Consider the following 576,716-nt stretch of genomic DNA (forward strand, 5'->3'; position numbering starts at 1 on the left):
CTTGCTCCTGTCCAGGCTGTCCTTGGCTAGGCTGCCCCCTGGCACGTGCTCTTCCGCGGGCTCTGGCTCGTCCACTCATCTTCTATTCCTGAGAGGATATAAACCGCTAATAAGGTCAATCTGCCGCCTAGCAGCTCTGCCGTGGCACAATCACCTCAGAACTCGCACACTGGTGACTTTAGGTATCTTCACTGGTCACTTTGAGCAGAATGATGACATCCGAGTCACGGCACCAAATGTAACCCTCTTTTCCTTGCACCATCTGCGACACCTCCAGCTTTCACACTCACTCGGTCACCAGCTCCTCCAGGCATAAACTCTAAGTGGACTCTAAGGGACGACACTCAGGTCTTCTGTGGTTTAAAGCTTTATTGAGGTGGCGTGCACTTGGCTGGAGGCTGTAATACAACAGGGAAACACTGCCACTATGTGGTATACAGCCAGGTCACCAGCCCACCTATATCATAACAGGCAGTCATTATATTACATTCCCACATACATGTTACAGGATATAACAAAGCATACAGAAAAATGAACAAGAGAAAATCATTTACAAAGATATTGCAGCAGGGTGACCTGGAATACAGCATGTCTTGCAGCCATTTTAGGAAGAACACATGTCTCTCTAACTGTACATCATCTAATCAGCCTAGCATGTGCTGCAGGGTTTAAAAGCTGCTAAAAAACATACAGTCACCTCTTTACATTCTACAGAACTATTATGGGTATATATTATAACTTTTTACAATAGATAAATAAACTTTAGCTTTAGAGAACTTAGACAGAGATCATACCTCCTTCACAGTAAATGTCTGCACTGAGGAGACCAAACCAAGTAGCAGAATACACAGGGGGCTTTCTGGAAGAGTCCACTGTAAAGACTCTGTCTGTTAAAACTTTCCTCAGTTATCTATTAGCACATTTGAAGAGATTTATTTAGCATGTCCTGACTCTCTGCTAACAGCTTATGAATATATGGAACTATATTTAACAAGTGATCATTGCTGCAGCTCCTGTATATTGGTATGACCCTATTGCAAACCTGCAGACTGGATATTTGGTGAAACTTCATGTGGTTCATATCGACTGTACTAAACCACTGACTTGGTGCCTGGGCCTAAATATGTGACAGTGGCCTGTTCCAGTGGTGGGTGACGTGATGCCTGATTCTCTGCTATGACATGAAGACAGATTCTGTGCTGACATAAGGCCAGATTCTCTGTTACGGGACCTCTCTCCTCTGCCTGGGTGCCTGGGCCTAAATGTGTGACAGTGGCCTGTTCCAGTGGTGGGTGACGTGAAGCCTGATTCTCTGCTATGACATGAAGACTGATTCTGCGCTGACATAAGGCCAGATTCTCTGTTACGGGACCTCTCTCCTCTGCCTGGGTGCCTGGGCCTAAATGTGTGACAGTGGCCTGTTCCAGTGGTGGGTGACGTGATGCCTGATTCTCTGCTATGACATGAAGACAGATTCTGTGCTGACATAAGGCCAGATTCTCTGTTACAGGACCTCTCTCCTCTGTCTGGGTGCCGGGGCCTAAATGTGTGACAGTGGCCTGTTCCAGTGGTGGGTGACGTGAAGCCTGATTCTCTGCTATAACATGAAGACTGATTCTGCGCTGACATAAGGCCAGATTCTCTGTTACGGGACCTCTCTCCTCTGCCTGGGTGCCTGGGCCTAAATGTGTGACAGTGGCCTGTTCCAGTGGTGGATGACGTGATGCCTGATTCTCTGCTATGACATGAAGACTGATTCTGCGCTGACATAAGGCCAGATTCTCTGCTAAGGGACCTCTCTCATCTGCCTGGGTGCCTGGGCCTAAATGTGTGACAGTGGCCTGTTCCAGTGGTGGGTGACGTGAAGCCTGATTCTCTGCTATGACATGAAGACTGATTCTGCGCTGACATAAGGCCAGATTCTCTGTTACGGGACCACTCTCCTCTGCCTGGGTGCCTGGGCCTAAATGTGTGACAGTGGTCTGTTCCAGTGGTGGGTGACGTGATGCCTGATTCTCTGCTATGACATGAAGACTGATTCTGCGCTGACATAGGGCCAGATTCTCTGCTACGGGACCTCTCTCCTCTGCCTGGGTGCCTGGGCCTAAATGTGTGACAGTGGCCTGTTCCAGTGGTGGGTGACGTGATGCCTGATTCTCTGCTATGACATGAAGACAGATTCTGTGCTGACATAAGGCCAGATTCTCTGTTACAGGACCTCTCTCCTCTGTCTGGGTGCCGGGGCCTAAATGTGAGACAGTGGCCTGTTCCAGTGGTGGGTGACGTGATGCCTGATTCTCTGCTATGACATGAAGACAGATTCTGTGCTGACATAAGGCCAGATTCTCTGTTACGGGACCTCTCTCCTCTGCCTGGGTGCCTGGGCCTAAATGTGTGACAGTGGCCTGTTCCAGTGGTGGGTGACGTGAAGCCTGATTCTCTGCTATGACATGAAGACTGATTCTGCGCTGACATAAGGCCAGATTCTCTGTTACGGGACCTCTCTCCTCTGCTTGGGTGCCTGGGCCTAAATGTGTGACAGTGGCCTGTTCCAGTGGTGGGTGACGTGATGCCTGATTCTCTGCTATGACATGAAGACAGATTCTGTGCTGACATAAGGCCAGATTCTCTGTTACGGGACCTCTCTCCTCTGCCTGGGTGCCTGGGCCTAAATGTGTGACAGTGGCCTGTTCTAGTGGTGGGTGACGTGATGCCTGATTCTCTGCTATGACATGAAGACAGATTCTGTGCTGACATAAGGCCAGATTCTCTGTTACGGGACCTCTCTCCTCTGCCTGGGTGCCTGGGCCTAAATGTGTGACAGTGGCCTGTTCCAGTGGTGGGTGACGTGATGCCTGATTCTCTGCTATGACATGAAGACAGATTCTGTGCTGACATAAGGCCAGATTCTCTGTTACGGGACCTCTATCCTCTGTCTGGATGCCGGGGCCTAAATGTGTGACAGTGGCCTGTTCCAGTGGTGGATGACGTGATGCCTGATTCTCTGCTATGACATGAAGACAGATTCTGTGCTGACCTAAGGGCAGATTCTCTGTTACGGGAACTCTCTCCTCTGTCTGGGTGCCGGGGCCTAAATGTGTGACAGTGGCCTGTTCCAGTGGTGGGTGACGTGATGCCTGATTCTCTGCTATGACATGAAGACAGATTCTGTGCTGACATAAGGCCAGATTCTCTGTTACGGGACCTCTCTCCTCTGCCTGGGTGCCTGGGCCTAAATGTGTGACAGTGGCCTGTTCCAGTGGTGGGTGACGTGAAGCCTGATTCTCTGCTATGACATGAAGACTGATTCTTCGCTGACATAAGGCCAGATTCTCTGTTACGGGACCTCTCTCCTCTGCCTGGGTGCCTGGGCCTAAATGTGTGACAGTGGCCTGTTCCAGTGGTGGGTGACGTGATGCCTGATTCTCTGCTATGACATGAAGACTGATTCTGCGCTGACATAAGGCCAGATTCTCTGCTACGGGACCTCTCTCCTCTGCCTGGGTGCCTGGGCCTAAATGTGTGACAGTGGCCTGTTCCAGTGGTGGGTGACGTGATGCCTGATTCTCTGCTATGACATGAAGACTGATTCTTCGCTGACATAAGGCCAGATTCTCTGCTACGGGACCTCTCTCCTCTGCCTGGGTGCCTGGGCCTAAATGTGTGACAGTGGCCTGTTCCAGTGGTGGGTGACGTGATGCCTGATTCTCTGCTATGACATGAAGACTGATTCTGCGCTGACATAAGGCCAGATTCTCTGCTACGGGACCTCTCTCCTCTGCCTGGGTGCCTGGGCCTAAATGTGTGACAGTGGCCTGTTACAGTGGTAAGTGACGTGATGCCTGATTCTCTGCTATGACATGAAGACAGATTCTGTGCTGACATAAGGCCAGATTCTCTGTTACGGGACCTCTCTCCTCTGCCTGGGTGCCTGGGCCTAAATGTGTGACAGTGGCCTGTTACAGTGGTAAGTGACGTGATGCCTGATTCTCTGCTATGACATGAAGACTGAAGACTGATTCTGTGCTGACATAAGGCCAGATTCTCTATTACGGGACCTCTCTCCTCTGTCTGGATGCCTGGGCCTAAATGTGTGACAGTGGCCTGTTCCAGTGGTGGGTGACGTGATGCCTGATTCTCTGCTATGACATGAAGACAGATTCTGTGCTGACATTAGGCCAGATTCTCTGTTACGGGACCTCTCTCCTCTGCCTGGGCCTAAATGTGTGACAGTGGCCTGTTCCAGTGGTGGGTGACGTGAAGCCTGATTCTCTGCTATGACATGAAGACTGATTCTGCGCTGACATAAGGCCAGATTCTCTGTTACGGGACCTCTCTCCTCTGCCTGGGTGCCTGGGCCTAAATGTGTGACAGTGGCCTGTTCCAGTGGTGGGTGACGTGATGCCTGATTCTCTGCTATGACATGAAGACAGATTCTGTGCTGACATAAGGCCAGATTCTCTGTTACAGGACCTCTCTCCTCTGTCTGGGTGCCGGGGCCTAAATGTGTGACAGTGGCCTGTTCCAGTGGTGGGTGACGTGATGCCTGATTCTCTGCTATGACATGAAGACTGATTCTGCGCTGACATAAGGCCAGATTCTCTGTTACAGGACCTCTCTCCTCTGTCTGGGTGCCGGGGCCTAAATGTGTGACAGTGGCCTGTTCCAGTGGTGGGTGACGTGATGCCTGATTCTCTGCTATGACATGAAGACTGATTCTGCGCTGACATAAGGCCAGATTCTCTGTTACGGGACCTCTCTCCTCTGCCTGGGTGCCTGGGCCTAAATGTGTGACAGTGGCCTGTTCCAGTGGTGGGTGACGTGAAGCCTGATTCTCTGCTATGACATGAAGACTGATTCTGTGCTGACATGAAGCCAGATTCTCTGCTATGGCATGAAGAGACTGATTCTGTGCTGACATGAAGCCATATTCTTTGCTATGGCATGAAGAGACTGATTCTCTGCTGACGTGAAGCCAGATTCTCTGCTATGGGATCTCTGTCCAATTGATATTGGGTCATTTTTTATTTTAATTTTTTTTTTAAATTCATTTCCCTATCCACATTTGTTTGCAGGGGATTTACCTACATGTTGCTGCCTTTTGCAGCCCTCTAGCTCTTTCCTGGGCTGTTTTACAGTCTTTTTAGTGCCCAAAAGTTCGGGTCCCTATTGACTTCAATGGGGTTCGGGTTCGGGACGAAGTTCGGTTCGGGTTCGGATCCCGAACCCGAACATTTCCGGGAAGTTCGGCCGAACTTCTCGAACCCGAACATCCAGGTGTTCGCTCAACTCTATTCAATACCAATAAGATGGAAGCCTTTATTATTCCGGTGCCAGAGTGCCAACCAATACCATCCAGTCTGCACCCCTTTGGGGGGACAGGTTTTAATGGTGACCATCTTCATGTTTTGCTGGCTTTGCTTCTCCAAAATCATCCTTCAGAGTCTTCATGTCCTAAAAAAGTCAGTATGATGCAGAGAGAGGAGGAGCTGGATGTTCCTGATAACATATTCTCATCAATATTAGAGGTGAAAAAGGAGGAAAGGCAGATAGCAGAAGAAGTGTGCCCACCTGTAGGGCAGAAGAGCGCTGGGTTAGGAGAAGTGGGTATGCCAGAGCTGATTAATATTCTGTGTTTACTGTCAAATAACCTGTAGAAGATTGCAGGCAAGAACAGCAATAATATATTGTCCCCCAACAATAATCATATTGTCCCCCAATCTAACCAGCCAAACCCCATACCAGCAACAGCCCTTGTTTAAAAGGGGCAGCTCGGTCACTAACAATGAAGATAAATGAACAAGCGTGGTGTTTGCTGTATAAACAGAAAAACAGGGCGCACCATAGGGTGAAAACGTATGGGAAATTTAATAAACTCCAATTTAGGAGGCTCACCTTGAACGGTTGTGCATATATAGGCACAACGCTATTGTCACGACTGTGACTGATCCAGACAGGTCTGGGAGGAGAAGGTCGCAGCGACTTGCTACTCGCGATAGCTTGTGAGTTTGCTCCGTGGTTCAGGGTATGTCATCTGGGTTTTGCCTTGTGAACCTTTTTGTCCTGACTGGGAGTTTGTAGGCATCCTCCTCAGGTGAGTCCTGTCTGCCACTCCCAGCTACTATATTAGTTTCACTTTCACTTTCAGTCATTGCCAGATATAGTCCTTACTACCAGTGCTACTCTGACCTTGGAAGGAGATCGTTTGATGGTGTTGCTGTGGAGCTCTTGTCCGGCGTGGACTGTCGTGTTTGGGATCGCCTTCTCTGCTTGTGACTGGATAAGTCTATCACTGCCATTGATTGTTTGTTGCTGTCTTCCCCTGTTGTTTTCCTAGACGTGAGTGATGGTGACTAGCGCTCCCATCGGCCTTTCCTCAGTCCAGTCTAGTTAGGGCGACTGAGGGTTTTAGGTATCCTGCTCGCCGCACGGGTTCACACCCCGTCTAGGGTATCAGGGCAGACAGGTGCCAGCTGAGGGTTAGTCAGGGGTGGCCATTCTATTTCCCATCCATAGATAAGGGTCCCCCTTCCCCTCTGTCTGGTGCGACACGACCGCTGCTGGGATAGCGGTCGTGACAGCTATTGAAGACGTGTCGGAGATAAAATCAATCCCCAATAGGTAGATAGGTATGCAGCCACGGATGCAGGTGTCCTCAGATGAGCATGCCAAGGTCCACATGAAGGATTAATGTAAAGTGGAAGAAAGGAACATCCCTCGGCGCAAGGAACCAACCAGATGCGAATGGCGTATCTTCAGAAGTATTTATTGCAAACTTACTACGCGTTTCGGAGACAAAATCCCCTTTGTCAGGTGAATAGTGTTGCATAACAATTGAACAAACTTACTGGTTATATATACACACAAATTGTCACATGCAAACAATGTCAAAGTGGAGGTGGGCGTTATCCCAAAACCACCCCAAAATTGGGTCATAAAAACAATTCATATCATTTCTAATCCATTTTGGTGGTGTATAGAGCCAAAAATTTTAGAATTGTGTCAATGTCCCAATATTTATGGACCTGACTGTATATGCACAACCGTTCAAGGTGAGCCTCCTAAATAGGAGTTTATTCAATTTCCTATATGTTTTCACCCTATGGTGCGCCCTGTTTTTCTGTTTATACAGCAAACACCACGCTTGTTCATTTAACTTTATTGTTAGTGACCGAGCGGCACCTTTAAACAGGGGTTGTTTCTGGTATGGGGTTTGGCTGGTTAGATTGGGGGACAATATGATTATTGTTGGGGGACAATATATTATTGCTGTTCTTGCTTGCAATCTTCTACAGGTTATTTGACAGTAAACACAGAATATTAATCGGCTCTGGCAAACCCACTTTTGGTTGATCCAGATTTTGTGACTGCACGTAGGAATTGCGTTTGGGGTCAAGTTTCATCATGGATTACATCATTAATTGTTTGGAGCAACGTGAACATCTTGTGATTCAGTATATCCGGGCCCCTGTTCCGGAACTGCCTAATAAGGTACTACTATCCAGTGACAGTATTTATGAGGGCATCGACGAAAAATCTTTACTCTCGAAATTCCAAGTCCTGGAAAAACATATGTTGAATGAGATCCAACATCAACTTAATGCAACGTTTTTGGAGATTTATCTACAGGAGGGTCTTGTTCCCAGAGGTCTCCGCTTACGTTTTAAGAACTCCTTTGAGGATGATATGGATTTCTGTAATTATTGATCAAGAAACGCAGGAGCATGTGTTCTAACCTTGGGGCTCTTATTATGGATGGTTATAACACAATCATCCACCATAAGGAGCATCCTGTGTATATCAAGTTTGACCGTATGGTCACACAGAAAGTCACTCTATTTGAGAAGGAAGTATTAGATAAAAAAGAGAAAAAATTTGCAAGAGTTAGGACCGATTTTAATTCTTGCAATATTAAATATTGGCTTAAGGATCACACTGATGACAGACACATTAATAAATCTTTTGTTCCAGTCAAGGCTCCTGGGTACCCATCCCTACCCAGTAGTACCATCCATTCCAAACTATCTAAACCACCGTCAGATTCACAAGGATACAAAAAATCCACCGGGGCGACCCATTATTTCAGGGGTTTCCTCCCTCACTTGTAATCTTTCGAAATATGTGGATGTGTTGTTGCAAAAATATGTTACCACGTTACCTTCATATCTGAGGGATTCCACAGCCCTATTACATTCCTTAAAAGGTATAGAATGGAGGAATACATATCACTGGGTCACCTTGGATGTGACAGCCCTGTATTCTAATATTTAACATACAAAAGGAATTGAATGTATCAAATGGTATTTAGAAAAGGACCCCCTATTGCCTGACGAGCAAATGGTTTTTGCACAGGACTGTGTTAAATTTATACTAACACATAATGTTTTCACGTTCAGGGGTACACTCTACCTACAGAGGAAGGGGACCGCGATGGGGACAAAATGTGCGCCTAGTTTCGCAAATTTATTTATGGGGCGGTTTGAGGATCAGTGCATCTATGAATCTAGGTATTGGAGTGATATAATCTTTTACCGTAGATACATAGATGATTTGATTCTCAATTGGAATGGTGATGATGTCTCTATCACATTGTTTTTGGAAGAAATGAATTGTACGGATTGGGGCATCAGCCTGGTGGGGACGTCAAATCGCTTCAAGATTGAATACCTTGATTTAGAACTAGAGTCTGTGGGGAAGGAAATTATTACACGCACCTTTTTTAAAAAGGTGGATTGTAATACCTATTTGGATTATTCCAACACAACTGTTCTCTTGATAAGGACTTTATCTGTCAAAGCAAAATTATTCGTGATAGATTTTTGAAGAAGGGATATCCTCCAAAGATCGTAGAAGCTGCGTATGAAAGGGCTAGGGGCCTATCCCAAAATACATGTCCATACAAGAACAAGGCAATGGAGATCAGTAATGAACTTTTTAGTATGAACTTTTTGACGACATTTGGTAATAACCATAATGCCATTAGAAATATATTGTCCCACACTTAACTGTGCCATCCACGAATGTTCCCCATAAAACTGTCATCCACAGATCCCCCCCCCCGCCGCTCCAGTATACAAATATAAAATGTCTTATTCAATTAAAAGTGATTAAACATGCCCCCTAATATTACCGTACATCCTAACCGCTTCTGTAGAATGCAGGCAGGCAGGCCGGGGCGGCGCGTCACTCACTGACGTCACTTGCCTGCGCCGCCTGCTTCATTCATAAAGTAGGCGTCGCAGGCACGTGACATCAGGGAGTTACGCTGCCGCCTGCCCGGCCTGCCTGCCTGCATTCTACAGAAGCGGTTAGGATGTACGGTAATATTAGGAGTGAGGGGCATGTTTAATCACTTTTAACCACCTCAGCCCCCAGTGCTTAAACACCCTGAAAGACCAGGCCACTTTTTACACTTCTGACCTACACTACTTTCACCGTTTATTGCTCGGTCATGCAACTTACCACCCAAATGAATTTTACCTCCTTTTCTTCTCACTAATAGAGCTTTCATTTGGTGGTATTTCATTGCTGCTGACATTTTTACTTTTTTTGTTATTAATCGAAATTTAACGATTTATTTGCAAAAAAATGACATTTTTCACTTTTAGTTGTAAAATTTTGCAAAAAAAAACGACATCCATATATAAATTTTGCTCTAAATTTATTGTTCTACATGTCTTTAATAAAAAAAAAATGTTTGGGTAAAAAAAAAATGGTTTGGGTAAAAGTTATAGCGTTTACAAACTATGGTACAAAAATGTGAATTTCCGCTTTTTGAAGCAGCTCTGACTTTCTGAGCACCTGTCATGATTCCTGAGGTTCTACAATGCCCAGACAGTACAAACACCCCACAAATGACCCCATTTCGGAAAGTAGACACCCTAAGGTATTCGCTGATGGGCATAGTGAGTTCATAGAACTTTTTATTTTTTGTCACAAGTTAGCGGAAAATGATGATTTTTTTTTTTTTCTTACAAAGTCTCATATTCCACTAACTTGTGACAAAAAATAAAAACTTCCATGAACTCACTATGCCCATCACGAAATACCTTGGGGTCTCTTCTTTCCAAAATGGGGTCACTTGTGGGGTAGTTATACTGCCCTGGCATTCTAGGGGCCCAAATGTGTGGTAAGGAGTTTGAAATCAAATTCTGTAAAAAATGACGAGTGAAATCCGAAAGGTGCTCTTTGGAATGTGGGCCCCTTTGCCCACCTAGGCTGCAAAAAAGTGTCACACATCTGGTATCTCCGTATTCAGTAGAAGTTGGGGAATGTGTTTTGGGGTGTCATTTTACATATACCCATGCTGGGTGAGATAAATATCTTGGTCAAATGCCAAATTTGTATAAAAAAATGGGAAAAGTTGTCTTTTGCCAAGATATTTCTCTCACCCAGCATGGGTATATGTAAAAAGACACCCCAAAACACATTCCCCAACTTCTCCTGAATACGGAGATACCAGATGTGTGACACTTTTTTGCAGCCTAGGTGGGCAAAGGGGCCCATATTCCAAAGAGCACCTTTCGGATTTCACTCGTCATTTTTTACAGAATTTGATTTCAAACTCCTTACCACACATTTGGGCCCCTAGAATGCCAGGGCAGTATAACTACCCCACAAGTGACCCCATTTTGGAAAGAAGAGACCCCAAGGTATTCGCTGATGGGCATAGTGAGTTCATGGAAGTTTTTATTTTTTGTCACAAGTTAGTGGAATATGAGACTTTGTATGAAAAAAAAAAAAAAAAAAAAAAATCATCATTTTCCACTAACTTGTGACAAAAAATAAAAAATTCTAGGAACTCGCCATGCCCCTCACGGAATACCTTGGGGTGTCTTCTTTCCAAAATGGGGTCACTTGTGGGGTAGTTATACTGCCCTGGCATTTTCCAGGGGCCCTAATGTGTGGTAAGTAGGTAAATGACCAGTGAAATCCGAAAGGTGCTCTTTGGAATATGGGCCCCTTTGCCCACCTAGGCTGCAAAAAAGTGTCACACATCTGGTATCTCCGTACTCAGGAGACGTTGGGGAATGTGTTTTGGGGTGTCTTTTTACATATACCCATGCTGGGTGAGAGAAATATCTTGGCAAAAGACAACTTTTCCCATTTTTTTTTATACAAAGTTGGCATTTGACCAAGATATTTCTCTCACCCAGCATGGGTATATGTAAAATGACACCCCAAAACACATTCCCCACCTTCTCCTGAGTACGGAGATACCAGATGTGTGACACTTTTTTGCAGCCTAGGTGGGCAAAGGGGCCCATATTCCAAAGAGCACCTTTCGGATTTCACTCGTCATTTTTTACAGAATTTGATTTCAAACTCCTTACCACACATTTGGGCCCCTAAAATACCAGGGCATTATACCTACCCCACAAGTGACCCCATTTTGGAAAGAAGAGACCCCAAGGTATTCGCTGATGGGCATAGTGAGTTCATGGAAGTTTTTATTTTTTGTCACAAGTTAGTGGAATATGAGACTTTGTATGAAAAAAAAAAAAAAAAATCATCATTTTCCACTAACTTGTGACAAAAAATAAAAAATTCTAGGAACTCGCCATGCCCCTCACGGAATACCTTGGGGTGTCTTCTTTCCAAAATGGGGTCACTTGTGGGGTAGTTATACTGCCCTGGCATTTTCCAGGGGCCCTAATGTGTGGTAAGTAGGTAAATGACCTGTGAAATCCGAAAGGTGCTCTTTGGAATATGGGCCCCTTTGCCCACCTAGGCTGCAAAAAAGTGTCACACATCTGGTATCTCCGTACTCAGGAGACGTTGGGGAATGTGTTTTGGGGTGTCATTTTACATATACCCTTGCTGGGTGAGAGAAATATCTTGGCAAAAGACAACTTTTCCCATTTTTTTATACAAAGTTGGCATTTGACCAAGATATTTCTCTCACCCAGCATGGGTATATGTAAAATGACACCCCAAAACACATTCCCCAACTTCTACTGAATACGGAGATACCAGATGTGTGACACTTTTTTGCAGCCTAGATGCGCAAAGGGGCCCAAATTCCTTTTAGGAGGGCATTTTTAGACATTTGGATACCAGACTTCTTCTCACGCTTTGGGGCCCCTAGAATGCCAGGGCAGTATAAATACCCCACATGTGACCCCATTTTGGAAAGAAGACACCCCAAGGTATTCAATGAGGGGCATGGCGAGTTCATAGAATTATTTTTTTTTTGGCACAAGTTAGCGGAAATTGATATTTTTTATTTTTTTCTCACAAAGTCTCCCGTTCCGCTAACTTGGGACAAAAATTTCAATCTTTCATGGACTCAATATGCCCCTCACGGAATACCTGGGGGTGTCTTCTTTCCGAAATGGGGTCACATGTGGGGTATTTATACTGCCCTGGCATTCTAGGGGCCCTAAAGCGTTAGAAGAAGTCTGGAATATAAATGTCTAAAAAATTTTACGCATTTGGATTCCGTGAGGGGTATGGGGAGTTCATGTGAGATTTTATTTTTTGTCACAAGTTAGTGGAGTATGAGACTTTGTAAGAAAAAAAAAAAATAATTCCGCTAACTTGGGCCAAAAAAATGTCTGAATGGAGCCTTACAGAGGGGTGATCAATGACAGGGGGGTGATCAATGACAGAGGTGGTGATCAATGACAGAGGTGGTGATCAATGACAGGGGGTTGATCAATGACAGGGGGGTGATCAATGACAGGGGGGTGATCAATGACAGGGGGGTTGATCAATGACAGGGGGGGTGATCAATGACAGGGGGGGTGATCAATGACAGGGGTGGTGATCAATGACAGGGGTGGTGATCAATGAAAGGGGGGTGATCAATGACAGGGGGGTGATCAATGACAGGGGGGTGATCAGGGAGTCTATATGGGGTGATAACCACAGTCATTGATCACGCCCGTGTAAGGCTTCATTCAGACGTCCGTATGCGTTTTGCGGATCCGATCCATCTATCAGTGGATCCGTAAAAATCATGCGGACGTCTGAATGGAGCTTTACAGGGGGGTGATCAATGACAGGGGGGTAATCAATGACAGGGGGGTGATCAGGGAGTCTATATGGGGTGATCACCACAGTCATTGATCATGCCCCTGTAAGGCTTCATTCAGACGTCCGGATGCGTTTTGCGGATCCGATCCATCTATTAGTGGATCCGTAAAAATCATGCGGACGTCTGAATGGAGCTTTACAGGGGGGTGATCAATGACAGGGGGGTAATCAATGACAGGGGGGTGATCAGGGAGTCTATATGGGGTGATCACCACAGTCATTGATCATCACAGTCATTGATCATGCCCCTGTAAGGCTTCATTCAGACGTCCGGATGCGTTTTGCGAATCCGATCCATCTATCAGTGCATCCGTAAAAATCATGCGGACATCTGAATGGAGCTTTACAGGGGGTGATCAGGGAGTCTATATGGGGTGATCACCACAGTCATTGATCATGCCCCTGTAAGGCTTCATTCAGACGTCCGGATGCGTTTTGCGGATCCGATCCATCTATCAGTGCATCCGTAAAAATCATGCGGACATCTGAATGGAGCTTTACAGGGGGTGATCAGGGAGTCTATATGGGGTGATCACCACAGTCATTGATCATGCCCCTGTAAGGCTTCATTCAGACGTCCGGATGCGTTTTGCGGATCCGATCCATCTATCAGTGGATCCGTAAAAATCATGCGGACGTCTGAATGGAGCTTTACAGGGGGGGTAATCAATGACAGGGGGGTAATCAATGACAGGGGGGTGATCAGGGAGTCTATATGGGGTGATCACCACAGTCATTGATCACGCCCCTGTAAGGCTTCATTCAGACGTCCGGATGCGTTTTGCGGATCCGATCCATCTATCAGTGGATCCGTAAAAATCATGCGGACGTCTGAATGGAGCTTTACAGGGGGTTGATCAATGACAGGGGGGTAATCAATGACAGGGGGGTGATCAGGGAGTCTATATGGGGTGATCAGGGGTGATCAGGGGCTAATAAGGGGTTAATAAGTGACGGGGGGGGGTGTAGTGTAGTGTAGTGGTGCTTGGTGCTACTTTACTGAGCTACCTGTGTCCTCTGGTGGTCGATCTAAACAAAGGGGACCACCAGAGGACCAGGTAGCAGGTATATTAGACGCTGTTATCATAACAGCGTCTAATATACCTGTTAGGGGTTAAAAAAAAACACATCTCCAGCCTGCCAGCGAACGATCGCCGCTGGCAGGCTGGAGATCAACTCTCTTACCTTCCGTTCCTGTGAGCGCGCGCGCCTGTGTGCGCGCGTTCACAGGAAATCCCGGCTCACGCGAGATGACGCGTATATGCGTCGCTGAGCGCAGGGTTGCCACCTCCGGAACGCGAATCTGCGTACAGCGGTCCGGAGGTGGTTAATTGAATAAGACATTTTATATTTGAATAGTGCAGCACTGGAGCGGCGGGGCTGGAGTACAGTGATTGCACCGCCCCGCCGCTATTGCCGGCCACCAGCTCCTCCTCCCAGTCCCTCCCTGCTCACTCGTACATCGCAGCCTGCGATGTAAAACTGTCAGCATTCGCCCCATAAGACGCAGGGTGGGGGGAGTGTGTCTTATGGGGCGAAAAATACGGTAATACAGGTTATATTAATCACATTGCGAATTCAACTTAGAGCTGGGTTCCTAATGGTTGTATTGCTAGAATATAACGAAGATTGAGAATATAGTGCTATATTCATTATATTCGTCAATTCTAGCAATACAACCATTAGGAACTTATCTCTAAGTTGAATTCGTAATGCGATTAATGCAGGTTATATTAATCGCATTGCGAATTCAACTTACCACACTCTGCGTCAACACCGTAATTTTCCATGGGAGTTTTTCCATGGATCCCCCTCCGGCATGCCACAGTCCAGGGCTTAGTCCCCTTGAAACAACTTTTCCATCACTATTGTGGCCAGAACGAGTCCCTGTGGGTTTTAAAATTCGCCTGCCTAATGAAGTCTATGGCGGTTCGCCCGGTTCGCCCGTTCGCGAACATTTGCGTAAATTCGGGTTCGCCATTCGCGAACAGAAAATTTTATATTCGCAATCCACTGCACACACAGAAAGTAGAGGAGAATCTCCTTCCTGTCTCAGTCACTCAGCAGGAGACCCGGAATAATGGAGAACATTACAGAGAAATACTGACCAGCATTTTTGTGACTGACCAGCATTTTTTTTCTATGTAGCTGTGCAGTCTTATTTTGTCTGTGCCTGTTCCCTAAGCTGCTGCTCACTCCTCCTTTCTCTATAGACTTGTATTCACATATAATATGATCCTCCTGCAGAGATGATCCATTAACAATGGGAATAAGGCATTTTTCAAAGTGTAAAGCAATTAGCAAGGGGAAAGGGAGGACTGGTTAACAGCTGATAACAGGAGAACAAGACAATTCTCACTGATAAATCATATTACAAAGTTTATTGGGGTGGCTTGTACTGTTGATCTATGCAAAGTTGTGATTGACTATTCAAGATTTGACTATTTATGATTTCATAGCTGCTAATGCATAAATAATGATGTACCTTCCCCATGATTAGAACCAGAAAGGGGAAGAATCACTGTTTCTACCAACCTTTATCTAATTATATATAAAAGATGGATGCCTAAGCCACATCAAATGACAGAAATTAAGGACCCAAAACATTTTGATTTGTATACACTTAATGTTAATTCCCTTGGGAGTAGACAAATTACTTTTTCATATGACATTGCAAAGCATTGGACTTTTTTCTCCTTTTCATTTTATTATATATATCTTTTGTTTTGTTTTGCTGCCAGTTAAGCAAATTACCTTGGGGCATTCAGACAATAATTCTTCCTGGACTTTCCAAGAGGTTGGAGCGCCTGTCAATTGATGATGTATTACTCGATTACCTTTACATAGTTCCTTGACTGAGACTTTTGTAAAAATGATTTCACAGTCATAATAAGATATAAAAATAGGAATGAGCAAACCCGGAATGCCCTGTTCAGCTCCGTACCGAACATTACGGTGTCTGGATACCTGGACCCGAACACAGTTATTGGTCTTAAAGTCTGTGTTCGTGTTTGTTGTTCACAGTTAAAATAAAGCTTGTTGAAAGGCTGCAGAACAGCCAATCAACAAGCGTTTAAGCTGTAGGCACTTGGAAGCCATCACAGTCATGACTAGTATTGACATGGCTGTGATTGGCCGGCGCACCATGTGACCCTGCATGCATAAATGCCGGATTATGTGGAGCGCCGACATTCTGCTCTGACTAGTGTAGGGACAGGATGCTGCTGCACTGAGGGACAAAGGCTTTTATTATTTTAGATAACTCTGTGGATGACTTGTAGGCATGTTCGTGGATGCCATCCAACACCTTTGCACCAGTGACACAGTAATAGAATACTTAATAGGGCTGTTCAGTCTGTGGGTGACCTGTAGGCATCATTGTTCGGTGCAATCCCACTCCTTTGCACCAGTGACAGAAATATTAGTTAATCAGTCTTGTTAATTCTGTAAGGGACACATATCAGTTTTTTTTGGGAGCAAAACCCTTTACTTGCAACCGTCACAAGGAAATATAATAGTTTATCAGTCTGCTAATTGTGTCGGTGAGACATACCAATTTTTTGTTGTGCAAAAAACTTTACTTGCTTCAGTCACAGAGAAATATAACAGTTAATCAGTTTGTTAATTGTGTCGGTGGGACATACCTATTTTTTGTGGTGCCAAACACCTTATTTTCCACTGTCACAGGGAAATCTAAAACTTAATCAGTCTGTTAATTGTGTCAGTGGTAGAGATGAGCGAATCGAAGTTGACGAAGTGGAATTCGATCCGAATTTCAGGAAAAATTAGAGTCACCCCGAATACGAATCTCCTCACGCTTCGTGGTAACGAATCACATTTTGAAATGCATGCTGCACGTGTTAGGTCATGAAGCAAAGAACTCTGGGAATGAGGGATCACCCACAATGCCATGCATGCAGCCAATCAGCAGCCAGCCAGTCCTGTGATGTCACAGCCCTATAAATAACCTCAGCCATCTTGGATTCTGCCATTTTCCAGTGTGCTGAGTGCAGGGAGAGATGTCAGCAGGCGCAGGAGATAGTGCTATGAAAGACTTCATTGTGCTGAAAAAAACGATTTACAAGTTCAGGGAAAGATTAGTCAAGGTGTAGGGAAAGGATAGCAAGGCATTATCTACACTATAAAAGGAGAACAGGGTGCAACAGGATAGTGTACAGCCTGGGTAATAGGAGCAATCCTATTACACCTTGCTGCACTAATTGGGGATCCAAATTGGTGTTATACTGCTGCTTTTAGGTTGTTTGCACTATATGATACATCACTAATTCCAGCAAACTAATTCTAGCTTGTGATTGGGGTGCAAGTTCTGTGTGATACAGCCATTTAGGGGGTGTATTAGTAGGAAAAATACGTACGTCCTATTAGCTGCTCTGTGTTGATTTTACATTGTTTTACTTTTTTTTGGGGGGGTGTATTAATAGTGGAAAAAAATAAAAAAATATATGTTATAAGTGCGGGTTGAGCTCAGGGCTGTGCATGCTCTCTCTCTTTCCGTGATAGTTTAACTTTTTTGTGGGGAGTGTATTAATGTGAAAAAAAAAAGAAACAAATATGTCATAAGTGCGGTTCGGCTATGAAGTTACATTGTACTACAACTATTTATGCGGTGTATTAATAGGAAAGATACTTACGTCCCATTAGCCGTTCTACTTTGATTTTACATTGTTTTTTGTTTTTAATTTTTTTGGGGGTAGTGTATTAATAGGAAAAAAATCTATATGTCATAATTGCTGTTCAGCAGTGAAGTTACCTTCTACTACAGCCATTTACGGGGTGTATTAATAGGATGGATACGTACGTCCTATTAGCTGTGTTTTTGTAACGAGGGGCCGGCGACACGTGCTTCCTTCGCAGCACCGCCTGCACCCTGCGCAAGGAAAGGGACAGGGACGTAGCCTGCGTCCTCGTCTCCATGACAGCAGGCGAGCAGCAGGAGAGCCAAGTGCCGATAATGATGATTGGTGCTCGGCTAAATTGGGCTGCTGTCAGTCACTTAATGCCGTCCACGTCATGTGACTCACCAGCCAGGACTATTTAAATAGGGCCCAGCACGTACTCAGTTTAGGGAACGTTGTCCAGTTGTACACCGTCGCCTAGGGCGGACCGTGCAAGTAGTCAGGGACAGAGGTGTGGGTTGAGCTTTCAGTTTGTTTCTAGGTTTTGGAGAGCCTATTGTCATAAATGTGATATTGCTTTGTCTTTTTCTTCTGCTTTTCACCCTGAAACTAATGGTCAAACTGAACGGTTGAATCAGTCATTGGAACAGTTTTTGAGATGTTATATTGCTGACAACCAACAGTTGTGGGTGCGGCATCTACCCTGAGTTTGCTATTAATAACCGGGTGAACTCATCCACTGGAGTGTCGCCCTTTTTCTGTAATCTTGGCTTCCATCCATGATTTAATTCACTGTTGCCGTCCTCTTCTTAAGTTCCGGAAGCAGATAAATTGATTAGAGAACTGTGCATAGTCTGGGCCCAGGTTCAGTGAACCTCAAGAAAGCCCAGGAGGTTCAGAAAATCAAGGCTGATAAAAGACGATCTCATGGGGTGGATTTGGTAGTGGGTGACAAGGTATGGCTATTTACCAAAAATCTGTGGAGGTTGCTGGACAAATTGAATTTGAGGTCTTAAGGATTATTGATGTTAGAAAGTTCCAGAATTCCTTCCAGTATATGGTGCATTGGAAGGGTTTCAGGCCAGAAGAGAGGTTTTGGGTGCCGATGAGTAAGTTACATGCTGCTAGACTGGTGAAAAGGTTTCATCTGGCTCACCCAGAGAAACCCAACCCTATAACTTTGGGTCCGGTGGCCCCTCGTAGAAAGGGGGGTACTGTAACGAAGGGCCGGCGACACGTGCTTCCTTCGCAGCACCGTTGGCACCCTGCGCAAGGAGAGGGACAGGGAAGTAGCCTGCATCCTCGTCTCCATGACAGCAGGCGAGCTGCAGGAGAGCTGAGCGCCGATAAATGATGATCAGTGCTTTACTGAATTGGGCTGCTGTGAGTCACGTGACGCCGGCCACATCATGTGACTCACCAACCAGGACTATTTAAACAGGCAGCCTGCTGGCCACAGGTTGCCTGTGAATAAGGTCTTTTCATTTATCAAGTTCTCTGTATTGGTTTGCATTGTACCTTGACCTCGGCTCTGTTTCCTTGACCCCGCTTCTGCTGTTTCCTCTGTATTGACAGGACCTCCTGGCATTCGGACCTCGGCTTGTGTTTGTTGTGATTTGGTTATTCCTTTTTACTGACGTGACCTCCTGGTACTGACCTCGGCTTGTTTTGACCTTGCTTACTCTTTTATATGTATCTTTCGTCCTGTATTTTGACTGCTGCTTATATTTGCATTAGCTGTGTATTTACCCCTCCGTGCCTGCCTGTCACTTTGTTTATTATATTCACCAGTTTCATTGTTCCCTTTAAGGCCCAGCATGTACTCATTTTAATGAATGTCGTCCAGTTGTACACCGTCGCCTAGGGCGTACCGTGCAAGTAGGCAGGGACAGAGGTGTGGGTTGAGCTCAGGGCTGTGCATGCTCTCTCTCTTTCCGTGATAGTTTTACTTTTTTGTGGGGAGTGTATTAATGTGAAAAAAAAAAGAAACAGATATGTCATAAGTGCCGTTCGGCTATGAAGTTACATTGTACTACAGTCATTTATGGGGTGTATTAATAGGAAAGATACTTACTTCCTATTAGCCGTTCTGTGTTGATTTTACAAAAAGGGGGAAAGCAGTCGGCACTCCTCTGGCAGAGTCGTGGTGCACGCGTCCAGGGTATGAAAAGCCCAATTACAATATGGAACAGAAGACCGGCACTTCACAGGTGGAATCTTCAAACGTTTATTTCAGCATAGGAGGAAATAGCGCAGAAGCGACACGTGTTTCGGCTCAGGTGTGAGCCTTTGTCAAGCATAGTGTCACGACCGCAACCCCAGCAGCAGTCGTGTCGCACCAGACGGAGGGGAAGAGGGACCCTTATCTACGGATGGGAATAGTATGGCCACCCCTGACTAACCCTAAGCTGGCACCTGTCTGCCCTGATACCCTAGACGGGGTGTGAACCCGTGCGGCGAGCAGGATGCCTAAAACCCTCAGTCACCCTAACAAGCCTAGAGTGGGGAAAGGCCGATGGGAGCACTAGTCACCATCACTCATGTCTAGGAGAACAGCAGGGGAAGACAGAAACAAACAAACTATATCAGAGATAGACTTATCCAGTCACGAGCAGAGAAGGTGATCCCAATCACGACAGTCCACGCCGGACAAGAGCTCCACAGCAACACCATCAAACGATCTCCTTCAAAGGTCAGAATAGAACTGGAAGTAAGGACTATATCTGGCAATGACTGCAAGTGAAAGTGAAACTAATATAGTAGCTGGGAGTGGCAGACAGGACTCACCTGAGAAGGATGCCTACAAACTCCCAGTCAGGACAAAAAGGTTCACAAGGCAAAACCCAGATGACATACCCTGAACCACAGAGCAAACTCACAAGCTATCGCGAGTAGCAAGTCGCTGCGACCTTCTCCTCCCAGACCTGTCTGGATCAGTCACAGTCGTGACAGTACCCCCCTTTCTACGAGGGGCCCCTGGACCCTCAAGACCAGGCCTCTCCGGATGGAGCTATGAAAAGCCCGAATGAGTCTGTCCGCTTTTATCTCTGATGCTGGAACCCACATTCTCTCTTCGGAACCATAACCTTTCCAGTGCACCAGGTACTGAAGAGCGCGGCGAACATATCGTGAATTAACAATCTTTTCTACCTGAAACTCAAGACTGCCATCAACAACCACCGGTGGAGGCGGTAGTGGCAATGGTTCAGGAGGTTCTACATATCTCTTAAGCAGAGATCTGTGGAAGACATTATGGATCCTTAGAGTCTGAGGTAGCTCCAGACGAAAAGCCACCGGGTTAATGATCTTAATTACCCTATAAGGACCAATAAATCTCGGACCTAATTTCCACGAGGGAACCTTCAACTTGATATTTCTGGTAAACAACCACTCCAAGTCATTCACCCCAAGGTCCGGACCTTCAGAGCGCTTCCTATCAGCCGCACGTTTGTATCTACCACCAATTCTCTTCAAAATTTCTTCCACACTCTGCCACACTGAATAAAGTGAAGATGCAAATCGTTCCTCCTTGGGAATCCCAGACGGCCCCCCCTCACTAAACGTACAAAACTGAGGATGGAAACCATACGCACCAAAAAATGGTGACTTATCGGTGGATTCTTGACACCGATTATTAATGGCAAACTCGGCTAACGGTAAATAAGATGACCATTCCTCCTGATTTTCGGAAACAAAGCATCTCAAATATGTCTCTAGGTTTTGATTGGTACGTTCAGTCTGACCGTTGGACTGTGGATGGAAAGATGAAGAAAACGACAGATGAACCCCTAAACGAGAACAAAAAGCTTTCCAAAATTTAGAAACGAATTGGGTACCACGATCCGAAACAATATCGGAAGGGACCCCGTGAAGCTTCACGATGTGGTCAATAAAAACCTGAGCCAGTGTGTTAGCATTAGGCAATGCGGCAAGAGCAATAAAGTGCACCATTTTACTGAATCTGTCAACAACTACAAGAATAACAGTCTTCCCCGCTGATACTGGTAGATCCGTAATGAAATCAAGTGACAGGTGCGTCCAAGGCCTGTTGGGGATGGCCAGAGGTAAAAGACGCCCTGCCGGACGAGTATGATCTACCTTAGAACGAGCACAGCTAGCACATGCAGACACAAAATTCAACACCTCCTGGCGCCATTTAGGCCACCAGAACCGACGAGACACTAACTCAGAGGTTGCCCTACTACCTGGGTGTCCTGCCAGTATGGAGTTATGGTGTTCTTTTAGTATCTCCAGTCGTAAATTTTCTGGCACAAACAGTTTACCCGAGGGGCAGGAGGCCGGGGCGTCCCCCTGAGCTTCCAACACCCTCCCCTCCAAACCTGAGTGTAATGCAGAGACCACCACCCCCTTTTGCAAAATGGGCTCTGGTACCTCAACATCACCCCCTCCAGGAAAACTTTGAGACAATGCATCCGCCTTAGTATTTTTTGCCCCCGGGCGATAGGTTATTACAAAATTAAACCTAGTAAAAAATAACGACCACCGAGCCTGTCTAGGGGTGAGACGTTTAGCAGACTCCAGATATAATAAGTTTTTGTGATCAGTAATCACCGTGACGGGATGAACCGCCCCCTCCAAAAAATGACGCCACTCCTCAAAAGCCAACTTAATAGCCAAAAGTTCCCTGTTGCCAATATCATAGTTCCTTTCTGCAGTAGACAATTTCTTCGAAAAGAAAGCACACGGACGCCATTCACCAGGGGACGGGCCCTGAGATAGTACCGCTCCCACCCCCACCTCTGATGTGTCAACCTCTACAATAAAAGGAAGCGAGACATCTGGCTGTACGAGAATAGGGGCCGAGGTGAATCTCTCCATCAGAGATGCAAAGGCAGTTTTGGCTGCATGTGACCATTTGGAAAAATCGGATCCCTTTCGGGTCATGTCCGTCAGTGGTTTGACCACCAAGGAATAGTTTTTTATAAACTTTCTATAAAAATTGGCAAACCCCAGGAAGCGTTGCAATTAGAGTTGAGCGAACACCTGGATGTTCGGGTTCGAGAAGTTCGGCCGAACTTCCCGGAAATGTTCGGGTTCGGGATCCGAACCCGATCCAAACTTCGTCTCCGAACCCGAACCCCATTGAAGTCAATGGGGACCCGAACTTTTGGGCACTAAAAAGGCTGTAAAACAGCCCAGGAAAGAGCTAGAGGGCTACAAAAGGCAGCAACATGTAGGTAAATCCCCTGCAAACAAATGTGGATAGGGAAATGAATTAAAATTAAAATAAAAAAAATAAAAATGAACCAATATCAATTGGACAGAGGTCCCATAGCAGAGAATCTGGCTTCACGTCAGCAGAGAATCAGTCTCTTCATGCCATAGCAAAGAATCTGGCTTCATGTCAGCAGAGAATCAGTCTCTTCATGCCATAGCAGAGAATCTGGCTTCATGTCAGCGCAGAATCAGTCTTCATGTCATAGCAGAGAATCAGGCTTCACGTCACCCACCACTGGAACAGGCCACTGTCACACATTTAGGCCCCGGCACCCAGACAAAGGAGAGAGGTCCCGTAACAGAGAATCTGGCCTTATGTCAGCGCAGAATCTGTCTTCATGTCATAGCAGAGAATCAGGCTTCACGTCACCCACCACTGGAACAGGCCACTGTCACACATTTAGGCCCCGGCACCCAGACAGAGGAGAGCGGTCCCGTAACAGAGAATCTGGCCTTATGTCAGCGCAGAATCTGTCTTCAGGTCATAGCAGAGAATCAGGCATCACGTCACCCACCACTGGAACAGGCCACTGTCACACATTTAGGCCCAGGCACCCAGGCAGAGGAGAGAGGTCCCGTAACAGAGAATCTGGCCTTATGTCAGCGCAGAATCTGTATTCATGTCATAGCAGAGAATCAGGCTTCACGTCACCCACCACTGGAACAGGCCACTGTCACACATTTAGGCCCCGGCACCCAGACAGAGGAGAGCGGTCCCGTAACAGAGAATCTGGCCTTATGTCAGCGCAGAATCTGTCTTCATGTCATAGCAGAGAATCAGGCATCACGTCACCCACCACTGGAACAGGCCACTGTCACACATTTAGGCCCATGCACCCAGGCAGAGGAGAGAGGTCCCGTAACAGAGAATCTGGCCTTATGTCAGCGCAGAATCTGTATTCATGTCATAGCAGAGAATCAGGCTTCACGTCACCCACCACTGGAACAGGCCACTGTCACACATTTAGGCCCCGGCACCCAGACAGAGGAGAGCGGTCCCGTAACAGAGAATCTGGCCTTATGTCAGCGCAGAATCTGTCTTCATGTCATAGCAGAGAATCAGGCTTCACGTCACCCACCACTGGAACAGGCCACTGTCACACATTTAGGCCCAGGCACCCAGGCAGAGGAGAGAGGTCCCGTAACAGAGAATCTGGCCTTATGTCAGCGCAGAATCTGTATTCATGTCATAGCAGAGAATCAGGCTTCACGTCACCCACCACTGGAACAGGCCACTGTCACACATTTAGGCCCAGGCACCCAGGCAGAGGAGAGAGGTCCCGTAACAGAGAATCTGGCCTTATGTCAGCGCAGAATCTGTCTTCATGTCATAGCAGAGAATCAGGCTTCACGTCACCCACCACTGGAACAGGCCACTGTCACACATTTAGGCCCAGGCACCCAGGCAGAGGAGAGAGGTCCCGTAACAGAGAATCTGGCCTTATGTCAGCGCAGAATCTGTATTCATGTCATAGCAGAGAATCAGGCTTCACGTCACCCACCACTGGAACAGGCCACTGTCACACATTTAGGCCCAGGCACCCAGGCAGAGGAGAGAGGTCCCGTAACAGAGAATCTGGCCTTATGTCAGCGCAGAATCTGTATTCATGTCATAGCAGAGAATCAGGCTTCACGTCACCCACCACTGGAACAGGCCACTGTCACACATTTAGGCCCAGGCACCCAGGCAGAGGAGAGAGGTCCCGTAACAGAGAATCTGGCCTTATGTCAGCGCAGAATCTGTATTCATGTCATAGCAGAGAATCCGGCTTCACGTCACCCACCACTGGAACAGGCCACTGTCACACATTTAGGCCCCGGCACCCAGACAGAGGAGAGGTTCTTTCAACTTTGGGTTGCCCCGCAATATAATGGTAAAATGAAATTAAAAATAGTATTGAATGAGGAAGTGCCCTGGAGTAGAATAATATATTGTTAAGGGGAGGTAGTTAATATCTAATCTGCACAAGGGATGGACAGGTCCTGTGGGATCCATGCCTGGTTCATTTTTATGAACGTCAGCTTGTCCACATTGGCTGTAGACAGGCGGCTGCGTTTGTCTGTAATGACGCCCCCTGCCGTGCTGAATACACGTTCAGACAAAACGCTGGCCGCCGGGCAGGCCAGCACCTCCAAGGCATAAAAGGCTAGCTCTGGCCACGTGGACAATTTGGAGACCCAGAAGTTAAATGGGGCCGAACCATCAGTCAGTAAGTGGAGGGGTGTGCACAGGTACTGTTCCACCATGTTAGTGAAATGTTGCCTCCTGCTAACACGTTCCGTATCAGGTGGTGGTGCAGTTAGCTGTGGCGTGGTGACAAAACTTTTCCACATCTCTGCCATGCTAACCCTGCCCTCAGAGGAGCTGGCCGTGACACAGCTGCGTTGGCGACCTCTTGCTCCTCCTCTGCCTTCGCCTTGGGCTTCCACTGGTTCCCCTGTGACATTTGGGAATGCTCTCAGTAGCGCGTCTACCAACGTGCGCTTGTACTCGCGCATCTTCCTATCACGCTCCAGTGTAGGAAGTAAGGTGGGCACATTGTCTTTGTACCGGGGATCCAGCAGGGTGGCAACCCAGTATTCCGCACACATTAAAATGTGGGCAACTCTGCTGTCGTTGCGCAGGCACTGCAGCATGTAGTCGCTCATGTGTGCCAGGCTGCCCAGAGGTAAGGACAAGCTGTCCTCTGTGGGAGGCGTATCGTCATCGTCCTGTGTTTCCCCCCAGCCACGCACCAGTGATGGGCCCGAGCTGCTTTGGGTGCCACCCCGCTGTGAACATGCTTCGTCCTCATCCTCCTCCACCTCCTCCTCATCCTCGTCCTCCTCGTCCTCCAGTAGTGGGCCCTGTCTGGCCACATTTGTACCTGGCCTCTGGTGTTGCAAAAAAACTCCCTCTGAGTCACTTTGAAGAGACTGGCCTGAAAGTGCTAAAAATGACCCCTCTTCCTCCTCTTCCTCCTGGGCCACCTCCTCTTCCATCATCGCCCTAAGTGTTTTCTCAAGGAGACATAGAAGTGGTATTGTAACGCTGATAACGGCGTCATCGCCACTGGCCATGTTGGTGGAGTACTCGAAACAGCGCAACAGGGCACACAGGTCTCGCATGGAGGCCCAGTCATTGGTGGTGAAGTGTGTCTGATCCGCAGTGCGACTGACCCGTGCGTGCTGCAGCTGAAACTCCACTATGGCCTGCTGCTGCTCGCACAGTCTGTCCAGCATATGCAAGGTGGAGTTCCACCTGGTGGGCACGTCGCATATGAGGCGGTGAGCGGGAAGGCCGAAGTTACGCTGTAGCGCAGACAGGCGAGCAGCGGCAGGGTGTGAACGCCGGAAGCGCGAACAGACGGCCCGCACTTTATGCAGCAGCTCTGACATGTCGGGGTAGTTGCGAATGAACTTCTGCACCACCAAATTCAGCACATGCGCCAGGCAAGGGATGTGCGTCAAACCGGCTAGTCCCAGAGCTGCAACGAGATTTCGCCCATTATCGCACACCACCAGGCCGGGCTTGAGGCTCACCGGCAGCAACCACTCGTCGGTCTGTTGTTCTATACCCCGCCACAACTCCTGTGCGGTGTGGGGCCTGTCCCCCAAACATATGAGTTTCAGAATGGCCTGCTGACGTTTACCCCGTGCTGTGCTGAAGTTGGTGGTGAAGGTGTGTGGCTGACTGGATGAGCAGGTGGAAGAAGAGGAGGAGGAAGCTGAGTAGGAGGAGGAGGAGACAGGAGGCAAAGAATGTTGCCCTGCGATCCTTGGCGGCGGAAGGACGTGCGCCAAACAGCTCTCCGCCTGGGGCCCAGCCACCACTACATTTACCCAGTGTGCAGTTAGGGAGATATAGCGTCCCTTGCCGTGCTTACTGGTCCACGTATCTGTGGTTAGGTGGACCTTGCCACAGATGGCGTTGCGCAGTGCACACTTGATTTTATCGGACACTTGTTTGTGCAGGGAAGGCACGTCTCTCTTGGAGAAGTAGTGGCGGCTGGGAACAACATACTGTGGGACAGCAAGTGACATGAGCTGTTTGAAGCTGTGTGTGTCCACCAGCCTAAATGACAGCATTTCATAGGCCAGTAGTTTAGAAATGCTGGCATTCAGGGCCAGGGATCGAGGGTGGCTAGGTGGGAATTTACGCTTTCTCTCAAATGTTTGTGAGATGGAGAGCTGAACGCTGCCGTGTGACATGGTTGAGATGCTTGGTGACGCAGGTGGTGGTGTTGGTGGTACATCCCATGTTTGCTGGGCGGCAGGTGCCAACGTTCCTCCAGAGGCAGAGGAAGAGGCCAAGGCGGCAGCAGCAGCAGAAGAGGCCGAGGCGGCAGCAGCAGAAGAGGTAGCAGGGGGAGCCTGAGTGACTTCCTTGTTTTTAAGGTGTTTACTCCACTGCAGTTCATGCTTTGCATGCAGGTGCCTGGTCATGCAGGTTGTGCTAAGGTTCAGAACGTTAATGCCTCGCTTCAGGCTCTGATGGCACAGCGTGCAAACCACTCGGGTCTTGTCGTCAGCACATTGTTTGAAGAAGTGCCATGCCAGGGAACTCCTTGAAGCTGCCTTTGGGGTGCTCGGTCCCAGATGGCGGCGGTCAGTAGCAGGCGGAGTCTCTTGGCGGCGGGTGTTCTGATTTTGCCCACTGCTCCCTCTTTTGCTACGCTGTTGGCTCGGTCTCACCACTGCCTCTTCCTCCGAACTGTGAAAGTCAGTGGCACGACCTTCATTCCATGTGGGGTCTAGGACCTCATCGTCCCCTGCATCGTCTTCCACCCAGTCTTGATCCCTGACCTCCTGTTCAGTCTGCACACTGCAGAAAGACGCAGCAGTTGGCACCTGTGTTTCGTCATCATCAGAGACGTGCTGAGGTGGTATTCCCATGTCCTCATCATCAGGAAAAATAAGCGGTTGTGCGTTAGTGCATTCTATCTCTTCCACCCCTGGGGAAGGGCTAGGTGGATGCCCTTGGGAAACCCTGGCAGCAGAGTCTTCAAACAGCATAAGAGACTGCTGCATAACTTGAGGCTCAGACAGTTTCCCTGATATGCATGGGGGTGATGTGACAGACCGATGGGCTTGGTTTGCATGCGCCATCTGTGCGCTTTCTGCAGAAGACTGGGTGGGAGATAATGTGAACGTGCTGGATCCACTGTCGGCCACCCAATTGACTAATGCCTGTACCTGCTCAGGCCTTATCATCCTTAGAACGGCATTGGGCCCCACCAAATATCGCTGTAAATTCTGCTGGCTACTGGGACCTGAGGTAGTTGGTTCACTAGGACGTGTGGCTGTGGCAGAACGGCCACGTCCTCTCCCAGCACCAGAGGGTCCACTAACACCACCACGACCATGTCCACGTCAGCGTCCGCGTCCCTTATTAGATGTTTTCCTCATTGTTCCCGTTCACCACAATTTTGAGAATGGCAAATTTGGGAATGCTTTTTCAACCCAGAACAAAAAGTCTGCTTTGACGTTCACTACAAATAACTTGACCAGCTAAAACTGTGCATATTTGGTTGAATAGAGATGTGAGACCTGTTTTTTTTTGCGCTGTGTGACAGTTATAGGTTTAATCACAGAATGACACTTCTATCAGCACGCTAGCGTGTGTCTTAGGTTTTTCTGAATGACACTATCAATAACTTCAATGTAAGATTTTCTTTTTGGGATAGATTTCAAGTAGGCCTGAAATACCACAAACTAGTTATTTTGAGAATGGCAAATTTGGGAATGCTTTTTCAACCCAGAACAAAAAGTCTGCTTTGACGGTCACTACAAATAACTTGACCAGCTAATACTGTGCAGATTTGGTTGAATAGAGATGTGAGACCTGTTTTTTTTTGCGCTGTGTGACAGTTATAGGTTTAATCACAGAATGACACTTCTATCAGCACGCTAGCGTGTGTCTTAGGTTTTTCTGAATGACACTATCAATAACTTCAATGTAAGATTTTCTTTTTGGGATAGATTTCAAGTAGGCCTGAAATACCACAAACTAGTTATTTTGAGAATGGCAAATTTGGGAATGCTTTTTCAACCCAGAACAAAAAGTCTGCTTTGACGGTCACTACAAATAACTTGACCAGCTAAAACTGTGCAGATTTGGTTGAATAGAGATGTGAGACCTGTTTTTTTTTGCGCTGTGTGACAGTTATAGGTTTAATCACAGAATGACACTTCTATCAGCACGCTAGCGTGTGTCTTAGGTTTTTCTGAATGACACTATCAATAACTTCAATGTAAGATTTTCTTTTTGGGATAGATTTCAAGTAGGCCTCAAATACCACAAACTAGTTATTTTCAGAATGGCAAATTTGGGAATGCTTTTTCAACCCAGAACAAAAAGTCTGCTTTGACGGTCACTACAAATAACTTGACCAGCTAAAACTGTGCAGATTTGGTTGAATAGAGATGTGAGACCTGTTTTTTTTGCGCTGTGTGACAGTTATAGGTTTAATCACAGAATGACACTTCTATCAGCACGCTAGCGTGTGTCTTAGGTTTTTCTGAATGACACTATCAATAACTTCAATGTAAGATTTTCTTTTTGGGATAGATTTCAAGTAGGCCTGAAATACCACAAACTAGTTATTTTCAGAATGGCAAATTTGGGAATGCTTTTTCAACCCAGAACAAAAAGTCTGCTTTTACGGTCACTACAAATAACTTGACCAGCTAAAACTGTGCAGATTTGGTTGAATAGAAATGTCAGGTCTATTTTTTAGGCGCTGGGTGACAGGCTCAACTTGCCCCTGATGTAATATATGGCCAAAAAATAACCAGACTGTTGATGGTTAAATGCACTTCGGTGACACAGGCTCAGCCTGCAGCTGATGTAGGATATAGCACAAAATAACCACAATATCGATGGTTAAATACACTTGGTGATAGCTCGTGGTGGCGCACCACAAGTCACAAAATGGCCGCCGATCACCCCAGAAAAAAAGTGATCTAAAAACGCTCTGGGCAGCCTCAAAAAAGTGAGCAAGTCAATAATAGCACTTCAATGATCCACAGCTGCAGATCGATCACAGAATGAAGTCTTTTGGAGGAGTTAATCTGCCTAATCTCGCCCTAACGTCGCAGCTGCAACCTCTCCCTATGCTTGAATCAGCAGAGTGACGTACAGCGCTACGTGACCCAAGCTTATATAGAGGCTGGGTCACATGCTGCACTGGCCAATCACAGCCATGCCAATAGTAGGCAAGGCTGTGATGGCCTCTTGGGGCAAGAAGTATGACGCTTGTTGATTGGCTGCTTTGCAGCCTTTCAAAAAGCACCAAGAAAGCGCCGAACACCGAACCCGAACCCGGACTTTTACGAAAATGTTCGGGTTCGGGTCCGTGTCACGGACACCCCAAAATTCGGTACAGTTCGGGTTCGCTCATCCCTAGTTGCAATGCCTTCAGGTTCTCAGGCAGATCCCAGTCTATAATCGCCCGGACTTTCTCTGGATCCATGCGGAAACCTGAATCTGACAACACATACCCCAGAAATGGCAGTTCTTTTACGGCGAACACACATTTTTCTAACTTAGCAAACAATTTGTTGGCCCTTAATATCTGCAGCACTTGTCTCACATGGATCTTATGTGTATCCAGATCCGGGGAATAGACCAGGATGTCATCAAGATATATCACAACAAATCTCCCGATAAGGTGACTAAAAATATCGTTGACAAAATGTTGGAATACCGCAGGCGCATTAGTAAGACCAAATGGCATGACCAGATTTTCATAATGCCCTTCCGGAGAATTAAAAGCCGTCTTCCACTCATCCCCCTCTTTGATGCGAACCAGGTTATAGGCTCCTCTGAGATCCATTTTGGAGAACCATTTAGCACCAGCAACCTGATTAAAGAGGTCGGGAATGAGAGGAAGAGGATAGGGATCTCGGATAGTTATCCGGTTTAATTCCCGGAAATCCAGGCAAGGACGTAGGCCCCCATCTTTCTTTTTAACGAAAAAGAACCCTGCAGCCACAGGTGAAGAAGAGGGTCTGATGTGTCCCTTAGCCAAACTCTCCGAAATATAATCTTTCATAGCCTTCCTCTCCGGGCCGGAAAGATTGTATAACCGGGTTTTAGGTAGTTTGGCCCCAGGTAGTAGATTAATCGGGCAATCATATGGACGATGAGGTGGTAACCCCTGACAACCCTTCTCAGAGAACACATCCATAAAATCTGACAGAAAGGCAGGTAAAGATGTTACAGAGAGTGTAGAGCACCTACTACTCAAGCAGTTGTCCTTACAATGTTCACTCCACTCCACAATCTCCCCGGCCTGCCAATCCACCACTAGATTGTGAGTCACCAGCCAGGGAAGCCCCAATACCATAGGAGCCGGAAGACCGTCCAGGACATAACACGAGATATGCTCTTTATGGAGGTCCCCTACCTGCAGATGGATATTATGAATGATCTGAGTTAATTCTTTCTGAGTAAGAGGGGAGGAGTCGATGGCAAAAACAGGAATAGTTCTGCGTATCGGTTCTGGAGTAAAACCCAGAGCCTGAGCAAACCGTGAATCCACCAAGTTGACCCCCGCCCCACTGTCCAAAAAGACGGAACAGATCTCAGTCTTATTGCCCGCCTCAACGGTAGCGGACAACAAAAACTGAGACATGCGTATGGAGGAAACGAATACGCCCAGACTGTTATCCTCCGCACAATCTGGGGACTCTAGTTTTCCCGGCGGCTCCTTTGTTTGTGGTCTCTTGGGTTCTGAGGGACAAACCTTTTTCAAAATGACCCCTCCCCCCACAATGAAAACAAACCTCTGACCTACAGCGGAACTTGGGAGGATTCACCCGTCTAGTGGCGCCCCCTATTTGCATTGGTTCGACTGGATCATAACAAACCGATCCCTGCCCTATAGAGGCCTCCGTAAAATTTAATAGTCTCTCCCTGAGTCGTCTGTCGATTCTTATGGACAGAGACATAGCAGCCTCCAGAGACCCAGGGACCTCGTATACCGCCAGCGCGTCTTTTAATTTTTCAGACAACCCCTGGCAGAACTGACTCCTAAGGGCCGAGTCGTTCCATAACGTATCAGTAGCCCACCTACGGAATTCGGAACAATATAGTTCAGCAGACCGGTTCTCTTGCCGAAGTCTACGTAGCTTAGACTCAGCCAGTGAGACCCTGTCCGGGTCATCATATACGAGACCCAGGGCTTCAAAAAACTCCTCCACTGATCGTAAGGCCAGAGAGTCTGATGGTAGGGAGAAAGCCCAAGCCTGCGGATCTCCTTGCAGGAGAGAAATTACAATACCCACCCGTTGTTACTCACCGCCGGAGGATCTAGGGCGTAACCTGAAGAACAATTTGCAAGCTTCTCTGAAGGTTACAAATTGGTCTCTCCCTCCTGAGAACCTATCAGGAAAAGCCACTTTTGGCTCAGGAGTACCTTGGTTTCCCGTAGCAACGGTGGAACCCAAGGATGGCTGCTGCTGCTGCCGCACTGTTGCTTTTAATCCTGCCACTTCAAGGGATAATCCCTGTAATTGTTTCGCCAAAACCGTAACCGGATCTATAGTGGAACAGAAAAATACAAAGCAAAACAGCAAGCAAAAAAAAAAAAAAAAGAGAAATGTCACTTTTTTTTTTTTTTTAAAAGGCCAGATATACTGTCACGACCGCTATCCCAGCAGCAGTCGTGTCGCACCAGACGGAGGGGAAGGGGGACCCTTATCTACGGATGGGAATAGTATGGACACCCCTGACTAACCCTAAGCTGGCACCTGTCTGCCCTGATACCCTAGACGGGGTGTGAACCCGTGCGGCGAGCAGGATGCCTAGAACCCTCAGTCACCCTAACAAGCCTAGAGTGGGGAAAGGCTGATGGGAGCACTAGTCACCATCACTCACGTCTAGGAAAACAACAGGGGAAGACAGCAACAAACAAACAACAGCAGAGATAGACTTATCCAGTCACGAGCAGAGAAGGCGATCCCAATCACGACAGTCCACTCCGGACAAGAGCTCCACAGCAACACCATCAAACGATCTCCTTCAAAGGTCAGAATAGAACTGGAAGTAAGGACTATATCTGGCAATGACTGCAAGTGAAAGGGAAACTAATATAGTAGCTGGGAGTGGCAGACAGGACTCACCTGAGAAGGATGCCTACAAACTCCCAGTCAGGACAATAAGGTTCACAAGGCAAAACCCAGATGACATACCCTGAACCACAGAGCAAACTCACAAGCTATCGCGAGTAGCAAGTCGCTGCGACCTTCTCCTCCCAGACCTGTCTGGATCAGTCACAGTCGTGACACATAGTGAACCATTGCATTAAACACATTTAAATAGGCCGCCTACATGGGCGTCGACCGTGATGAAGTCACATCACCATAGGAACGGAGATACAAATCATAAGGTGCAACAATTCTCTACATTGTTGCAACAAGGTACTATGCTGTATGTGATACAATTACATCTTTAAGAGTATTACAGAAAAGAGAAATCAATAGTAGACATGGGATACAATAAATCTAGAAATTACAATAAACATATTCAATGTAATGATAATAATAATCATCTATTTGAGAACTAAATAACCCACTGGCTGTCTCAAAATATCGACATATTAAATCTTGCTGCTCTTTTTTCTTTTTTCAGATGCTTCATTATTTTCATTTTCTCTGTGACTGAATGAATAAAGAATACATGTAGTACATTAAAAATGTAATTACAGTAGAATTTCCTTTGGATCTTACAGGAATGCACTCAAATCATATTCTCGATTTAAACCTTTCGGTTCAATGGTCTGCAGGGTGTGAATCCAAAAACTTTCACGTTTTTTTCAGTAATAGCAACCTGTTGCCACCTCTGCGCGGTGGCAGTACCTGCTCAATTATTTGAAACCTTAATTGTGAGACATTGTGAGCACACCTGTCAAAATGAAGGGGAACAGGCAATAGCAAATTTTTCTTACGTATGGTCGATTTGTGATTACTGAACCTGTCCTTCATTCTGACAGATGTCTCACCAATGTACAATAAGCCACAAGGGCATTTTAGCAGATATACAACAAAATTGCTATCACAAGTGAAGAAACCTTTTACTGGAAATTTCTTACCAGTGTGTGGATGAAAAAAGGATTCGCCCTTAATTACCGCAGAACAGTGAACACACTGTAGACAGGGAAAGTGCCTCTTTTTGGTGTGGAAAGAAAAAGTTGACGGGGCATGCTAGTAGTACCACCTATGTCCGCTTTTACAATAGTGTCTCTAATGTTCCTGGTTCTCTTATAGCAGATCATAGGGATATCGTGGAATTCGGCAACATCTGGATAAGGCTACTTTCACACTAGCGTTCGGAGCGGATCCGTCTGATGTTTCATCAGACGGATCCGCTCCGATAATGCAGACGTTTGCATCCGTTCAGAACGGATCCGTCTGCATTATTACTTAGAAAATTTTCTAAGTCTGAAAGTAGCCTGAGCGGATCCGTTCAGACTTTACATTGAAAGTCAATGGGGAACGGATCCGCTTGAAGATTGAGCCATATGGTGTCATCTTCAAGCGGATCCATCCCCATTGACTTCCATTATAAGTCTGGACGGATCCAAGCAGCGTTCAGGTGTCCGCTCACTGAGCGGAGCGGAGGCTGAGCGCTGGCAGGCGGATGCATTCTCAGTGGATCCGCCTCCACTGAGAATGCATTAGGGCCAGACGGATGCGTTCGGGGCCGCTCGTGAGCCCCTTCAAACGGAGCTCACGAGCGGACACCCGAACGCTAGTGTGAAAGTAGCCTAAGCTGAGCGCATAATCCCCCAGTGTTTATTAACCACATGACGAAACTTATTTATCCAGGGGTGATATTTGACAATAAACGATAACCGCTTATTTTCAACATGGGGCTTAAATGTCTCAATCTTACATTTCTCTATCTCTGAATCTAAGAGGGGTTTAGGATATCCCCTTAGCAAGAATTTTTCTGCCATTTCATTGAATCTGACCTCCCTCACTGATGGATCTGACACAATCCTCTTGATACGCTTAAATTGTGAGGAGGGTAAAGACCTTTTCACCGACGGTGAGTGGTTGCTAGAGTAGTACAACAAACTGTTCTTATCAGTTCTTATCAGTTTTTTTGATGTATAAATCAGTCTGTACAAAACCATCATGACCCTTTATCACCAAAGTATCTAAAAAATTTATTTTGTCATGGTCATGCTGCACTGTAAAGCACAACTCGGGCCATATATTGTTAATGTACTGGGTGAATTTTTCCAAGGACTCAATGCCGCCCCGCCATACGCAAAAAATGTTGTCTATAAAACGACGCCAGGCAATACACGATTGTTTATATAATGGATTTACGTATATGAATTTCTCCTCAAGCCACGACATATAGCTATTTGCATACGGCGGTGCGGCATGCGAGCCCATCGCGGTACCCCGTTTCTGCTGAAAGAATGTGTCCTGGAACAGAAAATAATTTTCCTGTAAAGTCAGTGCCAATAATTGTAGAAATTTTTTTTTTCTTGACTAGAATATTCTGACTGTTCCAGGATCCATTCTACGGCAGTAAGACCTTTTGTGTGCTCAATAGATGTGTAAAGACTGCACACATCAAATGTTACCAATAAATCTCCTACCTCAAGATGTAAATTTTTAATGTCTAACAAAAATTGATTAGTGTCAAGTACAAAAGATGGCATTTTTTTCGTTAATGGGGTGAGGACTTTTTCAATCAACATGGCTGGTGCAGATAAGATGGAGTCATTTGATGCTACAATGGGCCGTCCCGGGGGGGCTGTCATACATTTGTGAATTTTAGGCAACGTGTATAAAACTTGTGTGACAGGATGTTGATTTATCAGAAATTGACACAATTTTTCATCGAGCAGACCCAATTCTTTGTATTTGTGAACAATACTGGTTAATTTACGTTTAATATCATAAACAGGGTCTCTATTTAGAGGTTGATAAGTATCTCTGTCGGACAGTTGTGTCAAAATTTCTGAGATGTAATACTCTCTATCCAGCATAACTAGAGAGCCACCTTTATCTGCTGGTTTAAAAATAACAGATTTGTCATCCAGTATACTGCGTAATGCCTGTCTCTCTTCCTTTGACAAATTATGCGCTATAGTTAAACCATCATGTTGTATGTCAGACAAAATAGCATCAAAATCCCTTTGCACCAGAGATATGAAAGCCTCTGTTGGATGTTGTGTTTTAGGAGGTTGAAAATGACTTTTCAGTCTCAAGCCAAATTTGCTTAATGTTAAACCACTAGTAACAGGTGCATTAATCACAGAGGCTGACACATTCCCTGCTGCAAAATGAGCCTTCAATCTAACACTTCTAAAAAATCGGCGACAGTCCATATCAAACTGAAAAGTATCAAATGATTCAGTTGGACTAAAGGATAGACCTTTCTCCAATAACTGTACCTGAATAGGAGTCAGATTTTTAGATGATATGTTATATAGCAAAGTCTCGTTTATACCTGGGACCTGGTGGTCATAGACGCTTGTGTTTCTCCTGTAGTGCCGTCCTGCTCTCCTTGTATTCTTCCTCTTCGGCGTCTTTGTCCTAAAAAAGGCGCCTGAGGGCATACACCGGTGGAATAATCGCTGCCTGATCCTGATGATTGAGAGCCTGTTCGGCGTGTAAAGCGTCTTGTCAATGGAATTAATATGTCGATATTTTGAGATAGCCAGTGGGTTATTTAGTTCTCAAATAGATGATTATTATTATCATTACATTGAATATGTTTATTGTAATTTCTAGATTTATTGTATCCCATGTCTACTATTGATTTCTCTTTTCTGTAATACTCTTAAAGATGTAATTGTATCACATACAGCATAGTTCCTTGTTGCAACAATGTAGAGAATTGTTGCACCTTATGATTTGTATCTCCGTTCCTATGGTGATGTGACTTCATCACGGTCGACGCCCATGTAGGCGGCCTATTTAAATGTGTTTCATGCAATGGTTCACTATGCTTGACAAAGGCTCACACCTGAGCCGAAACACGTGTCGCTTCTGCGCTATTTCCTCCTATGCTGAAATAAAAGTTTGAAGATTCCACCTGTGAAGTGCCGGTCTTCTGTTCCATATTGTGTTGATTTTCCTTTTTTTTTTTTGGGGGGGTGTATAATAGGAAAAAAAAGGGAAAATATATGTCATAAGTGCCATTCTGCGGTGACGTTACATTGTACTACAGCCATTTACGTGGTGTATTAAAAGGAAATTTACGTACGTCCCATTAGCCGTTCTTCAGTGAACTGTGTTTTTTTTTTTTTTTTGGGGGCGGGGGAGTTTATTAATCAGAAAAAAAAAAAATGTCATAATTGGCATTCAGCGGTGAAGTTACATTGTACTACAGCCATTTACGTGGTGTAGAAAAAGTAAATATACGTATGTCCCATTAGCCGTTCTGCAGTGAATTGTGATTGTTATATTTCTTTCTTTGGGGTGTAGTTATAGGAAAAAGTATCTTAATTGACCTTCTGCATTGAATTGTGATAATTTTTCTTTTGGGGGGGGGGTTATTAAAAAAAATATGTATTAATTGCCGTTCGGCGGTGAAGTAACATTGTGCTACAGCCTTTTTTGGGGGTTATTGTTTTAATTTAAATTTAATTCTTTTATTATACAGTGTAGGGGATTGCTCTCTCACAGGGGGTCACAATCACAGACTTCTCCTCTGACAACGGGGTTCAAGTCCAAAAGGTGCTTTATTTTGGCACTTCAGCACCATCACACACATAAACATTGAAAATAAACACCTGCCCGTCTGGGCTCTACCTAATACACATGTTGTCGCTACCTAATCTATAGAGCACCGTTCACACACAGTATTAGATCCAGCTTTCTCAGCCATATTCGGTTTAGCAGCCTCCGGCTGTGACCACCTCGGCACCATTGGGGGGGGGGGGGGGGGCGATGGTCCAGAAGTCCTCCCGACTCTGACCGTGCAACCCTCTTTCCGTAGGCATCGCTGGGCCTCCAAACTTTAGGTTTTACAAAGCCTTATGGCCCCTCAGCCCTCCTGGCTGAGATCACACAGAGCATCTCAGGCTTCATCAGCCTTTCTCCCTCCAAGTCATACACAGAGGGTTGTTTTATCCCTCCTTGATTACAGCCGCAGGTCTCACCTGCAATCACCTACGGTAAAAGACAATACATGTATTGGAAGGGTGTGGACTGGCAGATCCCACTACCAAACCTATCCCCCAGTCCACATGAAATCCAGCCCAGGACAACATCTAGACAAAAATGTCTCAGCAAACTACAGTTTGCTGAAACCACTGCAGCCTTCTGTATTTTAGTTATCTCACCCAGCTGAGGTATCTTGGTGGGATATACAAACCGGATTCCAAAAAAGTTGGGACACTATACAAATCGTGAATAAAAACTGAATGCAATGATGTGGAGGTGCCAACTTCTAATATTTTATTCAGAATAGAACATAAATCACGGAACAAAAGTTTAAACTGAGAAAATGTACCATTTTAAGGGAAAAATATGTTGAATCAGAATCTCATGGTGTCAACAAATCCCCAAAAAGTTGGGACAAGGCCATTTTCACCACTGTGTGGCATCTCCCCTTCTTCTTACAACACTCAACAGACGTCTGGGGACCGAGGAGACCAGTTTCTCAAGTTTAGAAATAGGAATGCTCTCCCATTCTTGTCTAATACAGGCCTCTAACTGTTCAATCGTCTTGGGCCTTCTTTGTTGCACCTTCCTCTTTATGATGCGCCAAATGTTCTCTATAGGTGAAAGATCTGGACTGCAGACTGGCCATTTCAGTACCCGGATCCTTCTCCTACGCAGCCATGATGTTGTGATTGATGCAGAATGTGGTCTGGCATTATCTTGTTGAAAAATGCAAGGTCTTCCCTGAAAGAGATGACGTCTGGATGGGAGCATATGTTGTTCTAGAACCTGAATATATTTTTCTGCATTGATGGTGCCTTTCCAGACATGCAAGCTGCCCATGCCACACGCACTCATGCAACCCCATACCATCAGAGATGCAGGCTTCTGAACTGAGCGTTTATAACAACTTGGGTTGTCCTTGTCCTCTTTGGTCCGGATGACATGGCGTCCCAGATTTCCAAAAAGAACTTCGAATCGTGACTCGTCTGACCACAGAACAGTCTTCCATTTTGCCACACTCCATTTTAAATGATCCCTGGCCCAGTGAAAACGCCTGAGCTTGTGGATCTTGCTTATAAATGGCTTCTTCTTTGCACTGTAGAGTTTCAGCTGGCAACGGCGGATGGCACGGTGGATTGTGTTCACTGACAATGGTTTCTGGAAGTATTCCTGAGCCCATTCTGTGATTTCCTTTACAGTAGCATTCCTTTTTGTGGTGCAGTGTCGTTTAAGGGCCCGGAGATCACGGGCATCCAGTATGGTTTTACGGCCTTGACCCTTACGCACAGAGATTGTTCCAGATTCTCTGAATCTTCGGATGATGTTATGCACAGTTGATGATGATAGATGCAAAGTCTTTGCAATATTTCACTGGGTAACACCTTTCTGATATTGCTCCACTATCTTTCTGCGCAACATTGTGGGAATTGGTGATCCTCTACCCATCTTGGCTTCTGAGAGACACTGCCACTCTGAGAAGCTCTTTTTATACCCAATCATGTTGCCAATTGACCTAATTAGTGTTAATTGGTCTTCCAGATCTTCGTTATGCTCAAATTTACTTTTTCCAGCCTCTTATTGCTACTTGTCCCAACTTTTTTGGGATTTGTTGACTACGTGAAAATTGGAATCAACGTATTTTTCCTTTAAAATGATACATTTACTCGGATTAAACGTTTGATCTGTCATCTACGTTCTATTACAAATAAAATATTGACATTTGCCATCTCCACATCATTGCATTCAGTTTTTAATCACAATTTGTTTAGTGTCCCAACTTTTTTGGAATCCGGTTTGTACATGCCTCCCAGCACTTATACTGTACACATCACCACAACAGTATGTCAGACAGACAGGTGACAGGCCCTTCAAAGGGAATGGGCAGTGAGCAAAATGATTCCGTCACAGGCAGTAGAAGAAGATTGGATGGCAGCAGGAGTCGCAGCGAGAGGCCTGAGCTCCCAGTGTCATCTAGCGGTCGTGTCTTGACCAGCAACCCAGCTGTGCTTGAATGGTTGACTCGGTCTTCTACTTCGTCGCAAGTGACATCAGACATCCCCAGCCAAGAGTCAGTGGGTTCCTCTGACACAACACTTAGTTGACATGGCCCGAGAGCAGGCCCTGTGCCCCCACCTGTGCTGAACCTTCCTCATTTTCAGTTTTCTCAGCGTGAGAAGTATTGTATGCCGTAGGCTTGGCTCCACTTTTCAGTGATGATGAGCTACATCAAGTAGTGATGATGAGAGTCGCATGGGAGCAGGTGTTGCGAGCGGTCGGGCTCCTGGCCCTGAGACTGTTGAGTGGGACATCAGTGACGTGCAGACAGTAGCGGATGATGATGATGATGATGATGTAGCCAATCACACTTGGGAGCCGGGTAAAGAATTGGCTTCATCATCAGAAGAGGGTTGCAGCCTGCACGTAAGGCAGTGGCTGAGCCAGCAGGGTGGCAGCGTGGCTGTGAGTCAGCAGGATGGCAGCAGTGGAAGTTCAGGAGAAAAATGTGCCCGGGGTAGACCACCCGCTTCGCAGGAGTCTACCGGCCTGGAAAGTAGTGGTGCAGGGGTTCACGGAGGCAGCAGTAGCAGGCAGTCAGTGCGGAGTGTTAGGGGGAAAATGCCACACTCGGCGGTGTTGCAATTTTTTGTTAGGCCGTTGGAGGAGGAGAACATGGCCATTTTGCCAAATTTGTGGGCAAAAGGCGAAGCGTGGCCAGGGTGCCAATGCTGGCACCACAGACTTGTGTCAACACATGCAATGTCACCATAAAATGGCCTGGGAGAACCATGGCTCCAATGTGGTGGTCCAGCCTGCCGCAACAACTGCTGCATCATCCAGTGGCATGCACCCAATTTTATGCAGTCAAGGCTCCACCACCTCAGCCAAAGGGAGCTGTCTGTCCTTCCCATCATCTGCTGGTCCTGATGCTTCTTCTCCTCGTCCTCCTACTTCTCATCAGTCATTTCATCAGCAATCGATCACCGAAGTGATTGCCCAAAGACAACAGTATGCGTGCACTCATCCAACAGCGCAGAAGCTCAATGTGCTCCTGGCCAAGTTGCTGGTGCTGCAGTCCCGACCTTTCCAAGTGGTGAACTCTGCACCTTTCAGAGATCTGTTGGCTGGTGCCAAGCCGAGGTGGAGAGTCCCAAACTGTAATTTCTTTGCCAAAAAGGCAGTACCAGCCCTGCACACATATGTAAAACAGAAGGTGGGCCAGTCCTTGAGCCTGCCGGTGTCTGCCAAAGTGCACAGCAGCGCCGACGTGTGGAGCTGTAACTACAGTCAAGGACAATATATGTCCTTTACGGCCCACTGGGTAAATGTGGTTCCTGACCAGCCACACCAGCACCTTGGCCGGTTGCAGAATTTTTTTAAAAAAATTCGGTTTGCTCCATACATAGTACATGCATAGTTAATACGGTTGAAAAAATACATAAGTCCATCAAGTTCAACCAAGGGATAGTTGGGGACGCGAATCCCAGAAGGAAGTGAGACTCAGATTTCTACACGTTTTCGTAAGCATTAATGTAGTTTACTTTTAAGAATTCATCTAAACCCTTTTTAAAACTGTCCACTGTTCCTGCTGTGACCACATCCTGAGGAAGTCTATTTCATAGTTTCAGAGTTCTTACAGTAAAGAAGCTTTGACGCTTCCCGAGACTGAACTTTTCTTCTCCAGTCGGAGGCAGTGCACCCTTGTCTATTGAGGGCATTTTATATGAAACAGCTTTTCACCATATATTTTGTACGGCTCATTTATATATTTGTATAAGTTAGTCATGTACCCCCTTAGAGGTCTCTTCTCAAGACTAAATAAATGCAGTTCTTTTAATCTTTCTTCATAAATAAGACCCTCCATGCCCCTTATCAGTTTAGTCGCTCTCCTCTGTACTTTTTCCAGCTTTAGTGCATTCTTTCTTTGGACTGGTGCCCAGAACTGAACTGCATATTCCAGATGAGGCTGCACCAACGCTTTGTAAAGTGGTAATATTACATCCATACCCGCGAGTCCATAACTTGTTTAATGAATGACAAATTGATATTCAGGTGACCTTAGAAGCAGCTGATTAACATAGTATGATGTTATTTAATCTACCATCTACAAGGACACCCAAATCCTTCCTCTCTATAAGTGACTCTCCCAGTGTTACATCACCTAGGACATATGAAGCGCGGAGATTATTACTACCAAGATGCATAACTTTACACTTATCCACATTGAACCTGATTTGCCAAGTTAATGCCCAATCACTCAGAGTGTTCAAGTCAGCTTGTAGTTTATGGACATCTTCCATAGACTGTACAGTACTACATACACTGAACAAAAATATAAACGCAACACTTTCGGTTTTGCTCCCATTTTGCATGAGCTGAACTCAAAGATCTGAAACATTTTCTACATACACAAAAGACCCATTACTCTCAAATATTGTTCACAAATCTGTCTAAATCTGTTTTAGTGAGCACTTCTCCTCTGCCGAGATAATCCATCCCACCTCACAGGTGTGGCATATCAAAGTGCTTATTGGACAGCATGAATATTGCACAGGTGTGTTTTAGACTGCCCACAAAAAATGCCACTCTGAAATGTGCAGTTTGATCACACGGCACAATGCCACAGATGTGGCAACGTTTGAGGACGCGTGCAATTGGCATGCTGACTGCAGGAATGTCTACCTGAGCTGTCGCCCGTGCAATGAATGTTCATTTCTCTACCATAAGCCATCTCCAAAGGCCTTTCAGAGAATTTGGCAGTACATCTAACCGGCCTTATAACCGCAGACCACGTGTATCCACACCAGCCCAGGACCTCCACATCCAGCATGTTCACCTCCATGTTCGTCTGAGACCAGCCACCCGGACAGCTGCAGCAACAATCGGTTTGCATAACCAAAGAATTTCTGCACAAACTGTTAGAAACCGTCTCAGGGAAGCTCATCTGCATGCTCGTTGTCCTCATCAGGGTCTGAACCTGAATGCAGTTCCTCGTCGTAACCGACTTAAGTGGGCAAATGCTCACATTCGATGGCGTCTGGCATGTTGGATAGGCGTTCTGTTCATGGGTGAGTCCCGGTTTTAACTGTTCACCGCAGATAGCAGACAGCGTGTGTAGCATCGTGTGGGTGAGCGGTTTGCTGACGTTAACGTTGTGGATCGAGTGGGCCATGGTGGCGGTGGGGTTATGGTATTGGCAGGTGTATGTTATGGACAACGATCACAGGTGCATTTTATTAATGGCATTTTGAATGCACAGAGATACCGTGACGAGATCCTGAGGCCCATTGTTGTGCCATTCATCCACGACCATCGCCTCATGCTGCAGCATGATAATGAACGGCCCCATATTGCAAGTATCTGTACACAATTCCTGGAAGATGAAAACATCCCAGTTCTTGCATCGCCAGCATACTCACCGGACATGTCACCCATTGAGCATGTTTGGGATGCTCTGGATTGGCATATACGACAGCGTGTTCCAGTTCCTGCCAATATTCTGGACGAACAGCCACCAAATACAAACTATGAGTGCACAAATAGTCCCACAACATGGACAGTGACATACCAGAGGGGGATCATTGGCAAGCATTCCCACAAAAAATATGTATTTTAATCAGGGGCCATTTTTATGTGTCTTAAAGGGAAACTCTAAAAAATGTGCCCTGCTGGAGCCCAGAAAAATTGTATTTCCTATCGGTTTGATGTATAGAAATGTGCAAGACTCCACGTTTTTGTATCCTGCAGAGTCCATTAAAAAAATGCATACGTTAACGTAATTTTTTTTTATACCATGGAACTGTATGGTGAACGGACACCACTGTACGGCATCAGTCTGAGGCATCTGTTAACGCATACATTTTTGGTATGCATTAAATGGATGGCAAAAATAGGATGTGAACCCAGCTCTAGTGTCAGAATAAGCACCAGTACACAGTGGAGCAGAGAGGGGAAGCCGCCATGTACTGATAGAGCGCTGCCTGGTCCTGGTGGTCATTGATGAGGACTGTGTTTCCCAAGGATCATTTTCTACTGGGTAATACAGGACACAGTATAATACACTAGAATCTATATAATATAAATATATTATCCCTACCCCCAAATGATAATACACTTAGGTGATCATTTATTATATAGAAATACATCTATGGTAGGCGTATTTCTAACACAGATTGTGGCTCAAAGGTCCTTAGCACCGCAATCTGCATATTTTTCCCGTTCTTGCCAGGTCTAAAAATGGATGGCGTGGGCAGGGAAAGGGATACAGTTATGGCCATCCAGTTATTGGATACCACCTCCATACATTGACCGGATAATACCTCTGTACAGTGACCTGATAACACCGCCATACCGTGACCGGATAAAAGGGTGTAAGAGTGCACAGTACAGGGAATGACTAGGGGCACTGCACAGGATGTGGTAAGAGGGCACAATGCAGGGTATAAGGGGGAACAGTACAGGGTGGGGGGCACAATCACATGACCCTGCGACATTAGAAGGTCCTTATGGTGTATGCGGTTCATACACCACCATAATGAGAGGCAGAGGAGTGAGACAGGGGTGTGATTATATGGCTAGAGCTAAAAAATTTAACTGTCAGCCAGTACAGGTCCAAAAAATTTGGGAATAGGCATTCACCTGACAGCATAGAACTTTGGATTCTGTGGCTGGAGGTACATTAGGTAGTCACAGGATAAAATGTAACTGTCGGCCAGTACAGGCCCCAAAAATTACCTAATAGGCATTCACCTGACAGCAAAGAACTTTGGATTCTGTGGCTGAAGGAACATTAGGCAGTCACAGGATAAATATGTAACTGTCGGCCAGTACAAGCCCAAAAAATTAGGCAATAGGCATTCATCTGTCAGCACAAAACTTTGGATTCTGTGACTGGAGGTACATTAGGCAGTCACAGGATAAAAATGTAACTGTCGGCTAGTACAGGCCCCAAAAAATAGCCAATAGGCATTCACCTGACAGAAAAGAACTTTGGATTCTGTGGCTGGAGGTACATTAGGCGGTCACAGGATAAAAATGTAACTGTCGTCCAGTACAGGCCCCAAATATTAACCAATAGGCATTCACCTGACAGCAAAGAACTTTGGATTCTGTGGCTGGAGGTGCATTAGGCGGTCACAGGATAAATATGTAACTGTCGTCCAGTATAGTTCCCAAAAATTTGGCATTTATCTGACATAAAAGGCATTTTATGCTGCTGTATATACAGGCGGCAAGGACCATTCTTTGTTCTGGGTGGTGACGGATATGTGTGGGCTGGCATGAGGAAATTCAATTACACGTGATCATCATAGGTGTTAAATTCCTCCAAGATCCATGCCTTATTCATTTTTTAAAATGTGAGGTAGTCCACACTGTCTTGAGCTAGGCAAGTGCGCTTATTGTTCACGATCACCCCTGCTTCGCTGAACATCCTTTCGGACAGGACACTAGAGGAGGGGCAAGCCCAGAGTTCCATGGCAAATTGTGCCAGCTCTGGCAACAGGTTAAGCCTGCTGTCACGGCCTATGGTGTACGGGTTTTGCTGTGTGCACCGTGACTTGCTGGCAACGCATGCTGTTGTCTGCGGCAACCTGTTGCCTTTTGCCTGTGTGTGCAATACCCCTTTAAGTAGTGTCTCCCTGCTGTGTGGTGTGTGTGGGGTTAATACTCTTGTCGCACACCACTTTACCAACTGTCAAATTGAGCGGGGTTAGCCACTGATCGCCTGTGACCACAGAGCTGAAAGGAGTGCAGGTGCGGTGTGGCTCTTGGCTTCCAGGCACAACAACCGCAGCACAGCATTGCAACGTTTCACCTGGCACGGCAAATAGGTTCTAGGGAGCTTGGGGGGGTGCAGCGGAAGAGGCAGTAGCAGTGGAAAAGGAGGAGTCAGCCGAGGAGGAGACGGAGGATGGAGTAGGAGGAGGAGAAGAAGAGGCAGGCCTGCATGCAATCCGTGGCGGTAACACTAAATCCACATGGGTGCCATGGGTTACATGCTTCACGGCCGTCAAAAATTTCACCCAGTGGGGAGTAAAAGTTATGTACCTTCCCTGCCCGTGTTTGCTATACCAAGTGTCTGTTGTCAGATGTATCTTGGCACTCACACTGTGTGCCAGAGATATATTAACTTGCTGCTGAACGTGGCCATATAGTTCAGGGATGCTCTTCTGGGAGAAGTATTTCCTTCTGGGGACCTTCCATTGCAGTGTGCCAATAGCCACAAATTTTCTAAAGGCCTCCGAGTCCACCAATTTATATGGCAGTAGTTGGCGGGCTGGCTGGTTGGGCAAGAGGATTATCAAGCGTCATAATTTTTTTACGCTCGAAAATTTGGGCAACGGAAGCCTGTCTTGTGCCAGATGAACGCAACGATGGCACGATGGAAGGTGGAGTGGAGGACAAATGGGAGGAGAGAGGAGAAGGAGAAGAGGCAGGACGTGGAGCACCGAGAGTGTGGCTTTGTGGGTTCTAACTGAGTTGCTCCCACTAGGCTTGGTGATGGGAAGCCAGGTGCTTTCTTAAGGCAGTCGTCCCTAGGTGAGTGTTGGGCTTACCGCGACTTATGCGTTGACAGCACAGGCTGCAGATGGCAACACTATTATCAGCAGATGACAGGTTAAAAAAAGCCCACACTACGGAGCCATGTGTCGGCGTCTTGGGAGCGCAAGATGTGACCGTGCATGGTGGATGGCTCACTCCAGATACATTTGCAGTCTGCTTTTTGCGTCCTGTGCACTGTGAGTTCTACCTGCTTCTCCTCCTTCTCCTCCCTATCTTCTGCTCCATCTCTCCCTCTGAACTCCCCTCCTCTCCCTCGCTTATGGGCACCCACGTGACGTCCATCAACACATCATCATCGTCACCTTCACCACCACTGACATTAGAGATCTCGGAGTAGGCAGCAACAGTGGGTACCACCCTTCTTGGGCTGATCTAGGCACCTTCGTCAGACCGCTGGGTGGCGGCCATTGCTACCTCCTCTTCCGATGCCAAGAATGGCTGCGCATTGGTAAGGTCTGGGAATGGATGGGAAAATAATTCCTCTGACTCGAGTGGAGGGGCTATGGTGGTGGTGTCTTTGGGGGTGCACACAGCAGAGAGTGAGGAGGGTGCAGACACAGAGGATGAGGAGGGTGCAGAAGCGGAAGGCTGAGTGAACCACTCAACCAACTCTGGAGCACCCTTTAAAGTTATCGCACGCGCCTTCTCCAACTTCCCACTTAGGCTCCAGCCTGGTGCACCTGCCCGACCCCTACCATCCCTGTGGAACGGTATGCCTCTTCCTCTGCCTGTCATTTTCTAATTGACCCTCTGCCTAAGTCCGTAGAGAAGAGCAGCATTTGTGAAAGAATGTATATTGCACCCCTCAATCAATATTTGGCAGAAACAGATATATGGCAACTTTCAATCAGTATTTTGTGGAAGCAGGTGTATCGCAGCCCTCAATCAGTATTTTGTGGAAGAAGATATATAGCACCCCTCAATCAGTATTTGGCTGAAACTGGTATATAGCACCCCTCAATCAGGATTTTGTGGAGAAAGGTATATAGCACCCCTCAATCAGTATTTGGTGGAAACAGGTATATGACAGCCCTCAATCAGTATTTGCCGGAAACAGGTATATAGCACCCCTTAATCAGGATTTTGTGGAAGAAGGTATATAGCACCCCTCAATCAGTATTTGGTGGAAACAGGTATATGGCACCCCTCAATCCGTATTTTGTGGAAGCAGGTGTATCGCAGCCCTCAATCAGTATTTGGTGGAAGAAGGTATATAGCAATAGCACCCCTCAATCAGTATTTAGTGGAAGAAGGTATATGGCACCCCTCAATCAGTATTTGGCGGAAACAGGCATATGGCACCCCTCAATCAGTATTTTGTGGAAGCAGGTATATTGCAGCCCTCAATCAGTATTTGGTGGAAGAAGGTATATAGCAATAGCACCCCTCAATCAGTATTTAGCAGAAACAGGTATAAAGCACCCCTCAATCAGTATTTTGTGGAAGAAGGTATATAGCACCCCTCAATCAGTATTTGGCGGAAACAGGTATATAGCATCCCTCAATCGGTATTTGGCAAAAACTGGTACATAGCACCCCTCAATCAGGATTTTGTGGAAGAAGGTATATAGCACCCCTCAATCAGTATTTGGAGGAAACAGGTATAAAGGACCCCTCAATCAGTATTTGGCGGAAACAGGCATATGGCACCCCTCAATCAGTATTTTGTGGAAGCAGGTATATTGCAGCCCTCAATCAGCATTTGGTGGAAGAAGGTATATAGCAATGGCACCCCTCAATCAGTATTTAGTGGAAGAAGGTATATGGCACCCATCAATCAGTATTTGGCAGAAACAGGTGTGTAGCACCCCTCAATCAGTATTTGGCGGAAACAGGTATATGGCATCCCTCAATCAGTATTTTGTGGAAGCAGGTGTATAGCAGCCCTCAATCAGTATTTGGTGGAAGAAGGTATATAGCAATAGCACTCCTCAATCAGTATTTAGCAGAAACATGTATATAGCACCCCTCAATCAGTATTTGGCGAAAACTGGCATATAGCACCCTTCAATCAGTATTTGGCGGAAACAGGTATATAGCACCCCTCAATCAGTATTTGGCGAAAACTGGTATATAGCACCCCTCAATCAGTATTTGGCGGAAACAGGCATATAGCACCCCTCAATCAGGAGTTTGTGAAAGAAAGTATATCACAGCCCTCAAGCGGTTTTTTTGGCGGCAACAGGTATATCACATCTGTTGCAATTAGTTACTCCAATAGCGTTTGTCCCTCTATCTAGCTGCGGTATCACAGCAGAACCGCACACAACTGCTGCACAATACAAATACACTATAATATAAATTCTATGTTAGAAAGTATATTATAAGTAGAGTTGAGCGAACACCTGGATGTTCGGGTTCGAGAAGTTCGGCAGAACTTCCCGGAAATGTTCGGGTTCCGAACCCGACCCGAACTTCGTCCCGAACCCGAACCCCATTGAAGTCAATGGGGACCCGAACTTTTCGGCACTAAAAAGGCTGTAAAACAGCCCAGGAAAGAGCTAGAGGGCTGCAAAATGCAGCAACATGTAGGTAAATCCCCTGCAAACAAATGTAGATAGGGAAATGAATTTTTAAAAAAATAAAATAAAAAAAAATTAAACAATATCAATTGGACAGAGGTCCCATAGCAGAGAATCGGGCTTCACGTCAGCAGAGAATCAGTCTCTTCATGCCATAGCAGAGAATCTGGCTTCATGTCAGCAGAGAATCAGTCTCTTCATGCCAAAGCAGAGAATCTGGCTTCATGTCAGCAGAGAATCAGTCTTCATGTCATAGCAGAGAATCAGGCTTCACGTCACCCACCACTGGAACAGGCCACTGTCACATATTTAGGCCCCGACACCCAGACAGAGGAGAGAGGTCCCGTAACAGAGATTCAGGCTTCATGTCAGCAGACAATCAGTCTTCATGTCATAGCAGAGAATCAGGCTTCACGTCACCCACCACTGGAACAGGCCACTGTCACATATTTAGGCCCCGGCACCCAGACAGAGGAGAGAGGTCCCATAACAGGAATTCAGGCTTCATGTCAGCAGAGAATCAGTCTTCATGTCATAGCAGAGAATCAGGCTTCACGTCACCCACCACTGGAACAGGCCACTGTCACATATTTAGGCCCAGGCACCCAGGCAGAGGAGAGAGGTCCAATAACAGAGATTCAGGCTTCATGTCAGCAGAGAATCAGTCTTCATGTCATAGCAGAGAATCAGGCTTCACGTCACCCACCACAGGAACAGGCCACTGTCACATATTTAGGCCCCGACACCCAGGCAGAGGAGAGAGGTCCCGTAACAGAGATTCAGGCTTCATGTCAGCACAGAATCAGTCTTCATGTCATAGCAGAGAATCAGGCTTCACGTCACCCACCACTGGAACAGGCCACTGTCAAATATTTAGGGCCAGGCACCCAGGCAGAGGAGAGAGGTCCCGTAACAGAGATTCAGGCTTCATGTCAGCACAGAATCAGTCTTCATGTCATAGCAGAGAATCAGGCTTCACGTCACACACCACTGGAACAGGCCACTGTCACATATTTAGGCCCCGGCATCCAGACAGAGGAGAGAGGTCCCGTAACAGAGAATCTGGCTTCATGTCAGCAGAGAATCAGTCTTCATGTCATAGCAGAGAATCAGGCTTCACGTCACCCACCACTGGAACAGGCCACTGTCACATATTTAGGCCCAGGCACCCAGGCAGAGGAGAGAGGTCCCGTAACAGAGATTCAGGCTTCATGTCAGCAGAGAATCAGTCTTCATGTCATAGCAGAGAATCAGGCTTCACGTCACCCACCACTGGAACAGGCCACTGTCACACATTTAGGCCCCGGCACCCAGACAGAGGAGAGGTTCATTAAACTTTGGGTTGCCCCGCAATATAATGGTAAAATGAAAATAAAAATAGGATTGAATGAGGAAGTGCCCTGGAGTACAATAATATATTGTTAAGGGGAGGTAATTAATGTCTAATCTGCACAAGGGATGGACAGGTCCTGTGGGATCCATGCCTGGTTCATTTTTATGAACGTCAGCTTGTCCACATTGGCTGTAGACAGGCGGCTGCGTTTGTCTGTAATGACGCCCCCTGCCGTGCTGAATACACGTTCAGACAAAACGCTGGCCGCCGGGCAGGCCAGCACCTCCAAGGAATAAAAAAATAGCTCTGGCCACGTGGACAATTTGGAGACCCAGAAGTTGAATGGGGCCGAACCATCAGTCAGTACGTGGAGGTGTGTGCACAGGTACTGTTCCACCATGTTAGTGAAATGTTGCCTCCTGCTAACACGTTCCGTATCAGGTGGTGGTGCAGTTAGCTGTGGCGTGGTGACAAAACTTTTCCACATCTCTGCCATGCTAACCCTGCCCTCAGAGGAGCTGGCCGTGACACAGCTGCGTTGGCGACCTATTGCTCCTCCTCTGCCTTCGCCTTGGGCTTCCACTGGTTCCCCTGTGACATTTGGGAATGCTCTCAGTAGCGCGTCTACCAACGTGCGCTTGTACTCGCGCATCTTCCTATCACGCTCCAGTGTAGGAAGTAAGGTGGGCACATTGTCTTTGTACCGGGGATCCAGCAGGGTGGCAACCCAGTAGTCCGCACACGTTAAAATGTGGGCAACTCTGCTGTCGTTGCGCAGGCACTGCAGCCTGTAGTCGCTCATGTGTGCCAGGCTGCCCAGAGGTAAGGACAAGCTGTCCTCTGTGGGAGGCGTATCGTCATCGTCCTGTGTTACCCCCCAGCCAAGCACCAGTAATGGGCCCGAGCTGCTTTGGGTGCCACCCCGCTGTGAACATGCTTCATCCTCATCCTCCTCCACCTCCTCCTCATCCTCGTCCTCCTCGTCCTCCAGTAGTGGGCCCTGTCTGGCCACATTTGTACCTGGCCTCTGGTGTTGCAAAAAACCTCCCTCTGAGTCACTTTGAAGAGACTGGCCTGAAAGTGCTAAAAATGACCCCTCTTCCTCCTCTTCCTCCTGGGCCACCTCCTCTTCCATCATCGCCCTAGGTGTTTTCTCAAGGAGACATAGAAGTGGTATTGTAACGCTGATAACGGCGTCATCGCCACTGGCCATGTTGGTGGAGTACTCGAAACAGCGCAACAGGGCACACAGGTCTCGCATGGAGGCCCAGTCATTGTTGGTGAAGTGGTGCTGTTCCGCAGTGCGACTGACCCGTGCGTGCAGCAGCTGAAACTCCACTATGGCCTGCTGCTGCTCGCACAGTCTGTCCAGCATGTGCAAGGTGGAGTTCCACCTGGTGGGCACATCGCATATGAGGCGGTGAGCGGGAAGGCCGAAGTTACGCTGTAGCGCAGACAGGCGTGCAGCAGCAGGGTGTGAACGCCGGAAGCGCGAACAGACGACCCGCACTTTATGCAGCAGCTCTGACATGTCGGGGTAGTTGCGAATAAACTTCTGCACCACCAAATTCAGCACATGCGCCAGGCAAGGGATGTGCGTCAAACCGGCTAGTCCCAGAGCTGCAACGAGATTTCGCCCATTATCGCACACCACCAGGCCGGGCTTGAGGCTCACCGGCAGCAACCACTCGTCGGTCTGTTGTTCTATACCCCGCCACAACTCCTGTGCGGTGTGGGGCCTGTCCCCCAAACATATGAGTTTCAGAACGGCCTGCTGACGTTTACCCCGTGCTGTGCTGAAGTTGGTGGTGAAGGTGTGTGGCTGACTGGATGAGCAGGTGGAAGAAGAGGAGGAGGAAGCTGAGTAGGAGGAGGAGAAGACAGGAGGCAAAGAATGTTGCCATGCGATCCTTGGCGGCGGAAGGACGTGCGCCAAACAGCTCTCCGCCTGGGGCCCAGCCGCCACTACATTTACCCAGTGTGCAGTTAGGGAGATATAGCGTCCCTGGCCGTGCTTACTGGTCCACGTATCTGTGGTTAGGTGGACCTTGCCACAGATGGCGTTGCGCAGTGCACACTTGATTTTATCGGACACTTGGTTGTGCAGGGAAGGCACGGCTCTCTTGGAGAAGTAGTGCCGGCTGGGAACAACATACTGTGGGACAGCAAGCGACATGAGCTGTTTGAAGCTGTCTGTGTCCACCAGCCTAAATGACAGCATTTCATAGGCCAGTAGTTTAGAAATGCTGGCATTCAGGGCCAGGGATCGAGGGTGGCTAGGTGGGAATTTACGCTTTCTCTCAAATGTTTGTGAGATGGAGAGCTGAACGCTGCCGTGTGACATGGTTGAGATGCTTGGTGACGCAGGTGGTGGTGTTGGTGGTACATCCCATGTTTGCTGGGCGGCAGGTGCCAACGTTCCTCCAGAGGCGGAGGAAGAGGCGGCGGCAGCAGCAGAAGAGGCCGAGGCGGCAGCAGCAGAAGAGGTAGCAGGGGGAGCCTGAGTGACTTCTTTGTTTTTAAGGTGTTTACTCCACTGCAGTTCATGCTTTGCATGCAGGTGCCTGGTCATGCAGGTTGTGCTAAGGTTCAGAACGTTAATGCCTCGCTTCAGGCTCTGATGGCACAGCGTGCAAACCACTCGGGTCTTGTCGTCAGCACATTGTTTGAAGAAGTGCCATGCCAGGGAACTCCTTGAAGCTGCCTTTGGGGTGCTCGGTCCCAGATGGCGGTCAGTAGCAGGCGGAGTCTCTTGGCGGCGGGTGTTCTGATTTTGCCCACTGCTCTCTCTTTTGCTACGCTGTTGGCTCGGTCTCACCACTGCCTCTTCCTCCGAACTGTGAAAGTCAGTGGCACGACCTTCATTCCATGTGGGGTCTAGGACCTCATCGTCCCCTGCATCGTCTTCCACCCAGTCTTGATCCCTGACCTCCTGTTCAGTCTGCACACTGCAGAAAGACGCAGCAGTTGGCACCTGTGTTTCGTCATCATCAGAGACGTGCTGAGGTGGTATTCCCATGTCCTCATCATCAGGAAACATAAGTGGTTGTGCGTTAGTGCATTCTATCTCTTCCACCCCTGGGGAAGGGCTAGGTGGAAGCCCTTGGGAAACCCTGGCAGCAGAGTCTTCAAACAGCATAAGAGACTGCTGCATAACTTGAGGCTCAGACAGTTTCCCTGATATGCATGGGGGTGATGTGACAGACTGATGGGCTTGGTTTTCATGCGCCATCTGTGCGCTTTCTGCAGAAGACTGGGTGGGAGATAATGTGAACGTGCTGGATGCACTGTCGGCCACCCAATTGACTAATGCCTGTACCTGCTCAGGCCTTACCATCCTTAGAACGGCATTGGGCCCCACCAAATATCGCTGTAAATTCTGCTGGCTACTGGGACCTGAGGTAGTTGGTTCACTAGGACGTGTGGCTGTGGCAGAACGGCCACGTCCTCTCCCAGCACCAGAGGGTCCACTAACACCACCACGACCATGTCCACGTCCGCGTCCCTTATTAGATGTTTTCCTCATTGTTCCCGTTCACCACAATTTTGAGAATGGCAAATTTGGGAATAGTTTTTCAACCCAGAACAAAAACTGTGCTTTTCCGATCACTACAAATAATTTGACCAGCTAAAACAGTACAGATTTGGTTGAATAGAAATGTGAGGCCTATTTTTTTTGCGCTGTGTGACAGGTATAGGTTTAATCACAGAATTAGACTTGTATCTGCACGGTAGCGTGTGTGTTAAGTTTTTCTGAATGACACTATCAGCACCTTGAATCTAAGATATCCTTTTTGGGATAGATTTAAAGTAGGCCTGATATAGCAGAAACTACTTATTTTGAGAATGGCAAATTTGGGAATAGTTTTTCAACCCAGAACAAAAACTGTGCTTTTACGGTCACTACAAATAATTTGACCAGCTAAAACAGTACAGATTTGGTTGAATAGAAATGTGAGGCCTATTTTTTTTGCGCTGTGTGACAGATATACCTTTAATCACAGAATTAGACTTGTATCTGCACGGTAGCATGTGTGTTAAGTTTTTCTGAATGACACTATCAGCACCTTGAATCTAAGATATCCTTTTTGGGATAGATTTAAAGTAGGCCTGATATAGCAGAAACTACTTATTTTGAGAATGGCAAATTTGGGAATAGTTTTTCAACCCAGAACAAAAACTGTGCTTTTACGGTCACTACAAATAATTTGACCAGCTAAAACAGTACAGATTTGGTTGAATAGAAATGTGAGGCCTATTTTTTTTGCGCTGTGTGACAGATATACCTTTAATCACAGAATTAGACTTGTATCTGCACGGTAGCGTGTGTGTTAAGTTTTTCTGAATGACACTATCAGCACTTTGAATCTAAGATATCCTTTTTGGGATAGATTTAAAGTAGGCCTGATATAGCAGAAACTACTAATTTTGAGAATGGCAAATTTGGGAATAGTTTTTCAACCCAGAACAAAAACTGTGCTTTTACGGTCACTACAAATAACTTGACCAGCTAAAACAGTACTGATTTGGAGGAATATAAATGTCAGGTCTATTTTTTAGGCGCTGGGTGACAGGCTCAACTTGCCCCTGATGTAGTATATGGCCAAAAAATAACCACACTATTGATGGTTAAATGCACTTGGGTGACACAGGCTCAGCCTGCACCTGATGTAGTATATGGCCAAAAATTAACCACACTGTTGATGGTTAAATGCACTTGCGTGACACAGGCTCAGCCTGCACCTGATGTAGTATATGGCCAAAAATTAACCACACTGTTGATGGTTAAATGCACTTGGGTGACACAGGCTCAGCCTGCACCTGATGTAGTATATGGCCAAAAAATAACCACACTGTTGATGGTTAAATGCACTTGGGTGACACAGGCTCAGCCTGCACCTGATGTAGTATATGGCCAAAAAATAACCACACTGTTGATGGTTAAATGCACTTCGGTGACACAGGCTCAGCCTGCAGCTGATGTAGGATATAGCAAAAAATAACCACACTATTGCTGGTTAAAAGCACTTGGTGGTAGCTTGTGCTGGCGCACCACAAGCCACAAAATGGCCACCGATCACCCCAGAAAAAAGTGATATAAAAACGCTCTAGGCAGCCTAAAAAAAGTGAGCAATTCGATATTAGCACTTCAATGATCCACAGCTGGAGATCGATCACAGAATGAAGTCTTTTGGAGGAGTTAATCTGCCTAATCTCGCCCTAACGTCGCAGCAGCAACCTCTCCCTATGCTTGAATCAGCAGAGTGACGTGCAGCGCTACGTGACCCAAGCTTATATAGAGGCTGGGTCACATGCTGCACTGGCCAATCACAGCCATGCCAATAGTAGGCAAGGCTGTGATGGCCTCTTGGGGCAAGTAGTATGACGCTTGTTGATTGGCTGCTTTGCAGCCTTTCAAAAAGCGCCAAGAAAGCGCCGAACACCGAACCCGAACCCGGACTTTTACGAAAATGTTCGGGTTCGGGTCCGTGTCACGGACACCCCAAAATTCGGTACGAACCCGAACTATACAGTTCGGGTTCGCTCATCCCTAATTATAAGTATATCACATCCCTCTATATTACACATATGGATAGCACACCTATACCAGTCCTTAAAAGGACTTTTGTGGCCCTATTAGCTAGCGCTTGGTGTCTCTAACTGTCCCTGCTCTAAAATACAACCTCTCCCTACACTGGCAAAACACATAATGTAAAATGGCTGCCAGATCGGGTTCTGTTATAGGGTTAAGGGTGTGTCCATGTGCTGAAACGTCTCAAATGGCTGCCCTGTCCCACCTGATGGATGTGTCATGGGTCAAAGTTCGGCGCTAAGCAAAAAAATAAAGGCGCGTGTGAATATCGCCATATGTTCGCATGTTCGGCAAATCACGAACGAGCAAAGTTCACCGCTAAACGACCGCCGGGCGGACCACAAGGCCATCTCTATGGACCCCATCTCTATGGACCAACATTCCACAGGCCACAATCAACAACCTGATCAACTCTATGCGTTGGAGGTGTGTTGCACTGTGTGAGGCAAATGGTGGCCACACCAGATACTGACTGGTTTTCTGACCCACACCCCAGTAAGGCAAATCTGTGCACATCTCACAGTGGCCTTTTATTATGGGCAGTCTAAGGCACCTGTGCAATATTCATGCTGTCTAATCAGCACCTTGATATGCCACACCTGTGAGGTGGGAAGGATTATCTCGGCAAAAGGAGAAGTGCTCACTAACACAGATTTAGACAGATTTGTGAACAATATTTGAGAGTAATGGGTCTTTTGTGTATGTCTAAAATGTTTCAGATCTTTGAGTTCAGCTCATGCAATATTGGACCAAAACTGAAAGTGTTGCGTTTATATTTTTGTTCAGTGTAGCTTAGTGTCATCTGCAAAAATGGAAATGGTGCTACTAATCCTGTCGTTGATATTAATAAATAAATTAAATAATAGATGGCCTAGTATTGAACCTTGGGGTAAACCATTTATAACCCGGGATCATTCTGAATAGGAATCATTGACCACAACTCTCTGGACACGGTCCTTCAGCCAGTATTTAATCCAATTACAAACTATACTTTTCAAGCCTATAGACTTTACTTGACCTATTAAACGTCTATTAGAGACCGTATCAAAAGCCTTTGCAAAATTCAGAAACACTACATCCACAGCTGCCCTTCTGTCCTGGCTACTACTCACCTCCTCATAAAAACAAAATAGATCCGAATTTATTTGTGGCGAATCGCGTTAAAAAACGGCTATTTCCTGGCTGCAGAGAGCCTTCATAGTGGTGTAAAACATTGTGCCTTGCAGTAACACGCATAGGGAGTCTGCTATGGTAGAGAAACAATACTGTGAGTCAGTATGACATGTAGATGACAGGCGTCGCTCTTAGAATCACTGCACACTTCACTTATTTGGGCAGTTACGTAGCCAAAACTTAAGTGTGAACTCAGCCTTACAGGTCAATGTTAGCGTCAAGAAGAAGCACACTCCTTTTACACCATCGGCAGCTCATTCCACATAGATGTCTAGAGAACCTGTTCTATTAAACGCTAATACAATTAGAGCCCCCCCAACAGAGTGGAGTGGGTGTCAGCAGTAAGTTTGTGTTGGAGTCACTGATTATTTTTCTCTTCCTCTGATCTGTCAGAACAATAACCGCCAGAAAAAAGGAACCTGTCTGTGGAGCATATGCCTTTACTCGGTTAGCATTTGGTCAGTAATCTATCAGTATTGCTAAAGCCAAAAAAAAACAGGAGTGGATCCAAAACAGAGATGACACGTGAATGGAATATTTGCATGTCTTCTGTGCTTTGTACCCAATCCTGCAAATTCTGATGCAAAATAGGGACCACAGAGTAGCAAGGTGACATAGTGTGGAGGTGGCAGCAGCATCAGGAGACAGAGTGGCAAGATGACATAGTGTGGAGGTGGCAGCAGCATCCAGAGACCACAGAGTGGCAAGGTGACATAGTGTGGAGGTGGCAGCAGCGTCTGGAGACCACAGAGTGGCAAGGTAAAATAGTGTGGAGGTGGCAGTAGCATCAGGAGACCACAGAGTGACCCGGAGTGGGGAGGTGGGTGGCAATACCAGTACCAGCTGAACATGGTGGTTGAAAGAAGGAGCACTTGACATCAGATGTGTAGCATCAGTCAGGTGACAGCATCAGAATAGTAGCTGAGGCAGGTAGCCAGAAGAAACTGATCTCTATTGTCAAAGTGTTGGTGTGGCACCATGGATGATCTAGTCTGATGAATCAGGCACTGGTGGGTGGAAATCCTGGCTGATCCACGCCTGATTTATCTTGACAAAGGTCAGTCTCTCCACATTTTGGGTGGACAGACGAGTTCTTCTTTCGGTAACTATGGCCCCCGCCGCACTAAACACCCGCTCTGATGCCACACTACTGGCCAGGCAGGACAGCTTTTCCAGGGCAAACTCGGCCTGTTGCGGCCACAAATCCAGTTTGGCTGCCCAGTAGTCCAGCGGATCTTCAATGTGGGGTGGCATGGTAATGTCCAAGTATGCCACCACCTGCTGGTTCAGGTCCTGCTGGTAAGTTTCTTCACAAGGCGGGTGAAGAAAGCTGCTAATCAGCGACTCTAGACTCAAGTTGCTAGACTCACCCTACAACAGCAGCCATGGTAGAGGAACGTGAGCGCAGAGGGCCCCCCCGTCAGACCTTCAAAAGGATGGACAATGGCGCAGATAGGCAGCGGCCAACTGACTAAAAAGGATGTTTCTTTAGTAGTTCAGTTTGTTCTCCCTCTCAGCAGGTGTAAAAAAGGCCCCTATTTTGGACCGGTAGCGAGGGTCCAACAAGGTGGAGAGCCACAAGTCATCTCTCTGCCGAATGGTGACAATCCGGCTGTCACTACACAAGCAAGTGAGCATGCATTGGGACATTTTTGCAAGTGACTCGGTGGGACTCCATGCCTCCATCTCCACTAGATAATGCCACGGTGTGTCTAGGTCCTCTGCCTTGTCTTCCTCATCGCCCTGTAGCTCCTCTGGCTGCTCCTGCTTCTCTCCTGTCATCTGTGTAGAAAAAACACCCATTTCGGTACACATTGCTTGTGCTCCAATGTCCTCCTCATCAAGTTCAGCCCCCGCAGTGGCCATGAAATCTAGGCGCCACGTCTCCAGTCCCCTGGCCAGGCAGATTTACCAGCATCTGTTCCAGGACATGGAGCAGTGGAATGACGTTGTTTATCCCGTAGTCCTGGCGACTGACAAATAACGTGGCCTTCTCAAAGGGCCTAAGCAAACGGCAGGTGTGACGCATGAGTTGCCACTGGCTGACATCGAAGTTTCACAGGGGAGTACTCCTGTCCGCTTGGATCATCAAGAAATCATTTATGGCCTTTCTCTGTTCGTATAGTCGGTCCAACATATGAAGGGTGGAATTCCAAACAGTGGAAACGTTGCATATCAGTCTATGTTGGGGGATGCTGTTCTGCTGCTGCAGCTCAAGGAGGGTGTGCTTTGTGGCGTACGAGTGGCTGAAGTGGCTGAAGTTCTTTCCCTGTGTGACTCTGTTTGCCCAGGCAAACAAGGCGCAGAACAGCGTGACACCGCCGTGTCCTGCACATGTGGTATGCTGGAGGAGCACTGTGAGTTGTCCCTGCAGTGGAGGCTGAGGACACGGTGGAGGATGATGAGGCAGAGGCGGACATTGTCGCAGGACCAACGGCGTGAGAACGTGGAGGCGGAAGTGGCCTTACCTGGCCAAGTTTTTGGTGTGGCTGTGCAGGAACCACATTCACCCAGTTACAGCTCCACAAGTCGGCACTGCCGTGCACTCTGGCAGACACCGACAGGCTCAAGGACTGGCCCACCTTCTGTTCTACGTACGCGTGCAGGGCCAGCCAAGATGTGGAGGAGACATCCGCCGCTTTTCCGTGAGGCAGGCAAGTAGTGATGAGGAGAGTGGCGTGGGAGCTGGTGTTGCGAGCGATCAGGCTCCTGACCCAGTAACCGTTGAGGAGGACATCAGTAACATGCAGACAGTACTCGATGATGATTATGTAGCTGATCACACTTTGGAGCTGGGTGAATTAGGGGCTTCATCATCATTGGGAGAAGAGGGTGGCAGCTTGCCCGTGAGGCAGCGGCCAAGCCAGTAAGTCACTAGCATGTCCGGGAGTCAGCAGTGGGAGGTCGGGAGCCAAACGTGCCTGGGGTAGACAAGTCCCTTCTCAGAAGCCTACCTGCCCGGAAAGTAGTGGTGCAGGGGTTTACGGAAGCTGAAGTTCCTCCCCTGTGTGACTCTGTTCGCCCAGGCAAACGAGGGGCAGAACAGCGTGACACCGCCGTGTCCTGCACATGTGGTATGCTGGAGGAGCACTGTGAGTTGTCCCTGCAGTGGAGGCTGAGGACACGGTGGAGGATGATGAGGCAGAGGCGGACATTGTCGCAGGACCAATGGCGTGAGAACGTGGAGGCGGAAGAGGCCTCACCTGGCTGACACCGACAGGCTCAAGGACTGGCCCACCTTCTGTTCTATGTACGCGTGCAGGGCTGGTACTGTCTTTTAGGCGAAGAAATGATGGCTTGGGACTCTCCACATCGGCTCGGCACAAGCCATCAGTTCTCTGAAAGGTGCAGAGTCCACCACTGGCCAGGAGCACATTCAGCTTCTGAGTCGTTGGATGAGTGCACGCATACTGTTGTCTCTTGGCAATTGCTTTGGTGATCGATTGCTGACAGAACAACTGACGAGGAGTAGGAGAAGGAGCAGGAGCATCAAGACCAGCAGATGATGGGAAGGACAGGCAGCTCCCTTCAGCTGAGGTGTTGGAGCCTTGACTGCCTGAAATCCAAGGCATGCCATTGCGTGATGCAGCGGTTGCTGCGGCAGGCTGGACCACTACATCCGAGCCACGGTTCTCCCAGGGCACTTTATGGTGACGCTGCATGTGCTGACGAAGGGCTGTGGTGCCAACATTGGCACCTTGGCCACGCTTCACATTCTGCCCACAGATTCTACAAATGGCTATGTTCACCTCATCCGGCGGCTTAACAAAAAACAGCCACACCGCTGATTAGGTGATTTTACCCCCAACACTCCGCACTGACTGACTGATACCACTGCTGCTTCCGTGAACCCCTGCACCACTACTTTCCGGGCAGGTAGGCTTCTGCGAAGGGACTTGTCTACCCCAGGCACGTTTGGCTCCCGACCTCCCACTGCTGCCACCCTGCTGACTCCCGGCCACGCTAGTGACTTACTGGCTCCGCCACTGCCTCACGGGCAAGCTGCCACCCTCTTCTCCAAATGATGATGAAGCCCCTAATTCACCCGGCTCCAAAGTGTGATCAGCTACATAATCATCATCGAGTACTGTCTGCATGTTACTGATGTCCTCCTCAACGGTTACTGGGTCAGGAGCCTGATCGCTCGCAACACCAGCTCCCACTCCACTCTCCTCATCACTACTTGCCTGCCTCCCGGAGAAAGCGGCGGATGTCTCCTCCACATCTTGGCTGGCCCTGCACGCGTGTGTAGAACAGAAGGTGGGCCAGTCCTTGAGCCTGTCCGTGTCTGCCAGAGTGCACGGCAGTGCCGACGTGTGGAGCTGTAGCTACGGTCAGGGACAATACATGTCCTTTACGGCCCACTGGGTGAATGTGGTTCCTGCACAGCCACACCAAAAACTTGGCCAGGTGAGGCCACTTCCGCCTCCACGTTCTCACGCCATTGGTCCTGCGACAATGTCCGCTTCTGCCTCATCATCCTCCACTGTGTCCTCAGCCTCCACTGCAGGGACAACTCACAGTGCTCCTCCAGCATACCACATGTGCAGGACACGGCGGTGTCACGCTGTTCTGCCCCTCGTTTGCCTGGGCGAACAGAGTCACACAGGGGAGGAACTTCAGCCACTTCAGCCACTCGTACACCACAAAGCACACCCTCCTTGAGCTGCAGCAGCAGAACGGCATCCCCCAACATAGGCTGATATGCAACGTTTCCACTGGTTGGAATTCCACCCTTCATATGTTGGACCGACTATACGAACAGAGAAAGGCCATAAATGATTTCTTGATGATCCAAGTGGACAGGAGTACTTATCGCACGTCCCCGTGACGTCCACTATCCAATTGGATATCTTCTCTATCAACTTTCGATGTTATTTTCTGTGCCTACTATAGTAATCACGGGTAACGGAGAATCAGGGTTCCACGCCGGAGAGGGAGCGTGAGAAAGCGATACCACATCCAAGGGAGGTCATGGCTGAAATGTGATCGAGCAGAAATGTGGGACAAGTTGTTAAAGCAGAAGGATCGAATGAAAGGATGGGGTGCGCCTCAATTAAAGACGAATTTTAGAAATTTAAGTCCCTGTCACCTATGCAGAGCAGGGGTTTTTCAACGGCAAAAATGGGTTAATGTCACCCACCAATGGAACAGACAAGTTTAAAAAATTTCGGTCCCTGTCAACTATGCAGAGCAAGGGTTTATTCACGGCAACACTGGGTTCATGTCACCCACCAATTGAACAGATGATTTTACAAAAGTTAGGTCCTTGTCACTTATGCAGAGCAAGGGTTTGTATAAGGCAAAAATGGTAAAATGTCACCTGAGAATGTAAGGCTACTTTCACACTAGTGTTTTTATTTTCCGGCATAGAGTTCCGTCAAAAGGGCTCAATGCCGAAAAAGAACTGATCTGGCATATCCCCATGCATTCTAAATGGAGAGTAATCCGTTCAGGATGCATCAGGATGTCTTCAGGCAAAAAAGAAAACCGTAGCATGCTACATTTTTTTATCAGGCGAAAAAACTGAAGACTTGCCGGAATGATTTCCGTTGTTTGCCTGATAGACGGATCCGGCTTTTCTTTCTGCGTCTGCACAATCAAATAGGAGGAGCTGTGGGCGCAGTCTACTTCCTGTAGTCTCTTCGTTCCTGCCTGCGAGGGAGAGGGGAGGACGACATTATAGGTGAGTATAATGTAATTATTATTTTTTTATGTTGCTCATCCAGAAAGAAATATAAGCAGCTCCTATGTATTTATACATAGGAGCTGTAGTACATAGGTCATGCTAGGAGTAGTAGTCTTGTGGAATACTACTCCTAGCATCCACTATGTACTTGTACCACCTGTGGGGCCCTATGTACTTTTGCATAGGGACTGCTGGTGGTGCAAGTACATAGTGGATGCTAGGGGTTGTAGTCCTGATGACTACCACTCCTAGCAGCCACTATGTACTTGCACCACCTGCAGTCCCTATGTACTTTTGCATAGGGACTGCATGTGGTGCAAGTACATAGTGGATGCTAGGGGTAGTAGTCCTGATGACTACCACTCCTAGCATCCACTATATACTTGCACCACATGCAGTCACTATGTACTTTTGCATAGGGACTGCTGGTGGTGCAAGTACATAGTGGAGGCTAGGGGTAGTAGTCCTGATGACCACCACTCCTAGCAGCCACTATGTACTTGCACCACATGCAGTCCCTATGTATTTTTGCATAGGGACTGCAGTGCATAGTGGATGCTAGGGGTAGTAGTCTTACAACAGGAATAACGCTCCTATAATTATTTTTTTTCTCATGTAGGCAAATAAATATCAAAAGAAAATTATATTTTTTAAAACAAGCCACACAATTGCCCTGCCCGCAAGCCCGCTAGAGCGCTGGACGTTCAGACAAGTATTGCCAGCAAAACAGGCCAGCCAGACCGTCAATTTTTTTCAAAACTTCAAAAATAATGTCCAGTAAATAATATTTGTGTGGGTTTGTTGTATTATTAGGAGTTCAAATCTAATTTTTTGACATATTTTTTTCTACAGGCACATCATCTTCAACTGAGGCCGGGAGCTCTCCTCCAAGACGATGTCGTCGACTTGATACGGTATGCCAATTTTTGAAGCATTCCCCATTATCATATTATGAACGGATTGTAAAAATTGCCTTTTTTTATTTCACAGTCATCATCTGTGGAGGAAAGGCTTCCAGGCCAAGAGACCGCAGGAGAGGAGGAAGTCAGTGGTGGAGGACAGCAGCGGTTTTCTTTTTTTTTTTATTATTATTGCTTTATCTCACAATTATGATTTGTATCTATGTAAATTTTTCATTTTTTTCTTCTATTGCAGTCAGCTCGTCCTGTTGACTCCAATAGAGGTCGTCAAGTCCCAACCAGAGGAAGTCGGGGAGCACGCGGCAGTCATGGTCATGTGAGTATTTTCACAAAAAGTGTTTTTAATTCGAAATCTGTCAAACATTACGTTAAATTTTTATTTTATTTTTTCTATTTTTAGGGTTCCTGAGGCTCCACCAGAACGTATGAGGAGTACGTCTGCAGTTTTTTGATTGACAACGACCTCCTCATCCAGATGGTGGAGGACCGACCACCATTGTGGGACCACACCGACCGCCGCCACGCAGACCATCATGCGACCCGGCTCCTCTGGCTCGAGATCTGTGAGGCAATAGTGCCAAATTAGGACGACCTCAATGAAAGTCAACGAGATGAGTGCCTTAAGTATATAGTATTAATTTGTATACTGCTTACTTCTGCTTTTTAGTCAAAATTGGTTTTCTATCTGGTTGAAGTTGGTCACTGCTACCGATACTTAACATCAATATTTTTTTTATTGTTGTTGTGGCAGGTTCAATCAAATAGTAAACCATTTTTGATGTCCTAAACAAAAAATGAATTTTAATATATAATTTATTTTTTGTTTTCTTTTTCTTGTTGACAGGGACGACAATCATGGTGCGGTGGTGGTCAATGAAGGACCGCTACAAGAAGGAATTTAACGAGGAGGTCAAGCGCCCAAGTGGGTCTCAAGGAACACGAAAGCGGCCGTACCGTTATGTGGCCGCATTAGGGTTCCTTAGAAGAACCCTACAGCTGCGAAGGTAAGATATAATTGTGGCGAAACCAACCTCGCCACTGGGTTTTGGAGAGGCCTGTTTATCAGCCTCTTGCCTCAGGATTATGGCCCAAACTAACTTTTAAACCCCTGAACCGATTCAAGTGAATTTTGGATAGGTTTGTCCCCAAGTTATACTGTTTAAATTGATGTAAGTTATATGTATGGCCAATGTAAACTCACAAAGTTGTAACAATTTATAATAAGTGTAACTTGTCAGCTTGGGAGGAAAATGCTGGGTGTGTTTCTATTGTGCCATTGTCCCATTGTGTGTTTAAAGGGTGATGTCTGTCCTGTTATATCCGCATGTGTATTGGTGATTTCTCTTTGTCTTGAGAGATAATTGGATTACGCCTCGGGTGTCTCCAGGGCAGAGAGGAGGAAACCATGATGCATTGTGGGGATGTATTGTCTCTGTGTATCCTACAGTACTGCATATCTGTCCGATGTCACAAGTCATCATTCTGGTCCCCTAGGGGCGTGTACACCAGATGGCTTTGGTTGTTTTATACCTCCCTGTGGGCGGACCTGTATTTGCAAACAACTGTAATAAAAACCAGGCTGGGTGTGCCAGCACGTCAGACCACTGCTTGACCCTCAACACGGAGCCTTGTCTCGTTATTGGGGGGATCCGCTGTATGCTGTCAGAGACTGATTGCCAGGAGTGTAAGCTGATTCCTGTTCGTCTGCTAGCAGCTATTCGTGAGGTTCCAGTTTGGAGTGCTACTTTGTATCCAGTTCGGGAGGTTGGTGTCCTGCAGTAGCTGGGCCTGTCTCTCAGAAAGGGGCATATCGCCTAAACGGATTTTAACCCCTTGTCTGCTGAAACGGACCGTTACATTGGTGGCAAGCAGCGGGATCGTTCCTACAGACAGAAGGACAGCTACAGGAGACACCATTTCTTTGGATTTTACAACTTAAGGGCAACGCATGTCTCAGTACAGCAACCCTAAAAGCACCAGGATGGAACCAGCAGTGGAGTACAGATACTCTGTCGAGGAATTTGACCGTATGATGTGGTTGCGGCTGAACTTCTTCGACCCAATCCAGCTGAGAAATACGTGAAGTTCGTGAGGAGTCTAGTGTTCAAGACCCTACTATACCGGGCAGAAGGTGACGGTTATCTGCCACGTTGGGTGGACCTCCATCGGAAATTACAGTTGCGGGACAGAGAGATCTCAGTCTCCCCTCCCCAGCGGCAGTGTGAATTGCAGGGAATTGGGAGCCCAGTCTCCATTCCCCAGCGGCAGTTTGAAGTGCAGGGAGAGGAGAGCAGCGTCCTCCCTCCCCAGCGGCAGGCTGAGTTACAGGGGGCAGAGGTAGTTGTTCCTGCCCCCCAGCAGCAGAGTGATATGCCAGGAAGGCAGTGTGAAGTGCAGGGAGAGGAGAGCAGCGTCCTCCCTCCCCAGCGGCAGGCTGAGTTACAGGGGGCAGAGGTAGTTGTTCCTGCCCCCCAGCAGCAGAGTGATATGCCGGGAAGGCAGTGTGAAATGCAGGGAGAGGAGAGCTGCGTCCTCCCTCCCCAGCGGCAGGCTGAGTTACAGGGGGCAGAGGTAGTTGTTCCTGCCCCCCAGCAGCAGCATGATTTTTGGGGAATTGGGAGCCCAGTCTCCATTCCCCAGCGGCCGAGTGATGTGCCGGGAATTGGGAGCCCAGTCTCCATTCCCCAGCGGCCGTGTGATGTACAGGGAATTGGGAGCCCAGTCTCCATTCCCTAGCGGCCGTGTGATTTATTGGGAATTGGGAGCCCAGTCTCCATTCCCCAGCGGCAGGCGCAGTTACAGGGGGCAGAGACGGCCGGTCGCCCTCCCCAGCGGCTGGAAGTATGTATGGGAGAGGAGCTCGTTACCCCCTCTCCTCAGCGGCAGCTTAACGCACCAGAGGGAGACAGTAAGCCCCACAACAGTGCAGATTCTGGTCCCCTAGGGGCGTGTACACCAGATGGGCTTGGTTGTTTTATACCTCCCTGTGGGCGGACCTGTATTTGCAAACAACTGTAATAAAAACCAGGCTGGGTGTGCCAGCACCTCAGACCAATGCTTGACCCTCAACACGGAGCCTTGTCTCGTTATTGGGGGGATCCGCTGTATGCTGTCAGAGACTGATTGCCAGGAGTGTAAGCTGATTCCTGTTCATCTGCTAGCAGCTATTTGTGAGGTTCCAGTTTGGAGTGCTATTTTGTATCCAGTTCGGGAGGTTGGTGTCCTGCAGTAGCTGGTCCTGTCTCTCAGAAAGGGGCATATCGCCTAAACGGATTTTAACCCCTTGTCTGCTGAAACGAACCGTTACAATAATGTTTATGCAAATTTTTAATTTTGATCTCCAATCTATGTGTGTGGCCCAGGCAGACTGTCATTTGACACTCTGTCCGGGACATCCACATATGGTTCTCTAATTTTTCATTAATTCGTTCTTTGTTTCCTTTACAGCACATCAAGCAGTACTCGGGCTCCCGAACCTCCTCGTGAAGTCCTTCCGGAGGCTGGTGCACCAAAGCCGGTCCCTGAAGAGCCGCCCAGCGCGGGTCGCTCTCGTCCTACTTTAACAGCTGGTGATTTTCTATGAGACTGCCAGAATTAAAACATACTGGACCATGGCTTTGATGCAGGAGGACTTATTGTCTAAAACTGTTCTATTTTCCCATATCCCCAGTGCAGACCCTATTTTGATCTTGATAGATAGCCAATTCTGCAGAAAGATCCATTTTGCTGAACCATTTTTGAATGGTTGTGGGTTTATTAAATCTCCAATTTAGTGGAATTAGCTGTTGATCTCTTTTGGCTGGTCTGAAGAAAGGAGTAGGGGTTTTATTCTTGTGTTTATCATGGTACTTTGCTGCACAGTTACGGTTGCCTTTTACTTTGACATTTGCATAGTTTTTTTCCATTGGTCTGTTCCATGAAGGAAAAACTGGAGGGCAAAATAGATCAGTTGAAATCAATGGTGAATGTTCTGTTCTTTACAGGAACAGAGTGTTAATGTATACTTACATCGATGTAGCCTTATTTCATTTTTTTCTTCAGTTTAGTTATTACATTTTAGGGAGATGCAGGAAGCCGTTAAACCAAATTAGTTTATTCTGTTATCAGTTCCTCATAATTTCTCTTGTTTAAAATGACACATAGCACAATCTCAGATGACAAATTCATGTCTACTAAGGTTATTCTATCTTTCATATAAAATCTAAGTGTTTTTAAATAGCTACATTTTGTAAACATATATACAGAGTAACATAGTACATAAGGCCGAAAAAAGACATTTGTCCATCCAGTTCAGCCTGTTATCCTGCAAGTTGATCCAGAGGAAGGCAAAAAAAAAAAACCTGTGAGGTAAAAGCCAATTTTCCCCACTTTAGGGGAATAAAAAATTCCTTCCCGACTCCAATCAGGCAATCAGACTAACTCCCTGGATCAACGACCCCTCTCTAGTAGCTATAGCCTGTAATATTATTACGCTCCAGAAATACATCCAGGCCCCTCTTGAATTCCTTTATTGTACTCACCATCACCACCTCCTCAGGCAGAGAGTTCCATAGTCTCACTGCTCTTACCGTAAAGAATCCTTTTCTATGTTTGTGTACAAACCTTCTTTCCTCCAGACGCAGAGGATGTCCCCTTGTCACAGTCACAGTCCTGGGGATAAATAGATGATGGGATAGATCTCTGTACTAACCCCTGATATATTTATACATAGTAATTAGATCTCCCCTCAGTCGTCTTTTTTCTAATTTTGATAATCTTTCAGGGTACTGTAGTTGCCCCATTCCAGTTATTACTTTAGTTGCCCTCCTCTGGACCTTCTCCAACTCTGCTATGTCTGCCTTGTTTACAGGAGCCCAGAACTGTACACAGTACTACATGTGTGGTCTGACTAGCGATTTGTAAAGTGGTAGGACTATGTTCTCATCACGGGCATCTATGCCCCTTTTGATGCAACCCATTATCTTATTGGCATTGGCAGCAGTTTCTACAGCTTAGTTTGCTGTTCACTAAAATTCCTAGGTCCTTTTCCATGTCAGTGTTAGGCCTCTTTCACACTACAGTATGTCCATTTCAGTGTTTTGCATTCCGTTTTTAACGGATCCGTTGTTCCGTTTTTTGGTTCCGTTGTGTTTCCGTTTCCGTTCCGTTGTTCCGTTCCGTTTTTCCGTATGGCATATACAGTATACAGTAATTACATTGGAAAAATTGGGCTGGCCATAACATTTTCAATAGATGGTTCAGAAAAAACGGAACGGAAACGGAAGACATACGGAAGCATTTCCGTATGTGTTCCGTTTTTTTTGCGGACCCATTGACTTGAATGGAGACACGGACCGTGATTTGCGGACAAACATAGGACATGTTCTATCTTTCCACGGAACGGAAAAACGGAAATACGGAAACGGAATGCATACGGAACACATTCCGTTTTTTTGCGGACCCATTGAAATGAATGGTTCCGTATACGGACCGTATACGGACCGCAAAAAACGGACCGCAAAACGGAAGAAAAAAACGGTAGTGTGAAAGAGGCCTTACTGAGTGTTTTACCATTTAGTATGTACGGGTGACTTGCATTATTCCTTCCCATGTGCAGAACTTTACATTTATCAGTGTTAAACCTCATCTGCCACTTATCTGCCCAAGCCTCCAATCTAGCCAGATCCCTCTGTAGTAGTATACTGTCCTCTTCAGTGTTAATTCCTTTACACAGTTTAGTGTCATCTGCGAAAATGTATACTTTGCTATGCAAGCCTTCTACAAGATCATTAATAAATATATTGAAGAGAATAGGGCCCAATACTGACCCCTGAGGTACCCCACTAGTGACAGTGATATAGAATGCAAAGGAGTCAACCATATCGTATAGCTAAATCTTTTAGTTCCTGCATGTAGAAATCATAAAAGTATTTGTTTATTCCTTTATATAAAAAGCTGTCAATTCCTGAATAGTCTCTTGACATAATAACAGCTATATATTGAACACGCTGGAGGCTTGTTTATGTAAATTTTCTTCAAATGTAGAAAAATATGCACATCTTATTTCGTTACATAAAAACTAGTAATGGAAAAAAAATACTTGAAGCATGTTTTTAGTATTCACACATTTTTATTGTTCAGGATTAGAGATGAGCGAATTTCTAAAAAGTTAGATTTGGTCGGTTCGTAAAATTTTTCAAAAAGAGTCGATTCAATCCGAATTTATTTGTGGCGAATCGGTTTAAAAAACGGCTATTTCCTGGTTGCAGAGAGCCTTTATAATGGCGTAGAACACTGTGCCTTGCAGTAACACACATAGCTGTGGTAGTGAAATAATACTGTGAGTCAGTATGACATGCAGATGACAGGCGTCGCTATTAGAATCACTGCACACTTCACTTATTTGGGCAGTTATGGGGCCAAAACTGACCAAATAACTCAAGTGTGAACTCAGCCTTACAGGCAGGGGGCGTTGCTAGCTCAAAACATTCAGGGCCTGGGCCCCTGATGTTTTGTCCCAGGCCCCGAATGTCCTGTCTGCCTGTTAGATATAACTGTATTTCCGTCCTCAGGACGGCAATACAATTGAATCTAATGCACTGCAAGAGCTGAAGGACCTGTGATGACCTCACAGGTCATGTGATCAGTTCTAAATGCAATAGCTGAAAAGGACCTGGGATGATGTCACCGTCATGTGACCAGTGTAGGAGAGGATGGCTCAGCAGTGAAGAGAAGCCCTGGGAAGAGGCTGAGGTGAGATCTGCTACATGAGGAGAAGTAAGTGAAGATTACTGTGTGAGAGGCAGAGCAATGTTGGGAGTTGTAGTTATTTAACTGGGACTGTATGTTAGGGCTGAATGGAGGGAAGTTCTTTACATGGGACAATTTGGAAGTGGCTGGGGTAGGGTGATGTTATTTACATGGGACTGTATGTTGAGGGGTAATGTTATTTATATGGGGCTTCATGTTGAAGGCAGCTATGGGAGGTAGTGATATTATTTACATGAGATTGAATGTTAAGGGGTAATGTTATATACATAGGACTGTATGTTGAAGGTGTCTGGGGGAGGGAGTGATGTTATTTATATGGGACTGAATATTGAGGAGGTGATGTTATTTACACGGGACTGTATGTTGGCCATAGGAAGCGCGATCTCACGCGCGAAACGGCCGTAGCCGCTACTATTTGCCACAGAGTGTCCGCCCCAGGATCCTATATGCGCACTGTCTTCTTGTGAAGTTTGAATAAAGCTGCAGCATCATATCTACTTCGGTGAGTGCCGCAAATCTTTTCCTTTCTTCTCTACATATTGTGGACTGTATGTTGGAAGTGGCAGGAGAGATGGTGTGATGTTATTTACATGGGACTGTATATTGGAGGGGGCTGGAGAGATTGTGTGATGGTATTTATATGGGACTCTATGGCGGAGGGAGGGAAATAGTGTTATTTACACGGGACTGTATGATAAAGGTGCTGATGAATTATAATTTCTGAGGACACTAAACAGAGGAATATAACTACAGGGGGCACTGCAGGCGACATTATAAATATAATCCAACATATGGAGGGTGGAATTCCAATGGGTGGAAATGTCGCATATCAGCCTATGTTGGGGGACGCCGTTCTGCCATTGCATCTCCTTGACGCAACGCCGACACCATGTTTTTCCCGTTGATGGTCACAATGGTTCCGATTTTGAGTTGTTGAGGAGAAAACCCGGATTTGATTTCTTGATGAAGGATGCGGCGCAGTTCCCCCCTTGTGTGACTCCGTTCGCCCCCAGGCAAACAAGGTGCAGAACAGCATGACACCACAGTGCCCTGCACTGTGAATTGTCCCTGCAGTGGAGGCTGAGGACACGGTGGAGGATGATGAGGGAGAGGCGGACATTGTCGCAGCACCAATGGCGTGAGAACGTGGAGGTGGAAGCAGCATCACCTGACCAAGTTGCTGGTGTGGCTGGGCAGGAACCACATTTACCCAGTGGGCCGTAAAGGACATATATTGTCCCTGACCGTAGTTACAGCTCCACACGTCAGCGCTACCGTGCACTTCGGCAGACACCGACATGCTCAAGGACTGGCCCACCTTCTGTTCTACATACATACGTTCAAAATAATAGCAGTCAGACATTACTAACCTGATCAATCACTGTTTTTGGTAGAAATGATATTTCTACATGGCAAATAATTTACTAGCAGGTGTAGTAGAGTAATAGAAATCCATCATACCCAACAGTCATGACTAGAGTTGAGCGGACACCTGGATGTTCGGGTTCGACGTGTTCGGCCGAACTTCACAAAAACGTTTGAGTTCGGGACCCAAAATTGACCCCAAACCCCATTGAAGTCAATGGGGATCCGAACTTTTGAGCACTAAAATGGCTGTAAAAATGTAATGGAAAGGGCTAGAGGGCTGCAAATGGCATCAAAATGCGGTTAAGAGCACGGCAAGTGCTCTGCAAACAAATGTGGATAGGGAAATGACTTTAAATCACATAAAATACGTAAAAAAATATAAATAAATCTTGATCTAAGAGGACGAGGTCCATATGGAGTAGGAGGTTGAGGAGGTGGTGGATGTGGTGGTGTAGGTGGAAGCGGTGGTGGAGGAGGTAGCCTACACTGCTTTTTGGTTTTAAATGTATTTTTTTTTTGTATTAGGGTACACCCCAAAACATTGGGAAATATAACCTGTGATAACCCCCTCCAGTCGTGCTAAACACGTGCTAAAAACTATATAAATAAATCTTGATCTAAGCGGACGAGGTCCATATGGAGTAGGAGGTTGAGGAGGCGGTGGATGTGGTGGTATAGGTGGAAGCGGCGGTGGAGGAGGTAGCCTACACTGCTTTTTGGTTTTAAATAGGGATGAGCGAACCCGAACTGTATAGTTCGGGTTCGTACCGAATTTTGGGGTGTCCGTGACACGGACCCGAACCCGAACATTTTCGTAAAAGTCCGGGTTCGGGTTCGGTGTTCGGCGCTTTCTTGGCGCTTTTTGAAAGGCTGCAAAGCAGCCAATCAACAAGCGTCATACTACTTGCCCCAAGAGGCCATCACAGCCTTGCCTACTATTGGCATGGCTGTGATTGGCCAGTGCAGCATGTGACCCAGCCTCTATATAAGCTTGGGTCACGTAGCGCTGCACGTCACTCTGCTGATTCAAGCATAGGGAGAGGTTGCAGCTGCGACGTTAGGGCGAGATTAGGCAGATTAACTCCTCCAAAAGACTTCATTCTGTGATCGATCTCCAGCTGTGGATCATTGAAGTGCTAATATCGACTTGCTCACTTTTTTTAGGCTGCCCAGAGCGTTTTTATATCACTTTTTTCTGGGGTGATCGGCGGCCATTTTGTGGCTTGTGGTGCGCCAGCACAAGCTATCACCAAGTGTATTTAACCATCAATAGTGTGGTTATTTTGTGCTATATCCTACATCAGCTGCAGGCTGAGCCTGTGTCACCGAAGTGCATTTAACCATCAACAATCTGGTTATTTTTTGGCCATATACTAAATCAGGTGCAGGCTGAGCCTGTGTCACCGAAGTGCATTTAACCATCAACAGTTTGGTTATTTTTTGGCCATATACTACATCTGGTGCAGGCTGAGCCTGTGTCACCCAAGTGCATTTAACCATCAATAGTGTGGTTATTTTTTGGCCATATACTACATCAGGGGCAAGTTAAGCCTGTCACCCAGCGCCTAAAAAATAGACCTGACATTTCTATTCAACCAAATCTGTACTGATTTAGCTGGTCAAGTTATTTGTAGTGACCGTAAAAGCACAGTTTTTGTTCTGGGTTGAAAAACTATTCCCAAATTTGACATTCTCAAAATAAGTAGTTTCTGCTATATCAGGCCTACTTGAAATCTATCCCAAAAAGGATATCTTAGATTCAAGGTGCTGATAGTGTCATTCAGAAAAACTTAACACACACGCTACCGTGCAGATACAAGTCTAATTCTGTGATTAAACGTATACCTGTCACACAGCGCAAAAAAAAATAGGCCTCACATTTCTATTCAACCAAATCTGTACTGTTTTAGCTGGTCAAGTTATTTGTAGTGACCGTAAAAGCACAGTTTTTGTTCTGAGTTGAAAAACTATTCCAAAATTTGCAATTCTCAAAATAAGTAGTTTATGCTATATATATCAGGCCTACTTGAAATCTATCCCAAAAAGGATATCTTAGATTCAAGGTGTTGATAGTGTCATTCAGAAAAACTTAACACACACGCTACCGTGCAGATACAAGTCTAATTCTGTGATTAAACCTATACCTGTCACACAGCGCAAAAAAAAACAGGCCTCACATTTCTATTCAACCAAATCTGTACTGTTTTAGCTGGTCAAGTTAATTGTAGTGACCGTAAAAGCACAGTTTTTGTTCTGGGTTGAAAAACTATTCCCAAATTTGCCATTCTCAAAATTGTGGTGAACGGGAACAATGAGGAAAACATCTAATAAGGGACGCGGACGTGGACAGGGTCGTGGTGGTGTTAGTGGACCCTCTGGTGCTGGGAGAGGACGTGGCCGTTCTGCCACAGCCACACGTCCTAGTGAACCAACTACCTCAGGTCCCAGTAGCCAGCAGAATTTACAGCGATATTTGGTGGGGCCCAATGCCGTTCTAAGGATGGTAAGGCCTGAGCAGGTACAGGCATTAGTCAATTGGGTGGCCGACAGTGGATCCAGCACGTTCACATTATCTCCCACCCAGTCTTCTGCAGAAAACGCACAGATGGCGCATGAAAACCAAGCCCATCGGTCTGTCACATCACCCCCATGCATATCAGGGAAACTGTCTGAGCCTCAAGTTATGCAGCAGTCTCTTATGCTGTTTGAAGACTCTGCTGCCAGGGTTTCCCAAGGGCATCCACCTAGCCCTTCCCCAGGGGTGGAAGAGATAGAATGCACTAACGCACAACCACTTATGTTTCTTGATGATGAGGACATGGGAATACCACCTCAGCACGTCTCTGATGATGACGAAACACAGGTGCCAACTGCTGCGTCTTTCTGCAGTGTGCAGACTGAACAGGAGGTCAGGGATCAAGACTGGGTGGAAGACGATGCAGGGGACGATGAGGTCCTAGACCCCACATGGAATGAAGGTCGTGCCACTGACTTTCACAATTCGGAGGAAGAGGCGGTGGTGAGACCGAGCCAACAGCGTAGCAAAAGAGGGAGCAGTGGGCAAAATCAGAACACCCGCCGCCAAGAGACTCCGCCTGCTACTGACCGCCGCCATCTGGGACCGAGCACCCCAAAGGCAGCTTCAAGGAGTTCCCTGGCATGGCACTTCTTCAAACAATGTGCTGACGACAAGACCCGAGTGGTTTGCACGCTGTGCCATCAGAGCCTGAAGCGAGGCATTAACGTTCTGAACCTTAGCACAACCTGCATGACCAGGCACCTGCATGCAAAGCATGAACTGCAGTGGAGTAAACACCTTAAAAACAAGGAAGTCACTCAGGCTCCCCCTTGCTACCTCTTCTGCTGCTGCCGCCTCGGCCTCTTCTGCTGCTGCCGCCGCCTCTGCCTCTTCTGCTGCTGCCGCCGCCTCGGCCTCTTCCTCCGCCTCTGGAGGAACGTTGGCACCTGCCGCCCAGCAAACATGGGATGTACCACCAACACCACCACCTGCGTCACCAAGCATCTCAACCATGTCACACGGCAGCGTTCAGCTCTCCATCTCACAAACATTTGAGAGAAAGCGTAAATTCCCACCTAGCCTCCGTCGATCCCTGGCTCTGAATGCCAGCATTACTAAACTACTGGCCTATGAAATGCTGTCATTTAGGCTGGTGGACACACACAGCTTCAAACAGCTCATGTCGCTTGCTGTCCCACAGTATGTTGTTCCCAGCCAGCACTACTTCTCCAAGAGAGCCGTGCCTTCCCTGCACAAACAAGTGTCCGATAAAATCAAGTGTGCACTGCGCAACGCCATCTGTGGCAAGGTCCACCTAACCACAGATACGTGGACCAGTAAGCACGGCCAGGGACGCTATATCTCCCTAACTGCACACTGGGTAAATGTAGTGGCGGCTGGGCCCCAGGCGGAGAGCTGTTTGGCGCAAGTCCTTCCGCCGCCAAGGATCGCAGGGCAACATTCTTTGCCTCCTGTCTCCTCCTCCTCCTACTCAGCTTCCTCCTCCTCTTCTTTCACCTGCTCATCCAGTCAGCCACACACCTTCACCACCAACTTCAGCACAGCCCGGGGTAAACGTCAGCAGGCCTTTCTGAAACTCATATATTTGGGGGACAGGCCCCACACCGCACAGGAGTTGTGGGGGGGTATAGAACAACAGACCGACGAGTGGTTGCTGCCGGTGAGCCTCAAGCCCGGCCTGGTGGTGTGCGATAATGGGCAAAATCTCGTTGCAGCTCTGGGACTAGCCGGTTTGACGCACATCCCTTGCCTGGCGCATGTGCTGAATTTGGTGGTGCAGAAGTTCATTCGCAACTACCCCGACATGTCAGAGCTGCTGCATAAAGTGCGGGCCGTCTGTTCGCGCTTCCGGCGTTCACACCCTGCCGCTGCTCGCCTGTCTGCGCTACAGCGTAACTTCGGCCTTCCCGCTCACCGCCTCATATGCGATGTTCCCACCAGGTGGAACTCCACCTTGCATATGCTGGACAGACTGTGCGAGTAGCAGCAGGCCATAGTGGAGTTTCAGCTGCAGCACGCACGGGTCAGTCGCACTGCGGATCAGACCCACTTCACCACCAATGACTGGGCCTCCATGCGAGACCTGTGTGCCCTGTTGCGCTGTTTCGAGTACTCCACCAACATGGCCAGTGGCGATGACGCCGTTATCAGTGTTACAATACCACTTCTATGTCTCCTTGAGAAAACACTTAGGGCGATGATGGAAGAGGAGGTGGCCCAGGAGGAAGAGGAGGAAGAGGGGTCATTTTAGCACTTTCAGGCCAGTCTCTTTGAAGTGACTCAGAGGGAGGTTTTTTGCAACACCAGAGGCCAGGTACAAATGTGGCCAGACAGGGCCCACTACTGGAGGACGAAGAGGACGAGGATGTGGAGGAGGATGAGGATGAAGCATGTTCACAGCAGGGTGGCACCCAAAGCAGCTCAGGCCCATCACTGGTGCGTGGCTGGGGGGAAACACAGGACGATGACGATACGCCTCCCACAGAGGACAGCTTGTCCTTACCTCTGGGCAGCCTGGCATACATGAGCGACTACATGCTGCAGTGCCTGCGCAACGACAGCAGAGTTGCCCACATTTTAACGTGTGCGGAATACTGGGTTGCCACCCTGCTGGATCCCCGGTACAAAGACAATGTGCCCACCTTACTTCCTACACTGGAGCGTGATAGGGAGATGCGCGAGTACAAGCGCACGTTGGTAGACACGCTACTGAGAGCATTCCCAAATGTCACAGGGGAACCAGTGGAAGCCCAAGGCGAAGGCAGAGGAGGAGCAAGAGGTCGCCAACGCAGCTATGTCACGGCCAGCTCCTCTGAGGGCAGGGTTAGCATGGCAGAGATGTGGAAAAGTTTTGTCACCACGCCACAGCTAACTGCACCACCACCTGATACGGAACGTGTTAGCAGGAGGCAACATTTCACTAACATGGTGGAACAGTACCTGTGCACACCCCTCCACGTACTGACTGATGGTACGGCCCCATTCAACTTCTGGGTCTCCAAATTGTCCACGTGGCCAGAGCTAGCCTTTTATGCCTTGGAGGAGCTGGCCTGCCCGGCGGCCAGCGTTTTGTCTGAACGTGTATTCAGCACTGCAGGGGGCGTCATTACAGACAAACGCAGCCGCCTGTCTACAGCCAATGTGTACAAGCTGACGTTCATAAAAATGAACCAGGCATGGATCCCACAGGACCTGTCCATCCCTTGTGCAGATTAGATATTAACTACCTCCCCTTAACAATATATTATTCTACTCCAGGGCACTTCCTCATTCAATACTATTTTTATTTTCATTTTACCATTATATTGCGGGGCAACCCAAAGTTGAATGAAACTCTCCTCTGTCTGGGTGCCGGGGCCTAAATGTGTGACAGTGGCCTGTTCCAGTGGTGGGTGACGTGAAGCCTGATTCTCTGCTATGACATGAAGACTGATTCTGCGCTGACATAAGGCCAGATTCTCTGTTACGGGACCTCTCTCCTCTGCCTGGGTGCCTGGGCCTAAATGTGTGACAGTGGCCTGTTCCAGTGGTGGGTGACGTGATGCCTGATTCTCTGCTATGACATGAAGACAGATTCTGTGCTGACATAAGGCCTGATTCTCTGTTACGGGACCTTTCTCCTCTGTCTGGGTGCCTGGGCCTAAATGTGTGACAGTGGCCTGTTCCAGTGGTGGGTGACGTGAAGCCTGATTCTCTGCTATGACATAAAGACTGATTCTGCGCTGACATAAGGCCAGATTCTCTGTTACGGGACCTCTCTCCTCTGTCTGGGTGCCGGGGCCTAAATGTGTGACAGTGGCCTGTTCCAGTGGTGGGTGACGTGAAGCCTGATTCTCTGCTATGACATGAAGACAGATTCTGTGCTGACATAAGGCCAGATTCTCTGTTACGGGACCTCTCTCCTCTGCCTGGGTGCCGGGGCCTAAATGTGTGACAGTGGCCTGTTCCAGTGATGGGTGACGTGAAGCCTGATTCTCTGCTATGACATGAAGACAGATTCTGTGCTGACATAAGGCCAGATTCTCTGTTACGGGACCTCTCTCCTCTGCCTGGGTGCCTGGGCCTAAATGTGTGACAGTGGCCTGTTCCAGTGGTGGGTGACGTGAAGCCTGATTCTCTGCTATGACATGAAGACAGATTCTGTGCTGACATAAGGCCAGATTCTCTGTTACGGGACCTCTCTCCTCTGCCTGGGTGCCTGGGCCTAAATATGTGACAGTGGCCTGTTCCAGTGGAGGGTGACGTGATGCCTGATTCTCTGCTATGACATGAAGACTGATTCTGCGCTGACATAAGGCCAGATTCTCTGTTACAGGACCTCTCTCCTCTGCCTGGGTGCCGGGGCCTAAATGTGTGACAGTGGCCTGTTCCAGTGGTGGGTGACGTGAAGCCTGATTCTCTGCTATGACATGAAGACAGATTCTGTGCTGACATAAGGCCAGATTCTCTGTTACGGGACCTCTCTCCTCTGCCTGGGTGCCTGGGCCTAAATATGTGACAGTGGCCTGTTCCAGTGGAGGGTGACGTGATGCCTGATTCTCTGCTATGACATGAAGACTGATTCTGCGCTGACATAAGGCCAGATTCTCTGTTACAGGACCTCTCTCCTCTGCCTGGGTGCCGGGGCCTAAATGTGTGACAGTGGCCTGTTCCAGTGGTGGGTGACGTGAAGCCTGATTCTCTGCTATGACATGAAGACTGATTCTGCTCTGTCATAAGGCCAGATTCTCTGTTACGGGACCTCTCTCCTCTGCCTGGGTGCCTGGGCCTAAATATGTGACAGTGGCCTGTTCCAGTGGTGGGTGACGTGAAGCCTGATTCTCTGCTATGACATGAAGACAGATTCTGCGCTGACATGAAGCCAGATTCTCTGCTATGGCATGAAGAGACTGATTCTCTGCTGACGTGAAGCCAGATTCTCTGCTATGGGACCTCTGTCCAATTGATATTGGTTAATTTTTATTTTTTTAATTTTTATTTTAATTAATTTCCCTATCCACATTTGTTTGCAGGGGATTTACCTACATGTTGCTGCCTTTTTCAGCCCTCTAGCTCTTTTCTGGGCTGTTTTACAGCCTTTTTAGTGCCGAAAAGTTCAGGCCATTTGCCCAATTTGGAGACACAGGACCATCAGTCAGTTCGTGTAGGCGTGTGCAAACATACTGCCCCACCATGTCACACGTCCCCGTGATGTTCACGATCCAATTTGATATCTGCTCTATCAACTTTTGATGTTCTTTTCTGCGCCTACCATATTGATCACGGTTAGCGGCGAATCAGGGTTCCACCCCGGAGAGGGAGCGTGAGAAAGAGAGACTACATCCAAGGGAGATCAATGGATGAAATTTAATTGTGATCGAGTAGAAATGTGGGAGAAGCTATTAAAACTGAAGAATTGAAGGAAAGGAGGGGGCGCGCGGCAATTACCAACTCCCGACTCGGTGAGCTAGTGACGATAAATAACAATACAGGACTCTTAAGGTGCTCTGTTATTTGAATGATTAATTAAAAATTACAGGGAATGTCACTGCAGTATTTTGGATTAGGAAACGTTAGACAGGAGAAGCCCTGATGCCGCTTTGTTGACTCTAGATAACTTCTGTCTGATTGCACGTCCCTGTGACGTCCACCATCCATTTGGATATCTTCTCTATCAACTTTCAATTTTCTTTTCTGAGCCTACCATGTTGATCACGGTTATCGGCGAATCAGTGTTCCACGCCGGAGAGGAAGCGTGAGAAAGAGAGACCACATCCAAGGGATATCAATGGTTGAAATTTAATTTTGATTGAGCGGAAATATGGGAAATGTTATTAAAGCAGAAGGATCGAAGGAAAGGGCCAATTAAAGACGAATTTTAGAAATTTAAGTCCCTATCATCTATGCAGAGTAGGGGTTTTTCATTGCCAGAAATGGGTTAATGTCACCCACCAATGGAACAGATTATTTTTAAAAATTTCGGTCCCTGTCACCTATGCATAGCAGGGGTTTATTCAAATTAAAAATTTTAAAATGTCAAAACAAGAATGTAACACAAAAATTTGTGCAGGGGTTATTATAGCAGGGGTCTATTACAGCCCAAAATTGTTGAATGTCATCCGAAAATGTAAAAGAAAAATTAGTGAAATTTATTAAGCTGTCAACTAGGTATAGCAGTGGTATATCACACCCAAAAATAGGTGTATTTCACCCGAAAATGTAACAGACAAATTAGTGATTTTTTTTTTAACCTGTATACTAGGTATAGCAGTGGTATATCACACCCAAAAATTGCTGGATTTCACCCTAAAATGTAACAGACAATTTAGTGAATTTTTTTAAACCTGTCTACTAGGTATAACAGTGGTATATCACACCCAAATATTGCTGAATTTCACCCTAAAATGTAACAGACAAATTAGTGAATTTTTTTAACAGTCTACTAGGTATAGCAGTGGTATATCACACCCAAAAATTGGTGAATTTCACCCGAAAATGTAACAGACCAATTAGGCCTAGTTCACACGAACGTGTGTGATCCGTGGCCGTATTGCGGCCAACAATACACGGCCACAGTTCCGTGTGCATTCCGCATCACGGATGTGGACCCATTCACTTCAATGGGTCCGCAAATCCGGAATTGCGGAACGGCCGCACGGAACGGGACCCCTCGGAAGCACTACGGAGTGAATGGGTCCGCGATCCGATGCGGCTGACCTACGGCCGGCGATCGTGCATTGCGGCCCGCAATTTGCAGGCCGCGGCATGTGTCACACACGTTCGTGTGAACTCGGCCTTAGTGAAATGACATAAAATTAAATTTAATTCGTACAAATAAAAAAATACTTGATTTATGATGTGGAGGTCCATATGGAGTAGGATTTTGAGGAGGCGGTGGACGTAGTGGTGTAGGTGGAAGCGGCGGTGGAGGAGGACAAGGTAGCCAACACTGGTTTTTTATATATTTTTTTTTTATTAGGGTACACCCCAAAAGAGTGGGAAATATCAAAAATACAACAATGAGCGATTGCGCTGTAGTATAACAATGGCTGGGTAAGGCCGTTATACATGTCTATTCTGCACAAGGTACGGACAAGTCCTGTGGGATCCATGCCTGGTTCATTTTAAGGAACGTGAGCTTGTCCACATTGGCTGTGGACAGGCGGCTGCACCACCGTCCATTTGCCATGTGCTTTTAATTAGATAGATTGTACAGCTGTATTCTACTTTGCCAATATTGCAGGCTGACAGCCTGGGAGAGGCATGTGTAGGATATAGCTGGGTGCTACTTTGCCCAGATTGTAGGCAGTAAGCCCGGGAGAGGCATGTTAGAGTAGGCCCCATCTGATTAGAAGCCACCTTGTCGTCTGGTAGATGGGCCCGACATATTTTTGATCAATTATATGCGCAAAGAGCTTCTATCTGCCCTTGCAGTAAGTATGGCCACCAAGCAGTTATTTTTTATTCAGTATTTGCTTATTTCTTTGTGCAATTGACTAGCAGTGTGCTGTTACCTGTAGTTCTACTAATTCCATTGTGTTTCAGCCACGGTAGCGTGCACCTGCGTTCTCAAATTTACTTATTATGGAGGTGCTGGTTCGTTTGTTTTTCTTCCCCAGGCGGCTGCGCTTGTCTGTGATAACGCCCCCTGCTGTGCTAAACACACGTTCAGATAATACACTGGCTGCAGGGCAGACCAGCACCTCCAAGGCGAAAAGGGAAAGCTCAGGCCATGTGCCCAATTTGGAGACCCAGAAGTTGAAGGGGGCAGACCCGTCATTTAGTACGGTTAGGCGTGTGCACACATACTGCTCCACCATATTGCTTAAATGCTGCCTCCTGCTAAGACGTTCCATATCAGCTGGTGGTGCTGGTTGTTATGGCGTGCTGACAAAGCTTTTCCACATTTCGGCCATGCTAACCCTGCCTTCTGAGGTGCTGGTGGTGCCCCAGCTGCGTTGGTGACCTCTTCCTCCTCCTTTGCCTTCGCCTTGTGCTTCCACTGTGCCCCCGCTGTCAGGTGGGAATGCCACCAGCAGCGCGTCTATCAGCTTGCGCTTGTACTCGCGCATCTTACGATCACGATCCAGTGAGGAAATTAGGGACGGTACGTTGTCCTTGTAACGGGGATCTAGCAGCGTGGCCACCCAGTAATCAACACAAGTTAGAATGTGGGCAACTCGGCGGTCGTTGCGGAGACACTGCAGCATGTAATCGCTCATGTGCGCCAGGCTGCTTAGAGTCAACGAAAAGCTGTCCTCTGTAGGAGGTGTATCATCTGTGTCCTCCCCCAGCCACGCACCGGTGATGGCCATGAGCTGGTCTGGGTGCCAACCTGCTGTGAACAAGGTTCCTCCTCCTCCATCTCCTCCTCCTCATCCTTCACCTCGTCATCCTCCAGAACTGTGCCCTGGCTGGACAATTGTGTACCTGGCGTTTGTGGGTGCAGGAACCCACCCTCGGAGCCACTTGGGAATGACTGGCCTGAAACCCTACGAAATGATCCCTCTTCCTCCTCCTCCTCCTGTGCCACATCCTCTTCCATCATCGCCAGCAACGTTTTCAAGGAGGCATATAAGTGGCATAGTAACGCTGAGAATGGCGTTATGGGCACTGGCCATGTTGGTGGGGTACTCAAAACAGTGCAACAAGGAACACAGGTCTCGCATGGAGGCCCAGTCATTGGTGGTGAAGTGGTGCTGTTCCGCAGAGCGACTCACCCGTGCGTGCTGCAGCTGAAACTCCACTATCACCTGCTGCTCGCACAGTCTGGCCAGCATGTGCAAGGTGGAGTTCCACCTTGTGGGCACGTCGCATATGAGGCGGTGAGTGGGAAGGCCAAAGTTACGCTGCAGCGCTGACAGACGAGCAGCAGGGTGAAAACGCTGAAAGCGCGCACAGACGGCCCGCACTTTATGCAGCAGCTCTGACATTTTGGGGTAATTTTTAAGGAATCTCTGCACCACCAAATTCAGCACATGCTCCAGGCAAGGGATGTGTGTCAAACCGACTAGTCCCAGAGCTGGTACGAGATTTTGCCCATTATCACACACCACCAGGCCCGGCTTGAGGTACACTGGCACCAACCACTCATCGGTCTGTTGTTTAAGTCCCGTCCAAAGCTCCTGCGCGGTGTGGGGTTTGTCCCCCAAACAGTTACGTTTTAAAACTGCCTGCTGTCATTTTCCCCTGGCTGTGCTGAAGTTGGTGGTGAAGGTGTTACGCTGACCGGATAAGGAGCCGGTAGAGGATGGGAAGCGGAATAGGAGGAGGAAGCAACAGGAGGCAAACTGAAGCGCCCTCGGTGGTGGAAGGACATGCGGCAAACTGCTATTTGCCTCCGGTCCAGCCGCCACTGCATTCACCCAGTGTGCTGTTATGGAGATATAATGTCCCTGACCGTGCTTACTGGTCCACGTATCCGTAGTGAGGTGCACCTTGCCACAGATGGCGTTGCGCAGTGCACACCTGATTTTGTCCCCCACTTGGTTGTTGTGCAGGGAAGGGATGGCACGCCTGGAAAAGTAGTGGCAGCTGGGCACAACGTACTGTGGGACAGCCACCGCCATGAGGCTTTTAAAACTCTCCGTCTCCACCAGACGGAATGACAGCATTTTAAAGGACAGTAATTTTGAAATGCTAGCATTCAGGGCCAGGGATCGCGGGTTGGTAGGGGGGTACTTCCTCTTCCGCTCCAGTGTTTGGGAGATGGAGAGCTGAACGCTTCCGTGGGACATTGTGGAGATGCTTGGTGACCCAGATGGTGGTGTTGCTGGCAGATCCTTTGTTTGCGGGGTGGCAGGTGGCACTGTCACTCCAGAGGTGGATGAAGAGGCCGAGACTGCAGCAGAAGAGGAAGCAGGAGGAGCCAGAGACCTTTCTTGGTTTTTGAGGTGTCTACTCCACTGCAGCTCGTGCTTTGCACTTAGATGCCTGATCATGCAGGTTGTGGTCAGGTTGAGAACGTTTATGCCTCACTTCAGGCTCTGATTGCACAGCGTGCAAACCACTCGTGTCTTGTCATCAGCACATTGTCTGAAGAGCTGCCACGCCAGGGAACTCCTTGGAGCTGGCTTTGGTGTGCTTGGTCCCTTGCTACGGTGGGCAGTAGCAGGCGTACTGTTTAGGGGACGGTAGCTCCGCATTTGCACCCTGCTCCCTCTTCTGCTGTGCTGGTGGCTCTGTGCGACCACCGCCTCTTCCTCCAAACTACACAGGTCACTCGCATATCCTTGATTCCATGTGGGGTCGAGGACCTCACCGTCCTCCACATAATCTTCCACCCAGTCTTCACCCCAGCCCTCCTTGTTGGTCTGGACACTTTCGAAAGCCACAGCAGTTGGCACCTGTGTTTCATCATCATCCGCGACGTGCTGCGATGGTTCTCTCATGTACTCATCATAAAACATAAGTGGTTGGTCATCGGTGCACTCAATCTCTTCCACTTCTGGGGCAGGGATAGGTGGATGGCCCTGGGAAAGCCTGCTAACAGTCATCAAAAAGCAGAAGAGACTGCTGCATGACTTGGGGCTCAGACTGCTTGGCTGATTTGCAAGGGGGTGAGGTGAAAGACTGATGTACATCGGCTGCAGGAGCCAACTCTGATATTTCAGCAGGAGACTGGGTGGGAGACAATGTGAAGGAACAGGAGGGACTGTCAGCAACCCAATCTACTATCTCCTGTACTTGTTCTGGCCTCACCATTCATAGAGCCGCATTAGGCCCGACCAAATACCGCTGCAGGTTCTGTCGCCTAATCGCACCTGAGGAAGGGGTTTCACTTGTGCGTGTAGCTGGCACAGATCGACCACGTCCTCTCCCTGCAACAGGAGCTCCACCAGCAGCACCACGACCTGGGCCACGTCGCTTATTTGACGCTCTCCTCATAATTCTCAAATTTAGGATCTTGCCCTAAATGGGTGTTTTATACCAGAATAGAACCACAGTATAAAGGTTGTATCTCACAATGACATATGCAGCAAAGTTTTTTGCCCAAAAGGGGTGTTTTATTAATAGCAGAATAGAACGACAGTATGTAAAGTGTGTATCTCGCACGTACAGATCCAGACTAGGCCGCAATTAAAGATTTTTACCCAAAAGGGGTGTTTTATTAATAGCAGAATAGAACCACAGTTTCTAAAGGGTGTATCTCACAATGACATATGCAGCAAATGCTGCAAAATTAAGTTTTTTGCCCAAAATGGGTGTATTTTTAATAACAGAATATGAAAGTAGTATGTAACGCTTGAATTTCACACGTGCAGATGCAGCAAGGGCTGTAAAATTTTCTATTTTGCCCAATTGTCTAATTGTAAAATTGTCTATTTTTTTAAAAAAAACACAGAAAATTATAGCTGTATTTCTAGCTTAAATTGCATACTGACTAATGTGGCAGAGGTCTCAAATGAAGGTTATTGCCAAAAATGGGTGTTTTTTCAATGGCAGAAATTTTTTGAAGTATTTAAAACTTGTTTTTAACAATCAGAGATGTAGAAAGGGCTGCAAAATTATTATTTTTTGCCCAAAAAGGGTGTTTCTTTTACTAACAGAATATGACAGCTGTATATAACGCTTAATTTTCACACGTGCAGATGCAGCAAGGGCTGTAAATATTTTTCCCAAAAAGGGTGTTTTTTAAAACCCAGAAAATTATAGCTGTATTCCTAGCTTAAATTACACACTGACTAATGCGGCAGAGGCCCACGGTGAAGGTTATTGCCAAAAATTGGTGTTTTTTCAAAGCCAGAAAATTATTGAACTATTTCAAACTTGTTTTTACCAATCACAGATGCAGCAAGGGCTGCAATATTAAAGGGATTCTGTCACCTCGTATAACACAAATTCAGATTTTAAACCAGTCATGCTCCACAGCTTACCTTGAATCGGCTGTGCTGTTCTATATTGTAATCCGTCCAGTAGTTTTGCAGAAAAACGACTTTTATAAAACCCTGAAGGTGCCCAGAGGGGCGTTATGTTCCCCTTTGTGTGCCCAGTAACGCCCCTCTTACAGTGCCCAAAACGCCTTCCTCCAGAATCCCTAACCGTCCACAGCTTCTCATCCCTCTCCTCCCCCTCTCTGACGGCCGAGCGAAGTCTCGTGCGAGCATCGGACGTCACTGGGCTCGGCGCATGCCCAGTGACGACGATGAAGCTTCTGCCCTCAGTCTCCAGCAAATCGCACTGGCGCAGCCCTCAGTGGGTACTGCGTCTGTGCGAGACTTCGCTCGGCCATCAGGGAGGGGGAGGAGAGGGATGAGACGCTGTGGGCGGTTAGGGATTCTGGAGGAAGGCGTTTTGGGCACTGTAAGAGGGGCGTTACTGGGCACACAAAGGGGAACATAACGCCCCTCTGGGCACCTTCATGTTTTTTTAAAAGTCGTTTTTCTGCAAAACTACTGGACGGATTACAATATAGAACAGCACAGCCGATTCAAGGTAAGCTGTGGAGCATGACTGGTTTAAAATCTGAATTTGTGTTATACGAGGTGACAGAATCCCTTTAAGTATTTTGCCCAAAAGGGTGTTTTTTAATATGACAGCTGTATATAACGCTTGAATTTCACACGTGCAGATGCAGCAAAGTCTGTAAAATTGTGTATTTTGCCCAAAAAGGGTGTTTTTTAAAACCCAGATAATCATAGCTGTATTTCTAGCTTAAATTGCACACTGACTAATGCGGCAGAGGCCCAAGATGAAGGTTATTGCCAAAAATGGGTGTTTTTTAAAACCATATTATTATTGCAGTATTTAAAGCTTGGATTTGAATGTCACAAAAGCACAGATGCAGTGCTGGTGCTCTGAGCTTGCATAAAATGGCCGCCGCCTCCCACCTAACTAACAGACGGATAAAAGTTTTTTTCTCTGTCACTGGGCTCAGGGCAGGGTAAAAAGATTGTGCACTGCACCCACACAACTAAATCTATGTAGATCACTGAGTTCAATTGGAGTTCTGATTAAAGATTATGTCCTATTCTCTCCCTCACAGCAGCAGCATCCTCTCCCTACACTAAGCACAGCAGAGTGACGGGCAGCGCTATGTGACTCCAGCTTATATAGAGGCTGGGTCACATGCTGCACTGGCCTATCACAGCCATGCCATTAGTAGGCATGGCTGTGATGGCTTCTAAGGTCACACAGTTAAACGCTTGTTGATTGGCTGCTCTGCAGCCTTTCAAAAAGCGCTAAGAAATCACCGAACACTGAGCCCGAACTTTTACTGAAATGTTCGGGTCCAAAAATCCTAAAGTTCGGTACGAACCCGAACTTTACAGTTCGGGTTCGCTCAACCCTACATATGGGGTGTTTGCAAAAAGGGGAGAAAATGGGGAACAAATATTGGGGTGCATTTTCTCCTTTAACCCCTTGTGAAAGTGAAAAATTGAGGTCTGCAAGTAGTTTTTCATTTTTACAAATGTGTGCTTTTAAATTCTTTCTCTAGTATTTCTGCCTTCTGTGAGACACATGTTTGCTGAAAAGTACCCTTTCCACCACTTAAAATGTTCGTACGGTGGTGCTCTTTCCGAAATGGGGTCACTTCTTGGGGTTTTTCATTTCTGGGGACCACAGGAAATTTATTTAATGCGACATGGCAGCTAAAATCCATGTCTGTTTATTCAGACCTACAAAAAACTGTTTTTGCACTTTGCCTCTAGAGACCTGCTGTGCGCTACAGCAGGCTACAAGCACATATTGGGTGTTTGCAAAATGTGGAGAAAATGGGTAACATATACTGGGGTGCATTTTCTCCTTAAACTCCTTGTGAAAGTGAAAAATTGGGGTCTGCTAGTAATGTTTCACTTTTACAAATGTGTGCTTTGAAATCCTTTCTCTAGTATTTCTGCCTTCTGTGAGACACCTGTTTGCTGAAAAGTACCCTGCCCACCACTTGAAATGTTCGTACGGGGATGCTCTTTCTGAAATGAGGTCACTTCATGTTTTTTTTCATTTCTTGGGACCTCAGGAATCTATTTAATGTGACATGGCACCTAAAATCCATGCCAGCCAATTCAGGCCTGTCAGCAAAATTAATATATTGCCGTTTGCCTGCTATGCGCCCATACAGCAGGCTACAAGCACATATGGGGTGTTTCCTGAATAGGGAGAAAATGGGGAACACAACCTGGGGTGCATTTTCTTCTGTAACCCCTTGTGGAAAAAAAATTGGGGTCTGCTATTTAATATTGTTTTTCACAATTATGTGGTTTGAAATGCTTTTACAAGTATTTCTGTCTTCTGTGAGACACCTGTTTGCTGAAAAGTACCCTTTCTACCTCTTAAAATGTTCGTATGAGGGTGCTGTTTCTGAAATAGGGTCACTTGTTCGGGTTTTTCATTTCTGGGGACCTCAGGAATTCATTTAATGTGAAATGGCACCTAAAATCCATGTTTGCCAATTCAGGTCAGCAAAATCCATGCTTAGCTGTTTGACTCTAGAGCCCTGCCATGCGCCCATACATAATTTTTTGAGCACATATGGGGTGTTGGCGTATTTCGGGGGGAAATGGGGAACAAAATGTGGGTGTTAAAATCTGCCTTCCAGAAGCCATTTGGTGCTCCTTTCCTTCTGACCCCTGTGGTATGCCCATATAGCAGTATACGAGCACATATGGGGTATTGCTATAATTCAGGAGAAAATGGGCAATAAATTAGGGGGTACATTTTCTCCAGTTCCCCCTTGTGAAAGTGAAAAATTTGGGGCTAAATAAAAAATTTCGGGAAAAATTTCTAATTTTTTATTTTCACAGCCAATTCCGTTAATCACTGTTGAGGACAAAGTTCTCACTACACATCTTGTAATATTCCTTGGGGGGTGTAGTTTCCAGAATGGGGTAACTTTTCGGGGGTTTCCACTCTAGGGGTACCTCAGGGTGTCTTCATATGCAACATAGTTCCCAAAAGTCAATCCTGCAAAATCTGTCCTTCAAAAGCCCTATGGCGCTACTTCCATTTTGAACTTTGCCATGCACCTATACATAATTTTTTTAGCACATATGGGGTGTTGTCTTACTCGGGTTAAAATAGGGAACAAAATGTGTGGTGCATTTTGTCCGGTGTAAAGCAACTTTTTCTGGAAAAAATAGTCATTTTTAATTTTCATAGCCAATCGTTTCCTAATTCTGTGATACACCTGATGGGTCAAAGTGCTCACTACACACTTTGAAATATTCCTTGAGGGGTGTAGTTTCTGGAATGGGGTCACTTTTTTGGGGTTTCCACTGTAGGACCACCTTAGGGTGTCTTCATATGCGACATAGCTCCCAATTACCATTCCAGCTAAATCTGCTCTCCAAAAGCTATATGGTGCTCATTCCACTCTAAAGCATGCTGTGCGCCCATGCTGTGCGCCCATACATCAGTTTTTGAGCACACATGGGGTGTTTCTGTAAACTCCAGATTCAGGGTAATAGATTTTGAGGGTTTTTTGGGCTGTTAAGCCTTGATGTGTTGCAGAAAAAATAGATTAAAATGTAAAATCTGAAGAAATTTTTTTTTTTTTAAATTTCAATCCCATTTTCATTTAATTCTCGTGGGGCACCTAAAGGGTTAACAAAGTTTGTAAAATCCGTTTTGAATAGCTTGAGGGGTGTAGTTTCTAAAATGGGGTGATTTATGGTTGGTTTCTAATACGTAAGCCCCAGAAAGTGACTTCATAACTGAACTGGTCCTGAAAAAGTGGGGTTTGGAAATGTTCTTAAAAATTTTAAGATTTGCTTCTAAATTTCTAAGCCTTCTAACATCCCAAAAAAATTTAATGTAATTTTCAAAATGATCCAAACATGAAGTAGACATATTGGGAATGTAAAGTAATAACTATTTTTGGATGTATTACTATCTATTATAAAAGTAATGTCCACCCTATACACACACCACACTGTATGGATGACACACTATTCACACACACACCCCTTTACAGTAGTTATGCCTTCACTGTGCCCCTTTCACAGTGGTTAGGCCTACATTGTGCCCCCTCACAGTAGTTATGTCCTCATTGTGCCCCCTTCATAGTAGTTATGCCCACATTGTGCCATATCAAGTAGTTATGCCCACAATATGCCCTCATTGCACCCCTTCACAATAGTTATGCCCACATTGTGCCCCCTCACAGTAGTTATGCCCTTATTGTGCCCCTCCACTTTAATTATGCTCACATTGTGTCCCCTCTCAGTAGTTATGCCCCCCATTGTGCCCCCTCAGGGTAGTTATGCCTAGATTGTGCCCCCTCATGGTTGTTATTCCAACATTGTGGCCCCTCACAGCAGTTATGCTCTCATTGTGCCACTCTCACAATAGTTATGCCCTCATTGTGCCCCCTTCACAGTAGTTATGCCCACATTGTACCCCCTCACAGTAGTTATGCCCACTCTTACAGTAGTTATACTCTCTCTGTGCCCCCTTCAGAGTAGTTATGCCTTCATTGTGCCCCCATCACATTAGATACCGATGTAGTAGAGTTAACACTCATGCTTTCTTAAATGTGTTATCTAAACTAAGCAAACACCTCCAATTGCTTTTCAATGGCTTTTGTTTCAATATAACACGATGAGTTAAGAAATTTGAGGTTAAAGTTTGAGTGCTAACCCTGCTACATCTGTACGTCCTCACTGTGCCCCCATGATAGTTATTGTGCCCCTTAGCAGAAGTAATGCACACCCTATAGACACCCCACACTGTATGGATTACGGATGACACACTATTCCCCCCCCCTTTACAGTATTTAAGCCTTTACTGTGCCCCTTTCACAGTGGTTAGGCCTACATTGTGCCCCCTTACAGTAGTTATGTCCTCATTGTGCCCCCTTCATAGTAGTTATGCCGACATTGTGCCCCATCAAGAAGTTATGCCCTCAATGCACCCTTCCACAATAGTTATGCCCTCATTGTACCCCCTTCACAGTAGTTATGCCCTTATTGTGCCCCTCCACTGTAATTATGCTCATATTGTGCCCCCTCTCAGTAGTTATGCCCCCCGTTGTGCCCCCTCAGGGTAGTTATGCCTAGGTTGTGCCCCCTCATGATTCTTATTCCCACATTGTGGCTCCTTACAGCAGTTATGCCCTCATTGTGACACTCTCACACCAGTTATGCCCTCATTGTGTCCCCTCACAGTAGTTATGCCCTCATTGCACCCTTTCACAGTAGTAATGCCCACATTGTGCCCCCTCACGGTAGTCATGCCCACATTATGCCCCCTCATGGTTGTTATGCCCATGTTTTTGGCCCCTCACAGTAGTTATGCCCTCATTGTGCCCCTTCACAAAAGAATTCCATGGCACTCCCAGGAAAAGTTTAAAAGTAGTTTCCTTTACTTGATGTTTCAGTCCTCTTGCTGGGACTTCTCAAGCAATTGCTTATTAGAGGTTTGAACACATCCGCAGCCACTGACACACCATTGCTGATTAACATGTTCATGGTGGGTGGGAATCAGGCACCTGGAACATGTGGACACTGAACGGCATGGTTCCAGCACCAAGGAGGAAGTACGAGGAGCACACCACTTGACCGGGCAGCCGATCTCTCGACCAGTAGGAAACTTGGAATTAGTATACATAAAGGTTACTGTACAAAGCAAGGGGGGGAGAAAGGAATATTAAAATAAAATCTCGGAATACCCCTTTAAACTGACAGTTGGGTCTGACATTATTATCAGGATGGTTATTGGCCACTTCCCAACCTAAAAATGCACATTGGATGGTTCTGCTTCTGACAGCAATTCCCAGCTCTTCAAAGCACCCCTAGAACTTTGGGAACTGGGGTAACGGGGAGGTGTTAATGTCACCAGTGGAAAACCACACCTGGCTGACATTAAAAGTATTTTCCGAGATTTAATACTGATGACCTATCCTCAAGATCGGTAATCAGGACCCCCGCCAGTCAGCTGTTTGAGAAGGCACCGGGACTCCTGTGAGCACTGCTGCCTTCTCGCAGTTTACCAAGCACAGCGCCATACATTGCATATCAGCTGTGCTTGGTATTGCAGTTCAGCCTAATTCACTTCTATGGGGCTGATCTGCTCCTAGGTAACATGACACATGAACGTGTCTTCTTTCAGCCTAGGAACAGCAGAAAGAAGGCCGAGCGCCACTGCCTTCCCAGGTGTCGGACCCCCACCGATCAGATACTGATGACCTATCCAGAGGCCTCCTGCACATGACCTATCCGTTTTGCAGCCCACAAATTGCGTATCTGCAAAATACAGATGTGGTAGATGTACGTCCCCAAATTTTCTTGGGGTCTATTGTAAAAAGGCCTATTTTTGTCCGCAAAACTGACAAGAATAGAATAGATTCTATAATTTGTGGCCAGGCCAATGTTTTTATTATTATTTTTTGCATTCCATGGGTCTTTGTGCAATCCGCAAAAAATGTGGATCTGACACGGACCAAAAATACAGTTGTGTGCATGAGGCATTAAGACCCAGTGATAGTAATGGAAGTGTCAGATACCTCCATTATTCTAGTGGTTGTAAAGTGTGAAAAAAAAACACACACATGAAAAAAAAAAAGAGTTTATTTAAATAAACACCCGACTCTGGCCCTCTTTAACCATTTTATTAATCAAATAAATTTCACAGTGGCTCTTTAAAGTAGTACACCGAATCTGTTGTAGTCCAAATAGTGGATCTGTAAAACAAACAAAAACCAGAAACACACAAAAAAATTACTATAAAAATAATACAAAGTTCATACTCACCTAGCGTTCCCCTGACTTTCCCAGGGGCTTCTTCATCAGGCTCTGGTACCTTAGTGCCCCCACACAGTAATCATACCCCTTTAGTACCCTCGTCACAATTGAATGTGCCCTTAGGGCTTCTTCACAGTAGTTATTCCCCCTTACTGCTCCCTTCATAGTAGAATGTCCCTTTCACAGTAGTAGAATGCCTACTTAGTGTTCCCTTCATATTATAATGTCCTCTTAGTTCCCCTTCATAGTAGAGTGCCCCCTTCATAGCAGATTGTCCCTTTTACAATAGTTTTGCCCCTTAGCATACACTTCATAGTAGAGTGCTCCCTTCACAGTAGTTCTTACCCCTTAGTGCCACCTCATAGTGGAATGCCCCATTCACAGTTTTGTCTGATTAGTGTCCTCCTCATAGTAGAATGCCCCCATAGTGCCATCTTTCATATTACAATGTCTCCTTAGTACCCCCTTCATATTACAATGCCCACTTAGTGTCCCCTTTACATTAAAATGCCCCTTTGGCCCCCTTCACATTACAGTGTACCCTTCACATTAGAATGCCCCCTTAGTGCCCTACTTCACATTTGAATGCCTCCTTTCACATTAAGATGCCCCCTTAATGCCCCTTCACATTAGAATGTCCCCTTAGTGCGCCCTTCACATTAAAATGTCCCCTTACTGCCCCTATACATTGAAACGCCCCTTCACATTAGAATGCTCTTTCACATTAGAAAGCCCCATTAGTGCCCCCTTCACATTTGAATGCTGCCTTAGTGTCCCTTCACATTAGAATGACCCCATCACATTAGAATCCCCCTTTAATTCACTTTCATATTAGAATACCCCTTTAGTGCCCCTTCACATTAGAATTCCCCCTTTAGTGCCACCTTTATATTTGAATCCTCTTTTAGTGTTCCTTCACATTTGAGTGTGCCCTGAGTGCCCCTTCCCATTAAAATGTCCATTTAATGTCCCTTCACATTAAAATGCCCCTTCACATTACAATGCCCCATTAGAATCCCTTAACACTAGAATGCCTCCTTAGTGGCCCCTTCACATTACAATGCCCCCTTTTGTGCCCCTTCTTATTAGAATGCCTACTTAGTGTCCCTTCACATTAGAATGCCTCCTTAGCACCCCCTTTAAATTGCAATACCCCTTCACATTACAATGCCCCCTTAGTACCCTTTCACATTAGAAGTACCCCCTCGCAGTACAGTGCCCACTTACTGCCCTTTTCACAGAGACACTGAGACAAACATTGGGCTCTTCCTCTAAATGAGCTCCTTCAATACATCGCCAGTAGGAGTCTCTGCACTTTCCAGGCACCGCAAGGAGGCAGGGTAGTAACCAGCGCTAGTATAGAGAGTTTTTCTTGAGTTGGCACTGTTATAAAAGAGCTGAAGTAGGGGCAGAGCACTTCCTCTACAATGTTCTGAGGTCAGCAGGTAGCTCTGCTGGCTTCAGAAGGGGGGGGGGGGGGTCGGGCAGGCGGGCTAGTAAGCTCTGCTTTCCCAGATCAAATGCAGATATTTATTCTTGCGCTCACCTTGTAGTGCAGGCAATGAACGTGTCATCAATGACTATTGGCACGTTCATTGTGGGATAGAACTAAGCAACCAGGATCACGTGCACAATGAACGCCATGTGATCCTGAAGCTAGTAGGAAGCAAACAGAGTGCCCCGTGTGACCAGGAAACGGATAGCTGGCCTGGTAGAAGATTTTTAATAACTATCAATTAGAAAGTAATACACAACAGTGGAGCAATATAAGAGAAAAAATAAAAGTCTCGGAATAATCCTTTAAATAAGTAAATTCTGAATACGTGTGAGCCTAATTTCAAATTCTGCAGCAACCTTGACAAGCGTTATTGAGGCTTGTACATACATCATTGTGACCACTGCCTACACATCATTGATAGATCTGTGATAGAATCCACAACATAGGCAGCAAAGTGTAGGTAAACTCAGATTCAGGGTCAGGCAGAAAGTCCAGAGGACTCTCAGTACTCATTTGCAGTGTACAATTATGTGTGCACATGGAAAGCTAAATGGTACCACAGACCCCTCTCCGAGTGAGACGTGCAAGCCACTTCTCCTTCCAAAAGGACAAAAAACTAAGTGTTTTAACAGAAATCTGCCGTGGTTAGCTGAGTGGCCTTTGTCTGGGTCTTGGGGGTTCTCTTTCTCTTTATGGATATTGTAGTGCAGCCAACGCTTCACTGCGTTTCTGGGGAAAAATATCAGCAAATTGGCATACCTTACTCCTACTGGCATCATATATAGGCTTAGTGTTGTTTTCTTATTGGAAGAAAAGCTAATTTGAATATCTTTCCCAGAAATTAGCTTTCCTTAATGAAAAAGCACTGATTGAACAGTTTGAGGCTACCTCTAGGGGAAAATCTTACTATGAAAAAAACTAATAAAATCTTAGCACTATTCAACTGTCCCCACTGTGCCTGCAGTCCACATGTGGGCCCCAATCTCTAGTTCCTGCTAAACATCTCTTCACGTATATGTTCACTAGTTATTCAGATTGGGCAGGGGTGTTTGATATTATTAGACATGCATTTCAAATATTCTTCCTTTGGACCCTAGAGTCTACAATTAGGGATTTGTAATAATGAAATGGGAGCCACACCATTCACGCTAAGTATGCAAAAAACGCAAATTACCTTACAGTAGGAAGTAGGTTCACATCCCAAACCTATAAGTCAGTTATGTGGCTAGAGAGTGATCATAGAGCTTCTGTGGTGGTGGTGACCTCTAGTGTTTAATGTTCTGGACCCATAATGTACAAGGACTAGTAATGACATACCGGTCTAGCAATGTAACTAATAAACTAAAATGCTCAGTCAATCAGACAAGAAAGTCCAATCTGTGATCCCTCAATAGCCGTCAGTAGGGCAGAAAATTATCTTCTCCGATTTCAGGCTCAGAGTTCACTGACACAATGGCAATGAGAAATAATATTGCAGCCAGCAATAACATAAAAATACAGACCAAAATAACCAATTAATGTATAATAATTAGCAATTCTAAATCATAAAAAGGCATAAAAAGCATAAAAATATTTCACTTCAGCAAAGCGTGCAGTTATGTTCCCTCTAACATCAAAACAGGCCAGTGTACAGCATGACTGCCCCACTTTAGGCACATCACATTTAACCCGATCAACGACGCTGTAGTCTTCAGTGGCTTATAAGAATGCTGCTTACATCGGACTAAAGGTCTTCTTCTTTAATTTGGAAGTTGTATAAAGAATTGTCAGGACACAGCATAGGCAGAGATACAATATCTGCAAACTGCAGCTCCACAGGGGGCCAGTATGTAAAGGAAGGGGTGTAAAAACAGCTTCCTAGCATCTATTTGATTGAAATTTCATGGCTCTCAGGATCTAGTGCACTAGATAATTTATTATAGGGTTTTTCAGTAGTCCATTTTGAACCTCTTAGCTTCTAGCTGTACTCGCCATGCTTTTCGGTTAACTCCTTGTGCTATGCATCTACAGCAATAATTTTTCTGACATAAAAAGGAAATAACTAAGGAATGAATGCACAATGGATGACTCACCTAGAGACAGCAGGAAGTATTGTGATATGGAAGAAGAGAAGACCCAGAGCAAGGGAGAACCTTGAGCATGGACCATCAGTGACCTCATTGCTCATTACTGTCATAGTCAATCTCTAAATTCTGTGCATTGACCTAAACAAAGCAGCTTGGAAGCTGTGACAAGTGGGAGATGTCTCCTCCTTCCAAGCTGCCCAGCATCTCACTATTATCAAGTGGAGGCAGAGGGATAATCACACCCACCATCCCTGCAGCTCTTTCACAAATCTGTGACGTGAAGCTGTCATCATCACAAGCTCCACTACCAGCAACAAAAAGAAGGGAGGTGAAAACGTACTGATGTGCTGCCTGTGCACTGTCTGCTTATATCTGGGAGACACTGGCTTCTGTGCTGGAGCAAATCCTGCACTGGATATACCAGCTGCTCCCTCTGCAGCCTGGCTCTGGGAAGTAGCTTCACTAAGGTTTTATCCCAAAAGACTTATCAGTTATAGTCAAGGAGGCATTTCTTCTGCTAAAGGAGCAAATCTCATACTTCTTAAGTCAGATCCCTCAATACAGGTAAGTCCATGCACTTATTCTACCACCAGAAGTGGGAAGATAGTTAGAAGTCCAGTTTCAGACAGATGCTTTTGGTTAAGTACCTACTTCTTATTCGCCTGTATTTGAAAAAAGGGCTAAATGCTTATCTGATAGAAAACAGCACTGATGGTTATAATGAATCTAACAGTTAATGCCATAAAATTAATATGAGAAAGGTTGGACTTGATGGACCTGTGCCTTTTTCAGCCTACGGTATAACTACAGTATGTAGTGGAATTGCCATCAGACTTTTGATGTTAGTGCATGCTTGGCTCATTGTCATGCTTCACTCCATGTTACCTGAAATCTGGTAGTTTATGGTGCTGTAAATGGGCACTCTAGGTGTCTTCTTTCCACAAGAAAGAATAAAAGGCACCTGTAACAACTTGTATTGTATTTAGGTACCATTATGTTTTATGAAGGTAACCAAAGCTGCCAGAAAATAGTTATATTGTGTCCATCTGACATATTCCAGAGAAAACCAGCTTAAAAAACTACACTGGCGGTCATGTATTAGAAGTTGAATGAGTACAACATTTTACAGTCCCTTGCTATTTTGCTAAATTGGAGGCATCACACATTTCTAGTTTCTTCATACACGCCTCACAACATAAGCTAACCAATTGTTGCTGCACGTAACAAGTGATACTGGATGATTTTATATATACAGTACAGACCAAAAGTTTGGACACACCTTCTCATTCAAAGAGTTTTCTTTATTTTCATGACTATGAAAATTGTAGATTCACACTGAAGGCATCAAAACTATGAATTAACACATGTGGAATTATATAAATAACAAACAAGTGTGAAACAACTGAAAATATGTCATATTCTAGGTTCTTCAAAGTAGCCACCTTTTGCTTTGATTACTGCTTTGCACACTCTTGGCATTCTCTTGATGAGCTTCAAAAGGTAGTCCCCTGAAATGGTTTTCACTTGGTGTGCCCTGTCAGGTTTAATAAGTGGGATTTCTTGCCTTATAAATGGGGTTGGGACCATCAGTTGCGTTGAGGAGAAGTCAGGTGGATACACAGCTGATAGTCCTACTGAATAGACTGTTAGAATTTGTATTATGGCAAGAAAAAAGCAGCTAAGTAAAGAAAAACGAGTGGCCATCATTACTTTAAGAAATGAAGGTTAGTCAGTCAGCCGAAAAATTGGGAAAACTTTGAAACTAAGGGCTATTTGATCATGAAGGAGAGTGATGGGGTGCTGCGCCAGATGACCTGGCCTCCACAGTCACCGGACCTGAACCTAATCGAGATGGTTTGGGGTGAGCTGGACCGCAGAGTGAAGGCAAAAGGGCCAACAAGTGCTAAGCATCTCTGGGAACTCCTTCAAGACTGTTGGAAGACCATTTCAGGGACTACCTCTTGAAGCTCATTAGGAGAATGCCAAGAGTGTGCAAAGCAGTAATCAAAGCAAAAGGTGGCTACTTTGAAGAACCTAGAACATGACATATTTTCAGTTGTTTCACACTTGTTTGTTATGTATATGATTCCACATGTGTTAATTCATTGTTTTGATGCCTTCATAGTCATGAAAATAAAGAAAACTCTTTGAATGAGAAGGTGTGTCCAAACTTTTGGTCTGTACTGTACATAAAATATATATTGGAGCTACTCAAAAAAATTGAGAGATGAGTCCAGTCCTAACAATATGTCTTCAACTACGTCTACAATATGTCTACAACTACTAGATAGTAGATCTGAAATCACGTATTCACATCTGAAGCTTAAAGGGGTTGTCCAGGTTCAGAGCTGAATCCGGACATATCCATATTTTCACCCAGGCAGCCCTCCTGATGCTAGCATCGGAGCATCTCATGCTCCGATGCGCTCCCTTGCCCTGTGCTGGATCGCGCAGGGCAAGGGCTCTTTTGTTTACAACAACACACTTCTGGGCGAAGGATTCCGCATGGCAGTGTGTTCGGTGATGTCACCGGCTCTGATGGGCATGCTTTAGCGCTGCCCTAGCCATTTTACTGGCTAGGGCAGGGCCGAAGCCTGCCCATCAGTGCCGGTGACATCACCGGGCTTCCTGGCAGCCCCATGGAGAGCCCGGTTCGTCACCAGAACTCCTAAAAATGCCTTTGCCCTGCGCGATTTAGCGCAGGGCAAAGAAGAGCATCGGAGAAGGAACTGCACCGATGCTCAAGTCAGGGGGGCTGCCTGGGTGAAAATGGAGGTATTAACTAATATAGACTAATATAGACTGAAATTAACTAATATAGACTTTCTTTGAGAAACAAATGTTACAAACAATGTAAATGAAATGTATGTGCTAATATTCAGTAATTTTACAATATATACAATTTACATTTCTATTTTACTACAAACTTTTGATTCAGTTAATGGTGTTTTCTATCTCTCCCCTATTTCTTCTTGCTCTTTAATTCTCTCTCATCTATTTTGTCTTTCTTCTATTTATCTCTCTTTTCTCACACTCTCCATCTCTCCTCTCTTTTTTTCTCTCTCCCTCTTGTATCTTTCTTCTCTGTCTTCTATCTCTCTTTTCTCTCACTCTTCCCTTTTCTCTCCATTCTCTTCTATGTCTCTTCTCTCTGTCTCTTCCTCCTCTCTTCTCTTTCTCCTCTTTCTCTTCTCTCCCAATTTTCCTCTTTCTCTCTCTGTTCCTTGCCTCTCTCTCTTTTCTCTCTCCAACTATCTCATGTAGTGAGGATGTAGATAGAACCCTGAATGGGGTAAAATACAAACAATGCAGATTCAGGCTTATTTAGATATAGAATGTCATGTTTTTATGGCCCTTATTTCTTTCCTTATTTTAGCACTCTTGATTATTTTTGAAGTTGCAACTAAGCAATATATCATAATGCAAAAAGTAGTCAATTCAATGAAATTATAGGTTCAGTTTTACAAACATTTTTGCTGATGGCATTTCAAATGATCTCCGTTATTCTTCAATTGTTGCTTAGCAACATCTACAAAGTGTCACTTTTTTCAATAAAAAAAAACCAACAACAATATAACTTGGTTTGTATCAGGTTGCTAGGGAGCGGATGACATAATTTTAAATGGAACATGGCAAATCAAGTATTACTAAATTTATACTTGAAGCTATATTCACATTTATATGGCAACATAGTGTCAACAAATGTATGCAGGACCCCTTTAAGAATCACATGGTAACTGATAACTTTTTCAAGAACTGTAAGCACAGTGATGAGAATGGTCTAGCAATACAAAGCACATATAGTCGCTGATGCAGATAAGTGTGACGATACATGTAAGTATAGATTGTATGTCCTAAATATCCATGAATATTGGAGTGTGAAAAAATAACTTATGTATTTAATTGATACCTTTAAGAAACAGAAATCTAAGCACATATTCAAGATATGTACTGCCAATCAGATAGGAAGCTGTTTCCTAACGAGAGCTCTTTTCTTACATGGCTCCAATTCATTTTAAGCCACATAAAAGACTTGCTTTAAATCAATATGATTTACCAATTGAATACACAGAATGAATGACGGAGAAATAAATTGCTCTTAACTAAGGTTGACACTTGTTCTAAAGATCTTGAGATAGTGTAGCTCTTCAGAATCACCTGTAAGTAGTATATTGGCCGACCTAGTATTTTCTGCTTAGATAACAGTTGCTTTGATTTCCATTTTTTGTATTTAAGCTGCTTGTGCCTTTTATTTAAGGCAAATATTTATTGTGTAGTTATAGATTGTTATATGTCATATATTGTGCTTATGTAAGGTTGTAGTAAATACAGATATATGGCATAGCAGAGTATGTATTACACACATTGCAGAGATTTATTCCCAATGGGGAGTATCTCTACCATTTGCTTCATGCACTAGATACTTTCCTGGGGTGCATGCCCTATGGATGAATCTGCTAAAGGATATAAAACACTGCCCACTTTTTCAGAGTACAATAGCACCCACTAAATAACCCCTAAAGAGCACAATATGGGTGCTTAGAATGTAGTACTTGCTGGTATAGTGGAGTCATAGTGGATAGCACATCATCTTGGTTAGAGATACTGAAAGGCTGTCGACATAGTGGAGGTTGAATTACTATCCCATTTATATCAAGCCACATTTGAAAAAAAAAATATATATATATATATATCAACATTTTTACATTTCCGGTGCAGTTTGGCAGAATGGATCGTGGCCTCCTGCGGACCAATAGATTAACCATAACTTACTCCAAAAATTGAAGTCAAAATATGTGGCAAATTTGTTAAGAATGCTTTCTTTAATAAATTTGGATCATTTCATTCCAGTAAATGTTGGATTAAGACCAGCGTATGAATCACTGGTCTTAGTAAATTCCTCCTTATAACTCCACTGCTTCTTTGCAGTCTTTTAAGGTAGTAGGCTGATGTCATATTTAATAGGGATGGTGTTTTACCGTTCTGTATGTATGTTGTACTTTATATTGCTTTCATTTTCATCAACAAAATCAGAATGTACCATATATAAGGCTTTACCTCCAATTGGATTACATTCATGTTATCATTTTATAGCATCACTATAAATTTGTACCTCTCAAAAAATAATTACACCTGTGGACCTCCCATTGAGATTAATAAGGAGCTATTCTTCCTTCCATCACTAATCGCTCATTTCTTGTCTTATAAACCTGCTGGAAGTAACAGGAAGGATTGGCTAACAGGTCCCCTTCTCTGTCACAGTCAAAAATATAGTCCCCTAGATAAATTGATTTCATAACTACAATATATACCATACTGTAGTCCATGAAAAATAAAGATTTGACTATAGTTACCTCAGTTTCCAAAGCCCATGTAGATATAAAATGATTAGTTGTAACTTCCTCATACTAGAATGTGAATATTTTTTCCTAATTATGTCACATATCTGCAGGGTCAATAAAAACATAATTTTTTTGAATTATTGACCTTTCTGAGTTGCCATTATTTTAGTCAATGAACAAATTTCATCAAGGTCTAACTTATATTGGGTCAGAAAAAAAGACCTCTCAAGTGTGAAGACTGGAAATATTAGATCCCAGCTTACTCACTGTGGTGAGCATGACTTTCAGGTGGAGAAGGTAGTTTGTTAGTGTGGAGACACAAGCAATGCAACAGATTCAAATCTGAATCCAACAGGTTAGTCACAAAGGTTGGTCTGTGTGATCAGTGGCTACCTATGTCAGCTGGGTGCATCTGGAGCCTTGGCCATGATGTGTGGCAATCCTTTGGGTTCCCCAACTGTATAATATTTCTATTAAAAAAAAGAGTGGCTAATGCGACATATTTTGCCATATTGGACTGTCACGAACAATGGGTGTGGACCCACTGTACTAACTAACCAGTTTGACTTTAGGCTTTCTCTAAGGGTATTATCCTGGCAGTTCCCTTGTTTTCACTCTTTAACCCCCAATACACAGATCTGTTTTTTGCTGCAGGGGAGCCATAAAGCCGCTACGGTACCTCTTTAGAGTCCCGCTATAGATAGCATCTGACTCACAGGGGTCAGAGTCAAAGGTGCGAAGCACGAAGCAGTTAGGCAATATTCGTAGTCTGGAGACAGGCCAATATCAGGGAAGGCTGCATAAAAATGTATCCAAGAAGCAAGTCTGAGGTCTGGGTAGGTGGCAATGGGTCAATCAGAGAAACAGGCTAAGGCCAGGTGGGTAGCTGAGAATCAGAGTCGGTTGTTAGGCAGTAGTTTGGTACATGGGCAGTCAGACAGAACACCACACTTTAGCTGGTCAACTAGGGCCTAGGAATCTAAAGCTCAGACACTCTCCCCTTGAGAAAGGTGCCTTAAATATCGAGGGGTCGCCAGCCATAGGCTAGGGAAGAATTAGGAGTGCAATCATTGACCCTTTAAGAGTCCGAGACCAAGCCCGTACCCAAGAGTACACCCCAGGACAGCTTAGAGGAAGTACAGGTCACAGCCTGCTAAAGAAGCATTGAGAAGGCTGGCAGCCGGGACCACCGTCAGCAGGAGATCACAAGTGGGAGTGGGGGCCAGCAAGGTGGGTGAGCAGTTAGTAGCGTCTGTGCCTGGAAGGAAAAGCAGAGTAGTGGCAGGCATGGAATGCCAGCACAACAGTACCCCACCTTACGTCCCCCTCCTCTTTAGGCCTGATCTTTGCAGGAACTTCTTGAGAAGAACTGGAGCATCAATATTCTTTTGAAGCTCACAAAATCTCTCCTCAGGGCTAAAGCTTTTCCAGTCCACCAGAAAAAAAAGTTTTGCCTCTGATCTTCATATTGAGGATATCTTTCACTTCATATACATTTTCAGAAGAGAACAATGATGCAGCAGAAGTACTGTTCCTTCTGGAATATCGATAGAAGATCATTGATTTGAGGAGAGAAACATAGAACAAATTAGGTATTTGCATAGAAGCAGGGAGAGGCAACTTATAGCAAACTGGATTTAATTTCTATCTTAATTACTTCAAATGGACGAAGTAAAAGAGGAGCGGGCTTGTAGGATGGTACCCTGAGGTTGAAGTTTCCGGAGGATATCCAGACTTTGTCACCCATCTGGAATTGAGGTTGGAGGTCTGCATTTTTAGTTAGCAAATATCTTCATCTTAACAGTGGCTTTTACCAGAGTGGCTTTGGTCTTCTGCCAGACATAAGAAAAACTTTCAGCTGAAGAAACGATGACCCCAAGACAAGACTAAATTCCTCTTTGACTCAGGAATGACATTTTTACCAAAAAGGTTGTCTTTCAAATGAACCAGTGCCATCTAGTGATGAGCGGCATAGGCAATAATCGAATTTGCGATATTTCGCAAATTTGTGGCCGAATATTCACCATAAATTTGCAAATTCGAGAATTTGTGATCTCCAGTCATTATTTACTTGATTGCGAAAATCGGCAATGTAATATATTCACGATAAAAAATTTAATTTTAGAATTCTAATCGTGATCAACACTAAGGGGTAGGCAACTTTCCTATTGGTTGCTAGGGATGTTGCTAATTGCCGATATTCATGATAAATTCGCGAAAAAATTTACAATTAGAATATTCGCGAATACGAATATATAGCACTATATTCTAAATATTAGCGAATTCTCAAAGTGGCGATATTCGTGATTAAAATTAGCGATTCCAATATTCGCGCTCAACACTAGTGCCATTATGACAATCTTTGCCAGATTGATGATAGGGCATCTGCCCTAATGTTTTTGTCTGCGGAGTAGAAGAGTAGCAACAAGCTGAACAGGACAAAGAACAAAGACCACTGGGCCTAGCGAGGGTTGAGTCGTTGAGCAGACTGGAGATGTTGAGTTTTTATGGTCTGTATAAATTATGACTGGTTTACTTATTCCCTCCAGAAGATAGTGCCACTCCTCCATGTTCAACTTAATGGCCAATAGCTCCATGTCATCATTGGAATAATTACATTCAGGAGCCCAAAAAAAAACTTACAAAAGAAATAACATGTTACCATTCTGACAAAAGAGTTTTCTGTGTAAGAACTGGTCCTGTGAAGGATGCATTCACCTCTAAAAAGAACTGTAGTGGTTTCTGGATGACGCAATATAGGTGCAGAGGAAAAAACTGTTAGAAGTTTTGAAAAGCAAATTCTGCCTGGGGTGTTCATTTTCTGGCATTAACTCCCTTGTGGGTGAGAATTGAGTGTAGTTAAGGTGGAAAAGTGAGGAATGAATTGTTTATAATAATTTGTAAAGCCCAGAATGCCCAGATTAATTTAGAATGGAATCACTCATCACTCATTGCGCATCACGCGCAATGAGTGAATCCATTCTAAGTTAATCTGATTTGTACCGAATTTCAAGTTCAAGTCCAAAGTGCATAACTATATACTCGTAGTGGCCATCCTGGGTATTGAAAGCAGTTTTCCACTCACAGCCTTTAAGGATATGGATGCGGTTGTAGGCTCCAAATATAACAAGTTTAGTAATAATCCTGGAGCAACACAGTCTGTCAAAAAACTTAGGGAAGCATTGAGGGGTCAGGCAATATTCGTAATATGGAGACAGGCAGAGATCAGGGCAGGCTGCGTGCAAATATATCCAAAAAACCTGCCTGCCTCAAAGTCTAAGGTTGAGGCAGGCAGCAATGGTTTAATACGAGAAACCGGCTAAGGTCGGGGAGGGTAGCAGCGAATTACAGTGTTGGTTGTCAGGCAGAAGTTTGGTTCATGGGCACTCAGACAGAATAACGCACCTTCGCTAGTTAACTAGAAACTAGGAATCTAAAGTTCAGGTAACCTCCCCTTGGGAAAGGCCCCTAAATACCCAGGAATTCCCAGCCATTTGTGTAGTACAGCCCTGGACAGCTTACAGGAAGTGTAGGCCACAGCCTACTGAAGATACATTAAGGCCAGTGGAAGAGACCTCAAGTGGGAGTGGGGGCCAGCAGGGTGTGTAGTGGGGCGTTCATGCAACATGGACTATCTTTTCTGTTTTAGGATTAGTGTCTCGGGGAGGGGGGAATAGTAAATGCACACCTTATTGACAATACTGTAAGAGATGAAGACGTTTGGTCAGTTTTCTAGCAATTGTGATGGTAACACATTGAGCTCTCTACTTGATACTTACAATTTTTAAGTACAAAGGGAATGGGGCTCATGTTTCCCTCTTGGCATTCTTCTTTAATGTTTGGAGTATTTATCATATAATTGGTGCCAAGCCTATTTGTGCAGCTCTTGACAGTGTAATGGAGTATAGGCTAAATTCACAAAACATGTAAGTCTATTTTTTCAGTATGTTGATGTTCAGTCATTAATCAGGCATCCCTTATTCTCCAGTGGCGCATCATACTATTAGCCTGGTTATGTATTCCACAATATCTGTCATTCTGTCTATATAATAAATGCATCTGTCATTTATGTGAAAGAAAATGGCAAAGTAATCATTTTCATGACCTAGCTGTCATGCAGTACGGTATTTAGTGATACATTCTTATGGTATGTTAAGTATATTTCAGAATCAGATATATGCTCTGTCAGAACAAGCATTTATTCCTTGTGAATGTATAGAAATGGTTTAACAAAGATTGCTGATAAGTGAACCTGAAATACTACTGCACTTTGTTACCCACCATCCTTAGTGATCAGCAATACAGGAAATCGATATTGTACTTTCTGTTTTAGAGTACTTTCACACTAGCATTTTTCTTTCCCGGCATAGAGTTTCTTACTAGGGGCTTAATTACCGGAAAATAACTGATCAGTTTTATCCTTATGCATTCTGAATGGAGAGCAATCCATTCAGGATGCATCAGGATGTCTTCAGTTCAGTCTTTTTGACTTTTCAGGACGGAGATAATACCGCAGCATGCTGCGGTTTTATCTCCGGCCAAAAAATCTGAACACTCGCTTGAATGCTGGATCCGGCATTTTTGTTCCATAGGAATGTATTAGTGCCGGATCTGGAATTCAAATTGCTGCATTGACGGATCCGGTATTCCGGTCTGCGCATGTGCAGACCTTTAAAAATGTAAAAAAAATAAATACCGGATCAGTTTTGCCTGATGACACCGGAAAAACGGATCTGGTATCGCAATGCATTTTTCTGACTGATCAGGCATTTTTCAGACTGATCAGGATCCTGATCAGTCTGAAAAATGCCTGATCGGTCAGAAAAAATGACATGCATTTGCATACAGTTTGCCTGATCAGGCAGGCAGTTCAGGCAACGGAACTGCCTGCCAGAATCAAACAATGCAAGTGTGAAAGTAACACTTCTAGCAAGGAATATAGTGTTCAGAGTAATCAGATCTGTGACTATCTTTTGCGAACCAGGTAATAGGATGTAGCTGCAGAGATAAAATAAAGGCAAACAAAAAATAAAAGAAAACGTTAACCCCTTAAAGACGAAGTCCATTTTCATTTTTTTCCTCCCCACATTCCAAGGGCCATAACTTTTTACATTTTTAGTTCACAGCGCCATATAAGGGCTTATTTTTTGCAGGACAAGTTGTATTTTGTAATGGCATCAATTAATTTACTAAGCCTTGTATTGGAAAATGGCCCAAAATTTTTTTTTTGGGGTGAACTTGAAAAATAACCCAATTCTGCCAAGTTTTTTTGGGTTTTGATATTACAGTGTTCACTCTGTGCTAAAAAAAACATGACGTCCTTATTCTGTGTATCAATACGATTACTGTGAAACCAAATTGTTATAGTTTTTATTTTGTTTTACGACTTAAAAGATTCAAAAAATATAAAAAAGTTATGGCTGTCAGAAAATGGTGAAGAAAATTTTTATTTCTGTCTTCAGAGCTGTATAAGGGCTTGCTTTTTGCTGGACAAACTGTAGTTTTTATTCGTACCATTTCTGGGGTACGAACAACTTTTTGACCACTGTTATTCAATTTTTTGGGGGAAAAAGGTGAGTGGAGATTCAAATTTTTTATATTTTTATTTTTTTTTAACACAAAGGGGCTAGAACCTATGACCTTCTGATGCCTTGAGAATCTGACACTCTGCCTGCTGAGCTGTGCCACATGCCATAGCTATGCTGGCAGTTATGCATGACAGCCCTTAGAACCTTCGGAAGGCCCAGGGCTGTCATGGTAACCAATTGGAGCCCAGCAATTTCACTGCCCTCTGCCTAACCCCACAGATGCCACAATCGAATGCTGCATCTGAGGGGGTTAAATGACTGGCTTCGACATCATCGCCAATCCAAGTCATTGCAGCCAAGTGCCAGCTGTATTTTACGGACGTCACCCGCCATGCATGGAGCCAGCTCCATATAACCTCTCATGTATAATTAAGTATATTTACATGAATATACATAAAAGGATTAATATAAACCTTATACCCTCTTGGCTATAATAATTCTACCTCATGTAACTTCTATTTTGTTTAATGTAGGCAAGAGGAAAAAGGGATCCATCTGGTGGCTTTTCACCAACATGTGAAAGTGCTGATGTAGACTATATCAGTTATATTCATTTTTACATATGGGCATTTGGATTGAAGAGTCTTTTTAAACTTGTCTGGACTTTCCAAGATTGTCCATGACTGTTACAGCACACGGTCGGAAAACCTCTTTAGTCAAATATGTTAAAGCGAACAATTAAAAAGAAACTCTTAAGAGATGACTCTCTGTCTATACACGAAAGCCATTAGAATTAAAAATGAGTACTCTAAGCTATCAGATTTATTCAGTAATAGTAGGAGACATGAATTACTGCAGCCCTTTACATCATATCTATATATAGAGATGTAGATATAGTTAAAATATCTTGACCGTCTTACCCATAGAGAGAATCACACACTGTTAGGGGTCTGCAGAGGGAACTTGCTAGTTAATAACATCCTGAATAGCAGGAAGCGTCACACTTTTTGCAGCAAGTATTCTCTCTTCATCATGAAAAGGCATTTTTTAGCTGGAGGAATACTTTAAACTCAATCTCAATGATTGAAGGTCATTTTCTAGCTAAAGACTGGCATTTCACAAGCAAGTCTTAATAAAACTCAGCTGGAGGAAGATCCTACTAATTTATTTTAAAAAATGTATCTCTCTTAATAAATTTATTGTATATTCTGTGCCAAAACTGAAATCTACTCAAGCCAGCAGCTGGTGTACATTTCTGGTAAAATGTGCACCAGTTTTCTGCCCACTGCCTGCCTCCTTCCGCCCATGCCCTGCATACTTTATGAGAAAGTGGTGTTGTAAAAAGCTAAAATGTCACAATCTGGCACTTGAGACACAATTTGCAACTTTTCTATTCTAAAATCCGTGTCATGTATGTAAAAACAGAATCTGGTCCCAAAGTTCCATTACTTCTTGATTTTATTACTTAAAATGAAGCACATCATTTTATATATATCTTACATTTTTTCCACACAGATGACAGTTAGTTATCATTTATCAGACTTCCATGTTTATAGTTTATAAATTGTAGCACTTAAGAAATTTTAAAAAGCGTCAGTCTCTCGAGGAAGCTCTCGCTGCTTTAGTATCTAAGAGATCCTCTGCCAATAAGTAGTTCTGCATTCCCCCTAGTGGACACTTGACGGTCTATTCTTTTCAAATGTGGTCTTTTCAGCCCTAAGAGGGTTTTTTCAGAGTTGCAGGAAAACTAAAATAACAAAAGAACACTTACCACTCAATCCCTCACCCTATCCAGTGCTGTAGCTCCGATCCTCACCTTCAGTTTCTGTTTAGAGACTGCATCGGTGATGCAGAAGTATATGTCATGTGACCACTGCAGCCAATCACTGGTCTCAGCAGTATGCAACATGAAACCTCTATCACCAGTGATTAGCTGCTGTCTACTCTACACATATGTCCCTACTGTTGTCTGTAAACAGGAATAAGAGGTGAGGAGCTGTAGCGCTGAAGACAGCAAGGGTTTTTCTGGGCAAAAAAAATGTGATGTATAAAGAGGGCTGATATGGACATGGCCTCTGATTAAATTTGTGCAGGAGGAGGATCTATCCATGTTAGCCCTTTTTATGTACCATATTTTTCACACTATAAGACACACCTATCCATAATACGCACCTAGGTTTTAAAGAAGGAAAATTTAACAAAAAATTATATTTTTTTATCAGACCCCCAATGTTAATCAGACCTCAGCTCAGACCACCAATGTTAATCAGGCCTCACCTCAGGACCCCAATGTTAATCAGACCCTCAAACAGACCTCAGATTACAATCTAACTCAGACCCCCAATGTTAATCAGACCTCAGATCAGACAAAAAAGAAATAAATCAACTCACCTCTCCCTTTCCGGCCGCCGCTCTTGAGATCCAGCGATCTTCCTGCCACTCTGTGCTGTGACCCGACATCACACAGTGTGTGGTCACAGAGAGCGACTGCGTCCTCACCTACAGCATGCGGCAGCTGGCAGACGATGACGGTGAGTACAGAGCCAGCCAGGGTGGATTTAATTTAAATCAAAATGATTTAAATCACAATTTAATTCACTAGTCAGTAACGCTTGATTTAAATCATAGTTTTCTACATAAAGACTAATTCTTGCTGGTATAACTTATAATCTGCAAGTAAATGAAGATTTTTAGAAGAACAACTTTTCATATTAGTTTGATTAGGTTGATTCTGCATTCATAGGTAGAAGTTAGGATTAAGGTATTTTTCTCAACTCTGTTCATGTTATAACATTTTTGCTGTGAAGAAGAGGCATGTGATCTCTGCTGAGTCAAATTCAGTTTTGAGAACTGCAAAAGTAAACCAAGCATCTGTGATAATATCTTGTAGGCAGAGAAACTGCCCAATAATCTTACAAAAACCTCTGGAAGAGCATGGCATTGTGAATGGATTAATGGAATTTATTTACCAAAAAAATTACACATATAGAAACATAGAATGTGTCGGCAGATAAGAACCATTTGGCCCATCTAGTCTGCCCAGTATACTGAATACTATGAATAGCCCTTGGCCCTATCTTATATGAAGGATGGCCTTATGCCTATCCCATGCATGCTTAAACTCCTTCACTGTATTTGCAGCTGCCACTTCTGCAGGAAGGCTATTCCATGCATCCACTACTCTCTCAGTAAAGTAATACTTCCTGATATTACTTTTAAACCTTTGCCCATCTAATTTAAAACTGTGTCCTCTTGTAGCGGTTTTTCTTCTTTTAAATATTCTCTCCTCTTTTACCTTGTTGATTCCCTTCATGTATTTAAAAGTTTCTATCATATCCCCTCTGTCTCGTCTTTCTTCCAAGCTATACATGTTAAGGTCCTTTAATCTTTCCTGGTAAGTTTTATCCTGCAATCCATGTACCAGTTTAGTAGCTCTTCTCTGAACTCTCTCCAAAGTATCAATATCCTTCTGGAGATATGGTCTCCAGTACTGATCACAATACTCCAAATGAGGTCTCACTAGTGCTCTGTAGAGCGGCATGAGCACCTCCCTCTTTCTACTGGTAATTCCTCTCCCTATACACCCAAGCATTCTGCTAGCATTTCCTGCTGCTCTATGACATTGTCTGCCTACCTTTAAGTCTTCTGAAATAATGACCCCTAAATCCCTTTCCTCAGATACTGAGGTTAGGACTGTATCACTGATTTTATATTCTGCTCTTTGGTTTTTACGCCCCAGGTGCACTATCTTGCACTTACCAACATTAAATTTTAGTTGCCATATTTTTGACCATTCCTCTAGATTTTCTAAGTCCTTTTCCATTTGGTGTATCCCTCCAGGAACATCAACCCTGTTACAAATCTTTGTGTCATCAGCAAAAAGACACACCTTACCATCGAGGCCTTCTGCAATTTTGCTGATAAAGATATTAAACAATATGGGTCCCAGAACAGATCCCTGAGGTACCCCACTGGTAACAAGACCATGGTCTGAATATACTCCATTGACTACAACCCTCTGTTGTCCGTCCCTCAGCCACTGCCTAATCCATTCAACAATATGGGAGTCTACGTACAGCCTTATTCTACATAAATAAAAAAACAAATCTTTATTTCATGATGGAATAACCTTTGGCTGGTAATATGTTTTCCTCAAGAAGCATTTTATAAAAAAAAAAATCTGATTTAAATCCAAAAAATCTGATTGAAATAAAAAAATACTTTTTTTTTTTTTTTTTTTAAATCATAGATTTTTAGCCACCCTGGAGCCAGCACAAGGAGAGCTGTATCCATCGCTCCCTAGTCCTACAGTACTAATGAATTCATCCATAATGGAAGCATTCATTAGTATTCACCCTATAAGATTCAATTATATTTTTGCGTCTTATAGGGTGAAAAATATAATATATGATTGGACAAGAGAACTCAAATGCCCTAATTTACAGGAGAGCAAGTGGCTCACAATCAAAGGATGGGGGTCCATATTATGGATGCAGGTGTACAGTATCCATGGGTTTTACCTTGGGAGTGATGACTGCTGCAAAAGAAATGTAATAAAACTGTTACACCATGTCCACCAAAGCAAGATCCTCTATTTGTAGCAGAGGAACCCATCCCTGATGTCTATATGTCACAATAAGGTTTATAGAATAGGGTTAGGTTATAGAAATGATCTATGTACTGTGAATGATTTCTGATTTCTGCTGTGAAAAAATCTGAAATTAACACGATAAAACAGTTCCTTCTGCTTAGAAAACAACATTTTATGTTACATTACTAATTGGTTTTAATTCTGCTAGATTGATAGATTGATCATGGATATGTGATGCAACAGATTGGTAAATTTTACATCTTTACCTGCTGTTTCCACTGATAACAAATAAAACGAATCTAAAAAACCAAAAACATTATTTTAACATCTGTTTAATCTGTGGAGCTACAGTACTCTGTAGAGTCATCTAAGGGCCTTCTAATGGTGTCTTCACACATGGCAGATTTTGTTTCAGAGATTCCTTCGTCTGAGAATCAGTTCCATTCATTTTAATGAGGCTTGCAGAAATCCATGTGCTTGCTGCCAAAATAACCCCATTTAGATGAATGTAACTGATTTACAGTCGCAGAAATCTCTGCAATACAATTTGCCCCATGTGAAGGCGTCTTCCAGAATCAGAATTGTCCGAGGGCATAAACCATAGAATATTGCTGCCTTGTTTACTATAATGGGAAAACATTGGACTGTGATTTTAATATTTGAAACAATATATTGAATATAGAAGACATATTAGAACTGATCATTTCGATTTAATTTCCTATGTGTATGACTAGAAATCTACTAGTAAATACTGTGAATTTAACAAAGACATGTGTTTAGTGGCAATCAATAAATGTAGACTATTAAATTGACTTGCTCTTAGTCAAAAGTCATGATTTTCCTATAGATAATCTGTAGTATATCAGGTTGTTTGAATCAGATGAAGAGGATGACTGCTTTTGGCCAAGCCTGCTGGAAGCAAAATGTTACTGTGATGGAAAAAAAATAATAAAAAGACGGAAAAGCAGTAGCTATAAAATGACTCCATGTGTAATATGGAAGAAATATGCACAGTTTATGCTGGAAGCAGTATCTTAACAGCAGCTCACAGAGTGAGAGAGAGCCTAGATTAACCCAGGAATGAGATGTAATTAAACAAAGATTCCTTAGAAAAGCTTTCAGGACATTAGGCTACTTTCACACTCGCGTTTGGTGCGGATCCGTCTTGTATCTGCACAGACAGATCCCCACCGATAATGCAAACGCTTGTATCTGTTCATAATGAATCCGTTTGCATTATTCATTCAAAAAAAAGTCTAAGGCCCCTTTCACACGGGCGAGTATTCCGCGCGGATGCGATGCGTGAGTTGAACGCATTGCACCCGCACTGAATTCCGACCCATTCATTTCTATGGGTCTGTTCACATGAGCGGTGATTTTCACGCATCACTTGTGCGTTGCGTGAAAATCGCAGCATGCTCTATATTCTGCGTTTTTCACGCAACGCAGGCCCCATAGAAGTGAATGGGGTTGCATGAAAATCGCAAGCATCCGCAAGCAAGTGCGGATGCGGTGCGATTTTCACGCACGGTTGCTAGGAGACGATCGGGATGGAGACCCGATCATTATTATTTTCCCTTATAACATGGTTATAAGGGAAAATAATAGCATTCTGAATACAGAATGCATAGTAAAATAGCACTGGAGGGGTTAAAAAAAATAAAATTAAATTTAACTCACCTTAATCCACTTGTTCGCGAAGCCCGGCATCTCCTTCTGTCTTCATCTTAGCTGTGCAGCAACAGGACCTGTGGTGACGTCACTCCGGTCATCACATGATCCATCACCATGGTAAAAGATCAAAACACCGATCCCAAGGCCGAACTTCTGTGAAGAAGTTCGGGTTTGGGTACCAAACATGCGCGATTTTTCTCATTCGAGTGCAAAACGCATTACAATGTTTTGCACTCGCGCAGAAAAATCGCGAGTGTTCCCGCAACGCACCCGCACATTTTCCCGCAACGCCCGTGTGAAAGAGGCCTAAGTCAAAACGGATCGGTCTTTACTTACATTGAAAGTCAATGGGAGATGGATCCGTTTTCAATTGCACCATATTGTGTCAGTGAAAAAACGGATCCGTCCTCATTGACTTGCATTGTAAGTCAGGACGGATCCGTTTGGCTCTGCATCGTCAGACGGTCACCTAAACGCTACAAGCTGCGTTTTAGTGAGCGTCTAAAAAACGCAACGGAGACCAAACGCAGCCAAACTGATGCATTATGAACGGATCCTTATCCATTCAGAATGCATTGGGGCTTAACTGATCATTTTTTTGGGCCGCTTGTGAGAGCCCTGAAACGGATCTCACAAGCGGACCCAGAAACGCCAGTGTGAAAGTAGCCTTAAAAGAACAAAACAATAGCATATTGTACAGTAAATTACGGAGCAAGAGGTAGCACTCAGAAGAGGTTAGCAGTCAGAAATGGGTCCTTTCATGTGTGACCTATACCCGCTTCATATAGCCATCTATAAACAACATGCATACAGCAGCCACGTTAGAAGTTGTGGTGACACTGGCAGCATGTCCATGCAAAGAATGCCCAGCCAATCAAGGTACTCAGCAGTTCAGCTAATCGATCGGTCCAGCTGATTGGTTACTCAGGAGGTTCAATCTGTGGACCAATCAGGTCAGTCCAGCCAATGTGAGAGCTTGGCTCTCTATTTGAATCTGCTCTGCACTTCAGCCAGTGCCAGTTATTTGTCTCTTTATTGTGGGGACTCCGGGCTTGTCTCACTACTCCTCTGGATTAATTCTTGTAGGTGTGACCTGGATTTTACCCTGGACCATGGGCGTAGCTATAGGGGAAGCAGGGGAAGCGTCTGCTTTGGGGCCCCAACCCAGAAGGGGCCCATCCAGGAGGAGGAGGACTAAAAGTTTTGGTCAGGGCCCCCTCAACAGTATTACACAATTAAGTTATATACAGTGACAGTATAGACCAGGGATGGCCAACCTGAGGCTCTCCAGCTGTTGTAAAACTACAACTCCCACCATGCCCTGGTGTAGGCTGCTAGCTGTAGGCAGTCTGGGCATGCTGGGAGTTGTAGTTTTGCAACAGCTGGAGAGCCTCAGGTTGGCCATGCCTGGTATAGACAGTGCATAAAACGGATGTAACAGCTCCCGGGCCTGGTCTGAGAGAGCGATGTTTTCTAGCCACAGGAATAGGGGCGGCATGAAGGGAAGGGGTTGTGAAAAAATTACTGGGGGAGGGGGGCCCCATTCAAAAATTTGTTGTGGGGCCCAGTCATTTCGAGCTACGCCACTGCCCTGGACTGTCTATCTTCCTATTTGCATGTCGCTCTAAAACTTGTATACCTTTCTGGTTATTGGTATACCTTTCTGGTTATTGGCCCTCATTTCTGACCCTAGCTCTGTCATTGGATTACTCCTAGTTATGACGTTCCCCTCTGACATCAACCAGTGCATATACTGTTTGTGGAAGTACAACTGTTAAAACAGGTGATTCCCTACAGAAGCTTTGCAAATATCTGCACAATGATGTAACAATACTTTATGGAGGTATACTTTATTTTTACTGTATATATGAAACTCTCTAGTAATGTATTCTTTAAGAAAATGTTGGGGCCTCCAGCAATCAGTTGTTATCTGTGAAAAAAATGCATCAGTGTTAATTTACCCTGCAGCAACCATGGAACAATGAGGGTTTACAGAGCGCCCATTACAATCAATGATCTGTCCATTCTTTATTGAATGGACATGCTCTGTCTACTAGAGACAGGTGCTCTCTGTAGCTGCTCTGCAATCTGTATACCTGTTCTGCTCTGTTGACCCAAAATTCTCTTAGTCAATAAAAATGTGGCTTCTAAACCAGACAGTGAGCTAAAGAGAGTATCTCTGACTTCAGTTCTTCAAAGGGTTGTCCAGAATTATAAAAACATGAGTGCATCCTCCCAAAATCTGCACAATAGCCTGCCATAGGTTGTGTTTGACATTATAGTTTCGCTCCATTTACTTCACTAGAACTGAACTGCTGTTGCAGTGAGATCCTGAGGAGCCAATGCACAGGATAGGAGTGGTAGAGGCTCTGATGAAAAGTGGTGTCACGGTGTATTTCCTTAGGCCGCTGCTCCCTGGGGATCAGGCCAGAAGTAGAATGATAAAAGTAAGGCTACTTTCACACTAGGGTTTCTATTTTCCGGTATTGAGATCCGTCATAGGGTCTCAATACCAGAAAAAAACGCTTCCGTTTTGTCCCCATTCATTGTCAATAGGGAAAAAACGTAAGTGAACAGAACAGAATGCTCCAAAATGCATTCTGTTCCGTTCTCATACCAGTGAGCAAACCGCAGCATGCTGTGGTTTGCTTTCCGTCCTGGGATGTGGAGCAAGACGGATCCGTCGTGACCCACAATGCAAGTCAATGGGGACGGATCCGTTTTCTCTGACACAATCGAAAACGGATCCGTCCCCCGTTGACTTTCAATAGAGTTCATGACGGATCCGTCTTGGGTATGTTACAGATAATACAACCGGATCCGTACATAACGGATGAAGATTGTTGTATTATCAGTAACAGAAGCATTTTTGCTGAACCCTGCCGGATCCAGCAAAAACGCTAGTGTGAAAGTAGCCTAACTCTTTACTCAGTGCAAGATATGACTTCTGGTACATCCCACATTAGTTTGTACAAAGTGCAAATTTCATCCCCAGATTATGAGGTATGGTGGCTAAGTAAGTGGCAGATAAAGGCACAATATGCTGATTACTGCCTCTTGAACTTCTAGCTAACAGCTGTAAGTTGGCACTGATGAATATAGGTTTCCATTGTGTAATGCAGGCTTTGACTTGATCTGGCCTGGATGTAAGCTAAGTGATGGGTGTCTGATCCATAGTCCCTCACCTAAAGCAGGTTTTATAAAGCTGTGGCTTGCTGTTCATTCTGATGACTATATAACGCTGTAGCTTTTCAGTTATCCATTTGTTCTGGCAGTCTCTCAGGAGTAGTGGTCTGACAAGAGAATTGGATCTGAAGCTGATCTCCAAGACCCTTGGAGTAGGAGCAACTGGACGTGCTGGCAGATGGATCCTAATGATCCGATATTGATGACTAATTCTCAGGATAAAGGCTCATGCACATGACCATATGTATTTTGCTGTCCGCAAAAAACGGACCCGCAAAAAATACTGATTCCATTTTTTGTGGAACGGAACAGCTGGTCCCAATATAACAGTCCTATCCTTGTCCCTAATGTGGACAATAATAGGACATGTTCTATTTTCTTGTGGAACGGACATGCGGACATACGGAAATGGAATGCACACAGAGTAACTTCCATTTTTTTTTGCAGACCCATTGAAGTGAATGGTTCTGCATATGGTCCACAAAAAAAACGGAACAGACACAGAAAGAAAATATGTTTGTGTGCATGAGCCCTTAGTGATCAATATCATGAATCTGGACAACCCCTTATTGCCCAAAATGTGCTGGAAACAGCACATAAAATAATTTACCCATATAATGTGTTTAGAACATTTGCACCAGTTCCCTGCTTTCTTACAGTGGTCTACATCTTTAGTTGTAAAGCAAAAAACAAACATGATGCACTAGCGCTCTGCAAACACAAACAATTAATTAAATACAATAGTGCCATACTCACTATAGAAAATGTACTAGCGCTAATGCTACGTTATAAATGTGAGATTCTTGGCAAATACATTTTGTACAAACGACAAGCCGATCTCTTTAGGACAGGAACCTACACTAAATACTACCTCCGCTGGTGCCATACTGGCCTCCATTAAATTCAGGGATTGCAGCTTCCATATGCATGCTGAGCCCACACTATACCTCTTACATTTATAGCGTAGCATGAGCATTAGTACATTTCCTATAGTGAGTATGGAACTGTTGTATTTACGTTATTATTTGTGTTTGCAGAGTGCTGTTGTATTTTTTGTTTTTGCTTTTGTGCTTTCAGCGATGGCGACGTGCACCTGCGCACTGGGATGTGCTGACTAACCCCCATTTCTTTTCTTTACATCTTTAGCTGTGATTTGTTCCATTCCCAACATGGTTGCTGTTGAATGGTAATGTGACTAACGTTAGACATCAGGCAGCTGTTCAGAAGCGAGAACCGGTACAAATGTTCTGCATACATTTATACTAGTATATTATTTTGCAGTATATTATTCAGTATAATAGTCTCCAGCAATATGTGGAAACTAATTAAAGAGAGGCCAACCCCTTTAATTTGTTTCTCATTATGAAGAAATAGTAGTCATTGCAGACAGTTAAGGATCGCAAAAGGTCAACCTCTTCCTGCAATGTCTTTAAATAGGATGGCTGCTTACTGTCATCAAGTAAACTGTTCTTCAACCATCTCCTAGATCATTAGCATGGTTTCCTACTGTGATATGTGTGACTGTACTGCAGCCATTGCTGCTGTAAAATACACCTATCTAAGAAATGCCAATATATAAGGCAGAGTTGTAGCATGAATAACCTTGCAAATAACCATTGACTAATCATTTCATCTTGGTGACATTAGAATCTGTCATCAGTTTTGATCATGCAAAGCTGCTGATAGCCCTAGGTAAAGGCTTAAGAGAGCAGGACAACCACACACTTAGTTGCATTGTTCGTTTCCATGGTTATGATCACCCTGTAATCTACCAGCGGCGGCGTTGTTTGCACAATATAGGAAAAAGCGATGGCCTCTCTGGTGCCCGGGACTGAGGAAGTGCCCATTGTCTACTATAAATAAGTGAACATATCACTCAAAAAAACCACCAAGGTTGAATTTACACTGGAATATACTTGCTCTAATCCGATATAGTCCAATAGTAAATGATTGCAGTCTATGCTATAAGCAATGGAACAAATGCATGTTCATCCCCTCGGGGAGTAAAAAAAAAAAAAAAAGTTACAAAATAATTTTAACAATATAAAAGTAACAAAAGTATTAAAAATTCACATCATCCCCTTTCCTTAATTTTACATATAAAAATAAACAATAGTGATGACCACAGGAGTGGTTTTTATACTATTGCTCGTTAAATAAGATGTGGTTTAGGAGATTACTTAATCAGCACCTCAACAAGTAAAATGAGGTGTCTGTGATGGAATGGCTGTGGACATGCTGATTTAAGAAAAATTTGGAGTGGTCTCTCTCTGTATATATACACAGTATATATATTGTAAGCAGCCAGCAGGAAAAGTGCCACTGAGATTGTTAGTCTCGGTAGTATCATTCCCATCATGGTACTGGAGTATGGAGATAATCCAGTTTTACCCTCTCCAGGATTTCCCCTTGATTTGACTAGGAGTTCTGTTAGTGCTCCTAGGTAATTAAAAGGAGGCCAGCTAGCAGTGTCGGGGGTGATATGTGAGCTGCTGGAAAGCTGGAGTTTTGAGCCTGTGGCTCTCTAACTGGAAAACTGTTCCAGAATACTGTACAGCTACTGTGTGAGCTACAAACTGTGTTTGTTTGGACATTTACGTAAACTCTTTAAGAATTTCTGTTCCGAAAGAAGGCGTATTGATTGTTGCCTCATGGAATTTGTTTTGCTGCTGAAAAACGGACCTTTTTAACCTGTACTGTTACATGAAAACCACCCTTGTGGGCTGACCCGATCACTATATATATATATATATATATATATATATATATATATATATATATATATATATACTGTGTATATATATATATATATATATATATATATACACACACATACATACATACACACAGTATATATATATATATATATATATATAAACTATGAAATGAAAAAAAAATCTTACTTTTTACTGTAAAATCACGGTGACAACTTTCTCTCACTGTGATTTTGCAGTAAAAAGATAACAGAGAGGCACAGTGCATTATCAATCATGTTAATGCTCCGTGCTTCTGCTGTCCGCAGCGGGTCTTGGCTGTCATTCACACAGTGGATGTCACGCATAGTGTTGAGCGTGAATATTCGAATCGCGAATTTTAATCGCGAATATCGCCACTTTGAGAATTTGCGAAAATTTTAAATATTATGTATATTCGTTCTTGCGAATAGTGTTGAATATTCTAATCGCAAATTTATAGCGAATATATTACATTGTCGATTTTCGCAATTCAGTAAACAATGACTGGAGATCACGAATTCTCAAATTTGCAGCAAATATTCGGCCCAAAATTAGCGAAATATTGCAAATTCGAATATTGCCTATGCCGCTCATCACTACTCATCACTAGTCACGCACAGCATCCACTCATGTGAAACAACCCTTAGGCTTTTTTCACACGGGCGTGATGGATTAGGTCCGGATGCGTTCAGAGTGCGTTCAGTGAAACACGCACTATTTTGCAAGCAAGTTCAGTTAGTTTTGTCTGCAGTTGCGTTTAGGCCTCATGCACACGACCATTGTGTGCACCCGTGATCGTTGTTCCGTTTTCCGTGATTTTCTGCGGACCCATTGACTTTCAATGGGTCTGTTGAAAACTCGGAAAATGCACCGTTTGTCATCCGCCTCCGTGATCCGTGTATCCTGTCCTACAAAAAAATATGACCTGTCCTATTTTTTTAACGGACAACGGTTCACGGACCCATTCAAGTCAATCCGTGTCCATAGGCTACTTTCGTACAGACGGATCCGAAGATCCGTCTGCATAAAAGCTTTTTCAGAGCTGAGTTTTCACTTCATGAAAACTCAAATCCGACAGTATATTCTAACACAGAGGCGTTCCCATAGTGATGGGGACGCTTCTAGTTAGAATATACTAAGAACTGTGTACATGACTGCCCCCTGCTGCCTGGCAGCACCCGATCTCTTATAGGGGGCTGTGATACGCACAATTAACCCCTCAGGTGCTGCACCTGAAGGGGTTAATTGTGCGTATCATAGCCCCCTGTAAGAGTTCAGGGGCTGCCAGGCAGCAGGGGGCAGACCCCCTCCCTCCCCAGTTTTAATTTCATTGGTGGCCAGTGCGGCCCCCCCGGCCCCCCCTCCCTCTATTGTATTAATATCAATGCAGTAAATACCAATAATAATACAATAAAGGGAGGGAGGGGGGGCCGGGGAGGAGGGCGCACACCGGCTACCAATGATAATACAATAGAGGGAGGGGGGTCCAGGGGGGGGCCGCACACTGGCCACCAATGATATTCAAACTGGGGAGGGAGGGGGGTCTGCCCCCTGCTGCCTGGCAGCCCCTGATCTCTTACAGGGGGCTATGATACGCATAATTAACCCCTTCAGGTGCGGCACCTGAGGGGTTAATTGTGCTGATCACAGCCCCCTGTAAGAGATCGGGTGCTGCCAGGCAGCAGGGGGCAGTCATGTACACAGTTCGTAGTATATTCTAACTTGAAGCGTCCCCATCACCATGGGAACGCCTCTGTGTTACAATATACTGTCGGATATGAGTTTTCACGGGTAACTCAAATCCGATGGTATATTCTAACATAGAGGCGTTCCCATGGTGATGGGGACGCTTCAAGTTAAAATACTTAAGAAAACTCCGATCCTATGGTATATTAACTTCTGACTTTACATTGAAAGTCAATGGGGGACGGATCTGTTTGTAATTGCACCATATTGTGTCAACGTCAAACGGATCCGTCCACATTGACTTGCATTGTAAATCAGGACGGATCCGTTTGGCTCCGCACGGCCAGGCGGACACCAAAACGACTTTTTTTTCATGTCCGTGGATCCTCCAAAAATCAAGGAAGACCCACGGACGAAAAAACAGTCACGCATCACGGACCAACAGAACCCCGTTTTGCGGACCGTGAAAAAAAACTGTCGTGTGCATGAGGCCTTAGTTGTTCAGTTTTTTCCGCCCGGGTACAATGCGTTTTGATGCGTTTTTCACACGCGTGATAAAAAACGGAATGTTTACAAACAACATCTCCTAGCAGCCATCAGTGGAAAAAGCATCGCACCTGCACTTGCTTGCGGATGCAATGCGTTTTTCACGCAGCCCCATTCACTTCTATGGGGCCAGGGCTGCGTGAAAAACGCAGAATATAGAACATGCTGCGATTTTCACGCAACGCAGAACTGATGTGTGAAAAACAACGCTCATGTACACAGACCCATTGAAATGAATGGGTCCGGATTCAGTGCGGGTGCTATGCGTTCATGTCACGCATTGCACCAGCGCGGAAAACTCGCTTGTGTGAAAGGGACCTTAGAGTCTCAGTTGAAGTGTTTGATGGGATTTAACTGCCTTTAATAAAGTATCAGAGCACTCACTGCTATTTTAAACCTACAGTATGAATATATATTGATTATGAATTGCCCAAGTTGGACAGTCAACGTGCTTAACAGGCGGGAAAAAAAAATGCTCACACAAACATAAAAGCAAAAGTGAAAAATGGTGTGCAGGTTATATGAAAAGACAGAATTGGCACACTTTAATACGCTGTAACTCATTGCTTACATTCCTTATTTACTTCTCTCACAAATAAATGTATGACTCGTTCTTAATCTTAGTCATCAGATTCCAGTTTAAAGGGTTTTCACTTTCATTTCTTAGAATATCTTGATGCTTGATTAGGATATGTCAAAGCAACTTAGGTTCCTTAAAGGGGACTGAACCATGAAATATCACCATTTTCAACCCTCATGCTCCAATGCTCTCCCTTGCCCTGCGCTGGATCGCACAGGGCAAGGGCTGTTTGTTTATATTTTCACATGGCAAGGCTGAGGTTTCCACCTAGCAGTGTTGCTGGTGAGGTCACTGGCTCTGATGGGTACTGCCCTAGCCATTTTACAGGCTAGGGCAGCACTAAAGCCCGCCCATTAGTGCCGTTAACGTCCCCGGGCTCACTGCTAGGCAGAAGCATCCACCTAGTTTTCCCCACGGAGAGCCCAGTACACCACCGGATCTCCAAAAAAGCCTTTGCCCTGTGCGATTCAGCGCATGGAAAAGGAGAGCATTGGAGCATGAAATGCTAATATCAGTGGGGCTGCCTGGGAGAGAATGGGAATATGTCTGGGTTCAACTCTGAACCCGGACAACCCCTTTAAGTCTTTTTCTTGGTAAACGGTGAACTGATCCATCGAATGCACTGGGAAATACAGCCATGGTCCTGTCTAGTTGATGAAGCTGCGAGAGTCCACCTGCAGAGGGACACTGTCAAGGAGCCCTTTCATTATGGAAATCAGTGGGCATCTTAACAGTCCATGACATATTCTAGAACTAATGATGCTGAAAATTAGTTTAAGATCCAATTAGTCTGAATTGTTTCTGTTTAATTCAATTCTGACCCAAATTGATTCGATCCAAATCAAAAGTGCCTCAAGCTGCTTGAAAAACAATGCATTACCTTCTGGTCTCTGTCATGCTCGCTCGTTCTCGCTCTCTCTTCTGTAAAAATTATCCTGAATCGATTCCCTAGAAATTCTGATTCTATAGAATCTGAACTTTTGGATAATTTGGGTCTAAGGTTGATACTATAGAATTGATTCACTCATCTCTACCTAGAACTGTCAATTCTCTTGGAGAGAAACACAATTTAAAGGGTCAATAGCAATTAGAAATTCACTGCAATAGATTAAGGGACCACGCGCATCATTTCATAGATGCAGTCTCTACTCCCTTCATAAGATACACCTACAGTTACCCTATTGTCATTGCAAAAATGGATACCTTTGGCTCTTTTTATATTCAGGGAAACCACCAACAAGGTCCCACAGCACGTCTCCAGCACACAACCAGTACATTTCCTAACACTAGCTTTGATAACATTCTTAGAAATTGTGGTTAAACAATGCCTTATCATAAGGTTAACAAAATCATAAGGTGGGAGTAAGAAAAGCATATCTGTATATGTATGTTTATTTCAATGGTCACTGCTGTGTTATAATATAGAATCATTACTTTTCTGCAAGTTCAACCACCTACTGTGCACTTGAATGATGGAAGTAATCTGAATAAAATCTATTCGTTGATAGCATCATCAGTAAGGCTACTTTCACACTTGCGGCAGAGGAATCCGGCAGGTAGTTCCGTCGCCGGAACTGCCTGCCGGATCCGGCAAAACGTATGCCAACTGATGGCATTTTAAGACTGATCAGGATCCTGATCCGTCTTACAAATGCATTGCCAGAACGGATCTGTCTGTCCGTTTGTCATACGGACAAATGGATCCGTTACGATTTATTTCACATCTGCATGCGCAGACCGGAAGGACGAATCCGGCATTCTGGTATTTTGAATGCAGGATCCGGCACTAATATATTCCTATGGAAAAAATGCTGGATCCGGCATTCAAGCAAGTCTTCATTTTTTTGGGGGGCCGGAGATAAAACCGTAGCATGCTGCAGTTTTATCTTTTGCCTGATCAGTCAAAATGACTGAACTGAAGACATCCTGATGCATCCTGAACGGATTGCTCTCCATTCAGAATGCATTAGGATAAAACTGATCTATGCCGGAAAAGAACTCTATGCCGGAAAAGAAAAACGCAAGTGTGAAAGTACCCTAAGACTACGGAAATAGATTAGCAAGCAATTCTACAACTCTATAAAGTGATTCACATTACAATCCCCAAAAAAATCCCTATAGAAAAATGGCCCACTGCAAAAACACACAGTGGAGTAGATTAATCCATTTATCTACAGTATGTCAGTTTTCTAGAATAAATGCAGTAAAAAAAAAAATCTGACCGACTAAATACCATATTTATGAGACCCTAGCACTACCAAATGGGTAAAAAAAATAAAAAAGTTATAGGGAACCTGTCATGTGGATATTTGATTATAATCTAACTAATTATATACAATCATTAACTACTAAAAAGTACCTTAGATGTATTCACTTACTGGTGTGACATATGGTTACCTCATAATATACACACAAAGATGCCACATGCCGCATGCTAATGAGCTGATTGGAGTCCATCGTGATGTCATTGAGTCCAGCGTATATTTAATTAACAGCTATAGCCACTCCCCTGCCCACCTGCTGCTGATTCATATGGAAAATAACTGTCACTCAGCAGCAGGTGGGCGGGGAGAGTCAGGAGCTCATGAATATTCATGACTCATCATTATCAGCTGGAGCTTTTCAATACAAGATGTTGGCAGATTGACTGGGTCAATTAAAGAAAGTGACCCAGCATTTTGCTAAGAGAATCAGTCACTTATTTATGTTAGTTAGGACACCATAAAACTGGTGACAGGTTCCCTTTAAGGCTAATTTCACACTTGCGTTTTTGCTGGATCCGGCAGGGATCAGCAAAAACGTTTCCGTTACTGATAATACAACCATCTGCATCCATTATGAACGGATCCGGTTGTATTATCTTTAACATACCCAAAACGGATCTGTCATGAACAGCATTGTAAGTCAATTGACTTGCATTGTGGGTCTGTTAAAGATGTGTGAATTTTATTCTATATTTTGTATATCTAGGACTGTAATGAGTTAACTTTTTCTTTTCCAAGTGCCTCCCCCCACCCCACCCCTCTCTTTGTTTCAAGACTGTAGAAGAGAGGGGGGGGGGGCAAAGTGCTGCGGGCAGTGTCTGATTTCTCATCTTTCTGCAGGTGTCCCATAGAGTGTGGTAGAGATGCGTAAGCCAATCATATGGCTTGATGATATATATTATTCACTGCCTATAGAGAAGCACCTCTTTGAAGTGTCACATATGACGTATGCAGTATTATTGTTAGAATAGAAGCCATTACAAAATGCCGATGGTAACCAGATGTTTACATTAGTTCACATTCCAAAGTAGGGTCCAGTGAGCAGATACAGGTGTATTATCGCCTCTCTCTTATCTCTTTTTCCTTTTTGACCAATGAAACAATGTTTAAGCCTCAGAGAGGACTGCCCTCTTCTGAAGATGTATAATACGGCTTACCCCATGTAATAAAGTTAGAGATTGCTTTGACCAACTTCTGTGTCAGTGTTCAGTCTCTCAACCACGCGTGGATATTAACCCCCTGGGGGTACATTGATCTGGAACACCAGAGTGTATCTAAAATGCCCTAATTTAGGGCGTCTTTATCAGGTCATACCGGATCCGTTTTACTCAGCATCCCATGATGGAAAGAAAACCGCAGCTTGCAGCGTTATTCTGTCCGTGATGGGGACTCAACCAAACGGAACGGAATGCATTTTGGAGCATTCCGTTCTGTTCAGTTACATTTTGTCCCCATATGACGGATCTCAATACCGGAAAAAAGAAATCGGGACGGTATGAGCAATTTTAAATATTTGCTAAAACTTTTCTAGACTATACCATATTGGCCGAGAGGGAAGACATAGCCCTGTAATGTAATACAGCAGTAAATTCAATGGTTTCCAAATTCCAATGTGTTTTTCTGGTTTGGTAAACTCTTGGAGGAAGTGTAGTTCACTAGAACTTTTGTATTCTAAAATAATCTGCTATTTACAGTTTGTAGAAAATATACATACACATTATTAGTAATTTGTGACAAAAACAGTGTAGGATGCCGAGTTTAAAAAGGATCTGTAACCCTCCTGACATGTCTGTGTAGCCACTATTACATCCTGTGTAATAACAATTCTGGAGCATCTATTCTTATGACACTATGGTGCATCATTCTTCTATTATTCCTACTAGAATTCCTGAATGAATTGCTAGCAGTTTTCAATGAAGGTCGAACTGTGCAGGGGCACACCCTAAGCTGGTAACATCCATCTCAACCTTCATTGCAAATTGCTAGCAATTCATTCATAGATTTTAGATGGAATAATAAGGGAATGGAACATCATAGAGTGATAAGATTAGATGCTCCAAAATTGTTATTACATGGTGAATACAAGTAGTTACTAAAACAGACATGTCTGGAGAGGAGACAGGTCCTCTTTAACTCAGAGCATATAAATATATGATTGAACATTCTTTTGAATTTGGTAAATGGGCTTGTAACTGGAAAGCAAAAACTCAAACAAAGAAAACTGCTTTCCTGGCAGACAAAGAGCGAGACTTGATGCTAAGTGAAACATACCATGCCTTCGGCATACACAATGTTGCTCAAATCTCATGGATGATTTAGCAAAACTGGTAAATGCAGGAACGAAATAATGCTTCAACCACACCACATCAGTGTTTGGTCAGTGATTTCCATTAGTGATTGTGAGCCAAAACCAGGATTGAAGCCTCCACAGACATAAGGTATGAGGGAAAGATCTGCACCTGCTCTGTGTTTAGAGCCACACCTGGTTTTGGCTCAAAATCCCTGATGGAAATCACTGACCGAATACTGACTGTGTGAATGAGGCATTAAAGCTGAGAAAGCAAACGCTGTCAAAGACAACCTACTTAGAGGCACTTTAAAAGGGCCAAGAACCCTCTAGATAAAACCTAACGAGCGTTCATAGGAAAGCTTGTTAGCGATTATCTGGCAGTGTAGCGGTGCCGCCAATTACCCGATAAACGAGCAAAATGCCTGACTTCAAGACATATTATTTTGCATTCCACCTGTCTTGAGTCATAGATTTGTGCCACCATTCATTAATGACCTTTAGCTAAGCTATCCCTACAAGACATTGTGCCTGGTTTAACAGTGAATTTCCTGGTGACATACCTACTTTAAAAAATAATGTAGATGCTCTTAGGGTCATTTATCAAACTGGTGTAAAGTAGAACTGGCTTAGTTTCACATAGCAACCAATCAGATTCCATCTTTCATTTTTCAAAAGGAGCAGTCAAAATGAAAGGTGGAATCTGATTGGTTGCTATGGACAACAAAGCCAGTTCTACTTTACAACAGTTTGATAAATGACCCCATCTGTCTTTGCCTTCTGTATACTGGATTTAGCTGATATGCTACTTATGAGCCCTCTGCATCCAGGTTCCTTCTTCCCCTCTAGTAGGGTCCCCTACATTACCCATTATTCCTTTGCCTTTTCAGGGACAGAGATGTGGAGTCTCATCACACTGAACCTGCTCTACTCCTAAGGGCAGGAAGTGAAAGATGAATGACATAAAATTTCTGTCCAATAACTCATAATTCAGTCTTATTATTGCAAATGTAAAGCAGCTTCAGCCTGTTTCCCTTGCTTCCTGCTTGTGATAGGGTTCTTCCTGTCAACTCTCAGGACTGTAGGTGCTGGGGAGAGCAGTATGAAGGTGCATCTCATAAAAATACAATGCATATTCTGCACAGAGCACACACAGAAAGTATAGATGTTTACTATGAGTTAGGGGAGTTTTATAGCTCTGCAGATTATAATTGCAGGAATTCACTTGCTATATCAGTGATCTCCTCATTCCTTAGGAGAAAAATTATCCGGGTCATTTATTAACTGACGTTTTAGATGCTGGTCTTAATATCCTTTATAGCTGGCAGTGGATCCGCCAGAGTTATGTAGAGGTGCTGGCCTCTACATAACTTCGGCGTATCCACTGCCACTTCTAAATGTAACACAGCTTCCTAGCTGTCTTACATTTAGACCATTTTCTACATAGAAAATGGTAAATGAGACAGGCCTCCATGCCCACTTTTTTAGACCTGTCGTGAGCAGCGAAAAGTTGCAGATTGCGGCGCAAAGGAGACGTAACAGAGCGGAGACCGAGCGTACCCATTGTTGAGCAAATGAGGACGCTCGGATCGGCTCAATACAATGCTACTAATGCCAAGTAGCTAAAATGAAAAAGGCTATGTAGCCAATTATAGGACCAGCGTCCCTGTTCTGCCTGTATTGTTTGTTGCTAATAGTTGAGTGTTTTATCTTTGCACACACATTGTTATGCAATTTTTCTGGCTCCTCAGGATAACAATTTAGGAGTGCCTAAAGTTATATTGTAACCAATTTTTGGTATTTTATTTTTTGCTAGTATACCCTTTACTCATATATCCCCTGAGGAGTCCCATTCAGGGATGAAACATGGCATGTCGGGACAGAAGTGAGGGACAGAATTAGGATTTTAGGCCCCATCCAGGGACAGGTTCCTGACAGGGGTCGCCCCTATCGGGCGGGTGCTCTGTATGTTGCTAGGCAGGGACTACTAGCCCCCTATCATTTTTTCAGGTAGGGTCATCATCTAGGGTTATGTAGTTCTAGTCCCCTTGGATGCAATCTTGACACAAGCATCCGCTTTTTCAACATCAGCAAAGGACAGTACTATACACAAGTTACAGCCCGTGTTTCTAGATCTGGTAAGACCATTCCATTTTTTCTGGGAACTATCGTTTATAGGTGCATAAGGTAATGTTATACTCTTTTTATATATTATACTTCACCACATTTTCTAGTATACATCATAATTTTAATTATAACTAGCAAAAGTTACGTTTTACTCATAATAATTTTCCAGGTTTGTTTGGAGATTTTGATGTATTTGGAGAGAGACCATATACCTGTGTAGCCATTTTTGAGCAGGGATATACATGGATTTTGTTTTGATTTAAATTCACGGATATGGCAGGTTTCCTGAGTACAGGATTTAATTCTAACGATTGGTTGACTGAGGCAAAATAAGTTTTTTCTGACCTTTTCTCAGAAAATATATACTTCTTCCTTTAAAGTAGCATTTAAGGAAATTACCAAAATTTACAAGGAACAAATAGTCTCCTGGTGGGAAGTTTAGAGAATTATCTTCAACATAACATATAGGTGAAACTCGAAAAATGTGAATATTGTGCAAAGGTAATTTATTTCAGTAATGCAACTTAAAAGGTGAAACTAATATATGAGATAGACTCATTACATGCAAAGCAAGATACAGTCCTGATCAAAAGTTTAAGACCACTTAAAAATGGCAAAAAATCTTATTTTACATTGTTGGATCTTAACAAGGTTCCAAGTAGAGCTTCAACATGCTACAAGAAGAAATGAGAGTGAGACAAAACATTTTTTGAGCATTCAATTAATTGAAAATAACGATTAAACTGAAACAGGCTGTTTTTCAGCTGATCCAAATTTTAGGACCACATGCCTTTAAAAGGCCAAATCTGTGCAAAGATGTGGATTCATTGTCATTTTCTGTCAGGTAGTCACACGTGGTGATGGCAAAGGCAAAAAAACTCTCCCTTTTTGAACGTGGTCGGGTTGTTGAACTGCATAAGCAGGGTCTCTCACAGTGCGCCATCACTGCTGAGGTGGGATGCAGTAAGACAGTCATTTGGAATTTCTTAAATGATCCTGAGGGTTATGGAACAGAAAAGTCAAGTGGAAGACCCAAAAAAATTTCATCAGCACTGAGCCGGAGGATCCAATTGGCTGTCCGTCAAGATACTGGACGATCCTCGACCCAAATTAAGGCCCTTACTGGTGCTGACTGCAGCCCCATAACCATCAGACGGTATCTGAGACTGAAGGGCTTCAAAAACAAAAAACGTCTTCAAAGACCTCGTCTCCTTGAACGCAATAGAACTGCTCGTTTGGACTTTGCAAGAGAGCACCATACATGGGACATTCAAAGGTGGAAGAAAGTTTTATTCTCTGATGAGAAAAAATTTAACCTTGATGGTCCTGATGGTTTCCAAAGTTACTGGCATGACAAGCAGATCCCACCTGAGATGTTTTCCACGCGCCACAGTGGAAGGGGTGCCATAATGGTCTGGGGTGCTTTTTCCTTCAGTGGAACAATGGAGCTCAGGAAGTGCAGGGGCGTCAAACGGCCGCTGGCTGTGTCCAGATGTTGCAGAGAGCGTTCCTGACTGAGGGCCCTCGTCTGTGTGGTAACGACTGGGTTTTTCAACAGGACAACGCTACAGTACACAATGCTCGCAGAACAAGGGACTTCTTCCAGGAGAATAACATCACTCTTTTGGCCCATCCTGCGTGTTCCCCTGATCTAAATCCAATTGAGAACCTTTGGGGATGGATGTCAAGGGAAGTTTATAAAAATGAACAACAGTTCCAGACAGTAGATGGCCTTCGTGCGGCCGTCTTCACCACTTGGAGAAATGTTCCCACTCACTTCATGGAAACACTTGCATCAAGCATGCCGAAAACAAATTTTGGAAGTGATAAACAAGACCGGCGGATCTACTCAATACTGAGTTCATGTTTGGAAGTTGGATTTCTGTTTTGGGGGGGTTTAGTTTTTTTTCGGAGGTGTGGTCCTAAACTTTTGATCAGCTGAAAAACAGCCTGTTTCAGTGTATTCGTTGTTTTCATTAAATTGAATGCTCAAAAAATGTTTTGTCTCACTCCCATTTCTTCTTGTTGCATGTTGAAGCTCTACTTGGAACCTTGTTAAGATCCAGCCATGCTAAATATGATTTTTTACCATTTTTCAAGTGGTCTTAAACTTTTGATCAGGACTGTATTTCAAGCCTTTATCTGTAATAATTTGGATGATTATGGCTTACAGCTTATGAAAACCCCAAAGTCACCTAAGGTACCCTTTGCTCAGGGGGTATGGGTTAATTAGCTGACTAGAGTGTGACACTTTGAGCATAGAATATTGAACCTTTTCACAATATTCTAATTTTAAGTTGCATTAATACAACTCCTTTTAAGTTGCATTACTGAATTAAATGAACTTTTGCACAATATTCTAATTTTTCGAGTTTCACCTGTAGTCCGTAGGGGCTTGAGAATTACTCTGACACCAGCGATTAGATGCAGGAATGCATCATTAATGACCAATTGGGAACAGGAGGCAACAAATAGCTCATTGCGATTTATGCATCTATTGCTGGAATAAGAACACTTCTTATTAGATGATTTGAACACCAAACTCAAGGAGCAAATTAGTATTACACAGTCCTTTATCCAGGAACCAGAATTCAATACTAAAGAAAAACAATTACAGTCTACACTGGAACGTTTCCAATACCATTTGAAGAAGAGAAAACATAAACAATTTGTACGAGACCTTGCTGATTTCAGAGAGAATAAAGCTTATATCATGATCAGAGCACCTGTTCAAGATACAGATCTGTCTTCCACTGAAACAGAACAGTCTGACTCTGAGAAAGAACAAAATATTGGAAACAATAGAAATCCATCACGTGGTAGAGGGAAAAGGAATTACAGGGGGAATTCATAGGGCAGAGGCAATAGTTCCTCTTTTTAACCGAGGTCCCATCTTATCCGTTACGGAACCGCCCCCAACAGTACTCAGGTGTAATTCCGGCCCAAAAGTAATTAATTTGTCTACCCGATCCCTCTTGGCCTCTGAAATACATATCTTGGAAAAAGGACTTTCTTTTGTTCTGACAGCTAAGTTCAATTTGTTTAAAACCACTGTGGACACCAATTTGTTTGTACACAAGCTGAGATTGTTAAAGCATTTCACCAACATGAATAAAAAATTGAGCCTTGAGTTGGGTGTTCCTACTGAGATGCTTGAGGATGTTAGATTGTTTATATTTTTATCCGCTCAGGGAGGACTGTTTGGTGGGAGAAGGACCTTTTACGTCTCTTAAAAATAGGAGCATTAAAACCCCACCTAGTGGTGACACTAATTGTATTGATGTCTTAAATTTGATTACTGATGACCTTGAATCAACGTCTTTACATTTTACTCCACCCAACTGTAGTAAAGATGAATTGATAGCTTTAAACAATTTGAAACAAGATAGAAACATAACCATTAAACCCTCTAATAAGGGTGGCAATACGGTCATTTTGGACACCACTATGTATAAATCTATGTTTGAAACCCTTTTGTCACCTAGGGACTGTTATGAAGTATTAGATGGAGATTCCACTAGTCAATATAAACAGGAACTTAAGACTATTTTGGACAATGCAAAAATTTATAAATTGATCAAGCAAGAGGAATATGATTTTCTTCCTCCCAAATGGCTACATTCTACTGCCTCCCGAAAGTGCACAAGGAGTACGCCCCCTTGAAGGGACGACCCATCGTTTCGGGGGTGGGTAGCCTTTGTCAAAATCTTGACATATATATAGACTAAACTCTTTTACCATTTGTGATATCATTGCCCTCGTATTTACGTGACACAGGTGACCTTCTTAAACAGCTTGAGGGTATTCATCTGGAGGAGTGTTCTATTTTGGAGAATATTGATGTGGAAGCATTGTATTTGTCCATCCCTCATGAATTTGGTTTACGAGCAGTTGAATATTTTCTCTCAACAAGGGGATGTCAATATACTGCACATAATCAGTCTTTCAGCTTCTTTGGTTTTCTCTAACAAAAAATAATTTCCTCTTTAATGGGAGGTTCTACCACCATCTCAGGGGCACCACAATGGGGAGTTCCTGTGCCCCATCGTATGCAAATCTGTTCCTGGGCTGGTGGGAGGGTACCTGTATTTTTGGGGATATACCGACAGTGGAGACAGAGAGCATCCACAAGTGGGTACGATTTATTGACAACGGCTCTGTTATCTGGAAAGGGGATATGGAGTCATTTACTAGTTGGGCCAAAGGCTTAAATAATTACATCATTGGTCTTCTTTTTGCTTCTTTCTTATCAACCGATTTTGGTCAATGATGAGATTAAGCTTTCTCAAAGCGCGATCCTTGGAGACTGTTTGACCTTTGCTGAGGGAGTCTATTTCCTTAGCATAACATTCATGTTGTATAATGCGAATTATTATGTTTTTGGCCTTTTCTAAATTAGCAGCGGCAAAGGCGTGTTTGCAGTGATGCCAACCTTTGCAGGGCTTCTGGCTAACCGGAAATGTCGATTGGTAAGACTGAGCTATATGAACTACACAGGCTATAGCACAAACGAGAAACATCCAGGTGGAGAACCTGTCGAAATGATGAGATTTGAGTTGGTGGTCCGAAGTCATTGTACGTAGAACAGATTCTTCAGGTCGGATCTCTTCATCGGCATCTGGGTCCACCAATTCAAACGTGTCGGCTCCGGTACTCCAAGACGTTGAACGATACAAGAATGTAGGACCCATAAACCATGTTGTGTCTTTAAGGTGGCTCGTTGCGACAGATCTAGTCACGTGGTCTGCAGGATTATGCTGTGTAGCCACTGTTTAAGACAAGTGGATATTCTGTTCCTTAGAACCCGATTGCAGACGTAGACATAAAAGCGTCTGGTTTCGTTGCATATATATCCTAGGAATACCTTGCTATCCGTATAAAACTTAACTTCCTCGATTTCCAGGTTCATTATAAGCTGTTATAAGTTCATCCAACTCCACTGCAAGCACAGCAGCGCAGAGCTCCAGTCTTGGAATCATGTGTTCGCTGAGTGGCGCCAGTTTCGTCCGGCTAATGACAAATCCTATATGGCATTGTTCTTTGACATCAATGGTCTTTAGTAGAGATGAGCGAATTTCAAAAAAATTTGATTCGGCTGGTTCGCCAAATTTTCCGAAAAAAATAGCTTCGATCCGAATATATTCGCGACGAATCGCGATAAAAAAAATGGCTATTTCCGTGCTGCATAGAGCCTTTATATGTGTATTGCAAGGCACCAACGAAACAGACCAGTGAGGGTGAAGTAAAAGGGGTTTATTAACAACATAAACAAAGTCCAGGTAAACTTCACTGGGCAAACATCAGGCAAACAAAAAACTAAGGAGTAGTCCCGATCCGTGCATAAGTCTCTGTGCAACTTACCAGGTAAACATATGCATCACGGAATTTCTCGGGTCCTGGGTCCCACTGGAACAGACGGAGTCCCAGCAAACTTCAATCAGTAGCTAGCAGTACTGACCTGCACCTGGATAAGGAAGGTTAACAGTGGGCACTGACCAACCTGGGAGGCCACCTTTCATGTGCCTGCTAACAAATCCCAAGTGAACCAAGTGTCCACTCCCCATAGGTCATGATCCTTCCCTACACCTGTGTACAAGGCTTTGGTCGGTCATTAGTCAATTAGACCCATGCCAGCCCCCTAATCTGCTTTGAACTTGTGGCCAGGTGCTATTCCCTTTGCTGGTCGGTGAAGCGCATAAGAAGCACATACGCGCGACCGCGTATCCCCTTGCGAACCCGTTTTCGAACGTAAATGCTGATGTACAACAGGCTCTGCGAGAGTGCATGAGCGAGTCGACATGGACACCGGAATGGAATCCGTAACAGCCACCGGAGACAAGTTCGGCCGCAGCGTACTGCCACTAGCCCGGCCAAGCTGTCCCCGAAAGCCATGCGGTCTTCCCCTCCGGCGCACATGCAAACGCATCCCCGCGTCAGTTCGCAAACGGGTATCAATGGAGACATGCGTAACCTGTCCCGCAGCTCCATGAGGACCCTTTTTGGTTACACCGGAGTGCGAGACAGGTGAGGATCTTACATTACCCCCCCTCGAGGAGGCGGCTCAGAAGACTCCAAGCGAGTTTATTCCGGTGGAAGGCTGCCACTAACTTATCCGCATGCACCTGAAGAGCAGGTACCCAACATCTCTCCTCTGGACCAAAACCCTTCCAGTCTACCAAGTATTGGAGAGACCTCTGGACAAAACGAGAGTCCAAAATCCTGTTCACCTCAAACTCTGACACCCCTTGGACCTCCAACGGGGGTGGAGTTTGAATGAGGGGGCAGAGTCGGCCGCCGATTTGAGATGTGATACATGAAAGGTGTTCACTCTTAGAATCGACGGTGGAAGAGCAACCTTGTACGTAACTCAGTTGATCTTCTGCGTCACCAGGTATGGACCAATGAATCGAGGACCCAACTTGGAAGATGGCTGACGCAGCGGAATGTTCCGGGTGGAGACTGCGGAGATTCCGCTGAACCGATGACCAAATGGGACATCTATCCTCGAACCATTGATCCACCACCGGTGAATCAGTGGAGGGCCTGGCCAGAGAAGAGAGCCTTGGATCCCTGCCCCCAAGCACCTGAATGGAGACATCTTAGTGGAAGCATGCTCAGAGTTGTTATAAGCCACCTCCGCGAAGGGTAGATGCGCAGCCCATTCCTCCTGGCAGTCTGACACGAAGCACCGGAGATATTGCTCCTGGGTCTGGTTAGTCCTTTCCGTCTGACCGTTGGTCTCTGGGTGAAAACCAGAAGACAGAACCGAGAGATGAATTGAACACCTCTATCTGAAACAATAGACATGATTCAAAAACAGATCTGCCAATTCTCTGGTCGAGGGCAATCCGGGAAGTGGGATAAAATGGACCATTTTACTAAAACGGTCCACCACTACCCAGATTACCGTACTTCCAGAGGACCTTAGCAAATCTGATGAAGTCCATGGAGATGTGAGTCCATGGAGCCTGAGGAATGGGCAATGAGAGCAAAGTACCAGAAGGGGCGGACCGAGACGGTTTACATTGAGCACGCACACTACATGCCTGGATGTAGGCCTTAACATCCACCGACATACTAGGCTACTAAACATGACGTTTAACAAGGGCAAGTGTTTTCTTTACACCCAGATGCCCTGCAGACTTGGAGTCGTGAAGCTGTTGGATAACCTTTAACCGAAGGTTAACTAGTACAAACCATCGCCCCTCGGGCTTGTTAGGCGGACTCTCTGCCTGTGAAGGCTCGAGAAGAGAGGACAAGTCCTTCATTAACTCTGCTGTCCCTAGGGCGGCCAGAAAACATTTAGTGGGAAGAATAGTCTCTGGCTCAGAGCTCAGGATGGAAGCAGCCTCAGGGAAGCAGCGGGACAGAGCTTCTGCCTTCACATTTTTAGAACCTGGCTTATACGTGAGGCGAAAATTGAAGCGGGTGAAAAACAATGCCCACCGAGCTTGTCGGGAGTTGAGTCTCTTGGCAGTCTCTAGGTACTCTAAATTTTTGTGGTCAGTGTAAACCGTAATGGGATGTTCCACACCCTCTAGCCAATGTCTCCACTCCTGAAAAGCCAATTTTACTCCCAGAAGCTCTCTATTGCCGATGTCATTATTACATTCGTCTGGAGAGAGCTTCCGAGAGAAGAAGATGTAACCTCTCAGGGACCCCAGAATACTGTGAAAGAACTGCCCCAACACCAACCTCGGAGGCATCGACCTTGAGGACAAAAGGTCGGGAAGTGTCTGGATGAGTAAGGATTGGCGCAGTGCAAAAGGCCTGCTTTAGCGTTTTAAAGGCTCTGTCTGCCTCTCTCATCCACTTTGAAGGATTAGCTCCTTTCTTAGTGAGGTTAGTGAGAGGTACCACTATCGCAGAGAAATTCTTAATAAACTTGCGGTAGAAGTTGGCAAAGCCTAAGAAACGCTGCAGTCCCTTCAGATCCTTAGGCCAATCCAAGACAGCATAAAGTTTGGATGGATCCATAGCCAGTCCCCTTTCTGATATAATGTACCCCAGAAAAGGCAATTCTGTTACCTCAAACAGACACTTCTCTAGTTTGGCAAAGAAGCGGTTCTCCCTCAGTTTCTGAAACATCTGACACACGTGTCTCCAATGAGACACCGGATCCGACGAGTAGATTAGTATGTCGTCTAAATAGATAACAACAAATCTACCTAAGAAATCCCGAGGACATCATTGATGAACTCCTGAAAGACTTCAGGAGCATTACAGAGACCAAAAGGCATAGCGAGATACTCGTAATGCCCGTCCCTGGTGTTGAATGCGGTCTACCATTCATCACCTTCTCTGACGCATACCAAGTTATATGCACCCCTCAAATCGAGTTTGGTGAAGATCCGGGCCCCTGCCACCTGAGAAAACAAATCATCAATCAGATACAGAGGGTACTGGTTATTCACTGTGATCCGATTGAGGGCGTGAAAGTCGATGCAGGGTCTCAAGCCTCCATCCTTCTTCTCCACAAAGAAGAACCCGGCTCCAGCGGGGGAAGTGGATGGATGAATGAAACCCTTTTCGAGATTCTCTTTAATATGAATGAATCTCAGGCCCAGTGAGATTATATAGATGTCACCGGGGTAGCATGGTACCTGGCAACATTTCTATGGGACAATCATATGACCTATGGGGAGGTAACACATCAGCCCCCTGTGGACTGAACACATCCTGGAAGTGATGGTAACGCTGGGGTAATGTACTTAATACTTCCGTGGAGGCTAGTGGCAATTCAGGACATATGCACTGAGTGAGGCATTCAGTACTCCACTGGCAAATCTGACCTGAGCGCCAGTCCACTATTGGATTATGTAGTCTCAACCAAGGGAGACCCAAAATCACAGGAGTGGATTGCATGTCCAGGACAAAAAGGCTTAAGGTCTCCCGATGATCAGCCCCTACTGTTACCCGCATCCCGGGCGTCATCCACACGGCACGAACATCCTGCAGAGGAGATCCATCAATAGCGGTCACAGACAGGGTGGTCTTTGGTTGGATAAGCGGGATGCCAAGTCGATGCACCAAGACTGAGTCCATAAAATTCCCTGCTGCTCCAGAATCAATCAGGGCAGAAAACACATGGACTTTGTCTTGCCACTGTAGTGAAATGGGTACCATCACTCAGCTTGGAGGAGGGATAATAGCACCTAGGAGGTTCTCCTCTATGCCCCCTAGGTACATTTGTTTCCCGCCGACAGGAGGGGACAGGTCTTAACGAGATGTCCTGCTTTTCCACAAAACAGGCACAGACCTTTCTGTTGGCGACAAGCTCTTTCCACTTGTGTAAGATGGGAGGACCCAACTTCCATTGGCTCTTCTGCCAGCTTGGTGGCCCCTGGATGTGGCCGTGAAGGTGTAAAGCGAGTTGACCGTTCTACCCGCCTCTCCGTCTGTCAGCATCAATTGCCTGGGAGATGGCCATCTCCAATGAGACGGGAGTGGGTAAGGCTAAAAGAAGATCCTGGACTGCATCAGAAAGTCCCAGCTGGAAACGATGGCGGAGGGCTGCGTCGCTCCAGGTGGTGAAAGCTGCCCATCGCCTGAATTCCGCAGTGTATTCTTCGGCAGGGCGGCGACCTTGCTGAATATGCTCGAGATGGTTCTCGGCCGTACGGGTACAATCTGGGTCATCGTAGATAACGGCCATGGCCACAAAGAAAGCTTCGACTGACAAATAGGCGGCGTGGTCCTGGGGCAAATTAAACGCCCAATGTTGGGGATCTCCACGCAGCAAGGACATTATGTGCTGTTCTTGTAAAATTGAATTTCTGCACTGTATTATTATTTCTTCTTTACCTATGTTGTTTCTATCTATTGTTCTCTGCTGCCATCTGCTGGCCGGAATTTGTATGCTGCACGCCTCGTTCGTTGTCTATAAAGTTTTTTCTCTGGGCGTGGTTTTAGCAGCCTTGGGCCTTGTCACTTCCTGTAGCCTTTTTCAGTGCTGCATCCTTTGTGACTGGAGACACACACCTTGGCTTGTGAAGGCATCAGTTTTTGACCAGCAGTAGCCTCAGCAGTTAGCCTCAGAAAAGACATCCGCATGACAGCATCTACTGCATTCCTGTATTGCATCACCGTATGTCACTGCTCTGGATCAAATAAACCCATGTTTGATTGCATCCTCATGTCTACGTCTGGATCCATCTAACCTGAGCATCTGCCGGTCCGGTCTGCTCCACTGCTTGGATACGAAGGTAGGACAGTCACAAAGTCATTATCAGTTACACCTTCATTCGCCTTCATGTGGGGACAGAACACATTATGATCCCAATCCTCTGTCTGATATTGCCGGAGGCTATCGGCCGCAACTGGAAATATAAAAGGCAGGAGTTTAGGAATTCCTGTCTATCTCCTGTGAAGGAGTCAGGCAGAGGAATCTTCGGCTCCACTTGGTGTCTTGTGATCGTGATGGGTAACGTGGAAGCTCCTTGGAGCAGCTGCTGAACCTCCCCCATCACATTAGACAGTTGCTCCTGGATTTGAGCTGCAGCGACTGATGGTACATTCAGGCGTCGTTGGGTTAACAGATTAGCTGCTCCTGTTAACTCAGTTAGCTGCTGCTGGATTCTTTCCATGGCAACTGTTTGTTGGGCCCACTGTTCTGTAATGCAAGGCACCAACAAAACAGACCAGTGAGGGTGAAGTAAAAGGGGTTTATTAACAAAATAAACAAAGTCCAGGTAAACTTCACTGGGCAAGCATCAGGCAAACAAAAAACGAAGGAAAGCCAGGAGTAGTCCCGATCCGTGCATAAGTCTCTGTGCAACTTGCCAGGTAAACGTATGCATCACGGAATTTCCCGGGTCCTGGGTCCCACTGGAATGGACGGAGTCCCAGAAAACTTCAATCAGTAGCTAGAAATACTGACCTGCACCTGGATAAAGAAGGATAACAGTGGGCACTGACCGACCTGGGAGGCCACCTTTTATGTGCCTGCTAGCAAATCCCAGGGCACCAAGTGTCCACTCCCCATAGGTCATGATCCTGCCCTACATCTGTGTACAAGGCTTTGGTCAGTCATTAGTCAATTAGACCTTTGAACTTGCGGCCAGGTGCTATTCCCTTCGCTGGTCAGCGTACCGCATAAGAAGCACATACGCGCGACCGTGTATCCCCTTGCGAACCCATTTTTTAGAACGTAAATGCGGATGTACGACAGGCTCTGCGAGAGTGCGAGAGTGCGTGAGCGCGTAGACATGGACACCGGAATGGAATCCGCAACAGCCACCGGAGACAAGCTCGGCCGCAGCGTACTGCCACTAGCCCAGCCAAGCTGTCCCCGAAAGCCATGCGGTCTTCCCCTCCGGCGCATATGCAAATGCATCCCCGCGTCGGTTCGCAAAGGGGTATCAATGGAGACACACGTAACCTGTCCCGCAGCTCCACAAGGACCCTTTTTAGTCACACCGGAGTGCGAGACAGGTGAGGATCTTACAATATGGGTGTAGAACACTGTGCCTTGCGGTAACACGCATAGGGAGTGTGCAGGGGTAGTAAACTAATACTGTCAGTCAGTATGACATGCAGATGACGGGCGTCACTATTAGAATCACTGCACACTTCACTAATTTGGGCAGTCATGGGGCCAAAACTGACCAAATAACTCAAGTATTAACTCAGCCTTACAGGTCAATGTTAGCATCAAGAAGAAGCGCACTCCTTTTACACCCTTGTCAGCTGATTCCACATAGATGACTACAGAACCTGTTCTATTAAACGCTTATACAAGTAGAGCCCCCCGACAGAGTGGAGAGGGTGTCAGCAGTAAGTTTGTGTTGAAGTCATTGATTATTTTGCCCTTCCTCTGATCCGTCAGAACAATAACCCACAAAAAACAAATCCTGTCTGGGGAGCATATGCCTTCACTAGGTCAGCATTTACCCAGTAATCCATGAGTATTGGTAATACCAAAAAAACCAGTAGTGGATCTAAAACAGAGATGACACCCGAAGGTAATATTTGCATGTCTTCTGTTTTTTAGTACCCACTCCTACTTTTGGCTACCAAATTATAAGCCAATTCTGATGTGACCTTACAGGCCTTACAGCTGCTACACAGACAGGATCCGTTGTGCGTCTCAATTTTCCTTCCTTCTGATCGATCAGAAGAAAGGTCAAATAAATGGTGATTTCAAGAAGGCCAAACAAGGACAATAGCGATCCCGTCATAGAGTGGGGAGGGTGGTAACAGCATAAGCAGTCCACAGAGTGGCCCTATGACATAGTGGTGAGGTGGTAGCAGCATGAGGAGACCACCAAGTGGCACAATGACAGGGTCTGGAGGTGGCGGCAGCATCAGGAGGCCACAGAGCTGTACAATGACAAATTGTGGAGGTGACAGCAGCAGTATGATTAGGCCACAGAGTGGCACGGTGAGATGGCGGCAACAGCAGCAGCAGCAGCATGATACCACAGAGTGGCAAGGTGACATAGTGTGGACATGGCAGCATCAGGAGGCCACAAATTGGCACGGTGACAGTGGGGACATGGCAGCAACAGCATGATACCACAGAGTGGCACGGTGACATAGTGTGGAGATGGATGATCTAATCTGATGCATCAGGCATTGGTGGGTGGAAATCCTGGCTGATCCACGCCTGATTCATCTTGACAAAAGTAAGTCTCTACACATTTTGGGTGGACATGCGAGTTCTTCTTGGATAACTATGGCCCCCTGCCGCACTAAACACCCGCTCTGATGCCACACTACTGGCCAGGCAGGACAGCTTTTCCAGGGAAAACTCGGCCAGTTGCGGCCACAAATCCAGTTTGGCTGCCCAGTAGTCCAGTGGATCTTCTATGACAGCTGGCAGGGTGCTGTCTAAGGATGCCACCACCAACCTGTTCAGGTCCTGCTCCAGGTCTACCTGCTGCTGCTGCTGGTGAGTAGTTTCTTCACTATGCGAGTGAAGAAATCTGCTCATCTGCGACTTTAGACTCAGGCTGCTGGTGCTGCTGTCACTTGCGACGAAGTCGAAGATCCAGTCAACCAATCAAGAACCGCTGGGTTGCTGGTCAAGACACGACCGCTAGCTGACATGTGGACCTGAGGCCTGGGGAAGAAACCACTGCTGCCACACCCCCTTACTCTGCTGCAACCTGTGCCTGCGCCAGAATCATTTACGCCTCTGACACTCCCCTGTGCAGGGCCTGGCACTTCTCTGTCTGACATACTTTTAGCTGAACTAAATAAATTAAAAGCAAATTAAAACAACAAAAAATTGGCAACGAAATGATTTTAGCGTAAATAACAGCAAAAGTGAACTTCGTATATACACTCACCTAAAGAATTATTAGGAACACCATACTAATACGGTGTTGGACCCCCTTTTGCCTTCAGAACTGCCTTAATTCTAAGTGACATTGATTCAACAAGGTGCTGATAGCATTCTTTAGAAATGTTGGCCCATATTGATAGTATAGCATCTTGCAGTTGATAGATGGGATGCACATCCAGGGCACGAAGCTCCCGTTCCACCACATCCCAAAGATGCTCTATTGGGTTGAGATCTGGTGACTGTGGGGGCCATTTTAGTACAGTGAACTCATTGTCTTGTTCAAGAAACCAATTTGAAATGATTCGAGCTTTGTGACATGGTGCATTATCCTGCTGGAAGTAGCCATCAGATGATGGATACATGTTCTCATTCTGTTTACGCCAAATTCGGACTCTAACATTTGAATGTCTCAACAGAAATCGAGACTCATCAGACCAGGCAACATTTTTCCAGTCTTCAACAGTCCAATTTTGGTGAGCTCGTGCAAATTGTAGCCTCTTTTTCCTATTTGTAGTGGAGATAAGTGGTACCCGGTGGGGTCTTCTGCTGTTGTAGCCCATCCGCCTCAAGGTTGTGCGTGTTGTGGCTTCACAAATGCTTTGCTGCATACCTCGGTTGTAACGAGTGGTTATTTCAGTCAACGTTGCTCTTCTATCAGCTTGAATCAGTCGGCCCATTCTCCTCTGACCTCTAGCATCCACAAGGCATTTTTGCCCACAGGACTGCCGCATACTGGATGTTTTTCCCTTTTCACACCATTCTTTGTAAACCCTAGAAATGGTTGTGCGTGAAAATCCCAGTAACTGAGCAGATTGTGAAATACTCAGACCCGCCCGTCTGGCACCAACAACCATGCCACGCTCAAAATTGCTTAAATCACCTTTCTTTCCCATTCTGACATTCAGTTTGGAGTTCAGGAGATTGTCTTGACCAGGACCACACCCCTAAATGCATTGAAGCAACTGCCATATGATTGGTTGACTAGATAATTGCATTAATGAGAAACAGGTGTTCCTAATAATTCTTTAGGTGAGTGTATTTCTCGTGTTGGACTAAAATAGGCCACTAAACAATTTCTAAATAAATAACAGAAAAAGTGAACTGCAAATATTTTTCTCTTTTTCTCTAGAAATATGACAATAAACGCTTTGAGCGCAAATAACACCAAATGTGAACTGTGTCTATTTTTCTCGTATTGTAGTGAAATATGACAATAAACCCTTTTAGGGCAAATAACAGTGAATATGAACTTAGTCTATTTTTCTCTTTTTCTCTAGATATATGGCAATAAACGCTTTTACCGCAAATAACACCAAATGTGAACTGCGTCTATTTTTCTTGTATTGTAGTGAAATATGACAAGAAACGCTTTCATTGCAAATAACACCAAATGTGAACTGCGTCTATTTTTCTTGTATTGCAGTGAAATATGACAAGAAACGCTTTTAGCGCAAATAACACCAAATAGTAACTAAGTCTATTTTTCTCTAGAAATATTAGACCCCCAAAAGTTCTAAAAATAAAAACTGTGCTAAATAAACCATTTTTTGTCACCTTACATCACAAAAAGTGTAATAGCAAGCGATCAAAAAGTCACACGCACCCCAAAATAGTGCCAATAAAACCGTCATCTCATCCTGCAAAAATCATACCATACCCAAGGTAATCGCCCCAAAACTGAAAAAATTATGGCTCTCAGACTATGGAGACACTAAAACATGATTTTTTTTGCTTCAAAAATGAAATCATTGTTTAAAACTTACATAAATAAAAAAAAGTATACATATTAGGTATCGCCGCATCCGTGAGAACCTGGTCTATAAAAATATCACATGATCTAACCTGTCAGATGAATGTTGTAAATAACAAAAAATAGAAACGGTGCCAAAACAGCTATTTCTTGTTATCTTGCCTCACAAAAAGTGTAATATAGAGCAACTAAAAATCATATGTACCCTAAACTAGTACCAACAATACTGCCACCCTATCCTGTCGTTTCTAAAATGGGGCCATTTTTATGGAGTTTCTACTCTAGGGGTGCATCAGGGGGCTTCAAATGGGACATGGTGTAAAAAAAAAAACAGTCCAGCAAAATCTGCCTTCCAAAAACCGTATGGCATTCCTTTCCTTCTGCGCACTGCCGTGTGCCCGTACAGCTGTTTACGACCACATATGGGGTGTTTCTGTAAAATACAGAATCAGGGCCATAAATATTGAGTTTTGTTTGGCTGTTAACCCTTGCTTTGCTACTGGAAAAAAAATATTAAAATGGAAAATCTGCCCAAAAAGTTAAATTTTGAAATTGTATCTCTATTTTCCATTAATTCTTGTGGAACACCTAGAGGGTTTATGAAGTTTGTAAAATCTGTTTTGAATACCTTGAGGGGTGTAGTTTCTTAGATGGGGTCACTTTTATGGAGTTTCTACTCTAGGGGTGCATCAGGGGGGCTTCAAATGGGACATGATGTAAAAAAAAACAGTCCAGCAAAATCTGCCTTCCAAAAACCGTATGGCATTCCTTTCCTTCTGCGCCCTACAGTGTGCCCGTACAGTAGTTTACGACCACATATGGGATGTTTCTGTAAACTACAGAATCAGGGCCATAAATAATGAATTTGGTTTGGCAGTTAATCCTTGCTTTGTAACTGGAAAAAAATTATTAAAATGGAAAATCTGCCAAAAAAGTGAAATTTTGAAATTGTATCTCTATTTTCCATTAATTCTTGTGGAACACCTAAAGGGTTAACAAAGTTTGTGAAATCAGTTTTGAATACCTTGAGGGGTGTAGTTTATAGAATGGGGTAATTTTTGGGTGGTTTCTATTATGTAAGCCTCGCAAAGTAACTTTAGACCTGAACTGGTCCCTAAAAATTGGGTTTTTGAAAATTTCAGAAAAATTTCAAGATTTGCTTCTAAACTTCTAAGCCTTGTAACATCCCCAAAAAATAAAATGTCATTCCCAAAATGATCCAAACATGAAGTAGAAATATGGGGAATGTAAAGTAATAACTATTTTTGTAAGTATTACTATGTATTATAGAAGTAGAGAAATTAAAACTTGGAAATTTGCAATTTTTTTTACCAATTTTTGGTAAATTTGGTATTTTTTTTAATAAATAAAAATGATTTTTTTTTACTTCATTTTACCAGTGTCATGAAGTACAATATGTGACGAAAAAACTATCTCAGAATGGCCTGGATAAGTCAAAGCGTTTTAAAGTTATCAGCACTTAAAGTGACACTGGTTAGAGTTGCAAAAAATGGCCAAGTCCTTAAGGTGAAATAGGGCTGAGTTCTTAAGGGGTTAAGGATGATACAAACCAAATATGGGCAAGTCCCAACATTCCTCAGAGTCTTTGAGCGTGGGTGCCATTTCTGCACGATTGTTCTGGAATATTCTTTCCATGAAGGTAAAGAAATGTTCTCTCGTCTCTGTTGTCCTCTGAAGTTTATGTTTGAGGGAGATAAATCAACTGTAGACAAGTTCTTTGTTGTTAGGTAAGCGTTGTCTCCGGGGTTTAAACGGTAAAGGTGCAACCCAGCTTTTTGACTTGTCTCTTTACTATTCCTTGATTCATGATACCCAAGAACAGCCTATCTTCTATTGACATTGCGACCCTGTTGTCTTCTCTTGTACTGTGGAAAACTGTGCACCCTAAGTGATCTTGCTCACCATCACAGGCGTGGTCTTCACAGGAGGTATCTGCGAAAGGACAAGGCACTGGAGCGCTGTGTGGCAATTCTTTTATCAGGAAACTGCTGTGACATGGCTGGAACAGAGAAGGACATCCATTTTCAAGTGTTTTGGTGAGCATACTGTTAACTGAGGTTGGCTTGTGTGCTCCTCCTAGACAGACGTCTCCTATGATGACCCATCCTAGGTCAAGTCTCTGGGTGTATGGAGCGTTCTGGCGACCGTTAATCTGTCCTCTAGCCTTGTGAACTCATAGTATGTTTCTTCAAGGAGTAAGACTATCGGGGCTTCTGGGTCCAGTTCTGGTATCAGGTGAGCTATACACTTCAGGTGGAGGTGGTATGCTGCTACCTCTGGTGTAGGTATCTCAGACCAGTTGTCAGGAAAGCGGTTGCACTCCAGTATGGTTGGCAGGGACAAGCAGGTCTGACCATCTATGGACTCTACCTTGTACCCAGTTGCTTTCCTCCCCGCTGTCTCAATGGTACCTGCACATGTCCTTAAGGAGTAAGGTAAACCGGGCCCTACGATGTTGAAGGTGTCGAAGAAGGTGGGTTTAGCTAAAGAGCTGTTGCTTTGATCATCTAAGATTGCATAAACCTTGATCGCCTTATCTCGGTGACCGAATGGAAAAACTCTGACAAGCAAGATTTTTGAGCAGGACTTTCCTCCTGCGAGTCCTTTACAGATCTCTGTACAGTGAGAAGTGACTAATGTGGTGTCTATGTCACTGTCTATCTGCTTCCCGTCATGCTCCTCTGGTTGGGGTGATACCTGAGAGGGTGGTCCAGGGTGTAAAGCCGTGTTGTGTTCTGTGTTACCACATTCTGTGCATGTCACACTGACCCTACAGTTCCTGGCAAAGTGCGATGTTGTAGTACAGCACCTGAAGCAGATGTTGTTTTCTTTGAGGAATTCTTTGCGGTCCTCTAAAGACTTTTCCCTGAAGGCTCTGCATTTTAGTAGAGGATGTGGTTTCTTGTGCAGGGGGCATTCTTTGGTAAGATCTTTGAGTTTTTTCTCTTCTTGAAAAGACTTAAACGGCCTGTAAGGAGAACCTGTGGAGGCAACGTTAGTTTTGTGCACGGCCACTGGTGTTTTATGAGGTTTGACACCAGGGGTAGTGGAAAATGACAATGTAAAGTAAAAACTGGGATCATTTCTGATCCTTGCCTGTTGAGTAACAAAGTCTACAAACACAATGAAGGGGGAAATGGTACATTATGAAACTGTTTATAATGGGAACCATGCGTAATCCACTTCTCCTGTAGGTTATTAGTGTTGATCACGAATATTCAAATTGCTAATTTTTATCGCGAGTATCGGCACTTCAAGAATTTCTAATATTTAGAATATAGTGATATATATTCGTAATTTCGAAAATTCAAGATTTTTTTTTAATCAGTACACATGAACCCTTCCTGCTTCTAGCTTGTGGGCCAATGAGAAAGCTGCAATAGCTTTGACTTTAGGAGTAGTGTTGATTGCGAATTTTCGTAATGCAAATTTTCATAATGAGAATTTTCGTAATGCAAATTTTCATAATGAGAATCAATAAGATCGTGAAAACTCAGATCCGATGGTATATTCTAACCCCCAGGCATTCCCATGGTGACGGGGATGCTTGTCGGGGAGGAGTATGCCAAAGTGGAACAACTGTACAGATTTTTTTTTTTAAAGTCGAATATTCGAAAAAATTCATATATTCGTTTTTTCGAATATTCGTAATATTCAAAAACAAGAATATATAGCAATATAGCGAATATTTGAAAAAAACGAATATAGAGCAATTTAGCTAATATAGTGCTATAATCTTCTTTGTCTAATAGTTGTCATTTTTTTCTCATTTGAAGTTCAGATTGGAAAAAAATTACAACTATTAAAAAAAAAGATTATAGCACTATATTAGCTAAATTGTTCTACATTTGTTTTGTTTTTTCGAATATTCGCTATATTGCTATATATTCTTGTTTTAGAATATTACGAATATTCGAAAAAACTAATATATAGCACTATATCGAATATATTAGTTTTTTTAGAATATTCCTCTTTTTTAACTTAAGCAGGGAGGAATCATGACTTCAGATGGAAAAAAAGATATTCGATATAGTGCTATATATTCGCTTTTTTGAATATTCGTAACCTGCACCTCTATTAACAAGTCGCTGAGTTCTCTGAGCTTCTGGTGACCCCTACCCACTATTCTGGGAAAATTATCAATTCTCTTATATAAAGCATTTTCTATAGCTTCTATTGACCCATAACACTCATCAAGTCTTTCCCACACCATCTTTAGGCCTTTGCAAGGATAGTTTTTGTTAATGTCTCAGATTCTTTCCGCGTGTTCAACAGACTTGCTTCCAAGCCAGTTTACCAAGAGATCTAACTCTTCATTACAGGAAAGATCTAAGTCTCTTATGGCGTTCTGAAAGGAGGCTCGCCATGCCCTGTAGTTCTCGGGGCGATCAGTGAATGTTATAATTCCTTTGGTAACCAAAGAACTTAGCGAAGTCCATGGCGGCCTGGTTAGCGCCAATACAGCCCGGTGTGTTGTTGTTATGCTGCATGTGTGGTGTATCACCATACCTTTTAGGGGTTTCTGGCTTAGGGCAGTCGGTATAATGCCGTTCTGATGCGAAGGGTGTCCCTTTAAGTTGAAGCGAAGGTTGTAGCTTTTTATTCTGTAGGGCGGTAGTTGTGGTCAGCATCATGTTGTCACATACCGTCCTGCTGGAGGTACTGTGGTTAAAAGTAGGATCTTTGGCACTCTGTATAAGCTGGCTGATATACTGGATCACAGTTGTCATCTGTCTTGGGATGCTGATGGACATATTAAGAGACGCGCTTTGCTGGATCTTGTTTATCTAGGTCTGGCCCAAGTACTTGGCTGTGTTTCTCGGATTCAATGAACTCCAAGGCTTCCAGGTACTCTGCTTTGGCTGTTGCGGCTGACATGTTTTATCTGTGGCAAGCTTTCCCAGTGACGCATGGAGGAGTACTCTCTCGATTTCTATTGACGCTCAAAGACGTACTCTCTCTTCTTCCAAGCGCACTCTCTCCTCTTCCAATGACGCTTGCAGGCGTACTCCTTTTCCAATGACGCTTGCAGGCGTACTCTCTCCTTTTCCATTGACGCATGCATGCATGCTCTTTCTGTTTCTTGATCTGCTTGCCTTAGCTTTAGTTGCATCTCTTGTGCAGCAAAGGAAGACCTTACTTTTGCAACCTCAGCTTCTGCACAGGTGAGAGCATCCTTTTCTTTTATTGAGGACTTGTTAGAGCAGCTTCCTCGTGACCTGGTCCTGTATGATGATGCCTGGCTAGCGGACAATGTGTGCCTGTTTGCTGGTTGCTTAATGTCTCTGTGCAGACTCAGTCTATGAAAAAATGGACTTCAGCATGGTCTGGATCGTGCTGAACTTGCTAGGGGCTGCACTTTCGCTTCTTGTGACTGTATGGCAACTGCTGCAATCTTATACGCAGCATGGTGGCTTTGTGTAGTCAGATCCACTATAATTGGTGACTAGCATCTGTTTTACTGTTCTGTCTTCATACATGTTCACACAGTGTGCAGTCTGACATTCAGCATAAACCATTCCTGTCTTCCAAATAGGAGGACTGTTCTTTGTAGTCTAACTTGTTTATTGACAAAACAGGAGTATTTAATAATTGATCAATTAATTGGTAAAACTATAAGAATACAAATAATATGAATAAGTATATAGCATAGCATGTACTGTAACATTTGCATAACACTGAAGCACATGGAAAAATGGCTGCCTATACATAAGACTACATGTCTAGCTATCATCTAATAACAACTTCCCTGAGTAACAATACAACTGAATGAACAGCTCTGCATAACATAATGTCCCTGAAACAAAGATAGATCACTCACCAGATATGCTTTTACCAGGATGGTGGAGTTTAAGAAGAAGATATGCAGGAGGACAACTCTGTACTGTGTCCTGGAGACTTCTCTTTCCCAGGATGCTTTGCACTCCTACAATGCTTTGCAATTCAATGCAGCAGTCTGTAACAAGAAAAACAGTGCAATACAATTTAACACCGCTAGATGGTGCTATTACCACATTAACCCTTTCACTACCAGCACCGTACACGTACGGCGCTGGTGCGATGTGTCATGGCCGACCTGCGGCTAATTACCGTGACCGGAAATAATGCTGATCATGGTAATTAAATGTAATAAGCTAATATATGAGGCACATAATGATCACAAAAAATTCAAAAAAAAAATCAAAAATATATAAAATATATAAAAAATTTGAAAATATCTAAAAAAAAAATCTAAAAAAATACCTAAATAACAATAAATATAAACATCATGGGTATCACCGCGACCAAAAATGCCCGTACTATTAAAATAGGGAAAAAAATTCTAATACGGCGTTTGCCATTTTTTCATTGCCTCTCTTTCCCAAAAAAATGTAATAAAATGTGATCAAAAAGTAAAGCATACTCCAAAATGGTATTAATTAAAAGTACAGATTGTTCTGCAAAAAATTAGCCCCTAAACAGCTCAATAGACATAAGTATACAAAAGTTATGAGGGTCATATTATGTTGATGTAAAAAAATATATATAATTGCTCAAAGTTTACATTTATTTTTACACTACAGGTGAAACTCGAAAAATTTGAATATTGTGCAAAGTTCATTTATTTCAGTAATGCAACTTAAAAGGTGAAACTAATATATGAGATAGACTCATTACATGCAAAGTGAGATATTTCAAGCCTTTATTTGGTATAATTTGGATGATTATGGCTTACAGCTTATGAAACCCCAAAGTCACAATTTTGAGGTACAGTACCCTTTGCTCAAGGGGTATGGATTAATTAGCTGACTAGAGTGTGACACTTTGAGCCTAGAATATTGAACCCTTTTACAAAATTCTAATTTTAAGCTGAATTAATGCAATTCCTTTTAATTTGCATTACTGAAATAAATGTACTTTTGCACGATATTAAAAAATTTTGAGTTTCACCTGTATTTATACATAAAGAATCTATACATATGGGTTATCATTTTAAACGTATGGACCAAGAGAATGAAGGGCATGGGTCAGTTATGCCTTAAACAAAACGCAGTGGGAACAAATTCCGTAAAACGGTGGAGGGATTGCGTTTTTTTTTTTTCAAATTCCACCCCATTTGGAATTTTTTTCCCGCTTCCCATTACATTTTATGCCATAATTAATTGTGGCATTAGAAAGTACAACTTGTCCCGCAAAAAATAAGCCCTTATACAGCTATGTGACCAGAAATATAAAAAATTTATGGCTCACGGAAAATAGGGAAGAAAAATGAAACCGCAAAAACAAAAAAACCTCCGGTACTCAAAGGGTTATTCACTACAGAAATACTAAAACCCTGGCTGACGTGAAATTGAATTTTCCTTAACCCTGCTGGGCAGAAAAGACATTGACCAGCATCCCTGTTGCGCCTGTATTGTTTGTTGCTAATAATTGAGTGTTTCATCTTTGCACACCACCTTGTCATACAATTTTTCTGGCTCCTCAGGATAACAATTGAGGAGTGCCTAATGTTATATTGTAACAAATTTTTTGTATTTTATTTTTTGATAGTATACCCTTCACTCATATATCCCCTGAGGAGTCCCGTTCAGGGATGAAACATGGCATGTCGGGATATAAGTGAGGGACAGAATTAAGGGACAGGTTCCTGACGGGGTCAACCCTATCGGGGCGGGTGCTCTGTATATTGCTAGGCAGGGACTACTAGCCCTCTATCATTTTTTCAGGTAGGGTCATCATCTAGGGTTATGTAGTTCTAGTCCCCTTGGAAGCAATCTTGACACAAACATCTGCCTCTTCAACATCAGCAAAGGACAGTACTATATAAACACAAGTTACAGTCCGTGTTCCTAGATCTGGTAAAACCATTCCATTTTTTCTGGGAACTATCGTTTATAGATGCATACGGTAACGTTATACCCTTTTTATATATTATAGTTCACCGCACTTTCTAGTATACATCGTAATTTTAATTATAACTAGTAAAAGTTACCTTTTATTCATAATAATTTTCCAGGTATTGATTTTGATGTATTTGGAGAGAGACCATATACCTGTGTAGCTATTTTAGAGCAGGGATATATAGATTTTGTTTGGGTATATATGTGCAACGGTCGCCTCCCCCTAGAGCCCTCTATAGATAAAACGAGTCCCAGATGTAGGAATGCCAAGTGGTATAGTGCGGCCTTAAAATGTCCCTTTATGTGTGTCATGGTGCTCCTACCTGGATACGGCTGGACCCCAGGCTTTGGCTCCGAAGCAATAAATAGGGGGAATAATTGAGGGATTTGAAAGAAAGATTGAGTCCAGACCTTGTATATAGTCGAACAGCAGCTTTACTTGAATAAACGTTCATCAGAAACAATCTTCAAGCTTTGTCTTGATCCCAGTAGGCTTTAGCATGAAACCGGCAGGCAAACTCGTCTCTGCTACATCTTCTTCTCTCTGGATCTGCTATACTGACAGGCTAACTGTATGACTCAGCTTCTTCTTGATGCTGCACTTCTTTCTGTATGGTCTATCTCTAGATTAGGCCAGGGAACTATGCTCCTGGCTTCGGAGGCTTTAAGCTTTGGCCTCCATGGCCAGCAGAGCTTAATGTGCTTTGGCTGGCTTGGGCACATCCAGCAGAGACGTGCCCTGCACACCTTCCCCGAGCAGGGGGTAAACTAGAACAGACTCTCACTGGTCCTCACCCTTCCTGCAGGAAGTGGGACTCACCCACTCCTCTCCAGAGGGGGATTAGAATGGTATGGAAAGCTCTATTCTACCTAACTGCACCGCTGCCATGTTTCTGCCACCTTCTGGTGAACCAGGCACACTGCATAACCAGTTGCAAACATTAGGAATGCACAGTGTATAGGACCTGAACAAAATACATAAGATGATGTTTTGTCAGCGCATTAGAGACAGTAGCAAGGTGCAGTAGTGGAAATGCCACTTTGGGGCGTTACATATGGACTTTCCTTATCATCCTTCAGACAGCACAACACAAAGGGTTAATGTCTTGCTCCTCCCATCTAGGACAGAAGATAAATCATCAGTAAATCAGACTAATTAACCTCCCTATAAAGGAGTGCACACCCACTAGGCAGACATGTTTTTTCCTTCTGTCTAGGACAGTGAGGCTCACACATACAGAGGCTCCTGCTGCTGTGAAGGCCAGTATGGTTACTAAGCCTGATATTATATAGCTGGAAGTTGTTTCCAGAGTATCATGTATCATATGAAGTTCTATGCATGTTAAAGAGCTGGACATGATTTCCAGAATTAACTGCATGACGTGTCTGAACTGGAAGTGGTTTCCAGAGTTGTATGCATGTTATAGAGCTGAAGGTATGCTCCAGAACTAACTGCATGACATGACTGAACTGGTTTCCAGAGTTTATTTTCCCTATTGGGTGTTCCATGGGATGATTAAGCTGAGATTTATCCTAGAGCGATCCTGGTGTGTTTCTCATATGCAGCGGGTGTTCCCTGCAAACTATCAATTTATTTTTCAGGGTGTGTCCCTGTAAGAAGTTCTGCTTCGGCTGTTACAAGCACAGTTATTACCTTCAGGCTTTCCACAGTGTCTCCATCTCAGGAGCCATTGTGAAGTAGAAGTATACAGGTGTAGCTGAGCTAAACTTGACGTGTAACATGTTAAGTAAAAAATGGCACAAGAGGTTAACTAACTCTTTCAATGTATTTGAATAGTTTGTCACAAAATGGTATGAGATAACTCTGTGCCATGTGTTATCAGAGTAGTTTTTAGCTTAGCTATATCTGTGACTCTGCACAGTGTGAGATCTTACTGCAGCAGTGGAATCACAGCAGCTTTAAGGATCCTGTGTCCTGGAATGGCTCATTTGTAGCTTGTATGTGTGAGTGAATTAATATGTTATAATTACAGAACTCTGCAGAGAATCCCATAAAGCCATAAATGTTAGTATGTGCACCAACTGTGGACAATGTAGGAGATGTCTGCACAAACTGTGGGCAATGTAGGAGATGTCTGCACAAACTGTGGGCAATGTAGGAGATGTCTGCACAAACTGTGGGCAATGTAGGAGATGTCTGCACAAACTGTGGGCAATGTAGGAGATGTCTGCACAAACTGTGGGCAATGTAGGAGATGTCTGCACAAACTGTGGGCAATGTAGGAGATGTCTGCACAAACTGGGGCAATGTAGGAGATGTCTGCACCAACTGTGGACAATGTCTGATATGTATGCACCAACTGTGAACAATGTAGGAGATGTCTGCACCATTGCCTCCCAGCTGAAGGTCTCCAGTGCAGACATAGTTCAGAGGTTGTGGAATGGTTTACTGCTTAGCGGTCAAAACCTTTCACTCAGGTCCTTTCTGCTCATATATCTAGAAGGCATCCCTTATCTACAACTCCTTTTACCTTATCTCCTGCCTCATCTCATCTGGATGTGGGGTACCTTCATTTATTTTCATTCTTAAAAGCTGTGCTAGCTCACCTTAAAATGGTTGCATCCAGAGGGGATAAGCCCAAAATGGATGGAAAAAAAATCAAACTCTAGTGTATTTCCTGATAATCCTATATTAAAGGGATGTATGACCGGAGTGTGGTCCCAGCCAGACAGGTAACATTATGTGGGAGCTAGATTACAGCGGTGTGTTACAGATCCTGCAGTCTCAGCCCAGCGGGGAAACCCCACCTAAGATAATATCCCATGGGCCAATGTGGCAGTTGGTTATTCCCTGTCAGGGATCTTCTAGTCAGAAAGATTGTTTCTCTGCTGAAACATAGTAATTCCTTCTCTATGGCAGTGTGCAAAGTGTCTTTAACTTTAGTTTTCTAGTACATAGGGATTGCTTACCCATGAAGTCTCGCTTAGTCACTAAGATTGGGGGAGTAGAGTAAGTGCTAAGTGTTTCTGGTGGGAGCAAGACAAAACCTTTTCTCAAATTGTGCAAAGATTATATCAGACACCTGGATAGAATCTTGTACCCAGGGAACTCCCTCAGGTTAAAGAAATGCTCCCCCCCCCCCCCCCACACCCAAGGCAAATAAGTCAACCCTTCACAAAGCCTCATATGCTGGTTATTTCAGGACGTCACAGGAAAATCTTGACCTCGTTCCCAGGAAATTTCTAGGGTCTTTCAAGAGTGTATGCAGTGCCAAAGCTACAGGTAAGATGGAGGCTAGATCTGAGGTGTCTAAACTAATACCTTCTCGAAAGAAATTCATGATGTGAATTTCTGTTTTGTTATCAACATTCGCCAGCAGAACAATTTTATGGCCATCACTCACCAGGGTTTCTCATCTTTAATTCACTGGCCTTTGGTTTCTCATTATCGCCTGGTGTTTTTACTAAGTTAGGTGTGGAACTCACTCAACCCTTAGCTTCCAGCTATACAACAGAAACTGGTTGCTTAAGTTCTCACAGTAGTGGATCCAAAAATCAAGGTGGATGTGAGATCTAAGGTCCCATCGCCAAGTGCCAGTCAGGACCCTGTGGAGTAACTACAGGGTTTGAACAGGGCTCCCCCAGCAACTTCTGTGGAAGAACCCCCCCTCCCCCGTACAACCGCCGCTCCTGTCACTAGTCAAGATCGCTATCAGATCAGGCCAGGCAGCCGCTCTGTCTACAAATATATACTTTCTTGACCTCTTCGATAGAAGCCATATCATGGGTATTAGCGTACATTACAAACCAGCATCATTTCAGGAAGAAACCAAGTCTGGTTCGTCTTGTGGTGGTCAAGCCAGAAACTCGGGTAGACCTGTCTGGATGGCTTTGTCCAAGAAATACTGAACAAGGTAGATTTTTATGGCCATTCCAATAACTCTGGAACAAAAACATTCTTTGAGTTCAGGGGAGATTGTCTCCTCAAGAAATGTATCTGTGATCCAATATCAGAGACCCGGGAGCACTATATCTTCATTTAGGGGAGGCTCAAGAATCAGTCAGTGGTGGAGCGAACAGATAATATCTACACCATTTGATATATTAACAATTGGCACAGGACTCGCTCTGATCCATGGCACAGTGAAATTATGACTTGGGTAGTGGAATGTCAAACCGTAGACAGCCATCCACATTCAAGGTGTGGATCTGTTAAGTAGGTCACAATTGAAGCCCCAGCGACTGTATTTTTAACCTATTGTGTACACATGGGGTACCCCCATTTAGATGCAATGTGGACAGCCTCCAATACAAAGCTCAAGAAGTTCTGCTCCCTGAATCCAGCAGATCCACCAGAAAGAATAGATGGCCTGTCTTTCAGTTGGGACAGAATTTTGAATCCAAATTTTCCTCTGTTTCCCCTCATATCCTGAGTGCTCATGAAAATGAGATGAGAGTCTCAGCTATAGCCATAGTGCTCATCTGGTCAGGAGGGCATGACCCCTCACTGGCTCCACATTTCCAGAGGAAATTATTGGAGATACAGTCCAGCCGAATCTTCTGGTTCAAGTAGGCCTACAGCATCCACACCGGAGATGTTTCAGCTTAGGCTACTTTCACACTAGCGTTTTTGCTGGATCCGGCGAGGACCAGCAAAAACGCTTCCGTTACTGATAATACAATCATCTGCATCCGTTTGAACGGATCCTGTTGTATTATCTTTAACATATTTTTACTTGTCAACAGTATTTTATTTTATTGAAGCAAGAAGTTGAGATAACATACATGTTGTCATCAGGTTTGTTTTTTGTTTTTTTACATAGTAAACCATATAATAAGTCAACAAAGGGTGTGAAAGGGGGGGGGAGGGGGGAGAAGAAAGGAAAGAAGGTACATGAGTAGAACATGAAAATCAGCGATATCACATCACTACAGATTATATTCTCGGTGCAGGCAAGCCATTTGTGAAAATTAACAGAGTGGGGAATGGTGCGGAGACACCTTAAGGTATGATCTGACTCAGTGCATTTCCATTGTTGCAAGAAGGTCTTTCTGGGGGTGAGTAGATAACCTCCCATTTGGCCCAATCCTTTTCAAAGTTATGCGTTCTAAGATCTTTGTACGCCATCATTTTTTCGTAGACGAAAGTGGTAGCCACAGATTCAATTATCTCTGCAAGGGTTGGTATCTTAGTGCTTTTCCAGTTGGTCACTATACGTAGTTTCGTGGCCAGAAAAATATGTAAGCCAATCACTCTTGCTTCCCTAGGAATCTTATTTATGTTTAAGTAAAGAAGGGCGAGGGCAGGGTTTGGCGAAATTGGGCAGGTAATCAAAAGAGAAACCGTTTGAAAAATCTGATTCCATAACCCCCTAAGGTTGGGGCAATCCCAAAGGATATGAAGTAAGGTCTCTTTTCCACCACAGCCCCTCCAGCAAGTGTGAGATGCGCCTGGGTAAATTAGCCTAAGTCTGAGGGGGGTGAAGTACCACCGTAGCATAGTTTTCATGTATGATTCTAGGTGAGTGACACAGTGAAGGTGAGCAGTGGCAAATCCAATGGCGGTGATCCATTTGGCGTGAGAGAAAGACTGACCCAGCTCATTCTCCCAGGCCAGGAAGGGGGCAGATTTGATGAAGGAAAGTTTATTTTCTAGGAGGGAGTATATAGGTTTAATTCCTGATGAGATAGTGTTGGGGAGATTCCATTGTTTCAACATCTGTAAGAACCCATTCCCAATTGACATGGGGGTATCATTCAGGATGTGCTTAACTCTCAGATACGTACAAACTTCTCTACCAGAAATGCCAAACGTCTGTTGTAGATCTGCAAAGGGTCTGGGAGATGTTTTCGCCATCAAGTCACCTACTGTAAGAATTCCTTTCTCTCTCCAGGACGTCAGTGTCAAGTCAGGAGATAGCAAGATAGGTATTCTATTGGGGCCAAATGTGCGTGCGAGACTGGATTATTTGCCACTTTACTGACATAAGTCTTTCATAAAGTTACCGAAGATGAGATGAAGAAGGGGTGTGATAGGATGGGTGATTTAGCATTTATAGAGGCTAGTAGTAGGGCTCTAAGGTTATGTGAGGGAGCTTGGGACTGCTCAATATGGATCCAGTTTATGGACGTATCGCCCACCCACCATGCCCGTAATTGATTGACTCTGGAAGCTAGATAATAGTCGAAGATGTTAGGCAGACTGAGGCCACCTCTTTTTCTGTTTCTATTCATGGTAGTCTTAGCTATTCTTGGTGGGCTTTTTTGCCAGACAAATTTATTAAGCAGTTTATTAGTCAGCTTAAAGATGGAGTCGGGAATCGGAATGGGGATGGTCCGGAACAAGTATAACAGCTTTGGGAGGACGTGTTGCTGGAAAGCAGCTATCCGCCCTAACCATGATAATTCCGTTTTCGCTATATCATTAAATTCAGATTGCAATGTTGGAATAATTTGAGAGAAGTTAGCTTTGTACAGGTTCTGAGGGGTAGAGCAGAGACAAATCCCCAAATACTTATGTTGTCGGATCGCCAATCAAGGGAAAACTTCTGCTGTAGATGAGCTATTTCGACTGTGGGTAAACCCAATGGGAGGACCTGCGATTTGGTCTCATTGATCTTGTAGTATGAAAGGGTACCAAACTCATGTATTAGGTTCATCGCCGGAGGTAGTGAAGTAGAAGGATTAGTGAGCGTTAGAATGATGTCGTCCACATACAATGAGATGCGGTGTTGTCTATCTCCTATTTGAATGCCCGTTATGTCAGGGGCCCTCCGGATTGCTTGGGCTAGGGGTTCTATGGATAAAATAAAAATGAGTAGGGATAGAGGACACCCCTGTCTCGTGCTGTTTGACAAGGTGAATGGGTCAGATAGTATGCCGTTTGTTAAAACTTTTGCTGAGGGGTCTTTGTAAAGTGCCCTAATGGCGTTAAGTACTTGAAAGGGGAAACCCATTTTGTCGAGCACCGAGAAGACAAACGACCAGTTGACCCGGTCGAATGCCTTCTCGGCGTCTAGGGTGATGAAAAGCACCGGTATTGAAGACCTATTGGTGAAGTCTATCAGATTAAGAACTCTCCTCGAGTTGTCAGTAATTTGACTCTGCTGCACGAAGCCCACCTGGTCTGGGTTGATTAAAGATGGAATGATATGGGCCAACCTATTTGCAATTAATTTTGCATAAATTTTGAGATCCACATTTAAAAGTGAGATTGGTCGGAAATTTTGAGGAGTAGTCGGTTCTTTTCCAGGCTTTGGCAACGTCACTATGACCGCTTCCAACATCTCTTTTGGCATCTTGCCCTCCAATGCGGCACGAGACAGGGATGCATGGAGGTGGGGCACTATCGTCGAGGCATATATTTTATAATAAGAGTTGGATAGGCCATCTGGACCTGGGCTTTTGTGACTTGGGAGTTGGCGTATTATACGAGAGATTTCAACTGCGGTGATGGGAGAGTTAAGAGAATCTTTGTGTGTCGCATCTAGAGCAGGTAGGGAAAAGGATTCTAGAAACTTATCTATGTCTTTAGATGAAGGCGGGGTGACAAGAGGGTCCTTCGACAGATTATAGAGATGGGAGTAGAAGTCCATGAATCTATTAGCAATTAGTTTAGGTTCATAGAGTTTTTGGGATTTGGTGGCATTCCACAAGTAAGCTATACGTGTTTTTGAGGCTCTAGCCTTTATTCTGCCCGCTAATAGGCTACCTGCTTTATTGGCTTGGGAATAGTACAGAGCTTTAACTTTTTTCAGGGAATGTTCGTAAGAGTGCAGCAAGCATTCCCGGAGTTTAAGTCTGAGAGACCTCAGAATGCCCGATGTATTTTCATTGGGAGAGGCTTTATTTGCGTTTTCTAGATGTTTTATTTGAGCGATTAGATCCTTTTGGACTTTTTCCCTTTGTTTTTTGTCAATGTGACCTAATTTTATTAATACTCCTCGTATGTACGCTTTATGCGCTAGCCACACCACTGAGGGGTCAGATACGGAGGCTGCGTTAAAGAGAAAAAATTCCTCTAATGCTTTGGTAATATCTTTTGTATATCGGGAATGAGCTAAAATAAAATCGTTCGCTCTCCAAAGTTGGCTGGGAGGATTTTGGAATTGTTCCTTAATTTCAACAGTAATCGGCGCGTGGTCTAACCACGTGATTAGACCTATGTCAGATTTTTGTATCAGATCTATGGATCTTCTGTCAACTAGAATTAGGTCAAGGCGGGAATAGGAACGGTGGGAGGGCGAAAAGTATGAATAGACCCTTTCCGAGGCGTGCAGTATACGCCATATGTCATAAAGGGAATTGTATGATAGTAATTGAGCAAGATTAGGCGAGGCATTTCTAGTGGAGGAGGTAGTGTCGAGAGAAGGGTCAGGAATAGAGTTGAGCGAACACCTGGATGTTCGGGTTCGAGAAGTTCGGCCGAACTTCCCGGAAATGTTCGGGTTCGGGATCCGAACCCGATCCAAACTTCGTCCCGAACCCGAACCCCATTGAAGTCAATGGGGACCCGAACTTTTGGGCACTAAAAAGGCTGTAAAACAGCCCAGGAAAGAGCTAGAGGGCTGCAAAAGGCAGCAACATGTAGGTAAATCCCCTGCAAACAAATGTGGATAGGGAAATGAATTAAAATAAAAATTAAAAAAATAAAAATGAACCAATATCAATTGGACAGAGGTCCCATAGCAGAGAATCTGGCTTCACGTCAGCAGAGAATCAGTCTCTTCATGCCATAGCAGAGAATCTGGCTTCATGTCAGCGCAGAATCAGTCTTCATGTCATAGCAGAGAATCAGGCTTCACGTCACCCACCACTGGAACAGGCCACTGTCACACATTTAGGCCCAGGCACCCAGGCAGAGGAGAGAGGTCCCGTAACAGAGAATCTGGCCTTATGTCAGCGCAGATTCTGTATTCATGTCATAGCAGAGAATCAGGCTTCACGTCACCCACCACTGGAACAGGCCACTGTCACACATTTAGGCCCAGGCACCCAGGCAGAGGAGAGAGGTCCCGTAACAGAGAATCTGGCCTTATGTCAGCGCAGAATCTGTCTTCATGTCATAGCAGAGAATCAGGCTTCACGTCACCCACCACTGGAACAGGCCACTGTCACACATTTAGGCCCCGGCACCCAGGCAGAGGAGAGAGGTCCCGTAACAGAGAATCTGGCCTTATGTCAGCGCAGAATCTGTATTCATGTCATAGCAGAGAATCAGGCTTTACGTCACCCACCACTGGAACAGGCCACTGTCACACATTTAGGCCCAGGCACCCAGGCAGAGGAGAGAGGTCCCGTAACAGAGAATCTGGCCTTATGTCAGCGCAGAATCTGTATTCATGTCATAGCAGAGAATCAGGCTTCACGTCACCCACCACTGGAACAGGCCACTGTCACACATTTAGGCCCCGGCACCCAGACAGAGTAGAGCGGTCCCGTAACAGAGAATCTGGCCTTATGTCAGCGCAGAATCTGTCTTCATGTCATAGCAGAGAATCAGGCTTCACGTCACCCACCACTGGAACAGGCCACTGTCACACATTTAGGCCCCGGCACCCAGACAGAGGAGAGGTTCATTCAACTTTGGGTTGCCCCGCAATATAATGGTAAAATGAAATTAAAAATAGTATTGAATGAGGAAGTGCCCTGGAGTAGAATAATATATTGTTAAGGGGAGGTAGTTAATATCTAATCTGCACAAGGGATGGACAGGTCCTGTGGGATCCATGCCTGGTTCATTTTTATGAACGTCAGCTTGTCCACATTGGCTGTAGACAGGCGGCTGCGTTTGTCTGTAATGACGCCCCCTGACGTGCTGAATACACGTTCAGACAAAACGCTGGCCGCCGGGCAGGCCAGCACCTCCAAGGCATAAAAGGCTAGCTCTGGCTCTGGCTCTTGGCGACCTCTTGCTCCTCCTCTGCCTTCGCCTTGGGCTTCCACTGGTTCCCCTGTGACATTTGGGAATGCTCTCAGTAGCGCGTCTACCAACGTGCGCTTGTACTCGAGCATCTTCCTATCACGCTCCAGTGTAGGAAGTAAGGTGGGCACATTGTCTTTGTACCGGGGATCCAGCAGGGTGGCAACCCAGTATTCCGCACACGTTAAAATGTGGGCAACTCTGCTGTCGTTGCGCAGGCACTGCAGCATGTAGTCGCTCATGTGTGCCAGGCTGCCCAGAGGTAAGGACAAGCTGTCCTCTGTGGGAGGCGTATCGTCATCGTCCTGTGTTTCCCCCCAGCCACGCACCAGTGATGGGCCCGAGCTGCTTTGGGTGCCACCCCGCTGTGAACATGCTTCATCCTCATACTCCTCCACCTCCTCCTCATCCTCGTCCTCCTCGTCCTCCAGTAGTGGGCCCTGTCTGGCCACATTTGTACCTGGCCTCTGGTGTTGCAAAAAACCTCCCTCTGAGTCACTTTGAAGAGACTGGACTGAAAGTGCTAAAAATGACCCCTCTTCCTCCTCTTCCTCCTGGGCCACCTCCTCTTCCATCATCGCCCTAAGTGTTTTCTCAAGGAGACATAGAAGTGGTATTGTAACGCTGATAACGGCGTCATCGCCACTGGCCATGTTGGTGGAGTACTCGAAACAGCGCAACAGGGCACACAGGTCTCGCATGGAGGCCCAGTCATTGGTGGTGAAGTGTGTCTGATCCGCAGTGCGACTGACCCGTGCGTGCTGCAGCTGAAACTCCACTATGGCCTGCTGCTGCTCGCCCAGCATATGCAAGGTGGAGTTCCACCTGGTGGGTACGTCGCATATGAGGCGGTGAGCGGGAAGGCCGAAGTTACGCTGTAGCGCAGACAGGCGAGCAGCGGCAGGGTGTGAACGCCGGAAGCGCGAACAGACGGCCCGCACTTTATGCAGCAGCTCTGACATGTCGGCGTAGTTGCGAATGAACTTCTGCACCACCAAATTCAGCACATGCGCCAGGCAAGGGATGTGCGTCAAACCGGCTAGTCCCAGAGCTGCAACGAGATTTCGCCCATTATCGCACACCACCAGGCCGGGCTTGAGGCTCACCGGCAGCAACCACTCGTCGGTCTGTTGTTCTATACCCCGCCACAACTCCTGTGCGGTGTGGGGCCTGTCCCCCAAACATATGAGTTTCAGAATGGCCAGCTGACGTTTACCCCGTGCTGTGCTGAAGTTGGTGGTGAAGGTGTGTGGCTGACTGGATGAGCAGGTGGAAGAAGAGGAGGAGAAAGCTGAGTAGGAGGAGGAGGAGACAGGAGGCAAAGAATGTTGCCCTGCGATCCTTGGCGGCGGAAAGACGTGCGCCAAACAGCTCTCCGCCTGGGGCCCAGCCGCCACTTCATTTACCCAGTGTGCAGTTAGGGAGATATAGCGTCCCTGGTCGTGCTTACTGGTCCACGTATCTGTGGTTAGGTGGACCTTGCCACAGATGGCGTTGCGCAGTGCACACTTGATTTTATCGGACACTTGTTTGTGCAGGGAAGGCACGGCTCTCTTGGAGAAGTAGTGGCGGCTGGGAACAACATACTGTGGGACAGCAAGTGACATGAGCTGTTTGAAGCTGTGTGTGTCCACCAGCCTAAATGACAGCATTTCATAGGCCAATAGTTTAGAAATGCTGGCATTCAAGGCCAGGGATCGAGGGTGGCTAGGTGGGAATTTACGCTTTCTCTCAAATGTTTGTGAGATGGAGAGCTGAACGCTGCCGTGTGACATGGTTGAGATGCTTGGTGACGCAGGTGATAGTGTTGGTGGTACATCCCATGTTTGCTGGGCGGCAGGTGCCAACGTTCCTCCAGAGGCGGAGGAAGAGGCCGAGGCGGCGGCAGCAGCAGAAGAGGCCGAGGCAGCAGCAGCAGAAGAGGTAGCAGGGGGAGCCTGAGTGACTTCTTTGTTTTTAAGGTGTTTACTCCACTGCAGTTCATGCTTTGCATGCAGGTGCCTGGTCATGCAGGTTGTGCTAAGGTTCAGAACGTTAATGCCTCGCTTCAGGCTCTGATGGCACAGCGTGCAAACCACTCGGGTCTTGTCGTCAGCACATTGTTTGAAGAAGTGCCATGCCAGGGAACTCCTTGAAGCTGCCTTTGGGGTGCTCGGTCCCAGATGGCGGCGGTCAGTAGCAGGCGGAGTCTCTTGGCGGCGGGTGTTCTGATTTTGCCCACTGCTCCCTCTTTTGCTACGCTGTTGGCTCGGTCTCACCACTGCCTCTTCCTCCGAACTGTGAAAGTCAGTGGCACGACCTTCATTCCATGTGGGGTCTAGGACCTCATCGTCCCCTGCATCGTCTTCCACCCAGTCTTGATCCCTGACCTCCTGTTCAGTCTGCACACTGCAGAAAGACGCAGCAGTTGGCACCTGTGTTTCGTCATCATCGGAGACGTGCTGAGGTGGTATTCCCATGTCCTCATCATCAGGAAAAATAAGTGGTTGTGCGTTAGTGCATTCTATCTCTTCCACCCCTGGGGAAGGGCTAGGTGGATGCCCTTGGGAAACCCTGGCAGCAGAGTCTTCAAACAGCATAAGAGACTGCTGCATAACTTGAGGCTCAGACAGTTTCCCTGATATGCATGGGGGTGATGTGACAGACCGATGGGCTTGGTTTTCATGCACCATCTGTGCGCTTTCTGCAGAAGACTGGGTGGGAGATAATGTGAACGTGCTGGATCCACTGTCGGCCACCCAATTGACTAATGCCTGCACCTGCTCAGGCCTTACCATCCTTAGAACGGCATTGGGCCCCACCAAATATCGCTGTAAATTCTGCTGGCTACTGGGACCTGAGGTAGTTGGTTCACTAGGACGTGTGGCTGTGGCAGAACAGCCACGTCCTCTCCCAGCACCAGAGGGTCCACTAACACCACCACGACCATGTCCACGTCCGCGTCCGCGTCCCTTATTAGATGTTTTCCTCATTGTTCCCGTTCACCACAATTTTGAGAATGGCAAATTTGGGAATGGTTTTTCAACCCAGAAAAAAAAGTGTGCTTTTACGGTCACTACAAATAACTTGACCAGCTAAAACAGTAGAGATTTGGTTAAATAGAGATGTGAGGCCTGTTTTTTTTTGCGCTGTGTGACAGGTATAGGTTTAATCACAGAATCAGATTTCTATGAGCACGCTAGCGTGTGTCTTAGGTTTTTCTGAATGACACTATCACTAGCTTCAATGTAAGATATTCTGTTTGGGATAGATTTCAAGTAGGCCTCAAATACCAGAAACTAGTTATTTTGAGAATGGCAAATTTGGGAATGGTTTTTCAACCCAGAAAAAAAAGTGTGCTTTTACGGTCACTACAAATAACTTGACCAGCTAAAACAGTAGAGATTTGGTTAAATAGAGATGTGAGGCCTGTTTTTTTTGCGCTGTGTGACAGGTATAGGTTTAATCACAGAATCAGATTTCTATCAGCACGCTAGCGTGTGTCTTAGGTTTTTCTGAATGACACTATCACTAGCTTCAATGTAAGATATTCTGTTTGGGATAGATTTCAAGTAGGCCTCAAATACCAGAAACTAGTTATTTTGAGAATGGCAAATTTGGGAATGGTTTTTCAACCCAGAAAAAAAAGTGTGCTTTTACGGTCACTACAAATAACTTGACCAGCTAAAACAGTACAGATTTGGTTAAATAGAGATGTGAGGCCTGTTTTTTTTTGTGCTGTGTGACAGGTATAGGTTTAATCACAGAATCAGATTTCTATCAGCACGCTAGCGTGTGTCTTAGGTTTTTCTGAATGACACTATCACTAGCTTCAATGTAAGATATTCTTTTTGGGATAGATTTCAAGTAGGCCTCAAATACCAGAAACTAGTTATTTTGAGAATGGCAAATTTGGGAATGGTTTTTCAACCCAGAAAAAAAAGTGTGCTTTTACGGTCACTACAAATAACTTGACCAGCTAAAACAGTAGAGATTTGGTTAAATAGAGATGTGAGGCCTGTTTTTTTTTGCGCTGTGTGACAGGTATAGGTTTAATCACAGAATCAGATTTCTATCAGCACGCTAGCGTGTGTCTTAGGTTTTTCTGAATGACACTATCACTAGCTTCAATGTAAGATATTCTTTTTGGGATAGATTTCAAGTAGGCCTCAAATACCAGAAACTAGTTATTTTGAGAATGGCAAATTTGGGAATGGTTTTTCAACCCAGAAAAAAAAGTGTGCTTTTACGGTCACTACAAATAACTTGACCAGCTAAAACAGTACAGATTTGGTTAAATAGAGATGTGAGGCCTGTTTTTTTTTTGCGCTGTGTGACAGGTATAGGTTTAATCACAGAATCAGATTTCTATCAGCACGCTAGCGTGTGTCTTAGGTTTTTCTGAATGACACTATCACTAGCTTCAATGTAAGATATTCTTTTTGGGATAGATTTCAAGTAGGCCTCAAATACCAGAAACTAGTTATTTTGAGAATGGCAAATTTGGGAATGGTTTTTCAACCCAGAAAAAAAAGTGTGCTTTTACGGTCACTACAAATAACTTGACCAGCTAAAACAGTACAGATTTGGTTGAATAGAAATGTCAGGTCTATTTTTTAGGCGCTGGGTGACAGGCTCAACTTGCCCCTGATGTAATATATGGCCAAAAAATAACCACACTGTCGATGGTTAAATGCACTTCGGTGACACAGGCTCAGCCTGCAGCTGATGTAGTATATGGCCAAAAAATAACCAGACTGTTGATGGTTAAATGCACTTCGGTGACACAGGCTCAGCCTGCAGCTGATGTAGGATATAGCACAAAATAACCACACTATCGATGGTTAAATACACTTGGTGATAGCTTGTGCTGGCGCACCACAAGTCACAAAATGGCCGCCGATCACCCCAGAAAAAAAGTGATCTAAAAACGCTCTGGGCAGCCTCAAAAAAGTGAGCAAGTCAATAATAGCACTTCAATGATCCACAGCTGCAGATCGATCACAGAATGAAGTCTTTTGGAGGAGTTAATCTGCCTAATCTCGCCCTAACGTCGCAGCTGCAACCTCTCCCTATACTGATCATAGCAGAGTGACGTGCGGCGCTACGTGACTCCAGCTTAAATAGAGGCTGGGTCACATGCTGCACTGGCCAATCACAGCCATGCCAATAGTAGGCATGGCTGTGATGGCCTCTTGGGGCAAGTAGTATGACGCTTGTTGATTGGCTGCTTTGCAGCCTTTCAAAAAGCGCCAAGAAAGAGCCGAACACCGAACCCGAACTTTTAAGAAAATGTTCGGGTTCGGGTCCGTGTCACGGACACCCCAAAATTCGGTACGAACCCGAACTATACAGTTAGGGTTCGCTCATCCCTAGTCAGGAATAGTGTTGAAATCACCACAGATTATGACTCTACCTTTTTGTAGGGAATTGATTTTGTTGAGTATTCTGTGTAGGAAACGATAGGGTTTCCGATTTGGGGCATACAGTCCCACCACAGTGTATAATACATTGTTCAAGTAGCATATATGTATAATATATCTCCCTCTCTGGTCTATAAAGGTGGAGACTTCTGAGTGGGCTACAGTATTTTTAAAGGCTAGGAGGACACCCTGTTTCTTTTTTGTATCATGTGATTGTAGGATCACTGGAAAACTATGATGTTTGAGCCTATAAGCGTCTTTTTCAAGCACATGCGTCTCCTGCGCGCAGAAGATGTCGCACTTAAAGGGCTTCTGTCACCCCACTAAAGTGTTTTTTTTTTTTTTTGGGCTAGTTAAATTACTTTAAAAATCGCGCGCCTGTGTTCATTCGGCGCAGGCCCTCTGAGATGAGGAGGCTCGCCTCCTCAGAACTCCCTCAGTGCGCCTGCGCCGATGACATCACCGAAATAGAAGACGTCATCGGCGCAGGCGCACTGAGGGAGTGCTGAGGAGACGAGCCTCCTCATCTCAGAGCGCCTGCGCCGAATGAACACAGGCGCGCAATTTTTGAAATGCCAACAGGGCTGGCCGGAGGAGGAGATCCCGGCTGGCCCTGTCAATCAACACGACGAGGGGGCGGTTTTCTGCAGCTGCTACCAGCAAGTAGCCACCCTACTTGCTGGTAGAGACCAAATTTACATCTTATAAAACTTCGTTTTTAGAAGAAACTGCTGGATCAAAGTAAGTAAGACCATTATATTTTCATATATCGCAATATAAGTAATTTAACTAGCCTAAAAAAAAAAAATGACTTTAGTGGGGTGACAGAAGCCCTTTAAGTGTGAGGGCCTCCTTCCATAACATACGACGCTTAAATGGGCTAATCAAGCCTTTGACATTAAGGCCTCTTTCAGACGGGCGTTGCGGGAAAATGTGCGGGTGCGTTGCGGGAACACCCGCGATTTTTCTGCGCGAGTGCATAACATTGTAATGCGTTTTGCACTCGCGTGAGAAAAATCACGCATGTTTGGTACCCAAACCTGAACTTCTTCACAGAAGTTCGGGTTTGGGTTAGGTGTTGCGTATATGTTATTATTTTCCCTTATAACATGGTTATAAGGGAAAATAATAGCATTCTGAATACAGAATGCTTAGTAGGTGATCAATTGAGGGTTAAAAAAAATAAAAAAATTAACTCACCTTCTCCTCTTGTTCGCGTAGTTCCCGGTCTCTTCTTTACTTCTTTAATGATGAGCTGTGGGCTAAAGGACCTTTGGTGACGTCAGATCACATGCTCCAATCACATGGTCCATCACCACGGTGATGGAGCATGTGATCTGAAGTCACCACAGGTCCTAGCCGGTAGTTCATCTTTTAAGAAGTAAAGAAGAGACCGGGAACTACGCGAACAAGAGGAGAAGGTGAGTTAATTTAATTTAATTTTTTTAACCCTCAATTGATCACCTACTAAGCATTCTGTATTCAGAATGCTATTATTTTCCCTTATAACCATGTTATAAGGGAAAATAATACAGTGAATAGACTGTTACCTAGCAACCATGCATGAAAATTGCACCGCATCCGCACTTGCTTGCGGATGCTTGCGATTTTCACGCAACCCCATTCACTTCTATGGGGCCTGCGTTGCGTGAAAAACGCAGAATATAGAGCATGCTGCGATTTTCACGCAACGCATAAGTGATGCGTGAAAATCACCGCTCATCTGAACAGCCTCATAGAAATGAATGGGTCGGTATTCAGTGCGGGTGCAATGCGTTCACCTCACGCATCGCATCTGCGCGGAATACTCGCCCATGTGAAAGGGGCCTAAGGGATCCCAATTTTAGCACCATGGTAGTGGTACATGTGCTTAATTTTACGATTACGTGTATATCCCGGAAGGAGGAAACTGCTCACCCCAGTCCCATACACATAAGATTTGTCACATTTTGGCTTACATCTACTCAGGTATAGAAACACAAGAAGTGAAAAAACAGAACATAGAATTAACATAACTATCTGAACTTGAAGCGCCCTTAGATCTGGGCGATCAGGTTGAGAGTTTAGAGCAGGCATCCTCAAACTGCGGCCCTCCAGCTGTTGCAAAACTACAACTCCCAGCATGCCCAAACAGCCTACAGGTATCAGCCTACAGCAAGGCATTGTGGGAGTTGTAGTTTTACAACAGCTGGAGGGCCGCAGTTTGAGGATGCCTGGTTTAGAGGCAGACGGAATTGCCTCTCATGTATAATGGGGGTTAGAATAGTCATCCAATACAGAGTAGAGAATACTCATCCACTCCTGTATCATCAGAATCAGGATGGCGACAAGTCCTTCAACGGTTCTTCTTCTTGCGCCTGCCTTCCACCCATATTTACATATATAGAGAAGAATGAACGAAAAAATAACACAAATAGAGGAAATATATTTCATTTATTTATTTATCAAAATATCGATTATATCGAAACCACATTTTAAATACATTTTAATACTTTTGTCTCTGATTACCAAACCACACCATTGGAACCATCCCTTTTTTACTACAATAATTTTTTATTTTATTTATTTTATTTTATTTATTTTTTCCTACTTTTCACCATTGTTTTAACCCCCCTTATTTATATATATATATATATATATTAGTTTATATATATATATTTTATACATATTTTTTATACCTTCTATATTCCATTTCCTTAGATTTCATACCATTACATTATATTTATATTTTTATATATTCCATATTACCATATTCTATGTATATCCCTTCTATAACAAACTATACTTGTGCCATGGGGAGGACTCTCCAATATATCCATCCTTACTATGCAAAAAAGCCCAGCCCATACACCCCAGAGAAGATCCCACTGCAAGTGACACCACTTCCCCTTAAACTTGTAGGCAGACCACACAGCTCACACAGTCAAAAGGAATATCGACAAACCGGAAGTATCGCGTGCGTTCCAGCTTGGAACGCAGCGTCTAACTTCCGGAAATACGACACCACCCCTAGGAGCTTACAAGGTGAACAGACCGGATGACGTGTTGCGTTCCAACCTGGAACGCACAGACGTCACAACACATCCGGACACTCCCCCTCCCAGCCGGCTTCAGAGATCTGCTGGCCAAACGCCCCCCAACGGCGGCCCACTTATATCCTCTGGCCCTCTATACCCTCCCTCCTACTAGGGCGGTCCCCAAACATAGCCCCATATATATCCTCAGTGCCGCTTTACCAGGCGACCACAATGCGTTCCAGCTTGGAACGCAAACAACTTCCGGTTATGTAAAAAGCGCAGCCGGACACTCCCCCTTCCGGCTGACATCACTGGACAGCAAAAAAAAAAAAAAAAACGCCCTGTTCTCCGTTTTTTGGCGCCTTCTAGCCAATTAGTGGCCATTTTAACAAAGATCCTAATAGGATTATTAGGGTATAAATACCTGTGACCATACATAGAGACACTATTGCTCCTGATAAGGGACGTGCCTGTCCCGAAACGCGTTGAGCCGGATTTTTTTACATGCAAATAAAGACCTTTGAAGAGAAGCACCCGTGTTGTTTGGCTGCCTTCATCCGTTATAACACTAGAAGCGATCCAGGCTGGGGGGGTACTCGGTTTACAGGTGTATTATGCTTATCCTGGTAAACCGCCCCCCTCGTGAAGTGAGTAAACTTACTTATGATACCACAATATTATAATATATATGTCGGTATTTTTAAACAAAAAAACCTTTTATCCATTGTTCTATCCTACTGTACCACATCTATTGTGTACGACGCTGCAGAACACGGCCTCTTAGGCAATAGAGGCTGTATGCAGTGATCCCACTTTTACGTACAATCTATTTTTTATCCTTTTATTCTCTCAGCAGATTTTATATGTGTATACTTTTCACTCGCTCTTTGTATGCAGATTTTGTTTTATTTCGCTTGTTTTAAAAAAAAATTTTTACATACATGTATATACAATTTTTTCCTGTACAATTTTTTCCTACACAATTGATATCCCTCTACATATTAATATAACATAACGCTAACAACAAGCTATCACACACTCTAGCAGCCCAACACTAATCCTCTATTGGCGCCCACAAGGGTTTATATAAAAAAGAGGCGAGATTTGGAGGGTATCCCCACCCACCAGTCCCCCTTTTTTTGGCTCACTACCTCACCCTATACAGGCAGACTTCCTTGTCGACCTGACCTAACCCGGAGCAGCCTCTAGCATCTATCACCCTACTTTCTCTCCACCCCGCTCCTATCCACCCGAGGCGCCTCAAGTCTTTCAGATCTAGTGGAAAGCCATTCCAAGAGATCCGTTTGACCCTCACACTTTCTCTCTCTCTCTCTTATACCCACTATGGATCGTCGGAGGATACCACTCCCAACGACCAGAGGTAAAGAGGCTGACACGGGATGGAGCTACCTGAAAGATGACATCCGTAACATCATACCGAGAATAAAAAAAGAAGTATCCCTACTGCTAACCGAAAATGACTATAAAACTATCCAAAAAATCGAGATCAACCCGTGGAACACAGAAATCAACAGACACTGGACAGAGACAGATAACCAATCGCATAATACCATTCTCAATGACACAAAAAACTACATCCACAATGAAATAGATCATTTTTTTCTGAGGATCTACCTGGCCCTAAACCTCATTCCGAGAGGTCTAAGACTATCGCTAAAACCCACATTCCCTAACGACCACATCTTTAATACAGACTGGTTACACATCAGCGATAACTGCTCCCAATCACTCATGAAGATTCTTATAGCCAAACGTAAAAATACAAGCCGCAACCTAACCACCAACCTCGACTATCACCTCAAATGTTATAGGGCCAACCCCAACACAATTCCACCGCTTAACTATCAAAAAGAACCCCTAAGAATATATGAATACAACCTTGTTCGGTCCAAATGCACCAAACTCCTCAGAGATCTTAGGGACTACAGCAACGACCTAGTAAGATCTTGGGAAAGGAAACTTCACAAAAGGCCCCCTATGCACCACATCCCGAGAGAAGAAAAAAGAGCACCCTATACCCATTTCCCCCCAATAACTAAACCCATGGAATCGAACTACAACCTAGCGAAAAATGAGAATCCAAAAACCTACGCCGAAGCTGTAAGCAGGCAAGACCACAAGTACCCAATAATAAAAAACACCAAGTGGGGAAAACAGAATAGACCACCTAACCCTCTTGAACCACCATCAATAAACTCAAGCTCGATCAACAAAAGAACACAACAACCACAAAAATCTTTTCCAAAAACCAATACCCAAAACAACCCAACCACACCACAGGAGTATGACCCAGAACTATCTATCTACACCACACCCCAGGCCACACACAATTCAAGATCTTTTACCCGGCCACTACACACAAAAAACACGTTGCAACCCAAATGCACAGCTACAAACTCCCCACCAAATACCCACCCTCCACATTCCTCAAATCATAACACAGCGAGACCAGACACAGTAACCGAACTTTTAGATCCACGATCTCCACTTAACATCACCACACACTCAGTAAGCTCTTCCTACCCAAGCCCAGACCAACATTTTTTAGACTTACCCCCCACTCTAACAGAAAGTCCTCTCCTAGAGCAACTATCCACGCTCAACAAGACAGGACCAACGGGGGGCTCCCCTTCTCTGACATTACCTCCTCCCCGCCTAAACCTATCGAGCACACAAATCCTGAATACACTCATTTCCACACCAGGCCCCACACATCCAACCCATTGCAAAACACAGGAACCACTAAAAATCACCAACTTCTACAGCCCCATCTCAAACCCCAAAAAAAGATCAAACCCCGCTACAGAGGATGCAGAGGTGGCAGGAAACAATCCACCAACAAACAAAAAACACAAACCAAAAACCCAGTCACAATAAAATCAGTATCTGACACACTCAAAGAAAAAGGCATCTTTAACCTCTCCGGATACAACCTTAACGAAACCGAAATAGAACTTTTAAGCAAAGGCCTATCTTTCTGCCCCACAAACAAACCTGACCTCTTTGAACTTTTCGTAGACCTCAACCAATTCATTAGAAGACTTACCCTACAACGTCATTTCAGCATAACAAATGCCCACTCAACGACAAGAAAAACGAGGTAATAGCCTCTACATCAAACACAATATACAACGATACAGACACACCAGAACCGACCATTACCATCAAACCCCCCCTCAAAAACAAATCCAACTACTATCCACTAGAAAGCCGAGGCCCACACCTGGAAAGCTATTATAACATGGTCCTAGATGACCTAAAAAGCGCGTTCTCACCCAGTAAAGATTGCACACGACCAGACACCACCATACCCGCAAAGAAAAAACAAGATAACCTCAGAAACAACCAGAAAAAAGCCCTGAAAAATCTAAAAGACAACCCCAATATAGTCATAAAAAATGCAGATAAAGGAGGGGGAATAGTCATCCTCAGCACGGACCAGTATGAGAGAGAGGCCCTAAGAATACTATCAGACACTAATTACTACAAACCTATCACCTTAGATCCTACCAAAGAATACAAAACCCAACTCCACGACCTAATTGAACACGGAACAACACAGGGAATACTGGATAAAAAACAACACAAATATCTAAAAGTGTCCCACCCAGCCATAGCCAGATTTTACTTCCTCCCAAAAATCCACAAATCCCTGTCCCAACCCCCCGGCAGACCAATCATCTCAGGTATAGATTCCCTCACCTCAAACCTGTCAGAATATATAGACGGTATCCTCCAGAGATACGTCATCGCACTCCCATCCTATCTCAAAGACTCAGCACACCTCATCCAAAACTTAGAGGAAGTTACATGGCAAAACGATTTCATCTGGGCCACGCTAGACGTAACATCCCTATATAGCAACATCATACACTCACTAGGCCTCAATGCTACAAATAGATACTTGGCCAACGACACAGTCATGACACCAACCCAAAAAGAATTCATCCTAAGATCCATAAAATTCATACTAGACCATAATTATTTTACATACAAAGACAATTTCTACATCCAAACCAAAGGAACAGCCATGGGCACCAAATTTGCACCCTCATATGCGAACTTATTCATGGGGGCTTTTGAGGACCAACATGGTCTACTAGAGCACCCCAACATCAGATTTTACAAGAGGTATATAGATGACATTATCTTCATCTGGCAAGGAAATAACACTGACCTAAAAACATTTGTACAGACCCTCAATCAAAACACTTGGAACATTAAACTCACACTAGAATCAAACCCGACTAACGCAGTTTTCCTAGACCTCCACCTCAACAGTGAAAACAACATTATCTCCACCAGCACACACTTCAAAAACGTAGACGCCAACAGCTTCCTTGATTTCAACAGCTGTCACTACCACAAATGGAAAACAAACATACCATTCAGCCAGATGAAAAGAATAAGACGCAACTGCACCAACACAAACACCATGAAAACTCAAATAGAAACCCTGAGCCAAAGATTCCTACAAAAAAACTACCCCCCACAACTCATTAAAAACTCAAAAAAGAAAATCTCCCAAATAGACCAAAAGGAAAGCCTTCAACCAAAAATAAAAACAACCAAAGAAACTCCCTTCACACCAGGGCTAATCACAAGATACAACAAAAACCACCAAACAATCAGACACATTCTAACCAAACATTGGTCAGTACTATTAAAAGACCCCATCTTAGGTAAAGAAATCCCCAAAACACCAAGACTTACCTTCCGAAGAGCAAAAACCCTCAAAAACATCCTAGCCCCTTCATGCCCAAACAAAAATACCCTCAAGACAACGACACAGACGACAATTAACAAACAAATACCAGAATTTAAAGGATCCTCTAAATGCGGTGCAAAAAAATGCAAATGCTGCCGGATGATCAAAACAGTAAACAGAGAGATAGACATCCCACACCCCATTGGCAAAATCCCACTCCTACACCAAATGACCTGTGCCAGCAAAAATATCATCTACTTACTTCAATGCCCCTGCAACATTTTCTACGTTGGCCGCACGACACAAACCCTGAGAGAACGAATGAATGAACACCGATCAAACATAAAAAGAAAAATCACTACACATAGCGTCTCACGCCACTTCACACTAGCACACGAAAGCAACCCCCTAGATCTAAAAGTCATCCCCCTTGAACAAACCCCTTCCTACCAACAACTATGTAGGAAGGAAATGTTCTGGATCTTTAAACTAAACACCCTCACTCCATTTGGCCTAAACGAATCACTGGAACACGCCAACTACTAATCAACAACCACTACCAACCAAAAACTGACCATAATAGCCAGACCCCACAACACCGCCCAATATAGAAATAACCCCGCCACCACCCCAGATTGCCCAACCAACATGTATCTCCCACATATATTAACTCTTTAAAAACACCGAAGTATTTTTAGAAAAACACCAAGTATTACGTATAGATATATGTGGAAATTCCTAAATAAAATGAACAAACGACACACGAAACAAAAGAAAAAGATATAACAAAGAGCGACGTAGGCAGACTACATCTGAAGAGCAGGCACACACATCTACCTGCCCATATTTACATATATAGAGAAGAATGAACGAAAAAATAACACAAATAGAGGAAATATATTTCATTTATTTATTTATCAAAATATCGATTATATCGAAACCACATTTTAAATACATTTTAATACTTTTGTCTCTGATTACCAAACCACACCATTGGAACCATCCCTTTTTTACTACAATAATTTTTTATTTTATTTATTTTATTTTATTTATTTTTTCCTACTTTTCACCATTGTTTTAACCCCCTTACTTATATATATATATATATATATATATTAGTTTATATATATATATTTTATACATATTTTTTATACCTTCTATATTCCATTTCCTTAGATTTCATACCATTACATTATATTTATATTTTTATATATTCCATATTACCATATTCTATGTATATCCCTTCTATAACAAACTATACTTGTGCCATGGGGAGGACTCTCCAATATATCCATCCTTACTATGCAAAAAAGCCCAGCCCATACACCCCAGAGAAGATCCCACTGCAAGTGACACCACTTCCCCTTAAACTTGTAGGCAGACCACACAGCTCACACAGTCAAAAGGAATATCGACAAACCGGAAGTATCGCGTGCGTTCCAGCTTGGAACGCAGCGTCTAACTTCCGGAAATACGACACCACCCCTAGGAGCTTACAAGGTGAACAGACCGGATGACGTGTTGCGTTCCAACCTGGAACGACCAGACGTCACAACACATCCGGACACTCCCCCTCCCAGCCGGCTTCAGAGATCTGCTGGCCAAACGCCCCCCAACGGCGGCCCACTTATATCCTCTGGCCCTCTATACCCTCCCTCCTACTAGGGCGGTCCCCAAACATAGCCCCATATATATCCTCAGTGCCGCTTTACCAGGCGACCACAATGCGTTCCAGCTTGGAACGCAAACAACTTCCGGTTATGTAAAAAGCGCAGCCGGACACTCCCCCTTCCGGCTGACATCACTGGACAGCAAAAAAAAAAAAAAAACGCCCTGTACCACACAGGGGCGGTCCCCAATGCATATTGGCGCGTTTTCTCCGTTTTTTGGCGCCTTCTAGCCAATTAGTGGCCATTTTAACAAAGATCCTAATAGGATTATTAGTGTATAAATACCTGTGACCATACATAGAGACACTATTGCTCCTGATGAAGGGACGTGCCTGTCCCGAAACGCGTTGAGCCGGATTTTTTTACATGCAAATAAAGACCTTTGAAGAGAAGCACCCGTGTTGTTTGGCTGCCTTCATCCGTTATAACTCTAGAAGCGATCCAGGCTGGGGGGGTACTCGGTTTACAGGTGTATTATGCTTATCCTGGTAAACCGCCCCCCTCGTGAAGTGAGTAAACTTACTTATGATACCACAATATTATAATATATATGTCGGTATTTTTAAACAAAAAAACCTTTTATCCATTGTTCTATCCTACTGTACCACATCTATTGTGTACGACGCTGCAGAACACGGCCTCTTAGGCAATAGAGGCTGTATGCAGTGATCCCACTTTTACGTACAATCTATTTTTTATCCTTTTATTCTCTCAGCAGATTTTATATGTGTATACTTTTCACTCGCTCTTTGTATGCAGATTTTGTTTTATTTCGCTTGTTTTAAAAAAAAAATAATCCCTATAGTGCGATCTCATGATACATAAGCTAATTAATCATTTTCGTTCAGTAGAATTTGCTAAAAATCGATTTTTAAAATATGCTAATTACCTTGCTACCAGCAAGTAGGTCGGCTACTTGCTGGTAGCAGCCGCATCCTCCGATCGTAATAACGCCCCCTCGGCATGCTGATTGACAGGGCCAGGGAAGGGAATCGTTCTCTGCTGGCGCTGTTAGAATTTGAAATCTCGCGCCTGCGCCGTACCTGTCTTCAATCGGCGCAGGCGCACTGAGAGGCGGCCGTTCGCTCGACCGCTCCATCCTCAATGCGCCTGCGTCGATGACGTCATCGCATACACCCGGAAGAGAAGACCCTGGCATCGCTGGAAGGAGGCGGAGAGTCTGGATGACGTCGCTTGATGCTCGAATCAGGTAAGTATGTATGTAATAAGCATGCTGCCACAAAAACCACCAACGAAATGGTCATAAAAAACAATAAATAATTGTTATCAAAAGTACAATTATTAACACTATACTCTTCCGGGTGTATGCGATGACGTTATCGACGCAGGCGCATTGAGGATGGAGCGGTCGAGCGAGCGGCCGCCTCTCAGTGCGCCTGCGCCGATTGAAGACAGGTACGGCGCAGGCGCGAGATTTCAAATTCTAACAGCGCCAGCAGAGAACGATTCCCTTCCCTGGCCCTGTCAATCAGCATGCCGAGGGGGCGTCATTACCATCGGAGGATGCGGCTGCTACCAGCAAGTAGCCGCCCTACTTGCTGGTAGCAAGGTAATTAGCATATTTTAAAAATCGATTTTTAGCAAATTCTACTGAACGAAAATGATTAATTAGCTTATGGATCATGAGATCGCACTATAGGGATTATTAGTAAAGAAAAAAAAAAAAACTGTTTAATGGGGTGACAGAAGCCCTTTAAGCTGCTGACACTTGAATCATTTTTCCATTTTCAAGGACACAGGTGACTAAATAGGTGTATCTGAATATAATTGACATTTATAATATACCAGCAAATATGGTTTACCTAAGAGATGATTTAAAAAAATATATATATGTCTTTGTTGCTTATGTAACATGCCGAAGTATATATTAGTAATTTTGACACCCCAGTTAGTAAATACTGACACCCCATAGCTGGAATGTCATGTCAATCATTGATGGAATAAAGAATCAATCACCTTCTTGTCTTTTTCAGCATGAAAGGTGGAATCTGACTGGTTGCTATGAGCAACTAAGCCAGTTCTACTTTACACCAGTTTGATAAATATCCCTCACTGTTTCTAGCAATACCACCTAAAGGGAGTCTGTCAGTAGTTTTGAGCAAGCTAAACTGCTAATAGCACCAGGTAGGGGCTGAGAAGAGCAGTACAAACACACCTTTTGCGTATGTAAGAGGGGTAAACATGTCTGTTGGACTGCAAGGTCCAACAGCAGAAAATGTAACTGGGCCTGGCGCTGTCCCATTGAAGGCAAACAAGAATCCTGTGCATACGTGTTAGGCTACTTTCACATTAGCGCTTTTTGCGGATCCGTCATGGATCTACAAAAACGCTTCCGTTACAATAATACAACCGCATGCAACCGTCATTAATGGATCCGGTTGTATTATGTCTTCTATAGCCATGACATTTCAGTCTTGAACACCATTGAAAGTCAATGGGGGACGGATCCGTTTTCTATTGTGTCAGAGAAAACGGATCCGTCCCCATTGACTTACATTGTGTGTCAGAACGGATCCATCTTGCTTTACAGTACATCAAGGACAGAAGAACGCTGCTTGCAGCATTTTTCTGTCCGCGATGGGGACGTAACTAAACAGAACGGAATGCATTTTGGTGCATTCCGTTTCGTTCTGTTCAGTTTTGTCCCCATTGACAATGAATGGGGACAAAACTGAAGCGTTTTCTTCCGCTATTGAGAACGCTAATGTGAAAGTAGCCTTAGGCGTACTTTTCCTACCAGAACTCCAATATGGCTGCCGCATTGTGAAGGACTACAATAGACAAACAGGGGGAACAGTAAGAGAGGTACACATGTCTGTAGCATATACTGCAGCCTGTCCTATTATTTCTGTACGCTGTATTCCATTGTTTACTATGTTCGATAAGTAATGGAGGTTAATTTTCAGTTATGCATCTGTCTATGTAGAATGAATATATTACTATATGTGATTGAGTGTACTGAGTCAGACATTGCAAAAAGGGCTAGAAAGGAGGTGCGGAGCTTAGTGCTGAGAAGGAATTCTGTGAGGACCTGTAATGGAGAGCTATGAGAGGAGAGTCTGTAAAGATTGTGGAGAGATCCCTAAGAGGAGAGTCATCAAGGACAGTGGCCTCTAGAAAGAGATGAGAAGACTGAGACAAGGGTTAGAGACAACAGCATGCGGCGGAATGGCCATAGACCCTACAGGGAAATTTCCTGATGGATCAATGTCCGGAAGGCCACCCAAGCCCCCATCTCTGCCGCTGGCTGGGTACATAATGAGCTCTCAGCGGTAATTAATGCTGTGAGAATTATGTACTCATGTACCTGGCCATAATATGCCCTCCTGAATTCAAATATGTCCCGCATATCACCTCCTAAGCCCCCTGCTCCATATTTTAATCAGAGACAACTGGAGGAAAAGGACAGAAAATGGCAGCTATTGATGGCCAACTCAGAGAAACAGTATGGGGCAATATATTGTGCTGCACTGTGGTATGTGGTATTTTGCGCTACGGTATTGCTGACCCCTCTACTTTTGTTGCCCTAACTCCTGTCAGTTTAGACCCTCCTACAACATGAGGCCACTTTTAAGTATTTTTTCCCCAGGGCCACTTTAGGTTTCCAATTCGCCCCTGGACAACATAACTACAGAAGAAAGGCTAAGAACGGTTGGGACTGTTACCACTGGAAGGGGCAGTTGGGAGCTGAGGGGAGACCAGTGTTGGTGGTTGGTGGAGATCTGCAGAGTCTGATGTTGTGTCACTAAACCACCCCGAGTCATAAATTCCGTTATTGAAGTAAAGTGGTGTAAAATCTTCCATATGCCTGGTTCCTCTGCTTGTCTACTACATTGGTTGTGCCATGATATTTAGCTTATATCATCATCAGTAGTGTGATTATACCACCAGATTCTGCTCTTGCAAGCACCCAGGATGGGGGCTTCATTGTGCAGTACTCTCTGCATTTAGATGCTTTCAGATCCCATGCCCTCTGCTCTGAGTGACAGCTGCAGCATCCAACCAGGAGAGGGGAGGGGCTGTGAAGCAGTTCAATACGGAGAGCACTTCAAGGAGAAGTAAAAGTTCATATTGACACTACTCCTGATAATAAAACCTCCATATGTTTGTACTGCTCTCCTTGGCCCCTACCTAGTGCTATCAGCAGTTTGGCAAGGTCAAAACTGCTGGCAGACTCCATTTAATTGTGGGGACTCTCAGGAGCATAAATGTACTAAAGGATCTATAAATCAAGATGGATTATTGCAAGCCAAACAATCATTTTAAGAAATCAACTTTAAATTCAGAATTTTGAAAAGCTGACAAATATAGGCAAATGTACTTACTCTATATACAAGACAATAACAGCAATATTGTATACGTAAGGTTGTTGTAGGAGATAATAGCTGACAAATGGTGAAGAAAGGAAAAAAATAAATAAATACATAAATATAAGCTTAAACTGACATAAGTGAAACCAAATCCAAGACAGCTGTCTTCTAGTCAGTCTTCAGTAGATGTTAAGATCTACTGAAGACTGACTAGAAGACATCTGTCTTGGATTGAATTAGTAACACTAGTGTCAATACCTTCCCTCTCCCCACCACCTTATGTTTCCTGCCAAATTATTGTATTGTTATCAATTTCATATTCTCACTGGTTATTGCTGTAAAACATGCTTTGGCTCTAGTATGTGAAAACATCATGATAAAGTAACCAAATCTAAAAAGGAGTTGCTAGCTCGTGTGGCAGCTTTTTGAACCAAAATTAGAAGTGGTTTGGAAGGGAAGGATAAATATAAAGGGAGGACTTCCAGTTCAATCCACTTTGGACTATGGCTCAAAAAGCTTTGTGTGACACCACCCTTATGAGATTCAAAAACCATGGCTGCTTTCTTTCAAAACCATCTTGTTTACTGGGCTGCATCTGGTTGCCTGGACCAAAACAAGATCATAAGATATGAGCGCATGATATAGCCATGATCATGGATTTCCAGGATTACTATGGTGATTAACAGATATGTTTCTGTTTTTTCAATATGGACTCTTCTGCCCCTTTTTTACCATGTAAACAAGTCACTCTAGTTTGTTTCCATCCTGTAAGTAGTACTTCCTGTTGTTGTATCCAACCAAACCCATGATGCATTTCTTCTTTCTCTACCCCAGCTCCAGCATCATGCCTAACAATACCCAGCTAGTTTATAGCTCCTCTCAACCAGCTAGTTAGGCTGGATTCACATCACGTTTTTGCCCTACGTTTAACATACACTACACATTTGGAAAAACAGATGCAAAATCCTCCTGCAGAGTCCGGTAGAAAAACGTATACTTTAACATACATTTTTTGTATAATGGAATGCTATGGTGGCGGATGCCATTGTATGTCATCCATCAGAAACATCCATTTAAAGTCTATGTTTGTTATATACGTAAAATGTAAGACAAAAACGTGATGTGAACCTAGCCTTACATAGACTCACCCTATCATTGCCGCTGTTGCTGCTTTGACACACCCATGGACATAACATCACAGGTAATAAGAAAGAGCTGCATGGACATGGTCATGTGACCCGAACCCAGAACAGAAGATAGAAGCACAAAGGGTACACAAGTGCAGATTTCAAAACTGAAAATCGGCACAGTTTTTCGTGCGTGATATTTGTTATTTGCGGGATTTGGTATGGATTTGATATGGTTTTGCCGCAGATCTCACCCTTCCATTGAAAAGGGTGCCATCTGCACCAAAAATCGCACAATTGACATGCTGTGGATGCTTCTAAATCTGCACAACAGGTCATTTTTTGCACAGATGTCTAATCTGATACGCTGATACGCTTTGCTGGCACTGTATTACACTGCAGTTTTTCTTCATGTAAATCCATGCGGAAAAAAACACACATATTCCGCAACATGAACAGCTACCCTAAAGGTAAAAGACATTACAGGCTGCCGGAATAAAACTACGACATGTCCGACATTTATTCCGGCAGCCTCTCGCCGTGCGCTGCCGTGCCTCGCCGGAACTCGAAAAAAAAAAGAAAAGAAAAGTGGCTCTATTTTGAGGGCGTGCCCAGATTGAGAGAAGGTGGGGCCAACATGAGTAGGCGGGGCCAAAAATACCATAGATGGAGCAGTATATCATGCTGCAATTTTTTATTTGGTTCAGCACAGCACAATATATTGCTCCAGAAGAACCAAAAACCACTCTAGAAGCTGCTCCTCTTTGGTGGCCAGTGCTAACTGCCATATCCTGTCCTCCTCCTCCACTTTTCTCTATTTAAGATGTGGTGAAACGGGAGGAAGAGTTAAAACACAGGCAACAGAACAGAGCGAACCCTACCTTCAGGATTCTGACTGGTCTTTCACCATTACCATACATACAGGGGAGTGCAGCGTCACATACCTCTCACATCCAGTGACGTCTCCTCTGATGTAGACACTCTCTTTCCTCATCTTCTCCATTAGGACCAATCAACACATGATATCTTCTAACCATGTTCCATCTCTGCAGAATTTAACACACAGACATAGAGTCCTTAAATTTCCATAATCCTTTCCACCATGGTGCCCCAACATTGTCATCCTGATGCTAACCCAATACTGAGGCTGCTGTGCTCTCCAATGCCCCAAATAACATACAATAATGCCTGCCCCTCAGCAACAACAAACTGCCGCCTATAATTCCCCCAGTAATAATAACGCCCCTACAGTTCCCCCAGTAATACCAATGTCAGCACAAATCATTGAGCAGGCACCCGGGGCCAATGCGTCGGGGGGTCCTGTGACCCCCCCGTGTAGGCGATCGCAGCAAACCGCAGGTCAATTCAGACCTGCGGTTTGCTTAGTTTACGGGTTATTCGGGTCTCTGAGGACCCGATAACCCGGAACAGGATGGTGATCGGTGGTGTGATATTACACCACCAATCGCCATCCTGCGATCCTGAGAGGTGATGTGACATCACCTCTCAGGATCGCCTCTGATTGGTAGGTGGGCAGGCGGCGGGAGGTTCAAATCCTAGAAGCGCTCCTCTCCTCCTCCTTTTGTGTCCGGGGAGCAGAGGAGAGAGGAGCGCTGCCGCTGCACGTCGTCGTCGCATCACCCCATCTGTCCCCAGCACCAGATCTGTGCCCCAGCACCCCCATCTGTTCAATCAGGTACTAGGGAAAGGCTAGGGAAAGGTTAAGTTAGGCTTAGTGGAAGTAAAAAAAAAAAGAAAAGTTTGTGATTGCATCACCCTAAATCGGGTGTCTGGGGTCCAGCTGGCCTCCCTCACAACTTTTTTGGGGCGCAGGCAGTTTTTTTTCTTTTGTGCGTACGCTGACTGTGGACGGCACTCTTAGCGTCCGGCCACTGTTAGTGCATCGCACACCCCACCGCTGATCAACTTCGGACGGTTGATCAGCGATTTACATTTTATTTAATTTTTTTTTTCACATTTTTTGCTCTTTTTCTTAGTTCGTTTTTTTTTTTTCTGTTAGTTTTAGGGATAAGTACGCGAACACCCGTGCCCCCACACGCACGCACACTGAATAAAGATTTACACACACACGCACACACACGCAGACACACACTCCCCTATGGCCCGCCGGATGTTCTTGGCCGAGGAGGCATACGTCCAGCTTGCCTCGGAGTCCGAGAGTCCTAGTGAGGATGAGGATGACCCCACTTTCCTGTTGTCATTCGCGTCCTCCTCATCATTTAGCGATGATGATGAGCCCCCAAGACGGCGGAGACACCGCCAGGTGGAGCAAGGGGACCGCCATGCTAGGGACCCTGTGGCACACCCTAGTATGAGCAGCTCTGGGGCTCGTACTAGTTTTCCGGCCCACCAGTTAAATCCACCGGAGCCCCCTGCCGGAGAACTTGTTTGGTGTACCCCAGAGCGTTATGAGCCCGTGATTCCTGATTTTGTAGGCCAACCAGGAATCCAGATTTCCACAGTGGGCTTCACTGAATATGACTTTTTTCAGTGACCACTTTGTAAATCTAATGGTGGAGCAAACAAACCTGTATGCCCAACAGTTTGTTGCTCAACACCCGGGCTCCTTTTTGGCTAGGCCCGGTGGCTGGACCCCGGTCAGTGCAGCCGAGATGAGGACATTTTGGGGCCTGGTGCTGCACATGGGCCTAGTCAAGAAACCTAGTGTCAGGCATTACTGGAGTGGGGACGTCCTCTACCAGACCCCACTTTACAGTATGGCCATGACATGTACCCGGTTTGAGGCCATCCAGAAATGCCTGCATTATTCAGATAATGCAGCATGTCTGTCACGGGTGAAGTTTGCAGATAGCTGGAACTAATGAATAAACGAGCGACTGGCTTGATCCCAAACTAAGGAGCTTATAGGTGAGCCCTATAAAACCCTAAGAGCTCTCCCTGATTGCTATGCACATGCAAGGGTCTCGATGGTAGACGATTGCATGCCCACGTACCTAAGTCTGTGTGACACTTGAAAACCCTATAATAGTGAGGGGACACAACCACCGGCTTTCTGCACTTAATACGGATGGAGTCAGGGTCACCTAGAATCAAGCCAGCAAGGAAACACAAAGTGAAGGACTTATCTGAGCAAACAGAAGAAGCAGCCTCCAGCAGAGAACACTTCATCCAGGAAGTAGTATAATCCGCAAAGTGAGGCAGTATGGGAGGGAATATAAAGGAAGACGATTAGTCTAAATAAGTGACACCTGGCAGAAGGAAAGGAGACGAGAAAGTGAAACCAAAACAAAGAACATCATACAAGAGGTAGAGAAGAACGTCTGCCAGACCTTCTCACAGAACTGGCGGTGACAATGTCCCCCCTAAGGTGATCCTGCCTATGACCGCCTGTACAAAATCAGACTGGTCATCGATTACTTTGGGGCCAAATTTGTACAGGCCTATGTACCTGGAAGGGTGGTCGCGGTTGATGAGTCTCTCATTGCGTTCATTGCGTTCTCATTTTCCGCCAGTATGTTTCCTAAAAGCGGGCGAGGTATGGCGTGAAGCTGTACAAACTTTGTGAGTGTGCACCCACTGCTAGATAAAGGTTATCACCTGTACGTGGATAACTTTTATACTAGTATCCCCTTGTTTTAGTCCCTTTCCGCCAGATCCACGTCCGCTTGTGGGACCGTGCGGAAAAATCAACGCGGCCTCCCTGCCCACCCCCTCCAGGTACCTATCCCCAGGGGTGAGACCCGTGCCCTTACAAGTATAAACCTGTTTCTGGTCAGATATAAGGACAAGAGGGATGTCCTTGTACTGTCCACAATTCATGGTAACAGCATCAACCCTGTCCCTGTGCGAGGTACCGCGGCAACGGTCCTCAAGCCCAATTGTATCATTGACTACAATCGGTATATGGGAGGAGTTGATCTCTCTGATCAAGTTCTCAAGCCATATAACGCCATGCGCAAAACCCGAGCATGGTACAAAAAAGTTGCGGTCTACTTGGTGCAGGTTGCCTTGTACAACTCTTTTGTGCTGTCCCGGAGCGCTGGCAACAGGGACATTCCTTCAGTTCAATAAAGCAGTTCTAAAGGCCCTGATCTTTTCGGACCGGGAAAGAGCAGGCCGGAGTACCTCGGAAACTGGAGACACCCAGATCGTCCCTGGCCAACACTTTCCAGGTGTGGTCCCCCATACTGGAAAGAATGGACGGACCCAAAAAAAGCTCAGAGTGTGTCGCAGGAGGGGGATACGGAAGGACACCACTACTCAGTGCGACACGTGCCCCGATCATCCAGGCCTCTGCATTGACGATTGCTTCAGGGAGTACCACACTTCCATGGAGTACTAAATTTATATCCCAATTTAGCCACTGACAATCGGATAAAAAACTGGTTCTCAGACTTGAGACACTAAAACTAAAAAAAATTTCTCTCAAAAATATTATTTAGTAAAACTAAAATAAATAAAAAAGTAGACATATTAGGTATCGCCGCGTCCGTAATAATCTGCTCTATAAAAATACCCCCCAACCCCTCAGATGAACACGGTCCAAAAAATAAAATAAAAATGTTTTTTTTTTTGTCACCTTACATCACAAAAATTGTAATAGCAAGCGATCAAAAAGTCATATGCCCCCCCCAAAATAGTGCCAATAAAACCGTCCTCTCATCCCGCAAAAAATTAGACCCTACCTAAGATAATCGGCTAAAAACTTTTTAAAAAATGACTCTTAGACTATGGAGATACTAAAAAAATTTTTGTTTTTTTGTTTAAAAACAGATAATATAGTGTAAAACATAAATAAATAGATAAAAAGTAGACATATTAGGCATCGCCACGTCCGTAAGAATCTGCGCTATAAAAATACCCCCTCCCTAACCCCTCAGATGAACACGGTAAAATATAAAAAATAAAAACGGTGCCAAAAAAGCAATTTTTGGGCAAATTTTCCATTTTAATCAGTTTTTTTCCAATAACAAAGTAAGGGTTAACAGCCAAACAAAACTAAATATTTATTACCCTCATACCACAGTTTACAGAAACACCCCATATGTGGTCGTAAACTGCTGTATGACCAAACGGCAGGGCGCAGAAGGAAAGGAACGCCGTATGGTTTCTGGAAGGCAGATTTTAATGGCCTTTTTTTTTTGGCACCATATCCCATTTGAAGCCCCCCTGATGCACCCCTAGAGTAAAATCTCCATAAAAGCAACCCCATCTAAGAAACTACACCCCTCAAGGTATCCAAAACTTTTTTTACAAACATCATTAACCCTTTAGGTGTTTCACAAGAGTTATTGGCAAATGGAGATGAAATTTCAGAATTTCTATTTCTGGTAACCTTGCAGCACAAAAATGTAATATAGTTAAACCAAAAATAATATGTACCCTAAAAATAGTCCCAACAAAACTGCCACCTTATCCCGTAGTTTCCAAAATGGGGTCACTTTTATGGAGTTTCTACTCTAGGGGTGCATCAGGGGGGCTTCAAATGGGACATTATAATCTCTGTCCTGCTGTCCGGTGTCAAAGAACCTGACAGCAGGTGGTACAGGGGCGGGCCGCAGCACATCATCAGAGGTGTTCACAATGCAGCATAATAATTAGATTACAGCAAGGCAATCGGCGGCCGTCGCCCTCACTACAGTATATACACATTGCGGCTGCCAACAGCCCTGCTGCGATCTCATTATCATGACAGTGGCATGATAATGAAAGAGACTGCAGCAGGACTGACTGCAGCCTGTAATATGTATTGTACTGAGGGCGACGGCCGCCGCTCGCCCTGCTGTAATCTAATTATCCTGACACAAAAGTGATACCGGCCCACAGCATACTTTAAGCAACTGGCTTCCCGGTGGGGTACATTGCCAATCCGCACCTGTTTCAGATACAGCAATCCAAACCCGATTCACTCAACACTACCATTACGGACAAGGATAGGACTGTTCTATTAGAGGCCAGCTGTTCCATTCCGCAAAATACGGAATGCACACGGACGTCATCCTTATTTGCGGATCCGTGTTTTGCAGACCTCAAAATATATTTGCTCATGTGCATGAGCCCTTATACAGGGGGCTGAGGAGCATTGCCCTACCTCTATAATGTTCCATTAAGGCATATGGAAAGAGATTGGGGGAGATTTATCAAAATGGATGCAAAGGAAAACTGCCATAGTTTCTCACAGCAACCAATTATATTAATTGTTTAATTTTCCAAACGAGCTCTAAAAAAGATGGAATCTGATTGTTTGCTATGGGCAAATAAGCCAGTTTTCCTTTCCACCCATTTTGATAAATCTCCCCCATTGTCTTTGTGACACAGCCCCTTTAATTACAGCTCACAGCTATTTGTATCGGCATTGTTCTCCATAGATACAGTCGTGTTGTACATATGAGACTGAAAGATCTGAAGTCATTACAAGATAGCGCTGGCATGCAGGACCACTCCCTACTTATCTATAGTTCACATTCCCTAGCTATGCTAATTGCGCAGAAGTGAAAATGTATTTTTGTATAATGACCAATGGAACAATGCCATGAGCCTCAGGGGGGACGCCCCAATCTGGTGTACATATGTACAGCTTAACTTCCTCTAATAAATGAGAATACTGCTTTGATCCTGGAGAGGTATCAGTGTGGTTTACTCCGTCTTGCGCGACTCACTAACAGCTTGTAATTTGGAGCAGACAGTTGATAAGATAGCACAGCTTGTGTGCATCCAAAACAGTCATTACAGGTGACATTGAAGTGTGCCAGATCTGAATGTCTTGCAGTCTATTCCTAAAGCCTCATTCACACGTCAGTGTTTCACGGAGGTGTTATACGTGTTCTCCACGGACAGCACACGTCGCCATTCATTTTAATGTGTGTATTCAGACAACAGTGTTTTAGCACGGATGCATTTTGTCTGTGTTCACGGATCCATCCCGTCCTTATAGTCTATGGGTTCGTGAAAACCACCGATACAACACGGATGCAATCCGTGGTTCACGAATCATTAAGAAGAGATGCTTTGAAAATTATTTTTCAGCTGTTCAGTGTCAGTGAAACACGGACAGCAAAAAACGGACACGAGGACCCAACACGGATCCTTCACGGACAGCTTCACAGATCAGATGCATCACTGACCACCTGATCACGTATTTGAGCACGGGCATGGACATGTGAATGAGGCTTTATACTGAGCAGACTACAAGGACCTAACACTCCTATAATGTCAGCATGTTCTTTCACCCTGGGGTCTCTTTGGCTGCAGCCTATCTGACAAATTTACAAAGTAAACTAATGAACCTTTGCTGTACAAACACGTTTGCTTTACTTTTAACAAACCAACCCAGTTTCTAATGTTAGACAGAGTATATCATTATGTGTACAAAGCTTACGAGCACAACTCCACCTGACGGTAGCTGAGGGCTCATTCACACGACCGTATGCCCTCCGAGACATATGGTCCCTGAGCGGGCCATATATCCCGGAGCGGCATACATCATGCGCACGGGAGTGCACAGCATCATAGTAACCCGCGTGGCTATTGTCCCGCACTCATCAAATGATCGTATTTCTCGGAGGGCATACGGTCATGTGCATGAGCCCTAAGGCTGAGTTCACACTTCAGTTATTTGGCCAGTTATTTCAATCATTAATTGTGAGCCAAAATCAGGTTTGGGTCAAAAACACAGAATAAGTGCAGATCTTTCCATTACACCTGATCTCTGTGTAGTCTTCACTAATGGTTTTGGCTCAGAATAACTGATGCAAATAACTGACTAAATAACTGAAGTGTGAACTTGGCCTAAGGCTCCCTAAAGCTGATTTAGGTTGATGTAGGTTCCTTATACTGAAGGTCTGATTTAGCTGCTTGCCTGTGGTAAAAAGGATAGTTACCATCAGTGAATTGAATACAGCAGTAATCCAATAAGAGTTGCACCGGGTATCGAAGTCTCGATACTTTGATACCCAGTTCGATACAATACCAGGATTGGCATTTTTCAGATACTAAGCTGCGTAATCAGAGAACATGCTGTGAGCATCCTTCCCTCCTCACTGAGACGCAGCTGGTCACTGCCACACAGTGCCGACGCAGCTGGTCACTTAAAAAAAACCAAGGCCCCAATTGCGGGAGTGTCAGGGAAGGAGGGGAGAGAGAAACTCACCATGTCTGCACGCTGCTGGAAGCCGAAAAGTTAAAGGCCCTTTGATGATGTCAATGCCATGTGACCAATAACATCCAATTGATATTGATCACATGGCAATGACATCATCAAAGGGCCTTTAACTTGCAGCAAGATCTTTTTTTGGATGCTGATAAGGTAAAGGACCTTTGATGTCAATGCCATGTGACCAATAACATCCAATTGTTACTGATCACATTGCAATGACATCATCAAAGGTCCTTTAACTTTTCAGCATCCAGGAAGATCTTGCTGCAGGAGGTTTCCTGCAGTTTTACAGGTATTTGCATTATGCTGTGTACCTGTATTAATGTGAAGCACATGGTTTTATTACATTAGTACCTCCATGTGCCTCATATTAATAGCAAGTGACCCCATTATGTCCTCATATAATAGGCAACATGGGGTTAATGATATGTCACTATTAGTATGAGGCACATGGGGGGTTAAATTTAATAACACTATATGCTTCCATTAACCCTTTAACACACAATTCCATAAATGTACAGCATTATGCTCAGGGAATTGTATGAAGCGGGCTGCTCCATACGCGGCGGGTGCTGGCTGTATAATACAGCAGGTACCCAGTAGCAATGACGTGGAACGACAATCACGCCAAAACCTGTCAACCCCTCAGATGCTGCATGTGGCATCTATTTGTTTAGAGCAGGTATGCCCAACCTGTGGCCCTCCAGCTGTTGCAAAACTACAACTCCCAGTATGCCCAGACATCCTACTGCAGGGCATGGTGGTAGTTGTAGTTTTACAACAGCTGAAGGGCTACAGGTTGAGCATCCATGATTTAAAGCCCTTGCTGTGAAATTTCGGGCCTCTGTTCGGTTACCATGACAGCCTGCGCACAGCTGAAGCTTCCCAGGCCTGCCATGGTAAGCTTCCTGCTCAGGTGTACACAAGGGAGGGAGCGTCTAATCTGACTCACCCTAATAGATGTCTATTCAAAAGATAAAAAAACCACAAATATTAAAAGTTGAAATCACCATCCTTTCCCAATTTTACATATAAAAATTCTAAACAATAAAAAGAATATACATATCAGGTATCACTGATATAACCATGTCTGAATGACTGAACTATTAAAATATAAAAACAGTGTGACATTTTTTACTCACCTTGTCCTCCCAAAAAAGTTAAATAACAGTGATCAAAAAGTTGTATGTACCCCAAAAATGGTATCAATAAAAACTACAGTTTGTTATACAAAAAAAAGCCCTCATACATCTCTGTGGACCAAAAATAAAAGGCCTATAAGTAAGGAAGCAAAATAAAAATTATACAAGTTTGTTATTGCTGTAATGGTATTGAGCAAGCAACATGTGGTTAATATGTAGGTATTTTTTGTGTTTTAACGATTTCATACATGTAAACAGGAATCGTTCACTGCATGCCACACAACTTTTGCTTTGTCCAAATGCAACTGTCTGCTTCACAAAGGATGGAATATGAATGATAAGCGACGTGTCTAAAGGGTCTTTGTTGAAACGCTCACTACGCCAAGAAACGAGTCGTTCGTTGCTCAATCGTACCGATCATCGCCTCGTGTAAAGGTACCTTCAGTGCCTGCAGGATGCTGTTGCGTCTTTGAGTTGGTTTGTTTATGTCTCTTTCATATATCTTAGCAGTTAATTTTGGCAAAACTCCCTGAACTGTATATCGCAGAAAGTATGTTTATGTATCAAACTGTTTCTGGTTTAAAAATCCAAGTTATAAATGGCTTATCTAAAGTGATTATCTGTTAAACAATACAAACAGACAAATAGCATGTGTTGAGGAAGTAATTGCTAGCTGCAAAAAGGTGAGAGGGTGTTGTCATGGATGAGGACATTATAATGTCACTGTAGCGAGGATCCATAGAAGATGACAGTGCTAGAAAAGTACTTTTAATTTTGCTGGACAACCCCTCTTAAAATGGTAGTCTATGCTACAGATATTGTTGACCTATCCTCAAGGTAGGTCATCCATATAAGATCATTGGGGGGCCGACACCCACTGATCAGTTGCTTCGGACAATCGTGTTGTCAGAAGCTATACAGTATATGGACCAGAAGTAGAAGGAACTGTAGTTTTCGGTGCTGGCGCACTGCAGCTCAAGTCCCGTTGACAAGCCACTACACACTACAGCTGTTCGGTGGTGGCAGCATCATGCTGGGGAGGCTTTTCTTCAGCAGGGACAGAGACGCTGGTCAGAGCTGATGGAAAGATGGATGGAGCTAAATACAAGGTAATTCTGGAGGAAAACCTGTTAGAAGCTGCAAAAGACTTGAGACTGGAGCGGCGGTTCACCTTCCAGCAGGACAATGTCCCTAAACATACAGCCAAAGTTACAATGGAATGGTTTAGATCAAAGCATATTCATGTGTTAGAATGGCCCAGTCAAAGTCCAGACCTAAATCCCATTGAGAATCTGTGGCAAGACTAGAAAATTGCTGTTCACAGATGCACTATTCAAGGCACTATATATATATATATATATATATATATATATATACAGGGTGGGCCATTTATATGGATACACCTTAATAAAATGGGAATGGTTGGTGATATTAACTTCCTGTTTGTTGCACATTAGTATATGTGAGGGGGGAAACTTTTCAAGATGGGTGGTGACCATGGCGGCCATTTTGAAGTCGGCCATTTTGAATCCAACTTTTGTTTTTTCAATAGGAAGAGGGTCATGTGACACATCAAACTTATTGGGAATTTCACAAGAAAAACAATGGTGTGCTTGGTTTTAACATAACTTTATTCTTTCATGAGTTATTTACAAGTTTCTGAACACTTATAAAATGTGTTCAATGTGCTGCCCATTGTGTTGGATTGTCAATGCAACCCTCTTCTCCCACTCTTCACACACTGATAGCAACACCGCAGGAGAAATGCTAGCACAGGCTTCCAGTATCCGTAGTTTCAGGTGCTGCACATCTCGTATCTTCACAGCATAGACGATTGCCTTCAGATGATATATATATAGCCTCTCTTCTTTACTAGCTGACACGATATTGCAACTTGAGTCCCAGCTCTTTAACCCCCTTCCATAATCATTAACAACCATTGCACTTAAAGGGGTATTCCGATTACAGAACATCCTTAACCTCCTCAAGCTTGGATGCAGCGATCAGAACTGGTCATTGTTACAGAAACAGCTGAGCTGACTTTGCTATACTGTTTAAGTAACTCCAAAGTAAATGAGTGTTACAGAAATTGTGCGGCACAGTAAACTATACTGCTTCCATAAATCCCATTCACTTGTATAGTAACTTCAAGAACAAAGTCACTCCTGATGAGACTCTTAGGAGAGACTATGAGAGTCCTGATTACTCCTTCCACACACAGGATGCTATCCATCATCGTGTAATCAGGACTCTCACAGTATCTTCTAAAAGTTCTGTCAGGAGTGCCAGTCTCTTCTAGGAGTCCAGTGAGGATTTGCTCTACTTTTTACTCAGAAGTCCTTCTCCAAATCATATAAACTTATATATTACAGAGCTCAACTTCTCTCTGTCTATCATGTCCTACTCCAAGAGAAGACAGCAGAACTCACCTAACATGTTCATTTTAAGGCCTAAAAAAGCATTGTCCTTAAAGGGGGTGTCTTACTTTTATCAAGTAGAGAGAGTTAATACAAGCTACTTACTAATGTATGGTTATTATCCATATTGACTCCATTGCTGGCTTCATTCATTTTTCCATAACATTATACACTGCCCGTTTCCATGGTTACAACCACCTTGCAATCCATCAGTGGTGGTCGTGCTTGCACACTATAGAAAAATGGTAGGCCTCTCTGGTGGCCGGGACCGTGGAAATGCATATAGGCTAACGTTTTTCCCTATAGTGTGCAAGCACGGCCACCGCTGATGGATTACAAGGTTGTCGTAACCTTGGAAATGAGCAGTGTATAATGTCATGGAAAAATAGATCCAGCCAGCAGAGGATATAATTAGTGATGAGCGGCAGGGGTCATATTCGAATTCGCGATATTTCGCGAATATTTTGTAGAATATTCGGCGAATATTTGCAAATTCGAATATTTGTTATATTCTACTTTTTTTACTTGAAAAATAGGTAAAAAAGAATATATAGCAATATAGCGAATATTCGAAAAAAAAGAATATAGAGCAATTTAGCTAATATAGTGCTATAATCTTCTTTGTCTAATAGTTGTAATTAGCACTATATTAGCAAAATTGCTCTATATTTGTTTTTTGTCTAATATTCTTCTTTGTCTAATAGTTGTAAGTTGAAAAATTCGCAATAAAAATCGCATTACGAAAATTCGCAAACATTACTACTCCTAAAGTCAAATATACTGCAGCCTTCTCATTGGCCCACAAGCTAGAAGCAGGGAGGGATCATGTGTACTGATTAAAAAAATAATTGAATATTCGAAATTACGAATATATATCACTATATTCAAAATATTCGCGAATTTTCGAAGTACCTATATTCGCGATAAAAATTCGAAATTTTAATATTCGTGATCAACACTAGATACAATATGGACAATCACAACACATTAGTACTGTAAGTGCCTTGTATTAACTTTCTCTGCATGATAAATGTTATTTGCTGAAGTGAGACTACCCTTTTAGGGAGTTTAAAGATTTGCCAGTCTGATATGATTTATGTAAAACAACACATTAACGTAAACCACAAACATTCACAAAAAACCCTAATCTACTGTACAAGTTGCCAACAATAATTAAACAACATTTACTGTAAATGCCTACAAGATTCTTTTTCTTGATAACACCAGGCCATAGCTGCTAATTTACATCTACTATGGAAGCATACAAACTGTGCTTACAGTACGTGCCAAGTGGAGAGAAAGACAGAGCTAAAGACTTCTTCGTGAATTTTATATTGGACATGATCCTGGTCTGATTTCCTCCAAATACCACTCTAAGTAACAAACTGCTTCATTATTGTAAATGTACTTGTGGAAGAGCTGCGCTCAGATGACTGTTCATTCATAATGCACTAGGCACAAGCATAGTAACATAGTACATAAGGCCGAAAAAAGACATTTGTCCATCCAGTTCGGCCTGTTATCCTGCAAGTTGATCCAGAGGAAGGCAAAAAAACCCTGTGAGGTAGAAGCCAATTTTCCTCACTTTAGGGGATTAAAAAATTCCTTACCGACTCCAATCAGGCAATCAGAATAACTCCCTGGATCAACGACCCCTCTCTAGTAGCTATAGCCTGTAATATTATTACGCTCCAGAAATACATCCAGGCCCCTCTTGAATTCCTTTATTGTACTCACCATCACCACCTCCTCAGGCAGAGAGTCCTATAGTCTCACTGCTCTTACCGTAAAGAATCCTCTTCAATGTTTGTGTACAAACCTTCTTTCCTCCAGACGCAGAGGATGTCCCCTCGTCACAGTCACAGTCCTGGGGATAAATAGATGATGGGAGAGATCTCTGTACTGACCCCTGATATATTTATACATAGTAATTAGATCTCCCCTCAGTCGTCTTTTTTCTAACGTGAATAACCCTAATTTTGATAATCTTTCAGGGTACTGTAGTTGCCCCATTCCAGTTATTACTTTAGTTGCCCTCCTCTGGACCCTCTCCAGCACTGCTATGTCTGCCTTGTTTACAGGAGCCCAGAACTGTACACAGTACTCCATGTGTGGTCTGACTAGCGATTTGTAAAGTGGTAGGACTATGTTCTTATCACTGGCATCTATGCCCCTTTTGATGCAACCCATTATCTTATTGGCCTTGGCAGCAGCTGCCTGACACTGTTTTTTGCAGCTTAGTTTGCTGTTTATTAAAATTCCTAGATCCTTTTCCATGTCAGTGTTACCGAGTGTTTTACCTTTTAGTATGTACGGGTGACTTGCATTATTTCTTCCCATGTGCATAACCTTACATTTGTCAGTGTTAAACCTCATCTGCCACTTATCTGCCCAAGCCTCCAATCTATCCAGATCCCTCTGTAGTAGTATACTGTCCTCTTCAGTGTAAATTACTTTACACAGTTTAGTGTCATCTGCGAAAATTGATATTTTACTATGCAAGCCTTCTACAAGATCATTAATGAATATATTTAAGAGAATAGGGCCCAATACTGACCCCTGAGGTACTCCACTAGTGACAGTGACCCAATCTGAGTATGTACCGTTAATAACCACCCTCTGTTTTCTATCATTGAGCCAGTTACTTACCCACTTACAGACGTTTTCTCCCAGTCCAAGCATTCTCATTTTATATACTAACCTTTTATGTGGTACAGTGTCAAATGCTTTGGAGAAGTCCAGATATACGTCATCCATTGATTCGCCGCTGTCAAGTCTAGAACTTACCTCCTCATAGAAACTGATTAAATTAGTTTGACATGACCGATCCCTCACGAAGCCATGCTGATATGGCGTTATTTGCTTATTTCCGTTAAGATGCTCTAAGATAGCATCTCTCAGAAAACCTTCAAACAGTTTACCCACAACAGATGTTAAACTTACCGGCCTATAGTTTCCAGGCTCTGTTTTTGGACCCTTTTTGAATATTGGCACCACATTTGCCATGCGCCAATCCTGTGGGACATTCCCTGTCAGTATAGAGTCCGCAAATATCAGAAATAAGGGTCTGGCTATGACATTACTTAATTCTCTTAGGATACGGGGGTGTATGCCATTCGGTCCTGGCGATTTGTCTATTTTGATCTTTTTAAGTCGCTGTTGTACTTCTTCCTGGGTCAGACAGGACACTTTTAATGGCGAATTTATTTCAACATTCAGCATTTCATCTGACAGTTTATATTCCTCAGTGAATACACTGGAGAAAAAAATATTTAACAGCTTTGCTTTCTCCTCGTCGCTCTCTGCGAATCCCCCCTTATTACTCTTTAAAGGGGCTACACCTTCAGATTTATACTTTTTAACATTTATATAATTGAAGAACATTTTAGGGTTAGTTTTACTTTCTTTGGCAATTAATCTCTCGGTCTCTAGTTTGGCCGCTTTAATTTGTTTTTTACATGTTCTGTTTTTTTCCTTATAGTTTTTTAGTGCTTCCGTGCCACCCTCCTGTTTTAGTGTTTTATATGCTTTCTTTTTGTCATTTATTGCTTTCTTTACAGTTCTGTTTATCCACATTGGTTTCTTTTTGTTCCGTAACCTTTTATTCCCATACGGTATGTACCTCTCACAATGAGATTTTAGGATGTTTTTAAAGATATCCCATTTTGTGGCTGTATTTTTATTTTTGAGGACTTTGTCCCAGTTAGTTAGGCCTATGGCCTCTCTTAGTTGGCTAAATTTAGTTTTTTTGAAGTTTGGTATTTTTGTTCCTCCCTGTAGAAACGCTCTTTTGAATGATAATTGGAAGGTTATTACTTTATGGTCACTATTTCCCAGGTGTCCCCCAACCTGCACGTCTGTTGTTCTGTCAGGTCTATTGGTTAATACTAAGTCCAGTATGGCCGTCCCTCTAGTCGGGTCCTGAACCAGTTGGGAGAGATAATTGTCTTTGGTTATTGCCAAGAATCTGTTTCCTTTATGAGATATACAAGTTTCAGTTTCCCAGTCTATATCTGGGTAGTTGAAGTCCCCCATAATAACCACCTCATTATGATTTGCCGCCTTGTCTATCTCATTTAGTAGTAGATTTTCTGTGGACTCTGGTATATTAGGCGGTTTATAGTAAACTCCTATTAGTAATTTATTGTTGTTTTTAGCTCCATGTATCTCTACCCACAGTGACTCCACATGTTCATGTCCCTCACTTTTATCTTCACGGAGTGTGGGCTTTAGACAGGACTTTACATAAAGGCAAACCCCTCCCCCTCTCCGGTTTTGACGATCCTTTCTAAACAGACTGTAACCTTGTACATTAACCGCCCAGTCATAGCTATCATCCAGCCATGTCTCAGTTATTCCCACTATGTCATAGTCCTCCTCACACATCACTAATTCCAGTTCACCAGTTTTATTAGTCAGGCTTCTGGCATTAGTATACATACATTTGAGAGGTTTATGTATATTTTTTACCCTACACCTTTCCTTCTGAACTGTTCTAGTCCCTCCTTCCATTCCTCCCCCAGTCCCACTACCTTGCCCCCGGTCTCTATCTGCACTATCTTCCCCTTCTATAGTGTAATTACCCTCCCCCCCAGTCCCTAGTTTAAACACTCCTCCAACCTTCTAGCCATCTTCTTCCCCAACACAGCTGCCCCTTCCCCATTGAGGTGCAGCCCGTCCCTACGATAGAGCCTGCAGCCGTCAGAGAAGTCGGCCCAGTTCTCCAGGAACCCAAACCCCTCCATCCTACACCAGTTCTTGAGCCACTTGTTAATTTCCCTAATCTCCCACTGCCTTTCTTGTGTGGCCCGTGGTACAGGTAGTATTTCGGAAAATACTACCTTCGAGGTCCTTGCCCTAAGCTTTTGACCTAAATCCCTGAAATCATTTTTAAGGACTCTCCACCTACCCCTAACTTTGTCATTGGTTCCGATATGGACCATGACTGCTGGATCTTCTCCAGCCCCTCCCAGTAATCTGTCAACCCGATCCGCGATGTGTCAAACTCTAGCGCCAGGAAGACAGCACACTGTTCGGCGATCACGGTCTTTATGACAGATTTCCCTATCTGTTCCCCTAATAATTGAGTCTCCCACTACCAGCACCTGTCTGGCCTGCCCTGCTCTCCTGGTCCCCTGCTTACCGGAGCTGACATTCCCCTGACTGGCAGAGGAAGTGTCCGGCTGCGGCAGTGCCGTCCCTGGACTGATATGCCCCTCATCTGCCAAACGTGCAAACTTGTTGGGGTGTGTCAGATCAGGGCTAGCCTCCCTGGCACTCTTCCCTCTACCCCGCTTTCTAACTGTTACCCAGCTAGCTACCTCACTTTCCTCAGCCTCCTCTCTGTCACCCTCCCCCTCATCTACCCCAAAGAGTGCTTGCTCGGTGAGAAGCAAACTCTTTTGCAAATTGTCAATGCCTCTCAGTGTTGCAACTTGCCCGTTTAGAGACTCGATTAGCGATTCCAAACGGGTAATTTGCTCACATCTTGAACAAAGAAATACACCCTGGAACGGCTGTTCCAGGACTGCATACATCATGCAAGATGTGCACTGGACTGCGTTGTCAATTGTGCAACTCATACTAAATGGGGATTACCACAAAAGCAAAAAATACAATACAATGTAGTAATAAGAAACAGGCTAATTGCAGTCCCCCACTGAAGTCCCTGATTCTAAAGTCACTTAATCTTAAGTCACACACCTACGCAACCACACTTAATCAACCACGCGTCGCGGTCAAACTCGCGTTATATATCTCCTTATATAAATATAAATGCAGCTCACTACACCAGCCTGGTTTGTTTCCCTCTGGATTCAAAAAGGCTGTGCTGCTCTTACTGCTGAGTTTTTATAGTCTCCTAATTAGACAACCACACCCTAATTAAACAGCCACACCCTAATTGCTCACCTGTGCAACCCCTGGAGAAGGAAAAAAAAAAAAAATGTGTTATCACAGCACACAATATAGTCAAACACAGCCACTCATCAATGTCCACAAATAATTTTGCTCTCAGATACTCCCTCACTTAATCTTAAGTCACACACTTACGCAACCACACTTAATCAACCACGCGTCGCGGTCAAACTCGCGTTATATATCTCCTTATATAAATATAAATGCAGCTCACTACACCAGCCTGGTTTGTTTCCCTCTGGATTCAAAAAGGCTGTGCTGCTCTTACTGCTGAGTTTTTATAGTCTCCTAATTAGACAGCCACACCCTAATTGCTCACCTGTGCAACCCCTGGAGAAGCAACAAGGTTTAGTTTGAGATATCCCCAGTAGAATCTTATCTCTCCCTTGAATATTTTTGGTGAGCTTAGAACTTAATAATCTATGTAGTTAGTCAAACGTTACATTTCTTGACAGCGGTCACCAACTGTATTTGATGGTACTGCTTGAATGCTTCAACCACTTTAAGGAGAGAGAGAAAATTAGTCTGTATGCAATGGCTATAATTAGTCATATACATTTATGACCACCGCCTACCATAAAGTTCAGAGCTCAAGGCTTGCAGTCTTTATTAGCAGCAAGGGCGTAGCTATGGGTCCCAGAGGGGGGCAATCAGTTGCAAACATTTTAATATTTTTGTGTGGAATAACAAGTTGGTGGCTTTTTTTTCTATCTTGCACTATACTGTCGGTTTTCTATGTTCTGTTATACTTTTATTTATACTGCTTTTTTAACATACTAGCCAACTTTTTGGACAGTCAAAGAGGAACATTTTTGGCTTATTGTCTGAAACATTCAACCACTTGCTGAGGCGGGTCATGGCTGAAGCCAGTGATTGGCTGAGCAGAATTCACAGGAAGCAGGAAGTGGGGTGGAGACTCGGCACTGTCAGAACTGCAGAAATGGGGGATTGGTAAGGCTACTTTCACACTAGCGGCATGGACCTCCAGCGGGCTGTTCCGACGGGTGAACAGCCTGTCAGATTCGACCTTCCGCTTGTGAACGTGTGCCCCCGGACTGCCGCTCCATCCCCATTGACTATAATGGGGGCGGGGGCGGAGTTCCGGCAGAGGCACGACGAAAGAGGCTGCCGGAATAAATGTCGGACATGTCGTAGTTCTGTTATTTTTACACCATGTGCAGCCCCTGGGATAGATTTGTTTTTATTGTCCTGAAATACCCATTTAAATATCACCAAAAACTCATCTGATTGTACACATGTAAAGTCCATATTACACCAAAGGTCTAATATACAGTACATGTAGGAACCAGAAAGATAGTAATCTGCTGCAGAAACTGAGGGGGAGATTCATCAAACTGGTCTAAAATAGACCTGCTTTAGTTGCCCGTAGCAACCAATCAGATTCTACCTTTCATTTTCTAAAGGAGCTGTGAAAAATGAAAGGTGGAGTCTGATTGGTTGCTATGGGCAACTAAGCCAGTTCTACTTTACACCAATTTGATAAATCTCTCCCTTAATTTATTAAAGTGATTATCCTGGAAATGATAATCATGACTTATCCACAGAATAGGACATCATTATCACATCAGCGAGGGTCTAAGTCCCGGCATCCCTGGCGATCCCCTGTTTTATGGAGCCGCCGTGCTCACTGGAGCTCTCGTAAGCGATGCTGTACATTGTCTAGTGGCTGTGCTTGGTATTGGAGCTCAGCCCCATTAACTTGAATGGGGCTGACCTGCGACTAGGCCATGTGACCAATGTACAGTGATGTCACTGGTCTAGGAAGAGGCTGCAGTGATCAAGGCCTCTTCTAACAGCTGATGGATGGAGGCAGGGGCATAATGATCGCGGTCGCAGGAGGGTGAGAGCGGGCCCGGCGGGGGGGCCCGCAGCCCCACAACTTGCCACAAGTGCTTTTAATACCCAGTCGGGGCCTCTGTGCCTGGCCGGCGGCGCAGCACTGTGTACCTAACCTTACTCACCCCCACCAATAACCTCTTCGGCACCGCGCCACCAGACACATTCTTGCGATTACTTTCTTGTCGTGACCTTAGCACCGGGTCTGATCACAAGGGATCAGTAGGGATAAAGGGGATTGCGGCAGTGTGAGAACAACTGAAGTCTGGAGCAAAGTAGGTAAATATTTTTTTGGGTATGTGTAATGTCTGTGCACACCGCCGGCTTCAAACTCACAGGGGGCACTTGGAAATGGCGGCACAGTGGCACGCCACACTTAATAAACGTAATGGTCGACACCACAGCTCACCGCCGGCCATATGAGGACGGGGCACAGCAAAAAAATGAAATGTATACAGAGGGGGCATAAAAGGATATATATACAGAGGGGGCAAAAAATGAAATATACACAGAGGGGGCAAAACATTGAATATATACAGTGTGCAAAATTATATATACACAGAGGGGGCAAATTTTTTTATATATACAGGGGGCAAAATGGAATATATACGGTGAGAGAGAGTTAATATTCTACTACAACACATTCAAACCTATAGTGGGTTGGGGCTCGGGCAATTCAAAGTTTGTCCTGGGGCACATCGAACTCTTGTTACGCCACTGGGTGTGGGTCCCCGACATTGCAAAAAAAAGTTATGGCTCTTAAATTTATTTTTAAATCTGTGAATTTCAGGTTAGAAATTCCAGATGCCACTCCTTCTGTTCTAATTCCTGGAGTATCCTCAAACACTTTATTTTTTATTTTTTATTTTTTTTATCCAGTCCTTTTGTGAATGTTCAAAGGTTCCAGTAAAATCAAAGCTCTGGAGTCCTCTCAATGATGTGTGCATGCTGTGGAGTCCTTGCAATCATGAGCTGAAAGGGAACCTGTCATCAACTTTATGCTGCCCATACTAACGGCATAATAAAGAAGAGACAAAAGTTTAAGTAAGTGGTTGCCGAGAACCAACATCACAATCATTGCAGACTGGGCCTGGAAAAGAGTCACGGCCACCTGAGAAGAGTCATGGTGGTTATTCATGAATTCTTGCAGTACCTGCCCACCTGCTGATGATTGGCAGTCTTCTACCTAGTTTTCTCCCTTTCTCTCTAGGAAAGAACTGCCAATCATCAGCAGATGGATGAGAGTGCAGGAGATTAGGAATAACCATGACTCTTCTCATGTAGATTTGACTCTTTTCCGGCCTGTGCTGTAATGATTATGATGCTGGTTCTCAGCAACCACTTACTTTTAGCTCATGAGTGACACACCACTGAAATCAGCATTTCTGTCACTATTTTATGCTGCCCTCATTAAAGTTGATGACAGGTTCCCTTTAAATGTAACATTAAACTCCTTTTCAGCACCATACTATTACATCACTTTTAATTAATTAATACGCCTGGGGACGGGACCTTAGCCTGCACCATGGCTTGCGGTGCCCACTGTATTATACAGCAAGCATTCCGCTCTCACTTGCAGGATCAAAGATATATCCGATGGCAACAGTTCCACCCTTCAGATGTCATAGTCAATTGTGCCTGTGGCGTCTCAGCTGTTAGATAGAGGGAGCTACTTCTGTCCTCCAGAGATAAGCGAATTTCTTAAAAGTTTGATTTGGCTGATTCGCCAAATTTTACAAAAAAATTTGCTTAGTGACAATTTTTTTTGTAAGCAGTGGGTGCAATGCCAAGGAGCTACGATAGCGCCGCCCCCGTCATTGTACTCCTCAGTTCATACATGATAGCGGCATCTGAGTGTAAAATAAAAATTTTAATCAAACTTACCACCTCCATTTGCTCGCAACGGGCCGGCCGCAGCCATCTTGCTTGAAGATCTCAGCCGAAATCATTGTGCGCCGCGAGATTACGTCATCATGCCGGCTGGCGTGGTGATGTAGTTTTTTTTATACTATTTCAGGTTAAATCGATTCTCTGACACGAAGCACGAGGAAATTCGTCTTCTAGGCGAATCAACTTTAGCCTGAAATTTGGACCGAATTCCACTTTGTGGGATTCGATTCGCTCATCTCTAGTTGTCATGGCAGTCAGGAGCTTTTCATCCTATATTAGACACTGTTTCTGAAGGAACTTGGCAGGGAGGTTGTTTCAAACATCTTGGAGGACTAACTACAGATGTTCTGTGGATGGAGGCTTGCTCATATACTTCTGTCTCTTCATGTAATCCCATACAGAGTTGATGATGTTGAGATCAGAGCTCTGACTGCAGAATACATTTGGAGACAATCAAACACCTCCCTGACCAAATCCCCAATTTACTAAAATACATCCACAAACATGCAATAAACCTCTCCAGCACTTTGGTGAACACACTGCCTTCTGTGACGGCCAAATATTTCCTGTTACCATTTTTCTGCACCCCCAGTTCCTATGTATCTGTGCATAGTCAAGTGACTCAACAAAGCCTTTTATCTCCATTTAACATGACAAATTCTCACAGTTTCCACCACAATTAACTTACACATCAAAAACAATCATGTTCTTTTTTACATTGAGCCATAAATATAAAATGTAGTTATGCTAATAATTTTAAGATTAAAATCAACCATCCTGTAATGCATGCAAGAGTAATTGAATCCTTTAAAGTTATAATAATCTGTTCAGTTCATGTTTCTTTTTAAAAAAAAAGTGGATGGATTTGATTAACTAGATGGAAAATGAAATCAGCGTCCAACATTGTGAGGGATCATATCAAACTCATCAATCTAGATATTACATGAGAATAAAGGAGAAATATAATTTGCAATGTATTTCTCATGAAATGTTAAACATTTGTCTGCAGTGAAATAATATACACCTGGTAGTGTGCATCAACCTATAATAAAATTGTCCCTTTGGCTGTCCATTACAGACATTAAAGGGGTTATCCCAGGAAAACTATTACTATGCAATAAATAGAATTTCAAAATTATTATTATTATTATTTATTATTGTTACAGTATACATACAACAAAAAAGTATATATATTTTTTTATATATATTACATTTTCTTTGCCGTTTATCATTCTTGTCTTCTCCTGTTTTGAGAGGTGGTCTAACATGCTCTGTAGCTTCACTTCACCCTTCTTTTTCCCTCTGTGCTGGTATTGTGATCTCATAGAGAAGCAGGTGAAGTGGTCCAGACTCCTTTCATTCATCCATTCATCCCTACTTCTAAATTCATAGAATTAAATAGGTGTACTTCTCTCTGGACAGTTGTATCTATTGTCTATATGCAGCAAGGAATGGGTTAATAAGAGATGATTGCAGTGCATCCTGGGAGATGCTGATGCTAGATAATCTATTGGCCCACTCGCAGAAAGGCAAGCAAGTCCACTAGATATCGTAAAAAAAAATTAAATTGGTGGGATAACCCCTTTTGAGGCAACAAACAACTCTGCAAAGACTTTTGCACATGATAGTTTCTTTCTATATTCCTTGGAGAATTTTCAGTTAGACTGATGTAATGGTAGACAACCAACCGCTAAAAAAGTATAAACCACAGTGTGGTAACAAAATATGACCCACCAAAAGTATAAAACCACACGTAAAATACCAATACATCCTTTATTACATCATAGAAAACAATAAACGATAAAATCATTACATACAGTGGATATAAAAAGTCTACACACCCCTGTTAAAATGTCAGGTTTCTGTGATGTAAACAAAATGAGACAAAGATAAATAATTTCAGAACTTTTTTCCACCTTTAATGTGACCTAATGTGGCACAGTTTATAGGTCACATTAAAGGTGGAAAAAGTTCTGAAATGACCCCCAGACGAAGGCACGCCGAAAGGCGCGTTGGGGTAGCGCCATCCTGGGTGATATAGCACACGGTCTTTTCCAGGTGAGTCCCCGTCCTCTTTTTACCCATATGGCATTCGATACAGGTTACACTTTATACCTGGCCTTCATTGTGGTTTGTTATCCATTTTTCATGCTGCACTTGCAACACAAACCCTGCTTTCTTGCCATGTGGGTTCATTTTTGATTGTTGACTCACCTGTGTGTTAAATTTATCACAATTTCCTCTGGTCATTGGTCGGTCATTGCACCATGTATATTCCATTGATCAATATATATATTCTTTACAATTGATACGTGTGCTATCCCAGGGTGGCGCTCTTTTTCTGCTCCCATTCACTTTTTAATAGCATATCATTTACTTGTTTCTTTACATGTATATCTTTTAATCATGCCATAACTAAATAAAATATATTTTTACTTTTTGGTACTATGAGCTCCGCTTTCTTGTCTTTTCGCTTATTTCACTCGGGAGCTAGTACCGAGTCACAACTACAGGTGTCCTACGTGTCTATATTAGGTGGACACTGTTTTCCATCTTCCATCTGGACACCCTTGGTCTTTTTTGTTTTCACAATATAATACATAGCACATAGAGTAATCATCAAAAAGACAGAGACATGGTGAGGTACAGACCCAATGTAGGTGGAGCACCGCGACCCCGACGTACGTTTTGCCCTGCTTCCTCCTGTTGGCGTATCTAATCCTGATGTCTGCGCTCCCTATATACCCCTTTCAAACGAGGACCACCTGACTGGAGGGAGGAGAATCACCTGTAATGGTTTGGATTCGTGTTCACCAAACACCTTGTGAAGATGGCGTCAAGTCTTGCGATAAAACAGCGGTCTCGCAATAACATGCAAACTGCTGGTCATGAAAACACCACAGGGCCCCAATGTCATCCCTTCCACAAAAACAAACAGAAAAGACAACATCACCGGCCCATCCATAAAAGCCACAGCGTGCCAGTGTATCTGTTGACTGTTGTTACAGTCAACTGGTTTCGGCGCACGTGAGGTAGGTGCCATCTTGAAGATGGGCAAACCGCCCTCAGCCCTATAAACATATATAGCAAATAAATAAGCCATATAAAATCCTAGAAGTATTAATTATAAACCAAGGGGACAGAGGAGCAATTAGGATATATACTCTAGATCTTCCATCCTAAATAGGAAAATAAAAAGTATATATGTATATGTGAAAACACCATAGGAGTTTTAAAGCAATTTAATGTGACAGTGTGACAAACTCAGTGCTAGTGCAAACGTGGACATGCAAGTTAAAATATATATATGTAAGACCTAACAAGCCAATAAATATTAATATATATAAAAAAAAATAACCCACATAATAGGAAAAAACATGATTACGCTACAGTCAAACAATACATGATTGTGCAATGAATATTAAATTGTAAATCACATAATAAACATCATTAATACCAGATTACATTTAAATAAATATATATATAAAAACCACTCATGTATGATGCCAAAAAAAGACCACTAAAAACCCCAATCTTTGTATGATATTCTATAATGCTCATCCTTCTTATTCGACGGATACGCTGTGATCCCCACCCCCCATATATAATTCCTCAGTGAGGGCTCATACATAAGAGAATGGCAAAAGACGACTTGTCTATGAGAGAACAGACATCAGGTAAGTATCATCCAATATAAACAACACAAAAATTTAATTCTGTTAAAATAATAATAAAATGATAAAAACAGCCAAACAATGATGCCAGATCAGAGAAAAGCCATAGAGCTTTAATATATGAGGTCATAAAAATGAGGCAAAGCTGTTGGAGCAACAGTATCAAGCATATATATCCATTTTGTTTCACTTTGACTTAACAACTTCTTCCAATTTCCCCACCTGGGAGAGATGATGACACGATCAATGCCACTGAATCTCAAGAGTGAACTGTCTGAACCGTGCATTTCCTTAAAGTGTCTGGGGATCATATGTAGTGTACCTACATCCTCCTTATCTCTAGCTGATTGCATCCCAAGTATGTGGTCTCTAATTTTACGTCTGAACTGATATGTGGTCATTCCTATGTAGATCTTGTTACAAGGGCATATTGCCCAGTAAATGACCCCCATGGTAGTGCAAGTGATCGTATGTGTGATCTTGTATTGTCTGGTACCTGACGGGTCCCAGAACCCATCCGCCCATCCATATTGCAACATGCGACACATTTACCATGTGTAAATTTCTTTGCTACCCCATGGGGGCTTAGCTGATCCAAAAATACTATTTGGCGCAGATTCCACTTTTCACCAGGTGGTCTCTAAGGTTTTTTGCCCTTCGATAAGTAATGGGCGGATACGAAGGCAAAAGATTCCCTATATATGGGTCTATCCGTAATGGTTAAGGTTTCTCGTACCTTCCTCCATCGAGTACTGTAACCTGTAATGAAATGTACCACTTCTTGATCTCCCTTTCTTTCACCCATTTTTTATACAGTAAATCTGACCTTCTAGAATTCCGGGCTCTTTGATAACCTGCCTCAATGCAACACGATCTATATACCCTCTGTTCAAATCTTTTCCTTAAGTCCTCAAAAGATTGTTCAGAAGAGATAATTCTCTCTATCCTCAAAAATTGCCCCGTAGGTATGCTTTTAATTAGATTATTATGATGTCAGAAGTCTGCATGTAGTAAGGCGTTAGCCGATGTACTCTTTCTATGCAAATCCGTCCAGATCCAACCCTCCTCATCCACTTAAAAATTAATCTCCAACAAATCCATATTCTGTCGTCCTGTCTTAAACGTAAGTTTAATGTTACTGTCATTTTCATTTAATTGTCCTATAAAGGACCCACATTCCTCTTCACTGCCAGGTAATCATAACATCGTCGATATAAAGTCGCCAATACTGTATCTTACTGGCTAGGGGTAAGGGATCCGTCTGGAGGATCTCCCTCTCCCACAGCCCCAGGAACAAATTTGCGTATGAGGGCACACAAGACGCCCCCATCGCGGTTCCCTGGAGCTGTAGGAAGAAAGATCCCCCAAAAAAGAAGTTACGGGTCAACACAAATTCCAATAGAGACAGAATAAATTTATATCTTATCTCTTCCATATTTGAGGCTCGTACATAAATTTCAACTACCTTCAGGCCATGTTTGTGTTTGATCGATGTGTATAGTGATTCCAAATCACATGTTGCCATGATCATGTCCGGCTCCAATTGGAATCCCTCAATTTTCTGCAAGACATCAGTGGTGTCCTTTAGATATGAAAGTTACTCCTCCACTAGTGGGTGTAGAAAGAAATCAATGTATTTGCAAATAGGATCATTTAGGTTATTAATGTCAGAGAGGATTGGCCTACCCTGTGGACACTACAAGTTCTTATGTACCTTCGGAAGAAAGTATAGGGTAGGGATCACAGTATCCTCAATTGTTAAGTATTGGCGTAGTTTTCTCAGATATGATTCCATCATCCACTGCTGCCCGTATGAGTCTCTCCAGCTCCTCTTTGAACTTCTGCAAGAGATTAAACATTTTTTGTAGCAATTAGGTTCTTTCTCATACATGGCCGTGGGCCATATGATGATATTCCCACCGTTGTCTGCTGGTTTTATTACCACATCAGACCATCTTTCGATCTGCTTCAGTGCTATTCTCTCCCCCTGGCTGCAGTTATCTCTTACAGTTCTAGTGGGAATTTTTTCAAATTCCCTTGTCAAATAGTTCAGTATTAGGGAATAAATATATAAAACCACTCATGTATGATGCCAAAAAAAGACCACTAAAAACCCCAATCTTTGTATAATATTCTATAATGCTCATCCTTCTTATTCGACGGATACGCTGTGATCCCCACCCCCCATATATAATTCCTCAGTGAGGGCTCATACATAAGAGAATGGCAAAAGACGACTTGTCTATGAGAGAACAGACATCAGGTAAGTATCATCCAATATAAACAACACAAAAATTTAATTCTGTTAAAATAATAATAAAATTATTATTTTTAAAAATAATAATGCTGGAAATCTGGATGAGCGGGGAATCAAGTATTTTGGAAACAGACCTGTTCCAGTCATTTTGCTTGATTCCTCATGTTCCTCCAGTAACAAAGTCAAGGTGATCAGGGCCTCCTGTTCCAAAGTGGTCAGGAAATTGGGTGTTTTCTTTTGACTAAAAATCTTTTTAAAAACCAGCTTCCTTGCAAATAATTGCAGGTCTTTTACTGCTGTAAAACAGTCAAATTTGCATGCCGGCGAGACAGATAAACCCCGCTCCAACATTTGGATCTGATCACATGTAAGTATACGATTAGATAAGTTGATTACCTGTAATGTTTGTTGGCTCCCATCCAATCATTTTTTACCGTCTGTTTTTTGTCGGTCACCCAATTTTCACTTATTAAATCTCTTGGGATATTTTCCTAAGCCCAAGGACGAATTGTTTGTTTCATCACTTGTGGAGGTTAAAGAGTACATTGATGCTGACCGAGATCTATTTCCCATACTCTGGAGTTTATACACTCAATTATTCTCCAAATCCTGGAGATCGCGTTGAAATTTCTTGATCTTAACTGACTTAATTTGTTTCTCCCATATTAGGAAATCTTCATCCATTTATTTTTTTATGGTACTTCTGTAATGGTACAATGAATACATGAAATTATAAACCCCCCAAAATCGAATTCTGTAGCTATATACATAGAAACTGTTATCTATTTAATTACCCATAAACATATACAAAACGTGTTACTAGGCCTAAGAAGCAAATAGCTACTAGCACCTTTCAATGCGTTCACCCTGGAAGTGACTTTATTTTCTACCAAGATTGATCATGTACATAAAATTTTCATATTTGGACAATATCATGTACAATACTTGTTAACAAATCACAATACCCCCACTGTTAGTCTGTATCTGCTGACTGGAGGAGATTTATCAAAGGCTGTTGTTTTACGCTGGTCTATGATCTCCCCTGTGCTGCCCGAGGATGCATGGAAAACTCTCTTTCATGATAGGGATTGTATTAATTCAAAGCTGTCTGGAACACTAGGGTAAATACGTTTTAGAAACACCAATTTATCTGTTGTGGTGTACTTAGTAAATATAATTACAGATGATTTGTGGCCAACTTGATTCTACAGAGATCAAATATGCATACATTTGCCTGAAAATTAGTATATGACACTGAGGTTTAACTCTTTCTGCACACCCCCCCCTCCCTTCTCCCTTAAAGCTCTCGAATGCAATGTCAGCAATAGCAAATAATGGCAAAGTGACACATACACTGCGTGCAGAATTATTAGGCAAATGAGTATTTTGACCACATCATCCTCTTTATGCATGTTGTCTTACTCCAAGCTGTATAGGCTCGAAAGCCTACTACCAATTAAGCATATTAGGTGATGTGCATCTCTGTAATGAGAAGGGGTGTGGTCTAATGACATCAACACCCTATATTAGGTGTGCATAATTATTAGGCAACTTCCTTTCCTTTGGCAAAATGGGTCAAAAGAAGGACTTGACAGGCTCAGAAAAGTCAAAAATAGTGAGATATCTTGCAGAGGGATGCAGCACTCTTAAAATTGCAAAGCTTCTGAAGCGTGATCATCGAACAATCAAGCGTTTCATTCAAAATAGTCAACAGGGTCGCAAGAAGCGTGTGGAAAAACCAAGGCGCAAAATAACTGCCCATGAACTGAGAAAAGTCAAGCGTGCAGCTGCCAAGATGCCACTTGCCACCAGTTTGGCCATATTTCAGAGCTGCAACATCACTGGAGTGCCCAAAAGCACAAGGTGTGCAATACTCAGAGACATGACCAAGGTAAGAAAGGCTGAAAGACGACCACCACTGAACAAGACACACAAGCTGAAACGTCAAGACTGGGCCAAGAAATATCTCAAGACTGATTTTTCTAAGGTTTTATGGACTGATGAAATGAGAGTGAGTCTTGATGGGCCAGATGGATGGGCCCGTGGCTGGATTGGTAAAGGGCAGAGAGCTCCAGTCCGACTCAGACGCCAGCAAGGTGGAGGTGGAGTACTGGTTTGGGCTGGTATCATCAAAGATGAGCTTGTGGGGCCTTTTCGGGTTGAGGATGGAGTCAAGCTCAACTCCCAGTCCTACTGCCAGTTTCTGGAAGACACCTTCTTCAAGCAGTGGTACAGGAAGAAGTCTGCATCCTTCAAGAAAAACATGATTTTCATGCAGGACAATGCTCCATCACACGCGTCCAAGTACTCCACAGCGTGGCTGGCAAGAAAGGGTATAAAAGAAGAAAATCTAATGACATGGCCTCCTTGTTCACCTGATCTGAACCCCATTGAGAACCTGTGGTCCATCATCAAATGTGAGATTTACAAGGAGGGAAAACAGTACACCTCTCTGAACAGTGTCTGGGAGGCTGTGGTTGCTGCTGCACGCAATGTTGATGGTGAACAGATCAAAACACTGACAGAATCCATGGATGGCAGGCTTTTGAGTGTCCTTGCAAAGAAAGGTGGCTATATTGGTCACTGATTTGTTTTTGTTTTGTTTTTGAATGTCAGAAATGTATATTTGTGAATGTTGAGATGTTATATTGGTTTCACTGGTAAAAATAAATAATTGAAATGGGTATATATTTGTTTTTTTGTTAAGTTGCCTAATAATTATGCACAGTAATAGTCACCTGCACACACAGATATCCCCCTAAAATAGCTAAAACTAAAAACAAACTAAAAACTACTTCCAAAAATATTCAGCTTTGATATTAATGAGTTTTTTGGGTTCATTGAGAACATGGTTGTTGTTCAATAATAAAATTAATCCTCAAAAATACAACTTGCCTAATAATTCTGCACTCCCTGTATATAGCTATGGATAAAAACATGGTGTTAACAAACTATGTGTTTAAAAACACACTGTGATCAACTCATGTTAGGCTTTCTCATATTGGAAAGATTCCCAAAATTGTCCCTTATCCTGGGCAGATGGTGGGCAAAAAAAAGTGATCCTGGGCAAAAAAAAGTGGCTTGCGGGGACCAAGCATCCAAAAATTATGTCTTACTGGGGGTAGATTGTTGGCCCTGTTTATATACATACACACACAAACACACACACACACACGTTACTGTCATAAGAAACTGTGACTTGTTCTGTACAAAAATGATGCATTAACAAGGACACCATTCCTGCCCATATACACAAAATATTAATTGAGAAGAGAGAGTTACTTGTTCTGAATGTCCCAGGAAAAATTCTCCTTTTTAATTGGTAGCAGCAGCAGTACAGTGTGGGTGTAGGGTATGAGTGGCATGTGGCTGCAACAGTAGTGGCAGCAGTTGCAGAACAGCATGGAACAGACAAGGTAGTAAATATGTGTGCGTTTGTGTTGGAATAGCAGTTGTGTAGCGGTAATGGCAGTAGGCGTAACAGAAGTGGCAGTAGGGGGATTAGCAGCAAGGAATGACAGATAAAGTGGTGGCAACAGCCAAATGGTATGAAAAATGTTGGGAAGAAGGCAGACAGCAGCAGTGGCATCATAGTGGTAGCAGCCATATGGTACAGAACATGATAGAAGGCAGGTAGACACCGGCAGTAGCGTGATGGCTGCTGCAACTTTGTTAGTCACCTGCTGTGCTGAAAATGCTCTCTTAGATGCCTTTGGAGGCTAGGCAAGACAGTACTGAGAGAGATTACTGGGCCAGTTCCAGCCAATGTTCCAGTCTGCCTTGCCATAAGTCCATGGGGTCAGGGAACACATGTGGTGGAGATAGGCCAGAACCTGGGTGTTGAGGCAGTACTTCTCCATTTGCTAATTCCCATCAGCCTGGCATGGCACATGGAAACATTTCTCCATAATGATGATACTGAACTGGCTGCTGCTGTTGTGGGTTCTGCTGCTTCTGGAATGGAGGTGGTGGGAAGGCAACAAAGAAACATTCCACCACTAACCAGTAATCATCATGTAATGATGTATGGTATCTGGATTGCTGGATGGTAAGGCTACACCTGACATTACATAATCAAGTAAAAATACAGCCTACCATTCTCACCAGTATGCGAGAGAACCCAGTTCTTTCTGGCTTTGATCCCAATGAGATGCTTGGTCATCATGGCCCGTTGTCATCATCGTTGTCATCATCAACAACCTCCTCCAGTGCTAGCTCCTCATCCTCTACTTCCTCCTCCATGCAGTGGCGGATCCAGAGCCTGGTCTCGGGAGGGGCACTTTCAGATTATTTTCTGTCCGCTGCCACAAAACAATGGTGCTTAGAGAACAGACTACACAGTGTACAGGTATACTGTATATCGTGTGGCACAGTGTAGGCTATGTGTGTATAACAAACATATTTCACATGAAAACTTAAAATTACTTGACTTGGCCCTTGGGGATCTCGGACGCCACTTCCACACTTTGGCCGGGGGCTCGGCGGAGCTGATATTGTGTTTTATCCGAATGAGAAAGATTTCATAATAAGGATTTGGAGAATGGGCAGAGGGATAGCAGAGCAGGTAGAGGCTGGTGCTGCTACTAGGGGGTCATACCATGGGGTAGTAATAAAGCCCACCATAATGCCCCCCCAATATAAATAATTCTCCTTATAATGTGACAGCGCAAAAAATACCCCTTTGTAATGCCCCCAGGTGAGCTAATGTCCCCATAGTGCCCCCATAATGTGCCAGTATAAAATAACCCTATATGATGCCCCCAGTAAATGCCCCCATAGTGCTCCACACCCTCCTTCCTCCTAGTGCCCCCCAATAATGTACCAGTATAAAATGCTCCAGTAGATGCCCTCAGTGTCCCCCATAATTTGCAAGTATAAAATACTATCTTAGTGCCCCCCGTAGATGACCCCATAGTACTCCTCTCCCCCTTTGCCCATAGTACCCACCATAATGTGTCCCAGTATAAAATTGTACTGTACAGAGCGCCCAATATAAAATACCCCTTCTTTGTGGCCTCAGTAGATGCCCCTATAGTGCCCCCAATCATGTGCCAGTATTAACAGCCCCCTCATGTGCCAGTATTAATAACAGCCCCCCCATGTGCCAGTATTAATAACAGCCCCCCCATGTGACAGTATTAATAACAGCTCCCCCCGTGCCAGTATTAATAACAGCCCCCCCTGTGCCAGTAATAACAGCCCCCCCTGTGCCAGTAATAACAGCCCCCCCTGTGCCAGTAATAACAGCCCCCCCTGTGCCAGTAATAACAGCCCCCCGTGTCATTAATTACAGCCCCCCCTGTGCCAGTAATAACAGCCCCCCCGTGCCAGTAATAACAGCCCCCCCTGTGCCAGTAATAACAGCCCCCCCGTGCCAGTAATAACAGCCCCCCTGTGCCAGTAATAACAGCCCCCCCCCTGTGCCAGTAATAACAGCCCCCCCCTGTGCCAGTAATAACAGCCCCCCCTGTGCCAGTAATAACAGCCCCCCCCCCCCTGTGCCAGTAATAACAGCCCCCCGGTGGCAGTAAAAGTATTGTATATTTAAAAAAAAACAAAAAAAAAAACATACCTACCACCATGTCAGCGATCCAATGCAGGCCTCTTCCGGCCTGTGTCCCGCGCTGTACGGCTCAGGCGGCGGCGCAATGACGTCATTGCGCCGCCTGCGCCGGCCTCAGAAGAAGGGAAAGGGACACGCCTCTCCCTCCCCTGCCGCTGCCTCAGCACAGTCATCTGTATCGCTGTCCTGAGGACGGCGATACAGATGACTATGGAGATGAACGCTTCCACAATGGAAGCATTCATCTCCCTGTGCCCCGCCGCCGCCAGCTCGGGGGGGGCGCAATTGCCCCGTTGCCCCCCCCTGGATCCGCCACTGCCTCCATGGGACTTTCTCTATGTTCGTCCGCAACAGCTACAGAAAAATTCATATACACAATATATAGCAATATAATGGTAATGATAAAAGGAAAACGACAGATAAGGGTGACAGAATCACCTGACCTATGCTGTTACTACTCCCAAAAAGATCTTCCACATGTCAAGTGTCACCATGTCCAAAGGGTATACACTATAAAATGGCCTACCTGTTACTACATGCATGGGTATATCCCTCAGTATGGGTAAATCCCTATATCGAGCTCACATTTAGGACATGTATAATACCACTCCTTAATAAATATTGCCCAAAACAATGGTACAGCATGAGCCCAGGAATAAGCAAAGGGACAGAGAAAATGAAGGAGAAAAAACAGGAGGTAGTGGTATGTAGCCCAAAACCCCTTTTTTATATCCAAAAAGTATCGATACATAGCTCACATCAGCTGTTGTATCCTACAGAGCGCATACCCACCTGCTGATGCGCGCCGCAGCCAACCTATGGAGACGCCAGGCTCATCAGGAGGAGGGGTGGAATGCACCACTAAGTGGTAAGGTAGCGACTGCACATCCAGCAACTTGGGCAGATAGGAGTTGTGCATCGGTGGATTGCTGGCTATGTAGAGTTGTTTCCTATCAATACATGCCATTATTGATAGCTTATAATGTGGTAGAATAGGAGGAGTCTGAGCAGGAGAAGTAGCAAGTGATAACGACAAGGACACCGTTCTGCACTTGGATGCAGCCAGCCCTTCCTTGTTAACACCATTTGTTAATTAGTATGGCATATTCTACTAACCACCATAGGATAACTATTGTGTATAACTAGGGTGTCAGGCTTAAAGTCTTTTGGAGCCCCAGTGAAGGCTAGCTGTCATTCAGCAGACTCAGTCAAAAAAGCAGTTATACATCTTATTATCCTTCTGTAGAGTTGAGCGAACACCTGGATGTTCGGGTTCGAGAAGTTCGGCCGAACTTCCCGGAAATGTTCGGGTTCGGGATCCGAACTCGACCCGAACTTCGCCCCGAACCCGAACCCCATTGAAGTCAATGGGGACCCGAACTTTTCGGCACTTAAAAGGCTGTAAAATAGCCTAGGAAAGGGCTAGAGGGCTGCAAAATGCAGCAAAATGTAGGTAAATCCCCTGCAAACAAATATGGATAGGGAAATGAATTAAAATAAAAATAAAATAAATTAAAATTAACTAATATCAATTGGAGAGAGGTCTCATGGCAGAGAATCAGGCTTCATGTCATAGCAGAGAATCAGGCTTCACGTCACCCACCACTGGAACAGGCCATTGTCAGATATTTAGGCCCCGGCACCCAGACAGAGGAGAGAGGTCCCATAGCAGAGAATCAGGCTTCATGGCATAGCAAAGAATCAGGCTTCACGTCACCCACCACTGGAACAGGCCACTGTCATATATTTTTAGGCCCCGGCACCCAGACAGAGGAGAGAGGTCCCATAGCAGAGAATCAGGATTCATGTCATAGCAGAGAATCAGGCTTCAAGTCATAGCAGAGAATCAGGCTTCACGTCACCCACCACTGGAACAGGCCATTGTCAGATATTTAGGCCCCGTCACCCAGACAGAGGAGAGAGGTCCCATAACAGAGAATCAGGCTTCATGTCATAGCAGAGAATCAGGCTTCATGTCACCCAACACTGGAACAGGCCATTGTCAGATATTTTTAGGCCCCGGCACCCAGACAGAGGAGAGAGGTCCCATAGCAGAGAATCAGGCATCATGTCATAGCCGAGAATCAGGCTTCATGTCACCCAACACTGGAACAGGCCATTGTCAGATATTTTTAAGCCCCGGCACCCAGACAGAGGAGAGAGGTCCCATAGCAGAGAATCAGGCATCATGTCATAGCAGAGAATCATGCTTCATGTCACCCAACACTGGAACAGGCCACTGTCAGATATTTTTAGGCCCCGGCACCCAGACAGAGGAGAGGTTCATTCAACTTTGGGTTGCCCCGCAATATAATGGTAAAATGAAAATAAAAAAGGATTGAATGAGGAAGTACCCTGGAGTACAATAATATATGGTTAAGGGGAGGTGGTTCATTTTTATGAACGTCAGCTTGTCCACATTGGCTGCAGACAGGCGGCTGCGTTTGTCTGTAATGACGCCCCCTGCCGTGCTGAATACACGTTCAGACAAAACGCTGGCCGCCGGGCAGGCCAGCACCTCCAAGGCATAAAAGGCTAGCTCTGGCCACGTGGACAATTTGGAGACCCAGAAGTTGAATGGGGCCGAACCATCAGTCAGTACGTGGAGGGGTGTGCACACGTACTGTTCCACCATGTTAATGAAATGTTGCCTCCTGCTAACACGTTCCGTATCAGGTGGTGGTGCAGATAGCTGTGGCGTGGTGACAAAACTTTTCCACATCTCTGACATGCTAACCCTGCCCTCAGAGGAGCTGGCCGTGACACAGCTGCGTTGGCGACCTCTTGCTCCTCCTCTGCCTTCGCCTTGGGATTCCACTTGTTCCCCTGTGACATTTGGGAATGCTCTCAGTAGCGCGTCTACCAACGTGCGCTTGTACTCGCGCATCTTCCTATCACGCTCCAGTGCAGGAAGTAAGGTGGGCACATTGTCTTTGTACCGGGGATCCAGCAGGGTGGCAACCCAGTAGTCCGCACACGTTAAAATGTGGGCAACTCTGCTGTCGTTGCGCAGGCACTGCAGCATGTAGTCGCCCATGTGTGCCAGGCTGCCCAGAGGTAAGGACAAGCTGTCCTCTGTGGGAGGCGTATCGTCATCGTCCTGCGTTTCCCCCCAGCCATGCACCAGTGATGGGCCCGAGCTGCGTTGGGTGCCACCCCGCTGTGAACATGCTTCATCCTCATCCTCCTCCACCTCCTCCTCGTCCTCCTCGTCCTCCAGTAGTGGGCCCTAGCTGGCCACATTTGTACCTGGCCTCTGCTGTTGCAAAAAACCTCCCTCTGAGTCACTTCGAAGAGACTGGCCTGAAAGTGTTAAAAATGAATCCTCTTCCTCCACCTGGGCCACCTCCTCTTCCATCATCGCCCTAAGTGTTTTCTCAAGGAGACATAGAAGTGGTATTGTAACGCTGATAACAGCGTCATCGCCACTGGCCATGTTGGTGGAGTACTCGAAACAGCGCAACAGGGCACACAGGTCTCGCATGGAGGCCCAGTCATTGGTGGTGAAGTGGTGCTGTTCCACAGTGCTACTGACCGTGCGTGCTGCAGCTGAAACTCCACTATGGCCTGCTGCTGCTCGCACAGTCTGTCCAGCATGTGCAAGGTGGAGTTCCACCTGGTGGGCACGTCGCATATGAGGCGGTGAGCGGGAAGGCCGAAGTTACGCTGTAGCGCAGACAGGCGAGCAGCGGCAGGATGTGAACGCCGGAAGCGCGCACAGACGGCCCGCACTTTATGCAGCAGCTCTGACATGTCGGGGTAGTTGTGAATGAACTTCTGCACCACCAAATTCAGCACATGCGCCAGGCAAGGGATGTGCGTCAAACCGGCTAGTCCCAGAGCTGCAACGAGATTTCGCCCATTATTGCACACCACCAGGCCGGGCTTGAGGCTCACCGGCAGCAACCACTCGTCGGTCTGTTGTTCTATACCCCGCCACAACTCCTGTGCGGTGTGGGGCCTGTCCCCCAAACATATGAGTTTCAGAATGGCCTGCTGACGTTTACCCCGGGCTGTGCTGAAGTTGGTGGTGAAGGTGTGTGGCTGACTGGATGAGCAGGTGGAAGAAGAGGAGGAGGAAGCCGAGTAGGAGGAGGAGGCAACAGGAGGCAAAGAATGTTGCCCTGCGATCCCTGGCGGCGGAATTTACGTGCGCCAAACAGCTCTTCGCCTGGGGTCCAGCCGCCACTACATTTACCCAGTGTGCAGTTAGGGAGATATAGCGTCCCTGGCCGTGCTTACTGGTCCACGTATCTGTGGTTAGGTGGACCTTGCCACAGATGGCGTTGCACAGTGCACACTTTATTTTATCGGATACTTGGTTGTGCAGGGAAGGCACGGCTCTCTTGGAGAAGTAGTGGCGGCTGGGAACAACATACTGTGGGACAGCAAGCGACATGAGCTGTTTGAAGCTGTCTGTGTCCACCAGCCTGAATGACAGCATTTCATAGGCCAGTAGTTTAGAAATGCTGGCATTCAGGGCCAGGGATCGAGGGTGGCTAGGTGGGAATTTACGCTTTCTCTCAAATGTTTGTGAGATGGAGAGCTGAACGCTGCCGTGTGACATGGTTGAGATGCTTGGTGACGGAGGTGGTGGTGTTGGTAGTACATCCTCTGTTTGCTGGGCGGCAGGTGCAAACGTTCCTCCAGAGGCGGAGGAAGAGGCCGAGGCGGTGGCAGCAGCAGAAGAGGTAGCAGGGGGAGCCTGAGTGAGTTCCTTGTTTTTAAGGTGTTTACTCCACTGCAGTTCATGCTTTGCATGCAGGTGCCTGGTCATGCAGGTTGTGCTAAGGTTCAGAACGTTAATGCCTCTCTTCAGGCTCTGATGGCACAGCGTGCAAACCACTCGGGTCTTGTCGTCAGCACATTGTTTGAAGAACTGCCACGCCAGGGAACTCCTTGAAGCTGCCTTTGGGGTGCTCGGTCCCAGATGGCGGTGGCCAGTAGCAGACGTACTCTCTTGGCGGCGGGTGTTCTGCTTTTGCCCACTGCTCCCTCTTTTGCTACGCTGTTGGCTCGGTCTCACCACTGCCTCTTCCTCCGAATTCTGAAAGTCAGTGGCACGACCTTCATTCCATGTGGGGTCTAGGACCTCATCGTCCCCTGCATCGTCTTCCACCCAGTCTTCCTCCCTGACCTCCTGTTCAGTCTGCACACTGCAGAAAGACGCAGCAGTTGGCACCTGTGTTTCGTCATCATCAGAGCGTGCTGAGGTGGTATTCCCATGTCCTCATCAGGAAACATAAGTGGTTGTGCGTTAGTGCATTCTATCTCTTCCACCCCTGGGGAAGGGCTAGGTGGATGCCCTTGGGAAACCCTGGCAGCAGAGTCTTCAAACAGCATAAGAGACTGCTGCATAACTTGAGGCTCAGACAGTTTCCCTGATATGCATGGGGGTGATGTGACAGACTGATGGGCTTGGTTTCATGCGCCATCTGTGCGCTTTCTGCAGAAGACTGGGTGGGAGATAATGTGAACGTGCTGGATCCACTGTTGGCCACCCAATTGACTAATGCCTGTACCTGCTCAGGCCTTACCATCCTTAGAACGGCATTGGGCCCCACCAAATATCGCTGTAAATTCTGGTGGCTACTGGGACCTGAGGTAGTTGGTTCACTAGGACGTGTGGCTGTGGCAGAACGGCCACGTCCTCTCCCAGCACCAGAAGGTCCACTAACACCACCACGACCATGTCCGCGTCTGCATCCCTTACTAGATGTTTTCCTCATTGTTACCGTTCACCACAATAAGAAAAAAACTATTTGGCCCAATGTATTGAATTCAAATTCAGGCCTTTTTTTACAGGCACCTAACACTATCTGGCTATCTATTTAGGTACCGTATTACACTAATACAGGCACAGCAGTAACGACAGATTTAGCTGAATATAAATTGTAGGCCTAGTATTTAGGCGCTGGATGACAGGTATCCCTTTTACGGAAAGAATTAGACTTGGAAATGCACGGTAGCGTGTGAAGTTATTGAGGATGACCCTATCAGCACCTTCAATCTAATATACCCTTTTATGGATAGATTTAACCTTGGCCTTATAGAGCAGAAACCACTAATTTAGGGAATTGCTAAATTGGGAATTGTATTCAACCCAGAACAAAAACTGTGCTTCGGCAGACAGCAGACAGTATTACAATTGGCTAGCCACAGCTGAAACACCAGATTTAGGGTACTGCTATTTTGGCAATTGTATTTTACCCCTCAATAAAATAGCAAGCACAGCCAAGCCCCTCATGTAGGATATAGCAAAAAAAAAAAACACACTATTGATGCTTAAAAATGGACTTGGTGGCAGCTTGTGCTGGCGCACCACAAGACACAAAATGGCCGCCGATCACCCCAGAAAAAAGTGACTGAAAAATGCTCTGGGCAGCCTTAAAACAGTGAGCAATTGAATAGCAGAGGTTGTATGATACACAGCTGTATATCGATCACTTCAGTAAATAAATCCCTGCCTAATCTCGCCCTAACAGCAGCAGCTGCATCCTATCCCTACACTGATCAGAGCAGAGTGACGTGCGGCGCTACGTGACTCCAGCTTAAATAGAGGCTGGGTCCCATGCTGCACTGGCCAATCACAGCCATGCCAATAGTAGGCATGGCTGTGATGGCCTCTTGGGGCAAGTAGTATGACGCTTGTTTATTGGCTTTCAAAAAGCGCCAAGAAAGCGCCGAACACTGAACCCGAACCCGGACTTTTACGAAAATGTTCGGGTTCGGGTCCGTGTCACGGACACCCCAAAATTCGGTACGAACCCGAACTATACAGTTCGGGTTCGCTCATCCCTATCCTTCTGTCACATCCAAATCCTAATATATTGTAACCTCAATACAATTACATGTTGTCATGTGGTTAAATAATCATGATCAAATCTGCTGCTGTTCCTTTACTGAGCGAGCATTTTTAGGCATGTTCTGCATCGGAATCTGGAAATGTAGAGTCGGAATCAGGAAATGGAAAACAGATGAAACAAGGGCAGTACCAGAGGATTAGTGAGAGTAAATATAGCTTCTTTCATTTATTTTTAACCACCTGTGAGCAATATTTAAAAAATATTAATACTGCTGGACAACCCCTTTAAAATCAAATAATTATAGAGAAAAATAACTGCCTCCACATAATGAATAGTCAGTGTTTGCACTAATCTAAGGATTCTCATTATTGCTGTCACTTTGACAAGGTTATACTAATTTGATAACTAAGTCAAAAACAACTTCTGGCATTGCTTTAATCAAGCTTTTATCACATGATAGAAAAATTACTAGGTGTCATAGATATAATGTCTTTAAATGCAACTTTCTGCTAAAATAGTACTCAGCATGAGCAACTGACAGATTGGATTTTGTTGTGAATTTTATTACATCTTGTCTCTATATGATGGCCTGCATGATAGCTTCCACCTTATTTAGAGCAGTATGATAAAATATAGATAATATGCTTTAGAGCTACACACTCAATATTAACTCCAATAGTGAAAATAAAGTTAGCAAAATTAATTTGATCTATACATAAATATTTAAATTTATATTTATTTAGAATACTTCATGGGATTATAGATCATACTTAACCTTAACTATACTAAATTAATCCCCAATTATCCTAAATAAAAGGCGTGGACACAATTATCTGAGTGAATTAAATTTAAACTTTATTAAAGGGGTTCTCCAGGAATTAAGAAAAGGAAAACAGTTAAATATTACTTTATTATAACTATATTCCCAAATACCTTTCATTAGTTATAATGGCTAATTTTGTCTGTGGAGCAATTATTAGGAGAAATAAAATGGCTGTTGTACTATTAGTACACACGAAACCTGTCCTAATTACACAGCAGGACAAGTTACTTCACAACACTGAGCTAAAGAGCTTCCTCATCCTCTTCTCTGCTTGTCAGGGATTATGATCCTGAATTGAATACAGATGAGAAGATCTTCAGTTGTATTTCTGTAGGAATGGAGTTTATGAGGAGACATGAAGTACAGACAGTAGGGTGGGGGATGTGGCTAATGAGCAGCAGCACTTGTATGCAGTATCCATTACCACAGCTTCTACTGTCCATCCTCTCTGTACTTCATGTCTCCTCATAAACTAAATTCCCAAGAGATTCAGCTAAAGATTAGCTTTGTTCAGTATCATAATCCCTGACAAGCAGAGCAGAGAAAATGATGAGGCAGCTCTTTACCTCAGTGTTGTAACTTGTCCTGCTGTGTGTTTAGGACAGGTTAGGACAGTGGTGGCAAACCTATGGCACGGGTGCCAGAGGCGGCACTCAGAGTCCTTTCTGTGGGCACCCACACCCTGGAAAAAGTCTATTGTGTATCAATATGCCTTCAACTTTTTCTGCCATTCATCAGTGCAGGATGTACTATCAATGGCACAGGCAGCGCATTGAATGTAGGCTATTATAGCTAAATGATAAAGTGCATGGAAGATATACTATATTGGACTGTAGTATTCATGATAAATTGCTGTGTTGGCACTTTGCGATAAATAAGGGGGTTTTGGGTTGCAGTTTGGGCAAGTCCAATTGGGCCAGTCCAACCTTTTTCTTCAAAGTTTTCTAGGCTTTATAGGAAATTTATGGAAAATGTTTCTGTTATAGCCAAACAGTTGACTGATTTAACCAGGAAGGGGGCTGATCTTCTCAATTGGTCTGCTGAAGCTCTGTCTGCATTTGATACATTGAAACCAGTTGTGGACGGCTTGCGCTGCAAGTAGGCAGGGAAAGTGGGTGGGGTTCCAGTGAGGGCACACTGTCTGTGTCTTCCTTAACGACTGCCATCATACACTGTCCAAATATTTTTGTAGACACGTAGTAAGTACAACTCCTTTATCACATCCCAAAGTAAATTTAGACCCCAGAGTGTATTTAGACACAATTCCCAGAGTAAATACAGAATACAGACAACAAAATCAGTACAATCATTAAAACCAATGCACACCAGACCCCAATCCAGGGTTGATATCCTACTCAATTTTTTTTTCTAGACAACTTAAGAAAAAAATCATGGATGACCAACATTTTTTAAAGATATACAACCTGGCTTATTTTAAAGACCACAACACCACATCACAACAGCTGGAAAGCCGCAGGTTGAGCATCCCTTGTCTAGTCAATAGAAAAAGAAACTGGCAGCACTATGTGAAAAAACTGTTGTTCAGTCAATATAATTCAGATCCTTCCTCAGGGCCCTGGTTGTAGAAAAGGCAGAGCATTTGATTTGCACTGTACAGGTCATGTATTGTCATAGACCATACATAGTTGAAACTGAAAAATAAATCTTTATTTTTTTCTTCTGTCAGACACAATTGGGGCAGGAGAAAACATCTGATTGTGGACTGTACAGTGTAAGAGCAAATACTTAGAATTACACCCAGTATACAGGATAAGAGAAGAGGTACTGTGCAGTGTGCATATATACAGAATAAGAGCAGATACTGAGAATCACACTAGGCATACAGGACAGGAGAAGTGGTACTGTGCAATGTCCAGATATACAGAATAAAAGCAGATACTGAGAATTACACCCAGTATACAGAACAAAAGAAGTGGTACTGTGCAATGTCCATATATACAGGATAAGAGCAGATACTGAGAATTACACCCACCCAGTATACAGGACAGGAAAAGTGGGACTGTGTAGCATCCATATATGCAGAATAATAGCAGATACTGATATTTACACCCAGTATACATGACAAAGGAAATGGTACTGTGTAGTGTTCATATATACAGAATAAGAGCAGATACTGAGAATTACACTAGGCATACAGGACAATAAAAGTGATACTGTGCAGCATCCATATACTGCATACAGAATAAGAGCAGATACTGAGAATTACACCCAGTATACAGGACTGGAGAAGTGGTACTGTGCAATGTCCATATATACAGAATAAAAGCAGATACTGAGAATTACACCCAGTATACAGGACAGGAGAAGTGGTACTGTGCAGTGTCCATATATACAGAATAAAAGCAGATACTGAGAATTACACCCACCCAGTATACAGGACAGGAAAAGTGGCACTGTGTAGCATCCATATATGCAGAATAATAGCAGATACTGATATTTACACCCAGTATACATGACAAAGGAAATGGTACTGTGTAGTGTTCATATATACAGAATAAGAGCAGATAGTGAGAATTACACCCCGTATACAAGATAAGAGAAGTGGTACTGTGCAGTGTCCATATATACAGAATAAGAGCAGATACTGAGAATTACACTAGGCATACAGGACAATAAAAGTGATACTGTGCAGCATCCATATACTGCATACAGAATAAGAGCAGATACTGAGAATTACACCCAGTATACAGGACAGGAGAAGTGGTACTGTGCAATGTCCATATATACAGAATAAAAGCAGATACTGAGAATTACACCCAGTATACAGGACAGGAGAAGTGGTACTGTGCAGTGTCCATATATACAGAATAAAAGCAGATACTGAGAATTACACCCAGTATACAGGACAGGAGAAGTGGTACTGTGCAGTGTCCATATATACAGAATAAAGGCAGATACTGAGAATTACACCCAGTATACAGGACAGGAGAAGTGGTACTGTGCAGTGTCCATATATACAGGATAAAAGCAGATACTGAGAATTACACCCAGTATATACAGGACAGGAGAAGTGGTACTGTGCAGTGTACATATATGCAGAATAAGAAGTTTACTTACAGGCTGCACATTCTTGTTTTTCCTCTGAATTCCTTTAAAGGGAACCTGTCACCTCCAAAAATCATCCCAAGCCGCCAACAGTACCTGACAGTAGCCAGCAGCGTGTTTCCAATGATAATTTTCTTCCTGAAGGCCGATGCAGATAAAACTCTGAAAACGTTCTTTTATCCCCTGCCGGTGCGCTTCTCTAGACATGCTTGAAGTTAAGGGGGCAGCGGCCTCCTTGCTTCAAGTCAAGATAACCGCGCCCCCTTCCCTGCCCCTTCGCTGTGACTGACAGCCAGCATTTCGGCTGGCTTTGCCAAACTATCGTGCATAAGCGCTGTCAGTCACAGCGAAGGGGCAGGGAAGGGGGCGCAGTTATCTTGACTTGAAGCAATGAGGCCGCTGCCCCCTTGACTTCAAGCATGACTAGAGAAGCACGTCGGCAGGGGATAAAATAACTTTTTTTGAGCTTTAGCCGCATCGGCCTTCAGGAAGAAAATTATTGTCGAAAACACGCTACTGGTTACTGTCAGGTACTGCTGGCGGCTTTAGATGGTTTTTGGAGGTGACAGGTTCCCTTTAAAGGCTTGAGGACCTTCAAGGCTTTAGTGCTTTAAAGGACCTGTGAGATGATCGATCATGTGAGATGCTTACGTCATCAAAGGTCCTTTACCCTAAAATTACATTATCTCCAAAGGTCCTTTTTCTCCTCTCCTGCACATAGCCAGATGTCTGCAGTGCTGTGCAGTGTCACAGACTTAATTTCTGCCCATCTGCAGTCTTAGCATAGTCCTGCCTGAGGCTATTACCTCACACTGCCTCATTAAACCTCATTCACACGTCAGTGATTTCCATCAGTGATTTTGAGCCAAAACCAGGTGCGTGTCTAAACACAGAACAGGTGCAGATCTCTCCATTATACATTATGTCTGTGGAAGCTCCAATCCTGGTTTTGGCTCAGAATCACTGATGGGAAAACACGGACGTGTGAATGAGGCTTAAGGATGCACCCCTGAGTATGTGCTTTAGTGCTCAGCATATTTCAAGGTTTCTTTAGATGAATAGTCACATAAAAATTATAAATAATTATTATTTATTTGTATAATGCTAATATATTTCACATACTCCACAATGTAAGGCTGCTGTGCACATGGGTCTACGTGACAAAAGGCTTCAATAATTACAGTTCGACATTGTATTATCTGTACACGGTGCATGCTTGGCTGGATGAATAAACAAATATTGAATCAAGCTAGCAAAACACGTAGTGCTGTCTCTTACTGGAAAACAGATTCTGTGACACTTCGCAATACAGATGGTACATGTTCAAATAAAATCCGACATTACAGAGTAACAAACTTAGGAACATTTCAACAAACTATAGGAGTAAGGGTCCTGCTTACAATCTATGAAAAAATAGGGGGGAAAAAGTTAAAAAAGAGAACAACAAATTGATTCTATGTCAATCAAATTCTTTACCAATTTCCCAAAAACAATGGTTTCTGGCGAATCTATGGCAGATAAGAAGATTAAGAACGAGGATCACATAACCCTGTTGCTTGCGCCTAATGACTTACAGGTATCACAGAAAGAACACGACTTAAAACTTAACTTGTAATATCAAGGTGATATAAAATCACTTAATACCACCTTCTAACAGTAAATATTCTGGGAGGTTGAAAGAAATAAAAATATCCCTACCCCTTTCCCTATTTCTATTTATTCCCTGCCTAGAAACTGAATGGCCGCCCCTATAGGGGCGATCCCTTATCAGGAACCTCCTAGTCACTCTAGTTAGTCCCTGACACAGAGAAAGATCCCATCACCAAGATAACACATTATGTTTGTCTGTAGGTCAGGTCAGAATATCAATATATACAGGGTGGGCCATTTATATGGATACACCTTAATAAAATGTGAATGGTTGGTGATATTAACTTCCTGTTTGTGGCACATTAGTATATGTGAGGGGGGAAACTTTTCAAGATGGGTGGTGACCATGGCGGCCATTTTGAAGTCGGCCATTTTGAATCCAACTTTTGTTTTTTCAATAGGAAGAGGGTCATGTGACACATCAAACTTATTGGGAATTTCACAAGAAAAACAATGGTGTGCTTGGTTTTAACGTAACTTTATTCTTTCATGAGTTATTTACAAGTTTCTGACCACTTATAAAATGTGTTCAATGTGCTGCCCATTGTGTTGGATTGTCAATGCAACCCTCTTTACACACTGATAGCAACACCGCAGGAGAAATGCTAGCACAGGCTTCCAGTATCCGTAGTTTCAGGTGCTGCACATCTCGTATCTTCACAGCATAGACAATTGCCTTCAGATGACCCCAAAGATAAAAGTCTAAGGGGGTCAGATCAGGAGACCTTGGGGGCCATTCAACTGGCCCACGACGACCAATCCACTTTCCAGGAAACTGTTCATCTAGGAATGCTCGGACCTGACACCCATAATGTGGTGGCGCAGCATCTTGCTGGAAAAACTCAGGGAACGTGCCAGCTAGATGAACAGTTTCCTGGAAAGTGGATTGGTCGTCGTGGGCCAGTTGAATGGCCCCCAAGGTCTCCCGATCTGACCCCTTTAGACTTTTATCTTTGGGGTCATCTGAAGGCAATTGTCTATGCTGTGAAGATACGAGATGTGCAGCACCTGAAACTACGGATACTGGAAGCCTGTTGTCACGGATGGTGTACAGGAAACAAGACAATACCATATAAACAATGTCTCTCTGGATCCACAACTAAGGAACAAAGGGAGACCCCTGCAATAGACCTGCCGCTCTCCCTCACTGCTCAGCCTATGCGAACACCCCAAAGGTGGATGGCCGCATATCCACGTTCCTCGGCTATCTATTACCTGAAGACCCTACAATAGTGAAGGGACACGACCACCGGCTCCCTACACTGACACGGAGGGAGTCAGGGTCACCTGGATCCAGAAAATACAAAATCATAAATACATAAACAGCACTTATCTTACTGACGACTGGGAACTGACGACTGGGAACTGGGAACTGGGAACAGCATGCACACACACTCCAGGAAGTTGTATCAGCCGCACACTACTGCATTATGGGGAGGAACTTAAAGGGTAGCAATCAGTCCATCTGCATGACAGCTGAAATAGACTAACGAGATGAGAAACTAAACCAAAATAAAGAAATTCAAGGAGGAGGATCTGAGAAGCTCTTGTGAGCGCTTCTCAGCTGTCTGGCTGTGACAGTACCTCTCCCTCTAGGAGTGGACTCCGGACACTCAGAGCCCACCTTCTCAGGATGGGACCTATGGAAAGCCCTGATGAGACGAGAGGCCTTAATGTCCGTCACTGGGACCCACATCCTCTCCTCAGGACCATAACCCTCCCAATGAACGAGGTACTGGAGGGAACCGCGGACAAGACGAGAATCCACAATCCTAGAGACCTGAAATTCAAGATTTCCATCAACCATAATCGGAGGAGGAGGCAAAGGCGAGGGTACAATAGGTTGAACATAAGGTTTCAATAAGGACTTATGAAAAACATTATGGATCTTCCAAGTCTGAGGAAGATCAATGACGGTAGGCAACAGGATTGATGACAGACAGGATCTTGTAAGGCCCAATAAACCTAGGACCCAACTTCCAGGAGGGAACCTTCAATTTGATATTCTTGGTAGACAACCACACCAGATCACCAACATTCAGGTCCGGACCAGGCACACGTCTCTTATCCGCCACACGCTTATATCTCTCACTCATGCTCTTTAGATTATCCTGAATCTTTTGCCAAATAGATGACAAAGACGAGGAGAATCTGTCCTCATCAGGCAAACCAGAAGAGCCCTCTCCCGAGAAAGTCCCAAACTGCGGATGGAACCCATATGCACCAAAAAATGGTGACTTATCAGAGGACTCCTGACGACGGTTATTTAAAGCAAACTCAGCAAGGGACAAAAAAGAACACCAATCCTCCTGATTCTCCGCCACAAAACAGCGCAGATATGTCTCCAGATTCTGATTGACGCGCTCTGTCTGGCCATTCGACTGCGGATGGAAAGCAGAAGAGAATGACAACCGAACCCCCAAGCGAGAACAGAAAGCCTTCCAGAATCTGGAAACAAACTGCGTGCCCCTATCAGAGACTATGTCTGAAGGAATCCCATGCAATTTGACAATGTGGTCAATAAATGCCTGCGCCAGCGTCTTAGCATTGGGCAAACCAGGAAAGGGGATAAAATGCACCATTTTGCTAAAACGGTCCACCACCACCAGAATCACAGACTTCCCCGAGGAACGAGGCAAGTCCGTTATGAAGTCCATGGACAGATGTGTCCAAGGACGGGAAGGAATGGGCAAAGGAAGGAGAGGACCTGATGGCCGTGAATGAGGGACCTTGGCACGAGCGCAAGTCTCGCAAGCTGCCACAAAACCCTCAACCGACTTACGAAGCGCAGGCCACCAGAATCTCTGAGCGATGAGATCCAGTGTGGCTCTTGCCCCCGGGTGCCCAGCAAGGACCGTGTCGTGGTGTTCTTTAAAAATCTTGTGTCTCAAAGCGAGAGGCACAAACAACCTCCCAGGAGGACAAAGATCAGGAGCTTCTGACTGGGCTGCCTGCACCTCTGCCTCCAATTCAGGAAAAAGAGCAGAGACCACCACACCTTCAGCCAAAATGGGACCCGGGTCTTCAAAATTCCCACCTCCCGGAAAACAACGTGACAGGGCATCTGCCTTCACATTCTTAACCCCAGGGCGGAACGTAACAACAAAATTAAACCTTGAAAAGAACAAAGACCATCTGGCCTGTCTCGGGTTCAGACGCTTGGCTGACTCCAAGTAGGCCAGATTTTTATGGTCAGTAAACACGGTAATAGGGTGTCTGGCTCCCTCTAGCCAATGGCGCCATTCCTCAAAAGCCAACTTGATGGCCAACAATTCCCTATCTCCCACATCATAATTTCTCTCTGCGGAGGAGAGTTTCTTTGAGAAAAAGGCACACGGTTGCCATTTGGCAGGAGAGGAACCCTGAGACAAGACCGCACCCACCCCTACCTCAGAACCATCAACCTCAACTATGAAGGGTAACGAAATATCAGGTTGTACTAGGATGGGAGCGGAAGCAAAACTCTCCTTGATATTAGAAAAGGCCTTACGCGCCTCTACCGACCAGGAAGAAAAATCTACCCCCTTTCTGGTTATATCAGTGAGTGGTTTAACAACAGAGGAATAATTCAAAATAAATTTCCTGTAATAATTGGCAAAGCCCAAAAAACGCATCAGCGCCTTCTGATTCTCAGGAAGCTCCCACTCAAGCACAGCGCGGACCTTCTCGGGGTCCATGCGAAAACCAGAAGCGGAGATAAGAAACCCCAGAAATTGGATTTCTGGAACCGCAAACACAGATTTTTCCAGTTTCGCGTATAATTTATTCTCCCGCAGGATGAGCAAGACCTGACATAAGTGTTCCTTATGAGTCTTGAAATCAGGAGAAAAAATCAAAATGTCATCCAAATACACTAATACAAATTTTCCCATTAAATGATAAAAAATGCTGTTGACGAAATGCTGAAAAACGGCTGGGGCATTCATCAAACCAAAAGGCATAACCAAATTCTCAAAATGGCCCTCAGGGGTATTGAAAGCCGTCTTCCATTCGTCTCCTTCTCTGACCCTAACCAGGTTGTATGCCCCTCTTAGGTCTAATTTGGAAAAGACTTTAGCCCCAACAACCTGGTTAAACAGGTCCGGGATCAGAGGAAGCGGATAAGGATCACGAATAGTGATACTGTTCAGCTCCCTGAAATCCAGACAAGGTCTTAAAGAACCATCTTTTTTCTTAACAAAGAAAAAACCAGCGGCAACAGGTGACTTCGAGGGTCGTATGTGTCCTTTTCTCAGACTCTCAGAGATATAAGCCCGCATAGCGACCCTCTCAGGTTGGGAGAGATTGTATAAACGAGATTTAGGCAGCTTGGCGCCTGGGATGAGATTAATAGGGCAATCATACTCCCTGTGCGGAGGTAAACCCTGAACTCCACTCTCAGAGAAGACATCCAAAAATTCAGAGAGGAAAGGTGGTACAGTCTTAGTAGAAATCTCAGAAACAGATGTTATGAGGCAATTCTCTCTGCAAAAGTTATTCCAACCATTTATTTGCCTCGCTTGCCAATCAATGGTGGGGTTATGTTTAGTGAGCCAGGGTAGCCCCAACACTAGAGGAGTAGGCAAACCGCTAAGGACGAAACATGACACATCCTCAACATGAGCATCACTCACAATTAAACGGATATTGTGAACTATGCCCTTTAATGATTTCTGAGAAAGTGGAGCTGAATCAATAGCAAAAACAGGAATATCCTTTCCTAAAGTGCATACCTGGAAACCATGAGTTATTGCAAATTGATTATCAATGAGGTTGACAGCTGCTCCACTATCCACAAAAATCTCACAAAAAATGCTCTTGCTCTCTAGCGCCACCCTAGCAGGCAGGACAAAACGGGAACTACAAGCAAACGGAAAACCTTCAATTTCCGCCTCAACCCTGCCAATAGTAACAGACGGAACATTTTTAAAAGATTTTTTCCTTTTTGTCTCTTTATTACTCCCAGAAAACTGCCTGAATCTCCTAGAGGGACAAACATTTGCCAGATGATTTATACCTCCACAACAAAAACAAACCCTCCCCTGCGGGCTGAATCTTCTATTGTCAGAGGCAATCAACCCCAGCTGCATGGACTCCTGCTCAGAAGGGGCTGACAGCGACTGAGACCCCTGTGCACAGAATGAGACCGCTGCACTGTCCCGGGACTGAGTATGACAGGAAGGAGAGATCTCTCCTCTCTCTCTAAGACGCCTGTCAATACGAACAGCCTGAGACATAGCAGAATCCAAGGAGGTAGGTCTTTCATGAAAGGCAAATGCATCTTTCAATCCCTCTGAAAGACCATAGCAAAATTGACTTCGGAGAGCAGCATCATTCCAACCCGTATCTGCTGCCCATCTCCGAAATTCTGAACAGTATATCTCTGCGGATTGTTTACCCTGGCATAACAGACGTAGTCTAGACTCAGCCAGAGCAATACGATCCGGATCATCATATATCTGACCCAGGGCTAAAAAGAATTAATCCACTGAACGAAGGGGCCGTCCCCCCTCCGGCAGCGAAAAGGCCCAGGACTGAGCGTTACCCCTGAGCAGCGATATAATGATCCCCACCCTCCGTTCTTCATCACCAGAAGAATGGGGAAGAAGGCGAAAATGGAGTTTGCAAGCCTCTCTAAAACGCACAAAATTCTCACTACCCCCGGAGAACGTATCCGGGAGCGAGATCTTAGGCTCAGCACAAACTCCATGAACGCAAGCTGAACCGGTCACTTGAAACTGAGAAAAAGTCTTACGGAGATCAGCTACCTCCAAAGAAAGACCATGAAAGCGTTCAGCCAAAAGTGAAACCGGATCCATGCTTGAGACGGTTTCGGCGGCTGATAATGTCACGGATGGTGTACAGGAAACAAGACAATACCATATAAACAATGTCTCTCTGGATCCACAACTAAGGAACAAAGGGAGACCCCTGCAATAGACCTGCCGCTCTCCCTCACTGCTCAGCCTATGCGAACACCCCAAAGGTGGATGGCCGCATATCCACGTTCCTCGGCTATCTATTACCTGAAGACGCTACAATAGTGAAGGGACACGACCACCGGCTCCCTACACTGACACGGAGGGAGTCAGTGTCACCTGGATCCAGAAAATACAAAATCATAAATACATAAACAGCACTTATCTTACTGACGACTGGGAACTGACGACTGGGAACTGACGACTGGGAACTGGGAACAGCATGCACACACACTCCAGGAAGTTGTATCAGCCGCACACTACTGCATTATGGGGAGGAACTTAAAGGGTAGCAATCAGTCCAACTGCATGACAGCTGAGATAGACTAACGAGATGAGAAACTAAACCAAAATAAAGAAATTCAAGGAGGAGGATCTGAGAAGCTCCTGTGAGCGCTTCTCAGCTGTCTGGCTGTGACACCTGTGCTAGCATTTCTCCTGCGGTGTTGCTATCAGTGTGTGAACAGTGGGAGAAGAGGGTTGCATTGACAATCCAACACAATGGGCAGCACATTGAACACATTTTATAAGTGGTCAGAAACTTGTAAATAACTCATGAAAGAATAAAGTTACGTTAAAACCAAGCACACCATTGTTTTTCTTGAGAAATTCCCAATAAGTTTGATGTGTCACATGACCCTCTTCCTATTGAAAAAACAAAAGTTGGATTCAAAATGGCCAACTTCAAAATGGCCTCCATGGTCACCACCCATCTTGAAAAGTTTCCCCTCTCACATATACTAATGTGCCACAAACAGGAAGTTAATATCACCAACCATTCCCATTTTATTTAGGTGTATCCATATAAATGGCCCACCCTGTAGATTTCAACCTTATTGTTTACAAAGACAAAAAGAAGGTAAAACAAAAACAAAAATATGTAATGAACATATAACTTTTATCGGTCCCACTAATTACCAACGCGTTTCACTGTGCCAAAAAGGCACCAGTTCATCAGAGGACAAACAAAGATGGAATAATATCCATAAAATAAGGTATGTAGATACTATCAAAACAATTGGTAATTACAAGATAATAGATAAGGTGCTGGTGCCTTTTTGTCACAGTGAAACGAGTTGGAACTTAGTGGGACTAATATAAGTTATATGTTCATTACATATTTTTGTTTTACCTTTTTGTCTTTGTAAACAATAAGGTGTTGTTGAAATCTATATATTGATATTCCGACCTGACCTACAGACAAACATAATCGTGTTATCTTGGTGATGGTATCTTTCTCTGTCTCAGTGACTAACTAAGGTGACTAGGAGGTTCCTGATACGGGATCGCCCCTATCGGGCCAGCCATTCCGTTTCTAGGCAGGGAATAAATAGAAATAGGGAAAGGGGTAGGGATATATTTTCTTCTTTCAAACTCACATAATATTTACTGTTGAGAGGTGGTATTAAGTTATTTTATATCACCTTGATATTAAAAGTTACGTTTTAAGTGGTGTTCTTTCTGTGATACCTATTTTCTTCACTCCACTGTATTTATTATCTGACCACCTGACGGTTGTCTAGTCAGAACTGTAATTGATTTCCTAATAACTTTCAGTCAGTCTCAGCCAATCAAGAGAGACTATAGCTGCATGCCTCCCAATTTGAGAAAAAAAATTACACTAAACCAGGCCTTTAACTGTTATTTTTACACCCATGCAGTATAATGCCACCTTAGTGCCCCCACATACTAGTTATACCCCCCTACTCCTCCCACACAGCAGAATGCCTTAGTACTCCTATAATAAAATGTCCTTGTTAGTACCCACTTAAAAAAAAATGTCCCATTAAAGTAGAATGCCCCCTTTAGTGCCCCCTTACATTAGACTTCCCCTTTTAGTGCCAACTTACAGTAGAATTTTCCCTTTAGGGTCCCTTCACAGTAGAATACCCCTTTTAGTGTTCCCTTACAGCAGAATGTCCCTTTTAGTATCTCCAAAAATAGAATGCCCCATTTGTGCCCCACATGGTAGTTAATAGTTATTGCCCCTTTGTGCCCCCACATAGTAGCTTTGTTCCCTTAGGCTCTAATAAATATGTTATAATAGATCACACTCTTGATCAGACACTACATCTCAGTGTCCTGACAGAATGAGAATAATCATACACACAGGCTTCAGTAAAATAGCTACTGAAGCTTCACTGAAGTTCTCCACCTAGTGTTCCCCCTAGTGCTTGCAGCATTACCTATATGTGACACTAACCAGTGTTTAACAAAACACAAAATTAGTGGTTGCTGCCCTGCTGAAAACGCTCATGGTTATGAACTGGCATTGTGTAAAATTGCAGAAGGAAAACCAAGCAAAATGATATTCACAGTTAGAGATCCTGGTCCACCTCCTGCACATAAATCACATCCTCTCTCAGGAGCATAGTAAAGGCTGGGCCCACAGCAAAGTTCTAAACTTCCCCATAACCCCTCCTCCGAAGGCTAGTCAAGACCACACATACTTGCCAATGACCTCCTCCCACTCAGTAATTATGCCTTCTTAATGCCCCCATACAGTAATTAGTTTCCCTTAGTCCATTCTCACAGTAGTGCTCCCCCTTAATGCCCCCACACAGTAGTACTCCCCCTTAATGCCCCCACACAGTAATGCTGACCTGTAATGCCCCCATACAGTAGTACTCCCCCTTAATGTCCCCACACAGTAGTACTTCCCCTTAATGCCTCCACACAGTAGTACTCCTCCTTAATGCCCCCACACAATAGTGCTCCCCCTTACTACCTGCACACAGTAGTGCGCCCCGTATAATAAGTGAAAGCTACCAGTGGTGTAAATAAAATAAAAATCACTAATACCTCCTCTCGATGAATGTAGCACACCCTGCTCTCCCCAGCAGGCACAATCCAGTGAGGTAATTGCATCTGCTAGGATGAGTAAACAGAGAGGTTGGGGATGATCCTTGGCCCGATCACTCTTCTACTCAGTCCAGCAGGCAATGTGACGGCATCATGCCTGCTGGAGACAGCACAGCCGGGGAATGACGCCTCCTTTATGGCCTGGGCCTCACCTGGAGACACACACAGTAGTCATTGTTATGGTGTGTGTGTGTAATGGCAGTAGGTTGGCCACTTTTATGACCCCAAAATGAGGATATCACACCTGGGACAATAGGTGACAGTACCAGCAAAGTGTATAAGGTTATAGAAATCTCATGTATGCTTTGCAGATGTTTTCCATGCAGAAATTGTCATGCTGTATGGATTTAGAAATCCACAGAATTATGTTTGCAGTTTTAGCAGCAGATTTAACCCTTTTCTAATGAAGGGTTAGATCTGGGGCAAAACCACATTAAATCCTCACCAAAAAACTCAGTTAGAAATTGTTTTTTGTTTTTTTAGCTATTTGGTGCAGAAATGCACAAAAACCTCCACAGAAAGGTTTGTGGATCTTCTACGCGTTCCCCTTCCCCCCATGAGCTGGTACATAATCAATATAACAGCATCACAAATTACACTAGAAATCTACAACATAAATCATTGATTTACTCACAATACTTGGCGCCTACTTTCGTTATTTAACGCATTTCCTCGATGCCTCCAAGAGTTTGCTACTGGACATTATAGGGAAGAGGTATAAGAGGTCCACAGTTCCCAACATCAACAAACTATTATGTGATATCAGGGGACATTACAGGAGAGGGTATAGGAGGAGAGAACTACAACTCCCAGCATGTCCAGGCCATTATGTGATATCAGGGAACATTACAGGGAGGAGGTTTAAGAGGAGAAAACAACAACTCGTAGCATTTCCCTTGCTCTTACATTGAATCCATGCCTTATGATTTTCTTCTCCAATCTCCCCCACACAAAGCTTGGTCATGTAACATGATGTCATCACAGGTCCTTCACCACCTCTTTGCCTCTCCATTGCTGATCTCCGCCACTGATCACATGATGATGTAATCAGAGGTCCTTCATCACCACTTGTCCTGATGTCCACAGGTCCTTCAGCTCTTGCTAATGTCTGTTAGCAGAGCAATGTTACTAAGGGCTCGTGGGCATAGCGGGACATACAGGCAACCTCCTGGGACAGTGAGATGGTGATAAACCCGGGCTGTCCTACTGGATCTGGGATAGTTGGGACCTGTGCAGCTGTGATGTCAGTGGACATGTCATAGGCATTATATAAGATCCCAGCCAAGATCTGCACGTTTTCTGGGTTTATACATTGAAAGGATAGATAGAATTGCCATTGTGTAAGGGCTGTGTTACCCCTACAGATTATCTGACCAATTTCTGTCCAATCAGACCAATAGTTGGTGCGTATAAAAAAAGATCTGTGTGTGTAAACGGCCACCTGACCAATGATTGGTCAGAAAATCTGTCAGACAATCTTACACAAATTGGTGTAAGTTGGCCCTATTTTATTCAGGCTGCCTAAAGGGAGGCTTGTTTTGTAATGTGCAGAAGTTAAAGCTGGGAAGAAGGGATGCAAGTGAACTCTTAGCAAGCTCTGCCTCTAATGTCACCAGGTATAAGTCAGCTATCCTTTCAGTCAATGTTCTACCCTTTAAGCCTTGAGACATGACTTGGATTATAAATAAGCCAGCATGTGTACATGTATGGCCTATTTAAAGGGTCGAACATTGACTTATAAGATAGCTACCTTACAACTGTTGACATTAGAGGCAGAGCTTGTTAAGATTTCATTTGCATCCCTTCTTCACAGAATTCCAAAGGAGCATTGCCTGGTCTATAAGCCTCCTCATGTCGATTAGGAAACAAAAGAAAACCTAGGGGCACATTTATCAAGCTGAAATTAGGCGTATTGCAGAAGCAGATTGTGGCGCAACAGCTAGTTGCATCGCAACCTGCAATTTTTCCCCACTCATGCCAGGTCTAAAGAAGGAGGCATGGCGTGGGCCGGAAAGGGGATGGCCGGCAGGCCTGTCTCATTTAGGCCCCTTTCACACGAGCAAGTTTTCCGTGTGGGTGCAATGCGTGAAGTGAACGCATTGCGCCCGCACTTAATTCGGACCCATTCATTTCAATAGGTCTGTGTACATGAGCGTTGTTTTTCACGCATCACTTGTGTGTTGCTTAAAAATCGCATCATGTTCTATATTCTGCGTTTTTCACGCAGCCCTGGCCCCATAGAACTGAATGGGGCTGCGTGAAAAACGCATTGCATCCGCAAGCAAGTGCAGATGCAGTGCGTTTTTTATTGATGGTTGCTAAGAGATGGTGTTTGTAAACCTTCAGTTTTTTATCACGCGCGTGAAAAACGCATCAAAACGCATTGCACTCGCGTGGAAAAAAACTGAACAACAGAACGCAACCGCAGACAAAACTGACTGAACTTGCTTGCAAAATAGTGCGAGTTTCACTGAACGCATCCGGACCTAATCCGTCACGCTCGTGTGAAAGAGGCCTTACCATTTTCCACACCTGTTTCAAGTGTAGAAAAAAGTATGAATGTAAGGCTGGGTTCAGACGGGCGAGATTTACGCGCGGGTGCAATGCGTGAGGTGAACGCATCGCACCCGCACTGAATCCGGACCCATTCACTTCTATGGGGCTGTGCACATGAGCCGTGATTTTCATGCATCACTTGTGCGTTGCGTGAAAATTGCAGCATGCTCTATATTGTGCATTTATCACGCAACGCAGGTCCTATAGAAGTGAATGGGGCTGCGTGAAAATCGCAAGCATCCGCAAGCAAGTGCGGATGCGGTGCGATTTTCACGCATGGTTGCTAAGATGACAGTCTATTCACTGTATTATTTTCCCTTATAACATGGTTAAAGGGAAAATAATAGCATTCTTTAACCACTTCCCATCTGGGCCATTTGCCCCCTTCCTGACCAGGCCTAATTTTGCAAATCTGACATATCTCACTTTATGTGGTAATAACTTTGGAACACCTTTACTTATCAAAGTCATTCAGAGATTGTTTTCTCGTTTTCTCGTGACACATTGTACTTCATGACAGTCACAATTTTGAGTCAATATATTTCACCTTTATTTATGAAAAAAATCCCAAATTTACCAAAAATTTGGAAAAATTTGCAATTTTCTAAATTTCTATTTCTCTGCTTTTAAAACAAAAAGTGATACCTCATAAAAATTTATTAATTAACATTCCCCATATGTCTACTTTATGTTGGCATCATTTTGGAAATGTCATTTTCTATTTTTAGGACGTTAGAAGGCTTAGAAGTTTAGAAGCAATTCTTAAAATTTTTAAGAAAATTGCCAAAACCAACTTTTTAAGTAACAGTTCAGGTCTGAAGTCACTTTGTGGGGCCTACATAGTGGATACCCCCATAAATGACCCCATTGTAGAAACTACACCCCTCAAGTTACTTAAAACCGATTTTACTAAGTTTGTTAACCCTTTAGGCGTTCCACAAGAATGAAAGTAAAGTGGAGATCCAATTTTTAAATTTCACTTTTTTGGCAGATTTTTCATTTTAATCCAATTTTTTCTTTAACACATCGATGGTTAACAGCCAAACAAAACTCAATATTTATTACCCAGATTCTGCGGTTTACAGAAACACCCCACATGTGGTCATAAACTGCTGTATGGGCACACGGCAGGGTGCAGAAAAAAAGGAACTCCGCATGGTTTTTAGATGCCATGTCCCATTTGAAGCCCCCCTGATGCACCCTTACAGTAGAAACTCCCAAGAAGTGACCCCATTTTGGAAACTAGGAAATAAGGTGTCAGTTTTATTAGTACCATTTTTGGGTACATATGATTTTTTGATCATTTATTATAACACTTTATGGGGCAAGGTGACCAAAAAATTGGTTGTTTTAGCACAGTTTTTATTTATTTATTTTTACAGCGTTCACCTGAGGGGTTCAGTCAAGTGACATTTTTATAGAGCAGATCGTTACGGTTCTGGAAAAACCTAATATGTATACTTTTTCTTATTTATTTAAGTTTTACACAATAATAGCATTTTGAAACAAAATAATTGTTTTAATGTGTCCATGTTCTGAGAGCTATAGTTTTTTTTATTTTTTTAGAGATTTTCTTATGTAGGAGCTAATTTTTTGCGGGATGACGTGACGGTTTTATTGGTACCATTTTGTGGTATATACGCCTTTTTGATCACTTGGTGATGCACTTTTTGTGATGTAAGGTGACAAAAATGGCATTTTTTTACAGTTATTTTTTATTTTTTTATGGTGTTTATCAGACTGGGTCGATCACAAGATATATTTATAGAGCCGACCGTCACGGATGTGGCAATTCCAAATATGTCTATTTTATTTAATTTTTTCTATTTTTAAAAAAAAAAATTATTCCTTGGGGAATTTTTTTTTTTACATGCGAAACCTTTTTTTTTTATTTTATTTTTGTAACCCTTTATTTTTTTTTTTTTTATTTTAAACTTTTCGTCCCCCATAAGGTGATACAAGACCTCTGGGGGACATTTACTTGACTTTTTTTTTTTTCACTGTTGATTTTTCCTGTAACTGGGGCTGACATAGTAGCTGGGGCCTGTAACTGGGGCCGCATAGCGCTTCCTGCTCTGTATGCACAGTGCTCAGTGAGCACTGTGCATACAGCGATTTAAAAGTCAGGGACACCTGGGCACTGTCCCTACCTTCTCTAAGGGTTGCCCTGCTGTCACTGACAGCGGGCAACCCGATTAGCAGCACCTTCTGGACGTTTTTAGCCTATGGGCGGACGGGAGGTGGTTAATACAGAATGCTTAGTAGAAGGTCAATTGAGGGTTAAAAAATGTAAATAAAAATTAACTCACCTCCTCCTCTTGATCGCGTAGTTGCCGATCTCTTCTTACTTCTTTAATCATGAGCTGCCGGCTAAAGGACCTGTGGTGACGTCACATCACATGGTCCAATCACCGTGGTGATGGACCATGTCATTGGACCATATAATGAGCTCAGTGACATCACCACAGGTCCTTTGACAGGTCCTGAAGAAAGAACAGTAGACCGGCAGCTACGCGATCAATTTGAGGAGGTGGGTTAATTTTTATTTTATTTTTTAACCGTCAATTGGCCTTGTACTAAGCATTCTGTATTAAATAATGCTATTATTTTCCCTTATAACCATGTTATAAGGGATAATAATTACATCTACACAACACTGAACCCAAACCTGAACTTCAGTGAAGAAGTTCGGGTCTGGGTACCACATTCAGTTTTTTATCACGCGTGTGCAAAATGAATTGCACCCGCGCGATAAAAACTGAACAACGGAACGCAATCGCAGTCAAAACTGACTGCAATTGGGTACCTACTCGCGCGGGTTTTCCGCAATGCACCCGGGACGCATCCTGAGCCAAAACGCGACGCCCGTGTGAACCCAGCCTAAGAAAGCAAGGAAGCTGTCTTACATTTAGAAGTTATGGCGATCAACCTCCAGTTTTGGGGCCTTATTAAGACCGGTGTATAAAATTCCAGTCTTGGTAAATGACCCCCATAGTACCCCATAAAAAAAGTAATTAAAATTAACGCTATAGTACTCAATTTATTATTAATGTGAATCTACCTAATCATACTTCACAATCACAGGCAGTCAGTCTGCCTCAGGTAGGCTTGCAACCATGATGTTAGTCAGTGTTACAGCATTTAAAGCTACAGGTATGCAATTTAATGTATTATTACTGTGAATCACTACTATTGTCATCACATAATTTACAATGACAGCAAATATTTTACAATATTAATCCTGATGCTGACAGTGCGCACAGTTATTGACCATATATTTAACCCCTTAAGGCCCAGCGCCATACATGGACGGCGCAACCGGACGTGACTGAATGCCCAGCGCTGTACATGTACGGCGCAAGGTCTGCGGGGCTCTGGAGAATGATCGGGCGGTAGTCGCGGCACTATGCCTGCTCTTACTGGCAGGCAGCCATGCCGGGTAAGGACAGCATGGTGCAGCGCCTCCCCCCTGCAGCTCCAAGCGCTGCGATTGGCCGATCAATGAGACCGGAACATCTCAGCGCAGGAAGCTGTCAGAGGCATCGGGGACGGTCGGTAGCAGGTCAGGGGAGGTGGCAGGTGCTGAACACGTCAGCACCGGTCACCTCCGAGGTGAGGCAGGAGACACCAGTGTTTTAGGTCCTCTGCCAGCGCTGCTATTGGCTGGAACAACACTCCAGCCAATGGCAGCACTATAGCTGCACAGGAAGTGGCAGAACTTCCCTGCATGCAGCCATTCTAGCTGGTGACAGCATGCAGAGAGGTTCTGTGCTTCTCTGTGCTGCTTGTTGGCTTGCTGGGACTTGTGATGCACACCACAGCGATTTAACCCCTTTCCTGCTGAAGAGAAGAAAAGAAGAAGAAAGAAGAAGAACATCTGGAGTAGCTGCACAGATTATTATTTTTTCATTTGCAGCTGTTCCAGATCCCTTAACAGCCCCCCTCCCCATTCTCCTCGTTCTTTTTTTACAGACACCATTTGGTCCGTGCACTTATTTTTGGTCTTTTTATTTCTTTTTACCATTTTCCAGCTCTGCATCACTTTTTCTGCGTGCGAGCTGTGACCGCCAAGTGCTGTTCAGTGCGTACCTGCCTGATCAGCACCTGCGGAATATTTGTGCAGATTTAAATATATATATATATATATATATATATATGTATATATATATATATATATATATATATTATATATATATATACTGTGTATATATACAGTCAGGTCCATAAATATTGGGACATCAACACAATTCTAACATTTTTGGCTCTATACACTACCACAATGGATTTGAAATGAAACAAACTAGATGTGCTTTAACTGCAGACTGTCAGCTTTAATTTGAGGGTATTTACATCCAAATCAGGTGAACGGTGCAGGAATTACAACAGTTTGCATATGTGTCTCCCACTTGTTAAGGAACCAAAAGTAATGGGACAATTGGCTTCTCAGCTGTTCCATGGCCAGGTGTGTTATTCCCTCATTATCCCAATTACAATGAGCAGATAAAAGGTCCAGAGTTCATTTCAAGTGTGCTATTTGCATTTGGAATCTGTTGCTGTCAACTCTCAAGATGAGATCCAAAGAGCTGCCACTATCAGTGAAGCAAGCCATCATTAGGCTGAAAAAACAAAACATACCCATCAGAGAGATAGCAAAAACATTAGGCGTGGCCAAAACAACTGTTTGGAACATTCTTAAAAAGAAGGAATGCACCTGTGAGCTCAGCAACACCAAAAGACCCGGAAGACCACAGAAAACAACTGTGGTGGATGACCGAACAATTCTTTCCCTGGTGAAGAAAACACCCTTCACAACAGTTGGCCAGATCAATAACACTCTCCAGGAGGTAGGTGTATGTGTGTCAAAGTCAACAATCAAGAGAAGACTTCACCAGAGTGAATACAGTGGGTTCACCACAAGATGTAAATCATTGGTGAGCCTCAAAAACAGGAAGGCCAGATTAGAGTTTGCCAAACGACATCTAAAAAAGCCTTCACAGTTCTGGAACAACATCCTATGGACAGATGAGACCAAGATCAACTTGTACCAGAGTGATGGGAAGAGAAGAGTATGGAGAAGGAAAGGAACTGCTCATGATCCTAAGCATACAACCTCATCAGTGAAGCATGGTGGTGGTAGTGTCAGGGCGTGGGCATGTATGGCTGCCAATGGAACTGGTTCTCTTGTATTTTTTGATGATGTGACTACTGACAAAAGCAGCAGGATGAATTCTGAAGTGTTTTGGGCAATATTATCTGCTCATATTCAGCCAAATGCTTCAGAACTCATTGGACGGTGCTTCACAGTGCAGATGGATAATGACCCAAAGCATACTGCAAAAGCAACCAAAGAGTTTTTTAAGGGAAAGAAGGGGAATGTTATGCAATGGTCAAGTCAATCACCTGACCTGAATCCGATTGAGCATGCATTTCACTTGCTGAAGACAAAACTAAAGGGAAAATTCCCCAAGAACAAGCAGGAACTGAAGATAGTTGCAGTAGAGGCCTGGCAGAGCATCACCAGGGATGAAATCCAGTGTCTGGTGGTGTCTATGCATTCCAGACTTTAGGCTGTTATTGACTGCAAAGAATTTGCAACCAAGTATTAAAAAGTGAAAGTTTGGTTTATGATTATTATTCTGTCCCATTACTTTTGGTCCCCTAACAAATGGGAGGCACATATGCAAACTGTTGTAATTCCTACACCGTTCACCTGATTTGGATGAAAATACCCTCAAATTAAAGCTGACAGTCTGCGGTTAAAGAACATCTTGTTCTTTTAATTTTAAATGCATTACGGTGGTGTATAGAGCCAAAAATTTTAGAATTGTGTCGATGTCCCAATATTTATGGACCTGACTGTGTATATATATATATATATATATATATAGTTCTATATTTATATATATATATAGATATAAGTTACATTTTTAGCCAGTGTTCACTGTAGTAAATTTTTATACTACAGTTATTGCACGTACACAGATCGTTACAGAGCACCGATCAGTAGTGTGCTCCATAGCATCTGCACATTTTTGAGGTTATTGTTTTTTTTTTTACATTTTTTTGCTGTGAATAAAGAGCTGCAGTAAGTGGCAGTAAGATTATATATATATATATATATATATATATATATATATATATATATATAAAGTATATATATATAAATTTCAGTTAGTGTTAGTTTAGGTTTTTGCAGGAACACACCATCTGCGTGCGTACATTTTGCATAACACTGTAGTGAATTTTTATACTACAATTTTTGCACGCAAGCACGATCTGTGTGCGTGTGTGCTGCAGAGCACCGATCAGTAGTGTGCTCAGTAGCATCTGCACATTTTTAAGGTTTTTTTGAAGCCTGCTATGCACCCATACATAATTTTTTTAGCACATATGAGGTGTTGGCGTATTTGGAGGAAATGGGGAACAAAATGTGGGGTGCATTTTGTCATGTTACCCCTTGCGAAAGTGAAAAATTGTGGGTGTAAAGCAACTTTTTGGGGAAAAAAATCTAATTTTTCATTGTCATAGCCAAGCGTTTCCTAATTCTGTGAATTGCCCAATGGGTCAAAGTGCTCACTACACACCTTGAAATATTCCTTGAGGGGTGTAGTTTCCAGAATGGGGACACTTTGTGTGTTTAATTGCAAGATGGCGCCTGTCAATTATTCCTGTGAAATCTGCCTTCCAGAAGCCATTTGGTGCTCCTTTCCTTCTGACCCCTGTGGTACGCCCATATAGCAGTATACAAGCACATATGGGGTATTACTGTAATCAGGAGAAAATGGGCAATAAATTAGGGGGTGCATCTTCTCCAGTTTCCCCTTGTGAAAATGAAAAATATCTGGGGAAAAAAATGTATTTTTCATTTTCACACCCAATTCCATGAATCACTGTTGAGGACAAAGTTCTCACTACACATCTTGAAATGTTCATTAATGGGTGTAGTTTCCAGAATGGGGTTACTTTTTGGGAGGTTTCCACTCTAGGGGTACCTCAGGGTGTCTTCATATGCGACATAGCTCCCAAAAGCCAATTCTACAAAATCTGTCCTCCAAAAGCCCTATGGCGCTACTTCCCTTTTAAACCTTGCCATGCATCCATACATAATTTTTTTGAGCACATATGGGGTGTTGGCGTATTGGGGGAGAAATGGGGAACAAAACCATTCCAGCTAAAGCCACTCTCCAAAAGCCATATAGTACTCCTTCTACTCTGAAGCATGCTGTGCGCCTATACATCAGTTTTTGAGCACACATGGGGTGTTTCTTTAAACTCCAGATTCAGGGTATTAGATTTTGAGGTTTTTTTGGCTGTTAACCCTTGATGTGTTGCAGGAAAAAATAGATTAAAATTTTAAATTATTTTATTCTCATTGGGGCACCTAAAGGGTTAACAAAGTTTGTTCTTAAAAATTTTAAGATTTGCGTCTAAACTTCTAAGTTTTCTAACGTCCCTAAAAAAATAAAATGTCATTTTCAAAATGATCCAAACATGAAGTAGACATATGGGGAATGTAAAGTAATAACTATTTTTGTAGGTATTACTATGTATTATAAAAGTAGAGAAATTGACATTTGGAAATTTGCCTATTTTTTCAAAATTTTGGGTAAATTTGGTATTTTTTTATAAATAAAAATGAATTTTTTTTACTCACTTTTACCACTGTCATGAAGTACAATATGTGATGAGAAAACAATCTCAGAATGGATTGGATAAGTAAAAGCATTTTAAAGTTATTACCACATAAAGTGACACTGGTCAGATTTGCTAAAAATGGCCTGGGCAGAAAGGTGAAAAATGGCCCAGTCCTGAAAGGGTTAAGTGAACTCTGTTCAATTGACTTTTTTTAAAAACAGAAAAAACGATTCAAAAGCCTTAATAACATCTCATCAGCTTGTATAGATACCTGACTCACAGAGTGATCACATGATTGCTAGGACCGCAGCAGGAAGACACATTGCCTTTTCCTGATCGGCATAAACTGCGCTCATTAAAAGCTATAAATATTGCACTGAGAAGCACCCCCCTCCCATAGATATACAATTAGCTTGCAAGTGGCATTTGTACAAAGACTTTCAGGAAGTGCTGACTGCCTGCACGTTTTTAGTCAATTTATGGTCTTCAAATAACACCAAACCTGTTGCTACTCTCCAAAATTTTTTATAAAACCTTTGCTACTGCTGATATCTCTGTGTGTATATAAAGACTGGCAGGCATCTGCCCCCAAAAAGGGATCATTTTTGAAAGCTTGTTAAATATAAGCCATTACTTCTTAGGAAGCTATCATGTAAATTTTTTAAATTTTAAAACGCATAAAAAAATCTGACAGCTCCCATCTATTTACTCGTAGCTCTATATGTCTCTGTCACTTTGACATTTCTAATGCCGTCTTTGTGTAAAATAGCTTAAAAGGGTTTGCATGTGGTCCCCGGAGACCCCAGAATGTCATACATGACTTTTCAGTACAATTAGGGTACTTTCAATTTGGGTTGAATTTATTTAGACAGGTTCGGGTATGACAGCTGAAAAGATTGAATTGGAACTGACAAGTTTCAGCACATTCATTCATCTGTAGTAAAAAAAATACACGTTTATACACTGCAAACTGAACTACTTCTTGAAACATTCCCACCAGTGATGATCTGAACATAGTAAGCTGCAGCTAGGATCCACTGCGACCAGGTAATATTCTCTGTTGTCTTGTACAGTACAATAGCACTGATAATGCTAGAAGCTAATAAGGGCTAGCAATTATCACTGACCAAGCGTTATTTATTTGTTTATTTATAATTTTTTCATCTTCGCCTTCCAAGAGCTATAACTTTTTCATTTTTCCGTCTGCATAGCTGAATGAGGGCTTTTTTTTTTGCAGGACAAGCTGTCGTTTTTAATGGTGCCATTTTGGGGTACACATAACGAACTAACTAATCTTTATTAACTCTTTTGGGGACGGAGATGAAAAAAACAGCAATACTTCCACTGAGTTTTTATGTTATAAATTTTCTGGCATTCATTTTTTCTGCATAAATAACACTTTATCTTTAACTTTATTCTCTGGGTCAGTATGATTACAGCAATCCCAAATACATATATTTTTTTTTACAGTTTACTACTTTTGCGCAATAAAAACACCTTTTTTAAAAAGAAGAAAATCTTTTTGCATCACCGCATCCTAAGACCCATACATTATAAATTTTTCTTTCTACGAAGCTGTGTTAGGCTTGATGTTTATGGTAAGAATTGTAGCTTTTATTGGTATCATTTTGGAGTACATAACGCTCTTTGATCGCTTTTTATAACTTTTTTTGTATAGCACAGGTCCTTACGGATGTGACAATACCAAACATGTGGAGGGCATTTTATTTTTGCTTTTTTTTTTGTGGATTTTGTTTATTTAACCACCTCAGCCCCCAGTGCTTAAACACCCTGAAAGACCAGGCCACTTTTTACACTTCTGACCTACACTACTTTCACCGTTTATTGCTCGGTCATGCAACTTACCACCCAAATGAATTTTACCTCCTTTTCTTCTCACTAATAGAGCTTTCATTTGGTGGTATTTCATTGCTGCCGGCCTTTTTTACTTTTTTTGTTATTAATCGAAATTTAACGATTTTTTTGCAAAAAAATGACATTTTTCACTTTCAGTTGTAAAATTTTGCAAAAAAAACGACATCCATATATAAATTTTGCTCTAAATTTATTGTTCTACATGTCTTTGATAAAAAAAAAATGTTTGGGTAAAAAAAAAAAATGGTTTGGGTAAAAGTTATAGCGTTTACAAACTATGGTACAAAAATGTGAATTTCCGCTTTTTGAAGCAGCTCTGACTTTCTGAGCACCTGTCATGTTTCCTGAGGTTCTACAATGGGCAGACAGTACAAACACCCCACAAATGACCCCATTTCGGAAAGTAGACACCCTAAGGTATTCGCTGATGGGCATAGTGAGCTCATAGAACTTTTTATTTTTTGTCACAAGTTAGCGGAAAATTATGTTTTTTTTTTTTTTTCTTACAAAGTCTCATATTCCACTAACTTGTGACAAAAAATAAAAAGTTCTATGAACTCACTATGCCCATCACGAAATACCTTGGGGTCTCTTCTTTCCAAAATGGGGTCACTTGTGGGGTAGTTATACTGCCCTGGCATTCTAGGGGCCCAAATGTGTGGTAAGGAGTTTGAAATCAAATTCTGTAAAAAATGACCAGTGAAATCCGAAAGGTGCTCTTTGGAATATGGGCCCCTTTGCTCACCTAGGCTGCAAAAAAGTGTCGCACATCCGGTATCTCCATATTCAGGAGAAGTTGAGGAATGTGTTTTGGGGTGTCTTTTTACATATACCCATGCTGGGTGAGATAAATATGAGAAGAAGTCTGGAATATAAATGTCTAAAAATTTTTACGCATTTGGATTCCGTGAGGGGTATGGTGAGTTCATGTGAGATTTTATTTTTTTACACAAGTTAGTGGAATATGAGACTTTGTAAGAAAAAAAAAATATAATTCCGCTAACTTGGGCCAAAAAAATGTCTGAATGGAGCCTTACAGAGGGTGATCAATGACAGGGGGGGTGATCAATGACAGGGGTGGTGATCAGAGAGTCTATATGGGGTGATCACCCCCCTGTCATTGATCACCCCCCTGTAAGGCTCCATTCAGATGTCTGAATGCAGCATAACAGGGGGGGGGGTGATCAATGAGGGGGGGGGGGGTGATCAATGACAGGGGGGTGATCAGGGAGTCTATATGGGATGATCACCCCCCCTGGAAGGCTTCATTCAGACGTCCGTATGCGTTTTGCGGATCCGATCCATCTATCAGTGGATCCGTAAAAATCATGCGGACATCTGAATGGAGCTTTACAGGGGGTTGATCAATGACAGGGGTGTAATCAATGACAGGGGGGTGATCAGGGAGTCTATATGGGGTGATAACCACAGTCATTGATCACGCCCCTGTAAGGCTTCATTCAGACGTCCGTATGCGTTTTGCGGATCCGATCCATCTATCAGTGGATCCGTAAAAATCATGCGGACATCTGAATGGAGCTTTACAGGGGGTTGATCAATGACAGGGGGGTAATCAATGACAGGGGGGTGATCAGGGAGTCTATATGGGGTGATCAGGGGCTAATAAGGGGTTAATAAGTGACGGGGGGGGGTGTAGTGTAGTGGTGCTTGGTGCTACTTTACTGAGCTACCTGTGTCCTCTGGTGGTCGATCCAAACAAAGGGGACCACCAGAGGACCAGGTAGCAGGTATATTAGACGCTGTTATCAAAACATCGCCGCTGGCAGGCTGGAGATCAACTCTCTTACCTTCCGTTCCTGTGAGCGCGCGCGCCTGTGTGCACGCGTTCACAGGAAATCTCGCATCTCGCGAGATGACGCGTATATGCGTGACTGTGCGCAGCGCTGCCACCTCCGGAACGCGGTCTTGCCTTTTTGGATTTATACATCACCCTGAGGAATGGCGCAATTACCACAAAAAACTATAGGAAACCAACAGCAACAAATAATCTGCTAAGGTGGGAGAGCCATCACCCAGAAAACCTAAAATGCGGCATTCCGAAGGGACAGTATCTGCGAGTACGCAGAAACTGTACTTCACAAAAGGATTTCTTTAGTCAGGCTAAAGACCTCAAAACTAGGTTTAATCAAAGAGGTTATCCTGACTATCCTTTACAAAGGGCTTTCAAGTCGGCCTTTAACACAAATAGAATGGATTTACGATCACCCAAGCCAAAAGACAGAAACAGACTCCATCTTCCGTATAATTGGAACATATGATACCTGCAACAGAGAGGTTAGAAACATCTTCCAAAAATACTGGGATATGCTTTTATTGGACCCAGATATTCGAGATATACTTCCATCCAAACCTGCCATAACATACAGAAGAGGTAGATCACTAGGTGACAGATTTGTTCATAGTCATTATACAGCAGTCAAAAAACCCGGCACCTGGTTAGATAGGAAACCTCTGGGCACATTCAAATGCGGTTCCTGCATAGCCTGTCCTTATATAAGTCAAACCAAAACTTTCACCAGCAATACCACTAATAAAACATATAATATTAGGGACTTTGCAAATTGCAAAACTACTGGGGTGGTATACCTATGTACATGTTTATGTCAACTTCAGTACGTCGGTAAGACGAAGCGAGAATTTAGAAGAAGAATTGGGGACCATCTAGGAGACATCAAACATAAGAGAGATACCACCCTCTCTAGACATATTCATGATCTCCATGATGGAAACCCCAAATGTCTAAAATTCTGTGTCATTGAGGTGATTCGCCCATCCCCAAGAGGAGGCAACCTCAATAAGAAAATCTTGCAAAAAGAGTCTGAGTGGACCTACCGATTAAAAACGGTGAGCCCACTTGGGCTGAATGAAATTTTGTCTTTTGGTTGTTTGATTTAAATGTGTTAGTCTATATGGTAGTTTGTTTCGTCTGGTTTACCCAGCTATCCAGCGAGAACGACACATTACATAATAGGGTTACCCCCTTTATGATTATCTTGATAATTTACTGGATCTTTTTGGACATATATATATCTTTGGAAAACCTGTTGCATCTAATTCAAATGATCGTGACCAAAAAATCAAATTCGGACCAAGCAAATGATAATATCAGACCGGGATAGGTCTTTATTCCCGTATCCATATTCAAGTGGTATCAGTATCTGTTGGTAGGACAAACCATTAGTTTTAGTATAAACAATAGAATGTCCCCTTTTCTGTCTCCACTTGCTGTCCCATACTATTAATCCAACCTTTAAAATCCTCTGTATATGCCCTATTATAATAGACAGATTAGCTATATCTTATCCATTATTAGTAACAATCTTAAGGTATAACCATATGCCTATAAATGACTTTAGTAATATCCTTGTATGTATATTGTAATATTATTACCGCTGTTGCATCTAACTATTATGCGCTCCATCGCTCAAAATTTACTAAGTTTGGCGCATTTCTATTATTGGACCGCTGTGGAACGCACATTCCATGCGTTCCAGTGTTCATTCACGTCACTTCCGGCGCATCATGCCGACTTCCGGCTTTCAATGCGTTTCATCTTGTATCAAGGGGATTCGGCTTGCGTTCCACTAACAGCCAATGATAGCGGTCGGCGCCTATACTAATGACGCACTTCCGGTTCCGGTATTAGCGATGGTGGAACGCACGCCGTATACCACCAACCATGAGGTATTTAACTTTAAATTTATTATAATAATTGGAATGGGTATATATAGGGGAGCGGTTCCAGACACTAATCTGGACTGCATTATTCAGTTGGACACCATCTAAAGAGAGCGATCGTGCTAACGGCGATTGTGCCATTGATCCATTTTTGTATCTCTATTTTGACATCCCCTGATGAATCCGGTGATACCTTTTATCGGAGGAAACGCGTTGGGATAACAGATTATCTCTCTTTTGGCTGTGCTGACACTGGGAGAATTTTTTTCAGGGCCAGGATAACAGGGATAGCCATCGATAAGTGGGGTCGCTCCCTTGGGGGTGATTCTCCCGCATATAGGCGGGAGACCTCTCCGCTTTTAGGCAGGGCCTCACTAGTTGGCTAGGGACATCAGTTCTCCCAGTTACCTACCCTTCCGGCATAAAGAGAGCCAGTGACTACATCACCTTTCTATAATACCTGCAGTGAATATCTACCATTTTGTTCCTGTGGACCCTCCTACCACAAACACGTGTACTCTGCTGTGGCACGATACATCTCCACAACAATAATTCATCAAACCGTGAGTGGGGACTATCTAGTCCAAAATCGTACTCCTTAAGTCTATACACCCAGTGCCTATTTGTGCATAAGCCTATCTTATTTTATATATGCAGCTATCTAAACACTTTATTTGTGGGACTTATTTTAATTGTTAATGATATAAAAGTTAAGTTTTAGTAGGATAATTATTCAGTGATATACAGCCTTATACTCCTACACTATATATTATTTCATACTGTGAATTTTTTTTTAGCCATGAGGGAACTATAACAGGCGGCTGTGGCCCAGCCTGAGGCATCTTAGTGGTCGCCGTAAAAAGGCATATTGGTGGTTTTAAGGGGTTAAACTTAACTTTTACTAAAGAAATCTTAAATGTGCAACACAATCACTCAAACAGTAGTATACTTAAAACATGCAGTGATGCCCTACATATTTCCTCCCACTATAACTAAAGGAATGATATAACTTATTATTGATATTTGTTACTATACCCTTTGTACAGTGGAGCTTTCCGAGAAGACTACCTCCTTTTCTAGACCATTTTTTTTTTTGTGATAATGTGATTCAACTAATAAACCATTTTTTGGGAACCTCTTTGAAAAGACCACACATTGGATTTTATGCTATATTTATTGTCTGGATGCAGGTCTGAGCTGAGCCACATCACTGGACTGGAATGAGTCGGACTATGTTAGGGACTAGGAATAAGAAGGGATGCACTGCTGTGGAATATGTGTAAGAGGGGAGCTATGCTGTAGACCAAGAATGAGAGAAGGAGCCATGTTGGGGACAAGGAATGAGGAATGCCATGTTGGAGCCCTATAATTGGAGTGGTGCCATACTGGGGACCAAGAATTATGGAGTCATTTTGAACTGGGAAAGGGAGGCATTGCTATGAGGACTGAAATCGAAAGGGGCCACCTATGGTTATGCATGTGGGCTGGGGCACTTTTCTTCACAATGGCTGTTTTATTAGTCCTAGTATGGTCTTGGGTCATACTTCATTATTTGTATTTCAGTATGTGCAGTACATGATTGATGACTTCATTAGTCACTTTTAACTTTCATTCTGTATGCTTTTTTCTCTGAAAAGACAATCCCCATAAAGGACAATTTTTCTGTGCAAATTTGGGTTGTAGGCTCAAATATATATTTTCTGTACAACTATTATGTGGTGCTTAGGCATGTGGCTGCAGTTCAATCTGTCAGGTGGCAGCAACTCGCACCAGTCGTATTCAGTATAAGTTCTCCCACAGTGCCATTAATACTACAGATGATGTATCACTCATGCATACACAGAGGCAGAACTTCTGTCTCTGAAAGAGTCTTTGTCCTTAGACTGCAGCTATCCTAGAAGGTACAGAGGGCTAAAGGTGGTGGTACACTTTAGACAGAACTAAGTCGATGGATGACAAACACTTTATTATCTGGGGACAGTCTTTTTGCCAACTGTAACAATGTCGGGTTGTTTGCAAGACTGCAGAACTCTTCAGCTATGGAAGTCACTTTTCCCAAGTCCTAATCAATGGCACAGGTACAGGTACTCCCAGGACTTGAGTAGAGCAGATTTATGTAACATACAGGAAGCATTTTTCAGACTGACAGCCAACAAATTCAGAATCATAAACTCATTAACAGATGACAGCAAACTAGATAGGAATAGCAACAGATGAGGGAGATGAAGGCTGATGGAAAGTCATGAATAAAGGTAGGAGAAATTAGGGATGATAAGGTTGGGTGCACCCCAATGGGAAATAAGTACAGAGTGTAAAAGTTTGAGCTGTCTGTTTTCTTTCTCTGTTTGTCTCATAGAAGCCTGGTACCTGGGCCTAAGGGCTTCTGACCCAAGGTCTTTGTCTCAGCTGCTTCTTCTAGTCATTGTACAGTCTGGCAAAGTCTCTCCTAATAAACACTGGTCCCTATCTGCAGGCAACTAGGGTTTCTGACAGCGCTACTTAATACAGTTTTAACTGATCTAGAACCTAATAGTGGGATTGGTGCAGCTACAGAAGCACATCCTAACAGAAACCGTGTTGCAGTTCAAAGCTGACATAGACTTGTATTGGCCCTCAATACAAGTAAGTAGGAATAACTAAGCAGTTTTCAGTCGTAGACAAAAGTCTGAGAGAGGTAAATCAGTCAAAACTTCACAGTCTATGGCTCTTTGCTCCAAAGCTTAGCTGTGCACAGTCCCTTATGACAGTAACGGAAAATTTCTAGCTTTTCTGTGCACAGCTGGAATTCACAATCCACTGTAAATATAGTATAATAGCAGTCCAAATGTTCATAGTATATCATAAAAAAAGCAATTGAGCAGTATACAACAGTATAAGAACAAACAATGGCATAAATCACAGTGCAAGTTAAGTCTTCAAATTGTACAAAAGTAGTGAGATGATGGCTTTGCATAGCAGCAATAGAGACAAATGTCCTCAAACATCCAGAGTAGAGATGAGCAAATCAATTCGTAATGAGTCCATTGCGAACTTTTCAAAATGTCATCTGGCATATAAACGAGAAGCTTTTCAGGTTCGCTTCAGACAAATCCAGTAAAAATACGCACAGTTCAGCGGGAAAAAGTACAAGTTATTTTTATGTTTTGTAAAATATAACAATACAATGGTGCAACACGTGTTTAACAATTTTACAATCCAGAGAGTAGCGTTTTATGTGAAAACACATGAAATGCTAGACCAAAATCTGTGTCAGGGCATCTCCAGACAGTACAGTTTTTTTTGTTTTGTAAAGTATATAAGTGTGCAACACGTGTTTTAAATCTCTGAATGAAAACATGTGAAATACTAGACCAAAATCTGTGTCATGGCATCTCCAGACAGTTGAAGCGTGTTTTTATTTTTTTGCGAGAAATAGCAATACAAGTGTTTTACAATCCAGAGAGTAGCATTTTAAATTTCTGAGTGAAAACGTGAAATACTAGACTGAAATCTGTGTCAGGGCATCTCCAGACAGTTCAATTTTTTTGCAACATGTGCTTTACAATTTTACAATCTAGATGGTAGTGTTTTAAATCTGTGAGTGAGAACACATGAAATGCTAGTCCAAAATCTGTGTGGTGGCGGCAGCAGCAACAGTGGCAGTCAGGGCAAATACAGAGAAGGGAATGGGAGGGGTGCCAAGAAACCCACCATTATATATCATAGTTTGATAAAAGTGACAGAGAGGTTTCTGATGAGGATTGTGTTTTTTTTTTAGGTCTTTTTATTAATTCTTTTTTTTTCAAAATTTTTCAATCTTGATACATACAAACATACCATGATGGCCATAGACAGATATTATATAAAGGTAGTGTTACAAGTAATCAGGCAGAACATACAGTAACTTCATAATATAACATCAAAACATCCAAAAATAGTAGCCAGAGTTGTTACAAAATTCACATTCCCCCGTACCTCTCCCAGAAATTCAATAGTATGCCAAAGGTGTAATATATTGGAGTGTTCAAGGTGGCATTGGCTGCCTAAATATTGAACCTATTATACAATAGATAAAAGGATGAAGAGAAGAGAGCAGTATGAAAGGAAAAAAAAACTTTTTGAGAAGAAAAAGAGTGAGAAGAGAGAGAGGGGGGGGGGTCAAACTTCAGTACCTAAGAGAGCTAGTCAGAGTTTGAAAAACTGGTCAGATGCTTACAATGCTGATCAGGTGATACCAGTCCGCCCAGGTTACGTCATTGAATTGTGTTGTCACCATAGGATTTCACATCACTCACTGTCATTCAGTGACCTCCAAGGTTGCCACGTTTTCAGGAATTTCTTGTGACTTCTATTAATCCAACTTGTCATTTCTTCGAATTGACAGATTTGATTGACTTTAGTCTTCCATTCTTGTATTGAGGGAGTATTGGTATTCTTCCAGTGGAGAGGTATGATGGCTTTAGCAGCCGAAATGAGATGGGTCACTAAGTTGCGTTTAGATGGCCTATAAAGGTCAGTTGGTAGTGAAAAGGACACTATTTCTAACGTGATCTTAAGCTCAGAAGTTGAGACTTTATTTATTATCTTGGTAATACCCTCCCAAAAAGGGATAATCAGTGGGCATGTCCACCATATGTGGGATAATGGTCCTACTCCTTTGCCACATCTCCAGCACAGCCGATCAGGGGACAGATCACTCTTGTGTAAGAACTCCGGGGTTCTGTACCATCTGGAGAGAAGCTTGAAATGGTTTTCTTTTAGACGTATGCATGGTGACGATCCATGTGAGAAAGCTAGGAGCTTTTTAAGTTCCTGATCTGAAAAGACAGTGTCAAGATCTCTCTCCCATTCTCTGACGTACAAAGGCTTTTTCACCTCACCCTCAGCTCCCACCAAAACATAAATTGCTGCAATTTTCCTCTGTTTAGGAAGTGGAGATAATAGTATCTTTTCAAAATCTGTCAATGGTCTCCTTGAGCTGCACTTCTTTCTCAATCCACCACACACAGCACTTATATATGATTTTGTGAGAAAGAAACTTGGGGAGTTTTTTATTCGCTCTGGCAGCCTGCTCAATATACAGGGTGGGCCATTTATATGGATACACCTTAATAAAATGGGACTGGTTGGTGATATTAAATTCCTGTTTGTGGCACATTAGTATATGATAGGGGGGAAACTTTTCAAGATGGGTGGTGACCATGGCGGCCATTTTGAAGTCCGCCATTTTGAATCCAAATTTTGTTTTTTCAATAGGAAGAGGGTCATTTGACACATCAAGCTTATTGGGAATTTCACAAGAAAAACAATGGTGTGCTTGGTTTTAACATAACTTTATTCTTTCATGAGTTATTTACAAATTTCTGACCACTTACAAAATGTGTTCAATGTGCTGCCCATTGTGTTGGATTGTCAATGCAACCCTTTTCTCCCACTCTTCACACACTGATAGCAACACCGCAGGAGAAATGCTAGCACAGGCTTCCAGTATCCGTAGTTTAAGGTGCTGCACATCTCGTATCATCTGAAGGCAATCGTCTATGCTGTGAAGATACGAGATGTGCAGCACCTGAAACGACGGATACTGGAAGCCTGTGCTAGCATTTCTCCTGCGGTGTTGCTATCAGTGTGTGAAGAGTGGGAGAAGACGGTTGCATTGACAATCCAACACAAGGGGCAGCACATTGAACACATTTTATAGTTGGTCAGAAACTTGTAAATAACTCATGAAAGAATAAAGTTACGTTAAAACCAAGCACACCATTGTTTTTCTTGTGAAATTCCCAATAAGTTTGATGTGTCACATGACCCTCTTCCTATTGAAAAAACAAAAGTTGGATTCAAAATGGCCGACTTCAAAATGGCCGCCATGGTCACCACCCATCTTGAAAAGTTTCCCCCCTCACATATACTAATGTGCCACAAAGGAAGTTAATATCACCAACCATTCCCATTTTATTAAGGTGTATCCATATAAATGGCCCACCCTGTAGATGTTTCTGTGTCAGGGATTAACTCCCCCAGACTAACTTGGGCTAACGATGACCAGATCTCCCGGAGGATATCCCTGTTATTTCCTAACAAGTCAGGGATAAGGCTTGCTGGTAATAGAGGGGACGGGATAGGTGCTAAATTTTTGCCAAGTTCTTTCCATGTCTCTCTAATCCCCTTCAATAAGGGGTCAAGATCTTTATTCTTTTGGCTTATATCAGGTAACCAGAGAAGCCTCTGGAGTGAAGGTCCCACACTATATTGCATTAGCTCTTGTACATCTGGTTGTCTCTTGGGATCTACTGACTCTAACCACCTATTTAATTGTATAGCTTGGTAGTATTTTGAAACATCTGGGATTCCCAAACCTCCTCTGTCCCTATGTCTAACTAAAAGGTTGTGTGAGAGTCTAGGTTTTCTCCCGTTCCATAGGAATTTTGAAAAGATTCGCCTAATCTCTAGGAGGAATGTTTTTGGAAGATGTATCGGTACCATTTGCATTACGTATAGGATCTTAGGAAAAACATAGGCTTTGAGCACATTTTTTCTGCCCATCCAGGATAGGTATGGCAAGTTGTATTTCTGTAGTAGTTGTGTGATGTCACTTTTAAGGGGTATGTAATTACATTTGAATAGATCATCCAAGTCCCTTGGTATCAGTATTCCTAGGTACTTTATTTGTCCCTTAGTCCAGTGGAATGGAAGGCGGGTCTGTAAAGAGGCTGCTCTTGAGTCAGAAAATGAAATGTTTAATATTTCAGACTTCGAGTGATTGACCTTAAAGTCTGAAATCTGGCTGAATATCTCAATCTTTTTGACTAAGTGATCCAATCCTTTATCGGGATTAGTCACCAGGAACAAGAGGTCGTCTGCAAAAGCAGTACATTTTAGATATTTCTGGCCATCGTTAACACCTTTGATTTCCGAGGTCTGTCTGACCAGCTGAATGAGTGTCTCTACAACCAGAATGAATAGGGAAGGGGATAGTGGGCACCCTTGCCTTGTCCCATTTGTTATTTCAAAGGTTGGGTAGAGTGTGCCATTGACTTTCAGTCTGGCATGTGGTTGCTGGTATAGTGTAAATATCGAATGTATGAATGGATCAGGGATGGCAAATTTTTATAGGGTCAATTTCATGAAGTTCCAGTTGACCCTTTCGAACGCCTTCTCATGCTCAGCAGGGTCAGCGGGAACCTCTTTGTTTTAGCAGCGTGAATTGCGTGAAAGATCCGGTGTGAGTTATCTTTCCCCTCTCTGCCTTGGATAAATCCTGACTGTTCTGGGCCTATCAAGTAAGGTAATATTTTGCTTAATCTAGTTGTTAGGATTTTGGCCCAAATCTTCAGATCTAGATTCAAGAGGGAAATTGGCCTATAACTTCCACAGTTCTGAGGATCTTTGCCTTCTTTGTGGATAAGTGTGACATATGATTCTTGTGTCTGTCTAGGCAGAAAACCTCCCTGCATTAATGAATTGCAGACGTCAGTAAGTCGGGGTACGAGAATGTCCTGAAAACTCCTATAATACAGAAGAGGCAGACCATCTGGTCCTGGACTCTTGCCTGGGGGAAAACTGCGTATAATAGAACTCACTTCCTCCGATGTGACTGGGATAGTTAGTGATTCTAAGTCGTCCGGGTGAACTGACGGTAGCTTGAGAGAATTTAGGAATTCTTTGATATGTGTCTGTCTAATATCATTTTGGTCTGGGGATTTTGATTTGTTAAGGTTGTATAGCCCCTCGTAAAATTTTTGGAAGGCCCTTGCTATCTCAGGCGTTTCTTGGGTGACGTTGCCATCTGTCTTTTTTTATTTTTGGGATGTATGTTACATTTTTTGTCTTTTTTAGTAATGAGGACATCAATTTGCCCCCTTTGTTCCCGTGGGCGTACACTTTGTGTTGAAAGTTTAACATCTGTTTCCTTACTTTCTGGGCTAAAATTTGTTAAGTTGCAGTCTAAGTTCCGCTAGTTCCTCTTGTTTCTTTCTGCATGCAGATAGTTTGTTTAGCTTTTCTACTCTCATTATCTGAGCTAGTATGGAGTCTAGGGTCTTCTGATGTTCCTTTTTAACCCTGGTACCAATAGAAATAAAGCACCCCCTAACGTAAGCTTTGTGGGCTTCCCATTCAATGGGGGAAGTGCTGTGTGTGGTGGAGTTGATCTCAAAATACAACTCTAGTTGAGACCTAACCTGTTCGGAGTAAAATCTGTTATTCAACAGGGATTCGTTGAGTCTCCAGTTCCATTCTCTTCTTGGTAAGGAAGCCAGGGTGAGGGTCACGTGGCATGGTGCGTGGTCAGAGATAGTGATATTCCCAATCTCGGCAGCGCTGGAAACAGGCAAAAGAGAGGTAGATGTTAAAATGTGGTCAATTCTCTGATATGAACCATGTGGGTTAGAGAAGAAGGAGTAATCCTTAGCTGTAGGATTTCTATTTCTCCATACGTCTATCAGTTGAAGATCATGCAAATTTGGATGTAACCTACTGGTATGATTCTGAGCAATATGTGACTTGGATGTGGAGGAGTCAAGTTCTGGGTTTAATACCAGGTTGAGGTCCGCCCCCAAGATCACCTGTCCTTCTGCAAAATGTTTAATAGTGTCTAAGGCTTTGAGAAGCCATTGTACAGTAGCTGTATTCAGGGCATATAAGTTAGCTAAAGTGTATTTTCGTGACGCTATGTCCCCTTTCAAGATCAGAAGTCTACCTTCAGCGTCTGTAAGCTGCTGGTTTAATGTAAAAGGTATGGAATGGTGTATAGCAATAGAAACTCCCTTGGAGGCTGAGGTGGGGTGAGTGCTGTGAAACCAATGGCTGAATGGGCGAGATGGCAGTTTGGGCTTTTTTTTCTGGCGAAGATGAGTCTCTTGTAAAAAGACTATGTGTGAACCCATTTTCCTTAGAGCTAGCATCATCTGACCCCTCTTTTGAGGTGAGTTGAGGCCCTTAACATTGAAAGTGGTTATTTTGACCTCTGCCATTTTAGTCTAAGTGAAGAATCTCTCAATTCCATTACTAATGTAAAAGGTTTGTGTACCTTGCAATAGGGAGAAGGGAAGGAGGGGGAGGGGTATTAATAAATAAAAAGAAAGCTGGTGAAAAAGAAAAAAAAGATACAGAAAGAAGTATAAGAGTACAAGTGTTGAGCAATACAACAATAGCTTATTCAACTAAAATTGTTAGCTAGATTCTGCTAAGTCAGTAGTGGATGAGGGAAGGGGGGGTGAAAAAGTGAAATGGAGTCGGGGTGGAGGTAAGAAACTTGACTATGTACCCCAAGCTTGTAAACCAAGCTGTATCTTAACATCTGGTTGGTGACCCTGCAAATTATGCTAAACTTGTACCTTCCCTCTTTTTTTTTTTTGTTTAAATGCTGGAGGGAAAAGTGAGGGAGAAGGAAGTGATGGGGGAGAGATCAGGGGGGGGGGGGAGAGGCAGTTATATTCCCATACCTGAGATTAGGAGTAACAATGGGGGAGGAAAGGGTAATATCTATCAGAACGTAATAATATCTATCAGATGATATACTTATGAGGGATAGCTGAGAGCATATACCAAATATATATACTTTTTCTTGGTAATATACCGGAACTATAATGGCTCTTTTTTATTTTATTTTATTTTATTTTTTTAGTTTAAGTGCTGAAGGGGAAGGGGAGGGAGAGGGAAGGGATGGGGGGAAAAAGCAGTAATATTCCCATACCTGAGTTTAGGGGTAACAATGTGGGAGGAAAGGGTAATATCTATAAGAACGTAATAATATCTATCAGATCATATACTTATGATGGATATCTGAGAGCATATACCAAATATATATACTTTTTCTTGGTAATATACCAGAACTATAATGGCTCTTTTTTTAATTTTTTTTAATTATTGTTAAGAACTGGTGCGTTAAGATATATAGTAGAAGTCCAGAGCTCAGAGCTCAAACCCTGGATGTAGGAAAAGATCTCCACGGGTTAACGCACAGCCATTTTTATTCTGGCTGTCCGTTTAATCTGAGGCCTTCAGTCCCTGGTTCTGTCTTCAGGGTGGAGGAGAATGCACCCCGGGCGCCGCTTTATTCATCTTGGTCTTCGCCTTTAGCACCTTCTTCCAGGGCTCTACTTGCGTGAGTCGCGGCAAATCTGCGGGTTGAGCTATCGCATCCACGAGGGAATTTCTACCGGGTGTATTCCTATAGCTTCCCAGGCTCTTTCTTGGTCGTCTGGAGTATGGATCGCAATGCGTCTTCCATTTTTTTATAATCGAGATGTCAAAGGGGTATAGCCATATATATGGTATTTTTTTAGCTCTCAGCGCGTCAAGTAGTGGCTTCATGATGCGCCGTTTTCCAAGCGTAGAAGGCGCAATGTCCTGGTACAGTGCAATGTCCGCACCATCGTATGCGATCTGCCTTCTCTCTCTAGCTGAGGCTATTATGCGAGCAGTGTCTACAAACGACAGCAGGCCGCAGACAACATCCCTGGGTCTTTCGTTCGGCTTCGGAGTTGGTCTCAAGGCCCTGTGGATTCGCTCGATTATAATCGAAGCAGCCGATTCCTGACCTAAGAGATCGGCGAATATTTCCATATCCACTTTACTCAGCGATTCAGAGGCCCAGGACTCAGGTAACCCTTTGATGCGAATATTTCGCCTTCTGCTTCTATTTTCTTGGTCCTCTAGCATTAACATCGCTTTGTTAAGCTCTGTGGTGTGGAAATCGAGGTAATCCGCCATTCCTGTGGAGTGTGTCACTAGCTCCTGCGTCGCAGTTTCGAGCGTCTCCACTCTATGCCCCATTTGTGCTATCTCCGATTTTATATCTGACAGTTCAACTAGCACCGGCTTTATGGCCTTTTCAAGCGCCTGCCCCAGTACCTTCGTGAGAAAGGACTTCGATACCGGTGAGAGGTCCCGAGACTCCACTGCATCTCCTTGTGAGCTGTCTACATCGGAGTCTTCTCCTTCTTCAGCGCATGCTGCTGCCGCCGCCATCTTAGGGCCTGCGCCTGGTGAGAAAAGAGCTTTCTTCTTAAGGAAACGCTGCATAGCTTGTTGGCTCTTTTGGGTTCTCGTTGTGTCGGGGGTGTCAGAACCCCTGTCTCTCTCGTACTGGACCATTTTGGAGTGAGTCACTGCTGTATAATTGGTTTAGTTTGCTTGAGTGTGGAGGAGCCGAGGTTTCACACAGCCATCTGCAGTCACGGCTAGGCTCCGCCCCCGATGATTGTGGGTTTTGACAGGACTTAACAGCCGGATAGAGGTGCCAAAAATGCACCTGTGGCCACGGTGGCAATATAGAGTGGAGGCAATGTATGTCCAAAAACCTCCCAAAGAACTAGTAGGATCAGATCTGCTCATATTGTGGTCAGCTCGGGAACTAGTGATGCCACCAATACTGTAGCCACAGATCCAAATTGTGCCAGACCTATGCCAAACTGGCATCTTTCTCCACAAGACTGGCACACAAAAGCTGAACTGTTTGCAAGATCTGCAGGATTAAATTAAGAAATGGGTGTTCAAACACAGACATAGGTACTAGAGCTCTATTGCGGCATAACCAGATCCTTTGGGTAAATACAACTGCCCATCATTCCCAGTTAGAACAAGTCTGTCATCCTTCTCCTGGTACTCTTTGTTTCATCCAACCCACATCCCCAAGCAATATAGTGTCCGTTTTATCATCATCAGCTTCTTTTTATGCTAAGACTCCTCCTCCTTGTCCACTCCATAATGAAATGTGTGGCTATGACAAAAACTATTCTCGACCAGCAATTAGCTTGTCCTGCTTAAACCACACGTGGCCAAGTTGCTGACCATACAGTTGCTGCCATACCATTTAGTAGAATCTGCTCTCTAGTGGAAGAGAACATGGGCCGCACTTTGCAATTGTCGCTGTGCAGCAAAGTGCACGCCATGGTGGACGACAGAGAAGCTGTTACGGGCAGGGGCAGTACATGTCTTTCACAGCCCACTGTGTCAAGGCAGCACCCCAGCAAAAAGCCCAGGTCATTTTGACCCTCCACAATTGTGATGGCCTAGCTTCCACAACAGACAATTATCTGCCTCCTTCACCTCCTCCCCCATGGACACCCTCCTGTCCCCAAGAGAATCAGGGTATAGGGTATCTCTCCTATTTCCCCCCATTTCCTATTACGTGTCAAGTCAAGCATTGCCATGCAGTGTTAGAGCTGTTCAACCTGGGCGAGATTAGCTACCCAGGAGAGCAGTCGCTAAAGTACATCAAGCAGCAAACATCCTGCTGGCTGTCACCCCGTCGACTCCAACTGTGCAAGGTGGTCAACGACAACGATTGTTACTTGCAACCTTGTGGCCATGCTGATCCTGGGGGAAATAACACATGCTTCCTTCACGGCACACGTGATTAACCAACTTGTGCAACCTTTTTTTTTTTTAAGTGTACATTGCTTGCGCAAGTCCAGGTGACTGTCCTCACATTTCTGCAATTCTTATGTGGCAAGGAACACTCTCCTAGGCTTGCAGAGACAGAACAGTTCGCCGCTACATGGCTTAAACCACGACATTCCAACTGGCTGGATTTCAACATTGCACATGCTAGAGTGTCTGTACAAGCCGCATAAAGTTGTGAATGATTTTGTCATGCCCTAGATCGCTTCAGCAGGGAGCATGTGCTGTTTCAAGGTAAGGTAGTGGCAGCTTATGCTGTTCATGCTGCAGTTGTTCTTCATCCCCTTCATATTTATCTTAGAACAGACGCTGACGCTCATGCAGCCAGGGGTGTTGGTGAAATAAAAACAGCTAACGCGTCTTGCAGTCCACCCTGTAGCTGTTGAAGACCCACAAGGAGAAAGTCACTTGGAGGAGGAGGATGAGGAGCTGCCACTGGATGAGAAGACGGTTTTTCAGGATAATGATGACAGTGACACTGGCCCAGACCCAATCTTCTCACTGAGAGAGTGGAGTCAGAAAGAACTGGCTCCTCAGTCATGCTGGCCAGAGCTATATAGTAACTTGCATTCTACCATGACAGGCGCATCATTGACATCAAGCAATCTGATGATTTCTGGATAGCCATGCTTTTGGACCTTCACTATCAAAGCAAAATGGGGGAAAGGTTTCCTCCCTCCCAAAGGTAGGCCAAATTATGTTATTACCAGGAAAGACTATGTACGCAGCTTGCTGCAGCTTTGGACGAGCAGGTGCCTGCTGCCAGCGTGTCTGAAAGGGAAACCCCTCTCCACCTCCCACAAGTAGCAAAAGTCACTGCAGCAGCTGGAGCCTTTTCAGTCTCCTTCACATAATAGAGCAGTTTTTTCACTTTGCACGTCAGGCTGAAGCAAATTGGCAAGTGGAGACCTCATGCCTCAGTACCCAGGTTCCGGCCTACCTAGACTATGGCAAATAACCTGTTCCCTGGCCCCATGGACTTCTTGGCAGGCAAACTAAAAACAGTGGCATTAACTTGCCCTGTATGCTCTCTCTACTTTATTGCCCAGTGTCATCTTGAAGGGAGTTTTCATCACGGCTTAGGGAGTGCTGACACCCAGCGGACCAAGCTTAACTTCACAGGGGTCTGTGGTTTGGCTTCTGAGCAGTACGGCTACATGAACACATGGCTCCTCACTAGTCCAGCTCACTATAGAGTCCTTATCTTTGCCAATGACCTAAAAAGCATCCAGATTGGATATCTCAATGCTCCACATAGGCAGGAAATGCTCCACGAGGGTTCCTACACCCTCTACTTTGAGATACACACCGATGTCTGTGAAGAAGGCTTTGATGAAAGATGGTGTCGGCTCTCTGTCAGAGGACTCAGCGTGATCCACAAGCAATGTTCCTTCACCTTCTGAGGACTCCTCTCCTCTTCATGACTTACAAGAGAAACTTGCAGCACAACATAAAACATCTGCTGCAAAGATGAAGGGTAATAACGATTCAGAGATAGAGAATTCAGAAAATGGGTCACAAGATAACAGACAAGAACTGCTAATATGGGTGACTTTCCCGCTCCTGGGAAACAACGACCTCCTGACGCCTGGTCACCTGAGATGCACCACAATAGAGGACACAAAGCTATCTTATCCACAAGTTCTGAGAAGGACAGCTCCCCAACTTTAAGTCCTGCAAAACGGAAACTAAAGCCCCAGGTCCAGACCTCTGAGAACGAAGTTTTATTATACATAAAGATGCATCTAAGGGGACCAGTAGACTTCTTTGAAGACTTTCAAATAGCCAATGAAGAGTTTTCTGTGCCACTTCTAAAGGAAATGCTGAGCATGTTGCAGAACTACTTACACAGTGATTTTAAAAAAGCAATCTCCCCCATCCAGCAGGCACTTGATGACATGGGAGAAATAGTCATACATATTAAACCTAAGATGGAGTCCTTTGCCTCCTCACACAATGAACTTTGTGGCCTCACACAAGGACACCATTGAGGCACTACAGGGTAAGGCTACATGCACACTAACTTTGTTTCCGTGTCCATTCCGCTTTTTTTGCGGATAGGATGTGGACCCATTCATTTCAATTGGTCCGCAAAAAATGTGGACAGCACACCGCGTGCTGTCCACATCAGTATGTCCGTTCCGTAGCCCCGCAATTTTTTTTTAACAGGTCCTATTCTTGTCCGTTTTAGGCATTGTTACAATAAATCCGCAAAAAAAAGTACGGCATCTAAATGTCATAGTTTTTGTTTCGTTTTTCAGATCCACAATTTGCGGAGCGCAAAACACATACAATCGTGTGCATGTAGCCTAAAGTTATTGATCTGGAGTATAAGAGTAGATAAAACATAAAATTTTGGGGGAGCCCTGACTCATCCCTAGTGTTCTGTATCACAGCTTTGGCCAGAGTACGTATATTCCTGAAGCAAAATAATTAAGCGTTGACAGTGCGCATAGAGAATGTTGAAACCATCTAACCAACCAGCAGATGCCTCCAGAGACGTCCTCGCCAGATTTAAGTTTTTTCACATTAAGGAACAATTACTGGCCAAGACGAGGAAGACCCTAAATTTGACAGCATCCTACTCTGTATTAAAGCTGCTCACTTATCTTTCAGCAGTAACCCTCCAAGCAAGAAGGAAGTACCTTCCACTGACCCAGACCCTGCACCAAAATAACATCCAGTACAGATGGAGCTTTACAATCAAGATCCTTCTAGTCTCCAATGGCTTGACACACATTATTAAATCCCCAGAAGAGGGACTTCTTGAAATCCTGGAAGATCACCCCTGCAACCCCAACACCTAAAGGAAGCAGCTCTACATTGCCTCGCATTGCGATAGAATGGTCCACAGCCAACAACAAGTAACTGTACCTATTTATTTTTCTAGGTGCAAGTGAGCTGGGCTGCACATCTGATTTGCTGTGCTTCACGCATGCCCAGAATTGTATACCCCACCTTATTCGGAAATATACAATATTCTGTTTGACCATAGGTCAGGTATAATGTTTTTTATACAGTTATTTTTTACTGGTTTCTTGTGGTCTCTTATGATGATAGACGCTGAGTGCTGGCTCCTGATCCAGGTCTGAAAAACGTTCTGTATCCTGACAATGGAAATGTTTCCTGCCGCTGCCTACTGGCGCCCTCTCATAATTGTAAATTACTGACTCAAGCTACCTCAATATTATGTCACCATGGCTATTAAAATTATGTCTATTAATGCAAGGGGCTTAAACTCCCCTTTCAAAAGGAAAAATCTAGGGAGAGAGAACAAAAAATTGATATTTGCATGGAAGAGACAGAGTTGAGCGGACACCTGGATGTTCGTGTTCGACGGGTTCGGCCGAACTTCAGAAAAAAGTTTGAGTTCGGGACCCAAACTTGATCCGAACTTGACCCTGAACCCCATTGAAGTCAATGGGGACGCGAACTTTTGAGCACTAAAATGGCTGTAAAAATGTAATGGAAAGGGCTAGAGGGCTGCAAATGTCATCAAAATGTGTTTAAGTGCATGGCAAGTGCTCTGCAAACAAATGTGGATAGGGAAATTACTTAAAATAACATAAAATACGTAAAAATAAAAAAATATTAATCTTGATCTAGGAGGACGAGGTCCATATGGAGTAGGAGGTTGAGAAGGCGGTGGATGTGGCGGTGTAGGTGGAAGTGGCGGTGGAGGAGGAGGAGGTAGCCTACAATGCTTTTTGGTTTAAAATTTATTTTAATTTTTTTAAATTAGGGTACACCTCAAAACATTGGGAACTATAACCCTCCAGTCGTGCTAAACACACGTTCAGACAATACACTGGCTGCAGGGCAGGCCAGCACCTCCAAGGGGTAAAGGGCAAGCTCAGGCCATGTGCCCAATTTGGAGACCCAGAAGTTGCAGGTGCTGACCCGTGTCAGTCAGTTTGTGTAGGTGTGTGCATACTTACTGCCCCACCATGTCACACGTCTCCGTGATGTTCACGATCCAATTTGATATGTGCTCTATCAACTTTCGATGTTCTTTTATGCGCCTACCATGGTGATCACGGGTGGATGGGAATCAGGGTTCCATGCCGAAGAGGGAGCGTGAGAAAAAGAGACCAAGTTTAGGGGAGATAAATTTATTTAAAAAATTGGGGATCGAGCAGTAATGTGGGAAAAGCTATTGAGGCGCAAATGTTGTACAAATTACAGAAGCCCAAATGTGGGACAAAAGAGTCAAGCGGAAATGTGGGAAAAGCTATTGAGGCGAATATGTTGGCCAAAAGAGTATAACGGAAATGTGGGACAAACTATTGAAGTGCAAATGTGGTACAACTTGTTTAAGTTTAAGCATTGAATCAAAGGAGGTGGCGCGCATCAATTAAAGAAGCATTTCAGAAATAATTTTATTCCCTGTCACCTATGCAGAGCAGGGGTTTATTCACGTCTAAAATTGTATAATGTCAACCCAAGAATGTAACAGAAAAATTACAGAAATGTATTAACCTGTCTACTTGGTAGAGAAGGGGGTCTATGGCAGAAAAAAATTGTTTATTGTCACCCAAAAATGTAAAATAAAAATTGAAATTTATTAAGCTGTCAACTAGGTAGAGGAGGGGTATATTACACCCAAAAATTGGTGAATTTGACCCTAAAATGTAACTGACAAATAATATAATTTTTTTTTTACCTGTCTACCAGGTATAGCAGTGGTACATCACACCCAAAAATTGGGGATTTTCACCCAAAAATGTAACAGACACATTATAGAATTTTTTTTTTTTACCTGTCTACTAGGTATATCAGTGGTACATAACACCCAAAAATTAATGAATTTCACCCTAAAATGTATTAGACAATTTTTTTTTTTTTTTATCTGTCTACTAGGTATAGCAGTGGTACTATACACCCAAAGATTTGTGAATTTCACCAGAATATGTAACTGACAATTATTATTTTTTTACAGGTCTACTAGGTATAGCAGTGGTACTTCACACCCAAAAAATGTTGAATTTCAAATGAAAATGTAACTGATAATTTATAAATTTTTTTAGCCGGACTACTAGGTATAGCAGTGGTACATCACACACAAAAATTTGTGAATTTCACCAGAAAATGTAACTGACAAAGTAGTGAATTGATATAAAATAAAATACGTACAAATAAAAAAAAAATATTAGATTTATGAGGTGGAGTTCCATATGGAGTAGGAGTTTGAGGAGGCGGTGGACGTAGGACGAGGTAGCCAACACAGGTTTTTGGTTTTAATTTTATTATTTTAAATTAGGGTACACTCTAAAAGAGTGTGAAATATCCAAAATACAAGAATGAGCAATTGCGCTGCAGTATAACAATGGCTGGTTAGTGCCGGTGTACATGTCTATTCTGCACAAGGTACGGACAAGTCCTGTGGGATCCATGCCTGGATGAACGTGAGCTTGTCCACATTGACTGTAGACAGGCGGCTGCGTTTGTCTGTGATGACGCCCCCTGCCGTGCTAAACACACGTTCAGATAAAACACTGGCTGCAGGGCAGGCCAGCACCTCCAAGGTGTAAAGGGCAAGCTCAGGCCATGTGCCCAATTTGGAGACCCAGAAGTTGAAGGGGGCAGACCCGTCATTCAGTACGTGTAGGCGTGTGCACACATACTGCTCCACCATGTGCGTCAAACCGGATAGTCCCAGAGCTGCTACGAGATTTCGCCCATTATAGCACACCACCAGGCCGGGCTTGAGGCTGACTGGCACAAACCACTCATCGGTCTGTTGTTCAAGGCCCGTCCACAGCTCCTGTGCGGTATGGGGTTTGTCCCCCAAACGGATACGTTTTAAAACTGCCTGCTGTCATTTACCCCTGGCTGTGCTGAAGTTGGTGTTGAAGGTGTTACGCTGACCAGATGAGGAGCTAGTAGAAGATGAGGAAGCAGAGTAGGAGGAGGAAGCAACAGGAGGCAAACTGAAGCACCCTGCAATCCTTGGTGGTGGAAGGACATGCGCCAAACTGCTATCCGCCTCAGGCCCAGCCGCCACTGCATTTACCCAGTGTGCTGTTATGAAGATATAACAGCCCTGACCGTGCTTACTGGTCCACGTATCCGTAGTCAGGTGCACCTTGCCACAGATGGCATTGAGCAGTGCACACCTGATTCTGTCCCCTACTTGGTTGTGTAGGGAAGAGATGGCTCGCCTGGAAAAGTAGTGGCGGCTGGGCAAGACGTACTCTGGGACAGCCACCACCATAAGGCCTTTAAAACTATCCGTTTCCACCAGACGGAATGACAGCATTTCAAAGGCCAGTAATTTAGAAATGCTGGCATTCAGGGCTAGGGATCGCGGGTGGGTAGGGGGGTACTTCCTCTTCCTCTCCAGCGTTTGGGAGATAGAGAGCTGAATGCTTCAGTGGGACATTGTGGAGATGCTTGGTGACCCAGGTGTTGGTGTTGCTGGCAGATCCTCTGTTTGCGGGGTGGCAGGTGGCACTGTCACTCCAGAGGTGGATGAAGAGGCCGAGACTGCAGCAGAAGGGGAAGCAGGAGGAGCCAGAGACCTTTCTTGGTTTTTGAGGTGTCTACTCCACTGCAACTCGTGCTTTAGACTTAAATGCCTGGTCATGCAGGTTGTGCTCAGGTTGAGAACGTTTATGCCTCGCTTCAGGCTCTGATTGCACAGCGTGCAAACCACTCGTGTCTTGTCATCAGCACATTGTCTAAAGAACTGCCATGCCAGGGAACTCCTTGGAGCTGGCTTTGGTGTGCTCGGTCCCTTGCTGCAGTTGGCAGTAGCAGGCGTACTGTCTAGAGGACGGCCACTCCGCTTTTTCACCCTGCTCCCTCTTCTGCTGTGCTGGTGGCTCTGTGCGACCACCGCCTCTTCCTCCAAACTACATAGGTCACTCGCATGACCTTGATTACATGTGGGGTCGAGGACCTCATCGTCCTCCACATCATCTTCCACCCAGTCTTACCCCTGCCTTCCTTGTCGATCTGCACACTTTCAAAAGCCCCAGCAGTTGGCACCTGTGTTTTGTAATCATCCGAGATGTGCTGCAAAGGTCCTCCCATGTACTCATCTTGAAAGATAAGTGGTTGGGCATCGGTGCACTCAGTCTCTTCCACTTCTGGGGCAGGGATAGGTGGATGGCCCTGGGAAACCCTGCTAACAGTCATCAAAAAGCAGAAGAGACTGCTGCATGATTTGGGGCTCAGACTGCTTGGCTGATTTGCAAGGGGGTGAGGTGAAAGACTGATGGACATCGGCTGCAGGTGCCAACTGTGGTCTTTCAGCAGGAGACTGGGTGGGAGACGATGTTAAGGTACTGGATCCACTGTCAGCAACCCAATCTACTATCGCCTGTACTTGTTCAGGCCTCACCATTCGTAGAGCCGCATTAGGCTCGACCAAATACCACAGCAGGTTCTGTCGCCTACTCGCACCTGAGGAAGGGGTTTCACTTGTGTGTGTGGCACAGATCGACCACGTCCTCTACCTGCAACAGGAGCTCCACCTGCAGCACCACGACCTGGGCCACGTCCCTTATTTGACGCTCTCCTCATATTTCTCGAATTTAGGATCTTGCCCTAAATGGGTGTTTAATTAATATTAGAATATAACGACAGTATGTAAAGGGTGTATCTCACACGGCCTAACCCACAGTAGGCCTCAATTAAACATTTGTTTGCCCAAAATGGCTGTAATTCAAATACATGAATCAAACCCCTGTATTTAAATCGTGTATCTCACACGGCCTGACCCACAGTAGGCCTCAATTAAAGATGTATTTTGTCCTAAAATGGCTGTATTTCAAATACCTGAATCAAACCCCTGTATGTAAAGGGTGTATCTCACACGGCCTGACCCACAGTAGGCCTCAATTAAACATTTGTTTGCCCAAAAATTGCTGTATTTCAAATACCTGAATCAAACCCCTGTATTTAAAGGGTGTATCTCACACGGCCTGACCCACAATAGGCCTCAATTAAAGATGTATTTGCCCAAAATGGCTGTATTTCAAATACCTGAATCAAACCCCTGTAGGTAAAGGGTGTATCTCACACGGCCTGACCCACAGTAGGCCTCAATTAAATATTTAAAGATTACGCCCTATTTCCCGAATCCTTAAGGACTCAGGGCGTACCGGTATGTCCCAAGTTTAAATCGTGATTGCGGTGACGCGGGGGTTAATCCAAACAGGATGCCGGCTGAAATCATTCAGCCGGCATCCTGTCACAATGCCAGGGGGGGATCATGTGACCCCCCGTATCGGCGATCGCCGCAACCGCAGGTCAATTCAGACCTGCGGTTTGCTGTGATTTCTGCAGTTTCTGATCCCCACGGTCCCTGACCGCGGGGATCAGAAACTTTAAAATGCCCCCCTGAATGATTTTATGGCGGCGGGTGGTGCAGGGAGGGTTGCGGGCGGTCCGGGCGGTGCGGGAGACGGGTGGTGTGTCAGGCGGGATCGCGATCCCCCGCCCGCCTGCTTTCGAAAATTCATTGGTGGCCAGTGGGTATACCAGAGTGTCAGCACATTGCTGACACTCTGGTATAAACGGCTGACATCTGTGCAGATGTCAGCCGTTTAACCCTTTCCATACCGCGGTCTGTACGGACCGCTGTATGAAAAAGGTTAACAGTCAGGGTCAGGGAGCTCCCTCCCTCTCCCATCGGGGGGCTGCTGTGCCTTTGCAGCCCCCAGACAGAGTGGGGTGACAGAGGCCCCCCCCTTACCCTTCCCCGTCTGCTCAGTTGTGGCTACAACTAAGCAAACGGGGAAGGTTCCCATGGCAACAGGACGCCTTCTCAGGCATCCTGCTGTCCATGGTGCTGAACAGATCTGTACTAAAGGCATAGATCTGTTCAGACAAAGTGTAAGTAAAATACAGTACAATACACTATATAGTGTACTGTACTGTATTATACAGACATCATACCCACTGGATCTTCAAGAACCGGGTCTGGGTCAAAAAAAATTAAAAAGTAAAGATAAAAAAAAGTAAAAAAAAGTAAAGATAAAAAAAACACATTTATCACTAAATAAAAATTTTAAAAATAAAATACACTACACATATTAGGTATCGCCGCGTCCATAACGACCTGATCTATAAAACGGTCATGTCACTTTCCCCGCACGGTGAAGGCCATAAAAAAAAAAAAGTATGGGAAAATTAAAATTTTGCCCACCTTACTTCACAAAAAAGGTAATAAAAGTGATCAAAAAAGTCGCATGTACGCCAAAATAGCACCAATCAAACCATCATCTCATCCCGCAAAAATCATACCCTACCCAAGATAATCGCCCAAAAAACTGAAAAAACTATGGCTCTTAGACTATGGAAACACTAAAACATGATTTTTTTGTTTCAAAAATGAAATCATTGTGTAAAATTTACATAAATAAAAAAAAGTATACATATTAGGTATCGCCGCATCTGTATCGACCGGCTATATAAAAATATCACATGACCTAACCCCTCAGGTGACCACCGTAAAAAAATTAAAATAAAAACGGTGTAAAAAAAGCTTTTTTTTGTCATCTTACATCACAAAAAGTGTAATAGCAAGCAATGAAAAAGTCATATGCACCCCAAAATAGTGCCAATCAAACCGTCATCTCATCCCACAATAAATTAGACCCTACCTAAGATAATCGCCCAAAAACTGAAAAAACTTTGGCTCAGACTATGGAGACACTAAAACATGATGTTTTTTGTTTCAAAAATGAAATCATTGTGTAAAACTTACATAAATAAAAAAATTATACATATTAGGTATCGCCACGTCCGTGACAACCTGCTCTATAAAAATACTACATGATCTAACCTGTCAGATGAATGTTGTAAATAACAAAAAAAAACGGTGTCAAAAAAGCTTTTTCTTGTTATCTTGCCTCACAAAAAGTGTAATATAGAGCAACCAAAAATCATATGTACCCTAAACTAGTACCAACAAAACTGCCACCCTATCCCGTAGTTTCTAAAATGGGGTCACTTTTTTGGAGTTTCTACTCTAGGGGTGCATCAGGGGGGCTTCAAATGGGACATGGTGTCAAAAAAAACAGTCCAGCAAAATCTGCCTTCCAAAAACCGTATGGCATTCCTTTCCTTCTGCGCCCTGCCGTGTGCCCGTCCAGCAGTTTACGACCACATATGGGGTGTTTCTGTAAACTACAGAATCAGGGCCATAAATAATGAGTTTTGTTTGGCTGTTAACCCTTGTTTTGTAACTGGAAAAAATATATTAAAATGGAAAATCTGCCAAAAAACTGAAATTTTGAAATTGTATCTCTATTTTCCATTAAATCTTGTGCAACACCTAAAGGGTTAACAAAGTTTGCAAAATCAGTTTTGAATACCTTGAGGGGTGTAGCTTCTTATATGTGGTCACTTTTTGGAGTTTCTAGGGGTGCATCAGGGGGGCTTCAAATGGGACATGGTGTCAATAAAAACCAGTCCAGCAAAATCTGCCTTCTAAAAACCATACGGCGCACCTTTCCCTCTATGCCATAATGTGTGCCCGTACAGTAGTTTACGGCCACATATGGGGTTTTTCTGCAAACTACAGAATTGGGGCAATAAATATAGAATTTTGTTTGGCTGTTAACCCTTGCTTTGTTACTGGAAAAAATTTATTAAAATGGAAGATTTTCCAAAAAATCTAAATTCTGAAATTTTAACACCATTTGCCATTAACTCTTGTGGAACACCTAAAGGGTTAACAAAGTTTTTAAAATCAGTTTTGAATACCTTGAGGGGTTTAGTTTATAGAATTGGGTCATTTTTGGGTGGTTTCTATTATGTAAGCCTTGCAAAGTGACTTCAGACCTGAACTGGTCCCTAAAAAGTGGGTTTTTGAAAATTTCTGAAAAATTTCAAGATTTGCTTCTAAACTTCTAAGCCTTGTAACATCCCCAAAAAATAAAATATCATTCCCAAAATGATCTAAACATGAAGTAAACATATGGGGAATGTAAAGTAATAACTATTTTTGGAGGTATTACTATGTATTATAGAAGTAGAGAAATTGAAACTTGGAAATTTGCAATTTTTAAAAAATTTTGGGTAAATTTGGTATTATTTTATAAATAAAAATGATTTTTTTTAACTTCATTTTACCAGTGTCATAAGGTACACTACGTGACAAAAAGACAATTTCAGAATGGCCTGGATAAGTCAAAGCGTTTTAAAGTTATCAGCACTTAAAGTGACACTGGTCAGATTTGCAAAAAATGGCCAAGGCCTTAAGGTGAAATATTGCTGAGTCCTTAAGGGGTTAAATACCTGAATCAAACCCCTGTATTTAAAGGTTGTATCTCACACGGCCTGACCAACAGTAGGCCTGAATTAAAGATTTGTGCACCAAATGGCGGTATTTCAAATATAACCCAAATGTATAAAGGGTGTATCTCACATTGACATATGCAGCAAAGGTTGCCAAATAAACTTTTTTTTCCCAAACGGGTGTTTGTTTAATAGCTGAATATGGCAGCATTATATAACCCAGGAATTTCAAATGTCAAGATGCTGCAAGGCCTGAAATATTGTGTATTTTGCCCCAAAAAGGGTGTTTTATTAATGAAAGAATATAAGCCCTGTATATACAGGGTGTATCTCACACGGCCTGACCCACAGTATGCCTGAATTAAAGATTTGTGCACCAAATAGTGGTATTTCAAATATCTGAATAAAACCCAAATGTATAAAGGGTGTATGTCATAATGACATATGCAGCAAAGGCTGCCAAATAAACTTTTTTTGCCCAAATGGGTGTTTGTTTAATAACTGAATTTGACAGCAGTATATAAGCCTGTAATTTCACACGTGCTGATGCTGCAAGGCCTGAAAATAGTGTTTTTTGGCAAAAAAGTGAGTTTTTAAAACCCCAGAAAATGATGGCTGTATTTCTAGCCTAAATTGCACACTGACTAATCCAGATGTTGTATATTGCCAAAAAAGTGTTTTTTTGGTAACAGAATATGAAAGCTGTATATATTAAACTTGAATTTAACACTCGCAGATCAGGAAAATCTTGTTTTTTGGCAAAAAGTGTGTTTTTAAAACCCCAGAAAATGATGGCTGTATTTCTAGCGTAAATTGCACACTGACTAATCCAGATGTTGTATATTGCCAGAAAAGTGTTTTTTTTTGTAACAGAATATGAAAGCTGTATATATTAAACTTGAATTTAACACTTGCAGATCAGGAAAATAGTGTTTTTTGGCAAAAAAGTGTGTTTTTAAAACCCGAGAAAATGATGGCTGTATTTCTAACTTAAATTGCACACTGACTGATCCAGATGTTGTATATTGTCAAAAAAGTGTTTTTTTGGTAACAGAATATGAAAGCTGTATATATTAAACTTGAATTTAACACTTGCAGATCTGGAAAATAGTGGTTTTTGGCACAAAAATAGTGTTTTTTAAAACCCAGAAAATGATGGCTGTATTTCTAACTTACCGTATTTTTCGCTTTATAAGACGCACCTGATGATAAGACGCACCTAAGTTTTTGAGGAGGAAAATAAGAAAAAAATATTTTGAACCAAAAGGTGTGCTTTTGAACTAATGGTGGTCTGTGGAAGACACTGTTTTGAGGGGTCTGTGGATGACGCACTGTTATGGAGGGATCTGTGGATGACGCACTGTTATGGGGGGATCTGTGGATGACGCACTGTTATGGGGATCTGTGGATGACGCACTGTTATGGGGGGATCTGTGGATGACGCACTGTTGGGGGGATCTGTGGATGACACTGATGGGGGGATCTGTGGATGACACTGATGGGGGGATCTGTGGATGACACTGATGGGGGGGATCTGTGGATGACACTGATGGGGGGATCTGTGGATGACACTGATGGGGGGATCTGTGGATGACACTGATGGGGGGATCTGTGGATGACACTGATGGGGGGATCTGTGGATGACACTGATGGGGGGATCTGTGGATGACACTGATGGGGGGGATCTGTGGATGACACTGATGGGGGGGATCTGTGAATGACAGAGGGGGGATCTGTGCATTACACTGAGGGGGGATCTGTGCATGACACTTATGGGGCTCTGTGGATGACACTTATGTCATCCACAGATCCCCATAAGTGTCATCTACAGATCCCCCATCAGATGCATCAGTGTGGAGGGAGGAGGCGGGGCCCGGTGTAGTGACTCTACTCTAATACACCGGGCCCCGCAACTGTTAAACATTCAATCTGATAGTATATGCTCTGTACGGGCGGCTCTTACTTTAGTACCGTAAGTATAGCGCAGACCGGCATCTCCATCGGTCATGCGCCACCTGCCGCAGCTCCTTCTGTCATGCGCCGTCTGCCCCAGCTCCCTCCTCATGCGCCGCCTGCCTGCTTATCTCACTTTATGAATGAACAGGCAGGCGGCGCATGACAGAGGGAGCTGGGGCAGGCGGCGCATGGCAGAGGGAGCTGGAGCAGACGGCGCATGACAGAGGGAGCTGGAGCAGACGGCGCATGAGGAAGGAGGTGCGGCAAGCGGCGCATGACCGAGGCAGATGCCGGTCTGCGCTATACTTACGGTACTATAGTAAGAGCCGCCCCTACAGAGCATATACTATCAGATTGAATGTTTAACAGTTGCGGGGCCCGGTGTATTAGAGTAGAGTCACTGCACCGGGCCCCGCCTCCTCCCTCCACACTGTCACTGATACTTCGCTGGCCGCGCTGTGCAGGATAGCGGCCAGCGAAGTATTCGCTTTATAAGACGCACGGCCATTTTCCCCCCACTGTTGGGGGAAAAAAAGTGCGTCTTATAAAGCGAAAAATACGGTAAATTGCACACTGACTAAGCCTGCAAATGCAACAGATGTGGTAAATTGCCCAAAAAATTTGGATTTTCAATATCCCAAAAGCTCAGATGCATTGCTAGTGCACTGAGCTTGCATAAAATGGCCGCCGCCGCCCACCTAACTGACTTATTAAAGTTATTTTTTTTTTCAGTCACTTGGCTCAGGGCAGGATAAAAAAGTTGTGCCCTGCACCCACAAAACACAATGTATGTAGATCGCTGAGTTAGATTCAGATTTTGAGCAAAGATTCAGTCCTATTCTCTCCCTGAAATCACCAGCAGCATCCTCTCCCTACACTAAGCACAGCAGAGTGACGTGCAGCGCTACGTGATTCCAGCTTATATAGAGGCTGGGTCACATGCTACACTGGCCAATCACAGCCATGCCATTAGTAGGCATGACTGTGATGGCTTCTAAGGTCAGACAGTTAACCGCTTGTTGATTGGCTGCTCTGCAGCCTTTCAAAAAGCGTCAAGAAAGCGCCGAACACTGATCCCGAACCCGAACGTTTACTGAAATTTTCGGGTTCGGGACCGGGGTCCAAAAATCCTAAAGTTCGGTACGAACCCGAACTTTATAGTTCGGGTTCGCTCAACCATAGACACATGCTGTATCTCTCATTCACATGAAAATTCCTAACATTTTCCTTTCTTCTTATTAAAAAAGGAGGGTTATTTTGGTGGTGCTGGGACAGTCTATTAGTACTTGTGTACATGACCATTATATCATCCAGAAAGTAGATATATTATTTCTATTTGTACTATCAAAAACAGATTGTTTTCCCTTGTCAACGTATATGCCCCCTATGCCAAGCAGTCTAGGTTCTTATTAATCCCCAACTAGATTCTACTCATACCACTAGAAACAGACTACTCGTTTAGACACCTGACTGAATCTAATGAGCTCTCAGATGTATGGCGGATTAGACATGCCTCTGAGAGGGACTATACTCACTTCTCGCCTAGACCTATTTCATATTCATTGTTTTCTAGTGGGAAAACATCTACTAGACACCCTTGCAATCTATATGGCCTACCCTACAATTAATGATTATATTTGGAGAGCTGATTCATATGTTATCTTACACCATAAATATAAAAATAAAAAAAATCGAGGACACTACATAAGGCCCCTCGACCAGACAACTTCACCACAGAATACTACCGAAGATTCTCCCAGATCCTACTTCCACACCTACAGTACATAAAATATATAATAAGTCTTATCCACGAGACAATTTCCACCTCCAAAATGATGAAAGCTCTCATTGTCATGATACCCAAATCAGGCAAATCCCCTCTAGAGACAGAAAAACTAAAGACCTATATCATTATTAAACAACAACATAAAATTCTATGCTAAAATTCTAGCCACAAGACTAAAAAAACATTCTATCTGTACTAATTCAAAATGATCAGATTGACTTTATACATGGCAGACAAGGCCCCGACAACACCAGATGGATATCGACATCACAATCCTGTCAAACAAAAATATCCCAGCTCTATTTCTCATTATCGACCCAAAAAAAGTATTTGAATGCATAAATTGGGACTATGCCTTTGTGGTACTAGACAAATTTGGTCTCTTAGGAAACATACAATCAGCAATCAGAGCCCTTTATAGCTAACCCTCCACAAACGTCTATTTAAACAGTACCTTGTCTGAAGAACTACATATTACGAACGGCACTAGGCAAGTATTCCCATTCTCCACCTTATTATGTCATATCGATAGAACCCCTGGCAGCCCTAATTTCGCCACCAATCAGATATCACAGGATTACCTATAGGTAGAGTTGAGCGAACACCTGGATGTTCGGGTTCGAGAAGTTCGGCCGAACTTCCCGGAAATGTTCGGGTTCGGGATCCGAACTTCGTCCCGAACCCGAACCCCATTGAAGTCAATGGGGACCCGAACTTTTGGGCACTAAAAAGGCTGTAAAACAGCCCAGGAAAGAGCTAGAGGGCTGCAAAAGGCAGCAACATGTAGGTAAATCCCCTGCAAACAAATGTGGATAGGGAAATGAATTAAAATAAAAATAAAAAAAATAAAAATGAACCAATATCAATTGGACAGAGGTCCCATAGCAGAGAATCTGGCTTCACGTCAGCAGAGAATCAGTCTCTTCATGCCATAGCAAAGAATCTGGCTTCATGTCAGCAGAGAATCAGTCTCTTCATGCCATAGCAGAGAATCTGGCTTCATGTCAGCGCAGAATCAGTCTTCATGTCATAGCAGAGAATCAGGCTTCACGTCACCCACCACTGGAACAGGCCACTGTCACACATTTAGGCCCCGGCACCCAGGCAGAGGAGAGAGGTCCCGTAACAGAGAATCTGGCCTTATGTCAGCGCAGAATCTGTATTCATGTCATAGCAGAGAATCAGGCTTCACATCACCCACCACTGGAACAGGCCACTGTCACACATTTAGGCCCAGGCACCCAGGCAGAGGAGAGAGGTCCCGTAACAGAGAATCTGGCCTTATGTCAGCGCAGAATCTGTATTCATGTCATAGCAGAGAATCAGGCTTCACGTCACCCACCACTGGAACAGGCCACTGTCACACATTTAGGCCCCGGCACCCAGGCAGAGGAGAGAGGTCCCGTAACAGAGAATCTGGCCTTATGTCAGCACAGAATCTGTCTTAATGTCATAGCAGAGAATCAGGCTTCACGTCACCCACCACTGGAACAGGCCACTGTCACACATTTAGGCCCAGGCACCCAGGCAGAGGAGAGAGGTCCCGTAACAGAGAATCTGGCCTTATGTCAGCGCAGAATCTGTATTCATGTCATAGCAGAGAATCAGGCTTCACGTCACCCACCACTGGAACAGGCCACTGTCACACATTTAGGCCCCGGCACCCAGACAGAGGAGAGAGGTCCCGTAACAGAGAATCTGGCCTTATGTCAGCACAGAATCTGTCTTCATGTCATAGCAGAGAATCAGGCTTCACGTCAGCCACCACTGGAACAGGCCACTGTCACACATTTAGGCCCAGGCACCAAGGCAGAGGAGAGAGGTCCCGTAACAGAGAATCTGGCCTTATGTCAGCGCAGAATCTGTAATCATGTCATAGCAGAGAATCAGGCTTCACGTCACCCACCACTGGAACAGGCCACTGTCACACATTTAGGCCCCGGCACCCAGACAGAGGAGAGCGGTTCCGTAACAGAGAATCTGGCCTTATGTCAGCGCAGAATCTGTCTTCATGTCATAGCAGAGAATCAAGCTTCACGTCAGCCACCACTGGAACAGGCCACTGTCACACATTTAGGCCCCGGCACCCAGGCAGAGGAGAGAGGTCCCGTAACAGAGAATCTGGCCTTATGTCAGCGCAGAATCTGTATTCATGTCATAGCAGAGAATCAGGCTTCACGTCACCCACCACTGGAACAGGCCACTGTCACACATTTAGGCCCAGGCACCCAGGCAGAGGAGAGAGGTCCCGTAACAGAGAATCTGGCCTTATGTCAGCGCAGAATCTGTATTCATGTCATAGCAGAGAATCAGGCTTCACGTCACCCACCACTGGAACAGGCCACTGTCACACATTTAGGCCCAGGCACCAAGGCAGAGGAGAGAGGTCCCGTAACAGAGAATCTGGCCTTATGTCAGCGCAGAATCTGTAATCATGTCATAGCAGAGAATCAGGCTTCACGTCACCCACCACTGGAACAGGCCACTGTCACACATTTAGGCCCCGGCACCCAGACAGAGGAGAGCGGTTCCGTAACAGAGAATCTGGCCTTATGTCAGCGCAGAATCTGTCTTCATGTCATAGCAGAGAATCAAGCTTCACGTCAGCCACCACTGGAACAGGCCACTGTCACACATTTAGGCCCCGGCACCCAGGCAGAGGAGAGAGGTCCCGTAACAGAGAATCTGGCCTTATGTCAGCGCAGAATCTGTATTCATGTCATAGCAGAGAATCAGGCTTCACGTCACCCACCACTGGAACAGGCCACTGTCACACATTTAGGCCCAGGCACCCAGGCAGAGGAGAGAGGTCCCGTAACAGAGAATCTGGCCTTATGTCAGCGCAGAATCTGTATTCATGTCATAGCAGAGAATCAGGCTTCACGTCACCCAACACTGGAACAGGCCACTGTCACACATTTAGGCCCCGGCACCCAGACAGAGGAGAGCGGTCCCGTAACAGAGAATCTGGCCTTATGTCAGCGCAGAATCTGTCTTCATGTCATAGCAGAGAATCAAGCTTCACGTCACCCACCACTGGAACAGGCCACTGTCACACATTTAGGCCCCGGCACCCAGGCAGAGGACAGAGGTCCCGTAACAGAGAATCTGGCCTTTTGTCAGCACAGAATCTGTATTCATGTCATAGCAGAGAATCAGGCTTCACGTCACCCACCACTGGAACAGGCCACTGTCACACATTTAGGCCCCGACACCCAGACAGAGGAGAGTCGTCCCGTAACAGAGAATCTGGCCTTATGTCAGCACAGAATCTGTCTTAATGTCATAGCAGAGAATCAGGCTTCACGTCACCCACCACTGGAACAGGCCACTGTCACACATTTAGACCCAGGCAGAGGAGAGAGGTCCCGTAACAGAGAATCTGGCCTTATGTCAGCGCAGAATCTGTCTTCATGTCATAGCAGAGAATCAGGCTTCACGTCACCCACCACTGGAACAGGCCACTGTCACACATTTAGGCCCCGGCACCCAGGCAGAGGAGAGAGGTCCCGTAACAGAGAATCTGGCCTTATGTCAGCGCAGAATCAGTCTTCATGTCATAGCAGAGAATCAGGCTTCACGTCACCCACCACTGGAACAGGCCACTGTCACACATTTAGGCCCCGGCACCCAGACAGAGGAGAGGTTCATTCAACTTTGGGTTGCCCCACAATATAATGGTAAAATGAAATTAAAAATAGTATTGAATGAGGAAGTGCCCTGGAGTAGAATAATATATTGTTAAGGGGAGGTAGTTAATATCTAATCTGCACAAGGGATGGACAGGTCCTGTGGGATCCATGCCTAGTTCATTTTTATGATCGTCAGCTTGTCCACATTGGCTGTAGACAGGCGGCTGCGTTTGTCTGTAATGACGCCCCCTGCCGTGCTGAATACACGTTCAGACAAAACGCTGGCCGCCGGGCAGGCCAGCACCTCCAAGGCATAAAAGGCTAGCTCTGGCCACGTGGACAATTTGGAGACCCAGAAGTTGAATGGGGCCGAACCATCAGTCAGTACGTGGAGGGGTGTGCACAGGTACTGTTCCACCATCTTATTGAAATGTTGCCTCCTGCTAACACGTTCCGTATCAGGTGGTGGTGCAGTTAGCTGTGGCGTGGTGACAAAACTTTTCCACATCTCTGACATGCTAACCCTGCCCTCAGAGGAGCTGGCCATGACACAACTGCGTTGGCGACCTCCTGCTCCTCCTCTGCCTTCGCCTTTGGCTTCCACTTGTTCCCCTGTGACATTTGGGAATGCTCTCAGTAGCGTGTCTACCAACGTGCGCTTGTACTCGCGCATCTTCCTATCACGCTCCAGTGTAGGAAGTAAGGTGGGCACATTGTCTTTGTACCGGGGATCCAGCAGGGTGGCAACCCAGTAGTCCGCACACGTTAAAATGTGGGCAACTCTGCTGTCGTTGCGCAGGCACTGCAGCATGTAGTCGCTCATGTGTGCCAGGCTGCCCAGAGGTAAGGACAAGCTGTCCTCTGTGGGAGGCGTATCGTCATCGTCCTGCATTTCCCCCAGCCACGCACCAGTGATGGGCCCGAGCTGCGTTGGGTGCCACCCCGCTGTGAACATGCTTCATCCTCATCCTCCTCCACCTCCTCCTCATCCTCGTCCTCCTCGTCCTCCAGTAGTGGGCCCTGTCTGGCCACATTTGTACCTGGCCTCTGGTGTTGAAAAAAACCTCCCTCTGAGTCACTTCGAAGAGACTGGCCTGAAAGTGCTAAAAATGACCCCTCTTCCTCCTCTTCCTCCTGGGCCACCTCCTCTTCCATCATCGCCCTAAGTGTTTTTTCAAGGAGACATAGAAGTGGTATTGTAACGCTGATAACGGCGTCATCGCCACTGGCCATGTTGGTGGAGTACTCGAAACAGCGCAACAGGGCACACAGGTCTCGCATGGAGGCCCAGTCATTGGTGGTGAAGTGTGTCTGATCCACAGTGCGACTGACCCGGGCGTGCTGCAGCTGAAACGTCGCATATGAGGCGGTGAGCGGGAAGGCGGAAGTTATGCTGTAGCGCAGACAGGAGAGTAGCGGCAGGGTGTGAACGCCGGAAGCGCGAACAGACGGCCCGCACTTTATGCAGCAGCTCTGACATGTCGGGGTAGTTGCGAATGAACTTCTGCACCACCAAATTCAGCACATGCGCCAGGCAATGGATGTGCGTCAAATCGGCTAGTCCCAGAGCTGCAACGAGATTTCGCCCATTATCGCACACCACCAGGCCGGGCTTGAGGCTCACCGGCAGCAACCACTCGTCGGTCTGTTGTTCTAAACCCCGCCACAACTCCTGTGCGGTGTGGGGCCTGTCCCCCAAACATATGAGTTTCAGAATGGCCTGCTGACGTTTACCCCGTGCTGTGCTGAAGTTGGTGGTGAAGGTGTGTGGCTGACTGGATGAGCAGGTGGAAGAAGAGGAGGAGGAAGCTGAGTAGGAGGAGACAGGAGGCAAAGAATGATGCCCTGCGATCCTTGGCGGCGGAAGGACGTGCGCCAAACAGCTCTCCGCCTGGGGCCCAGCCGCCACTACATTTACCCAGTGTGCAGTTAGGGAGATATAGCGTCCCTGGCCGTGCTTACTGGTCCACATATCTGTGGTTAGGTGGACCTTGCCACAGATGGCGTTGCGCAGTGCACACTTGATTTTATCGGACACTTGTTTGTGCAGGGAAGGCACGGCTCTCTTGGAGAAGTAGTGGCGGCTGGGAACAACATACTGTGGGACAGCAAGTGACATGAGCTGTTTGAAGCTGTGTGTGTCCACCAGCCTAAATGACAGCATTTCATAGGCCAGTAGTTTAGAAATGCTGGCATTGAGGGCCAGGGATCGAGGGTGGCTAGGTGGGAATTTACGCAATCTCTCAATTGTTTGTGAGATGGAGAGCTGAACGCTGCCGTGTGACATGGTTGAGATGCTTGGTGACGCAGGTGGTGGTGTTGGTGGTACATCCCATGTTTGCTGGGCGGCAGGTGCCAACGTTCCTCCAGAGGCAGAGGAAGAGGCCGAGGCGGCGGCAGCAGAAGAGGCCGAGGCGGCGGCAGCAGCAGAAGAGGCCGAGGCGGCAGCAGCAGAAGAGGCAGCAAGGGGAGCCTGAGTGATTTCCTTGTTTTTAAGGTGTTTACTCCACTGCAGTTCATGCTTTGCATGCAGGTGCCTGGTCATGCAGGTTGTGCTAAGGTTCAGAACGTTAATGCCTCGCTTCAGGCTCTGATGGCACAGCGTGCAAACCACTCGGGTCTTGTCGTCAGCACATTGTTTGAAGAAGTGCCATGCCAGGGAACTCCTTGAAGCTGCCTTTGGGGTGCTCGGTCCAAGATGGCGGCGGTCAGTAGCAGGCGGAGTCTCTTGGCGGCGGGTGTTCTGATTTTGCCCACTGCTCCCTCTTTTGCTACGCTGTTGGCTCGGTCTCACCACTGCCTCTTCCTCCGAACTGTGAAAGTCAGTGGCATGACCTTCATTCCATGTGGGGTCTAGGACCTCATCGTCCCCTGCATAGTCTTCCATCCAGTCTTGACCCCTGACCTCCTGTTCAGTCTGCACACTGCAGAAAGACGCAGCAGTTGGCACCTGTGTTTCGTCATCATCAGAGACGCGCTGAGGTGGTATTCCCATGTCCTCATCATCAGGAAACATAAGTGGTTGTGCGTTAGTGCATTCTATCTCTTCCACCCCTGGTGAAGAGCTAGGTGGATGCCCTTGGGAAACCCTGGCAGCAGAGTCTTCAAACAGCATATGAGACTGCTGCATAACTTGAGGCTCAGACAGTTTCCCTAATATGCATGGGGGTGATGTGACAGACTGATGGGCTTGGTTTTCATGCGCCATCTGTGCGCTTTCTGCAGAAGACTGGGTGGGAGATAATGTGAACGTGCTGGATGCACTGTCGGCCACCCAATTGACTAATGCCTGTACCTGCTCAGGCCTTACCATCCTTAGAACGGCATTGGGCCCCACCAAATATCCCTGTAAATTCTGGCGGCTACTGGGACCTGAGGTAGTTGGTACACTAGGACGTGTGGCTGTGGCAGAACGGCCACGTCCTCTCCCAGCACCAGAGGGTCCACTAACACCACCACGACCATGTCCACGTCCGCGTCCCTTATTAGATGTTTTCCTCATTGTTCCCGTTCACCACAATTTTGAGAATGGCAAATTTGGGAATAGTTTTTCAACCCAGAAAAAAAAGTGTGCTTTTACGGTCGCTACAAATAACTTGACCAGCTAAAACAGTACAGATTTGCTTGAATAGAAATGTCAGGTCTATTTTTTTAGGCGCTGGGTGACAGGCTCAACTTGCCCCTGATGTAGTATATGGCCAAAAAATAACCACACTATTGATGGTTAAATGCACTTGGGTGACACAGGCTCAGCCTGCACCAGATGTAGTATATGGCCAAAAAATAATCAGACTGTTGATGGTTAAATGCACTTCGGTGACAGGCTCAGCCTGCAGCTGATGTAGTATATGGCCAAAAAATAACCAGACTGTTGATGGTTAAATGCACTTCGGTGACACAGGCTCAGCCTGCAGCTGATGTAGGATATAGCACAAAATAACCACACTATTGATGGCTAAATACACTTGGTGATAGCTTGTGCTGGCGCACCACAAGTCACAAAATGCCCGCCGATCACCCCAGAAAAAAAGTGATCTAAAAACGCTCTGGGCAACCTCAAAAAAGTGAGCAAGTCAATACTAGCACTTCAATGATCCACAGCTGCAGATCGATCACAGAATGAAGTCTTTTGGAGGAGTTAATCACTGCCTAATCTCGCCCTAACGTCGCAGCTGCAACCTCTCCCTATGCTTGAATCAGCAGAGTGACGTGCAGCGCAACGTGACCCAAGCTTATATAGAGGCTGGGTCACATGCTGCACTGGCCAATCACAGCCATGCCAATAGTAGGCAAGGCTGTGATGGCCTCTTGGGGCAAGTAGTATGACGCTTGTTGATTGGCTGCTTTGCAGCCTTTCAAAAAGCGCCAAGAAAGCGCCGAACACCGAACCCGAACTTTTACGAAAATACAGTTCGGGTTCGCTCATCCCTACTGGAGATCACAAATTCTCGAATTAGCTAATTTATGGCGAATATTCGGCCACAAATTTGCAAAATATTGCAAATTCGAATATTGCCTATGCCGCTCATCACTAGAAACAAAGAGGCAGAGAAACTAAAGGTATTTAAAGACATATCCATCATAAGCGATTCTCAGCAAACATCAGGCTAAGCAAGTTGATAACAGTACCCAATTCAAGTACAAGGGTGCTGCCACACATCATGGTGGTGCTGCGTTTTGGATGTAGCAAAATAAAAATGCATGAAAAAAAGCATAAGGTTTTTGCAAGAGCCTAGCATTTATGCTGGAAAAAGCAAATCACACACAGCCAACTTGATTTACATTAATTACAAAATTGAGAAGCAGCACTCTAGACATAGAGTCTGCACAATACAGCACAGGGTCGGAGTGTGCACAGAGAGGACAGGGTATGGCACCGCGAGCCATTTTGACTGACGTTAGTTCGAGGGGCCAACGCTGCCAAAACATTGTCCAGACAGTATATAGCAGTAGTAGCCCTAGCCAAAAACTGGATAAAGCAAGCACAGTTGTTGAATACAGCAGACATAGAATAAAGTTGTAAGAACAAGTATGTGAACCCTTTGGAATGATATGGATTTCTGCACAAATTGGTCATAAAATGTGATCTGATCTTCATCTAAGTCACAACAATAGACAATCACAGTCTGCTTAAACTAATAACACACAAAGAATTAAATGTTACCATGTTTTTATTGAACACACCATGTAAACATTCACAGTGCAGGTGGAAAAAGTATGTGAACCCTTGAATTTAATAATTGGTTGAACCTCCTTTGGCAGCAATAACTTCAACCAAACGTTTCCTGTAATTGCAGATCAGACGTGCACAACGGTCAGGAGTAATTCATGACCATTCCTCTTTACAGAACTGTTTCAGTTCAGCAATATTCTTGGGATGTCTGGTGTGAATCGCTTTCTTGAGGTCATGCCACAGCATCTCAATCGGGTTGCATTAACAGTGCAGGTGGAAAAAGTATGTGAACCCCTAGACTAATGACATCTCCAAGAGCTAATTGGAGTGAGGTTTCAGCCAAATGGAGTCCAATCAATGAGATGAGATTGGAGGTGTTGGTTACAGCTGCCCTACCCTAAAAAAACACACACCCGTTCTGGGTTTGCTTTTCACAAGAAGCATTGCCTGATGTAAATGATGCCTCGCATAAAAGAGCTCTCAGAGGACCTACGATTAAGAATTGTTAACTTGCATAAAGCTGGAAATGGTTATAAAAGTATCTCCAAAAGCCTTGTTGTTCATCAATCCACGGTAAGACAAATTGTCTATAAATGGAGAGAGTTCAGCACTGCTGCTACTCTCCCTAGGAGTGGCCCTCCTGTAAAGATGACTGCAAGAGCACAGCGCAGACTGCTCAATGAGGTGAAGAAGAATCCTAGAGTGTCAGATAAAGACTTACAAAAGTCTCTGGCATATGTTAACATCCCTGTTAGCAAATCTACGATACGTAAAACACTAAACAAGAATGGATTTTATGGGAGGATACCACAGAGGAAGCCACTGCTGTCCAAAAAAAACACCTGGATGTTGCACAGCAGTACTGGCAAAATATTCTGTGGACAGATGAAACCAAAGTTGAGTTGCTTGGAAGAAACACACAACACTATGTGTGGAGAAAAAGAGGCACAGCACACCAACATCAAAACCTCATCCCAACTGTGAAGTATGGTGGTGGGGGCATTATGGTTTGAGGCTGCTTTGCTGAATCAGGGCCTGGATGGATTGCGATCATCGAAGGAAAAATGAATTCCCAAGTTTATCAAGACATTTTGCAGGAGAACTTAAGGCCATCTGTCCACCAGCTGAAGCTCAATAGAAGATGGGTGTTGCAACAGGACAATGACCCAAAGCATAGAAGTAAATCAACAACAGAATGGCTTAAACAGAAGAAAATATGCCTTCTGGAGTGGCCCAGTAAGAGTCCTGACCTCAACCCGATTGAGATGCTGTGGCATAACCTCAAGAAAACGATTCACACCAGACATCCCAAGAATATTGCTGAACTAAAACAGTTCTGTAAAGAGGAATGGTCATGAATTACTCCTGACCATTGTGCACGTCTGATCTGCAACTACAGGAAACGTTTGGTTGAAGTTATTGCTGCCAAAGGAGGTTCAACCAGTTATTAAATCAAAGGGTTCACATACTTTTTCCACCTGCATGTGAATGTTTACATGGTGTGATCAATAAAAACATGGTAACATTTAATTCTTTGTGTGTTAGCTTCCTCACATTTCTATCATCATCTCCCAACCTAGAGTCCCCACAATGTTATCCTGCTGCTCGGTTTACCCCCAATCCCCCCAAATACTATCCTGAAGAAAAATTGGTGCCCCTATAGTAATAGTGCTACCAAGAGTAATTCCCTTCTAGAATGCCCTTCTAGAATGCCCTCAGTATTAATGCTGCCCCCCTACAGTGCCCCCAACAGTAATTGCCTTCTAGTAATTCTCTTCTAGAATGCCCTCATTATTAATACTGCCCCCTACAGTGCCCCCAACAATGATAATCTTCCCCAATAATTCCCCCATTAGTAATACTGCCCCCTACAGTGCCTACAACTTTGATAATGCTCCCCAAGAGTGCCCCTATTAATAGAAGAGCCCTCCAGTATAAATAATACCCTCACAAAGCCCCAGTAGAAATAAGGCCCCCTATTGTTCCTCCAGTGGTAATAAAGCTATCTACAGACCCCTCAGTAGTAATAATGCCCCCCATAGTGCTCTTTGTAGAAATAAGGCAGATCTATAAGTCACTCATAGAGCTCCCAGTAGTAATAAGAACACCTATAATGTCCCCTGGATTTATAATACCCCTACAGTGCCCCAGTATTTATACTGCCCCTACTGTTATAATGCTTACCCTGAAGTTCCCCCTGTAGTTATATTCCTCCGTCCACCATACAGTCCCATGTAAATAACATCACACCATCTCTTCTGCCCCTCCAAAATACAGTCCCATGTAAATAACATCACCCCCTCCCCAGCCGCCTTCAACATGCAATCCCATGCAGTCCCCCCACCAGCCACCTTCAACATACAGTGCCATGTAAATAACATTACTCCCTCCCTCAGACCCCTTTAACATTCAGTCCCATGTATATAACATCAGTCCCTCCCACAGCCGCCATCAACATACAGTCCCATGTAAATAGCATCACTGCCTCCCCTAGACCCCTCTGACATACAGTCCCATGTAAGTAACATCACTTCTTCCCACAGCCGCCTTCAACATAAAGTCCATGTAAATAACATCACCCTGCCCCCTCCAACATTCAGTCCCATGTAAATAACATTACTCCCTCCCATAGCCACCATCAACATACAGTCCCATGTAAATAACATCACTCCCTCCTCCAGCACCCTCCAACATGTAGTCCCATGTAAAAAACATCACTCCCTCCTACAGCCACCATCACCATACAGTCCTATGTAAATAACATGACCCCCTCCCCAGCCACCTCCAACATACAGTCCTATGTAAAAAAACATGACCCCCTCCCCAGCCACCTCCACCACACAGTTCCATGTAAATAACATCCCTCCCTTCAGCCCTAACAAACAGTCCCAGTTAAATAACCACAACTCCCAGCATTGCTCTGCCTCTCCCTTGACTTACCTCTCCTCATGTAGAAGACATCACCACAGCTTCTTCTCCCAGGACTTCTCCTCTTCACCACCATCCTCTCCTGCACTGGTCACATGATGCGACATCATCGCAGATTCTTTTCAACCACTGCCTTTTTACTGGTCACATGACCTGTGATGTCACCACAGGTCCTTCAGCTCTTTCAGTGAATTAAATTCAATTGTATTGCTGTCCTGAGGATGGCAATACAGTTGTATCTAGTTGGCAGGCAGTACATTCAGGGCCTGGGACAAAACATCACGAATGTTTTAACCTAGCAACGCCCCTGCATAGAGGGAAGGCTGTCAATCACTGATAGGACCACCTCCCTGACTTCACAGCCCAGGATGAACAGAAGTGTCAATGAATAAATTACAAGTTATATAGACTTTTCCAATAAAACAATATACAGGTTCCCTCTTTACATTTCACCTGACAGACATTTGTAATGGTTTATATTGTCCGTATTCTTCTACTTTAAGTTGTAACCACATTGGGATTACAGTGAGATAAGGTATTCAGGATATTCATAGAATAGGAAATTACAGAGGCTCTACTGTCAACAATTCACGGATAGGTGCTCTCTCCAAATGGTAGCACCTACTGCCAAAATAATAGATTAAAAATTGTGATTTTATAAGGTGGAGGGCACTCAAATGTCTGAGTATATATATAAGTAGATACGGGTTATATGTAATAGGTTGTTTATTAAGATCAATAAAAATATATACCACAAATGGTTAATATAGATTGTACCACGAGTGGTTCTGGAAATGTGACGTTATGGTATTCAAGTCTACGGTACTCAAATAAAATATACCACAAAGTAGTAACAACACGGTGTTCTGGTATATAATAATAAGTACTAATACAGGTGATCAGTCTGTATAGTATGTCTCTAATATTTACGTCAATGTCCACATTACTGCATGTGGTTCTTTGTGCACAATTGGTGATGACATAGATATTCGGATATTCAATTAGAAATAAAATAAAATCAAATTGTGGGTAAAATTAGATCAGATAGCTCATCTTAATGTGGGTATTAGTATCCCTTTTTATGTCCGAATGTAGTTGAGTCAGGCGTATATTGAGACTGGAACAGTCTTACCCCATTTGTAGTGGGTCCCAAGTGGCGGTTATCGACGTTGTATGCTGACGATCTCTTGGTCAGTAGGGGCGATGGTCCGGTCCTGGGGGGCGTTGGTGCGCACGTGTCCTGCTGTTTCCTCGGCGTCTCTCTCTGTTGCGGCGTCTCTTGGCTCCGGCATCTCTAGTTGCGTCCCACGTGATACAGAGGATGGCGTCCCACGTCACTTGAGAAGTATCTGCGTCACTGCGGTCAGCTGACCAAGAACGTCAGCTATTGCGGCCGGCTCTGTGTAACTTCGGATTGCGGTCTCTGTTTATAGAGATCTTTGGCTACTAGACCATTTGATAAATGGATCGGAATACTGTCTGAAATAGGACCAAGCTCGTTTCAGTGCACACTTGCACCTTCATCAGTGGCAGACAGTATTACTGATCACCATCCTATTTATAGGGGAGTGATCTTTAGGGTGTCCTGGAGATTGGTAAAATCCGGAATGGATCCAATTGATTATGTACAGAGTTCACATGTACTCACATATATTCACCATGGTAACTGTATGTATATGTGACATTGCCGTGTACTCAGCCATAGTAGGATACATGCAACATAATACAAATAGATGCAACTTGATAAAAATATGGTAAAAACAGATAAGGAAATAAAAATAAATATAAAAATAAGAATAAAAATAAAAATAGGAGTTACATTTAAGACAGGGTTTCCCCTATAGAGCTATAAAATGGTATCTATATGGATGTATATAAAGGTATACAAAATATATATAAAGAGGTCAGTAGGAGTGATGTTCGTCGCTACGGTATGCAGGAGATGAAGTGTATAGGTTGTGAGAGGAGAATCCAATAAATGTATCTTATTTAAGTTCTGTTATTCAATTATGGTATAGAGAATACTGGTATTCTGTAATCCTTAAATAGTGGCTAAATGGTTGGGAAGGTAGTTATGATTGTTAGTAGATAGGGGGACAGGGGCCCAACAGGGAGAGGGAGTCGAGGTGCTGGTAAACAGCCGGACACCGCCCTATAGAAATCCAAATAATTCTAGTTCTACATTCAGGCCAGCGGGGATAATTGTTTCGAATTCAAAGATCTTCCGGGATTCCGCCCTAGACATGTTTGATATGTGATTGCCCCCCTCCAAGGTTTCCTAATCTTCTCTAAAGCTGTATAGATCAAACCGGAGGGATCCTTATTATGATCTATAGATATTCATAAAATAGTTTGACATATATTCACTCATAATATGCATAACCTAATGAAATTTTTTTTAACCAATGAAGCATACTGCAGAATGGGATCCAAGCAGTTCTGAACATTTACAAAATATTTTTTACCTTTAACTTCTAGTGTAACACATAACTGCAGTTGCTAAGAATACATCACATATAGTCAAAAAAGCATGACGGGAACCATATCTATGAAGATTTATATTCATCCAGGCATAGAAGTTATACAGTAAATCAATTCAGCTACACTTAAAGGGAATTTGTCAACACAAAACTCACTCTTGAAGCAGGCACAATGCCTTGTAGAGCTTAGCTGAACTAAAGAAACCATTTAAGTGGAAAACATCTTCAAGACTTCTTAAAGTGCATTTGTCACCAGACAATTCACTATTAAACCAGGTAAAATTCCTTGTAGGACTAGTTCAACTGTATGTAATGACACTTTTCACTTAGACTAGTTTCACACTAGTGTTAAAACTATCAGAAAGGCTATTTCTGCAGAATAAAAGCCTGCTGGCGTTCATCATATCTGGCATAGCTGGATACTGCCTTTCCTGCCAGACCCATTGATGATAATGGAACCTGACTGGGAGTCGGATGGTGCTGGGATGAGGCAGGACAAAAATCGGTGCAAGCACCATTTTTTTGTCAAGCCAAATGCCAGCACTCATTCAGAAACAGGCTGGATCCATGCCAGGTCCCATTATAGTCAATGGCGCCTCGTAGTACTCGGAATTTTCCATCTGTGCTGGATGCATTAAACTCCCCTGCCGGAACATTCTACTGGATAGTTTTAATGCTAGTGTGAAATTAGCCTTAGCTAGCTGTTGTTTTGTTCTGAGTACTCTAAATACATATGCAAATGAGCAGTTAAGTGCACCAAGGGCAGGCCCAAGCCACTGTATGCACCCTTGCTCCTCCTGCTTGCTTTGCCAACCCTTCCTCTCCTTCTTAAATGATAGACCCAGGCAAGATTACTATGCAGGATACTTAGAATTAAAAACAACTTAACTTGTTAGACATTCTTTTCCAATAGTTAGATCTTGGCTAATGCTACAGTACACCAGTGATGCACTTTTGTTAAGGAATATGGCTGGCCATTCATATTAGATGTGTACAGATGCAGTGTAAGGGTCCAATTAAACTTGCAGATGAAGCAGGCAGAGGAGACCACTGTTACTACAGATGTAGCCAGCACCAAAGTCAGTGGGCAGTGCACCATCCCAGCAGTGTAACTCAACACCACCTTTAAGCTTTAGAAGCTTTGAACATAATTAAAGTAAGTTAGTGAGATAAGCTAGTGTGATAAGGCATCAGTTTTTACTTTAATGCTGGCTACATCTGTACATGCAGCAATCTCCTCCTCAGTATGGGGAGGAGCGATCGCTTATGCCATCGCTCGTCCCAATACTGAATCACTGTTTCCCAGCAGATAGTTATTACATAGCACGATCTTCTGCCGACAAATGAGGATTTTTAAATCTGCTAAAAGTTTCCGATTACCTGATGAACAAGTTCTTTGGGTAATCGGCGGCAGTATTACACTGGCAGATCATCGCTAACGAGCGTTCATACGAATGCTTCTTACTGATAATCTGAAAGATTATCTTCAGGTGTAATAGGGCCTTAACTGTCCCCAGATGACATGGGAAGGTAGATGTCATGGACATTCCCGCGACAGGTGGCGGGAGATCGGTGAGACTGGCCACACGTGGTTTGATCTGACATGTTTTCTATTTGGATCAAATGATGTCTGTGTTGTTTCTGGTGCTTGTCACACCTTCTTTCCCCAGGTGTGACTATTATGGTCATTTAACCTTCTCTATTGTTGTTTCTCCCACTATGCTATGCGGTTGATAGCTCCTGTTGGAGTTGTGGATTGCTGGTGTGTGGATCTTGGCAGAGTTCCTGGTGCTGCCATAGCCATTTGAAGTTAAGTGTTTTGGTTTAGGAAGTGTATTTGTCTACGATTTGGGCCATATAATGTGACCAGCGTGTATTTGATATTATTAATAAGTCCTACCAATATGATATATCTCCCTCTAGGATCTGTTGCAAGTGAGATTAGGGAGAAAGTGACAGTGTTCCTAATAGCCATTAGAATTCCTCTTTGTTTTTTCTCATAATAAGATTGGCATATCTGTGTGAACTGAGGATATTTAATCCTATGAGTCTCTTTCTGGGTGATATGTGTTTGCTGTGCACAAAATATATCTGACTTTAAAGATAGTGCCTCTTTCCACATCAAGGAGCACTTATAAGGGCTATTAAGTCCCTTAACGTTCAAAGAGGTCAGTTTAATCACCATTTTGCAAAATATAGTAGCTGTACCGTATAGGACGCATTGTGAATGCACATTTGAAGGAGGGGTTGCTGGAGAGGCCGAGAGGGTCCATTATGTGAGCCAAAGAACGCACCTGGAGGAAAGAGTGAGACCAAGTCCTAAAAGAAAAAGAAAAAAAACATACACCAACATGAATCAAAATGTAACAGTAAAGTGGTTTCCATTAGGCAAAAATATCTTCTGTACTGAAGACGCCATGTCTTATGTGGGTGGTTAAACTGCCAATTAGGAACAGAAAAAACAAGTAATTCGAACTTGACCAGGGTCATGTCCAATTTACAGAACTCCTTTATATGAAGATTTCTTCCACTCAGGCCTCACTTTGGCAGGTGGATTAGGTGTTGCCATTTCAGGTTTCTTGACTGCGATATTCCATCCTGAGAGAAGTTGAATTTCATCTCGCACTGAGGATATCATAAATGTGTTGTTGTTGCGGCTAACAATAATTTTCACAGGAAATCCTCAGTGGTAAAGTACGGTATGTTGTTTTCTCTTAATGTGGCAGTTATTGGCAGAAGTTGTCTTCTTAGTTTCAGGGTTATGGATGAAAGGTCAGTGAAAATCTTCACCTATTGGTAAGGATGCAGCTCATTCATTTTGCGAGCTGCAGACATAGTTTTTTTTTTTATATGATAGTAGTGCACTCTCATTAACATGTCTCGGGGTACATTTTCTGGTAAATGCTTAGGATGGGCAACTCGGTGGGCCCTATCAATAGTGAGGTCTAAAGGGGACCCATCAGGAACCAAAAGCAGGAGTATCTTGGTGGGAAAAGAGTCAAAGCAATTAGACAGCGTCAAATGTCCTTGTGTGCCGATTATAGAATGATCGCTCACCTCCCGGCAACGCACGTCTGACTGTAAGTGCTGCTTCTGCTTGGGAGGGCGTGTGAAAGGGGATGCCCAAGATAGTGCCTGTGCGTTGGGTTTTTTCCCACCAAGTGGCCTGTTCGCTGTCTCCCGTGGGGGGGGGGGGGATTCCATACCCTCCGGGTTATCTGCCTCTCCGGTAGGTAACAAGTGGATTACAGTATCGTCATCTATGGCGTTTTTGCAGTCTGCCTGACTTACAGGAGATGATGATTGTAGATAGTCGGGCGAGTCCGTGTCTCTGGTGTCTGCGGCCTCTCTTCTATCCTTGTCCGCCTCAAAGTAAAAGTCCAGTTTGCTTTGGGACTTAAGTCCACGCTTCCCCCTGGTCATCATGTGTTCCGGAGTGTAGAGATATAGTTGTAGAAGCTCTAAATTGCCCGGAATTTGCTTTTTGAAGCTCCTTTAGTGCCGGAGCTCTGTGTTCATGTGGCCATCTGCGCTCGCGGCCAAGCCACGCCCCCCTGTTCTGTGGTTTTGACCTGCACCTGTCTTGGGCTGACAATAACAGACCAAATAAGTGAAGTGTGAAATAAGCCTAATAGTGACGCACATTTATTTTACAGCTAACAGAAGGGATTCAAACATATGTGTGCACTGCCACAACATGGATTTTTCTCCACTACTTTATTGGCGCTATCTTCATGTCCTTATTTTGTTGCACCGAAGAGTCTTTGGAAGACAGCTTCTGCAGGGGCGCGCCATGGCTTCAAGCTCTCAAAACTTGACTATATGCATCGACATACGTATATCCTGATATCCAAAATAGAATAGAAAAAGTCTTAATTGGAGCATGGCTGTATGTGGAGTTCTGAACCTTGAGTTCAGAACTCTTCTTTATTCATATGGTACCACACATTTCAGCCTTGTTCCAAGGTCTTCATCCAGCATAGGTCAGTTGGGGAAGATGGCTGTTTTTGTGAAAACCCCCTTTATGTGTGTTTTGTCATCTCAATTTAACTAGTTAGTATTATGTAAGTTAAAGCATCTTGGTCCAAGATTTTACCTTTCATTATTGTGAGTTTTCACCCTTTCTATTCCCCTGCTGTGTACTGTAGATGAGAAAACTATAGATTACCTGCTTTCTATTTCATGCTAACATATAGTATTGTAAATGGAAACGTCTGTTCCTTTTATGCTAGAAAGAATATCATTATTCCATTTCTAGACTGTAAAGTAACCTTGCTAACCTTTAAATAAAATCCACAGACTCCAACACAAGATTTCTGCTACAGATTTTGCATCGGGGCACAAGAGCTTTGAATTTTGTCTGTGTTTGCAGTTCAATTTGCTTGGATATGGGATGAAAGCATATATTGCAGTATGTGGGGTTGAACCATCACCTTGTCATATTTGTCTGCGCTTATTTTTTCCAGTTTTACATACAGATTTGCATTCCATCCTTTACAAACTTATTGTCTGTATTCAAAAGTAGTGATGAGCGGCAGGGGCAATATTCGAATTCGCAATATTTCGCTAATATATGGTAGAATATTCGCGAATATTCGTATTCGAGATATTCAGTTTATTGCAAAAAAAACTGTAATAAAAAAATCGCATAATGCGAATTTTTATGCGAAAAAAGGTGTTGGTCAAAAACGAATATATAGCACTACAGAATATACTGCTATATATTCGTTTTTAGAATATTCGTAATTTTTTCCATCTGAACAAATGATTCCTCCCTGCTTAAAATGCTTGTGGGTCAATGAGTCATTGGCCCACAAGCAAGAAGCAGGGAGGAATCATGACTTTAGATGTTGAAAAAAGACGAATATTCTAAAAAATGAATATATATCACTATAGCGAATATATTCGTTTTGACATTTTTTAGAATATTCATCTTTTTTTTTTTTTTCTCCAAACAGTACAGTTAAACCCCTTTGGCATACTCCTCCCCACAAGCATCCCCGATTGAGGGCGCACTGCCAGCAATGATTAATATTGGGGAGGGAGGGGGGATTGAGGGCGCACTGCCACCAATGGTTGTAATACTGGTGAGGGGGGGGTTAGGGAGCACTGCCCATGAATGATTTTAATAGTGGGGGGGTGCACTGCTGCCCGGCGCCACCCGGCCTCTGACAGGGTGCTGTGATCCGCACAATTAACCCCTCAGGTGCGGCACCTGAGGGGTTAATTGTGTGGATCACAGTGCCCTGTCAGAGGTCAGGTGCCGCCAGGCAGCAGGGGGCCAGTATGTATGCGCCTGTTGGTATACTCTAACTTCAAGCGTCCCCATCACCATGGGAATGCCTTTGTGTTAGAATATACCATTGGATTTGCCTTTTTAGCGATCTAACTCAGATCCGATGGTATATTCTAACCACCAGGCGTTCCCATAGTGAGGGGGACGCTTGTAGAGAGGAGTATGCCAAAGGGGTTTAACTGTACTGTTTGGAGGGGATAAAAAAGACGAATATACAAAAAAATTTCAAAACGAATATATTCGCTATAGTGCTATATATTCGTTTGATTCAGGCATTTGAAATACAGCCATTTTGGACAAATATTTAATTGAGGCCTAGTCTGCTTCAGGCCGTGTGAGATACACCCTTTGCATACTTTCATTCTATTCTACTATTAATTAAACACCCATTTAGGGCAAGATCCTAAATTCGAAAAATATGAGGAGAGCGTCAAATAAGGGACGTGCCCCAGGTCGTGGTGCTGCTGGTGGAGCTCCTGTTGTAGGGAGAGGACGTGGTCGATCTGTTCCAGCTACATGCACAAGTGAAACCTCTTCCTCAGGTGCGAGTAGGTGACAAAACCTAAAGCGGTATTTGGTAGGGCCTAATGCTGCTCTACGAATGGTGAGGCCTGAACAAGTACAGGCGAAAGTAGATTGGGTTGCTGACAGTGGATCCAGTTCCTTCACATTGTCTCCCACCCAGTCTCCTGCTGAAAGACCACAGTTGGCACCTGCAGCCGATGTCCATCAGTCTTTCACCTCACTCCCTTGCAAATCAGCCAAGCAGTCTGAACCCCAAGTCATGCAGCAGTCTCTTCTGCTTTTTGATGACTCTGTTAGCAGGGTTTCCCAGGGCCATCCACCTAGCCCTGCCCCAGAAGTGGAAGAGATTGAGTGGTGCACTCTTCATCCAGCATAGGTCAGTTGGGGAAGATGGCTGTTTTTGTGAAAACCCCCTTTATGTGTGTTTTGTCATCTCAATTTAACTAGTTAGTATTATGTAAGTTAAAGCATCTTGGTCCAAGATTTTATCTTTCATTATTGTGAGTTTTCACCCTTTCTATTCCCCTGCTGTGTACTTTAGATGACAAAACTATAGATTACCTGCTTTCTATTTCATGCTAACATATAGTATTGTAAATGGAAACGTCTGTTCCTTTTATGCTAGAAAGAATATCATTATTCCATTTCTAGACTGTAAAGTAACCTTGCTAACCTTTAAATAAAATCCACAGACTCCAACACAAGATTTCTGCTACAGATTTTGCAACCGGTGCGATGCCCAACCACTTATCTTTCAAGATGAGTACATGGAAGGACCATCGCAGCATGTCTCGGATGATGACGAAACACAGGTGCGAAATGCTGGGGCTTTCGAAAGTGTGCAGACTGACAAGGAAGGCAGGGGTGAAGACTGGGTGGAAGAAGATGTGGAGGACGATGCGGTCCTCGACCCCACATGGAATCAAGGTCATACAAATGACCTATGTAGTTCGGAGGAAGAGGCGGTGGTCGCACAGAGCCACCAGCACAGCAGAAGAGGTAGCAGGTTGCAAAAGCGGAGCGACCGTCCTTTAGACAGTACCGCTGCTACTGCCCACCGAAGCAAGGGACCGAGCACACCAAAGCCAGCTCCAAGGAGTTCCCTGGCGTGTCAGTTCTTCAGACAATGTGCTGACGACAAGACACGAGTAGTTTGCACGCTGTGCATTCAGAGCCTGAAGCGAGGCATAAACGTTCTCAACCTGAGCACAACCTGCATGACCAGGCATTTAAGTGCAAAGCACTAGCTGCAGTGGAGTAGACACCTCAAAAACCAAGAAAGGTCTCTGGCTCCTCCTGCTTCCTCTTCTGCTGCAGTCTCGGCCTCTTCATCCACCTCTGGAGTGACAGTGCCACTTGCCACCCCGCAAACAGAGGATCTGCCAGCAACACCAACACCTGGGTCACCAAGCATCTCCACAATGTCCCACGGAAGCGTTCAGCTCTCCATCTCCCAAACGCTGGAGAGGAAGAGGAAGTGCCCCCCTACTCACCCGCGATCCTAAGCCCTGAATGCCAGCATTTCTAAATTACTGGCCTTTGAAATGCTGTCATTCCGTCTGGTGGAGACAGATAGAATTAAAGGCCTTATGGCAGTGGCTGTCCCACAGTACATCGTGCCCAGCCGCCACTACTTTTCAAGGCGAGCCATCCCTTCCCTGCACAACCAAGTAGGGGAGAAAATCAGGTGTGCACTGCGCAACGCTATCTGTGGCAAGGTGCACCTGACTACGGATACGTGGACCAGTAAGCACGGTCAAGGCCATTATATCTCCATAACAGCACACTGGGTAAATGCAGTGACGGCTGGGCCTGAGGCGGATAGCAGTTTGGCGCATGTCCTTCCACCACCGAGGATTGCAGGGCGCTTCAGTTTTCCTCCCGTTGCTTCCTCCTCCTACTCTTCTTCCTCATCCTCTACCAGCTCCTCATCCGGTCAGCGTAACACCTTCACCACCAACTTCAGCACAGCCAGGGATAAACGACAGCAGGCAGTTTTAAAACTTATCTGTTTGGGGGACAAACCCCACACCGCGCAGGAGCTGTGGACGGGCCTTGAACAACAAACCAATGAGTGGTTTGTGCCAGTCAGCCTCAAGCCCGGCCTGTTGGTGTGCGATAATAGGCGAAATCTCGTAGCAGCTCGGGGACTAGCCGGTTTGACGCACATCCCTTGCCTGGTGCATGTGCTGAATTTGGTGGTGCAGAGATTCCTTAAAACTTACACCAATATGTCAGAGCTGCTGCATAAAGTGCGGGCCGTCTGTGCACTTATTTGGTGTTCTCACCCTGCTGCTTCTCGCCTGTCAGCGCTGCAGCGTAACTTCGGCCTTTCCGCTCTCACCGCCTCATATGCGACGTGCCCACAATGTGGAACTCCACCTTGCACATGCTGGCCAGACTGTGCGAGCAGCAGCAGGCGATAGTGGAGTTTCAGCTGCAGCACGCACGGGTGAGTCACTCGGCAGAACAGCACCACTTCGCCACCAATGACTAGGCCTCCATGCGAGACCTGTGTTCCTTGTTGCGCTGTTTCGAGTATTCCACCAACATGGCCAGTGCCGATAACGCCGTTCTCAGCGTTACTATCCCACTTCTACGCCTCCTTGAAAAAACGCTGTATTGGCACCCTGGGCATAAAAGGGGTTACAACTGTTTAGGCGATCTTCCCCTTCCAGAACTATAGGCACAGCTACTTACAGAACACCAAACTGGAAAACCATATGAATGCTGCATACAGTCGAATAGGAAAAACCATATGAAAGATTTACACTCCTAGCATTCGAACTGCCAGCATACAATAAATCCCCCCAAGAACGAGACCAAGCTCTGTGTTGAGGGTAAAGCAGTGGACAGCCAGAGCTGTGTGTTTATTGTTCTTATATACACATTCTTACGCATTAGTACCACCCAAAGGGTTTTGTAAAACAACCAGTATCCCCGTACACTATACTCAGACACTCCGACACAAAATCCTCCCCTCTGCCTGTGATACAATTACCTTACACAATGGGTTAATTTAATTATCACAGGCAGGAGAATACACAGTTTTACACAATGTCTTCTGTCCTGGAGACAATTGGGAAGTAATCCAATTTATCTCCAAGGGCAGAGGCAAAACTTCATTAGCCACATGGTAGCAAAAGACAATAAAAAGACATAAGAATATTTAACTGTGCAGCTATTGCATACAACATATACAGACATTTAACATATCCAAAAATGGCACGAATTAGACCAGGGGTTCAAAAGTTAGTAAAAGTCCTTTGTGACCAAAGGAAGCATGGCTTTTCTGCCCAAAACCAGTTTTTACAGAGTTAGGCTGTGTGAGATAATTGGCTTAACTGGGTGTGGTAAGCCAACTAGGTACAGAAAATGCCTCTATTCACAACAACAGCAAAACTACACAAAAATACATAAGACTTATCAAACTGAACAGAACCCCCACATTCAACTTATCCCCAGATGGCTTGGATCTGAGCGCTCAAAATATCCGAACAGAGCTCAGATGCCACAAACACAGTCAAATCGCCATGGGGTTTAAGTTTAGCATGGGCTGATGAGAGAGCCCATAATCCTGGGGCAAGAGGCTGGCAACCAGGCTTCTCCAGCACCCAGTGGCGAGGTTGGTTTCGCCACAAACGCTCTTGGCGATGATAGAAAAGGATGTGGCACAGGAGGAGGATGAGGAGGAGGGATCATTTCGTAGGGTTTCCGGACAGTTATTCCCAAGTGGCTCGGAGGGTGGTTTCCTGCACCCACAAACCCAAGGTACACAATTTGCCAGCCAGGGCACAATTCTGGAGGATGACGAGGTGGAGGATGAGGAGGAGGAGATGAGGAGGAGGAACCATGTTCACAGCAGGGTGTCACCCAGACCAGCTCATGTCCATCACTGGTGTGTGGCTGGGGGGATACAGAGGACACAGATGATACACCTCCCACAGAGGACATCTTTTCGTTTGCCTCTGGGCAGCCTGGCACACATGAGTGATTACATGCTGCAGTGTCTCGGCAACGACCGCCAAGTTGGCCACATTCTAACTTGTGCTGAATACTGGGTGGCCACGCTGCTGGATCCCCGTTGCAAGGACAATGTACCATCTTTAATTCCGTGATCGTAAGATGCGCGAGTACAAGCGCACGCTGGCAGATGCGCTGCTGGTGGCATTCTCACCTAACAGCGGGGGCACAGTGGAAGCACAAGGCGAAAGCAGAGGATGAGGAAGAGGTTGCCAACGCAGCTGGGGCACCACCAGCACCTCAGAAGGCAGGGTTAGCATGGCCGAAATATGGAAAAGCTTTGTCAGCACGCCACAACAACCAGCACCACCAGCTGATATGAAACGTCTTAGCAGGAGGCAGCATTTCACCAACATGGTGGAGCAGTATGTGTGCACACGCCTACACGTACTGAATGACGGGTCTGCCGCCTTCAACTTCTGGGTCTCCAAATTGGGCATAATGGCCTGAGCTTGCCCTTTACTCCTTGGAGGTGCTGGCCTGCCCTGCAGCCAGTGTATTATCTGAACGTGTGTTTAGCACGGCAGGGGGCGTCATCACAGACAAGTGCTGCCGCCTGTCCACAGCCAATGTGGACAAGCTCACGTTCATTAAAATGAACCAGGCATGGATCCCTCAGGACTTATCCGTACCTTGTCGAGAATAAACATGTATACCGGCACTAACCAGCCATTGTTATACTGCAGCGCAATTGCTCATGTTTGTATTTTGGATATTTCACACTCTTTTGGAGTGTACCCTAATTTAAAAAAATACAATAAAAACCAAAAACCTGTGTTGGCTATCTCGTCCTCCTCCACCGCCGCTTCCACCTACTCCGCTACGTCCACCGCCTCATCAAACTCCTACTCCATATGGAACTCCACCTCATAAATCAATTTTTTTATTTTATTTGTACGTGTTTTATTTTATATCATTTCACTACTTTGTCATTTACATTTTCGGGTGAAATTCACAAATTTTTGGGTGTATAGTACCACTGCTATACCTAGTAGGCCAGTTTAAAAAAAAATAATTGTCATTAACATTTTCGGGTGAAATTCACCAATTTTTGAGTGTATAGTACGACTGCTTTACCTAGAAGACAGGTTAAAAAAAAAAAAAAATAGTCAGTTACATTTTCTGGTGAAATTCACCAATTTTTGGATGTGATGTACCACTGCTATACCTAGTGGACAGTTTTTTGTTTGTTTTTTAAATGTCAGTTACATTTTTGGGTGAAATTCACCAATTTTTGGGTGTAATATGCCCCTCCTCTACCTAGTTGACAGCTTAATAAATTTCAATAATTTTTCTGTTACATTGTTGGGTTGACATTATACAATTTTAGACGTGAATAAACACCTGCTATGCATAGGTGACAGGGAATAAAATTTAATATATTATTCAGTAATTAATGCGCGCCACATCCTTTCATTCAATGCTTAAACTTTGAAAAGTTTTCACACTTTTACGTTTTAATAATTTCTCCCATATTTCAACTCTATAATTTTAAATTTGGAAAAATGAATCCTCCCTTGGATGTGGTCTCTCTTTCTCACGCTCCCTCTCTGGCCTGGAACCCTGATTCCCCGCCACCCGTGATCACCATGGTAGGCGCATAAAAGAACATTGAAAGCTGATAGAGCAGATATCAAATTGGATCGTGAACATCACGGAGACGTGCGACATGGTGGGGCAGTAAGTGTGCACACGCCTACACGAGCTGACTGACGGGTCTGCCGTCTTCAACTTCTGGGTCTCCAAATTGGGCATAATGGCCTGAGCTTGCCCTTTACTCCTTGGAGGTGCTGGCCTGCCCTGCAGCCAGTGTATTATCTGAACGTGTGTTTAGCACGGCAGGGGGCGTCATCACAGACAAGTGCAGCCGCCTGTCCACAGCCAATGTGGACAAGCTCACGTTCATTAAAATGAACCAGGCATGGATCCCTCAGGACTTGTCCGTACCTTGTCTAGAATAAACATGTATACTGGCACTAACCAGCCATTGTTATACTGCAGCGCAATTGCTCATGTTTGTATTTTGGATATTTCACACTCTTTTGGAGTGTACCCTAATTTAAAAAAATACAATAAAAACCAAAAACCTGTGTTGGCTATCTCGTCCTCCTCCACCGCCGCTTCCACCTACTCCGCTACGTCCACCGCCTCCTCAAACTCCTACTCCATATGGAACTCCACCTCATAAATCAATTTTTTTTATTTTATTTGTACGTGTTTTATTTTATATCATTTCACTACTTTGTCATTTACATTTTCGGGTGAAATTCACAAATTTTTGGGTGTATAGTACCACTGCTATACCTAGTAGGCCGGTTAAAAAAAAATAATTGTCATTAACATTTGCGGGTGAAATTCACCAATTTTTGAGTGTATAGTACCACTGCTTTACCTAGTAGACAGGTTAAAAAAATAAATAAATAGTCAGTTATATTTTCTGGTGAAATTCACAAATTTTTGGATGTGATGTACCACTGCTATACCTAGTGGACAGTTTTTTTTTTGTTTGTTTTTTGATGTCAGTTACATTTTTGGGTGAAATTCACCAATTTTGGGGTGTAATATGCCCCTCCTCTACCTAGTTGACACTTTTACGTTTTAATAATTTCTCCCATATTTCAACTCTATAATTTGAAATTTGGAAAAATGAATCCTCCTTTGGATGTGGTCTCTCTTTCTCACGCTCCCTCTCTGGCCTGGAACCCTGATTCCCCGCCACCCGTGATCACCATGGTAGGCGCATAAAAGAACATTGAAAGTTGATAGAGCAGATATCAAATTGGATCGTGAACATCACGGCTACGTGCGACATGGTGGGGCAGTAAGTGTGCACACGCCTACACGAACTGACTGACAGGGGTCAGCCCCTGCAACTTCTGGGTCTCCAAATTGGGCACATGGCCTGAGTTTGCCCTTTACCCCTTGGAGGTGCTGGCCTGCCCTGCAGCCAGTGTATTGTCTGAACGTGTGTTTTGCATGACTGGAGGGGGTTATCACAGGTTGTATTTCCCAATGTTTTGGAGTGTACCCTAATTTAAAAAAAATACAAATACATTTAAAACCAAAAAGAAGTGTAGGCTACCTCCTCCTCCTCCACCGCCACATCTACCGCCTCCTCAACCTCCTACTCCATATGGACCTGGTCCTCCTAGAGTAAGATTATTATTTTTTATTTTTACGTATTTTATGTTATTTTAAGTCATTTCCCTATTCACATTTGTTTGCAGAGCACTTGCCATGCTCTTAACCACATTGTAAAGACATTTGCAGCACTCTAGCCCTTTCCATTACATTTTTACAGCCATTTTAGTGCTCAAAAGTTCGGGTCCCCATTGACTTCAATGGGGTTCGGGGTCGAACCCGAACATCCAGGTGTCCGCTCAACTCTAGTCAGCACCAAGTTGAAAATGTAGAGTGGTTTATGCCTCATGAGATAGATAGATAGATATGAGATAGATGATAGACAGATAGATAGATAGACAGATAGATAGATAGATAGATAGATAGATAGATAGATATGAGATAGATGATAGATAGTAGATAGATAGATAGATAGATAGATAGATAGATAGATAGATATGAGATAGATGATAGATAGTAGATAGATAGATAGATAGATAGATAGATAGATAGATAGATAGATAGATATGAGATAGATAGATAAATAGATAGATAGATAGATAGATAGATAGATAGGAGATAGGTAGGTAGATAGATAGATAGATGATACATAGAGGGTCATTTATTAAGACCAGTGTTTACATAACTTTACCACCGCCGGTCTAAATGTAAGACAACTTCCTTGCCATCTTAAATTTAGACCATTTTATATGCCTAAAACAGGCATACAAAATGATAAATGACAGGCCTACCTACACATCCCCTTCCACGTCACACCCCCTTTTTTAGACCTGACGTGAGCAGATAAAAGTCACAGGTCACAGCGCAACTAACCTTTGCGCTGCAATCTGTGACAGTTATACACCAGAAAACAGGCATATATCTTATAGTACATGACCCCCATAGATTTTTTTCAAATTTTTTTCCCCCTACATATAAATTAAATTTAATACTGTAGCAAATGTAATATAGTGACAAACTGCATTTGTGTCAATTATTAATCGATTTAATTAATCCAATCTGAAATAATTGTGTTGCCTAAAATATGTGCTGCTGAATTCCGATATACATCTACTTTGAGATTTTGTTTTCTAATAAAGTATAATAAGTTCTAGCTTGGAGGCTAGGATCTATAATCTATATAATTTTTAATTGCAGAATAATCACTGTTAGTTTAATTTCCTGCTTTCAATTATTGGGTGAAAATAATAGCCTGACAAGTGGTAATTGTTTTTAATCATAGGGCCATAGTTAGTTTTGAAAGTGACAGAAAAACATCAAATGTTGGAAGATGCAGAGTTATAATTAACTGTCTGTGACTCTAGGCATTGCTGTAGTCCAGCATTGTTATTTTCTTATGCTTCAAATAACCACGGTTATGTGACTTTGCCTTTGGGTTTCTTAATTCGTATATGTTGGGTTATAGATTAATCATTAGTGTGTTCCTGCTTTCTATCTGACAATTCCAAGGTATATGTATAAAAATGAGGAGAATCAGCTTGAACTTTCAAATTTATTTTAAATTAAAATTACTATAATGCTGCATACTGGGAAATTGGGGGTGATGTGAAAAGAGTGAATGCTAATAAAAAGGCTTTCATGTAATGCATTTAATGACCTTCTGCTTGTCCAGACAGAAAATGTAAGGTAATGTTTCATTTACAGATTTCACAGGGTTGTCCAGGATTTTACAAATGATGGACTAGGGGATCAGCAACCTCCAGTACTCCAGCTGTTCTGAACCTACAACTCCCAGAATCCTTCTTACACTTCTTTGTGAGTTACAAGAACAGACAAATAAAAGGGCATGCTGGAAGCTATAGTTTCAGAGCAGCTGGAGTGCCGAACGTTGCTGATCCCTGGCCTAGATAGTCCATCAATGTTCAACACACCGCACCCTCTGTGATCAGCTGTTTCAGAGTAGCTCTGGCACCAGAAGTCGGTGTTGGAACTACATGGCTTCATCCATTAAACAGTGGATGAAGCTTGCAACTACAGCACTTTAAACATTCATTTCAGTTAGAGTACCCCAGGTCCAGGTTAGAGTACAGTAACCAGGTCCATCTACTACACAGTGGACAGAGCTGTGTAGATCCGGCACCCACTTCTGGCACCAGAGCTACTGCAGACAGTGGCGTACACACAATCCATAGGGCCCCGGTGCAAAACTGATCCGTGGGGCCCCCTCCCCTTGGCCCCCCCCCCAACCTGCTTCCAACCCCATCCACCCCCCACTACCTCCCCTACCAGCGGTGTAACTATAATGTTATGGGCCACAGTGCAAACATTTTTACAAAGAAGCGTCATATTTTCTTACTAAGGGCTCTTTCCATGCGGCTAATCCGCTGCGTGAATGAGGGCCAAGCCCCATTCTTGACGGCAGAGACACGGAGCAGTATCATGATTGACTGTGATCTTTTTACTACAAAATCACGGTGACAACTTTATCTCACTGTAATTTTGTAGTAAAAAGATCACACAGAGGCACGGAGCATTATCAATCATGTTAATGCTCCGTGTCTCTGCTGTCTGGAACGGGGCTTAGTTCTCTTTCACGCAGCAGATTTCACGCACGGGATCCACTCGTGTGAAAGAGCCCTAAGCCCAATGCATGGCTACACTCAGTCCTAATAAAATCTGGTCCTACCTCATCCAGGGTGTCACTGGCGTCGGCATGATGTCCGCTGGATCCAGAACAAGGTCCCTGTGGTGAGAAAAAAAAGAATAATCACATAAGGAAGGGATGGGGACTGCCCCTGTGAAATCACCAGCAGGGGGCGCTGTGCTGGCCTGTAGGACTGAGCCATGCCAATGGATAGCAGGGTAATCTAGGACATTTCCCCTAAGTGCAACCACACAGTACTAATGCCCACCTTGTGGCCCCTCACAGTAGTTATGCCCACCTTTGTTCCTGTCACAGTAGTTATGTCCAGATATGTGCCCCCTCATAGTAGTTATGCCAAATATGTGTCCCCTTACAGTAGTTATGCCCAGATATGTGACTCCCTCACAGTAGTAATGCCAGATTATGTGTCCCCTCACAGTAGTAATGCCCAGTTATGTTCCCCCTTACAGTAGTAATGCCAAATATGTGCCCCCTTACAGTAGTAATGCCCGGATTGTGTGCCCTCACAGTAGTAATGCCAGATTATGTGTCCCCTCACAGTAGTAATGCCAGATTATGTGTCCCCTCACAGTAGAAATGCCAGATTATGTGTCCCCTCACAGTAGAAATGCCAGATTATGTGTCCCCTCACAGTAGTAATGCCAGATTATGTGCTTCCTCACAGTAGTAATGCTAGATTATGTGCCCCTCACAGTTGTTATGCCAGATTATGTGTCCCCTCACAGTAGTTATGGCAGATTATGTGCCCCTTCACAGTATTTATGCCCAGTTATATGCCCCCTCAAAGTAGATATGCCCAGATATGTGCCACCTCAGAGTGGTTATGCCAGATTATGTGCCCCTCACATTAGATATACCCACATATGTGCCCCTCACAGTGGTTATGCCAGATTACGTGACCACTCACAGTAGTTATGCCTTCATATGTGCCCCCTCATAGTTATGCCTTCATATGTGCCCCCCTCACAGTAGAGATGCCCACTTTTGTGCCCCCTCACCTTACTCTAGTTGTGCCCATCAAACACCCCCTGCCCCCAGTCTGCAGCGTTAGGAAAAAAACGAAAAACAAACAAACACATACTTACCTCCTTCCCTGATGACAGGAGGCAGTTTCCTGGGCTTTCAGTTCTCCTCCCACAGCCAGGCGATGTGGGGCCAGCAGGGGGAGCTCTTGAGCTCTGAAGATCAGTGAAGCAGGGAGCAGAGAGGTTTCCCTGCTTCACTATGGAAACGGAACTGCCCGGCCATGTGAGGGAGTGAGTGCGCGCTCCCCCCCCCCACCTTGACCCTCCGCCCCCCCCCCATATTATATATGTAATGGAGTCATGGAGCGCTCTGATGGGGCCCGAAATTGCCACTGTACTTCATGCTGGGCCCCATCTGAGCGCTCCATTACATGTGAGTACAGCGGGGGCCTTACCAGCGGCCTGGGGGGGGTCCACAGGCAGCCGGGCCCCCTGGAGTGCCGGGCCCGGTCGCAACAACTACCCCTGTATTTACGCCAGTGAAAGCAGAACAGTTGATCGTCAGGGAGCAGGGTGTTGAACCTCCATTCATTGATCTGATTTTTGATGGCCTACCCTAAAGATAGCCCATCACTTTTAAAATCCTTGTCAGCTCCTTTAGGGTTTGCAGTGATCTCCTGAAAAATCATGGGGGAAAAGATTAATAAAGTGAAAAAAAATGCAAACACCAGAACCAAATTGTTGAAATACTCATTCAGTATGTTGCATCATTCAGTGGCATATAAAAGGTATTACTGCTGGTAATATCCAGTTCCCAATAAGGCTAGGTGGTGTTTAAAGAGGATCTGGTGGTATGTTTTTAAATAAATTACACAATATGTATAAATATAGAAGTGGTATTTAAAGGTGGAGCATCCCTTTAAAAGGAATCTGTCACCAGAATCATCACCATTAAACTAAAACTATTGTCTTGTAGCACTTGCTACCTCCTTTCCAGATGTGATTTTCTTTCCTTGCTGCTTGGTTTCTATCTTGAAAAAATCCACTTTATTCCTTATGCATATGTGCTAGTAAGGTGCCCAGAGGGGTGTTATTTTTGTACAAAGGCGCCCAGGAACACCCCCATTAAGTGCCCATGCCTGCCCTCCAGCAGAGCCAAGCACACCTCTCCTCGGCTCATACTCTACGCCCTTAGCAGCGCCGTTGTCCCCGCCCCTATATCACTAACAGCAGAGAACCCCGCCCACCCTTGCCTTCAGTGTCACTGACAAATCTCACCGCGATCTTCCAGCAGAGGATGAAACCGTCACTGGGCTCGGCGCATGCCCAGTGAAACATTTGAGACTGATTCCCTCAGTTCCAAACACTGCCTGCGCCTCCACTCTTCCGGTTCAACTGAAGTATGAGCTGAGGAGAGGCGTGCTTGGGCTCTGCTAGAGGACAGGCCTGGGCACTTAATGGATGTGTTCCTGGGCGCCTTTGAACAAAAATAACGCCCCTCTGGGCACCTTAGTAGCTCATTTGCATGTAAGCCGTGTACCGGGGTGGGCTCCCCAGAATACAGCGAAGTCACAGACAAGGAAAGCGACACGGACACCAGCTTAATATGCAAAGAACAGAAAAACTTTACTTAAAAAACAAGTATAACATAAACATCACCAAAGCAATCCAAACATGCATAGAAACGCTATTTCCCGGATCCACAGTTAATATCCCTGCCTACTAGACAGGCCTAGCCGATGGCGGACACAGCAGAGCCTGAAAGTCGTGCTGTGCCGCTACAGAGGACACCCCTAGCCGGTGGCAAACGCAGCAGAGCCTGCAAGTCAATAACTGCGCTGCAGTCCAGTACAGTACAGCCTAGCAAAACGATGTAACCCTAACTAGCTAACTAATGCGAGGCCTAGGCTAGTCTCTGTAACTTCAGGCGCCACACAATATATCACAATCAGTAACCAGGTGTACTGACCTGCGTCCGTTCTGGTCCCGAGGATGCAGCCTACCAGAGATGACCACCAACTTCTCAGCAACGGTGCGGCCTTGCTTGATGATGAGGCCTTCTGTCCACACACTGAACTGGTCTTCCTGGGGCAACCTCTCTTTCAAAAGAGCTGGATACAGAAAGGATATAACAGCTACTCTCCTTCTTCATTAACTGTCGGACATCTGCAAGCCAGGATGGAATCGGAGTCATTCCCTCACAGCACAATCCTTCCACCATGCCAGATCAACACTTCCTGGTTCAATCTCAGGCAGCAGCATGAGTCATCATCTGTTTTGCATATTCAAATCTCAGAGTGTGTTGGCTGTAGCTGCAAAGCAGTGGCCTCTAGTGCCCGGAATGCCAAATGACAGTTTAAGTACAGACATTATGCAGAAATAGCTGTTTCACAATCTCACATGCCACCCCACTAGAAGTTATCGCCCTTGGCAACTCTCCCCATACAAACTCATCCTGAGCATATCGCTGTGCAGGCACACCAGCATTGGGCCTCGCTGACATTCTCAGATTGGGGGTTTCAGAAATACTGGGGACATCAGGCATATTTCACAAGAGAGGAGCTGTTGATTGCTCAGCATTGCATCTGGGTGGCAAACCTGCCACGGCCGGAACCTCTGTGGACACTTGAGCATGGACGGCCCACCATTCCTCCTCTTTCTCGTCTGAGGGACTTTCCTCCATACCCTGAGCGTGAGGAGGCACCCCCTCTACGCACACCGGCTCATCAAAATTGCAACGTCTCAACATATTACGGTGTAAGTTCTGTGAGGCTCCCCCTGTCCCTACTGGCTCTACCTCATAGACAGGAATAGCGGGGTCTACCCTTCTCTTTACCGTGTATGGAACTGCCTCCCACCGTCCATCCAACTTCCCTTATGGCCATTTGGCTTTGACTATCACCCGATCACCAGGGACATACCCATCTTTCTGCACTGGTCTTGGGTTAGGGTGTACCACCTGTCCCAGGCACTCCCCCACAATCTTGTGTACCGCTCTCAGCCGGCGGCGGTGCTCCTGCACCCATGCTGTGGTACTTCTCGGTGGGGGCTCCATCGGGTTAGGCATGTGGAGATCTTCAATCTCCCGTCCGGCTCGTCCAAACATGAGCATATGTGGAGAGCATCCGGTGGTACTGTGTACTCTGTTATTATAGGCCCACATCAACTCAGGTAGGTATGCGGGCCACTGAGCTTTTTGACTGTCCTCCAGAGTCCGCAGCATCTGAGGCAAGGTGCGATTGAAACGTTCGCACGCCCCGTTTCCCTGTGGGTGATATGGAGTGGTTCGGGAGCATTCAATCTCATATAGTTGGTACAGTTTATTCATTAGAGTACCCTGAAAGCATGCTCCCTGGTCAGAATGTATCCTCCGTGGACACCCGAACACCTGTATAAAGTGTTTACAGACAGCTTCGGTGGCCGACTCTGCGGTTTGGTCTCTGGTGGGCACAGCCACCGCATACTTGGTAAAGTGATCTGTCATAACTAGACAGTACGAGTGTCCCGAGGTAGAATATCCTGAACTGGTCTTCCTGGGGCAACCTCTCTTTCAAAAGAGCTGGATACAGAAAGGATATAACAGCTACTCTCCTTCTTTTGAGTGTTCATTAACTGTCGGACATCTGCAAGCCAGGATGGAATCGGATTCGGTCCCTCACAGCACAATCCTTCCACCATGCCAGATCAACACTTCCTGGTTCACTCTCAGGCAGCAGCATGAGTCATCATCTGTTTTGCATATTCAAATCTCAGAGTGTGTTGGCTGTAGCTGCAAAACAGTGGCCTCTAGTGCCCGGAATGCCAAATGACAGTTTAAGTACAGACATTATGCAGAAATAGCTGTTTCACAATCTCACACATTTGCATAAGGAATAAAGTGGATTTTTTCAAGATAGAAACCAAGCAGCAATGAATGAAAAGCACATCTGGAAAGCAGGTAGTAAGTGCTACAAGACAATAGTTTTAGTTTAATGGTGATTGCATACATTATAGGCTGTGTACTTAATCTCTCAGAATAACCTTTTTGAACAATTTCCTACTTGACATTAAAATGAACATTTTATGATTTCAGTTATGCTGAGTTCTAATATATACTGCCATGTCATCCATTGTAGTTTGCCTCCGATGTGGTACAGAAATGCTGGACAGAAACTGATGCCAGAGCATGTGGCACCTATGGAAAAATACTTCTGCCTTACATAAAATGGCTTAATTCCAAAGTTTACATACAGTACTTCTGGATTATGGATTTACAATGTATGGAACAGCAATTTCCATACAGTTAATAGGAACCTGAAGAATGAGGCCAGAGTTAAACGTAACAAAGTTTTCTTTAGTAAGTGCAACATAGAACTTGAAATACATACAGTAGCAGCAGGCTTTAGTGCAATTCTTTTCTGGCACCAGCAAGGATATGTAGGAAGGTTGGTTGGTGGTAGTTCTGCACTTAGGTGATACTGGCCTAGTAGTTGTTTATTGATGGATGGCTTGACTATTTTACTCACTTCACTGCAGGGTCTGTAGAAGCTGAATTTAGCAGTTCACTCTGCTCCCTCTATCTTCTTAAACCTTTACTTGAGGCAACTTATTGATGGTTCTCTCTGGAGAATTCTCTGTATGAGCAGGAGCACTGCACTCTGCATCCTTTTCACTCTGTCTCTAGACAGGAACTATCCCTCCTGGCAGGAAGCAGAACCAGCCCACTCCTACCGAGAGGGGGAGAACAGGGTGATATACCATATTCCTGCCAACCATTGCCATACCTTCCTTGCTGGTAGTAATAACCAGCAAACAAAAAGTGAAATGCAATAAATAACAATAAACAAGTTGTAGTACCCCCAGGTCTGGGGTACTACACGGGTTCCCTTTGATTTCATAGTCCAGCATGCACTCTTGCTTTCGATGTGTGTAACATCAACCTAATTCTGTAGGCATCAAAGCCTCTTAAAGTTTCTGAGATTAGAATCTTGATGGTCTATCCTCAGGATCAGTGGGACTCCAACTTTGATAAACCCCACCAATCAGCAGCTTGAATGGGACAGTAGTACAATCCTCAGAACAGCCTCTACTATATGTCTGATATTCTGTTGCTAATAATGATGAGGCCTGAACACTTGGCTGAGAATTTTGGCCCCTTAGAGCAGCATACTTGGATTGGGCAGGAGTCAGACTCCCACTGATCTCATATTAAAGTCTATCTTAAGGGCCTGTGCACCATTGAGGTGATTTGGCAACCCCCCCCCCCCCTTTGGCAGATCTGCAAAGGGAAGCATACTTACCTGTTTCCTGGCGCACGCTCCCAGAGCCGATTCTTCCTTGGCGTCTCCACTCGGCTAACAGGATCTAAAGTTCCATGTTGATGCCATTACAGCCAATCGCTGGCCGAAGGGATGACCTGCCCCACTTGCATCATGATGTTGCATCTATCTGGATAGACATGGGCTGCATCAATGTAATCACAGAAGTTTACATCCTGCAAGCCAAGCAGAGAAACCGAGGCTGGGAAGAGAAGGATCTGGAAGCCAGTGCCGGAAAGCAGGTAAGTATACCTCCCTTTACAGGTCTGCTTAAAAAAAGAAGGGGGGTTGCCAAACCCCTCCCCCAAAAGTGCACAACCCCTTTAAGGATAGGCTATCAATATATTAATCTTAGAAAACCCCTTTAATTCTGGTTTGTTGAAGGTCATTTTAGGACATAACTATTGGTAAACGTAATCTTATTTTTCTAAAGCTTTGCATACTATAGATGATGTCCCTACACAGACGTATGCCAAGTGCATGATAATTATGTTTCATTACCATGACAACAAAACTTTGTCCAGTAACGTTGCATGCGGGTTTGAAAAAGGCTCAGGTTGTTACAAGCGGCACGGATTTCACGATTTTCTCATATTTTCTTGTTTACTAAAATTGTTTAGGGCTTTTTGCAACTGCCTTACACTTGATCTCTGGTCAAATTTACCTTGTTCAGCTTGGTTAATTGTACCCTGGGCAGTTATTACTCCCTGCATTCCTGGAACCATAACTTTTTACTTTTCTGTTCACATAGCCGTTTGAGGGCATGGTTTTTGCAGAACAAGTTGTACTTTCTAATGGCACTATTTACTTTTGCATACAATGTAGTGGGTAGCAGGAAAAAAAATGACAAATGGCTTTGGAATTGGAAAAAAAACCTTCAATTCTGCCACAGTTTTATGATTTTTTTTTTATGGTGTTCCCTTTGCGGTAAAACTGACCTGAGCCCTTGATTCTCCAGGTCAGTACAATTACAGTGTTACCACGTTTGTATAGTTTTTCTTGTGTTTTAATATTTTAAAAATAATTATATTTTTCTTTGTATCGCCATTTTCTCACTCCCATAACTTTTTTATTTTTATGTCTATTGAGCTGTGTAAGGACTTATTTTTTGAGGGGCAATCTGTACTTTTCATTGATACCATTTTGTGTATCTTACTTTTTAATTGCTTTTTACTTAACTTTTATTAGAGGTGAAGCGACAAAAAAATGGCTAATTAGCCATTTTGATTTTTTTTTTCTTTACGCCATTCACTGTATGGGATAAATATTTTTATATTTAAATAGTATGGACATTTTTGGATGCAGTGTTGCCTATGATGTTTATTTTTATATTGCTTATTTATTTTATTTATTCACTGACTCTGACTGCAATCCACTCCTTGTGAATCTCCCCACATTCTTGAATGACCTTTTCTTGACAATTCTTTCAAGTCTGCGGTTATCTCTGTTAATTGTGCACCTTTTGCTACCACGTTTTTTAATTCTACTCACTTGTCTTTTAACCTCTTTAGGACACATGACGTACCGGTACGGCATGTTGTCCCGGTACTTAAGGAAACATGACGTACCGGTATGTCATGTGTATTTCCGATCACCGCCGCCCGGCGGGCGGTGATCAGAACAGGGTGCCTGCTCAAATCGTTGAGCAGGCACCTTGGCTTAATGCGAGGGGGGGTCCTGTGACCCCCCGTGTAGGCGATCGCAGCAAACCGCAGGTCAATTCAGACTTGCGGTTTGCTGCGTTTCTGGGTTATTCGGGTCTCTGGGGACCAGATAACCCAGAACAGGATGGTGATAGGTGGTGTGAAAATACACCACCAATCATCATCCTGCGATCCTGAGAGGTGATGGTGACATCACCTCTCAGGATCGCTCTCATTGGTCGGCTGCAGGGGCGGGAGGTTCAAATCATCGCAGCGCTCCTCTCATCCTCCTTTTCAGTCTGGAAGCCCGAGGAGAGAAGAGCGCTGCGTCTTGTCTCAGAGCCAGCACCCCCCATCTGTGCAGAGATCAGGATCCAGCCAGCACGCCATCTGTGCCCCAGCACCCCAGCACCACCAGGTATTTAGGAAAAGGCTAGGGACAAGTTAGATTAGGCAGGGATATTTAGGGAAAGTTAGTTGAGGAAAAAAAAAAAGTTACTAATTGCATCACCCTAAATTGGGTGTCTGAGGTCAGACCTGCGGTTTGCGGATTTTTATGGTGCGGCAGCGGCGGGCGGTGATGCCATTGGGTCCCCATGGGGCTGTAGGGGGGACCCGATGGCATGGAAGGCAAAAAAGTAGACATATTAGGTATCGCCACGTATCAACTGGCTCTATAAACATATCACATGACCTAACCCCTCAGATGAACACTGTAAAAAATCAAAAAAGAAACTGTGCTAAATAAACAATTTTTTTGTCACCTTACATCACAAAAAGCAAAACAGCAAGCGATCAAAAAGGTGAATGCCCACTAAAATAGTACCAATCCAACCGTCACCTCATCCCCCAAAAAATTAGTCCCCACCTGAGACAATCGCCCATAAAATAAAAAAACTATGGCTCAGAATATGGAGACACTAAAACATCATTTTTTTTTTGTTTTAAAAAAAGCTGTTATTGTGTAAAAAGTCATTTGCACCCCAAAATAGTGCCAATCAAACCGTCCTCTCATCCCTCAAAAAATTAGACCCTAGCCAAGATAATCGCCCAAAAACTGAAAAAAAACTATGGCTCTCAGAATATGGAGACACTAAAACATGATTTTTCTTTGTTTCAAAAATGATATTATTGTGTAAAACTTACATAAATAAAAAAAAGTATACATATTAGATATTGCCGCATCCGTATAGACTGGCTCTATAAAAATATCACATGACCTAACCCCTCAGATGAACACCATAAAAAATAAAAACTGTGCTATATAAACCATTTTTTGTCACCTTACATCACAAAAAGTATAATAGCAAGCGATCAAAAATTCATATGCACCCCAAAATAGTGCCAATCAAACCGTCATCTCATCCCGCAAAAAATGAGACCCTACCTAAAATAATCGCCCAAAAACTGAAAAAACTATGGCTCTTAGAATATGGAGACACTAAAACCTGATTTTTTTTTGTTTAAAAAATTATATTATTGTGTAAAACTTACATAAATAAAAAAAAAAGTATACATATTAGGTATCGCCGCGTCTGTATCGACCGGCTCTATAAAAATATTACATGACCCCTCAGATGAACACCGTAAAAAATTAAAACTGTGCTAAATAAACCACTTTTTGTCACCTTACATCACAAAAAGTGTAATAACAAGCGATCAAAAAGTCATATGCACCCCAAAATAGTGCCAATCAAACAGTCATTTCATCCTGCAAAAATCATACCCTACCCAAGATAATCGCCCAAAAACTGAAAAAACTATGGCTCTCAGACAATGGAAACACTAAAACATGTTTTTTTTAAAATCAAAAATGAAATCATTGTGTAAAACTAACATAAATAAAAAAAATGTATACATATTAGGTATCGCCGCATGCAAAATAATTTGCTCTATAAAAATATTACATGACCTAACCCCTCAGGTGAATACCGTAAAAAAAAAAAAAACGGTGTAAAAAAAGCTATTTTTTTGTCACCTTACATCACAAAAAGTGTAATAGCAAGCGAACAAAAAGTCACACGCACCCAAAAATATTGCCAATCAAACCGTCATCTCATGCCGCAAAAATCATACCCTACCCAAGATAATCGCCCAAAAACTGAAAAAACTATGGAAACACTAAAACATGATTTTTTTTGTTTAAAAAATGAAATCATTGTGTAAAACTTACATAAATTAAAAAAAAGTATACATATTAGGTATCGCCACGTCCGTGACAACCTGGTCTATAAAAATATCACATGATCTAACCTGTCAGATGAATGTTGTAAATAACAAAAATAAAAACGGTGCCAAAACAGCTATTTCTTGTTACCTTGCCTCACAAAAGTGTAATATAGAGCAACCAAAAATCATATGTACCCTAAAATAGTACCAACAAAACTGCCACCCTATCCCGTAGTTTCTAAAATGGGGTCACTTTTTTGGAGTTTCTACTCTAGGGGTGCATCAGGGGGCTTCAAATGGGACATGGTGTCAAAAACACAGTCCAGCAAAATCTGCCTTCCAAAAACCGTATGGCATTCCTTTCCTTCTGCGCCCTGCTGTGTGCCCGTACAGCGGTTAACGACCACATATGAGGTGTTTCTGTAAACTACAGAATCAGAGCCATAACTATTGAGTTTTGTTTGGCTGTTAAGGCCTAATGCACACGACCGGTTTTTTTTGCGTTTTTTTCTTCCGTGGGTCTTCCTTGATTTTTGGAGGATCCACGGACATGAAAAGTGAAAAAAAAAAAACGAAGTCAAGTTTGCATTGAAAATGATAGGAAAAATGGACACGGATCACGGACGCGGATGACTATATTATGTGCATCCGTGATTTTTCACGGACCCATTGACTTGAATGGGTTTGTGAACCATCGTCCGTGAAAAAAATAGGACAGGTCATATTTTTTTCACGGACTGGAAAAACGGATCACGGACGCGGAAGCCAAACGATGCATTTTCCGATTTTTCCACAAAAAAAAATGGAAAACGGAACAACGCCCGCGGATGCACACAACGGTCGTGTGCATGAGGCCTTACCCTTGCTTTGTAACTGGAAAAAAAATTTTTGAATGGAAAATCTGCCAAAAAAGTAACATTTTGAAATTGTATCTCTATTTTCCATTATTTCTTGTGGAACACCTAAAGGGTTAACAAAGTTTGTAAAATCAGTTTTGAATACCTTGAGGGGTGTAGTTTCTAGAATGGAGTCACTTTTTTTGAGTTTCTACTCTAGGGGTGCATCAGGGGGGCTTCAAATGGAACATGGTGTCAAAAAACCAGTCCAGCAAAATCTGCCTTCCAAAAACCGTACGGCATTCCTTTCCTTCTGCGCCCATCCGTGTGCCCGTACAGTGGTTTACGACCACATATGGGGTGTTTCTATAAACTACAGAATCAGGGCCATAAATATAGAGTTTTGTTTGGCTGTTAACCCTTGCTTTGTAACTGGAAAAAAATTATTAAAATGGAAAATCTGCCAAAAAAGTGACATTTTTAAATTGTATCTCTATTTTCCATTAATTCTTGTGTAACACCTAAAGGGTTAACAAAGTTTGTAAAGATCTGTTTTGAATACCTTGAGGGGTGTAGTTTCTAGAATGGGGTCATTTTTGGGTGTTTTCTATTATGTAAGCCTCACAAAGTGACTTCAGACCTGAACTGGTCCTTAAAAAGTGTGTTTTTTGAAAATTTCTGAAAAATTTAAAGATTTGCTTCTAAACTTCTAAGCCTTGTAACATCCCCAAAAAATAAAATGTCACTCCCAAAATGATCCAAACATGAAGTAGACATATGGGGAATGTAAAGTAATAACTATTTTTGTAGGTATTACTATGTATTATAGAAGTAGAGAAATTGAAACTTGGAAATTTGCTATTTTTTCAAAATCTTTGGTAAATTTAGTATTTTTTTTATAAATAAAAATTATTATTTTTTACTTCATTTTACCAGTGTCATGAAGTACAATACGTGACAAAAAAACAATCTCAGAATGGTCTGCATAAGTCAAAGCGTTTTAAAGTCATCACCACTTAAAGTGACACTGGTCAGATTTGCAAAAAATGGCCTGGTCCTTAAGGTGAAATAAGGCTGTGTCCTTAAGGGGTTAATATGCTTGGATATAGCACTCCGTGAACAGCTAGCTTCTATAGCAATGGCTCTTTGTGGCTTACCCCTCTTGTGAAGGATGTCAGTGACGGTCTACTGGACAACTGTCAAGTCAGCAGTCTTTCCCATGATTGTGTCCCCTACCGAACTAGACTGAGGGACCATTTAAAGGCTTAGGAAACCTTTGCAGGTGTTTTGTGTTGATTAGCTGATTATAGAGTGATATCATGGGTCTACAATGTTGAAGTTTTCACAATATTCAAATCTTCTGAGATACTGGCTTTTTGGGTTTCATTAGCTGTAAGCCATAATCCTCAACATTAAAAGAAAGAAAGAAATGCTTGACATAGATCACTCTGTGTTTAACCCTTTCATGACCAAGGGTCATTGATGCCCCAGTGTCCAGGTCAAAATTTACAAATCTGACATGCGTCACTTTATGTTGTAATTGCTTTGGAACACTTTTATTTATCCAAGCCATTCTGAGATTGTTTTCTCGAGACATATTGTACTTCATGATAGTCATAAATTTGAGTCAATATATTTCACCATTATTTATAAAAAAAAAACAAATTTACCAAAAAAAATTCTGCTTCTAAAACAGAAAGTCATACCTAATAAAATATTTATTACTTAACATTTCCCATATGTCTACTTTATGTTGGCATCATTATGGAAATGTCATTTTTTTTTTTTAGGACGTTAGAAGGCTTAGAAGTTTAGAAGCAATTCTTAAAATTTTTAAGAAAATTTCCAAAACCCACTTTTTAAGGACCAGTTCAGGTCTAAAGTCACTTTGTGGGGCTTACAAAGTGGAAACCCCCCATAAATGACCCCATTGTAGAAACTACACCCCTCAAGTTACTCAAAACTAATTTTACAAACTTTGTTAACCCTTTAGGTGTTCCACAAGAATTAAAGGAAAATGGAGCCGAAATTTCTAAATTTCACTTTTTTGGCAGATTTTCCATTTTTTTAAATTTTTTTCTTTAACACATTGAGGGTTAACAGCCAAACAAAACTCAATATTTATTACCCTGATTCTGCGGTTTACAGAAACACCCCACATGTGGTCGTAAACTGATGTAAGGGCGCACGGCAGGGCGCAGAATGAAAGGAATGCCATATAATTTTTGGAAGGCAGATTTTGCTGGACTGGTTTTAGATGCCATGTCCCATTTAAAGCCCCCCTGATGCACCCATACAGTAGAAACTAGGGGATAAGGTGCCAGTTTTATTGGTACTATTTTGGGGTACATATGATTTTTAATTGCTCTATATTAAGTTTTTTGTGAGGCAAGGTAACTGAAAAATGGCTGTTTTGGCACAGTTTTTTAATTTTTTTTTTACAAGATTCATCTGACAGGGTAGATCATGTGCTATTTTATAGAGCAGGTTGTTACGGACGCAATGATATCAAATATGTCTACTTTCTTTTGTTTGTTTCAGTTTTACATAATAAAGCATTTTTGAAAAAGAAATTATGTTTTTGTGTGTCCATTTTCTAAACGCCATATGTTTTTTATTTTTCTGCCGATCGTCTTGTGCAGGGGCTCGTTTTTTGCAGAAAGAGTTGAGGTTTTTATTGGTACCATTTTTGGGTACATAGGATTTTTTGATCATTCATTATTACACTTTATGGGGCAAGGTGATCAAAGAATTGGCTGTTTTGGAACAGTTTTTATTTATTTATTTTTACAGCGTTTATATAAGGGGTTAGGTCATGTGACAGTTTTATAGAGAAGATCGTTACGGACGTGGCAATACCTAATGCCTAGTATGTATACTTTTTCTTATTTATTTAAGTTTTACACAATAATAGCATTTCTGAAACCAAAAAAATGATGCTTTAGTGTCTCCATAGTCTGAGAGCCATAGCTTTTTTATTTTTTGGGCGATTGTCTTAAATAGGGTATCATTTTTTGTGGGATGAGGTGACAGTTTGATTGATACTATTTTGGGGGGTAATAAGCCTTTTTGATCGCTTGCTATTGCACTTTTTGTGATGTAAGGTGACAAAAATGACTTTTTTGGCACTGTTTTTTTTTTTTTTTTTACGGTGTTCACCTGAGGGGTTAGGTCATGTGATATTTTTATCGAGCAGGTTATTATGGATGCGGTGATACCTAATATGTACACTTTTTTTTTATTATTTCACTTTAACACAATAATAGCATATTTGAAATAAAAAAAATTATGTTTTAGTGTCTCAATGTTCTAAGAACTATAGTTTTTTTTATTTTTTGAGAGATTTTCTTATGTAGGGTCTCATTTTTTGCTGGATGAGGTGACGGTTTTATTGGGAAGGGTTTGTTTGATATACACCTTTTTGATCGCTTGGTGTTGCACTTTCTGTGATGTAAGGTGACAAAAATGGCTTTATTTACACAATTTCTATTTAATTTTTTTTATGGTGTTTATCGGACGGGGTTTATCATGTGATATATTTATAGAGACGGTCGTTACGGACACGGTGATACTTAATATGTGTATTTTTTTAAATTTTTTATAGGAAAAGGCAATTTATTTTTTTAATTTTTATTTTTTTATTTTTACTTTTATTATTTTCACTTTTTTTTATCAAGTCCCTCTTGGATCTTGAATATTTAGTTGGGCTGATGGCTGTACTATACTTTGCAATGCTCTTGCATTGCAAAATATAATACTATCAGATGCCCTGTAGGTGGCAACACTGGACGCTTTTGCAAAGTGTCCGGTTGCCATGGCAACCATCGGGCGCTGCCATCGCAGCGCGGCAGCCACGATGGTGGAGAGAGGGAGCCCCCTCCCTCTATTAACCCAATGTATGCCGCTGCCACGGCATCTATGGGGTTACAGCAGAGTGTCAGCATAGAGCTCACGCTCTCTGCTGATGGCGGCGGCTGAGGAATGGAGCCGCCGCCATCACACACAGCAGGGGGACCGCATCGGGGGCACGGAGCAGCGCTGGGGGGGCGCTGGGGGGGGTACAGCCAACATTGAGGGAGGCTGAGGCAGCACAAATGGGGCAGGCGCAATGTATGGGGCGGGGAGGGGGCGGACCGCATCAGGGCAGGCGCTGCATGAATATGGAGATGAGCTTTAGGGGCAGGCGGCAGGCGGACACAAGGGGGGGCTTGGAGGGGCACAGATCGGGGGGCACAGATCGGGGGGAGCACGAGGAACACTGCCTGATTTCAGGCTCTGATCTGCAGAGCGCAGATCAGAGCCTGAAACTGGCATTTTTTCACTACCGCGATCCGATTGGTTAGTCTGCATAGACTAACCAATCGGATCGATTGCCGGCAAGGGGCCACTCTGATTGGTCCCTTGCCGGCATTACTGAACTGTATGCTGTCCGTGACAGCAGCAGGACAGGGGCAGAAGCTTTATTTCAAGCGCTTTGCAGCTCTTGGATTAAAGAACTGGCTTGACGTTTATACACGTGGTAGCTGCACGGGGCATGTGCAAATATCACGTATATAAACGGATTGCAGTCGGGAAGGGGTTAATGAATCTATATAAGGATAAGCGAACCAGGTCATTATGAACCGGGTTTGTTTCGAACTGTGCAAATTTTCAGACAGCAGCTTCAGGTTCATTTCAGACGAATTCAGTAAAGCACTAGGGAGGAAGAAGAATGGTGCTCATATGACCCTCAGAGGAAGTGGGGGGGGGGGGGGGAGGTTGACTTGATTGGCTCCCAGGCCAACAGACAGCCTGGGTGAGCCAATTGGTGCTGCAGCAGGCAGGGAGGTGCCCTAGCAGAACCAGCAGAACATCATTCTGTGTTGGACTGTGAATGAGGGTGGATGGATCTTACAGTATATGACAGAAAAAAGATCTTAGAGAGTCAGGGACAGTCAAACTTGAATTCTACTGCCAGGGACATTGATACGAAATGCTAGAATTACAAAGAAGAAGATTTGTGTATGTAGAATAGAGACAGGCAGGGAAAGCTGACAGCCAGGGAATGAGAAGTGAGAAGCTAAGTAAGGTTCGGTATGCCTCCTAGCACAACTGCAGCTGCTGCAAACCACAAAAGCATCTACCTACAAGGAAATTACTTAGATTTTTCCCCATTTTAAAATAAATCCTATTATTTTTTTTGGGGGGGGGGTTAAAAAAGGTACAACATTTGTTTTTTGTTGAAGTTTTAAAAATGTATAAAATACGCAGGATAGCCAACAAAAATATCAATGAGTAATAATGAATTTAGGCCAAAATCCATTTATTTTTATCTCCACAGAGCAGGATGACATGGAAGTGGCTTTGGAGTCTGACAGCATTCCTCCTGCTCCTCCTCCTTGCACCCCCAGAAAAGGCTTTCAGTGGAGTCCTTGCTGTCTTTACTACCCCCTTCACAGTGGAACGCCTTTCTTTTTCCAAGGAAGTGGCAAGAAAACCCCACCATGCCCTACAGCAGATAGTCAAGAGAGTCTTCCTGTTGATGACTTGTGTGAGAGCAGTCAGCGATTGTACTGCCTTGAGGAGGAGGTGAAAGAGGAAGCTGCAGACTGCATACCCCAGGCATAGCCATGTTGGTGGTGGTGGTAGTAGTGGCTCCTGTAGCCACGCTATTGATGTTGGGGCAGCAACAGTGGCAGTCGGGGAGAGCAGGGGAGGGGGGCCAAAGAACCCACCATGATATCCCACAGTCTGAAAGAAACAAAAGGTAAGGTGAGGACTCCAATGATGATTGTGTGCTGGACAGGATCTAGAAGCCGAATCAGGGCACCGAGGAGGAGGCAACATTAGAGGAGGAGGGTGATAATGCAGTGGCAGCAATAAAGAGCAGAGGCCACATACCTCCCAAAGAGACGAATCTGCTTCATCTGGTAATGCTGCTGACACTGTAGTTGGGTTAGACCCAAAACATGCCAGAGATAAGCCAAGAACAGCTGCCTCTAGCTCTGCGCGAGTATCTCACGTCTGGCAGTTTTTCTCCATGCTGCCGGAAGACAAAAGCATTGCCCTGTGCAAGCTGTACAAGAACAACATAAAACTCGGACAGACAAACACAAATGTAGGCACCACAGCTCTATTGAACCACATGAAGGAGCTTCTTCCCATCCCGTGGGCAAGGAAGGGTGGTAGCCAACTACTACAGCAGGAGTTCCTTCCTTCTCCCAGTCCCCTTTGCAGCAGCCAGGCCGCATCCATGGGCACTATGGTGTATTTCACATTGTAATCATCTCTTTCTACTTCTCCCACTCAGACTCCTCCTCTGCATCATCAGCCATGGACAACAATATGCATGGCCAGAAAACATTACACGCCCCCCTCACGCAAGCTTAATTCCCACCTGGCCAAGTTGCTGGCAGTACAGTTGCTGCAATACCATTTAGTTGATTCTGCTCTCTTTAGGGAGTTGATGGTGTGCACTCAGCATAACTGGAAGACAGTTAACTGGCATTATTTCTCCCAAAAAGCCTTCCCTGGCAATGAGGCCAGGCCCTCTTGACCACGATTGTGTTGTCCTGGTTCCCACACCAGGCATTGTTCTGCCTCCTCCTCCATGAACGCTCACCAATTTACAACAGCAGGTGGGCACAGCGTCGCTCTCACTACTCCTCCTTCCTATCACATATGTCAAGTCAAGCATTGCCATGCTTGAGCTGATCGGCCTGGACGAGTGTAGCCACAACGACGAGCAGTTGCTAAAGTACCTCACCGACTCCAACTGGGCAAGATATTAAGTGACAATGGGCGCAACATTGTGGCCGCCCCCGTTCTTGGGGAAATAACACATGCACCCTGCATAGTGCACGTCATCAAGTCAGTCGTGCAATGCTTTCTAAATAAGTACATTGGGTTGTGCAAGGTGCTGGCAATGTCCAGGAGACTGTCTAAGCATTTCATCCAATACTTATGTGGTGAGGAATGCTCTCCTAGACTTGCAGCAACAGACGAGCCCATCGCTACACCATTTAATATGTGATGTGCCAATTCACTGGAATTCAACATTGCACATGCTCGAGTGTCTGTACGAGCAGCAGAAAGCTGTGAATGATTTTGTCAAGCACCAGACTGTCGTAGCATTAGTGAGCATGTGTTGTTTTGAGGTCAGGCACTGGCAACTGAAGCCCTTTGAAGAAACCACAAAGTTTGTTGGCAGGGATCACTGCGGCAAAAACTGTGTTATTACCCTCATATTTACCTTAGAAAAGACACTGGCGCTCTTTCAGCAGGGGTCAACAGTGGAAAAACTGCTAGCGCGTGTTGCTTTCCACCCTGTAGCTGTTGGGGACCCACAAAGGGCATCTGCCATGAAGGAGAAGGATGAGGAGCTGCCACTGCAAGAGGAGAAGGAGGAAGAGTCAGAAGTGGAGCAGCAAGAGGACGATTATGACGATGGCGCCGGTCAGGAAACCCAATCGTCTCAGTGAGCGGCAAACTGGCTCCTCAAGCATGCTGGCCAGAATTTCAAGCTGTATGGTCACTTGCCTACGCAGTGACATCAAGCAGTCTGACGATAGCCAAGCTTTTAGACCCTTGCTATCAAAGCAAAATGGGTGAATGTTTTCCTTTCACCGAATGGGAGGCAAAAGAAATATTACAATGTCCTACTTTTGTCAGTTTTACGGACAAGGATAGCACTGTTCTATTATGGGTTGGACATTCTTTTCCACAAAATGCAGTACACACACGGCCGGTATCCGTTCTTAGGGATCCACAATTTGTGGACTGCAAAAATGGCTATGGTCGTGTGCATGAGCTCTAACATGGATTTTATTATAGTCTGTAGGAATACTGAAATTGATTTAAAATAATGCTTTACTACAAATTCTAATAATAATATATTATAACTCAGATGGGTGCTGACTTTTTATCATTCTCAGTTTGCTCCTGTTCTCACATGGGAGCTGATTAGTGTATTTATTCCCTATGCTGTTGCTAAGTGGACGATTTAAAGTGTGGCACATTCATGACACATGTGTGATTTTTCAGGCTGTGCAGTGGAGTACATAAGGCATGCTCTACTTCCCTTTCTAAATGGGAAAAAATCCCCTGACAACAGCTCAGTGCACTCCGTGTTTCTATGGTAAACTAGAAGCACATCTCTAGTCATAAATGTAACACTGTTTTATACTAAGACTTGTTTATTGCACAAGATAAGAAGAATTGCTGCTTAATTTCTCTTTCAGTAAAGCTACTTTCACACTAGCATTAATATTTTCTGGTATTGAGATCGTCATAGGGTCCTTCATTTATTTATTGGGGGGGAGGGGGGTAAATTGCATTCTACCTCTATTTACAAAATCATTTTTATTACCATCCTGGTTATCATGATGGTAAATTCAGTAGTGTGATTATAAATAAAGATTTTTTTTTTATCATTAGTATTATTTTCAGATCATAGGAATTTGGACCATGAAGTGAGAAATGTGTTAACATGGCTAAGTAGAGCTGTCATACACAGTCATGTCACATTATTATGATCACCAGCTAATCCAAAGTAACCGCCGTGTGCAGGCTGGAAGTGACTCAATAAGGCCCGATAGGCTGTGACAGGTGTCTGGAGTCATGTTGACTGCAGCACATCCTACAGCTACTGGTGGGTGCATGGGGGAAGATCTGTAGAGCAAACACTATGATTGAGGTGGTCCCACAGATGTTTGATTGGATTCAAGTCTGGGGATTCACGGGGACAGGGTAATCCTTGGAAGTCTTGGTCATGCTTTTCTAACCAATGGCAGAGATTTCTAGCTGAATGACATGTCGCATTGTCTTGCTGGAAGATCCCATCTGCCCGAGGGAAAGACAATCAGCACATATGAGTGAAGTATGGGTGTACATGATCTGCAAGGATGGATTCATCATATCCAAATCGATTGAGAGTAGGAACGTAGCTATAGGGGAAGCAGGTGAAGTGGCTGCTTTGGGGCCGGAACTCAGAAGGGGCCGACTTAGGAAGAAGACTAAAAGATTTTTATTGTCAGGGCCCCCTCTACAGTATTATAAACTGAGATATACACATACACTGTAGTAAACAGATGGAGCGGCTGCTGGGCCGTGTCAGAGAGAGCGATTTCTCAGTTGCTGGGGGAGCCCATTCAAAAAATTGCTGCGGGGCCCAGTTATTTCTAGTTATACCACTGGTTGAGAGTGCCTTCCATATGGATGGGTTCATCTAGCAATGGCTGCAGGATATTTGTACTTTGATGTTTCTTGCCTGACACGCCAATGTTTATCTGTATGAATCTGTATCTGAATAAAATTAAGTAACTCCATGAGTCCTGCGAAGAATGTATAAATTATATATACCTGTATGCAGGGTTGTGAATGACGTGGACAGTAAATGTAAATAATAATGCAGTCCCTAGTAGCAGCCTGATAAAGGGAGTTATGCTATTAGAAATTTGTATATATCTCTGCATTCCGTACCTTTTATTCTATTCCTATACTATTGTCTTTGTTTCCTATAAAACCCACTTACTCTTTGTATTATATACACACCCTCCAGTCCTTCATACACCCCCAGGAGTAACATATAACCCTCACAGATACTTTTCCATATTTTTTCTGGGCTATAAGATGCACCCCTTGCTAATGACCTCTTCCATTATGTATGCAGTCATTAGCATGTGGGAGGCACGGGTAGCTGAGAGTAGTGCTGCACGTTGTATTTCTGGTGAATAAATTATACGCTTTTACTGAAGGAAGTATATATATAAATCCTAGGAAATCCACATATATAAATATATATATATATATATATAAAAGAAAAAACAGTGGCAGCACCGTCCGTGATGCAAGCTAGTGGGTGCAACTGGCCCAATGCGGATCAAAGCCAATCCAGAAATACAAAAATAGAAAAAATGGGCAGCACTCCAGAAAGTAAAAAAGTACAAAAGTCTTTATTTACCCCAGTGGGACATGCGCGACGTTTCGGCTCTAGACAGGAGCCTTTCTCAAGAGGTTTACAGAGACAAAATGCCAACAATATATAGCAACATACTCATTCATTACAATTAGCAAAACATGTGCAATTGATTAATAATTGAAAAAAACAAGTGCAATTAATATATAATAATTAATAACAAATCTCACAAAATATGAAATACAGATATATAACAATATAATCCAAATTAAATATAACGCACATTGTATATATTTCCCTAGTGATGTATACATAATTACATATAATAAAAGAAAAACTTCCATACAATATTGATTACAATAATTATCGTGATCGGTGCCATATGTGAATAATAATTAAAAAAGTGCCAAGTGCTTACTATGGGGTATTGCGAGCGGAGGGTGAAGGAGGAGTAAGAGGGCGAATGGCTGCCATCCAAGATACTGCATGTCGTTCGGCGTGTCTGGGGCGTCTCTGCGCATGTCAGGATGACGTACATAAAGCGCTTCCGGTTGTAGCCACATACATCATTGCGCGGCTGCGCATTGTAACTCCAATACCGTCTCCACCATATTTGATAAGGGAACCAGACATCCACCGTGGACGTCACATACCAATGCCAATGCCGTCTGTTGCGCACAGGAATAAAGGTGGCGCCAGCACCAATTCATGCCGACATACCATAGATGGCAGTGCGGGGTCGCGTGATGACTACCCCCATAGGACATAGTTGACCCGGTCTCCACCCGTGACCCGCAGTCAGTAGCGCACCCGCATGTTAATGCAGGGTCGCACTGCACCCCCGGTCAAAAACCCGCACATCACCACCATTCAAGAGGGTTCTCCTCAATACTACCTCCCATGTGGGCAACAGACTATGGCCATATACAAAATAAACAAAAAATAATAAAACAAAGACAAACACAGACATCCTCTACATAATGTGGATCTTGACCGCACGCCATTCAAATATCTCCTCGTACTTCTTCTCACCATGCTCCATTGCAAACCATCTGTGGTAAAATAGAATAGAAAAAACATAAAAAATTTGGCAATCCATAAGGAACTACTATTTTGTCCCATACAATTGATCACCAAATATACGCAGGTACAATATAACGTTTCCAAATGTTGGTCAAGGGCAAACCGCTAACCTATATTGCCCCAATATTATGGTCCACATTCAGACCATGCGGTTTAAGGGAATTAAGTACATGAATCCACTTACAGAGGACCTTTCACTAGTTTAAAAACTAAAAACTAACTATATCATTGGGCAGAGCGGCGCCCAGGGGTCCCCCTGCACTTACTAGTATGTCTGGGCGCCGCTCCGTTCGCCCGGTATAGGCTCCGGTGTCTGCAGCTCCCTCTGTTGTACTGGGCGGAGTTTTTGTATTAGGGTTGTCCCTTGCTGCAGCGCTGGCCAATCGTAGCGCACAGCTCCTAGCCTGGGAGTCCCAGGCTATGAGCTGTGCGCTACGATTGGCCAGCGCTGCAGCAAGGGACAACCCTAATACAAAAACTCCGCCCAGTACAACAGAGGGAGCTGCAGACACCGGAGCCTATAACGGGCGAACGGAGCGGCGCCCAGACATACTAGTAAGTGCAGGGGGACCCCTGGGCGCCGCTCTGCCCAATGATATAGTTAGTTTTTAGTTTTTAAACTAGTGAAAGGTCCTCTTTAAGTTCCCTTTTTTTTTTAATACTGGCTCTATCACCGCCTCTCCTCGGCATTGGAACAAAATCAATGATACAACACTTCATGTCTCTCTCAACATGTTTATACTCTGTAATTTGTTTTGAAACCGACAGGTCTAATCTTTTATTCCTTATGCTTAACCTGTGGTTGTTGAGACGCGACTTAAAATCTGTAGTCGTCTCCCCAACCTACAACAGGTTGCATGGACAGGTCAGTACATAGATTATAAAACTGGAATCGCACGTCAGATAGTAACCTATCCGATGCACAGCGCCAGTTTGAGGATGTACAAACATTTTACCCTTAAGCATGTACCTGCAATTAACACAGGACAGACAAGGAAAGCAGCCAACACTAGGACTTGTTAGCGTTGTCTGTCTGCCTTTTTTCAATGTGCCCACATCAGCTTTCACTAATTGATCCTTTAAACTCCGGGACCTTCTATAGGACATTAAAGGGGGAGAGTGGAACTCTGCAATTGTATCATGGCAACCTTTTAATATGCCCCAGTGTCGTCGTATGATATTCCCTATATCCACACTCTGTTCAGAGTGTGTTGAGATAAAGGGAATCCTCATCATTTTGAAATGTTTTTTTCTTTTAAGGGTGTCCTCCTTATTTAGGTCCCTAGCCGCTTCCTTTTTTTCTTTAAGTAGTTAGTTGGATAACCCCGCCTCTGGAACTTATTTACCAATGTATCAAGAGTTTAGTCAAAAATCTTGGGGTCCGAGACATCACGTCTGGCCCTTAAAAACTGTGAATACGGCAAAGATCTTACCATTGGTCTGGGGTGATTACTACTATACGTCAACAGCGTGTTTCTGTCTGTGGGTTTGGTGAACAATTCCGTGTCCACCTTGCCCTCTGATAGAACCACGAGGGTGTCCAAAAATTGCATTTCAGTTTGTGAATAAACCAGTGTGAATTGGAGCGCACCATCTATCCCATTGAGAAACCTATGAAAATCATGGAGCCGCTTAACACTGCCAGTCCAGATGAGGAAGATGTCGTCTATGTACCGCCACCACGCCCTGTACACCGCTTGAGAAAGGCTCCTGTCTAGAGCCGAAACGTTGCGCATGTCCCACTGGGGTAAATAAAGACTTTTGTACTTTTTTACTTTCTGGAGTGCTGCCCATTTTTTATATTTATATATATATATATATATATAATCTCCAGATCCCAACAAAATACAGTCTATTAGATCTAAACTTCTAACCAACTCACATCAGTATCTGAACATTAGTATATATGTACATTTAGAGACTCATGCATAGAGACGCATCCATAAGCACGGAATTCAAGGAATTCAAAACCTGTGATGACCACGTGTAATTGAATTTCCTCATGCCAGCCCACACATATCTGCCAACACCCAGAACAAAGAATGGTCCTTGTCTTATGTATATACAGCTGTCAGGTGAATGTCTAATTTTGGGGGCCTCTACTCTAGTTGCCTAAGGTAAAATTGTATCCAGTGACCATCTAATATACCTCCAGCCACATAATCACTTGTTCTTTTCTGTCAGGTGAATGCCTAATTTTTGGGGCCTACACTGGCCTACAGTGAAATTGTTATCCACTGACCATCTAATATACCTCCAGCCACATAATCACTTGTTCTTTTCTGTCAGGTGAATGCCTAATTTTTGGGGCCTATACTCCACTGGCCTACAGAAAAATTGTTATTCAGTGACCACCTAATGTACTTCCAGCCACATAATCACTTGTTCTTTTCTGTCAGGTTAATGCCTAATTTATGGGGCCTGTTCTCCACTGGCCTACAGTAAAATTGTTATTCAGTGACCGCCTAATGTAACTCCAGCCACATAATCACTAGAGATGTCGCGAACATAAAATTTTCCGTTCACGAACGGCGAACGCGAATTTCTGCAAATGTTCGCGAACGGGCGAACCGCCATAGACTTCAATAGGCAAGTGAATTTTAAAACCCACAGGGACTCTTTCTAGCCACAGTAGTGATGGAAAAGTTGTTTCAAGGGGACTAACACCTGGACTGTGGCATGCCGGAGGGGTATCCATGGCAAAACTCCCATGGAAAATTACATAGTTGACGCAGAGTTGGATTTTAATCCATAAAGGGCATAAATCACCTAACAATCCCAAAATTTTTTGAACAACATGGTTTAAAACATCCAGTGTGTGTATGCGATCAGGTATGATGTTGTATCGATCAGGTAGTGTAAGGGTTACGCCCGCTTCACAGACATTGACAGATCAAACTCCACAAGGTTGGATACCAAGCTAGCCATGTCCCGTTGATGTCATTGAAGGTTTCTTCCTCCACCCAGCCACGTACAACACCAAGGGTCCCCGAAAGGTGAATTGAATCGATTTTTCGAACGGGGAGATGGGTAAAAAACGCTGGCTCCCTCCCCTTTGTTTGAATCCACGCCACGGTCACTGCGTCTGCGCCGTGCAATTTACTGTCACACCCGTGAGTGGTATTTTCTGTAGTACTATTCTCATCAGTTTAATCCCTGTATGGTCCCCAATCTGGGATCCATTTATTAAATAGATTTTTCGAACGGGGAGATAGTTAAAAAAAGCTGGCTCCCTCTCCTTTGTTTGAATCCATGCCACGGTCACTGCATCTGCGCCGTGCAATTTACTGTCACACCCGATATGAGTGGTATTTTCTGTAGTACTATTCTCATCAGTTTAATCCCTGTATGGTCCCCAATCTGGGATCCATTTATTAAATAGATTTTTCGAACGGGGAGATGGTTAAAAAAAGCTGGCTCCCTCTCCTTTGTTTGAATCCACGCCACGGTCACTGCATCTGCGCCGTGCAATTTACTGTCACACCCGATATGAGTGGTATTTTCTGTAGTACTATTCTCATCAGTTTAATCCCTGTATGGTCCCCAATCTGGGATCCATTTATTAAATGATTTTTCAAACGGGGAGATGGTTAAAAAAACTCTGGCTCCCTCCCCTTTGTTTGAATCCACGCCATGGTCACTGCGTCTGCGCCGTGCAATTTACTGTCACACCCGATATGAGTGGTATTTTCTGTAGTTCTCTCTTCTCATCAGTTTAATCCCTGTTACGTCCCCAATCTGGGGTCCATTTATTAAATTGATTTTTCGAATGGGGAGATGGTTAAAAAAACGCTGGCTCCCTCCCCTTTGTTTGAATCCACGCCACGGTCACTGCGTCTGCGCCGTGCAATTTACTGTTACACCCGTGAGTGGTATTTTCTGTAGTACTATTCTCATCAGTTTAATCCCTGTATGGTCCCCAATCTGGGATCCATTTGTTAAAATGATTTTTCGAACGGGGAGATAGTTAAAAAAACGCTGGCTCCCTCCCCTTTGTTTGAATCCACGCCACGGTCACTGCGTCTGCGCCGTGCAATTTACTGTCACACCCGATATGAGTGGTATTTTCTGTAGTACTATTCTCATCAGTTTAATCCCTGTTACGTCCCATATCAGGGATTGCCTTTTGTGAAAAAAAATTTAGGCCGGGTACCTTCGACTGCCTTCACCGTGACAGACCAAACTCTGATACACCAAACTGAATTGATTTTAGGAACCGGGAGATGGAAAAAGCAGCTTGGTCGGTCCTCTTACTCCCAAGTTGGGGCACTGCGCGTGCACGGAGCAATGTGCTGTGACACCCTATATGAGTGGTTTCTTAACTAGTACTATTCCTATCAGTTTAATCCCTGTTATGTCCCCTATCCGGGGACGTGTGTCAAATTGATTAACCATTGTCGAATTAACGAACCATTACGACATCCTGCAAAAATTTAGTTCTGAGCTTTGTACTTGCTTTGTATTGGAATTGATGGGGATTTTTTAAATTGTCTGCATTATTTCTAATAAACTATTAAGAGACTTTATTATGATTTTTTTATTTTATGTATTAAAAACAACTTAAAAAAAAAATTTAAAATAAAAATTATGTTTTTTCTATGAAAAATTATCCAGCCGATCGCTTTTGGTCTGATTATAATGAAGCAATGGCCTTATCATCTGGGGTGTGGCAACATTGCCAACACACTCATAGAGGTGATGATCGCTTCATTGTAATACGCAAGCCCCTTCACCACAACAAGGTAACGATCACAAAGGGGAATTGACACTTGTATGTGCCTTTTTTTTTTTGTTTGTTTTTGCAGCCACAGTGCAGCACCAGAGGCCAGAAAAATTAGGCATGTACACATGTCTGAAAAAAAATGTTATTGTTGCAGCCGCTGTTGTAGCAGCGGCCGTAAAAATTGATGTTTTCAAGGCAGAAAGGTGACTAAATTGCGGCTTGAACCCTAGTTGGTGGCGGAGAATTCACGAAAGTCATCCGGTATGCAGACATTAAATACAGCAGCGTGGGGACCATTTTGAGGCCAAGGCATGTCATCAGGCCTTTTTTTAGTCAAACGTATCCCCCACTGTCAGTCCCTTCGGGATCCATGCCTCATTCATCTTAATGAAGGCGAGGTCATCAACACTTTTTTGACCGAGGCGACTTCTTTTGTCAGTGACAATGCCTCCTGCTGCACTGAAGGTCCCTTCTGACAGGACACTTGAAGCGGGGCAGGCCAGAAGTTCTATCGCAAACTGGGATAGCTCAGGCCACAGGTCAAGCCTGCACACCCAGTAGTCAAGGGGTTCATCGCTCCTCAGAGTGTCAATATCTGCAGTTAAGGCGAGGTAGTCTGCTATCTGTCGGTCGAGTCGTTCTCAAAGGCTGGATCCCGAAGGGCTGTGGCGATGTGTAGGACTGAAAAAGCTCTGCATGTCCTCAATCAACAACACATCTGTAAAGCGTCCTGTCCTTGCCACCGTGGTCGTGGTAGGAGGAAGATTACTTTCACCTCTTCCCCTGTTAGATTCCCATTGTGCTGTGACATCCCCCTTATAAGCTGTGTAAAGCATATTTTTTAGTTTTGTTTTGAACTGCTGCATCCTTTCTGACTTTCGGTAATTTGGTAACATTTACGCCACTTTCTGCTTATACCGGGGGTCTAGTAGCGTGGCCACCCAGTACAGGTCGTTCTCCTTCATCCTTTTTATACGAGGGTCCCTCAACAGACATGACAGCATGAAAGACCCCATTTGCACAAGGTTGGATGCCGAGCTACTCATTTCCCGTTCCTCGTCCTCACTGATGTCATTGACGGTCTGTTCTTGACCCCAGCCACGTACAACACCACGGGTCCCAGATAGGTGACAACAACGAGCACCCTGGGATGCCTGCTGTGGTTTGTCTTCCTCCTCCTCAAAGCCACATTCCTCCTCTGACTCCTCTTCCTCATACTCCTCTTGCAGCGTTGCCGCAGGTCCGGCAAGCAATGATGACAAGGCTGTTTCTGGTGGTGATGGTGACCACAACTTTTCCTCTTCCTCTTCACGCTCATCTACAGCCTGATCCAGCACTCTTCGCAGGGCACACTCCAGGAAGAAAACAAATGGGATGAGGTCGCTGATGGTGCCTTCGGTGCGATTGACTAGGTTTGTCACCTCCTCAAAAGGACGCATGAGCCTACAGGCATTGCGCATGAGCGTCCAGTAACGTGGCAAAAAAATTCCCAGCTCCGCAGAGGCTGTCCTAGCACCCTGGTCATACAAAAACTCGTTGACTGATTTTTCTTGTTGGAGCAGGCGGTCGAACATTAGGAGTGTTGAATTCCAACGTGTCGGGCTGTCGCAAATCAAGCGCCTCACTGGCATGTTGTTTCGGCGCTGAATGTCTGAAAAGTGCGCCATGGCCGTGTAGGAACGCCTGAAATGGCCACACACCTTCCTGGCCTGCTTGAGGACGTCCTGTAAGCCTGGGTAGTTAGACACAAAGCGTTGTACGATGAGATTCAACACATGTGCCATGCACAGCACATGTGACGACTTGCCAAATTCAATGGCGCCAACAAATTGCTTCCATTGTCACACACCACTTTGCCGATCTCCAGTTGGTGCGGGGTCAGCCACTGATCCACCTGTGCGTTCAGGGCAGACAGGAGTGCTGGTCCGGTGTGGCTTTCTGCTTTCAGGCAAGTCAACCCCAAGACAGCGTGACACTGTCGTATCCGGGATGTGGAATAGCCCCTGGGGAGCTGGGGGGATTCAGTTGATGTGCAACCAGACGCCGCAGCAGAAGAGGACTCAGCCGAGAAGGTTATCGAAGAGGATGGAGTAGGAAGAGTAGAGGAGGTGGCAGTAGGCCTGCCTGCAAGTCGTGGCGGTGTCACCAACTCCGCTGCAGAGCCACGCATTCCATGCTTGGCAGCCATCAGCAGGTTGACCCAATGCGCAGTGTAGGTGATATACCTGCCCTGACCGTGCTTTGCAGACCAGGTATCAGTGGTCAGATGGACCCTTGCGCCAACACTGTATGCCAGAGATGCCATGACTTCCTTTTCAATCACTGAGTAGAGGTTTGGGATTGCCTTTTTTGAAAAAGAAAATTCATCCGGGTACCTTCCACTGTGGTGTCCCAATAGCGACTAATTTTTTGAAGGCCTCAGACTCCACCAGCTGGTATGGTAAAAGTTGGCGGGCTAAGAGTTCCGTCAAGCCAGCTGTCAGACGCCGGGCAAGGGGGTGACTCTGTGACATTGGCTTCCTATGCCCAAACATTTCCTTTACAGACACCTGACTGTGGGCAGATGAGATGGAACTGCTGAATGTGAGAGGCGGAGTGGCGGGTGGTTGAGAGGGGGCAAGGAGGACAGAAGTGGTTGACGTGGCTGAAGATGCTGGACCAGGAGGAGGATGGTGGCTTTGAGCTTGTGTGCTGCTTCTACTCGTCATCATGTGTTGATCCCATAACCGTTTGTGATGTGCGATCATGTGCCTTCGCAAAGCAGTTGTACCTAGGTGGGTGTTGGATTTCCCACGACTCAGTTTCTTTTGGCACAGGTTGCAAATGGCATCGCTGTTGTCAGAGGCAGACACACAAAAAAAATGCCACACTGCTGAGCTTTGCAATGACGGCATTCTGGTGGTGGCAACAGCATGCGTTGATTCGCGTGCTGTCTGGCTGACCCCGGGTGCCGATACATGCTGTCTGACTGTGCCACTAGCTCCTTGCGACGACCTCCCCCTGCTTCCAACTCGTCTCCTCCTTCTCTCTGTCTCCCCTTCTGAACTTTCCCCTTCTTCTTCATCTCTTCGAGCAGGCACCCACGTGGCATCCACGGACACATCGTCATCATCAACCACTTCACTTGTATCTGACACCTCAGCAAAGGAAGCAGCAGCGGGTACAACATCATCATCATCATCATCATCACACTGTACGTCCATGTGTGTAATGCTGCCTGACTGAGACATATCCCTGTTATCCCCATCCTCTGGCAATAATGGTTGCGCATCACTAATTTCATCCAACTGATGTGTAAATAACTCCTCTGAGGGATCAAGTGAAGCGGCTGTGGTGGCTGTGGTGGTAGTGGTGGTGGTGGCGGCGGGCGGGAGAGTGGTAACTTGAGAGCAGGTGACCAAAGCTGAGCTGGAGGAGGATGGTGCGTCAAGGTTCTTAGCGGAAGCTGTCGAAGATTGGGTGTCCTGTGTAAGCCATTCAACTATTTTCTCCGAATTTTTTGGGTTCAGGGTACGTGGCCTCTGAACACTGGGCATTATTCCAGGGCCAGTGGAAATCACAGCACGACGGCCCCTGTGGGGTGGCCTGCCTCTGCCTGTCATTTTTTATTAGATAAGTGTTACTATGCGTGCAAGGTACTGTGCCACCCTATATAAGTGGTGGGCAGTGGGCACAGTACAGTCTGTGTGGGCCTGACACACACTGGCTTGCAACTGTGATTATATCACAGAAAAAGATTAAATATAATTTTTTTTTATCTGCAAGGTATTTGAGTGAGAGACACCCTGTAACGGTATGAGTGGAGGCCTAGCCAGTGGCCACAATACAGTCTGTGTGGGCCTGACACACACTGGCTCGCAACTGTGATTATATCACAGAAAAAGATTAAATATAATTTTTTTTTATCTGCGAGGTATTTGTGAGTGAGTGACACTCTGTAACGGTATTTGTGGAGGCCTAGCCACTAGCCAGTGGCCACAATACAGTCTGTGTGGGCCTGACACACACTGGCTTGCAAATTTGATTAGATCACAGAAAAATATTAAATATAATTTTTTTTATCTGAAAGGTATTTGAGTGAGTGACACCCTGTAACGGTATGAGTGGAGTCCTAGCCAGTGGCCACAATACAGTCTGTGTGGGCCTGACACACACTGGCTCGCAACTGTGATTATATCACAGAAAAAGATTAAATATAATTTTTTTTTATCTGCGAGGTATTTGTGAGTGAGTGACACCCTGTAACGGTATAAGTGGAGGCCTAGCCACTAGTCAGTGGCCACAATACAGTCTGTGTGGGCCTGACACACACGGGCTTGCAAATGTGATTATATCACAGAAAAATATTAAATAGAATTTTTTTTTATCTGCGAGGTATTTTCTGTCACACCCTGTATGAATGGTGTGCACACTGTACTGTCTGTGACTGAGCTTGCAGCCTCTCACACACGGGCAGGCAACTGCAATATATATATATATATAAAAAATAAAAAAAATAAAGCAGACTGATGTACCAGCCCTGAAAAGGGCTTTTTGGGGTGCTGTCAGGACGCTGTCCTTACAGCAGATGAGTCTGTGGACACAGAACACTGCCCTAGCTAACGCTTTCCCTATTGAATCAGCAGCAGCACTGTCCCTCCTCTCACTGAGAATGCAGCTTCCGAATGAATCTAAAATGGATGCTGTCCAGGAGGTGGGAGGGTCTGGGAGGGAGGGTCTGCTGCTGATTGGCTGGAATGTGTCTGCTGACTGTGAGGTACAGGGTCAAAGTTTACTCAATGATGATGTATAGGGGGCGGACCGAACATCTAATATGTTCGCCCGCCGCGGCGAACGCGAACAAGCTATGTTCGCCGGGAACTATTCGCCGGCGAACTATTCGGGACATCACTAATAATACTTGTTTTTTTCTGTCAGGTGTTTGCCTAATTTTTGGGCCTATACTCCACTGGCTTACAGTAAAATTGTTATTCAGTGACTGCCTACTGTACCTCCAGCCACGTAATCACTTGTTCTTTTCTGTCAGATGATTGCCTAATTTTTGGGGCTTGTACTGGCCTACAGTAAAATTGTTATCCACTGACTGCCTAATATACCTCCAGCCACATAATCACTTCTTTTTTGTCAGGTGTATACCTAATTTTTTCGGCCTGTACTCCACTGGCTTACAGTAAAATTGTGATTCAGTGACCGCCTAATGTACCTCCAACCACATAATCACTTGTTCTTTTCTGTCAGGTGAATGCCTAATTTTTGGCGCTTGTACTGGCCTAAAGTAAAATTGGTATCCACTGACCGCCTAATATACCTCCAGCCACATCTTGTTCTTTTCTGTCAGGTAAATGCCTAATTTTTGGGGCCTGTACTCTACTGGCCTACAGAAAAAAAAAATTTAGTGACCGCCTAATGTACCTCCAGCCACATAATCACTTGTTCTTTTCTGTCAGGTGAATGCCTAATTTTTGGCGCTTGTACTGGCCTAAAGTAAAATTGTTATCCACTGACCGCCTAATATACCTCCAGCCACATAATCACTTGTTCTTTTCTGTCAGGTGAATGCAATAATCTTTGGGGCCTGTACGCTACTGGCCTACAGTAAAAATGTTATTCAGTGACCGCCTTATGTACCTCCAGCCACGTAATCACTTGTTCTTTTCTGTCAGGTGAATGCCTAATTTTTGGGACCTATATTGACCTACAGTAAAATTGTTATCCACTAACCGTCTAATATACCTCCAGCCACATAATCACTTGTTCTTTTCTGTCAGGTGAATGCCTAATTTTTGGAGCCTGTACTCCACTGCTCTACAGTGAATTTTTTATTCAGTGACCGCCTAATGTACCTCCAGCCACATAATCACTTATTCTTTTGTGTCAGATGAATGCCTAATTTTGAGGGCCTGTACTCCACTGGCCTACAGTAAAATTGTTATTCAATGACTGCCTAATGTACCTCCAGCCACATAAACACTTCTTCTTTTCTGTCAGGTGTATGCCTAATTTTTAGGGCCTGTACTTCACTGGCTTACAGTAAAATTGTTATTCAGTGACCGCCTAATGTACCTCCAACCACATAATTACCTGTTCTTTTCTGTCAGGTGATTGCTTAATTTTTGGGGCTTGTACTGGCCTACAGTAAAATTGTTATCCACTGACCGCCTAATATACCTCCAGCCACATCTTGTTCTTTTCTGTCAGGTAAATGCCTAATTTTTGGGGCCTGTACACTACTGGCCTACAGAAATTTTTTTGTTTAGTGACCGCCTAATGTACCTCCAGCCACATAATCACTTGCTCTTTTCTGTCAAGTGAATGCCTAATTTTTGGCGCTTGTACTGGCCTAAAGTAAAATTGTTATCCACTGACCGCCTAATATACCTCCAGCCACATAATCACTTGTTCTTTTCTGTCAGGTGAATGCAAAATCTTTGGGCCCTATACGCTACTCGCCTACAGTAAAAATGTTATTCAGTGACCGCCTTATGTACCTCCAGCCACGTAATCACTTGTTCTTTTCTGTCAGGTGAATGTCTAATTTTTGGGACCTATATTGGCCTTTAGTAAAATTGTTATCCACTGACCGTCTAATATACCTCCAGCCACATAATCACTTATTCTTTTCTGTCAGATGAATGCCTAATTTTGAGGGCCTGTACTCCACTGGCCTACAGTAAAATTGTTATTCAGTGACTGCCTAATGTACCTCCAGCCACATAATCACTTGTTCTTTTCTGTCAGGTGAATGCCTAATTTTTGGGGCCTATACTCCAATGGCCTACAGTCAAATTGTTATTTAGTGACCGCCTAATGTACCTCCAGCCACATAATCACTTGTTCTTTTCTGTCAGATGAATGCCTATTTTTTGGGGCCTGTACTGGCCTAAAGCAAAATTGTTATGCACTGACTGCCTAATGTACGTCCAGCCACATAATCACTTGTTCTTTTCTGTCAAGTGAATGCCTAATTTTTGGCGCTTGTACTGGCCTAAAGTAAAATTGTTATCCACTGACCGCCTAATATACCTCCAGCCACATAATCACTTGTTCTTTTCTGTCAGGTGAATGCAAAATCTTTGGGCCCTGTACGCTACTCGCCTACAGTAAAAATGTTATTCAGTGACCGCCTTATGTACCTCCAGCCACGTAATCACTTGTTCTTTTCTGTCAGGTGAATGCCTAATTTTTGGGACCTATATTGTTTAGTAAAATTGTTATCCACTAACCGTCTAATATACCTCCAGCCACATAATCACTTGTTCTTTTGTGTCAGATGAATGCCTAATTTTGAGGGCCTGTACTCCACTGGCCTACAGTAAAATTGTTATTCAGTGACTGCCTAATGTACCTCCAGCCACATAATCACTTGTTCTTTTCTGTCAGGTGAATGCCTAATTTTTGGGGCCTATACTCCACTTGCCTATAGTAAAATTGCTATTCAGTTACCGCCTAATGTACCTCCAGCCACATAATCACTGGTTCTTTTCTTTTAGGTGAATGTCTAATTTTTGGGGCCTATACTCCAATGGCCTACAGTCAAATTGTTATTTAGTGACCGCCTAATGTACCTCCAGCCACATAATCACTTGTTCTTTTCTGTCAGATGAATGCCTATTTTTTGGGCCTGTACTGGCCTAAAGCAAAATTGTTATCCACTGACTGCCTAATGTACCTCCAGCCACATAAGCACTGGTTCTTTTCTTTTAGGTGAATGTCTAATTTTTGGGGCCTATACTCCACTGGCCTACAGTAAAATTTTTATTAAGTGACCGCCTAATGTACCTCCAGCCACATTATCATTTGTTCTTTTCTGTCAGGTGAATGCCTAATTTTTGGGGCCTGTTCTGGCCTACAGTAAAATTGTTGTCTACTGACCATCTAATATTCCTCCAGCCACATAATCACTTGTTCTTTTCTGTCAGTTGAATGCATAATTTTTGGGGCCTATATTCTACTGGCCTACAGTAAAATTGTTATCCACTGACCATCTAATATTCCTCCAGACACATAATCACTTGTTCTATTCTGTCAGGTGAATGCCTAATTTTTGGGACCTATATTGGCCTACAGTAAAATTGTTATCCACTGACCGTCTAATATACCTCTAGCCACATAATCACTGGTTCTTTTCTGTCAGGTGAATGCCTAATTTTTGGAGCCTGTACTCCACTGCTCTACAGTGAATTTTTTATTCAGTGACCGCCTAATGTACCTACAGCCACATAATCACTTGTTCTTTTATGTCATGTGAATGCCTAATTTTTGGGGCCTATACTCCACTTTCCTATAGTAAAATTGTTATTCAGTGACCGCCTAATGTACCTCCAGCCACATAATCACTGGTTCTTTTCTTTTAGGTGAATGTCTAATTTTTGGGGCCTATACTCCAATGGCCTACAGTAAAATTGTTATTTAGTGACCTCCTAATGTACCTCCAGCCACATAATCACTTGTTCTTTTCTGTTAGGTGAATGCCTAATTTTTGGGGCCTGTACTGGCCTACAGTAAAATTGTTGTCCACTGACCGCCTAATATACCTCCAGCCACATAATCACTTGTTCTTTTCTGTCAGGTGAATGCCTAATTTTTGGGGCCTATATTCTACTGGCCTACAGTAAAATTGTTATCCACTGACGATCTAATATTCCTCCAGCCACATAATCACTTTTTGTTTTCTGTCAGGTGAATGCCTAATTTTTGGGGCCTGTACTCCACTGGTCTACAGTAAAATTGTTATTCAGTGACTACCTAATGTACATCTAGCCACACAATCACTTGTTCTTATCTGTCAGGCGAATGCTTAATTTTTGGGGCCTGTACTAACCTAAGATAAAATTGTTATCCACTGACCGTCAAATATACTTCAAGCCGCATAATCACTTGTTCTAATCTGTCAGGTGAATGCCTAATTTATGGGGCCTGTATTCCACAGTAAAATTGTTATACAGTGACCGTCTAATGTACTTCCAGCCACATAATCACTTGTTCTTTTCTGTCAGGTGGATGCCTAATTTTTGTGGCCTGTACTCCCGTGGCCTAAAATAAATAAAAATTCTATGCTCCAGCAGGGCACATTTTCTTAGAGTTTCCCTTTAAAACATATAAAAATGGCCCCTGATTAAAATACATATTTTTTGTGGGAATTTTTGCCATTGATCCCTCTCTGGTATGTCACTGTCCATGTTGTGGGACTATTTGTGCATTTCGAGTAAGTATTTGTTGGCTGCAAATATAACCTTAAGGGTTTTTTAGGTTCTTTTGCCATTAAAGTGAATGGGGCCCGCCACGAATACGTTCGCGAAATGTCCCGGCCGATGTTCGTCCATCACTAATCACCACCACAATATCTTCTAATCTGTTAGGCAAGAGAATGTTGCCCAACTGCTTTTACAATGTTACCTTCCTGTCTTTGATATGCTAACAAAGGACACACTGACCAAATGGCTTCTGAGCATACTGATAGCTCAATCGGCGAATATCACTGAATAATCTTGGTATATTCTGTATGCAATTATTAGGTATATGTGTGTGTTCATCGGACTAAGGGTCTGGCTGGGAACCATATTTTCCTGTAACACACCCACTCAGGGTAAATGATGCACAAGCACATTTGTGGTGCTTTTTTTGTTTCATATCTGAGAATCTCGGGTGCAAAAAACATTTTTACAGCAAAGGAGGCAATATGGACAATCACAATACGTTAGTAAATGCCTTCTATTAACTTTGTCTACATGATACATGTCATTGGCTGAAGTGAGACAACCTATTTAAGGGTGCCTAATGCCACTCGTATCAGCAGTGTACTGACACATTTGTAGATGAAGCATGTGGAAAGCATATTCGGGTATTTTTAGACCATTATGTGTATAGGCAGCATTACGCTCGTGTTCTTTCATTGAAGTCATTTGATTACTAGAGCCAATAAACAGTATTCCTGGAAAACTGTATTTAAATATGCCTTTCCAGCATTTGGTTATCAAAGTTAACAATTGTTGATTATGTAGTTTACAAATTTATAAAAATATATCTGCAGTCATAATCTACATAATGTCAATTTTGATAACAACATGCCTTTCTAGTATGTAAGTTTAATATCCAATTTTCTTGTTGCCTTTCGCTTTGCAGCACACAGTAGTAGTGTTCCAATTTGCTGTGTCATTATAAAAGGCAATAAAATGATCAAACTGCTAAATATAGTCATTGTTATAATGGGATGTGAGTCTGAATTTTTACCAGGGAAAAATGTCTATTATTCAATCAGTAGGTATTTAAAAAAAAAAAAAGTTCAGTTTTCATATTCTTAGCAGTTCTATAATGTTAAAAATTCATAAAATATGGGGATTTTGATTGTAACCGATTATGTTCTCTTTATCTTTAAGGTTTACCATGAATGAAAAGATGGATATGAACATATCTTTGATATGGACCAAGAAAGCCATCAACAGGATCCAGACTAATGCAGATGAAAACATAACTTATGTGGATTTCTATCTTCATCGACCTTCTGTAGCAGCAGTGTTCATTATCTCATACTTGCTCATCTTTATCTTCTGCATGCTTGGCAATGGAGTCGTGTGCTTCATTGTTCTCAGCAGCAAGCATATGAGAACAGTTACTAATCTTTTCATCTTAAACCTTGCGGTCAGTGATCTGCTAGTTGGGATCTTCTGCATGCCCACAACCTTACTAGATAACATCATTGCAGGTAATTTTATTGTATTGTACTGAAAACTAAAGTTTGGTGTTACAAAGATGAGAATTTCCCAAATTTCCAATATTCATGAATTCATTATTATGTTATACAGTCATGCAAAAATAGAGTACAATGTCTTGCTACGTTGCACCTCCCTCCTCCTCCTCCACTTGCCATGCCGTGTAACCTATGCGCTACCCTGAACAACCTGAGGGCCTCACCGCTTCCAACCCTTGGTGCAAGTCCGGATCTCCTCAACACCCTCCCCGTCTCCGTGCAGTGACTGCCCGCTTCTATCTGTCTTCGGTCCCTGCCTGCTCTCTTTTGCCTCTCTGCTCTTTGCTCCTCCGCCTTCTCGTTCTCCGCTTCTTTCCAGTCCCAGGATCGAGGTTTGAAGAGACGCTGCTCTGTGTCCTCCCTGGTTTGTTTGTTTGATCCACGCTCCCTTTTGTCTACTTGTGTATATCATCCGACTCTCCTGTGTTTGCTTCGTCATACGAAAGGTCTGCTTTATTCGATTTTCTTCTGAATATATTATTGGACTGGTACTGGTTGTACTTTGGGTGAACTATTTGGATTAACAATTTTTTCCCCCCTTTTTTTCTTTTTTTGCTTTTTACCACAACAAGTCTTGAGATTTCCATTCTGGTAATTAATATAAGAAAGAAGAGAAGTAGAGAGGGTAGGGAAAGGGAAAATATAAGGAAGAAAAGAGAGGGAGGAGAAAAGGGAAAAAAAAAAAGAAAAAGGGAGGAAAGGGAGAGGAGAATAATAAGTTAAAAAAAAAGGGGAGAGAAGGAAAAATGAAAAAAATGGCCCCTAAAATAGTTGTTCTGCTGAGTATACATCTGCAAAAATTCTTGAAGTCTCCAAAGGTTGTAACTACAAGAGCGGGACAAAAAGGGTCACATGATTTGGATGTAGAAAAAAAAAAGCCGGGTCTAGAATGGAAGAAGTATCGGATCATTACATTCATGAGTTGGGGGCGGAGAGAGATGACGTAAATGTCTTGTCCAAAGATGGATCCTTACTACTGAATGAAGTCTTGGGCGTGGTTAAAAAAAAAATGGAGAGTTTATAAAAGACATCTCAACTCAACTTGGGGTAATTCAGACTGATGTGGTTCTGATAAAAGATGATGTCTCCAAAATACGGAACAGAGTAACTATCATAGAAAGAAAAGTGTGGAGGTCCAGGAGAAGGAAGTTAAAATGCTTAAAATGGAAATCCCCATGTTAAGATCTGAGGGTAACACCTTAAAAAAAAAAGGTGGATCTGGAAGACAGGTCTAGGCGATGTAATGTGAAAATTGTGGGCCTACGTGAAGGCATGGAAGGGGATAATCCTGGTGATATGATACACAATTTCATTCTGGATAGGTTTGGAAGGGAGAATTTCTCTCCATTATTTTTTTGGGAAAGGGCCCATCGGGTTCCAGGGGGTAAACCAACTACTGGAAGGTACCAACGGACACTTCTTGTGAAAATACTTGTTTCATGAGACAGGGACATGATCTTGAGAAGGGCAAGGGAGTGCCCTCCTATTCTATACAATGGAAATAAACTGTCCTTTTTCCTCATTTTTTTAAGGATATTCAGGAAAATAGACATACGTAGCTATACCGAGGTTAAGAGATGACTCAGTGAAAAGAACATTAAATATTCATTTGTCTATCCAGCGAAATTGCGGATAATCTTTAATAATGGGACTCACTTTTTTGATACTCCTGACCTTGAGGTAGACTGGCTTGATCAGAATAACATCTGATCCTTTTTGTTTTTTTCCATTGCGGTGGGTGGGAAAAGGAGGAGAAGTGGTCTCAGTTGAGAGATCTGTCGTAAGATGTGGCAGATCAAGAGCTGGAAGGGTGGGGTGGGGTGGGGGGGAGGTATGTAGTTTGTTGGGTGGGTTGCAATGCGTCTCCCAGGTTGGGTAGGAACTGTATTTTTTTATTTTTTTGGGCTGATTGATGTCGGTTAGAATCCTAACCTGGAATGCTCGGGGTCTTGATGATAAATTTAAAAGTCAGGCAGTTTGTGATCGGGGTACGGAGACATCTTCCAGCGATTGTCAGCTTAGTGGAGACCCACTTTACTGAGGGGGAGATCCCTTGACTCGTTGGGGTTTGGGCCGTGCAGACCTATCATTCCACTTTTACCAGTTATTCAAGAGGAGTAACAGTATTAATTCACAAAGGGATTGATTTTGTCTGCCGGGCCTCCTACATCTATAAGCAAGGGAGATTTGTTTACCTTTATGGAAACTTATCTGGGAAACTATGCATTTTGGCTTTTATTTATGATTTCTCCCCTCTTTCTCTTTAAGTACTGTAGGACGGTATAAGGGGTCATCATTGATGGTAGGTATGTGTCACCGAGGTTCCTGGCCTTGGTGAAGTAAGAGCCGTTATTTTCATGTGTCAGCGGCAGCTAATGCTGATTTACACATTTGCTATTTAGTATGACTGTAAATAGCTGATCCGGAACGACTCTTATTGAGAGTAGTCAAAGTGCTGGGTGGGTGACTACTCCCTACGTTCCAGGCCGGGTTTTGACAGCACCTGGTTATCCTTAAAAAGGTAGCTAGGCTCAGCAGCAGAGAACGCCCTGTGTGTTGTGATCTCAGCCCTGTGCTGGGCTGAAAAGCCGAGACTTGTGTGTTGGGAGAGCAGGCCACCTAAAGCCTGCATTTAGACTGCTGGAGGCAGAAACGCCGACAAGGTGACGTTTTTTGTTATGCATGAACTTGCAGACATGCAGACATGAACTTGCAGACATGCAGATATCCTGTGCTGGTGCACTATCGTTGCATAAAATAGCTGCCGATTATGTATTGATATTGACAAACTGAAGTAAAAAAGTTCGTTTTCAGCAGTAGTTGGTTAAGGGCAGGCTTAAAAAAAATTGTGCACTGCACCCACAAAACACATTTGCTGTAGATCGCTGAGTAAAAAAGCAGTTCTTCATAAGATTTCTCCCTGATCTGTCCCTCACAGCAGCTGCAGCCTCTCAATACACTAATCCGAGCAGAGTGATGGGCGGCGCTACGTGACTACAGGTTAAATAGAGGCTGGGTCACATGCTGCAGTTGGCCAATCACAGCCATGCCAATAGTAGGCATGGCTGTGATGGCCTTTTGGGGCAAGTAGTATGACGCTTGTTGATTGGCTGCTGTGCAGCCTTTCAAAAAGCGCCAAGAAAGCGCCGAACACCGAACCCGAACTTTTACGTATATGTTCGGGTTCGGGTCTGGGTGCCGAAAAAAACCTAAAGTTCGGTACGAACCCGAACTTTACAGTTCGGGTTCGCTCAACTCTATTAGTAATATTTCCAATTTAAGAAAAAGCTATGCTAAGAGAGAGACTTGCAGTCTGCCAGTATGGATGAGTTTTCCAGTAAGAACACAGAACAAACTAGGGAAACTATGCAGAGGACAAGTCGGGCCTTTTCTGACTTTCTTCTGGATATGGCCCAGCAAAGGCTTCTTTTTAGGGGACAAAAATATTTTTCTGAATCAGGTCGCCCAGGGAAAATGCTAGCTAGGGTGATCTCTAATCAGTATCCAAAAAAAAGAGATAGTTAGCATTCGTTCTTCTGAAGGCACAATTATTCAAGATCAGAAATGCATTAAATAGACATTCGTGAAATATTTTCTGGAACTATAAAAACCAGAAAATAGTGCTTCAGATTAATTCATATTTGGATTCTATCTCTCTTCCAGTCCTTAAAGATATCCAAAAAGAGTCCCTTAATGCGGACCTCTCCTTGCAAGAGTTAGAGGCCACTTTTTAAAGCTTGTGTGGGAAACTCTTCTCCAGGATCTGATGGACTCCCATATGAATTTTATTGTAAATATAGGGAGGCTGTTTTTCTGAATTTATTTAGGCAATAGAGGTACTTAATACAGATGTTAAGCTTCTCTCAAGGATTCTTACTACTAGGTTGTCTAAAGTTATTTAATCTATTATACATCCTAACCAAAATGGGTTTATTCCTAATAAGGGTACTCATTATAATTTGCCAATATTCAGTCCTCCCGGGGGTTCTCTCGCTCCATCCTGTCTTTGGATGCCTCTAAGGCCTTTGACAGAGTAGAGATTCCTCTGGAGGGTGTTAGAGAAGATGGGATTTGACATTAAGTTCATAAATATGGTTAAGCTTCTGTAAAAATCCCCCAAGGCGAGGTTGAATATTAATAAGATGCTTACTAGGTGTATTTCCTTGGGGGGAGGTACTCGTCAAGGATGTCAACTTTCTCCACTATTATTTGATATTTATATTGAGCCCCTTGCTGTTAGGGTCAGGCAGGATTCTAGATTGAAGGGTTTGGGACATTGGGCACAGAAAATCATATTTCCTTATATGCCGATGATGTTTTATTTTACATACAACATACTAATACTACACTCTTGAGGGTTATTCGAGTTGTTAATTCCTTTGGTGAAGTTTCGGGTATTGATATTAACTGGTCTAAAACTATTCTTATGCCTTTAGATAGACTAGAACCTCTTACTGAAAAGCTGTCCAGCAATTTGAGGATCTCTGACTTGAATATTAGGGTATAAGTATTTCTTCAAAGATTGAATATTTCTTACAGCTTAATTTGATCCCATTGATAACTAGATTGAGATCTAAAATATATAGATGTCTCAGATAGAGATGTCCCGAACTATTCGCCGGCGAATAGTTCCCGGCAAACATCGCTTGTTCGCGTTCGCTGCGGCGGGCGAACATATGCGATGTTCGGTCCCCCCCTATTCGTCATCATTGTGTAAACTTTGACCCTGTACCTCACGGTCAGCAGATACATTCCAGCCAATCAGCATCATACCCTCACTCCCAGACCCTCCCACCTCCTGGACAGCATCCATTTTAGATTCATTCGGAAGCTGCATTATTAGTGAGAGGAGGAACAGTGTAGCTGCTGCTGTTTTAATAGGGAAATCGATAGCTAGGTTAGTGTATTCAGTGTCCACTACAGTCCTGAAAGACTCATCTGATCTCTGCTGTAAGGACAGCACCCCAAAAAGCCCTTTTTAGGGCTAGAACATCAGTCTGCTTTTTTTTTTTTCCTATGTAATCTAATTGCAGTTTCCTGCCAGCGTGTGTGTCAGGCTCACAGCGTATACTGTGCCCACTTGCCCAGTGCCACCACTTATATCTGGTGTCACAGTAGCTTGCATTTAAAAAAAACAACAACTTTTTTGACTGTAATATAATAGCAGTCAGTTGCCGGCACGCGCATGTGTTTCACGCCCTGCAAGTGCATAGTGTCACCAGCGCTACTCATATCTGGTGTCACAGTAGATTACATTTAAAGAAAAACAACAATTTTGACTGTGAATAAATAGCAGTCAGTTGCACACACGTGTTTGTGTATTTAAGGCCCAGCTGCAAGTGCATAGTGTCACCAGCGCAACTCATATCTGGTGTCACAGTAGATTACATTTAACCCCTTAAGGACACAGCCTTATTTTACCTTAAGGACCAGGCCATTTTTTGCAAATCTGACCAGTGTCACTTTAAGTGCTGATAACTTTAAAACACTTTGACTTATCCAGGCCATTCTGAGATTTTTTATTCGTCACATATTGTACTTCATGACACTGGTGAAATGAAGTAAAAAAAATAAAAATATTTTTGCATAAAAAATACCTAATTTACCGACAATTTTGAAAAATTTGCATTTTTCAAAGTTTCAGTTTCTCTACTTCTGTAATACATACAGTGGGATGCAAAAGTTTGGGCAGCCTTGTTAATCGTCATGATTTTCCTGTATAAATCGTTGGTTGTTACGATAAAAAATGTCAGTTAAATATATCATATAGGAGACACACACAGTGATATTTGAGAAGTGAAATGAAGTTTATTGGATTTACAGAAAGTGTGCTATAATTGTTTAAACAAAATTAGGCAGGTGCATAAATTTGGGCACCACAAAAAAGAAATGAAATCAATATTTAGTAGATCCTCCTTTTGCAGAAATTACAGCCTCTAAACGCTTCCTGTAGGTTCCAATGAGAGTCTGGATTCTGGTTGAAGGTATTTTGGACCATTTCTCTTTACAAAATATCTTTAGTTCATTCAGGTTTGATGGCTTCCGAGCATGGACAGCTCTCTTTAAGTCACATCACAGATTTTCAATTATATTCAGGTCTAGGGACTGAGATGGCCATTCCAGAACGTTGTACTTGTTCCTCTGCATAAATGCCTTAGTGGATTTTGAGCAGTGTTTAGGGTCGTTGTCTTGTTGAAAGATCCAGCCCCGGCGCAGCTTCAGCTTTGTCACTGATTCCTGGACATTGGTCTCCAGAATCTGCTGATACTGAGTGGAATCCATGCGTCCCTCAACTTTGACAAGATTCCCAGTCCCTGCACTGGCCACACAGCCCCACAGCATGATGGAACCACCACCATATTTTACTGTAGGTAGCAGGTGTTTTTCTTGGAATGCTGTGTTCTTTTTCCTCCATGCATAACGCCCCTTGTTATGGCCAAATAACTCAATTTTAGTTTCATCAGTCCACAGCACCTTATTCCAAAATGAAGCTGGCTTGTCCAAATGTGCTTTATCCCACCTCAAGCGGCACTTTTTGTGCTGTGGGCGGAGAAAAGGCTTCCTCTGCATAACTCTCGCATACAGCATCTCCTTGTGTAAAGTGCGCCGAATGGTTGAACGATGCACAGTGACTCCATCTGCAGCAAGATGATGTTGTAGGTCTTTGGTGCTGGTCTGTGGGTTGACTCTGACTGTTCTCACCATTCGTCGCTTCTGTCTATCCGAGATTTTTCTTGGTCTGCCACTTCGAGCCTTAACTTGAACTGAGCCTGTGGTCAGACTCAAAGCCGCCATCCTCCTCCTGGTGCAGCATCTTCAGCCACGTCAACCACTGCTGTCCTCCTTGTCCCCTCTCAACCATCCGCCACTCCGTCTCTCGCCTTGAGCATTTCCTGCTCATCTGCACACAGTCAGGTGTCTGTCAAGGACATGTTTGAGCGTAAGAAGCCAATGTCACAAAGTCACCCCCTTGCCCGGCGTCTGACAGCTGCTTGTCGGAACTCTTAGCCCACCAGCTTTTACCATACAAGCTGGTGGAGTCTGAGGCCTTCCAAAAATTTGTAGCTATTTGGACACCGAGGTGGAAGGTACCCGGCCGAAATTTCTTTGCACAAAAGGCAATCCCCAACCTGTACTCGATTGTGCAAAATGAAGTAATGGCATGTCTGGCACACAGTGTTGGGGCAAGGGTCCATCTGACCACTGATACCTGGTCTGCAAAGCACAGTCAGGGCAGGTATATCACCTACACTGTGCATTGCGTAAACCTGCTGACGGCTGCCAAGCATGGAATGCATGGCTCTGCAGAGGAGTTGGTGACAATGCCACGACTTGCAGGCAGGCCTGCTGCCACCTCCTCTACTCCTCCTACTCCATCCTCTTCCATAACCTCCTCGGCTGAGTCCTCTTCTGCTGCTGCGTCTTGCTCCACATCAACGGCACCTCCCCAGCTCCCCAGGGGCTATTCCACATCCCGGATTTGACAGTGTCACGCCGTCTTGGGGTTGACTTGCCTGAAAGCAGAGATTCACACCGGACCAGCACTCCTGTCCGCCCTGAACACACAGGTGGATCAGTGGCTGACTCCGCACCAACTGGAGATCGGCAAAGTGGTGTGTGATAACGGAAGCAATTTGTTGGTGGCATTGAATTTGGGCAAGTTGACACATGTGCCGTGCATGGCACATGTGTGTAATCTGATCGTACAACGCTTTGTGCATAAGTACCCAGGCTTACAGGACGTCCTCAAGCAGGCCAGGAAGGTGTGTGGCCATTTCAGGCGTTCCTACACGGCCATGGCGCACTTTTCAGATATCCAGCGGCGAAACAACATGCCAGTGAGGTGCTTGATTTGCGACAGCCCAACACGTTGGAATTCAACACTCCTAATGTTCGACCGCCTGCTCCAACAAGAAAAAGCCATCAACGAGTATTTGTATGACCGGGGTGCTAGGACAGCCTCTGCGGAGCTGGGAATTTTTTTGCCACGTTACTGGACGCTCATGCGCAATGCCTGTAGGCTCATGCGTCCTTTTGAGGAGGTGACAAACCTAGTCAGTCGCACTGAAGGCACCATCAGCGACATCATCCCATTTGTTTTCTTCCTGGAGAGTGCCCTGCGAAGAGTGCTGGATCAGGCCGTAGATGAGCGTGAAGAGGAAGAGTTGTGGTTACCATCACCACCAGAAACAGCCTTATCAGCATCGCTTGCTGGACCTGCGGCAACGCTGCAAGAGGAGTGTGAGGAAGAGGAGTCAGAGGAGGAATGTGGCTTTGAGGAGGAGGAGGAAGACCAACCACAGCAGGCATCCCAGGGTGCTCGTTGTCACCTATCTGGTACCCGTGGTGTTGTACGTGGCTGGGGGGAAGAACATACCTTCAGTGAGATCACTGAGGACGAGGAACGGGACATGAGTAGCTCGGCATCCAACCTTGTGCAAATGGGGTCTTTCATGCTGTCGTGCCTTTTGAGGGGCCCTCGTATAAAAAGGCTGAAGGAGAACGACCTGTACTGGGTGGCCATGCTACTAGACCCCCGGTATAAGCAGAAAGAGCCTGAAATGTTACCGTATTACCGCAAGTCGGAAACGATGCAGCAGTTCCAAAATAAATTAAAAAGTATGCTTTACACAGCGTATAAGGGTAATGTCACAGCACAATGGGAATCTAACAGGGGAAGAGGTGAAAGTAATCCTCCTCCTCCCACGACCACGCCGGCAAGGACAGGATGCTTTACAGACGTGTTGTTGATGGAGGACATGCAGAGCTTTTTAAGTCCTACGCATCGCCACAGCCCTTCGGGGTCCACCCTCAGAGAACGACTCGACCGACAGGTAGCAGACTACCTCGCCTTAACTGCAGATATCGACACTCTGAGGAGCGATGAACCCCTTGACTACTGGGTGTGCAGGCTTGACCTGTGGCCTGAGCTATCCCAATTTGCGATAGAACTTCTGGCCTGCCCCGCTTCAAGTGTCCTGTCAGAAAGGACCTTCAGTGCAGCAGGAGGTATTGTCACTGAGAAGACCCTGAAGGTGCAGCACCTGAAGGGTTAATTGTGCTGATCACAGCCCCCTGTAAAAGATCGGGTGCTGCCAGGCAGCAGGCGGCAGTCATGTACACAGTTCTTAGGATATTCTAACTAGAAGCGTCCCCATCACTATGGGAACGCCTCTGTGTTAGAATATACTGTCGGATCTGAGTTTCACGATGTAACTCAAATCCGATGGTATATTCTAACATAGAGGCGTTCCCATGGTGATGGGGACGCTTCAAGTTAAAATATACCATCGGATTGGAGAAAACTCCGATACTATGGTATATTAACCCCTGACTTTACATTGAAAGTCAATGGGGGACGGGTCCGTTTGCAATTGCACCATATTGTGTCAACGTCAAACGGATGCGTCCCCATTGACTTGCATTGTAATTCAGGACGGATCCGTTTGGCTCCGCACGGCCAGGCGGACACCAAAACGACTTTTTTTTCATGTCTGTGGATCCTCCAAAAGTCAAGGAAGACCCACGGACGAAAAAACGGTCACGGATCACGGAAAAACGGAACCCGTTTTTGCGGACCACAAAAAAAAACGGTCGTGTGCATGAGGCCTTACAAGGGCTATTTTATAGCATCACAGTTATGGCTATATTATGACTGGGATAAAAGCCCACCTTGTAGAATTTTGGTAGACTTCTTCACATGATAATATCTTTGTTTTATTGGAATCCGCCCAATTAATCATTCCCCAACAAGACTATAGAGTTGCTGTGAAGCTACTCATCAAGTCCTGGAGTACTATTAGAGATTGGTTGGGAATAAAGGGGTCCCTTTTTTGTACTCCCCTTTGGCAAAATTATTATTTACAGGCCTTAGAAGAATTGATCGGGGATCAGAATTGGCAAAATAATAATATTTGTTATCTTGCTCAGGTGGTTGGGAATGGCCACATTTTTTCTTTTTTGGAGTTAGCACAAAGAGAAAATTATATCTAATTTATCTTGGTTTCTGTATTTTCAGCTACGTTCGGCACTTTCTAGTATAAAATAAAAATCACTTTTTGATATAGACACTTGATATAGAAACTTACACATTTTTGCATGATTCGATAGTAAAGCCAGCACAGAGGGTTAAGATATCCTAATGTTATAAATATCTACCTTTCATGACCGGGCCCAAAAAGGCCTAAATGTCCAAGCAACTTTTTGTGATTTTGTGCACCTGGTTTAGTGATCGTAGCTTTTTTATTTGTTTGACTACAAAAATAGATTTTACGATTTTTTTTCTTTTTATGTGACTTTTTATTAGAATGTTTTTTAGATTTTATTTCTTTTTCTTAGGTTTAATTTGGAGGAAAACCGCAAATTAATTATTGAATTTTTTTTTTTTAATTTTTGCTTTTTATTTCTTAACTATTAAAACTGACACAGAAATGTATTATTGCAATGGGTTCCCTATTTTGTGATGATGATTTTAATATATGACATGTATAGGTTTGAGAGAATGGGGCGACTACACTGCGTGCAGAATTATTAGGCAAATGAGTATTTTGATCACATCATCCTCTTTATGCATGTTGTCTTACTCCAAGCTGTATAGGCTCGAAAGCCTACTACCAATTAAGCATATTAGGTGATGTGCATCTCTGTAATGAGAAGGGGTGTGGTCTAATGACATCAACACCCTATATTAGGTGTGCATAATTATTAGGCAACTTCCTTTCCTTTGGCAAAATGGGTCAAAAGAAGGACTTGACAGGCTCAGAAAAGTCAAAAATAGTGAGATATCTTGCAGAGGGATGCAGCACTCTTAAAATTGCAAAGCTTCTGAAGAGTGATCATCGAACAATTAAGCGTTTCATTCAAAATAGTCAACAGGGTCGCAAGAAGCGTGTGGAAAAACCAAGGCGCAAAATAACTGCCCATGAACTGAGAAAAGTCAAGCGTGCAGCTGCCAAGATGCCACTTGCCACCAGTTTGGCCATATTTCAGAGCTGCAATATCACTGGAGTGCCCAAAAGCACAAGGTGTGCAATACTCAGAGACATGGCCAAGGTAAGAAAGGCTGAAAGACGGCCACCACTGAACAAGACACACAAGCTGAAACGTCAAGACTGGGCCAAGAAATATCTCAAGACTGATTTTTCTAAGGTTTTATGGACTGATGAAATGAGAGTGAGTCTTGATGGGCCAGATGGATGGGCCCGTGGCTGGATTGGTAAAGGGCAGAGAGCTCCAGTCCGAGGTGGAGTACTGGTTTGGGCTGGTATCATCAAAGATGAGCTTGTGGGGGCCTTTCGGGTTGAGGATGGAGTCAAGCTCAACTCCCAGTCCTACTGCCAGTTTCTGGAAGACACCTTCTTCAAGCAGTGGTACAGGAAGAAGTCTGCATCCTTCAAGAAAAACATGATTTTCATGCAGGACAATGCTCCATGACACGCGTCCAAGTACTCCACAGCGTGGCTGGCAAGAAAGGGTATAAAAGAAGAAAATCTAATGACATGGCCTCCTTGTTCACCTGATCTGAACCCCATTGAGAACCTGTGGTCCATCATCAAATGTGAGATTTACAAGGAGGGAAAACAGTACACCTCTCTGAACAGTGTCTGGGAGGCTGTGGTTGCTGCTGCACGCAATGTTGATGGTGAACAGATCAAAACACTGACAGAATCCATGGATGGCAGGCTTTTGAGTGTCCTTGCAAAGAAAGGTGGCTATATTGGTCACTGATTTGTTTTTGTTTTGTTTTTGAATGTCAGAAATGTATATTTGTGAATGTTGAGATGTTATATTGGTTTCACTGGTAAAAATAAATAATTGAAATGGGTATATATTTGTTTTTTGTTAAGTTGCCTAATAATTATGCACAGTAATAGTCACCTGCACACACAGATATCCCCCTAAAATAGCTAAAACTAAAAACAAACTAAAAACTACTTCCAAAAATATTCAGCTTTGATATTAATGAGTTTTTTGGGTTCATTGAGAACATGGTTGTTGTTCAATAATAAAATTAATCCTCAAAAATACAACTTGCCTAATAATTCTGCACTCCCTGTATGGTGACGGTTTCTGTTAGCGACGGCATTTTTAATATTTTTTTAGCATTTTTTTTATTTGTATTTATTTTTGTTTTTTTACTTGTATTTAAAAAAATGTTGGCACATAATCTGTCCCCCAGGAGGTCAATAAAAGAGCTCTGGAGGGCACAGACTTTTTTTTTTTTACTTTTTTTTCACTGTTTCAGCTGTAACTGGGGCATCCACAAGCAGAGCTGATCAGGGTCTCCTTAGACCCTGCAGCTCTGCTCCTGCCCCTGATCCAGACACCCACCTCGCCGGAGAGGAAGCGGCTCTGCCGCGTCCTGTTCCCTCCACTGTGTGCTCTTTCAGCGATCTCCTGCCAGCACAGGAGAAGGCAGAAGCAGTAATAAACCGCTCCTTTCTTTTCCTCAGGGTCCACGCTTTCAGACTTTCAGCTGGGACCTGACATGCTCCTGCTAGATTGCAGGAGCAGGAGCTTTATTCCCAGCGCTGGGATTAAAGCGCTACCAGCACGTGTATATACGTGCTAGCTGCACGGGCATGTGCAGATAGCACGTATATAGCTGTATGGCAGTCGGAAGGGGTTAAAGCATGATTTACTAATGTACACTCTCCTGGGCAAAAGGCAGGGAGAAGGGATTGCCCAATGATTCAATTGGATGATTGGGATAATATACTGGTGAACGTGGGATTAGTTTTTCATAATTTGAATCATATATCGGTTCAATTTAATATTTTACACAGAATTTATATTACACTTTTATGTAATGTGGACAGTTAGAAGTCTTTCTCAAACCCCATTTATTAAGCATAAATGGGGTTTGAGAAAGACTTCTAACTGTTCACGGTGTGATTCACCTGAGGCCGGTCATTTAAATGTTTTGGACTTGTACAGAACTAAAAGAATACTGGGAGGCAATACATAATTATACTACCCAAAAATTGAAAGTGGCAATTCCATTTATGGTCGAATCTTGGATTTTGAGGGATCTTTCCAAGCTTAGGTATGAAAATATCTCATATAAACAAAGAAACTCTGAGGATAAATGGTTTAAGGTATGGGGAGAATGGAATTTTTTATTTTTCCTGTCTTAACCTCTCACTATCCCCGTTCCTTGTTTTTTGTCGGGTGTGGGGGGGGGGGGTGGTCGACGCATAGCAAAGGGGTGGCAGTTTGTGAGGGAATCGGGGGGGGGGGTAAGGTTTAAGGAAAAGGAAATAACAATTATAATGTTTTATTTTGTATGGAAATATTATTGCTTAATAAAAGGATGGGGGGGGGGGGGGAAGAACCTAACACATTGCATTGGTAACCTTTAAACACTGAATTTCTCTAGAAGTGCTCACATTTATATTCACAAAATGGAGACCAGTCCAGCAGATACTTTATGTTGCTGTATTTCTGTCTCAAGGAGCACTAATACTTGCATCTGTAGTCTGTCATTGTTTTTGCTACCATGGTACAAAATTTGATATATATTTTTTTAAATTTTTATTTTTTAATAAGATTGAAGTCATTAATTTGAGCTAAGGTAATAGTAGACATACCTATACGCTATTTCTGATGATCAGAAAAGGTTTGACATCAGGAAGTATCACATCAGTAGCACAGCGGTGTCCATTTCATCAATCATACATGTCATTGAGACCTCCCACTGTGTATGGAGAGGATGAACAGGATTGCAGCACTAATTTCTTCTGTCTAAAATGTTCAAATATATCGAAAATGTCTTAAACCTATAACGTTTAGCAATTCAAATTGAGACAAAAATGACAAAATGCTTTCTGTGTAAGCCTTTTGTAAGATACTATGTGTAGAAATAATAAATGTTTTCTCTCAAAATAAAAAAAATTGTTTTACATATAATACAATAAAAAAAAAAAATCTGGGCATTAGTCTTACATTTAGGTAAACACAAACTCATATGACAAAATACACTAGAGAAGAGAAAATCTGTTGTAAACTAATTGGATTTGTTACGAATTTCACAAAAACTCATCCATCAAACAAATCGAAGATGTTTGATTTGTTTTGGACGAATTGCATTAAACAGTGGCATTTTATTGCGCATATTGGCAGGAAATACCATGAGGGAGTAGTGATGAGCGATATTTGTTTTTGTGATATTTCGCGAATATTCGTCATGAATTTGCTATCTCCAGTCATTATTTTCTTGATTGCAAAAATCGACAATGTACAGGCAATACAGGCATGGCTCACTTTTGCTACATTTGTCAAGCTGCTAGAAGTTTCCTGAGACTGGAGAAAATGGTTGACAGCAACTTTCGTGACTGTGAGGAAGAACTCCTGATTACTATAAGTAATTTTATATTTCAGCACTGTTTTTGCTTAGATTTCGCATGCATGGCAGAACAATAGCTTTATATGCAGATAGATACACGATTGCACAAATCGCCATATTTTTGGCGCAATACATGCAACTTCACATTTTATCAGGTCTGAGTAGATATTACTGATTGGTGCACTAAGTATTGTTGTGACATCACAGCACTATGTCTGTGGCATGTATTTAACACATATTGTGTGCACAGTAATTCCTATCACACTACCTAACACCCTGCACCTATATGTATTATATATATGAGCTAACTATCTAATGTAATTGGATAAGGATCCAGATAAGTCTGCAAAGCACAGAGCACAGCAATGACACTGCTCTCTCTCGCTTAGAACTGCAAAAAACAGCAGAAAATGTCTGCTGCGGATTTTCTTATATAGTAATGGGGTAGGTTGCTAGGCATGTTGCTAAGGTCTGACAAAGATATTGCAGCCTTCTCATTGGCCCACAAGCAAGAAGGGAGGTTACTGATGGAAAAAAAAAATTAATATTTGCGATTACTAATATATAGTACTATATTCTAGATTTTTGCAAATTCAAAGTGCCGATATTCACGATAACAATTCGCGATTAGAATATTCTCGCTCAGCACTATGAGGGAGGAATAAGATAGATCATCACATGACACTGGAAGAAACGTAGGGCGAGGGCATGCACTGATTGGCTCAGAGGCTGAAAGACAGCCTGGATTAACCAATCAGGGGCAGAACTGAGGAAGGTCCTTTGCTAAGAACATCATAGGACAGCATTTTGTATACAGCTTCTGACCTGGAAGGATGCACTATGGCAGTGTCTGACAAAAGCTATTACAGACAAAAGCAAATAATATAGTGTGACACTATAGGAAGAGAACAGGGAGATATAATTGGGAAGATTTTAGGGAGTTTGATCAGATAGAGCTTTTGGGAAAGTTTTGAGAGCGTGAGGGACTGGGAGCTAATTCTGCATTACAAAATCCCCTTCATAAGAGACTAATTTTTCCTGTATATGAACAGAGAGACAGATATATATATATAAAAAAAACATTCTGTTATTAAATGTTTTGCATATTGCTGCACAATAACAGGTAGTTACAACAAAAGCATTGTACTGTAATGTAGTAGTAGTAGTAGTAGTAGTAGTAGTATAAGTAGTAGTAGTCCACAATTCTCCCTGGCTTCTGATAGGCACCACATTATTATTGAAGACAAAGAGGATGAGATTGTGAACTGGATGGCTCATTCCTCCTCTCTGTTAGAGCAGGATGACGTGGAGGTCATCTCTGAATCTGACATTGTGCATTGAAGCCAGGAGTCACAGCATTCATCCTGCTCCTTCTCCTTGAAACCCCCCAAAAGCCTATAAATTGCATAATCTCTTCACTGCCCCCTTCTAGTCGGGTGCCTTCCTTTCTCCTAAGAAGAGGCAACAAAACCCCATGTGCTGTGGAAGATACTCAAGATAGTCTTCCTGTTGATGATGAATTAGAACAGTCAGCATTTGGACTGCCATGAGGAGGAGGTTTAAGCAGAGGCACGGAGACCCCATGCATAGCTGTGTTGGTAGCGGTGGAACCTGTAGCCATGTTGGTGGCAGTAGAGACAGTGGTAGTGACAGTGGCACTTGGAGCAAATACAGAAAAGGTATTTCATGGGGGGGGGGGTACAAGGAGCCCATAACAACATATCACAGTCTGATAAAAGTGATGTGGAAGGTAAAGATGATGATAACTATGATTGTGTGTTGGACAGGACCTGGGGTGCTGAGGAGGAAGTAACATCAGAGAAGGAGAGTGGGGTAAGTGGCAGCAATAAAGAGTAGAGGCAACATATAGCCAGGTGGGTGGGGAAAGCCAGGAGCTCATGAATATGGGGACTCTTTCAGCCTGCGCTCCAGCTCTTTAGCACAAGATTTTAGCAAAACGGCTGGTCCAACAAAGGGACCCAGGATTTTCCTAAGGAGACCTGTCACCAGTTTATGTTGCCCTTAGTTAGGACACTATTAAACTGGTGACAGATTCCCTTTAAAAGGAGGTGGGGAGAGAAATTGTAAAAAAGAGATAATAAAAAGGTAAAAAAACGAAAAACTAAAAGTGTCATATACCAATTTTCAGACCAAATGGAGCAACTTTGATTAGTTTAGAATTGATTTGGTCATAATTTTTCTATAAATTCAACGAATTGGGCACAAAATAAATTTCAATAAGTTTCTCATCTCTAGACAACACATAACAAATTATACCATGTCATCATTTATCAAAAACTAGGCCAAAATGCAGTACCATCAATGTTAATTGATGATCAGCAAGACTCACTACCTCTGTAAAAGCAGAAGTTTTGTCAGTTGCTGATCTGGATGGAGCATTCAGGTTTCTGTTAACATAATGCCAGGAGGAGAAGGAAAGCCGTTAGTAATGATCTTAGAGAAGCAATTTTTGAAAGGTTATAAATAGAGATGAGCAAATAGATTATGCACGATTCGGATACATTATGAATTTCACAAAATGAAATCCAAAGTTTTGGTGATTTGTATATGATATTTGTTTCAAGAAAAAAAGGCTCCAGTGCAATTTTACTGTGCAAATTGGCAGGTTAAAGAGGAGGGAGGATGAAGAATAAGGATTACATGACAACGGGTTGGCAGGTCGTTCTGCTCAGAAAGAATAACCCTTATTATTAGTCTAGATTGCGATGTGATAGCGTATTGTTGGCTGTGTCTGCCAATAAGGAAATACAAACACAAGCCAGCAATCAAGGTGAATAGAGAGAGTGTATAAGGATAGTAGAGGAAGAGTATAGTAATATGATAAGGTAGATTTAGGGTTTTATTAGGGAAAGCATAGAGAGTGAGGAAGTAATCACTCAGAGTTGTGTGTTGCATACAGCTGCTGGCAATTGCTCCTTTACAAAATATTGCAAAAAAACTAATTTTTTTCTGTGAAGGAACATATAGCCAGCCTTTTGTAAAAACATCAACTTTCAACAGCTCATAGACTTATTGCCAGCACCTCCAGAATTAATAGCATACATTCTGCTGCAACAGCTGTGCAATAACCCTTTTTACAAAAAAAACAAAAAAAACAACCTGTTTCAATTTATCTACTATTTGTAATTGGGCATTTCAGCGCATTTCAGTGCATCCATATATCTGTTTCAGTTAACACATTGTATTACTTTAAGATAATGTGCAGTTACAGTAAATGCATTTTACTGCAATAACTACATTAGTATACCTGTATTAATCAACATGTTGTATTACTCTAAAAGGCATCTGTCAGCAGATTTTACCTATGAAGCTTGGTGTCTTGTTGCATGTGCGCTTAGCAGCTGAAGACATCTGCATTGGTCTCATGTTCACATTGTATATCGGCTCTGCTTGGTATCGCAGCTCAGCCCCATTCACTTCTATGTGAGACAGTATGTACTCTACTTCTATGTGACAGACAAAGTAGCTCCACAGCCTTCTCACAGCTTTCCCTAGGCTGAGTGAGGAAATGTTCATCGGTCATATGACCTGGGTACAGCTCAGCCCCATAGAACTAAATTAGGCTGAGCTGCGATACCAAGCAAAGCCGCTAAACAATGTATAGCACTGTGCTTGGTGAGCACAGAGGAGGACGTAGTGCTCACATGAGAGTCGGTGCCTTCTCAAACAGCTGATCGCTGGGGGTCCTGGGTGTCGGACCCCCACCGATCAGATACTGATAACCTATCCAGAGGATAGGTCATCAGTATTTAAATCTCAGGAAACCCTTTTAAGTAACTCTCTGACAGCTTTTCAGTCCTAGGAGTGACGTTTCCTGGATGAGGCTTTTCTCTAGGCCTACTTTGCAGAAGCTGTAAAAAACATCTTGCCTGTAGCTTCTCTCAGCTAACACTCACTAACCAGGGGGTGGGCTAGGTCAATCACCCAGGTAACTTAACCAGGTCTGCCAGTTAACTACTTGTTTTTCATACATTTTCATTAGGTTTACAAAGAAATAAGTGCTATAATAGTAAAACAGAACATTTAACTCAGTAACATTAAATTAACTCTTTGAGCAATAATGAACTTTTTGCAGGGGCCCTCTGGGGCACTGCACTCCTCCTTGTTGCCCTAGAAAAATCTTTCAGTTGCGTCATCTCTGTCTAAACTGGCCCCTCCCAAATTGGAAGACATATCACAGTCTAATAAAAGTGGCAGGGTGAGGACAATGATGATGACTGTGTGTTGGACAGGACCTAGGACCTATCTGCCCTTGTTAAAGAGGACCTTTTATGGCTCCAGACTTTATAAACTAAGTATCAGGGTATGTAGGGCATACAGCGGGGATCTAATAGCACTTACAATTGTTTCTGGGCGCCGCTCCGTTTGCCCGCTATGGCTCTCATAAAATTTTCCCAACCTGTATGATAATTTTCGCATCGGAACAGGGAGGAGGAGACTGCCCTGTTTCTCAATGGGTGTCTCCTTCTCCCTGGCTGTGAGCTGTACAATCGCAGAGGAGAGCGTCACAGCCAGGGAGAAGGTAAGTTTTTTTTTTCTCACTGGCTGTGACGCTCTCCACTGCGATTGGACAGCTCACAGCCAGGGAGAAAGAGACGCCCATTGAGAAACAGGGAAGTCTCCTCCTCCCTGTTCAGATGCGAAAATTAGCATACAGGGCAGGAGAATTTAATAGGGTCCACAGCGGGCGAACGGAGCGGCACCCAGAAAAAAGAGTAAGTGCTATTAGATCCCCACTGTATGCCCTACATACCCTGATACTTAGTTTATAAAGTCTGGACCCATGAAAGGTCCTCTTTAAGGCATCATTTTTAGAATGCTTGTTGAGGACAAGACACTATTTTTTTCTTTAATAACACTGTGTGTGTCTAAACACCATCTGCTCCTAATAAGGGACAATCTTTTTAATGTTTTTAAGCACTATATGTGCTTAAACACAGTATATTTTTAAACATGCTGTTTGGCAACACCGCCAACCGTGCATTTACCCATAGCTATGTATGTCACTGTCACTATTACATTATTTGCTATTGCTGTCATTGTGTTAAAGATCTTAAAGGAACAGGGGTGGATCCAAAAAAAAAAAGAAAATAGCAGAGAAAGATAAGATAAGAATAAATATGAGTCAAAGGGGACCTCAAAGTGTCATATGCCAATTTTCAGGGCAATTTGAGCACTTTTGATTTCAGTAGAATCTGTTCTGCATGAATAAAAATTCACTTCGTGAAAACTCCCTCCCCTGTAGTACTGTAGATTCATTGGTGGCCAGTGGGCCCCCCCTCTCTCCCCTGTAGTACTGTAGATTCATTGGTGGCCAGTGGGCCTAATTAAAATCTCCCCCCTATCATTGGTGGCAGCGGAGAGTTCCGATCGGAATCCCAGTTTAATCGCTGGGGCACCGATCGGTAACCATAGCAACCAGGACGCTACTGCAGTCCTGGTTGCCATGGTTACTTAGCAATTTTTAGAAGCATTATACTTACCTGCGAGGCTGCGATGTCTGTGTCCGGCCGGGCGCTCCTCCTACTGGTAAGTGACAGGTCTGTGCTATAAGCAATGCGCCGCAAAGACCTTTCACTTACCAGTAGGAAGAGCGCCCGGCCGGTCACAGACATCGCAGCTCGCAGGTAAGTATAATGCTTCTAAAAATTGCTAAGTAACCATGGCAACCAGGACTGCAGTAGCGTCCTGGTTGCCATGGTTACCGATTGGAGCCCCAGCGATTAAACTGGGACACCGATCGGATCTCTCCACTGCCATCAATGATAGGGGGGAGATTTTAATTAGGAGGGGGAGGGAGGGGGTGGCCCACTGGCCACCAATGAATCTACAGTACTACAAGGGAGGGAGGGGGGCCCACTGGCCACCAATGAATCTACAGTACTACAGGGGAGGGAGGGGGGGCCAACTGGCCACCAATGAATCTACAGTACTACAGGGGAGGGAGGGGGGCCCTCTGGCCACCAATGCATCTACAGTAATACAGGGGAAGGAGGGGGGCCCACTGGCCACCAATGAATCTACAGTACTACAGGGGAGGAAGGGGGGCCCACTGGTCACCAATGAATCTACAGTAATACAGGGGAGTGAGGGGGGCCCACTGGCCACCAATGAATTTAATACTGGTGAGAGAGGGGGGTCTGCCCAGTCCTGCCTGGTAGCACCTGATCTCTTACAGGGGGCTATGATACACACAATTAATCCCTCAGGACCTGAGGGGTTAATTGTGCGTATCATAGCCCCCTGTAAGAGATCGGGTGCTGCCAGGCAGCAGGGGGCAGTCATGTACACAGTTCAAAGTATATTCTAACTTGAAGCGTCCCCATCACTATGGGAACGCCTCTTTGTTAGAATATACTGTCGGATATGAGTTTTCACAATCTAACTCAAATCTGATGGTATATTCGAACATAGAGGCGTTCCCATGGTGATGGGGACGCTTCAAGTTAAAATATACCATCGGATTGGAGAAAACTCAGATCCGATGGTATAATAGGGACTCCTGACTTTACATTGAAAGTCAATGGGGGATGGATCCGTTTGCATTTGCATCATATTGTGTCAACGTCAAACGGATCCGTCCCCATTGACTTGCATTGTAATTCAGGACGGATCCGTTTGGCTCCGCACGACCAGGCGGACACCAAAACTACTTTTTTTTCATGTCCGTGGATCCTCCAAAAATCAAGGAAGACCCACGGACGAAAAAAAGGTAACGGATCACGGACCTATGGACCCCGTTTTTGCGGACCTTAAAAGAAAAAGGGTCGTGTGCATGAGGCCTTAATCTAAGCCAGCGCAATAAGCTAGAGTAATAACACACCAGGTATGACCTTTGTGCCTCAATCTGCGCCAGAAATATGCCTAATATAGGCATATTTCTGTTTGATAAATGACCCCATAGTTTCCAGAACCATCTGATGATACCCAACTATACACGTCATCCCGTAACATTACCCCTGCTGTACTACAGTCCACCATTGACTGTCTGTCCACTGTCTCTAACATCATGTCTATCTGAAACTGAATCTTTCCAAAACTGAACTTCTGGTGTTTCCTCCATCTACTAATCTACCTAAATCTGATATCTCCAACTCAGTGTCCAGCACTACCATCACGCCTAGGCAGCATGCCTGCTGTCTTGGTGTTATGTTTGACATTGATTTTTCATTCACCCCCTATATTCAGTCTCTTGCAAGTTCATACCACCTGTACCTCAAAAACATCTCTGTATCCACCAAATATCGGCTGTTGACTGGCTCAAGCAGACTTAGATCTACTCCCTATTGTGTTTTAAGATGGCTGAATCATTGCACAAATCAAGCACTTGTTACCTTTTGTCTCACCCCTATCTCCTCATAAGCTCTCACGAGCCCTCATTCCTCTTGTATTAATTGTTGACTTGTTTGTTGCTATCTTATTTATACAGTAACTCTGGTTGGACTTGTGTACTTAAAACCCCTGAGTGTGAAGTAATTGAGTGGGTAATTACAGTAAATCTGCAGAATTTTTGAGTACCCTACTCCAAAGTTCCAACGCGTTTCCCCATCAGGCAATGGTTCATCAGGGGACAATGTGAAATTCCATACATAAACAGTGGTGTACAATATACAGTCAGGTCCATAAATATTGGGACATCGACACAATTCTAACATTTTTGGCTCTATACACCACCACAATGGATTTGAAATGAAACTAACAAGATGTACTTTAACTGCAGACTGTCAGCTTTAATTTGAGGGTATTTACATCCAAATCAGGTGAACGGTGCAGGAATTACAACAGTTTGCATATGTGCCTCCCACTTGTAAAGGGACCAAAAGTAATGGGACAATTGGCTTCTCAGCTGTTCCATGGCCAGGTGTGTGTTATTCCCTCATTATCCCAATTACAATGAGCAGATAAAAGGTCCAAAGTTCATTTCAAGTGTGCTATTTGCATTTGGAATCTGTTGCTGTCAACTCTCAAGATGAGATCCAAAGAGCTGTCATTATCAGTGAAGCAAGCCATCATTAGGCTAAAAAAACAAAACAAACCCATCAGAGACATAGAAAAAACATTAGGCGTGGCCAAAACAACTCTTTTGAACATTCTTAAAAAGAAGGAATGCACCAGTGAGCTCAGCAACACCAAAAGACGCGGAAGAACACGGAAAACAACTGTGGTGGATGGCCGAAGAATTATTTCCCTGGTGAAGAAAACACCCTTCACAACAGTTGGCCAGATCAAGAACACTCTCCAGGAGGTAGGTGTATGTGTGTCAAAGTCAACAATCAAGAGAAGACTTCACCAGAGTGAATACAGAGGGTTCACCACAAGATATAAACCATTGGTGAGCCTCAAAAACAGGAAGGCCAAATTAGAGTTTGCCAAATGACATCTAAAAAAGCCTTCACAGTTCTGGAGCAACATCCTATGGACAGATGAGACCAAGATCAACTTGTACCAGAGTGATGGGAAGAGAAAAGTATGGAGAAGGAAAGGAACTGCTTATGATCCTAAGCATACCACCTCATCAGTGAATCATGGTGGTGGTAGTGTCATGGAGTGGGCATGTATGGCTGCCAACGGAACTGGTTCTCTTGTATTTATTGATGATGTGACTGCTGACAAAAGCAGCAGAATGAATTCTGAAGTGTTTTGGGCAATATTATCTGCTCATATTCAGCCAAATGCTTCAGAACTCATTGGACAGCGCTTCACAGTGCAGATGGACAATGACCCAAAGCATACTGAAAAAGCAACCAAAGAGTTTTTTAAGGGAAAGAAGTGGAATGTTATGCAATGGCCAAGTCAATCACCTGACCTGAATCCGATTGAGCATGCATTTCACTTGCTGAAGACAAAACTGAAGAGAAAATGCCCCAGAAACCCAGCGTCTGGTGATGTCTATGCGTTCCAGATTTCAGGCTGTAATTGACTGCAAAGGATTTGCAACCAAGTATTAAAAAGTGAAAGTTTGATTTATGATGATTATTCTGTCCCATTACTTTTGGTCCCTTAACAAGTGGGAGACACATATGCAAACTGTTGTAATTCCTACACCATTCACCTGATTTGGATGTAAATACCCTCAAATTAAAGCTGACAGTCTGCAGTTAAAGCACATCTTGTTTTTTCAAATCCATTGTAGTGGTGTATAGAGCCAAAAATGTTAGAATTGTGTCGATGTCCCAATATTTATGGACCTGACTGTACATTAAAAAAACTTTACGTATTTTTCGCCCCATAAGACGCACTTATCCCCCCCAAAAAATAATCCATTATGGAAGCGCTTCATTAGTACCGGAGGTCTAGGAAGCGGTGAAGGCTCTGTACTCACCGCTTCCTGGTCCTAGTCTCGGGCTATCGGCTGTGCAGGGCAGCGCACAGCGTGAGGGCGCTCTGTGATACACAGCCGATCGCGATGGTGAGGAGCGGTGGTGTCAAGGAGCAGGAGAGGTAAGTTCTTTTTTTAATTTGCACTGGGGGCTGATGGCTGACATATAAGAGTTGATAAATGGGGCTGATGGCTGACATATAGGGGCTGAAGGCTGACATATGGGGGCTGATGGCTGACATATGGGGGCTGATGGCTGACATGTAGGGGCTTATATATGGGGCTAATGGCTTAATATATGGGGATGATGGCTGAATATATGGGGCTGATGGCTGACATATGGGGGCTGATGGCTGACATATGGGGGCTGATGGCTGACATATGGGGGCTGATGGCTGACATGTAGGGGCTTATATATGGGGCTAATGGCTGAATATATGGGGATGATGGCTGAATATATGGGGCTGATGGCTGACATATGGGGGCTGATGGCTGACATATAGGGGCTGATTGCTGACATATAAGGGCTGCTGGCTGACATAGGGGGGCTGATGGCTGACATATGGGGGCTGATAGATGGCTGAAGGTTGGGGGGGTTGATCTGAGGCACTGGGGGTCTGATCTGAGGTCTGATTGACATTGGGGGTCTGATTGGGGCTGTAAGCTGAGGTCTGATTGACTTTGGGGGTCTGATTGCTAGTCTGATCTGAGGTGTAATGGAAAAAAAAATTCTTATTGTTCTCCTCTAAAACCTAGGTGTGTCTTATGGGTCAGTGCGTCTTATAGGGCAAAACATACGGTATATGAACATAGTACATAAACCTGAATATAGGATTCCTGTATTGATCTTACAGGATATCAAGAATCAGGTGATTCAGAAAAAGTCCATTGGGGTTGTGTTGAAGAAGGAAGTGGCGTACTTTGTGCATTTCTTAGATGTACCGTCGATATGCAATATAAGATGCATTTTTATGGTATATTGAGATTTCTATCTCTCATTGCCACAATCCAGTTGATGAATAAATATGATCATCACTAAAGGCATACTGGGAGAGAGAGGGCAAAATAAAAGCCGAAAACTAGTCTAGAACTTAAGTTAATACGTATGTACTGTAGGTTGGAAATTCCAGGATGGACAGATTTAAGTTAAATGCACACGATCAGGATTCATGTGCAGAGAATTCGCACTGAAATCCGCAGGTGTTCGCAGGCAAATCTGTGCGGTCAATCCGCATTGAAGTGAATGAAGAAAATCCGGTCAGCAAAAGTAAAATAAATTGACATGCTGCGCCGCATCTGCACCGCAGGTCAAAATCCACATTGTGTGCATTGAGAATTTCAAATTCTCATACAATACAATGTACATAACCTATGGTGCGGATTTTCCGCACGCAAATCCGCGCGGAAAATCCACATGCAATCCTGATCGTGTGCATTTACCCTCACAGTAACAAAGATCACAAGGTAGGCCATAAGCGTCCTAGGACACCCACTGTGGAAAACCAGTCCATCTCTTTCTGTAGACCGTAAAGGAGTATTGATAATTTTCAGAGCATTAACATTTATTTCAGCTGCCATATTTTGAAACTGTCAATATTTAAAAATACCATAAACATTAATTTTAGAGTGATACAGTTCCTGTATTGTGGGAATCACATGCACTAATTTGCACAAAGAATAAACAATGTTGGTTTGGACTTTGGAGCTATGCCTTATTGCTATCGTAACAGAGTATAAATGTCCTGCAATTTAAGTGGTGAACGATGGGGAATCCCATTTATGTAAACATGCCGGTGATTCCCCGACAATTGAGCAGACACTCAATTGTCAGGTGTTTCCATCTTTCGTATGGCAACAAAAATCTGCGTTTGTTTGCAACACAACACACTATATAATCAGGGGATGTGCTGCTATCAGAATTCATACTGAATAGAGGATGAACTATCACAGTAACCATATAAAAAGAAGCACAGAAAAATGAGCCCCGAATGACCTGTATATCATTGACCTGCACTTGTTTGGGGCTGAAATTACCCTTTGTAAAAGGACCCTTCGGCTCAATTTAATCTATTGCATCTATCTGTAAAGCATAGTTATATGTAATGAAAATTCAAATATCAGGCTTTAAAGAGTTAATCATTAACATTGACGAAGTGGCAGCTGGATACAGCTGATGCTGTTAGTCAAGAAGAGAGGGTGAGATGGGTGTTATCAGCACAAATATAGTAATTAAATCCAAACCTGCTGACTGAAAGAAGTGTAAAATAAGAACAGGAAATGAAGGAAATAAACAGATCAGTTCATTGCTTGAAAAATCTGAATGAGATTCAAGATCTACCATAATTAATGTTCTAATTGATCGAGGAGAATTGAATTGATGACATAGATTACAATGGTTTTGAGATAAATGCATACTTATGTGACCCCTTTAAAGGGGTATTTTCATCTCAGAAATTGATGGCATATCGTTAGTATATGTCATCAATAGTGATGAGCGGCAGGTCCCATATTCGAATTTGCGATATTTCACGAATATTCGCTAGAATATTAGTTTCATTTTCGCGAATATTCATATTCGAGATTATTTTCACGATTATGATTAATCTAAAATGTAAAAATAGCGTAATGCGAAGTTGATCAAAAAAGAATATATAGCAGTAAATATAGTGCTATATATTCGTTTTAAGAATATTCGTCATATTCTAAAACAAGAATATATAGCAATATAGCGAATATTCGAGAAAATACAAACAGAGCAATTTAGCTAAGCTAATATAGTGCTACAATATTTTTTTAATAGTGTAGATTTTTTCCAAATCAGAAGTTCAGAAGAGAAAAAAAAATAAGACTATAAAAAAAAAGATTATAGCACTATATTAGCTAAATTGCTCTATATTTGTATTTAGCGAATATTCGCTATACTGCTATATATTCTTGTTTTAGAATATGACGAATATTCAAAAAAATGAATATATAGCAATATAGCGAATATATTAGTTATTTAGAATATTCGCCTTTTTTCCCCCCAATCTGTACAGTTGTTAGCATACTCCTCCCCGACAAGCGTTCCCGTCACTATGGGAAACGCCTATGGGTTAGAATATACTATCGGATCTGAGTTATCCCTGAGATCGTGAAAACTCCAATGGTATGGAAAAGAAGATGGGTTACTGGTGGCTCACCTGACTAATACAATGTATAGGTGCTCTAGGTTTGACTGATTCACCCAATCAGGAAAGGAGAGTATACAATAAAAATGTGGAAAACCGTCACTCTTCACCTGGTAGAACACTTAGAGAGCAATATAGACTAATTAGTAGGTAAAAATATGTATTTATTCCATATAAAAGTCAATAATAAAGAGCAGTGATGGCCAGTTCGCAGTGTTCGCCGACGAACACATGCAATCTGCCATCTTTATTCCCAAGTCCGGCGATGCAGAGGTAAGTCCTTACCTGTGCCTGCGCCGCGATCCGGTCTGAAACACATGCAGATCCGAGAACAGCCTTCATCGGGCTGTTCAGCCTACATCGGGCTGTTCTCGGAACTGTCTGCTCCCGGTGACCGCATGTGTTTAAGACCGGCTCGCGGCGCAGGCACAGGTAAGGACTTACCTCTGCATCGCCGGACTTGGGAATAAAGATGGCAGATCGCATGTGTTCGTCGGCGAACACTGCGAACTGGTAATCACTAATAAAGAGTATACTTTAAAAAGAGGGGGGTAAGGGAGGATCATAAAAATACAATGTGTAAAACTAGTACATGGAGTTAGTATATGGTACAATGCTATTGAGTTGTGCACTGAGTTTATCCTGGAGAGACAGACTTCTGGGTAGCTTTCTGTAAGTGAATAGGTTGCAAAAAAGAAGAAAAAATTAAAATAAAAAGAAAATGATTAATCAGTAGAGATGGCCTGAATAGTTCGCCGGCGAATAGTTCCCGGCGAACATAGCTTGTTCGCACTCGCCGCGGCCGGCGAACATATGCAATGTTCGGTCCGCCCCCTATACATCATCATTGAGTAAACTTTGACCCTGTACCTCACAGTCAGCAGACACATTCCAGCCAATCAGCAGCAGACCCTCCCTTCCAGACCCTCCCACCTCCTGGACAGCATCCATTTTAGATTCATTCGGAATCTGCATTCTCAGTGAGAGGAGTGACAGTGCTGCTGCTGCTGATTCAATAGGGAAAGCGTTAGCTAGGGCAGTGTTCTGTGTCCACAGACTCATCTGCTGTAAGGACAGCGTCCTGACAGCACCCCAAAAAGCCCTTTTCAGGGCTGGTACATCAGTCTGCTTTATTTATTATTTTATATATATATATATATATTGCAGTTGCCTGCCCGTGTGTGAGAGGCTGCAGGCTCAGTCACAGACAGTACAGTGTGCACACCATTCATACAGGGTGTGACAGAAAATACCTTGCAGATAAAAAAAAATTATATTTAATATTTTTCTGTGATCTAATCACAGTTGCAAGCCCGTGTGTGTCAGGCCCACACAGACTGTATTGTGGCCACTGGCTAGTGGCTAGGCCTCCACTTATACCGTTACAGGCTATCACTCACTCACAAATACCTCGCAGATAAAAATTATATTTAATATTTTTCTGTGATATAATCACAGTTGCAAGCCAGTGTGTGTCAGGCCCACACAGACTGTATTGTGGCCACTGGCTAGTGGCTAGTCCTCCACTTATACCATTACAGGGTGTCACTCACTCACAAATACCTCGCAGATAAATAAAAAATCTATTTAATCTTTTTCTGTGATATAATCACAGTTGCAAGCCAGTGTGTGTCAGGCCCACACAGACTGTATTGTGGCCACTGGCTAGTCCTCCACTTATACCGTTACAGGGTGTCACTCACTCAAATACCTTTCAGATAAAAAAAATTATATTTAATATTTTTCTGTGATCTAATCAAATTTGCAAGGCAGTGTGTGTCAGGCCCACACAGATTTTATTGTGGCCACTGGCTAGGCCTCCACTCATACCGTTACAGGGTGTCACTCACTCACAAATACCTCGCAGATAAAAAAAAATTATATTTAATATTTTTCTGTGATATAATCACATTTGCAAGCCCGTGTGTGGTCAGGCCCACACAGACTGTATTGTGGCCACTGGCTAGGCCTCCACTCATACCGTTACAGGGTGTCACTCACTCAAATACCTTTCAGATAAAAAAAAATATATTTAATATTTTTCTGTGATATAATCACATTTGCAAGCCCGTGTGTGTCAGGCCCACACAGACTGTATTGTGGCCACTGGCTAGTGGCTAGGCCTCCACTTATACCGTTACAGGGTGTCACTCACTCACAAATACCTCGCAGATAAAAAAAAATTCTATTTAATATTTTTCTGTGATATAATCACAGTTGCAAGCCCGTGTGTGTCAGGCTCACACAGACTGTACTGTGCCCACTGCCCACCACTTATATAGGGTGGCACAGTACCTTGCACGCATAGTAACACTTATCTAATAAAAAATGACAGGCAGAGGCAGGCCACGCCGCAGGGGCCGTCGTGTTCGTGGTGCTGTGTTTTCCACTGGCCCTGTAATAATGCCCAGTGTTCAGAGGCCACGTACCCTGAACCCAAAAAATTCTGAGAAAATAGTTGACTGGCTTACACAGGACACCCAATCTTCAACAGCTTGCGCCAAAAACCTTGACGCACCATCCTCCTCCAGCTCAGCTTTGGTCACCTGCTCTCAAGTTACCACTCTCCCGCCCGCCGCCACCACCACCACTACCACCACAGCCGCTTCACTTGATCCCACAGAGGAGTTATTTACACATCAGTTGGATGAAATTAGTGATGCGCAACCATTATTGCCAGAGGATGGAGATAACAGGGATATGTCTCAGTCAGGCAGCATTACACACATGGACGTACAGTGTGATGATGATGATGATTTTGTACCCACTGCTGCTTCCTTTGCTGAGGTGTCAGATACAAGTGAAGTGGTTGATGATGATGATGTGTCCGTGGATGCCACGTGGGTGCCTGCTCGAAGAGAAGAAGAAGAGGGGGAAAGTTCAGAAGGGGAGACAGAGAGAAGGAGGAGACGAGTTGGAAGCGGGGGGAGGTCGTTGCAAGGAGCTAGTGGCACAGTCAGACAGCATGTATCGGCACCCGGGGTCAGCCAGACAGCACGCCAATCAATACATGCTGTTGCCACCACCAGAATGCCGTCATTGCAAAGCTCAGCAGTGTGGCATTTTTTTTGTGTGTCTGCCTCTGACAACAGCGATGCCATTTGCAACCTGTGCCAAAAGCAACTGAGTCATGGGAAATCCAACACCCACCTAGGTACAACTGCTTTGCAATGGCACATGATCTCACATCACAAACGCCTATGGGATCAACACATGATGAAGAGTAGAAGCAGCACACAAGCTCAAAGCCACCATCCTCCTCCTGGTCCAGCATCTTCAGCCACGTCAACCACTGTTGTCCTCCTTGCCCCCTCTCAACCACCCGCCACTCCGCCTATCACCTTCAGCAGTTCCATGTCATCTGCCCACAGTCAGGTGTCTGTAAAGGAAACGTTTGAGCGTAGGAAGCCAATGTCACAGAGTCACCCCCTTGCCCGGCGTCTGACAGCTGGCTTGACGGAACTCTTAGCCCGCCAGCTTTTACCATACCAGCTGGTGAAGTCTGAGGCCTTTAAAAAATTTGTCGCTATTGGGACACCACAGTGGAAGGTACCCGGACGATTTTATTTTTTTCAAAAAAGGCAATCCCAAACCTCTACTCAGTGATTGAAAAGGAAGTCATGGCATCTCTGGCATACAGTGTTGGGGCAAGGGATCCATCTGACCACTGATACCTGGTCTGCAAAGCACGGTCAGGGCAGGTATATCACCTACACTGCGCATTGGGTCAACCTGCTGATGGCTGACAAGAATGGAATGCGTGGCTCTGCAGCGGAGTTGGTGACACCGCCACGACTTGCAGGCAGGCCTACTGCCACCTCCTCTACTCCTCCTACTCCATCCTCTTCCATAACCTCCTCGGCTGAGTCCTCTTCTGCTGCGGTGTCTGGCTGCACATCAACTGAATCCCCCCAGCTCCCCAGGGGCTATTCCACATCCCGGATACGACAGTGTCACGCTGTCTTGGGGTTGACTTGCCTGAAAGCAGAGAGCCACACCGGACCAGCACTCCTGTCCGCCCTGAACACACAGGTGGATCAGTGGCTGACCCCGCACCAACTGGAGATCGGCAAAGTGGTGTGTGACAATGGAAGCAATTTGTTGGTGGCATTGAATTTGGGCAAGTTGTCACATGTGCCTTGCATGGCACATGTGTTGAATCTCATCGTACAATGCTTTGTGTCTAAGTACCCAGGCTTACAGGACGTCCTCAAGCAGGCCAGGAAGGTGTGTGGCCATTTCAGGCGTTCCTACACGGCCATGGCGCACTTTTCAGACATTCAGCGCCGAAACAACATGCCAGTGAGGCGCTTGATTTGCGACAGCCTGACACGTTGGAATTCAACACTCCTAATGTTCGACCTCCTGCTCCAACAAGAAAAAGCCATCAACGAGTATTTGTATGACCGGGGTGCTAGGACAGCCTCTGCGAAGCTGGGAATTTTTTTGCCACGTTACTGGACACTCATGTGCAATGCCTGTAGGCTCATGCGTCCTTTTGAGGAGGTAACAAACCTAGTCAGTCGCACCGAAGAAGGCACCATCAGCGACCTCATCCCATTTGTTTTCTTCCTGGAGCATGCCCTGTGAAGAGTGCTGGATCAGGCTGTAGATGAGCGTGAAGAGGAAGAGGAAGAGTTGTGGTCACCATCACCACCAGAAACAGCCTTGTCATCATCGCTTGCCGGACCTGCGGCAACGCTGCAAGAGGAGTATGAGGAAGAGGAATCAGAGGAGGAATGTGGCTTTGAAGAGGAGGAAGCAACCACAGCAGGCAACCAACCACAGCACTCATCCCAGGGTACTCGTTGTTGTCACCTATCTGGTACCCGTGGTGTTGTACGTGGCTAGGATGAAGAACAGACCGTCAATGACATCAGTGAGGACGAGGAACGGGAAATGAGTAGCTCGGCATCCAACCTTGTGCAAATGGGGTCTTTCATGCTGTCATGTCTGTTGAGGGACCCTCGTATAAAAAGGATGAAGGAGAACGACCTGTACTGGTTGGCCACGCTACTAGACCCCAGGTATAAGCAGAAAGTGGTGGAAATGTTACCAACTTACCGAAAGTCAGAAAGGATGCAGCAGTTCAACACAAAACTAAAAAATATGCTTTACACAGCTTATAAGGGGGACGTCACAGCACAACGGGAATTTAACAGGGTAAGAGGTGAAAGTAATTCTCCTCCTACCACGACCACGGCGGCAAGGACAGGACGCTTTACAGATGTGTTTTTTCAGTCCTACACATCGCCACAGCCCTTCGGGATCCAGCCTTAAGAACGACTCGACCGACAGGTAGCAGACTACCTTGCCTTAACTGCAGATATCGACACTCTGAGGAGCGATGAACCCCTTGACTACTGGGTGTGCAGGCTTGATCTGTGGCCTGAGCTATACCAGTTTGCGATAGAACTTCTGGCCTGCCCCGCTTCAAGTGTCCTGTCAGAAAGGACCTTCAGTTCAGCAGGAGGCATTGTCACTGACAAAAGAAGTCGCCTCGGTCAAAAAAGTGTTGATTACCTCACCTTCATTAAGATGAATGAGGCATGGATCCCGAAGGGACTGACAGTGGGGGATACGTTTGACTAACAAAAGGCCTGATGACATGCCTTGGCCTCAAAATGGTCCCCACGCTGCTGTATTTAATGTCTGCATACCGGATGACTTTCGTGAATTCTCCGCCACCAACTAGGGTTCAATCCGCAATGTTTTAGTCACCTTTCTGCCTTGAAAACATCAATTTTTACGGCCGCTGCTACAACAGCGGCTGCAACAATAACATTATTTTTCAGGCATGTGTACATGCCTAATTTTTCTGGCCTCTGGTGCTTCACTGTGGCTGCAAAAACAAAACAAAAAAAGGCACATGCAAGTGTCAATTCCCCTTCGTGATCGTTACCTTGTTGTGGTGAAGGGGCTTGCGTATCACAATGAAGCGATCATCGCCTCTATGAGTGTGTTGGCAATGTTGCCACACTCCAGATGATAAGGCCGTTGCTTCATTATGATCAGACCAAAAGCGATCGGCTGGATAATTTTTCATAGAAAAAACTTAATTATTATTTTATTTTTTTTAAGTTGTATGGGTGGGTTTTTAATACATAAAATAAAAAAACATAATAAAGTCTCTTAATAGTTTATTAGAAATAATGCAGTCAATTTAAAAAATCTCCATCAATTCCAATTCAAAGCAAGTACAAAGCTCAGAACTAAATTATTCCAGGATGTCGTAATGGTTCGTTAATTCGACAATGGTTAATCAATTCGACACACGTCCCCGGATAGGGGAAGTAACAGGGATTAAACTGATAGGAATAGTACTAGTTAAGACACCACTCATATAGGGTGTCACAGCACATTGCTCCGTGCAAGCGCAGTGCCCCAACTTGGGAGTAAGAGGACCGACCAAGCTGCTTTTTCCATCTCCCGTTTCCTAAAATCAATTCATTTTGGTGTATCAGAGTTTGGTCTGTCACTGTGAAGGCAGTCGAAACTACCCGGCCTAAATTTTTTTTCACAAAAGGCAATCCCACCCTGATATGGGACGTAACAGGGATTAAACTGATGAGAATAGTACTACAGAAAATAGCACTCATATCGGGTGTGAGAGTAAATTGCACGGCTCAAACAAAGGGGAGGGAGCCAGCGTTTTTTTAACCATCTCCCCGTTCGAAAAATCAATTTAATAAAATAATTATTAGGTGATTTATGCCCTTTATGGATTAAAATCCAACTCTGCGTCAACTATGTAATTTTCCATGAGAGTTTTGCCATGGATCCCCCTCCGGCATGCCACAGTCCAGGTGTTAGTCCCCTTGAAACAATTTTTCCATCACTACTGTGGCTAGAAAGAGTCCCTGTGGGTTTTAAAATTTGCCTGCCTATTGAAGTCTATGGCGGTTCGCCCGGTTCGCGGACATTTGCAGAAATTTGCGTTCGCCCGCGAACGGATAATTTTATGTTCGCGACATCTCTATTAATCAGCAGTTATCTCCACCTTCAGTGGTTGTTAGTGAGTTTCAGATAGTTTCCAATGCAGTCAGTTTGCAGGTAAGTTAATATGTAAATATATTTGTTATTCACAATGCTTCCCTCTTATGAATTGATAACCAGTTACTGATGGTGTTAGCAGGGTTATAGATGTTAATAGGTCAGTCGGGTGCTGTACCTTGTGTGGCGTCTCACACGGTGAAAAGGACCGCACCCTGACTGTAATTTACCTTCTCCGATGGATTCGTATGTTGCGGCTGTTAGCGCGCCTTTCTGGACTCTGGCCATTCGGATGTTTTCCTTCAGCGTCCCACGTAGGTGTGACGTCACATGTATGGCGTCCCACGTGTCTCCGGTCCGTTGGTTGGATAATAAGTGAAGCAAGATTTTTGGTTATAGGAGGTTGATGTTGTAATATTTAGATAAAAATTTAGATGAAAATTTCATAGTTGTATCATTTGTGTTGTACCGCTGCATTTTTTCTGCTGTTGGTGCATTTTTTGTGGCTAGTTTGCATATTGTGCTCCTGGATGTGTTACATGTCTTGGATGTGTTCCATGGACTGGATATCAGATGGTATATTCTAATCCACAGGCGTTCCCATGGTGACGGGGACTCTTGTCGGTAAGGAGTGTGCAGAACAACTGTACAGATTGAAAAAATATATATACTAATATTCTAAAAAACGAATATATTGGCTATATTGCTATATATTTGTTATTTCGAAAAGCCGCTGTATTGCTATACATTAGTTTAATACAATATTCAGCTGATCTCGAATATTTTGAAAAACAAAGAATAATCTCGAATTTGCAAATATTCGTAGATGCGAATATTATACATATTGATACAATTTTTTAAAATATTTTTTTCATAAATTCAATTAAACACATTTAAACTGTTAAGAGTATATATTACTGATTGGTGCAATTAGCATTCTTGTTTCTTCGGCGCACGATGTTAGTAGCATTTATGTATGGTCCACTGAAAAAACTCTATCACATGCACATAGCACATCAATTTTCCTGCTACTAAATATATACCACACACTATATACCAGTGATGACTAACCTTGGCACTCCAGCTGTGGTAAAACTACAACTCCCAAGATGCCCCCCTTGCTTGGTTGCTCTCAGAACTCTATAGAAATAAATGGAGCATGCTGGGAGTCGTAGTTTCACCACAGCTGGAGTGCCAAGGTTATCCATCACTGCTATATACCATACACACACACAATATATATAGATTCTATTTTATGTCCATGAGCTTTCTTAGCCTGAACATAAGATTTTGCAGGTTCATTTTGCGTTACATAGGGTGCTGATGCTGAAGTCTGTCCTGACCCTAATGACTTATGTGTGGGCCTTATACTGCACTGTTACCAATACTTGCTGTTGTAGGTCCTGACACTGCTGAGTTATGTGTGCGCCTTATACTCCACTGTTACCGATACTTGCTGTTGTAGGTCCTGACACTGCTGAGCTATGCGTGGGCCTTATACTCCACCGTTACCGATACTTGCTGTTGTATGTCCTGACACGGGCGAGTTATGTGTGGGCCTTATACTCCACCGTTACCGATACTTGCTGTTGTAGGTCCTGACACTGCTGAGTTATGTGTGGGCCTTATACTCCACCGTTACCAATACTTGCTGTTGTAGGTCCTGACACTGCTGAGTTATGTGTGAGGACTTTGACCGGAATACTGAATGATGTTTGCAGTTAATGTAGATATAAACAAATAGACCTATATATATTTATGTGTGTGTGAAACGTATGAAATTATCCGGTGTCATCATACATCTGTGCCTCGCTGTGTTTATAACTATATATATATATACAATCTCAGCGAGGTAGAGATGTATAATGTCACCGGAAGATTTTGTACATGTCACACCAGGATGAAATACGGATGTAGTAGAGTTAACACATGCTTTATGTGACGTGTTATGTAAACTTAATGCAATTAAATGCGTTAAGCTATTTTTTTTAATGGCTTTTGTTTCAATATTGCGTGACGAGTTAAAAAATTTTAGTTAAGAGGTTGTGTGTTAACCCTACTACATCTGTACAGATTAGCAGCATAACTGAATATACAGTGGAGGAAATAATTATTTGACCCCTCACTGATTTTGTAAGTTTGTCCAATGACAAAGAAATGAAAAGTCTCAGAACAGTATCATTTCAATGGTAGGTTTATTGTAACAGTGGCAGATAGCACATCAAAAGGAAAATCGAAAAAATAACTTTAAATAAAAGATAGCAACTGATTTGCATTTCATTGAGTGAAATAAGTATTTGAACCCCTACCAACCATTAAGAGTTCTGGCTCCCACAGAGTGGTTAGACACTTCTACTCAATTAGTCACCCTCATTAAGGACACCTGTCTTAACTAGTCACCTGTATAAAAGACACCTGTCCACAGAATCAATCAATCAAGCAGACTCCAAACTCTCCAACATGGGAAAGACCAAAGAGCTGTCCAAGGATGTCAGAGACAAAATTGTAGACCTGCACAAGGCTGGAATGGGCTACAAAACCATTAGCAAGAAGCTGGGAGAGAAGGTGACAACTGTTGGTGCGATTGTTCGAAAATGGAAGGAGCACAAAATGACCATCAATCGACCTCGCTCTGGGGCTCCACGCAAGATCTCACCTCGTGGGGTGTCAATGGTTCTGAGAAAGGTGAAAAAGCATCCTAGAACTACACGGGAGGAGTTAGTTAATGACCTCAAATTAGCAGGGACCACAGTCACCAAGAAAACCATTGGAAACACATTACACCGCAATGGATTAAAATCCTGCATGGCTCGCAAGGTCCCCCTGCTCAGGAAGGCACATGTGCAGGCCCGTCTGAAGTTTGCCAATGAACACCTGAATGATTCAGAGAGTGACTGGGAGAAGGTGCTGTGGTCTGATGAGACCAAAATAGAGCTCTTTGGCATTAACTCAACTCGCTGTGTTTGGAGGAAGAAAAATGCTGCCTATGACCCCCAAAACACCGTCCCCACCGTCAAGCATGGGGGTGGAAACATTTTGCTTTGGGGGTGTTTTTCTGCTAAGGGCACAGGACAACTTATTCGCATTAACGGGAAAATGGACGGAGCCATGTATCGTGAAATCCTGAGCGACAACCTCCTTCCCTCTGCCAGGAAACTGAAAATGGGTCGTGGATGGGTGTTCCAGCACGACAATGACCCAAAACATACAGCAAAGGCAACAAAGGAGTGGCTCAAGAAGAAGCACATTAGGGTCATGGAGTGGCCTAGTCAGTCTCCGGACCTTAATCCAATCGAAAACCTATGGAGGGAGCTCAAGCTCAGAGTTGCACAGAGACAGCCTCGAAACCTTAGGGATTTAGAGATGATCTGCAAAGAGGAGTGGACCAACATTCCTCCTAAAATGTGCGCAAACTTGGTCATCAATTACAAGAAACGTTTGACCTCTGTGCTTGCAAACAAGGGTTTTTCCACCAAGTATTAAGTCTTTGTTTGTTAGAGGGTTCAAATACTTATTTCACTCAATGAAATGCAAATCAGTTGCTATCTTTTATTTAAAGTTATTTTTTCGATTTTCCTTTTGATGTGCTATCTGCCACTGTTACAATAAACCTACCATTGAAATGATACTGTTCTGAGACTTTTCATTTCTTTGTCATTGGACAAACTTACAAAATCAGTGAGGGGTCAAATAATTATTTCCTCCACTGTATACATACTGAGTGTTGTAGAGAGAGATACAAAAGTCATGTAAGCATTGTACCTGGGCATAATCGCCGCCGACTATACTCTTTGACCCGATCTGAGTGTAGGTGCTTCAGGTCGCACCACTTTTTTTGTATTGCTTTCTTATCCTGCCAGATCCCATGTTTTAAGTATAATTCGGCCCGGATAGACCGTATGATGGCATCTTTCTCAGCTCTTTTTCGGGTGCTTGCATAGACCCGCTCCAGAAAGATGAAAGATGAAAGAAAAAGATGAAAGCATATAATCCCATTTTTTTATTATACAAATATTCAAAAAAATACCCTCTACAAAAAAGCAAAAAGTAGTTGCGTCTTTGAAGGGGAAATATTAGATTTAATGTTACGGTTATATGATCGGATTGCATTGCAATTGTATGTGTGTGAGTCTGAGCAATCAGATATTGGCCAGCTAAGCTGCGATGTACCTGTCTAGTTAAGTGACGGTACGGTATTGGGTGTACTGCTGGTTTGCCTCCCCATGGTGCACCCTGGGTAACGCTAAATGAACCAGCAAATACTTTTGGTCCGACAAAAAAAGCTCATGGACATAAAATTAAATCTATATATATTGTGTGTTTGGTATATAGTGTGTGGTATATATTGCATGGCAGGAAAAAGGACGTGCTATGTGCATGTGATAGATATTTATCTGTTGTCCATATATACATGCTACTGACATAGTTCTGCGAAGTAACAAGAATATCAGTAGTATCTACTATTGGGGGGGGCGGGCGGGCGGCGGAGGAAAAAATAAAAAATAAAAAATAGTATCAATGTAGTTTTTATTTGTAAATAATTTATACGTAGATCGAGTGTTGCAAAATATTGTTCTGCCATGCATGCAATATGTAATAAAATACAGTACAATGCTGTATTACAAAATACTTACAGTGAGAAGACAGCATTTTCTATATCCGATTTTATTTCAGGCAGACTGCCAAACTCCGCTAGTAGCCAAAGCGAAACCGAAACCAGGGCACATGACACGTGACACGATTAATTCATAAGATCGCGTCCTCACGCGATTATTCATAACGTTCCTGGTTTTCGACTAAAAATCGGGAATTTAAATATAAAGATTGATTCCACCCTGCTTTTGCTATATAGCGAATATTCGAAAAAACGAATGTAGAATAGATCAATTTAGCTAATATAGTGCTATAATCTTCTTTGTCTAATAATCGTAACTTTTTTCCTCTTCTGAACTTCAGGTTTAAAAAAGATAAGACTTAAAAAAATGATTATAGCACTATATTAGCTAAATTGCTCTATGTTTGTATTTAGCGAATATTCGCTATATGACTATATATTCTTGTTTTAGAATATGACGAATATTCTGAAAAACGAATATATAGCAATGTAGCGAATATATTCGTTATTTAGAATATTCGCCTTTTTTTTTACCTGTACAGTTGTTTGGCATACTCCTCCCCGACAAGCGTCCCCGTCACCATTGGAACGCCTGTGGGTTAGAATATATCATCGGATCTGAGTTTTCACGATCACAGGGAAAACTCAGATCCGATAGTATATTCTAACCCACAGGCGTTCCCATGGTGACGGGGACGCTTGTTGGGGGGAGTATGCGAACAACTGTACAGATTGGGGGGAAAAAAGACGAATATTTTAAATAACGAATATATTCGCAATATTGCTATATATTATTTTTTTAGAATATTCGTCAAATTTTTATTTCCATATGAAAACATGATTTCTTCCTGCTTAAGTTTCTTGCGGGCCAATGACTCATTGGCCCACAAGCAAGAAGCAGTGAGGAATCATGTTTTCAGATGTAAAAAAATTACGAATATTCAATATAGCGAATATATAGCACTATATTCAAAATATTCGCAAATTCTTGAAGTTGCAATATTCGCTAAAAAAATCGTTATTCGAATATTCACGCTCAACACTAGTCATCAATGCCAGATAGGTGTGGTCCCACATCTGGGACCCACTGCTATCTCTAGAACAGACCCTCTGAAGTGAAGCATGCAAGTGCAGCCACCCTCAATTCACTGCTATGGGAGCTGTCTCGGCTATTTCCAACAGACCAATAGTGGTGAATGGAGACATGGCCATGCATATGTGGTGTGCTGTCCATTCACCACTATAGGACTTGTACTGCCATAGCGGCAGACCATGCGACTGCTATGGGGCCCAAGGCAAGAGGGGGCCCAGTCTTAGTTGGGATTATCTCCTCTTCTACTGGAGGTGAAACTTTGGTCAGGACTCTACCCTCTAAAGGAACAACTTTTAGCAAATGAGGCAGTGGAAAAATGGCCCAAGGGTCATTGAAAAGGGTTTAGGTAGAAACCTTTCTGTCCTGTGCGGGGGGCCTGGTTTTATCTTTGCTATGGGGCCCTTACCTCTCTATGTACACCACTGCTGGCAGCTATGGCGTCTACTGCACGTGCGAGCGGATGCCATCTTTAAAATGCTTGTACAGTGAAGGTCACCAAGGTGTTAATAAAGATGGTAAGCCACATATTTTGCACTAGGCCCTAACTAATTTTAACCACTGAGGCTAATAGCCCTAAAGGTCTATATTTCTCTTAACTAAAGAACCTGCAAGGACATTTAGAGCACATAGTTAGAAGGTAGGGCTGGCTTCTAGGGCCACCAGCAATTCACTTTGCCTTGGCTATTATATTTAGATACAGGGAAATAGTTGAAAACAGAATGAAGGCCCAACTAATCCTCTTAATTTTTTTCTGAGTAAAGATCTTGTGGAATATTTATCAAACTGTTGTAAAGTAGAACTGGCTTAGTTGCCCATAGCAACCAATCAGATTCCACCTTTCATTTTCCAAAAGAGCTGAGAAAAATGAGAGTTGGAATCTGATTGGTTGCTATGGGCAACTAAGCCAGTTCTACTTTACACCGGTTTGATAAATCTCTTGTCTTGTCCAATCTTGGATCTTAAAGCGGTGATCAGCAATGTACTATGTGATAAGAAAATGGCAGGCAAGATAGAAGAGGCACTTTTCTTCATCCTTAACACTAAACATTGGGGTACAGAGAGGCTGTGTGTTGAGCCCTCTCCTTTACTCCCTCTTCACAAATGACTGTAAACCTATTCACAATAACAATACCATTATAAAATTTGCAGATGACACGACCGTGATCGGCCTAATCTCCAACAATGATGAAACAGCCTATAGGAAAGAGGTTGAGAACCTAGAGAGGTGGAGTAAGAACAAAAACCTCATACTCAATACCAAGAAAACAAAGGAGCTAATTCTGGATTTTAGGAATAAGAAACGAAATGGACACCATCCCATTAGCATTAATGGTAAAAACGTGGCAATAGTTAAAAGTTTCAGATTCTTGGGAGTTCATATTAGTCAGGACTAGGGATGAGCGAACCCGAACTGTATAGTTCGGGTTCGTACCGAATTTTGGGGTGTCCGTGACACGGACCCGAACCCGAACATTTTCGTAAAAGTCCGGGTTCGGGTTCGGTGTTCGGCGCTTTCTTGGCGCTTTTTGAAAGGCTGCAAAGCAGCCAATCAACAAGCGTCATACTACTTGCCCCAAGAGGCCATCACAGCATTGCCTACTATTGGCATGGCTGTGATTGGCCAGTGCAGCATGTGACCCAGCCTCTATATAAGCTTGGGTCACGTTGCACTGCACGTCACTCTGCTGATTCAAGCATAGGGAGAGGTTGCAGCTGCGATGTTAGGGCGAGATTAGGCAGATTAACTCCTCCAAAAGACTTCATTCTGTGATCGATCTGCAGCTGTTGATCATTGAAGTGCTAATATTGACTTGCTCACTTTTTTGAGGCTGCTCAGAGCGTTTTTAGATCACTTTTTTTCTGGGGTGATCGGCGGCCATTTTGTGACTTGTGGTGCGCCAGCACAAGCTATCACCAAGTGTATTTAACCATCAATAGTGTGGTTATTTTGTGCTATATCCTACATCAGCTGCAGGCTAAGCCTGTGTCACCGAAGTGCATTTAACCATCAACAGTCTGGTTATTTTTTGGCCATATACTACATCAGCTGCAGGCTGAGCCTGTGTCACCGAAGTGCATTTAACCATCAACAGTCTGGTTATTTTTTGGCCATATACTACATCTGGTGCAGGCTGAGCCTGTGTCACCCAAGTGCATTTAACCATCAACAGTGTGGTTATTTTTTGGCCATATACTACATCAGGGGCAAGTTGAGCCTGTCACCCAGCGCCTAAAAAATAGACCTGACATTTCTATTCAACCAAATCTGTAGTGTTTTAGCTGGTCAAGTTATTTGTAGTGACCGTAAAAGCAGACTTTTTGTTCTGGGTTGAAAAACTATTCCCAAATTTGCCATTCTCAAAATAACTAGTTTCTGGTATATGAGGCCTACTTGAAATCTATCCCAAAAAGGATATCTTACATTGAAGGTGCTGATAGTGTCATTCAGAAAAACCTAAGACACACGCTACCGTGCAGATAGAAGTCTGATTCTGTGATTAAACCTATACCTGTCACATAGCGCAAAAAAAAAAACAGGCCTGACATTTCTATTCAACCAAATCTGTACTGTTTTAGCTGGTCAAGTTATTTGTAGTGACCGTAAAAGCAGACTTTTTGTTCTGGGTTGAAAAACTATTCCCAAATTTGCCATTCTCAAAATAACTAGTTTCTGGTATATGAGGCCTACTTGAAATCTATCCCAAAAAGGATATCTCACATTGAAGGTGCTGATAGTGTCATTCAGAAAAACCTAAGACACACGCTACCGTGCAGATAGAAGTCTGATTCTGTGATTAAACCTATACCTGTCACATAGCGCAAAAAAAAAACAGGCCTGACATTTCTATTCAACCAAATCTGTACTGTTTTAGCTGGTCAAGTTATTTGTAGTGACCGTAAAAGCAGACTTTTTGTTCTGGGTTGAAAAACTATTCCCAAATTTGCCATTCTCAAAATAACTAGTTTCTGGTATATGAGGCCTACTTGAAATCTATCCCAAAAAGGATATCTTACATTGAAGGTGCTGATAGTGTCATTCAGAAAAACCTAAGACACACGCTACCGTGCAGATAGAAGTCTGATTCTGTGATTAAACCTATACCTGTCACATAGCGCAAAAAAAAAACAGGCCTGACATTTCTATTCAACCAAATCTGTACTGTTTTAGCTGGTCAAGTTATTTGTAGTGACCGTAAAAGCAGACTTTTTGTTCTGGGTTGAAAAACTATTCCCAAATTTGCCATTCTCAAAATAACTAGTTTCTGGTATTTGAGGCCTACTTGAAATCTATCCCAAAAAGGATATATTACATTGAAGGTGCTGATAGTGTCATTCAGAAAAACCTAAGACACACGCTACCGTGCAGATAGAAGTCTGATTCTGTGATTAAACCTATACCTGTCACACAGCGCAAAAAAAAACAGGCCTGACATTTCTATTCAACCAAATCTGTAGTGTTTTAGCTGGTCAAGTTATTTGTAGTGACCGTAAAAGCAGACTTTTTGTTCTGGGTTGAAAAACTATTCCCAAATTTGCCATTCTCAAAATAACTGGTTTCTGGTATTTGAGGCCTACTTGAAATCTATCCCAAAAAGGATATCTTACATTGAAGGTGCTGATAGTGTCATTCAGAAAAACCTAAGACACACGCTACCGTGCAGATAGAAGTCTGATTCTGTGATTAAACCTATACCTGTCACATAGCGCAAAAAAAAAAACAGGCCTGACATATCTATTCAAACAAATCTGTACTGTTTTATCTGGTCAAGTTATTTGTAGTGACCGTCAAAGCACATTTTTTATTCTGGGTTGAAAAACTATTCCCAAATTTGCCATTCTCAAAATTGTGGTGAACGGGAACAATGAGGAAAACATCTAATAAGGGACGCGGACGCGGACGTGGACATGGTCGTGGTGGTGTTAGTGGACCCTCTGGTGCTGGGAGAGGACGTGGCCGTTCTGCCACAGCCACACGTCCTAGTGAACCAACTACCTCAGGTCCCAGTAGCCAGCAGAATTTACAGCGATATTTGGTGGGGCCCAATGCCGTTCTAAGGATGGTAAGGCCTGAGCAGGTACAGGCATTAGTCAATTGGGTGGCCGACAGTGGATCCAGCACGTTCACATTATCTCCCACCCAGTCTTCTGCAGAAAGCGCACAGATGGCGCATGAAAACCAAGCCCATCGGTCTGTCACATCACCCCCATGCATATTAGGGAAACTGTCTGAGCCTCAAGTTATGCAGCAGTCTCTTATGCTGTTTGAAGACTCTGCTGCCAGGGTTTCCCAAGGGCATCCACCTAGCCCTTCCCCAGGGGTGGAAGAGATAGAATGCACTAACGCACAACCACTTATTTTTCCTGATGATGAGGACATGGGAATACCACCTCAGCACGTCTCTGATGATGACGAAACACAGGTGCCAACTGCTGCGTCTTTCTGCAGTGTGCAGACTGAACAGGAGGCCAGGGATCAAGACTGGGTGGAAGACGATGCAGGGGACGATGAGGTCCTAGACCCCACATGGAATGAAGGTCGTGCCATTGACTTTCACAGTTCGGAGGAAGAGGCAGTGGTAAGACCGAGCCAACAGCGTAGCAAAAGAGGGAGCAGTGGGCAAAATCAGAACACCCGCCGCCAAGAGACTCCGCCTGCTACTGACCGCCGCCATCTGGGACTGAGCACCCCAAAGGCAGCTTCAAGGAGTTCCCTGGCATGGCACTTCTTCAAACAATGTGCTGACGACAAGACCCGAATGGTTTGCACGCTGTGCCATCAGAGCCTGAAGCGAGGCATTAACGTTCTGAACCTTAGCACAACCTGCATGACCAGGCACCTGCATACAAAGCATGAACTGCAGTGGAGTAAACACCTTAAAAACAAGGAAGTCACTCAGGCTCCCCCTGCTATCTCTTCTGCTGCTGCCGCCTCGGCCTCTTCTGCTGCTGCTGCCACTGCCTCGGCCTCTTCCTCTGCCTCTGGAGGAACGTTGGCACCTGCCGCCCAGCAAACATGGGATGTACCACCAACACCACCACCTGCGTCACCAAGCATCTCAACCATGTCACACGGCAGCGTTCAGCTCTCCATCTCACAAACATTTGAGAGAAAGCGTAAATTCCCACCTAGCCACCCTCGATCCTTGGCCCTGAATGCCAGCATTTCTAAACTACTGGCCTATGAAATGCTGTCATTTAGGCTGGTGGACACACACAGCTTCAAACAGCTCATGTCACTTGCTGTCCCACAGTATGTTGTTCCCAGCCGCCACTACTTCTCCAAGAGAGCCGTGCCTTCCCTGGACAAAGAAGTGTCCGATAAAATCAAGTGTGCACTGCGCAACGCCATCTGTGGCAAGGTCCACCTAACCACAGATACGTGGACCAGTAAGCACGGCCAGGGACGCTATATCTCCCTAACTGCACACTGGGTAAATGTAGTGGCGGCTGGGCCCCAGGCGGAGAGCTGTTTGGCGCACGTCCTTCCGCCGCCAAGGATCGCAGGGCAGCATTCTTTGCCTCCTGTCTCCTCCTCCTCCTACTCAGCTTCCTCCTCCTCTTCTTCCACCTGCTCATCCAGTCAGCCACACACCTTCACCACCAACTTCAGCACAGCCCGGGGTAAACGTCAGCAGGCCATTCTGAAACTCATATGTTTGGGGGACAGGCCCCACATCGCACAGGAGTTGTGGCGGGGTATAGAACAACAGACCGACGAGTGGTTGCTGCCGGTGAGCCTCAAGCCCGGCCTGGTGGTGTGCGATAATGGGCGAAATCTCGTTGCAGCTCTGGGACTAGCCGGTTTGACGCACATCCCTTGCCTGGCGCATGTGCTGAATTTGGTGGTGCAGAAGTTCATTCGCAACTACCCCGACATGTCAGAGCTGCTGCATAAAGTGCGGGCCGTCTGTTCGCGCTTCCGGCGTTCACACCCTGCCGCTGCTCGCCTGTCTGCGCTACAGCGTAACTTCGGCCTTCCCGCTCACCGCCTCATATGCGACGTGCCCACCAGGTGGAACTCCACCTTGCATATGCTGGACAGACTGTGCGAGCAGCAGCAGGCCATAGTGGAGTTTCAGCTGCAGCACGCACGGGTCAGTCGCACTGCGGATCACCACCAATGACTGGGCCTCCATGCGAGACCTGTGTGCCCTGTTGCGTTGTTTCGAGTACTCCACCAACATGCCCAGTGGCGATGACGCCGTTATCAGCGTTACAATACCACTTCTATGTCTCCTTGAGAAAACACTTAGGGCGATGATGGAAGAGGAGGTGGCCCAGGAGGAAAAGGAGGAATAGGGGTCATTTTTAGCACTTTCAGGCCAGTCTCTTCGAAGTGACTCAGAGGGAGGTTTTTTGCAACAGCAGAGGCCAGGTACAAATGTGGCCACACAGGGCCCACTACTGGAGGACGAGGAGGACGAGGATGAGGAGGAGGTGGAGGAGGATGAGGATGAAGCATGTTCACAGCGAGGTGGCACCCAAAGCAGCTCGGGCCCATCACTGGTGCGTGGCTGGGGGGAAACTCAGGACGATGACGATACGTCTCCCACAGAGGACAGCTTGTCCTTACCTCTGTGCAGCCTGGCACACATGAGCGACTACATGCTGCAGTGCCTGCGCAACGACAACAGAGTTGCCCACATTTTAACGTGTGCGGACTACTGGGTTGCCACCCTGCTGGATCCCCGGTACAAAGACAATGTGCCCACCTTACTTCCTACACTGGAGCGTGATAGGAAGATGCGCGAGTACAAGCGCACGTTGGTAGACGCGCTACTGAGAGCATTCCCAAATGTCACAGGGGAACCAGTGGAAGCCCAAGGCGAAGGCAGAGGAGGAGCAAGAGGTCGCCAACGCAGCTGTGTCACAGCAAGCTCCTCTGAGGGCAGGGTTAGCATGGCAGAGATGTGGAAAAGTATTGTCACCACGCCACAGCTAACTGCACCACCACCTGATACGGAACGTGTTAGCAGGAGGCAACATTTCACTAACATGGTGGAACAGTACCTGTGCACACCCCTCCACGTACTGACTGATGGTTCGGCCCCATTCAACTTCTGGGTCTCCAAATTGTCCACGTGGTCAGAGCTAGCCTTTTATGCCTTGGAGGTGCTGGCCTGCCCGGCGGCCAGCGTTTTGTCTGAACGTGTATTCAGCACGGCAGGGGGCGTCATTACAGACAAACGCAGCCGCCTGTCTACAGCCAATGTGGACAAGCTGACGTTCATAAAAATGAACCAGGCATGGATCCCACAGGACCTGTCCATCCCTTGTGCAGATTAGATATTAACTAACTCCCCTTAACAATATATTATTCTACTCCAGTGCACTTCCTCATTCAATACTATTTTTAATTTCATTTTACCATTATATTGCGTGGCAACCCAAAGTTGAATGAACCTCTCCTCTGTCTGGGTGCCGGGGCCTAAATGTGTGGCAGTGGCCTGTTCCAGTGGTGGGTGACGTGAAGCCTGATTCTCTGCTATGACATGAAGACTTATTCTGTGCTGACATGAAGCCAGATTCTCTGTTACGCAACCTCTCTCCTCTGCCTGGGTGCCTGGGCCTAAATATGTGACAGTGGCCTGTTCCAGTGGTGGGTGACGTGAAGCCTGATTCTCTGCTATGACATGAAGACAGATTCTGTGCTGACATAAGGCCAGATTCTCTGTTACGGGACCTCTCTCCTCTGCCTAGGTGCCTGGGCCTAAATGTGTGACAGTGGCCTGTTCCAGTGGTGGGTGACGTGAAGCCTGATTCTCTGCTATGACATGAAAACAGATTCTGTGCTGACATAAGGCCAGATTCTCTGTTACGGGACCTCTCTCCTCTGCCTGGGTGCATGGGCCTAAATGTGTGACAGTGGCCTGTTCCAGTGGTGGGCGACGTGAAGCCTGATTCTCTGCTATGACATGAAGACAGATTCTGTGCTGACATAAGGCCAGATTCTCTGTTACGGGACCTCTCTCCTCTGCCTGGTTGCCTGGGCCTAAATGTGTGACAGTGGCCTGTTCCAGTGGTGGGTGACGTGAAGCCTGATTCTCTGCTATGACATGAAGACAGATTCTGTGCTGACATAAGGCCAGATTCTCTGTTACGGGACCTCTCTCCTCTGCCTGGGTGCCTGGGCCTAAATGTGTGACAGTGGCCTGTTCCAGTGGTGGGTGACGTGAATCCTGATTCTCTGCTATGACATGAAGACTTATTCTGTGCTGACATGAAGCCAGATTCTCTGTTACGCGACCTCTCTCCTCTGCCTGGGTGCCTGGGCCTAAATATGTGACAGTGGCCTGTTCTAGTGGTGGGTGACGTGAAGCCTGATTCTCTGCTATGAAATGAAGACAGATTCTGCGCTGACATAAGGCCAGATTCTCTGTTACGGGACCTCTCTCCTCTGCCTGGGTGCCTGGGCCTAAATTTGTGACAGTGGCCTGTTCCAGTGGTGGGTGACGTGAAGCCTGATTCTCTGCTATGACATGAAGACAGATTCTGTGCTGACATAAGGCCAGATTCTCTGTTAAGGGACCTCTCTCCTCTGCCTGGGTGCCTGGGCCTAAATGTGTGACAGTGGCCTGTTCCAGTGGTGGGTGTCGTGAAGCCTGATTCTTTGCTATGACATAAAGACAGATTCTGTGCTGACATAAGGCCAGATTCTCTGTTACGGGACCTCTCTCCTCTGCCTGGGTGCCTGGGCCTAAATGTGTGACAGTGGCCTGTTCCAGTGGTGGGTGACGTAAAGCCTGATTCTCTGCTATGACATGAAGACAGATTCTGCGCTGACATAAGGCCAGATTCTCTGTTACGGGACCTCTCTCTTCTGCCTGGGTGCCTGGGCCTAAATGTGTGACAGTGGCCTGTTCCAGTGGTGGGTGACGTGAAGCCTGATTCTCTGCTATGACATGAAGACAGATTCTGCGCTGACATAAGGCCAGATTCTCTGTTACGGGACCTCTCTCCTCTGCCTGGATGCCTGGGCCTAAATGTGTGACAGTGGCCTGTTCCAGTGGTGGGTGACGTGAAGCCTGATTCTCTGCTATGACATGAAGACAGATTCTGCGCTAACATAAGGCCAGATTCTCTGTTACGGGACCTCTCTCCTCTGCCTGGGTGCCTGGGCCTAAATGTGTGACAGTGGCCTGTTCCAGTGGTGGGTGACGTGAAGCCTGATTCTCTGCTATGACATGAAGACAGATTCTGTGCTGACATAAGGCCAGATTATCTGTTACGGGACCTCTCTCCTCTGCCTGGGTGCCTGGGCCTAAATGTGTGACAGTGGCCTGTTCCATTGGTGGGTGACGTGAAGCCTGATTCTCTGCTATGACATGAAAACAGATTCTGTGCTGACATAAGGCCAGATTCTCTGTTACGGGACCTCTCTCCTCTGCCTGGGTGCATGGGCCTAAATGTGTGACAGTGGCCTGTTCCAGTGGTGGGCGACGTGAAGCCTGATTCTCTGCTATGACATGAAGACAGATTCTGTGCTGACATAAGGCCAGATTCTCTGTTACGGGACCTCTCTCCTCTGCCTGGTTGCCTGGGCCTAAATGTGTGACAGTGGCCTGTTCCAGTGGTGGGTGACGTGAAGCCTGATTCTCTGCTATGACATGAAGACAGATTCTGTGCTGACATAAGGCCAGATTCTCTGTTACGGGACCTCTCTCCTCTGCCTGGGTGCCTGGGCCTAAATGTGTGACAGTGGCCTGTTCCAGTGGTGGGTGACGTGAAGCCTGATTCTCTGCTATGACATGAAGACTTATTCTGTGCTGACATGAAGCCAGATTCTCTGTTACGCGACCTCTCTCCTCTGCCTGGGTGCCTGGGCCTAAATATGTGACAGTGGCCTGTTCTAGTGGTGGGTGACGTGAAGCCTGATTCTCTGCTATGAAATGAAGACAGATTCTGTGCTGACATAAGGCCAGATTCTCTGTTACGGGACCTCTCTCCTCTGCCTGGGTGCCTGGGCCTAAATTTGTGACAGTGGCCTGTTCCAGTGGTGGGTGACGTGAAGCCTGATTCTCTGCTATGACATGAAGACAGATTCTGTGCTGACATAAGGCCAGATTCTCTGTTAAGGGACCTCTCTCCTCTGCCTGGGTGCCTGGGCCTAAATGTGTGACAGTGGCCTGTTCCAGTGGTGGGTGACGTGAAGCCTGATTCTTTGCTATGACATGAAGACAGATTCTGTGCTGACATAAGGCCAGATTCTCTGTTACGGGACCTCTCTCCTCTGCCTGGGTGCCTGGGCCTAAATGTGTGACAGTGGCCTGTTCCAGTGGTGGGTGACGTAAAGCCTGATTCTCTGCTATGACATGAAGACAGATTCTGCGCTGACATAAGGCCAGATTCTCTGTTACGGGACCTCTCTCTTCTGCCTGGGTGCCTGGGCCTAAATGTGTGACAGTGGCCTGTTCCAGTGGTGGGTGACGTGAAGCCTGATTCTCTGCTATGTCATGAAGACAGATTCTGCGTTGACCTAAGGCCAGATTCTCTGTTACGGGACCTCTCTCCTCTGCCTGGGTGCCTGGGCCTAAATGTGTGACAGTGGCCTGTTCCAGTGGTGGGTGACGTGAAGCCTGATTCTCTGCTATGACATGAAGACAGATTCTGCGCTAACATAAGGCCAGATTCTCTGTTACGGGACCTCTCTCCTCTGCCTGGGTGCCTGGGCCTAAATGTGTGACAGTGGCCTGTTCCAGTGGTGGGTGACGTGAAGCCTGATTCTCTGCTATGACATGAAGACAGATTCTGTGCTGACATAAGGCCAGATTCTCTGTTACGGGACCTCTCTCCTCTGCCTGGGTGCCTGGGCCTAAATGTGTGACATTGGCCTGTTCCAGTGGTGGGTGACATGAAGCCTGATTCTCTGCTATGACATGAAGACTTATTCTGTGCTGACATGAAGCCAGATTCTCTGTTACGCGACCTCTCTCCTCTGCCTGGGTGCCTGGGCCTAAATATGTGACAGTGGCCTGTTCTAGTGGTGGGTGACGTGAAGCCTGATTCTCTGCTATGACATGAAGACAGATTCTGTGCTGACATAAGGCCAGATTCTCTATTACGGGACCTCTCTCCTCTGCCTGGGTGCCTGGGCCTAAATATGTGACAGTGGCCTGTTCCAGTGGTAGGTGACGTGAAGCCTGATTCTCTGCTATGACATGAAGACAGATTCTGCGCTGACATAAGGCCAGATTCTCTGTTACGGGACCTCTCTCCTCTGCCTGGGTGCCTGGGCCTAAATGTGTGACAGTGGCCTGTTCCAGTGGTGGGTGACGTGAAGCCTGATTCTCTGCTATGACATGAAGACAGATTCTGCGCTGACATAAGGCCAGATTCTCTGTTACGGGACCTCTCTCCTTTGCCTGGGTGCCTGGGCCTAAATATGTGACAGTGGCCTGTTCCAGTGGTGGGTGATGTGAAGCCTGATTCTCTGCTATGACATGAATACAGATTCTGTGCTGACATAAGGCCAGATTCTCTGTTACGGGACCTCTCTCCTCTGCCTGGGTGCCTGGGCCTAAATGTGTGACAGTGGCCTGTTCCAGTGGTGGGTGACGTGAAGCCTGATTCTCTGCTATGACATGAAGACAGATTCTGTGCTGACATAAGGCCAGATTCTCTGTTACGGGACCTCTCTCCTCTGCCTGGGTGCCTGGGCCTAAATGTGTGACAGTGGCCTGTTCCAGTGGTGGGTGACGTGAAGCCTGATTCTCTGCTATGACATGAAGACAGATTCTGCGCTGACATAAGGCCAGATTCTCTTGTACGGGACCTCTCTCCTTTGCCTGGGTGCCTGGGCCTAAATATGTGACAGTGGCCTGTTCCAGTGGTGGGTGATGTGAAGCCTGATTCTCTGCTATGACATGAAGACAGATTCTGTGCTGACATAAGGCCAGATTCTCTGTTACGGGACCTCTCTCCTCTGCCTCGGTGCCTGGGCCTAAATGTGTGACAGTGGCCTGTTCCAGTGGTGGGTGACGTGAAGCCTGATTCTCTGCTATGACATGAAGACAGATTCTGTGCTGACATAAGGCCAGATTCTCTGTTACGGGACCGCTCTCCTCTGTCTGGGTGCCGGGGCCTAAATATGTGACAGTGGCCTGTTCCAGTGGTGGGTGACATGAAGCCAGATTCTCTGCTATGGCATGAAGAGACTGATTCTCTGCTGACATGAAGCCAGATTCTTTGCTATGGCATGAAGAGACTGATTCTCTGCTGACCTGAAGCCAGATTCTCTGCTATGGGACCTCTGTCCAATTGATATTGGGTCATTTTTATTTTTTTAATTTTTATTTTAATTCATTTCCCTATCCACATTTGTTTGCAGGGGATTTACCTACATGTTGCTGCCTTTTGCAGCCCTCTAGCTCTTTCCTGGGCTGTTTTACAGCCTTTTTAGTGCCCAAAAGTTCGGGTCCCCATTGACTTCAATGGGGTTCGGGTTCGGGACGAAGTTCGGTTCGGGTTCGGATCCCGAACCCGAACATTTCCGGGAATTTCGGCCGAACTTCTCGAACCCGAACATCCAGGTGTTCGCTCAACTCTAGTCAGGACCTGTCATGGATAAAAAACACAACAGAAATGACCAAAAAAGGCCTTAAAGGGCTTGTCACCCCACTAAACCGTTTTTTTTTTTTTGTTTAATAATAATCCCTACACTGCGATCTCTGCATACATAAGTAAAATAATAATTTTCGTTCAGTAGAATTTGTTAAAACGCTATTTTTATAATATTTAAATTACCTTGCTACTAGCAAGTAGGGCGGCTACTTGCTGGTAGCAGCCGCATCCTCCGATCCTAATGACGCCCCCTCCGCATTGTGATTGACAGGGCCAGGGAACGGAATCTTTCTCTGCTGGCCCTGCCTGTTTTCATTCAATATCTGGTGCCTGCTCCGCGGCCGTACCTATCTTCAATCTGTGCAGGCGCACTGAGAGGCGGCCACTCACTCGGCCGCTCCATCCTCAATGCGCCTGCGCCAATGACGTCACATCTACACCCGGCGCAGGCGCATTGAGGAGCGAGCGGCCGAGTGAGTGGCCGCCTCTCAGTGCGCCTGCGCAGATTGAAGATAGGTACGGCCGCGGCGCAGGCGCCAGATATTGAATGAATACAGGCAGGGCCAGCAGAGAAAGATCCTGTTCCCTGGCCCTGTCAATCACAATGCGGAGGGGGCGTCATTAGGATCGGAGGATGCGGCTGCTACCAGCAAGTAGCCGCCCTACTTGCTGGTAGCAAGGTAATTTACATATTATACAAATAGCGTTTTAACAAATTCTACTGGACGAAAATTATTATTTTACTTATGTATGCAGAGATCGCAGTGTAGGGATTATTATTAAACAAAAAAAAAAAAACGGTTTAGTGGGGTGACAGAAGCTTTATTTTCTGAGGAGTCTAAAGAAAGCACAACTCCCAAAACAGCTGCTAGTCAATTTTTTGAGGTGCACAATAGAATCTGTTATCACATACTGCATTACAGTGTGGTACTCCAGCTGCTCTTCTGAGGACAAGAAGACCCTCAAGCGCATCATCAGAATGGCTGCCAGAATCACTGGTACTCAGTTACCATCACTGGATGACATCTTCACTGCTCACTGCAGCAACAGGGCAAAAATTATCTGCGGGGATCCAACTCACCCCGGCCACAGACTTTTCATTCCCCTACCCTCTGGTAGGCATCTCAGAGCCCTTCATGCCCGCACCACTAGGCTGAAGAACAGCTTTTACCCCAAAACAATCAGTCTCCTAAATGCTCGGAGATTATTGCCCCTTCCTAGGATAGAAACTACCACAGACTGAAAGTGACTGCTGCATTCAAGAACCCATGATGATCTCTTGTCTGCAGTGGTGTCTGATCAGTGTGTATATATACTCATAAGCACTTCCTACTTTGCTCTTGCTATATATATTCTGTGAACTGTGAATAGTAATGCTTTCTAGTGCAATGTTTTTTTTTTTTTCTAGTGTAATGCTTTAGTTTAAATGTCAGTTCTTGTTCCTCTGTCCATGGCATCTAGGATTGCTCCAAACAACATTTCATTGTATTGTACATTGTATTACATTGTATTGTACAGTGACAATAAAGGCATCTTATCTTATCTTTATGGACTTCAGTAAGCAATTACGTTAAAATCTTAGATAAATTACTGGAATAACCACAGGAAATTCCCAAAAATATATAAATAGGGGTTCCATCACGGGAAGAAAACTGCTTTGTGGGTGAGATTAAATTTTTTATACTAAATCTAAAGGAAGGATTACTGAGTGCATTGACTAAAACATAGTAGATGCTTTAGTAGAGTCTGTAACTGCATTCTGTATTGGTATATTGGTAAATATAAGTGCAGCTACTTTCTTACCTGAGGCATTTTGCTCAAAAACACTATGGGAAACATATATATTATCCCCTTACACCATTCTGACCTAAAAAAAAAAAGTTGCAAATCCAGGGTTTGCAACTTTTCAAACATTACTACATCTAAATCTAGGTGTAAGTGCTGTTTCTATGCCACCATGGCCACTTTCCAAAAAGTTGGTATGGTGGGGTTGGGCTGTGGGCGGCACATGTATTGTCATTTATTCCAGTTTTATGGCGTAAATGATTACTGAGATTAACGCCAGCTACGACCTAGTGTACACTTCAATCTAGGTGCACGGATTGCCAAGGGATGCTCTTAATTTTCAACGAGGCCTGTGTCAAAAGGAGATAACAAAACCGGCATACAAACACTGGTCTTGATAAACGACCCCCTGTATTATTATTATTTATGTTCCCTTTGTCTAAAACTACTATATGGTTAAAAGTGAAAAAATATTTATGGAGTCATTTATCAAACTGGTGTAAAGTAGAACTGGCTTAGTTGCCCATAGCAACCAATCATATTCCACCTTTTATTTTCCGAAGGAGCAGTCAAAAATGAAAGGTGGAATCTGATTGGTTGCTATGGGCAACTAAGCCAGTTCTAATTTATACCAGTTTGATAAATGTCCCCATTAGTGTTGTATAAAATGCAATTATGAGGAGAGTTACAGTTTTAGGATATTCTTTTTGCAATTTAAAAAACTTTTTATTAAAAAAGTCTCATGTAGGTGGCTGTACAGCAGCACATGGAGTTTTATTGGGCATGCCACAAGTTTTTTCATATTTGTATGGCATCCGAGGCATATGTAGGTACAGTCATTTGCATACACATCTGTGGGTGACCATAACAGGGAACCCATACACCTCTACGGGTGTTCTGTTATAGTTCCATGCAAAGCACATAGCACGAGGCTGCATTTTACCAATTTCTATAAAGTTTAGAGGTTTATATATGAACACATTTTACTGCTAGAAGTTTTACTTTTCCAAAATGTAGTACTTAATTTTCCTCAATATTTGATCTAAAAACACCTTTTGTAAAAATGCAAAAAATGGTCTCTATCCTAATGTGCACAATATTATACTGTACCATAGGTTGGTGGATAATAATGTTTATATGTAGATAATAGGAAAATCCAGCTCACCCACTTTGAAAATCCAAGCGATCCACCCTTGGTGCACAGAGATATACAGTACAGACCAAAAGTTTGGACACACCTTCTCATTCAAAGAGTTTTCTTTATTTTCATGACTATGAAGGCATCAAAACTATGAATTAACACATGTGGAATTATATACATAACAAACAAGTGTGAAACAACTGAAAATATGTCATATTCTAGGTTCTTCAAAGTAGCCACCTTTTGCTTTGATTACTGCTTTGCACACTCTTGGCATTCTCTTGATGAGCTTCAAGAGGTAGTCCCCTGAAATGGTCTTCCAACAGTCTTGAAGGAGTTCCCAGAGATGCTTAGCACTTGTTGGCCCTTTTGCCTTCACTCTGCGGTCCAGCCAACCCCAAACCATCTCGATTGGGTTCAGGTCCGGTGACTGTGGAGGCCAGGTCATCTGGCGCAGCACCCCATCACTCTCCTTCATGGTCAAATAGCCCTTACTTTCAAAGTTTTCCCAATTTTTCGGCTGACTGACTGACCTTAATTTCTTAAAGTAATGATGGCCACTCGTTTTTCTTTACTTAGCTGCTTTTTTCTTGCCATAATACAAAATCTAAGTCTATTCAGTAGGACTATCAGCTGTGTATCCACCTGACTTCTCCTCAACACAACTGATGGTCCCAACCCCATTTATAAGGCAAGAAATCCCACTTATTAAACCTGACAGGGCACACCTGTGAAGTGAAAACCATTTCAGGGGACTACCTCTTGAAGCTCATCAAGAGAATGCCAAGAGTGTGCAAAGCAGTAATCAAAGCAAAAGGTGGCTACTTTGAAGAACCTAGAATATGACATATTTTCAGTTGTTTCACACTTGTTTGTTATGTATATAATTCCACATGTGTTAATTCATAGTTTTGATGCCTTCAGTGTGAATCTACAATTTTCATAGTCATGAAAATAAAGAAAACTCTTTGAATGAGAAGGTGTGTCCAAACTTTTGGTCTGTACTGTACGTAAGACTTCAATAGTTGTAAAAATGATAGAAATTCCAGCACCTACAATCTTTAAATAGATGGTTTCTTTATTTCCAGTAGTGGGTAATACAACGTCAATGCCATAAATCTTCACATATCCATTTACAGTCAACACGTTTCGAACAAATAAATGTTCTTACTCATGACTGGCGTGCTACCTCCAATGTTCCACTTCCTTATGAACTTTGTGATTCACCATCCCCCAGTTGCTGGGCGGGTGGTTAAGTTCAGGTGTAGATAATGGAGTGGATTAATTGTAGGTAGAGTAGCCGTCTGTTTTTACTTCTAATACAGATAAGAATGTAGTACATATTAAAAAAAACATACAATTTGGTTTTGCTTAGATTAGGTGAATATCTTGACAGGCACTGTGTCGACATATATTTATTCCCTGTGTTCAGTGAAAAAACGCACATCTATTGCAAAATCAACCTCATGTATACATACGTTTAAAAACAAACATATAAGTACATGGCTGCAGCTTATACAGGTCGAAAGATTACTTTATTCTCAATAAATATACATTAGTTCTTTCCTTAACTCCTTAAGGACACAGCCTTATTTCACCTTAAGGACCAGGCCATTTTTTTGCAAATCTGACCAGTGTCACTTTAAGTGGTGATAACTTTAAAACACTTTTACTTATCCAGGCCATTCTGAGACAGTTTTTTTGTCACATATTGTACTTCATGACACTGGTAAAATGAAGTAAAAAAAAAATCATTTTTATTTATAAAAAAATACAAAATTTACCAAAAATTTGGAAAAAATTGCAAATTTCCAAGTTTCAATTTCTCTACTTCTATAATACATAGTAATACCTCCAAAAAAAGTTATTAATTTATATTCCCCATATGTCTACATGTTTGGATCATTTTGGGAATGACATTTTAGTTTTTGGGGACGTTACAAGGGTTAGAAGTTTAGAAGCAAATTTTGAAATTTTTCAGAAATTTTCAAAAACCCAATTTCTAGGGACAAGTTCAGGTCTGAAGTCACTTTGTGAGGCTTACATAATAGAAACCACCCCATTCTAGAAACTACACCCCTCAAGGTATTCAAAACTGATTTTACAAATGTCTTTTACCCTTTAGGTGTTCCACAAGAGTTAATGGCAAATGGAGAATTTAGATTTTTTGGAAAGTTTTCCATTTTAATCCATTTTTTTCCAGTAACAAAGCAAGGGTTAACATCCAATCAAAATGCTATATTTATTGCCCCGATTCTGTAGTTTGCAGAAACACCCCATATGTGGGCGTAAACTACTGTACGGGCACACAGTAGCGCGTAGAGAGAAAGGTGCGCCGTATGGTTTTTGGAAGGCAGATTTTGCTGGACTGGTTTATTTACACCATGTCCATTTTGATGCATCCCTAGAGTAGAAACTCCATAAAAGTGACTCCATATAAGAAACTACACCCCTTAAGGAATTCAAAACTTATTATACAAACTTTGTTAACCCTTTATGTGTTGCACAAGAGTTATTGGCAAATGGGGATGAAATTTGAGAATTTTATTTTTTACAAATTTTCAATTTTAATCCATTTTTTCCAGTAACAAAGCAAGGGTAAACAGCCAAACAAAATGCTATATTTATTGTTCCGATTCTGTAGTTTGCAGAAACACACCATATGTGGCCGTAAAACTACTGTGCGGGCACACAGTAGGGCGTAGAGGGAATGGTGCGCCGTATGGTTTTTGGAAGGCAGATTTGCTGGACTGGTTTATTTACACCATGTTCCATTTGAAGCTTGCCTGATGCACCCCTAGAGTAGAAACTCCATAAAAGTGACCCCATCTAAGAAACTACACCCTCAAAGTATTTAAAACTGATTTTACAAACTTTGTTAACCCTTTAGGTGTTGCACAAGAGTTATTGGAAAATGGGGATGAAATTTGAGAATTTAAATTTTTGGTCAAATTTTCCATTTTAATCCATTAACAGCAAAACAAAATGCTATATTTATTGCCCCGATTCTGTAGTTTGCAGAAACACCCCATATGTGGCCATATCACCAGTGTCCTTAATATACCCCGGGGTTCGTTTTACTAGAGGTTGCAAAATTGAATCTAGCCACTGACCTAATCTTTCGGTCAGTGAGCCAATTCCTGAGACAATTGGGCGGAGCGGTGGTGGGTTCATTGCTTTATGGATTTTTGGTAAGGTATGGATAATGGGTGTAATGGGCATCTCCACATCCAAATAAGAGTATTGTTTATGTGAAAAATACCCCAAATCCCTGCCTCTGCATATAATATCAAGATATTATTTTATATACAGTTCAATGAGATTCGATTCTAACCTTTCGTATGTGGAGGAGTCCATAACTATATCCATAATTTGGCCTTCATAAACATTTCTGTCAAGGACCACCACCGCTCCGCCTTTGTCAGCCATTTTAATCACAATACTGTGGATATCTTTCAATTCTCTGAGGGCTATTCTATGTTGTTTAGTTAAATTATTGCACCTATATGTACTGTCATTTGTTCATTAATAAAGGACGGTTCCTTTTTCATCACCTCTTGAAAGATATCCATACCCACAGTACGCAATTTTTTGAGGTAGAACTGTGGATTGGCGACGCAAAATTTTTGTGCCACACAGTTAAGAGTTCCATTGTCAGGAACTGACTGCAACTCATTTAGAATCATGAGAGATGTTTGTTCTCTGAAAGACAGACCTGAATACATATTATTGTTGTTGTTTTTTGGTGAAGGGAAATCTTCTGAGTCTGAGTTGCTCTCCACCTCTGAAAAATGTTTATTTACTGTTAGGCTTCTTACAAATTTGTTAATATCAATCAAGGTGGAGAACATATCGAAGTCAGTGGATGGGACAAAATTTAAACCTAGAGTCAAAACTTCATATTGATATTTAGTTAGTGCAATCTCAGACAAATTCACAACATCAATAATGTCATTAGATTCTGCTACATCTATTATTTCTTTTGAGGGCGGGTTGCCATATTGTGTGCTTTTTTTCTTGTTGATATGTTTCCTTCCCCCCCTCCCCCCCCCCGCCTGAACCATATTTTGTTTTCATGGTTGCGTTAGGAATATTTTTTTGTTTTTTATAATAGGAGGACTGAGTATTGGAAGCAATATCTCTTGGATCAGTCCTGGATTTTTCCAATGTTTGAGTCTCTCCACTAATATCTGAAAAGTCCACCTCTGAAGATTTTACTGAAGAGCTCTTCCTGTAATTTTTTTTTCTCTTTTAGTTTTTTTTTAGGATAGATTTCAGTGTTTGGTAAGGGTTGTCTCTTCTTCCCCATTCATATACTTGATTTTTGTCATAATCGTACAAGTCCCGTGGAAATTTTTTATGTTTAGTTTCCATAATGCTTTCTTCTAGCGTTTGAATAGAAACAGTGATTTTTTTTCTTGTTGCTCTGCATATTTAGGAAGGGATTCATATTGTGTTAGGTTGCTTTTACATTGTTCAATCTCGGACTGTAGGGAAGAAAGTTTGTCCCCCTCGTCGACAGTGCCTGTCAAGATATTCACCTAATCTAAGCAAAACCACATTATATGTTTTTTTTAATATGTACTATATTCCTATCTGTATTAGAAGTAAAAACAGATGGCTACTCTACCTACAATTAATCCACTCCATTATCTACACCTGAACTTAACCACCCACCCAGCAACTGGGGAATGGTGAATCACAAAGTTCATAAGGAAGTGGAACATTGGAGGTAGCACGCTAGTCATGAGTAAGAACATTTATTTGTTCGAAACACATTGACTATAAATGGATATGTGAAGATTTATGCCATTAACGTTGTATTACCCACTACTGGAAATAAAGAAACCATCACTCAAATATTGCAGGTGCTGGAATTTTATCATTTTAATAATGTTTATACTTTGATATTTTTGTATTGACATACAGTATTTCAGAGACTTTTAATGCAAATAGGAACCATTATACAAAGACTAATTAAAATAGCATTTAAAAGCTTTGGTGGTTATGTAAAAGCTTCAAGGTTATGTATAAATGTTTATTGCAAAAAAAACAAAAACTTAATCCTGTAATGAATTTGTTATCGTCACCTTACATGTGCCGCTGGTATTAATGGATAATTCATTCGTAGTGCAAAGCTGTGCTATAATTTTTTTTTTTTCCTAGGTTGGCCTTTTGGAAACACAATATGTAAAATGAGTGGAATGGTTCAGGGAATTTCTGTTTCTGCCTCTGTTTTCACATTGGTTGCAATAGCTGTGGACAGGTGAGTGACTATTAAATCCTAATTTTCTTTTAATTTTGAATCCGAGCTATGGCGGATGTCAAATTTCCCATTCTATTGTTACATTTCTGATAAATAGAAAATCAAAGATAATTAGATAATTCTATATAAACCAGTATTACAAACTGTAGTAAAAAAAAAAAAGTAGTATGTCCGTCAAGTTTAAGGAATGGGAAAAGACATGGATGAAGAGGGATGGGCAAACATAAGAGCTAATTTGCCCTAAAAGAGTACAATGTGTTTCCTGATCCAAAGTAGTGATCAGACATTCAACACCAGAATAATATACATGCAGAAACAATTGAGAGGTGCTTTTGGAGGCCCTCAGGCCAGCCATGGTAGAAATTCTATTACATGGTGTAATGGGATACAAATCACTATACACTACATAACAGAAGTATTGCAGTGTATTGTATAAGTGATCAAGTTTTAAAATAAAAGTGTAAAAAATTTTACAATAAAAAATATAAAAAATACAAATGTCTCTATTTATGATAGAGACATTAAAAAATAATAGGTATTGCCGTGTCAAAATATGTCTAAAATATTAAATTATCACGTTATTTAAATCACAGTGAATGCCACAGTGAATTCAATGCCAGTGAATTCTCAATGCCATTGCATCTAAAAAAAATTAATAAAATGTATCAAATATTTGTAGGTAGCACAAAAAAAAATACCCCTTACCCTGCAAAAAACAGTCCCCCACACAGCTCTACTTATGTGAAAATAAAAATAAGGGTACTATGGCAACACATGCAAGTTTTTTTTAATATTTAAAATTTTTGTAAAAATAGTAAAATATAACAAAGAGTTTAAAAACGTGCTTTTTTTTTTATAATTACCCACTACCGTACCCACTAGCATAATAAGGTTAAGGTGTTATTTTTACAGCATACTGAACTCCATAACAAAAATTTATGGATTCTTTTCAACTTTAAAAGCGTTGTCATCTCAGACAATGGGGATATATCGCTAGGATATGCCCCCATTGTCTGATAGGTGCAGGTCCAACCGCTGGCACCTATATCGAGAACGGAGTCCCGAAAGTGGTGGGGTGGGGCACACAGTGCATGTGCTGCCGCTTTCCATTCTTATTATCGTTGGCTCAGCTATTTCTGTCGGGCACATAGAACTGAATGGGAGTGGTGGCTGTTCGTGCGCGGTGCGCTCCAATTCACTATGGGGAGAGCGCTTGGTGGCGGCCGGACCTGCACCTACAGTATAAGGCCTCTTGCACATGAACGTTGTGCATCCATTCCGTGCATTGGGGACCACAATTTGCAATCCTCAATCCTCAATGCACGGCAACGGGACGGATCGAGACCCATTGAACTTGAATGGGTCCGTGATCCGTCCGCACAGCAAAAAAATAGAACAAGTTGTATTTTTTTGCAGTGCGGAGGCATAGACAGAAACACCATGGAAGCACTCCATAGTGCTTTCGAGGGGTTCCGATCTGTGCTTCCCTTCCGCATCTCCACTACACACAATGTTCGTGTGCGAGAGGCCTAAGACTGAGACTGAGATGAGACAACCCTTTTAAAGGCTATATACACCATGGGGGTATTTTTGTATGCATTTTAATCAGTTTTTTAATAGGTCTATTAAAAATGTTCAACCATTTATAAAATACAAGAGTTAAAAATCAGTCTGTCCGCAAGCTGTCACCTGGTGTTTTTTGTTTTTAATCCTGTCATCTGAGGCTCATGTGTAGTTCTTATCTCTGATTTCCTGACATAATAAACACTAATTACAGCTCAAATTCTTAACAAACTGATACGAATATGGCTTATAAAAAAAATAAAAAATTGTTAGTCAATAAAGATATCACAGCTATAATACTTTTGCTTTTTTAAAAGTATTTAACATCATATAGATTTTTCTGGCTAACATGGTACTATGCTATTTTTTGCTATACACTACTTTTCATTAAATAAGTCATGCAGAAGAACAGATATCCTAAACATGGTGTGGCCTTATACTGTCATGCAATGCACATGAGAGTGTAATACTTGACATCTTATGACCTCCTGTATATTGTCAAGCTTCTTAACCACTTAAGGACCACAGGTTTATACCCCCCTAGTGACCAGGCCCTTTTTTACAAATCGGCACTCCACAACTTTAGCGGTTTATTGCTTGGTCATGCAACTTACCGCCCAAATGAATTTTACCTCCTTTTCTTCTCACTAATAGAGCTTTCATTTGGTGGTATTTCATTGCTGCTGACATTTTTACTTTTTTTGTTATTAATCGAAATTTACCGATTTTTTTGCAAAAAAATTACATTTTTCACTTTCAGTTGTAAAAATTTCCAAAAAAACGACATCTATATATAAATTTTTCTCAAAATTTATTGTTCTACATGTCTTTGATAAAAAAAAATGTGTGACACTTTTTTGCAGCCTAGGTGGGTAAATGGGCCCACATTCCAAAGAGCACCTTTAGGATTTCACCGGCCATTTTTTACAGATTTTGATTTCAAACTACTTACCACACATTTGGGCCCCTAAATTGCCAGGGCAGTATAACTACCCCACAAGTTACCCCATTTTGGAAAGAAGACACCCTAAGGTATTTCGTGATGGGCATAGTGAGTTCATGGAAGTTTTTATTTTTTGTCACAAGTTAGTGGAATATGAGACTTTGTAAGAAAAAAAAAAAAAATCATCATTTTCCGCTAACTTGTGACAAAAAATAAAAAATTCTAGGAACTCGCCATGCCCCTCACGGAATACCTTGGGGTGTCTTCTTTCCAAAATGGGGTCACTTGTGGGGTAGTTATACTGCCCTGGCAATTTAGGGGCCCTAATGTGTGGGAAGTAGTTTGAAATCAAAATGTGTAAAAAATGACCTGTGAAATCCTAAAGGTGCTCTTTGGAATGTGGGCCCCTTTGCCCACCTAGGCTGCAAAAAAGTGTCACACATCTGGTATCGCCGTACTCAGGAGAAGTAGGGCAATGTGTTTTGGGGTGTCATTTCACATATACCCATGCTGGGTGAGAGAAATTGGTCATTTGACCAAGATATTTATCTCACCCAGCATAGGTATATGTAAAATGACACCCCAAAACACATTGCCCAACTTCTCCTGAGTACGGCGATACCAGATGTTTGACACTTTTTTGCAGCCTTGATGCGCAAAGGGTTCCAAATTCCTTTTAGGAGGGCATTTTTAGACATTTTGATCCCAGACTTCTTCTCACGCTTTAGGGCCCCTAAAATGCCAGGTCAGTATAAATACCCCACATGTGACCCCATTTTGGAAAGAAGACAGCCCAAGGTATTCAATGATGGGCATGGCGAGTTCATAGATTTATTTATTTTTGGCACAAGTTAGCGGAAATTGATTTTTTTTTTTTTTTCTCACAAAGTCTCCCTTTCCTCTAACTTGGGTCAAAAATGTCAATCTTTCATGGACTCAATATGCCCCTCACGGAATACCTTGGGGTGTCTTTTTTCCGAAATGGGGTCACATGTGGGGTATTTATACTGCCCTGGCATTTTATGGGCCCTAAAGCGTGAGAAGAAGTCTGGAATATAAATGTCTAAAAATTTTTACGCATTTGGATTCCGTGAGGGGTATGCTGAGTTCATGTGAGATTTTATTTTTTGACACAAGTTAGTGGAATAGGAGACTTTGTAAGAAAAAAAAATAATAATTTCCGCTAACTTGGGCCAAAAAAATGTCTGAATGGAGCCTTACAGGGGGGTGATCAATGACAGGGGGGTGATTAGGGAGTGTATATGGGGTGATCACCCCCCTGTCACTGATCACCCCCCTGTAAGGCACCATTCAGACGTCAATATGTTTTTTACGGATCCACGGATACATGGTTCGGATCCGCAAAACACATATGTACGTCTGAATGGAGCCTTACAGGGGGGTGATCAATGACAGGGGGGTGATCAGGGAGTGTATATGGGGTGATCACCCCCCTGTCACTGATCACCCCCCTGTAAGGCACCATTCAGACGTCAATATGTTTTTTACGGATCCACGGATACATGGATCGGATCCGCAAAACACATATGGACGTCTGAATGGAGCCTTACAGGGGGGTGATCAATGACAGGGGGGTGATCAATGACAGGGGGGTGATCAGGGAGTCTATATGGGGTGATCACCCCCCTGTAAGGCTCCATTCAGATGTCCGTATGTGTTTTGCGGATCCGATCCATGGATCTCTGGATCCGCAAAACACATACGGACCTCTGAATGGAGCCAGCCTTACAAGGGGGTGATCAATGACAGGGGGGTGATCAGGGAGTCTATATGGGGTGATCACCCCCCTGTAAGGCTCCATTCAGACGTCCGTATGTGTTTTGCGGATCCGATCCATGTATCCGTGGATACGTAAAAAACATATGGCCGTCTGAATGGAGCCTTACAGGGGGGTGATCAATGACAGGGGGGTGATCAATGACAGGGGGGTGATCAGGGAGTCTATATGGGGTGATCACCCCCCTGTAAGGCTCCATTCAGATGTCTGTATGTGTTTTGCAGATCCGATGCATGGATATGTGGATCCGCAAAACACATACGGATCTCTGAATGGAGCCAGCCTTACAAGGGGGTGATCAATGACAGGGGGGTGATCAGGGAGTCTATATTGGGTGATCACCCCCCTGTAAGGCTCCATTCAGACGTCCGTATGTGTTTTGCGGATCCGATCCATGTATCCGTGGATACGTAAAAAACATATGGCTGTCTGAATGGAGCCTTACAGGGGGGTGATCAATGACAGGGGGGTGATCAATGACAGGGGGGTGATCAGGGAGTCTATTTGGGGTGATCACCCCCCTGTCATTGATCACCCCCCTGTAAGGCTCCATTCAGACGTCCGTATGTGTTTTGCGGATCCGATCCATGTATCCGTGGATCCGTAAAAAACATATGGACGTCTGAATGGAGCCTTACAGGGGGGTGATCAATGACAGGGGGGTGATCAGGGAGTCTATATGGGGTGATCAGGAGGTTAATAAGGGGTTAATAAGTGACAGGGGGGGGTGTAGTGTAGTGGTGTTTGGTGCTACTTATTACTGAGCTGCCTGTGTCCTCTGGTGGTCGATCCAAGCAAAAGGGACCACCAGAGGACCAGGTAGCAGGTATATTAGACGCTGTTATCAAAACAGCGTCTAATATACCTGTTAGGGGTTAAAAAAATCGCATATACAGCCTGCCAGCGAACGATCGCCGCTGGCAGGCTGAAGATCCACTCGCTTACCTTCCGGCTCACGCGAGATGACGCCAATCGACGTTAGTGTAGCCTGAGAGCGCCGCAGCAATGACGCCTTTCGGCTTTAGTGTGGCGGGAAGTGGTTAAACAAATTCCTGTAACAAAATGTTTTATTGCTTCATCTAAGACAACCAGTTTCCTACAATAGGTGCAAGACATCACGTGCAATACTGTGCCAATCTGTAGAAGAAGAAAAAAAAAGAAGTGAATTGCACATCCACATGCTATGCATTGATCTTTTGCTTCTCTGCAAAATTAATAAACTGTGTCCTGGGCACTTAGTATATATTTTGATCAAAATGCATAGGTCCACTCGCCATGTCAAGATGACCTCTTTTGAGTGGGTCCCTCTAATTTGGTGCGTCGTCACATGCCAACCACCATTGCTGCAACACAGAACCTGCAGGCAGCGAGAACACCACTGAACAACGGTCCAACAACACCCCTGCTGTCAGGCTAAACCCCCTAGGCACTGGGCCCCATCAACCCACAGGCACTTCGATACCGCAAAAACAGCCACCATGGAGCACTTAAAAAAAAAAGCAAATTCCAAATTGTCAATCCTACTTTGAGCTCTGCAGGTTATGGGTGTGGTGGGTCCTGCTCACACCAAGTTTCACTATTCAAAATGTAAAACCGCGCTGCTCTCCAAAAGGTGCCAATCCGATCACTTCAGTATATGGTGCATTTTGAATATCGACAATCACTGTTTTCATAGCACTCCACACCGCACACTTATTCGTCTCTCCTATAGATGGTCAAATCAAAGGAGCAAAGGATAGTGAAGCACCGCAGTAGATATGTTAAAATCAGCTTTTATTATTCTCACAAGATCAAAAAGGACACAGGCATATCAAATGTTTAGACTGGTTTCCCGTCTACCGCTCGACCCGGGTTTCACCTTCCCTTTGTCAGGGGTGTATGTCCCACCTTTCAGGGGCGTACTTTTTATATACACATGGGTTCTACTCTTCCCTCCACCTATCTAACATCCTCCTCATTTGCATACTTATTTTAATATCAATCTAAAAACCTTTATAAATACATTTTTCTAATCAATAGAAACTCCCAGAAAAAAAACATTCATAATTTTTCATCATTCATCATTCATCATTCTAAAAAGGCCTAAAATGTATAATCCCACATGTTGTCGGACCCATAGAACTGAATGAGAGCGGTGGCTGTTCGTGCGCGCAGCGCTCCTATTCACTATGGGGAGAGCGCTTGGTGGCGGCCGGACCTGCACCTTCAGTATAAGGCCTCTTGCACATGAACGTTGTGCATCCATTCCGTGCATTGGGGACCACAATTTGCAATCCTCAATCCTCAATGCACGGCAACGGGACGGATCGAGACCCATTGAACTTGAATGGGTCCGTGATCCGTCCGCACAGCAAAAAAATAGAACAAGTTGTATTTTTTTGCAGTGCGGAGGTATGGACAGAAACACCATGGAAGCACTCCATAGTGCTACCGAGGGGTTCCGATCTGTGCTTTCGTTCCGCATCTCCACTACACACAATGTTCGTGTGCGAGAGGCCTAAGACTGAGACTGAGATGAGACAACCCTTTTAAAGGCTATATACACCATGGGGGTATTTTTGTATGCATTTTAATCAGTTTTTTAATAGGTCTATTAAAAATGTTCAACCATTTATGAAATACAAGAGTTAAAAATCAGTCTGTCCGCAAGCTGTCACCTGGTGTTTTTTGTTTTTAATCCTGTCATCTGAGGCTCATGTGTAGTTCTTATCTCTGATTTCCTGACATAATAAACACTAATTACAGCTCAAATTCTTAACAAACTGATACGAATATGGCTTATACAAAAAAAAAAAAATTGTTAGTCAATAAAGATATCACAGCTATAATACTTTTGCTTTTTTAAAAGTATTTAACATCATATAGATTTTTCTGGCTAACATGGTACTATGCTATTTTTTGCTATACACTACTTTTCATTAAATAAGTCATACAGAAGAACAGATATCCTAAACATGGTGTGGCCTTATACTGTCATGCAATGCACATGAGAGTGTAATACTTGACATCTTATGACCTCCTGTATATTGTCAAGCTTCTTAACCACTTAAGGACCACAGGTTTATACCCCCCTAGTGACCAGGCCCTTTTTTACAAATCGGCACTCCACAACTTTAGCGGTTTATTGCTCGGTCATGCAACTTACCGCCCAAATGAATTTTACCTCCTTTTCTTCTCACTAATAGAGCTTTCATTTGGTGGTATTTCATTGCTGCTGACATTTTTACTTTTTTTGTTATTAATCGAAATTTACCGAATTTTTTGCAAAAAAATGACATTTTTCACTTTCAGTTGTAAAAATTTCAAAAAAAACGACATCCATATATAAATTTTTCTCAAAATTTATTGTTCTACATGTCTTTGATAAAAAAAAATGTGTGACACTTTTTTGCAGCCTAGGTGGGTAAATGGGCCCACATTCCAAAGAGCACCTTTAGGATTTCACCGGCCATTTTTTACAGATTTTGATTTCAAACTACTTACCACACATTTGGGCCCCTAAATTGCCAGGGCAGTATAACTACCCCACAAGTTACCCCATTTTGGAAAGAAGACACCCTAAGGTATTTCGTGATGGGCATAGTGAGTTCATGGAAGTTTTTATTTTTTGTCACAAGTTAGTGGAATATGAGACTTTGTAAGAAAAAAAAAATAAATCATCATTTTCCGCTAACTTGTGACAAAAAATAAAAAATTCTAGGAACTCGCCATGCCCCTCACGGAATACCTTGGGGTGTCTTCTTTCCAAAATGGGGTCACTTGTGGGGTAGTTATACTGCCCTGGCAATTTAGGGGCCCTAATGTGTGGGAAGTAGTTTGAAATCAAAATGTGTAAAAAATGACCTGTGAAATCCTAAAGGTGCTCTTTGGAATGTGGGCCCCTTTGCCCACCTAGGCTGCAAAAAAGTGTCACACATCTGGTATCGCCGTACTCAGGAGAAGTAGGGCAATGTGTTTTGGGGTGTCATTTCACATATACCCATGCTGGGTGAGAGAAATTGGTCATTTGACCAAGATATTTATCTCACCCAGCATAGGTATATGTAAAATGACACCCCAAAACACATTGCCCAACTTCTCCTGAGTACGGCGATACCAGATGTTTGACACTTTTTTGCAGCCTTGATGCGCAAAGGGGCCCAAATTCCTTTTAGGAGGGCATTTTTAGACATTTGGATCCCAGACTTCTTCTCACGCTTTAGGGCCCCTAAAATGCCAGGGCAGTATAAATACCCCACATGTGACCCCATTTTGGAAAGAAGACAGCCCAAGGTATTCAATGATGGGCATGGCGAGTTCATAGATTTATTTTTTTTTGGCACAAGTTAGCGGAAATTGATATATTTTTTGTTTTTTCTCACAAAGTCTCCCTTTCTGCTAACTTGGGACAAAAATGTCAATCTTTCATGGACTCAATATGCCCCTCACGGAATACCTTGGGGTGTCTTTTTTCCGAAATGGGGTCACATGTGGGGTATTTATACTGCCCTGGCATTTTAGGGGCCCTAAAGCGTGAGAAGAAGTCTGGAATATAAATGTCTAAAAATTTTTACGCATTTGGATTCCGTGAGGGGTATGCTGAGTTCATGTGAGATTTTATTTTTTGACACAAGTTAGTGGAATAGGAGACTTTGTAAGAAAAAAAAAAATAATAATTTCCGCTAACTTGGGCCAAAAAAATGTCTGAATGGAGCCTTACAGGGGGGTGATCAATGACAGGGGGGTGATCAGGGAGTGTATATGGGGTGATCACCCCCCTGTCACTGATCACCCCCCTGTAAGGCACCATTCAGACGTCAATATGTTTTTTACGGATCCACGGATACATGGATCGGATCCGCAAAACACATATGGACGTCTGAATGGAGCCTTACAGGGGGGTGATCAATGACAGGGGGGTGATCAATGACAGGGGGGTGATCAGGGAGTCTATATGGGGTGATCACCCCCCTGTAAGGCTCCATTCAGATGTCCGTATGTGTTTTGCGGATCCGATCCATGGATCTCTGGATCCGCAAAACACATACGGACCTCTGAATGGAGCCAGCCTTACAAGGGGGTGATCAATGACAGGGGGGTGATCAGGGAGTCTATATGGGGTGATCACCCCCCTGTAAGGCTCCATTCAGACGTCCGTATGTGTTTTGCGGATCCGATCCATGTATCCGTGGATACGTAAAAAACATATGGCCGTCTGAATGGAGCCTTACAGGGGGGTGATCAATGACAGGGGGGTGATCAGGGAGTCTATATGGGGTGATCACCCCCCTGTAAGGCTCCATTCAGATGTCCGTATGTGTTTTGCTGATCCGATCCATGGATCTGTGGATCCGCAAAACACATACGGACCTCTGAATGGAGCCAGCCTTACAAGGGGGTGATCAATGACAGGGGGGTGATCAGGGAGTCTATATGGGGTGATCACCCCCCTGTAAGGCTCCATTCAGACGTCCGTATGTGTTTTGCGGATCCGATCCATGTATCCGTGGATACGTAAAAAACATATGGCCGTCTGAATGGAGCCTTACAGGGGGGTGATCAATGACAGGGGGGTGATCAATGACAGGGGGGATGATCAGGGAGTCTATATGGGGTGATCACCCCCCTGTCATTGATCACCCCCCTGTAAGGCTCCATTCAGACGTCCGTATGTGTTTTGCGGATCCGATCCATGTATCCGTGGATCCGTAAAAAACATATGGACGTCTGAATGGAGCCTTACAGGGGGGTGATCAATGACAGGGGGTGATCAGGGAGTCTATATGGGGTGATCAGGGGGTTAATAAGGGGTTAATAAGTGACAGGGGGGGTGTAGTGTAGTGGTGTTTGGTGCTACTTATTACTGAGCTGCCTGTGTCCTCTGGTGGTCGATCCAAGCAAAAGGGACCACCAGAGGACCAGGTAGCAGGTATATTAGACGCTGTTATCAAAACAGCGTCTAATATACCTGTTAGGGGTTAAAAAAATCGCATATACAGCCTGCCAGCGAACGATCGCCGCTGGCAGGCTGAAGATCCACTCGCTTACCTTCCGGCTCACGCGAGATGACGCCAATCGACGTTAGTGTAGCCTGAGAGCGCCGCAGCAATGACGCCTTTCGGCGTTAGTGTGGCAGGAAGTGGTTAAACAAATTCCTGTAGCAAAATGTTTTATTGCTTCATCTAAGACAACCAGTTTCCTACAATAGGTGCAAGACATCACGTGCAATACTGTGCCAATCTGTAGAAGAAGAAATAAAAAGAAGTGAATTGCACATCCACATGCTATGCATTGATCTTTTGCTTCTCTGCAAAATTAATAAACTGTGTCCTGGGCACTTAGTATATATTTTGATCAAAATGCATAGGTCCACTCGCCATGTCAAGATGACCTCTTTTGAGTGGGTCCCTCTAATTTGGTGTGTCGTCACATGCCAACCACCATTGCTGCAACGCAGAACCTGCAGGCAGCGAGAACACCACTGAACAACGGTCCAACAACACCCCTGCTGTCAGGCTAAACCCCCTAGGCACTGGGCCCCATCAACCCACAGGCACATCGATACCGCAAAAACAGCCACCATGGAGCACTTAAAAAAAAAAGCAAATTCCAAATTGTCAATCCTACTTTGAGCGCTGCAGGTTATGGGTGTGGTGGGTCCTGCTCACACCAAGTTTCACTATTCAAAATGTAAAACCGCGCTGCTCTCCAACAGGTGCCAATCTGATCACTTCAGTATATGGTGCATTTTGAATATCGACAATCACTGTTTTCATAGCACTCCACACCGCACACTTATTCGTCTCTCCTATAGATGGTCAAATCAAAGGAGCAAAGGATAGTGAAGCACCGCAGTAGATATGTTAAAATCAGCTTTTATTATTCTCACAAGATCAAAAAGGACACAGGCATATCAAATGTTTAGACTGGTTTCGTCTACCGCTCGACCCGGGTTTCACCTTCGCTTCGTCAGGGGTGTATGTCCCACCTTTCAGGGGCGTACTTTTTATATACACATGGGTTCTACTCTTCCCTCCACCTATCTAACATCCTCCTCATTTGCATACTTCTTTTAATATCAATCTAAAAACCTTAATAAATACATTTTTCTAATCAATAGAAACTCCCAGAAAAAAAACATTCATCATTTTTCATCATTCATCAAACATTCATCATTCTAAAAAGGCCTAAAATGTATAATCCCACATGTTATCTTTCAATCTCCGCTTTTCTTATCAATCGAAAACCTCTCCCCCCTTTCATAGTCACATGTCCGGTATGGCCAATTGAAGATCACTATCGTGATTCATTCGTAAAAATTCATTTTACCTCCCTCCTCAGTCACATGTTTACACCATCCAATCTGCACCTACTACTAAATTCTCATTGTTTATACACCACTGTCACAAAACCATCTTGTACATAGTTGTTTATCCACAAGAAAAGAAGTCGTCAGAAAGCATGTGTTTGCATGGTGCGGTTTTTGTATGCCATGTAAAAATCGGCAGAAAAAAGATAGAATACTCAATATAGTGGAAGTGGTATCTAAAAGAAATGGTGGACTAAATTATGCTGTCAAGCAAAAGGTCAATGCTTGACATGTGGATATGTGATACATGTCTCTTTTTCTGCAGATTTTCTGTTGCGCTTGTGTCCCATGTCAGCCGTTGCTCCACTCCTTCTTTTGGGCATGGATGCTGCGCTGCTTAACCAGCCCGCCCCCGCCTGATGCCCTGGTCACACTGCCCCTCTTCTAGCCATCAGTGCTCCTCCTGGACGCCAGCACTGTCAGTGTCTCTTGCAGGCTGCGGCCTGTGTGCTATCCTGGAGGCCTCCAGGCCTGTCCTTAGAGAACGCGTACGCTCAGGCTGCCCCAGGGTATTTAAGGCAGATTCCCCAGTGGTAAAGGGCCTGACCTTTAGGTTACCTAGTCTCAAGTAACCAGCAAAGGTGTATTCTCTGTCTGACTACCCTGTGTACCAAACTCCAGTCTGACTATTAACTCAGACTTCTAGCCACCTGCACCTCCCCTAACCTTAGGCCTCCTGCACACGAATGTGTGCTTCCCGTTGCCATATTGCGGACCGCATTTGCGGCTCCGTAATACACGGGCGCCGTTCCATGGCCATTCCGCATCACGGACGCGGACCCATTCACTTTAATGGGTCCGCAAATCCGGAGATGTGGAACGGAAGCATGGAATGGAACCCTACGGCAGCACTACAGAGTGCTCCCGTGGAGTTTCGTCCCGTACTTCCGTTCCGCAAAAAGATAGAAAATCTCCTATCTTTTTGCGGAATGGATCGCGGACCCATTAAACTGAATTGGTCCGCGATCCACTGTGGTTGCCCCACGGACGGTGTTCGTGCGTTGCGGCCCGCATTTTGGGGGCCGCAGCACCATCAGGGGGCGCACACGTTCATGTGCAGGAGGCCTTAGTCTGTTTTTTTTTTTTTTTTTTCCTACTGCCGCCTGCCCTGACCTTTCACGGATACGCTTGTATGCTGCCTGCCTAGAACTCTGCTCGTCTCATGACTATGCAAATTGCCTGACCCCTAAGTCTTTTGCACCGGTGTCTGACGCCGTGGGTCAGTCGGCAACCACATTGGAACTATCTCAAGAGTTAGTGGCCTGGTGGCTCCTCTGCAGTAAAGTCCAGATCCCTGTATAGGGTTTAAAGTGTAAATACCGAAAGACTGCCAGGATAACACCCTTAAGGTTAACCCTAAGCCAATCCGGTTACTTGGTGCAGTGGTTCCACACCCACTACCCCTAATATTTTCAAATGCAATACTGCAATAAAGAAACAATATTTTGGTTTTAACCACAGGACCACAGGTTTATACCCCCCTAGTGACCAGGCCCTTTTTTACAAATCGTCACTTCACAACTTTAACAGTTTATTGCTCGGTCATGCAACTTGGCACCCAAATGAATTTTACCTCCTTTTCTTCTCACAAATACAGCTTTCTTTTGGTGGTATTTGATTGCTGCTGAGATTTTTCATTTTTCTGATATTAATCAAAATAGACCGCAATTTTCTCAAAAAAGTGTATTTTTAACTTTCTCTGGTTAAATTGTTCAAATATACAAGTTTGTGTCAGAATTTATTGTGCTCCATGTCTTTGATAAAGAAAAATCCAATTAGTGCATATTTATTGGTTTGCGCAAAAGTTATAGCGTTTACAATCTATGGTATAAAAATGTGAATTTCCGCATTTTGAAGCAGCTCTGACTTTCTGAGCACCTGTCATGTTTCTTGAGGTGCTAGAATGCCAGGATAGTATAAATACCCCCCAAATGACCCTATTTTAGAAAGAAGACACTCCAAAGTATTCGCGGAGGGGCATGGTAAGTTCATGTATGATTAAAAAAAAATTCACAAGTTAGCGGAAAATGACACTTTCTGAAGTTTCCATTTCTGCTAACTTCTGGCAAAAAATAAATAAATCTCCCACGGACTCACTATGCCCCTCAGTGAATACCTTGGGGTGTCTACTTTCCGAAATGTGGTCATTTGTGGGGTGTGTTTACTGTTCTGGCATTTTGGGCGGGGCTAAATTGTGAGCAACCCTATAAAGCCTAAAGGTACTCGTTGGACTTTCGGCCCCTTTACGCACCTAGGCTGCAAAAAAGTGTCACACATGTGGTATCACCGTACTCAGAAGAAGTAGGGCAATGTGTTTTGGGGTGTAGTTTTACATATACCCATGCTGGGTGAGAGAAATATCTCTGTAAACTGACAACTTTGTATAAAAAAATGTAAAAAGTTGTCATTTACAGAGATATTTCTCACACACAGTATGGGTATATGTAAAAATACACCCCAAAACACATTGACCACACCACATGTGTGACACTTTTTTGCAGCCTAGGTGCGCAAAGGGGCCCAAATTCCAATGAGTACCTTTAGGATTTCACAGGGCATTTTTACGCATTTGGATCCCAAACTACTTCTCACGCTTTAGGGCCCCTAAAATGCCAGGGCAGTATAAATACCCCACAAGTGACCCCATTTTGGAAGGAAGAAACCCCAAGGAATTCCGTGAGGGGCAAAACGAGTTCATAGAAGTTTTTTTTTTTTTGGACAAGTTAGCGGAAAATGTTTTTTTTTTTTTTTCTTACAAAGTCTCATATTCCACTAACTTGTGACAAAAAATAAAATTTTACAAAAACTCGCCATGCCCCTCACGGAATACCTTGGGGTATCTTCTTTCCAAAATGTTGTCACTTGTGGGGTATTTATACTGCCCTGGCATTTTAGGGGCCCTAAAGCGTGAGAAGAAGTCTGGAATCCAAATGTCTAAAAATGCCCTCCTAAAAGGTACTCATTGGAATTTAAGCCCCTTTGCGCATCTTGGCGGCAAAAAAGTGTCACAGATGTGTTATCGCCGTACTCAGGAGAAGTAGGGCAATGTGTTTTGGGGTGTATTTTTACATATACCCATACTGTGTGTGAGAAATATTTCTGTAAATTACAACTTTTTCCATTTTTTTATACAAAGTTGTCAATTTACAGAGATATTTCTCTCACCCAGCATGGGTATGTGTAAAAATACACCCCAAAACACATTGCCCTACTTCTTCTGAGTACGACGATACCACATGTGTGACACTTTTTTGCAGCCAAGATGCGCAAAGGGGCCCAAATTCCAATGAGTACCTTTAGGATTTCACAGGGCATTTTTACACATTTGGATTCCGTGAGGGGTATCGAGAGTTCATGTAAGATTTTATTTTTTTGTAACAAGTTAGTGAAATATGAGACTTTGTAAGAAAAAACAAAAAAAACAAAAAAAAAAACAATTTCCGCTAACTTGTGCCAAAAAAATAAAATCTTCTATGAACTCGCCATGCCCCTCAAAAGTGATCTTTATAGCACCGCAGAGATTTTACGATGTTTTTACAGTGATCAGAAAAAAAATAATTCGGGGGCGGTGGGGCGGACTGAAGGCAAGTGTGCACACAAGATCAGGCTTGATCGGGCGAACACTGCGTTTTTTGTAGAGCCTATAGAACATGTCCTATTCTTGTCCGCAATTGCGGACAAGAAAAGGCATTTTCTATATAGTTCTGGCAATGTGCGGATCCGCAAAATGCGGAAAGCACATTGCCGGTGTCCGTGTTTTGCGGATCCGCGGATCCGCAAAACACATATGGACGTCTGAATAAAGCCTTACAGGGGGGGGATCAATGACAGGGGGGTGATCAGGGAGTCTATATGGGGTGATCAGGGGTTAATAAGGGGTTAATAAGTGACAGGGGGGGTGTAGTGTAGTGTGGTGATTGGTGCTACTTACAGAGCTGCCTGTGTCCTCTGGTGGTCGATCCAAGCAAAAGGGACCACCAAAGGACCAGGTAGCAGGTATATCAGACGCTGTTAACAAAACAGCGTCTAATATACAGTACAGACCAAAAGTTTGGACACACCTTTTCATTCAAAGAGTTTTCTTTATTTTCATGACTATGAAGGCATCAAAACTATGAATTAACACATGTGGAATTATATACATAACAAACAAGTGTGAAACAACTGAAAATATGTCATATTCTAGGTTCTTCAAAGTAGCCACCTTTTGCTTTAATTACTGCTTTGCACACTCTTGGCATTCTCTTGATGAGCTTCAAGAGGTAGTCCCCTGAAATGGTTTTCACTTCACAGGTGTGCCCTGTCAGGTTTAATAAGTGGGATTTCTTGCCTTATAAATGGGGTTGGGACTATCAGTTGCGTTGAGGAGAAGTCAGGTGGATACACAGCTGATAGTCCTACTGAATAGACTGTTAGAATTTGTATTATGGCAAGAAAAAAGCATAATACAAATTCTAGTCATGAAAATAAAGAAAACTCTTTGAATGAGAAGGTGTGTCCAAACTTTTGGTCTGTACTGTATATACACTGCTCAAAAAAATAAAGGGAACACAAAAATAACACATCCTAGATCTGAATTAATTAAATATTCTTCTGAAATACTTTGTTCTTTACATAGTTGAATGTGCTGACAACAAAATCACACAAAAATTAAAAAATGGAAATCAAATTTTTCAACCCATGGAGGTCTGGATTTGGAGTCACACTCAAAATTAAAGTGGAAAAACAAACTACAGGCTGATCCAACTTTGATGCAATGTCCTTAAAACAAGTCAAAATGAGGCTCAGTAGTGTGTGTGGCCTCCACCTGCCTGTATGACCTCCCTACAATGCCTGTGCATGCTCCTGATGAGGTGGCGGACGGTCTCCTGAGGGATCTCCTCCCAGACCTGAACTAAAGCATCTGCCAACTCCTGGACAGTCTGTGGTGCAACGTGACGTTGATGGATAGAGCGAGACATGATGTCCCAGATGTGCTCAATTTGATTCAGGTCTGGGGAACGGGCAGGCCAGTCCATAGCATCAATGCCTTCGTCTTGCAGGAACTGCTGACACACTTCAACCACATGAGGTCTAGCATTGTCTTGCATTAGGAGGAACCCAGGGCCAACCGCACTAGCATATGGTCTCACAAGGGGTCTGAGGATCTCATCTCGGTACCTAATGGCAGTCAGGCTACCTCTGGTGAACACATGGAGGGCTGTGCGGCCCTCCAAAGAAATGCCACCCCACACCATTAATGACCCAATGCCAAACCGGTCATGCTGGAGGATGTTGCAGGCAGCAGAACGTTCTCCACGGCGTCTCCAGACTCTGTCACGTCTGTCACATGTGCTCAGTGTGAACCTGCTTTCATCTGTGAAGAGCACAGGGCGCCAGTGGCGAATTTGCCAATCTTGGTGTTCTCTGGCAAATGCCAAACGTCCTGCACAGTGTTGGGCTGTAAGCACAACCCCCACCTGTGGACGTTGGGCCCTCATATCACCCTCATGGAGTCTGTTTCTGACCCTTTGAGCAGACACATGCACATTTGTGGCCTGCTGGAGGTCATTTTGCAGGGCTCTGGCAGTGCTCCTCCTGTTCCTCCTTGCACAAAGGCGGAGGTAGCGGTCCTGCTGCTGGGTTGTTGCCCTCCTACGGCCTCCTCCACGTCTCCTGATGTACTGGCCTGTCTCCTGGTAGCGCCTCCATTCTCTGGACACTATGCTGACAGACACAGCAAACCTTCTTGCCACAGCTCACATTGATGTGCCATCCTGGATAAGCTGCACTACCTGAGCCACTTGTGTGGGTTGTAGACTCCGTCTCATGCTACCACTAGAGTGAAAGCACCGCCAGCATTCAAAAGTGACCAAAACATCAGCCAGGATGCATAGGAACTGAGAAGTGGCCTGTGGTCACCACCTGCAGAACCACTCCTTTATTGGGGGTGTCTTGCTAATTGCCTATAATTTCCACCTGTTGTCTATCCCATTTGCACAACAGCATGTGAAATTGATTGTCACTCAGTGTTGCTTCCTAAGTGGACAGTTTGATTTCACAGAAGTGTGATTGACTTGGAGTTACATTGTGTTGTTTAAGTGTTCCCTTTATTTTTTTGAGCAGTGTATATGTTTGTATTGTTTTTGCAATAAGGGAAAAGAAGAATAAAGAAATAAGGAAAGTATTATCTATTTAAAAACCTAAAAACTGTGGCCATATGGGATTGGGATAAGCAAAGCTTCAGTGCTGCTGAATCAAATCCTTTTCTTACCTCTGAGCCCAATGATAAACCAGTTATACTGTAAGCTCAATAATAAAACTGTGGATAAAACTATATGAAAACCAAGATCTAGTGGTGCACATTGGCAACAAAGAGGAGGGGGCATTTGCAAGAAAGGATAAAACAATTCCAAATGTAAAGCTGGATTTACACCGGCCGACTGAGCGGCCGATTGTTGGGAAGGAAGCGTTCCTTCCCGACAGTCGGCTGCTCGCTCAGTGAAGGAGACCACGCATTTACATGCATGGATCTTCTTTACTGTATGTGGACCAGGGATTGCTATAGAGATCCCTCATCCTCATATAGAATCATGGTTTCTGAGCAGCAGATCACTGTTTAGACAGCACGATCGGTCGTGCCTGCATGAACATCAGGATCACCCAATGAATGAGAGTTTCGCTAGTTCATTTTGTGATCAGCGGCACATTCACGTGGGCAAATTGTCAGAAAGGACGGTTCGAAGGAACAGTCTTTCCGGATAATCTGCCTGATTTTTGGGCCATGTAAATACACCTTAATGTTCACCTGTGTGAACTGCACCTGCATAGCACATAGATCCATTAATGTAAATGGTGTGATTTGCACATGCAGAGAAGCTTACAGCATGAACCATTCTTGTGCATTTTCTATTCAAAGCTCATTAATTCAAATAAATAGTTACATAGTTAATAAGGTTGAAAAAAGACATAAGTCCATCAAGTTCAACCAAGGGATGGGTGGGGACGCGAATCCCAGAAGGAATAGAGTCTCAGATTTCTACACGTTTTCACAAGCATTATTGTTGTTTACTTTTAAGAATTAATCTAAACCCTTTTTAAAACTGTTCACTGTTCCTGCTGTGACCACGTCCTGAGGAAGTCTATTCCACAGATTCACAGTTCTTACAGTAAGGCCGAATGCACATGGCTGTGGAACACGGACGTGAGCGGTCCGTGGTATCCCGGCCTGGCATCCTGCTGACAGCAGGAGTGCTCGGCGTCATTGGTTGCTATGACGCCGTGTGCTTCATGCCGCCGCTGCACTACAGTAATACACTCGTATAGATCATTCGGCATAAAGAAGCTTTGATGCTTTCAGAGACTGTACTTTTTCCTCTCCAATCGGAGGCAGTGTCCCCTTGTCTTTTGATCGTATTTTATATGGAACAGCTTTTCGCCGTATTTTTTGTATGGCCCATTCATATATTTGTATAGGTTAATCATGTCCCCCCTTAGACGTATCTTCTCAAGACTAAATAAATTCAATTCTTTTAATCTTTGTTCATAACTAAGACCCTCCATGCCCCTTATCAGTTTAGTTGCTCTCATCTGTACTTTTTCCAGCTGTAGTGCGTCCTTTCTATGGACTGGTGCCCAGAACTGAACTGCATATTCCAGATGAGGCCGCACCAACGCTTTGTAAAGTGGTAATATTACATCCTTGCCCCGTAAGTCCATGCCTCGTTTAATGCATGACAATATCCTGGTGGCCTTAGAAGCAGATAATTGACATTGTGTGCTGTAATTTAATCTACCATCCACAAGGACACCCAAATCCTTCTTTATAAGTGACTCTCCCAATGTTACATCACCTAGGACATATGACAAGTATTAAGGCAATTTGCCTGGATTTGTGGGAGGGGCTGAGGTCCGCCTCCAGCCTATTTAGGGCACTCCCCTTACCTGGCTCCTGCTCCGTCTGAGGTTTGAGCTTTTGGAGAGAGGAAGTCGCTTGTGGAGTTTCTGGAGAGTTACCTGCGAGTCGCTGAATTTCTGGGAGTTTTTCGTTGCCATCAGTTTCTGGATTTGGAGCATTTTGATTCTATTTTTCCGGCTTCACTCGGTTCACTGTGGGTCACGTTTGCCCGTTAAACTGCGAGTCATCCATACGGTACAGCCGGGGCCTCACGGTTGCCCCCTGTACCGGTTCAATTCATTTCACCAAACGCTGCACCAATGTCACTGTTTTCTCGTACAAGTCACCAGTATTTCATTTCTGTCACGCCTTGTTCATGCACAAATTTGTCTACACCGTACCACTATTCCGGTCAACACCCCTGCGGCATGCAGGCAGTCGTTTCCTGGGCTAATCCCCCATTTCTGTTCATTTCATTTCACCAAACGCTGCACTAATGTCACGGCTTTCTCGCACAAGTCACCAGCATTTCATTTCTGTCATGTCTTGTTCATGCATAAATTTATCTACACCGTACCACCACTCCGGTCAACACCCCTGTGGCATGCAGGCAGTGGTTTTCTGGGCTCATCCCCCATTTCTGTTCATTCCATTTCACCCCACAATCATTCACATTCATGCCCCCCCTCTCCTCTTTTTCTTCATATTGTAACGGCTGCCCAGCAGCACAGTAGCGGTGCGCACGGCACACACCCTCCCTCCATGACCGACATTGCTGGGCGCACCGCTGCATCAGGCATCCCCTCCCCACCGCCTCCGGCCTGTTCCACCGCTCCTCCTGCCGCGCGGTCGATGGCGGCCGGCCGCGTCCCGATGCCTGGTCTGCGCACGCGCGGCCGGGGTACTGCGCATGCGCGGCGATACGTCGGCCCGTGCGCGGTGTCCCGGCGGCCGTCCAGCGGTGCGTCTGATGCGGGGGGTCGCCGTCGGGTGGTCCGGTTTCAGCCTGGCCGTGGAGCTCCGGGTCGGGCGTTTTTTCCACAGCATGCCCCCACCTGCACAGTCAGCACAGTCAGGGGGGCATCCAGCACTCCCCAAAAAATGACCCCTCCATATTAAATCACCCCAGCAGCTTCCCAACATAAACTGGAACCCCGCCGCATATCACATAAAAAAACCCAAAAAACTGTGGGTCGCGTTTGCCCGTTAAACTACGAGTCATCCACACTGTACAGCACGTGGCCTCACTGTTTGTCCCCTGTACCATTTAATTTCACCAACGTTGCACTCATGTCACGGTTTCTCGCTTGCAAGTCACTTGCCATTTTCATGTCTGTCATGGCTTTGGGTTATGCATAGGAATTTGATCACACAGTACCCCTACTCCAGCCACCAACCCTGCAGCAGCAGCCAGGTCATTTCCGGTGCTTACCTCCCATTTCAGTTCTCATTCCATTATCACCCCACAATCACTCACATTCATGCCCCCCCCTTGTTTCATGTCCAAACAGCATGGCCAGAAGTGCTCACTTAACCTTCCGTAGCGCAGTCCACACTGCACACACCCTCCCGCCATGGTCAGCATTGCTGGGCCGCACCGCTGCTTCAAGGCGCCCCCCCCCCCACTGCCTCCGGTCCGTTCCGCCGCTCCTCCTGCCGCGCGGCCGATGGCAGCCAGCTGCGTCTCATTGTCTGATCTGCGTACGCGCGGCCGGGGTACTGCGCATGCGCAGCAGTATTGTCGGCGCGTGCGCAGTGTCCCGGCGGCCGTCCGGTGCGGCTGGGAGCCGCCGCCAGGTCTGTCCGGCCTCCTGGATGGCCGGCGGAGCTCTGGGTCAGGGGTTCTGCATCATGCCCCCACCTGCGCAGTCAGCGCAGCCCGGGGGGCATCCAGCGTTGCCTCCAACAACCCCTCATGTTAAAATCACCTTAGCAGCTCCCCGAACATAATCAGGAACCCGCCACATTGCACCATGAAAAAAAATATATATTATAAATTTAATTAAATAAATATGAAAGATTTACAGACACAAGAAACCCGCCATATAGTACATGGCCACACGCTCCAAAAAAAATATTAAAAAAATTCATAAAAATATAAACCCCCATACAGTCCGCACGTTCACACGTTCCGCAACATCATACGGCCACATCACGGGCCTCATTTCTCACACCATCCGCACAGGTATGGCATTCTCACAGGCTTACGTTATGATCCTCTGGGGGTCATGCCAAAGGTTCAAACCACAGTCAACACTCGTCATACTACTTTCTGTCTACCCCCCCTTTTTTAGGCGGTCAAGCTTAAACATATTTGCGCTGCACGTGTGTCCAGTGAATTTTTCTTTGCTACCAGGTACGTACACCTGCTCATGAAAGATGGTTCTCCTTACATTTCGGATGGTCCCGTTAGGGTCAGCGTGCTGGCTTTAGGGACACTATAATCCCACTAGGTTACCCCCTCTTGGCTTCGCCATCAGTTAGTGGTCCCGCGAGGCCAACACCCCGCCTCAAACGTTCAGAGGCAGCCGCCCATCGAGCCACTCGTTAGTAAGCCGCCTCGCGTGTTGCATAGAAAGGGCCTCACCTGTCACTCCCTTCCCCTAGTCCTGTCTTACAGTCACCGAGAGGCCAACACTCCTGCCACTACGACAAGTGGCCTCATTAACCCCTCGCGCCAACTCATAGATAGAGCCTCTCAAGCCGCTTGGCAATTAGCAGGGCCTCATCTGTCACCATGCAAGTATAATTTTTCGCCGTCCGGCCTAGCTAGCTTGCCAGCACGATCCTGTGTTTCCCAAAGCTAATCAACTGTTTTGTTTTACTATGTCTCTGGAAGGGATAGAGAACTTCTCCCTACCTGGCACCCCTGCTAGATCTGTCACTGCTACCCAGGGAGACGATCTAGCCAGTCCAGCATCCATCAGATCCTGGACAATCCCGCGCATAACGACGGAGTTAAGGAGACGGCATGTTCCCTTCCCCGCCACGGCGAGGAAAGCAGAGCTTTTCCGGCTGCTGCGCACGTCAACCAATAACGGGGAGGCAGGGGAAGGACCTAGCCAGTCCAGCACAGGGGATATACATGCCATGCTGTCCTCTCTAATGACATCCATGTCTAAAGTCAACGCCAGGTTGGAGAGGCTGGAATCGGTCACCACGACCCTCTCCTTGGCAGGGCCACCACCGGCAGCGTCACCGGCGCCGGCCGGATTGCCAGTGATCACGCCGACCGTTAGCCTGGAGGACCAAGAAGGCAGCCCAGCGCACATAATACCGGAGGAGGAACCTGGGGTACCCATCGCCACCAAGAAGACAGAAGGGCCTGACACGGTCATCACCTTCCTGGGTATCCAGTTGGATTCAGCCTCAATGCAAGCCAGTTTGCCATCCGGGAAGATCCAGGTCATTCTCGCCCACATAGACAACTACCTTCAACTCGGCACCTGCAACCGCAAAGAACTACAGTCCCTGCTGGGCTCCCTGAACTTTGCCATGCGCATCATACCTCAGGGTCGCTCATTTATATCACAGCTCCTGCACCTCTCCCCTTTTTCCTTCACGACTCGCACAGGTTGTCCCTGGATGCCCACGCTGCGGCAGGTCTGGGCATGTGGGGGAGATTTCTGTCCACCTGGAATGGCGGGAGCTTGTTTCTCCCTCAGCTGTCGGACTCTTCCCCCTCTATCTAGTCAGATGCGGCATCTACCACAGGCTTCGCGGACATTTTTGGGAACGATTGGCTGTGGGACAGCTGGCCTCCTGCGGTCCGGGGTTTGGAAGGATTCTCCACTGCCTCAGCACTTTCGAGATCTATCCCATCGTGGCGGCTGCCGTGGCGTGGGGTCATTCATGGGCAAACATGTCGGTCCGGTGCTATTCAGACAACCAGGCGACCTGCCAGGTCATCAACAAAGATCGTTCCAAATCCCTCACAATCATGAGGTTTCTGCGGAGACTTACTTGGTTGGCCGCTTGCAATAATTTCTTCTTACATTGTTCCCATGTCCCGGGGGTGTGCAATACGGCAGCTGACAATCTGTCTCGCTTCAAATTTCAGGCATTTCATCAGGCTCTCCCATCAGCTACACCCACGGCCTCCATCACTCCATCATTTCAACAGCTCATTCTGGATTAGAAGTCATCATGTGGCATAGCCCGACTTTGTCCCGCTTAGCACTGTCAGACAATACACATAGAACACACAACAGAGCGTTCACACTATTCAACAGGTTCCTGTTGGAACACAACATCACGCACCCCCTTTTTGTCATGACGTCTCTTCTGGGGTTTGCTTCTTTCTGCCACCTTAAACTCAAAATGTCATACAACACCATCAAACTATATCTCACTGGCATTCAACATCATATACTAATCATACACCCCAATAACATCAGTTTCATGGCCTCGCACCAGATCAAAACCATACTCAGAGGTATTCAGAAGTCGGAACCCGCACATCCAGCCCAGAGGCTGCCCATAAACGATCATATCTTCAAAGCATTATCCGACTTGCTGGACGCCACGCCTTTTGAAGCAGATATCAACTCCATCATCAAAACAGCAATTTACTTGGCCTTTTACGGATTCCTGAGGCCGGGGAATTCACTACAACCTCCACAACCCAAACCTCATCTTGTCTTCTTGTCTCCCACTTGACGAAACACATGGATCATTACATCCTGTCCTTACCTCACTCCAAGAATAGTCAGCACTTACCCGTCAACATTTCATATTACCCCACGCACAACAGATGGTGTCCAGTCAGGGTTCTGGATGCTTACAGCCAGCGTCACACGTTTCTTCCCTCTCAACCGCTACTTCAGCTTCATGGTTCGGTACTCACCACCACCACCTTCAAGACCCATGTCAGGTCATCCCTCACACAACTGGGCCTCAACGCTGCCAACTACTCGGGGCACTCCTTTCGCATTGGAGCCGCATCCACGGCCTCCAGTGCCAACATCCCTACTCATGTCGTCAAGGAATTTGGGGCGCTGGGAGTCATCCGCTTACTCACGATACATTCCCAATCCAAAACAAGAGTCAAGAGTGGCTTTCCAAAACATGTCGGGTTAAGCTATTCATGTATTAATTGGCTACAATAAACTGGTTTCCATTTTTGCCCTCTTCTTTCTCAGGCCACCTCATCCTCGGTTTCGGCGCACCACAACCGACTGCACTCATTCCCTGCTTTCCCAGGGCTCTTCACTGTACTACCGTAAGCGCCTTACACAAGTATTAAGGCAATTTGCCTGGATTTGTGGGAGGGGCTGAGGTCCGCCTCCAGCCTATTTAGGGCACTCCCCTTACCTGGCTCCTGCTCCGTCTGAGGTCTGAGCTTTTGACCCTCCCACCACTCCACTCATTCACAACTCATTTCTTCCATATCTTTTCCTTGGGTAGGCCCTCTTCTTTCTCAGGCCTACCTCATCCTTGGTTTCGGCACACCACAACCGACTGCACTCATTCCCTGCTTTCCCAGGGCTCTTCACTGTACTACCGTAAGCGCCTTACACAAACAGAGATTATTACTACCAAGATGCATAAATTTACATTTGTCCACATTGAACCTTATTTGCCAAGTTGATGCCCAATCAATCAGAGTGTTCAAGTCAGCTTGTAGTATATGTACATCTTCCATAGACCGTACAGTTCTACATACAGTAGCTTAGTATCATCTACAAAAATAGAAATGGTGCTATTAATCTCGTCCTCGATATTATTAATAAATAAATTAAATAATAGAGGGCCCAGCACTGAACCTTGGGGTACCCCACTTATAACCTGGGACCATTCTGAATAGGAATCATTGACCACAACTCTCTGGACACGGTCCTTCAGCCAGTTTTCAGTCCAATTACAAACTATACTTTCCAAGCCTATAGACCTTACTTTACCTATTAAACGTCTATGAGGAACAGTATCAAAAGCCTTTGCAAAATCCAGAAACACTAAATCCACAGCCACCCTTCTGTCCATGCTACTACTCACCTCCTGATAAAAACAAATCAGGTTAGTCTGACAACTTCTGTCCTTGGTAAACCCATGTTGGTTATCACTTATAATATTATTTACAGTCACATACTCCTGTATATAGTCCCTTAAGAGTCCTTCAAACAATTTTCCCACAACAGAAGTTAAACTAACTGGTCTATAATTACCTGTGGAGGACCTTGATCCTTTTTTGAATATGGGCACCACGTTTGCCTTGCGCCAATCACTTGGCACTGTACCAGTCCCTAGAGAATCTTTAAAAATTTTAAACAAGGGCACAGCAATGACTGAACTGAGCTCTTCTGGAGCTGGAGCCTTGTTCACATTTACCATATCTACAGTTAGCCAATTGAGTATATTACTGGATGTACTAACAGCCCCAGCTCGACAAATCTCAGCTCCTTTCTCTTCTTTTTTATCTATAGAGCTAAAAAAAAACATTTAGTAACTCTGCCTTTTCCTTATCTTCGTACCACCTCACAAAAGTTATGCCCCTCTGTATCCTCCTAAATAGTAATTATGCTCATTAGAGCCTCCAGAAAATAATGATGCCCCTTAATTCCCTTTGGAACTTAATGATGCCCTTTATTGTCCCTCCGATAGTAATGATGACTACTTAGTGCCCCATCCCACACACAGAGAGTAGGATGATGACCCTATAGTGCCTCCCCACACACTGTGATGTTATTTTATTGCTTCCCCACATAGTATGATCCCCCTTTAGCAGTGTCGGACTGGGGTGCCAAGGGCCCACCACTAAAATTTATTTTGGGAGCCCACCGTACATATACATTCAGATATTACCTGCTCACGCAGCAGCAGGATGCTTGAATATGGGGGTCCCTGCATCAAATTTAAGAAGGTAGGTCCTTGGGAAAAGAGGATACTGGCTAGCTTTCCTCTATACCTAGAAGTCATCTCAGCTCTGATTGTCTCTATAATAATAAACTGGGGAATTTATTTAAAGATCTATCACGTTTTTTTATATTAACATAGGCTAGTTGTGGAGCTGTACATTGAATATATGTATGTAGTGTGGTAAGTCTACTGTGTTATGTGTCACTTGTGCAGGAGGTGGGAGAATAGGGGCCCACCTTGCTCAGGAGCCCATCGGGGGATTCACCTGTACCCCTGTCGGCCAGTCCTAGACTGCCCGTTAGTACTACACATGCAGTATGATACCACCCCTCACAGTAATGTGATCTCTTGGTGCCCCCCCATCCCACCCACAGTATTATGATCCTCTAGTGCCCCTGACACAGTATGATGCCCACTTATTGCCCCCTACACAGTTGGTGCCCCTAAGAACCCCGGCACAAAGTATGATCTTCCCTTAAGTGCCCATCCACACAGAGTAATGCCCCCTTATGTGCCCCCAATTTGAATTGTGCAGCATACACTATGACATCACTGTCTCATGGCTGCCTGTGCTGAACCACTGATGGCAGGGGAATTGTGCAACAGAGAGCTGATGGCCCCCTGCTTTATCATAGAATTCAACTGTAGCTGTGTCCTGAGGAGGCAGTTACAGCTGAAATCATTGCAAGTAGTGGTCGAAACAGATGGCATCAACAGTCTGGATTCGGACTGCAGTCCACAAGTGGAGTACCCTTGGTCTATGACTTTACTTAAAAGATGGGATTGTTTTTTAGCAAGATCAAGTGTCTCGTCTTGTGCTAATTTAATTATCTCTTATGTTTTTTTCACGAATTGCCCCAAATATAAAATTGTCTTAGCTGTGTCTAGCTATGACGATGTAACAATCACTACAGTTTCTATTATGTATTTCACAAGATGGGGATGAGCCTGACTCAAAGGGGATAGCTGTCAAGTGCAGAATCATGACTAATGGAGTCAGGGCCGGTGCAAGGATTTTTGTCAACACAAGCGAATCTACATTTTGGTGCCCCCCCCCCATCATTTCACATTTCTGCCCCTCATGATTCATGTCCATTTCTTGCCCCCCCCCCATCATTTCACATTTCTGCCCCTCATGATTCATGTCCATTTCTTGCCCCCCCCCATCATTTCACATTTCTGCCCCTCATGATTCATGTCCATTTCTTGCCTCCCCATCATTTCACATTTCTGCCCCTCATGATTCATATCCATTTTTTCCCCCCCCCCCATCATTTCACATTTCTGCCCCTCATGATTCATGTCCATTTCTTGCCCCCCCCATCATTTCACATTTCTGCCCCTCATGATTCATATCCATTTCTTGCCCCCCCATGTGCCAATATCATAGTGCCATCCTCTCCCCCTGCCCCCTAATGTGCCAGTATCAAGTGCCTCTCTCCTCCCCCCTCCATGTGCCAGTATCATGGCGCCAATAGCCCCCCCTCCCCCGTGGCAGTAAAGTAACAGTCCGGTATTTAAAAAAAAATATATATATACTTACCTCCATGACAGCGATGCGATGCAGGCCTCTTTCCGGCCTGTGTTCGCACCAGCCTCTAGTGTTGAAGATTTGGTGCTCGTGTTCTTATTTAGCCTGTCTTTCAGAAAAGTTTATGCTGGGATTCGAACCCATGACCTTCTGTATCAGAGGCAAAGCACTTACCCACACAGCTATGAGAGCTGTATAGCCAGTTACTTAAAAAATAAAAAATAAATAAGACTTCTACTGTAGATAACTTTGATAGCTAGTGTACAACCATACACATGACAGTTGCCCCAACACACCCAGCTCTGCTACATCCATACACAGTGTGCTGGGGCAGCTGTCATGTGTATGTACACTAGGTATCAAAGTTATCTACAGTAGAAGTCTTATATTTTTTTTTTTTTTTTTTTTTTAAGTAAGTGGCTATACAGCTCTCATAGCTGTGTGGGTAAATGCCTTGCCTCTGATGTGAAAGGTTGCGAGTTTGAAACCCAGGAGAAACTTTTCTGAAAGACATGCTAAATGAGATTTAAATACACCAGGGTCTCGTAGCTCAGAGAGTGTGTTGCTGCGGCTGCTGTCTCAGCCTGTCAGCTGCGTGCCGCTCGCTCTGTGACTGAGACAGTGACGGCTGCTCGGCACACAGTAAGTTAGCATGTTAATTGTCTTCCGCCCCGGCGCTGCCCCCCCCTTCTCTGCGCCCTCAAGCAGCCGCTTGGGCTGCCTTATGATAGAGCCGGCCCTGAATGGAGTGATAAACTTTGAAGTCATTATATAAAAATGATCATATAGACAGCATATCTTGGTGTGCTTAGGACCCCTTTTTCAAGTCTAAGGCCTGTTCCGTGCATTGGGGACAGCAATTTGCGGTCCCTAATGCACGGGCAACGTACGTGCGGCGACCGGGATGGATTGAGACCCTTTCAACTTGAATGGGTCTGTGATCCGTCCTCACAGCAAAAAAATAGATGTTCTATTTTTTTGTGGTGCGGAGGCACGGACAGAAACACCACGGAAGCACTCCGTAGTGCTTCCGTGGAGTTCTATGCCTCCGTTCCGCACTGCAGCTCTGGATTGTTGACTCATTCAAGTGAATCGGTCCGCATCCGTGACGCGTGGAGCACACGGCCGATGCCCGCTGTTTGCGGGCCGCAATACTGCCACGGCCGGATGACGGCCGTGTGCATGAGGCCTAAAGGAAGGAAGCAGATATCTTCTCATTTACTTTGTCACAGGCAACGTACTGCACACATTCCGCCATAGCCATTCAATGAATGATACACTGAATGATGATAAAAGAGGTTGAAAGAAATCCAGCTCCACTTGGATAAAGGAATGTGCGTTTATACAGCTTGCGGTAAAACCTCATCCATGAATTACAAAAATTAGCAGTCTTGTCTACGCGTTTCGGGCTACCAGAGACAATTCCAGCCCTTCCTCATGACACAGAAAGACATTAAAAGTGAGACCTTTTAAAGGGGAGGGTGCACCTGTGTCCACTGATTGTCTCCACAGGCCTGTAACCGCCTCCAAGAAAAGGTGCCGCACCTTCAGTTAACTCTTCTCATGAAAATTAAATTAAAGAAAAAACAAAAACATGAAACCATACATATGCATAGTAAAAAATATATAATAACTATGCAGAAGAGTATATATAAGAAGGATATGCATAAGGTATATGCTGGGTACATAACAGTTATTTGGCAAAATATGGTGGAACGTGATGGAATTCAGATCAACAGAAATTTTGCTCCTATAATATTCCCAGGAAGAGGGGGGATTTATTGCACCAGATTATTAGTGTATAAATTATTGCTGCAGAATCAGATCTAGGCGTACTGCACACAGGTTGGCGCGTGTTCAATGAAAATATCCAAAACGATTCTCTGTTTAGTAATTTTCTTCTATAGTCTCCTCCACACTTAGGCAAAAAAACTTTTTCTATGCCTTGTACTACCATATCTGATGTGTCCCCACCATGGCAAACAGTGAAATGCAGGCTAGCTGCAGATACATTGCGACTGCCATGGTGGGGCACATCAGAGATGTGTTTGCGTATTCTAGATTTTATTGCATTAATAGTACAGCCCACGTATAGCAATTTACATTTCATGCAAGTAATCAAATAAACAGCGTGGGTTGTATTGCAATTGAGATACGCTTTCATTGGAAAGACTCTGTTGTTTGCAGTTGAGGAAAAAGTCTTGGAAATTAACATATGTATGCAGCAAATGCATCTGTGATGTCCACACTTGTAACTCCCCTTGGTCCTAAGCCACACTGGTTGCGACTTTTTCTCTTCTTGATATACAGTACAGACCAAAAGTTTGGACACACCTTCTCATTCAAAGAGTTTTCTTTATTTTCATGACTATGAAAATTGTAGATTCACACTGAAGGCATCAAAACTATGAATTAACACATGTGGAATTATATACATAACAAACAAGTGTGAAACAACTGAAAATATGTCATATTCTAGGTTCTTCAAAGTAGCCACCTTTTGCTTTGATTACTGCTTTGCACACTCTTGGCATTCTCTTGATGAGGTTCAAGAGGTAGTCCCCTGAAATGATTTTCACTTCACAGGTGTGCCCTGTCAGGTTTAATAAGTGGGATTTCTTGCCTTATAAATGGGGTTGGGACCATCAGTTGCGTTGAGGAGACAGCTGATAGTCCTACTAAATAGACTGTTAGAATTTGTATTATGGCAAGAAAAGAAAAAGGCAGCTAAGTAAAGAGTGGCCATCATTACTTTAAGAAATGAAGGTCAGTCAGTCAGCCGAAAACTTGGGAAAACTTTGAAAGTAAGGGCTATTTGACCATGAAGGAGAGTGATGGGGTGCTGCGCCAGATGACCTGGCCTCCACAGTCACCAGACCTGAACCCAATAGAGATGGTTTGGGGTGAGCTGGACCGCAGAGTGAAGGCAAAAGGGCCAACAAGTGCTAAGCATCTCTGGGAACTCCTTCAAGACTGTTGGAAGACCATTTCAGGGGACTACCTCTTGAAGCTCATCAAGAGAATGCCAAGAGTGTGCAAAGCAGTAATCAAAGCAAAAGGTGGCTACTTTGAAGAACCTAGAATATGACATATTTTCACTTGTTTCACACATTATGTATATAATTCCACATGTGTTAATTCATAGTTTTGATGCCTTCATAGTCATGGAAATAAAGAAAACTCTTTGAATGAGAAGGTGTGTCCAAACTTTTGGTCTGTACTGTAGGCTAGGGCTGACATAGTTTGCAATTGTGGGCGCCCTTCTAGCTGCGCATTTAACCCCATCTGCAACTATGTCAGTCCTCTGTCAGGAAAATACTTTTTTATAATATGACATATTTGTTGGTACTCTGTACTGTATTGTGTCATAAACAGATTGTTTCTTCTGCCCTTGTCCTTGATATTATGATTTTTGTTTTTATTTTTATTTTTACTACTTGTGCCTATATCAGGCGGTGGAGCCTCCTTTTGCAATAGATGTTCCTGTCTAGGATAAAGGAGGGATCCCCTTTTAATGTTTGAGACCTGTACTATGGCATCCTCTACATGTTTTGCAACATAGCCTCTTTTACCCAATCTGTGGGAAATATGTCTGGCCTCCTCCATAAAGCTTTTTTCATCCGTGCAATTCCTTCTTGCACGGATTATTTCCCCCCTGGGTATGTTAGCAGTTACATGTTTAGGATGACAAGATGTCGCATATAATGTAGTATCACCTGCCATAGGTTTCCTATATGTGCAGGTGGAGACCCGATTGGTGGCGGGGTCCCCCCTCAGGCGCAAATCCAAAAAAGCCACTTCCAATGTATCGTGGTGGACACTAAAAGAAATAGTGTCCACACAGGAATTGATGTAACCACAAAAGGATGGTATGGCCGCCACATCGCCCGTCCAGATCAGGATCAGGTCATCGATGTAACGGCCATACCACCTGATGTGGTGCCAGAAAGGGTGGAAGAGAAAACACCTCTCCCACCATGCCATAAAGATATTGGCGATGGAGGGAGAGAATTTGGCCCCCATCGACACCCCCGATATCTGAAGATAAAATTTATTGTTGAACATGAAGAAATTGCGCCTGAGGAGGAAGTCCACCACCATCAGGACATATTCCTGCAAGCCTGCAGTAATATTCCCATATATCTGTAAGAACCAAGTTAGGGACTTAATGGCCAGTTCGTGGGGAATATTGGTATACAAGGACACTACGTCCGCTGTGATCCATACATAATTTGAGGACCATTCAATATTGTCAATTGTTTGCAGAACGGACGTAGTGTCCCTGAGATAACCTGGTATTAATGGTATGAGTGGCTGAAGTATGGAATCAACCCATTGTGACATTCTTTCAGAAAATGAATGATGATGGTGGGAAGCGGGCAGTGCACTGCCTGCAACAGAGTGAATGGCACTCACTCGTTCACAGGCCGAGCACTGCATGCAGGCTGGATCTGGCCTGGAGCACCTGCAGCCAGCAGCAACACACAATCCAGTCTCTGAGCACTAGTCATTGAGCAGTGTTCATAGAGACCTTGCAACAATTTTTTTTTTTTTTTAGGTTAGAATTTGATTAATTAGAGAGCAGGGGGAAGGGGGTTGAACTAAATAGGGATTAGGATGGACTGGCTTTCTAATGGAGGGCTACAACTGTGGGGGTTTACGTGGTGTCTGCACAACAGGCTCATGAGAATTTTACTAGTACTACTCAAAGTACTTTGAGTAAAATTTCTATGGACCTGCTGGGAGGATGCCATTTAGGCCCACAAAGCAATAATCTGCCTTATTAACTCCATAACACCCAAGCGCTGGTTGCTTCTTGCTGGCTTTAATCCATAACATTGGACATGCACAGTGCTCGATTAAAGCTCCTACAGTCTAGCAGAAGAAAGTTGGATCCCTGGCTTTGATTTCAGCTTTTATCAAAGGGACATGTTACAGGTGCATGATAATGTAGATTGATTAATAGTGGGAGAAGCCTTCCATAATTGATTGTCCTGATGGCAAAACCTCTTTGTAGGACCTGTTTTCACTGCTAAATGTCTAGTTTAACAATGAAAACAAAATTACATTGGCATCATTGCAATGTACTGTATACTAGATATCAACCTGCACAGCGCTTCCTGCTCTATAACATACTACCTGCAGATTACTTTGCATTTTCATGATCACAGCTTCCCTTTAAAGATATCCCATCAGCTCTTCTTTCATGTATGTTGAAGTACTGTGATGGCTAACCTTCAGCACTCCAGCACTCCATGGAAATAAACAGAGCATGCTGGGAGTCGTAGTTTCACCACAGCTGGAGTGCCGGAGGTTAGCCCTCACTGTGTAGTACATACTAAGCAAAAATCACAGAGAAAAAAAAAACAAGATAAAAACATCCTGCACGATATTAATTAATTGATATTGATTAATAAATATGCGGATGTCCATGGCTACATTTATGAAAAAAAGAAATAAAAATCACAGAACAACAGATAATAATGCACTAACACAATAGATGCAAGCATTATATATGGACTAAGCACTCACTCTGATAAGATAAAATCCGAGAATCTCAGACAATATATTTTGATCAAAACACATCTGTGCCCGAATTTTTTGTGTAGTACATACTTGAATTTCCCAATAAAAAAAATCAATTCTGGAGAATATTTTCCTAGAAATACAAAAAAAAAGTCAATGGTTCCTTCAAAAACATGTCAACAGAAAACTGAAAAAAATTAGATGTTATGTTTCTAATAAATATGCAATATTTAATGATAACTCAGACATAGTAAATACATAAACAATCATACATGTGCAATGCATAAATGTGCATAATTCACAGTGGTACATATAGTAGTAGTTAATGTCCTATTATCACCTAAGAAAACTTCACAATAAGGCCTCCTGCACACGGCCGTTTTTTTTTCCCCGTGGCCGTTTTTTGCGTTCCGTATACGGGCCGTATACGGAACCATTCATTTTAATGGTTCCGCAAAAAAAAACGGAATGTACTCCGTATGCATTCCGTTTCCGTATTTCCGTTTTTCCGTTCCGTTTTAACATAGAACATGTCCTATTATTGCCCGCAAATCACGGTCCGTGGCTCCATTCAAGTCAATGGGTCTGCAAAAAAAATGGAACACATACGGAAATGCATCCGTATGTCTTCCGTTTCGGTTCCGTTTTTTGCTGAACCATCTATTTAAAATGTTATGTCCAGCCCAATTTTATCTATGTAATTACTGTATACTGTATATACCATACGGAAAAACGGAGCGGAAAAACGGAACAGAAACGGAAACACAACGGAAACAAAAAACGGAACAACGGATCCGTGAAAAACGGACCGCAAAACACTGAAAAAGCCATACGGTCGTGTGCAATAGGCTTAAAACTGAGTAGATTACAATTAAGGCTATGTTCACATCAGTGTTTAGAAATCTGCAGACTGTTCCAGCAGAGGTGTTCACTGTGTCTGGCATAACCACACAATGCCAGGAACCGCTGGATCTCCACTGAATACAGTGGAATCTGACGGGGATCCAGATGCTATCTGACATAAATGCTGGCTTTCTGCCAGAAAAATAGTCGTGAACCAGGACTTTTTGACCGAAAGCCAGAATTTATATGAAAACACGGCCAAATCCCCATCCGATCCCATTGTAGTTAATGGGGATCCAGTGATTTCCAATAGACTGTTCACCTAGCAGGGTAGCCTGCCGGATTTCTAAACGCTGATGTGAATGTAGCCTAACATTCAGCATCTGACACTTAACAGTCTTTAAAGGGCTTCTACCACCAGAAATACTGTTATGTAACTTACTGATATAGCGATGCATAATGTCAGCACTACATAACTGTATGTTTCTAACATTTGTCCCTGCAGCCGTTTTTGTAAAAAAAAAAGCACTTTTATAATATGCTAATGAGCCTCTAGGTGCTATGTGGGCATAAAATCAGCACCTAGAGGCTCCGTCCACTCACCCATTATCCCGCCCAGGTCCCCTGTTCTGCCCGCCCAGCTCCTCGATTGATGCCACGGTCCACCGCATCGTTGACGAAATTCCGTGCCTGCGCCGTTCACTTCTGTCTTCGGCGCAGGTGCAGTGAGTGAAGGCCGCTCTCCTGATGCCGGCTTCCTCACTGTGACGTAGTCGGCGCAGGCGCAGTGAGGAATCCGGCACCAGGAGCGCATCATTCACTCACTGTTCCTGTGCCGAAGACAGAAGTGAACGGCGCAGGCGCGGGATTTCGTCAACGATGCGGTGGACCATGGCATCAATCAAGAGGAGTGGGGCAGGCAGAACAGGGGACCTGGGCGGGATAAAGGGTGAGTGGACGGAGCCTCTAGGTGCTGATTTTACGCCCACATAGCACCTAGAGGCTCATTAGCATATTATTAAAGTGCTTTTTTACAAAAACGGCTGCAGGGACTAATGTTAGAAACATACTGTTATGTAGTGCTGACATTAGTGCATCGCTATATCAGTAAGCTACATAACAGTATTTCTGGTGGTAGAAGCCCTTTAAGTGGTTAAGAAGAAACACAGCTTTGATGTGCTTTACTTTAACATGCAGGTATAATACTTGCTCTTGAACTAATGGCTCCTAGTGTCATAATCCTCACATGATTAAAAGCAATGTTTACAGTGGCTTGGATCAATTAGAAGAAAATGCTAAACTGCTTTACAAAACTGAGCATCTTAAGAGTTTGGTCATTTTTTAAATAGAGGAGATTAGACAGTAAATGCTGCAACCCTTAATGGAAAAGATATAATAGTCATTTTATGAGAAAAACAATATTATGTACAGTATAAAAACAACTAAATAGAACTATAAAAGTAAAATAGATTAGTATTTTTTATACTTACCTTATACTTTTAATTGTCACCTCTACAATGTTTAGACCTTTTTGTTGTTATCAATTAACAAAATGCAAACTGAATGAACGAGAGACGTATAAATCAAATTAATATTTGGACTGACCACTCTTTGCCTTCAAAACAGCATCCATTCTTCTAGGTACACTTGCAGATAGTTTTTGAAGGAGCTCTGCAGGGAGGTTTATTCAAAACATCTTGGAGAACAAACCATAGATCTTCTGTGGATGTAGGCTTGCTCAAATCCTTCTATCTCTTCATGTAATCCCAGACTTTCAGACTCAATGATGGTAGAATCAGTGCTGTCTGGGGGCAATTTCATCACTTCCAGGACTCCTTCTTCTTCATTATGCTGACAATAGTTGTTAATGACATTGGCTGTATGTTTTGCATCATTATCCTGCTGCAGAATATGTTTAACCACTTCCCGACCGGCCATTGACTATAAACGTCCTTGGGCGGTCGGTTTATCTCTGAATGGACGTTCTGGAACGTCCTTTCAGAGATGGCAGCTGCATGATTAGCAGTAGGACACTCCAGAAAGAAGGCAGGGACCGTTCCTGTATGCCTCTGCCTTCTAGATCGACGCAATGCCGCTTCCTGTCCCAGCCTGGTGGTCATGTGACCGCCGGGGCCGGGGGAGTGCAGGAGCTGGCGGGTCTTTCATAGACCTCGGTCAGCCCTGCACTGAGGCTGCACAGCACTGTATTATGCTGTACAGCCTTTCTGGGGGGTGTATTTCCACTGTAACTGAGGCTACTATGGGGACACAAATTGTAAAATAAAATAAATAAATAAAGTGGTTTTTTTTAAAAAAGTTTCACATAAAGAAAAAAAATTCCCACTAAATCTGTTATTTAAAAAATGTTAAATAGAAGAAAAAAAATAGACATATTTGATATCACCGCGTCCGCAATGACCAGCTCTATAATAATATCATATTATCTACCACATCAGGTTAACACTGTAAAAAAATAAATAAATAAACATTATGCCAAAACAGATTTTTTGGTGAGCTCACCTCCCAAAAAATATAATGTTAATCAATCAAAAATTTGTATGTACCCCAAAATGGTAGCAATGAAAATGTCACCTCTTCCCGCAAAAAATGAGCCCCCACACAAGGCCATAGCCAAAAAAATAAAAAAATTGCAACACAAAAACGTAAAAAAAAATAGACATATTTGGTATCGCCACGTCCGTAACAATTGGCTCCACGAAAATATCACATGATCTACCCCATCAGGTGGAGTAAATTTAATATAGAAATCACGAGACGGCCACGGCACTCTATCTGAGACTGATAGGTTTAGGGTGCACGTCTAAGTGCGTTCCTGGCTCCACCCCTCGGAACTGGTAGGTAATAGAGTAATTTAGACAGCACTCCAGTATTTAGATTAATGCTTTTTTATTTGCCGGACATAGAGGTCCTTTTTGGCTTCAGTCCCAAAAAGGACCTCTATGTCCGGCAAATAAAAAAGCATTAATCTAAATACTGGAGTGCTGTCTAAATTACTCTATTACCTACCCCATCAGATGAACGGTGTAAAAAAAACAAATAAAAATTATGCCAAAACAGCTTTTTTTTTGTCACCTTACCTCGCAAAAAACATATCAGTCAATCAAAAAGTCGTATATACCCCAAAATGGTAGCAATAATAACGACACCTTGTCCCGTAAAAAAACAAGCCCCCACACGAGACTATAGACAGAAAAATGAAAAAAATATGGCTCTTAGGCCGAGTTCACACGAACGTGTGTGACCCGTGCCTGTGCTGCGGCCCGCAAATAGCGGGCCGCAATGCACGATCGCCGGCCGTAGGTAAGCCGCATCGGATCGCGGACCCATTCACTTTAATGGGTCCGCGATCCGGCCGTTCCGCTAAAAGATAGGACTTGTTCTATCTTTTTGCGGAACGGAAGAATGGGACGTAACCCCAGGAGGCACTCCGTAGTGCTTCCGAGGGGTCCCGTCCCGTGCGGCCGTTCCGCGATTCCAGATTAGCGGACCCATTGAAGTGACTGGGTCCGCATCCGTGATGCGGAATTCACACGGAACTGTGGCCGTGTATTGCGGCCCGCGATTTGCGGGCTGCAATATGGCCACGGATCACACACGTCCGTGTGAACTTAGCCTAAGAAAATGCCAACACAAAAACATGATTATTTTTCAAAAAATGTTTTTATTATGTAAAGCGTAAAAAAAAGACTAGACATATTTGGTATCGTTGTGTCCGTAATGACCGGATGTATAATAATATCACATGATCTACCCCATCAAGTAAAACGTTTTAAAAAAAATTGAAAAATGACACCAAACTGGCTTCACCTCCCAAAAAATTTGATAAAAAACTACCAGAAAGACAAATGTACCCCAAAATGGTGCCAATAAAAACTACAGCTTATCCCACACAAAATAAGCCCTCACCCAGTTAATTCAACAATTTTTTTTTAAAAATGTATTGCTCTAAAAATCCCTGACAGAAAATTCCATGTTAGAAAATGCAGATGCCGCTCCCTCCCTTCTGAGCCCTGGCGTATACCCAAATAACAGTTTACAACCGCAGTTGGGGTGTTACTGTATTCAGGAGAAAGTGGGTAGAAAATTGTGGGGGGATATTCTGATATCTTTTGTGAAAAAGAAAGTTTGGGCCTAAAGCACCATTTTCTTGTATTTGAAATGTAAATTTTCATTTTCACACAAAGTATTAAAAATTATATGAAACACCTGTTGAGTGAAGTGTTTTCTACACCCCTTAAAAATTCCTTAGGTGGTGTAGTTTACAAAATGTGGTCACTTTTTGGGGGTTTTGACTGTGGGGGAACCTCAGGGTCTCTTCAAATGCAACATGGTGCCCATTCCAGACCATTCCAGCGAAATCTGCACTACAATAACTATATGGAGCCCTGCCGTGTGCCCAAACAGCGGTATACGACCACATATGGGGTGTTTCTGAGAACTGCAGAATCAGGGTAATAAATATTGAGGTTTGTTTTGTTGTTAAGCCTTGGAAAATGGAAAATCTGCAAAAAAAGTGAAATTGTGAAATTTCACCTCTATTTTGCTTTAATTCCTATGGAGTACCTAAAGGGTTAACAATATTTCTAAAACCAGTTTCGAATAGTTTGAGGGGTGTTGTTTCTAAAATAAGTTCATTTATGGGTTGGTTCTATTATGTAAGCCCCACAAAGTGACTTCAGAACTGAACTGGTCCCTAAATTTTTTTTAAAATTTCAAAATTGCTTCTAAAATTCTAAACCTTCTAACGTCCTAAAATGATAAAATTACATTACCAAAATGATGCCAACATAATGTACACATATGGGGAATGTTAATTAATGAATATTTTATGAGGCATCACTATCTGTCTAAAAAACACAGAGATTCAAATTTAGAAAACAGTGAATTTTTTAAAATTTTCGTAAATTTTAGTATTTTTTTTTTATAAATATAGGTAAAATATAGTGACTTAAACTTACTATTAACATGAAGTACAATGTGTCATGAGAAAACAATCTCTGAATGGCTTGGGTAAGTAAAAGCATTCCAAAGTTATTACCACATAAATTAAAACATGTCCAATTTGCAAAATTAGGCCTGGTCAGAAAGGATGTAAATGGCCCGGTCTGGAAGTGGTTAAATTTAAACTATTACTTTTATTTTTGAAGGCATTCTTACTTCTCAACCAAACCTGCCTAAAACTTTTGCACCATACTGTAATTTTTTTTAACCCTTTGACGCTAAAGAAGCAGGAAAAGCATGCCTTAAATATCTAAAACAGAAACATAGAAGGGGTTGAACAGATCAGACAAAAACTATAGAAGGGGGAAAACTGGTAAAAATACCCAATAAATCGTCGCCCATTTCAGTGCCACTACTCCACTGAACTGGGTTTGTTTTACTCAGTTACATCAATAAATGTCTGATCCATATAGGTGCAGGTTCCACCACTAGAGATGAATAATATTGGATGTTTTTGGGGATTTTTTAGAATTTTATATATTATATTTTTTATAATTTGTTCTGACAGTTTTGGCATATTGATAAGCTATGCCATAAATTAGTGATGCACTAACTTCTTGAAATTAGCTTCATGTCCGATCCGGTGAATTATTCAAAAAGTTCTATTTGTGCCCGAATTGATTTGTCACAAATCAAAGTTGCTCCAATTGCCGTGAAAATTGGCATATAACACCCTCTAGTCTCCTAGGAGTTCGATTTTTTTAATGAAAATATCAATTTTTTGTTATTATTATTATTATTTTTGCTCTTTCTCCCTCCCTCCCCTTTTTAAGCTCCTGATCTAAATGACAGCAATAGCAAATAATGTCAGAGTGACACTGATAAATATAAATATGTTAACAAACAACGTGTTTAAAAACACATTTGACTGTTGCATGTGATACGCTTTTTTATATTAGAAAGCTTCCAAAAATTGTCTCTTATTTAAAGTAGATGTTGTTTAATCACACATTGTATTATGGGGAAAAAATGGCTTGTTGGGACCAAGCATCCAAAATTTATGCCTCAAAGGTGACAAAACCCTGCCCCTGTTTGTATCACACAAACTTGTTAATGTCATAATGTTGTTCTGCACAAGCATATAAAAAGGGAGCTGGTGTAGATTTAAGCAAGTCGCCAGGCTGCTGCTAAAAAGCCTAAGTTTTGCAGAGGCCAGCGCCTCTATATAACTTATGCACATCAAGTGGCAGCAGACATGGACTAAGACCTGCGTCTAAATCCCGGTCTCAGTAAATGTCCCCCTATGTGTTAAAGGGAACTTGTCACTGGGATTTTGTGTATAGAGCTGAGGACATGGGTTGCTAGATGGCCGCTAGCACATCCGCAATACCCAGTCCCCATAGCTCTGTGTGCTTTTATTGTGTAAAAAAAACGATTTGATACATATGCAAATGAACCTGAGATGAGTCCTGTACGTGAGATGAGTCAGAGATGGGACTCATCTCAGGTTAATTTGCATATGTATCAAATCGTTTTTTTTACACAATAAAAGCACACAGAGCTATGGGGACTGGGTATTGTGGATGTGCTAGTGGCCATATAGCAACCCATGTCCTCAGCTCTGCAATATGGTTCAAGAAAATCCAGCTCCACTTTGGTAAATGAAAATTTATTTTGCTTGCGGTAAAATCACATCCAGACAGTTACAAGGTCGTTGTCTACGCGTTTCGGGCTACTGAAGACAATTCACGCAATTACTCATGACACAATACAACATTAAAAAGTGGCAATATTTATAGAGGGACTGCACCTGTTTTCACTGATTGTAGTCACATGACTGCAGACAACCTCCAAAGCATGCCACACCTATGAACAAGACTTCTCATGAGAAAAAAAAAGGAGACAAAAAAAGAAAAAAAACACACAATGAATAAAAAAGCCTGTACGAAAAGTGCACAATATATGTACTGGCTGTGGGAAACAAAATTAAAGGAGAGAGTTTTTTTAATTTTTTTTTAGCTTTTTTGAAGGACGGCTGTAAAGTGCAGGAACAATAACATGATGGATTTATTGTTGCAAGATTAGGTCTAGACGTCTGTTCAGACCATCAGGTTGCCGCGTGTTCAATGCGAAAATACAAAAGGATTCTCTATTTAATAATTTTCTTTTGTAATCCCCTCCTCTTTTTGGCAAAAAAAAACCCTTTCTATACCCTGTACCACTAGATCCGATGTGTCACCACCATGGCAGACCGCAAAATGCAGACTAGCTGCAGATATATTGCGGTTGCCATGGTAGGGCACATCAGAAATATGCCTACCTATTCTGGTTTTTATGGCATTAGTGGTGCAACCTACATATTGCAGTTTGCATTTTCTGCATGTGATTGAAAAAACTGCAAAGGTTGTGTTGCAATTAAGGTATGTTTTCATTTGAAAAATGCTGCCAGTTGAAGCTGAAACAAAGGTATTAGAAATCCACATGTGGGTGCAACATATGCACCTATAATGTCCGCATCTATAGCTTCCTTTGGTCGTGAGCCAGACAGGCTGCGATTTTTTTCCTGTCCTGATATAGGCTCGGACTGACATAGTTATAGTGCACATTTAACCCCATCTACAACTATGTCCGTCCATTCTCTATCATATGCCAGGACAGGAAAATGCCTTTTTACAATGTGGCCGATCTGTGTGAACTCTTTGCTGTATTGTGTAATAAACAGATTTCTTTTGTTGTTTCCATTACTTTTGAAGTTTTTGTTTTTAGTTTTGTTTCTGTTGGCATCCACAACTCTGAGTTCACTACCCCTAGACACGCCCTCCTGCTCTGGATGAACCAGAGACCCTCTTTCAATCTCGGACACCTGCCGTATTACATCCTCAACCTGACTTCTGGCATAAGCTCTCTTATGTAATCTGTGGGCGATATTTTCAGCTTCAATCATGAAGCTATCATCATCCGTGCAGTTCCTCCTTGCACGTATTATCTCGTCCCTCGGTATATCTGCTATGACATGTTTCGGATGGCAGGATGTGGCGTGCAGGGTCGTATTTCCTGCTAAGGGCTTTCTATAGGTACACGTGTACTCAGGGGCAAATCCAAAAAAGAAATATCTTGCATGTCATGGTGGACACTAAATGAAATAGTGTCCACACAGGAGTTGATATAGCGACCAAAAGCTGGTATGGCCGTCACATCACCCGTCCAAACCAGGATCAGGTCATCGATGTAACGGCCATACCACCTAATGCATCGCCAAAAAGGATGGGTGTCGATGAGGAGGAAGCTCCTCTCCCACCATGCCATAAAAATATTAGCTATGGAGGGAGAGAACTTAGCCCCCATCGACACCCCTGCAGATACTTGCAGAAAAAACGTATTGTTAAACATGAAGAAATTGTGCCTGAGGAGGAAATCCACCACCAGAAGTACATATTCCTGCAACCCTGCGGTAATGTTACCATAGGTTCTAAGGAACCAGGCTAATGATTTAATAACCAGTTCATGCGGGATATTGGTGTATAAAGACACAACGTCCACTGTCATCCATATATAATTTGATGTCCTCAGCTCTATACTCAAAATCCCGGTGACAGGTTCCCTTTAACTAGGACAGAATGCCGACCCATATTTATACATGCAGAAGAAAGAGTGACTTGTTCTGAATGAAATTGCAAAAATTCTACCTTTTAATCAGGAACAGCAACAGTAAAGTGTGGATGTAGAAATGGTAAGGTAATATTGGCATGTGGCTGCAATATTTGTGGCAGCAGTAGTAGCACAGCGTGGAACAAACAATGCGGTAGATGTGTGTGCGGCAGATTATGATTAGTAGTAATAGCAGTAGTGGCAGCTGTGTAGTGGTAATGTTCGTGGCGGTAGGATAATGGAAGTGGAAGAAGGTGGAGTTTCAGCAGGAAGTAGCAGCTGTACCAATGATGGCAGAAGCCACAACCTTACTGTATGTAGCATGATAATAAGCAGGTAGAAATGATAGCAGCAGCAGCCATACTGTATGGAACATGATAGTAGGCAAGCAGACAGAAGCAGAGGCATAATGGCGGCAGCAGCAGCAATCATATGGTACAGAACATGGTAGTAAGGTAGACAGTAGCAGGAAAATGATGGTCACAGCAGTAGAAACCATACTGTATGGAACATATAGGTAGGCAGGCAGACAGGGTAGTGGCATGATGGGCACCGTCGGCAAAGGCAGATCTACTCATCGTCCTCAGCCGCAGGAGTAGGAAATTTCTCACGGATTCATATTTAATTAATTTTGACAAAAGTTATATTTTGAACACTGGTACAGGACAACTTTGTCTGTTTGGGTGTAACAACGCTCCCTGCTGCACAGAAAACCCTCGTTCAGATGAAATTGCAGGCTGGGCAAGAGAGAACAGAGAGAGCATACTGGACAAGTTCGGGCCATTGTTCCAGTCTGCCTGCCAATAAGTCCATGGGAACAAGGAGTCAAGGAATATGGTATGAGGTGGGTGAATCTGTGGGGGGGGGGGGGGGCAAAGAGGGGTCTCAGACATACTGGTAGCAGGTGTCTGCTTGCTGAATGCTGTGGAAAGCTGCATACACAAGGTATCCTGGTAATAATTTGACCTCCCTTTTGGCAACAAGAAAATATTCCATAATTTTGCTCTAATAGCAAGGGTCTAAAACCATGGCTTTCAGACTGCTTAATGTGAATGAAACTACTGTCAATATATAAGCAAGCAAGCATAGAGCTTGCCATTCTAGCCAGGGTGCCCAAGGACCCAGTTCTTTCCGACTGCCATCACTGAAATAATTGGGTGTTGTGATTATCATCAGCAAAACCATGGTCTTATTCCACTACCGACTCCTTTTCCTCCTCCTCCTTATCCTCTCCAGTGGGAAATTCTCATCCTCCTCTTACTCCCTCTCCATGGGACTTTCTCTATGTGGGCCCCCTACAGCTACTGGGCAGAATGTGTAAGCTGTTCTTCTTCCACTGTCCCTTGTTGCATCAGAGTGTCTTCTCTAAGATAAATGTCAATGAGATGACATTGTTTATGCCGCAGTTGTTCATACTGAGCATGCGATGAGCATCTCTACAACAAAAACATGCTCCCTCTTGAGGTGGTCTGGTGCATAACAAAATTGTTCACCGCTTTACGGTACCTGTACATTAGCTCTAGGATATGCAAAATGAAATTCCAGAGAGTTGTAACATTGTGGATCAAGCTGTGTAATGGCAGACAGTTCTGTTGCTGCAAGTCTAGGAGGATATTTCTTACCACATAAGAATGTCTGAAATGTGTGACGACAGTCTTCTGGACATTGCCAGCACCTTTTGCAAGCCAGTGTACTTTTTCAAAAAGCATTACATGAATAGTTTTATCATGTGCACCATGCAGGGAGCATGTGTTATTTCCCCCAAATGTAGCACAGCCACGATGCTCCTGTCACTGTCATTGACTACCTTGCCCAGTTAGAATTGGCAAGGAGCCAGCCAGAAGAATGTTTGACTGATTGATGCACTTTAGCAAGTGATTGGCTGTGTGTCTAATCTCACCCAGACGATCAGCTCTAACAAGGCATAGCAACGCTTCACCTTAGGCCCCCCAGCACACGAACTTAAATAAATAAATTAGGCATCGCTGCATCTGTAACAACCTTCTCTATAAAAATATCACATGATTTAACCTCTGAGGTGAACACCGTAAAAACAAACAAACAAAAAAAAAACGGTGTCAAAAAGCCATTTTGTCACCTTACATCACAAAAAGTGTAATAGCAAGCGATCAAAAAGTCAGATGCACCCCAAAATTGTACCAATCAAACAGTCATCTCATCCTGCAAAAATTATACCCTACCTAATAGAATTGCCCAAAAAATAAAAAAAAATATGGCTCTCAGACTATGGAGACACTAAACATGATTATTATTTATTTATTTTCAAAAATTATATTAGTGTATAAAACTTAAATGAATAAAAAAAAGTATACATATTATGTATCACCACATATAAAATATCACATGATTTATACCCTCTGGTGAACATCGTAAAAAAATCTAATAAAAATGGTATCAAAAAAGCCATTTTGTCACTTTACATCACAAAAAGTGTAATAGCAAACAATCAAACTGTCATATGCACCCCAAAATAGTACCAATCAAACCATCATCTCATACTAGAAAAAAATGAGCCCCTACATAAGACAGTCACCCAAAAAATAAAAAATATACTATGACTTTCAGAATACGGAGACAGTAAAAAAATTTTTTTTTCAAAAATCCTTTATTATGTAAAACTGAAACAACCAACCCCAAAAAGTTGTCATATTTGGTATTCTTGAGTCTGTAACAACCTGCTCTATAAAAATAACTCATGATCTAACCTGTCAGATGAACGTTGTAAATACCAAAAAATAAAAACAGTGCCAAAACAGCTATTTTTTGGTTTCCTTGCCTCACAAAAAGTGTAATATAGAACAACCAAAAATCATCTGTACCCTAAAATAGTACCAACAAAACTGCCACCTTATCCCGCAGTTTCCAAAATAGGGTCACTTTTTTGTAGTTTCTACTCTAGGGGTGCATCAGGGGGTCTTCAAATGTGACATGGCAAGTTAAAATTATCCCAGTGAAATCTGCTGAAATCTGCCCTCCAAAAAACCATATGGCGTTCCTTTCCTTCTGCGCCCTGCCGTGTGCCCGTACAGCAGTTTACGACCACATATGGGGTGTTTCTGTAAACTACAGAATTGGGCTACATGCAAACGACCATATGTGTTTTGTGGTCCGCAAATTGCGGATCCGCAAAAAAAAACATATGTCTTCCGAATGCCATCCATTTTTTTTGCGGTTCCATTGTAACAATGCCTAAAACGAACAAGAATAGGACATGTTCTATTTTTTTTGCTGGGCTACGGAAGGGACATATGGATGCGGATAGCACAAGGTGTGCTGTCGCATTTTTTGCGGACCCATTGAAATGAATGGGTCCGCATCCTATCTGCAAAAAAAAACAGAACAGACACGTAAACAAAATACGTTTGTGTCCATGAGGCCTTAGGGCAATACATATTGCGTTTAGTCTGTTAATCCTGGCTTTGTTAGAGATAAAAATGATTAAAATGGAAAATCTGCCAAAAAAAGTGAAATTCTGAAATGTCATATCCATTTTCAATTAATTCTTGTGGAACACCTAAAGGGTTAACAGAGTTGTAAAATCAGTTTTGAATACCTTGAGTGGTGTAGTTTCTAAAATGGGGTCACTTTTTTGGAGTTCCTACTCTAGGGGTGCTCCAGGGGGGCTTCAAATGGGACATGGTGTCAAAAAATCAGTCCATCAAAAAACATATGGTGTTCCTTTCCTTCTGCGCCCTGCCGTGTGGCCATACAGCAGTTTACAACCACATATGGGGTGTTTCTGTAAACTACAGAATCAGGGCAATAAATATTGACTTTAGTTTGGCAGTTAATCCCTTGCATTGTTAGCGGAAAAAATGTGATAAAAATATCACATGACCTACCCCTCAGATGAACACCGTAAAAAATAAAAATAAAAGCTGTGCTAAATATACAATTTTTTTGTCACCTTACATCACAAAAAGTGTAATAGCAAGCGATCAAAAAGTCACACGCACCACAAAACAGTGCAATAAAACCGTCATCTCATCCCGCAAAAATCATACCCTACCCAAGGTAATCGCCCAAAAACTGAAAAAATTATGGCTCTCAGACTATGGAAACACTAAAACATGATTTTTTTGGTTTCAAAAAGGAAATCATTGTGTAATACTTACATAAATAAAAACAAGTATACATATTAGGCATCGCCGCATCCGTGACAACCTGGTCTATAAAAATATCACATGATCTAACCTGTCAGATGAATGTTGTAAATAACAAAAATAAAAACGGTGCAAAACAGCTATTTCTTGTTATCTTGCCTCACAAAAAGTGTAATATAGAGTAACCAAAAATCATATGTACCCTAAACTAGTACCAACAATACTGCCACCCCTATTCCGTAGTTTCTAAAATGGGGCCACTTTTTTGGAGTCTCTACTCTAGGGGTGCATCAGGGGGGCTTCAAATGGGACATGGTGTCAAAAACAACAGTCCAGCAAAATCTGCCTTACAAAAACTGTATGCATTCCTTTCCTTCTGCGCCCTGCCGTGTGCCCGTACAGTAGTTTATGACCACATATGGGGTGTTTCTGTAAACTACAGAATCAGGGCCATAAATATTGAGTTTGGTTTGGCTGTTAACCCTTGATTTGTAACTGGAAAAAAATGATTAAAATGGAAAATCTGCCAAAAAGTGAAATTTTTTAATTGTATCTCTATTTTTCATTAATTCTTGTGGAACACCTAAAGGGTTAACAAAGTTTGTAAAGTAACTTTTGAATACCTTGAGGGGTGTAGTTTCTTAGATGGGGTCACTTTTTTGGAGTTTCTAGTCTAGGGGTGCATCAGGGGGCTTGAAAGGGTACATGGTGTCAATAAACCAGTCCAGCAAAATCTGCCTTCCAAAAACCATATGGCATTCCTTCCCTCCTGCGCCCTGCCGTGTGCCCGTACAGCGATTTACGACCACATATGGGGTTTTTCTGTAAACTAAAGAATCAGGGTCATAAATATGAGTTTGGTTTGGCTGTTAACCCTTGCTTTGTAACTGGAAAAAAATATTAAAATGGAAAATCTGCCAAAAAAGTGACATTTTGAAATTGTATCTCAATTTTCCATTAATTCTTGTGGAACACCTAAAGGGTTAACAACATTTGTAAAATCAGTTTTGAATATCTTGAGGGGTGTTGTTTCTAGAATGGGGTCATTTTTGGGTGGTTTCTATTATGTACAGCCTCGCAAAGTGACTTCGGACCTGAACTGGTCCCTAGAAATTGGGTTTTTGAAAATTTCTGAAAAATTTCAGATTTGCTTTCTAAACTTCTAAGCCTTGTAACATCCCCAAAAAATAAAATATCATTCCCAAAATGATCCAAACATGAAGTAGACATATGGGGAATGTAAAGTAATAACTATTTTTTGAGGTATTACTATGTATTATAGAAGTAGAGAAATTGAAACTTGGAAACTTGCAATTTTTTAAAAACATTTTGGTAAATTTGGTATTTTTTTTATAAATAAAAATGATTTTTTTTGACCCAATTTTAGCAGTGTCATGAAGTACAATATGTGACGAAAAAACAATCTCAGAACGGCCTGGGTAAGTCAAAGCATTTTAAAGTTATCAGCACTTAAAGTGATACTGGTCAGATTTGCAAAAAATGGGCAAGTCCTTAACCACTTGCCATCTGGGCCATTTGCCCCCTTCCTGACCAGGCCTAATTTAGCAAAACTGACATATCTCACTTTATGTGGTAATAACTTTGGAACGTCTTTATTTATCCAAGTCATTCAGAGATTGTTTTCTTGTGACACATTGTACTTCATGATAATCATAAATTTGAGTCAAAATATTTTCACCTTTATTTATGAAAAAATCCCCAATTTACCCAAAAATTTGAAAAATTTGCAATTTTCTAAATTTCAATTCTCTGTTTTTAAAACAGAAAGTGATACCTCATAAATATTTATTACTTAACATTCCCCATATGTCTACTTTATGTTGGCATCATTTTGGAAATGTAATTTTATTTTTTTAGGACGTTAGAAGGCTTAGAAGTTTAGAACTAATTCTTCAAATTTTTAAGAAAATTGCCAAAACCCACTTTTTAAGGACCAGTTCAGGTCTGAAGTCACTTTGTGGGGCCTACATAGTGGATACCCCCATAAATGACCCCATTGTAGAAACTACACCCCTCAAGGTATTCAAAACCGATTTTACAAACTTTGTTAACCCTTTAGGCGTTCCACAAGAATTAAAGGAAAATGGAGATCAAATTTTTTTTTTTTTTTTTACAGTTCTCGTTGTGCTTACATTTCAGATTGTACAATGTTATGCATTATAAAATTGCAGATCAAATTTTTAAATTTCACTTTTTTGGCAGATTTTCCATTTTAATCCAATTTTTTTCTTTAACACATCAAAGGTTAACAGCCAAACAAAACTCAATATTTATTACCCAGAGTCTGCAGTTTTACAGAAACACCCCACATGTGGTCATAAACTGCTGTATGGGCACACGGCAGGGCGCAGAAGAAAAGGAACTCCACATGGTTTTTAGATGCCATGTCCCATTTGAAGCCCCCTGATGCACCCTTACAGTAGAAACCCCAAGAAGTGACCCCATTTTGGAAACTAGGGGATAAGGTGCCAGTTTTATTAGTACTATTTTTGGGTACATATGATTTTTTGATCATTCATTATAACACTTTATGGGGCAAGGTGACCAAAAAATTGGTTGTTTTAGCACAGTTTCTATTTATTTATTTTTACAGTGTTCACCTGAGGGGTTCAGTCAAGTGCCATTTTTATAGAGCAGATTGTTACGGACGTGGCGATACCTAATATGTATACTTTTTCTCATTTATTAAAGTTTTACACAATAATAGCATTTTTGAAACAAAAAAAATTATGTTTTAATGTGTCCATGTTCTGAGAGCTATATTTTTTTTTATTTTTTGAGAGATTTTCTTATGTAGGGGCTCAGTTTTTGTGGGATGAGGTGACGGTTTTATTGGTACCATTTTGTGGGACATACGCGTTTTTGATCACTTGGTGTTGCACCTTTTGTGATGCAAGGTGACAAAAATTGCTTGTTTTGACACTTTTTTTTTTTCTTACGGTGTTCACCCTGAGGGGTTAGCTCATGTGATATTTTTATAGAGCTGGTTTTTACGGACGCGGGGAAATACCTAATATGTATACTTTTTTTTATTTGTTTCACTTTAACACAATAATAGCATTTTTGAAACCAAAAATATGATGCTTTAGTGTCTCCATGTTATAAGAGCTATAGTTTTTTTATTTTTTGAGAGATTTCTTATGTAGGGGCTCATTTTTGAAGGATGAGGTGACGGTTTTATTGGTACCATTTTTGTGGGACATACGCGTTTTTGATCACTTGGTGTTGCACCTTTGTGATGTAAGGTGACAAAAATTGCTTGTTTTGACATTGTTTTTTTTTTATGGTGTTCACACGAGGGTTAGGTCATGTGATATTTTTATAGAGCTGGTTTCTACGGACGCAGCAATACCAAATATGTCTATTTTAATTTTATTTTTTCTATTTTAACATTTTTTTTTTATTCCTTACTTGGGGACTTTTTTTTTTTTACATGTGAAACTTTATTTTTTTTTTTTTTTTTCAACCCTTTATTTTTATTTTATTTTATTTTTTACACTTTTCGTCCCCCATAAGGTCATACAAGACCTCTGGGGGACATTTGCTTTACTTTTTCTTTTTTTTTTCACTGTTGATTTCTCCTGTAACTGGGACTGACATAGTAGCCCCAGTTAAAGAAGAAATGCACCCCCCAGAGAGGCTTTACAGCATAATTCTGTGCTGTACAGCCTCAGAACAGGGCTGATCGAGGTCTGTGACCTCACACAGCCCCTGCACTCTCCGGTCACGGCGGTCACATGACCGCCGGGCCGGAACAGGAACTCGGTGAGCACTGTGTATGCAGCGATCCAGAAGGCAGGGACACCTGGGAACTGTCCCCTGCCTTCTCTAAGGGTTGCCCTGCACTTTCTGAACGGACATTTTAAAACGTGCGTTCAGAAATAGAGATCCACCCATAGGACATTTATATCCTATGGGCGGACGGGAGGAGGTTAAGGTGAAAATACAGTTGTGTTCAAAATGATTCAACCCCCACTGAAAGTGAGTGTTTTGGCCAGTTTGACATTGATTTTGTCATTTCAGTCATCTTGTTTACAATTAAATCAAAGAGGCACTGTAAGTCAGACAAATATAACATAACATTTATAATGAATAACCACAAATGTCTTTTCTGTGCTCACATCATTATCAGTTTTAGGCTACTTTCACACTAGCGTTCGGAGCTCCGCTTGTGAGTTCCGTTTGAAGACTCTCACAAGCGGCCCCGAACGGATCCGTCCAGCCCTAATGCATTCTGAGTGGATGCGGATCCGCTCAGAATGCATCAGTCTGGCACCGTTTGTCCTCCGCTCCGCTCAGCAGGCGGACACCTGAACGCAGCTTGCAGCGTTCGGGTGTCCGCCTGGCCGTGTGGAGGCAAGCGGATCCGTCCAGACTTACAATGTAAGTCAATGGGGACGGATCCGTTTGAAGTTGACACAGTATGGCTCAATTTTCAAACTGATCCGTCCCCCATTGACTTTCAATGTAAAGTTTTTTTGTTCATGGTAATGCAAACGGATCCGTTCTGAACGGATCTAAGCGTTTGCATTATAGGTGCGGATCCGTCTGTGCAGATACCAGACGGATCCGCACCTATTCAACCCCCAAGTGACATTCAATCTTAGTACTTAGTACATCATCCTTTTCCAGTTATAACAGCTTTTAAACGTGAAGCATAGTTTGACACAAGTGTCTTGCAGCGATCTACGGGTATCTTCGCCCATTCTTCATGGGCAAAAGCCTCCAGTTCAGTCACATTCTTAGGCATGCGCACTGCAACTGCTTTCTTTAAGTCCCACCAGAGGTTCTCAATCGGATTTATGTCTGGTGACTGCGATGGCCACTTCAAAATGTTCCAGCCTTTAATCTGCAACCATGCTCTAGTGGGACTTGGAGGTATGCTTGGGATCATTGTCCTGTTGAAAGGTCCAACGTCTCCCAAGCCTCAGGTTTGTGACGGACTGCATCACATTTTCATCCAATATCTCCTGGTACTGAAGAGAATTCATGGTACCTTGCACACGCTGAACCTTCCCTGTACCTGTAGAAGCAAAACAGCCCCAAAGCATGATTGACCCCCCACCATGCTTCACAGTAGGCAATGTGTTCTTTTCTTCATAGGCCTTGTTCTTCCTCCTCCAAACAGTTCAGTTCCTCAGCAGTCACACGGGGACTTTTCTCCACTTTGCGCTTCATGTAGCGCACAGCAGTCGAAGTCAGCATCTTCTTTCTGCCATGACCAAGTAGCGTTTCAACAGTGCCCTTTGCCTTGAATTTGCGAATGATGCTTCCTATGGTGTCTCTTGGCATGTTTAACATCTTTGCAATCTTCTTATAGCCATTGCCCTTCTTGTGAAGAGAAATCACCTCTTCTCTTGTCTTCCTGGACCATTCTCTTGACTTCACCATGTTGGTAAACACACCAGTAAATGTCTAGAAGGAGCTGAGTATCACAGTCCTTTTAAATCTGCCTAATTGGTGCTTTTTATGCTTAATTGCTGCTCCTTGACATCCACAGGTGTTTTCAATACCTGATCGAAAACACTTGAATGAACCTCTGTTCTTAAGAGTGGTAGTCTTTAAGGGGTTGAATAATTGTGTCAATGAAGAAATCACAAAAAAAAAACATTTAATACTGTATTACAAAAAACAATTGATGTAATTTTAGTTGCATTTGGTTCTTTAAAAAGTCCTTGTAAGATTTCATTCTGAACACAATTACAAATGTACACTAAATTCCCTAAAACCCTTTACAGCATTGGGGGTTGAATAATTTTAAACACAACTGTAGGGCTGAGTCCTTAAGGGGCTAAGACCGGACTCTGTGTTTTTGCCTTACAAATACTTATCAAACGCTGACCAAATACTGATAGTTTGAAGGCGAATGCTTAAAATACAAAGTCCGCTTTTTTTGGCCTGCTCTTCTGATGGATCAAAAGAATGGAAAAATAAACAGTCATGTGAAAACAGCCTTACTGCCGACACCACTGTCATGGGGCCACTACTTGAATCTTTGGCCACTGCATGGTTAAGTCCAAACCGATAAATTAGCCCTGATGCTAACATTGACCTGTAAGGCTGAGTTCACTCTTCTGTTGCTTGGTCAGTTATTTCCATCACTTATTGTGAGCCAAATTCAGGAGCCATGTCTACTCTCAGATTAGGTATCATGAATAGATCTGCACCTGTTCTGTGGTTTTGACCTGGACCTGCTTTGGGCTGACAATAACTGATGAGAATAACTGATCAAATAAGTGAAGTATGAACTAAGCCTAATAGTGACGCACAGTCATTCTACAGATAACATTCAAATGCATGTGTTTCCACTACCACAACATGGATTGAAAGAACCTTTTTTCCCCCACTACTTTATTGGCGCTGCCTCCATGTCCTTATTTTTTTCCACTAGAGAGTCTTTGGCAGTCAGCTCCTAAAGGGGCGCACAGCATTTTTCTTTTGCTTTACTGATGGCTGCTGTATGCTTTTCTTTTGGTTTAGCTAGGGATTAGCTAGGACTGTTGGTGGCCTGCTCAAAGATGCGCACGACCATATATGTGACCTGACTTCCATTCTGATGAACAGTGACTGTTTCGCTACCAGAAAGGACTACCTATGCATGTTGCTGCAATACACAGTGATGTACACCAAGATACATTCTCCCTAAGGTTTAACTGCAGGCCATGATAGATTTGATTTAAAGCTGTTTGTGATTAATAAATAGTATTGAAGTAAATCTCGTGGAGAAATTCCACAAAGCAAAAAACTTTGATCATTGCTATTTATAACCATTAGGATTAATTAGAATCCATTCAATCATCCTTACCATCAATGTCTGATAAGTGTGGGCCCACTTTCATGAATGGATAGCACATTTGTCTATTTTTGCTAGTCCCCTAGCAGTGAATGGAGTAAGCTGCACATGCGGATCTATTATTGAGACAGGAGTGGGTCTCAGAGGTGAGACCTACACCTATCGAACATTTATAGATATATGCTATAAATGTCCAGATGGTACAACCCATTTAAAGGGGTTGTCCCATGAAAAATATTCTGCAGTTTTCAAACCAGCACCAGGATATGAATACTTTTGTAATTGCATGTAATTAAAAATTTAGCAAAGCCACTGGGTTATTCTGTGAAATATGTCTATATAGCATATTTCTTATTTCTTTGTCCGACTCACTGAAATGGCTTCACATGTTCAGTTTCCTCCTTCAACTGCCTCCTAAGTTGCGACAGGGAGCTGTAGGCTTGATTTAAATGCAGCAGAGCAACGAAAAGGGAAATGTCTGGATCGATGTGAGGTACAGGGCTGATTCTAGCTTTGTTAGAGAGAAAATGTCATGTACTATATGATGTCTGATTTTAATTTTATACATCAGTTATGAGATAACCCGATGTTGGCTTGGCTATTTTCAGCCCTCCCATATGAATGAATGCAGGGCAGCCACACATACGCAGTGCACCCTTCTTCACTTTCAGACTCCATTCTAAAGATAGATGTGGGTCCCAGAGGTGAGACCAGCACCTATCAGACATGCGGGCACATCCTAGCATTATGCCCCCAATGCCTGAGGTGAGAGAACTACTTTAAGTTCAATAACCATATAACTTATAACTTAGAGGAAAGGAAAGAAGGAGAAAGTAAAGTTATATACTTTTCCACTCTAAAGTACATTAAAGGTAAATTAGACAAAAAATACATAAAAAATTAAAATAATAAGCTGTCAACTTTTACATAAAGCATATCAGAAGCTTGAATATATTTTTGTTTTGTTGCAAACGAAAAGATATCTTAAATATTAAACTAGCCAATAACTGTTTTATACGCAGGAAATCTACATGACATGACTTATAAATTAATCAGAGCCTTAATTAAGAGTTAAAAGACAAATGCTTTATTCATGTGACCAACAACAATGGTACACACTGCACAGAAAGGCTACATGTAAAAGAAAGCTGCACCACAAACCTGAACAGAGATAGTCACTAGGCCCATATTTCACATTTCCACCTGTAAGCACTCATGACTTGCTCCTCCGACCAGAGCTGTGGACTGCTATAACAATCCCAAGCAGCCTGGCCCTACTTACCCACCTTAGATGCTGTGAGCCATACTTGGTGTCCTGCAGGTGTTGTTGGGTGATTACGCCAACTCTAGGACTTGCTAGACATTTTGATTGCTGAGGCAGATGTGGGTTCGGAAGCATTGGGCTAGCTTCCTGCCAGTCCAGTGTGGTATGAAGCAGGCTCTGAAACACCATCTCCTGCCAACAGGCGCTGTGCGCTATGAGGTGGTTTACTGTAACCCCTGGGCAACTGACTGTGGTTCTCATATTTGAGCTGAGTTAGGTATCCTGAAACTGGTAGCCACAGGCTTTGGCACATTTCAGGATCTCACAATTTCACTCTGATACATACCACCATGGCCTTGCTTGTTGTATTACATATTTACCTTGCTGAACAGAAGATAAATCTTTGGCCTTCTAAATGCCTCCTATATTCCTACTGGTCGTTCGAAGTCTCACACCAATTAGCTTTTTCTTAACGGGCAATTTTTCTTTAGACTGTCTGTATAAAATGTGAGGCCCCTTCTAGGGTCTTCCATACATCGCATAGACGTGTCAAGAAAGCTTGGCATATGATGGTTCTACTTCTGGACTCTCATCTTCTGTTAATATATCTGTTAAAATATCCTCTTAGAGTATGCAAGCTATTATAGAGAACACTGTTCCTCAGTCATGTGGGATCTAGCTGATATTAAACACAAGGTCAAACACATCTGCACACAAGTGAAACAAGTGGAGGAGGCACAATCTAATAAAACTGTCTATAGGGAGGCCACTGCCTCAGCTCTCTTTACTTGCCAAAACCACATACATTTTTTGCATACCGTCTCTACCTCAAAGATCAATACAACAGAGGAAAGTGCAATAACCTCATTATTGGGGAGTCCCAGAGATGAATTATTTATCTGCAAACATGCAAGTTACCAAGAAAAGTTTGGACTTTGTCTTAGATCCATTCCTGATGTCTCTACAGATGTCCACATTGAGAGAGCTCACAAGTAGTGATGGACGAACATCTGCCGGGACGGTTTGCGAACGCGATCGCGCAAACGCGATCAAATGTTCGCGAACCGCAAGATCCCATTCATTTTAATGGCAGGCGAACCTGAAAAACCTTCAGCTCATATTTTCAGCCAAGAAACAATTACTAGAAGTGTGCAGTGTACTCAAGTTGTGCGTAGTAGGTGTTTCTGAGTGTAGTAGTGCAATATACACTAACCTGGTACAGCTGACTCTCTGCAAGGGCAGGTATAGGTAGGAATAGTTCGTGACGCCAGTGCCAAGTAAACGGTGGCACGCCGTTTGCGGATGCAGGAATAATTTGAGGAAACGTGGTGTTAAAACAGAACTCCAACTTTAGTAGTTTGCAGGCAGAGACAATATTGGAAACGCAGTTCCTCAGCATACAGTCGATTTTGCAATTCGGTCGATGCAGGCAATTCAGTACAGCAGGGTAATTACAGAGTGTTAAACACAGGATTCGCAGCAAAGGAGCTTGCACTCTAACTCTGTCTGATCCTGGAATGTAGCAATTCTTCACCAAGGCCCATTAACCTAAGTCTGGCTTTATATCCTTGATTATGGCTTAAATAAGTACCTCCTCTGTTTCTCTCAGTACCTCTGGCTCCTCTGATCTTTGCCTCTGTCTCTCTCAGCTTCCTCAGGCTCTAGAAGCTTCTGCACTCCACACTAGATCAGGTTACACTGACTTTCCCTTCCTTGTCTGGCCTTATATAAACTAGGGCTCTTTAGCTCCCTCTAATGCCTAAGAGCTGGAATGACACCCCTAGCCGGCCTGTACTTGCAAGTTTCATAGTAACAGGGAAATACATGCATTACATTACATGACATTTTATAAAACTGACATATACCAACTTTCCATAATTAGGAGGGACGACAGCACACCAAGTGACACTTTGGTAGTGACGGGTATTACAGTTCCCGTACACTACATACCCCACTGCTTTAAGCTGAGTACGACCTCGTACTCCATCATGGGTCGCCCATCTGGAATCTCTACCTGAAATAGAAAATAGACATGCAGGCATACATATATGCAATTCAACTGCATTTACATCAGGTCCAATTGGCAAAGGTGCAGGGCAGTGACAAGGGGCGTCGTTCTCTTCTCTCAGGATAATGAATGGAACGGGGGCGCTGACCTGGCACAGCGGAACATTATAACCAGGATAGTCCATGACAATGAATAAGTCCATGATAAAACAGTAGAAAACGGTATAAAAGTTCTTGGAGGCTCAAATAACAAACATGAGTCCGTACCCAGGTTATTTCTTATTAAATCACAGAGGCTCTCATGCGGTGGAGTCCATCTCTGGGCACAATACTTTTAAAAGAGTAAGAATCGCAGAGGCTCAGGTACCTTTTGAGTCTGTCTCCGGGCACGGTTCCTTAGAATCAGGTTGCACAATAAAATGACAGCAGGAAAAGTGCTGTAAAACCCCTGATCAACCTGAAAAGGGGGTGAAGGGTAAAAGGTGCAACAAAGGAACAGGCACAACTTGGCGTGGGGTAGCAAAAGCAGGCAGGGGGTCCTGGAAAACAAGCCTGGCCTTGCTGACTTTGTGATTTCAGTGGTCAACACCTACCACTGAGCCGTGGACAAACTGGCAGCCGCAACAAAGGACCAGCAACATAGGACTCCTGTCCTGGAAGGGTTAACATTAACTTCTTAGGAAATAAATCAAAGGCCTAGCAGGCTGATTACAGTGGCACATCATATCCACTTGGCTCCGCTGGCAAGTACCGTCTGTAGTATTCTTCTACAGGAGGATGGGCCCACATAACAGTGTCAGGGGGCAGCTGTAGGGTAAAGGGGCCCCTAATAGGTATTGGCCCCATAGGCCTAGGGGTGAACCCTCTGATGGACCGTGCCGGCCCTGGCATGATCACTGCAGGGTGTGACGTGCTTGGCACCGCCGCAGCAAGCGGTCCGGTGCTCTGGGTGCAGCAGTTTACGGCAATCGCGGGTCCGGTCTGGGGCACTGACGGAGCGGTGACAACAGAAGGCGGTCGGCGGGTGGTGACAGGCACCCTTACCTCATCCTTCCTCGGCGGCGTCTGGATCCTGGCGGTGTATGTCTTGCGCAACTCCCGCAACTTCTCCTCCAGCCGGACGATCTGCTCACCGATGCTCTCTGTGTCGGAGTCGCTGTCCTCTGCTGGCGCCGCCGGCGCAGGTACAGTCACCGATGACGCGGACTCGGCCTCTTCAGGTACTGGCGACGCGTCTGGTCTCCGTCCCATCCGGATGTTCTGGAAGGTAGCACTAAGTCCTTTTAGTTGTTCCAGCTCAGATATTGTCTTCTCCCGACGAGGCAGCTCGGGGGAAGGGTAGGGGCTCACCCATTTCTCCAACACGGTTGGCTGCCAGAAGACATTCGGCCCAATGAAGGAGCTCCGCTCCTGAAAGGCGTGATGGGCCGGCTCTGGAGAGCGTTCCGGTTCTCGCTCGCAGCCAGAGTAGTCTTCTCCCTCTTCTGCCTCCCAATCCTCAGGTCCTCGCTTCGGACGGGTCACAGCAGTCGCATAGGGGCCTCGCAGGCTCTCGGCAGGGGTGTACTCCACTTCCTCTCCCTCGCGGAGGCTGTGCTGGTACGAAGGGAGGTAGTCTCTCTTGACAGACCTTCGATTCACATAGAGGTCTCTGCCAGTTAGATAGTCCTGGATAAACCCGTAGCCACGGGATTTGTCAAATGACAGCACCACTCCCTTTCTCCTGTCCAGGCGGGGTTGGGTGTGCGTATGCTTCTCATGGATTGTCTTGGTTAGCTCCTCATACACGATTTTAGTCTTGGTATTCCGCTTGATAGCGGCCTCCCGAATCTCCGCCATCAGGGAAGACCATTTGAACGATGGTTGAAAAAAGTCCCTCCATGAGCCATAGTAGGGCTCGGGTTCCTTCTCCCTGGTGCGGCAGGCGGGTTGCTCCGGTCCCGGAGCGTAGGCCGGTGGAGCCTCCTCTGGCTCTACACCGGTGTCAGTCATCATGTCAATTACAGGTGCGGACGCTGCAGCAACACTCTGTTCACAATCCAACATGCTCGATCCTACTGAGGAGAGCGATAGGGTCGCGTCAATTAGAGTAGCCAGCTCCTCCCATTGCACTGGGGAGCCGCCCCCCAGGTATTCCAGTATGTGGAGGGCGGTGTCCATGCTGGCAGACATGCAAATGACCAGATAAGCCGTGGCGCCTGCCCTTGACCTTCTTCCCGCTTTTTCCTCAGAAAGGCGCCAACTTTTCCCGCCTTTTCGGGATGAAGGTGACGCAGCAGTAAATTCAGCAAGCTCAGCGGCCATCTTTAGGTACAAACGCTGTCTATTCACTGACAGCAAGCAGGAATGTTTAAAGTCCACAAAACCACACTCCAATGCGGCGATTTTCTTCCTCTGGGTAGCGCAACCCTGCACAGCGCTTTTTAGAGGTTTTTGGAACACTTTGGGTACGATTTTCAGTCCACAAAGTCCACTTTCATTAAACAGGAAAATTGTCACTTTGGTCACAGGGCACTTGTATAAGGCACAAAGTTCACGCTTCTTGCACTATAAAGCGTGCGTATCCGTGTTCGTGACGCCAAAAGAGAGGTGCAGTGTACTCAAGTTGTGCGTAGTAGGTGTTTCTGAGTGTAGTAGTGCAATATACACTAACCTGGTACAGCTCACTCTCTGCAAGGGCAGGTATAGGTAGGAATAGTTCGTGACGCCAGTGCCAAGTAAACGGTGGCACGCCGTTTGCGGATGCAGGAATAATTTGAGGAAACGTGGTGTTAAAACAGAACTCCAACTTTAGTAGTTTGCAGGCAGAGACAATATTGGAAACGCAGTTCCTCAGCATACAGTCGATTTTGCAATTCGGTCGATGCAGGCAATTCAGTACAGCAGGGTAATTACAGAGTGTTAAACACAGGATTCGCAGCAAAGGAGCTTGCACTCTAACTCTGTCTGATCCTGGAATGTAGCAATTCTTCACCAAGGCCCATTAACCTAAGTCTGGCTTTATATCCTTGATTATGGCTTAAATAAGTACCTCCTCTGTTTCTCTCAGTACCTCTGGCTCCTCTGATCTTTGCCTCTGTCTCTCTCAGCTTCCTCAGGCTCTAGAAGCTTCTGCACTCCACACTAGATCAGGTTACACTGACTTTCCCTTCCTTGTCTGGCCTTATATAAACTAGGGCTCTTTAGCTCCCTCTAATGCCTAAGAGCTGGAATGACACCCCTAGCCGGCCTGTACTTGCAAGTTTCATAGTAACAGGGAAATACATGCATTACATTACATGACATTTTATAAAACTGACATATACCAACTTTCCATAATTAGGAGGGACGACAGCACACCAAGTGACACTTTGGTAGTGACGGGTATTACAACTCCCGTACACTACAAGTGCACAAATAGTCCCACAATATGGACAATGACATACCAGATGTATTATTAGAATTTGCGATCTCCATTCATTATCTTTTTAAGTGCGAAATATCGGCAATATAATTTTCGCGTATGGGCATGCGCACACCAGTTATAAATATTTTTTCCAATACCGTTTGTCACAGTGTGTAGCAGAGGGAACATAGCAAAACCGCAAACAAATGCTGCTGTACCCAAATGCACTATAAAGAAAGTATATTATTGGAATACAACACCCCGCTTCTATCAGTTTTTTTGGGGGGCGACTGGTATATCACACCAGTTATAATTATTTTTTCCAATACCGTTTGTCACTGTGTGTAGCAGAGAGAAAGCAGAAAAACCGCAAACAAATGCTGCTGTACCAAAATGCACTATATAGAAAGTATATTATTGGTATATAACACCCCTGCTTCTATCAGTTTTTTGGGGGGGCGACTGGTCTATCACACCAGTTATAATAATTTTTTTTAATTGCGTTTGTCACTCTGTGTAGCTGCAGTATCGCTTTAGAACCGCTCACCACTGCTGCACAATACAAATCCACTATAATATGCTTTCTATATTAGAAAGTATATTATAAGTGTATTACACCCCGCTGTACTGCACACCTATCAATAGTACACCTATACCAGTCCTTAAAAGGACTTTTGTGGACCTATTTGATAGCATTTTTGTCCCTAACAGTCTGTCCCTGCTCCACACAGCAACCTATCCCTACACTGACAAAACACTGAATGTAAAATGGCGGCCAGATCAGGTTTATTTATAAGGTAGGGGGTATTTCCATGTGCTGAAATGTCTTAATTAGCTGTCCTGTACCACCTGATGGATGTGTCATGGGTCAAAGTTCTTCACAATGTAAAATAATACGGCGGGTGCGAATATCGCCATATGTTCGCATGTTCTGCGAATCGCGATCGGCAAAGTTCACCGTGAACCGACGCCGGGTGAACCGCAAGGCCACCACTACTCACAAGATGCTTAGACTCATGCCAAAGGATAGGGAGTCCCTCAGGTATATTATTATACTGTTAAGTGCTTTCTTTCACCACTACAGAGGTGGTCTTGTGTAAAGCATGGGCTATGCCAAGTTTGATTTTTGTTATGCTTTAAATTAATTCGTCCAGACAGCTTCTTTCCTCTGGCTTATATCCAGACCTGACAAGAAGAATTGAATATTACCTTGTCAAGTGAGCATCTGAAAGAGGTCTGTGGGAATAACCTGTGCTCCTCAAGATGTATCAGATTACATGAATCATCTTTAAAACTAATCTACAGATGGTAAGATAACGACGATACTTGCTAAAACGTATTCAGCTTACCACCATGTAGATGTTCCAAGTCACATGGAACCTTCTTACATATTTGGTGAGTATGTAAGAAGATCAAACCTTATTGGCCCCAAATCCAATCGGTGATGGCACTTGTTTGTGGTAACCAAATGTCACTTTTACCTACCACTATGGCCTTGTTTCCTTCAGGGAAACAGTGACTTTCACAGTGGCCGCCCCTTTAACAGTGACTTTCACAGTGGCCGCCCCTTTAACAGTGACTTTCACAGTGGCCGCCCCTTTAACAGTGACTTTCACAGTGGCCGCCCCTTTAACAGTGACTTTCACAGTGGCCGCCCTTTTAACAGTGACTTCCACGGTGACCGCCCCTTTAACAGGGACTTTCATAGTGACATCACCTTTAACAGTGACTTTCATAGTGACCGCCCCTTTAACAATGACTTTCACAGTGACCGCCCCTTTAACAGTGACCGCTCCTTTAACAGTGACTGCCCCTTTAACAGTGACTTTCACAGTGACAGCCCCTTTAACATTAACTTTCACAGTGACCGCCACTTTAACAGTGACTTTCAGTGACCCCCCTTTAACAGTGACTTTTACAGTGACTTTCACAGTGACCGCCACTTTAACAGTGACTTTCACAGTGACAGCCCCACAGTGACTTTCACAGTGACTGCCCCTTTAACAGTGACTTTCACAGTGACCGCCCTTTTAACAGGGACTTTTACAGTGACCGCCCCTTTAACAGGGACTTTCACAGTGACCCCCACTTTAACAGTGACCGCCCCTTTAACAGTGAAGCAAGCCATCATTAGGCTGAAAAGACAAAACAAACCCATCAGAGAGATAGCAAAAACATTAGGCATGGCCAAAACAACTGTTTGGAACATTCTTAAAAAGAAGTAATGCACCGGTGAGCTCAGCAACACCAAAAGACCCGGAAGACCACGGAAAACAACTGTGGTGGATGACCGAAGAATTCTTTCCCTGGTGAAGAAAACACCCTTCACAACAGTTGGCCAGATCAAGAACACTCTCCAGGAGGTAGGTGTATACAGGTATGTGTCAAAGTCAACAATCAAGAGAAGACTTCACCAGAGTGAATACAGAGGGTTCACCACAAGATGTAAAAAATTGGTGAGCCTCAAAAACAGGAAGGCCAGAAAAAAGTTTGCCAAACGACATCTAAAAAAGCCTTCACGGTTCTGGAACAACATCCTATGGAAAGATGAGACGAATATTCAACTTGTACCAGAGTGATAGGGAGAGAAGAGTATGGAGAAGAAAAGGAACTGCTCATGATCCTAAGCATACCACCTCATCAGTAAAGCATGGTGGTGGTAGTGTCATGGCGTGGGCATGTATGGCTGCCAATGGAACTGGTTCTCTTGTATTTATTGATGATGTGACTGCTGACAAAAGCAGCAGGATGAATTCTGAAGTGTTTCGGGCAATATTAATCTGCTCATATTCAGCCAAATGCTTCAGAACTCATTGGACGACGCTTCACAGTACAGATGGACAATGACCCAAAGCATACTGCAAAAGCAACCAAAGAGTTTTTAAGGGAAAGAAGTGGAATGTTATGCAATGGCCAAGTCAATCACCTGAACTGAATCCGATTGAGCATGCATTTCAATTGCTGAAGACAAAACTGTAGGGAAAATGCCCCAAGAACAAGCAGGAACTGAAGACAGTTGCAGTAGAGGCCTGGCAGAGCATCACCAGGGATAAAACCCACTGTCTGGTGATGTCTATGCGTTCCAGACTTCAGGCTGTAATTGACTGCAAAGGATTTGCACCCAGTATTAAAAAGTGAAAGTTTGATTTATGATTATTATTCTGTCCCATTACTTTTGGTCCCTTAACAAGTGGGAGGCACATATGCAAACTGTTGTAATTCCTACACCGTTCACCTGATTTGGATGTAAATACTCTCAAAGCTGACAGTTAAGGCCTCATGCACAAGACCATTGTGTGCATCCGTGGCCGTTGTGCCGTTTTCAGTTTTTTTTTGGTGGACCCATTGACTTTCAATGGGTCCGTGGAAAAATCGGAAAATGCACCGTTTTGCAGCCCTATCCGTGATCCATGTTTCCTGTCCGTCAAAAAAATAAGACCTGTCCTATTTTTTTGACGGACAACGGTTCACGGACCCATTCAAGTCAATGGGTCCGTGAAAGAACACGGATGCACACAAGATTGGCATCCGCGTCCGTGATTCGTGGCCGTATGTTAATTTCATACAGACGGATCCGAAGATCCGTCTGCATAAAAGCTTTTTCAGAGCTGTGTTTTCACTTCGTGAAAACTCAGAACCGACAGTATGTTCTAACACAGAGGTGTTCCCATAGTGATGGGGACGCTTCTAGTTAGAATATACTACGAACTGTGTACATGACTGCCCCTGCTGCCTGGGGTACCCCTGATCTCTTACAGGGGGCTGTGATCCGCACAATTAACCCCTCAGGTGCTGCACCTTAGGGGTTAATTGTGCATATCATAGCCCCCTATAAGAGATCAGGGGCTGCCAGGCAGGAGGGGGCAAACCCCCCTCCCTCCCCAGTTTTAATTTCATTGGTGGCCAGTGCGGCCCCCCTCCCTCCATCTATTGTATTAATTTCATTGGTGTCCAGTGTGCGCCCCCCCGGCCCCCCCTCTATTGTTTTAATATCATTGGTGGCCAGTGTGCGCCCTCCCCCCCGCTATTGTTTTAATATCATTGGTGGCCAGTGTGCGGCTCCCCTCTCCCCCCCCCCCCCCCGATCATTGGTGGCAGCGGAGAGTTCCGATCGGAGTCCCAGTTTAATCGCCGGGGCTCCGATCGGTAACCATGGCAACCAGGACACTACTGTAGTCCTGGTTGCCATGGTTACTTAGCAATATTAGAAGCATCATACTTACCTGCTGCGCTGTCTGTGACCGGCTGGGAGCTCCTCCTACTGGTAAGTTACAGATCATTAAGCAATGCGCCGCACAGACCTGTCACTTACCAGTAGGAGGAGCTCCCGGCCGGTCACAGACAGCTCAGCAGGTAAGTATGATGCTTCTAATATTGCTAAGTAACCATGGCAACCAGGACTACAGTAGTGTCCTGGTTGCCATGGTTACCGATCGGAGCCCCAGCGATTAAACTGGGACTCCAATCGGAACTCTCCGCTGCCACCAATGATCGGGGGGGGGGGGAGAGGGGAGGCACCTGAGGGGTTAATTGTGTTGATCACAGCCCCTGTAAGAGATCAGGTGCTGCCAGGCAGCAGGGGTCAGTCATGTACACAGTTCGTAGGATATTCTAACTTGAAGCGTCCCCATCACCATGGGAACGCCTCTGTGTTAGAATATACTGTCGGATATGAGTTTCACGATCTAACTCAAATCCGATGGTATATTCTAACATAGAGGCGTTCCCATGGTGATGGGGACGCTTCAAGTTAAATTATACCATCGGATTGGAGAAAACTCCGATCCTACGGTATATTAACTCCTGACTTTACATTGAAAGTCAGGCGGACACCAAAACGACTTTTTTTTTTCGCGTCTGTGGATCCTCCAAAAATGAAGGAAGACCCACGGACGAAAAAACGGTCACGGATCACGGACCAACGGAACCCCGTTTTGCGGACCGTGAAAAAATACTGTCGTGTGCATGAGGCCTAAAGCACATCTTGTTTGTTTCATTTCAAATCCATTGTGGTGGTGTATAGAGCCAAAAATGTTAGAATTGTGTTGATGTCCCAATATTTATGGACCTGGCTGTATATAGATGTTGCCGTTGCTCTCTTTCACTATAGTTAACTACCATATGCAAACTCCCCACTATCCCCTCTAACTCTATTGAGTTGAGCTCAGGCTTAACAGTAACCTCTTCCTTTTGCCTTTTATCCTTTCTGCACAGTACAGCTTTCCACATTTGTAATCCAGTCCTATCTATCATTGGGACATGCGCCCATTATATCTACTTAATCATAATTTTGTCCACCATTTCAATTCAAAGAATTCTTGCATTTGTCAATGTTTAACCACCTCCGGACCGCTGTACGCAGGATTGCGTTCCGGAGGTGGCAGCCCTGCGCTCAGCGACGCATATACGCGTCATCTCGCGTGAGCCGGGATTTCCTGTGAACGCGCGCACACAGGCGCGCGCGCTCACAGGAACGGAAGGTAAGAGAGTTGATCTCCAGCCTGCCAGCGGCGATCGTTCGCTGGCAGGCTGGAGATGTGTTTTTTTTAACCCCTAACAGGTATATTAGACGCTGTTTTGATAACAGCGTCTAATATACCTGCTAACCTGGTCCTCTGGTGGTCCCCTTTGTTTGGATCGACCACCAGAGGACACAGGTAGCTCAGTAAAGTAGCACCAAGCACCACTACACTACACTACACCCCCCCCCCGTCACTTATTAACCCCTTATTAGCCCCTGATCACCCCTAATCACCCCTGATCACCCCATATAGACTCCCTGATCACCCCCCTGTCATTGATTACCCCCCTGTCATTGATCAACCCCCTGTAAAGCTCCATTCAGACGTCCGCATGATTTTTACCGATCCCCTGATAGATGGATCGGATCCGCAAAACGCATCCGGACGTCTGAATGAAGCCTTACAGGGGCGTGATCAATGACTGTGGTGATCACCCCATATAGACTCCCTGATCACCCCCCTGTCATTGATTACCCCCCTGTCATTGATTACCCCCCTGTAAAGCTCCATTCAGACGTCCGCATGATTTTTACGGATCCACTGATAGATGGATCGGATCCGCAAAACGCATCCGGACGTCTGAATGAAGCCTTACAGGGGCATGATCAATGACTGTGGTGATCACCCCATATAGACTCCCTGATCACCCCCCTGTAAAGCTCCATTCAGATGTCCGCATGATTTTTTACGGATGCACTGATACATGGATCGGATCCGCAAAACGCATCCGGTCGTCTGAATGAAGCCTTACAGGGGCATGATCAATGACTGTGGTGATCACCCCCCTGTCATTGATTACCCCCCTGTAAAGCTCCATTCAGATGTCCGCATGATTTTTACGGATGCACTGATAGATGGATCGGATCCGCAAAACGCATCCGGACGTCTGAATGAAGCCTTACAGGGGCATGATCAATGACTGTGGTGATCACCCCATATAGACTCCCTGATCACCCCCCTGTCATTGATCACCCCCCTGTCATTGATTACCCCCCTGTAAAGCTCCATTCAGACGTCCGCATGATTTTTACGGATGCACTGATAGATGGATCGGATCCGCAAAACGCATCCGGACGTCTGAATGAAGCCTTACACGGGCGTGATCAATGACTGTGGTTATCACCCCATATAGACTCCCTGATCACCCCCCTGTCATTGATTACACCCCTGTCATTGATTACCCCCCTGTAAAGCTCCATTCAGATGTCCGCATGATTTTTACGGATCCACTGATAGATGGATCGGATCCGCAAAACGCATCCGGACGTCTGAATGAAGCCTTACACGGGCGTGATCAATGACTGTGGTGATCACCCCATATAGACTCCCTGATCACCCCCCTGTCATTGATCACCCCCCTGTTATTGATCACCCCCCCTGTCATTGATCACCCCCCCTGTCATTGATCACCCCTCTGTAAGGCTCCATTCAGACATTTTTTTGGCCCAAGTTAGCGGAATTATTTTTTTTTTTCTTACAAAGTCTTATATTCCACTAACTTGTGACAAAAAATAAAATCTCACATGAACTCACCATACCCCTCACGGAAACCAAATGCGTAAAATTTTTTAGACATTTATATTCCAGACTTCTTCTCACGCTTTAGGGCCCCTAGAATGCCAGGGCAGTATAACTACCCCACATGTGACCCCATTTCGGAAAGAAGACACCCCCAGGTATTCCGTGAGGGGCATATTGAGTCCATGAAAGATTGAAATTTTTGTCCCAAGTTAGCGGAACGGGAGACTTTGTGAGAAAAAAATAAAAAATATCAATTTCCGCTAACTTGTGCCAAAAAAAAAAAATTTCTATGAACTCGCCATGCCCCTCATTGAATACCTTGGGGTGTCTTCTTTCCAAAATGGGGTCACATGTGGGGTATTTATACTGCCCTGGCATTCTAGGGGCCCCAAAGCGTGAGAAGAAGTCTGGTATCCAAATGTCTAAAAATGCCCTCCTAAAAGGAATTTGGGCCCCTTTGCGCATCTAGGCTGCAAAAAAGTGTCACACATCTGGTATCTCCGTACTCAGGAGAAGTTGGGCAATGTGTTTTGGGGTGTCATTTTACATATACCCATGCTGGGTGAGATAAATATCTTGGTCAAATGCCAACTTTGTATAAAAAAAATGGGAAAAGTTGTCTTTTGCCGAGATATTTCTCTCACCCAGCATGGGTATATGTAAAATGACACCCCAAAACACATTCCCCAACTTCTCCTGAATACGGAGATACCAGATGTGTGACACTTTTTTGCAGCCTAGGTGGGCAAAGGGGCCCATATTCCAAAGAGCACCTTTCGGATTTCACAGGTCATTTACCTACTTACCACACATTAGGGCCCCTGGAAAATGCCAGGGCAGTATAACTACCCCACAAGTGACCCCATTTTGGAAAGAAGACACCCCAAGGTATTCCGTGAGGGGCATGGCGAGTTCCTAGAATTTTTTATTTTTTGTCACAAGTTAGTGGAAAATGATGATTTTTTTTTATTTTATTTTTTTCATACAAAGTCTCATATTCCACTAACTTTTGACAAAAAATAAAAACTTCCATGAACTCACTATGCCCATCAGCGAATACCTTGGGGTCTCTTCTTTCCAAAATGGGGTCACTTGTGGGGTAGTTATACTGCCCTGGCATTCTAGGGGCCCAAATGTGTGGTAAGGAGTTTGAAATCAAATTCTGTAAAAAATGACGAGTGAAATCCGAAAGGTGCTCTTTGGAATATGGGCCCCTTTGCCCACCTAGGCTGCAAAAAAGTGTCACACATCTGGTATCTCCGTACTCAGGAGAAGGTGGGGAATGTGTTTTGGGGTGTCATTTTACATATACCCATGCTGGGTGAGATAAATATCTTGGTCAAATGCCAACTTTGTATAAAAAAATGGGAAAAGTTGTCTTTTGCCAAGATATTTCTCTCACCCAGCATGGGTATATGTAAAAAGACACCCCAAAACACATTCCCCAACTTCTCCTGAGTACGGAGATACCAGATGTGTGACACTTTTTTGCAGCCTAGGTGGGCAAAGGGGCCCATATTCCAAAGAGCACCTTTCGGATTTCACTGGTCATTTACCTACTTACCACACATTAGGGCCCCTGGAAAATGCCAGGGCAGTATAACTACCCCACAAGTGACCCCATTTTGGAAAGAAGACACCCCAAGGTATTCCGTGAGGGGCATGGCGAGTTCCTAGAATTTTTTATTTTTTGTCACAAGTTAGTGGAAAATGATGTTTTTTTTTTTTTTTTTTTTTTTTTCATACAAAGTCTCATATTCCACTAACTTGTGACAAAAAATAAAAACTTCCATGAACTCACTATGCCCATCAGCGAATACCTTGGGGTCTCTTCTTTCCAAAATGGGGTCACTTGTGGGGTAGTTATACTGCCCTGGCATTCTAGGGGCCCGAATGTGTGGTAAGGAGTTTGAAATCAAATTCTGTAAAAAATGACGAGTGAAATCCGAAAGGTGCTCTTTGGAATATGGGCCCCTTTGCCCACCTAGGCTGCAAAAAAGTGTCACACATCTGGTATCTCCGTACTCAGGAGAAGGTGGGGAATGTGTTTTGGGGTGTCATTTTACATATACCCATGCTGGGTGAGAGAAATATCTTGGCAAAAGACAACTTTTCCATTTTTTTATACAAAGTTGGCATTTGACCAAGATATTTATCTCACCCAGCATGGGTATATGTAAAATGACACCCCAAAACACATTCCCCAACTTCTACTGAATACGGAGATACCAGATGTGTGACACTTTTTTGCAGCCTAGGTGGGCAAAGGGGCCCATATTCCAAAGAGCACCTTTCGGATTTCACTCGTCATTTTTTACAGAATTTGATTTCAAACTCCTTACCACACATTTGGGCCCCTAGAATGCCAGGGCAGTATAACTACCCCACAAGTGACCCCATTTTGGAAAGAAGAGACCCCAAGGTATTTCGTGATGGGCATAGTGAGTTCATGGAAGTTTTTATTTTTTGTCACAAGTTAGTGGAATATGAGACTTTGTAAGAAAAAAAAAAAAAAAAATCATCATTTTCCGCTAACTTGTGACAAAAAATAAAAAGTTCTATGAACTCACTATGCCCATCAGCGAATACCTTAGGGTGTGTACTTTCCGAAATGGGGTCATTTGTGGGGTGTTTGTACTGTCTGGGCATTGTAGAACCTCAGGAAACATGACAGGTGCTCAGAAAGTCAGAGCTGCTTCAAAAAGCGGAAATTCACATTTTTGTACCATAGTTTGTAAACGCTATAACTTTTACCCAAACCATTTTTTTTTTACCCAAACATTTTTTTTTTTATCAAAGACATGTAGAACAATAAATTTAGAGCAAAATTTCTATATGGATGTCGTTTTTTTTGCAAAATTTTACAACTGAAAGTGAAAAATGTCATTTTTTTGCAAAAAAATCGTTAAATTTCGATTAATAACAAAAAAAGTAAAAATGTCAGCAGCAATGAAATACCACCAAATGAAAGCTCTATTAGTGAGAAGAAAAGGAGGTAAAATTCATTTGGGTGGTAAGTTGCATGACCGAGCAATAAACGGTGAAAGTAGTGTAGGTCAGAAGTGTAAAAAGTGGCCTGGTCTTTCAGGGTGTTTAAGCACTGGGGGCTGAGGTGGTTAAATGTGCAAGCATTATTTTATTTCTGTCTCCACATACTTACATTATTAGATACGTAGATGCCTCTCTACTTGTCTTAGAATAGGTTAATATCTGTGTTTGTATTTCCATTTTTCTTTTCTTTATATGTAGGAACACAAAAGCAAAAATAATAGCAGTGCTAGTTCTGTTACATGATGGACACCAACGATGACCATCATAGTGTCTGTAATGTGAAGGAGGAGCCTACGAAACACATGAAAGCCTAGCCTTTTTGTGTCTAGCTCTCACTCAGGGCTCATGCATCTAACCATATGTGCAGCACTCCATCTCTTCATCAAGGAATCAGTGTAGTTTTCTTCACCAAGCATAACAACATTTCAACTTCATTGTAGTCAAAACGTCGCTACTGTATGTTTGGGGAATAAAACTACGCTGATTTCTTGATGAGGACCTGGAGTGCTGCAGTCCTTTTTGAACTGATGCTGATGTTTAGGACCTGGCTGCTACAGCCTGACACTGCTTGCACTGAGAACTCTTCTTTGGATATGACCCACCGACTTGGATCCACTTGTAGTGCTGCTGTTTTGTAGGAGTGCCATAGTGGTGCATGACACCTCTACTATAATAATATCATATGGAAGTGTACAGAGAATTTATGACATGCTTCATCAGACCCCATATGCAAGAAAGTATTGCATTGCTTCTAGGAGAGAATACCTCCTTGCGCTCACTGTCAGTGCTTCTTCAGCAATGCATGGACACTATGAAGGTTTCTTATCCACATGCATGAACCTTCCTCTCAGTTTGCATAACCCAGTTCTAAATGATCTGTTGGCCTGATTGACAGGAGAGATCTGTCAATTTTGGAGCCTGTTGGTAGTTCATGGTGCGCCTGGTTCGGGCAGCATGAAACTTCGTACAAGTTAACTTGTGTTTTCTTAAGTTGTATTCTTCTTCCTTCCCTTTATTTTGTTTTCTGAACATGCCAAGACATTTTAAAACATTTATATATGACAGCTGAAAACATCCTAAAATTGTGTATCCAATTTTGCACTCTTAGATTATCTCTGTCATTTTGATATACTTTAAAAGTCCATTATTGTGACATCCAGAAATACATTGCGGAATATTACTGAGATAATTATATATGTATTTTTATGAGGATTTTTAGGGGGAGTTTGAATCATTCAAAGGCTCTAATTTCAGCATAATGACTCTTTGAGGCTTCAAACTTAAAAACTGAAATCTGAAGATTGATAATAGCCACTTCTTCAAATGAAGTGATTCCTCTATCAGCATTAGTCCACTCATTATACTAAATTACCAGACTCCCTGTTGATAGAATTTTCCAGGGACATTTTGGAAAGTTAACAAATATTAGATTCTTTCAAAGAAGAATCTAACTGTATTGAAAGGATACATCCATAGCTTCCTATAACCAGCTTTAGTTGTAGCTTGCATAATTCTTCCGTACAGAGTAGTTTGATCTTGTGAGTTCCTAATATATGTAACCCTATATATGTCAAACACTTATACTTTACTGAATAACCTTGTTCTATTCTTCTGTAGTAACTCAAAGATTCCATGCAATGTAAAAGGATTGACACAGTTGTCTGAAAGTTTGTTGATAACCAATACTACAGCTATCTCATGTTGTTTGATACAAATAATATTATTTAGGATGCCTCATTTTTTCCCCCAAAAATGTACAGTATCATTCAGAAACTTGAATTTTAGCTTAATAAACATTCACTGAGAAAAGGAGCTGGTAGTGTTTAGTCTACTCTGCTAAAAATATAATTTTCCAAAGTGCATTATTATATTGAAAGGTTAAACAAATGTATTCTCCTGAGATAATACCGTAGAGTAATAGGATTTAAATTAAAGACTGTGGAGGCATTGCTGTTTCATTGAATTGTGGGTTTATACAATAGAAATTTAAAGTACAGTATATGATTATTGCTATTATTATTAGAAGCAGGACTAGTAGTAATAATCGGGATTTGATGTATAATAATGATAATAGCAACAGTAATATGATAACTATTTATTATTGTTTTAAAGGGCATCTGTCAGCAGATTTGTACCTATGAAACTGGCCGATCTGTTACATGAAAGCTAATAAAAGTACGGTATGGCAGCACAACATTTCACATACAAATAAATTCTAAATTAAAGTGGTATTATACCTACTATAAATGGAAAAATAGAAGCTCTTTGTGCACATTTTTGATCAAACGTGTGTCGGGCCCATCTACCAGGTGTCAAGGTGGCTTCCGCAGATGGGTACCTAACACTAACAGAACTGCCTCTCTTGGACTTAAATAAGGCTACAATATTTAGGGCTGCCAAGCGCACATGTAACGATCTGTTGTGCGCTTGGCAGCTGAAAGCATCTGTGTTGGTCCCATCTTCATACAGTATGTGGCCACATTGCTGAGAAAAATTCAGTTTTAATATATGCAAATGAGCCTCTAGGAGCAACGAGGGCGTTGCTGTTACACCTAGAGGCTCTGCCCTATCTGCAACTGCAGCGCCTTCTGCCCTTTGATTGACAGGGACAGGCAGTAAAAACATCATCACTGTCTTGCTCTGTCAATCAAAGTGTAGAGGGTGCTGCTGTTGCAGAGAGAGCTGAGTCTCTAGGTGTAACGGCAACTCCCCTGTTCCGCCTAGAGTCTAATTTGCATTTATTGAAACATTTTTCTCAGCAATGCAGGCACATATGAATATGGGATCAACAAAAATCCTTCAGCTACCAAGCGCACATGCAACATGGCAGCTAGTTTCAAAGGTACAAATCTGCTGACAGATGTCTTTTATTATGATGATTGTCAATATTATTGTTTTAAACAGGACCTATCACCTCTCCTCTCATGACTTTTGTAGGAACAACTTGCATTTCCCATGTAATAACAATTTTGGAGCATCTAATCTTATGGCTCTATGTTGTGCCATTTCTACTTGAAGGTTTTAAATGAATTGTCAGCAGCTTGCAGTACAACTGGGTGTTACTAGTTGGGGGGGGTGTCCCTGCACAGTATCACACTAGCAGCACTAATTGCACAGAGTCAGACTTCAAACTGCTGCCAATTTATTTGTAAACCTCTAGCATGAATAATACAAGAATGGCACATGATAGAGTCATAAGAATAGATGCTCCAGAATTGTTATTCTATCGAAAATTCAAATAATTACTACAACATACATGTCCGGAGAGCTGACAGGTACTCTTTAACCCCTTGAGGACCTCCTCCGTACATGTACGGCAAATATCCGGTCTCTAAACATGGCGCCCACTCGCACGTCCAGCAGGAGCCACAGCCGCCGGATTTCTTCTATTTTAAATCTGCTATTTTAAATTAGCCATAAGGCTGATCGCATACATTTTCCCCTTCAGATGCCGTGGTCAAATGTGACCACGGCATCAGAGCAGTCCGGAAGTCGAAGTCGCGTGCTTCCGCTCCAGTAACAGCATTTTCTGGCTGAGATCGGGGAACCTGTTACACTGCTCTAATAGACTGAAGCCTCAAGCAGGCTTCAGAGTCTATTAGATGACTATGCCAATACAGGCCACTAGGTGGCAGCACTGTATTGTTATATTGAAAATGAAGTGTTCAATGAAGGCTATTTAGTTATCAATAAACACAATGGGCAATCTAATTGGCAGTTATAGTCACCCAGGGTGACTTAAAAAAAAAGTATCAAATCATCCCCCTTTCCTTAAAATAAAAATACTTAACCAGTAAAAAAAATAAACATCATGGACATTGTCACATGAGAAAATGCCCATACAATTAAAATATAACAATATTAATGGCATCCGGCCAATGGCGTAACAGAAAAAAAAAAAAAAACAGCCAATTTGCCATTTTTTGTCAGTTCAACTCCCCAATAATTTTATTTTATAAAAAGAGATCAAAAAAGTCACACACACTTCAAATTGGTATCACTGAAAAGTACAGATCGCCCTACAAAAAATGAGCTCTCACACAGCCCCATCTACATAACTACAAAAAAGTTCTAGAGGTCAGAATATGGTGATACATTTTTTTTTTCCACAAAGGTTTTAATTTTTTTTTCAGTATTAAATTGCAAGAAAAATTATATGTGGTATCGTTGTAACTGTACTGACCCGAAGAATGAAGATAACAGGTAAATTTTAACGCATAGTGTATGGTGTAATTTTTTTTTTTTATAAAAACCTTTGTCAGAATTGCGTTTTTTCCCAATTCTACCCCATTTGGAAAAAAAATTCCTGCTTCCTACTACATGGTATGCAACTGTAAATGGTGCCATTAGAAAGTACAACTTGTCCCGCAAAAAATAAGCCTTCTTAAGGCTATGTGAACAGAAAAATAAAAAAGTTAGGACTATGGGAAGGTGGGGAGTGAAAATCAAAGTTCTCTAAGGGTTAAGCTAATTTTTCTAGTTTAGGATCTTGTTTATATATGACAATCTTACAGTATAATTAACATTTAGCACATATTACTAAATGACTGGTGTTAGCACATTGTTTAAAAAAGAAAGGGGTATTGTAGTTTCAGCTACAGTTTATTCATTGTATAGTGAAAAGTTGGGCAGATTTCTTGTATGTGTTATCAATTTCTGATCGATTTCAGATCTCTGCTTGTAGCCTTTGATTGGGAACTAGAGATGACCACATTTGCTGAAATTCAATTCTCGTTTGATTCTAGTAACAAACAGTCTGTTTAGAAACTCACTGCACTTTTGGATTGTTTTAAATTAAAATGCAATCCAAAAATGATTTTGGTCATAGATGCCTTCCCTGGAAGTGCAAAAGATTCAGATTCAGCTGACTTTTTTTTTTCAAAACTTGAGATGAATCTGATTCATTTACAATTGATTTGTTCTAATTCTAGAGGGTGAAAACTCTCATTAGGCTACATGCACACTAAATACGGATGATGACTGTGTGACATCCGTGTTGCATCCGTTTTTTGGAGGATCCATTGTAACAATGTCTGTCCTGGTCCGCAAAACGGACAAGAATAGAAAATGCTCTATATTTTTTGCGGGGCTACGAAACGGACATACGGATGCGGACAGCATGCTGTGTGCTGTCTGCATTTTTTGCAGACCCATTGAAATGAATGGGTCCTCCAATCTGCAAAAAAAAATGGAAACAAAATAAGTTTGTGTGCATGCAGCCTAACCATGTAGTTTTCACAGTTGTATCAGCTAACTAGCTGTGCACCCCCCTTGTCCATTACATGCTCTGGGCAGATTTTCATTTTTGGAAGGCTCCCTACAAGCAGAGAAAATTATAATTTTTCGTTATACAAAGAATAGATTTTTCTTCTAAAATCACAAATAATAAAATAACATTAAATATATTATCTAAGCTAACATATGGTTTGTACCAGAATTTTGCATATTTTCTTTTTTCTTTCTTTTTTATACATTGCATACAGTACTTTCTTTTCAGTAGTTTTTTTTTTCAAATGCTTCCCATTTTTGTGTCTTTTTTTATATTCTTTTTTATTTTATTTATGAGTTTGGTAGACTAATATTCAAGATCATTGTATTTGTCATTGCAGGTTCCGCTGCATTGTGTATCCTTTCAAGCAGAAGCTAACCATTTCCACTGCTGTTGTCATTATCACAGTGATCTGGGTCCTGGCTATCGCTATCATGTGTCCAACTGCAGTTATGTCTCATGTCAAAGAAGATAAACACTTTCGAGTAATTCTTGGCATTAACAATCAAACAGGTCCTGTTCATTGGTGTCATGAAGACTGGCCTAATCCAAAGATGAGAAAGATCTACACAACAGTGCTGTTTTCTAACATTTATCTTGCTCCCCTGTCTCTCATTGTAATTATGTATGCCAGAATAGGTATTACCCTGTTTAAGAGTGAACTGAATGTTGAAAGTAAAAATCACCAACAGCAAAGGCATGCTGTTTCCCGACGGAAGCAAAAAGTCATCAAAATGCTCATTATTATTGCTTTGCTGTTTATATTGTCTTGGCTACCTTTATGGACCCTGATAATGCTTACTGACTATGCCAACTTGACAGAAAATCAATATCAAATCATTAATATTTATATCTATCCATTTGCACACTGGTTGGCTTTTTTCAATAGCAGTGTCAATCCCATCATCTATGGTTTCTTTAATGAGAACTTCAGACGTGGTTTCCAGGCTGCCTTCAAGCTTCAGCTGTGCTCAGAAGAAATGGAAAGGAGAAATATGTATTCACATCGGGCACAAGGCAATGCCATCTTACCAGCAACTTCACAAGATCCCGGGCGGCAAGATTCAGCCTTTGATAAACAAAGCAGTGATGTTAAGGAATCTGATAAAAGAAAACCATTGACAAGCGACCAAGACTTAATTATGGAAGACTTGGAAAAAAATTCTAATAACAATGGGATTCAGAAAGACATGCTTTGAAAAGTTCACTAGAACTGAGGCATGGATTTCATTTTCAAAAGACTCCTTTCAACATCTATTTATCTATTATCATGTTCAAAACATATGCATACATGACGTACATATTTATGTTGACTAGTAACTTTTTTGTAAGGTGCTTTGTATAGCCGCCACATTGAATGCTTGTATATAATGTCAGTTTTTATGCAATAACTCTTGAAGTTCATGTAACTAAAGCTGTTGCTATTTTTGTGAAGGTATTACATGCCCTATATGATGCAAAAATGTCAATGGATAAATAAAAATTTTATACAGTTGAATGTCTTTGAAAACTTCACTGGCATTTGATTTCAGTTCAATCCAATTTGTCAATCTTACTTTTTTGCTGACAATAGTCTCCATTGAATATCTCCATCCAAAATGGATATACAATTATCTGATCAAATATAACTCACAAATGTTCATTTATTCACTTTAGAAAAATGACGACTGAGGGGAGATTTAATTACTATGTATAAATATATCAGGGGGCAGTACAGAGATCTCTCCCATCATCTATTTATCCCCAGGACTGTGATGAGGGACATCCTCTGCATCTGGAGGAAAGAAGGTTTGTACACAAACATAGAAAAGGATTCTTTACGGTAAGAGCAGTGAGACTATGGAACTCTCTGCCTGAGGAGGTGGTGATGGTGAGTACAATAAAGGAATTCAAGAGGGGCCTGGATGTATTTCTGGAGCGTAATAAAATTACAGGCTATAGCTACTTGAGAGGGGTCGTTGATCCAGGGAGTTATTCTGATTGCCTGATTGGAGTCGGGAAGGAATTTTTTTCCCCTTAAGTGGGGAAAATTGACTTCTACCTCACATTTTTTTTTTGCCTTCCTCTGGATCAACTTGCAGGATAACAGCCTGAACTGGATGGCTAAATGTCTTTTTTTGGCCTTATATACTATGTTATATACAGTGAGTTGTGATGGGTCCTGATAACAAATCTGAAATGCTATTATTAGTATAATATAGTAATCAACAACAAAACTTTTTTTTTTAAGAAAATTTGCCTTTTTCATCTCAAAGCTGTACAGTTACTTAAAAAGGTTTTTAATCACAGATAATGTTGGTGCTAAAACTAAAAACAAAAAAATCTTTATTTACCATAAAACATATGATCTGTTAGGTTTGCTTCAACTAATATCAATAATCCCCCCGCGGTCAGAGCCACAGAGGCAAACATAGGCTAAATAGCCACAAGAGACATTAGAGCAAATTCAGACCATGAAAAGGCAGATAACTATCTCCATATGCCCCTCTTATTCAGTCAATGTAGTATCCATCTGCCAATGCATATCCACTAGATATGGGGTGGAAACCAATTTCATTACAATGTAGTGATGAGCGGCAGGGGCAATATTCAAATTTGCGATATATCACGAATATTCGTCAAATTCGTCAAATTCTTTTCAACTGCGCTATTTAAAATAAATCCTGATTTTATCACAAATTAGATTTTTTTTTCTAATTTATTAAATTAAATATCTCTACTTTTATACTAAATAGCAATACCTTAAAAAAATAGTTATTACTTAACATTTCCATTATGTCTACTTCATGTTTGGATCAATTTAAAAATTTAGTCTTGACGTAACAAAGCTTAGAAGTTTATAAGCAAATATCCAAATTTACACGAAAAATTACCAAACCAAATTTTTTAACGACCAATTCATTTAATACGTAATTTTTTGGGGCTTACATAGTTTAAACAACCCATAAATCACCCAATTTTTTAAACTACACCCCTCAAGCTATTAAAAAATTATTTTTCTAACTTTGTAAACCCTTTGGTTGCCTAAAGAAAATTCACTGAAAAAGTAAAAGACATCCCAATATGATTTTTTTTTGTAGTATGTAAATTTTGTATTGTATTTTATGCAACTCATCAAGGATTTACAGCAAAATTAAACACTTAATCTATAACCCTGAATCCGGAGTTTACAAAAACACCCCTGTGCAATTAGAAACTAATATATGGGTGCACAGCAGTGTTCAGAGTGGAAGGAGCACCATATGGCGTAAAGGAGAGAGGGTTTAGGTCAAATGGTAATTGGCTATGTCGCATGTGAAGAAATCCAAAGCTAACCCAAAGGCAGAAAACAAAAAAAAGCTACCCCATTCCAGAAACTACACTCCTGAAGTAATTTTTCAAGCTGTTTTACCCATCAGGCATTTCACAAATTTTGTAAACGCTTTCAAATAAAAAAACAATAAAAAAAATTGTCATGAAATAGTTGTTATTCCCCCACATTTTTAACTAACACAAGGGGTAATAGGACTAAATATACCACACATTTAGTTCCCCATTTCCACCCAAAAACACCAACACCCCTATGTGCCACTCTATGTGCAACTATAAAAACTACAGAAATAGAAAAAAACAACCCTGGACACAAACTCGATATTCGACATATAAACCATTAACTAACCAAATAACTAACATTATACACTACTGAACTATCATTAACTAACCAACTGTATAATTATTTTAATAAATATTGTTAAATAACTGATTGAGATGTGCATACACAAATACTACACACTATAAACGAATTTTCTCTAAATATGAATTTCTTATTTTTTTGTTATTTTATTACAGTAATCATTAAAATGAAAATAAATGCAGCAGACAGCAGACAGTGATCATTTTTGTAAATATATTTGATTAACCCATTCCCACCGTTTAGGAGAAAATTCATCCCCACTTACCTCATTGTTGTCATTCGGTCTCCCCTGGTTACGGCCACAGCTTTTCTCCGGAATCCCGATGGCCGCGCTTGCGCAGAAGACTCCTTCTTTTCTCCCGGCCGGGCCGCTCGCTGTCCTGAACGCGCACGTGCATGCGCGATGGTGACTTCTTCCTGGCCAGAATAGTACAGAGCTGCGAACGTGCACACCGGCTCTGTACTATACTGGCCAGGAATTAGTCACCATGGAGCATGCGCGTCGGCGTGCGCTCAGTCCAGCGCGCGGCCCGGCCGGGAGAAGACTTCAATCAAGATGAAGCCCGCCCCCAGCCAGAATCCAGGAAGTGAACGGCGCGCTGGCAGCAGGTAAGTATGAAAATGCAAAGTGGGATAACCCCTTTAATAAATAGTCTTTGCTTTCGTTTTTTAATAATGTTATGCTATGGTGTAATTTTAAACTTTAACTTTGCTGTAAGTACTCTTTAGTCCGGGTGAAAATTCTTCATGGTCAGGACAAACAACAGCAACAAGTCAATGGTAATGTTGTATTATAAGGCCTACACATAACTTAGAATGATAAGGACACCAGCATCAGGTAAGGGTATCATTGTATTATAATGGCTAGACATCCATTAGAAGAATAAGGACAAAAAAAGCAGGTAATGGTGTATTATAATGCGTACACATAACTCAGAAGGATAAGGACAACAGCATCAGCAGGTAGATGGTAAGTTAACGGTGTAGTTTAAGGCCTACACATAGCTCGGCTAAAGTCTGCAGGAACAGACAGCAGCATGTTCTTAGTTTGCAGCAGGAAAGTGTTCACAGGAATGGGCCCCTGCCATACTGGTGAAACTACTAAAATAAAGTTATGCAACCCCAACAGCAGTATGTTGGTTCTTCGATTACATCAGGAATGTCATTCCATTAAAAATGTAATATTTTACATAATAAACTTTTTGTAATTTTTTTGCCTGCTTTGTAATGTGAGTATAAATAAAGTATATTTTAAAATATAAGGTACATAATAGACAAGTATCCATACAGTGAAGAGAATAATAATTTCACTAACACTATGTTGCTTAATATTATGTGCTTAATTAATCAGAATGACAAGTTAAAAAAAATTGTTAAATAAACAACTGAGTTTTAAAAAAAACAGCTGTTCTGATAAAAAAAAATGTAGGGAGTTGGCGAAGAACTAACCAGCATGGATCCGAGATAGCGTCCCGTTTTGTTAACTCTGCATGTTGGAGCATGGCTTCCTCCTAAGTGACAGAAACAGGAGATGCAATCACGTGTTTGCATAGATTGAGGAATGCACAAAGGCTGCTAGTGTCCATACTCAGGTCGTTCATATGATGAAAGATAACACGTTCACACCTGAAATTGAATGCAAACTGAGCCACAAACGCATCATATCTATGCGGTCACATGATCACAACCATGGAAATGAGTATAATCACTCGCAAAATGGTGACATGGCTTAAAGAACATTATATATTACACATTTTATACAGCAAATTTTAAAACTGTGTTTAGATAAAATCAGCATGTGCTAATTATCATCACATATTTGTCAAGAAGTAACATAAAATATAAATGTATATATAAATATCTACATGTGGCATTAATGCTCCATTCCCAAATACGGATTAACACACTGATGAGTATAACGCCAGTCACACCCAACCATGTTGAGAGGTCAACACTGAAGTCAGGCATCTTGTTCAGGACGACAGACAACAGCTTGTTTGAACCTAAATCCGTATTTATAAAAAAAAAAAAATAATAATACAACTTTATTAGGTTCGTCAATGAGTCCTGTACGATGTTAAAGGGTTTCTGTCACCCCACAAAACTCTTTTTTTTTTTTTTTGGATAGTTATATTCCTTATAGTGCGATATAGGAGAATATAATAGTCTTACTTACTTTCATGCGGCCGATTCTTTAGAAAACTAAGTTTTATAATATGTAAATCAGGGCTCTACCAGCAAGTAGGGCGTCTTCTTGCTGGTAGCCGCAGCAGAAAACCGCCCCCTCGCCGTGTTGATTGACAGGGCCAGCCGTGATCTCCTCCTCCGGCCGGCCCTGTCAGTATTTCAAAAATCGCGCGCCTCTGGTCATTCGGCGCAGGTGCTCTGAGATGAGGAGGCTCGTCTCCTCAGCACTCCCTCAGTGCGCCTGCGCCGATGACGTCTTCTCTTTCGGTGATGTCATCGGCGCAGGCGCACTGAGGGAGTTCTGAGGAGACGAGCCTCCTCATCTCAGAGCGCCTGCGCCGAATGACCAGAGGCGCGCGATTTTTGAACTACTGACAGGGCCGGCCGGAGGAGGAGATCACGGCTGGCCCTGTCACTCAACACGGCGAGAGGGCGGTTTTCTGCTGCGGCTACCAGCAAGTAGACGCCCTACTTGCTGGTAGAGGCCTGATTTACATATTATAAAACTTCGTTTTCTAAAGAATCGGCCGCATGAAAGTAAGTAAGACTATTATATTCTCCTATATCGCGCTATAAGGAATATAACTATCCAAAAAAAAAAAAAGAGTTTTGTGGGGTGACAGAAACCCTTTAACTGCACAAGACCTTTTGACAAGGGAAGGCCACATGCGGTTCCCACCTTTCTACAGTAAGAACCACAACAGGGCCCCACAAAACCCAAGTTAAGCAAAACAATTAAATATAAAATAAAGTAAGAACATTTTAATTTGTGAATGAAGCGTAACACCTGATGATTCTATTTTATTAAAAAGATTTATATATATATATATATATATATATATATATACAGTACAGACCAAAAGTTTGGACACACCTTCTCATTCAAAGAGTTTTCTTTATTTTCATGACTATGAAAATTGTAGATTCACACTGAAGGCATCAAAACTATGAATTAACACATGTGGAATTATATACATAACAAACAATTGTGAAAGAACTTAAAATATGTCATATTCTAGGTTCTTCAAAGTAGCCACCTTTTGCTTTGATTACTGCTTTGCACACTCTTGGCATTCTCTTGATGAGCTTCAAGAGGTAGTCCCCTGAAATGGTTTTCACTTCACAGGTGTGCCCTGTCAGGTTTAATAAGTGGGATTTCTTGCCTTATAAATGGTGTTGGGACCATCAGTTGCGTTGAGGAGAAGTCAGGTGGATACACAGCTGATAGTCCTACTGAATAGACTATTAGAATTAATATTATGGCAAGAAAAAAGCAGCTAAGTAAAGAAAAACGAGTGGCCATCATTACTTTAAGAAATTAAGGTCAGTCAGTCAGCTGAAAAATTGGGAAAACTTTGAAAGTAAGGGCTATTTGACCATGAAGGAGAGTGATGGGGTGCTGCGCCAGATGACCTGGCCTCCACAGTCACCGGACCTGAACCCAATCGAGATGGTTTGGGGTGAGCTGGACCGCAGAGTGAAGGCAAAAGGGCCAACAAGTGCTAAGCATCTCTGGGAACTCCTTCAAGACTGTTGGAAGACCATTTCAGGTGACTACCTCTTGAAGCTCATCAAGAGAATGCCAAGAGTGTGCAAAGCAGTAATCAAAGCAAAAGGTGGCTACTTTGAAGAACCTAGAATATGACATATTTTCAGTTGTCTCACACTTGTTTGTTATGTATATAATTCCACATGTGTTAATTCATAGTTTTGATGCCTTCATAGTCATGAAAATAAAGAAAACTCTTTGAATGAGAAGGTGTGTCCAAACTTTTGGTCTGTACTGTATATAGTTAAAAATCTGTATATAGAAAAAATTTGAAAAAATATATAAGAGAATTGAATAGACGAAAATAGTGGGCGATATGAATAGGGTGCAAACGACATTGGTGCATGCGACAGGGGACTACATATATATGTGTGTATGTAGACCTCAAAACACCTATTTAACCCCTTCAGGACCGGGCTCATTTTCACCTTAAGGACCAGGCCATTTTTTGGAAATCTGACCAGTGTCACTTTAAGTGCTAATAACTTTAAAACGCTTTGACTTATCCAGGCCATTCTGAGATTGTTTTTTCGTCACATATTGTACTTCATGACACTGGTAAAATGAAGTCAAAAAAATTATTTTTTTTGCACAAAAAAATACCTAATTTACCAAAAATTTGGAAAAATTTGCAAATTTCAAAGTTTCAGTTTCTCTACTTCTGTAATACATAGTAATACCCCAAAAAATTGTGATGACTTTACATTCCCCATATGTCTACTTCATGCTTGAATTGTTTTGGGAATGATATTTTATTTTTTGGGGATGTTATAAGGCTTAGAAGTTTAGAAGCAAATCTTGAAATTTTTCCGAAATTTACAAAAACTCAATTTTTAGGGACCAGTTCAGGTCTGAAGTCACTTTGCGAGGCTTACATAATAGAAACCACCCAAAAATGACCCCATCTAAGAAACTACACCCCTCAAGGTATTTAAAACTGATTTTGCATACATTGTTAACCCTTTAGGTGTTGCACAAGAGTTATTGGCAAATGGAGATGAAATTTGAGAATTTCATTTTTTTGCCTAATTTTCAATTTTAACCCATTTTTTCCACTAACAAAGCAAGGGTTAACAGCCAAACAAGACTGTATCTTTATTGCCCTGACTCTGATGTTCACAGAAACACCCCATATGTGGCCGTAAACTACTGTATGGCCACACAGCGGGGCGTAGAGTGAAAGGTGTGCCGTTTGGTTTCTGGAGGGCTAATTTTGCTGGACTGTTTTTTTTACACCATGTCCCATTTGAAGCCCCCCTGATGCACCCCTAGAGGAGAAACTCCATAAAAGTGACCCCATCTAAGAAACTACACCCCTCAAGGTATTCAAAACTGATTTTACAAACTTTGTTAACCCTTTAGGTGTTGCACAAGATTTAATGGAAAATAGAGAAACAATTTCAAAATTTCACATTTTTGGCAGATTTTCCATTTTAATATTTTTTTTCCAGTTACAAAGCAAGGGTTAACAGCCAAACAAAACTCATTATTTATGGCCCTGATTCTGTAGTTTACAGAAACACCCCATATGTGGTCGTAAACCGCTGTACGGGCACACGGCAGGGCGCAGAAGGAAAGGAATGCCATACGGTTTTTGGAAGGCAGGTTTTGCTGGACTGTTTTTTTTGACACCATGTCCCATTTGAAGCCCCCCTGATGCACCCCTAGAGTAGAAACTCCATAAAAGTGACGCCATCTAAGAAACTACACCCCTCAAGGTATTCAAAACTGATTTTACAAACGTTGTTAACCCTTTAGGTGTTCCACAAGAATAAATGGAAAAATGAGATTAAATTTCAAAATTTCACTTTTTCGGCAGATTTTCCATTTTAATATTTTTTTTCCAGTAACAAAGCAAGGGTTAACAGCCAAACAAAACTCTTTATTTATGGCCCTGATTCTGTAGTTTACAGAAACACCCCATATGTGGTCGTAAACTGCTGTATGGGCACGCGGCAGGGTGCAGAAGGAAAGGAATGCCATATGGATTTTGGAAGGCAGATTTTGCTGGATTGTTTTTAGACACCATGTCCCATTTAAAGCCCCCTGATGCACCCCTAGAGTAGAAACTCCAAAAAAGTGGCCCCATTTTGGAAACTACGGGATAAGGTGGCAGTTTTGTTGGTACTATTTTAGGGTACATATGATTTTTGGTTGCTCTATATTACACTTTTTTGTGAGGCAAAGTAACAAAAAATAGAAATTCAGAAATTTCATCTCCATTTGCCATTAACTCTTGTGGAACACTTAAAGGGTTAACAAAGTTTGTAAAATCAGTTTTGAATACCTTGAGGGGTGTAGTTTCCAAAATGGGGTCATTTTTTGGAGTTTATACTCTAGGGGTGCATCGGGGGGGCTTCAAATGGGACATGGTGTCAAAAAAACCAGTCCAGCAAAAACTGCCTTCCAAAAACCATATGGCATTCCTTTCCTTCTGCGCCCTGCCGTGTGGCCATACAGCAGTTTACGACCACATATGGGGCATTTCTATAAACTAAAGAATCAGGGCAATAAATATTGAGTTTTGTTTGGCTGTTAACCCTTGCTTTGTTATGGGAAAAAATGAATTAAAATGGAAAATTTGCCAAAAAATAGCTGTTTTGGCACTGTTTTTATTTTTTATTATTTACAACGTTCATCTGACAGGTTAGATCATGTGCTATTTTTATAGAGCAGGTTCTTACGGACGTGACGATACCTAATATGTATACTTTTTTATTTATTTAGGTTTTACACAATAATATCATTTTTGACACAAAAAAAAAACATGTTTTAGTGTCTCCATAGTCTGAGAGCCATAGTTTTTTCAGTTTTTTGGCGATTGTCTCAGGTTGGGTATCATTTTTGCGGGATGAGATGACGGTTAGATTGGTACTATTTTGGGGTGCACATGACTTTTTGATCGCTTGCTATTACACTTTTTGTGATGTAAGGTAACAAAAAAATAGCTTTTTTGACACCGTTTTTATTTAATTTTTTTTACAGTGTTCACCTGAGGGGTTAGGTCATGTGGTATTTTTATAGATCAGGTTCTTACGGACATGGCAATACCTAATATGTCTACCTTTTTATAATTTATCAGGGTTTTACACAATAATATTTTTGAAACAAAAAAAAAATCATGTTTTAATATCTCCATAGTCTGAGACCCATAGTTTTTTTTATTTTTTGGGCCATTGTCTCATGTAAGGGCTCATTTTTTGCGGGATGAGGTGACGGTTTGATTGGTACTTTTTTGGCGTACATGCGACTTTTTTGATCACTTTTATTACCTTTTTTGGGAAGTAAGGTGGGCAAAATTTCAATTTCCTCATAGTTTTTATTTTTTTATTTTTATGGCGTTCACCGTGCGGAGAAAGTAACATGACCGTTTTATAGATCAGGTCGTTACGGACGCGGCGATACCTAATATGTGTAGTGTATTTTATTTTTTTTATTTTTATTCAGTGATAAATGTGTTTTTTTGAAACTTTACTTTTTTCACTTTTTTTTACTTTTTTTTTGACCCAGACCCACTTGGTTCTTGAAGATCCAGTGGGTCTGATGTCTGTATAATACAGTACAGTACAATATATATTGTTCTGTACTGTATTTTACACTTGTCTGAACAGATCTATGCTTTCAGCACAGATCTGTTCAGCACCATGGACAGCAGGACGCCTGAGAGGCGTCCTGTTGCCATGGGAACCTTCCCCGTCTGCTCAGTACTGGTCATAACTGCGCAGACGGGGAAGGGTAAGTACAGGGCTGAGGGGGGCTCTCTGGGGGCTCTCTCCCTCTCCCATCGGGGGGCTGCAAAGGCACAGCAGCCCCCCGATGGGAGAGGGAGGGAGCTCCCTGCGCTGTTAACCTTTTCCATACAGCGGTCCGTACGGACCGCTGTATGGAAAGGGTTAAACGGCTGACATCGCATCGCAGATGTCAGCCGTTTATACCAGGGTGCCAGCAATGTGCTGGCACCCTGGTATCCCCACTTACCACCAACGATCATTGAAAGGGAGGCGGGCGGGGGATCGCGATCCCGCCTGCCGCACCGCCCGCCTCCCGCAGCTTACCGCACCTCCCCACCGCCTGCGACACCCCCCCTGCACCACCCGCCCACATAATATTATTCAGGGGTGCAGGGGGGGTGAAACATATTTATTTTGGGCATAGTAAAGTTTCTGATCCCCGCGGTCAGGGACCGCGGCGATCAGAAACCGCAGAAAGCGCTACAAACCGCAGGTCTGAATTGACCTGCGGTTTGCAGCGATCGCCGACATGGGGGGGTCACAGGACCCCCCTCGGCATTGACCTAAGGTGCCCGGCTGTGTGTGACAGCCGGGATCTCAGCGCTGTCACCATGTCTGCAGACATGGTGACAGTTTATGCCATGACGTGTATACTCATCATGGCGCGCTAAGTAGCAGTGCGCCATGACGAGTATACTCGTCATAGGTGGGGAATATTTTCACACTTTCTCCTTCTCTGATCGCTTCCCTGACAGGAATTGAGGCGATCAGAGAAGGAGAAGCACATAGTCCCTCCCTAACCCCCCCTTACCTGCCCCGATGCGCTGTGATTGGTCCCTCTGCAGTAATGGACCAATCACAGCGATCGTGGGCGGGTCAGAGCTACAATACAGCTCCTGCCGGCTTCTCTGGTTGCCTAGCAACCCCAGCACGCCGGCTTCACTGGAGCTTCAGCGCTTCGCTCCCTGCGCTGACAGTGAAAGCCGATCACGTACATGCACGTGGGAATGCGGTGAGGCACCACATTCCCCCACGTACATGTACGTGATGTTGCGTGAAGGGGTTAAGCATATTTAAGCTAAACAGGGTGTGCTGGGTATTGGGGTATACTGGATAATATAGAATATCAGTAGGTCCCTTTTAGTGGTGTATATTATTAAGGTATTATCGCTATGTAAGAGCTGATGGTGGATTTTATAGGGATTTAATACGTTTAACCTATTGTATATTTGTTATTCATGACTCTATGAGGTTTTGATGGGTTCAACCTTTTTTCATTGTAGTGTATATTTGTATGTATTATACGTGGAGTTTATAGGAGGGTGGGGTTGATGAGAGTGTGGAGTCGTTTAACCGACTCCAGATAAGCCAGATTTTTGTGGTCAGTAAGTACAGTAATAGGATGAATAGCTCCTTCCAACCAATGGCGCCATTACTCAAAAGCCAACTTAATGGCCAGCAACTCTCTATTACCCACATCATAATTCCTTTCTGCAGCCGAGATTTTTTAGAGAAGAAAACACATGAGCGCCATTTACTAGGTGAAGGACCCTGCAACAAAACTGCTCCTTCCCCTACCTCGGATGTGTCAACTTCCACAATGAATGGTTGTGACACATCAGGTTGCACCAGTATAGGAGCAGAAGCAAAACACTCTTTCACCACAGAAAAGGCTTGTAATGCCGCATCAGACCAGATTGAGACATCCGAACCTTTCTTCGTCATGTATTTCAAAGGTTTGACCACAGTCGAGTAGTTCAAAATAAATTTACGGTAGTTGTTGGTGAATCCCAAAAACCACATAAACGCTTTCAGATTTTCGAGTCAATACCAGTCTTACACGGCACGGACCTTCTCAGGATCCATACGAAAACCTGAAGATGAGAGTAGGTAACCCAGGAATTGCACTTCCTGAACTGCAAATACACACTTCTCCATCTTAGCATACAATTTATTCTCTCTTAGGATCTGTAACACCTGTCCCATGTGATCCTGATGAGTCTTCATATCTGGAGAATAAATTAATATGTCATCCAGATACACAACAACATACCTCCCCACCAGATGATGAAAGATATCCTTAACAAACTGCTGAAAAACTACGGGAGCATTAGTTAATCGAAACGGCATGACCAGATTCTCAAAATGACCCTCTGGGGTATTAAACGCCGTCTTCCATTCATCACCTTCCTTGATCCTGACCAGATTATATGCCCCCCCCCCCCCCCCAAGGTCCAATTTGAGAACATTTTGGCACCAACAATCTGATTAAACAAGTCAGGAATCAAAGGAAGGGAATACGGATCACGGACCGTAATACGATTGAGCTCACGGAAGTCAAGGCATGGCCAAAGAGTTCCATTTTTCTTCTTTACAAAGAAAACCCCCACCGCCACTGGGGACTTGGAAGGTCTAATATGTCCCTTAACAAAACTCTCGGCAATATACTCTCTCATCTCTTTCGGGTTCAGAGAGGTTATATAACCTAGATTTGGGCAACTTTGCTCCGGGAATAAGATTGATAGGACAATCATATTCCCGGTGTGTTGGTAACCCCTGTCAACCACTCTCAGAAAATACATCAGAAAAATCTGAAATAAAGGAGGGAACAGCGTTAGTGGTCAAGACAGAAAGAGATGTATAAAGACAGTTGTCCATGCAATAATCACTCCAATCGAGAATCTGTCTCGCTTGCCAGTCAATGGTAGGATTATGTTTGCTCAACCATGGTAAACCCAGAACCAATGGAGCAGGCAGACCCTCCAGCACAAAACACAAAATGGATTCCTGATGAAAATCACCCACTCTTAAATGGATGTCCTGCACCATCTGTAACAAGCATTTCTGAGTAAGTGGTGCGGAGTCTATTGTGAACACCAAAATATTTTTTTTATAATGCACTTGTCGTCAACCCATGCATACGGAAGAACTGACCATCAACTAGGTTAACCCCTGCCCCACTGTCAATAAACACCTCAATTCCCACAGTTTTGGACTCTAGCGCCACCTCAGCAGACAGGAGAAATAGGGTACTACCAGTAAATGGCAAAAGTAAGTTCTCTGACTCCCCACCCACACCACCAAGAGTGAGATGGGAAATTGTTTTCTTCTTGTTTTCAACTTGATGCAGAACGTAAGGATAAACATTAACAAAATTTCCCCTTTTTCCTTAGAAAAAACATACTCCCTTCTTATGACTAGAACTCTTGCAAGCAGGCCCAGGGGTAGATCTCCATAACGGCATGGGTTCGTCACCAGGCATAAACTCAGGAGTCTCTCCTCCCAAGGTGTCAGCGGAAGCCACCACATTATATGATAGTTCGTCCAGAGAGTGAGGGACCTTTGATCTCTCTGTCAGACGTCTATCCAAACGTACGGCAAGGAACATTGCCGCTTCCAGTGACTCAGGATTTTCGTGAAAGGCCAAGGCGTCCTTTAGCCTCTCAGACAATCCCTGACAGAATTGACTATGCAGAGCTGGATCATTCTACTCCATATCCGTAGCCCATCTCATAAATTCAGAGCAATAGATCTCCGCAGAGCGCTCTCCCTGTCATAAACCACATAATTTGGTCTCGGCCTGGGAGATCCAATCCCGGTCATCGTAGATAAGACCTAGAGCTCTGAAATATTCATTTACCGACCGGAGGGACTGTGATCCGGTCGGCAGAGAAAAGCCCAAAGCGTCCCCTTTAAGCAACAAAATAATAATACAAACTCTTTTACTCTCCTTCCCAGGTGAGAGTGTTCGTAACTTAAAGTACAACTTACACGACTCTCTGAACCGAATGAAGTTGTCACTATCCCCCGAAAACCTGTCCGGAAGTGCAACCTTAGGTTCAGGACAGGCTTGGTAAGTACTACTGACACCAGCAGCCTGTGATCCCTGGATCTGCGTATGGAGGTCAGCTACCTCCAAAGACAGACCTTGCAATTGTCCAGTCAGTGCAGCGATAGGATCCATCGCCTCACTGATACAGACAAAAAATGACTGTTTGCGGCGGTTAATGTCACGGCACAGTGTTGTAAATACACTCCACACTGAACACAGAAGGGAAGGGAAAAGCTATTAGGCCTGGAACGTAGGGAAAGGGAAATAGTCACACCTAGTCCATACGCCGAGCCCTAGTTGTATGAACAGACCTTGATGGTAGGCGTGTCACCAGGATAAAGCTCAAGACACCTGGAGCACAACCCCCCAGCCAGGATCGCCTGTAGTATGTTGAAGATTAGACGTCAGCGCTCCAGTCGTACCAAGATGGAAATATACGGCACGTGGGACGCGACTCTTCATCAATCTTTTTTATTCAAATGTAATAGGGCTCAACGCGTTTCGGGGAGGAAAAATAATCCCCTTCATCAGGAGAAAAGTTAATAACCAGAATAGCAGTAGTACACAGATATATACTGTATATAATACAAAATTCCCACCTAAGAAACATAACTTCCGGTTTCGGAGACAAATCGGAAGTGGTGCGTTCCACTGTGGAACGCATGTGATAGAAACTAATACTAACTAATAATAAATAGACTTAATGTATATAATTATAAATGCTTCAATTAGCGATAGTGGAACATTTATATTGTGACTCAAAATAGAGCGCTGGTGGTCGAGGAAGATAGTAGACTAGAAGCGCTCGATCCCCAGTGAGAGCCGGAAGTCCACTGGCTTCCGGTGAACCGAGGTGAAACGCATAGATGGAACGCATGAAAAACACGTTCTCACCAAAAAATCATCTAACAACACTTGTTGATGAAGGACACAGATTAGGTATCATTGACAAGAAGGTAAGTCACTTTCTTAAAATACCCCATCCAACTGTGGCACAGTTTTATTTTTTACCGAAGATTCATAAATCATTAGAAAATCCACCAGGGAGACCCATTATATCAGGAGTAGGGTCCCTAACTTCCAATCTTTCTGACTATGTAGATGGTATCCTACAAAAATACGCCCTTCAGTTACCTTCTTATCTACGAGATAGGTCTCACCTTATCACTATGCTTGACACTTTTATCTGGAAAGGTACTTACAGATGGGCTACACTTGATGTTAGTTCATTGTACAGTAATATTACTCATTTACTAGGCATACAAGCAGTAGAGAACATGCTTTCTACCGACCCTATGATGCCTCCATCTCAGAGAGCTTTCATTTTAGATTCTATACAGTTTATTTTAAATCATAGCAATTTTAATTTTCAAGATGCTACAGTCCTGATCAAAAGTTTAAGACCACTTGAAAAATGGCAAAAAATCATATTTTACATAGTTGGATCTTAACAAGGTTCCAAGTAGAGCTTCAACATGCAACAAGAAGAAATGAGAGTGAGACAAAACATTTTTTGAGCATTCAATTAATTGAAAATAACGATTAAACTGAAACAGGCTGTTTTTCAGCTGATCCAAATTTTAGGACCACATGCCTTTAACCCCTTAGGGACACAGCCTTATTTCACCTTAAGGACCAGGCCATTTTTTGCAAATCTGACCAGTGTTACTTTACGTGGTGATAACTTTAAAACGCTTTGACTTATCCAGGCCATTCTGAGAATGTTTTTTCGTCACATATTGTACTTCATGACACTGGTAAAATGAAGTAAAAAAAATTCATTTTTATTTATAAAAAAAATACCAAATTTACCAAAATTTTTTTAAAAATTGCAAATTTCCAAGTTTCAATTTCTCTACTTCTATAATACATAGTAATACCTACAAAAATATTTATTACTTTACATTCCCCATATGTCTACTTCATGTTTGGATCAATTTGGGAATGATATTTTATTTTTGGGGGATGTTACAAGGCTTAGAAGTTTAGAAGCAAATCTTGAAATCTTTCTGAAATTTTCAAAAACCCACTTTTTAGGGACCAGTTCCTGGTCGGAAGTCACTTTGTGAGGCTTACATAATAGAAACCACCCAAAAAACCCTTTAGGTGTTCCACAAGAGTTAATGGCAAATGGTGATAAAATTTCAGAATTTTGATTTTTGGGCAAATTTTCCATTTTAATCAATTTTTTCGAGTAACAAAGCAAGGGTTAACAGCCAAACAAAATGCTATATTTATTGCCCCGATTCTGTAGTTTGCAGAAACACCCCATATGTGGCCGTAAACTACTGTACGGGCACACAGTAGGGCGTAGAGGGAAAGGTGTGCCGTATGGTTTTTGGAGGGCAGATTTTGCTGGACTGTTTTTTTTGACACCATGTCCCATTTGAAGCCCCCCTGATGCACCCCTAGAGTAGAAGTTCCATAAAATTGACCCCATCTAAGAAACTACACCCCTCAAGGTATTCAAAACAGATTTTACAAACTTTGTTAACCCTTTAGGTGTTGCACAAGAGTTATTGGCAAATGGAGATGAAATTTGAGAATTTAAATTTTTGGGCAAATTTTCCATTTTAATAAATTTTTTCCAGTAACAAAGCAAGGGTTAACAGCCAAACTAAATTCTATATTTATTGCCCCGATTCTGTAGTTTGCAGAAACACCTCATATGTGGCCATAAACTACTGTACGGGCACACAGTAGGGCGTAGAGGGAAAGGTGCGCCGTATGTTTTTTGGAAGGCAGATTTTGCTTGACTGTTTTTTTTTACACTATGTCCCATTTGAAGCCCCCCTGATGCACCCCTAGAGTAGAAACTCCATGAAAGTGACCTCATCTAAGAAACTACACCCCTCAAGGTATTCAAAACTGATTTTACAAACTTTGTTAACCTTTTATGTGTTGCACAAGAGTTATTGGCAAATGGAGAAGAAATTTGAGAATTTAAATTTTTGGGCAAATTTTCCATTTTAATACATTTTTTCCAGTAACAAAGCAAGGGTTAACAGCCAAACAAAATTCTATATTTATTGCCCCGATTCTTTAGTTTGCAGAAACACCTCATATGTGGCCATAAACTACTGTACGGGCACACAGTAGGGCGTAGAGGGAAAGGTGCGCCGTATGGTTTTTGGAAGGCAGATTTTGGGTTGGGTATGATTTTTGCGGGATGAGATGACGGTTTTATTGGCACTATTTTGGGGTGAGTATGACTTTTTGATCGCTTGCTATTACACTTTTTGTGATATAAGGTGACAAAAAATTGCTTTTTTTACACCGTTTTTTTGGGGTTTATTTTTACGGTATTCACCTGAAGGGTTAGATCATGTAATATTTTTATAGAGCAGGTTGTCATGGACGCAGCGATACCTAATATGTATTAAATTTTTTTATTTATGTAAGTTTTACACAATGATTTCATTTTTTAAACCCAAAAAATCATGTTTTAGTGTCTCCATAGTCTGAGAGCCTTAGTTTTTCAGTTTTTGGGAAAATATCTTGGGTAGGGTATGATTTTTGCGGGATGAGATGACGGTTTTATTAGCACTATTTTAGGGTGCGTGTGACATTTTGATCGCTTGCTATTACACTTTTTGTGATGTAAGGTGACAAAAAAAATAGCTTTTTTTTAAAAAAAAATTTTTGGACGGTATTCACCTGAGGGGTTAGGTCATGTGATATTTTTATAGAGCAGGTTATTACGGACGTGGCGATACCTAATATGTATACTTTTTTTTTATTTATGTAAGTTTTACACAATGATTTCATTTTTGAAACAAAAACAAAAAAATCATGTTTTAGTGTCTCCATTTTCTGAGAGCCATAGTTTTTTCAGTTTTTGGGTGATTATGTTAGGTAGGGTCTCATTTTTTGCGAGATGAGGTGACGGTTTGATTGGTTCTATTTTGGCGTACATACGACTTTTTTGATCACATTTATTACCTTTTTTGGGAAGTAAGGTGGGCAAATTTTCAATTTCATCATAGTTTTTTATTTTTTATTTTTATGGCGTTCACCGTTCGGGTAAAGTAAACGTTTTATAGATCAGGTCATTACGGTGATATCAAACATGTGTAGGGAATTTTTTTTATTTTTTTATTTTTTAATCAGTGATAAATGTGTTTTTTGATTTTTAATTTTTGTTTTACTTTTTTTTACTTTTTTTTTATCCAGACCCACTTGGTTCTTGAAGATCCAGTGGGTCTGATTTCTGTATAATACAGTACAGTACCCTACATAGTGTACTGTACTGTATTTTTACTTTACAAAGTCTGATTAGACTTCTGCCTTTAGCAGAAGTCTAATCAGCACCATGGACAGCCATTCGCTGCCACAGCAGAGCAGTGGGTGATGGGGAGGGTGGGGGTCCCCCTCCCTGGGGGTCCCCCTCCCTCTCCCATCGGGGGCTGAAAAGGCACAGCAGTCCCCAATAAGAGAGGGAGGGAGCTCCCTCCCTCTTAACCTTTTCCATACAGCAGTCCCTACGGACCGCGGCATGGAAGGAGTTAAACACATGGCATCTGTGCCAGCACAGATGTCATGCGTTTTGAGCAGAATGTCAGCAATGTGCTGACACTCTGCAAACCGCTCGGCCATCCTGAGAGATGGGGCGGGCGGATGATCGCATGCCTGCCCACCCCCCCAAGCACCGCCCGCCAAGCCCGCCCCACCGCCCGCCCTCCCTGCCGCACTCCCCGCACCACCCCCGCTGCGCCTGCCGGCAGATAGCAGAGAGGGCAGTAGGGGGGGTTAAACATTAAAATTAAGCTTATTTTAAGTTTCTGAACCCCGTGGTCACAGACCGCGGGGATCAGAAACTTCCGAAACCGCAGCAAACAACAGGTCTGAATTGACCTGCGATTTGCTGCGATCGCCGGGGTCGGGGGGTCACAGGACCCCCCGGCGCATCTAGCCAAGGTGCCTGCTCAATGATTTGACGTACCGGTACGTCATGTGTCCTTAAGTACCAGGACAACATGACGTACCGGTAAGTCATGTGTCCTGGAGAGGTTAAAAGGCCAAATCTGTGCAAAGATGTGGATTCATTGTCATTTTCTGTCAGGTAGTCACACGTTGTGATGGCAAAGGCAAAAAAACTCTCCCTTTTTGAACGTGGTCGGGTTTTTGAACTGCATAAGCAGGGTCTCTCACGCTGAGGTGGGACGCAGTAAGACAGTCATTTGGAATTTCTTAAATGATCCTGAGGGTTATGGAACAAAAAAGTCAAGTGGAAGACCCAAAAAAATTCCACCAGCACTGAGCCGGAGGATCCAATTGGCTGTCCGTCAAGACACTGGATGATCCTCGACCCAAATTAAGGCCCTTATTGGTGCTGACTGCAGCCCCATAACCATCAGACGGCATCTGAGACTGAAGGGCGTCAAAAACAAAAAACTTCATCAAAGACCTCGTCTCCTTGAACGCCACAGAACTGCTCGTTTGGACTTTGCAAGAGAGCACCAAACATGGGACATTCAAAGGTGGAAGAAAGTTTTATTCTCTGATGATAAAAAATTTAACCTTGATGATCCGGATGGTTTCCAACGTTAATGGCATGACAAGCAGATCCCACCTGAGATGTTTTCTACGCGCCACAGTGGAGGGGGCGCCATAATGGTCTGGGGTGCTTTTTCCTTCAGTGGAACAATGGAGCTTCAGGAAGTGCAGGGGCGTCAAACGGCTTCTGGCTATGTCCAGATGTTGCAGAGAGCATTCCTCATGACTGAGGGCACTCGTCTGTGTGGTAACTACTGGGTTTTTCATCAGGACAACGCTACAGTACACAATGCCCGCAGGACAAGGGACTTCTTCCAGGAGAATAACATCACTCTTTTGGCCCATCCTGCGTGTTCCCCTGATCTAAATCCAATTAAGAACCTTTGGGGATGGATGGCAAGGGAAGTTTACAAAAATGGACAACAGTTCCAGAATGTAGATGGCCTTCGTGCGGCCGTCTTCACCACTTGTAGAAATGTTCCAACTCACCTCATGGAAACGCTTGCATCAAGCATGCCGAAACGAATTTTTGAAGTGATAAACAATAACAGCGGAGCTACTTATTACTGAGTTCATGTTTGGAAGTTGGATTTCTGTTTTGGGGGGTTTAGTTTTTTTTTTGGAGGTGTGGTTCTAAACTTTTGATCAGCTGAAAAACAACCTGTTTCAGTTTATTCATTGTTTTCATTAAATTGAATGCTCAAAAAATGTTTTGTCTCACTCCCATTTCTTCTTGTTGCATGTTGAAGCTCTACTTGGAACCTTGTTAAGATCCAGCCATGCTAAATATGATTTTTTGCCATTTTTCAAGTGGTCTTAATATCTTGATCAGGGCTGTATTTATCAGCAGTGCAAAGGGACGGCAATGGGCACTAAATTTGCGCCTGCCTATGCGAACATTTTTATGGGGGCTTTTGAGAAGGAACATGGTTTCCTTACTCATCCAAATATTAGGTTTTATAAGAGGTACATTGACGACGTGATCCTTATATGGGAAGGAGACTCTGAAACTTTGTCATCATTTGCCAAAAACATTAATATATATACTTTTACATTAGAACAACACTCCTCCAAGGCTACTTTCCTGGACTTGGACTTAGAGATTATCAATAACACTATTAGCACCAGAATGCATTTTAAAAAAGTGGACACAAACAGTTATCTCGATTTTTAGAGTTGCCACCATAATAGATGGAAAAATAATATTCCATACAGCCAGATGAGAAGGATCCGGAGAAACTGCTGTGATGCTGGAGTGCTGAAGGAACAGCTCTCCATTATCAAGAAAAGGTTTCTGGATAAAGGCTATCCCAGGAATTTATTACGAGATTCAGAGATTAGGGTCCTAAAAACAAGTCAAAAGGAGAGTTTGGTACGTAAGGTAAAAAAACAGAGTGAGCCCACTGTTTGTAGGCTCAACCTTATAACACGTTATAATTCCAAACACTGAGATCAGAAAGATTCTGAATAAACATTGGACTATTCTCCTAAAAGACCCTATCATAGGCACAACGATTCCCAAACTCTCAAACCTTACCTATAGAAAAGCACGTACTCTAAATAATATTATAGCACTGTCTTACCCCAAATTGCCCCAGGATCCCCTTTCTCTTAAATCTAGAAGCTCTAAAACCACTAAAACACACCTAAAATTAGGCTCATACTAATGTGGTATCAAAAGTTGCAAATGTTGCGCTATTATCTGTAGAGATGACGCGAACATAAAGTTATCTGTAGAGATGACGCGAGTTTCCGCAAATGTTCGCGAACGGGCGAACCGGGCAAACCGCCATAAACTTCAATAGGCAGGTGAATTTTAAAACCCACAAGGACTCTTTCTGGCCACAATAGTGATGGAAAAGTTGTTTCAAGGGGACTAACAACTGGACTGTGGCATGCCAGAGGGGGATCCATGGCAAAACTCCCATGGAAAATTACGTAGTTGACGCAGAGTCGGGTTTTAATCCATAAATGGCATAAATCACCTAACATTCCTAAATTGTTTGGAATAACGTGCTTTAAAACATCCAGTGTGTGTATACGATCAGGTATGAGGTTGTATCGATTAGGTAGTGTAAGGGTTACGACCGCTTCACAGTGACAGACCAAACTCTGACAGACCAAACTCCCCGTTTAATGCACTACAAACAACCGCAAACAGTCCATTTGCACAACCGCAAACTCACCATTTGCACAAGGTTGGATACTAGCCATGTCCTCACTGACGTCATTGAAGGTCTCTTCCTCCACCCAGCCACGTACAACACCAAGGGTCCCAGAAAGGTTACAACAAGCCCCCTGGGACGCCTGCTGTGGTTGGTCTTCCACCTCCTCAAAGCCATCTTCCTCCTCCGACTCCTCTTCTTCAGATTCCTCTCTCTGCGTTAACGCAGGTCCAGCAATCGATGACGACAAGGCTGCTTCTGGTTGTGATGGTGACCACAACTCTTCCTCTTCATGCTCATCTACGGCCTGATCCAGCACTCTACGCAGGGCATGCTCCAGAAAAAACGCATATGGGATGATATCGATGATGTTGCCTTGGGTTTGACTGACCAGGTTTGTCACCTCCGCAAAAGGACGCATGAGCCTACAGCCATTGTGCATGAGCGTTCAGTAACGCGGCAAAAAAATACCCAGCTCCGCAGAGGCTGTCCTCTTTTGTTTTTTTTTTATTAAAAAAATCTGTTCTTACCAGTTTAATCTCTGTTTTGTCCCCTATCAGGGGCCGGTGTGGTGTATGGAATAGATTTTAGGAACCGGGAAATGGAAAAAGATGTTTGGTCGGTCCTCTTACTTCCAATTTGGGGCACTGCGCGCGCACCGTGCAATGTACTGTGCTACCCGATATGAGTGGTATGTTAAGTAGTACTATTCCTATCAGTTTGATCCCTGTTACGTCCCCTATCAGGGAACGTGTATGGAATATATTTTAGGAACCGGGAGATGGAAAAAGATGCTTGGTCGGTCCTCTTACTTCCAATTTGGGGCACTACACGTGCGCTATGCAATGTACTGTGCTACCCGATATGAGTGGTATGTTAAGTAGTACTATTCCTATTAGTTTAATCCCTGTTACGTCCCCTATCAGGGGACGTGTATGGAATAGATTTTAGGAACCGGGAGATGGAAAAAGATGCTTGGTCGGTCATCTTATTTCCAATTTGGGGCACAGCGCGTGCGCCGTGCAATGTACTGTGCTACCCGATATGAGTGGTATGTTAACCACTTGCCGTAACGGTAACGCCGATAGACGTCCGGACGGCAGCGCTCTCAGGTCTCAGTGACGCCTATTGGCGTCATCTCGTGAGACCTGAGATTTCCTGTGAACGCGAACTCACAGGAGCGCGTTCACAGGATTGCACAGTATTCAAGTTTAACAACAGCCTGCCAGCGCTGATCATTGGCTGTCAGGCTGTAGATTTTTAAAAGAACCAATCAAATAGGTATATCAGACGCTATTTTGTAAATAGCGTCTGATATACCTGCTACCTGCTCCTTTGGTGGTCCCTTTTGCTTGGATCGACCACCAGAGGACACAGGCAGCTCTGTAAGTAGTACCAAGCACCACACACACATTACACCCCCCCTGTCATTTATTAACCCCTTATTAACCCCTGATCACCCCATATAGACTCCCTGATCACCCCCTGTCACCCCCCTGTCATTGATCACCCCCTGTAAGAGTCCCTTATCACCGCCAGTTAGTTAGCTACTTGTTAGGTAGTTAGCGCCCAGCCCACCGCACCGCAGTCACTGATTAGTCACTGATCACTAATCAGCACTAGTACTATATAGTACCTGTAAGTGATCAAGACTGATCGCAATCAGATCTATATCAGTACATTAGGGTCACCTTAGGCTCTACAAAAAATGCAGTGTTCGCCCGATCAGGCCTGATCTTGTGCCCACACTTGCGTTCAGTCCGCCCCACCGCAGTGACAGATTTTTTTTTCTGATCACTGCAAAAACACTGTAAAATCGCTGCGGCGCTATAAAGATCACTTTTGAGCTTTTTGGATCTTTATTAGCAATCGCAGCTTTACTTCTCAAGCACTCCTTTTTACTAGGCAGGTGTGCTCTTTTTCCTGGGTATTCTCAGAGGAATACCCCCTAAATTTAGTTAGCCCAAAATGTCAAAAAAGGGGTATTCCGCTGAAGAGGACTACAGGATTCTGGCCCTGAGGAATGAAAGCGATGGGGACGCCTCACTCGCTGAATCCAGTGGTTCAGAATATGAACCTGTAGACAGCAGTGGCACTCTAATCGCTAGTGAAGATGACGAGGTTAAGGTCCCTGCTATGGTCAGGCGTACCCGACCCCATGTCAGTGTTCTGCATACCCCGCGTGATGAGCCTCATTTGCAGCAGAGTGGTGCTAGCGCTGATCTTTTTTATGGTGCGGCATACACCAGCAGCGCAGCACATCCTGGACCTTCTACCAGCACTGCCGTATTCCCTGGTGAAGTGGAGAGCACCAGAAGGGCAGTTCAAGCTGGTACAGTGGCACGTGCAGTAACTCCCCCGTCGCAGCCACCATGTTCACAGGCCCGTAGAGCCCTTAGTCTCCCGGAGGTGCTGGCAAACCCAAATTGGCAATCCCCTGCTTCCGCCGCACCCGTATTGCCCCCTTTCACCGCCCAGTCTGGAGTTTGCATGGAGACAGCTCATTTAGGATCAGCCCTTGAGTTTTTTGAACTGTTCTTCATTGCGGATCTCTATGACTTAGTTGTGGCAGAAACCAACTGCTATGCCACACAGTATATAACCTCCAATCCGGAAAGTTCTATGCCCAGCCTTTCCGGTGGAAACCAGTCACAGTTTCCGAATTTAAAATATTTTTGGGCCTTATCCTCAGCATGGGTCTAACTAAAAAAAATGTATTGCGGTCCTATTGGTCTAAAGACCCAATACATTACATGCCCATGTTCTCTGCTGCTATGTCCAGGGCACTTTTTGAGGTCATCATGCGCTTTATGCATTTCACTGACAATAAAACCCGTCATCCAAGAGGCCACCCTGCTTATGACCAGCTCCACAAAATTCAGCCCCTCATAGACCATTTGTCATCCAGGTTTGCAGATGTGTATACCCCCAATCAGAACATCTGCATAGACGAGCCCCTTGTACATTTTACCGGGCGCCTTGGCATCAAACAGTACATCCCCATCAAGCGCGCCCGGTATGGGGTTTAAACTGTATAAGCTCTGTGAAAGGGCCACAGGCTATACATATCGTTTTAGGGTCTATGAGGGAAAAGACTCAAAGCTGGAGCCGGTCGGATGCCCAGACTACCTGGGGAGCAGTGGCAAGATTGTCTGGGACTTGGTGTCACCCTTACTCCACAAGGGGTACCACTTATACGTGGACAATTTTTACACAAGCGTGGCCCTCTTTCGGCACTTACATATAGTCGGTATTCAATGCAGTTGCACTGCGCGACCTAGTCGCCGGGGCTTCACCAACGGCTCGTTAATACCCGACTTGCACGGGGGGAGAGGGCTGCCTTGTGTGACCAAGAACTGCTCGCGGTGAAGTGGAGGAACAAGAGGGATGTTTACCTTCTGTCCACCATTCACGTAGACACGACTGTACAAATTGAAAGGGCAACTGGAGTCATTGAGAAACCCCTCTCTGTACATGACTATAACCTTCACATGGGAGGGGTGGACTTCAATGACCAGATGTTGGCTCCCTATTTAGTGTCCCATCGCACCAGACGCTGGTATAAAAAGGTGTCTGTTTATTTAATTCAATTGGCTGTGTATAATAGTTTTGTTCTCTACAGTAAGGCTGAGAGAACGGGATCCTTCCTAAAATTCCAGGAAGAGATCATGCCCCTCACGGAATACCTTGGGGTGTCTTCTTTCCAAAATGGGGTCACTTGTGGGGCATTTATACTGCCCTGGCATTTTAGGGGCCCTAAAGCGTGAGAAGTAGTTTGGAATCCAAATGCGTAAAAATGCCCTGTGAAATCCTAAAGGTACTCATTGAAATTTTTGGGTCCCTTTGCGCATCTTGGCTGCAAAAAAGTGTCACTCATGTGGTATCGCTGTACTCAGGAGAAGTAGGGCAATGTTTTTTGGGGTGTATTTTTACATATACCCATGCTGGGTGAGAGAAATATCTCTGTAAATTGACAACTTTGTATAAAAAAAATGGAAAAAGTTGTCATTTACAGAGATATTTCTCACACACAAAATGGGTATATGTAAAAATACACCCCAAAACACATTGCCCTACTTCTTCTGAGTACGGCGATACCACATGTGTGACACCTTTTTGCAGCCTAGGTGCGCAAAGGGGCCCAAATTCCAATAAGTACCTTTAGGATTTCACAGGGCATTTTTACGCATTTGAATTCCAAACTACTTCTCATGCTTTAGGGCCCCTAAAATGCCAGGGCAGTATAAATATCCCACAAATGAAGCCATTTTGGAAAGAAGACACTTCAAGGTATTCCGTGAGGGGCATGGCGAGTTCATAGAATATTTAGTTTTTTGGCACAAGTTAGCGGAAATAGATTTTTTTAAGTTTTTTTGTTTTTTCTTACAAAGTATCATATTCCACTAACTTGTGACAAAAATAAAATCTTACACGAACTCACCATACCCCTCACGGAATACCTTGGGGTGTCTTCTTTTCAAAATGGGGTCACTTGTGGGGTATTTATACTGCCCTGGCATTTTAGGGGCCCGAAAGCGTGAGAAGTAGTTTGGAATCCAAATGCGTAAAAATGCGCTGTGAAATCCTAAAGGTACTCATTGGAATTTGGGCCCCTTTGTGCACCTAGGCTGAAAAAAAGTGTCACACATTTGGAATCGCCGTACACAGAAGAAGTAGGGCAATGTGTTTTGGGGTGTATTTTTTTTTACATATACCCATACTGTGTGTGAGAAATATCTCTGTAAATGACAACTTTTTAAAAAATGTTATACAAAGTTGTCAATTTACAGAGATATTTCTCTCACCCAGCATGGGTATATGTAAAAATACACCCCAAAACACATTGCCCTACTTCTTCTGAGTACGGCGATACCACATGTGTGACACTTTTTTGCAGCCTAGGTGCGTAAAGGGGCCGAAAGTCCAACGAGTACCTTTAGGCTTTACAGGGTTGCTCACAATTTAGCCCCGCCCAAAATGCCAGAACAGTAAACACACCCCACAAATGACCCCATTTCAGAAAGTAGACACTCCAAGGTATTCACTGAGGGGCATAGTGAGTCAGTGGGAGATTTTTTATTTTTTTGCCAGAAGTTAGCAGAAATGGAAAATTTATTATTATTATTTTTTCCTCACAAAGTGTCATTTTCTGCTAACTTGTGAAAAAAAATTAAATCATACATGAACTCACCATGCCCCTCCGCGAATACTTTGGGGTGTCTTCTTTCTAAAATGGGGTCAATTGGGGAGTATTTATACTGTCCTGGCATTCTAGCACCTCAAGAAACATGACAGGTGCTCAGAAAGTCAGAGCTGCTTCAAAATATGGAAATTCACATTTTTGTACCATAGTTTGTAAATGCTATAACTTTTGCGCAAACCAATAAATATACACTTATTGGATTTTTTTTATCAAAGACATGTAGCACAATAAATTCTGACACAAACTTGAATAGAAATGTAATTATATTTGAACAATTTTACCAGAAAAGGTTAAAAATACACTTTTTTTGAGAAAATTGCGGTCTTTTTTGATTAATATCAAAAAAACTAAAAATCTGCGGAGCTAGCGCCAGACGAGGATGGTGGTGTGTGTCTGAGCTCCGTCTAACAAGAATTTCTTTACCGTAGCCTACGTCTGCTATACCGGCTAGAAAATGGTGAAAATAGGCAACCCGAGACAAGGGGAACCTCTGCATCACCAGAAGCCATCTGTCACAACTGGAGATATGGATAAATTCATAAAAAAAGCGGCGGCCATACATGTCGCTAAAGAATCCAAAATGGCGCTGGCGGCCGTTCCTGATGATGAAAGCCAGGACCTGGCTGAAAGAGATAGCGATTCGGATGATACTGGAAGCCGCCCAAATCTTCCTATTTCAAGAAAATACCTGAAGTCAGTCCTAACCAAAGCCTTGGAGCCGCTGGTAAGCGAAGTTTCCTCCATGCGTCAGGATATTAGGCATATTGGGGGAAGGGTGGAAGAATTTGAAATCGCACATACCGCAATGCTTGATTTCCAATCGGCTGCTTCTAATAGCCTACAAGCTGTGCAGAACCACCTAAATTCCATGCATGCCGCCCTGGAAGATCAAGAAAATCGGGGCAGGAGGAATAATCTGAGGTTTCAAGGCCTGCCCGAATCTATTCTTAACTCAGAAATACCTGAGGCAATAATGGCTTTATGTGAGCAGCTTCTGGGTCCGGACCACCCCAGTCTGATTATTGAAAGGGCTCATAGGGCCCTTCGCCCTAAACCTAAACCAGCTGAGCCGCCCAGAGATATAATCTGCCGACTACTAAACTTCCAGGACAAGGAAGCCATATTGGAGAGTGCTAGGAAAAAATCGGAAGTGCTGTTCAGAAATCATTGCATTCATGTTTATCAGGATTTAGCTCCGATTACCCTGAAAAAACGCAAAGCACTTAAGCCCCTGACCGAGTGGCTCATCCAATGGAAAATCATCTATCGATGGACTTTCCCTTTCGGCCTCTCATTCCTATACAAAGGGAGCAGAATTACGATCAGATCCCACGCTGACCTAGAGCAAGCATTCCAGCACCTGGAGATTCCCAGCATGGAGATCGAAAATTGGGACTTTATCCAAGATGTCGCCTCCTTACCAGAAGTTCCCAAACCGCAACCCTTTGAGCCCATCGTCAGAGGAAGAAGACCAACTCGATAACACCTAGACGTCTCTCCACAGACTCTTTCTGAACCCCCCCTTTTTTCTCAATATTTAGTCGCCAAAACGATGGTTATACACTGGTGAGGTTGATGAAGAAGTGAATCCATACCTCCCACTCATAAGTATTTTTCGTATTGGTCTCATGTTCCGTCTCCTTGTCTATCTCCCTCAAATTCCCCTCTCCCATCCCTCCCCCCCCCCCCTCCGCCCCTTCAAACCCCCCCCCAGTCCCCCTCTCTTGCCTCTTGTCTCTTCATAGGGGCTTATATTAGTTGAGGCCCGGTGGAGTGATGACCTTAGCCTCTCTTTACATAAAGTTGGAGCAGACTTCTCTCCTCCGGTCTTATTTCCCCAGTCTCACAACTCCCCTCCTAGATCTGCCGGTAGACTCAGAGCTGGAGGCGATCCCCTGGCTCGCTCTCAGGCTCTGGTGTTGTTTCAACTGCCTCTTTTGGTAAAGTTTTTCCCCCTTATTGATGATACTGCAGATATACTGCTTATGTTTTTTGTTTCTTTATTTTTCTAGTTATTTTGTTCTTTATGTTTCCACGTCACCAGAAGGCCCTGGTAGAATGGTATTGGTATGGGATGCGCATCTAAGGTTGGACCTTTCTTTGCTAGTAGGTGTCATAATCTTCTTTCTGGAGCTTAAGGATTACCATCCTCTCACACCTTTCATAGCGAAACTTACTTCTCCTCACGTCCCAGATGACTGACCTAAAGATAGCTTCTTATAACGTTAGGGGTTTTAATTCGCCATCTAAAAAAAGGCAGGTTTTTGGGATGCTGAGGAGAGAAGGAGCTACAGTGGTGTTTCTCCAGGAAACGCACCTGAAGCTGGGCCACTTCCCTAATCTTACACATTCCTACTTTTCCCAATGGTTCCACAGTGGCTCCAACTCATCAAACTCTAGAGGCGTGAGCATAGGGATGCAAAAAGGAGTTCAGTTCCAGATTCTGGATCAATGTTTGGACCCTGAAGGAAGGTACTTAATGCTGAAGGGGAAAATCCTTCAACCCATATACAGTTGCAAGAAAAAGTATGTGAACCCTTTGTAATTATATGGATTTCTGCACAAATTGGTCATAAAATGTGATCTGATCTTCATCTAAGTCACAACAATAGACAATCACAGTCTGCTTAAACTAATAACACACAAAGAATTAAATGTTAACATGTTTTTATTGAACACGCCATGTAAACATTCACAGTGTAGGTGGAAAAAGTATGTGAACCCTTGGATTTAATAATTGGTTGAACCTCCTTTGGCAGCAATAACTTTAACCAAACGTTTCCTGTAGTTGCAGATCAGAGGTGCCCAACGGTCAGGAGTAATTCTTGACCATTCCTCTTTACAGAACTGTTTCAGTTCAGCAATATTCTTGGGATGTCTAGTTTGAATCGCTTTCTTGAGGTCATGCCACAGCATCCCAATCGGGTTGAGGTCAGGACTCTGACTGGGCCACTCCAGAAGACATATTTTCTTCTGTTTAAGCCATTCTGTTGTTGATTTACTTCTATGCTTTAGGTCGTTGTCCTGTTGCAACATCCATCTTCTGTTGAGCTTCAGCTGGTGGAAAAATGGCCTTAAGTTCTCCTGCAAAATGTCTTGATAAACTTGGGAATTCATTTTTCCTTTGATGATAGCAATCCGTCCAGGCCCTGACACAGCAAAGCAGCCCCAAACCATGATGCCCCCACCACCATACTTCACAGTTGGGATGAGGTTTTGATGTTGGTGTGCTGTGCCTCTTTTTCTCCACACATAGTGTTGCGTGTTTCTTCCAAACAACTCAACTTTGGTTTTATCTGTTCACAGAATATTTTTCCAGTACTGCTGTGGAACATCCAGGTGCTCTTGTGCAAACTGTAAACGTGCAGCAATGGTTTTTTTTGGACAGCAGTGGCTTCCTCTGTGGTATCCTCCCATGAAATCCATTCTTGTTTATTGTTTTACGTATCGTAGATTCGCTAACAGGGATGTTAGCATATGCCAGAGACTTTTGTGAGTCTTTAGCTGACACTCTAGGATTCTTCTTCAACTCATTGAGCAGTCTGCGCTGTGATCTTGCAGTCATCTTTACAGGACGGCCACTCCTAGGGAGAGTAGCAGCAGTGCTGAACTTTCTCCATGTATAGACAATCAGGAACATAAGACGGCGGCCTTTGCCGACAACCTGCTAATTATGATTGGTAACCCAAGCGTCGCTCTCCCCAAGATTTACCACCACTTAGAAACATTTAGCAAATTCTCCAACTTTAAGATCAACCATAGCAAGTCTTTAATTATACACACTGGCCTTTCTAACTCCTTGAAACGTTTGGAACAAAACTCCCCTTTTAATTGGTCTACCCCATATTTAACATACTTAGGCATTAAGATAAGTAATGACCCCTCCCAACTTTTTGCTTTAAATTATACACCTCTTTTGAACCACATTTCTGCTACCCTAAAAAACCTTGACCTGCCAATACTATCCTGGTTTGGTAGAAAAAACCTACTTATGTCCTTAGTATTACCTAAATTGACTTACCTACTCCAGGTCCTTCCTATCCCCATTCCTTCCTCATACTACACTTCTCTTAGATCACTATTTAGCTCCTTCATCTGGAATAAGAGAAAAGCCCGACTCTCATACAAGACCCTGAATAGACCTAAGGCTTTAGGTGGTATTGCCCTTCCAGACCCTGAATTGTATGGGAAAGCTGTTCTCCTCTCCAGACTTGTGGATTGGATGAGGGCTCTTCCTCACAAATCCTGCGTCCAGATAGAACAATCTTTAGCCAATTCATCCTTTAAAGCTCTTCTGTTAGGCCACAAATGTCTCCCCCCTATTCCTTCGGATGCAACTCCCCTGATTAAAGCCACTTGCAATGCCTGGAAATGGTTCCAATCCACTCACTTCCAAGTCCTCTTCCCATCGCCACTCCTCCAAGTACACGATATTTTACAAATTGCCCCTAAAGTTTTCCAGGACAGCTTACCCACAAACCTTAGAGATTCTGTTATTAGCCTGAGAGATTTATTTCATGACAATACGCCCTTGTCTTTAAGCAGATTAAGGGAAAGTCTCTCAATCCCCCCTTCTCTTACGCTTAAGAACCCAGTATATTTCATCAAGGCCTACTTATCTCAACACATCTCTTTTGGTGACCTTATAAGACCTCTAAACTGGTTTGAGAGCTTGATAGATAGCCCGCAAGGTCCCACAAAGGCGATATCGCAGCTTTATAGCAGAATCAGATCTCATACCTCTTCTGTTTCACCCTCCTTCATTGGCCTATGGGAGAAAGATTTAAAACATACTTTCTCAGCTAAAGAAATTGACATTATCTTAAACTCCCCACATAAATCTTCAAGATGCGTACGCATTCAAGAGAACAGATACAAGATTATTACTAGGTGGTATAAGACACCGGATATTGTCTCTAGTTACTCGTCATCTGGCTGCGACAGATGTTGGAGATGCTTAGCCGAGAGAGGCTCCTATCTACATATCTGGTGGGAATGTCCAAACCTCTTATCATGGTGGGAGAAAATATTCCAATTTTGCAACCCTATCTGTGGAGCGGACCCCAAGGTATTCCGTGAGGGGTATGGTGAGTTCATGTAAAATTTTATTTTTTTGTCACAAGTTAGTGGAATATGAGACTTTGTAAGAAAAAAAGAAAAAAATAATAATAATTTTCCGCTAACTTGTGACAAAAAATAAAAACTTCCATGAACTCACTATGCCCATCAGCGAATACCTTAGGGTGTCTACTTTCCGAAATGGGGTCATTTGTGGAATGTTTCTACTGTCTGGGCATTGTAGAACCTCGGGAAACATGACAGGTGCTCAGAAAGTCAGAGCTGCTTCAAAATGCGGAAATTCACATTTTTGTACCATAGTTTGTAAACGCCATAACTTTTGCGCAAACCAATAAATATACACTTATTGCATTTTTTTTTATCAAAGACATGTAGAACAATACATTTAGAGAAAAATTTATATTGAAATGTTGTTTTGTTTGAAAAATTTTACAACAGAAAGTTAAAAATTTCATTTTTTTGCAAAAATTTTGGTCAATTTCGATTAATAACAAAAAAAGTTAAAATCTCAGCAACAATGAAATACCAGCAAATGAAAACTCTATTAGTGAGAAGAAAAGGAGGTAAAATTAATTTGGTAAGTTGTAGGACCGAGCAATAAACCGTGAAAGTAGTGTAGTGCAGAATTGTAAAAAGTGGTCTGGTCATTAAGGGGGTTTAAGCTAGGGGAGCTGAGGTGGTTAAAGGGTAAAAATTAAATGAATTTTTTATCTGCAAGGTACTGTGCCACCCAATATGAGTGGTGGGCATTGGCAGTGGGCACAGTACAGTCTGTGGGCCTGACACACACTGGCAGGCAACTGCAATTATATTAAAGGGTAAAAATGTAATGACTTCATCTGCAAGGTACTGTGCCACCCGATATGAGTGGTGGGCATTGGCAGTGGGCACAGAAAAGTCTGTGGGCCTGACACACACTAGCAGGCAACTGCAATTATATTAAAGGGTAAAAATTTAATTATTTTTTTTATCTGCAAGGTATTGTGCCACCCGATATGAGTGGTGGGCAGTGGGCACAGTACAGTCAGTGGGCCTGACACACACTGGCAGGCAACTGCAATTATATTACAGAGAAAAAATGTAATGACTTTGTTATGATATGAGTGGTGGGCACTGGCAGTGGGCACAGTACAGTCAGAGGGCCTGACACACACTGGCAGGCAACTGCAATTATATTAAAGGGTAAAAATTAAATGACTATTTTATCTGCAAGGTACTGTGCCACCCGATATGAGTGGTGGGCAGTGGGCACAGTACAGTCAGTGGGCCTGACACTCACTGGCAGGCAACTGCAATTATATTAAAGGGTAAAAATTAAATGACTTTTTTATCTGAAAGGTACTGTGCCACTCAATATGAGTGGTGGGCACTGGCAGTAAAGTTTTTTGGATCTTCATACATATGTAAGTTAGTTTTATTCAATTTTTTTTGGTAATTATATTATAGAGAAAAGATTAAATGACTTTTTTATCTGCAAGGTGCTGTGCCACCCGATATGAGTGGTGGGCAGTGGGCACAGTACAGTTTGTGGGCCTGACACTCACTGGCAGGCAACTGCAATTATATTACAGAGAAAAAATTAAATGACTTTTTTATCTGCAAGGTACTGTGCCACCCGATATGAGTGGTGGGCAGTGGGCACAGTACAGTCTGTGGGCCTGACACTCACTGGCAGGCAACTGTAAATATATTACAGAGCAAAAATTTTATGACTTTTTTATCTGCAAGGTACTGTGCCAGCCGATATGAGTGGTGGGCAGTGGGCACAGTAGTCTGTTGGCCTGACACACACTGGCAGGCAACTGCAATTATATTATAGACAACCAATATTAACCGGACAGAATAATATCAAAAACATCGGACCCCAGGAGTCGGCCGAGAGATCTTTGCACCAGTCAGGGTATGTTTATACTTTGTCCTTTTTCATTCCAACCTCAATCTCCACAATTGCCTCCTTTGCACTTTGTTTGGGGCGTTGCTGCTATGAGGTTTTGAGATATGCTTTTTCAGCTAGCATTCTTTTTTCCCTGTTATTTTGTGCACTGATCTCCCGGCCTCTCCTTGGGTCCTGCTACTCATCTGTGTGTCCCGCCTTGTGCTGCCTGTTTTATTATATATGTATGTATTGTTTATATGTTTATATATACTTACAATAAAGTTTTTTGGATCTTCATACATATGTAAGTTAGTTTTATTAAATTTTTTTGGGTAATTATATTATAGAGAAAAGATTAAATGACTTTATCTGCAAGGTGCTGTGCCACCCGATATGAGTGGTGGGCAGTGGGCACAGTACAGTTTGTGGGCCTGACACTCACTGGCAGGCAACTGCAATTATATTACAGAGAAAAAATTAAATGACTTTTTTATCTGCAAGGTACTGTGCCACCCGATATGAGTGGTGGGCAGTGGGCACAGTACAGTCTGTGGGCCTGACACTCACTGGCAGGCAACTGCAATTATATTACAGAGAAAAAATTAAATGACTTTTTTATCTGCAAGGTACTGTGCCACCCGATATGAGTGGTGGGCACTGGCAGTGGGCACAGTACAGTCAGTGGGCCTGACACACACTGGCAGGCAACTGCAATTAAATTAAAGGGTAAAAATTTAATGACATTTTATCTGCAAGGTACTGTGCCACCCGATATGAGTGGTGGGCAGTGGGCACAGTACAGTCTGTGGGCCTAACACTCAATGGCAGGCAACTGCAATTATATTACAGAGAAAAAATTAAATGACTTTTTTATCTGCAAGGTACTGTGCCACCCGATATGAGTAGTGGGCAGTGGGCACAGTACAGTCTGTGGGCCTGACACACACTGGCAGGCAACTGCAATTTTATTACAGAGAAAAAATTACATTACTTTTTTATCTGCAAGGTACTGTGCCACCCGATATGAGTGGTGGGCACTGGCATGGGGCACAGTACAGTCAGTGGGCCTGACACACACTGGCTGGCAACTGCAATAATATTAAAGGGTAAAAATTAAATGACTTTTTTATCTGCAAGGTACTGTGCCACACGATATGAGTGGTGGGCAGTGGGCACAGTACAGTCTGTGGGCCTGACACACACTGGCAGGCAACTGCAATTTTATTACAGAGAAAAAATTTAATGACTTTTTTATCTGCAAGGTGCTGTGCCACCCGATATGAGTGGTGGGCAGTGGGCACAGTAGTCTGTGGGCCTGACACTTCACTGGCAGGCAACTGCAATTATATTACAGAGAAAAAATTGAATGACTTTTTTATCTGCAAGGTACTGTGCCACCCGATATAAGTGGTGGGCACTGGCAGTGGGCCCAGTACAGTCAGTGGGCCTGACACTGGCAGGCAACAGCATTTATATTAAATGGTAAAAATGAAATGACTTTTTTATCTGCAAGGTACTGTGCTACCCGATATGAGTGGTGTGCACACAGTACAGTCTGTGGGCCTGTGGCCTCTCACACACGGGCAGGCAACTGCAATGTATATATAGAAAGAAAAGAAAAAGCAGACTGATGTACCAGCCCTAAAATGGGCTTTTTGGGGTGCTGTCAGGATGCTGCCCTTACAGCAGATGCGTCTTTGAGGACTGGAGTGGACATAGAACACTGGCCTAGCTAACGATTTCCCTATTAATTCAGCAGCAGCAGCACTCTCCCTGCTCTAACTAACACTGTAGCTTCAGAATGAATCTAAGATGGATGCTGTCCTTGCTTTCTGATAGGAGGGTGGGAGGGTCTGGGAGGTAGGGTATGCTGATTGGCTGGAATGTGTCTGCATACTGTGAGGTACAGGGTCAAAGATTGCTTAATGATGACGTATAGGGGGCGGACCGAACATCGCATATGTTCGCCCGCCGCGGCGAACCTGAACAAGCGATGTTCGCTGGGAACTGTTCGCCGGCGAATAGTTCGGGACATCGCTATTGGGGAACTCGAGGTATTTATTTCTGGATGGTTTCGCCCCTTCTTTCCTACCCCCTGTCTAGACATTGCAGTATTTTAAAGCAGGACAACAATGTGGAGGAAAAGAACAGGGGAGACAAAAATCCCTCTTTTTTTTTCTCTTTCCTTTTTCTTCTCTCCTTTCTTCCCCTTTCTTTTCCCTTTTTCTCCCCTTTCTCCTTCCCCTCTCTTTTTCCCTCTCCTTCGCTCCTCTTTCCCTCTCCTTTTCCTTCCCCCTCTTTTTTTTTTATCCCCCCCTTTTTTTTTTTTCCTCCCTTCTTTTTTTCCTTTCCTTCCTTTCTTTTTTCTTTATTTCCCTTTTTCTTTCTTTCCGTTCTCTTTTTTCTCCCCTTCTTTTCTTTCCCAGTCCACTACCCAACACACAAGATGTGAGCAACAAAATCAAATCTTCATTAGTTAGCTGGTAAGTCTTGTTGGCTTTCTACAACAGGCGATTTATACCAGGCTACTTCTCTCAAACTGTAAATAACGTTCTTATAATGACAGTTAGTCCAGTATACATAAAAAAAAAAGACGAATCATGCAGTTCTCCTATATAGGGGTCTAGAAGAAAACAACAGGGAATCAGTATAGGATCTTCCAAAACTCCAACCTCGTCGTAGTTCCAATAACCCCCTGAGAGTTTACGGGGTAGGAGAGAAGAAGGGGGGAGAAGCTCCACCGTTAGATTTTATCTTGCATAAGTTATTTTTCAGCAAAATATATCCAATTATATTTGCTGACTAGTTGCTGGCTTTCTCCCTCCATCGACCATAGTCAGTGTTTTTCAGCAAGCACCTCACCACACACAACCAGGTGCTTTACAGAAAAGAGTCCTCCAGAAAAAGACAAGATCAGGGTATTCCACAACTTTTCAGTTACTTCTACCACCTTCCATACCTGTCTCTACCCGAGCTATCGTCTCTCCTTCCTCGACTCAAGACGTAAATTCAGGATAAACCCCCCGCTTATAACCCCAGATAAGGGGAAAGACTTCCACCTAGTTCCTCACAGAGAATCGGAACCTGTCAGTTTTTCCGGCTTTTAGTCCCCTCTTGGGGTCCCCCGTACAATTCCCTGTCTCACCTCGGTAGTGGACCGGGGTATCGCGAAGTGCTACCCGACCACCCAACCCTGATGACTCACGACCCAGTCCGCCCTCTTTTCATCCGGCGGGGCACGCCGAGGCCAGAGAGGGTGTACAGCGCTCAAACCTGATCAACAATCTGCTTCTGCTCCTCTTCCATCAAGAACCTAAATAGCCGCTAGGATTCATCTGTACATCAATTCTCCGATATGCTTTTTTACCACGCAAGCGTCAGAGGCGAATAGTTCACTACAGGGCATGCTCCAGTGTTCATAGCAGGGTTCAGCTGCAGGGATCGGGTAGTAGGAGGCTGTCTCGCAGTGGGAGCATCTCACCTGGGCTGGGAGCTCATTTCACGAGGGGGAGGTGCGGGTGTCACCTGTGTACGCCCGCACACATGCTCTCTGGCTCAAGCGGTTCTTGAAGTCTTCCACCCATCTTCAAGACATCCTAAAAATGGCCAGGAAACTTTGCATGCACTTCAGCCACTCGTACACCACACAGCACACCCTCCTTGAGCTGAAGCGGCAAAACGGCATCCCCCAACATAGGCTGATATGCGATGTTTCCACCCATTGGAATTCCACCCTCCATATGTTGGACCGACTATATGAACAGAGAAAGGCCATCAACGATTTCTTGATGATCTAAGCGGATAGGAGTACTCCCCTGTGTAACTTCGATGTCAGCCAGTGGCAGCTCATGCGTGACACCTGCCAGTTGCTCATGCTCTTTGTAGTCAGTTGGTCGCTGCCTATCTGTGGTGTGGTTTCCTCCTGATGTTGCTGCTACTGCCATCTCCACACTAGGTCACCTTGACACTCTGTGGTCTCCTGATGCTGCTGCTACTGCCATCTCCACACTATGTCACCTTGCCACTGTGTGGTATCCTAATGCTGCTGCTATTTCCACACTATGTAACCTTGCCACTCTGTGGTATCCTCCCGATGCTGCTGCTACTACCATCTCCACACTATGTCATCTTGCCACTCTTTGGTATCTTCCTGATGCTGCTGCTACTGCCATCTCCACACTATGTCACCTTGTCACTGTGTGGTATCCTCCTGATGCTGCTGCTACAACCATTTCCACACTATGTCACCTTGCCACTCTGTGGTATCCTGATGCTGCTGCTGAAAATCTCCACACTATGTCACTGTGACTCTCTGTTGCATCCTGATGCTGCTGCCATCTCCACACTATGTCACCTTGCCACACTGTGGTATCCTCCTGATGCTGCTGTTACTACCATATCCACACTATGCCACCTTGCCATTCTGTGGTATCCTCTTGCTGCTGCTGCCATCGCCACACTATGTCACCTTGCCACTCTGTGGTATCCTCCTGATGCTGCTGTTACTACCATCTCCACACTATGTCACCTTGCCATTCTGTGGTATCCTGATGCTGCTGTTGCTACTGTCATCTCCACACTATGTCACCTTGCCACTCTGTGGTATCCTCCTGATGCTGCTGCTGTCGCCACCTCCAGACTCTGTCATCTTGCCACTCTGTGGCCTCCTCCTGATGCTGCTTCCACCTCCACACTCTGTCATTTGGCCACTCTGCGGTCTCCTCATGCTGCTGCCAACTACAGACTGTCATTGTGCCACTCTGTAGCCTCCTCCCGATGCTGCTGCTGCCACCTCCATGCTCTGTCATTAGGCCACCCTGTGGTCTCCTCATGCTGCTTCCACCTCATAAATATGTCATAGGTCCACTCAGGCTGGGTCTCCTAGGCAACCTGTTAGTGTATGACTCAGTGTCATACATTAACAGGCAATACATTACAATACAGATGTATTGTAATGCATTGCAGAGGGGATCAGACCCCCAAAAGTGAATGTTATAAATAAAGTAAAGTAAAAAAAAAAAAAAAAAAGTGTTTTTAATAAAACTAATAAAGTAATAAAATTTCTAAAGTAAAAAAGAAAAAAAAAACGCCACTTTCCCCTTATTTTATAATACAAAACAGGAAAAAAAAAACACACATATTAGGTATCGCCGCGTCCGTAATTACCAGCTCTATAAATATATCACATGATCCACCCTGTCCGATAAACACCATAAAAAAATAAAAATAAAAACCGTGTAAAAAAAAGCCAATTTTGTCACCTTACATCACAAAGGCGTATGCCCCCCAAAATGGTATCATTAAAACCGTCACCTCATCCCGCAAAAAATGAGCCCCTACCTAAGACAATCGCCCAAAAAATAAAAAAACTATAGCTCTCAGAACATGGAGACACTAAAACATAATTTTTTTTGTTTCAAAACTGCTATTATTGTGCCAAAGTGAAATACATAAAAAATATACATATTAGGTATCGCCACATCCGTAACAACCAGCTCTATAAAAATATTACATGACCTAACCACTCAGGTGAAAAATAAATAAAACCTGTGTAAATAAAAAGCCTTTTTTTGTCACATTACATCACAAAAATTGCAACAGCAAGTGATCAAAAAGGCGTATGCCCCCCAAAATAGCACCAATTCGACCGTCACCTCATTCCGCAAAAAATGAGACCCTACCTAGGAGAATCGGTCAAAAAATAAAAAAGCTATGGCTCTCAGACTATAGAGACCCTAAAATATCATTATTTTTTGCTTCAAAACTGCTATTATTGTGCTAAAGTGAAAAAAAAATTAAAAAAAATATACATATTAGGTATCGCCACATCCGTAACAAACAGCTCTATAAAAATATCACATGACCTGACCGCTCAGGTGAACACAGTAAAAAAATAATAATAATAAACTGTGTAAAAAAAGCTATTTTTGTCACATTACATCACAAAAATTGCAACAGCAAGTGATCAGAAAGGTGTATGCCCCCTAAAATAGTACCAATCAGACCGTCACCTCATCCCTCAAAAAATGAGACCCTACCTAAGAGAATCGGTCAAAAAATAAAAAAGCTATGGCTCTCAGACTATGGAGACACTAAAATATGATTATTTTTTGCTTCAAAATTGCTATTATTGTGCTAACGTGAAAAAAAATCTAAAAAGTATACATATTAGGTATCTCCAAGTCCATAACAAACAGCTCTATAAAAATATCACATGACCTAACTAGAGTTGAGCGAACACCTGGATGTTCGGGTTCGAGAAGTTCGGCCGAACTTCCCTGAAATGTTCGGGTTCGGGATCCGAACCCGACCCGAACTTCGTCCCGAACCCGTACCCCATTGAAGTCAATGGGGACCCGAACTTTTCGGCACTAAAAAGGCTGTAAAACAGCCCAGGAAAGAGCTAGAGGGCTGCAAAAGGCAGCAACATGTAGGTAAATCCCCTGCAAACAAATGTGGATAGGGAAATGAATTAAAATAAAAATAAAAAAAATAAAAATTAACCAATATCAGTTGGACAGAGGTCCCATAGCAGAGAATCTGGCTTCACGTCAGCAGAGAATCAGTCTCTTCATGCCATAGCAAAGAATCTGGCTTCATGTCAGCAGAGAATCAGTCTCTTCATGCCATAGCAGAGAATCTGGCTTCATGTCAGCACAGAATCAGTCTTCATGTCATAGCAGAGAATCAGGCTTCACGTCACCCACCACTGGAACAGGCCACTGTCACACATTTAGGCCCCGGCACCCAGACAGAGGAGAGAGGTCCCGTAACAGAGAATCTGGCCTTATGTCAGCGCAGAATCAGTCTTCATGTCATAGCAGAGAATCAGGCTTCACGTCACCCACCACTGGAACAGGCCACTGTCACACATTTAGGCCCAGGCACCCAGACAGAGGAGAGAGGTCCCGTAAAAGAGAATCTGGCCTTATGTCAGCGCAGAATCTGTCTTCATGTCATAGCAGAGAATCAGGCTTCACGTCACCCACCACTGGAACAGGCCACTGTCACACATTTAGGCCCAGGCACCCAGACAGAGGTGAGAGGTCCCGTAACAGAGAATCTGGCCTTATGTCAGCACAGAATCTGTCTTCATGTCATAGCAGAGAATCAGGCTTCACGTCACCCACCACTGGAACAGGCCACTGTCACACATTTAGGCCCAGGCACCCAGGCAGAGGAGAGAGGTCCCGTAAAAGAGAATCTGGCCTTATGTCAGCGCAGAATCTGTATTCATGTCATAGCAGAGAATCAGGCTTCACGTCACCCACCACTGGAACAGGCCACTGTCACACATTTAGGCCCCGGCACCCAGACAGAGGAGAGAGGTCCCGTAACAGAGAATCTGGCCTTATGTCAGCGCAGAATCTGTCTTCATGTCATAGCAGAGAATCAGGCTTCACGTCAGCCACCACTGGAACAGGCCACTGTCACACATTTAGGCCCAGGCACCCAGGCAGAGGAGAGAGGTCCCGTAACAGAGAATCTGGCCTTATGTCAGCGCAGAATCTGTATTCATGTCATAGCAGAGAATCAGGCTTCACGTCACCCACCACTGGAACAGGCCACTGTCACACATTTAGGCCCAGGCACCCAGACAGAGGAGAGCGGTCCCGTAACAGAGAATCTGGCCATATGTTAGCGCAGAATCTGTCTGCATGTCATAGCAGAGAATCAGGCTTCACTTCACCCACCACTGGAACAGGCCACTGTCACACATTTAGGCCCCGGCACCCAGACAGAGGAGAGCGGTCCCGTAACAGAGAATCTGGCCTTATGTCAGCGCAGAATCTGTCTTCATGTCATAGCAGAGAATCAGGCTTCACGTCACCCACCACTGGAACAGGCCACTGTCACACATTTAGGCCCAGGCACCCAGGCAGAGGAGAGAGGTCCCGTAACAGAGAATCTGGCCTTATGTCAGCGCAGAATCTGTATTCATGTCATAGCAGAGAATCAGGCTTCACGTCACCCACCACTGGAACAGGCCACTGTCACACATTTAGGCCCCGGCACCCAGACAGAGGAGAGCGGTCCCGTAACAGAGAATCTGGCCTTATGTCAGCGCAGAATCTGTCTTCATGTCATAGCAGAGAATCAGGCTTCACGTCACCCACCACTGGAACAGGCCACTGTCACACATTTAGGCCCAGGCACCCAGGCAGAGGAGAGAGGTCCCGTAACAGAGAATCTGGCCTTATGTCAGCGCAGAATCTGTATTCATGTCATAGCAGAGAATCAGGCTTCACGTCACCAACCACTGGAACAGGCCACTGTCACACATTTAGGCCCCGGCACCCAGACAGAGGAGAGCGGTCCCGTAACAGAGAATCTGGCCTTATGTCAGCGCAGAATCTGTCTTCATGTCATAGCAGAGAATCAGGCTTCACGTCACCCACCACTGGAACAGGCCACTGTCACACATTTAGGCCCCGGCACCCAGACAGAGGAGAGCGGTCCCGTAACAGAGAATCTGGCCTTATGTCAGCGCAGAATCTGTCTTCATGTCATAGCAGAGAATCAGGCTTCACGTCAGCCACCACTGGAACAGGCCACTGTCACACATTTAGGCCCAGGCACCCAGGCAGAGGAGAGAGGTCCCGTAACAGAGAATCTGGCCTTATGTCAGCGCAGAATCTGTCTTCATGTCATAGCAGAGAATCAGGCTTCACATCACCCACCACTGGAACAGGCCACTGTCACACATTTAGGCCCCGGCACCCAGACAGAGGAGAGCGGTCCCGTAACAGAGAATCTGGCCTTATGTCAGCGCAGAATCTGTCTTCATGTCATAGCAGAGAATCAGGCTTCACATCACCCACCACTAGTGTTGAGCGAACAGTTCGAGCATAGTTCGGGTCCGTACCGAATTTTGGGGTGTTCGTGACACGGACCCGAACCCGAACTTTTTCGTAAAAGTTCGGGTTCGGGTTCGTCGTTCGGCATGTATTTTGGCGCATTTTGAAAGGCTGCAAAGCAGCCAATCAACATGCATCATACTACTTGCCCTAAGATGCCATCGCAGCCATGCCTACTATTGGCAAGGCTGTGATTGGCCAAGTGCAGCATGTGACTCAGCCTCTTTATAAGCTTGTGCGCACGTCGGGACGTGCTCACTCCCGATGTGAATAGAACAGGGATAGACGCAGCTGATGCTAGGGCGAGAATAGGCAGGGATAATTGAATAACTGGAAGCAAATTTCTCTCCTCCACCTGTGATTCATCTGAACAACTGCAGCTGAGCTGCTTTTTTGATAGGGATTGGCTATTTTTAGAGTGGCCAGAGTGATTTTTCCATCCACATGTACCTGGGCTGACCGCCGGCCGCCATTTTGCGACTTGTAGTGCTGCAGCAGAAGCTGCCACAGTGTGCATTCCAAAGCTCCAAACAAGTCAGACATCTACACCTGGGATTCAGACCAATAGCGATTTAGCAGCACAGTCCAAGGCTATTTTTTTTAAAGGTTGTGCAGACCATTTTGTGGCACATGTTACTGGGCTGATAGGCGGCGGCCATCTTGGGACTAGTGCTGCAGCACAATCTCTCCCAACGTCCATTAATCACTTGTAATAGTGGTCTGTGCCATAGAAATCCTACATCAGGGACTTGGGTGTGCTTGTGTCACCCCTACTAATACCAGTCCACCTGTAATCCATACAGTGAAAAGCCATAATGTATTCCAGTGAGGGAATTTTTTTTTTATTTAAAAAAGGCCAAGTTAGTTTATCTGGCGTTCAATATACTAGATACAGTTAGGCCTGCGTTTCATACATCTGGAATTAGCAAACTAATGTGCTGGGGTTGGGAAAACATATATGTACCCATACTAGAATCTGTCAAAGAAAGCGGTACTCACATATAACAGTCATTCCATCTGTAATCCATACAGTCAAAAGACTGAAAGTATTCCAGTGAGGGAATTTTTTTTATTTAAAAAAGGCCAAGTTAGTTTATCTGGCGTTCAATATACTAGATACAGTTAGGCCTGCGTTTCATACATCTGGAATTAGCAAAATAATGTGCTGGGGTTGGGAAAACATATATGTACCCATACTAGAATCTGTCAAAGAAAGCGGTACTCACATATAACAGTCATTCCATCTGTAATCCATACAGTCAAAAGACTGAAAGTATTCCAGTGAGGGAATTTTTTTTATTTAAAAAAGGCCAAGTTAGTTTATCTGGCGTTCAATATACTAGATACAGTTAGGCCTGCGTTTCATACATCTGGAATTAGCAAACTAATGTGCTGGGGTTGGGAAAACATATATGTACCCATACTAGAATCTGTCAAAGAAAGCGGTACTCACATATAACAGTCATTCCATCTGTAATCCATACAGTCAAAAGACTGAAAGTATTCCAGTGAGGGAATTTTTTTTTTATTTAAAAAAGGCCAAGTTAGTTTATCTGGCGTTCAATATACTAGATACAGTTAGGCCTGCGTTTCATACATCTGGAATTAGCAAACTAATGTGCTGGGGTTGGGAAAACATATATGTACCCATACTAGAATCTGTCAAAGAAAGCGGTACTCACATATAACAGTCATTCCATCTGTAATCCATACAGTCAAAAGACTGAAAGTATTCCAGTGAGGGAATTTTTTTTTTATTTAAAAAAGGCCAAGTTAGTTTATCTGGCGTTCAATATACTAGATACAGTTAGGCCTGCGTTTCATACATCTGGAATTAGCAAACTAATGTGCTGGGGTTGGGAAAACATATATGTACCCATACTAGAATCTGTCAAAGAAAGCGGTACTCACATATAACAGTCATTCCATCTGTAATCCATACAGTCAAAAGACTGAAAGTATTCCAGTGAGGGAATTTTTTTTTTATTTAAAAAAGGCCAAGTTAGTTTATCTGGCGTTCAATATACTAGATACAGTTAGGCCTGCGTTTCATACATCTGGAATTAGCAAACTAATGTGCTGGGGTTGGGAAAACATATATGTACCCATACTAGAATCTGTCAAAGAAAGCGGTACTCACATATAACAGTCATTCCATCTGTAATCCATACAGTCAAAAGACTGAAAGTATTCCAGTGAGGGGATTTTTTTTATTTAAAAAAGGCCAAGTTAGTTTATCTGGCGTTCAATATACTAGATACAGTTAGGCCTGCGTTTCATACATCTGGAATTAGCAAACTAATGTGCTGGGGTTGGGAAAACATATATGTACCCATACTAGAATCTGTCAAAGAAAGCGGTACTCACATATAACAGTCATTCCATCTGTAATCCATACAGTCAAAAGACTGAAAGTATTCCAGTGAGGGAATTTTTTTTTTATTTAAAAAAGGCCAAGTTAGTTTATCTGGCGTTCAATATACTAGATACAGTTAGGCCTGCGTTTCATACATCTGGAATTAGCAAACTAATGTGCTGGGGTTGGGAAAACATATATGTACCCATACTAGAATCTGTCAAAGAAAGCGGTACTCACATATAACAGTCATTCCATCTGTAATCCATACAGTCAAAAGACTGAAAGTATTCCAGTGAGGGGATTTTGCTTATAAAAAATAATATATTTCATTGTGGTGCGAGTTGAATCGCAACAATGAAGAAAAATACTATTAAGGGACGAGGACGCGGTCGTGGTGGTGTCCGTGGAGCCTCTGTTGCTGGTAGAGGACGTGGCCGTTCGGCCCCAGGCGCACACAGTAGGGAACGAACTCCCTCAACTAGCCGGCAGAATGTACCGCAATATCTCGTGGGGCCCAATGCCGCTCTTAGGATGGTAAGGCCTGAGCAGGTACAGTCATTAATCGATTGGGTGGCCGACAGTGCTTCCAGCACGTTCACCACATGGTCTTCCACCCAGTCTTCTGCGGAAAGCGCACAGGTGGCACCTGAAAACCAAGCCCATCAGTCTGTCACATCACCCCCAAGCATATCAGGGAAACGGTCTGAGCCACAAGTTATGCAGCAGTCTCTTCTTCTGTTTGAAGACTCTGCTTCCAGGGTTTCCCAGGGGCGTCCACCTAGCCCTTCCCCAGTGGAGGAAGACATACCATGCACTGACGCACAACCACTTATGTCTCCAGATGAAGAGGACATGGGAATACCACCACAGCAGAGTCACCGACTCTCTGATGATGACGAAACACAGGTGCCCACTGCCGCGTCTTTTTGCAGTGTGCAGACTGAACAGGAGGAGGTCAGGGAGGGAGACTGGGTGGAAGACGATGCAGAGGACGATGAGGTCTTAGACCCCACATGGACTGAAGGTCGTGGCGATGACTTTCACAGTTCAGAGGAAGAGGTAGTGGTGAGACCGAGACAACAGCGAAGCCAAAGAGGGAGCAGGGGGCCAAAGCAGACGAGCCGCCGCCCCCAGAGTTCGCCTGCTACTGGACATCGCCAACAGGGACCCAGCCCCACAAAGGCAGCTTCAAAGAGTTCCCTGGCATGGCACTTCTTTAAACAATGTCCTACCGACAAGACCCGAGTGACTTGCACGCTCTGCCATCAGAGCCTGAGGCGAGGCATTAACGTTCTGAACCTCAGCACAACCTGCATGACCAGGCATCTACATGCAAAGCATGAACTGCAGTGGGGTACACACCTTAAAAACCAGGCACTCGCTGAGGCTCCCCCTGCTCCCTCTACCGCTGCTGCCTCGGCTTCCGCCTCGAGAGGAATGTTGCCACCTGCCGAGCAGCAAACAGAGGATGTGCCACCGACACCACCACCACCGCCACCGTCAACTAGCGTCTCCACTATATCACACAGCAGCGTTCAGCTCTCAATATCTCAAACCTTAGAGAGGAAGCGCAAATTCCCCCCGAGTCACCCTCGAGCCCTTGGCCTGAACGCCAGCATTTCTAAACTGCTGGCCTTTGAAATGCTGTCATTCCGGCTGGTGGACACAGACAGCTTCAAACAGCTGATGGCCATGGCTGTCCCGCAGTATGTGGTTCCCAGCCGCCACTACTTCTCCAAGACAGCCGTGCCTTCCCTGCACATGCAAGTGTCCGATAAAATCAAGTGTGCACTGCGCAACGCCATTTGTGGCAAGGTCCACCTAACCACAGATACGTGGACCAGTAAGCACGGCCAGGGACGCTATATCTCACTAACTGCACACTGGATGAATGTAGTGGCGGCTGGGCCCCCGGTGGACAGTTCCTTGGCGCACGTCCTTCCGCCCCCTAGGATCGCAGGGCATCATTCTCTGCCTCCTGTAGCCTCCTCCTCCTACTCGGCTTCCTCCTCCACTGCTTCCACCAGCTCATCCGGTCAGCCACACACCTTCACCACCAACTTCAGCACAGCCCGGGGTAAACGTCAGCAGGCCATTCTGAAACTCATATGTTTGGGGGACAGGCCCCACAGCGCAAAGGAGTTGTGGCGGGGTATTGAACAACAGACCGACGAGTGGTTTCTGCCGGTGGGCCTCAAGCCAGGCCTGGTGGTATGCGATAATGGGCGAAATCTCGTGGCAGCTCTGGGACTAGCCGGTTTGACGCACATCCCTTGCCTGGCGCATGTGCTGAACTTGGTGGTGCAGAGGTTCATTCACCACTACCCCAACATGTCAGAGCTGCTGCATAAAGTGCGGGCCGTCTGTGCGCGCTTCCGCCGTTCACATCCTGCCGCTGCTCGCCTGTCTGCGCTACAGCGGAACTTCGGCCTTCCCGCTCACCGCCTCATATGCGACGTGCCCACCCGGTGGAACTCCACCTTGCACATGCTGGAGAGACTGTGCGAGCAGCAGCAGGCCATAGTGGAGTTTCAGCTGCAGCACGCTCGCGTCAGTCGTACTGCCGAACAGCACCACTTCACCACCAATGATTGGGCCTCCATGCGAGACCTGTGTGCCCTGCTGCGCTGTTTCGAGTACTCCACCAACATGGCCAGTGGCGATGACACTGTTATCAGCGTTACAATACCACTTCTATGTCTCCTTGAGAAAACACTTAGGGCAATGATGTTAGAGGAGGTGGCCCAGGTGGAGGAGGAGGAGGAGGATGAGGGCTCGTTTCTAACACTTTCGGGCCAGTCTGTTCGAAGTGGCTCAGAGGGAGGTTTGTTTAAGCAGCAGAGGACAGGTTCACAAGTCGCCAGCCAAGGCACTGTACTGGAGGACGAGGAGGATGAGGAGGAGGCGGTGGAGGGGGACGAGGATGACGCAAGTTCACAGCGGGGTGGCAGCCCAGGCCCATCACTGGTGCGTGGCTGGGGGGATACGGTGGACGATGACGATACGCCTCCCACAGAGGACAGCTTGTCCTTACCCATGGGTAGCCTGGCCCACATGAGCGAATATATGCTCCAATGCCTGCGCAACGACAGCAGAGTTGCCCACGTTTTAACGTGTGCAGACTACTGGGTGGCCACCCTGCTGGATCCCCGGTATAAAGACAATGTGCCCACTTTAATTCCTGAACTGGAGCGCGACCGTAAGATGCGCGAGTACAAGCGCACGCTGATAGAGGCGCTCTTGAGAGCATTCCCACATGTCACAGGGGAACAGGTGGAAGGTGAAGGCAGAGGAGTGGCAAGAGGTCGCCAAAGCAGCTGTGTCACGGCCAGCTCATCTGAGGGCAGGGTTAGCATGGCAGAAATGTGGAAAAGTTTTGTCTCCACGCCACAGCTATCTGCACCGACACCTGATACGGAACGTGTTAGCAGGAGGCAGCATTTCACTAACATGGTTGAACAGTATGTCTGCACACCCCTCCACATCCTGACGGATGGTTCGGCCCCATTCAACTACTGGGTTTCGAAATTGTCCACGTGGCCAGAGTTAGCATGTTATGCCTTGGAGGTGCTTTCCTGCCCGGCGGCCAGCGTTTTATCTGAACGTGTATTCAGCACGGCAGGGGGCGTCATTACTGACAAGCGCAGCCGCCTGTCCACAGCCAACGTGGACAAGCTGACCTTCATAAAGATGAACCAGGCATGGATCCCACAGGACCTGTCCCTCCCTTGTGCAGAGTAGTCCTTATTAACTGCCTAAAACATGTCTTGTTGTGCTACGGGCCACTTCTTTATTTGATACAAATTTTATGAAACCCACAGTTGAATGAAACTCTTCTCTGTCTGGGCGCCGGGGCCTAACCAGATGAAAGTGGCCGGTTAAACTAACGGGTGACATGAAGCCATAACCTCTGCCATGCTACCTCTGTCTTCTGTCTGGGTGCTGAGGCCTAAGTCAAATAAAGCGGTCTTCTGCTGTGCTGGGGGATATGAAGCTAATCTCTGACCTCTCTCCTCTGTCTGGGTCCAAAGGCCTAAATCACTGAAAGAGGCCTTCTCCTGTGGTGTGTGATATGATGCCAGAATATGTGCTGTGGGGCCTCTCTCCTCTTCCTGGGTGCAGGGGTCAAATAAACTAAATTGTGGCCTACTCCTGTGGTGGTTGATATGATGCCTGATTCTCTGATGTGGAACCTCTCTCCTCTGTTTGGGTGAAGGGGTCAAAGTAACTAAATGGTGGCTTCTCCTGTGGTGGCTGATATGATGCCAGAATATGTGCTGTGGTGCCTCTCTCCTCTTCCTGGGTGCGGGGGTCAAAGTAACTCAATGGTGGCTTCTCCTGTGGTGGCTGATATGATGCCAGAATATGTGCTGTGGTGCCTCTCTCCTCTTCCTGGGTGCGGGGGTCAAAGTAACTCAATGGTGGCTTCTCCTGTGGTGGCTGATATGATGCCAGAATATGTGCTGTGGTGCCTCTCTCCTCTTCCTGGGTGCAGGGGTCAAAGTAACTAAATGGTGGCTTCTCCTGTGGTGGTTGATATGATGCCTGATTCTCTGCTGTGAAACCTCTCTCCTCCATCTGGGTGTAGGGGTCAAAGTCTTTCAAAGTCGCCTTCTCCTGTGCTGATTGATAAAAAGCTGATGGTTGTGCCATCTGACATGGTTGCCAGGGTCTGATTCAATGGGGGCCTACTCCTGTGGTGGGTGATCTAAATGCCTGATTCTCTGCTGTGAAACCTCTCTCCTCCGTCTGGGTGTAGGGGTCAAAGTCTTTCAAAGTCGCCTTCTCCTGTGCTGATTGATATGAAGCTGATGGTTGTGCCATCTGACATGGTTGCCGGGGTCCCATTAAATTGGGGCCTACTCCTGTGGTGGGTGATCTAAATGCCTGATTCTCTGCTTTGAAACCTCTCTCCTCCGTCCGGGTGTAGGGGTCAAAGTCTGTCAAAGTCGCCTTCTCCTGTGCTGATTGATATAAAGCTTATGCTTGTGCCATCTGACATGGTTGCCGGGGTCTGATTCAATGGTGGCCTACTCCTGTGGTGGGTGATCTAAATGCCTGATTCTCTGCTGTGTAACCTCTCTCCTCCGTCTGGGTGTAGGGGTCAAAGTAACTAAATGGTGGCCTACTCCTGTGGTGGGTGATATGATGCCTGGTTCTCTGCTGTGGGACCTCTCTCCTTTGTCTGGGTGCTGTGGTCCAAATAATAGTAAGTGACCTTCTCCATTGGTGGGTGACTTGAAGCCTGATTCTGTGCTATGGGACCTCACTCCAATTAATATTGTTTAATTTTTATTTATTTTATGTTAACTCATCATTTCCCTATCTACATTTGTTTGCAGGGGATTTAACTACATTTTGCTGCCTTTTGCAGCCCTCTAGCCCTTTCCGGGTGTGTTTTACAGCCTTTTTAGTGCCCAAAAGTTCGGGTCCCCATTGACTTCTATGGGGTTCGGGTTCGGGATGAAGTTCGGGTCGAGTTCGGATCCCGAACCCGAACATTTTTCGAAAGTTCGGCCGAACTCGTCGAACCCGAACATCCAGGTGTTCGCTCAACTCTACCCACCACTGGAACAGGCCACTGTCACACATTTAGGCCCAGGCACCCAGGCAGAGGAGAGAGGTCCCGTAACAGAGAATCTGGCCTTATGTCAGCGCAGAATCTGTATTCATGTCATAGCAGAGAATCAGGCTTCACGTCACCCACCACTGGAACAGGCCACTGTCACACATTTAGGCCCAGGCACCCAGGCAAAGGAGAGAGGTCCCGTAACAGAGAATCTGGCCTTATGTCAGCGCAGAATCTGTATTCATGTCATAGCAGGGAATCAGGCTTCACGTCACCCACCACTGGAACAGGCCACTGTCACACATTTAGGCCCCGGCACCCAGACAGAGGAGAGCGGTCCCGTAACAGAGAATCTGGCCTTATGTCAGCGCAGAATCTGTCTTCATGTCATAGCAGAGAATCAGGCTTCACGTCACCCACCACTGGAACAGGCCACTGTCACACATTTAGGCCCAGGCACCCAGGCAGAGGAGAGAGGTCCCGTAACAGAGAATCTGGCCTTATGTCAGCGCAGAATCTGTATTCATGTCATAGCAGAGAATCAGGCTTCACGTCACCAACCACTGGAACAGGCCACTGTCACACATTTAGGCCCCGGCACCCAGACAGAGGAGAGCGGTCCCGTAACAGAGAATCTGGCCTTATGTCAGCGCAGAATCTGTCTTCATGTCATAGCAGAGAATCAGGCTTCACATCACCCACCACTGGAACAGGCCACTGTCACACATTTAGGCCCAGGCACCCAGGCAGAGGAGAGAGGTCCCGTAACAGAGAATCTGGCCTTATGTCAGCGCAGAATCTGTATTCATGTCATAGCAGAGAATCAGGCTTCACGTCACCCACCACTGGAACAGGCCACTGTCACACATTTAGGCCCAGGCACCCAGGCAGAGGAGAGAGGTCCCGTAACAGAGAATCTGGCCTTATGTCAGCGCAGAATCTGTCTTCATGTCATAGCAGAGAATCAGGCTTCACGTCACCCACCACTGGAACAGGCCACTGTCACACATTTAGGCCCAGGCACCCAGGCAGAGGAGAGAGGTCCCGTAACAGAGAATCTGGCCTTATGTCAGCGCAGAATCTGTCTTCATGTCATAGCAGAGAATCAGGCTTCACGTCACCCACCACTGGAACAGGCCACTGTCACACATTTAGGCCCCGGCACCCAGACAGAGGAGATCGGTCCCGTAACAGAGAATCTGGCCTTATGTCAGCGCAGAATCTGTCTTCATGTCATAGCAGAGAATCAGGCTTCACGTCACCCACCACTGGAACAGGCCACTGTCACACATTTAGGCCCCGGCACCCAGACAGAGAAGATGTTCATTCAACTTTGGGTTGCCCCGTAATATAATGGTAAAATGAAATTAAAAATAGTATTGAATGAGGAAGTGCCCTGGAGTAGAATAATATATTGTTAAGGGGAGGTAGTTAATATCTAATCTGCACAAGGGATGGACAGGTCCTGTGGGATCCATGCCTGGTTCATTTTTATGAACGTCAGCTTGTCCACATTGGCTGTAGACAGGCGGCTGCGTTTGTCTGTAATGACGCCCCCTGCCGTGCTGAATACACGTTCAGACAAAACGCTGGCCGCCGGGCAGGCCAGCACCTCCAAGGCATAAAAGGCTAGCTCTGGCCACGTGGACAATTTGGAGACCCAGAAGTTGAATGGGGCCGAACCATCAGTCAGTAAGTGGAGGGGTGTGCACAGGTACTGTTCCACCATGTTAGTGAAATGTTGCCTCCTGCTAACACGTTCCGTATCAGGTGGTGGTGCAGTTAGCTGTGGCGTGGTGACAAAACTTTTCCACATCTCTGCCATGCTAACCCTGCCCTCAGAGGAGCTGGGCGTGACACAGCTACGTTGGCGACCTCTTGCTCCTCCTCTGCCTTCGCCTTGGGCTTCCACTGGTTCCCCTGTGACATTTGGGAATGCTCTCAGTAGCGCGTCTACCAACGTGCGCTTGTACTCGCGCATCTTCCTATCACGCTCCAGTGTAGGAAGTAAGGTGGGCACATTGTCTTTGTACCGGGGATCCAGCAGGGTGGCAACCCAGTATTCCGCACACGTTAAAATGTGGGCAACTCTGCTGTCGTTGCGCAGGCACTGCAGCATGTAGTCGCTCATGTGTGCCAGGCTGCCCAGAGGTAAGGACAAGCTGTCCTCTGTGGGAGGCGTATCGTCATCGTCCTGTGTTTCCCCCCAGCCACGCACCAGTGATGGGCCCGAGCTGCTTTGGGTGCCACCCCGCTGTGAACATGCTTCATCCTCATCCTCCTCCACCTCCTCCTCATCCTCGTCCTCCTCATCCTCCAGTAGTGGGCCCTGTCTGGCCACATTTGTACCTGGCCTCTGGTGTTGCAAAAAACCTCCCTCTGAGTCACTTTGAAGAGACTGGCCTGAAAGTGCTCAAAATGACCCCTCTTCCTCCTCTTCCTCCTGGGCCACCTCCTCTTCCATCATCGCCCTAAGTTTTTTCTCAAGGAGACATAGAAGTGGTATTGTAACGCTGATAACGGCGTCATCGCCACTGGCCATGTTGGTGGAGTACTCGAAACAGCGCAACAGGGCACACAGGTCTCGCATGGAGGCCCAGTCATTGGTGGTGAAGTGGGTCTGATCCGCAGTGCGACTGACCCGTGCGTGCTGCAGCTGAAACTCCACTATGGCCTGCTGCTGCTCGCACAGTCTGTCCAGCATATGCAAGGTGGAGTTCCACCTGGTGGGCACGTCGCATATGAGGCGGTGAGCGGGAAAGCCGAAGTTACGCTGTAGCGCAGACAGGCGAGCAGCGGCAGGGTGTGAACGCCAGAAGCGCGAACAGACGGCCCGCACTTTATGCAGCAGCTCTGACATGTCGGGGTAGTTGCGAATGAACGTCTGCACCACCAAATTCAGCACATGCGCTAGGCAAGGGATGTGCGTCAAACCGGCTAGTCCCAGAGCTGCAACGAGATTTCGCCCATTATCGCACACCACCAGGCCGGGCTTGAGGCTCACCGGCAGCAACCACTCGTCGGTCTGTTGTTCTATACCCCGCCACAACTCCTGTGCGGTGTGGGGCCTGTCCCCCAAACATATGAGTTTCAGAATGGCCTGCTGACGTTTACCCCGTGCTGTGCTGAAGTTGGTGGTGAAGGTGTGTGGCTGACTGGATGAGCAGGTGGAAGAAGAGGAGGAGGAAGTTGAGTAGGAGGATGAGGAGACAGGAGGCAAAGAATGTTGCCCTGCGATCCTTGGCGGCGGAAGGACGTGCGCCAAACAGCTCTCCGCCTGGGGCCCAGCCGCCACTACATTTACCCAGTGTGCAGTTAGGGAGATATAGCGTCCCTGGCCGTGCTTACTGGTCCACGTATCTGTGGTTAGGTGGACCTTGCCACAGATGGCGTTGCGCAGTGCACACTTGATTTTATCGGACACTTGTTTGTGCAGGGAAGGCACGGCTCTCTTGGAGAAGTAGTGGCGGCTGGGAACAACATACTGTGGGACAGCAAGTGACATGAGCTGTTTGAAGCTGTGTGTGTCCACCAGCCTAAATGACAGCATTTCATTGGCCAGTAGTTTAGAAATGCTGGCATTCAGGGCCAGGGATCGAGGGTGGCTAGGTGGGAATTTACGCTTTCTCTCAAATGTTTGTGAGATGGAGAGCTGAACGCTGCCGTGTGACATGGTTGAGATGCTTGGTGACGCAGGTGGTGGTGTTGGTGGTACATCCCATGTTTGCTGGGCGGCAGGTGCCAACGTTCCTCCAGAGGCAGAGGAAGAGGCCGAGGCGGCGGCAGCAGCAGCAGAAGAGGCCGAGGCGGCAGCAGCAGAAGAGGTAGCAGGGGGAGCCTGAGTGACTTCCTTGTTTTTAAGGTGTTTACTCCACTGCAGTTCATGCTTTGCATGCAGGTGCCTGGTCATGCAGGTTGTGCTAAGGTTCAGAACGTTAATGCCTCGCTTCAGGCTCTGATGGCACAGCGTGCAAACCTCTCGGGTCTTGTCGTCAGCACATTGTTTGAAGAAGTGCCATGCCAGGGAACTCCTTGAAGCTGCCTTTGGGGTGCTCGGTCCCAGATGGCGGCGGTCAGTAGCAGGCGGAGTCTCTTGGCGGCGGGTGTTCTGATTTTGCCCACTGCTCCCTCTTTTGCTACGCTGTTGGCTCGGTCTCACCACTGCCTCTTCCTCTGAACTGTGAAAGTCAGTGGCACGACCTTCATTCCATGTGGGGTCTAGGACCTCATCGTCCCCTGCATCGTCTTCCACCCAGTCTTGATCCCTGACCTCCTGTTCAGTCTGCACACTGCAGAAAGACGCAGCAGTTGGCACCTGTGTTTTGTCATCATCAGAGACGTGCTGAGGTGGTATTCCCATGTCCTCATCATCAGGAAAAATAAGTGGTTGTGCGTTAGTGCATTCTATCTCTTCCACCCCTGGGGAAGGGCTAGGTGGATGCCCTTGGGAAACCCTGGCAGCAGAGTCTTCAAACAGCATAAGAGACTGCTGCATAACTTGAGGCTCAGACAGTTTCCCTGATATGCATGGGGGTGATGTGACAGACCGATGGGCTTGGTTTTCATGCACCATCTGTGCGCTTTCTGCAGAAGACTGGGTGGGAGATAATGTGAACGTGCTGGATCCACTGTCGGCCACCCAATTGACTGATGCTTGTACCTGCTCAGGCCTTACCATCCTTAGAACGGCATTGGGCCCCACCAAATTTCGCTGTAAATTCTGCTGGCTACTGGGACCTGAGGTAGTTGGTTCACTAGGACGTGTGGCTGTGGCAGAACGGCCATGTCCTCTCCCAGCACCAGAGGGTCCACTAACACCACCATGTCCACGTCCGCGTCCCTTATTAGATGTTTTCCTCATTGTTCCCGTTCACCACAATTTTGAGAATGGCAAATTTGGGAATGCTTTTTCAACCCAGAACAAAAAGTCTGCTTTGACGGTCACTACAAATAACTTGACCAGCTAAAACTGAATGGCAAATTCATGCAGATTTGGATGAATAGAGATGTGAGACCTGTTTTTTTTTGCGCTGTGTGACAGTTATAGGTTTAATCACAGAATGACACTTCTATCAGCACGCTAGCGTGTGTCTTAGGTTTTTCTGAATGACACTATCAATAACTTCAATGTAAGATTTTCTTTTTGGGATAGATTTCAAGTAGGCCTGAAATACCACAAACTAGTTATTTTCAGAATGGCAAATTTGGGAATGCTTTTTCAACCCAGAACAAAAAGTCTGCTTTGACGGTCACTACAAATAACTTGACCAGCTAAAACTGTGCAGATTTGGTTGAATAGAGATGTGAGACCTGTTTTTTTTTGCGCTGTGTGACAGTTATAGGTTTAATCACAGAATGACACTTCTATCAGCACGCTAGCGTGTGTCTTAGGTTTTTCTGAATGACACTATCAATAACTTCAATGTAAGATTTTCTTTTTGGGATAGATTTCAAGTAGGCCTGAAATACCACAAACTAGTTATTTTCAGAATGGCAAATTTGGGAATGCTTTTTCAACCCAGAACAAAAAGTCTGCTTTGACGGTCACTACAAATAACTTGACCAGCTAAAACTGTGCAGATTTGGTTGAATAGAGATGTGAGACCTGTTTTTTTTTGCGCTGTGTGATAGTTATAGGTTTAATCACAGAATGACACTTCTATCAGCACGCTAGCGTGTGTCTTAGGTTTTTCTGAATGACACTATCAATAACTTCAATGTAAGATTTTCTTTTTGGGATAGATTTCAAGTAGGCCTGAAATACCACAAACTAGTTATTTTCAGAATGGCAAATTTGGGAATGCTTTTTCAACCCAGAACAAAAAGTCTGCTTTGACGGTCACTACAAATAACTTGACCAGCTAAAACTGTGCAGATTTGGTTGAATAGAGATGTGAGACCTGTTTTTTTTTGCGCTGTGTGACAGTTATAGGTTTAATCACAGAATGACACTTCTATCAGCACGCTAGCGTGTGTCTTAGGTTTTTCTGAATGACACTATCAATAACTTCAATGTAAGATTTTCTTTTTGGGATAGATTTCAAGTAGGCCTCAAATACCACAAACTAGTTATTTTCAGAATGGCAAATTTGGGAATGCTTTTTCAACCCAGAACAAAAAGTCTGCTTTGACGGTCACTACAAATAACTTGACCAGCTAAAACTGTGCAGATTTGGTTGAATAGAGATGTGAGACCTGTTTTTTTTTGCGCTGTGTGATAGTTATAGGTTTAATCACAGAATGACACTTCTATCAGCACGCTAGCGTGTGTCTTAGGTTTTTCTGAATGACACTATCAATAACTTCAATGTAAGATTTTCTTTTTGGGATAGATTTCAAGTAGGCCTGAAATACCACAAACTAGTTATTTTCAGAATGGCAAATTTGGGAATGCTTTTTCAACCTAGAACAAAAAGTCTGCTTTGACGGTCACTACAAATAACTTGACCAGCTAAAACTGTGCAGATTTGGTTGAATAGAGATGTGAGACATGTTTTTTTTTGCGCTGTGTGACAGTTATAGGTTTAATCACAGAATGACACTTCTATCAGCACGCTAGCATGTGTCTTAGGTTTTTCTAAATGACACTATCAATAACTTCAATGTAAGATTTTCTTTTTGGGATAGATTTCAAGTAGGCCTGAAATACCACAAACTAGTTATTTTCAGAATGGCAAATTTGGGAATGCTTTTTCAACCCAGAACAAAAAGTCTGCTTTGACGGTCACTACAAATAACTTGACCAGCTAAAACTGTGCAGATTTGGTTGAATAGAGATGCGAGACCTGTTTTTTTTTGCGCTGTGTGACAGTTATAGGTTTAATCACAGAATGACACTTCTATCAGCACGCTAGCGTGTGTCTTAGGTTTTTCTGAAGGACACTATCAATAACTTCAATGTAAGATTTTCTTTTTGGGATAGATTTCAAGTAGGCCTGAAATACCACAAACTAGTTATTTTCAGAATGGCAAATTTGGGAATGCTTTTTCAACCCAGAACAAAAAGTCTGCTTTGACGGTCACTACAAATAACTTGACCAGCTAAAACTGTGCAGATTTGGTTGAATAGAGATGTGAGACCTGTTTTTTTTTGCGCTGTGTGACATTTATAGGTTTAATCACAGAATGACACTTCTATCAGCACGCTAGCGTGTGTCTTAGGTTTTTCTGAATGACACTATCAATAACTTCAATGTAAGATTTTCTTTTTGGGATAGATTTCAAGTAGGCCTGAAATACCACAAACTAGTTATTTTCAGAATGGCAAATTTGGGAATGCTTTTTCAACCCAGAACAAAAAGTCTGCTTTGACGGTCACTACAAATAACTTGACCAGCTAAAACTGTGCAGATTTGGTTGAATAGAGATGTGAGACCTGTTTTTTTTTGCGCTGTGTGACAGTTATAGGTTTAATCACAGAATGACACTTCTATCAGCACGCTAGCGTGTGTCTTAGGTTTTTCTGAATGACACTATCAATAACTTCAATGTAAGATTTTCTTTTTGGGATAGATTTCAAGTAGGCCTGAAATACCACAAACTAGTTATTTTCAGAATAGCAAATTTGGGAATGCTTTTTCAACCCAGAACAAAAAGTCTGCTTTGACGGTCACTACAAATAACTTGACCAGCTAAAACTGTGCAGATTTGGTTGAATAGAGATGTGAGACCTGTTTTTTTTTGCGCTGTGTGACAGTTATAGGTTTAATCACAGAATGACACTTCTATCAGCACGCTAGCGCGTGTCTTAGGTTTTTCTGAATGACACTATCAATAACTTCAATGTAAGATTTTCTTTTTGGGATAGATTTCAAGTAGGCCTGAAATACCACAAACTAGTTATTTTCAGAATGGCAAATTTGGGAATGCTTTTTCAACCCAGAACAAAAAGTCTGCTTTGACGGTCACTACAAATAACTTGACCAGCTAAAACTGTGCAGATTTGGTTGAATAGAGATGTGAGACCTGTTTTTTTTTGCGCTGTGTGACAGTTATAGGTTTAATCACAGAATGACACTTCTATCAGCACGCTAGCGTGTGTCTTAGGGTTTTCTGAATGACACTATCAATAACTTCAATGTAAGATTTTCTTTTTGGGATAGATTTCAATTAGGCCTGAAATACCACAAACTAGTTATTTTCAGAATGGCAAATTTGGGAATGCTTTTTCAACCCAGAACAAAAAGTCTGCTTTTACGGTCACTACAAATAACTTGACCAGCTAAAACTGTGCAGATTTGGTTGAATAGAGATGTGAGACCTGTTTTTTTTTGCGCTGTGTGACAGTTATAGGTTTAATCACAGAATGACACTTCTATCAGCACGCTAGCGTGTGTCTTAGGTTTTTCTGAATGACACTCTCAATAACTTCAATGTAAGATTTTCTTTTTGGGATAGATTTCAAGTAGGCCTGAAATACCACAAACTAGTTATTTTCAGAATGGCAAATTTGGGAATGCTTTTTCAACCCAGAACAAAAAGTCTGCTTTGACGGTCACTACAAATAACTTGACCAGCTAAAACTGTGCAGATTTGGTTGAATAGAGATGTGAGACCTGTTTTTTTTTGCGCTGTGTGACAGTTATAGGTTTAATCACAGAATGACACTTCTATCAGCACGCTAGCGTGTGTCTTAGGTTTTTCTGAATGACACTATCAATACCTTCAATGTAAGATTTTCTTTTTGGGATAGATTTCAAGTAGGCCTCAAATACCACAAACTAGTTATTTTGAGAATGGCAAATTTGGGAATGCTTTTTCAACCCAGAACAAAAAGTCTGCTTTTACGGTCACTACAAATAACTTGACCAGCTAAAACTGTGCAGATTTGGTTGAATAGAGATGTGAGACCTGTTTTTTTTGCGCTGTGTGACAGTTATAGGTTTAATCACAGAATGACACTTCTATCAGCACGCTAGCGTGTGTCTTAGGTTTTTCTGAATGACACTATCAATAACTTCAATGTAAGATTTTCTTTTTGGGATAGATTTCAAGTAGGCCTGAAATACCACAAACTAGTTATTTTCAGAATGGCAAATTTGGGAATGCTTTTTCAACCCAGAACAAAAGTCTGCTTTGACGGTCACTACAAATAACTTGACCAGCTAAAACTGTGCAGATTTGGTTGAATAGAGATGTGAGACCTGTTTTTTTTTGCGCTGTGTGACAGTTATAGGTTTAATCACAGAATGACACTTCTATCAGCACGCTAGCGTGTGTCTTAGGTTTTTCTGAATGACACTATCAATACCTTCAATGTAAGATTTTCTTTTTGGGATAGATTTCAAGTAGGCCTGAAATACCACAAACTAGTTATTTTCAGAATGGCAAATTTGGGAATGCTTTTTCAACCCAGAACAAAAAGTCTGCTTTGACGGTCACTACAAATAACTTGACCAGCTAAAACTGTGCAGATTTGGTTGAATAGAGATGTGAGACCTGTTTTTTTTTGCGCTGTGTGACAGTTATAGGTTTAATCACAGAATGACACTTCTATCAGCACGCTAGCGTGTGTCTTAGGTTTTTCTGAATGACACTATCAATACCTTCAATGTAAGATTTTCTTTTTGGGATAGATTTCAAGTAGGCCTCAAATACCACAAACTAGTTATTTTGAGAATGGCAAATTTGGGAATGCTTTTTCAACCTAGAACAAAAAGTCTGCTTTTACGGTCACTACAAATAACTTGACCAGCTAAAACTGTGCAGATTTGGGTGAATAGAGATGTGAGACCTGTTTTTTTTTGCGCTGTGTGACAGTTATAGGTTTAATCACAGAATGACACTTCTATCAGCACGCTAGCGTGTGTCTTAGGTTTTTCTGAATGACACTATCAATAACTTCAATGTAAGATTTTCTTTTTGGGATAGATTTCAAGTAGGCCTGAAATACCACAAACTAGTTATTTTCAGAATGGCAAATTTGGGAATGCTTTTTCAACCCAGAACAAAAAGTCTGCTTTTACGGTCACTACAAATAACTTGACCAGCTAAAACTGTGCAGATTTGGTTGAATAGAGATGTGAGACCTGTTTTTTTTTTGCGCTGTGTGACAGTTATAGGTTTAATCACAGAATGACACTTCTATCAGCACGCTAGCGTGTGTCTTAGGTTTTTCTGAAGGACACTATCAATAACTTCAATGTAAGATTTTCTTTTTGGGATAGATTTCAAGTAGGCCTGAAATACCACAAACTAGTTATTTTCAGAATGGCAAATTTGGGAATGCTTTTTCAACCCAGAACAAAAAGTCTGCTTTTACGGTCACTACAAATAACTTGACCAGCTAAAACTGTGCAGATTTGGTTGAATAGAGATGTGAGACCTGTTTTTTTTTGCGCTGTGTGACAGGTATAGGTTTAATCACAGAATGACACTTCTATCAGCACGCTAGCGTGTGTCTTAGGTTTTTCTGAATGACACTATCAATAACTTCAATGTAAGATTTTATTTTTGGGATAGATTTCAAGTAGGCCTGAAATACCACAAACTAGTTATTTTCAGAATGGCAAATTTGGGAATGCTTTTTTAACCCAGAACAAAAAGTCTGCTTTGACGGTCACTACAAATAACTTGACCAGCTAAAACTGTGCAGATTTGGTTGAATAGAGATGTGAGACCTGTTTTTTTTTGCGCTGTGTGACAGTTATAGGTTTAATCACAGAATGACACTTCTATCAGCACGCTAGCGTGTGTCTTAGGTTTTTCTGAATGACACTATCAATACCTTCAATGTAAGATTTTCTTTTTGGGATAGATTTCAAGTAGGCCTCAAATACCACAAACTAGTTATTTTGAGAATGGCAAATTTGGGAATGCTTTTTCAACCTAGAACAAAAAGTCTGCTTTTACGGTCACTACAAATAACTTGACCAGCTAAAACTGTGCAGATTTGGGTGAATAGAGATGTGAGACCTGTTTTTTTTTGCGCTGTGTGACAGTTATAGGTTTAATCACAGAATGACACTTCTATCAGCACGCTAGCGTGTGTCTTAGGTTTTTCTGAATGACACTATCAATACCTTCAATGTAAGATTTTCTTTTTGGGATAGATTTCAAGTAGGCTTCAAATACCACAAACTAGTTATTTTCAGAATGGCAAATTTGGGAATGCTTTTTCAACCCAGAACAAAAAGTCTGCTTTTACGGTCACTACAAATAACTTGACCAGCTAAAACTGTGCAGATTTGGTTGAATAGAGATGTGAGACCTGTTTTTTTTTGCGCTGGGTGACAGGCTCAACTTGCCCCTGATGTAATATATGGCCAAAAAATAACCACACTGTTGATGGTTAAATGCACTTGGGTGATACAGGCTCAGCCTGCACCAGATGTAGTATACGGCCAAAAAATAACCAGACTGTTGATGGTTAAATGCACTTCTTTGACACAGGCTCAGCCTGCAGCTAATGTAGTATATGGCCAAAAAATAACCAGACTGTTGATGGTTAAATGCACTTCGGTGACACAGGCTCAGCCTGCAGCTGATGTAGGATATAGCACAAAATAACCACACTATCGATGGTTAAATACACTTGGTGATAGCTCGTGCTGGCGCACCACAAGTCACAAAATGGCCGCCGATCACCCCAGAAAAAAAGTGATCTAAAAACGCTCTGGGCAGCCTCAAAAAAGTGAGCAAGTCAATAATAGCACTTCAATGATCCACAGCTGCAGATCGATCACAGAATGAAGTCTTTTGGAGGAGTTAATCTGCCTAATCTCGCCCTAACGTCGCAGTTGCAACCTCTCACTATACTGATCATAGCAGAGTGACGTGCGGCGCTACGTGACTCTAGCTTAAATAGAGGCTGGGTCACATGCTGCACTGGCCAATCACAGCCATGCCAATAGTAGGCATGGCTGTGATGGCCTCTTGGGACAATTAGTATGACGCTTGTTGATTGGCTGCTTTGCAGCCTTTCAAAAAGCGCCAAGAAAGCGCCGAACACCGAACCCGGACTTTTACGAAAATGTTCGGGTTCGGGTCCGTGTCACGGACACCCCAAAATTCGGTACGAACCTGAACTATACAGTTCGGGTTCGCTCATCCCTAGACCTATCCACTCAGGTGAACACCGTAAAAAAAAAAAAAAGGCGAATGCCCCCCAAAATAGTATCAATCAGACCGTCACCTCATCCCGCAAAAAATGAGACCCTACCTGAGAGAATCGGTCAAAAAATAAAAAAGCTATGGCTCTCAGACTATGAGACACTAAAATATCATTATTTCGGTTTCAAAAATGCTATTCTGTAAAACTTAAATAAATAAGAAAAAGTAGACACGTATGTAACGATCTGATCTATAAAAAAGTCACATGACCTAATCCCTCAGGTAAACGCTGTAAAAATAAAAAATAAAAACGGTGCCAAAACATCCATTTTTTTGTTACCTTGCCTCACAAAATACATAATATAGAGCAATAAAAAATCATATCTACCCCAAAATAGTACCAATAAAACTGGCACCTTATCCTGTAGTTTCCAAAATGTGGTAACTTTTTTGAGTTTCTACTGTAGGGGTGCATCATGGTGGCTTCAAATGGGACATAGCATCTAAAAACCAGTTCAGCAAAATTTCCCTTCCAAAAACCATATGGCGTTCCTTTCCTTCTGCGCCCTGCCGTGTGCCCGTACAGCAGTTTACGATCACATGTGGGGTGTTTCTGTAAACCGCAGAATCAGGGTAATAAATATTGAGTTTTTTTTTGCTGTTAACCCTTGCTTTGCTACTGGAAAAAAATTATTAAAATGTAAAATCTGCCAAAAAAGTGAAATTCTGAAATTTCGTCTCCATTTTCCATCAATTCTTGTGGAACACCTAAAGGGTTAACAAAGTTTGTAAAATCAGTTTTGTTTACCTTGAGGGGTGTAGTTTCTAAAATGGGGTCATTTTTTTGGGTGGTTTCTATTATGTAAGCCTCACAAAGTGACTTCAGACCTGAACTGGTCCTTAAAAAGTGGGTTTTGGAAATTTTCCAAAAAATTTCAAGATTTGCTTCCATACTTCTAAGCCTTCTAACGTCCCAAAAAAATAAAATGTAATTTTCAAAATGATCCAAACATGAAGTAGACATATGGGGAATGTAAATTAATTACTATTTTTGAAGGTATTACTATCTATTATAAAAGTAGAGAAATTGAAATTTGTAAATTTGGAAATGTTTCTATTTTTTTGGTAAATTTGGTATTTTTTTATGAATAAAAATTTAATTTTTTTGCTTATTTTTATCAGTGTCATGAAGTACAATATGTGACGAGAAAACAATCTCAGAATGGCCTGTATAAGTAAAAGCGTTTTAAAGTTATCACCACATAAAGTGACACATGTCAGATTTGCAAAAAATGGCCTGGGCAGGAAGGTGAAAACAGGCCCGGGGTTGAAGGGGTTAACGTAATTCGCCGCAAATATTTTCGGATCGAACCAATTATTTCCCGAAAAATTCAGCAAACTGGTAAATTGAACTTTTGAAAAATTCGCTCATCTCTAATTATTACCATGTACTATATACAGTGAGGAACAGAAGAATTTGAACACCCTGCGATTTAGCAAGTTCTCCCACTTGGAAATCATGGAGGGGTCTGAAATTTACATTGTAAGTGCATTCCCACTCTGAGAGACAGAATAAAAATAAATAAATCAGGAAATCACATTGTATGATTTTTAAAGAATTTATTTGTCTTGCACTGCTGAACAAAAGTATTTGAAAACCTGAGAAACAGCAAGAATTCTGGCTTTCAAAGACCTGTTACTGTGCCTTTTATAAGTCCACCTCTACTCCACTCATTTATCGAACTTAGTAGCATCTGTCTGAGCTCTTTAAAGACACCTGTCCACCCCACAGTCAGTCAGATGCCAAATACTACCATGGGCAAGACCAAAGAGCTGTGAAAAAAACACCAGAGACAAAATTGTGTACCTCCACAAGGCTGGAAAGGGCTACGGGGCAATTGCCAAGCAGCTTGGTAAAATAGATTAACTGTTGGAGCAATTGTTAGAAAATGGAAGAGGCTAAAGACGACTGTCAGTCTCCCTCGGACTGGGGCTCCATGCAAGATCTCACCTTGTGGGGTATCACTGATGATAAGAAAGGTGAGGAATCAGCCCAGAACTACAAGGGAGGAGCTGGTCAATGACATGAAGAGAGCTGGGACCACAGTTTCAAAGGTCACTGTGGGTGGAACACTACGCCGTCATAGTTTCAAATCATGCATTGCATGGAAGGTTCCCCTGCTCAAGTCATCACATGTCCAGGCCCATCTGAAGTTTGCCAATGACCATCTGGATGATCCAGAGGAGGCATGGGAGTAAGTCATGTGGTCAGATGAGACCAAAGTAGAACTTTTTGGTCTAAACTTCACTTGTCGTGTTTAGAGGAAAAAGAAGGATGAATTGCATCTCATGAACACCATCCCTACTGTGAACCATGGGGCTGGTAATATCATGCTTTGGGGGTGCTTTTCTGCGAAGGTGACATGACGACTGCACTGTATTAAGGAGAGGATGAATGGGGCCATTTATTGTGAGATTTTGAGCAACAACCTCCTTCCCTCAGTCAGAGCATTGAAGATGGGATCTTGGCTGGGTCTTCCAACATGACAACGACCCGAAGCACAGAGCTGGGATAACCAAGGAGTGGCTCCGTAAGTTTCCAAACCTAAATCCAATAGAACATCTTTAGATGGAGCTGAAACTCGTGTTTCTCAGCGACAGCCCCGAAACCTGACAGATCTAGAGTAGATCTGTGTGGAGGAGTGGGCCAAAATCCCTGTTGTAGTGTGTGCAAACCTAGTCTAGAACTACAGGAAACATTTGACCTCTGTAATTGCAAACAAAGGCTTCTGTACCAGATATTAACACTGATTTCTCAGGTGTTCAAATACTTATGTTCAGCAGTGCAAAACAAATAAATTCTTTAAAAATCATACAATGTGATTTCCTGTTTTTTTTTTTTATTCTGTCACTCAAAGTGGGAATGCACCTAACAATGTGAATTTTAGACCTCTCCATGATTTCTAAGTGAGAGAACTTGCAAAATCGCAGGGTGTTCAAATACTTCTGTTCCTCACTGTATAATACAGTCCTGATCAAAAGTTTAAGACCACTTGAAAAATGGCAAAAAAAATCATATTTAGCATGGCTGGATCTTAACAAGGTTCCAAGTAGAACTTCAACATGCAACAAGAAGAAATGGGAGTGAGACAAAACATTTTTTCAGCATTCAATTTAATGAAAACAACGAATAAACTGAAACAGGCTGTTTTTCAGCTGATCAAAAGTTTAGGACCACACCTCCCAAAAAAAAACTAAAACCCCCAAAACAGAAATCCAACTTCCAAACATGAACTCAGTAATGAGTAGCTGCGCCGTTATTGTTGATCACTTCAAAAATTTGTTTCGGCATGCTTGATGCAAGCGTTTCCATGAGGTGAGTGGGAACATTTCTCCAAGTGGTGAAGACGGCCGCACGAAGGCCATCTACTGTCTGGAACTGTTGTCCATTTTTGGAAACTTCCCTTGCCATTTATCCCCAAAGGGTTCTCAATTGGATTTAGATCAGGGGAACACGCAGGATGGGCCAAAAGAGTGATGTTATTCACCTGGAAGAAGTCCCTTGTCCTGCGGGCATTGTGTACTGTTGCATTGTCCTGTTGAAAAACCCACTTCTTACCACACAGACGAGGGCCCTCAGTCATGAGGAATGCTCTCTGCAACATCTGGACATATCCAGCGGCCGTTTGACGCCCCTGCACTTCCTGAAGCTCCATTGTTCCACTGAAGGAAAAAGCACCCCAGACCATTATGGCGCCCCCTCCACTGTGGCGCATAGAAAACATCTCAGGTGGTATCTGCTTGTCATGCCAGTAACGTTGGAAACCATCAGGACCATCAAGGTTACATTTTTTCTCATCAGAGAATAAAACTTTCTTCCACCTTTGAATGTCTCATGTTTGGTGCTCTCTTGCAAAGTCCAAACGAGCAGTTTTGTGGCGTTCAAGGAGACGAGGTCTTTGAAGAGGTTTTTTGTTTTTGAAGCCCTTCAGTCTCAGATGCCGTCTGATGGTTATGGGGCTGCAGTCAGCACCAATAAGGGCCTTAATTTGGGTCGAGGATCGTCCAGTGTCTTGACGGACAGCCAATTGGATCCTCCGGCTCAGTGCTGGTGGAATTTTTTTGGGTCTTCCACTTTACTTTTTTGTTCCATAACCCTCAGGATCATTTAAGAAATTCCAAATTACTGTCTTACTGCGTCCCACCTCAGCAGCGATGGCGCGCTGTGAGAGACCCTGCTTATGCAGTTCAACAACCCGACCACGTTCAAAAAGGGAGAGTTTTTTTGCCTTTGCCATCACAATGTGTTACTACCTGACAGAAAATGACAATGAATCCACATCTTTGCACAGATTTGGCCTTTTAAAGGCATGTGGTCCTAAACTTTTGATCAGCTGAAAAACAGCCTGTTTCAGTTTATTCGTTGTTTTCATAAAATTTAATGCTGAAAAAATGTTTTGTCTCACTTCCATTTCTTCTTGTTGCATGTTGAAGCTCTACTTGGAACCTTGTTAAGATCCAGCCATGCTAAATATGATTTTTTGCCATTTTTCAAGTGGTCCTAAACTTTTGATCAGGACTGTATATATATACAGTACAGACCAAAAGTTTGGACACACCTTCTCATTCAAAGAGTTTTCTTTATTTTCATGACTATGAAGGCATCAAAACTATGAATTAACACATGTGGAATTATATACATAACAAACAAGTGTGAAACAACTGAAAATATGTCATATTCTAGGTTCTTCAAAGTAGCCACCTTTTTCTTTGATTACTGCTTTGCACACTCTTGGCATTCTCTTGATGAGCTTCAAGAGGTAGTCCCCTGAAATGGTCTTCCAACAGTCTTGAAGGAGTTCCCAGAGATGCTTAGCACTTGTTGGCCCTTTTGCCTTCACTCTGCGGTCTAGCCAACCCCAAACCATCTCGATTGGGTTCAGGTCCGGTGACTGTGGAGGCCAGGTCATCTGGCGCAGCACCCCATCACTCTCCTTCATGGTCAAATAGCCCTTACTTTCAAAGTTTTCCCAATTTTTCGGCTGACTGACTGACCTTCATTTCTTAAAGTAATGATGGCCCTAGTTTTTCTTTACTTAGCTGCTTTTTTCTTGCCATAATACTAATTCTAACAGTCTATTCAGTAGGACTATCAGCTGTGTATCCACCTGACTTCTCCTCAACGCAGTTGATAAGGCAAGAAATCCCACTTATTAAACCTGACAGGGCACACCTGTGAAGTGAAAACCATTTAAGGGGACTACCTCTTGAAGCTCATCAAGAGAATGCCAAGAGTGTGCAAAGCAGTAATCAAAGCAAAAGGTGGCTACTTTGAAGAACCTAGAATATGACATATTTTCAGTTCTTTCACACTTGTTTGTTATGTATATAATTCCACATGTGTTAATTCATAGTTTTGATGCCTTCAGTGTGAATCTACAATTTTCATAGTCATGAAAATAAAGAAAACTCTTTGAATGAGAAGGTGTGTCCAAACTTTTGGTCTGTACTATATATATATATATATATATATTGTGGGGGTTTTAACTCCATCACTGTGCACACATACACGCGTGTCAGTTCACTCTTCACCACAAGCAGTGTTTATTTCAGCAAACAAAGGTAAACATGTCCAAACTTTAGCTTTAAGCTTTCTTCAGCCCTCAAATATTGCATAACATAAATTCCCACATTCTGTGTTCAGTCCAAATCAGGTAACAACAATATGGTCTCACCACTCTCTGGGGTCTTTCAGAAACCAAGTCCTCCCTCTTAGCTTGTTCAGCTTTACTTAGCCTGTGCACACTTGATCTCCTCAGCTGAGATTCCCACACCCTTTTTAACCACACAGTAGGAAAACCCTGGATGGAGTACGGGAGTGACCTGTTCCACCCAAGCTCTCTGGTCACTCCTAAAACCCGGACCCAAAATCCACTTTAACGAAAACCTCCCAGCAACCTAATGTTACTGGTATACTTATTTCCGGGAATTATATCACTGAGGCATACATTCTCAGTGAGACGTACTGACCATCCACGATTCTCCCCTCTAGGTTACTACATACCCTCCTCCTCTGCCTTAAGCCGAGGGGCTGGGCACCTGTTACCATCAAACAATGTACCCTTGATAAGGCGTCGGCATTCCCATGCAACTTCCCGGGCCTGTGTTCTATATAAAAACTGAAATCCTGTAACGTCAGAAACCATCTCGTTACTCTGGCATTACTTCCCTTTTTCTCAGACATCCACTTTAGTGGTGCATGATCTGAAACTAACCTGAACCTCCTACCCAGGAGATAATATCTAAGGGAGTCCAATGCCCACTTTATCGCCAAACATTCTTTTTCCACAATAGAATAATTTTTTTCGCAGGGGGTACGTTTTCGGCTCAGGTATAACACCGGGTGTTCTTCCCCCTAACCTCTTGGGACATCACAGCGCCTAGACCTACCTCTGAGGCATCTGTCTGCACTATGAATTCCTTACTAAAATCTGGGGCCACTAATACTGGCTGCTGGCACAACCGTAGCTTAAGCTCGTTAAATGCCTGTTCAGCTTCCGGGGTCCATCTAGCCATGACTGACTTTGTACTTTTTGTAAGCTCTGTTAGCGGGGCAGCTATCGTAGCAAAATTTGGTACAAATCGTCTGTAATAGCCCACTATTCCCAAGAAAGCTTTGATCTGTTTTTTTGTAAGTGGACGTGGCCAGGTTTGAATTGCTTCCACTTTGTTAATCTGGGGTTTAATTAGACCTCTCCCTACTACATACCCAAGATATCTGGCCTCTTCCATACCCATGGCACATTTTTGGGGGTTTATGGTGAATCCGGTTGTTCTTAGGGAATCTAGTATGGCTCAAACTTTACCCAGGTGACTCTCCCAATCTGGGCTAAAGATGACGATATCGTCCAGGTATGCAGCTGCATACTTTTTGTGAGGGCCTAAGATCCTGTCCATAGCCCTTTGAAACGTAGCTGGGGCACCTTGTAAACCGAAAGGCATCCTTACATACTGGTAACACCCTTCAGGTGTGGAAAAGGCAGTCTTTTCTTTAGCATCCTTTGATAGAGGGATCTGCCAATACCCTTTTGTTAGGTCTAACGTTGTAATATACCGCGCTGGACCTAACCTCTCAATGAGTTCGTCTACTCTTGGCATAGGGTAGGCATCGAACTCCGAAGCCTCATTGAGTTTTCTGTAATCATTACAGAACCGCCATTCCCCAGATGGTTTTGGTACCAAAACTATTGGACTGGACCACCCACTTCGGGTCTCCTCAATCACTCCTAGCTCTAACATCCTTTTGATTTCTTGTGATATTACTTCCTTACGAGCCTCAGGGATTCTATAGGGTTTTATGTTTACCCGAACATGTGGTTTTGTTCGAATCTCATGCTCAATACAATTAGTGAGACCTGGCAAATCTGAGAACAAATCCCTATTCTGTTGTAGCAGTTCCTTGCATTGCTGTTTTTGGGATTTGGAGAGGGTCTCCGCAATTGTGACATCCTGACTGTTAGTTTTAGCCTCTACCACCAAACAAGTCACTTCCAGGGAGTTTCGATCTTTCCACGGTTTTAACAAGTTCACATGATACAACTGGATAGGTTTTCTTTTCCCAGGCTGGTGAACTTTGTAGTTAACTTCCCCAACTTTCTCAACCACCTCATAAGGCCCCTGCCACTTAGCTAGGAATTTGCTTTCAACTGTGGGTACCAAAACTAGCACTCAGTCCCCTGGACTGAACTGCCTAACCTTGGCTGCCCTGTTATACACTCGAGCTTGGTTATCTTGAGCCCTCAGAATATGTTCTTTTACTATGGGCATGACCTTAGACATCCTCTCTTGCATTTGTGCAATGTGTTCCACTACACTCTTATATGGGGTAGTCTCATTTTCCCAGGTTTCCTTTGACACATCTAGTAACCCCCGAGGGTGCCTAGCATATAATAATTCAAAAGGTGAAAACCCAGTGGAGGTTTGAGGAACCTTTCTAATAGAGAACAGTAGGTACGGTAGCAGACAGTCCCAATCACGACCATCCTTCTCTACCACCTTTTTTAACATATTCTTAAGTGTTTTATTGAAACGTTCTACCAGACCGTCTGTCTGCGGATGATATACTGATGTTCGCAGTTGTTTAATTTTTAACATCCGACATAACTCTTTCATGACTTTAGACATGAACGGTGTTCCCTGATCAGTTAATATCTCTTTTGGTATACCAGTTCTGGCAAACATCTGGAACAACTCTCTCGCTATGTTTTTTGATAACGTATTTCTTAAAGGGACTGCTTCCGGGTATCTGGTGGCATAGTCTACTACCACCAAAATATACTGATGACCTCTAGCTGACTTTACTAGGGGCCCTACGAGGTCCATTGCAATCCGTTCAAATGGAACTTCAATGATTGGCAGAGGGACCAAAGGACTTTTGAAATGAGGGACAGGGGCTGATACCTGGCAGGTGGGACACGACTGGCAATAGTCAGCTATTTCCTTATAACACCCCGGCCAATAAAATCGCTGCAGAATGCGTTCTTGGGTTTTAGCTGCCCCCAAGTGCCCCCCTAAAACATGCGAGTGGGCCATCCTTAATACCATTTGTCGATAAGGACTGGGTACCAGCAGTTGTTCCACTACTTCACCCCCCCTTTTGGTCACTCTATACAACATATCATTGTTTATGGCGAAGTGAGGAAACTGATTATCAGCCCCTGGACTTTGGGCAACCCCATTCAGAACTGATACATTCTCCCGGGCACCTTTCAAGGTAAGATCCCTGAGCTGGGCCTCTCCAAAATTGTCCCGAGACACCTCAAGATCCAGGACATCGGTCTCAGGGGTTAAATCCTCATCATCCTCACCTAACATCACCGCTAATGGAGACCCTGATATAGCCCCAGGACACTCCAATACCTCTCCCACCACATCACAACTAGAATGCTTAGTACTTGACATTTTCATCGGGACCTTAGCGTTAGCCCACAGGTCCCAGAACAGTGGGAAGTCTCTTCCCAGTATCATCGGGTGCAGTAAGTCCTTCACCACTCCCACCTCATGCAGTACAGTACCACACATAGTGTTTATGGACACCTGAGCGACAGGATAATCCCGTGTGTCTCCATGGATGCACAACACTACCACATGCTTTTCAGGATTTAATACGTGAGGCACCATGGACGTCATCAAAGTGACCAAACTGCCGGAGTCCAAGAGGGCAGTCACTATAACATTGTTCACGGTCACTTGGCACATCTGGGGTCCTTCCTGGGCTTGGGTCACTGCACTGCACACAGGATGTGCAAAAAGAGAATATGGTTGGCCGACACCGCACTCCATGGGCTCGGTAGACAAAGGGCAGTGCGCTGCTATATGTCCAGGTCCAGGAGCCTGACATCTCCAACAGATAATGGGGCTGGTCTGGACTCGGGTTCCAGTCTCCAACTTTTCCTTAACCGGGGTTTTCCAGTTGGGTCCGGGTTGTGGTCCTTTCTTGGGGAACCCAGTCCCGTTCTTAGAGCCGCGATATGGCCGTCTCAACCCCCCTTTATTTTCCAGGGAGTCCTCCACGCTGATATACCTTTCTACGAGGCCCACCAATTCGTCCGCAGTCTGGGGGTTTCCCTGGGCAACCCAACATTGTATGAGTTTTGGCAGCGTATGGAGGAACTTTTTCCACCATTTGAGCTGGGGAGGATGATTCTGGCTGTAACCATTTTTGTACCAGGTGGAACAGATAGAACATTTGGGACCTGGGAGGCTTATCTTGGCAAAACTCCCAGCTGTGAACACGCTGCGCTCGGACTGCATCAGTCACCCCCTGCCGAGCAAGAATTTCCGCTTTTAGCTTGCCATATTCTTTAGCGTCTTGCAAGGTTAAATCATAATAGGCTTTCTGAGGTTCTCCTGTTAAATAGGGCGCCAACACTTCTGCCCACTGCTCGGGTGGGAGACTCTCCCTTTCTGCCACCCTTTCAAATACGGACAGGTACGCCTCAACGTCGTCCTCAGGTGTCATTTTTTGCAAAGTTTCCCTCACATTTTTTTGGGCTTTAACACTGCCATTTTGACGGGGAAGGCTCACCTCCTCCTGAGATTTGACGGCCTCAGTCAATACAGACATCTGTCGTATCAGTAGCTGATTTGTCTCTTGCTGGGCTTGCATAGCCTCCATGTGGGATTTCTGCTGTTGAGCAGTAGCCTGTTGCTGCAGCAAGTTAGCCTGCACCAATTGCCTTACTAAATCCTCCATGGTTGGATGTTAAGACTGTAATTTCGCTGCAGTTTTTACCCAGGACATTTACCTCCTACAACTGCCGGTGGCTGCGATTTCTAGGAGCGTTGTGCCCGCATCCGACCAACAATTGTGGGGGGTTTTAACTCCATCACTGTGCACACATACACGCGTGTCAGTTCACTCTTCACCACAAGCAGTGTTTATTTCAGCAAACAAAGGTAAACATGTCCAAACTTTAGCTTTAAGCTTTCTTCAGCCCTCAAATATTGCATAACATAAATTCCCACATTCTGTGTTCAGTCCAAATCAGGTAACAACAATATGGTCTCACCACTCTCTGGGGTCTTTCAGAAACCAAGTCCTCCCTCTTAGCTTGTTCAGCTTTACTTAGCCTGTGCACACTTGATCTCCTCAGCTGAGATTCCCACACCCTTTTTAACCACACAGTAGGAAAACCCTGGATGGAGTACGGGAGTGACCTGTCCCACCCAAGCTCTCTGGCCACTCCTAAAACCCGGACCCAAAATCCACTTTAACGAAAACCTCCCAGCAACCTAATGTTACTGGTATACTTATTTCCGGGAATTATATCACTGAGGCATACATTCTCAGTGAGACGTACTGACCATCCACGATTCTCCCCTCTAGGTTACTACAATATATATATAGTCCAGAAAAATGAACAGCACTCCAATGTATCATGAAAAAATAAGAACTCCTTTAATCACCCATGCGGTGATATATTATTATATTAACCGGTGCGGTATATATATTAACTGTAAGGGCATTAAAGGGGTTCTGCAGTTCATTTAAACTGATATCCTGTGGATAGATCATCAGCATCTGATCGGCGGAGGTCCCACACTAGTGTTGAGCACGAATATTCGAATAGCGAAATTTTTTATCTAATATTGGCACTTCGCTAATTCGCAAATATTTCGAATATAGTGCTATTATTTGCTATTATTATTAACCGCATTGCGAATCCAACTTTTATAAGCCACTATTCTTAGATATAGTACTATATTCGTTATAGTGAGATAAATCGCCTTACTCGATAATGACGTAGTTGTCATTATCGCGTAATGCGATAGTAACTTTAATACGGTGTTATGCTAACTTTTGTGGAGGATTTCAAGGCTGTATTGGGACAACATAGGAAGATATATCGCTTTACTCGATAATTACGTAGTTGTCATTATCGCGTAATGCGATAATAACTTAAATTGAGGAAGATGTAGAATGCTTTGCTATCTTTGTTGATGTAGAATACTTCGCTATCTTCGTTGATGTAGAATACTTCACTATCTTCGTTGATGTAGAATAAAGAATACTTCGCTATCTTGATTCTTTTATTAACAAAGACATAGAATATAGCGCTATAGTCGTGTTAAATCTAGATCTCCAAGATTAAAGAATAGGAAAGTTGCCTTATTATTAAGTTATAAGGCAATTAGGAGTTATAATTTATAACTTCTAATTCTAAGCTTAAAAATCACAATATGCGAATGATTAAATCGCATATTAATCGCGATAAATACAATAATGACGAATATTCGATTTAGACGAATATAAGATGAATATTCTAGCGAATATTCGCGAAATATCGCGAAATCGAATATGGCACCTCCCGCTCAACACTATCTGACACCCGGGACCCCCGCCGATCAGATGCTGATGATCTATCTAGAGCATAACTTATCAGTTTAAAAGAACTCCAGAACCCCGTTAAGTTATGGAGCTCTCGGACAGTAAAAATGGCATTATCAATTGTTTAGCTAATTTTAAAAGTGCATTAATACCTACCTACGAGTAAATGTTATCTCCCCGTAATAAAATTAGGCCACATTAAGGTGGCTGATTGATAAAAGGGTTTAATTTGATTGCCATTTATTGAGTCAGGAAGGACTCTTTCTCCTACTGCGAGGACAAATTGATAACTACCGCCTGTGGCTTTATTCTCTGTTTCCTTTGGATTAACACAGTGATAGAATAAAATAGGCTGAATTTCATGTACCTATATTCTTTTCAATCTTACTATGTGAAAGAACTGTAGTTTACAACTTTTTTTATAAATCCCAGTGATATATGTCTCTGGAGTGAAACTAATTAATATAGATAGCCATGCTTAATTTCCCATCCAAAACTGGAAACAGTGGAATAAAAATGTGAAAAGTCACTCAATTTTGTACAACTACCCTCAAAATTAGGGTTTGCAACTTTTTGAGATCAGAATTCTGGAGTGCTCAATTAATAAACTCTCTCTGTATATTGATTCAATAGTAACGAGTTGTTTGCTTCTCACAAAAGATGAGTGAATTTGTTTCAGATCCGATTTGCTGAACTTTTCATTGGGGTACGAATCGATTCTACCAAAATCAAATATGCTCAAATATGAGAAAGAAAAGGATAGAAGATAAATAGTATACTATTCTGGGTTTTTCTGCAATATACTGTATATGTTTTGGCTAGGGGGTACTCTTTCTCATTCTAGAGAGTGCCTAGTATGCATAGTACCTGTGTAGATTACTGTAGGCCAGGCAAAGCTCTTCTTGGATTCCGGGAAATATATTGAAATTAGCTTTCCTAAGCCTGTCTGATGCCATAGGATATAAGCTGTGCTAAGTTATCTCTCCCCCTCCTCAATTTTCAGCATCAAATGACAAGAAATATCACATACCATCACTTACTTATAGTGAGTGTTTATTTGTGATGCTCTGTTTTCCTGCACTCCATCGTGGTTATGTAACTTTTCCACTGGGTTAGTTATTTATCCTTGATGACACCGGGTCTACATCTGAGGCGTGGTGAGGTTTGCAAGACACTGCCCTACAGACAAAACATCATCAGTGACCTTGCCTCTCAGGGTGATGTTCTGCTTATTTTCCTGGACCCCACCCTGTAGATGTGATTTCAACAACAATGCTATCAGGACATGACATCAAGCAGGCTTGGATCAAGGGCTGAAATCATAAATTGCGGGGGCTCCATATAGGCAAATCGTCTTCCCCCCCACACACACATTTTTATTCATACTGTTTACCGGTCACCATAAATAATATGTTTATTATATTTTATGGGATATTATGATTTTATGATTACAGGGATACCAATTTCTGTTTTGTGATACTTAATTAAAAAAAACTGTAATATTATAAGTCATAAAAATTACCATTCCCATAGCAGAGCATTACTGCAGAGGAGCAGTTAAGGTGGCTATGTACTGCCAATTCAGCTTGGATCTGTGATGTTCCAGCTTGGAGGAAAGGAGAGGAAGACCTGGTTCTACAGACACTCCCTATGTGTCTTGCGCTGGGATGTAATTACAGAGGGGGACAATTTTCAAGACCAGTGTATTGTATGCCTGTCTTGATTCCCCCTGTGCTGCTATTAGATTGACCAAATGTATGCAGACATGCATGCCCGTCACATATTTGCCACATCTTCCGGCCATGCCGTAAGATGCACTTAAATATTTAAAGGGGTTCTGCAGTTTTTTTAAACTGATGATCTATCCTCTGGATAGATCATCAGTATCTGATCAGCGGGGGACTAACACCCGGGACCCCTGCTGATCAGCTGTTTGTGAAGGCAGCGGCGTTGGGAGTAGTGCTACAGCCTTCTCGCTGTTTAACACAGGCCCAGTGATGTCACGACTAGTATCAATGGCCTGGGCGGGGCTAAGCTCCATTCAAGTGCTAATGACAACGCCGCTGCCTTCTCAAACAGCTGATCAGCAGGGTTCCCGGGTGTCGGACCCCCGCCTTTCAGATGCTGATGATCTATCCAGAGTCTTTCTTCATTCCTTTAAGTCTTTCTTCATGCCAGAAAACTGAAATTAAGATAGATAAATGAGGTTGGCCTTCAGCACTGCCCGCTCCCTGCCCTTGGCATGCCCCATTTTCTCGCCACTTCTGAAAAGAGACATGAAGGGAGAAATTTGAAACCTATATACGCCACAAACATGCCATATATAGGTCAGTAAATGTACCCCAGGATGCCAGTCACAGATCACAATTATGTTGGAGGTGTAAAAAAAAACACTCAGAACTTTATCATCTGATATATTGCAGTAAGATTGACTGCTGGGGTAACTGGAAAACATCTTTAATAGATAAATAGATATCTGGAATCATTCTAGACTCTACATAAGAATTTTACATAAATACAGTATTCAGATAAATAAGGACACCTCACAGAATATATGATCCCCTAAGAAGATAAAATGTTGCCTTTCTGGTGGTTTAACTGTATGTTGTGAAGGTGAGATTGTGATATTGTTGGTGGAAGTAGAGGAAAGAAGAGTAAAAGTAAGTAATGCTTGTGGTCTATAATAATGAACGGTTTAGGGAGTTGAATGAGTCAATGCAATAGTCCTGGTGGACTGAAGTAGTTAAGAGCTTAGTGGTAACATCCCTGGGGTCTAGGGTAATGGAAGGTTTAACACCAATATCTTTAGTGAAGCGATTAATGTCAGCTTTGCAGGTGGTTTAGTGTCGTGATGATGTTGTCATGGATGAAGTTAGCAGATAGCTGGAACATATAAATAAACGAGTGACTGGCTTGATCCCAAACTAAAGAGCTTATAGGTGAGCCCTATAAAACCCTAAGAGCTCTCCCTGACTGCTATGCACATGCAAGGGTCTGTATGGTAGACGATTGCATGCCCCCGTACCTAAGACTGTGTGACACCTGAAAACCCTATAATAGTGAGGGGACACGACCATGTCATCCAGATACACCAGTACAAATTTCCCCATTAAATGATAAAAAATGCTGTTCACAAAATGTTGGAAGACGGCTGGAGCATTCATCAAACCAAAGGGCATAACCAAATTCTCGAAATGACTCTCAGGGGTATTGAAGGCCGTCTTCCATTCGTCCCCTTCCCTGACCCTGACTAGGTTGTATGCCCCTCTTAAATCCAACTTAGAAAAAACTTTAGCCCCAACAATCTGGTTAAACAGGTCCGGGATCAGGAAGCGGGTCACGAATGGGTCACGAATCGTGATATGGTTCAGCTCCCTGAAATCCAGACAAGGTCTTAAAGAAGCATCTTTTTTCTTAACAAAAAAAAAACCCAGCGGCAACAGGTGACTTCGAGGGTCGGATGTGTCCCTTTCTCAGGTTCTCAGAGATATAAGTACACATAGCGACTCTTTCAGGTTGGGAGAGATTGTATAGTCGTGATTTTGGCAGCTTGGCGCCTGGGATGAGATTAATAGGGCAGTCGTACTCCCGGTGAGGGGGCAACGCCTGGACACCACTCTCAGAAAACACATTCGAAAATTCAAAGAGAAAAGATGGCACAGTCTTGGTAGAAACCTCTGAAAGAGACGCCGTGAGGCAATTCTCTCTGCAAAACTCACTCCAACCATTTATTTGACTTGCTTGCCAATCAATGGTGGGGTTATGTTTAGTGAGCCAGGGTAGCCCCAACACTAGAGGAGTAGGTAATCCGCTTAAGACGAAACATGACATATCCTCAACATGAGCGTCACCCACAGTCAAACGGATATTGTGAACTATGCCCTTTAACGATTTTTGAGAAAGTGGAGCGGAATCGATAGCAAAAACAGGTATATCCTTCTCCAAAGTGCATACCTGGAAACCATGCGTTGTTGCAAATTAATTATCAATGAGATTGACAGCTGCTCCACTATCTACAAAAATCTCACAAACAATGTTCTTGCTGTCTAGCGCCACCCTGGCAGGTAAGAGAAAACGGGAACTACAAGCAAACGGCAAACCTTCAATTTCCGCATCAACCTTGCCAATAGTAGCAAATGGAAAGTTTTTCGAGGTTTTTTTGTTTGTTTTGTTTTTATTACCCTCAGAAAACTCCATGAATCTCCTAGAGGGGAAAACATTAGCCGAATGATTTATACCCCCACAACAGAAACAAACCCTCCTCTGAGAGCTGAATCCCCTACTATCAAAGGCAAGCAAACCCAGCTGCATGGCCTCCTCCTCAGAGGGGATTGAAAAAGACTGAGACCCCTGCGCACTGAATGAGACAGCCCCACTTTCCTTGGGCTGAATATGACAGGAAAGAGTAGTCTCCTCTCTCTCTAAGACGCCTGTCAATACGAACAGCTAGAGACATGGCTGACTCTAACGACGCTGGTCTCTCATGAAAAGCGAATGCATCTTTTCCGAAAGACCATGGCAAAATTGACTTTGGAGTGCAGCATCATTCCAACCAGTATCAGCTGCCCATCTCCGAAATTCAGAACAATATATCTCTGCGGACTGTTTACCCTGGCATATAAGACGCAGTTTAGATTCAGCCAGAGCAATATGATCCGGGTCATCATATATCTGCCCCAGGGCTACAAAAAATTAATCCACCAATCGGAGGGGCCGGGCCCCCACCGGCAGCGAAAAGGCCCAAGACTGAGCGTTATCCCTGAGCAGCGAGATGATGATCCCCACCCTCTGCTCCTCATCACCATAGGAATGGCGAAGTAGGCGAAAATGGAGTTTGCAAGCCTCTCTAAAGCAAACAAAATTCTCACTACCCCCGGAGAACGTATCCGGGAGCGAGATCTTAGGCTCGGAACAAACTCCATGAACGCCAGCAGAACCGATCACCTGAAACTGAGACACAAGCTCGTTGGAAGAACGAGTGAAACGTTTTCAAGAAATCTACAGTATGTCCAGTTGCCTTTATCTATTCTTTACAGCTATACAGTTTTACGGAGATCTGCTACCTCCAGCAAAAGACCTTGCATGCGGTCATTCAAGGCTGAAACCGGATCCATGCTTAAGACGGTTATGGCGGTTTATAATGTCACGGATGAAGTTAGCAGATAGCTGGAACGTATAAATAAACTAGTGACTGGCGATCCCAAACTAAGGAGCTTATAGGTGAGCCCTAAAAAACCCTAAGAGCTCTCCCTGACTGCTATGCACATGCAAGGGTCTGTATGGTAGATGATTGCATTCCCCCGTACCTAAGACTGTGTGACACCTGAAAACCCTATAATAGTGAGGGGACACAACCACCGCCTCCCTGCACTTAATACGGACCACGTCACGGTCACTCAGCATGGCAAAGGGTCCTACCACTACGCTAACTATGGTGTGAACAAGGTCTGAAGGTGATGTAATCCAGCTCACAGCCAGGCTTCCACACGAATGCCTAGCAGGACAACTAGTGCAATGTGAACAAAGCCAGACTGTAAGCCACACCCATATCAGACCATGTCATGGAGGTCACCAGGTGCAAAAGAGTGTTTGAATGCCAGGTAAAGGCACATACACTACATATAAAACAAGACAAAAACACAGAAATATAGTGGCAATACTGGAGAAGCTGCTCAACCCCTAACACTGTAGCGTGTTTTTCATTGGGGGAGCAGCCCCACCGCATGTGGGCCGCAGCAAACGACTATCCCCAGCAAAAAATGCATACGGTGGAGGATGTCGGCGCGGTCCACATGCACCACAAGGGCATCCTACACAAAACGGAGCATTGTGCGGATGAAAATACAATCATATAAAACACAGAAAAAATGAACCAAACGGATATGCCACTGACTATACTGGCTAGTCATAAATGCAGATATTAAAAGCTGAGACTTTCGCCAATATATTCCTGTCAGGAAAATATCGGAGCCCTTCATGCACCACGTCACGGTCACTCAGCATGGCAAAGGGTCCTACCACTACGCTAACTATGGTGTGAACAAGGTCTGAAGGTGATGTAATCCAGCTCACAGCCAGGCTTCCACACGAACGCCTAGCAGGACAACTAGTGCAATGTGAACAAAGCCAGACTGTAAGCCACACCCATATCAGACCATGTCATGGAGGTCACCAGGTGCAAAAGAGTGTTTGAATGCCAGGTAAAGGCACATACACTACATATAAAACAAGACAAAAACACAGAAATATAGTGGCAATACTGGAGGAGCTGCTCAACCCCTAACACTGTAGCATGTTTTTCATTGGGGGAGCAGCCCCGCAGCAAACGACTATCCCCAGCAAAAAATGCATACGGTGGAGGATGTCGGCGCGGTCCACATGCACCACAAGGGCATCCTACACAAAACGGAGCATTGTGCGGATGAAAATACAATCATATAAAACACAGAAAAAATGCACCAAACGGATATGCCACTGACTATACTGGCTAGTCATAAATGCAGATTTTAAAAGCTGAGACTTTCGCCAATATATTCCTGTCAGGAAAATATCGGAGCCCTTCATGCACCACCTCACGGTCACTCAGCATGGCAAAAGGTCCTACCACTACGCTAACTATGGTGTGAACAAGGTCTGAAGGTGATGTAATACAGCTCACAGCCAGGCTTCCACACGAACGCCTAGCAGGACAACTAGTGCAATGTGAACAAAGCCAGACTGTAAGCCACACCCATATCAGACCATGTCATGGAGGTCACCAGGTGCAAAAGAGTGTTTGAATGCCAGGTAAAGGCACATACACTACATATAAAACAAGACAAAAACACAGAAATATAGTGGCAATACTGGAGACGCTGCTCAACCCCTAACACTGTAGCATGTTTTTCATTGGGGGAGCAGCCCCACCGCATGTGGACCGCAGCAAACGACTATCCCCAGCAAAAAATGCATAAGGTGGAGGATGTCGGCGCGGTCCACATGCACCACAAGGGCATCCTACACAAAACGGAGCATTGTGCGGATGAAAATACAATCATATAAAACACAGAAAAAATGCACCAAACGGATATGCCACTGACTATACTGGCTAGTCATAAATGCAGATATTAAAAGCTGAGACTTTCGCCAATATATTCCTGTCAGGAAAATATCGGAGCCCTTCATGCTCCACGTCACGGTCACTCAGCATGGCAAAGGGTCCTACCACTACGCTAACTATGGTGTGAACAAGGTCTGAAGGTGATGTAATCCAGCTCATAGCCAGGCTTCCACACGAACGCCTAGCAGGACAACTAGTGCAATGTGAACAAAGCCAGACTGTAAGCCACACCCATATCAGACCATGTGATGGAGGTCACCAGGTGCAAAAGAGTGTTTGAATGCCAGGTAAAGGCACATACACTACATATAAAACAAGACAAAAACACAGAAATATAGTGGCAATACTGGAGGAGCTGCTCAACCCCTAACACTGCAGCGTGTATTTCATTGGGGGAGCAGCCCCACCGCATGTGGACCGCAGCAAACGACTATCCCCAGCAAAAAATGCATACGGTGGAGGATGTCGGCTTTTAATATCTGCATTTATGACTAGCCAGTATAGTCAGTGGCATATCCGTTTGGAGCATTTTTTCTGTGTTTTATATGATTGTATTTTCATCCGCACAATGCTCCGTTTTGTGTAGGATGCCCTTGTGGTGCATGTGGACCGCGCCGACATCCTCCACCGTATGCATTTTTTGCTGGGGATAGTCGTTTGCTGCGGTCCACATGCGGTGGGGCTGCTCCCCCAATGAAAAACATGCTACAGTGTTAGGGGTTGAGCAGCTCCTCCAGTATTGCCACTATATTTCTGTGTTTTTGTCTTGTTTTATATGCAGTGTATGTGCCTTTACCTGGCATTCAAACACTCTTTTGCACCTGGTGACCTCCATCACATGGTCTGATATGGGTGTGGCTTACAGTCTGGCTTTGTTCACATTGCACTAGTTGTCCTGCTAGGCGTTCGTGTGGAAGCCTGGCTGTGAGCTGGATTACATCACCTTCAGACCTTGTTCACACCATAGTTAGCGTAGTGGTAGGACCCTTTGCCATGCTGAGTGACCGTGAGGTGGTGCATGAAGGGCTCCGATATTTTCCTGACAGGAATATATTGGCGAAAGTCTCAGCTTTTAATATCTGCATTTATGACTAGCCAGTATAGTCAGTGGCATATCCGTTTGGTGCATTTTTTCTGTGTTTTATATGATTGTATTTTCATCCGCACAATGCTCCGTTTTGTGTAGGATGCCCTTGTGGTGCATGTGGACCACGCCGACATCCTCCACCGTATGCATTTTTTGCTGGGGATAGTCGTTTGTTGCAGTCCACATGCGGTGGGGCTGCTCCCCCAATGAAAAACACTCTACAGTGTTAGGGGTTGAGCAGCTCCTCCAGTATTGCCACTATATTTCTGTGTTTTTGTCACCTAGAATTAAGCCAGCAAGGAAACACAATAAAGTAAAGACTTATCTGAACAAACAGCAGAAGCAGCCTCCAGCAGTGAACACTTCATCCAGGAAGTAGTATAAACCGCAAAGTGAGGAGGTATGGGAGGGAATATAAAGGAAAACAATTAGTCGAAATAAGCGACACCTGGCAGAAGGAAAGGAGATGAGAAAGTGAAACCAAAACAAAGAACATCATACAAGAGGTAGAGAAGAACGTCTGCCAGACCTTCTCACAGAACTGGCGATGACAGATGTTAATGTCCATTGGCCATTTGTTGTAGTATATTTGGGCTATTAAAGGAGTATTCCTTTATAGTATGTGTCTGAGAGTTAGAAAGTTGCTAAAGCCCAAGAGAGGCCAAGAGAGGAGGTTAGTTTCCTAAAATGAGAGTTGGTAAATGTGAGGACAGGAAGTGTGGCAGTCAAGCAGCAAAGTGATCCAGGAACTGGCTGGGTGAGGCAGGGGGTCGGTACATAACTTCTACTTTCATGGTGAGGATGGAAGTGTTTGAAGGTGTGGACCTCAAAAGATGGGAATGATAGTGATGGTGCTGAGGGAATAAGCAGGAAAGTGCATTGTGGGAAAAGAAGTATGCCAAATCCATCACTGTGTCTGTCCTCAGGTCTGGGGGTATGAGAAAGAATGTAAGCCAAAATAAAACAGCATGGGAAGCAGTGTGAGATTGCTGAATACAAGTTTCAGTGAGAGCCAGCAGGTTAAGGGAATTAGAAAGAGAGAAGACATGAATGTAGGGAAACTTGTTGCACACTGACCATAGGTTCCAAAGCGTACAGTCAAAAGAAGGAAGAGAGGACACACTATGAATGTTTCTGAGTTAACACAATTTCTATGTTAGATGGGAAAGGGGTTGAAATGAGAAAATAGTGGACCAAGGTTAGGTGAGATATCCCCTGGAGTTAGAAGTAAAAGTATAAAGAAAAAGAGCAAATGGTTCTGTGCAGCACCGTGGGAAATGATGGGTTGAGATAATTCGGGAAGGTTAATAAAGCTGTACACGGGAGGGGGAACGAGAGAGGAGCTAATGTGATTGCTAGAACAAGGAGAAAGAAGTGCTTACTGTACACAAAGCACTGTTCTTACAGCTGTAGACAGGCTTAATAGAGAAAGAATGCCTGCTGTGCACCTACAAACCAGTTATTTAATGCATAGAGAGGATTCCTCCTACAGTTGCTTACCTGCACCCTTTGCACTTTTATTGACAGGGCCAAGCATGATTACTTTTACACTGCTTGGCCCTGTCAATCAGAGGTGCAGAGGGCGTGGCAGATGCAGAGAGAGAAAAGTTGTAGTTGTAACAGCAACACCACTGAGGCTCCTAGAGGCTCATTTACATATATTAAAACATTTTTCTCAGCAATGAGCATGGGACCAATACAGATGCCTTCAGCTACCAAGCGCACATATAACAGGTCAGCCAGTTTCATTGATACAAATCTGCTGATAGATGTCCTTTAAACCTCGAGTAACATCTTGAGAGATATATGAACAAATACATAATGTGTGAATAATTATAATTATAATTTAGTGTTCATAATCTATAGTAAAATATTTGAAATAATTATTTTTTGCTATAGTCTGTATGTCATATTCTATAGCAGAACTAAACATTTAACCTAAATAACGTGGCAAATAAATTTGCATTAAAAAACAGGATTTTTTTTACAAAAAAAAAAAAGAAATGTCAGCATTTTTTGCACCTGTGTATATTGTTGAGAATAATGAAATACTTTTAAACCAATTTGATGATCACAAATTCAGTGTGATTGATGCACAGATGTTTATTGTTTGTGCCAGACTAATAGAAGTATGTGACTCAGAAATTGGCAAATCTGCCTGAAACTCTGCTCGAAAATTTTAAATGGAGTTAGAATTTTCAGAACAGATATCAATTTTTCTGTCTATCTATCTATCTATCTATCTATCTATCTATCTATCTATCTATCTATCTATCTATCTATCTGTTCAGCCTCCCTTCTGAGTTTAGACATATGAAGAAGAAAGCTGAGTTTGGTGTGAATATACTTTGCAGGATCTAACTACAGTAATTCGATTTTTGGAGATTTTTCATGATGGAGTTTACATTATTATGTGCTCTGTTTGCTACCTCAGTTTCATATGAATTTTTCACTATGCAAATTGGAAAGTGCTGCCTTTTTAAATTGTTTTTGTCTAGTATGATTTTTGTGCCAAGTCCCCTTAGGCTTGCACTTCGCTGTCTATATTTTATCTTTTATCTCCATTCATATACAAGGATGAGCCACGAAAAACAAACTCTCTTACAGTAAACCTGTCTTTGCTGCCCAAAATGAACTCAGGGCAATGTAGGATTCAGCTAACCTAACCTGTTGCACTAATTAAGAGGACAGGTGGATAGGAGTGCATGGCCTAAATGGAGAGAGCCACTCCGTCAAATGTGCAATGAACGCCTAGACCTAAGAGAGGCACTTCTGCTAGTGTTGGTTCCCATGTAAAGAGGCACTTTACCATTGGTAGATGGGCCCACACAATTTTGATAAAAAAAATTCCAGCAAAGAGCCTGACATTTTTATGTACATTAAGCAGTAACACAATTCTAAATAATCCACATATTTAATGTGTGATACCGTATATCCAGGTGAGCGTACAGTTGCGTCCAAACTTTTACCAAAGGCTGTGGTCATAGTCCCAGAGCCTCCGTTCTCTCCGAATAGAGGAGACACGGGAGCTGCTGGCAAGGGACTAATCAGAGAGGTCCCTTGTCAGCGTTCGCTCTGATTGTTAGTTGTGTAGACTAACCAATTACAGCGTTAACATCTTTACAGGATTTGATCACCACAGATCCTGTCCATGGAGATCAGAGCCTGCATGTAGGTATGGTCTGTGCCTCTTCTGTTCCCCTTCTATGTCCCCAAGTGCCCCCTTCTGGGCTCCACTGTGCCATATTATGCCCCCTTCTGTGCCCCCATCTGGCTCCCCCCCTCTGTGCGGTATTATTTATTTATAAAATTTATTTTATTTTTATGGCCATAAGCAGAGCTGCAGCCATAAGCAGAGAGTGTCAGCTGTATGTTACAGCTGACACTCTGCTGCAACAGATGTAATCAGTGCTGGCACTGATTTCACCAGTTTAACCCCTTGGATGTCGCTGTCAGTAGCCACCTGCGACATCTATGGGATTAAGAGAAGGTGGGAGCTCCCTCTTTCTTTCATTGGGCCACAGCGGCCTGATGGTTACCATGGCAACCATATGGCTTGCAAAGGCATCAGGGTTGCCATGTATCTAAGCCTGACAGACCCTGTGTCAGTGTTAGTGTCATTATTACAGTGCATTGCAATTGATGACCATTGCAATACACTGTATAGCCATCAGGCCCACCAAATCCAAGTAGGACTTGATAAAAAAAAAGTGTAAATAAAAAAAATGTATAAAAATAAATTAATTAATTAATTACAAAATGAATAAAAATTTTAATAAAAATTGAATTATCTTTTCCCATATCCCCATAACTCATTTATAATTTATTAAAAAGTGAAAAAATAAAACAAACTACACATAATTGGTATCACTGCATCCATAATGACCTTATCTATAAAAGGATCACATTAATTATGCCAAGTGGTGAACGCTATAAAAAAAGAAAAAAAAAAAATTGATGAAAAATTGGAATACATTTTTTTTTTCAATTATTCAGTTTTTATTTAAGGGACAGGACAATTAAGAATAATACATGATTGATCAATACCATCATTGCTCTTGTCCTTCTTTCTTATCCATTCCCTCCCCAGTCAACCCAACCATACCCACCCTCCCCATGCGCTGCATCTCTAATCCATCCATTTAAAATAAATAAATAAAAATATTATATAAAATAACTGATCTATAGAAAAAACCTACCACTTCCAACCTCCCCTACCCTAGAGCATTTCCCCCCACAATTTCTTTGGTTATATAAAACATTCTCGTATCTTTTAACCCTATTAACCAGATATGACTACTCATTAAGATTTGGAGTATTTTGTGAGATCCAAACTCGGGTAATCAACAGTCTAGCCAAAAACATTATTCTAATTAAAAAGGTCTGTTTATACTTATGGCAGTTAACCGTGGAAAGATCACTCAATATCCAACACTCAGGTGTAAACGGGATTGTTACCCTCATTTTATGGGTGATAAAATTATGAATTGAACCCCAATACAGTTTTAGATTTGGACACAACCAAAACATATGCAGAAAATTAAATCCGCCCCTGTGAATCACACTGTGGACAGTTTGACAGCTCTCGTAAACCACGTTTTTTCAGTGAAATCGACGTAATATAAGCTCTGTGTAAAATATTAAACTGAACCAGTGTGTGATTCAAATGGTGCGATACTAATCTTAAATACCCCAATCTTCCCTCGTGACCATTGGCCAGTCAGTGCCCCAAGCCCTTTGACCTGGGGAGACAACCTTATTAACCACCTCAGCCCCCAGTGCTTAAACACCCTGAAAGACCAGGCCACTTTTTACACTTCTGACCTACACTACTTTCACCGTTTATTGCTCGGGCATGCAACTTACCACCCAAATGAATTTTACCTCCTTTTCTTCTCACTAATAGAGCTTTCATTTGGTGGTATTTCATTGCTGCTGACATTTTTACTTTTTTTGTTATTAATCGAAATTTAACGATTTTTTTGCAAAAAAATGACATTTTTCACTTTCAGTTGTAAAATTTTGCAAAAAAAACGACATCCATATAGAAATTTTGCTCTAAATTTATAGTTCTACATGTCTTTGATAAAAAAAAAATGTTTGGGTAGAAAAAAAATGGTTTGGGTAAAAGTTATAGCGTTTACAAACTATGGTACAAAAATGTGAATTTCCGCTTTTTGAAGCAGCTCTGACTTTCTGAGCACCTGTCATGTTTCCTGAGGTTCTACAATGCCCAGACAGTACAAACACCCCACAAATGACCCCATTTCTGAAAGTACACACCCTAAGGTATTCGCTGATGGGCATAGTGAGTTCATAGAACTTTTTATTTTTTGTCACAAGTTAGCGGAAAATGATGATTTTTTTTTATTTATTTTTTTTTCTTACAAAGTCTCATATTCCACTAACTTGTGACAAAAAATAAAAACTTCCATGAACTCACTATGCCCATCAGCGAATACCTTGGGGTCTCTTCTTTCCAAAATGGGGTCACTTGTGGGGTAGTTATACTGCCCTGGCATTCTAGGGGCCCAAATGTGTGGTAAGGAGTTTGAAATCAAATTCAGTAAAAAATGACCTGTGAAATCCGAAAGGTGCTCTTTGGAATATGGGCCCCTTTGCCCACCTAGGCTGCAAAAAAGTGTCACACATCTGGTATCCCCGTACTCAGGAGAAGTTGAGGAATGTGTTTTGGGGTGTCTTTTTACATATACCCATGCTGGGTGAGATAAATATCTTGGTCAAATGACAACTTTGTATAAAAAAATGGGAAAAGTTGTCTTTTGCCAAGATATTTCTCTCACCCAGCATGGGTATATATAAAATGACACCCCAAAACACATTCCCCACCTTCTCCTGAGTACGGAGATACCAGATGTGTGACACTTTTTTGCAGCCTAGGTGGGCAAAGGGGCCCATATTCCAAAGAGCACCTTTCGGATTTCACTCGTCATTTTTTACTGAATTTGATTTCAAACTCCTTACCACACATTTGGGCCCCTAGAATGCCAGGGCAGTATAACTACCCCACAAGTGACCCCATTTTGGAAAGAAGACACCCCAAGGTATTCCGTGAGGGGCATGGCGAGTTCCTAGAATTTTTTATTTTTTGTCACAAGTTAGTGGAAAATGATGATTTTTTTTTTTTTTTTTTTTTTCATACAAAGTCTCATATTCCACTAACTTGTGACAAAAAATAAAAACTTCCATGAACTCACTATGCCCATCAGCGAATACCTTGGGGTCTCTTCTTTCCAAAATGGGGTCACTTGTGGGGTAGTTATACTGCCCTGGCATTCTAGGGGCCCAAATGTGTGGTAAGGAGTTTGAAATCAAATTCTGTAAAAATTGACCTGTGAAATCCGAAAGGTGCTCTTTGGAATATGGGCCCCTTTGCCCACCTAGGCTGCAAAAAAGTGTCACACATCTGGTATCTCTGTATTCAGGAGAAGTTGAGGAATGTGTTTTGGGGTGTCTTTTTACATATACCCATGCTGGGTGAGATAAATATCTTGGTCAAATGCCAACTTTGTATAAAAAAATGGGAAAAGTTGTCGTTTGCCAAGATATTTCTCTCACCCAGCATGGGTATATGTAAAATGACACCCCAAAACACATTCCCCACCTTCTCCTGAGTACGGCAATACCAGATGTGTGACACTTTTTTGCAGCCTAGGTGGGCAAAGGGGCCCATATTCCAAAGAGCACCTTTCGGATTTCACAGGTCATTTTTTACAGAATTTGATTTCAAACTCCTTACCACACATTTGGGCCCCTAGAATGCCAGGGCAGTATAACTACCCCACAAGTGACCCCATTTTGGAAAGAAGAGACCCCAAGGTATTCGCTGATGGGCATAGTGAGTTCATGGAAGTTTTTATTTTTTGTCACAAGTTAGTGGAATATGAGACTTTGTATAAAAAAAATAAAAAAAAAAAAAAAAATCTGCATTTTCCACTAACTTGTGACAAAAAATAAAAAATTCTAGGAACTCGCCATGCCCCTCACGGAATACCTTGGGGTGTCTTCTTTCCAAAATGGGGTCACTTGTGGGGTAGTTATACTGCCCTGGCATTTTCCAGGGGCCCTAATGTGTGTTAAGTAGGTAAATGACCTGTGAAATCCTAAAGGTGCTCTTTGGAATATGGGCCCCTTTGCCCACCTAGGCTGCAAAAAAGTGTCACACATGTGGTATCGCCGTATTCAGGAGAAGTTGGGGAATGTGTTTTGGGGTGTCATTTTACATATACCCTTGCTGGGTGAGAGAAATATCTTGGCAAAAGACAACTTTTCCCATTTTTTTATACAAAGTTGGCATTTGACCAAGATATTTCTCTCACCCAGCATGGGTATATGTAAAATGACACCCCAAAACACATTCCCCAACTTCTCCTGTGTACGGCGATACCATATGTGTGACACTTTTTTGCAGCCTAGATGCGCAAAGGTGCCCAAATTCCTTTTAGGAGGGCATTTTTAGACATTTGGATACCAGACTTCTTCTCACGCTTTGGGGCCCCTAGAATGCCAGGGCAGTATAAATACCCCACATGTGACCCCATTTTGGAAAGAAGACACCCCAAGGTATTCAATGAGGGGCATGGCGAGTTCATAGAAATTTTTTTTTTTTGGCACAAGTTAGCGGAAATTGATATTTTTTATTTTTTTCTCACAAAGTCTCCCGTTCCGCTAACTTGGGACAAAAATTTCAATCTTTCATGGACTCAATATGCCCCTCACGGAATACCTGGGGGTGTCTTCTTTCCGAAATGGGGTCACATGTGGGGTATTTATACTGCCCTGGCATTCTAGGGGCCCTAAAGCGTGAGAAGAAGTCTGGAATATACATGTCTAAAAAATTTTACGCATTTGGATTCCGTGAGGGGTATGGTGAGTTCATGTGAGATTTTATTTTTTGACACAAGTTAGTGGAATATGAGACTTTGTAAGAAAAATAAATAAAAATTCCGCTAACTTGGGCCAAAAAAATGTCTGAATGGAGCCTTACAGAGGGTGATCAATGACAGGGGGGTGATCAATGACAGGGGGGGTGATCAATGACAGGGGGGGTGATCAATGACAGGGGGGTGATCAGGGAGTCTATATGGGGTGATAACCACAGTCATTGATCACGCCCGTGTAAGGCTTCATTCAGACGTCCGTATGCGTTTTGCGGATCCGATCCATCTATCAGTGCATCCGTAAAAATCATGCGGACATCTGAATGGAGCTTTACAGGGGGGTAATCAATGACAGGGGGGTGATCAGGGAGTCTATATGGGGTGATCACCACAGTCATTGATCATGCCCCTGTAAGGCTTCATTCAGACGTCCGGATGCGTTTTGCGGATCCGATCCATCTATCAGTGCATCCGTAAAAATCATGCGGACATCTGAATGGAGCTTTACAGGGGGGTAATCAATGACAGGGGGGTGATCAGGGAGTCTATATGGGGTGATCACCACAGTCATTGATCATGCCCCTGTAAGGCTTCATTCAGACGTCCGGATGCGTTTTGCGGATCCGATCCATCTATCAGTGGATCCGTAAAAATCATGCGGACGTCTGAATGGAGCTTTACAGGGGGGTAATCAATGACAGGGGGGTAATCAATGACAGGGGGGTGATCAGGGAGTCTATATGGGGTGATCACCACAGTCATTGATCATGCCCCTGTAAGGCTTCATTCAGACGTCCGGATGCGTTTTGCGGATCCGATCCATCTATCAGTGCATCCGTAAAAATCATGCGGACATCTGAATGGAGCTTTACAGGGGGGTGATCAATGACAGGGGTGTAATCAATGACAGGGGGGTGATCAGGGAGTCTATATGGGGTGATCACCACAGTCATTGATCACGCCCCTGTAAGGCTTCATTCAGACGTCCGGATGCGTTTTGCGGATCCGATCCATCTATCAGTGCATCCGTAAAAATCATGCGGACATCTGAATGGAGCTTTACAGGGGGGTGATCAATGACAGGGGTGTAATCAATGACAGGGGGGTGATCAGGGAGTCTATATGGGGTAATAACCACAGTCATTGATCACGCCCCTGTAAGGCTTCATTCAGACGTCCGGATGCGTTTTGCGGATCGGATCCATCTATCAGTGCATCCGTAAAAATCATGCGGACATCTGAATGGAGCTTTACAGGGGGGTGATCAGGGAGTCTATATGGGGTGATCACCACAGTCATTGATCATGCCCCTGTAAAGCTTCATTCAGACGTCCGGATGCGTTTTGCGGATCGGATCCATCTATCAGTGCATCCGTAAAAATCATGCGGACATCTGAATGGAGCTTTACAGGGGGGTGATCAGGGAGTCTATATGGGGTGATCACCACAGTCATTGATCATGCCCCTGTAAAGCTTCATTCAGACGTCCGGATGCGTTTTGCGGATCGGATCCATCTATCAGTGCATCCGTAAAAATCATGCGGACATCTGAATGGAGCTTTACAGGGGGGTGATCAGGGAGTCTATATGGGGTGATCACCACAGTCATTGATCATGCCCCTGTAAAGCTTCATTCAGACGTCCGGATGCGTTTTGCGGATCGGATCCATCTATCAGTGCATCCGTAAAAATCATGCGGACATCTGAATGGAGCTTTACAGGGGGGTGATCAGGGAGTCTATATGGGGTGATCACCACAGTCATTGATCATGCCCCTGTAAAGCTTCATTCAGACGTCCGGATGCGTTTTGCTGATCGGATCCATCTATCAGTGGATCCGTAAAAATCATGCGGACGTCTGAATGGAGCTTTACAGGGGGGTAATCAATGACAGGGGTGTAATCAATGACAGGGGGGTGATCAGGGAGTCTATATGGGGTGATAACCACAGTCATTGATCACGCCCCTGTAAGGCTTCATTCAGACGTCCGGATGCGTTTTGCGGATCCGATCCATCTATCAGTGGATCCGTAAAAATCATGCGGACGTCTGAATGGAGCTTTACAGGGGGTTGATCAATGACAGGGGGGTAATCAATGACAGGGGGGTGATCAGGGAGTCTATATGGGGTGATCAGGGGTGATCAAGGGTGAATAAGGGGTTAATAAGTGACGGGGGGGGGTGTGTAGTGTAGTGTAGTGGTGCTTGGTGGGACTTTACTGAGCTACCTGTGTCCTCTGGTGGTCGATCCAAACAAAGGGGACCACCAGAGGACCAGGTAG

General features: G+C 43.8%; 1 protein-coding gene and 1 long non-coding RNA gene across 4 annotated transcripts; one reads left to right on the forward strand and one right to left on the reverse strand.

Moving 5' to 3' along the window:
• Positions 1–92,947: 92,947 nt before the first annotated feature.
• LOC120989800 lies at positions 92,948–96,818 on the reverse strand. The gene is made up of 2 exons (XR_005776324.1): positions 96,712–96,818; positions 92,948–93,080 (listed from the first exon to the last, which is right to left on the reverse strand). It is a non-coding gene; the product is annotated as an uncharacterized LOC120989800 (long non-coding RNA).
• Positions 96,819–97,151: 333 nt separating this feature from the next.
• NPFFR2 (neuropeptide FF receptor 2) lies at positions 97,152–484,189 on the forward strand. Of its 3 annotated transcripts, none has more exons than XM_040418126.1 (4): positions 97,152–97,269; positions 346,301–346,626; positions 406,880–406,979; positions 483,170–484,189. In XM_040418126.1, exons 2-4 carry the CDS (start codon positions 346,308–346,310, stop codon positions 484,026–484,028), a joined length of 1,278 nt encoding a protein of 425 aa, XP_040274060.1. In that variant the 5' UTR covers positions 97,152–97,269; positions 346,301–346,307; the 3' UTR covers positions 484,029–484,189. The 3 variants fall into 3 exon arrangements, with proteins under 3 accessions (XP_040274060.1, XP_040274059.1, XP_040274061.1); XM_040418125.1 differs by lacking the exon at positions 97,152–97,269 and adding an exon at positions 264,599–265,203; XM_040418127.1 differs by lacking the exon at positions 97,152–97,269 and adding an exon at positions 293,868–293,999.
• The last annotated feature ends 92,527 nt before the right edge of the window (positions 484,190–576,716 follow it).

Source organism: Bufo bufo, chromosome 2, assembly GCF_905171765.1.
Source record: "Bufo bufo chromosome 2, aBufBuf1.1, whole genome shotgun sequence".
In the NCBI taxonomy this organism is placed as follows: Eukaryota; Metazoa; Chordata; class Amphibia; order Anura; family Bufonidae; genus Bufo; species Bufo bufo.

Excerpts from the sequence above, each read along its gene's own strand:
- NPFFR2 (XM_040418125.1), top strand. The coding sequence starts at position 265,145 with ATGCTTTTGGACCTTCACTATCAAAGCAAAATGGGGGAAAGGTTTCCT. Across the intron at positions 265,204-346,300 it reads AGGTTTCCTCCCTCCCAAAG|GTTTACCATGAATGAAAAGA; the intron begins GTAGGCCAAATT and ends TTTATCTTTAAG. Across the intron at positions 406,980-483,169 it reads GTTGCAATAGCTGTGGACAG|GTTCCGCTGCATTGTGTATC; the intron begins GTGAGTGACTAT and ends TTGTCATTGCAG.